This window comes from Drosophila pseudoobscura, chromosome 4, assembly GCF_009870125.1.
Source record: "Drosophila pseudoobscura strain MV-25-SWS-2005 chromosome 4, UCI_Dpse_MV25, whole genome shotgun sequence".
In the NCBI taxonomy this organism is placed as follows: domain Eukaryota; kingdom Metazoa; phylum Arthropoda; class Insecta; order Diptera; family Drosophilidae; genus Drosophila; species Drosophila pseudoobscura.
This window is the reverse complement of record NC_046681.1, coordinates 14,194,883-14,725,000: the sequence shown is the minus strand read 5'-3', so window position 1 is coordinate 14,725,000 and position 530,118 is coordinate 14,194,883. Positions and strand designations below refer to the sequence as shown.

At 42.6% G+C, this 530,118-nt stretch overlaps 66 protein-coding genes, 6 long non-coding RNA genes and 2 other non-coding genes across 137 annotated transcripts; 41 read left to right on the top strand and 33 right to left on the bottom strand.

The window, feature by feature from the left end:
* Positions 1-9,406: 9,406 nt before the first annotated feature.
* On the top strand, positions 9,407-12,888 carry SoxN (SRY-box transcription factor soxNeuro). Its single transcript, XM_001355772.4, is given in 1 exon segment — positions 9,407-12,888. A coding segment is annotated over 1 exon segment (2,394 nt). The 5' UTR covers positions 9,407-10,384; the 3' UTR covers positions 12,779-12,888.
* Positions 12,889-51,681: 38,793 nt separating this feature from the next.
* On the top strand, positions 51,682-52,770 carry LOC6902366 (uncharacterized). Its single transcript, XM_002133276.3, has 2 exons — positions 51,682-52,669; positions 52,741-52,770. The coding sequence occupies exons 1-2, from the start codon at positions 51,767-51,769 to the stop codon at positions 52,753-52,755; spliced, it is 918 nt and encodes a 305-aa protein (XP_002133312.2). The 5' UTR covers positions 51,682-51,766; the 3' UTR covers positions 52,756-52,770.
* Positions 52,771-53,635: 865 nt separating this feature from the next.
* Positions 53,636-60,141, top strand: LOC6902365 (ATP-binding cassette sub-family A member 3-like). Its single transcript, XM_002133275.3, has 8 exons — positions 53,636-53,981; positions 54,053-54,539; positions 54,602-57,314; positions 57,387-57,620; positions 58,577-58,865; positions 58,946-59,581; positions 59,641-59,706; positions 59,758-60,141. The coding sequence occupies exons 1-8, from the start codon at positions 53,779-53,781 to the stop codon at positions 60,068-60,070; spliced, it is 4,941 nt and encodes a 1,646-aa protein (XP_002133311.2). The 5' UTR covers positions 53,636-53,778; the 3' UTR covers positions 60,071-60,141.
* A 611-nt stretch (positions 60,142-60,752) lies between these two features.
* LOC4816221 (uncharacterized) lies at positions 60,753-62,018 on the top strand. The gene has a single exon (XM_001355771.2). It carries the CDS (start codon positions 60,981-60,983, stop codon positions 61,779-61,781), a length of 801 nt encoding a protein of 266 aa, XP_001355807.2. The 5' UTR covers positions 60,753-60,980; the 3' UTR covers positions 61,782-62,018.
* LOC4816116 (uncharacterized) lies at positions 61,988-62,799 on the top strand. The gene has a single exon (XM_001355770.4). It carries the CDS (start codon positions 62,018-62,020, stop codon positions 62,768-62,770), a length of 753 nt encoding a protein of 250 aa, XP_001355806.2. The 5' UTR covers positions 61,988-62,017; the 3' UTR covers positions 62,771-62,799.
* A 52-nt stretch (positions 62,800-62,851) lies between these two features.
* On the top strand, positions 62,852-63,652 carry LOC4816192 (uncharacterized). Its single transcript, XM_001355769.4, has one exon. The coding sequence runs from the start codon at positions 62,869-62,871 to the stop codon at positions 63,580-63,582; it is 714 nt and encodes a 237-aa protein (XP_001355805.2). The 5' UTR covers positions 62,852-62,868; the 3' UTR covers positions 63,583-63,652.
* A 461-nt stretch (positions 63,653-64,113) lies between these two features.
* On the bottom strand, positions 64,114-72,442 carry LOC26532860 (uncharacterized). Its single transcript, XR_004469165.1, has 6 exons — positions 72,143-72,442; positions 66,335-66,545; positions 65,101-65,914; positions 64,502-65,039; positions 64,274-64,430; positions 64,114-64,205 (listed from the first exon to the last, which is right to left on the bottom strand). It is a non-coding gene; the product is annotated as an uncharacterized lncRNA (long non-coding RNA).
* Positions 69,007-70,508, top strand: LOC26533611 (uncharacterized). Of its 2 annotated transcripts, XR_001451481.2 has the most exons (3): positions 69,010-69,336; positions 69,393-70,091; positions 70,185-70,508. It is a non-coding gene; the product is annotated as an uncharacterized lncRNA (long non-coding RNA). The 2 variants fall into 2 exon arrangements; XR_004469166.1 differs by having other exon boundaries at positions 69,007-70,091.
* Positions 72,443-74,844: 2,402 nt separating the features above from the next.
* LOC117184021 (uncharacterized) lies at positions 74,845-75,513 on the top strand. The gene is made up of 2 exons (XR_004469168.1): positions 74,845-75,034; positions 75,178-75,513. It is a non-coding gene; the product is annotated as an uncharacterized lncRNA (long non-coding RNA).
* Positions 75,514-90,273: 14,760 nt separating this feature from the next.
* Positions 90,274-103,146, bottom strand: LOC117184020 (uncharacterized). Its single transcript, XR_004469167.1, has 3 exons — positions 102,986-103,146; positions 90,532-90,788; positions 90,274-90,466 (listed from the first exon to the last, which is right to left on the bottom strand). It is a non-coding gene; the product is annotated as an uncharacterized lncRNA (long non-coding RNA).
* Positions 103,147-106,031: 2,885 nt separating this feature from the next.
* LOC4816227 (serine-rich adhesin for platelets) lies at positions 106,032-146,640 on the top strand. 10 transcript variants are annotated; one of them, XM_033380800.1, is made up of 12 exons: positions 106,032-106,131; positions 126,889-127,305; positions 135,104-135,673; positions 137,891-138,300; positions 138,423-140,131; positions 140,199-140,357; positions 140,764-141,432; positions 141,574-142,217; positions 142,276-142,972; positions 143,056-143,122; positions 143,783-143,857; positions 145,912-146,034. In XM_033380800.1, exons 2-11 carry the CDS (start codon positions 127,042-127,044, stop codon positions 143,799-143,801), a joined length of 5,208 nt encoding a protein of 1,735 aa, XP_033236691.1. In that variant the 5' UTR covers positions 106,032-106,131; positions 126,889-127,041; the 3' UTR covers positions 143,802-143,857; positions 145,912-146,034. The 10 variants fall into 10 exon arrangements, with proteins under 10 accessions (XP_033236691.1, XP_033236689.1, XP_033236684.1 ...); XM_033380798.1 differs by lacking the exon at positions 143,056-143,122 and having other exon boundaries at positions 145,912-146,064; XM_033380793.1 differs by lacking the exon at positions 143,056-143,122 and having other exon boundaries at positions 143,783-145,196; positions 145,912-146,015.
* Positions 146,641-147,989: 1,349 nt separating this feature from the next.
* Positions 147,990-151,164, top strand: Tsp29Fa (Tetraspanin 29Fa). 2 transcript variants are annotated; one of them, XM_015181464.2, is made up of 4 exons: positions 147,990-148,090; positions 149,643-149,733; positions 150,228-150,830; positions 150,911-151,164. In XM_015181464.2, exons 2-4 carry the CDS (start codon positions 149,665-149,667, stop codon positions 150,983-150,985), a joined length of 747 nt encoding a protein of 248 aa, XP_015036950.2. In that variant the 5' UTR covers positions 147,990-148,090; positions 149,643-149,664; the 3' UTR covers positions 150,986-151,164. The 2 variants fall into 2 exon arrangements, with proteins under 2 accessions (XP_015036950.2, XP_001355802.2); XM_001355766.4 differs by lacking the exon at positions 147,990-148,090 and adding an exon at positions 149,471-149,573.
* A 929-nt stretch (positions 151,165-152,093) lies between these two features.
* On the top strand, positions 152,094-158,225 carry Tsp29Fb (Tetraspanin 29Fb). Its single transcript, XM_001355765.4, has 5 exons — positions 152,094-152,233; positions 152,339-152,497; positions 157,088-157,276; positions 157,349-157,519; positions 157,582-158,225. The coding sequence occupies exons 2-5, from the start codon at positions 152,417-152,419 to the stop codon at positions 158,065-158,067; spliced, it is 927 nt and encodes a 308-aa protein (XP_001355801.1). The 5' UTR covers positions 152,094-152,233; positions 152,339-152,416; the 3' UTR covers positions 158,068-158,225.
* LOC6902363 (tubulin glycylase 3B-like) lies at positions 153,531-156,197 on the bottom strand. The gene is made up of 2 exons (XM_002133273.3): positions 154,660-156,197; positions 153,531-154,599 (listed from the first exon to the last, which is right to left on the bottom strand). The coding sequence occupies exons 1-2, from the start codon at positions 156,002-156,004 to the stop codon at positions 153,719-153,721; spliced, it is 2,226 nt and encodes a 741-aa protein (XP_002133309.3). The 5' UTR covers positions 156,005-156,197; the 3' UTR covers positions 153,531-153,718.
* On the bottom strand, positions 158,140-160,093 carry Argl (Argininosuccinate lyase). 2 transcript variants are annotated; one of them, XM_001355764.4, is made up of 3 exons: positions 159,253-160,093; positions 158,557-158,957; positions 158,140-158,501 (listed from the first exon to the last, which is right to left on the bottom strand). In XM_001355764.4, exons 1-3 carry the CDS (start codon positions 159,974-159,976, stop codon positions 158,220-158,222), a joined length of 1,407 nt encoding a protein of 468 aa, XP_001355800.3. In that variant the 5' UTR covers positions 159,977-160,093; the 3' UTR covers positions 158,140-158,219. The 2 variants fall into 2 exon arrangements, with proteins under 2 accessions (XP_001355800.3, XP_015036947.2); XM_015181461.2 differs by lacking the exons at positions 158,140-158,501; positions 158,557-158,957 and adding an exon at positions 159,038-159,192 and having other exon boundaries at positions 159,253-160,007.
* A 3-nt stretch (positions 160,094-160,096) lies between these two features.
* Positions 160,097-161,359, bottom strand: LOC6902362 (dTTP/UTP pyrophosphatase). The gene is made up of 4 exons (XM_002133272.3): positions 161,191-161,359; positions 160,886-161,130; positions 160,677-160,823; positions 160,097-160,618 (listed from the first exon to the last, which is right to left on the bottom strand). The coding sequence occupies exons 1-4, from the start codon at positions 161,278-161,280 to the stop codon at positions 160,471-160,473; spliced, it is 630 nt and encodes a 209-aa protein (XP_002133308.1). The 5' UTR covers positions 161,281-161,359; the 3' UTR covers positions 160,097-160,470.
* A 289-nt stretch (positions 161,360-161,648) lies between these two features.
* LOC4816265 (uncharacterized) lies at positions 161,649-168,686 on the top strand. Of its 2 annotated transcripts, XM_001355763.4 has the most exons (4): positions 161,662-162,329; positions 163,365-164,200; positions 167,019-167,312; positions 167,376-168,686. In XM_001355763.4, exons 2-4 carry the CDS (start codon positions 163,556-163,558, stop codon positions 167,676-167,678), a joined length of 1,242 nt encoding a protein of 413 aa, XP_001355799.3. In that variant the 5' UTR covers positions 161,662-162,329; positions 163,365-163,555; the 3' UTR covers positions 167,679-168,686. The 2 variants fall into 2 exon arrangements, with proteins under 2 accessions (XP_033236707.1, XP_001355799.3); XM_033380816.1 differs by lacking the exons at positions 167,019-167,312; positions 167,376-168,686 and adding an exon at positions 165,176-165,220 and having other exon boundaries at positions 161,649-162,329.
* A 10-nt stretch (positions 168,687-168,696) lies between these two features.
* DIP-iota (Dpr-interacting protein iota) lies at positions 168,697-173,386 on the bottom strand. 2 transcript variants are annotated; one of them, XM_033380819.1, is made up of 6 exons: positions 173,033-173,383; positions 169,756-169,999; positions 169,343-169,698; positions 168,998-169,279; positions 168,860-168,931; positions 168,697-168,797 (listed from the first exon to the last, which is right to left on the bottom strand). In XM_033380819.1, the coding sequence occupies exons 1-6, from the start codon at positions 173,112-173,114 to the stop codon at positions 168,706-168,708; spliced, it is 1,128 nt and encodes a 375-aa protein (XP_033236710.1). In that variant the 5' UTR covers positions 173,115-173,383; the 3' UTR covers positions 168,697-168,705. The 2 variants fall into 2 exon arrangements, with proteins under 2 accessions (XP_033236710.1, XP_033236709.1); XM_033380818.1 differs by having other exon boundaries at positions 168,860-169,279; positions 173,033-173,386.
* A 2,799-nt stretch (positions 173,387-176,185) lies between these two features.
* On the top strand, positions 176,186-178,161 carry LOC6902359 (prolyl 4-hydroxylase subunit alpha-2). Its single transcript, XM_015181460.2, has 7 exons — positions 176,186-176,420; positions 176,481-176,774; positions 176,838-177,034; positions 177,091-177,611; positions 177,675-177,719; positions 177,776-177,941; positions 178,004-178,161. Exons 1-7 carry the CDS (start codon positions 176,212-176,214, stop codon positions 178,060-178,062), a joined length of 1,491 nt encoding a protein of 496 aa, XP_015036946.2. The 5' UTR covers positions 176,186-176,211; the 3' UTR covers positions 178,063-178,161.
* On the bottom strand, positions 178,085-185,946 carry Oatp26F (Organic anion transporting polypeptide 26F). Its single transcript, XM_001355760.4, has 7 exons — positions 185,549-185,946; positions 181,964-182,295; positions 181,723-181,906; positions 180,479-180,581; positions 178,818-179,777; positions 178,566-178,754; positions 178,085-178,508 (listed from the first exon to the last, which is right to left on the bottom strand). Exons 1-7 carry the CDS (start codon positions 185,835-185,837, stop codon positions 178,385-178,387), a joined length of 2,181 nt encoding a protein of 726 aa, XP_001355796.3. The 5' UTR covers positions 185,838-185,946; the 3' UTR covers positions 178,085-178,384.
* LOC117184222 (uncharacterized) lies at positions 184,287-185,302 on the top strand. Its single transcript, XM_033380823.1, has 2 exons — positions 184,287-184,861; positions 184,989-185,302. The coding sequence occupies exons 1-2, from the start codon at positions 184,706-184,708 to the stop codon at positions 185,265-185,267; spliced, it is 435 nt and encodes a 144-aa protein (XP_033236714.1). The 5' UTR covers positions 184,287-184,705; the 3' UTR covers positions 185,268-185,302.
* A 1,332-nt stretch (positions 185,947-187,278) lies between the features above and the next one.
* Positions 187,279-205,647, bottom strand: LOC4816129 (protein phosphatase 1 regulatory subunit 37 homolog). 7 transcript variants are annotated; one of them, XM_033380809.1, is made up of 8 exons: positions 203,199-203,417; positions 201,204-202,225; positions 194,326-194,528; positions 193,949-194,267; positions 193,028-193,888; positions 191,628-192,961; positions 189,178-190,708; positions 187,279-189,086 (listed from the first exon to the last, which is right to left on the bottom strand). In XM_033380809.1, the coding sequence occupies exons 2-8, from the start codon at positions 201,946-201,948 to the stop codon at positions 188,482-188,484; spliced, it is 5,598 nt and encodes a 1,865-aa protein (XP_033236700.1). In that variant the 5' UTR covers positions 201,949-202,225; positions 203,199-203,417; the 3' UTR covers positions 187,279-188,481. The 7 variants fall into 7 exon arrangements, with proteins under 7 accessions (XP_033236700.1, XP_033236697.1, XP_033236694.1 ...); XM_033380806.1 differs by lacking the exon at positions 203,199-203,417 and adding an exon at positions 205,537-205,647 and having other exon boundaries at positions 193,028-194,267; XM_033380803.1 differs by having other exon boundaries at positions 193,028-194,267; positions 203,199-203,418.
* A 951-nt stretch (positions 205,648-206,598) lies between these two features.
* On the top strand, positions 206,599-211,873 carry Tango1 (transport and golgi organization 1). Its single transcript, XM_033380811.1, has 7 exons — positions 206,599-206,922; positions 207,061-209,202; positions 209,262-209,707; positions 209,778-209,910; positions 209,973-210,597; positions 210,663-210,764; positions 210,821-211,873. Exons 1-7 carry the CDS (start codon positions 206,766-206,768, stop codon positions 211,572-211,574), a joined length of 4,359 nt encoding a protein of 1,452 aa, XP_033236702.1. The 5' UTR covers positions 206,599-206,765; the 3' UTR covers positions 211,575-211,873.
* A 199-nt stretch (positions 211,874-212,072) lies between these two features.
* Positions 212,073-213,729, bottom strand: LOC4816136 (uncharacterized). Of its 2 annotated transcripts, none has more exons than XM_001355757.4 (3): positions 213,526-213,729; positions 212,406-213,468; positions 212,073-212,336 (listed from the first exon to the last, which is right to left on the bottom strand). In XM_001355757.4, the coding sequence occupies exons 1-3, from the start codon at positions 213,558-213,560 to the stop codon at positions 212,226-212,228; spliced, it is 1,209 nt and encodes a 402-aa protein (XP_001355793.2). In that variant the 5' UTR covers positions 213,561-213,729; the 3' UTR covers positions 212,073-212,225. The 2 variants fall into 2 exon arrangements, with proteins under 2 accessions (XP_001355793.2, XP_033236708.1); XM_033380817.1 differs by having other exon boundaries at positions 212,197-212,336; positions 212,406-213,457.
* A 103-nt stretch (positions 213,730-213,832) lies between these two features.
* On the bottom strand, positions 213,833-215,620 carry LOC4816135 (retinol-binding protein pinta). Of its 2 annotated transcripts, none has more exons than XM_033380820.1 (4): positions 215,160-215,620; positions 214,663-215,087; positions 214,231-214,603; positions 213,833-214,171 (listed from the first exon to the last, which is right to left on the bottom strand). In XM_033380820.1, the coding sequence occupies exons 2-4, from the start codon at positions 214,965-214,967 to the stop codon at positions 213,908-213,910; spliced, it is 942 nt and encodes a 313-aa protein (XP_033236711.1). In that variant the 5' UTR covers positions 214,968-215,087; positions 215,160-215,620; the 3' UTR covers positions 213,833-213,907. The 2 variants fall into 2 exon arrangements, with proteins under 2 accessions (XP_033236711.1, XP_033236712.1); XM_033380821.1 differs by having other exon boundaries at positions 215,164-215,620.
* A 250-nt stretch (positions 215,621-215,870) lies between these two features.
* Ube4A (Ubiquitination factor E4A) lies at positions 215,871-219,407 on the top strand. Of its 2 annotated transcripts, XM_001355755.4 has the most exons (4): positions 215,871-215,973; positions 216,036-216,772; positions 216,832-217,214; positions 217,270-219,407. In XM_001355755.4, the coding sequence occupies exons 2-4, from the start codon at positions 216,037-216,039 to the stop codon at positions 219,139-219,141; spliced, it is 2,991 nt and encodes a 996-aa protein (XP_001355791.2). In that variant the 5' UTR covers positions 215,871-215,973; position 216,036; the 3' UTR covers positions 219,142-219,407. The 2 variants fall into 2 exon arrangements, with proteins under 2 accessions (XP_001355791.2, XP_033236703.1); XM_033380812.1 differs by having other exon boundaries at positions 215,911-216,772.
* On the bottom strand, positions 219,338-225,811 carry LOC6902356 (acyl-coenzyme A thioesterase 9, mitochondrial-like). 2 transcript variants are annotated; one of them, XM_033380815.1, is made up of 4 exons: positions 225,589-225,811; positions 225,447-225,525; positions 220,390-220,553; positions 219,338-220,331 (listed from the first exon to the last, which is right to left on the bottom strand). In XM_033380815.1, exons 1-4 carry the CDS (start codon positions 225,707-225,709, stop codon positions 219,964-219,966), a joined length of 732 nt encoding a protein of 243 aa, XP_033236706.1. In that variant the 5' UTR covers positions 225,710-225,811; the 3' UTR covers positions 219,338-219,963. The 2 variants fall into 2 exon arrangements, with proteins under 2 accessions (XP_033236706.1, XP_002133302.3); XM_002133266.3 differs by lacking the exons at positions 219,338-220,331; positions 220,390-220,553 and adding an exon at positions 224,232-225,224 and having other exon boundaries at positions 225,283-225,525.
* LOC117183991 (acyl-coenzyme A thioesterase 9, mitochondrial-like) lies at positions 219,423-219,932 on the bottom strand. The gene has a single exon (XM_033379799.1). The coding sequence runs from the start codon at positions 219,930-219,932 to the stop codon at positions 219,423-219,425; it is 510 nt and encodes a 169-aa protein (XP_033235690.1).
* Positions 223,283-224,301, top strand: LOC117184221 (ubiquitin conjugation factor E4 A-like). Its single transcript, XM_033380822.1, has 2 exons — positions 223,283-223,328; positions 223,404-224,301. The coding sequence occupies exons 1-2, from the start codon at positions 223,298-223,300 to the stop codon at positions 224,033-224,035; spliced, it is 663 nt and encodes a 220-aa protein (XP_033236713.1). The 5' UTR covers positions 223,283-223,297; the 3' UTR covers positions 224,036-224,301.
* Positions 225,812-225,883: 72 nt separating the features above from the next.
* On the top strand, positions 225,884-232,751 carry Nhe3 (Na[+]/H[+] hydrogen exchanger 3). Of its 8 annotated transcripts, XM_033380814.1 has the most exons (15): positions 225,884-226,528; positions 227,566-227,690; positions 227,753-227,941; positions 228,005-228,294; positions 228,351-228,492; positions 228,586-228,894; positions 228,958-229,069; positions 229,132-229,285; positions 229,356-229,407; positions 229,771-229,806; positions 230,036-230,247; positions 230,305-230,413; positions 230,484-230,627; positions 231,700-231,721; positions 231,905-232,292. In XM_033380814.1, exons 1-14 carry the CDS (start codon positions 226,183-226,185, stop codon positions 231,715-231,717), a joined length of 2,238 nt encoding a protein of 745 aa, XP_033236705.1. In that variant the 5' UTR covers positions 225,884-226,182; the 3' UTR covers positions 231,718-231,721; positions 231,905-232,292. The 8 variants fall into 8 exon arrangements, with proteins under 8 accessions (XP_033236705.1, XP_015036928.1, XP_015036932.1 ...); XM_015181442.2 differs by lacking the exons at positions 231,700-231,721; positions 231,905-232,292 and adding an exon at positions 232,394-232,751 and having other exon boundaries at positions 230,054-230,247; XM_015181446.2 differs by lacking the exons at positions 231,700-231,721; positions 231,905-232,292 and adding an exon at positions 232,394-232,751.
* A 3,462-nt stretch (positions 232,752-236,213) lies between these two features.
* Positions 236,214-237,123, top strand: Nse1 (Non-SMC element 1). The gene has a single exon (XM_001355753.4). The coding sequence runs from the start codon at positions 236,344-236,346 to the stop codon at positions 237,067-237,069; it is 726 nt and encodes a 241-aa protein (XP_001355789.3). The 5' UTR covers positions 236,214-236,343; the 3' UTR covers positions 237,070-237,123.
* Positions 237,124-237,236: 113 nt separating this feature from the next.
* On the top strand, positions 237,237-239,137 carry cort (Cdc20/fizzy protein cortex). 2 transcript variants are annotated; one of them, XM_015181439.2, is made up of 5 exons: positions 237,237-237,386; positions 237,490-237,636; positions 237,700-238,489; positions 238,546-238,695; positions 238,765-239,137. In XM_015181439.2, the coding sequence occupies exons 1-5, from the start codon at positions 237,306-237,308 to the stop codon at positions 239,025-239,027; spliced, it is 1,431 nt and encodes a 476-aa protein (XP_015036925.1). In that variant the 5' UTR covers positions 237,237-237,305; the 3' UTR covers positions 239,028-239,137. The 2 variants fall into 2 exon arrangements, with proteins under 2 accessions (XP_015036925.1, XP_001355788.2); XM_001355752.4 differs by having other exon boundaries at positions 237,239-237,422.
* Positions 239,120-239,923, bottom strand: LOC26532983 (uncharacterized). Its single transcript, XM_015181438.2, has 2 exons — positions 239,645-239,923; positions 239,120-239,586 (listed from the first exon to the last, which is right to left on the bottom strand). Exon 2 carries the CDS (start codon positions 239,584-239,586, stop codon positions 239,380-239,382), a length of 207 nt encoding a protein of 68 aa, XP_015036924.1. The 5' UTR covers positions 239,645-239,923; the 3' UTR covers positions 239,120-239,379.
* Positions 239,120-249,626, bottom strand: cup. Its single transcript, XM_002133265.3, has 7 exons — positions 249,444-249,626; positions 248,926-249,388; positions 247,834-248,706; positions 244,911-245,465; positions 244,042-244,852; positions 243,222-243,977; positions 239,120-239,586 (listed from the first exon to the last, which is right to left on the bottom strand). The coding sequence occupies exons 2-7, from the start codon at positions 249,376-249,378 to the stop codon at positions 239,573-239,575; spliced, it is 3,462 nt and encodes a 1,153-aa protein (XP_002133301.2). The 5' UTR covers positions 249,379-249,388; positions 249,444-249,626; the 3' UTR covers positions 239,120-239,572.
* On the top strand, positions 240,288-241,958 carry Spn27A (Serpin 27A). Its single transcript, XM_001355751.4, has one exon. It carries the CDS (start codon positions 240,541-240,543, stop codon positions 241,882-241,884), a length of 1,344 nt encoding a protein of 447 aa, XP_001355787.2. The 5' UTR covers positions 240,288-240,540; the 3' UTR covers positions 241,885-241,958.
* Galt (Galactose-1-phosphate uridylyltransferase) lies at positions 245,697-247,503 on the top strand. Its single transcript, XM_001355750.3, has 4 exons — positions 245,697-246,089; positions 246,154-246,323; positions 246,383-246,588; positions 246,657-247,503. The coding sequence occupies exons 1-4, from the start codon at positions 246,071-246,073 to the stop codon at positions 247,312-247,314; spliced, it is 1,053 nt and encodes a 350-aa protein (XP_001355786.1). The 5' UTR covers positions 245,697-246,070; the 3' UTR covers positions 247,315-247,503.
* A 534-nt stretch (positions 249,627-250,160) lies between the features above and the next one.
* On the top strand, positions 250,161-252,179 carry snRNP-U1-70K (small ribonucleoprotein particle U1 subunit 70K). Its single transcript, XM_001355749.4, has 2 exons — positions 250,161-250,249; positions 250,321-252,179. Exon 2 carries the CDS (start codon positions 250,368-250,370, stop codon positions 251,739-251,741), a length of 1,374 nt encoding a protein of 457 aa, XP_001355785.2. The 5' UTR covers positions 250,161-250,249; positions 250,321-250,367; the 3' UTR covers positions 251,742-252,179.
* A 1,629-nt stretch (positions 252,180-253,808) lies between these two features.
* On the top strand, positions 253,809-254,594 carry Sumo (Small ubiquitin like modifier). The gene is made up of 2 exons (XM_001355748.4): positions 253,809-253,943; positions 254,064-254,594. The coding sequence occupies exon 2, from the start codon at positions 254,125-254,127 to the stop codon at positions 254,395-254,397; it is 273 nt and encodes a 90-aa protein (XP_001355784.2). The 5' UTR covers positions 253,809-253,943; positions 254,064-254,124; the 3' UTR covers positions 254,398-254,594.
* A 745-nt stretch (positions 254,595-255,339) lies between these two features.
* On the bottom strand, positions 255,340-256,778 carry Coprox (oxygen-dependent coproporphyrinogen-III oxidase). Its single transcript, XM_001355747.4, has one exon. The coding sequence runs from the start codon at positions 256,638-256,640 to the stop codon at positions 255,474-255,476; it is 1,167 nt and encodes a 388-aa protein (XP_001355783.1). The 5' UTR covers positions 256,641-256,778; the 3' UTR covers positions 255,340-255,473.
* A 133-nt stretch (positions 256,779-256,911) lies between these two features.
* sip2 (septin interacting protein 2) lies at positions 256,912-259,507 on the top strand. Of its 2 annotated transcripts, XM_001355746.4 has the most exons (5): positions 256,914-257,051; positions 257,163-257,287; positions 257,477-257,832; positions 257,894-259,152; positions 259,215-259,507. In XM_001355746.4, exons 2-5 carry the CDS (start codon positions 257,214-257,216, stop codon positions 259,449-259,451), a joined length of 1,926 nt encoding a protein of 641 aa, XP_001355782.2. In that variant the 5' UTR covers positions 256,914-257,051; positions 257,163-257,213; the 3' UTR covers positions 259,452-259,507. The 2 variants fall into 2 exon arrangements, with proteins under 2 accessions (XP_015036923.1, XP_001355782.2); XM_015181437.2 differs by lacking the exon at positions 257,163-257,287 and having other exon boundaries at positions 256,912-257,051.
* On the bottom strand, positions 259,464-260,665 carry Hmgcl (hydroxymethylglutaryl-CoA lyase). Its single transcript, XM_001355745.3, has 2 exons — positions 260,528-260,665; positions 259,464-260,467 (listed from the first exon to the last, which is right to left on the bottom strand). The coding sequence occupies exons 1-2, from the start codon at positions 260,585-260,587 to the stop codon at positions 259,544-259,546; spliced, it is 984 nt and encodes a 327-aa protein (XP_001355781.1). The 5' UTR covers positions 260,588-260,665; the 3' UTR covers positions 259,464-259,543.
* Positions 260,666-260,667: 2 nt separating this feature from the next.
* Positions 260,668-261,939, top strand: Atac1 (Ada2a-containing complex component 1). Its single transcript, XM_001355744.4, has one exon. The coding sequence runs from the start codon at positions 260,792-260,794 to the stop codon at positions 261,872-261,874; it is 1,083 nt and encodes a 360-aa protein (XP_001355780.3). The 5' UTR covers positions 260,668-260,791; the 3' UTR covers positions 261,875-261,939.
* Positions 261,872-263,923, bottom strand: LOC4816195 (mini-chromosome maintenance complex-binding protein). The gene is made up of 3 exons (XM_001355743.4): positions 262,699-263,923; positions 262,395-262,638; positions 261,872-262,336 (listed from the first exon to the last, which is right to left on the bottom strand). Exons 1-3 carry the CDS (start codon positions 263,892-263,894, stop codon positions 261,953-261,955), a joined length of 1,824 nt encoding a protein of 607 aa, XP_001355779.2. The 5' UTR covers positions 263,895-263,923; the 3' UTR covers positions 261,872-261,952.
* Positions 263,924-264,084: 161 nt separating this feature from the next.
* On the top strand, positions 264,085-266,216 carry LOC4816123 (zinc finger BED domain-containing protein 1). Of its 2 annotated transcripts, none has more exons than XM_015181436.2 (3): positions 264,085-264,358; positions 264,424-265,383; positions 265,445-266,216. In XM_015181436.2, the coding sequence occupies exons 1-3, from the start codon at positions 264,113-264,115 to the stop codon at positions 266,054-266,056; spliced, it is 1,818 nt and encodes a 605-aa protein (XP_015036922.2). In that variant the 5' UTR covers positions 264,085-264,112; the 3' UTR covers positions 266,057-266,216. The 2 variants fall into 2 exon arrangements, with proteins under 2 accessions (XP_015036922.2, XP_001355778.3); XM_001355742.4 differs by having other exon boundaries at positions 264,421-265,383.
* SA1 (stromal antigen) lies at positions 266,054-270,111 on the bottom strand. The gene is made up of 10 exons (XM_002133264.3): positions 269,980-270,111; positions 269,597-269,912; positions 269,367-269,540; positions 269,000-269,299; positions 268,511-268,944; positions 267,613-268,448; positions 267,205-267,563; positions 266,850-267,140; positions 266,238-266,781; positions 266,054-266,174 (listed from the first exon to the last, which is right to left on the bottom strand). The coding sequence occupies exons 1-10, from the start codon at positions 270,048-270,050 to the stop codon at positions 266,113-266,115; spliced, it is 3,387 nt and encodes a 1,128-aa protein (XP_002133300.1). The 5' UTR covers positions 270,051-270,111; the 3' UTR covers positions 266,054-266,112.
* A 148-nt stretch (positions 270,112-270,259) lies between these two features.
* Gas41 (YEATS domain-containing protein 4 Gas41) lies at positions 270,260-271,106 on the top strand. Its single transcript, XM_001355741.4, has 2 exons — positions 270,260-270,812; positions 270,871-271,106. Exons 1-2 carry the CDS (start codon positions 270,287-270,289, stop codon positions 271,026-271,028), a joined length of 684 nt encoding a protein of 227 aa, XP_001355777.2. The 5' UTR covers positions 270,260-270,286; the 3' UTR covers positions 271,029-271,106.
* Positions 271,107-271,938: 832 nt separating this feature from the next.
* Positions 271,939-275,311, top strand: ihog (interference hedgehog). The gene is made up of 2 exons (XM_001355740.4): positions 271,939-272,225; positions 272,297-275,311. The coding sequence occupies exon 2, from the start codon at positions 272,306-272,308 to the stop codon at positions 275,015-275,017; it is 2,712 nt and encodes a 903-aa protein (XP_001355776.2). The 5' UTR covers positions 271,939-272,225; positions 272,297-272,305; the 3' UTR covers positions 275,018-275,311.
* Positions 275,312-275,826: 515 nt separating this feature from the next.
* On the top strand, positions 275,827-277,538 carry Fgop2 (Fibroblast growth factor receptor 1 oncogene partner 2). The gene is made up of 2 exons (XM_001355739.4): positions 275,827-275,986; positions 276,050-277,538. Exon 2 carries the CDS (start codon positions 276,121-276,123, stop codon positions 277,096-277,098), a length of 978 nt encoding a protein of 325 aa, XP_001355775.3. The 5' UTR covers positions 275,827-275,986; positions 276,050-276,120; the 3' UTR covers positions 277,099-277,538.
* Positions 277,539-277,930: 392 nt separating this feature from the next.
* LOC4816172 (interaptin) lies at positions 277,931-288,414 on the top strand. 8 transcript variants are annotated; one of them, XM_033380601.1, is made up of 16 exons: positions 277,931-278,808; positions 279,996-280,210; positions 280,274-280,341; positions 281,349-281,551; positions 281,611-281,819; positions 281,889-282,879; positions 282,942-283,154; positions 283,220-283,565; positions 284,301-286,014; positions 286,235-286,337; positions 286,405-286,575; positions 286,641-287,105; positions 287,164-287,649; positions 287,712-287,939; positions 287,999-288,238; positions 288,298-288,414. In XM_033380601.1, exons 2-16 carry the CDS (start codon positions 280,029-280,031, stop codon positions 288,355-288,357), a joined length of 5,679 nt encoding a protein of 1,892 aa, XP_033236492.1. In that variant the 5' UTR covers positions 277,931-278,808; positions 279,996-280,028; the 3' UTR covers positions 288,358-288,414. The 8 variants fall into 8 exon arrangements, with proteins under 8 accessions (XP_033236492.1, XP_033236493.1, XP_033236494.1 ...); XM_033380602.1 differs by having other exon boundaries at positions 277,932-278,808; positions 279,978-280,210; XM_033380603.1 differs by having other exon boundaries at positions 277,933-278,808; positions 281,367-281,551.
* Positions 288,415-288,454: 40 nt separating this feature from the next.
* Positions 288,455-288,949, bottom strand: LOC26533680 (uncharacterized). Its single transcript, XM_015181431.2, has 2 exons — positions 288,626-288,949; positions 288,455-288,559 (listed from the first exon to the last, which is right to left on the bottom strand). The coding sequence occupies exons 1-2, from the start codon at positions 288,770-288,772 to the stop codon at positions 288,554-288,556; spliced, it is 153 nt and encodes a 50-aa protein (XP_015036917.1). The 5' UTR covers positions 288,773-288,949; the 3' UTR covers positions 288,455-288,553.
* Positions 288,950-294,216: 5,267 nt separating this feature from the next.
* Hrb27C (Heterogeneous nuclear ribonucleoprotein at 27C) lies at positions 294,217-300,090 on the bottom strand. 3 transcript variants are annotated; one of them, XM_001355737.5, is made up of 3 exons: positions 299,904-300,090; positions 297,298-298,070; positions 294,217-297,212 (listed from the first exon to the last, which is right to left on the bottom strand). In XM_001355737.5, exons 2-3 carry the CDS (start codon positions 297,790-297,792, stop codon positions 296,442-296,444), a joined length of 1,266 nt encoding a protein of 421 aa, XP_001355773.1. In that variant the 5' UTR covers positions 297,793-298,070; positions 299,904-300,090; the 3' UTR covers positions 294,217-296,441. The 3 variants fall into 3 exon arrangements, with proteins under 3 accessions (XP_001355773.1, XP_033236500.1, XP_033236499.1); XM_033380609.1 differs by lacking the exon at positions 299,904-300,090 and adding an exon at positions 299,777-299,856; XM_033380608.1 differs by lacking the exon at positions 299,904-300,090 and adding an exon at positions 299,702-299,817.
* A 96-nt stretch (positions 300,091-300,186) lies between these two features.
* On the top strand, positions 300,187-306,249 carry x16 (x16 splicing factor). Of its 2 annotated transcripts, none has more exons than XM_015181430.2 (2): positions 300,187-300,896; positions 305,059-306,249. In XM_015181430.2, exons 1-2 carry the CDS (start codon positions 300,472-300,474, stop codon positions 305,408-305,410), a joined length of 777 nt encoding a protein of 258 aa, XP_015036916.1. In that variant the 5' UTR covers positions 300,187-300,471; the 3' UTR covers positions 305,411-306,249. The 2 variants fall into 2 exon arrangements, with proteins under 2 accessions (XP_015036916.1, XP_003736158.1); XM_003736110.3 differs by having other exon boundaries at positions 300,189-300,896; positions 305,056-306,249.
* nop5 (nop5 ribonucleoprotein) lies at positions 301,463-303,561 on the top strand. The gene is made up of 2 exons (XM_002133263.4): positions 301,463-302,925; positions 303,130-303,561. The coding sequence occupies exons 1-2, from the start codon at positions 301,655-301,657 to the stop codon at positions 303,410-303,412; spliced, it is 1,554 nt and encodes a 517-aa protein (XP_002133299.1). The 5' UTR covers positions 301,463-301,654; the 3' UTR covers positions 303,413-303,561.
* Positions 302,966-303,038, top strand: LOC117184283 (small nucleolar RNA SNORD53/SNORD92). Its single transcript, XR_004469611.1, has one exon. It is a non-coding gene; the product is annotated as a small nucleolar RNA SNORD53/SNORD92 (small nucleolar RNA).
* Positions 306,250-307,829: 1,580 nt separating the features above from the next.
* Wee1 (Wee1 kinase) lies at positions 307,830-310,469 on the top strand. 2 transcript variants are annotated; one of them, XM_015181429.2, is made up of 5 exons: positions 307,830-308,450; positions 308,513-308,840; positions 308,899-309,606; positions 309,663-309,796; positions 310,290-310,469. In XM_015181429.2, the coding sequence occupies exons 1-5, from the start codon at positions 308,012-308,014 to the stop codon at positions 310,307-310,309; spliced, it is 1,629 nt and encodes a 542-aa protein (XP_015036915.1). In that variant the 5' UTR covers positions 307,830-308,011; the 3' UTR covers positions 310,310-310,469. The 2 variants fall into 2 exon arrangements, with proteins under 2 accessions (XP_015036915.1, XP_001355770.1); XM_001355734.4 differs by having other exon boundaries at positions 307,831-308,450; positions 309,871-310,469.
* Positions 310,470-310,852: 383 nt separating this feature from the next.
* Rat1 (5'-3' exoribonuclease 2 Rat1) lies at positions 310,853-314,324 on the bottom strand. Its single transcript, XM_001355733.4, has one exon. It carries the CDS (start codon positions 314,191-314,193, stop codon positions 311,449-311,451), a length of 2,745 nt encoding a protein of 914 aa, XP_001355769.3. The 5' UTR covers positions 314,194-314,324; the 3' UTR covers positions 310,853-311,448.
* Positions 314,325-314,332: 8 nt separating this feature from the next.
* On the top strand, positions 314,333-315,462 carry Polr1F (RNA polymerase I subunit F). The gene is made up of 2 exons (XM_001355732.4): positions 314,333-314,948; positions 315,012-315,462. Exons 1-2 carry the CDS (start codon positions 314,403-314,405, stop codon positions 315,237-315,239), a joined length of 774 nt encoding a protein of 257 aa, XP_001355768.1. The 5' UTR covers positions 314,333-314,402; the 3' UTR covers positions 315,240-315,462.
* A 431-nt stretch (positions 315,463-315,893) lies between these two features.
* Positions 315,894-344,453, bottom strand: Nlg2 (Neuroligin 2). The gene is made up of 13 exons (XM_001355731.4): positions 343,651-344,453; positions 323,910-325,076; positions 320,411-320,643; positions 319,616-319,981; positions 319,359-319,554; positions 319,197-319,298; positions 318,944-319,139; positions 318,696-318,884; positions 318,487-318,629; positions 318,110-318,432; positions 317,891-318,046; positions 317,658-317,822; positions 315,894-317,598 (listed from the first exon to the last, which is right to left on the bottom strand). Exons 2-13 carry the CDS (start codon positions 324,848-324,850, stop codon positions 316,538-316,540), a joined length of 4,071 nt encoding a protein of 1,356 aa, XP_001355767.3. The 5' UTR covers positions 324,851-325,076; positions 343,651-344,453; the 3' UTR covers positions 315,894-316,537.
* Positions 344,454-349,105: 4,652 nt separating this feature from the next.
* On the top strand, positions 349,106-358,869 carry Nha1 (Na[+]/H[+] hydrogen antiporter 1). 2 transcript variants are annotated; one of them, XM_015181428.2, is made up of 5 exons: positions 349,106-349,373; positions 355,456-355,821; positions 356,030-356,144; positions 356,956-357,210; positions 357,271-358,869. In XM_015181428.2, exons 2-5 carry the CDS (start codon positions 355,468-355,470, stop codon positions 358,722-358,724), a joined length of 2,178 nt encoding a protein of 725 aa, XP_015036914.2. In that variant the 5' UTR covers positions 349,106-349,373; positions 355,456-355,467; the 3' UTR covers positions 358,725-358,869. The 2 variants fall into 2 exon arrangements, with proteins under 2 accessions (XP_015036914.2, XP_001355766.4); XM_001355730.4 differs by lacking the exon at positions 349,106-349,373 and adding an exon at positions 355,258-355,389.
* Positions 358,870-359,366: 497 nt separating this feature from the next.
* Positions 359,367-365,954, bottom strand: l(2)k09022 (HEAT repeat containing 1 homolog l(2)k09022). Its single transcript, XM_001355729.4, has 4 exons — positions 364,786-365,954; positions 364,467-364,723; positions 360,685-364,413; positions 359,367-360,626 (listed from the first exon to the last, which is right to left on the bottom strand). Exons 1-4 carry the CDS (start codon positions 365,952-365,954, stop codon positions 359,479-359,481), a joined length of 6,303 nt encoding a protein of 2,100 aa, XP_001355765.2. The 3' UTR covers positions 359,367-359,478.
* Positions 365,955-366,922: 968 nt separating this feature from the next.
* On the bottom strand, positions 366,923-368,582 carry Rca1 (Regulator of cyclin A1). The gene has a single exon (XM_001355728.4). It carries the CDS (start codon positions 368,468-368,470, stop codon positions 367,220-367,222), a length of 1,251 nt encoding a protein of 416 aa, XP_001355764.2. The 5' UTR covers positions 368,471-368,582; the 3' UTR covers positions 366,923-367,219.
* A 6,476-nt stretch (positions 368,583-375,058) lies between these two features.
* LOC26533542 (uncharacterized) lies at positions 375,059-431,930 on the top strand. 10 transcript variants are annotated; one of them, XR_004469526.1, is made up of 6 exons: positions 378,848-379,111; positions 379,202-379,720; positions 382,837-383,039; positions 387,141-387,247; positions 387,345-387,727; positions 387,779-387,888. XR_004469526.1 is itself a non-coding variant. In XM_033380855.1 (5 exons), exons 2-5 carry the CDS (start codon positions 379,518-379,520, stop codon positions 387,626-387,628), a joined length of 534 nt encoding a protein of 177 aa, XP_033236746.1. In that variant the 5' UTR covers positions 378,849-379,111; positions 379,202-379,517; the 3' UTR covers positions 387,629-387,751. The 10 variants fall into 10 exon arrangements, 5 of the variants coding, with proteins under 5 accessions (XP_033236748.1, XP_033236750.1, XP_033236749.1 ...); XM_033380855.1 differs by lacking the exons at positions 382,837-383,039; positions 387,779-387,888 and having other exon boundaries at positions 378,849-379,111; positions 379,202-379,613; positions 379,674-379,720; positions 387,345-387,751; XR_004469530.1 differs by lacking the exons at positions 382,837-383,039; positions 387,141-387,247; positions 387,345-387,727; positions 387,779-387,888 and adding exons at positions 381,266-381,378; positions 381,452-382,330 and having other exon boundaries at positions 378,851-379,111; positions 379,202-379,613; positions 379,674-379,720.
* On the bottom strand, positions 388,371-407,974 carry sens-2 (zinc finger transcription factor senseless-2). The gene is made up of 5 exons (XM_001355727.4): positions 406,765-407,974; positions 396,573-397,431; positions 395,706-396,086; positions 395,209-395,390; positions 388,371-389,337 (listed from the first exon to the last, which is right to left on the bottom strand). Exons 1-5 carry the CDS (start codon positions 407,258-407,260, stop codon positions 388,949-388,951), a joined length of 2,307 nt encoding a protein of 768 aa, XP_001355763.3. The 5' UTR covers positions 407,261-407,974; the 3' UTR covers positions 388,371-388,948.
* Positions 427,879-429,157, top strand: LOC6902347 (uncharacterized). The gene is made up of 3 exons (XM_002133257.3): positions 427,879-428,106; positions 428,170-428,394; positions 428,460-429,157. Exons 1-3 carry the CDS (start codon positions 428,027-428,029, stop codon positions 428,959-428,961), a joined length of 807 nt encoding a protein of 268 aa, XP_002133293.2. The 5' UTR covers positions 427,879-428,026; the 3' UTR covers positions 428,962-429,157.
* Positions 429,176-430,491, bottom strand: Daao2 (D-amino acid oxidase 2). Its single transcript, XM_033380852.1, has 4 exons — positions 430,241-430,491; positions 429,970-430,182; positions 429,618-429,914; positions 429,176-429,554 (listed from the first exon to the last, which is right to left on the bottom strand). The coding sequence occupies exons 1-4, from the start codon at positions 430,444-430,446 to the stop codon at positions 429,242-429,244; spliced, it is 1,029 nt and encodes a 342-aa protein (XP_033236743.1). The 5' UTR covers positions 430,447-430,491; the 3' UTR covers positions 429,176-429,241.
* A 10-nt stretch (positions 431,931-431,940) lies between the features above and the next one.
* Positions 431,941-434,653, top strand: LOC6902344 (keratin-associated protein 17-1). Of its 2 annotated transcripts, XM_002133254.3 has the most exons (5): positions 431,946-432,089; positions 432,177-432,219; positions 433,229-433,562; positions 433,939-434,131; positions 434,188-434,653. In XM_002133254.3, exons 2-4 carry the CDS (start codon positions 432,193-432,195, stop codon positions 434,046-434,048), a joined length of 471 nt encoding a protein of 156 aa, XP_002133290.2. In that variant the 5' UTR covers positions 431,946-432,089; positions 432,177-432,192; the 3' UTR covers positions 434,049-434,131; positions 434,188-434,653. The 2 variants fall into 2 exon arrangements, with proteins under 2 accessions (XP_015036909.1, XP_002133290.2); XM_015181423.2 differs by lacking the exon at positions 433,939-434,131 and having other exon boundaries at positions 431,941-432,089; positions 433,229-433,724.
* Aasdh (Aminoadipate-semialdehyde dehydrogenase) lies at positions 434,317-438,719 on the bottom strand. Of its 2 annotated transcripts, XM_002133253.3 has the most exons (6): positions 438,216-438,719; positions 437,821-438,159; positions 437,488-437,769; positions 437,003-437,433; positions 435,613-436,937; positions 434,317-435,551 (listed from the first exon to the last, which is right to left on the bottom strand). In XM_002133253.3, the coding sequence occupies exons 1-6, from the start codon at positions 438,593-438,595 to the stop codon at positions 435,138-435,140; spliced, it is 3,171 nt and encodes a 1,056-aa protein (XP_002133289.3). In that variant the 5' UTR covers positions 438,596-438,719; the 3' UTR covers positions 434,317-435,137. The 2 variants fall into 2 exon arrangements, with proteins under 2 accessions (XP_002133289.3, XP_015036907.2); XM_015181421.2 differs by lacking the exon at positions 438,216-438,719 and having other exon boundaries at positions 437,488-437,765; positions 437,821-437,956.
* Positions 438,720-438,844: 125 nt separating this feature from the next.
* Positions 438,845-442,888, bottom strand: eEF2 (eukaryotic translation elongation factor 2). Its single transcript, XM_002133252.3, has 5 exons — positions 442,741-442,888; positions 441,882-442,096; positions 441,287-441,814; positions 440,260-440,956; positions 438,845-440,185 (listed from the first exon to the last, which is right to left on the bottom strand). Exons 1-5 carry the CDS (start codon positions 442,741-442,743, stop codon positions 439,094-439,096), a joined length of 2,535 nt encoding a protein of 844 aa, XP_002133288.2. The 5' UTR covers positions 442,744-442,888; the 3' UTR covers positions 438,845-439,093.
* Positions 442,889-463,714: 20,826 nt separating this feature from the next.
* LOC6902341 (protein toll-like) lies at positions 463,715-466,538 on the bottom strand. Its single transcript, XM_033380861.1, has one exon. It carries the CDS (start codon positions 466,414-466,416, stop codon positions 463,717-463,719), a length of 2,700 nt encoding a protein of 899 aa, XP_033236752.1. The 5' UTR covers positions 466,417-466,538; the 3' UTR covers positions 463,715-463,716.
* Positions 466,539-469,072: 2,534 nt separating this feature from the next.
* On the top strand, positions 469,073-471,821 carry LOC6902340 (protein toll-like). The gene is made up of 2 exons (XM_002133250.3): positions 469,073-469,843; positions 469,901-471,821. The coding sequence occupies exons 1-2, from the start codon at positions 469,092-469,094 to the stop codon at positions 471,819-471,821; spliced, it is 2,673 nt and encodes an 890-aa protein (XP_002133286.3). The 5' UTR covers positions 469,073-469,091.
* A 23,046-nt stretch (positions 471,822-494,867) lies between these two features.
* LOC26533565 (uncharacterized) lies at positions 494,868-497,748 on the bottom strand. 5 transcript variants are annotated; one of them, XR_004469225.1, is made up of 5 exons: positions 497,408-497,748; positions 497,207-497,275; positions 497,029-497,152; positions 496,909-496,969; positions 494,868-495,024 (listed from the first exon to the last, which is right to left on the bottom strand). It is a non-coding gene; the product is annotated as an uncharacterized lncRNA (long non-coding RNA). The 5 variants fall into 5 exon arrangements; XR_004469224.1 differs by lacking the exon at positions 494,868-495,024 and having other exon boundaries at positions 496,623-496,969; positions 497,408-497,477; positions 497,536-497,748; XR_001451474.2 differs by lacking the exon at positions 494,868-495,024 and having other exon boundaries at positions 496,623-496,969.
* A 4,596-nt stretch (positions 497,749-502,344) lies between these two features.
* On the bottom strand, positions 502,345-503,469 carry LOC4816138 (uncharacterized). Its single transcript, XM_033380178.1, has one exon. The coding sequence runs from the start codon at positions 503,433-503,435 to the stop codon at positions 502,419-502,421; it is 1,017 nt and encodes a 338-aa protein (XP_033236069.1). The 5' UTR covers positions 503,436-503,469; the 3' UTR covers positions 502,345-502,418.
* A 1,846-nt stretch (positions 503,470-505,315) lies between these two features.
* On the bottom strand, positions 505,316-518,913 carry LOC26533306 (uncharacterized). Of its 3 annotated transcripts, none has more exons than XR_001451473.2 (3): positions 518,495-518,867; positions 505,800-505,928; positions 505,316-505,677 (listed from the first exon to the last, which is right to left on the bottom strand). It is a non-coding gene; the product is annotated as an uncharacterized lncRNA (long non-coding RNA). The 3 variants fall into 3 exon arrangements; XR_004469275.1 differs by lacking the exons at positions 505,316-505,677; positions 505,800-505,928 and adding exons at positions 510,415-510,755; positions 510,814-512,819 and having other exon boundaries at positions 518,495-518,913; XR_004469274.1 differs by lacking the exons at positions 505,316-505,677; positions 505,800-505,928 and adding an exon at positions 518,132-518,383 and having other exon boundaries at positions 518,495-518,865.
* On the bottom strand, positions 509,513-509,585 carry TRNAR-CCU (transfer RNA arginine (anticodon CCU)). The gene has a single exon. It is a non-coding gene; the product is annotated as a tRNA-Arg (tRNA).
* Positions 518,914-530,118: the final 11,205 nt, after the last annotated feature.

Here is a 530,118-nt window from a genome sequence, read left to right as displayed (position 1 = left end):
GAAGAGGAGAAACCCTCTGTCGTATCGCTTAGTACACATCTCTTGCGATCTCTCTTCTGATCCTTCGTCTGCGGCTTCGTTTTACTTTACTTTTGGATCTAATTGCAGAGCGGCCCGACCTTTTTTTGCTGCAATTAAAATGGAACCACGACCAGAGGCAGAGGCAGAGGCAGAGGCAAAGGCAGGCGGCAGCCCATCCAAGCATCGCATCTAGACTGCGATTTCAGACGAAAGCAGGAGCAGAAGCAGGAGGAGGATGAGAAGGAGGAGAACAGCATGCCGGAAAAATCGACTCAAATTACAGAAAGAGACTTACCATCGGGTCGGCTACTGCCACACAGCTACTGGTACTGCCACACAGCTACTGGGTACTGGGTTACCCTCTTACCCTTACCCCCAGATCGGGTCGGGTGGTTGGGTTTCAGGGTCTCGTGTTTTTACTGGGAAGAGCAGAAAATTTGCGTGTCCTAATTGCCAGCTGTCAGTCATGCTGATTTCTGCCAGTGTACTGCTGCCAAAATTTCTGCTAAATTAGAGCGATTTCTCGGCCCCTCTGATTGATTTTGATCTAGGACACAGTTCGGTAGTCGGTTCGGGGAGTCTTCGGATCTGATCGTATGTGCATATGTATATGTATGTTCTCCCATGTTTGTTGTCTACAATTTCATGCGGTCATGAGTTTCGGTTCGGGTATTTAGTCTAATGTTACCCCTAAACGAGGCTTTGGCTACGTAATTTTATGTCTTCATTGGGGGATAAAGAGATCCTATCGGATAGATAGCAAGCAATACAGGTGGTCTGCTTTACAGTCCCCATTAAACGTAATGGAAAATCCTCTTGCAATTATTCTCAGGCATATCGTTTTGTATTCTGGAACCCACTGACCTCTTGAAGCATTTTCCTTTTGTTGAGTTTACGCTTCGATACAGAAACAATTAGATCAAGGAATGAAAGAACTAATTATTCATGAATTACGAGTAAGAATTAAGTAAGTAGAAGACCAAACAAAATCCAACTGACCTTAAATCATTTAATCAGCAAAAGGAAAAGCTGCCTCCGGCAACAGCAGCCTGGAATACGAATATTTGCAAAAACTCAAACTCAAACTTGGGATGACAACTGTTTGCAGATTATAATCTTTCACAAAAAAACTCTCTCGCAGAGACACCCGAAGAGACTGGTGGTGTCCGAGGACTGGGCGCTGTCCAGCAGAGCAGTTCAGTGTCCAGCAAAAAAACTTGCTGTGACACTTGTTAGACGAGCTGACAGCTGCTGGACTGGACTGGTCGTGGACCTGGACTCTCTGGCAAAGGCCCAAGATGGAGAGGGGACCACGACCCAATGCAGATGTTGTCGTCATCATTCTCGTTGTCCTTCAGATGCCTGTCTCTCTCTCTCTCTCTCTCTCTACAGCTGCCGAGGCTGCCGGGGCTTGCCGAGAACTTGGACCGGACAATGCGATGACGACGGCGACAACTTTTTGCATGCGAAACGACTTTGACAGACGCCATAACTTGGACTAGAGCAACGCCTTAACCCAGGGGCAGCTTCACAACTTCCCAGCCTCTACACAGCCTCTCAGCCTTCCCAGTAGCGTCTCTCGCTCTCGCTCCCAAGTAATGAGGACAAAGTTTTGCATTCGTAATGTGGATTGCAGTGCAACTGCGACTACCACTGGACCCGATACTGCCTACTGCCTATAGCTATAGCTTTTTCGGTGGTGGTCAGGCGTGGTGCAATTTGCAAACTTCATTTATTCACGCCCGAAGCGAAGCGCTAGATCCCGGTCCTACTTGGATGGCGTGGCCTGTTGTGTTTGCCTACCAGTTTGGCCCAAGAAGAAGTTTCGACGCTTTCGACAAGGCAGCAGAGCCAAACAACTTAACAGACCCTCAACAGACACCGGTCCGGCTTCACTCTGGAGTTGGGTGTGTGTCTTGAAAGTCACCGATTTGTCACTTGGCTGTTTAACCGGACTTTGTTCCAGGAGAAAGGATCTTGTCAAGGAGTTGAATGTAAGTTTGAATCGCAGAATGGCGAATCGATGGGTTACGGGGTTTATCACAGCTATTGGGAAGACACATACGAACCCATTACGCATTTACGAGTTAATTTATTTATATTTTATTCTATGTACATCCCCGCGATACATTTACTTTACATTTATTTTATATATTTTGGTAATTATAATTTGAGTTTTACACTCTATTTTATTCTATTTAATTATTTATATTATAGCATATTTTTGATCAGCATTAGTAGCAGAGTCTACTGAGTGTCTGTTCAATGATTCTCCCAGTAAGACTCTTCTGTCTAATTTTGGGGCGTGAATATTCACAATGATTCACACCCTCGAAAAGCTTCTTCGATCACCCGCTTGCACCTCATATACAAGCATATACTTTCTTCCAATTGCGACAATCAAAAGCAGACCACATGAGAGAGGAAATAAGAGAGGAGTAATATCCAGAGATGCTCTCAACTATAGTTGATCACATTTTAAATTTATTTAAATTGAATTAAATGGCTGCAATTTGTGCGGAACCGCCAATAGGACCTAGCGACATCCATGAGGTTGATAATGATGCGATAAATTACGCCCGAGTCCCAGTACCAGTCCCAGATGAACAAAGAACTTTGCCAGTCCGTCATCGTCTCACTCAATTGGTTGTATCCGCCCGCCCGGCCATCTAAATGGGCAATATGGCGATTGTCAGAGCGATTTTCATTTTCCATCTTACTACAGTTTTATATCACATTTTGTATGTCTTTTATTTTTTCTACTGTCTGTCACACAGCCACTGTACAAGTTGTTGACTCGCTGATTAGTTTTATTAAATGAGCAGTTGCGGTGGCAGCTGAAGGCGCACGTTATAAGTATAAGTACATATGTACCTCTTGCTGACTAAGAGTGACGGGATCTTGGGATGCATTCAATTATAATGTGAGTGGTCTGAGGGTACTATGTGAGTGGCTGCTTTAAAGAAAAGAAATTCCACTATAGAACCACAGAAAAACACTAAATTCAGCGATAATATGAAGCAAATCCAATTCGATTTTGTTCTGATGAAAATCCACATATGTGTACAGCATATCTATGTGGCAAGTATCATGCGCTCGAATAAGAAATAAAATAAATATAATAAGCTTCAAGTAATACTTTCGGGAACGACTAAATTTTAATAGTATTTATTTCAAATAATAATAATGAAATATTAATTGTACTATAATACTCATATAAAACAATAATTCAATTGTAGAAGGTTAGATTAAAAGTTGAGTAATTAATTTGAGATATCAATATCAATAGTCCATAATACTTGCATAGCCATTCCATAGGACGCAACCAGTTGATAGAATCATGCATAAATTTAACCAAAGATGAGATTTCTACCTGCCAGAATTCGTAATAAATATTCAACATTAACCAATGCTCATTATCACTGATGTTAAATCAAGTACTTTTGCTACAACAAATCCTTTCAAAAGCCTAAACCGAAACAATCAGCATTAAATCCACAAATTTCTGGTAATTTATACCCTTCTGAGGGACTCAGCTTTAAGTCTTTCACAAATGGAAAATCAATTCCCTAATCGAGAAATCTCCCCGCCTTCTGCCTCCCACCCCAAAAGTTGTGTCTGCCATTGCGTCTGCTTTTAACGGGGCAGGAATCGGGATCTGTGGCACAGTTAGGTTCCATTGTTGTGGCTCAATAACCATAACCATTCAGGAAAGTAAAATACAAGTGGCAGAAAAAAAAAACAAAATGTAACAACCAAAAAACAATTGCATTCTTCTGATTGATAATGATTCTTCCTTCCACTCCCCACCCTCCACATTCCCTCCCTGCCCATTCCCTGCCATTCATATTCAGTCGGCGGCGGCCTTACTCACGTTTTTCTTTCATGGCAAAATAAGTTCAATGACACAAAAATAATACAGAATAACAATAAGATATAATATCTTTAGCTCTTTGTTCGCCTGCTTGTTGGCTGTGAGAAACACGCCCCGTCTGCGTTTGGAGACTCCTTTATTGTAAGGGCGTGTGACAGAGACAGAGACAGAGAGAGAGACCTATAGAAAGAGACAGAAGGCAAGAGAGCGAAGGAGAGAGCGAGAGAGCATTCGCTTGGCTATTATTTGCATCTTTCACTTTTCAACTCTTTTGGGGCATCGTCGTCGTCGTGTCGTCCCTATGGCAATATGAATGTGGGGCAGGCAGCCGCCCCGTCTCTGTCTCTCTCTCTCTGAGTCTGGTTCTTTCTGTCTCGCCCTGACCACATAAAATCGATAAGAGGACCTTCCTCTCTCGCTCACTATTGTTCGGGTCCTGCATCAAGTTCAGAGCCCAAAAACTAATGCCATTTGATTGTTCCAACCAACCCATACAGGGCATACAAACCGACCTCGAACCGACTTTCACTTTCAGCCAGAATAGAATAGGGAGAGCCTCAACAATCAAGGCAAGTGAATGACTGCCTGGCTGACTGACTGAATGAGTGAATGAATGAATGAATGGCTATACTCATCAACACGTTCACAATTTCAATGGCCACAACTTCGCGCTTATCATCATCATGCAATCAGGATACACATACCCATATATATGTATATGTGTAGAGAACTAGTAGCGGCGGCACTCACACTCACCCTATCCGCCCTATCCACCAGATCCATTTGTTCTTTGTCTCCCTTGTGGCAAAAATTTCAAAAGCTAGACAGAAGCAACCTGTTGCCACACACACGCTCGTCGACTGAAACTAAACTGAACTTTGCCATGGAATGCAATTTTCAACAACGTCATCATCATCATCATCATCACCATCAACATCAACATCATGTGGCAAGAGGGCCACCACAGTAGTATGTAGTACGAGAGAGAGTACGTTCCCTGGCAGAAGCCACACAGCATACAGCAAAACGCACATAATACATTCAACAAACAATTGAAATTTCGTATACAATTGCGAATTGAATGAGGAAATGAATGTGTAAAATGAATAAGTCTGAATAGCGTCTGTGTCTGTGTCTGTATAGCCATCTCTCCTTCGCTCTCTCTCTCTCTCTCTCACACTGTCTGTCTCTCCTGGCTGCGTGTGTGTGGGTTCGTCTACAAGTGTCGAGACGGGTCGTATACGTAATTTTTTCTGCACTTTTTTGTTCTCGACCTGGCTTTCTGCTCTGTTCTGTGCTCTCTGCAGCCTCAGAGTGTTTGCAGATTTTTCCCTTTTTTGTTTGCTTGTTTTTTGGGCGTTGTTAAACGGATAAACTCGTAAAACAGTTGCCGGCAAAAGTTGCAAGAGCAAAACATTTAGGGACCGTTTGAGATTTGAGCTTAGAGTCAACACACACACGCACACAACGGAAGTGAGTGAAAGTCTGGCCTAAAAGTTGGCAGGAAAATAAGTATGCAACAAAAGAAATGAATTTAACCAAATATTACTTTGATTTTGGGTCTGAAATATCGATTAAAAAATCTATAATCTGACCAATAAATTTATAGCAGATTCTCTAAAAAATATAGTTCCTAAAATTCAGTTATAGAAATCATTTTCCTGGCATTAGAAATAGATTATCTTTAAGGCTTTATGCAAAAATAATAGGCAAAATAAATAAGTAGAGAGCATGGTAAACTCAATATGAATCGGCTCTACATATAATCTTTATTACTTTGTATTAAAATTGCAAAAAGTGAAGATAGACTGCTATAGATTCTGTGGAATGAAGTAAAAAACATCCAAACACATCCTTTGAGAAAGTCTGCTATTCCACAGAAGGATATACATATCAACATACATCAACTTCAATAAAAACCTAATATATACAGAGATCTACTTAATAATTTAATTATATATTCATTTATCGCATTATTATCCGTATTATTTATATCTCCTAAAATTATAAGGGCAGTGGGCTTTGTTTCAGCAAAAGCTCTATAAAATAACTATTTTCAGTAACTTTGAAGTGATCTTAGTTATTTAAGTTGTTTTACGTTTGCACTCCTTAAAGTAAAATTCAAAAATCCAAATGTAGTGGTGAAATAATAAAATATCTTTTTTGATATTTCTTTGTCTTTAAAACAACTGTTTTCTAAGAGCTATTTATCTTTAAGCTAGTGCGAGTAAACAGTTTGAGTAATTTTAGAAATTAAACGTAAGCATAAAATATTCAGAATAAGAAGATACAACTTGATGTATTCAAGATATACCTGTCTTCAAATAGAATACCATTTAAGTACGAGTATTTCTTCAGAAAAACATTTAAATGATAGATAGATGATCTCTGATAGAGGGACCCACTACTACTACCACTACCCGTACTATATGCAGATATCATGCGGATTGTTCAAATTTTTGTTGTTGTTGTTTGAGGTTCGACTTGTTGACTTGCCAATTCTGTCTTTTATTGTGGAAGTGGAAATGGTGGAAGTGGAAGTGGGAAGTGTTTGTTGTCGGCACGGGGCTGCTGCTGCTTCTCCTCTGGTTGCTGCTGCTGCTGGTTGCCTTTTTTGCCATTGTCCATTGTTGCTGTTGCGTTTTTATTTCTTTTATTATGTACGAATGTTTGTTTGTGTAATGCTCTCCCGCCCATTGTTGGGTGTGTGTGTGTGTGCGTGTGAGTGGTTTTTTTGTGTATGAACAATTAAAACTCTTTACAATGACCTTGACTTTGTTTTTTGTATGGCTATATGGCTCTCTATGACTCTATGGCAATGGTTGTACTATGTGAATGTCTGTGAGTGTATTCGTGAGTGAGTGAGCTTCCTTTTCATTCACACGCGCCCAGCACGCTCAAACGTCAAACATAAAACACAAACAAATACTACTAAAGCCAGACCAACAACAAAAGCCGTCTGAGTGTCTACTCGTCTCTGAGTCTGAATCTGAATCTGAATCCCGAGTCTGAGTCTCGAGTCTGGGTCTGCTTCTGCGTCTGGTTCAGTTTTCGGTTCAGTTTTTTTGGTTTATTTTTTTCCCATTTTCAAATGAATGGCAAACGGAATGGCTTTCTGAAGAGAGAGCAACAGTCAGTACTCCCCTGCCTTTAAAATTCCATTATAATACGAAAAACACCAACAATAAAAACAGGAACAAGTACATTGATAATGAAACAAGAATTGTATTTTATTTTTTTTCGTTGTTTGTGTGTGTGTTTGTATTTGGCATTATATTGTATGCACAATGCCATCAGCATCAGGCATCGACTTTGACTTTTTCCTTTTCTTTGGCCAAGTTTTTGTGGTTAAGATTTGCTATTGTTGTTGCTGTTGCCCAATTTTTGTTGTAGGTCAGTTTTTGGGGCAGGTTTTTGCATTGTTTGATGCTGTTGCTGCTGCTGCTGCTTCTGGCTGTATTATTGTTCCTTGTTGTGTGTTTTTCGTTCATTGTCAAATGATTTGCAATTGGCCATAAATTCATTAAGCAGACGAGCCCCACATTCACATATTGACTTATTCTGCTGTTTGGTACATGTATGTAAATATGCTTATGTATATGTATATATGAGTACACTGTTTTATGGGTTAGTAGCTCGCTTCAAGTGTTTGTGCGAGATGACGATGCGGGAAACGACGAGAAATCGATTCGTGAATAATTTTCTAAAGGCAAACTTGTGGGCGATGAGGCAAAAAGGGGCTCAATTTGTATAAGAAAGGAAAGTTTAACTTACAGATATTTAAATTTTAATTAAAGTAACCGAACGCCATTATACCCTTCATTAATTGTTGTATTATTTTCAACTTGCAATATTTAAAACATAAACAAAACATCATTTTAATTTTAAGTATATGTATTCAATTTTGATATAAATATGCGATTTTATACATAGATTTATATATAAATCAAATGGAATTTCTTGCCAAATTAGTATTTAAATTGTATTTCAATGTGACATACTTTAAGGTTGACTCTTTTTTTCTGTTATCCTCAAGTGAAATGAGCAATCAATCTGTTAGCCATATCGATGGCTGTGTGCTCTAGTGCTATTGTGATTCTCGAAACCTTTAAAAACCAGTGAGTAGTGCGGTATGGGATACTGTGAAAACACCAGAACTGGAATCCAATCACTTTGCGCTAATGAAAACTGAACAAAAACGAAAACCAAAAGTTACTCATGAGCCCCCAACCCCAACCAAGGGGTGGGAGGCGGATAACGGAAACAGCAGCAGCAACAGAAACAGAAACAGAAAGAAAGGTACTCTACTACCAGAATATGCATTAATCGACGACGTGGAGGAGGAAGGTTGAATGAAACACCTGTGGACGAGAAAGAGAGGAAGGGGCATGCGGCGGAGGGTGACGACGGGTTAAGACAATGGCAAGACCTTTTTTGCTCATGTGATAGATATGCGAGGATGCCAGACCGCATCAAAGACACACACACAAGCGGCACATGCCAGAGATACATAGATACATTTGTATCTAGTAGTTACTGCAATGCACTTGCAGCACAGCACTCGCTTAATACATTTCTTTTTTCCATCCATCCTGCCTGCCTATACATTTATTTAGCTGCTACCTTGACGAAAACCCATTAGGTTAATAAGAAGAACTACTGCAGAAGATCCTGGAAAAGAATGAAAAAAATACATGTGTACATATCCATGTAAGTATACATATATATGTATGTATGTATGTACTATAAGTATTTGTATAGACAGGCAAAAAACCAAAAGCCCCAAAAAATATATATATGTATGTATAAGATGAAAAAACTATGCGCGTGAGACGCGCTCTAACGGCAAACACGCCGCAAACACTGCGGCCCCGGGCTCCTCATTCTCTGTACCCGGGACAGGGACTTTTCTGTCGGCCATATTTAAAGCTAAAATTTATATGAGCGAACTTTGTTCATTGGGTGGGAGGGGGTAAAGGGGGGCTATAGCGAAATTCCTCTAGAGTTTGAAGCGAGCGTGAAGTGCGGCAACAGCGCTTGCCATAAACCCGCAGATACACAGCGGAAGACGACGACATTTTTATGGCAACACACGGCCTGAGCAGCCACAGCTGAAGGCGCAACACGGATCGATATAGAGCTGTAGAGAGTGAGATGGCATTATATATGGCTGAGCCACTCGCACGCGTCGTTGATTGGTGTGTCAGGCTGCGCAAAATCCAACCCAGGCATACAGCTGCAGCCCCGCACACATGCAAACACACACACACGGAACACAGGCAGCACGAGAGCCAAGAGCCCGAGAGCCGAGAGAGAGACGGAGAAGAAATGCGTTTATTTGATTTATTAGCAGTCGTGCCATACGAAACACTATGGTTGTCTCGCTCCGGCTGCCGTGGTGGCCGGCCTGTCTCCACTTAACTGGTTTGCACATGCCGACACACATGCACACAATACACAGATGCAGAGACCCGTTTTTAGCAGCCACCCTGTCTCGACGGCGGCAGCCGCTTGCTCGAGCCACCAGCGACATTCAGTCTCTCATTCAACTCTCGTATTCGCTGTCGTCAGCACACGCGCGCACGCAACTCACGGCAACGACACGACACGATACAGTACGTACGATACGATAGTACACGGCAGCTTTGAGCCCCGCTTCGTTTCGGTTTCTCGTTTTCGTTTCGGCTCGTTACCGCCTCCTCGTCGGGGCCCGGCCAGCAGTTGTTCGTGCCTCGTCATCTCAGCAACATTATTCAGGCCCAAAAAAATACAAAAAAAAACGTGTGGCCCGAAATCAACGTAGAACGCACCTCGAACAGGTTTCGACGCCGTCCACTTTTGACGGAGAAACAGAAAGGTGCTCAATTCCGCATAGTGTGGAGGTATTTTTTCCTGGACACCGCGAAAATAACAACAAAATTCGCCTTACGAAAGCTACAAAATTTTGAGGCGGCACACACAAACACACACACATTCAGTTCCGTTCCGCGACGGTTTTTAACAAACGAATTTCAAGTGTTTTTTATTCGAGCGAGAGATCGAAAACCAAATAGAAAAAATAAATAGAAATTTGTGACTGTGGAAACGAAAGAAAACAAAAAGAAACGCCATTCGAAACGCTCCAAAGGGAAAAAGAGAGCGAAAAGTGTCGGCTGCCAAAAATAAAGAAGAAAATATCTTAGAAATACAAAGATATATTCGCAAAAATTTGTTATGCAAGAAAAACACTTTAGAAAAAGATACTAACCAAATATATAGTAACACAAGTGCAACATGGTTTCCAAGAAAATGTTCAAAAAATCCTAAAAACAAAACGTACGAGTATTTGCTGGATATCTACTACATAGAAAGAAACAACCAAGTAACGGAGCATAGTAAAAGTATCTAGTATCTACAACTTCAACGCGGATGATTAGCAGCATCCCGACCTAGGACCAAAAGAGACTCTAAGCAAAGCGGATCGATCGAAATACATTCCCCTCTAACAACATGCTGACCATGGAATCGGATATGAAGGGCAGCCTGCTGCATGCCACAATGCCGCCGCATCACACCAGTGCCGCTCTGCACGGCCATGCCGCCTCGCCCTACTCGGCGCTGGCGCCTCTAATGAACCTCGGCCAGTCGCATCTCACCCACTCGCAGCTGAGTCACCATAACCACCATCACCACCACCACATGAGCGCCCATATTGCGGCCAGCCAGAGTCCCCTCAGCTCGCTGCAGACCAGCATGGCCAATACCCTCAACGGGACGCAGGTGGGGCAACAGCAACAACAACAACAGCAGCAGCAGAGTTCTCCGCTGCACAGCTCCAGCGAACTGAGTCCCACCCAGAGCAGCATTGGTAGCCATCACATGACCTCGCCCGTGAGCCACCAGCAGCAGCAGCAGCAGCATTCCCAGCAGCAGCAGCATCCCACACACATGGCCGCCGGATCCGCTTTGAGCAGCATGACCGGTGGTGGCAGTAACAACAACAACAACAACAACAGCGCCACGGCCAACAAGAATCAGGCGCACGCGGATCGTGTGAAGCGGCCGATGAATGCCTTTATGGTGTGGTCACGTGGCCAGCGCCGGAAGATGGCCTCCGACAATCCAAAGATGCACAACTCGGAGATTTCGAAGCGGCTGGGAGCCCAATGGAAGGACCTCTCCGAGGCCGAGAAGCGGCCGTTCATCGACGAGGCGAAGCGCCTGCGAGCGGTGCACATGAAGGAACATCCGGACTATAAGTATCGTCCACGTCGCAAGACCAAAACTCTGACCAAGACCAAGGAGAAGTACCCGATGGGTGGCCTGATGCCCGGTCAGACGGTGGGGGGACCAGGGGGAGCCGGCGACCCAGTCACGCCCACCCGCGTCCAGAGTCAATCGCAGAACCAGTCGGTACCATCGGCGGCGGCCGCAGCAGCGGCGGCGGCGGCAACGGCCCAACAGGCCCGCCAGGACATGTACCAGATGAATGCCCCCAACGGGTATATGCCCAACGGTTACATGATGCATGCGGATCCCGCCGGAGCGGCTGCCTACCAGAACTCGTACATGGGCCAGCACTACGCCCAGCGGTACGACATGGGCCACATGTACAACAACGGCTATGCGATGTACGGCACGGTGTCGGGTGGCCAGACCTCGCCATACGGAGGCAGCCTCCAGCAGCCGGGCTCCCCGTCCCCGTACGGATCGAGCAGTCTCCAACAGCAACCCGCCTCGCCACAGCCCTATGGCGGAGGAGGCGGCGGCGGCGGTCAAGTGTCCTGCCAGAGCCATAGTCCCAGCGATTCGAGTATCAAGTCGGAGCCGGTGTCCCCCAGTCCCAGTGCCATAGCGCTCAACAACAACAATAACAACAACAACAATCACATCATGAAGCGGGAGTACGTGTCCGCCACATCAGCAGCGGCAGCAGCAGCAGCAGCAGCGGCGGCCGGCGCCGGAGGGGAGCTGAATCATCTGATGAACATGTACCATCTGCCGGACGAGCAGCGTCATCTGCTGCACTACCAGACTGACTCGCCCGATCTGCAGCAGCAGCACGCGGCGATGCACCAGCACCAGGTGCATCAAGTGCACCAACAGGTCCAGCAACAACACCAGCAGCACCAGCAGCAGCAACAGCAACAACAGCAACAACACCTGCACCAGCAATCCCTGCGAGCGATGGCGCCGCTGGCACATATGTGAGAAATGGCCAGCGCCTATGGAGCAGCAGCCTCAACTGTGAGCGTTTCGCCGCCACCGCTGCCGCTGTCGAGTGTCTATATGCCGTCGGCGGCACAACAGCAGCAGCAGCAACAGCAGCAGCATCAACAGTTGCTGAACGGACGGCCCAGTCCCACTGCGTCCGGTTCTGGGTCGTCGGGTGGCCGCTCCTCGGCGCATTCTAGTGGCCATGCGGCCGCGCATTCACCCGCCTTGGCGGCCGCTGCCATTGCTGCCGCCGCCTATCAGCTATCCTCTGCCTCTGTCTCTGTCCCTGCCTCTGGTTCTGGCTCCGGCTCCTCCGTTTCCATTTCTGGATCCGGATCGGTGTCGGGTTCGGTATCATCCTCCTCCACCTCCTCGTCAGCAGCGGCCGCAGTGGCTGCTTCTGTGGCGGCAGCCGTTGCCGGTTCGTCTGCTTCCAATGTTTTCACGGCCGCCAGCATGCTGGACATGCACCAACAGCAGCAACATCTGGAGGAGCAGCAGCACCATCATCAGCATCTCCACTACCAGCAGCAGCAACAGCAGCAGCAACAGCAGCAACATCAGCAGCAGCAGCAGCATTATCAGCAGCAGCAGCAGCATCAGCTCTACCATCACTATCATCATCCTGGGCATGAGGCGGCAGTTGTTGCCAGTGCCGCCGGGCTCTTGGATATCTCCACATTGTAAATTATTGAAAATATTAACTAAAACACACACACAAAAACACATTTTAGCTTTAGTTTTAAGGAGAAAATTCCAAGGAAATATATAAATAAATGATTAGAATTTAAAGAATAGTAATTAAAATGAAGCATACGCACTGTTGTATCCCCCTACAATAGGAAGATTCTACATTCCATGACACGGCATTCCATTTCCCTTCTGTTCTCGAATCGGGTTTTTCTTTCGCTTTCAAGACCGCCCGACGACAATTGTGTGATACAAATAAATTGTTGCAAATTACTCAAAAAAGACGCAGAGAAATCTTTCCACAAATATTTTTGAGTTAAACCTTTTCTTTCTGTACAAAAAAAAACTTTCTTAGAAAACATTAAATGTGTGCGTTTTGCAGGAAAATCACAGAACGGAAGAAGACCCAGAAGAAGATTTAATAAAAACTAAAAATAAAGAAAGGAAAAACCTATACACAAACAAAAAAAGAGGAAAATGAAAATATTTCAAAGAAAATAATGTCAAAAAAACAAACACATTCTATTTTATAAATTCTCTTATGCATTAAGTAATTATAATTATTATCTATTATATAAACAATTTAATTATTAATTATGCTTACAAGAAAAATACAAGACACGAGACAAACATAATTATAATTGTAATAAAACCAACAACAAAATTATTATTATTATTAAAAAAAAGAAATGAAAATGAAGACAAAAATCTACTGTTAGAGAAAACCTAAAGAAAATTTAGTAAAAGAAAAGCAAGAAACGTGCAACAACGTGCAGCTAGGCAACAACAAGACCCAGAGACAACAAATTAAGCAACAAACAAACATTGCCAAGCACCTGGAAATAATAACAAAAACAAAACAAAAAACCCAACAAAAAATTCACAAAAAAACAAATAAAAGAAAAATCTTTACAAAAAAATTAAAACCCATTTATTTATTACTTTTTTTACTTATGATTTCGGTATTTGGCCTAAACGCCGTCGGGAAACACTAAAACTTCAAACACATATATTGCACTCAAAATGTCGATATGCAGGTTGAAATGCTACGGTTTGGGTTTCGGTTTCGGTTTTGGATGGTTTTTATAATCCAGTTTTGAGCATTTATGAGGGGGGTTGCGTCAGATTCGGAATTCTCTAGACAATGGTCGTTTGTCGAGTAGTAAAATTCACGCTTTGTCAGAAAGACAAAATAAATATAAAGTTTAATGAAAGCCATTTAGCACAAGCCTTGACAAATTAGACCGAAATGCCTGAAATAATATACTCCTGAGAAAAAGCCTATATATACATAAATATATCCCTCTCTATGGGTGGTAGTCCGACTCCCAGCAATCATCCACAATGTATATGATATCGTTCGTGTCATCTGCAGGTATCTAATCTTCTCGTAACTACGCCTGACATTTCAATATTTATTCTAAAGTGCATTTTGTCAATGATTAGCTGTGGGGATTTTTTTCGTGACCGGAAGCGGTAGCTTTGTACCGCACCGCCCGATACTAATTCCCATAATCACGGCACCGCACTGCACTCTCTCTCTCTCGGGGCAAGGTTAGAGCACAATTGCACAGGGATATACAACTATATGGAGATTGTCCAATCACTCGACCCTCAGCCTATAGCCATCCTTAATATCCACTTAATATGGCTAATTTATGCTGGCCTGGTCCAAACACACAACACACATCTGGGCCTCGTAAAAAATTATGATATGTATTATTAATGAAAATTACAAATTCAGAGCAAACCAAAGCAGAGCGGGCTCAGGCACGGGCACGGGCACGGGCAAAAAACAAACAACATTTTGGCTACAACACAATTTATTTATTATGTGCAAATATTATACACAGTTTACTACAGTTTTTCTTTTTTATGTTTTTTTATCGGTGTCATTCGACCGATGCGGCTGTTGCTGTTTCTGTTGCAGATTATTATAATTTCAGTAAATAATTTAGCTCAAAACGAAAGCTGGTGCGGAATTCCAATTAAAATATTTTCCCATTTTTTCCACCTCCTTCTCCCTGCATTTGAGATCTTTTTGTTTCGTTCATTTTCTCTCCTTTATTTTGGGGCTTTACAATCAATTAGCGGATACCATTTTTAATTATAAAATTTACCATCTAAATTATTTTTTGCTTGGACTCTGTTTAAACCTTTTGCCCCCGCCAATGATTAAAATCTTTCATCGAATTGTTGTTTTCTTTAAAGAAGGGTATTATGATTTTTAAATGATGTTTGTATAGCAATTTTTATAGATCTATATTTCCATTTGTTTACACGTGTGGCTCTGTATCTTTCTGCTTCACTCTGAACTATTCAGATTTCACGATTATTCCTGTAGTTTACATGGGAATGATATTAAAGGAAACTGACAACAAAATTTCAAAATCGCATCACTATATGATTTAGTTTATTTTAGTTTCCATCCGGTACATTTTATACTTATTTTTTTAGGACTATCTGAATTAAAAATAATATTCATTCAGTTACAAAGTTAAAAAGATACGGATTCCAAAAATTATACAATACCAAGAGATACCAAGTCCAAAAAGCTTTTCTATGAAGGCCCGTAGACAGAGGGCTCTTACTGTATCATCTAGCTCCCATAAATTCAATCTGGTAGTGTATCTATCGATTGGGTTTCCGAACATACCCTTTATTTCTTATATTTTTTGAATGCTGTTAAATTCGCCTCTCATTTGTCTATGCACAAAATAGTTTTGGGTACATAAAATTTAGTCAAAACGAGACTCGATTTGCATTTGTTGCAGATACTTTCATGTATTTTTGGTGACTGCTTATCATTGATTTTGAGGCCTGCCTAAGGCAGTGTTGAAATGCGAGATTGTCAAGATACATGCATAAAAAACCAGAAATTTATTAATCCTACGAGCATTGAGTGTCATTTTGAACCCCACTGTGGCACTGTGTAGCTGGAGATACACATCTACATTAACTCCAAGACTCCGTTTCACATGCAAATTGTCAGAAAAAAGAGTGACGGTGACAGATATTTGATTTGGATTTATGTATAGATATATTTCGTTCTGCTGACATACAGCTGTGTTTGCTTAGCTTCTAATTAGCTTAAAAAATTGTTTTGGCTGCTGTTTCTGTTTTAATTTCCATTTTTCTAACTACTCTGGCAATTTGTTGCAATCAGCGTGAAAAGTAAACCAAATCCCAAATGACAACATCGTTTCGTATCGTTGGCCATTAAAATTAAGAGCTAATCACGCGTTTAACAAGATTTTGTATTTGTTTTTTGTTTTTTTTTTTTTTTTGGTGGGGCCTGCAGCTGAGTCAGCGGTTCGATGGTATCGTGAGAGTTTTTCTGTGTGGCTTTGTGTTGGGGGTTTTTTTTTTTTTGGGCTAAGTTCATTAATTAACCATAATAGTTTATTTTATATTCGGTTGATACTATAATTTTATGCAATGTTTTGATTAATTTTAAGGCTTGAAGATCGAGACAAATTTTGGGATTTTAACTATTTTGGCAACTTTTCTACTACTAAAATGTGAAACACACACGAAACACTCTCGCCTTCAGTCAATTGTTGGCTGCAAAGATACATAGATAGAAATATTAAGCCCAACAACTAATTAAACTTTGAACAATGCATTGCAATGGCCAAAAAGTTAGCAAACAAATGCCATTACTGTTGGACTGTCTGTCTGTCGAGTGTCTGTCTGTATATTTCGAGTGTGTCTGTGTACTCCGGCCCTATTTTGACACATTTCCGTGTTGTGTGGTGTGGTGTGGTGTGGAATGTAGGTTAACCAAGTGAGACATGCAACACGAAATCGAGTTGATTCATAAGCCTAAAACTGTAACCAATCTTGAGACGATGGAGGGAGCTGCTCACTCGTACATTTCCTAGATGCGAGTACATCAACAAATCGGATTAGTTGACAAAAATCCAATTAGTTGTGGGGCCCCACAGCAGTAACCATTTGACTGGTATGTCTTTTTTTTGGATTCCAAAATTTGATGGATGTGTGTGGCATGCGTAAGAATTTGATCGATAGCCACGACGATGAATTACGAGGCAGAGAGAGCAGTACAGATATAGGCACAGGTAAATGGTACATTTAAGGGCACAGCGGACATGGTTGACAGTCACAAAGACACACACACACACACACACGGGGCACATGCAAATTGTCAGACTGCCTGGCGGCAGACCCGATCCGATCCGACCTCCGGGGCTAAGCCTGACAGTAGGAGGATGGCAGTGCACCTGCACCGGAAAAGTGGGAAAACCCCGAAAGAAAACAACCTTCGCTTTGGATAAGGTGACATGGATCGGATCGGATCGGCATACCTGCAGGCTGTATGGATAATGAACCTCTAAAATCCACGCCTCGCAAATCCTCGAACGGATGCAGCTATCGCCCGTTTTTGGGCAATAAAGGGCTAAACAAACAGTCCTCTCGCTCTCTGCTCGTAAGGCAAAAACAATATGACCCGAAAGATAACAATGCATATTATCATAATCACCAATAAAATTCCTAGTCGCAAATTCTAATCCATGGCAAAGATCTCTCAGGCCTCAGACCTCAGAGCTCAGTCTCTCAGTCCCCTGAGTCCAGCTAAAGTTCAAGTTTATCTTCGTAATACTTCCTCCCTAGAGGAGGCCCCTGACAATTCTTGGTATTCCTCACCCGCATTTTCGCTTAGTGTAATTCAATCACAGACCGAATGCGTTCTTGGAGGGGGAACGGGAACGAAGACCGCCTGCATAAAATGCGCAATCGCATGGAGCCATTGGCTAATCGCTGTCTAATTATAATTTTGCATTTTTATCGCTCTAAGGGAAGGCTTGGGGGAAAACGGAATTGTGCGAGGGGCGAGGGCAGGCAAGGCCGTTGCTGCTACGGCGGCGGTTTGCTTTGCAATTAGGCGATTTGTCACGCCCTGATTTGTCATTGATATCCCACAGTCATAGGCATAGACTCTCTGTTGCTCACTCGCACTTGGTCTCTCGGTATCTCGGTCTCTCCGTATCGGTATCGGTATCGGTATCGGTCTCTGTCTCAGAGAGTGTTATGCAGATGGAACTGAGATCCCATGTAACTACTATATGTATGATATGCGGGCTGCACACAGGGGCAGGGACAGGGTGCAGATAACAAGGAATGAATTTGATATGGTATGGCTTACAAGTAGGAAGTATCGCATTCGTTTGAAGCTCTGCTTTCACTTCAATATTTGGAGAATTTCCAATGATTTATACATAAATATCAAATGAATAAGATATAAAATGTTAAGAAAGAGGTATGAAACGAAGAGATATATTGAGAAAGAATAATAGAGAATATATTTGTGATTTGTAAACAGAAGATTTACAATTAAATTCATATTTTTGATAGTTCAAGTATATAGTTTTCGATATAAAATTAATTATATAAATTTAATTGAAATATAAAATATATTTCGTTCAAATATAAAATATATTTAGATCAAATATTTACCCATTAATCTCAAAATGTAAGTGAAAAAACTTTGATTTTAATATTTACACTCTCGGCGAAATGTAAGTGAAAATGTTTGGGCCTAAGGGCTGTGAAAGAATTTGCCTACTTTAGTTTATTTTAATTATCTCTCTTCCACTTTTCAGCAACAATTTTCCAAAATCCTTTTTTCAAAAATTAAAATTCTTGAACGGGTAACGTTTCTCCCATGCGGTGATGTGCTACAAAGAGATTTACATATTTTATGTCTTCTAAACCAGCATTAAAGCACTTAAAAATTCAACAAAATTCTATAACTAAATTCACAGAAAACTAAAAGTAATGTATTTTATTTGTAGTAGTACAAAAAGTCTGCAATATCATAATTCATTATGAAAATTCGTGGCATTGTATTGCACATTTTCCTTAGAGGATAGTATTTATGATAAATTTAATATATTTATATGAAAAGCATGAATCAGTGATTACTTAGCCAGGCACAGGCACAGGCGCAGGTAGGTACAACAACAACAACAACAGCAACAACCTGAAGCACTTGTGTCACTTAATTAAGTTGACGTTTTATTGTCGTCATCGCAGGCAGCAGCAGCAGCAGCAGCAGCATCGTTGCTCAAGTTAATTACTCAGGAAGAAAGGTATATAGAGAGAAGGAGAGAGGAGCTGCTGCTCCTGGCTGCTGGCTCCAACTCAATCCCGTCGCTAGTAAGTCTCCCAACCCTCCACTGCTATTCGTACTGGCACTACTTTTTCCACTGGCTGTTTTGGGTGGCTCTTAGGGCTGGCAAGTGAGCAGCAGCAGCATAACAATTCCTCTCCTGCTCAGAAGGATGCCGAGTCCTGGGCTGCACTTTGGCGCATTTGTTGATTCGCGCACTTGAACAAAATGATGGGGACGCAGCAGTGGGGGGTTGGGATGGGATACCACCGCTGCCGACAGGCAGCAGCTCTTATCTTAATGAGTTTTTATGCATCTAATTAAATAAATTGCACACTCTTGGCGCCATGACAACTCTCCCAAAGTCGTCTCCACAAATCTCTCTCTCTCTTAGACGACCTTCGCTGCTTGTGGGCGTGGTCAGGGCGTACCCTTCACACATGCAATTGCCCATGTCCATGCCCCGGATCTGGTGGGGGACGGGCAACGCGCAACACACCCACAAAATGAAATTCAATTTTAATTACAATTTTTTTTTCGATCTCTCGCCCTCTTTATCGTCTCTGCTGCAGTCAAATCGATTTTACTAACCAATTTTTTTCTCCAACAATTTGTATATAGTCTATAGCATACATATGTGTATACTCGTATACACGTGTATATATGTATGTATGTATTTGTATATATTTTTAATCAACCGCGCCCAGACACAAACGCTTAACAACATTTTCAGTTGCTTTCATTCCGGCAGGAATGTCCGGCAGTTTGTTGAGCCACAAAGCAGCTACAGATTGTTTTTATATATACATATATGTATATATATATATATATATATACATAGACGCCATGCCATGCCACACCACACCACACACACATATGATGATTCCATATGATTCGTATGGATTTATTTACTTGATGGGGCAGCTCCAGGTCCCTCCACATGCCGCTCATCACACATTCGTCATCGTAGTCGTCGCATTTTCAATTTTTCGCTTGCAAATTGGAAAAGTTCAAACGCATACACACAGCCATCAGAGCATCAGAGCTGGACCGGAGGGGACCCAAAATGGTGACTGCGACTGCTACTACGACCTGACCAGACTCCAAACCTCTGACTCAGACTCTCTAGACCCCCAGACACACGAGCGGCGCACACACACACACACAGAGACCCCATGAATGAGTGCAAAAGCTGCTGATAAATGCGACGACGATGGGCAGCTGCAGCACTGCAATCAGCCTGACCAGTGGTTACAGTGGTTTGACGTTGAGAGAAATAGTAAAACTGGAAAAAAATGAATTGAAATCACACTTTACAAATAACTACAGATTAATATGTTTAAAGAAATGCTTTCTTAAATTAATGATGACTGATTTATGGGAATGATACATATCTGCATGTTTGAAGAAGGTTCCTCCATAATTAAATGCCATCGTAAAGAGAAACACACAAACAATATTCCAAGTAAATATTCGGGCCGATATTTATTTTCGAGCCCATATATAATATGAATATTTACCATTTAATATGTAAAAATATTTAATATAAATTTAAAATGTATTTATTTTTCTATGAAATATTTTGTTGTAATTTGCATCCATTTTTTAGGTGTCTCTCGTCGCGGCAACGTTTCTGCTTTTGATTTCCAAATAACTCTAGTACCACTGTTTGGCAGTGGGGCAATTCGGCTATAGTTTATGTTGCATGTGAGTATGGTGCACATTTCCATACGCACCGCACACACACACACACAGGCGCATACTTATTTTGAACATTTCGCCATGTCCATGTCCGGGCAAAAGCAGCAATGACAGGCCTCAATGAATGAATAAGAGACTGGCTGACGGACTGTTGGACTGACCACCTGACTGACGGGACTGCTGGACGGGTCTGTTCTGTCTAGATAGGGCGTGCAGCTTTTTGCAGAGAGGAAGAATGTGTTCGTGTGTGTGTGTTACGTATGTGTGTGCAGCTGATTGATTGATTATTTGTTCCGCATCACTCACCTGGAAAATTCAACTGAAGTGGCAACTTTAATTAATTTGCTTATGCTCAAAAGCCAAACCCAAGCCAAGTCATGGGTTACATGCACATATGTACACACACGGATATATATATGACTATATCCGACACATACATATGTACGTTCATGCGTGTACCTAATCCCACAAGGCAAGAGTAAATGCTATGTATATAATTGTAGGGGCTTAATTATAGAGGAATATAATTTAAATTTAATATACATATACTCGTCGTGAGTGTGGGTTCTCAGCTCATCGGTCTGTGACCTGATTTTGCGTCGGAAGTCAGGATAAACATATAAATTTAAGCCAAACAAAATGATGTCATGCTGGAACCGCCTAAACGGGTTTTACTTAGAGGCAGGGCAGGAAAAGGCGTGCAACAAATACTATTATAATATATATCAGTCTCTTGTAACGGTGCTAGTGGTTTAACTTCTCCTCCTCCCAAGCGGTTCGACCGATTTCTATGACATTTTTCTAATATAAGTATTTGGTAGGCATAGGACTTTTTTTTGTTCAAAATATACCATACAAAATGTAAACATAATCAAGTATGCTTTGATATATTTGATTTTCTCAGAGAAAGTGGCAGACAACGCCAACCAGTACATCGAGTAATTACATCTGCTTTCGTTCCTTTGTCTCGCATTCGAGTGCGAGCCAGATATGGAATATTCCGCTCATCAGAAAGTGCTGATTGGTGCTATGGAGTGTCTAAAGAGTGTCTTTTTTGACATGCGCATCAGGAAAAGTGCAACTACTTGAAATTGAGACCTTACCAGAACCACGGATCGGCACGAATCCAGATTCAAACCTGTTTCTGAAGTCCATTCGCACACACACAATGAGAACATATAGTATCGCTCTGCTATGAGTGCAACATGAATGGTTTAAGCTTAAGTCCTCATTGATCATACATAAATTAAGAGTTCAAAGACTGGGCTGGGGAGTGAAACAAACAATCGATGCTCATATATTTGGAGAACTTTAACACTCGAAGACTTCGCAGAAGTGTGGTAAACAAATCCACAAATCAAAATAACCGTTTTCACACATCTAGGCCTATACCGAAACAATGGGAAACCAGAAACAAAGCCACAAAAAAGACCAACAATAAAATCCATGCGTTGCTGCGATGACAAGAAAATATTTTAAATACCAAACGAGAGAGAGACCAGACATGACAAAAAGCATAACAAATTAAGACTTATAATTTAGCGTGCGCCAAAATACCGTTTCCAGATGGATCTGAGATCCAAGACAATGGGTCTCCGGGCACGACGAGAGTTTTTTGGTTGATTTGTTTATGAGAAAACCCGACGGGGCTCCGGATCTCTCACCTTTGGCTCGTACCGTACCGTTCGAAGACGACCGACCTGCATTGAATGCCGCATTTTGATGTCATTTTATAGCATTTTAAACGCCAAATTTATCATCTTTCCCTCTCTAATATCTGCTATACATGTTTCCAACTTTCTTTCCTACTAAATGGAACTTGATCCGTGGTTGTTAGTCTCATCATCTGTCTCTCATTAATTAAAGATTCGATGTATAGCCCTAGCTTGACAATGATTTCTGGCCAAAAGTCGGAGTCTGGCTTAATCTATGCGATGGGGGCCAGAGATTAATGGACTCGATTCGAGACTCGATTGAAGTCTGCTACTATTTTTGGGCAGGTGAGTTCTTCGATTGTAGAATCAAGAGATAAATCTTAAAATAGTCAACTAATTAGCAACACCTCAAAATGGAAGATTATTGTATAGATCTGGTAAGAATTTCAAAGAAAAATAGAATTTAAGAAATAAATCCAAACTTTAGACTGTATAACACTATTCTTTTGTATGTCTCTATACTATTTCAAAGTTTTGGGTCGCCGTCGTCCCGATATTTTACTTATATCGGTGCGCACGAAGCGCAGCAAGTAAGCCGAGGTTTGGCGCACGAACGAACCAAACGCGCAGAGGGCCTTCCCCCCACCAATACAAGAAGTATTTTGTACACCCAAAATAAATATATCAAGTCCCGGGGAGAGGCAGTATTTTAATCGATTCACAAGCGTAGCACTTTTCCCACACTTCCAGAGTGGCTGAGCAGAGTATGGAAGTGATGTTATACAATATGTTTGTAGGAAAAGGACCTAAAATAGATATCTTCTGAAGGATAAAATATACTTTTTGCCTGAAATGTAAGCATATTTCTGATAAAAAAAAAACCAGTACTTTCTGCCATTCGCTGGCATCTGTTCACAATTATCCACTCAATTGATCTATCCGGCAAATAGTAGTACCAATACCCCAGAAGCATCCAACATTAGCTTGCCTCAACGCACAGCACAGCACAGTACTTGATCCACTTGTGGCAAAGTATAAATCCACTTAGGTCAAATTAGTTTGCCTAGCGCCCGGCTAGTAGTTGTCGTTGAGTGAACCAATTAATGGCCCAAACGATCGGTTAATAAAAACAGGAGGAGGCAAAATTTAGCAATTGGGCAACAGAAAAAAAAATGGGCAAGACCGGCAGCTGCTGTTGCAACCAGGGGCAGGAGGATTGTGTGTGTGTGTGTCAACAAACCGCAGCATATAATGAGGCATGCCACACACTCTGGGGTAGGGTGGGATCAGGGGGAGGATGGCTGCAGTTTTTTGATTGACATCTCGCCGACGGCTGGACGTTGACTTGCATGTCAATTAAAACTAACGACGCGCGATGCCCGACGCGAGGGCGACTGACAGTGACAGAGAGATGGAGATGAAGAGAGCGTCAGGATGAGGACACACGGACTCGGAGAATCAGACGTGTTCGGTCACCCAGGGAGAGCGGACGAGCGGTAGAGCAGGCAAACTTTAATAGGCTCAAAGTGGATTTTAATTTCTGTTTGATTTGATTTCATTCGATTTGATTGCACTGAACACGAACACGAGCACGACCATCGGCGGCAGCAGGCAGGCTCAGCGTGTGGCCACGGGGGAGGGTAGTTGCCACGACGGCCTTCGAACGCCCTCCATCCCACAAGAGAGAGACGGAGTTCCGGACGGACCCCTTTCCCGGGCATCGCTTGAGCTACACGCCTGCCGCTGTGAGGATTACAACGTGTTCTGCGGCAGGCAGCGGGGGCACCAACAGCGACAGCAGCTGCTCTGCTCTGCTGTGGACAGTAATTCGCATTATTAGCGCTAGACTGGTGGCCACTCGCGAGCCCACTTCCACTCCCAATTCCGGAACCCGCCCAATCAATGCTAAGGTCTGCCCTTACCCCTGTGCCACAGAGATCTACTTGAACGACGTTCGCACACGTCCATTTGGCCGCGTTCCCACGCACTCATCTTGGGAATGGGATCTTGGCCTCTGAAGAGAAGAGAAAACCTGCGGCGACAAATGCTCTCCTTTGATAAATTGGGTGCCTAACCGTAACACTCTTCACTCTCCAGTGCAAAAGTTGTGAAAAGTTAAACGGTTCCCCTTATGAATGCCCGAGAGACACGCAATATCCCATACCCAATACACCCATAAGGAAGGTCTTTCACTGAGCGAAATTTGAGAGCATTCTATAAGCCTTAGAAATTCATAGAAAATACCGATTCGTTGACTATCGAAAATGAATCAACCTTTAATCGAGAAACTATATTCAAATATTCAAAATATTAGGAATTGGCATTAGGAATGCAATACATATGTATGTATGTATTCGGACATCTGAGATAATTTACAGCTTATACTTCGGTCTTAATTATTTTCTCATGCTCATGCTTATCAGATAACGAAGAGTTTAATGGTACTAAAAGGGTTATAAGATATTTTCAAATATTTAAAAATTTTCTAAAATATTTTATAAAAGAACTAAAAATTATTCTCAGTGCATTTAGAGTCGTTATTTTATAAGGCAATTAATGGAAGGTGCCGTGGGAGTGCAAACATGTAACACATGTAAGCATTTAGATCAAATTGCTGGACTCCGTTCAGTTGCGTTCTGTTCCTGCCACCGTTTCGTACCACATACGAGTATGTCCACCGTCTACTCGTTTTGAGCCAATTTTTGAGTCCCAAGTCTGAGGCTCGCCTGACAGTTCGTGACTGGGTCTTGGCGCTATATGAGTTATGGCCACGTCGTCTGCACGCCAACAACGAAATTATATTTAAAAATACATAACTCAGGAGATTATCATTAAAACCTGTGGGCGCAAAAGTCGAAGGGCCAGAGGTGCCCAACCAGATACCAAGATCCCAAATCCCAAATGAGGACTGGAGGCAATTCGCGCGTGCGCAAAGCTCAAACGGAAGTCGTTAGCCGGTCGAGACGGTTCGAGATACGAGATACGAAAGCAGCAGCTAATGTGCCAAGGAACCGCCGCCTCAGGGGCAATGTTACCCATTCAAGGATTATGCAGGACAATGCGAATGAATGAACGAAATGCCCGCGCGTTGACAATAAATTGGAGTTGCATTTAAATAAGCCACCTTAAGGGATTGTGTACATATGTCCGCCGGCGGTGGCAGCGGCACCAATATCTCGTTTTGGGTGTGAAGTTGCTAATGCGTTTTTGAAGAACCCATTTTTCTGTGTTCCCCGGCTTGTGATACAAAAAAAGGTGAAAAAGTTAACCTTCTGGTGGAAGAGAGAGGCAGTCATTGTACTATTTATGTATGTATGTGTCTTCTTGGGTCACGTTTTAGTGCCACCTGATATCGCATATGCTCATTTCTATGCCCAATAATAATTGCAAATTTCTAAGGCCATGTCCCCGGCAGAAGTTTTGCGCAACCGAAACTGTCGCAGCCACAAGTTGTCTCTTACCTGAACGATGGACAATGGACTCAATGCAATGCCCAGGACAGGATCTTGAGCTGTGGAAAGACCTTTTCATAGCTTTATTGATACCATCAATACAATGTTGGGGGTAGGGGCAGAGGCAGGGGCAGGGGCAGGGTTATGGCTATGGCTCCGAGTCAATGTCGAAGACGCTGAACTCAAACAGTTGCATGTGCAATTGTGTGTGTGTGTTTGTTTGTTGTTGGTTTGTTGGTTGTGTATTTGTTTGCTTGTTAACAATTTGTTTGCTCTGTCACACGCTTCATTGTGCCGAAGCAGGGCTGCTAATTGCACTTGTTGATTGTGTGTGATAACAGGTTGCCTGTGAATGCCCCTGCCGTCAGCTCTGCAAGTACAGTCCAGCTTGCATAAGTGCCAATGCATAAGACAAACTTTTGTCCTCCAAAAGCCATGCACATACACACACACACATAAAGAGGAGAGAGAGAGGCTTACTTAAGTGGGCGTGTCAGCCACGCAACTAACTGGGCCGAGAGCCAGCAGACAGCAGATAGCAGACAGCCAGAGTCTGTGCAACAATTGGGCACATGTTGGCAGACATTGTCCTGATGTCCGTTGGCAAACACAAACTTAAGTAGGTAATTTGCAACTAATTTTCAAGTGGCAGAAGCACATTCCCATTCCCTTTCCCATTGCCAGCATTGACATTTGCCACAATTACACAAAATGTCACATCGACTGACACATCTCGCATTGCTCATACGCAGCGTTGTCTACCAGACACAGACAGCGACACACCCCACCACCACTCGATGTCCATCATGTGTCTGGAGCTGCTGCCTGTAATGAGTATGAGTATTTCTCTGATTGCAGGTGCCACATATTCGTACTCTGAATACCAAATGGAGAGTGCGGAAACGTCACACGCAAATTGAGCGAATGTAAGGCGATAGTTGTACACAACAAAATGTAAAAATTACATTTCTTATTCCCCGAAATATCCTTTAAAATTATATTTTCTTATTTCCTCTCCTAAATCTCTTTATAGTTCATATAACAATCATTATTTACCAGATAATTGTTAATTAATTGAATAAGTAGAATATATATTTTTTGTTTAGCTTAAACTTTGACCTAATATTATTGATATTTACTACGGGTTACCACATTTTCATTTTCCAAGCTATAACTTCTCCAACTGAAGCCAGTCGGCACGCCCTACGCTCAATGAAGCCTCCTGGCAATATAGAGACCCCCTCCACCCTTGCACAATGCCAAAAACCGATGAATTATTGAGAAATATGCGTGAAAAATAATTTGCCAAGCCAAAAATTTTGATATTTTTCCAGGGGGGGCGAGCTAATAAAATGTCATCAAAAGGGAACGCATAAAACTTAAATAAAAATTTCACGCAGCTTCCACAGACGACACATCCCATCTCTCTCTCTGTGGCTTCTGTGCGTGATTTCCGCCCAATGATGTCGCCCATGTACGCGCCATTAAATAATTTCCGCCCTCGCCGTCACCAAAGAAGAAAAAAAAAAGTTCCGAAAAAAAAAAATTTCCAGTCAAGTTCAGAGCAAAGTCACGCGCCAATGAATGCATTTCTCACAAAAATGAACTAGAAATATTGCTGCCACCAAATCGTGTATCGAATCTCATTCCGAATCTGTATATGTATCTGTATGTATACAAAAAAATGCTGATGAACTTCTTCTACGATTTCTCTCTCTAAAAAAAGGTTTCGTTCTCCCTTTTTTCCCGGACTCGGCTCTGAGAGATCTCGAGAGGTTATTATGCATAAGTGTGGGCCATTAAAAAGGTGGCCGACTGGTTGGTTATGGTGGTGATGCTGCTGCTGTTGTGGTCTCCACATAATTAGGGTACATAGCGGTACTTATTATGGGTGTTAACGGTTTCGCAGCGCCATAGCCGGCAGATCAGAGACACACAAAATCAACAACAACAAAAAAGCGTACGTCTTTGCAATCCAAAAATCCGAAAAACCCGCCTGTCAACAAATAAAGATCTTTCTCAGAGTCGAGTCGCTCGATCGAGATTTAATTTAAAACAGAAAATAAACGTCATCCGCTGGCTGCTTTTAAACTTTGAGAAGAGCCAAAAAAAATATCGTATATTTTATTTAAAATTATGCACAACACTTAAAAATCAACGCGCTTATTTATTTCAGTTTGTGTGTGTTTTCAATCGATGGATCAGTTTGACAACGAAAACGTAAACGTCGCCAAACTGGTTTCTATGAAAATTTCGAAAATCTTTCGACTCCGTTGTTGGAAACTTAATACTCATAAATCGAATTGGGAGTTGGGGTTTGGTTTTGGGTTTTAGTTAGTCCATAGATACATATATCTGCTGTTGCAATGGCACTGCTGGAAAAGTTTTTCGGTGTCTTTTATTATGATATTTGTTTGTGTGTGTTTTGATGGAAAGTGAAAATGTGTGGAGAACAGTTAGTTTGTCGTAGGTCTGATCGGGGTAAAGGGAATCTGAAGAAAGTCAGAAAAACTGACCTGGGCTATGGGAAATGAATGCAGAAACATAGAAAATAAGAACAAATCCAGAGATGGAGAGAGCGAAATATGTAGGTGCCGCGCTCTTTACAGCTTAGCTTCACTGTGATAGAGAAAAGAATAAAACTGACCTGGGGTATAGGAAATAAGTAAAAGAATGTATAGAAAAAAAGTAAAGATCCAGGGGAAACCGGTGATAACTATACTGGAATGCCATTTTTTGTTGTTGCTTCTAACCATTATTTGACCTGACTTTCACTGCATTTTTAGCTTATCTCTCAACGTGTACATATGTGTGTTCGTGTCCTAAATATTTCTGAACGCCTCTGAACCAAAACAGACCCCTTAAATCCCTTACCGCAGATTTCAATAGAAAAGCGACAGGCAGTCTGTAAATCTTATCGCCGCTGACGATGCAACTATCGATAAGCGGTAATCGGGCGGACAGATCGATGATCTGCCGAATCAAACGAACCGCAAACATACACACACACACAAAACACACACCATATTGATCGAGTTCAAGTACGAGTGCACAGTAGTCATCCCGTAAGCAATGATTACCCAGGCAGACCTCGAGACCAGACCCTGAGACTATTGTCCCATAATTCAAATACCGCAAAAAAACATAGAGAACCGAGATAGAACCAGATAGGAATCAAAATTGTAAAATGGTACGTAAAAATGCGAATGAGAAAGAGAGCGAGAGAGAGAGTTGGATTCTCAGAACGGACTCCTACCACCACCTTCTATACGAAGAATAGGACCGGGGTCCGGACCCGGACCTGGACCCGTGGACCAACCCTCCCCCATCGAATCGAATCCAGCGGCACTCCTACGCTACGCGCTGCTGCCGGTTACATCCTGTGTGCAAAGGTGGCAAAAACTCGGATGCTACCTGCGGAGCAAAAAAAAAAAATATATGTATCCCTAGGAGTCCCTGGGAGTGTACGTAAAAGATTTATTATGCTATACATTTCATGAATGTGAGTGAGAGCCTGAGCCTGAATCTGTAACTGTGTGTGTACATGAGGGTTTCCCTAGAAAAACTACTACCAGCAACAACAACATTCAGCAGCAGCAGCAGAAGCACAAAAGGTGTGCACCATAATGGCTGACAAAAAGTCGGCCTTAGCCTTTAATAGCCCCAGAGTTTAACAGCCAACACAAACATGGCTCAACTCTAGTGCACTGAGAGAAAAACATATCCATTCAGTACTTCCAAGTGGTAGCCAATTCTGTGGAATGTTTCAAAGGGGGGGCTTAAAGACTGGAGAACTCTCAAGACTCACTTTTTGAATCAGAAATCTGTCTCTAGTAAAGAGGCTGAAACGGAGGGTGTTAGAGTGAATTGGGAAACGGAGGAAGGGAGTTACTAAATACGATTGGAGATCATGGAGTTGATTGAAGATCCGAAATCGGTAAAAACATCATTCAAACGGTCATTCAAGACTGTAAGGAACATAGTTATATATATTTGTCGCCGAAGAGGCATTCCCCATTGGATTCTTAGCATTTTGAATCTTCATAAATCAATATCTCTCAGTGTAGCACTTCAGAACTCCATAGAACCCCATTTGCCGCAATCCAGAAAACGCCAACAAAATGGCAACATTCACTTCTCACTTACAACTGAAGCTGGGGCTGGTGCTGGGGCTGAGGCTGGGATTTCGCATGGAGTGAAATAAAAAGTGAAACTATTTGCTGTTGTTTGGTTAAGCGTTTTAAAGTCTGTCTATCCTTTCGGGCCGTCTTTCTTTCTGTCTGCACACTTTTCTAGGTGAATGTGTGACTGCGTTGCGAGCGAATGAACGGACCCTGGATGGCAACAGGATGGCATTGGCTTTGGGGATGGGTTCATTTTTAGATCTGGGTAAATGCCAATTAGCATAACAAAAACTCGGCGAATGTCTGACGAGCAGCAGGAGTATGTGTCGTAGAATAGACCCCGTCGAAGGCCCTTTACTTACTTATTATCTCTCTCGGAGTTTGGTTCCCCTTAAATGCAGACTCAGGTGTCGGTTCTCGTGTGGGCGAGACGATAATTTGGTGTTGCTTTGGGGGCAACCCCTCGTCGCTATTGATGTAGATTATGTTGGGACTCTGTGCCACAATCAGCCAGTCAGACGTCAGTCGACAGTCGTGTCAGTGTGGGCGCATAAATTGTTTACTTTTTCCACTGATATGAAATGTGGAAATCGTGATAATGTACGAAAGGTGCTTCCAGCTAGGGGGAAATCCATGAAAGAGAGTGTGGGAAAATGTTCAGAAAGGGGCAGCTAGGGTCTTCTTTAAAAGATTTGATCCTCATTAATGGATTTTAGAAGACTTAAGAATGTTGAAATTCATGAAGATCTTATAGTGGTTGAACTATAAATAAAGAAAATGAATGAATAAAGAATTTTGTATAAATAAATGAGATCTAAGAGTGTCTAAAATTAAAATAGCATATAGTATAGATTATAGAATAAGAAACGTGACTGCCATTAATAATGGGGAAGCATTCATAATATGAAATCAAATGGAGGGTGAGCATGAAAAAAGCCCGAAGTTGTAGGATCTGAAACAGTAAAATTTAGGATATCTGCTTAATTTATTCTTATTCTTATTTATTCACCGAAATTCGGTTGCCTCTTCATATCAATCCTCAACAGATATTTCACAGTGGCAAAATCTTCGTTTCGTTTTGTTTTTTTTATTGAACAAAACACGTCCCCTGCATATGCATGTCCAAAATGTAATTTACATCTTTCATCATGCATTCCTAAATCATTAAATGGTATAAAAAACGAAAAAAGCAACAAACTTAAAACAAAATTTAAATTTATAAAATAGAGACAAGAAAATCGACAAAAAAAACTATTAAATTTTAAAAAGCCCAAAAACCAAACAAAAAATCTGTCAAAATGTTTATTCATACGAGGCAATTTATGTGGCAGCCTCCGAGAGGCATGTGGCCCAGCCCACAATCAAGCCCATCATCATATGATTTTTATTTTTTTGGGGTAGTTTTTTCTCTGGCAGGACGATGTTCGGGGACACGCTCTGTCCGTTTAAGTAATCAATTTTACTCAACCCGTGACGTCATCATGACGAATTAACACTTTTCCCTGTATATAGCTCTCTCTTTCCCTCTTTGATATTCACATTTTCAAAATTTGGTTCGGAATCTCGGTTCGGATGGACATTCGATTCGTTACGTTTGTTATAACATTTATTCCACACTCCACTCCTCTCTCTCCCTTAACAGTCCAAAAACTCGGCTCTACACTCCACTTCAGTGCATTCCTCTTGGCCCCCTCCTCCTATCACTCTCTCTCTTTCACTCTCTGATGATGGTCTCGTACTACTCTATGTTCTCAAGTGCTACGAGGTAAGTGCTTTGTGCCTGGCATATATTGTGTTTTTTTAGACCCCAGATAGGGAAGGGTAGGAGAGTGAGAAGGAACTTTGATGGTGACTGTGTAGTTTTTTGTTGCCTCAACTTGTGGCAAAAGCGTAACAAAAATTCTTATGAATATTAATTGGCCTGCCGTTTGCGTTGGCGTTTCATTGTCACTCTGTGGTTTGTCTCGGAGGGTTGTTTATAGCTTTTTTTGTGGGTGGGGCTGCTGCTGGACAGGTTTAGGAAGCGATGTGAACTTTGGTTCCCCAGGTAGCTTATTCGAAAGCATTAACGTCTAAAATATATAGTTTTCCAATCCAAAGAAAAAAGGTCAAATTTTAGCTAAACATGAAAAAACTTCGTTTCTCTTTAGACCCGAGTACAAATCGTTTTTATTCTAAAGAAATAGTTTCTGATTCCAAAAAAAAATTCACACAAGGACGCAAAGAACTTTACAATTCATTGCCCATGAAAGGCGAAAACAAAGAAAGTCCCCGAAAATAATTTTCTAATTCACTTGTCAATAATTTTCGTTAAGCCTATAATTATGCCAACAATGCCAATGCCAACAACATGACCGATAAAGGCTAGAAAAATACATAAATGGAATACATAATTGCTGGCAATTTCAGGTCAGGCCGCAACTGACTGACAGCAGATCCCTGGGCGAAAAAACAAAAACCCCCGGACGATACGAGACCAAAACGTTTAGCGAAGTAGAAAGATCGCCGAGCGGGCCCAGGGCCGGGCAGCAACAGCAGAAGCAGCAGCTTTGATTGAGAGCCATAGCGCGAGTCCCGAACCCCCGAACCCCTAAGATTGATTGTAGAAGTACTACTTGGACTGCTTCGAGGCTTCGAGGGTTGTTTGTGGCCTGGTCTGGATGGTCTCTGTGGCCTGGTCCCTGGGATTCAATCTGGGATGGATAGATGAGTGTTGTATGTGCGTGGTTATTGGCGGCGGCGGCGGCTGTGCCCACTCGAGCATCTCTCGGCATAATTTCAAGTGGACCACAGCAGCACTCAAAGGTTTGGTCTTCGTCTGGGGCATCCACCCAACCAACTAACCATCCAACCAACCAACCATCCATCCATTTATATGTATGTATGGTACGTATTTTTGTGTAGCTCCCAATCGAGCGGCGAAGAGTGGTCGCATTTGCGTATTGCGGCTCAAAATCCGTTTAATTGGCATTGCACCTTGGCAACATGGGGTAATGGAAGTACCTGTCAAGTGGAACAGGGGAGGGGTTTTGGTGCGTAGGTGCTAACCATGGCGACACAAATGTCTGATTGGCCTCGCAACATTTGCCATCATTTGTATCGAGTTACAAAAAAAAAAACTTACCAGCCACAATCCGCTTGTCAGACAGAACAACCAGAACAGTCACGAGTTAGATGTCGTGTGCGCCTAATTAGCTGACAGCCGCAAGGATATTATCCTTTTGATGGGGTTGTGTTTGTCCAGAGGCCAATTAGACGTGAATTTCTTCATAATCAAAGAGAGAGAGGAACCCACACTACACTTCTCTACCGATAGACCTATGAAAATTCTACCTTTCAAAGTAGTTTTTGAATATCGATTGAATATATTTTATACTTGTTTCATTTGTGTGTCAACCATCGACTCACTCGCTTTTCTTTTATATAATAGAGAGAGATACAGGAAGTTCTTAGTAACAGATTTCTTAGAGAGGTTTTTGGTTTCCTTTTTTCTTCCAATTTGTCAAACTGTCAGTCAGGTGTTTACTTTTTGTCGAGGTTTTGTCAAGTGCCTGTGGCCTGCCCTTAGCAACCTTTTCTGCAGAACACTTACGCATTTTCTACTTTTATGATCTATTTGCATTCGACAAGCCCTCTTACCTTAAACAAATATCCAACCAATAATATTGGGCACTTGAGAAGTGTGAACCCTGAAGGTAGAAGGAAGGATAATATGGGAGCGTAAAGCGGTGAAGGATAATAAAGTGTCAAGTTATTTTCTTAGTGCAAAAGGTGAAAACCTGGCGTTTATGTTAAAGGGTTTTAGTCAAGTGCAGAAAGAGCTCGAATAGGTTTCAAGATATTTAGTGACATTTTAGCCTGGATATCGACCCCTAAAAATGTACCATATATGTATCTTTGATTCCTTAAAATCAAACGAATCCATGAATAACAATCCCTTTTCTCCATATGTATAACTTTTATGAACAGATCCCCTTCATAGTCCCCCCTTTTGGAGACCCTGAGGACCTGCTTGTTCATTCCCCCTTAGCTCTCATTTATTTTAAGTTACAAATCTTTGGCAGTAAACCATTTGACTACCAATTCGATTAGTCAGTTATGATCATTTCCCCTTCTCCGAACCCTCAATCCATAAGCAAATACAGTCTGCCCGCATCTGTATCTGCAGCCATGCTCCTTCATTTATGTTCAGTCATTGAGAAGATACTCTGACACACAGATACAGATACTCGTACTCTCATACAGTTGCTAATGATGTTGCTGCCAGTTTGTCTGGTTCTCTGGTTGTCTGAATCTCTGGAAGAAGGAACACGAATGCTACCTAAAAGACCCTGGGACTATACCTACCTACCTGCTGCAGTGCCGGAGTCGCAGAGTCGAAGCTGAAAAATATTTATCGATCGGCAAGTTATGAAAAAATTTACTTTCGTTACAACGTCCAGACATTAAGCGAGGACGTCATGAAGTCTGTGCCGACCAGACCAACAGTCAGACCCAGAACCAGACTCCGAGCCAGACCTACCTTCTGCCTCACAGCATGAGGTGCCCGAAGGAAGGAAGGGAGAGAGAGGGGCAGTCAAACAGACAGACACTGCAGTGCAGTGTTGCAGGAGAAGATGCATACGTTATTTTTATAATTTTTATGGCCTGGTCAGGTATCTGCTTTTTTCTTCTCTTTTGGCTCTTCTGGCGGCTCTCCGCTTTGCTCTGAATGAGCATTGAGCCGTCGTAAACTCCTGATGAACCTCATAAATAATATGTATTTTCGATTTGTATTCCAGTTGTTTCACACTTTACACACACACACACACTTGTACTATATATGGGGGAGAGATCCATAAAACCCATGTCAAAAGATAACCCACATCTCCTCCAAAAGTCAAGAAAGTCAAGAATGAAATTATTGGATTGGGCAGGGTCCAGGTCCAGCCTACTTAACATTTTCAAGCAATTTCCCCACTAAAAGGAGAATTATGAAACAATACGGAAAATGTCAACCACTGTTCTTAGGGTAATAAAACTCCGAGGATGCCCCGTAGAGTTGTGGGTCAACCAGCTGCATTCTCTTAACCGTCGGGACTTCAGTCTTTAGAGGCAAGATTTCAGAGTAATAATGTTGTCAAATGTTGTCAGGACTCGTCTTGTAATTTAGCTTAAAATTTTGTTGGATGTTGTTGTAAAGTTTAAACAATTTTTTTAATTTGGAAGAACAATGGCTGGAACCTTTGGAATAGTTGGAATAGTTTTTAGATGTTTCAGAAGGTGGAACAATTAAAAGTGTAATGTAGTATCTATTATATAATCTATTGTAGTACTATCTATAACAAATGCATATCAAAACAGAGCAAAGTACTCGTATAACTAACAAATACATTCTTGGGATGAATTGCCTTTTAATTATCATTAATTATAAGCTAAAATTCTAAGCAATTGAAAATCGTACTAATTAGTTTAATCTCTATATACATCTATATACATATCTGTCGTTGTTTTAAAATTAATTTATTAATATAATTTCTACTTTTTGCACTATTTTTTATACTATTTTAATAAAATAAAATAATTTTATTTTTGAAACTTAATAATTAATAAATATAATCTTTAGATATATTATTAGACTTTTCAAATTTTATTCTTATGAAATATTAAAATATTACTACATGTATTTATTTTATTTTAACTAAATTCTTATAATTTTTTTTTCTTTTTTTAATATGCATATATATTTTTTTCTCCACTAGCACCTCATAGCACCTATTATAGTTGATGTCGCTTTTTCTTAACTTTCTAGTTTCATTTCTTTAACAACATGTCAAATTTCGATATACATATACTAAAACTAGTACCGTTATAAGCCCCTCACAAAAAAAATACGAAAATCGAGTTCAAGGCAATCTCTAAGTCATCGCACCTCATAAAAGTCGATCATAAAAACGTTGACGACATACAAAAAAGGAAAAAATATATTAAAATAAAAGCTCAACTTAACTCAACTTCACCACCAGAGATTGTCGTAAAAAGCAATATCTTATTGAAAGTTTTTGGAAATCGCAGAAGGCAGACAGAGAAGTGCTGAAGACCACCGGCACGGATCTCTCTCCCGATTGATACGATTCTAAGTAGTCGAAAAGACATTTGGAAAACAAATTACAAAATTACGCTAAACGACAAAATCCCTTCGCAGCTCAAAGAAAAACGTAGCGGGCCCGGGGCCCTAACGATCAATAATGTCACATAAGTCAGACGATTATTGGGGGGGCATGGACATGGCCTGAGAAGGTGGTTCATGGATTTTATAGATGCCGTCAAGAGATCCGAGAGGGTCGTAAAAAGTTTTCAACCCATCCGCAGGTGCGAAATGTCTTTCGAAGCAGCTCTGATCTGTTGTGACTTTTTGATATGATTTTACGACTTTTTGGTCGACATTTTGGTGTCTGGGCCTGTGTCTGGGGTCTGTGTCGCAACGAACAAAGATCGCCCTCTTGTATCGTGAGTATGTTAAATGTTTCTGTTTTACGATCACACGACCGATCACAGAGCCACAGTCAGGTCTGACGGACAAATCGTTTAGCACCGACTAGGCCCCTCCCCACCCAGATGACCCCGTCCCGAACCTTAGAGAACTGTTTTGGGTGGATTATGCAAATTCATGAAAGTAGTAGAGATAATTCTTTTTGGCAGGAATTCAAGAATAGTCGTAAAAAATCAATAAAAAATCGTTCGGTTGTTTTTTTTTATTTTAATTATTTTTTGAATATTTAGTCCGGTTTTGTCCATGTTCTAAGGGTCATTAAAGTATTATAAAAATTGTATTCAAATTAAATGAACCCCGAAATTATCATTGATACGTTTTTTTTACATTAAAAATTTGCTTATCGCCCGAAACGAACCTCCCGTGTGGGGTCCCCCTCATCAAAAATCAACAACAGAAATTTCATATGCCACAGAATACAATAAATGTTGCCACACACAAAGGCTACCTTCCCTACATGACTATAAGTAGCTAAAAGTCTTTCTTCTATGTTGATTTTATGGCATTTTCATTATGATCTATTAGTGACCATTAACCGATAAGGGAAATTAAATGGATGGACTACTACTACTACTATATAGCATGGGCAGAGGGCTTTCAGCAAGTATCCAAAAATTGGGGTTAGCGGTTTAAATTGATTCCCAGAAGCATGGCTATAGTGCTGTAAAACATAAAATGGCTTTTGAAAATGTTTATTTTAGTATAGGAAGTCTCTTAGTTGGAAATTTATTTGTAAACAATTTGCAGAGGCCGCAGTGTTAATATTATACAGAACTTTGGGTAGATCTGTTCCATATCTTTATAGAATGAAGAGAAGAAAGCACTTTTTAATATGATAGTAGATTCCCCAGTGTTTGCCATTATTTGGCCTGTCGTTTGTCAGCTAAAAGCGTCTAGTATTTGGTTAGTTTAGTTCCAATGGTAATGTTTTCTCTTAAGACCTACCTGTTCTGTGCCCTCCATGATCCTTGAAAAATTTGCAGACGCCTCTATGTCTAGCATTTTACCAAAGTCAAACATATGGCCAGAGTTTTGGATGGTACCATGCCGTTTCTAGACAGATAGAGTGCCGTTTTCCCGGGGATAGATCGCAGCGTGTTCTCCGCGCCAAGGCCGTCTCACAGTCAGCGTTCTACGGGATATCTCTCGGACGACTTTACTAGCCAGACAGCTAGACGCCCCGCTTAAAGTATTAGCAAAAAAAAAGAAGGAAAATAAATACTGCGGTGCACAGCATGGGGGTTTGTTGCACCGTTGCACTGCGTTGCAGGTGTGAGTGTGTCTTTCCGAGAGTTTCAGCAGCGTCATGTTGTCTGTGGATGCCCGATGGGTATACGAATATTTGTTTTTGTGAAAAGTCATGGTCATGGACCGAGGGACTCCTAATGATGCTCGAAACGAATTGTCATTAGTTTTGCATGGTGTGCATTTGATGTGAAGCCGCGCGCTAGTGGATCGGTATCGTTTCTGAAGGGTTGTTGCAGTTGCATTAAATTCAAGGTTGAATACAAAACACAGGAGAGCAGTTTGCGATGAGTGGCAATAATTCAAGGGATTTCTCTCTCAAAATCCCAGCTGAGTCGCTTAAATTCCTCCTTTTTGTGGCCCAGAAAACTCTTACTCGGACTCATCCTCGGAGGCTTCTATCGATTGAGGACTCACACCCAACTGGACACACGCTAGATCCAGCTGACACATCAAATGTCGATGCAAGGATGCCCAGCATCCACGCCCAACAAAAACAACAGCAACAAAGATGAAGAAGAGCTAAAAGCGATATAAAAATTGTTATACATATGACATAGGGACCGGCAGATAGGGGAGAGAGGGTGTGTGTGTGTGTGTTGAAGCATTGAAAAAAAAGTAAAGAAGTTCGACAGACGGAAACAGGAAACCGGAAGTCCATCTTGCTCACAGTGTCGACGACAGCAGCAGCAGTAGCAGCAGCAGGCAGCAGCAGCAACGCGAGCGAGTAAGCGGGGAAGCGAAGTGTGGGAGTGGGTGGAAAGCCAGTGGCCTGGAGAAGGACTGAGAGGAATGGGAACCACGTCCAAGATATTTTTATGCGTTGAAATTTTTCAGCAGGACCAAATCGCATACACATATATCATAAATATACTATATAATATATATACTCGTATGTGTGCGAGTGTTTGGGTAAAAATCAGTGGCGCAACTTCAATAATCATTATCAGCAGAAACGACAGCGTTGTCGTTGTCGTGTCCTCCCCCTGCCATCATCATCATCATCATCACCATCGTGGTTGGTCGGTCGGTCGTCTCACTCTTTGCAACATCATGTTGCGGAAACAGATAACGCACGGACACGGCACGGACATATGCTGTGGGGGTAGTGTGGAGGGATGGGGTTCCCGGCCACGCATGCAGTGGTGGACGTTGTTGCCCCATAACATTTAATGCTGATAGTTCGGCGCGGTCCTGCTTCAGCCAAGACGAAAACGGCGACAACTCGAGCTTCAAATTGAAATCAATGATGCGCAAGTTTATGCCACAAAAAAAAAAAAAAAATATTATGTACATACATGTATCTGAAACAGAAGCGAAAGCTGTTACTGGTCTGGAGGGGGTCTCTAATGTAGCATCAACAAAACAAATGATGCGAAAACCGTAGCAATCGTTGCCACCCACCAGGCGGTCCAGACGCCGGTGTCCTGTCCGGAGACTTCCAAGTCCAAAACCGGACCATAAAAAAGTGTTAATGTATTTGCAATCTCTCCAGGAAAGGTACAACAACAACTAAAAATGCAAAAAAAAATTATATACTTACATATATTTATATACACACATATATACAATATAAATGGTAAGGAATTTCCCTTGCTAGACTTAGAAGAAAAAAAGACGCTTACAAGAGTTTTCCAAAGAGATAATCTTTAAGAGCCAAAGAAAGTGATGGCCAGATGGAAAAGTAGACTTCCTGCTCGTAGAATTATAGTTCAATAAACCGAAAAAGCAAAAGCAAAAAGAGTTTTGCATTGAATATTCATGTCGATAGCTTGTTTGGCCAGAACATAAAACATAAAACATTTTTTCGCTCCCCAGACCATGAAGCCCATGAAGTATTAAAATTAAGTGCTGGCAAGTCAACATCAAATCCAACAAATCAAACCTACTAGAGCTACTAGGCAAAATAGTCCAGCAATCAGCCCACGCAGCAAAGACGGCTCTCCAAATGGTTTACAAATTAGTCTAGATTCGACACCCATAGCCCCGCTGTCATTAACATAAAACACGGGGCAAGGGGACTTGATTCAAGACTTGCTTTTGGAAATTTATGCAAAATCAACACTTTACGCCAATGATTTGTGACAAGCCACAAAAGCCAAGACGCTACCCGGACTTATCTGCATTAGAAATATCAGATTTTATATCCCCATACTTAATGGAGAGACTGCTCCGAATGGAATTGGCATCTGGAGCAAGCGATAACTTTATGAATGATCGAATCGAATGAACTTTTTGCACCCTACTATTTTCTCTAGTCTCTGGTTTTATTTATATATATTTCTTGTATATTTAAATTTAACTGTTACTTAATGATTGTCAAATTATGCCCAAGACAACAATAAAAATGTGTACAAAATCTTAATCCGCCGACAGGTTCTAACCAGAGAGAGAACCGACCAATCTCTCTTGGTGTCTCTCTCCCTCTCGATTGTGTTGTCACATAAATTCTACTTAAAGAAGTCGTTGGAGCTGACAGCGCTCCTCAATGACTGTGTGAATGGAAGCGCATGCTGAGCGAAGAAGAGTACCTTTAGATGAATGTATGTATCAACATAAGTCTGTATAATGAGCTTAGACCATTTGTAGTTTGATCGAGTGAATATCCTATACCGCTATACATAAGGAGTATTAACCGATTTGTTGAACATATTGGAGGAACCAAATACTTGACGAAATCGAAACATAAACCATAAATCATGGGACTTTAAGTCTAATATGATTATTTTATAGTAATAGAGAATAGTTTGGGTTGATTTTGTTTTTCTATATTTAAAATAAAAGTTTACTAATAGAAGTATAATTTATTTTAGTTTTGGTTATTTATTATTATGCTATTTTGGTAATGCTATTAATAACAGTTATGGAAATTTTGTGAAAAACCAAGCAGAAGACATTTAGAATGATCTTCAAGATCTTTTTGGATCCTACATAAGACATGTTATCCCTAGACTAAAGGAATATCCATTTCTCATACCTTAAGCCATTCAGTTTTTGTTCTTTGAAGATGAACATCAAATGTCCAAACCCATCAGATCTATAGATCTATTGATCCAGAAAGTAGTACTTACTTAACTCTTAACTGTTACTCCTTCTGGCTAAAACCCTTGCACAAAGAACCATTTAATGGTTTATCCTGAATACTGCTCCTCTTGTAAGAGACTATAGCGTTTCAATTTCCAACTCAAACTCTGATAATCCCTCAAGAAAGTATTTATAAATTCTCTGCAAAATGGCTCAGAACAGTTGTTCGTTTCCACACAGACCCTCACATACGCGGGTGGGAGTAACTGTCAAAACAAATATGAGACCAAAAAATGTCAAAGGTCTCTTGGCCCACGCAACCTGCCACACCAGACACCAGACACCCCGACTCGTCTCTTCCACGCAGACACACACGCTAATTGGTTAATGCAAACAAGTAGCACACATTCGTTGATCGAAGGGCCAGCCGCAGAAGAAGTAGATGTCGAGCCGCAAAAGGGAATGTTTCAAATTTCAAGTGTGTTGACGCGACACTGAAACAACAACCATTGAAGAACCATGAAAAAATAAACAGACAACAGACGACACACTGAACAAATACTTCAATTAATAAACAGACACGCGTCCATCGATAAATAAGTATGTATGCTCACACACAATATGTTACTTACTTACTACACTCGTAACCCTCGTAACCCCAGACCCCAGATAGGGTCGCTTCTGCGTATTGGCCAGGGAATGGACAGACGGACGAACGGACAGGACTCTGGTGACTGGTGGCTGGTGGTGTAACCAAACACCGTTTCAGGGAACAGCGACTACGACAGCGTCGACAACCAGATAAAAGCCTGCCAAGAACATGAGCAGACAAGGGACTTAGGACCATGTCTGATCTGAACACAACTAAACGGAGAAGAGTAAAAGAGTGCCTCAGGAGTGCCAAGGATATGTAATATTGGATTTCTGACAAATCATCTCGGAATATATAAAATAAATAGAAGACATATACTACTCGGAACTTTTAAATTTGAGGAATTCAATTCAATTCGTATTCTTTATCTTGACCTCTAATCAACGTCTAATCAATGATTTTGTAAAAGGCTATCACTTAAATATCTCTTGGCTGGACACAGTATTTTTCTTAAGCTAAGATTTCATCTCGTTCAGCTTTAACCGATTAACTGGTTAAGGATTTCGCCCATCATCTTTCATCCATCCTCTATCTCACTCTCATCCGTATCCCCCTCTGAGCATTGAACTACCAGAAATGTGTGTGCTGGCTGCTGTGTGCTCTGTGGATTGGTTTTTGTGTTATCAAAACAAATTGCACTGCCAGTAGCAGGCGCAGTAGCTGTATATGGGGGGACACAGGAAATTTTATTTGGCAACCCCACCACTTAACCTGGACCCATGCCCAAAAAGCCCACGCCCCAATGTCCCAGACCCAGGCCACAATCCTATGCTCTCTTTACACCTTGTCTTGCCCCGGGATGATGTCGGTTCATCCCACATAATGATGATGCGCAAGTGTCGCGTGCACCTTTTTGCCTGATTTGGTGGTTGGAGCACCACCACCACTACCAGCGGAAGCGATGTATTAGCCGAGTGTGTATGTGTGTGTGCGGTGCCTGTGGTTGTTTTGGGGTGGAGTGTGGGAATGCCTGCAAGGAGATTGCCCATAAAAATTCCATAAAGATAGCGATTTATGTATGGAAGCAGCAATGGCAAAAAAAGGGTTGCCCCAAGTCGATGCGTAAATTGATGTGGCTTCTGTGGCTCTGTGGCAGTGCTTCTTCTCTTCTGTGGGTGCTGCCGCTACTTCTTCGTCATCTTTTTTTCCTCTGGTGATGCTCTGTAATGGCATTTCTCTTCTCCAGAACGAAGGAACATCAGCAGCATCATCAGCATTTGTTGCTGACATTTTCGCTACTTAGGGGAGTGCGAGATTCCATTTTTTTTTATCAGTTTCCTGGAGGATGATGGGAGGGGGAAGTTCTTTTGTGTGGGGTTTAGTGTGGAAATGATTTGCAGGTGGTTATTAATCAAATTAATGTGCTTATTGATAACACATTTCTTCTGAATGCCTTTCCATAATGTTGTGTCACTTCAGCTCCGCTCCGCTGCTGCTGTCGTTGATGTTTGCCGCTCCCTCGCTCTCGCTTGCTCTTGGCCACTTACGAGTAGAAGACACATCCCGGACAGGTTACACGCACATTTTACAAGCTTTTAAAAAGAGATTATCTTATCCCAACAGGAACACGAGGCCGCACTTAATAGAAAACCAATTCCAGAGTTACAAAAATTTACATTCAAATCGAAACGCAACGAAAGCGCCGCTCGATAAAGACGGGAAAGTGTACGTAGAACGATTCCAAAAACATTGGTAAACAAATTCCAAATTCCTATTCTGTTCCACTCTTGAAATTGAGACATCAAATTGTGGTCAGAAGATCAGGGAGGTGATCACGGTGGAGAAAACCACTTAAATCACCTCAGCGACAAGCGGGAGATAGCACACAAAAAAAGAACGAAGCCCGAAAACAAATCAAGTGCCCAGTCCGACCTGTAGGGAACCTCTTCGAATGCATTTCCCCCCTCTACCCCACACACACACACCCATGAATCGGAAGGCAGACTGATTTATTTAGAGAGACTAATTATATGAGATGTCTGTTTCGGAATTAGATGCCGGACAAAGGGTAAAACAAATGACGACATCAGGCCGTAACAAAAACTAAAACAAGGCAAACACGTTGACAGCCAAAGTGCATCTTTAATTTCTGATGCGTTGTTGCTGGTTAATGATGATATGACCATGATGATGGGCCACGGCCTAGTGAGCAGTCAACTCTGACTCCAGCTCCAGCTTCAGCTTCAGCTCGTATCTGTAGCTTGGGGTGCAGCACGCGATGCCCAATTCAAACGCCAGTGGAATAGAAAATGCAACAACAGCGGTGCAGAGTGGACCGTGCCCCACTGGCAAACACAGACACAGACGGCAGTGGCTGGCAGGTTGACAACTCAGTGAAGCGATTGACAGAGAGGTGGGGCTGTTGGTGGTTGGAAGGAAGCAGCCGTGACAGCAGCAGTACAGAAATATACATATGTAGATAGGGAGTTATATAAGTTAGGGAGTTATATAAGTTAGGGAGTTATACCGACCAATATTTAGGAATAGTATACTATATTAAGGTACTTTTTAAACTTCAATGCTTTTTTCTGGGTATATGAATATTATCCCATTACTTTTTCTTATATTTTTTTAATATTCGATTCCATAATTTATTCCATTATGCACTTCCCTTCTGGACTGCATTGCGGCACGTATTGGCACCAGACAGCAAACAGCAGACAGGGCACTGTCCCAAATCAGAAACGGGTGCTCCCCCAGCACCCCAGGGCCTATAGGATAGGCAAGCCCTCGGTTCAATAACTCAAGTGCGCAAACAACTTAATTAGCAAGCACCAACAGCAGCAGCACACGAGAGAGCGAGCACACACCAAGACCAAGACCAAGAATGTTGAGGGGTAAGGTAATTAATTTCGAACGCATGCCAAAGCACCAATCCAATCCAATCCAATCCTGGTTGCTGTCCACCCGCTGATTATTATGTGAGTCCCAGTCTCAGATCGTCTGAGGCTTTTTTCAGAGCTCTGCTTTTTTTGTGGGTTCGCCTACACGACGACGACGACTCGTAGGGGTTTTGGGGGCACCTCGAAGCGTTGGCGGTGCGTGCGTTTTTTGCCTAATTAATGGCGGCAATTTGTAAACGTCGCGAAATGCGCGAAAATGTATTTGCCAAATGTGAGGCAGGCTGTGGCAGGCTTGGTAATAAGAAACTGGTATGGAATGGGTTCTCCGACTGGATCCCTAGGTTGGTGGACTGCAGTTGGCTTTTTAAGGCGTTGATTGATCAGCAGCCCAAGCAGAACCAGCAGTTGAAACGATCATCATGATGGGGGAAAAAGATGATGATGCTTTGCATGCTGATGAACTTCGATGGAGGATCGTTTGCCACGTAGCGTGAAAAAATTAGCGACTGGCATACATAAACAGCACGCGAGCGCCATAATCCATAATCCATAATGTCACCAAGTGTCGATCGGTTGATCGTCCATCGCTGATCGTTGATCGCCGAGCCTAATAATGTTGTCTGTCGCGCTCGTCAGTTCAACGGCTTGTGTGACACATCAAAAAATGTGAGAGCAGAAAAAAAAACACTCTGGAGGAGAAATGTGAATTGAAATGATTTACGAGGCAATGCGCCCGAGACAATGGCAATGAATAATCTTGAAGGTGATTTTGGGATATAGGGTTGCGGTTACCCGTTGCCGCTTGATCTTGCCCGCAATCCCAGCCAGAAATTTATGGCCCCACCATAATTGTCATAATTCTCTGTATGGCCAACAAGTAGCTACTGCTCCGGAGAATTTGCCGGGTATCCAGAGATCCCACAGAGGGACACCAGCTGGGCTACCGTTTAAATTTTTTGATAAGGGACAACGACGCCACATGTGGCCGAAACGAAGGCAAAATCTCTGCAACAAGATCGCAATTAATTCACGCGGATAAATCTTCAAGTGCTAACTACATGACAACAACAAAGTAGTTACACTTCTTTTTAACCCACACAGAAAATCACGAGCATCGGGCTCTTTTTTCGGTATCTCTCTCTCTGTCTCTCTTCTCTGATTGCATTCTGCGGCTTCGAAGGAGTCTGAGTCTACTATCCTCAGAGGAGGAGTCTCCAACTGCCTTTCTGGTGTCTGGTTCGTTTAATTTCAATTTGTTGCCGCTGCAAAATTTATGATGGTTATTAGCAAAAGACGTGCGGCCAGCACATTCCTCATCATGATGTTGTTGGGTTTCCTGTCGGCATGCCACCACCAGGATCCCATCCGCCGCCTTTGCTACCGAAAACTCCATTTTCTGCACGCCTGCGCAACAGCCTCCATGTTGCATGGCGGTGCATGCGGTGGCAATGTTTACTTGCCACAGACAAATTTCATTGTAACTTGAGTAACTTGGTAGTGGGGCTGCTCTTGGCTCTTTTGGCTTTTTGGAGTTGTATGGTGTGGCACATGTAGTCGCCTTTGTTGCCTGTTGCCTTTTGCCTTTTGCCTGTGGCTGCCGTTTGTCTAGGTAATTGCGTTTATAGTTTGTCATGTTGTTGGCTGCTCTTCTGGCTGCTTTTGCTATAGTTTTATTTGGAATTGCGAGTGGCGCTTGTTCAGGCTTATCAAGATCCCTCCCCACTGATTGATGGTCGCTCTGATATGAAACATAACTCTCTGGAGCGATATGCTGTTAATTGTGACTGTGATCTATGGCATAGCACCTCGATCGTTTCTCCAAAAATTTGATGGTTAATAAATTATTTAATTAGCGCTAATTAACATTTCACTGGCGCACATGATTGCTACGTGGACGCACACTCAGCTAAGGGATCATCACTCATAGACATAGCCGCGTTTTCGGGTCTTGGCGTCTTCAGGTATTCCCCCAACTTTTTACCGAGTGTGACAAATTTTGGGTCCAGGTTCGGGGATCTCGGTGTGTGGCTGGAGTGGACGATCGACAAATACGCTGTTTACCTGCAGCAACACGCACGCGGGAGTTCTTGGAGAGAACCATCCACGAATCCATTAAGTTGTTAATCATATGCGCGCGAGTGAGGCTCCACTGAGCCGTAGCCCTACCAGGGTTATCCTTATTGGACTGGGTATCCTTTTTCCCGACACCGCCACCGCCACCGCCAACTACCGCCGCTGCATGCAACAATTAATATGCGTCCAGCGATCGTAATCAATTCTCCCCGGACCCAGCCCCAGTCCCAGCCTCATAGTCATCGTAGTGCGTCGTCGCCAGAGCCAGGCCAGGGCCAGGGCGCTGCTGGTAACCCGAACACGTGCGGGTCATTAGTCGCAGTCACGCATTTTGAGCTCACTCCGAGCTCACTCCAGCCGAGTCGAGTCGAGTTGTCCGGTGTCCGAGTTGTGGATGGAGTGTTACAGCCAGCAGCGCCCCCGCCTTCGAAAGCCCACCTTCGAAACCCACCTCCATATCTACATCCATAACCATCTCCACACTCCACACTCTGTGGCATGTCCGTTTCGTTCAGTTTTAGTCGGAAATGATTTTGTACGCTTCGTTCAACTTGAATTTTTAGGTTTTTTTTTTGTTTTTTTGGCGCTTTGCCGCTAAATTTTATGAGTAGCTGGAACTCAGGAAACTCTTCTTCTGCTTGGGCCTCGGCTTCGGCTTTGGTTGGTTTGCCTTCTGGGTTCTAATGAACCATGGCCAGCCATGCAGGCCGCCCAGTCCACACAATTATTGACTACCGATCCAGTACGACTGTACTGGAAGGGATGGAGGATCGATGGGGGAGTTCAAAGCTAGTTAGAGTTCTATGGGGAGCAACTTCCACTTTCTTTCACAGAGTAGCTTAGCAGCAAATGGGTATAAAGGTGAAAGAGAAAAAACAAAGAGCGGAACAGTGGCATACATTAAGTTTCATAAAGTGCGGAAACAAATTTGAAAGAAATTATAGAACAATTTCTTAAAATATACGGCAAGAAATATTCCGAACACTTAATGAGTCTGCCACAATAATTTAGCCCCCTCCAGTCACCAGGTCACGTGTGAGGAAATAATGCAACTAAAAGCAAACAATTTAGAATCTCATAGACCCCTTTCCGGGGGACCATCAATGTCATATTCACGCCACAGCTGGGACAGAAAAAGGGACGGACTGCTGGATGGATAGCCTGTGGCATGGCATTTCCTTGCGCATTTTCACGACATGGCAAACTGCCAAGGATACAATATTGTGTGTTATGGGGTCTGCCTGTGCACCATCGTCGGGACGAAGCTTTTAACCTTTAAGCTATTTTTTGTAGTTTTCGATTAATGGACACACTAATGCACGCATTATACCGTCGTCTCTGGGCCCGTCCCGAAATTGTGCTGGCACGTGCGGGACAAATAGCGACAAATGTGTTATGACGAATAAACAAACGGTGGGGGAAAAGGTAGAGGGAATCAAAACATATATACATATATTTATTACCAATATCTGACAACAATTTATGCGGCCATTAACAGCGGCAATACAACGTGTTTATTTCAACATTTTGAAATGCCATAAAAAAAAATAAATATTAATAACTCGAAAAATCAATCAAAAATTCAAGGCATGTCCCCGTTCTATGGCTCTCCTCTTGGACGAGTTGCAAAAAGTTTGCCCATAAGCCGATAAACTGTTCATTAATTCAAACACCCACGAAAAATATCAGTCACCCAGAGACCAATCCGAACTGAACGAACAAAAGACGGTCTCCACAATAATACCATAGATCATCTGTGCCTCTGGTGCGATTTTGTGTGTGGGCCTTCAGTGGGTCAGTGTGGGGATCTCATAGGAAAGTGATAGTAATTGATCTGTAAATGGAATATTTAGATCGAGATAATGCGAAATGGATAATAGGTTGCTGTCTCCTTTAAAACCATATTAAGTCATCAATTTTGAATAAGTTTTTATACCAAGAACAATATTTATTTTTCTGACATGGACAAACAAGAAACAAAACGACCTGGCGGTAAAGAGATAGATTAAATCTTGTAAGCAACTCTGCGAGAGAGAGTTTGCTATAAAAAAAATGCTAATTTATTGCCACCAAAAGTTGATATATTCAACAATTGAAGAGGAAGCTGGGCTCGCTGTCGTCCACTGCGACAGGTGGCATGCAAATTTATGCCACTAATAAAAAATGTTTGAATAAATAAATTAGCGAAATTCCGGAAATTGTAACAAATTAACATTATAGCACAAATGTACGAGTATGTACAATAATTAGTAACGCTGTGTCGGGCAGTTCGGGTCGCTGGGTGGGAAATAGTTAAGTAGTAAGGCGTTGTATATTGTTAAATATTATATGGCAGTAATTAGAACAGGCGTAGCCCTCTATATGTATATGTGTCCACAGCCAAAAGCTTTGGGAATAAAGTTAAAATCGGTTGGAATTTTTTGGATGGAGTTTTGAATGCATTTCCTTTCCCATTTACACGCGGCAGCAGCAGGTGGCATATACTCGGCATCTTTCCACGCGTTGTAAACAATTTTTTTGATTAAAATTTTTATTTTTAGAAAGACATATGCAAAGTACAGTGGGTGTGTCTGTATTTAAACAGCTGTTTCTTCGATTGTTCATTTATTTAAACGGAGAGTTTGGATATATGGATCTTTTCTTTGTCGGGTGACGATCTAGGAAACAGAAGCACAAGTCGCCGAATCAGAAGGTGTTATACAATAACTCATAAATAATAGGGTACAGCTGAGGGGATATATGCCCAGGGGCTGGTACATTAACAGGCAGCAGGCCCCCTTGCATCATGTCAGAGATAAGGGAAATGCCCAGAGAAAGTCATGCACAACTTCCGTTTTTGTTCGGAGTTGGACATAATTACACGACTTTCCCCTCCCCGAAAGATACAAGCTCCATTTGAGCTTCCGTTATGGTTGGAGTAAATGCAGCCAACCCTCCCTGCCACCGCTCTGTGGTAGCCCCCGAAAATTGCATTATTAATTGCTTGAGCTTTGATTTATCTAAGAAGCCACCCCCTATACAGGGATTGGAGGGGTTGCAACCCTTGGAGCAGCTCTCTACAATGTTTAATTGTGGAAATGAGAAATATGCGGAAGCGTTGACGATTCCGCTCCAGTGTCTACTGCACTTGTCGCATCACTTGATGGCAGGCCGACCCCACCCCCCGGCCCCCAGTCCACAGTCCCTAGTACCGGCACCGTCTCCGGCACCGCCCCACCCATGCCTCCCTCGTTAGCCCGTCATGTCAGAGGCATTGTGAACCCTCTGCCAGTGCCCAGGGCCTGTGCCTGTGTCTGCGTCTAGCCATCAGCATCTGTAGCTGTCTGTTCCACTCCCACATGTTGTCTCGGCACTTGCCTGCGCTCCCTCCCAACAATCCCTATCCCCACATACACACACTAAATGACACAAAAATATGGGCTTAACCGGAAACGGATGTATTATCTGCGCTAACTGCGCTGCCACACACAACATTCAGTCAGCCAGTGCCAGTGCCAGTGCCGTGCTAGTGCCATACCAGTGCCGGGGCTGGGCTCCGCTCTCGGTTCTCGGGTCGTGGAACTAATAGAATATTATAAATCGTACCCAAAAGCACGTAGAATGAGACAACCTGTCTGTCGGTCTGTCCGTCTGTCTGTATGTCTGTCTGTCTTCTCCACTGACCCACGGATGACAGTGGGATGCCGTGCTGCCCCTACTCCTCCTCCTCCAGTCAGCAGAGTATCTCGGGGTTCGGTTCTCTGTTCTCGTTCGTTACGCTTCTGTAAGCATTTTGGCTTGTGCTTTTTGCGGCATGCAAAATTCCGAAATAGAGTTAGGGCCTGCTTGCCAGTGGATGAATGAATGGTGGGAAGTGGAGAGAGGCGAGGTGAGGGTGAGGTGGTCACTGCCGTTAGTTTTGTGGCATGTGTGTCATCTTTGTGTGTGTGTTCCGTGCCTGCTCCACTGCATTCGGTTGCATGTCGTTGTCGGGCACTTCCCTGACGCTTTCACTTTCCTCCTCCTCTTTCGGGGCGACGGCCCTTTATCGACATTGTACAAATTCTATAAGATTCTAAAATTCTATAGATGATATTTCGAACACAATATGCCACCTAATCCCTTTTCAAAATGTGGGAAAAGTGAAGTTACGAGCATCGATCAGATTTTAATTGGATTTAGAATAATATATAGATATCGAATGGCATAGATTGGTGTTCTGTAACCTACAAATTTGGATCTATGTTTAAGCTCCCAGTCTCTAAGATTCAGATATTCAGATAAACAAACATAAAAACGGACATTCCCTCAAGGAAATTATGGATGCTTTGCACGAAATCCATATAAACCCTCCTTTTTTTAGCAAAGAGGTATACAAAATCCACTTAATGTGCAAGTACCATGACCTGAAGCATCACATATCCGCATATATTGTATATTTATATTTGTATATCCCTATATTAAGCTCAAGGATGCCTCAATCAGATCAATAATCCAATCAAGAGCAATCTGAGGAGTGGTAGGAAAAAATTTTAACAATTTAATTGCCAACTCAAGGGGTTAGCATCGGAGAGAAGTAACCTTATCTATTGCATTCAGGGGACAGCTGCCTTACGAGCCCATTTGCATGTCTTTAGCCAGGATCCAGGGATAAACGTAGCCAGCTGATTGAGATTGAGTCATTTACACGAACAATGCCGTGCCACTGCCTGTGAAAGTGATCGGGATAGGGATCGGGATCGTCGTGGTCGTCTTGATCGTGGCCGCAGATGCGTCTGTGTAAATGTATCTCAGATATGCCTCTTTTTCTCTGCTGAATATCCTTGTATCCTTTGCGTGTCACTCAAGCGATCTACCAAACAACAACAAACAATATCTGGGAAGGGAGGGAAGCTAAAGGAGTAAGCAGCAGCAGCAGCATCCTTTGTGGCTTCCGTTTTCTGTTGGCTTTGATCGCGCAGGCTACTTAGCATTTTCCGTTTTTCCATTCCTTCTTTTGTCCGTGGCCTCGATTTTCGCATGCCTCGATGAATTTTCCGCGCGGCCAGGCCAGCCCGCACGGACAATGGGGCTCAACTTTTCACAAATATTTGTGTGGCATAATGCTTATACTCTATGCTGGCGACCAGCGGGAAAGTTTACAGATCGGGAATTAAGTATATGTAAATAGAGATATAGCCAGTGTCTTTTGCTTTCTTTGTCTTTCTAAAGAGCTTTTGAAATGAAAAAGTTCTTATTTTTACCAGCATTTTAATAACTTTCTATTATTATTATTATTATAATTTTTTTTTGTTTCGAAAGTCTTAAAATCTAAATGCATCGTTTGGATGGGTTTTCTACCTTTGAGAGATCGATTTGAACAGCTCTAAGTGCATTAAACACTTAAAACACCGAAAAAATTCAAATTCATCGATTAGATGCAATTATTTAAATGATATGAAACCAGATATCAATTGCAGCAGCATTTTCTGGTAATATCGAAAAACTTTCAATTCCATTCGGATAACGTCACGGGGGAGGACTCTGCTTTAAGTGTCAAAATTTTGTGTGTTGCTCTTACGCCCTATCGAAAATGCGTCAATCCATTCCGATCTATTCCAGACGCTATTGGGTGGCCTTGAGGCCTGGCCTTCACCACCTGCACCACTTCCCACAGCCAGTGCCACAGACGCGTCAGAATTTCTGGAATTGCCGACAGGCGGAGACTGAAGAGCAAGGCCAGCGGAACAACCAATCACAGTCACAGTCCATTGGGTCAGTCGAATTCAGACAGACCTCTTTTGCAGCGCCTGGGTCTGTGTCCGCGGCAGCTGACGATGATCCAGGGAGACGAGTGGAGTTGTTTATGCGACGATGCTATATGTCGGCTGGGATGATGGTGGCCGTCGCATCCTGGCAGTGGATGATCATGTCGCTAACGCTAACGCCGAATGTCAACTATGTGTTGGCCGGATTTCTCTGCCTGCTGGTGGCCTTTCTTACGCTCTTCGTGCTAAGCATTTTTGTGCGGCTGCGGAAGAACTTCTGGTTCAGTTGGACCCTGGCATCGATATTCGTGGTGCTGACCGCGATGGGTGTGAGCCTGCTTCTGGTAAAGCTTACCCTGACGACCGTTAACCTGACACTTATTGTCTCCTTGACGCTGCTCGTGTTTTGCTACTCGCTGGGCGCCTGGGTGCCAATGTCCCTACTGCCCGGAGAGTTCACGATGTGCATATGCCTGATCGCTTTCTCGGTGTCAAGCATCATTGTGACTTGGCTGTACATAGCCTTTGATAGTCCTGTATATCATTCTATATACTTTTCGTTGTTGTGTGCGATACTAGTACCCGCATCCGTGTACAATGCAGAGATCGTTCATGGCAGACGCTACTATATGCCGCCACATGAGTTTGTGTATTGTGCCATTTCGGTTTATGTCCATGCCATAATGTTCTTTGTGTCTATGTATTTTCTTATGTATCCACATGATATGGTAAGGAAATAAACAAAGTCCTTACGAAGCTCTTTTTATTAATATCAGTATACTTATACCCGAAAACGCAGCGTCGTAGAGCATGACCATATCTACTAGATTGCCGAATCTGGATCAGATCGGATCATTATTGTATCCAGAAAGAACAAATAAATCTTCAGTGGCTACGGAAAGGAGGGAACTGTGATATAACGGCTGATGTTGCTGTAAAAAGAGAAAAGGAAAGACATACGAGTATATAGCGAAAAACAGTAGCAGACAATACGTATGTCATTAGAAGGAAAGGGGATAAAGAAAGTACAAGAATTAACAGTAGAACATAAATAGTGGTCGAAATTTTAAGACAAGTGCGGGAAAGACAGATATGCGGACCACATGCACCCGCATTAAACAAAAAATCAATTCCGATAAAAGACATTTATCGGCATTCATCCACTGCGATTCCAACGCTTACGTATCATTACCGATAAAGTATATTTTATGGGTTACATAAATCATAAGCTCATATTTATACATATATACTGACTTAATACTGGGTATAAAAGTATGTAGATCTACTACCCTTACCGCGTCTAAAAACTTGCTTCTCGTTCTTCAAAGAAACAAAGTTTTTTAAATTTATAGTTTGCTTTACTCAACAAATCAATTTCACGGACTAACCACACTCGGACACTGCGACGAAAGATGTAAACGATACATAAAGCCGAAGCTTCATTGTTCCGGCCGTACAACGTACTTTACTTTTACATTCGGTAGTTTTCGGTTTACGGATGGAATGCGATGATGGAAGTCAGGGAACTTCATATTGTGGTAAAGGCATGAGTAATATTCGCGGATGTAACTGCGACGGCGGGTGTTGCCAAATACGTTATCTTCACGTAAGACAAAGCACATACAACAAAACACAATACGTAAAACACAATCTACATGCTAGTACGACTTTCATTTGCGGAAATCTAGTTAGTTTTTCCAACCAAATCATTCCTAACTTCAGACTTAGTATAATATAATTCCATGAAACTGTACGTGAAACCTATATTTTTTTGGTACGGTAGCCACACCACCGCCTGTGTTTCAGTACATACAGATTGATATAGAGCATATAAAATATGGCGAATGAAGAGGAAGTGCCGAAGGTCTTGCCCTTCCAAAGGAAGCTTCTGTTGATATTGTGGAAAAATCTATGTGTGCTTTTTGGACGCAAATGCCAGTTGGCTTGTTTAATAATATTTTCTTTAGTAATTCCACTGTTGCCCTTTTTAATACGGGCAACACGCACAATAACAGCAGAATTTAAGCCGAAACTCGATGAGTAAGTCGAAAAACAACTTCTAACCAAGTAAAAAAATAGAATGTTGTGTTCATTGATTTCTACACACTCAGTGGAATTATCTTTCTGTTCTCGCCGCAAAATAAAATTTTGGAGTTGCTTGTTAGAGGGCTGTCGTTTCCTGGCTCACATCAGTATCATATTCAGGGCTTTGTCGATGCCAGCGCCTTGGAAGAAGCTCTTAACAATGTTTTGTACAGAGGTGGGTACGGCATCGAGTTTCCTGACGAGTGGGCCGATATATCCGAATTTCCGCAAAATTTTCGGTTTGCTTTGCGGTTTCCCGCCTCCAAAGTAAAGCATTTTCATACAAATCTTCTGATATCGCTGAATGAAGTAGATGAATATTACGGTGAAAGTGGGTTTCTACATATTCAGACGGAAATCAGCTTTCACTATCTACAGAAAAAGAATTCTTCCCAAACTTTACATCGACCAAAACTCAAGGGAATATATGAAAATGAGATTTTGCTATGTATTTCCTATTTTTTTATATTTTTAATGGCTGTCTTTTTATTGCCTTTCACAATTGATGTTAAGGTAAGACTGAGTTGTTCTTTAATGAGTTTTCTAAGCTGTTCTTTAACCGTTGTTATTTGCAGAGCATTGTCGAGGAAAAGGAGCTTCAGCTGAAGGATATGTTGAATATCTTCGACGTGAGCCACTCTCTACAATGGCTGGCCTGGTATGTGAAGTCCATGATAGTTTTATTCATAATATCGCTGATTATAACGATTTTTTGGACGGTGATCCCTATGGGTCCTTTTAAAAACAAGCCCATTCTATGTTACACCGACTGGTCGGTCTTTCTGTTTTATCTGCTTGTGTGCAGCCACTCCTTCATATGTTTCGGGTTCCTGGTCAGCTCCTTCTGCGCTCGCAGCAATTGGTGTAGCATCATTGCCATCCTTCTGTTCATAGGCAGCTCTTTGCCCTATTTTGTCACGAACAAGGATAGTGCTGGGACACTGTTGAACATCCTGTGCAGCATTTGCGTTGTTTCAGCCATGAACATGGTCATGGACCGAATTGCCGTATGGGAGCGTGCATATCTGGGCTTGCAGTGGAGCAATATGTTTAACACATCATGGCTTGGTGACAGCATAAGCGTGGGTGCGATACTACTAATCATGCTGCTGTCTAGCCTGATCTCGATCCTCATCTGTCTGTACATGGAACGGGTAAGACCAGGGGAGTTTGGCACGCCACAGCCATGGAATTTCCCGTGCACCAAACACTTTTGGTGCCCGTCCAAATACATGCGACGAATATTATCCCCGCCCGGGCTGTTCACTGTCAGACCCAACGACGAGGAGCGACCTTCCTCAGTTCCAAGTTCCTCCAAGTTCATCGATGCCAACGCGGAAGGCAAAACCTCTGGTGTACAAATCAAAAATCTCAGCAAAAGCTTTGGCAAACGACAGGTGGTTGCTGGCCTTACATTCGATTTGTTTGAGAATGAGATCATGGTGCTCCTGGGACACAATGGAGCTGGCAAGACCACGACCATACAAATGTTAACGGGGACCATTACACCCAGCTCCGGCACAGCGGTCATTAATGGCTACGACATACAAACCGAACGGCCCCAGGCCCGTCAGTCCTTGAGTATTTGCCCGCAGAGAAGCGTCTTCTTTAATGGTTTAAGTGCGGCCAGTCACCTTCGGTTATACAGCCGCCTCAGGGGCCTCAAGGGGGCAGCGGTCAAACAGGAGGTGAATTCATACTTACGGAAACTTAGCCTTACGGAAAAGGCCAATACCCCTGCCCGGCTTCTGTCTGGGGGGACACAGCGTCGGCTCGCCCTGGCCTGTGCCCTGTGCGGCAACGTCAAGGTTCTGTTCTGCGACGAGCCCAGTTCGGGTCTGGATCCCTACTCCCGGCTCGAACTATGGAAGCTCTTGCTGGATGAAAAGCAGGGACGCACCATTCTCCTCACCACCCACCAAATGGACGAGGGCGAGGTATTGGCTGATCGCATTGCCATCATAAGCGATGGCCGGCTCCGTTGCCTGGGCACATTGGCGTTCCTCAAGAAACAGAACGACACCAGTTATCTGCTCACTTGCGAGAAGGGCCCCAATTGCAACGTGTCCAGGTTGACCCAACTGATAGCCGCCCACGTGCCCTACACTCGTCCACATAGCAACATCGGATCTGACGTGTCCTATCGATTGCCGCACCGCTTTTTAGGATCCTTTGGGCCACTCTTCAAAGACTTGGAGCAGCAGAAGGAGCAGCTGGATGTTGTGGGATTTGGTCTTAGCTCCACCAGTCTGGCAGAAATATTTATGTCGCACGGTGCGGAAGATCTTGGGAGTGGGGGTCGCACTAGCGGCGGCGGCAGTTCGGATGAGCAGAGCCAAAGCCAGGAACAAAGCCGTCATCCAAACCGTTGCTTGCGCTACCTGAGCCAATGGGAGGCTATGCTGCTGAAGAAGTTTCTCTACACTTATGATAGGAAATGGATGTTTCTGGTTATCCTGCTGGTGCCCATAGTCCTATGCATCGTGACTCTTCTTCGTAGGTCATCGGATAGCTCATGGCTGGCCAGGCTACCGCTAACAATAGCCGATTATAAAAGTGAGGACGTCAAAGTAATATTGCAATTGAAATCGGACACTCGCCCATTGCGGGATATAGCCAATGCCTACCAAGAGTTGGCCCAGCAATACTGCACCGTCGAAAGAACAAGCCAGAATGTAGAAGACTACATCGGCCCTGGACAAGAAACGCTCGAGAGGATATACGCAATGAAGAACAGTCTTATAGCGGCAGCCACCATCGACCAAGAGACGGTCGTCTTGAGTAGAAATGATCTCTTCGTGCATAGTGCTCCTATTTCGCTCAACCTCGTGTTCAACGCCATGGCCAAGGCGATGGTGGGTCCCGAGGCGAGCATAGAGGTAACCAATGCTCCCTACGATATGCCGAATGAAGAACCGTCTTTTGAAGAAATGGCAAAGCCTGTCGTCGCGGGTGGTTTTATTATTATATATCTGTGCATTGTCCTGGCGCTATTCGCCATCTTAGTGTCGCAGGAGAAGGGAACTCAGATTCGTATGCAGCAACAGGTGTCCGGCGTGGACATGACCACCTACTGGCTGTCCCACTTTATTACTGACTTGGCCGTCTACTTTGTAATTGTGATGGCACTGACATTGGCGGTGCGGGAAGTGTGCAAACCCGGGGAGATGCTGTTGATACTCATGATCATTGGAGTGGCGGGTCTGCCCTTTACCTACATGCTGGCATGCCTTTTCGGAGATTCCGGCTCGGCCGTGATGATAATTACCAACATCAACATTGTATTCGGTAGTATTTTGTAACTTCAGTCTCCGAAGAAGCATTTTATTCTAACACCCAACCCCCTTCCCGATTCCGTAGGTATAGGTTTTTCGATAATGATGCCATTGTTTGCGGCAACTTCTTATGCACTAACTTTTAATGTGATTGCATGGATTGCTTACTTGTGTCCTGTTTTTACTGCTGTTTATGCGGTCGCAAACTGCATTATAAGGTTTAAACATTGCAGTTCTCCTGTGCTTAAACCAAATAATTTTCCATTTGCGGAATGTACTCCCATAAAATCCGCATTGTTTACCACTTGCGCTTGCCGTGGTAAGTTGCTAGATACACACTTTTGAAACACACTCACGCATGTTTTTAGTAAGTTAATTAAAATCCGATTCGGAATCAGATTCATAATACCTAAATGGGCATTTCCATATAATTTTCTACCGACTATTTTTTTTTTATTAAATTAAATGAAAAAACTTTTATTGTGCAGTAATTTTCTATATTTTATAGTTATTTTTATACCCGATACTCAAAATGAGTAGGGTATATTAGATATGTGGTGAAAATGGATGTGTGTAACGTCCAGAAGGAATCGTTTCCGACCCCATAAAGTATATATTTTCTTGATCAGCATCAATAGCCGAGTCAATTGAGCCCTGTCTGTCCGTCCGTCCGTCCGTCCATCTGTCCGTCCCTATCAGCACATAGTGCTCAAAGGCTATAAGAGCTAGAGCAACGACATTTTATATCCGGACTTCTGTGATATGTCACTGTTACAAGAATATTTAAAAACTTTGCCCTGCCCCCTTCCGCCCACACAAAGGGCAAAAATCTGTAGCATCCACAATTTCAAAGAAACAAGAAAACTGAAAACGCAGTTGGTTTTCTAGTATCTTCAAAATTGTGGATGCCAAAGATTTTCGTCTTTTGTCGGGGCGTAAAATGGCACGGACAAATTTAAAACAAACTTGATTCAATGTGATATCACAGCAGTCTGGATACAAAATATCGTTACTCTAGCGCTTATTCTAGCAATGCGTTTTGATTTTTATCGCGTGCGAATGGCTTGTTTTTTATTACTTTTTTATCTGGAAAACGGTAATTTTTCCCAAAATCAACTTTTGGCACCAAGATAGATATAAGATTAGTAAAGGCCAATAGTACAGTGGGAAATCATGGGAATGCCCATACATTAAATTAATTTACGACTACAAGTTGTCTAAATTTTCAAGGCATTACCGACTCACCCGTATATATGCTAAACAAATTTCTTACAGACATTTGGTCTTGGGTGGAGGTGTGGTATTTGCTTATCACTGGTATTATGTACTTGTTGATGCTGATTTTCGGCGAATGCACAACCACGTTGTGGTATGGCATAAAGTATATTATTTGTAAAAGAAGAAAGAATGAAACAAGCTACGATGAAGATGTGGCTGCTGCAGCCGAAAGGATAAGTAAAATGTCGATCAAGGATCGCAACGAGCATGCTTTGGTCGTGAACCAGGTCTCGAAAAGATTCTGCCGCACGTCAGCTGTACGTGGAATATCTTTCTCTATCAAACCGTGAGTATTGATTAAAGTGCAGCAATAACTACAACTTATATAACTATAACAACAACTAATAAATTCCTAATTTACTGCAGGGGTGTGTGCTTTGGTCTTCTGGGCGCCAATGGGGCCGGTAAAACGACTACCTTTAAGATGATTGTGGGCGACATTGCCATGACGATGGGGAGTATTCACGTCAAAGGCTTCAGCATAAAATCCAACCCCACGGCAGCGAGAAAGGAGATGGGCTACTGCCCACAGCACGACACGCTCTTCGACTTCTGCACTGGCCGGCAAACACTCAAAATCTTCCTTTTGTTGCGCGGCACACCCCGGAATCTCCTCAGAAAAGCTTCCGAAAAGTTGGCCTCCGACTATGGGTTTCTTGTGCACCTGGACAACAAGGTCAAGGATTACAGTGGCGGCACTAAGCGAAAGTTAAATGCAGCAGTGGCCGGTGAGGGCACGTCGCTCATTTGTTTGGACGAGCCTAGCTCTGGGATCGATCCGGCGTCCCGGCGCCATGTGTGGAATGTCCTCTCCTCACTGCGCGACAGTGGGAAGGCGGTGCTACTTAGCTCTCATAGCATGGAGGAGGTGGAGGCCCTGTGCACGGAATTGGCTATTATGGTGGATGGGCAAATTCATTGCCTGGGATCGCAGCAGCGCATCAAGAATAAGTTTGCCCAATGTCTGGTGCTCAAGTTGCATGTGGAGACGAGTCTGGAAAGGTGATCCTTTAGGTGTATTCCATGCCGTATAGAGATAACTCTCAAACCCACCCACACAGCATGGCGCCCACTATACAGAAGATAAAGAATCAAATGGAATTAGACTATCCCAAGGCATCGCTAGAGTAAGTTCCATTCAAACCAACCAAACGCACTCTTAATAATTGCTTATTCAGGGAAGAGTTTGGTGGCAGGCTCACTTACCACATACCCACTGCCAAGCATAGATGGTCGAGTGTATTCTCATACGTTGAGAGGAACCGCAGCCCCTGGAAGTTGGCAGACTACTCTCTGACGCAGCCGTCGCTGGAAGATGTATTTCTGGACATTGCCAAGAAGAAAACTGAAGAAAAGAATCAACAAAAGAATCCAAACATGCAACCAGGGAACTCTGCTACCAATAAGCTACCTGCTTCGAAATCTGATCAGGATACTGGAAATGTTGTAGTGGAAAATAATGGTCGCACCTCTAGGGGAACCAATACATAAGCCTGTAACAATGTAAAGTGGGGCCTTGTCTATTAATAATTGCATCTAATATGAATATATCTAAAATATTATGAAAGAGCACAGTTATTACTGTCGAGCTAAAAATTTAGCGAGTGCGCTCCAGGTTCTAGTTATCCTTGGAGGTGTGCACATTGCAAAGATGGATCGATCGACGATATTAGAGGGTACTATTGCGTTGGTGGCGACCGCATAAAGTAAATATATATACATATATTCCTGAACTGTAGCAATAGCCAAGTCGATATGTCTTTCCGTTCGTCCGTCTGTCTTAAAGACTATAAGAGCTAGGGCAACCAAAGTTTGTGTGCAGAATCCTTTGATACCTTTGATACAAAATAGCGCCCCCTCTGTGGCATCTACATCCACATCCGTAAACGCATAATCAATAGTATATCCAGAAGAAGTAAATAAAATCTCAGTGGCTACGCTACTCCTTCCTCGCGCTTACTCGTATTCTCCGCCTGGTGCCCCCTTTAGCGAAGGGCAGCCAGATATGACGGCATGTATTGATGTGAGCTCAATACAAAACAGAAAAAATTAAAAGAGTATACCCGAAATGCTTTAATTATAATTAAAACATAACTAGTGTTCGTGGTTCTTCGTTTTCCCCGAGCTAACCAACAAATCAAATCCTCTCTTTTGCAAACAGCGATACCAAAAGACCGAGAGGCATTTATCAGTTCCGATACCAAGGCTTACGCGTAATTACTTTTGAAAAATATTGACAATATTGCATAAATCATACCTCCAATATATACCAACTGAGTACCGTGTAAAAAAGTAGAGCCGTGGCCCTTGTCGCGTCTCCCAACGTTCCAGCTCGTTTTCAGTATATCCAAGTTTTATTTGTCATCGATATAATAGTAAACCTGTACGATAAAACATTAAAATGGCCGCAGCGATAGAAGAAGATAGACGTTCGACGCGACTTACGAGGCGGAGCATGCTCTATCGCTCTGAGGAGGAGGAGGCCATGTCCAAGTTCATCTCAAATCTCTACAACTACGGTATACCCTTGATAGCCGCTTCCGTGCTCGTTTGGATTGTGGTTGCCAGCTGCGATGGAAAGGATATCTATTTGCACATACCGTTTCCGTTCTTCATACTCGTGATAATCGTGTTTCTTGTGATGATGCTGCTGCATTGTGTGCCCATGATCGCCCATGTGACGCTCTGCAACTGGATGTGGGCTCTTGTCGTTTGGCTCTGTACAACTGTGGCTGTCTGTTGCGTCCTCCACTTCTTCAGTATCCTGACCCTGCTGCTTCTACTCGCTCTCTCTCTTGTGCTCGTCCTAGTGCTTAACTTTTCGGGTGCCATGTGTCCGGTGGAATACCTGCCGGGTGGAGTCGTCTCTAGTGGCTTCATGATGGCCATGACCGTAGCTCTCATAATCCTGGGTACCGTTCAGCTGTGCACTGGCAGCATAGAGGTGCTGGATGCTTTTGTTAGCATTCTGTTCATCATGCTGATCGTGGCAATACCAATTCAGGCGCAGTTCTGCCACGGACGGATAGAGTACTTTCAAGTGGTTCCACGTATCCATCAAATGGTCAGCATTCTAACGCTTTACCTCACATCCGTCATGTTCTTCTGTTGCCTCATGTATTTTACTGTTCGGACGGAGCGGCATGAAACCGTTTCAACTGAAATGACGCCAACGATTGAAGACGAAGATAGTCGTAGATGAAACATAGGAGCTCTCAAATACAGGTGATATTCTGAAGATCCTGAAAATGGAGTTACCTCTGAAGAAGTCTAGTCCCTGTGGTAGGGATCCCTGAACTGAATAAATCGGAACATCTAGCTCAAAACCTTTCTGATTTATATTCCCTTCTGTAATTCTATGGATCCAGGGCTTTTATGTCAATTCCAAAATTATTTGTTTATTGAAAGTTTGTCGATAAAACAGCAGCAGTAACATCAATGGCAAATATTTATAATCAAAATGAATATCGCTACCAAATCGGAAGGCCAGAACGACCGCAAGAGGAAAATGTGGTAATTATCATCGATCCAGCAATTATGACTGTATTCCGGCGTCATGTATATTTCTTTGCTGCCGTCTTCTGTGTTTTGTCGATGATACCCTGGATCATTGTATCGGCCACGGAATATGACGTGGGCGAAAAGTGCCCAGTGCATCCTATTGTGTGGATATTGATTGCGTTTACGTGCCAGACGATATTGTCCTGCTGTCCCCAGACGCGATACTCGTTCCCATGCAACTGGATACTGGTGCTGTCCGTGGTGATATTCCTGACTCTATTCGGATGCTACTTTATCTACTCTGTCATCATTGAGGCATTACTGCTGTCTGTTTTGATTGCGGCCGTACTGTTGGTGATTCTCCATTTATGCGGGGCACATTGCCCTTCGTCTGTATTGCCCAATGCCGTGTGCACAGGCTGTATATATCTACTGTGCTTCCTCACACTCATTATACTTGCCATCCTGATGTTGGTCCTAGGCGATCGAATTTATGGACTAATCTTTGCCACAGTTCTGTTCTTTTTAGTCGTCTTGATGATACCCTTTTCTTCGCAGTACATTAATGGACGTCTGCAATACTCACCCCTTCCCGATACTCTGGGTTGTTCTTTGGGAATCTTCATATACTTTATCATAATGGTCCTCTGTTTGGCTTCTTTTAGATATTACTATCTGTACTATAAATAAGAGAGATCACGAATATATATATAAATGTATTTTATTTCATTAAGGAAAGTCATGAAATAAAATTCAAATCATCTCCAAAATATTATAACTGTAGAAATATGGATAAAAGAGATACGCTGGTGTACGGCATGCCACCCGATCCGATGATCACCTATACCCATCGCATCTATGGACTGGGCTTTCTTTTCGCTGTGATTGGCCTTGCCCAATGGATCATAATTGCAGCGTTAGACTATCATGTTGATTCGCTATCCAGAAGTCGATACGGCTGGTGGCTGGTGTGCACCTTCTTTGCCATAGCCACTCTGGCATGGACCGATTTTGGAAGAAAGTATCCCATTAATATTGCCATTATATTTGGCATTGTGGAGAGCTGTACATGGTACATAGCCTTGGAGCAGTCATTCAATCAGAATCATCTGGCCGATTTTTATGTTTTAGTCATCGTTGTCGCCGTTGTGCTGTGCTCCATCTTTTGGGGAGCCTACTTTCCCATGTATATTGTTCCCGGCGACCTGGTGCTCAGCGTCTTTGTGGCCTGCGCCAACATTATGTTGATCGTGTTCTTTTTCAATGCCTATGTCACTGGAGCCGATGGCGTTGAGGTAGCCGTTCGGAATTACTTTGCCATGTTTGCCATTTCAATGATTATATACACGGCCACCATAGTACACGATCGCCAGTTCAATGTCCCGAAGCACGAGTATCTCTTTCTTAGTGTCATCATCTTTTTCTGTTATATGATATTGCACGAGCGTGTTCTGGCCCTGTCGTTTCAGTATTCCAACCATCCTGAGTGTACCTTATTATAAGAAAACTTTAAAGATTTAACAAATGGGGTTTACAAATTAATTTAAATTTTTTTAATTTTAATATCCACTCCAATAAAGTATTTTGTTGTTTATTTTAAGATATAAACAAAATTTAATTATTATAAAATGATGTACTTACAAATTTTGTGCATCACCCAATATCAAATAAATTTGTACAATTAACATAACAATTATTCAAAAATAAACAGATATACAAAAACTAAAAACAATCTGGTTCTCGTGGGGTTGGGGTCCGACTTGGAACCTCCTGTTGGGCAAGTCCGCTGGGTGAATATTATCAAGCCTTCGCAGGAGTCTGGTGCTTGCAAGTCTCCTCGCGACCCATTTCTTACCCATTGTCTTGTGCACTCGAACGGAGCTGTGTGGCATGTGCCGCCAGTGGCAGACACAATGGGCGGAAGTGCCGAAAAGTGATACAAATAGGGATGAATTGACGGTGCAACGTGTCTCACAATTGTGGGATGGACACAAGACACACAGGGTGTGCTTTGCGGAACATCTGATTCAGCAGCAGTGCAAAAGTGTATGAAGTACGCGGTTGGTAAACAGTCAACATTCTCGGTGAAATTATGTAAACTACTTTCAATATTTGCTTAGAAAATCTGAAAACCGGTAACATAATTACAATAAATTTGGTAATAATTTTGATGAATGTACAAATATGGATTACCCAGGGTCCAGAACATCCTTGAGGGAAAGATCTTCCTATTTACCATATTTCGTATGTATATTTAGCCATAGAGGGCATAAGATCTTTGATCGTAAGAGCCCTCTTTCGATGACATCCCTCCGGGTGCTTTAATAAGATACTCGCTCATCGATTTAAACTGGATTACGGGAAGGGGAGGGGGCAAAAAAAAGTAACTATAACATAAAATTTACATAAAGTATACTTTACCTCTCGTTTTCCTGGCCTGGCCTTCTGATAAGCCGCCGTAACCGAAGGCCCTGCGAAGTCCTCTCTGGAAACAGGATTATGGAAAGAGTAAGGGATTGAGAAGGACTGAAGACTGGACTGTCCAAGAGCGAACAATGCGGCAGCTGTGGCAGGCAACGGATCAGGGTGGCGCTACAACAATACGTTCCGCTATCCACTTAAGGTCCAAGCGGGTCGAAACGAAACTCGTTATGAGTCACACAAATCTCAGACTACGCTTTTTGAGAGAGGGTCTACGATCTATCTTTCTTGAGATACCCAAGCCAACCATATACCACCCCAACATCGAAACGCGATCCTACCCCTTCTCTGGTCAGTCGCGAAAACAATCAGCGGCCATAAATGTTGATTATAACGATGACGAGTCCACGAAGGAGGAGAGATGATGAGTCTTACACCACCACCACCACACCACCACCATCATCAACATCATCTCTAACAGCATTATCAGCAGCAGCAGCTTTTTTTTATCAAATGATCTGGACCGTGAGCTACTTACCTTTAAGGAGAAAATATTAAAATCTTAAACGAAAATCGTGGGAATCGTGGGAAATTTTCACCTAAAGCGCATATCGAATGCAATTAAATGTTTGCTTGGGGAGGAGTCGCTACCTCGCGGTGGCTACCTCCTTTTGGGGGTTGTTGCTGCGCCGTTTTTCCAATTCCACATTTTAACCCCCAAAAAAGGTAAAAATGTTGGAAAATACTTATGAAAAATTCCGCTTGTTGCGTGGTCAGCTTGTGATTTACCTTTCCGGTGACAGAATGCGGAAGTATCTGTAAATCGAGACGCACGGGAGGGGGGCGCAACATTCCACTAACGACTTTTTGGTAGGCGGTAGGTGGTAGGCTGCTTTTCGGAATACGAATACGAGTGCGTAACGTGGGAAACTTCAACATCAACATCAACTGGTAGCATTTGCTTAATTAAATGCAACAAAATGTGGCAGCAACAGCAGCAGGCAGCAGCTTGATTTCTCCCCCAGATAAAAGAAAATGCCAGCCTAGAGGGTGGTGGAACTTTCACATAATCATTTCCATCAAGTCCCTTAATGACCTGGTTTTTGGTTCAATTTAAGGATAATTTCTTTCGATATTTCATATGACAAATCAGTTTATTTGCGTATCTTTTGCCTTGAGAATACTTCATTCATTCATTAATTCCTTACAGAATGTATTCAACCCAATCTTTAAGGTCATTATTTAACTCGGTCTCGGTTTCTGTTTGCCAGAGCTGCATCCATCTTTGACATCTTTGGGGTCTTCCAATGGCCATGGCTTCAGCATCACCACTGTGCTCCATTCCTTTCGGTTTGGTTCCTTGGCTTAATGCGAAATAATTACAACTTGTTCGCACATCATTCAATATCGGTGCTAAAAAGAAGAAAATATACATAAAGTATCTGTCAGCGTCGTCGTCCCCATCATTTGTTTGCCAATGACGAATGTGACCCGTCGCTGACGCTGATGCCGCTGACGATGATGATGATGAAAACGACACTTGCCTTATTTAGTTTTTGCAAAAAAACTCTTATGGGCGCGTCGGTAAAATTTCAAAGTCGGCATCATTAACACCCAAACGCGCCATTTTGAGTACGATGTCGAGATGTCGATGAGCGCGAGGGCCTGGTGGAGTGTTGATGGTGATTGATGTAACTTTTCAGCCAACCAACGAGTGGGCCTCGATCTCTCGAGTGAGTGTACCAAATTGGTAGCTTGCACCGTCAGCCCATCCCCAGGCACTAGGGCTCTCTGAGTACTCGTGTTTGTTGTTTTAGTAGTCTGTAGTCTTACCGTCCTCTGCCATCACTCTCTGGCAGTCCCACTGGTCTATGCTAATTTGTTATTTTAGGCATGTTTGTTTTCATACTGCTCTGTACCCTCCAGCCAACAGACGACTCTCGATAGAAAATATTGACACGAGAATGCGACACGAGAATGGCAGTGAGGCAGTCTGGGATTCGGGAAATGGTAACTGTGTCCTGCCCCTGAGGCGAAATGGGCTCTGAAATAATAGCAAACAAGTAAACCAATTAAAGCAAAAGATACAATTTGAATTCGTAATGAATTTTACCTACCTTCCTAAGAGTAAATTAATTTGAAAATAATTTGTAAGATTTTTCCCCAAAAAAAAAAAAAAAAAGAAGAGGGTTAGGGATAGAGTTACCATCCCGTTTATAGACGTTCAAAAAGCCTTTTGAACTGTATGTAAACTTTAACCAGAGAACTCTTCAATAACCTTATTAACCCACTCTGGAAAGTCAGTCCGAGAGTCTAGGACTTTGACAAGCATAATCTGGTTATAACCAGCACCCCGGGGTGGTCGAGAAAAATCACCCAAAAATCCCATCTAAGCGAAGATAACAAGTTCTAACCCCAAGTAAACTATAACTCAACGGACTAATTATGAACTCCGAGAGAGACAAAGGTGGTTGAGTCCCAAACCAAATGGCAATTGCACATTGACTTCATCACTCGACCAGGGCCAGAGCCAGGCCCCTAACAATCCAGTCCGAAACCAGACTGGAACTCAAGGAGCACTGAGGCTCAAAATATTCAATTACCACAAATTTGTCGGCACAGCATAAATGCAATAATTAAGAATCAAGTTGCTACAAGAAGTGGACTGACTACAACCAAAAACCCCGACCCGACCAGATAAATGTTGAATGCAGGGTTAACCGAACCCTGAAAAGATACAGATACGAATGCGAATGTACGAGTATTCCTGCATTGGCATTGCCTTTGCCATTGGGGTGTCCAACTTCCGTTTTGGAAGTCATGTAACTTATTTCTTGTTACGCTTGAGAAATTTTTACAGTTGACATTGAGACGAGCGAACGGCGACAATAACAGAAAACTCGAAAACTAACCCAAATAGGTTTCGGAAGCTGCGGTCGACCGACCCCTTGGAAATCCCGACAGCCCAAGGAGGAAGGCCGCTCTGCAGAGGGGTAGGGAAAGGTAAGGGCTGTCGCTGACGCCCCTTCTGGCTCTGCCTCTGGCTGTGGCAGTAACAAAGTAACTTCTTTTGCCTCGGATGGGACTTTGTTTTAGTGGCAGTGCGGCATTTAAATGTGTTTCCAATTTGTATCCCATATCCTTATCACTACCACTGCCCCTGCCCCTGCCACTGCTGGAGTGGCACTCGTGAGAGAATTCCCAGCAACCGCAGTCCCGACCCGCTCGACTGACTGCCTTCTGCCCCGTCGGGCGACATCCTTTTAAAGACGAATGCGACACCACCTCATGTTTCCCCTCAATGGTGGTTCCATCGTTCGCTCGAGTAGCGGCATTTGGGTTTTTGTGGATTTTAATTATGGGTGACAATGGTTACGGCATTGATTTTCGATATTTGATCATTCGCTGCGGTTAGTTAACGCTCTTTAGCGTTGAAAGTGAGACAATGGGACTTCCATATGGAATTACACGACTAGCCGCACTTGAGGAGAGTCCACGCTCTGGGGACTTGATTTGCATGATACTTGCTGTTTTGGAAGAGTGATTTATTAAGGTGATACAATTTAAGCAGGGACAGAGACAGTGCAAAGAATACTAAGGATTTTTTTCCCAATAGGATTCTGCACCGTTTATTCTGGCCCTCTCGGGTCCGTGTCGGGTCCATCCGCTTGGTCAGAGTCCATCCATCTTTTAGCAGCTTAGTGCAATTCGAGGAAAATTGTATAGACGCCGCTGCCGCCACACTGTCTAAGAGTTTCCACTTGGCCAGGCCAAAAAAACAGGTAACCGAAAGACCTTCCTTCTACCTGACCATGAAAAACGCCTAAAACTAATTGAGACCGCCCTCATTGAATAATTTCAGAAATTTTTCTTTCCTCCTTCTTTATTTTGTTGGTTTGAGGTTGAGGATGAGATTCATTTTGATGTAGACAGAAAGGTGCCACAGAGAAGCACTGCAAGAACTGTGGGTAATGATGATGTATGGGTAATTTGAATGATTAATGGGCTGCGCTTTATGTCAGGGTTCCGGTCGTAGTTGACGGTTTGCTTTCCCCGTCTTTTTCCCTGTCTGTCGGTAAAAGGATATTTGTGGGCATACTCGTAGATGTGAAATTTAATTAAAATAACTTTATGGTTGCCCAAAAGAACGGACGGGAAAAGAAGGCATGCGAAAAGGTGCATCAGGGGTCACTGATTTGATTTGATGCAAGAAATACATAAATGGGATCAATTGAGAATTATTTTAGGGGAATTCTCGAATAATCTTCCCTATGTGAGATATAATAGAGGGGAGGTGGAGTCTTATGAAATCTGTGTGGCTCTATTTTACAGAGAAGCTTATTCGTCAAAGGTGGGGTTCTTTTGAATCAGTCTCCCAGTATATGCATTCTAGTACGAGCCAAATATTAAACATTCCGCTCATCCAAAAGGGCTGATTGGCCCTATAGAGATTCTTTAAGCAGTGGAAGTTCTCATCTGAATATTCAAGATTCATCTTCTGCTACATTTTCCCCCATTAACTTTTTATTGTATATATTTGTATCTACATACAAAGCTAGAAGAGTTCCCATAAAATTGAACATTTAAGATTCTCCCCCTTCATTGCCTTCAACATTTCCTGAACATCGCCAGCTTTAAATCTTTTGCAGTGAAATTATGCCTCCCAAGAGTGCTGCGTGTTCTCTGTCGTTGTCCTGTAGCTGGCTTTATAATCGTTTTGAACTATCTGACCATAAGCCCTGGACCAATAAGGCCGCTGCCTCCTTTTGGCGGCAAAGGCCCGGCTGTGGCCATAATCAGTGCACAATCAGGCCAACGGTCCGACGGAGCGGATGGTAAAAATTAACTTTTTTAATGAATTACGTAAAACACACAGACACTCTCCAACAAGGGGGCCAAAGGGTGAAAAAGGGTGGTCTCGTCGGCAGACAGTTGCAATGCAACGCAATGTTACGTGACGCCCGAAACGCATTATGTCATATCGCTGATTGAACCAACGAAGCGAGCCACCGAGCGCTGAACACTCCTGAGCTGGCGAAATGCTGTTGGCCTAGAACAAAAGGCCACAGAAGGCAGGAGAGTGCCGAGAGTCATCCCAGTGGTCATTAAAATTGTATATTTTAATTTGATTTTGCTCTTGCAATTTCCATTGGCAATAATAATCATGTAACGAGACCACAAACTCATGCACGGCATCTCTTGATCATTGCTAAGCGGATGATGAGAGAGAGAGAGAGAGAGCGAGAGAGGGAGAGAGAGAGCAAGGGGCGAGGAGCAGCAGGGGCAGCAGCTTATAAGGCTATTATATCAATCGAGCCTAAGCCATGATTGCGCGGAAATCCCCCCCGTCTCCATATCCTAACCCCTTTTGGACCGCTGCTTGACGCAATTGAAAAGACAAATCCTCGTTGTCTTCTTTTGATGCATCAGCAACAACTGCACCAGCAGGAGCAACATCAGCAACGGACGCGCCTGCTGCATCTAGCGCCAATTGTATCTGAAGAGCGGAGAGTCTTTGTATCTGGTTATCTGTATCTTCAACTCCTCCTTGTCAGTGGTGGCCTTTCGTCGTGGCCTGTGCGGACAATATGTACGGATTTATTCTCCTTTACTTTCGCGCAATGAATACGCGGCTTATTCGATTATTGTATGTGCAAAAGTCTGCTTTTCATTTTCTTTTCAGCGACCATGATTGAACGCGAGTTATCTTTCAGGACTTAGGCGTTGTCTCTTTTCCAATCCCAATCGCAGAAGCAGCAGCAATCGTATGACACAAAAGGAGGTCACACACAAGGACTCAGCGACTGTCAGCGGCTTATCCATCCTCCCCCCTCTCACCAGTCTTTCGTGAAGGATGTGTGAAGATAATTGTCAAGGTTCACGGCTGCCTGACTCGATGATTATGAAACCTCTTTTTTCTTTTTCATATTTTCACATTTTCCATTTCATATTTCCTATTACTTTTTTTAATTAAATATTTGTGGCTTCCTTTTGAGTGGCTTATTGACGGCTGGCTTCAATTATACTTTAGGGCATAGTAGTACATATCAGGAGAACCCCTTATTTCCATAGAAAGTATGTCAAGTTCAGGGTTGTATATTGTACTATATTTATATTCGGTTATACCCAAATAGGAACTAATTTTTGTCCTACAATAACCCCCGAATGAGATATATAGCTGATAAGTAAACATGTCTGTTTATTCTCAAGCTGAATCAACAATTTATCTACTATATTAAGTACCAAACAATTTCATGGAGAGTCTCGGCATTCATCATATTTGGAGGCTTTCGCTTTTTAAAATAAAGAAAGAAGAGAATTGGCAGATGGAAGTTAATTAAATAACGAATTTTCGAGTTCAGGGTTAAAGTATATAAACTTTTACATATATGTATACATATGTATGTATATCTATAATGATCAATCTCAAAGAATATATATAATTTCAGCTAGAAGAATCTTCTACATTTCCCTATAAATTAATTATATTAATTGGTAATTAATTGCTAAACGAGGAAATATATTCCCAAAGCTGATCAAGCAACCACTTTCGAATTGCAGTTAAGCGACCCTTATATTTTCGTCCATCTTCTTGTCATTTGTTGGTGTTTACTCTGGTCGGTTTTTCGCAATTACTCACAGGGAAATTCCGGGAAAGGCAACGGCCACGTCAACGGCAACGGAGGGAAGGGGTCGGAGCACTTGGTCTGGTAACTGGCCCGAGGGGAATTGGGATATTGACTTAAAGCGTCGGCACCGGCCCCCAATGGCAAATGACAGATGCTGTCAGCCACAAAATGCATAAGCAAATACACAGATACACACAGGCACACACACTCTCGTGAGCTCGGGGGGTGGTAGGGCGACTTTTGGCTCTGACTGTCGGCTGTGTGGCTGTGTGGCACATGCATTTTGTGCACGAGGCCGCAACGGAGGCTCATTAATTATGAAGGTATTAATATTGGACCAAAGCATACACCACCCATACAGGGATACAGCCATCATTGACAGCCCATGCATATATGCATCTGTGTATGTAACTACATATACATACATACGCATAAATTTTGAGCAAACATAATTTATTACAACACATATTTGTTGTTCCTGCTGCTGAACTGTTGTACTGAACTGGTGCGGCTGCTTGTGACTTTGTTTATTTGTTTGTCGGTTTTAACGCTCAAAATATTGTTTGGGTTTGAGCGCAAAAAATAGTATACACACTGGACACACACACACACACATATTCACGAGAACATGCACATGCACAGGAGTATGTTTGGGGTCAGCGCACTGATGGCAGTCGAAAGGCGCCATTTTGGGCAGCCATTTTGTTTGGGGAATGGCCTATAATAATTTATTTAGGAGGTGGAATGGAATACCACGACTAGACAGATCAGTTGGAGGTAGATCTGACAAGGACTTCGTGGAGAGAAAAAGGAATGAAAGTAAGAAGAATATATCAATATATCATATCAATATATCAATATATTTAGAGACTAGGTAACCCGTCAGCTATTGTCGCAATATTGTGAACTATTTCTGTATCATTTGTAGGCATGAATTGAATCAAGCCGTTCAATGTTTCCGGTGGTGTCTGAATTTTGGATAGGTGCACTTTTTCTGATGTTCAACACATACCATCTGAGTAATGTTTGCATTTGAGCGCATGACAATGGGGACATTTTTTGTCCATAGCATCAATCAGCATTTTCGGATGATCGGAATATTCAATATTTGGCTCGTACGCGAATGCGCGACGTAGAAAATGTACTTGTTGTCGTTGTCTGCCGTAGATATAATATATGCATCCATATATATATATGTATATGTATATATAAGAGCGTACTTTTAATTCTTATTAAATTAGTTAACTACGACTGGACGACATATTACGAAAAATTCGATTAAAATTTTTTAGCAAAACCACCACCTGAGAAAATATTTCAAATGGGAAAATTCAGAAAAGAAATTCGAGTGCATGGGAATTTAAGGAAAATATTGAATATTTTGCAAAGGTTCCTGTGACAGAATAGTTTCCCACACCAGGTGGGTCCTGGTCCTGGCTTTTAGGACACACAACACGATCCCAGCGGCTCCACACCACGGGGGATGTGTGCAGTTTCTAGCGAAAGGAACCCGAGGAGGCAGAATCGTAAAATCTTTCACACCTTCGACTCGGCTGGATGTCCAAGATATGGCGGGAGGGAGGGTTTTTTCGAGGCGACAGAAGTTGACTGATTAATCGGAATATATCGATCAGGCCCCGAAGGCAATGCAGCAGACAGACTGGCGTTAATGTTCCGCTTTCCGACCCTGGCCACGAGGCTGCCTGCTGATTCGAGTAGTCCCACACCCGGTCCCGGTACCGGTCCCGTTCCCTATACCAAAGCCTGCACCTGTGCGCATCCTGCAACGTTTCAGGTGTGCGCATTAGTCACAGATACAAAACATTTCGAGAGGAGAGGGAACAAGAAGGACACAGGCAAGGACAGCAACGATGGGTATGAGAGGACATTAACGAGCCAGGCAGTTAGTCGTTGCACCCCCTGCCACCGATGATGTAGCACTTTGCATGGTAATTTCGTGTCTGCCACGCTGAGCGGGGGGAATTCTTTTCGGGGTCCCCCGGTTCCGGAGACTCCTCTACTCCCCTACAAAACAAAAACCCGCTGCACGTATATGACAAATGCCTTTCAATGCCACAAAATATTCACAGTCATGGCCATTTAAAGCGAGTCCCCTCCCAATGCACCCTCTGACCCCTTCGGGCCGGGTCCAGGGACGGTACAGGGCCCTGCCGATTTGTGCCAAATCATTTGCCTAAAATAAATTAAATATGATTTTGGTTTCTCAGCCGGCCGAAAGCTGATTTATGGGGGCTCCAACTCAAACCACATAGTCCTAAATTGGTCACAGGACAGGCTGAAGCCACTCCCACGTGTTGCTTAGTGGAGGGTTAAATAATACTGTGCTTTACGTAAACTTTGATTAAACTAAATAATTTGTAAGTGTACATATCGCTTTTACTTGTAGAGAATTTCTGGCCAGAGCTCAAAGAATTTTTGACGACTAAATGTTTGGAATCGGTGGATCAATGGACTCAAAAGATTATTGAAAAAGCATGATCTATTTTATAAGCAATGAACGCATTATAATGAACGCCTGATTTGAGTCTAAAGCAAACTTATTTGAAAAAATAAAATTTCCTTTATTCCTGTTCATTTACTCATTTGATAAATTAATTATGACACACATTAATGAATTATTAAATTCAATTACAATATCCTACCTACACTTCATTAAGGAAAGATTAAAAAATATATAAAAATAAACGAAAATCGAAATTTAATATCCATGAACCATAAAAAGCACACAGTATGTGTGAGTTTTTCCAGTTTTTGGTATACAATTTATGATCAATTTTTAATATATTTTATGTGAATATTTAATTTGTCGCCCGAGAACCACCTTACACCACACCACACACCAGAGAATTAGGATTATGCATAAATCGTTTCGGTTTTCGGCTACGCTTGTTGTTCGCGTACATTATTAATATTTGGATGTTAGTGACGCCTAATTTAATATTTATTTATATTCGAATATATAATAAGCAGCACAGCAGCAGCAGCACACATTAACTAATTAAAATTTAAACAACTCGAGAGACTAAGCTAAGCGCCAAATGAGTGGAATTCTAAATAAAGCAGCAACCCCTCAAAAATTATTATTAAAATAATATTAACGATTCATAGCCACGGTAACCGATCCCCATTCCCATCCTGTCTCTCTGGTTTTTCGGTTAGTTCTTGTCTTCATTTTTGTGTAGCTCGTTATCCGGAGAGAATCGTCTGATGTCTAATGTCGGATGTCTGGCCTTTGACTCTTTTTCTCCACTCTTTTTCTCGTTTTTTTTTTGTCTTGGACGCGTTGACTAATTTTCATAAAATAACAATCGATTTTAAAGCCGAAGAAAAAAAGGTGTGAAGTATTAATAAGATGTCAACGAGAAAATGTTAATTTCGTAAATAAGTCGACTTTTGGGGACTGCCTTCTCTCGCGTTGTTTTGTCGTGTTTTGGCTTTTTTGGAGCTATGCGGCCATTGTCTCGTCGCGCCAGAAGCCAGAAGAAATCTCCATTCGGAGTATGCATAATTAAATATGAGTATAGATCTCATATTAGAAGGGCGGAATTGTAATAGAATGAATGGAATATATCAACCACTTGACCCTTAATGGACAGCTCTAAAACGAATCGATTTGATCCACGAGATAATGATGATTTCGGGCTTATTTTAAACTAGGCTTTTGCATATAACTCAAATAAAATTCACAAATATTTGCATACAAGCGATTAGTCATACACTTGATATTTTTAATATTTCTCTCTACAACGAGTGTTCTTTTTCGGGCCATGATATCACATTACCCATGGGCCATGGCTGCTCAATTCCTCTTTGGTTACTTCATTGACAGAAAATTAACATAACTATTGATCCTATGACATATCCTTTCGACTAAGATATGTATGTATCTGTGGGTCCGACCGAAGGTAACCGCATTTTTCATTTTGTTTTTTTGTTTGTTTCTCTTCTCTGTGCCTTCCTTTTGGGACGAACATCATCAACTTTAACTTGCACTCGATGTCTCACCTTTCGAATGATTTATTAAAGTGTCATTAGTGCACGAATGTTGGAAAAATGAAACGAAACCGATGCCTGATGCCTGATGTCGATGCAGACACACACACACACACACATACTATTGAGTAGCTGTTGAAGCATGTGAGCAGGCGAGGGGACGGGGGGAAGACAAGCTGTTGGGTCTGGAGTGCGGTAATGAAGTAACCAAAGTCCCCAGCATACCTCAGCCACGTCCGCATCCAACATCTCCCCGGCATCATCATCGATCGTGTAATGGCTGCGTTAAGTAGTTGATGTCTGAGGTGGTTTGCCTCTTGTAAATTTAAATGAAGCAGCCATCCGTCTCTAGCTCCATCTCAACCTCAATCACACTCTCGCTCTATTACCGTTAGCCCATGATGCCATGATCTCTTCCCTTTTGACCCATCGTTGTTTGTGGCTGGACAGCACCCATTGATTTATTTCCAACCATAAACCTGGCTACATTTTCATTTCGAGGCGAGAAAATTAAGTTGTTGGCCTCTATCTGATGGGTTTCCCCTTTCCATCTGATAAGATCCATAAAAGTGACCATAAAAGTTATATACGACTCAACAGCACTTGACCTAACAGATCAGCTGTCAACGGTTTATCAGATGCATAAAACAACATACTCGGATATGCCGATAAGACTTTATGTAAATTGTCTGAAAATGGTGCATCCATTTTAAACAAAATGAAAGCTACATATAAGACATTTTTAGGAAAGGAACTGGAACTGAATCTCAAATTTACTACCTATTAATTTAATACAGATATTCCTTCTAGACATGCAAATTCTTTCTGCATCTAAAAGCATTACCGAAAAAGTATTGAAAGACATTTTGGAACTAATTTTTATTTGATGATCGATGTAGTGATGATGGATACTTTGGATTCTAAAACGTTTACTGGATGTGCGAGCAGTATTTACAGAGTATTCATGGGTTAAAATTCTTCCGTTTGATAAGATTCGGTTCTGTTTGAATTTCAGATCTCTTAGCCGATAAAAAATTACAGCCTCTTTCCAAACAATAACATTAGTCGCTGTCAATATATGTACATATAACCCCCCTCCATAGGGATCCCAGACTCATTTCCATTGCGACAAAACACACACACACACAAGAAATTGAAATGCACATACAAAATTATTCAAATGCGTTAAGTTATGAAGTTATCACGATGGCACTTCTGCTCCAACATTCCCCAGGGCCCCATACCCCGCCGGAGAGTGACAATGGGCTTCCCTCACGTAGTGCTGCACCACACGTGGGGATCCCTCTGAACGGCCAGTAGTTGGGACCTGGACTCCCATTGTCAGGGGACATTTGTTTTTGTGCGCTACAGTTTCGCTGAGCGACTGCTATGCGGCCCAGTCCAAGTCCCAGTCCCAGGCGATTATTTATGGGGTATTAGGCAGCCCATTGCGATCCCCTCCCAGATCCGTTCTCCAGCTCAGAGATCCCTCCCTGCTTATTTTGACAGTAACAAGTTGACCAGCAAATATATGTGAGGAGGGGACGGGACCGACAGCAACTAACTGTCGCCGTTCGCCACGCCACGCCACGCCGCACCGCTCATCGTTCGTTTTGGTACATATTTCATCGATTCATTTCCAAAGATGAAGTTATGAACGGCTGGGCTGGGATCGCGGTCTAAGAAAAAATATACAAAATTTGAATATTTGATTGGGACGTTTGCCAGCTCCGATCCGATCCGATCCAAGCTCAAGCGAATGCTTCCCCACAGCCTCAATCATCAATTTATGCGGCGTGAACGGTTATCATTTTTGTTGTATACAATTCTCTTTTTTTCTTTTTTTTGTTGTTGTTGTTGAAAGTTTGGCAAGAGGAGAGATACTACGTGACTTGAGCAGGTGTTCCACCCATCGATCGTGCCAAAAACGGAAGTTGGCGGCCCAAATGGGCCGTGGTCAAGGGTGGCAGTAGCAGTGTGCCAATATGAGTGAAGGTTTTGTGAGTAAATTTCGATCAAAGATCAATGATATTGTTACAAGTGAAGGGAAAATCGCGAGCTCTGCACAGGTTCGCCTGGATATCGATCGATTAAAACAGGTATAGAATTTAGTATCCATCGGAGACCGTGACTACTGTATGTTTTTTAAATAAAAATAAAAATCTGAATTTTATTAATTTGTATGTAAATTTAACAAAGCAACACTATACTTAAATATTTATTTGTATTTTGTTTGAAAATAAATACTTAAAATGAAATTTCAACAGGATACAGTTTCTACTACTACTAATAGAAATTACTTGCAATATATGGATTCATTAATTCATTTTAGCCCTCATTAGATTTTGTTTAGGAATTCGGTTTTTTTATCATTGAAATTTGACAACATTTCATTTAGTATATTCCTTTCCTCAACCAACCTCCACAATTCCAATATTTTTCTGGCACGAACTGTGTTTATTTTACCATTTATTTTGCTTTATTTTTTCTAAGTATGCGTAAGCCCATTGTCTGTGAGCGACAACAACAAATGTGCAAAAATTAATTACGAAATAAAAATTAACAATTTTTAAAACCTAAAATAATTGTCAACCAAAAACAATAACAACCGTAACAACAAAAACAGAACAAAGAGAATAGTGAAAAATAATAATATAAAAAAAACTGTAACGGTTTGTGAAGCATACATTAATAATCATAAATCATACACACAAAAATGTGCATAAATTTCCGAAATCACAAAAATTATTAATTTACGCCCCGTAAAAGAATGAGGCACACAATTAACGAAGCGTATGGGAAAAGCATATCAATAGGTGATTTTTCAACCACAAAAAAATAAAGAAAAAACCATACTCGTCTATAGAAACTTTAGCGAAACGAAACAAAAAATGGCTTGACAAATTAGCAAACATTAACTAAAAAGTTTAAATGCTTTTCAGCATTTACAGAAATATTTAACTGCGATTTAAATAAATAAATATGTATTGGATATATGTATTGTATATAAAGCCCCATCATTTGAGCTTCTTCAGATGTTGCCCTATCAATGATGTCCGTAATCTGAGCCTATTTGTCAAATAGCCCCCCAAACTAGTAGCGATTTATATTTTAGTTAACAGTTAGTTTGACTGACAATGAATGGCAAATTTTGCAAGCAGTTTTGGCAACCTAATATTATTTGGAAAGGTATCAAAATATTTGCAAGAATTTTGTAAGAAAAATTTAGACAACTCTTTTAAGGAATTATTTTTGAATTTCTTTGCGAATGGAATTTCAGAGTACATAATTTCGAACTTTTAGAAATAGTTTTAAATTGAATAATTGAATGAAAATTGAAGGCCAGAGAAAAGAATTCTCCCTGAAAAATGTGTATTAATGAAAATTGAATATACAAGACTTTTGAAATAAGAAAATATTGCAGTTATGCATATGTTCATGAGCATTAATGTTAATTTCCGAATTTTCATTTAATTATACATCTGCCTAAGAGAACCGCCCCTTGGTTTGCCCCTAGCCCCGGTTGAAGAGTCCAAAAGTCAGAGCCAAGTTAACCGAAGGCGACGACAGAGTTAGAGCCAGAGCCGCCATTAACAGAGATGACTCTGCAAAATGGCGGCCATATTAGGCAAGAGAAGCAAGAGGAGCCAAGAGTCAAGTTGGTCTGTAAACCAACCAACAACTACGGCCAGAAAGCCAGAGAGCCACAGAGCTACAGAGCCAGGTCTGGTTTGACAAGCGCATGTTGATTGGGGCAGCAGATTGGCAAACGTCTGATGGCGATGATGATGATGATGATAGGGAGGCACGGCGGCGGCCCGGCTATGCCCACAGTTGCCGCCGTTGCCCGACAGTGATGACTGTCAAGAGCAATTAAAGTCAAACTTGAGTCAGGCGGAGGGACTTAGATTTTTCACCGCCACAAAACGCAGCTGCGCATGGTCAGTGGACCATCCATCCATCCATCTAGGCCCCGGACGTGAGCTGACGTCCACCAGCCAAATGCAGACCCCAACAGCAGCAAAAGCAGCCTCTGTCCAGCAGATCCACAACCTACAATTAACAAAAGCATCAGCAGCAAGCAGCAAGCAGCAGAAGCAGAAGCAGCCAAAACTTAATTTCTTGAGTTTTTCCACTTGAAAAACTATGTAATTTAGTACTTGAACAGAAAACGACGTGTTAAGGGAGTTTCACAGTTTCGTGGCGAAGGTGGGATACATGGAAAGAAAGAAAGGTAACTGGAGGAGTGCGTCATCATCATCATCATCATCATCATCATCATTATCAACATTATCATCAGTCGGCTTGGACAACTCAATCAGCGTATAAGTTTCTGCCGTGTGTGACATGAAGTGTGCCCAATAATGAGCAATTAACGCCTTACTCCTACTTTTTTTTACCATCATATCTACATCATCCACATCATCATCATGTGCTCCATGGCGTTTTTGATTGCCAAACGGTAGTTTCCCCCCAAGCCCTCTCTTTTTTTACTTTTAAATATTCCGCAGTCCACAGCCAAATGAATTGATGTCTGGAATCTCTCGTACAGACCATCTCTGCTGGCTCTTTCCCTCTCTGGTTGCCATCTCTTTTTAACCATATCTTTCTCGCTGTTGCTGATGCGGAGACGCGCGGCGGGTAGAAAGCAATTTTGTAGCGCCTTTTATCTGACACCGCCAGGTCTTCAACACCTCTCGAGTGCTCCACGAAAGAAAACACGAGAGAAGCACACAGACACAGAGAAGTGAAGTAAAGTAAAGTAAGAAAAAATAAATCGATGAAAAAGCAAACTGAAATAACTAAAAACTCGTTGTAATAAGAAGTTGGTTAAAAACAGTAATAATAATAAAGAAAATCACCAAATCATCATCAACATCATCATCATCATCAGCATTCAGGCATCAGCGATCGACGGGCACCAAACGATCGAATCGATTTACACATCGTTGTCGGATCTTTTGGGTTGGTTGGGATACATCTGTTGGAGTACGATCCAGAGATTGACTGCAGGGGGAATTCTATGTATGTCTGAGACTGTGGATTCTGTCTTTCCCATATGATATGTGGAGTTAGAGTTAAAAAATGTCTTTACTACAAATTCCTGAGTTTTATAGATTTCTTTGCTCCACGTACCCTCCCAGAACCTCTCCAACACATCAGAAAACATGTTTGTTTCCTAAGTTATTTGTTTTTTGCTCACTTATGCGGATAAAATAATTGCAAATGCTTCCCCGCGCGGCACTTGATACGATGGGAGGGCAGACAGGGCTAAGCCAATTGGTAGGTTTGCCGTTTCGGTGTAATTAATTAAAATAACTTCATCTTTGATGAGCTGCTAATTAAAGTCGTCTGTCCAACTGTCGTTTGCCAACTGCTTCGAGCAGCAGCAGCTAAGCCTCTTAGAGCGAAAACTCGAGCGTGACTTTGAAATTTGCCAACAAAAAGGAAAACAGATTGAAAACGTCGCACAGATTGTCATTGTAGAAATAAGAATGTAGAAATAGGATAGGAATAAGAGTAGAGAAAGTAAGTCATTGTGGTTCTGGGGCCCCCTCGATCTCTAATTGGCCACCGAACACGTTTTTGGGGGCCACATTAGGTCATTGTTTAGTGAGGAGGCCACCGGAGGGCCGGCTTAGAAACGCTCCAGTGACACAGTTATTAGCGTGATTGGCATGAAATTCGCTCAAGAAACCACCGCATGGCCAATAGCAAAAGTGTCTGAGCCAGAGACAGAGCAAGAGTCAGAGGCACAGCCGGAGCCGGAGAAAACATCAAGCATCTGGTTGTGGCCCAGAAAAACCGCAAGCAAAATAAAAAATACAGTGGCACAGACCCAAAAGATAATTGCCATGACTTTGGGAGCAGCTAAAAATCTAAACTTTTAAATCAGAAATCAATGTGTCGGTCCTCGTCCTCTGATCCTTTACCCGAACAAGTGCCCTCTCGCTCCAGCTGCTGTCGACCGCAAATTATGAACAAATGAATTGGTCTGGCACTGACAAAAAGGGTTTTTGCGGTTCTCTCTCCCCTCTACGTAATATATGGCAAGTAACCCTGAACCGTAAGACCAACAGATTGCGAATTACGGACTCGGGCCTACACAGAGAGGGCCTTCGATCAGAGGCTGTCCAGAGCGTGGGTGGCAATTCAGTCCTTTCAGTGTAGACAGTGAAATTTCAACTTTTCCAGCTTTCAGTTAGTGGGCTTCCTTTTAAACACCGATCGAAATCCTCTAGCTTAGGTGATCTGCCCTCATCAATGCAGGGGGGTAGGTGAACCCTGTAGGCCCCCCGATCACAGAGAGACATGACACGCCCCGATCGGCCGACGGATAGCAGAATTATAGCCTACAGGAAAACCCAGTATTCTACGGATGAGCCAATCCAAATCTTCGAAAGGCCATATCTCAGAAAAATACGGCCAGATCGACGCAGGACCAACTCTCCCAGGACTGTGAGGATCCAGACTGTCGAACGGCATCAAAATCTCGACTTTGAAAATGATGTCGATTTTTGGCAAATTTAATGATGTAACCATCATGATTTTTTGCGAAAATCGGGAAAAAATTGATGTCCTTTTTCCGATGGCAGTCGATTGGCAGGACTCTCCCGATCACGGTGAGACATGCCACGTCCCGATCGGCCGCCGGATAGCAGAATTATGGCTTCAGGAAAACCCAGTATTCTACGGATGAGCAAATCCAAATCTTCGAAAGGCCATATCTCAGGAAAATACGGCCAGATCGACGCAGGACCAACCCTTCCAGGACTGTGAGGATCCAGACTGTCGAACGGCATCAAAATCTCGCCTTTGAAAATGATGTCGATTTTTGGCAAATTTAATGATGTAACCATCATGATTTTTTGCGAAAATCGGGAAAAAATTGATGTCCTTTTTTCCGATGGCAGTCGATTGGCAGGACTCTCCCGATCACGGTGAGACATGCCACGTCCCGATCGGCCGCCGGATAGCAGAATTATGGCTTCAGGAAAACCCAGTATTCTACGGATGAGCAAATCCAAATCTTCGAAAGGCCATATCTCAGGAAAATACGGCCAGATCGACGCAGGACCAACCCTTCCAGGACTGTGAGGATCCAGACTGTCGAACGGCATCAAAATCTCGACTTTGAAAATGATGTCGATTTTTGGCAAATTTAATGATGTAACCATCATGATTTTTTGCGAAAATCGGGAAAAAATTGATGTCCTTTTTTCCGATGGCAGTCGATTGGCAGGACTCTCCCGATTACGGAGAGACATGCCACGCCCCGATAGGCCGCCGGACAGCAGATTTATAGCCTACAGGAAAACCCAGTATTCTACGGATGAGCAAATCCAAATCTTCGAAAGGCCATATCTAGGGTAAATACGGCCAGATCGGCGCAGGACCAACCCTTCCAGGACTGTGAGGATCCAGACTGTCGAACGGCATCAAAATCTCGACTTTGAAAATGATGTCGATTTTTGGCAAATTTAATGATGTAACCATCATGATTTTTTGCGAAAATCGGGAAAAAATTGATGTCCTTTTTTCCGATGGCAGTCGATTGGCAGGACTCTCCCGATCACGGTGAGACATGCCACGTCCCGATCGGCCGCCGGATAGCAGAATTATGGCTTCAGGAAAACCCAGTATTCTACGGATGAGCCAATCCAAATCTTCGAAAGGCCATATCTCAGAAAAATATGGCCAGATCGGCGCAGGACCAACCCTTCCAGGACTGTGAGGATCCAGACTGACGAACTGCATCAAAATCTCGACTTTGAAAATGATGTCGATTTTTGGCAAATTTAATGATGTAACCATCATGATTTTTTGCGAAAATCGGGAAAAAATTGATGTCCTTTTTTCCGATGGCAGTCGATTGGCAGGACACTCCCGATCACGGTGAGACATGCCACGCCCCGATAGGCCGCCGGATAGCAGATTTATAGCCTACAGGAAAACCCAGTATTCTACGGATGAGCCAATCCAAATCTTCGAAAGGCCATATCTCAGAAAAATATGGCCAGATCGACGCAGAACCAACCCTTCCAGGACTGTGAGGATCCAGACTGACGAACGGCATCAAAATCTCGACTTTGAAAATGATGTCGATTTTTAGCAAATTTAATGATGTAACCATCATGATTTTTTGCGAATATCGGGAAAAAATTGATGTCCTTTTTTCCGATGGCAGTCGATTGGCAGGACTCTCCCGATCACGGTGAGACATGCCACGTCCCGATCGGCCGCCGGATAGCAGAATTATGGCTTCAGGAAAACCCAGTATTCTACGGATGAGCAAATCCAAATCTTCGAAAGGCCATATCTCAGGAAAATACGGCCAGATCGACGCAGGACCAACCCTCCCAGGACTGTGAGGATCCAGACTGACGAACGGCATCAAAATCTCGACTTTGAAAATGATGTAGATTTTTGGCAAATTTAATGATGTAACCATCATGATTTTTTGCGAAAATCGGGAAAAAATTGATGTCCTTTTTTCCGATGGCAGTCGATTGGCAGGACACTCCCGATCACGGTGAGACATGCCACGCCCCGATAGGCCGCCGGATAGCAGATTTATAGCCTACAGGAAAACCCAGTATTCTACGGATGAGCAAATCCAAATCTTCGAAAGGCTATATCTAGGGTAAATACGGCCAGATCGGCGCAGGACCAACCCTTCCAGGACTGTGAGGATCCAGACTGCCGAACGGCATCAAAATCTCGACTTTGAAAATGATGTCGATTTTTGGCAAATTTAATGATGTAACCATCATGATTATTTGCGAAAATCGGGAAAAAATTGATGTCCTTTTTTCCGATAGCAGTCGATTGGCAGGACTCTCCCGATCACGGTGAGACATGCCACGTCCCGATCGGCCGCCGGATAGCAGAATTATGGCTTCAGGAAAACCCAGTATTCTACGGATGAGCAAATCCAAATCTTCGAAAGGCCATATCTCAGGAAAATACGGCCAGATCGACGCAGGACCAACCCTCCCAGGACTGTGAGGATCCAGACTGTCGAACGGTATCAAAATCTCGACTTTGAAAATGATGTCGATTTTTGGCAAATTTAATGATGTAACCATCATGATTTTTTGCGAAAATCGGGAAAAAATTGATGTCCTTTTTTCCGATGGCAGTCGATTGGCAGGACACTCCCGATCACGGTGAGACATGCCACGCCCCGATAGGCCGCCGGATAGCAGATTTATAGCCTACAGGAAAACCCAGTATTCTACGGATGAGCAAATCCAAATCTTCGAAAGGCTATATCTAGGGTAAATACGGCCAGATCGGCGCAGGACCAACCCTTCCAGGACTGTGAGGATCCAGACTGTCGAACGGCATCAAAATCTCGACTTTGAAAATGATGTCGATTTTTGGCAAATTTAATGATGTAACCATCATGATTTTTTGCGAAAATCGGGAAAAAATTGATGTCCTTTTTTCCGATGGCAGTCGATTGGCAGGACTCTCCCGATCACGGTGAGACATGCCACGTCCCGATCGGCCGCCGGATAGCAGAATTATGGCTTCAGGAAAACCCAGTATTCTACGGATGAGCAAATCCAAATCTTCGAAAGGCCATATCTCAGGAAAATACGGCCAGATCGACGCAGGACCAACCCTCCCAGGACTGTGAGGATCCAGACTGTCGAACGGTATCAAAATCTCGACTTTGAAAATGATGTCGATTTTTGGCAAATTTAATGATGTAACCATCATGATTTTTTGCGAAAATCGGGAAAAAATTGATGTCCTTTTTCCGATGGCAGTCGATTGGCAGGACTCTCCCGATCACGGTGAGACATGCCACGTCCCGATCGGCCGCCGGATAGCAGAATTATGGCTTCAGGAAAACCCAGTATTCTACGGATGAGCAAATCCAAATCTTCGAAAGGCCATATCTCAGGAAAATACGGCCAGATCGACGCAGGACCAACTCTCCCAGGACTGTGAGGATCCAGACTGTCGAACGGCATCAAAATCTCGACTTTGAAAATGATGTTGATATTTAGCAAATTTAATGATGTAACCATCATGATTTTTTGCGAAAATCGGGAAAAAATTGATGTCCTTTTTTCCGATGGCAGTCGATTGGCAGGACTCTCCCGATCACGGTGAGACATGCCACGTCCCGATCGGCCGCCGGATAGCAGAATTATGGCTTCAGGAAAACCCAGTATTCTACGGATGAGCAAATCCAAATCTTCGAAAGGCCATATCTCAGGAAAATACGGCCAGATCGACGCAGGACCAACCCTCCCAGGACTGTGAGGATCCAGACTGACGAACGGCATCAAAATCTGGCCATCGACATCAAGGACTTTGACTATGGCAATCAAGGGAAGGCTACGCGGGCGAATAGACTCTAGATAGATTTCGTTATTGTTAGGTTTAAGGACATACACGTCCATATATTGAGATAGATAGATTAATTTGTTCCACTTGTATATTTATTTATACTAAGCTAAGCTATGATGAATAAAACTATTGAAAAATCATCCTTGTTGTATTCTGTTTTGGGAAAAATATAGCGGGGAATATAGGGGAAAAATAGCAGAGAAAATTTAATGTTTTTGATTGGGGAAAATGTCCTTGATCCTTGAGAAGGACTCAATCAAATCATGCTCATTTTTTCGATCACAGGAAGGCCCACAAATTAACGCGAAAACCAAATATGTACGGTGGGGTTGTTGGAGTCCTTACCGAAGGATCAAGGACATTTTTCTGATCACGTGGGGCCATGGCACGCCTCGATCGGGCCACTAATAAGGCAGAAAAAAGGATATATAGATCTGGAGAAAATCTCCTTGATCCTTGGTCCTTTATAAGTTCTCCTACAGATCAGGGATGTAATTCCGAACACAGGAGGCTTTCGCACGTCCTGATTGGGCCACAAATAAAGGAGAAAAAAATAAAAGTTGTATCTGTCAATTGTTGTACAATAACAACCGCTCAAATGGGAGCAATCGAGTACTTCAGAACTGGGATACCAGGCGAACAGAAATCAGCAGAAGGTCGCTGGTTTAAAAATTGTTTTAAAAATATTTTTTGCTCTTCCGCTTTTTAACTCCCAAAAGTATGCAAAATATTTTGAGAAAAAACCAACGACCTTCTGCTGATTTCTGTTCGCCTGGTATCCCAGTCTTGAAACACTCGTTTGCTGCCATTTGAATGGTTGTTATTATACAACAACAAAAGATTGTTGTACAACAATTGACAGATACAACTTTTATTGCTTGCCCCTTTATTTGTGGCCCAATCGGGACGTGCGAAAGCTTCCTGTGTTCGGAATTACATCCCTGATCTGTAGGAGAACTTATAATGGACCAAGGATCAAGGAGATTTTCTCCAGATCTATATATCCTTTTTTCTGCCTTATTAGTGGCCCGATCGAGGCGTGCCATGGCCCCACGAGATCAGAAAAATGTCCTTGATCCTTCGGTAAGGACTCCAACAACCCCACCGTACATATTTGGTTTTCGCGTTAATTTGTGGGCCTTCCTGTGATCGAAAAAATGAGCATGATTTGATTGAGTCCTTCTCAAGGATCAAGGACATTTTCCCCAATCAAAAACATTAAATTTTCTCTGCTATTTTTCCCCTATATTCCCCGCTATATTTTTCCCAAAACAGAATACAACAAGGATGATTTTTCAATAGTTTTATTCATCATAGCTTAGCTTAGTATAAATAAATATACAAGTGGAACAAATTAATCTATCTATCTCAATATATGGACGTGTATGTCCTTAAACCTAACAATAACGAAATCTATCTAGAGTCTATTCGCCCGCGTAGCCTTCCCTTGATTGCCATAGTCAAAGTCCTTGATGTCGATGGCCAGATTTTGATGCCGTTCGTCAGTCTGGATCCTCACAGTCCTGGGAGGGTTGGTCCTGCGTCGATCTGGCCGTATTTTCCTGAGATATGGCCTTTCGAAGATTTGGATTTGCTCATCCGTAGAATACTGGGTTTTCCTGAAGCCATAATTCTGCTATCCGGCGGCCGATCGGGACGTGGCATGTCTCACCGTGATCGGGAGAGTCCTGCCAATCGACTGCCATCGGAAAAAAGGACATCAATTTTTTCCCGATTTTCGCAAAAAATCATGATGGTTACATCATTAAATTTGCCAAAAATCGACATCATTTTCAAAGTCGAGATTTTGATACCGTTCGACAGTCTGGATCCTCACAGTCCTGGGAGGGTTGGTCCTGCGTCGATCTGGCCGTATTTTCCTGAGATATGGCCTTTCGAAGATTTGGATTTGCTCATCCGTAGAATACTGGGTTTTCCTGAAGCCATAATTCTGCTATCCGGCGGCCGATCGGGACGTGGCATGTCTCACCGTGATCGGGAGAGTCCTGCCAATCGACTGCCATCGGAAAAAAGGACATCAATTTTTTCCCGATTTTCGCAAAAAATCATGATGGTTACATCATTAAATTTGCCAAAAATCGACATCATTTTCAAAGTCGAGATTTTGATGCCGTTCGACAGTCTGGATCCTCACAGTCCTGGGAGGGTTGGTCCTGCGTCGATCTGGCCGTATTTTCCTGAGATATGGCCTTTCGAAGATTTGGATTTGCTCATCCGTAGAATACTGGGTTTTCCTGAAGCCATAATTCTGCTATCCGGCGGCCGATCGGGACGTGGCATGTCTCACCGTGATCGGGAGAGTCCTGCCAATCGACTGCCATCGGAAAAAAGGACATCAATTTTTTCCCGATTTTCGCAAAAAATCATGATGGTTACATCATTAAATTTGCCAAAAATCGACATCATTTTCAAAGTCGAGATTTTGATGCCGTTCGACAGTCTGGATCCTCACAGTCCTGGAAGGGTTGGTCCTGCGCCGATCTGGCCGTATTTACCCTAGATATAGCCTTTCGAAGATTTGGATTTGCTCATCCGTAGAATACTGGGTTTTCCTGTAGGCTATAAATCTGCTATCCGGCGGCCTATCGGGGCGTGGCATGTCTCACCGTGATCGGGAGAGTCCTGCCAATCGACTGCCATCGGAAAAAAAGGACATCAATTTTTTCCCGATTTTCGCAAAAAATCATGATGGTTACATCATTAAATTTGCCAAAAATCGACATCATTTTCAAAGTCGAGATTTTGATGCCGTTCGACAGTCTGGATCCTCACAGTCCTGGAAGGGTTGGTCCTGTGCCGATCTGGCCGTATTTACCCTAGATATAGCCTTTCGAAGATTTGGATTTGCTCATCCGTAGAATACTGGGTTTTCCTGTAGGCTATAAATCTGCTGTCCGGCGGCCTATCGGGGCGTGGCATGTCTCTCCGTGATCGGGAGAGTCCTGCCAATCGACTGCCATCGGAAAAAAAGGACATCAATTTTTTCCCGATTTTCGCAAAAAATCATGATGGTTACATCATTAAATTTGCCAAAAATCGACATCATTTTCAAAGTCGAGATTTTGATGCCGTTCGACAGTCTGGATCCTCACAGTCCTTGGAGGGTTGGTCCTGCGTCGATCTGGCCGTATTTTCCTGAGATATGGCCTTTCGAAGATTTGGATTTGCTCATCCGTAGAATACTGGGTTTTCCTGAAGCCATAATTCTGCTATCCGGCGGCCGATCGGGACGTGGCATGTCTCACCGTGATCGGGAGAGTCCTGCCAATCGACTGCCATCGGAAAAAAGGACATCAATTTTTTCCCGATATTCGCAAAAAATCATGATGGTTACATCATTAAATTTGCCAAAAATCGACATCATTTTCAAAGTCGAGATTTTGATACCGTTCGACAGTCTGGATCCTCACAGTCCTGGAAGGGTTGGTCCTGCGCCGATCTGGCCGTATTTACCCTAGATATAGCCTTTCGAAGATTTGGATTTGCTCATCCGTAGAATACTGGGTTTTCCTGTAGGCTATAAATCTGCTATCCGGCGGCCTATCGGGGCGTGGCATGTCTCACCGTGATCGGGAGAGTCCTGCCAATCGACTGCCATCGGAAAAAAAGGACATCAATTTTTTCCCGATTTTCGCAAAAAATCATGATGGTTACATCATTAAATTTGCCAAAAATCGACATCATTTTCAAAGTCGAGATTTTGATGCCGTTCGTCAGTCTGGATCCTCACAGTCCTGGGAGGGTTGGTCCTGCGCCGATCTGGCCGTATTTACCCTAGATATAGCCTTTCGAAGATTTGGATTTGCTCATCCGTAGAATACTGGGTTTTCCTGTAGGCTATAAATCTGCTATCCGGCGGCCTATCGGGGCGTGGCATGTCTCACCGTGATCGGGAGAGTCCTGCCAATCGACTGCCATCGGAAAAAAAGGACATCAATTTTTTCCCGATTTTCGCAAAAAATCATGATGGTTACATCATTAAATTTGCCAAAAATCGACATCATTTTCAAAGTCGAGATTTTGATGCCGTTCGTCAGTCTGGATCCTCACAGTCCTGGGAGGGTTGGTCCTGCGTCGATCTGGCCGTATTTTCCTGAGATATGGCCTTTCGAAGATTTGGATTTGCTCATCCGTAGAATACTGGGTTTTCCTGTAGGCTATAAATCTGCTATCCGGCGGCCTATCGGGGCGTGGCATGTCTCACCGTGATCGGGAGAGTCCTGCCAATCGACTGCCATCGGAAAAAAGGACATCAATTTTTTCCCGACTTTCGCAAAAAATCATGATGGTTACATCATTAAATTTGCCAAAAATCGACATCATTTTCAAAGTCGAGATTTTGATACCGTTCGACAGTCTGGATCCTCACAGTCCTGGGAGGGTTGGTCCTGCGCCGATCTGGCCGTATTTACCCTAGATATAGCCTTTCGAAGATTTGGATTTGCTCATCCGTAGAATACTGGGTTTTCCTGTAGGCTATAAATCTGCTATCCGGCGGCCTATCGGGGCGTGGCATGTCTCTCCGTGATCGGGAGAGTCCTGCCAATCGACTGCCATCGGAAAAAAGGACATCAATTTTTTCCCGATTTTCGCAAAAAATCATGATGGTTACATCATTAAATTTGCCAAAAATCGACATCATTTTCAAAGTCGAGATTTTGATGCCGTTCGTCAGTCTGGATCCTCACAGTCCTGGGAGAGTTGGTCCTGCGTCGATCTGGCCGTATTTTTCTGAGATATGGCCTTTCGAAGATTTCAATTGGCTCATCCGTAGAATACTGGGTTTTTCTGTAGGCTATAGGGGGTCATGGTGAACCGGGCTTTTCATGACACTCAGAAAGGGTCGTAATGGGGCCAGAGCGAGCGTGAGATCCCACAGTTGGGTGCTGAGTTCCACCGCTAGTCTGCTCTCGGTCTAGCAGTTCTAGTTTTTCTAGTAATATTTGACAGATTATAAACATATTGTGTTCAAGTGAACAAGTAAAGTAATTCGCTTACATTCAAATGCTTTCCACAACTCCAAGAATCGGTGAATGCTCCCCCATTTAGTATCGCCTTTTAGCAATATTTTTAACACAATATTTAATATTCACAGTTCATTCTTAATGGAGTGATAACGACCATAACTAAGTGGGCGTTGAAGATTTTTATTTGATTTTATTGTTTCTGTCGCTGCTGATGATGATGAACGGTGCCAAAAGCTAACAGTTAATCGGAGGGTCGCATTTCCTCCCCTCGTGTGGCATGGACATGGACTGGGGGTGTGGCACACGGGGCATGGCAAATTAAATCAAATGAAAAGTCAAACCCATAAGCACATGCTACCCGAGAACGTAGCAGCGCCCACCCAAACGCACCGCATAGACAACCATTTCCACCCTCTTCTGGTGAGAGGCCATTACGAGGGGTGAAACAATTGCGATACATTTTTTGGCTAAATTTATGCACCCCGTTTTCACCTTTCACTTGTCATTTTTTACGGTCCATCGACCCACCGCACTGCGCCGCACCGCCCGCACCACTGAGAGTGTTACGGACCGAGTCGAACCGATAGAGAGCTAAAGCTAAGCTCTTCCCTGCGGTAATTTGAGCGGATCAGGCAGACCGACTGTTGATACTCCCAGGCTGAGGCCCAGGCTAATGCCCGTAAATGACCCCAAAAAGCCGCTCATCGATATATCACTTGATTTTAGTGTCGAATTCAATTTGCGAAAGTCCGTTTTTTACGAACAACTGAGTGCAATTATTGTGAACATTTGTGGCCTGATTTGTAGGGATTTTCTTGGGATTTGTGGCAGCTAATGATAGTGACAGATGGAACTTTAACAAATCTAAAAGATGCTGCAGGGAAATTCTCTAGTCGTGGTCACGATATTTTACTCATCAATGAAGCGAGTGAGCCGGGGAATGGCACATGTATTCTTTTTTTCTTTTCCGATAATTACATTCATTAAAACAGCATCACATGGTAAAAAAAAACCAAATCCCGTACCAGAAATGACTCAAACACTTAGATTAATGTCTAAATTACAAAAGGCAACAAGTAGAATTTACGAGAAGAAAAAACCAAAAAAAAAGAGGAAAATTTTCTTCAAAGTTGTGGGCGCAAAATGCAAAGAGAAAGAAAATGCTGATAAATGAGCAAAGTAAATGTTGAAATAATGACTGCCAGCCTCCCAGCCTCCAGTCTCTGACCACAAATTTTAGTTGAAGTTGAGATATATTACACTACTCTGAAGGTAACAAAAATAGTTCTCTGGAGCCGCCAAACTGATTGATGAACAGACATTAGGGCAGTAGTCGTGGTAGAGGTACAGAAAAAGTGTTAAAAAATTGTGAGTGATGAGGCGCTCTAATTGCACGCATAATCAACCTTCAGTGCAAGCGATGCGATGCAATCATCCCAAAAGTGCTGCATCTGGGTGCCCCTGCAATTAAATTTGGGATGGAATCTTCAGCGTTCTTTATCGCGTGTTAGACATCTGAGAGTTCGAACATTCATAGATAAATGCCGGCGATAAAGTCCACGGATAGACGTCGGAATGTCTGCCCCAGACACAGAGGGCTTTGAGTGGAGACTGAGATTGAGAGGAGCCCAAACAATCTCCTATATTGTACACATATACGAGAGTATGCGCCGCTAATTTCGATCATTTCGGTATTTCTACTCATCTCTGCTCGCACTCATTCCAGTTCTTGGTCTTTTTTGAATATCATCCTAAATAATTAAACATACCAGGCACGTCGCTATGAGTCTGCCTGCTTTGGACGGAAAAAAGGAACAACCATATACCCGTCGTACTCATATTTAATTTCAATTTCATGTCACAGACAACATTTGGCCGCGGACCGGGGGTCTTGGGAACTTGGGGCAGAGCTGATGCTGCGGATAATTATTATGCCGACTGCATTAGAGCCCAAGTTCTTTATTTGAAGCTTTTGCTCAGACGAGAGTCCCACCCATTGCCAATCCCCAATAGCCATTCGCCATTCCCCCCAGTTGCAATTAAGTCAAGTGACAAGCAAAATGGGGCGGTCTGGCAATCAAAAAATCCTTCGTTGTTTGCGGAGGGGAAACCCAGGAGAAGCGAGAAGCATTTCCTTGAAAGTCTAAGAACTCTTTTTTAATTAGTGTAATTGATAAATTAGGGAGCTAAGGAAATTATTGTGAAATATATTTTTTCAAATATTTAAGTTTTAAGGCGGATTTTTATTGATTCCCAGAAAGTACTCCTGATTTTGGTAACATTAATATCCTGGGGATAAGTTTTCATTTTAATATTCTTAGTATTGCTTTAATAAAAAAAAAGCCCCCATCTCATCAGCAACAAAATCTTAATTGTATCCAGAGCCAAATGAAAAAGTCAAGCCTCAAAATTAGCTTTATTTTATTCAGATTTATGTGCGACATGGTGCAACAAGTGACCCGAGAAGCATGCCGCCCCATCTCCAGCTCCGGCGGAAAGCAGAAATCTTCAAATTAAGTGGATGCGAGGGCAAAAATGTGCAACAAAGTCAAGGAAAAGCACAGCACAACAACAACCAACCAGACCAGGCTGCAAGCCTGAAAAAAACCTAGAGTCAGAATGGGATAGGAAAAACTCCTCAAATGCAGGCGGAAAACACAAAATTGACAACACGCCGCAAAATTCAATTACGTATTCATGTATGCAAAAGAAGGAAGCGCCAAATACGCAGCCAGAGAGCAACAGCAACAACAAGTAGAGCAACGCCTTCAAACCCAACCCACGCCCCAGCCCCCATCTACGACCACACTCAGCCCCGAAATGGGGGCGGACCTAGACAAACCACAGTGGAACCGAACTACACGCACATCAAAGTAAGTAAATGCACTACAATTTCGTGGATTCTTTTTTTAGATTTGATTCTATTTAGATTTCGATCGCCTACAATTTTTCGATTTTCGATTTCGTCTTCGGACGAAATGAATTATTATATATTTCTAAAATTGTAGACTAATATACATGTCCATAAATCCTACGTTATATTTAATAGCCTTAGACAGAGAAATAATGTATATATATAGAAAAATACATCAAATCGATTGATATCTGGGGATTCTGTGTAGAGAAAAAGTAACTTCAAATCATCCCCAGAAAAATCTATATTTTCAAATAGAAAATTGGAAAACCGTAAGTTGCCTCACCATACAAATTGTATTCAAATAATATGATTTATGGGTTTATCTTAACTGTTTATATCTTTACAAAATTATATAGAATGGAAATATGAATGTATATGAACTCAACTACAAGAATTGGTTCCCGTATCGACCCTGTTTATAACCAGTTTATTTGAATCGGATCACTCTTGACGAACTTTGTTCCACTGTGCAAAAAACATAGGCAGGATGGCGATGGCGACTCCCTCTAGAACGCCCTTTCTTGGCACTAGACGACATTTGATTGTTTGTTGAATGTCTGAGTGTGTGTGTGTGTGTGTGTATGTACCCTCTGGATGTCTCGTCCTTTGGCTGGTGCTAGTGCCACTGCCAGTGTTTGTGTGTGACTGTGATTGTCATTTATGCAAAATAGCTGACATGCCAAGGAAGTGGGGTTGCCCTGAGTCCGCACACCCCCACCCATACCCACACCCACACCCAAAAGCATACTGGAAAGCCCCAGAGCTTATCTGTGTGTTGGCTTATTGATAAAGGCAACGGAAGGGCTTAGACACCAAAAAGGCAGCCGACGGAAGAGGCCGCAAACAAAAATAGAAGAAGACTGGAGATGGAAAAAAACGAAAGTCTCGACCTGGAGCGGGTGCCGGGTGCTGCAGCGGGATGTTTGATTTGTGAGCCCCAAGACAACAGACAACATTTCTATTAGAGATGCCGCCGAATAGATCGGATCTGGAAAAGGAGTTTTGCGCGTGTTTATGTATCAATCAGAGGCGCGGATCAATTTGCATGATGCGGCACAAACCGAAGTAGCTGGAAATGGATCTGGCGTTGCAGAGAAGCGAGAGGAGAGTGCGCGAGATTGAAGAGTAAAGATTGAAGATTGAAGATGGAGATGCACTGACTCAGCTTTGGGTTCCTCCGATCATGAGAAAGACAAGATTAGCGCAACGAATTATGAAATTGAAATTACTCCAAAAAGTGTTTGGCGATCGATACGGAATACGAATACAATACAAAGAGTCAGCATATTTTCCCCAATATCCCCAAGTCATCATGGATCAAATGCGTTTTGCCGACCCGTGCACACACACACATATATATATTTTCTTGGCCAAGATCTCTGGCCCCTTCTCGTACCGTGTCATGCCTCTCGAGATGCGCTAATCTCTGAAGGAGACCCCCAGCCACCAGACCTCCATTCCTATCCCCAAAGCAATCTAATTAATCAACATTCACCGGCGAAATAGTGTCAAATAGTTCGTTGGTCGCTTTGTAATTGCTACCAATTGAAATGGAAATGGTTATTGAATATTGAATATTGAATATGGGAGCTTGGAACTGCCTCGCCCAGTATCTCGATTGTGTCAACTGGACAGACGGTGACTGTCACACCACATACCCCCTCCCATACACTGAACTGTGACTGCAATCGATCATTTTCAGGCCTCTATATATCGCTCTGTCTCTCTGATTAGCCGCCGCATTTACACGGCATTCCACGTTTGACATTTACTTGTGGAGCAGCAGCCTGCCCCGACCCGACCGATTGTCAGCCAATTAAACGGTTGACCAAATTGGGTTAACTGCTCTTATTGTGGTCCAGAGCGAGATAGAGAGAGAGAGATGGTGATCAAACAAACGATTACTACATGCCGTATTAGCTCTCAGCTCGAATCTGTTTTGATCAGATATTTAACATTAATTTGTAGAAATTATTAGAATTATTAGTATACCCACCATTAAATGTAATGCCTAACACCGATTACATTAATTTATTTTGATAATAATCAACCTAGAGAAAGAATCGTATTGTATATATCCTGGAATGAAACTCTGCCACTTTGCCGTTTCACCGAAACGGCTGAATTTGCTCCGCTGAAAATATTTGAAATATTTTGAAACTTAAAGCGCTCCCCGCACTCTTCTCGCCCTTTAACTTTACGAACCAAATGAAAACATTCGAATAAACATTTTTGTTGGCACCTTTTTCTGCTGCCCATTTAGGTTGGCGTCACCTGTCCAGCGCACGTTCAGAGCTGTCGCTGGTGCGTTAAAAATGATTAATTAAGGCATTTGAAAATCATTTGTCATTCTTAATTTATTAATTAATTAGAATTGCCCAACACGTACATTGACACCTGAGGCGGAGCCCAGACCCCAGACCCCAGGCCCAGACCAGACCCAGTGTCCCTCATTTGGAGGCGACTGTTCAATTTTTGTGTATCCAACGGATACGACACCAACCGGTTCAAGGCATATCGGTATGTGGCACAGACATATCTTTATTTCAGACACTTTATGCATTTGATGGCTGCATTCTTCTAAACATTTGCTGGGGTGCACAGAATGATGCAACTGCTCCTCATCATGGATTCAGGTGGATGTCCATGCATCATTTATTGAACGTATAGTTTTTTTAGTTATTAAAAATTTAAGAGTTTTCGTTCGAAATTTCCTCCAATAAATACTTTCTCAGTGGCGCCACAAAAGTACTTTACATAGATGGTTTTGGGACTATTCAATATTCAGACATACATTCTACATTACTGCTATTAGTAGTACCATGTTTCACCGCGTGTAATAATGGCAGCGCTACTATAACTACATTACTACTATATATGTACTTACATCTTACATGTTATCTGACAGATTTTCTTATACATGTATCTACCCGCGGCGACTTTCAATTCGCCGCGACTGTCTGCGCCACCTATTGACTTTGAGAGAGCGGCGCCACTGAGCTACTGACTGGACTAGACTAGACTGATGTTGCCTTTATTCAAATTTTCAGCCGAATAATTTCAATAAATACAAAATTTAAATAAAATAAACAAACATTCAAAAAAATTTTGTTGCAGAGCACTGAGAATGGTGCATGAGGGCTATACATTTCGTGTTTCTCTGTAACTCTTTAAACAATTCTGCATTCAATCTGAGCTTATGATTACATCATCATCCCCTGGCCACGGACCACCCTTCCCAGAAGACATTCAGTCACGTTCTTTGATGAGCAAACAAAACTATGAGTATAATCGAATATTGATTATGCACAATCACAGATAAGTTCCATTGTAAAAGTCGTATGCTTTGATTCGATTCGATTTACGATCTGACCGCACAAAGGCACTTCGATAGCCATAAGGAAGTCCACGTCAGATCTGCCTGTCAGGCTGCCTAGCACTCTGAATGATTGTGTCCATATGCAATGTATGTACTCGTACTCGTATGTTTTTATAGCTAAATGATAAACGTGATCCGCCATTGCTCGGGTCGGTCTCAAGTGTCAATTTGAAGGCCCTTCGGTTCTCATCAGAGATCTTCAGTCAAGTCAGTTCCTCAGTGGAGTGGAGTGTAACGCAGTTTCTGGTTCTTTACTGGGTTTCATAATGTAATTAAAAGCAAAAATTAACGAAAAGCATTTTAAGTCGTAAAGTTTGAGCAACTATTACTTAATAATATTTCGTTGGTCAATTGAAAATGTTTACGACTTTACAATTCGATTCAATCGCCTTAAAGAACTGTCAAATCATGCAAATAAATGGGGCCCCCCCACACCACACCCTCTTCGAAGTACCAATAGGTACCCCGTCTAGAGCCGATTGAGTCGTGAGGTATTGCTGCGTGATTTACACAAAGGAAATCCCAACATAAATAAATATTGAAAATCAATAAAAGTGTTATTTCTTGACTTGAATGCACATATTGTTGAGAGTTCTGAAGAGTCTGTCTACGCACGGGGCATACAAAATATTGGTTAATTAATTAATTAACTAATGAATGAAATCATAGATATTTATGTTCTTTTAATGCCTTTTTTGTGTCCAAACTTAATGAGATTGCTTGGAAATAGGATTGACCAGCATTCTTTAAATTTCCGATTGTATTCCCATTCTACAATTTCTTCAGTTGTTTAAAATTCAAGGCAAACATTAATCTTACTCAACCAAAAACATTGTTCAAGTGCAGCGCTCAATGCACAAATTAAAGGTTAAGTTAAGTCCATTTGCCCACCGATACGATACGATGCGATACGAGAACGAGTACACACTTGTCCGACGAGTATCTGTGTCTATAGACTCGTTCTGTTGACTCTCTGATTTATGGTTAGTTAACATTTGTCAGAGTCTCTGTCTTGGCCAAATATGGCCAAAACAAGGTAATTGGACATTAGGCAATCGAACAGGAAAATTTGACAAATAGATGCAAATAAATTAGAATTTAGCCAGGTTTGTGCTTCGATCGCGAGAGTCAGTTGGTAACAAGAGGCTTTTTATTTAGTCCGCACAGTGTTGGCTAAAATTGTGTTAACAGGGGAATCAATCAACATTACCATGTCTAAGCTAAATTCAAAGGTTTCTTAGTGTTCCTTTCAAAGATATGTGACCAGAAAAACCTCAAAGATCCAGGAAAGAATTTCTAATGGAGTTTATCGGATTGTAAACTTAGTAAACCAAGTTGTCCTCAGACCTGTAAGCTGTCGAATGGCTCTTAGAGTAGGCGTTCAAATTAAATTCTTGTCTTTAAACTTTCTCCTATATTCGAACTTGTCTGGCACCACACAATGGCTCATTAAAGACACACGTCTCCAGTGCATTCATCGCCAGAGACAGAGACGAGATGTCAGCTGCAGTCGACTCGTGGCACGGCACAGTCGTGGGCTGCTGGGGCGTGCGATGATTGATGTGATGATGACACCACAGCCACGTCTGGTCTGGGGATCATCAGACAAAAGGCGAAACCGTTACGAATCGGTAATAGCAATCAATCATCGACAGCCGACTGCCATATCTCGATACCGATACGACTTTGGCAGACGAATCGGTGCCAAATCGTACAACATCGATTGCCTCCAAAACGATGGCCTATTAAATTCTGATCTTTATGGACACTTTATAACACAAAGCGAGCGATTCATTCCATTCTCATTATGTTTATGACAATTTCAAAGATTTTTGTAGCCACTTTTTAGGGTACCTGCTTTGAAGTCAGCAAAAGGTTGTATTGTGGGTGGAAACCTCCTTATTTTATTATGTTTTTATTTTACGTATTTTATTGAAGCTAATTTTGCAATATTCCAGGGGATTTCTTATTTAACAGCTTTCCGAAAAAAAACTCCATAAACTTGCTGCTTGCCCGTGTGTTATGTGGTCGTATAAAAGTGGAAATTATTGATGATCTGGTTGGATTTTATTGGGGGATCACAAGCTGTTAGTGGCAATAAATTGCTCACTTTAAATATTTTTATAGAAATTTCAGAAGTATAAAGTAGAATATTGGATTTCGGAACATATAGAAATATATGTTAATGTTCAATTAAATATCTATCTTTAAATTTATCAAAAAATGATTACAGCATATTCCGATTGTCAGATCTCTCAGCTTCAATTGCAGATTCAAGACAATTGTGTAATCTGTAATTGTGGCATCTCACAATACTGCACCCAAAATTAATTATTAAGAAAAACTCACGCAATGCATTTTGACATTTAAAAGATCCCAAAAACAGATGCAAACGCAATCAATCATTAGCATCTTTTCAGAAATTAATTCTCCTTTTATTTCTTTATTTTTGTATATTTGGTTTGGTACGGATGCCCACGCTATATCGAATGCTGCCATTATGTCTGGGGCACATACTCTTAGAAAATTGAATTGAATCATTGTGCAGTGTCTGGTGTGTGGCACGCATACAATTACCACAAATGAATGAATAATTAAATGGGAGAAAGACTTAAGCGACGAACTTTGAGTGTGTATGAGGGAGCAGCCATGGCAGTCAGTCAGTCAGTCAGTCTGGCAGTCGGTGAGCTTCCCACCAGCCAAAATGTTAAATTACAAAAGAGCAGGCATTGCATGTACTTTGCAGATGAGGTGAAGCTGCTGAAATGATGCCATCAGCGTAGACCAGCGACAACAATAGATTCAGACAGAGAGCAGTCGAAACTCCGAGACTCCGTGAGGGATATCTCTCTCTCTCTTCTCGGATGTGGGCTGCATACACTGGCCTGGCAGCTTAGAGACAATTGTCTCATATAGTATAGAGTATTTCCCAACCTTCCTGCCCCAACACTTGCTGCCATCTCTCTCTCTGGCAGTACGGAGTATCTTTCGTATTCATTGAGCTTAATGGGCCGCATAATTAACCAAAATGTAGGTGAAACAGCCTCCAAGACCCGTGGCACAAATGAAGTGCGCAATTGTAACAGCTCTTGCCTCGGACCTACTCCTCGCCATTGGGTAACCAAAAAAAAAATAAATAAGTGAGCCCCAGAGACAGTAGAAACGCCTACTTTTGGCCCCCTTTAGGTTTGACTTACAACTGCAATTAACAGTGTTTAATTATCCACAATGCCGTCTGGTGGGTTACATTTAATATTGCCTTAAACACAACATTTCCACATCTTAATTGGATTATATAATAAGGCCCAAAGTAGAGCGGGGAATCTGATAATGTGTAAGGGAAGTACTTATTATATGGAGATGCACTTTTTATGGCCAAGGAATCAATCACGTGATTCCATTATATGTTTATAAATGCCCTAGGCACAATAATCGAGGCTTACTAGCACCACTTCTTAGCCTCCCCAATACTGTAATAACTATTTTTAAGCTTAGTATCTTCATAGAAATAATACTTTTTGGGATACCACTATATAGTTGCCTCTCTCTCTTCAGCAATTTCCTTATGTATACCCCCATACCTAGTTCAATGATCCATTTCAATATGTATCCTATCGCCCCATTCGATTAGATCATAGAGCATGACAGCAGCAGGCTCTCCTTTTCGCTGTTTTCCTACAAGAAACAAGAAATTCGCATTTAGCCATTTAACAATTGAAGTATTTTTCCCTGACCATTTACGGAGGCCTAATGAATAACTGACTGCCTGACTTGGACAGTCTTTATAGCATGGCATGCTGTACTGTACTGTACACAGTAGTACTGCACGAGTAGTCGAGTAGAAGATGAAGAAACCCCAATGAAAATGAGTTGAATAATTACACGAAAAAGAGATAACAAAAAAAATGCATAAATAAAATTGTAGATTGGTGTCTAAACTGAGCCTGCTACCCACCGCATTGAGCATAACTTGAAAATCGTATATCTACGACTTAAATGGTCTGTCATTCAGTCGTCATACTCGATAATTTTGAACAGAGTTTTAGACAAGACAATTGACACATATTTGTAGAATTTTTAGACACTAAAATAATAGATAAGGAGGTATTCAATTTAGGTTTCGTCTTCCATTATTATTTCCCAAATCTATCAGACAAAGTGTTACAAGCAACAACTCATGAAACAACCCTCTGCTTAGCGCATTTACTTGCATAAAATTAATAAAATTCCATTGATTAATTACTGACATGATAAATACGCTGCCTCTAAATGTGACACAAGTTGCGCGCCTCAAACTAGAGAGAAGAATAAAATTAAAAAATAGAAAAACTACTCGTATACTACAAAATAATACCCACAATGGTAAGAAGCACACAATGACAACGACAATACTCCGAGCCACAGGCAACACCACAAACAATTTGTAATTAACACGCGTGGGGGCCGCAGACAGAGACTGAGACTGAGACGAGCCAAAGGCTTGAACAATTTCAGATTCGAACTCGAATTGATATTCAGTTTTGCCACATGGTCCAGTTGCCATATAAGGCACAGATCGATCCACTGACAGCCTATACGCAAAATATGCAGTTACACACAAAACTGTAAGGCCCAATAATAAGAATAATAATTTAGCTTATATTATGAATATTTTATTATTTTTAATCGATAGCAATTTATTTCTTTAAACCTAAATAGGGTTCATGAACTTGGTTTCTTTAGCTATGAAACGCACTGTATGTGGATATTGTCGCATCTCTACAGAAACTTGAACTTGTCCAAAATCGTTTGACTGACTGATTTATATGAATTTTATTTATAGCATCGGACAGAACAGAACAGAACAAATGCCGATTTACAAGGCATGTAAATTGGCTGTACCCGTGTTGGGCTTTTGGCATTTATTTAATTATTTATTTATAATTAAATTGTTTATTTCAGCCATAGCATAGATGTGGTCTTGGCCATTTCGGATGGCCAGCAGGAAGCCAATTTGTTTGCCTGTATATGGCCTAAACTATTTGACTTGGCTCTGCAGCATCTCTTAATGACTGAGATTTTGTATCGTTCTTTTCTGTTTCTTCAGTGGGATCCAGTAGGAAATCCATTGGAATGTCAGACAAGCATACATCCAATGCTTCAATTAATTAAGTGGTCGAAAAATAGACACATGAACTGCGTGGACAGGACCGGAAGGAAGCACTTCGCTTTGAATTTTGGTGGTGTTTGGCGAACAACTTTCAGTTTCACATAGCAGTTAGGGATGTTATTGGATCACCTAGACGAAGATTCCACGTAATCAAACCATTTAATGGAGAAATATTTAAAATATATTAAGCTTTATTTGCTCTGTATTTTGGAAAGAATCGACAGTGGTTTTCTTAGCAGTCACTCAATCAGAGACTGCTCTAACCTGCCTCTGCCTCTATTGGTGTCTGCGTCTAGCCTGTTTTGGGTGCACCATTTAATAGTTTTGGTCTGAAACATGTAATCGTAGCTCTTTAAAAGGTTGCAGGCCCAGGCGAGTCTCAAATTGGGTCAGCAAAGTGTTATGTATGCAACAAAGTATTTGCTTATAAGCATGTGAGCTGCAACAGCTCTAGCGGACCTAAAACTTGCCTGCCCTGTCTGCTGGCTGCTGGGGGCATGCCACACAGACACACATCAGGTCTGGAGATGAACATTGATTAGCCTAGTTCAAAGTTTAAGGGGTTAAACGTGAGTTAAACCGAACTACTTGACAGCCAATTTTTTGGCAAATAGTTTTTGAGCACAATATGGCTCAATTTGCGAATAAGAAAATAAATGTACATATCTAAAGTGGAGGGAAAATGCTTGAAATGCTCCTGGATATGTTACCCCACATCCAATATTCCGCGAAAGACATTCCAACCGTAAGACTTCGACCATTTGTCGAATGACACCATTGCTTTGTCACTTATACTGCTCCACATTTAGGACACCTTCCTATTGTGTGTCTAACAATGCCCCTGCATTGTATCCACAAACATTAATAATTATGCATGCACCCCCCACACAACAAAATCATGTTTAAATCTAGCGCGCGGCCAAAGCGATTGTTTTTCTTTGCGATGGCACATGGCAAACTCTAATTAAATATTCAAAACATATTCCCACCATAAGTGTCTCATAAATACAAGAAGTTTGTTTGACAGAAAGGGCACGTACCTTGAGTAAATGTTGTATATGCAGACATAAATCAAACATAATCTCGAATTTGACATGAAACACTTGTGCCAAATTGTGGAAAGTATTGAATGGTTGAAATACCCGATCGTGTATTTGTAGATATAAATCTCAGAGATTACTCAATGTATCATAATCATTTCATTAACTTCCTACAATCTACTGATAGGAAACAACGTTTTAAATAAAGCTAATATTTAATTTTAATATGTATTTGGATTGTCTTTTTAAGAGGCGGCACCGGAAACCACGAGCTTCAACAGATGAACCTTTACCCATTACCAGGGCGTGTCTCTATAACCGACATCAAACGAGAAAAAAAGTCTGTTTGCCTATTCGCTTTGCTTTGTGGCTAATTAAACATTTTTCTGTGTGTTTTTATACCCCTTAAAGAGGGTCTTATGGTATTGGACAAGCATATGGCAAAAAGAATAAAGAAGCATAAAGAATTTTACTAATTATTACATATAGAAAATGTAGAAAATTATCACATGGAATGCAATTCTATCGAAACATCTGCACAGGCTTGACCTTTAGACAGACTCCAAAAAATCACATCCAAATCGTTCTCAAGCTAAAAGTTGCACCTTACAACTCCAGGGTATTTGGATCTTCTGGTCTACCCGTCGTTTTTGGTCTTTTTTTGTGGCCAACAATTAGTCAAGCATGCACCCTCTAGTAAATTTCAGGAAGATTGTCAAAACACGTACAACAATTTGTTGAGGAAGCGCCCCAACGCGCAAACGAACATACAAAAATATTTGTTTTTGGTTTTTTTCGGTTTTATGTATTTAAATATTTTTGTGATTTTTTTGGCACGTGGACCAAGTGATGGAGAGTTATAGATATAATCGTATATGTAGTCACGCCCATTTAGTGCCCATCAGTTTATGCATTAATGTGTGACGTTTCCTCATTTATTTTGGGTCGTTTGCCTTTGGTAATGTCATTGACTTTTGAACTTTTGGCCAATATATACTCCTTTGTTCTGAAATAATGGGATTGTGAAATGGGATTTCTTAAATTTAGAAAGGAAAATCGTATGTTTTCTTTTAGGAAGAAAATAGAAAACCTGAGAGTCTTTCGTCTTAAAGTCTTTTCGCATAGGAAGGCATTCAATAATCGCCTTTTTACTAAGACACTTATTCATATTTAATATAATATATTAATATTATTTTCAGTCTGAAGATCTATTTCAGGGAGATTTTAATGTTTAACATCTATTAAATTTCCTTAAAATTTGCACCAACTTTATCCAGTCTCTTTCTTTTAGAAACTGTGCACCAAATATATACAACTCGAAGAAATACGATAAAGAACGACTATCAAAGAGGAAAACAAGAGGAATAATTCAATGCAATTTGTTGGCCTGGTATTAACAGCAGCCAGTATAAATTTGTGGCATAACTTTCAAACGCGATTTGTTCCGAAATTTGTACTCAACTATAGAGAGGGAGAGAGATAGACAGATCAAGAGAGAAAGAAGGAGAAGGAGAACGGCGTGACAACATTTGGACTGCAACGAATCCCAGATCCCAGTCAGACCGAACAAAAACCCAAAAGCCAAATCCAAATCCAATTTCAATTGCATTGCGAATGCGGCAGCCGAAGCCACGTTTTTGAACCCGCAGACCCCCAAAGGGTCAAGTGGCGCGTGTAGCGAAAGCCAGGGCTAAGCCTCAGGGCAGCCAGCAACTAACAACAACCAAAAGCAAGCCCAAGTCTTTGCAAAGCTTTCAGCTGTTTCTGTTTCAGCTGCCACCCACTGAAGGGCTTTTAGCCCGTAGTCAAAGTCGGAGGCTGATACTTTGAGATGTTTTGTTGGAGAACTGATCCGAGGCGTTCGATCTTCATGCCCGAGTGCGTGGAGAGACCTTACTTGTGCCTGAACTTGACATGCATATTGTCTGCCCCTCTCTCTTGCCACATGCCTTGTGTGCCTTGCGTGCGTGTTGTCGCGAGTGTTGGTTGGAGGTAGGGTTGTCAGCCCCAACCCCAACCTCCCCAGTAATCAGTCTAGACTGCATTGGGCTCTCGTCCCACGTTCAGCATTGAGCGTATACGCATACGTACATATTTTTATATTTGTTTTTGTTTTTGTTTTTCTGTTGGCTGGTTGTTCTAATTAATGGCTTAATTTGTTCACAGCACACATGGCCAAAAGTCATAAATGTTTTATTAGCCAATTCCAAAGCCACACTCGAAAATAAGATGAAAAATTATTTATAATAATGCCAAAAATTTGAGTGCAAGACCTATAAAGATTGGTTCAATGGCAGCGCACACTTCAAAAATCACATTGAATCTCACTGGAGCTTTTACGTTATAACGTTAACTGGCACTACGTGCCCCTCTTACGTGGGACGTTAAATGTGTTTACGTTACGCTGAAAATGCCGGTTTTGTAGAGACAAAAACAAGCCAACAAAAAGCCGGCTCAAAGAGATAGCGGTGATCCCAAAGAGAGGGGCCTCGAATAGGGTTGTCAAGTTGCTCAATTAACGAGCAAAAAGCTGAAAGAGTAGATGAAGATTTTCTGATCTTAAGTTGTGTTTCTTCTGAAATGTACTTCAAGGTGCAGTTAAATTGCATATAAAAGATATGGGAATGACTTCATTTATAAAAATGTACAGCCATAGAAATCTCTCAATGGTTATTAAACCTTTATTGTGCAGCACCTTTTAAAGCCAGAGACAATAAATCAACATTTATTACAATGACTTAAAACATTGTATGTGGGCATGGTTATCATTGTACGAGTACTCATAATAATAATAAATTAATTTAACTGAGCCAAAGAGCGCAGCCCGAGGTAGATTCTCTTTTAACATGAAGCTCTTTTGGCATACGTTTGTGGTTTTTACTCTCTCTCCATATCTCTCTCTCTCTCTCTTTCTCTCTAGCGCTGACATCATCCCAGACACAGACTCAGAGCCAGACTCAGAGGTAGAGGCAGAGCCCCAGCCCCAGCCACAGCCACAGACCGAGGTAAAGGTATAGCCAGGTGTCAGACGGAGGCTTATTTAATGCCCGGTCCCAGCTCGAAACTCTTTTAGTATAGCGTTGGCGTGCGAGACAAACGGTTCGGTTTTCCCAGCCAAAAGTACACTTCCACACACATCAAAACGAGTTCGTCTAAAAGAATATATTTATATATATATATACACCACACAGTGTATATATATAGATGTATCTGTGTTTATACGCGAGTAGATACAATATTAAAACACATTAAAAATATATAAAAGCATAAAATAAGGGGAACAAAAAACAAGAGTAAACATTAAACAATTGTAGATTGTTGTGACTGATGTCTGAGTGAGGCCCGACCCGACACAGCCGACGCGAATTCAAGTGAAGCCAAGCGTTGAGTGTGAAATGCAAAACGGAGGCAACTCAAGACCTCAGGACAGACCCCTCCTCCAGGCACTCATTTTAGTCGGTCTCAGAGACTAAGCAGCAACAGTTCCGAATTGCAAAGAAAGTGAAAGATCAGAGACATACTGAAAAAGAAAAGCAAAAGGCCAAGCCAAAACCCAAGCCCAAGAAAAGGGAAAGGGTAGACTCAGACTCAGACTCTCGTGTTGCATGCTCTCTCAAGTGCAACGCAGCGCAGAAGCTTTTTGGGCCTCTGCTCTGCCTCTCTCAATCAGGCAACAGCTGTTGGTCGACTGTCGCCCACAGAAAAAAAAAAAAAAATCATTGAAATTTATAATAAAATATTTTCAATAATTTTTTTGTCCATTACTTGGCTGACTACGCGTTTTTTTATTTAGCTAAAAAACAAAAAAAAAACTCCCCTGTACCACGCGTTTTTTCGTTGGTTTGGTTTGTCGAATTGTCATTGATTCATTGAGCCCCTTGTCTGTGTCGCTGAATGCGTGTGTGAGTGCTGGTGAATACATTCAAAAAAGCAGCCAAGCGACATTGATGTTGCCTGCTGCTGCCGTCCGCTTTTGCATCGGATCGGACCAGAATATAATGAAAATAAAGTTAAATAAAATATAAGCTGAAACGCCTTCAGTGGACGGACACATGGAGTCACGGGGACCCATGCTAAAAAGAGATATCTACACGCTCCACTATCGCGCGGACAGGTACGGTGCAATTCGTCTCTTTTTGATTTATTTAAGCATACATTTTGTTTGTCAGCATCGAGCAATAAATTATTGTCTATTACTATACGGTATAAGCATTGTAACTGGCATGGAAATTGTCGTTGATTGGAGATTGCCAATTTTTTTGGGGGGAAGAAAAAGAGAGGAAAATTGCTTTATAATATCAGAAAAACAAAAAAAAAAGATTTAAGTTAACGAGACTCGATGATGCAATATATTTAGTGGCAAATTATGTGTGAGCGAGGCTCCAATTAGGGTTACGAGGTCTGAGAACTATACATATGTACCATAATATACAGACCTAATTTAAGATGTTAACATTATGGTACATTAATTAAAAAAAAAAAACATAGTGGGCCCCATAGATTTACCTACAGTAGTTTCTAATAAAATAGCGTTGGCATGAAGCAGAGTTCATTGACTACCGCAGAGTATACGAGTATCTTGAGTTTTATGAAAATGATCTGTATAATCCGAATTAGCCAACACAACAAATGAAAGAATTACATTCTCTTTTAGATGAAGAAAACCTTTCCCATCATTCTCATAATTGTGACTCGCAAAAACCCCCTTCCATTTCTCTCCATTTCTTGCTCCATTTTAAAGTCAATAACAATGGAAAAGAATATTTTCTTTGTCTGACTTTCAAAGCTATTTCTCTCAGTTAATTATTTGGATCTTCATATTATTCATACTTCATACTATTTCCATCATCAGAGCTCATTAGGGAATATATATTTCTTTGGTTAAACAAAACCTAACTCGATTCAATGAATCATTAATAGAAGGTTCAATGATTCTAGTGCCCAGACATGAGTTCACATCATATCACAGATTGCCCATTAGTCATCAGATTGTCCAGACCAGACCCCAAGAGTAGATCCAGTCTTACACTCCATATGGGGATAGTTGTCTCTGTTTTTTAGTTCTTTTGAGAACTGAGAACAGAACTCAAGTAAAATTTCCCCGGCAGGAAAGAGGAAATATCTGATTTATGTCTACCATATATCGAATGGTTTGATTGCGAGGCCCACAAATGTCGCATTAGAGGCTCAGTAGCTTGTGGCATGCATTAGTGCAAATTACCATTTGGGCTGAAAAGGTGTTGGCCCCAATTGTCACCTCCGAAAGATATTGAAACGAACAAAAACTGGGCGCGGAACTCAAAGCTTATGGCATATTGCATTACCTCGTCAAAAAAAGCAGCTATAATACTTGATTTCTTTACATATACAATGGGTATACACATTTGTACATTCATACATAGGTGCATAGGTATATATATTTATGGGCACGCGCCTGCCTTTTTGTCAGTCTCTATCGCTGGAGCTGAATGTCAGAGAGTTAGAACTTGTGGCAGTGGCAGCCAACCGGAGGTTGACATTAAGACCATTTCAACACCACAGCGAGATACTTTTTAATTAAGCTGACGGTTGGTTTCCCTCTGGGATATCAGCAGGGTATGCTGGCGTTTTAATGTGCCTCAAGGAATACCTAAAAATTAAATGAAAGAAATTCCATTAATTTTGAAATATTCCACTCTCTCATTTTGTATGCCAAAATCGCTTCAAACACACAATTTTGCACACCCTTTTTATCCCCAAAAATGTGTTTAATGTTGACTGTTGACCAAAAATTAAATTTTTGTAGAATTTTTCGTATTTTGTATTCTCACACGTTTTTAATGATATTTTTGCACTTTATTTTGTGCACAATTCAAATTTATTTCTATTATTGTGTCAAAATATTTTGTGTTGTCCGGAGACTCCAACGAAAGCCATACCGAAAACGTTTCAAAGTCATAATTATTAGCTTTGCCTTGTATGGCTGAAACAAAAATAAAAAACAATAATGAAACCCAACTGAAAAAAAGCATAATTCTTTATAATTCAATTTCTAGCCAACCCAAAGCGCTTCCAATGAACTCTGCCAAGCAAAATATTTATCATTTGGCATTAAGTTTTTAAGGGGACTGAACAGGATGTCCAAAATGTGATTCATAGAAGAGACGGCTCGTCGGGTTGCAATTTCTAGGCTGGGCCAAGGTCGGCTTTTGGCTAAGATGATCTCAGCCAGAAGGCTTCTTTTAGCCGCAATGTTAGGCATCCCACTGGTATTTAAATTATATTCTAGTGCTATATGATTTCGGTCCTTTCATTTTTCATCATGCTCAGCAGCAGCAGTAGGCCTAATTAAACCATAAACACCTCAGAACATGCTACCATACTTAACGAATACCCCACACAGTGTATGTTGTGTGGTGCCGAGTGGTGTCGAGTGGTGCCGTGTGGTGCTGTTGATGGCTTGTGACCCACCCATCATCATCACAACTGCCAAACGACCCACACGAGCCTAGCCGTGCCGAGCCGAGCCGCGTATTTTTCTTGTATCATTTTTCATTTGTTTTTGTACCAAGACAATGCCAAAATCAAAGAGCAGCCAAAAAGTGCAGCAAACAAACACCTCCACAAAAAGCCTCAGACACAGAGCGGAGTCGGAGCCGGAGCGGAGTCTTAGCGGATGGTGGGCCCAACCTATAGACATGTTTAATCAATTTAAATTACCTTCAATTAGGCTCTTTGTTCGCTCGCTTATGGTCGGTCGCATTGCGAAAAGTCTCTGACATGCAACAGACATGCAAATGGAGAAAATTCCACTAATTTGTTCAGGAGATTCCTCGGCTTCTCGAAATGTATTCATCTGCATATCTCTGCACTCTAAAGAGTTGGCCAACGCTGCCTGGCAATTAAACATTTAATGCCTTCATTCGATATGCATAATGGCCAGAGACTGGAGGGAGGGACTGTGCTGTAAGTTTAGTGGGTGTTGGCTCTGTTTTTGGTGTATAAAAAATGCAAATTTCCCTTTGAGTCATTAAATAATTTATAAGAAAAAATCTAGTGTAGGGCAGGGCGGCACGGATTGTATGTGAATAGAATTTATTGAGAGCGCTTTGAGTGATGTTTTGATGGCTTTTTAATCTGATCATAAAATAGTTCAATCCAACAAATACTACATTTTATTCACTCATCAAAAAGTATATACAAATTTTATTTATTACTTGTAGAGGCTTGTACGCGATGAATCATTGAGTGGATTTTTCGCTATGGCTGATCAAAAGTTCATTGAATGCTAAATTAAAGTTTTGTTTTGTAAGCTGACAAAAACCAATAAGCTTAAGAGATTTTTCGGTTTAAAATCCTCTTTAACAAAGCCATCAAACGATCAGTTTCTCTTGCAAATAAAAAACGAATGACTCAAGACACAAACTTGGCCAAGAAACTGCATTGCCATTGCAATGAATGCATATAATTAATCTCTTTATCCTGGCACACACGGTGAAAGTTTTTGCATATCAAAAAGTCGGCACTCGTCAGCTGTCAGCCGAGCAGTGCAAAAGTCTAGCCCCCCTCTCCTCGTGGTTCAATTTAAATGAGCTATCAAATCCCAGGCACCCCAACCCCAAAGATGTCTGTGTCATTGAACCAACAAATCAAAGCCGCTTACCGAAAGACCATACAAAAACTTATAGTTTATTGCGATTCGCGATCGGTGCTGAGGATTGATGACAACTCCAGCAATGCCAAATGACAATTATCAACGCGGCAGCGTGTCATAAAAAAAACCACACAAAACTTCAACTAAAAACCAGAAACCAGAGCTAAATGGCAGCAAACAAAAAGCCAAAATGTGTTTATTGACGTCATTCCTTGTAGCCAACCAACCAACGAACCGCCAGGCAAAAAAATGAACTCTTAATGTGGAGAAAATCCAGACATAGAGGACCTGAGGGACTGGACAAAAAGCGAGACAGCCGCCTGCCAACTGCCAACTGCCATCCGCCACCCGCTGGGCCGTAACCAAAGCCTATGCCAAAAAGTTGCTTGCGAATTGTAATAATTGCTAACAATTACAAAGACAATAAAGAGAGCCGGAAAAAATGAGAGCTAATATATCATAGACCATGTCGATACCTCCGAAGCCATGGGCAAAAGAAAGGAAGACTAAATGGTACTTAGGGGTGCAAGGGACTAGAGGAAATGTACCATAGATCCACAAAAGAAGTATCTTCCTATGTATTAAACAAAGAGGAGACTCGGCTTAGAATCTCATTTTAGAAAATATTGGATGATTGTTGTCATTTTGTAATCAGCCATTTAACCGTGACGTACATATTGAGAACTATTTAATCTATCTACTTATATTCATATCTTTCCTTCCCACTTTCTGTCATCACCTCTTCGAGCATCAGCACGTACCATTTACACCCTGTTAAAATCACTCATTGCATGCCATTTCTCGGACATCAAACTCTGGCCATTGTCTTGTCTTGGGATTTTGCTATGGTTTTCGGCTAAGAGACTCGACTGAACAGGGGATAACTCCTGCTGCTGCCTATCATATGTACGAACGAATGGGTGCATTGGAAGCCGTATGAAATCTCATTAGCAGCTGAGGGTTCAGTTCAGTTCAGTCCTGACTCCAGTCGCCCTGTCTCCTGTCTGTTTTTTTGCGCTTGCATAAATTATGTTCACGAAATTCTGCTGTGCTGTGGCGGCGGGGAAGTCACCTTTGGCTCTCGTCTTTCGTTTTTTTTTTTTTGTTGCTGTTTTTTTTTGGGGCCTGGGCTTAAGTATGCTGCTGCCAATTACGAGCATGAAGGTCTTTGACTGCGCAATCTCAGAGCGCACCGACAACAAAAAAAAAAAACCTAGAAAAATTTGTAACATTTTTTGTTGGATTTTCAGTTTTAGTTGGTATTCGGTATTCCTCTTTATGACTCGTTTTTCATGGTTTTAATTTGTTTCGTCGCTGCTTATCCCATGGGGAGGCGAACAATTATTTTATATTTCGCCAATATTTTTGTGAATGCTTTTCACGCTCTTGAGTTGATTGGCTTGCAAAATGTCCGAGCAATGGCAATGAAAATTGCTGTACAATGTGCAAGATACTCGTATAAACGGGATTTAATCGGTTGCTCGAATGCAAATCAAAAAAAAAAATGATAGCCAAGGCCCGGGGTATAGTACCAGTAAGTGTATCGCTTTGTTTGCATTTTCCACATGATTTCCACAATATTTTTCTCACACATTTTCCACTTGCACTTTTCTGCCATCGATTCGTGGCCAGTAGCAACTATCTTTTTTCTTTATTTTTTAATTTACTTCGATCGGTCCGCCGTTGGCAATTAACTTTTACACGATTTCTAAAAGGAAAACTCTGCCTCTGTCTGTTGATGACAACGTTTTTCCACCTGCTAACCCACATAGCCATCGTTCACTGTCTGCTCAATTAATTATCTTTTTTTGTTGCTGCTCACAATTAATGTTTTAATTTTGTATAAGCCCGGCAAATAAATCAGCCAAGAGGTCTTCAAGCAAAAATGATTATTTGCCAAACTCTATGATTAATTAGGCACTAAATTGCATGCAACACGCGCAGCATTAAAGAATAAAACATAATTTTTTGCTGGCATGCATTCGGCAATGAAAGAATATTTAATTAGCATTATATGAGAGTGCCACCAAGACTTTGGGCAAGAGATGAAGTATCTCAGCAATTAAAATAGTTGTTAAAATTAAATGGAGTGGAAAAATATATGAAATTATGTACAATATTTACCACGGTTTCTGAAAGATTTGAATCTTTTCCGTTTTCTAATATATTATTGGTTATAAAAATCCATTATAACGGAAAACATTTCTCATTTTTAAATGGATTATACAAACAGCTGTCTTCCATTATTTATTCTAATAAATATCAACAACTTGATATGGCAATAAAAGATGCTTTAAAATTCTTCATATTACCTCTATTATTTTAATTAAATTTACCTCTTCCTGTCCATCTAGGCCTAGACCCCATTATCACTAACCATTTAAACTTGACCTTAACATTTATTTAAGTGAAATCAATTTTCTGCTGCTGCCCAAAAATGCTGTAACAGGAAAACGCCCAGCGTTTTAATGCGTTGTCTTGAGCGTTTTTTGATAGCTCAATTTCCTCAGAAATGGTTTCCTTTTTGGGCCAGTTAGGAAAGTTCAAGTTGAAACATAATAATGTGGGCTAATTGGGGGAGAATTATACAACCGTGTTTGTTTATATGGCCCGCTATGTAAATTTGTGTCGGGCTGTGTTGCCGCTGACCTAGAATTAAAGACAGAAATGGCTTTTGTGCCGACTATTGAGGTGCGATAACTGGGTGAGGAAATAAACAATTTCGGAATTTTCGGTTTATTTGCTGGGCCCTGGCCTTGAAAATTAATTGACTTTTTGCAGCAGGAGGGAATACTGAATATACTGAATATACTGTGAGTAACTCTCTATTTATCTCTCCATACATAAATTATTTATGACTCTGTTTAGTCAGGGGCCAGGGCCCAGCAGCAGGTGGGAGATGGGGGATTGGCTTTCATAAGACCAGACCGCTTTTTTTTTGGTTACTCAATATCCAAATGCGGAACTGAAAAATATCGGTTTTCATATAGATATAATATCTTGTGGCACACAGCCACACAATCATCGATAATTTCCTTAAACTTTTTCAACTTCATTCTGTGTTTTTTTTTTCTCTGCTGCTTTCACTTTTCCATTTCGCTGCTTACTTTTCCTTAACAACTTACTTGTGTGTCGATTATTGATTATTGCTCTCATTTCTGCTGTGACTCTGGGCTCTGCCGCTCTGTTGAAATGAAAAGTTTTCGCTCTGCTCTGCTCTGCTCTGCCATTTGTCATAATTAATTTCTGCGCTTTATGATTTAATTGTTGAAAGAAACAACACACAACAGGGGGGTCTCTGTCATACTGCAGAGAGTGAACGAACATTTTGAAAGTCATTAAGTTGGCTCTATGGATCGACATCTCGGTGTTATGCCTGCGCTCTACTTAGACCCGATGGTGTCTGTGATTGAGTGCTATGTCTGGTGATAAATCGACCAGAGCGAAAGCCCCAATCAATGGCAATCATTTGCTATGGGAAAGGTTTTCGCAAATTGGGTGTCAAATGTACGCAGATATCAGTAAGAGTTTATTTTATTAACATTATATATCAAAGAGTGGTTTCAAGACAATAAATTCATATTGACACCATTCTTTTCTATAATTCTCGTTCCATAAATTAACAGAATAAAATCTTAATAAGTGTATTCCCCTTACATTCAGTAAGTACTTTTTCCAAACATTGATTGCTGTCCAACATGCAGCAAAAGTTCCAGTCATCGCGTTGCCATATTTGCATTCGGGCTGTGGGTTGCACCACCAACCATCTCATTATATTCCGAATGGATTCGGAAAATCCGAAAGTATTACTTTGAACGCCTTAGCATGACTAAGCCCCTCGGACGGCAGCGTGTTAATCAGCAATTTAGAATATTTTGTTCGCTCTCGCAAAAATCCAAACACACACAAAAAAGGTCTCGCGAACGGAGGAGGGCCCGCACAGATTTCATTTCCTGTTTCTTGGACATTTTGTTGGTCTTGTTATTGCCACAGCTGTTGGTACACCACGACAACCCCCACCTTTCTAGATGTTAAGGTTGTTATTGCATTGCATTGCATTTATCATGTAACTCACACAAAGACGGACAGATTGACCGGGACCGCAAACGCGAACGCGGGGGGAGGCCCTTAGGAGGCCCGGCAAACAAGCTGCTGCTGCTGCATTGATTTCCTTTCTGCTATCTTGACAGCATTAACTTTGAGGCATACAGCATACAACCGCAGGGCCGCAGGGGGTCCGGAAGGGGCAACACTTCGACAGAGACAAACGAAATAAATGCGCGATCGGGCGATAAACTATTTTTAAAGACAGCCACCAAAGGAACAGCAGCAAAAGGCTACAAATAAAGGAAATCTGTGAAATTATTCATTTAAGAGTCTGGACACGTAAATACCCTGTAGATGAGGATCAAGGATGGCAGAAGTAGGGTTCCACGTCCTACCTTTAAATAATATTACCTTTAAATTTGTTCTAAATTGCTGGTATATATTTTCAAAAACATTTGTATACCTACCAATAGATTCGGTGTGATTCGGTATTCGATTCGATCGTTCAGTTATATACAGCGTCTCAGATTTCTCATTGCATCGAATCACTCGCCCAAAAAGGACTGAGCGATGCAGATCGAAACAGCGAAGGACTTTTGTTTTGCTCAATCGTGAACCCTTAAGATCTTGTAAACGCAACAGCCAATATACCCATCGCCATCTATGAATACAATGGGCATTCCCAAAGACACCTTGAAATGATTTCTCACACAGCGAGACAGAGACGGCTAAAGCTGTTGCTGGAGAGTTTAGGCCCTAACAAGCTGCAGCACTTAGGATGCTGGATCTCCCCGACTGCTATATAGAATCTGCCTGTTCCTCTGGTACTTGCAGCGATTCTTAAGCCGAGAGGAGGAGGGCCTAGTCACAGTCCCAATGGCTGTTTGTTTAAGGCCTTGGTTAGCTTTAAAAGGAGCTAGAGCTTATTTCCTGCTGTTGCTATTGCTGTTGCTGTTCTAAGCAGAAGGCAGAGGCATCCTTTTGTCTTCTAGCCAGAAGGCTGGGAGAGCTTGTTAGTTGGACTCTAGCTTGGCTGCTGGCTGCTGGCTGCTTCTGCTGTCTGTTCTGTGCCATTTCAAGTTTGTCGCATTGTACGTACCACGCTGTAGTTGTAGTATTGACCATTTTTAGCCTTTTAAGTACACTTTGGTCATTGTTAAGTACTTTTGCGTGTCAGGGGCGCATTCGACTCCTCTGTCTCTGGTTCTGACTCCGACTTTGACTCTATGGCTGTGGCTGTGCCTGCCTTTGGGGGCACATGTTTTACTTGGTTATTTATGGGCAAAGTGTCAGCGCTAATCAAATGGCTGAATCACAATCTATTTGGTATGTGTCTTGCATTGCATTGTCTTGTATGTTTTGTACTACTATTGGTCTAAAAAGGTCGAAGAACCACAAATTCTATAAGAGAAGAACCACCATATTCTGTGCATATTCTAGACCATTTTCGGTCTAGACAGATTTGAATCTTCAAAGCTATAAAGACGTCCAGTTTCCGAGTATGTAGCTGAGTTCCTTGATATGGTTTTTGCCCCTCACAGACCACAGTCCCCCGTTGGGGGAGACCCCAGGCAGAAAACCATAAACTGCAGTTTTATGGCCAGCGTGTGGCAAGCCATGCGAAATGATCCAAATGACGCAATATGGCGACATTTTCAAAATGAAAAAGAAACCACATTCGTTTGATCTTTCTGCAAAGCAAACACACACACGTGTGCCCCGAAAAAATTTGTCATCGCCCACGCAACGGGATTATAATAGAACTCTTTGGAAATCTGATCATAAGCTCTCGTTCAATGACTGACATCCATCAGAATCACATTGGACATTACGGGGCAGCTTCAGCCTAACCTTACTCAATCGCAGATCCCACAAACCGATGGCACGAAACGGGTTCTACGGGTCAACGTTTTACGAATTAACGGGGAGTTCGCAAAAAGAAAAATACGAATGGACAATCAATATGGAAATTAGCCAAAAGAAAAGGAAAGAATAGGAGAATGAAATCTTGGCTAGCCATTGAACCGGCTTAATGATCTAATAAGTTGAGCGGCTCACAGAACAGTATATGAAAAGATTACAAATTAAATAAAAGCCGGAACTAATTTACTAATCTGCCGAGGTAATTGGATTGAAAAGTTTAAGGCAAAATATATATGTAATAACAAGCTGGGATCAAAAGAATTATTATTGGTATAATACAAATTATGGATTATGAAATACAAATTATTATTTGGCTTGTATTATACTTTTTTGTTATCTACGCTTTACTACCTTTCGTGGATAATTTTTCTATTTATTTATTTATATTAAAAAGTTTAACTTGAAAGCAAAATTCTTGATAAAATTAATACTCAAATTTTAAACATTATAATTGAAGGCCGGTTGCATTTAAAGTGTCAACACTCAAGACACATTATTTCTGTTAAGACCCCTTGTAAAATATCATTGGAAGCGGCTTTTCTTTTGAAACATACTTGAGTTCTGTTTAAAGTTCAAGCAAGTATTTCTTTGGCATTCCAGCAACGTAAAAATGAGGCTGTCATCGATTATCTTCAGATATTATTTCCGCATGCAACTGGGAAACAGCAAAACAACCAAAAATTTTAAATAAATAAATAATGAAAATTGAAATTTTGTTTGCATTTTGGCCAAGACAAAGAATGAACAAAGAGCAAAGCGAAATTCACTCAGAAAACAAAAAAATGAATTCCAGCTGTCAAAAGGCTGTCAGACTGACGAATTGCCGGACCGTTTTGTCTTTTATTTTTCCCCCCTTTTACCCTTTTTCCCCTTGGGCTTTCGGTTTTTCTGTTGCTGTTTTTCTTTCATTTAATGCCCTTTGCGCTGGTTGTTTCGTTCGTACAAACAAAACCGAAATTACACAACAAAAAAGCACAAAAAATAAAACACGAAATTAACCGTTAAGTTGTGTAATTTCACCCAAAAATGCTAACGGCAAATCATAATTTGTTCCAACAAGTCATTCCGTTTTATTAACAGCAGAAGATTTTGCCGTTCTCGAATGAGTAAGTGAAAAACACAACCACAAAACAAAAGACTTGAGCAACGAACTTGTTGAAATGGGAACACGAAAGTTGTAAACCGAAAAACAGGATGCATCGCTCTGTGGCTGAAACTTTTGATACCCTTCAAGACTAATCTCCTTAAGAAATATACAATATGATATGGTCAGCCAATGTTGTTACTTTTGTTTCTTTAACTAAAAAACACACGGAAAACATTTTTTTCCGGTCATGGAAAAAATAATACAAGCGTATGAATTGTATTATTTTGTAAAGTTTTCTTCAATGAGTATTTTTGTAATTAATTCAGTTCATTTGAAAATTTAGTTAATTTCATAATTTTTATTAAATTTGTATACAGAAATGAATCAAATTAAAAAAAAAAAATAGATTCAAAAATTTGTATGTACTAATTTATTAACTTTTTATGTCTGGAAAAAAATAGAAACGGCAGATTTATAGCCTAGGAAAATAATTCACTTTTAATTTTAATATCTTTGACTTGGATATTTAGTGACTTCTTTTCTAGGCAGAAAAGAAGTTTCTATGCAAAAGTTGTAGGCCAGAAACTGATAGACGGACATCAAATATCACGAATATTTGGCTTTCCTTCTGTTGGTAGCAAATATTTAATACAAATAATTATACCCTCTGGCAAAGGGTAAAATAAAGAACAAAATTATTGTGACTCAATGGTCGCAGGGGGGAAATTTTATGACAAAACCACATTTCAGACGTCTGTGGATGATTTCCAGTTTCCAGTTTTAATTAGCATATTGATGCGAGTATCAATGAGAGCGAGGCCGGGGGAGGGGTAGGTGCTCTGTCTGACGCCCCCACACTGGTCGCTGGTCGATCAGTGGAATGAGCTACAAAATTAACTTTAATTTTAGCTGAGAGACGCTGTGAGTGACCATCAGAGTTGGGTCGACGCGACGCTCGTCGACTCTTGAGAGACAGAAACTGGTTTCCTCTCTGGCCAACCTACAATAGCAATAGCAATAGCAGCAGATGGGACTGTGACTGTGACTGCGAATGCGTTTCCAACTGACGTCGAGTGTGTCAGTTGACGAGGATGGGTATACGAGTAGTACATAGTGTATAGTGTTGGGGTCTTGCCTGAAGATCTAAAGCTAAACATGGTATTATAAAGTGGAACGCCTTCAAAGTCAAGTTCAATGACGTACTCCACTGCCATCCAAGTACTGAAAATATTCACAACAAATATTAGAAAAGGTTCGGTTTGGGGCGATAAGATTGGATTGGTTGTTGTACAACCATACAACCTATATGGCAATGACGGAGCCAAACAAGCCAAAACAAAACGAGGGGGGCCTCTCTGCTTAGTGTAAGCCAAATTAAGCGGAAAGAGCAACAACTAAGCGGCCAAGCGGCGACTTGTTAAATAATTTATGTGATAAGGCTGATTGCAAATCGTGTTCAATTTGCATATCTGATAGGCCATAAACTGCTTCTGTTGCATGAAATTAATTCAGAACAAAAAATGGGGATACTATTCGCTGAAAGGGTTGAAAGGGAACACATCCCCTCTGCCTTCATAGAACACTTGAATAATATGAGAAATTTGCTGTATCTCATTGTAGTAGTACTACTATTGTCACGCCTCACAAATCTTTTGACTTTCTTCCCAAACGACTTTCAAGCCCCTTACTCGATTTTACCGTGCATATAATTACGGCCACAAGTCCGTCCCACTGCTGCCATTCTACTGCCAAAGTACTTTTCGCTTTTGCTTTTTGATCAGAGCAGCGTTGCTCCCATTGTTGTTGCTGCTGCCATTGCCACTGCCGTTGCCATTGACAGTTGGAGCAAAAGCAGCACGAAGAATGTGTCATAAAGTGGTGCAAATAAAGTGAACCGAAATCAAAAGAAATGTCAGAGATTTCTCACACAGCAGCTCTCCGCAATCTCAATCGTCGCAGCAATTGGTGGCAGGCAGCGGCAGCTGCCAGCTGTTTTGGGTGAAAGTTGTTTCTCTCTCTCGGAATTTCGCCGTCCAGTTTTTGGTACTTTAGATTGGATACTTTACGCGGGACATATAATTTTCTGTAATGACATTGAAGCGACACAATTGGTGTCGGAAATTGAACAATGAAAGTTCTGTTTTTGCGGGGAAATGAAATTAGAAACTTTCGAGAAGTACAGATGCTGTAAATGATCTAAATAGGTACTTTAAGTACTGTATTCAAAGTACTGTAACTGAGAAAAGTAGAAGCTTCCAACGGGACGAAGACATGCACTAAGAAGATATCACGTGTTTCCATTAAAGCCCCTTGCAGTAAGAAAGCAACACCATTTTTTCTATATCCCATTTTGGGGACATCTCTCCATCTGCCAATTAAAATTCTCAGTCCCGTGGGTGTCCCGCCTGCGGGAGCCTTTAACCGTAATCAATTCCATTTATGTAAAAACAAGCCAGCCATCGATCTATCTTAATCTGCACACAAAATTCGCACACCTCCCATGCCAATTTAAGGGGACATCGCCAGCGCCAAGTTCGTATGTAAATTTATAAACTCTTTGTCATTGTTTCTTTCTTCTTTGGCATCTATCGCGAACACTTTGCATGTTTTTCCTTTACCTTCCTTCTGGCCAAAAAGACGGAGAGGAGAATAATTAAAGACCCCAATCCAACGACAAATGCGTGCTCAAAGCTGGAGATTAGCTGGAGCGAGCAGCAAACACAGAAATCAATCAGCAAATAGCGCCAAATTATTATGTAAATAATAATTTCTTTAATGCAAAAAAATTGTCACTCTGCCTGCCCAAAAAGTAAAAGTGTTAAACATTGGTAAACTTATGTTTCAGTCCGAGTAAAGCCATGAAAAATTCCGCAAAAAAATTATACATACATTTTAACAGATCATATTTCACTTTCAAAAAGCCAAGGGACAAGAAATGGAGCCCCCAAGTTGGGGTGGGGGAGGCGACTCCCTTGTAGGCGTCGCTTGTAATTAACTTTAAGCCCTCCGGCAGCAGTCAGTCAGCCCTGCCACACTGTGTGGCAACCTCTTTCCTGTGTGCTCGTTGCTCGTTTTTCTTTCGTTACGCTTCATTTAATATGCAGTTCCTGATTTTGTTTTCACTCTTTTTTTGTCGGTCTCTCTGTCTGTTCGCATTGCCAAACGGCTCATTTATTTTGTCACATTGAAGCTTGAAAATGCATGTGGGAGTAGGGGGCTGGAATTGGTAGATGGAGTGGGAAAGGGAAGGCCAGGGCGAGTGCGACTGGGAGGCATGTACACATACATGTACATATGTACACTTTGTGGCTTGATTTTTCAAGTCTGATAAACCCGAGATGTTGGCTTTATTTATTGGTTTGTTTCACTTTCCGGAGCAAACCGCTGTGAGGGCGTTTTTTGTGGCAAATGTTGTCTGTCTGACAATTGCAACTCAATTTGCCTAGCTTCGGTGGAATGGAAATGGTAATGGTAGATTTATGATACTAACTAAAATTAGGATAGCTGACGGACACACACGGTTCTGTAGAAGAGTAAAAGTGAGATCAATGACTCACAAGGGAATTTATTTCGCCAGAAAGGGAAAGCCACAAAGCCGTACAAAAACCTCCACACATTCATCAGGAAGAAAGAATATTGATTGAGTATCGAGTTCCTACTGGAAAAGTTTCTCTTTAGGGAGCATCTACGTTACTAGAAACAAAGTATCACAGTATCATTTCACAAAACAAATTCTTAAATCAAATAAGCAAAAAAAACTCACACAAATTGGTTTCAAGTTGATTGTCTATCGATGCTAATCGATTAGGCAAATATTTATCTGGCCAAAAGCACAGTGCAAGTGTTAAAAGTAACAGTCACAGAGCAACAAAACCACGATATACTGGATGTACAAAAACTATCAACATTTGTAGGGCATGAAAAAATGTTGAAGATGCATAGCACCTTAACTTTCAAACTTTTCCGTTAGTTGAAAAGAGATTCCCAGATTATGCAAGATTGTGCAAAAATTTCACATTACGCATACGCATCGTATACGCATATGCAAAGCATACGCAATGGGTGCAGCTAGCGGAACACTTCCATGGGATTTCTGTCTGTCTGTGGTGGTGGGCGTCAGCAGGAAATCATAAAATTACAATTTTCATTGGACGGAACAAGTACATATATCTATCTATCTATCATTATACTGTATACTTTTATCCATATGATATGTCTGTGCATTTGAGACAGCTACAACAACCAACGATTACCTGTTCCGTGGGCAGAGTGTGAATGGCTTAGAGGCTTAGAGGCTGGAACCTGTCTTTGCTTTTGGCAGGCATATTGTCTGGCCAAGCTATAATTATGTAATTTTGTAAAATGAGTGAAATGCTTGAAGTAGTCATTTATTTGTACAATAAATTACAAGCCATAAACTTATATTCTGTTGAAATGCCAACTCGATTACACGACAATTGGCTCATTTGCCTAATTAATCGAAACAGTCTAAAACGCCCACGGGCTAACGAGAAGGAACAGCAAAAGTGCGGGTGCTGATCAACAAGTCTCGTTATAATAATTTCCACCCAGTATATAATTAAACGATTTGCGCATTTGCCTATCAACCCCCTACACTCTTTGTCTCACACGGAAGTCATAGACAGATGAAAAGATTACTTTTGCGTGCGACTAATAACAGTTGCTAAACGAGATATGTACACTACATACACTCTTTTTCGCCATTCTCGCTCAGAAAAATTATATTAAAAATGAATTATTTTCTAAGCCGCAAACAAAAGAACCATAGGGGGAAACATAAGACAAACAAATACGAAAGCCCAGCCCTAGTATGAAATGACGGAAGCCGGCCTCAATTGTGGTTTCTATCATATTCAGATGTACATATATATATTTATAGTTTGATATATCAATAGACATAAAAAGGCGTACCCGCTCAATTGTAGCGGCAATCAATAAACGATTTTTTCTCTGATATATTTTCATAATTGAATTGTAGCAAAAAATAAAAAGATTATTTTTGTTGAAAAATTAAGCCAAACATCAAAAGAGATTGAGACACACACACACAAATCATAAGGTTAAAGATTAATGTTGAAAGGTTTGAAGAGATAGAAAAAAAAAGATAATTATTGTGGAGAGACCAGAACAAAGAAAACCATCAATTGAATAACTATGAAAAAGAACTACAATTAACTGAAAGGAATTACAATAAATTGTGTCCATTTGTACTTAAAGATTGTTCAAATCACAGCCTTGATCCAACTCTGGGTATGTAGACTCGAATACGAAACGAGGAAACGTAAGGATCGTAATGCTCGATGTACTTTTTGGCGTTGTATGCCATTTTCTCTATGAGTTTCAGTTACGTACTGACGCGCTTGTCTCCGTTCCAATTGACGTTATTGATTTCCTTCATCTCGTGCCACTTATGATTGAGATCAACGCAGTTGAACTTTTTGGTTTCGTTCATCTGTTCTTTCGATTCTACTACCTTTTAATGGAAATAACTCTGTGAAGCCTTATAGATGTTGATTGTAACATAACTCATCCATCATCCAAATTGAGAATCCATAACTTTAAGTCCCAAATGGCTACCAATTAAATGTTTCACCTGCAAATTCTTCAGTCAAACCATATCAAAGCATTGAAATTCGACACTCGACAGCTGCCCATACAGTTTTGTAACGCAATGTAATACGTTTAGATCCCAATTTATCGTTGGTGCCAGGTTATTCGTTCACACTTGCTGTCCAACTCTTGGATTGGAGCGTGCTGTTGCTGCCGCTGCTGTGGCTGTTGCTTCTGTTTCGGTGTCGCGCACAAATCAAATTCAAATTAGAACACACGAAAAACACACACGAATGCGGGCCAATTATGCAAATTTCTTAACGTCTGTCTCTGACAACACAACAGCAACAACAAAAATTTGCATATCGGTCAATTGTTGCACGATTTTGTGGTCTGCTCTGCGCACGCGTTGCAAATACCTAAAAGTGTGAACCAAAATTCACAATTTTTAGTGTAATGTTTCGTATTTCTGTATTTCTGTATTAAAGTGGAATATTTTTAGTGTAACGCACGTTCAATGCCAATATGACACCCCCACTGCTTTGCATAAACACACTTTTGTTGCTGGTCGGTCTTTTTTTGGACTTACTCGTATAAATAAACATGGTACTGGTACCGTGGTATGTTTTTTTTTTTCTTTTTGTGCACCCACACACATTTTGAACTATTTTTAAACAAATGGCAAATCAATCAGTGCTGTGGGGGAAGTCGAAAAATGTAATGCAAAACCAAAAATGAGGGATTAACCTACATAGAAACACTCGACGTGCACATACTATATTTCTGAGGCAAGACAATTTCTGGCCAAATTACGCATCCGATTGATATGGAAATAACTGGAAATCAATACCAAATCGACCGCAGAAACCTCTCCATACAAAACTACTTTCGTTTTGGGCAATTATTGTAGCGAATACAAAAAAAAACAAAAAACTATTTCGAGCAGTTGTAGATATTTCCTTACTGCGGTTGGGTGACAGAAAACCTGTAAAGAAATATAATAATAATCAAAATAATTACACTGACCTTCGGTGAAGTGCCTTGGGTCCGCTACATAGCCACCACCACACCACAGTGGACTTGAACGGATTTGTTTGAAAATGATTTTTTCTGTGGTTATTTCGCCTTGTTATTTGTAGTACTAGTTGTGGCTAGAACTTCACTGGGAAATGTACAACAGAAATTACTTTCAAATGTCTAAATTATACAAAAGCTTCCTTTACAAAATATGCTAGAAACATTTCCATAAAACTCATTGCATACAGCATTTTTTTTTAATTGGGAATAACTTTTTACTATCAAAATATATGATCATTTGTCCTACAAAATTTATTTTAACTACTTCCAAGCTCCTCCTTTAGATGGAGGAATTCCTTTTTAATATCAAATTAAATCATAATTTATTCTATAAAATTTACTTAAATTATTTACAAAATATAAAAAATTTCCAACCAATTTCATATAAGATAGAATAAAAGACTTAGGCAACAAACTTGATACCATATTTATTTCTACTTTTAATTATTAAAGCTAGAATACTGTATAATTTCGGAAGATTTAACCACTTCAAACAGCTGTATAATTCCCTAACCAATCTTCAAAAACAAATACTTAGGCAACGAACATTATTGAATTCTACTGTGGATTGCTAATATCGTTCCAATTTCCATATTCCAAAGTCTAATGCATTCCCATTTGATTTCTTATGTGCAATCAGCGCAACCTTTTGCCTAATAAGTCAAACAATAAGAAAACATAAATAAATTGGCAAATCTGGGGCTCCCTTTCGCCTTTTGACTGCTCCCCAGCGTAACATTAAATTTATGCCAACGCTTAATTATACAAAATTACGCTTAATTAAATTTTAATTAACACAATCAACTAGCGTACACACAACAGGAACAAAGTTAAAGAAGAAACCGGCAAAACGTGTCCAAAATACGAAACCAATTTGTGAATGTGGAGTACGGTCTGCGTGCCACAGAAAAAATTCCAAAAACCAAAACAGCAAAAAACGAGACTGCAACAACAACAACATTGAGGCGGCGTTTATTTCTAGCTAAAAGTGCTGAAAGATTCAACGCATTCGCCAAAACCGAAACTGAAAACCAAAAACCAAAACGAGTGCAAGTTCAACGGGGAAAACGGGTTTTCCATTTCCCTCCCGGCCACAAAAAACACACAAACAGCATATGAGGAAGTTAGTGCCTGAGCAGCTAAGCAGAGCGGAGTGCAGAGTGGTGGAGAGGGGCGGTGGAAGGCTTAGTAACAGTTACTATTTAGCGGTCGGCCACAGCCACAGCATAAAATATTCACTGAAATTGCTTTTGCTCTCTCTCTCTCTCTCTCTCTCTCTGTGATTAGGAATGGGGTGCAGGTGGGGGTGGAGTGCATCCGCTGCTCTGTCTGCGCTAAATTTAGACCTTTTCTTTTGCGGATTTTAGCTGTAAGACACAAGCGTTTCAATGTTAATGCTGTTCAACACTTATTTTGACAGCCTTAATGGGTGTAACAGTGGGACCAGAGCGATTGTTTTGAGCAGCCTTGAAAATCTTGAAGATTTCTTACACTAAAATCAGCAATTCGTTTTAATTGTTCTGTTGATCTGACAGGCCCGATCTCCAAAGCACTGTTTATCAACAGAAAAAATAAATAAATAAATGAAGTTCTTGCACAATTTGGACAATTACAAATGATGTGACTGTCATCAGGGGACACGCGTATGGTTGAAGCGGAGAATCCTCTCCACCTGACTACCTGAAATAATAGCGAAACAACGAATTAAATTAAATCTAAACACAAAAAAAGAGCTACAAGTGGACACACATGTCCGAGATGTGCTGCCTTGCCTGTTGCCCCGAGCTCTGAGGCGGAAATAGACTGTGACATCCGCTGACAGCGAAAAGGAGAGAGGGAGACAATCAAAGAATATGAGACCTCTGCCGCTCTATAGCTCTGTCTCTCCTCTAGCTCTATGGCTCTTCCCATATCCGCTGGACGTTGGCCGCAAATTTAATTAGAAATCTGCACGACGCGACTGGGGAGACTTCCAAGTCAGTTCAAAGCACTTTTGCTTCCGCCAAGAAAACAACAAAAACTACAATACTCTTTTCTACTATACGTATAGGTACATTTTCTCACTTTTGCAAAAGATAATTAACTAACAAAATTTCTTTCAGCTCTGCTCTTGTCATTCCAGCCAGCGCGCCAGCCCACACAGACGCAGTACAGTCGCAGTCACAGACTCAGTCTCAGCGGTAGAAAAGACTCAAATTAGACCGTGAAAGCAATAATATCAAAAGAGAGGCAAATAACCAGCAAAGCGTGCAAAAGGAAAAGCCAAGAAAATTATCGTTTGGGAGGGGGCAGTTCTTTTGTACACACAGTAGCAGTAGCCAGGGCCTAAAATAGCTAGAAAATTATTATTATGATAATAAATTAAAGTTGCCATTAATTTAGCCAAAACGAAACGCGAAGCAGCTCGTAGCCAGCTCGCAGTCAGTTCGCAGCCAGACCGACCCTAGACCCGCTGGACGGTAGCATAATAACAATAAATAATAATTTGAAATAGGCGAAGAACCAGAACAAAAAGGCAGAAGAAGCCACTGCAGCCTCCTACAATCTCCTCCTCCAATCCTCTAGAGAAAGAGAGCCGCAGTAACAGCAAAAAAGCTTAAACAAAAAGAAGACTCTGAAGAAAACCAAAAGCAGCTCGAGCGCATCGAGCGTGCAAATTAAAAGCGCACAACAGTAGCTCCCGAGGAGCTCCAACCAGAGAGCTATAGCCACAGCAACATGGAAGTGGCTACAACAAACAATCACAGTCAGAGCCATCATCATCATCATCATCATCTGCAGGCTGTGGCAGCAGTGGCAGCCCAGTCCCATGGCAGTGTTGGTGTTGGTGGTGGCGGGGGGGTCTCCGGCTCCGGCTCCCGTTCCCCCTTTCAGCGTGAGGTGCGTGAATGGCAACGCATCGATCCCAATACTGGTGCCCTGTTTAGCGGACGTTTGGAAGCAGATCGCTGGATAAATGGACCACTGAACAGCTACGGCAAGGTGAGTTACGAAATCTAGAGATGGTAACGTGATTAGCTACTAGTTTAAGTGGAGCCCTGAACGAACTCACAGTTCTGTCTGAAAATGAGAAAATGCTCTCGAGGTTTGTGATTTTTACGAACCCTCAATCGGTCATCGGAAGAATTATTGAACTATCGTATGCTCAGAAGTACCATCTCCAAACACAAAATCGAAAACTACAATGCGATTACTTTTGGCTCTGATTGATGGAACCCATGGATGGTCTTCCAGCTCTTCTCTGCTCCCGTCTAGACCTAATTGCTGTTACTCTTTGTTTGTCCATCGTCTTTTAAATGAAATTGAAAGGTCCAGTCCGCTGCTCTCCGCTCAAGAATCCCTCCAGACACTATACACTAGAGACTCGGCTCTCTAAATGGAGAGGCGTACACTAATTTAGAAGAGACTGCGGCACTTGCCGCTTGATTGCTGGTTTAGGTTTCCTGGCTTCCTTCGATTTTAATCAGTTAATAGTTTATTTAGTTCAAGAATACCCAAGGCAATGCCTCTGTGAGTAGGCAAACAACAAAAACAGAAACAGAAGTACGAAAGGAGAAGAAACGATCAAATCATTGGAAATCAATTGGATACTCATTTTTTATGAAGCAAAAATTAAATTAAATAGAAACAAGCATGGAATAACCATAAAAGCTCATATATTGGGATATTTTCGAACCTTTCAAATGCATTAAATAAATATTTTTGTGTAATTTCGAATATTTGGAAAGTGCCATTTCAGTTGGCAGACAAATGTCTGGCATTTAATGATTGGGCAAGAACACCACACCGTTAGCAAATCCAATAACTTAAGAACCTGAATGATGTTGGCTGGTGGTTAGCGAATACCGCAGGTCCAATTGGACACTGGCTTCGTTTTGTGTGTCAGGCAACTTTTTCCCCGAACGCAACTGCAACTCGAACCGCAGACATGGACACAGACCAAGCCATGGACATGGCCACAGATACTGCGATACGATGACCGTTTTTACTCAACCATAATTAACAGGTCACACGCACACTCTCACATCTCGGTGAAGCGAAACAATCGGAGAGATAAATGGGATCCGAATCCGAATTGCTGAAATACAGAAAGAGAGAGATGAAGACGCAGTCGCAGTTGCAAACGATGTGTGCCACCTATGTAGAGATTTCAGTTAAAAAACTTACGAATACGAATCATCATCTTTTCCATCATGTCTGAGGGGGGCTTTCGGTTTTATCTTTTCGCGAGAAACACAAAGATGATAATTAATTCGAGCTATTCTTCAGATTTCACTTGTCTTTGGGCTATGGCTTGTCTGTCTTACCATTGATTGCTCTAGAATTTTGTCGGTTAATTATAAATGGTGAAGCACTTCGGGGGCCTATCGTTAATTTTATGCCTATTCATCCAATGGCAGTCCAACAAGCCGTCATCATTCCCATCCCCATCATCCCCACCATCCTCATCATCATCATCTTGGTCGTGTGTGTGGTCAAGTTGGAGTCTTCGCGCCTCGAGTGCCTCCAAGACAAACAAAAAACCAAATAAAATTTCGACTGAAATAGTACCACAGATACTTAAACAGATCTAGACTCTAAGATACTCTACTCTACTCTAGCATTCTAGCCGATTCGCTCTGCTCTGATCTGATATGCTCTGCTGCTAGAACTTCCATCAAATGCAATGACATCATGGCTTCGGTATTGGCGGTACTCAGACTCGAACTCCAGAGATTGATCCATATAATTATTTGAATTTGTTGTTGATTTTTTTGATGAATTCTGATCGGCTTATGAAACCATAGTATCACTACCCTGTCGTGAATGAGATCATAGTGGAATATCTTGTGTTGACCTTAGGTATTGGATCTTTAGTTGTATTTCAAAATATTGCGAATTCTCTGAGTACTTTTTTGGATTACAATTTCTGAGAATTTTACTCATGAAGTTCATTGTGAATGTGGATGTCCCATCTTATCCTAACTAGCCATCGATTTGGCACTCTTCCTTTCCTATTCCCTCAAACATTAGTATCTCTTTAAAATCCTAAAAAGTTTAATAATTATTTTATAAAGTACTAGGCGGCAAGCCCCCCACACATTCGCTTCGATCATGCGCCAACTTCCAGTATGAGTAACATATCGGATGGCGACCCAAAACTTTTTTTATAATAGAGAGATATATCCGTATTGCAAATACCCAACCATTGATCAGGTTATCTCTTTTGGTTGGAAGATCAGTTATTATACCAACAACTGTAATGATCGGCTGCGGTTCAGTTCAAAGTTGACATTTGAAATGCAATCTTCCTGGAGCCAAAAAAAATTTCCGATCATTTAATCACCTGGAGCCAAATCATTTGCCGATCATTTAATGACCGGACAGTCACTCAATTTGGAGACTGTTACATTCACCCGATCGCTGTTGATATGCCCTTTTGCAGCGATACTTTTATGACTGCAGGGTATTCGGGAAGAAAGACACAGAAACAAGCCATTGAAAGTTGTTTCATTCCGCTGACTTTGTACCGTACCTTATCGCGATTGAACTTTGTTGCCACTGAGCGGCTGACGATGCCGGTGTCTCGATGTCGAGGCCTGACCAAAAGATGAAAGAGGCTTGGGAGAGGCGATCAATACAATCGACGGGAAACGATCAGCAGTCGTAAGAATTTGCTAAGAGTAGTCCTAGTGCCGCTGCCAGTGTCGGTACTGCCGCATCAGTTTCAGTTTAAAGAGGTGCTCGATTCGATTTGATTGCCAAGTCCGGGATTTATATCAACCGATGTCCCGCTGCTCTCAGATGTTCGGATGCTCTCAGATGCTGTGCCGACAAAGTCAATGCAAAGGCAACGCTTGTGCCGGCATAGATCACAGTGAAATCAATTTGGCAATAGTCAATAACCGAGAGGAGAGCAGAGCAGATCGCAGATCGAAGACGCACCCAGGCATCCAGTCATCCAGTAACCGTTAGGCAACAGTTAGACACACACACACAGATGGATGGATGGATGGATCCATGACAACTTCTTCATTAGCATTATGGATTGTTGCAACAGGCCAACCGACAACAGAGCCGAACCGAACCTAACCCAAGAAAAGCAATGGCAAAAATTTACATTTTGCAAGATTTTTCCAACATGCAAGCGCAAGCTCAAGCTCCAGCATTTGAATTATTTGCCGGCAGTTGTAGTCTCTGTTTCTCTATTTCTGGCCATGTTGCCACAATGTTGCAGCCGTCTAACGGTACAAAGCCGCTGGCAATGCCGCCGCCGCCACCGCCTTTGTGGGTCACTAGGTTGCCACAAGCACAAGTCTAACCAGAAAAAAAGATGCTGCAAGTACTGCAGAAGACCAGAGGAAGATGCAGCTAGCCAGCCAGCCAGCCAACCACTCGAGAGTTTTTAACTTGTGGTCAAGGTGTGACGACTCGTTGTGTGTACTGGCATCTACTTGTATCTATGTGTATCTACAGATAGGAGTACATATATGTTTGCTCTGTAAGCCATTAGGCCATTTGGCTTTGGCTGCCACACGTAAATTACTTGCAACTAATTGAGGATGTCAACTGACGTGTCTTACTTCAATTAAGTGCTTCCTCTGCCATTAATGAACCCCATAGTGCGACTGAATAAGCGACACTGAGGAAAATATGGATGGATGGATGGATATGTGGTTGGCGGGAAACGACTTGGGGCATCAACTTCAATGACGCAAACCGGGGTAAACATACATACATACATACTCGTACATACCACTTGTATGATTTACTGCGAGCACTCGCCTGCAGCCCCATGCTCCATGCCCCTACCACTCTCGACTATATAGAGATATAAAGCCAACGAGATCGTGACAGAAATAATGCATATAAAAATGTATATTATTATAGTTTAAAAGGCACAAAAGGTCCAACAAAATGGCCTGTGCAAAAAAGCGCCTCCCGCCGGAGAGCGCAGGAGAGCAATTTGTTGGGCGCACACTGGTGTGGGTAATAATTGGAATAGGGAAAGAATCGGAATCCCGTAATTATGTATCGAACATGCAAAATTTCATCTGGATTCTACGACAACCATTTATTCTGTTTCACAATTCCCTCTCACAATCATCCTAAATGGACAAACATTCCATTTCCCATTCTTTACACTTCTTGAAGTTTTTCAGATTTCCAAGATGTTCCATTCATAAGCGATAATTACCATTACCATTTGAATGGCCTGCATCCCACTGTGCACTGTGCAAGGTATGATGTACCAAAGTCAGTGCCAGCTAAAAATAAAAAGAGTCAACGCTTTGGCATGTCTATGCAGGCGATCTGTGTGTGAGAGCTGCCAGCCATACAGCCATCCTAGCCAGAAAAGGCGACATGCATGCCAGAGACTGAAGGACTGAAGGACTGAGAGACTGAGACAGGCGGATAGACACAGACATGGGGCATATGCCATATGGCAGAGCAGAGTCCACACAGCAAGAGCCGGAGTCAGCATCAGGGCAGGAGATAGACAGTCAATCTTATGGCCACAAACAGCCAGACAGCCAGCCACGACCAAGCAGACGACGCCGAAGACGATGTCGACTGCGGTGATGATGATGATCATCATCATCATCATGGTGTAGCATCATTAAATTTGTTTCAGAGCGTGGCCCAGGCCCAAGCGAAAATATTTTGGCATACTCGTACTCCGTAGACCATAGACCATAGAGACCAGACGCTAGAGCATAAGCCAAAAGCAAAGCCAAAGTCTCTTCCTCTACATCATCACGACTTTGGCTGTTATAATATATGCGAGAGCTGGGTTGGTGGCTATGGCAAGTCGTGGCAAAGTCTCTGAATTTCATTGAACCTTCAACTTGACTTTGCGATTCGGATTTGGGATTTTGGATGCAGCATTTTCAATTTGGTCTTCGGTACTTACGAGGCGATCTGCTGCAGGCCCGGCTGGCTCTCTTAGGTCGTATATACTCTGCGGTTGCAGTGGAGTGGAGTGGAGTGGAGTGTAGAGTGTGGTGTGGCGGCTGCTGGTTTCTGGCTGCTGCTCAAGTTCGAGATCATGACACTGATCGCTGGCTGATCATTTTGGTCATGCTAAAATAATTCATTTACAGTTGGCTTTCTTTCGCCAGCTGTTTGCGGCTGCTGTTGCTGCTTTGATTGAGGCACCCCCTCTGGGGGACAGCAAGCTGTGAGTTTCAACAGCCATGCAGATTGGCACAGCTTAATTAGCCCGAGCCCGAGACAACGAGACTCCAAGATCAAGACCAAGACTACAACCAGGCCACAAAAACTTGCCTGCCAGGCAGCCAGCCAGCCTACACATGGCCAACAACAGAAAGCTAAAATGGCACACAGCAAGACTCTGCGAAACGGCAGAATAGCTAACATCGAACAGCATTTGGTTAGAACGAAAAGAGGTCATCGATAGACAGGCACACACTCGCTGCACAAAAAAAAAAAAAATATAATACCACATTGCGAAAAAGGAGGTTCAGTGCAACAGCTCTCCAAACAAAGTACAGAAAAAAAGAATCTCCTCCTGACCATGGGGCGATATGGCGTGAGAAACTCTGGCAGAACGTGCATGGCCCAAGGGTTCGAAACTTTGCTGTGCTTAAACTCGTACTCGTAATTTATGTCTGTCTGTACCCTTTCTTGGTCACAGTCTGGGTCCCGGATGCCGGGTCCCCAATAATCTGTGCTCAAGGATGAGTGTGACTTTTGGGAGACGCAGAAATTATTATATTTCAGGCCTGCGGTCAATGGAGCAGCTGAAAGTTAAACTGCGACCGAGCTGAAGTGAACAAATGAAACGAATTGATTGAGAACTTTTCGAAGGGATATAACCCTGAACTGAAATTCGGATACGGTGCATAACAGAAGCTGAAGACTGATGGGAACTCAATGAGCTTGGAGTTTGAGAGAGAAGAACCGTTGATGATATCTACTCGCTACTCGCTACAGTTAAGACTCGTTAGTGATGGAATACAGTTAATTGAAATCGATTCTGCGATAGTTTGGAATCAAAATGATCCATGATGGAACACCAGGGCTACCAAAAAACGAATGGGAAATTACCGTCTTGATCTTTATATGCTACCTAGAAATATGTATCTGAATCTACTTCCCATTATTACACAAAGAACTGTAAGTCTCCCGCTGAAGTAATACTGATTATTTTCCCATCTAATGAAGCTAATTATAAAGATCTCACCACACTCTCTGTCTATGGCATATTCTCTAAGACAAAACAAAGAGGCAAAAAGTCTAGAGTCTCAAAACCCATGACATGACTCAACCCCACAACAAAATGCATAGAATATGAATATTTCATTGTTTCTACCGCCCTCCGGAACAACAGAACATTCAAATTTTTTTATATTCTATAAAGACAATGCTGCACTTTGACTCTGAATCAGCCGTATATTGTGCTGCAGCATTTCCATTTGGTCATTGACACGAATGGGCCACAAAAACTGGACATGGACATGGACACGAGGACAAGCTGGGCGGAGCGTTGCAGAGCGGACAGGCCAACAGCGAGTTCAAGTTTTTATTTGGGGCATATTATACATTTTTAGCACTATAAATCATCAAAGCAATCGATTGCCACAATCGATCTTTGGCCATTTCAAATGTGTTTTCCGCTTTTGTAGTGTTTTTTTTTTACATAGATACCCTTTGCAGAAGGAGAAACATTATTTTGGGCAGAGTTTTGAAAGAAAACAAATTCGGTCTGATTTTGTGAGGTAAAATTGATCAATATTGGATGACAATATCATGCAACGAATGGTCGAAACGTTAGTCTCTGTTAGAAACATACTCAATCTGCAAAAGCGTATGACAGACTTCGGCTTCCACAGCTGTCCTTTCTCTCCTCTGTTTTTTATTTCTTCTGTGGTGTGTCATGGCACGACCCAATGCACGGATCTGCTAATTGTTGGAGTCTATGGGTGCAAAAGGGTGCAGTTTGCAGTTGCAGTCGGAGTGAGCTCTCGAGAGTCTCTCGTTTGATTTGTGGCTAACGTTGGGTCACGTGTGCCGTAGCGAGCGGGCCCAGCTGTCCAGATAAGAGACGCACGGCATGGCACGAAGCACGGAGAAGTGATCAAGCGGCTAGCGCGACGCTTGACGGTCAAGTGTTTCGTCTGGCAACTTTCATACGCCCCGTTGCCGAATGCCGAATGCCATACGACAATCCAAACACTTTAACGCCCCACACCGGGACACACCCACAAAAAAAGCCCATACATAGATATATACATACAAATACTACATTTAGATATACCGACAATCGCCATCGGATTGCTTGCTTAATGTTTTATTTATATCATTTGTAAGAGATTTGAATGTTTGTTTTGGCAGGGAATGGCCAAAACGTAGCCGTTTATCGGCCGTAATTGAGATATTAATTAGATCAAGCGGAATCGGGTGCTTTTCGAGTGTTCGGATCGCTACAAAGGAATGAAAATGTAATGAAAAATAATAAATGAATTTACAAAAATTGTGGAAGCACTTAAATAAATCGTCAACATAAGGAACTCTTAAGAACTCTTGAACTCCTATGGAATGCAATTTCGATCATAAGGAAACCACTGACCATTCACTAGGGATCTACACTTCCAACAATCCAACCAATCGTCCAACTAAATTTACAAAAAAATCTTACTAAAATACTAAAATGCCAGCACAAGAAACCAAAAACCAAAATTAATTTTAATACAACTCCTTTGATCCACTCATTATCCTGCCATCACTGAATCCCGCAACTCTCTTTCTCTCTCCCATCTCTCTCTCTCTCCGCCAGATATCCGATTCCCAAAACATCTCACAGCCAAACGGCACACAGCACACACAACGCAAGCAGTTGGAGGTGCTGAAGGCACGCACCGCCAACGGCGCCATGCAGGTGATACGCACCCAGACAGTACAAAAGACCTCATCCACCAGCACATCGCGAGGTTGGGCCACATCCTCCACATCCACCACGACCCGCACCAGCAACGGCCACCTCGGCAGCAGCACTGATCCTTCTCCGCCATCCCATATGCCGTCCATCTGGGCCCCGCCATCCATTTCGAGGCCTTCCTCTCAGAGTGTTGACATCTGTGAGCTTAGCGATGATAATAGCAGTCTCAGTGGCAGTCTCAGCAGCGATGTTGGCATCGTATCCCCATCCGCGTCTGCATCCGCGGCCATGTCCACGCTGAGCAAGCGCAATGGCCAGGAGCTCATCGACGATCATGTTGATTTTGTTGTGATTAATGGTGAAGCCAGCGATCAAGACGCTGACGACGTCGTCGTCGCTCATTTGCACAAACTCGGCCACAATTTGTTACCCGATACAGCTCCAAGTCTGAAATTGAGCAATCTAATGGTAAGTCCGAAGCCCAGTGCCCATATGCCCATTGGCGGCCATTGGCTATTGGCCAGAGACTCGACTCAACTCGACTCGAATATGCGGTAGTCCAAGCTTTTGTGCCTCTACAATTTTTCACTCGCTCGCTTCTTGTGGCATTTCTTTTGGTTTTTGTTATTTTGGCTCATTAGCATGCGCCGATGTTTGCTTGTGTTTTTCTGCTTTTGCCTTTGCTTTTGCTTTTGCAGTCATTTTTCTTCCGAGTCTGCTGGAGGAGTACGGGTAATCTCCTGCCACGGCCACGGCAATGACCGAAAATGGCCAGTTGTTAACGGTCTCGTCTCTGATTATTGTTGTTGTTATGGGGAAAATGCTTATACTCGGAGTACACTGAGAGCTGCGGGAAAACAAATCATGAAAACTTGTAATGATCCATGGTGGGGGTAGGTGGGAAAATGTTGATGGCAGGGACAGCAGTTGTCGAACAGATTGATGTGAATTGCGGAACCAAATGATAATGGGGTATAGAAACCAAGAAGGCAGACTAAGATATTATACGCCTTCAACGGCAGAAACTTGATTTGCAGTTTTCTCTTTTATTATATTCTAGAGTACTATATTTTCCTGGTTTCCCCAAAAGACTCCCAAAACCTTGATTGAGCTATCGATATATATTCATTATATCAATGGCTAGCACGATATTTAATACATAGGTATATCATCGAAAGATTCTAAATACATATTGGTAATCCAAAATTACGTTTTCCGATACCACGATCATCATTTTCTTCTCACTTCCCATCTGTAGATCCGACACACCCCCTACCTTTGGGGATTTCCTTTCAAAAGATGAGGTCACCTGTCACAGCCATTAAGGGAGTATCCGTAGATTAATAGACACAATCATCAGACAGGCTACCAAAGAAAATTAACAAAAGTCACTGCTCGTCTCCACTTGGCAAAATGCCATATATCACTCCAGAAAAAACACTAGACTAGACGACACCACACCCCCGCGTTTCGTCTGACTGTCTGTCTGTCTGGTTCTAATGAAAGGTTGAGTCAACCATCGCATCGAAATGGAATGGAATGAAAATCAATAATAATTGCCCAGGCCCAATTAGGCGATGCTTAGCACTTCTATCGGTCGGGACGGGACATTTGGGTCATGACCACAATGGAAATTTCTTTGGCAACTCTCGCTCATTAGACAGCAAACAGTAAAAACTGTCTAATTATTGGGCATCTGCGAAAGTGTCTTGCCTCAAGACCTCAACGCCCACAATCAGCAGTTGGTTCTGGTCCATAAATCTTGACACGAAAAATTTCTTTGGCAACTTATGCTCGTTCGTAAAAGTAAAAGATAGAAATGTAGTAACAAATAGACAAGTAGGAAGAGATATTCAATAAGGAAAGATATACATTTTCGAGAGGGTTTCACCACAATGGTTTTAAAAAAGATGGTAAAATTAAGGAACATATAAAAAAAGTTATTGGTGAAAACTTGATTAGTTTTCGTTGGTAGGAGAAGTATTTGAAGGAGATGCCGGGATCTTACTTTACAGCCATCAATGAATACAGGAATGTAGGAGAGATAGATGTTAGATTCATATTCGAAAAAAATTGAAACTAAACCGAGCCAAAAGAGCTAATCATGCATTAAAAATAAAAAATCAGTTACTGAGTCCGTGCTTGAGACCATCTGCGGTTCATCCAAAGATCTTCTAGCGGATCTAATATGAATCGTGCATGCGGCTCAACAATTCAGGGCTATCAGGATCAGCTTTTCGGGATTTCTAAACACTCATTGCAACTTTTGGACATTGTATATTATTGAATGCTATGACATGCATTCCATAACAATCATCGTTAATTTTTATAACAAAATATCATATTCTTTCAATGCGGAAACTCATTTTGCCATGGCTTAAATTACAGACCGATTGCGAGTTAACTGCTAAGCACTTCCTTAAGCAGTTCCTGCCAAACAATGCACCCACTCTCACTCCCAGTCCCAGTCCCAATCTCGCTCCACTCCTCCGAGAGTATACCCGTAACAATTACAGCAACAGCAATAATAAATATGTATAACCAGAACAAGAGACACCCGCACTCGAGCAAGCGCTATAATGCGCTCAGCTCTTCTTTGTGATGTGATTTTATATTATTTTATTTTTATATTTTTACTTTTTTAACCTGTGTTTTTTTGTTGTTGTTGTTTCTGTCCATTTACAGAAAAGCAGTTCGAGTATTTCCAGCCAAAGCAGCAACAATTCAAATTTAACAACTGCAACAGCCACAGCGGGCAACACCCACAGAAGTGCGGGCAAAATAAGCCTACATGCAATTGTTGGACCAGAATCATCATCATCCACCACATCCACATCCACACCGTCGTTGTCGTTGTCGTCCGCATGGGCCAAGCAGCAGCAGCAGCAGGCCGACTTATATGGCCAGCCACCAGCCAGCAGCAGCAGCAGTCGCGTGGGTGTATCCCAAGCTCAGCCGCAGCCTGGTACTGGAGCTGGAGCTGGATCTGATGCTGACGTAGCTGTTGTTGTTGGTAGTACGCCAACGCGACTTCGTCGTGATTTGGAAAGTTTCCGGCATTATAACGATGACGCTGCCAACGACGATGATTTGCGGTGAGTGAGTGAGCAGCAGCAGCAGAATTGAATCTTTCGAAAACTCAAATTTCATGGCATTATCTGAATGGCTCTCCGATCCCAAGCACACACATTACTCGTACCTTTTATTTTTTCGGCAGGCTCAGTGCACGGCATCAGCGTCGCCAGCAGGTGTCCCAGTCGGTCTACGCACCACCCTTGGCATCCATCGGCACAGGACTGGGACTCCAGCGATCACGCTCCATATCCACGGATGATCTCAGCAACGATTGGGAGCGGAACGAGGAGCAGGAACAGGAGCCAGGCGAGTGGCGACGCGTTAGCAAGCTGCGTCGCTCCTTTCAGTCGCAGGATCATTACAAGACAGCCACGAAGACGTCCACCATCACACGGCCCCGTCCCCTTGACTTGCCCAGCAATTCTGTGAGTGTGGCCCGCATGCGAGCGGAGCTGGAGAACGGTCGCCGCCTGAACACGGCCATGCGGAACAATCACGTGGATCTGGCCGCCCTCGACACCATTTTGAACAACCCACAACAAACGACCAAGCCGACGGTGGCCAAGAGGAACACTTTCCTCACGGCCGAATCCCTGCAGGAAATACGCGGCAAGCTGAAGAAACTCTCCGACGAGAGCTTGTACAAGGAAGACTTCCTCGCATATCACCAGGCCAGACCCAAGCTCAGGGAACAATCCGAGGAGTTGCACGTTCCCGTGCAAGTGGCTGCCCCACTTCCTGCACCCTCCGCCTTCCGACCCGTCCACAACACCCACAGTCTGGAGTCGCGCCAACGTCAGAAGGACACCAGCTCCAGTGAATGGCATTTGCGTCGAAAGTCCTACGGCTTTGAGAAGATGTCGCCACCGGAGGATAAGAGTATCTTTCGGGTGGATGCCTCCACGGACAGTGGACTGGGACGCTCGGGCGAGCAGCTGGGCAATTGGTCGCCCACGGAGAGGGAACGAGAGCGCACCGCAGCCGCGGCAGCAGCAACAGCTCATCTGAACAATGGTGGAGGCACTATTATACACTTTGGACGCCTGCCCAAGCCCCCTGCCAGTCCTGCCAACGAGGGGGAGCTGAGCAAACGGCACTCCATCGCCGTGGAAGAGACCTGGCGCGACATTCGCAAGACATCGCAGGTGCATGTGAATGGCGGGACTGTAGCTACCACCAGCACCAGCACCACTAATAGCAGCAGTCACCTTCAGCGGAGTAGTGCCCAGAAGCGAGTGGAATTCTGCAAGACAGAGGTACACTTTGCCGCCGAATCGGGCCGGGTGAACATTGTCGAGACAGATGGCAAGCCGCCGCCCACGAATAACTTTCGCCGACGACGACGCACCACCGCCAGCGGACCGCTTCAGAGTCTCGTGAAATCAGCCAGTGCCGGGACCAACAGCAGCAGTAGCAGCAGCACCTCGAGCAGCACAAGCCACGACAATGTGACCCACTTTGGGGATGATCCACAGCGACGTAAGACGATAGCCACCAGCACAGTGGCATACAGAGCCACTCTGATGGATCCCCCGGAGGTGGTTAGCCAGCCCACATCGACATCGACAGCAACATCATCCCAGGTGACAGTCACGACATTGGCCAAACCAGTTCTAGAGCCACGCTTCAGTCTGACGGAGTCGACGTCGCGGAACAGCTACACCTCGACCAGTGGCGTGGATACGACAGACAATGAAACGGATGAGCTGTCCAACATTCGGGGGATACTCAAGAACAAGCCGGTGAAGCCGAAACCCTATCATCTGGGGGAGAATATCGAGAGTGCCGATGTCCTGTGGAGTGTCCCGGCAATGAAGGGGGAACGGGAGAGTCCCTCAGGCAGGGATAGTGGTAAGAGTCTTTCAAAAATTGAAATGTATGTATAATTGATTTCTTTTATGTATATTTGTACCCCCAGGAATCACTAGTGACTCTCCTATATCAGTTAAATCGGTGGCCGAACGCATACGGATTGTGGAACAGCGACAACAAAACCAGAAGCAACCCTCGCCCGCAGGCAATGGATACTCGACGAAGATCAATGTGAGCCTGGGCACGGATGAGTGGCCAGAATCAGGTTGGTATTTGAAATACTCATAGTCGGGTAGTTCTTTATCTAGTTGGTTTGCCTGTAGATTGTGTTGTAGATTTGTCTAGCAAATATTTTGTTGGTTAGTTTATTTCTGGGATTTAGCAATGGACTCCACTCCACTCCTCTCCTCGAACTCTCTGCTCTCTGCTCTCTCTTTGAATTGAACTCGTAATCGCTCTCGTAATGCATGTGTGTCCTCCACTCTCGTAATGCTGCTTCTCTACTCCTCCATCTAATGCTACACTTAATCTCAATTTCTAACCCAAAATAAAAAACTGAATAACCAATCTAGTCGCGGAGCAACCGTTTCTCTCGATCTTCATTCAATAATAAAACACCAACCAAATACCAACCACACCAACAAAACACTTTCCGCACATTTCCCATACAGGCACACACCATTATTCTCCACTCCATCGTCGTCCCAGTGCCCAGGAGTTATTGCTGGAGGACCTGCGCCATCATCAGCGCATCCTGGATGAGGGCCTTAAGTCCACGTCGCTCATCATGAAGACCATGCGATCGGCCAGCGAGTTCGATGAGGCAATGCGACGCCTGAGCATTGCCTCGATCGAGTCCGCCCTGATCCAGCCCTCCATTGTAGTACCCACGCCGATGCTGCGCTCCCACAGCTACCAGGAGGAGACGTCATCCTCGCGCCGCACTTCGACCACCTCCATAACGAGCAGCGATCTCTTTGGCAGTGCACTGTACGATTCGTTGCCTCGCACACCGTTGGCGCCGCCGCGTCTCAAGCTGCTAGGCAATACTCAGATACCCGTGAGCCAGCAGTTGACCCAGCTCCGGCGGCTGTACGATGCCGCCGAGCAGGACGAGGACAGTGCCGATGAGGAAGTGAAGCGATACTTTCGCGACAACAACAACAGCGACAGCGGCGGCGGCACCCAGGCCAGCTCCTCCCCGGAGCCATCAGCAATGCATCATCATCAGCAGGCGGATGTGTTCAAGGGAAGCGAGTACTCGAGCAGCTGGAGCCGCTTGAAGGCGAAGCGCACCATCTGGAAGATTGAGGCACAAGATCAGATGCTGCAGCGAGCAGGTAACATCAGGTTGATCCATTCCAGAGGGGGAGGGGGGTAGATGGTTAGAGGAGTTCATTTTAGGGATCAGGCACCATGGGATCTGCAGGGAGAGCAGTCGGCCATCGTCTCATCACCATTTCTCACTCTCTTCGTTCCAGATCTACCCAAATCGAATGTTATGAACATAGCCCTCCATTCGCCGCGTGTGGAGAAGCCCAAGGCCACGCCTCCCACTCTGCGCATTGGCCAGTTCATTCCAGTGGCCAAGCCGCGTACCCTCTTCATTCAGCCGCAGCCAACGTCTGTGGAGACACCTGGAGACGAGTCCGGTAGCGAGTCCCTAAAGATTGTCAAGGAGGCGCGGGGTGCACGCAAACTCCGCGAACATGAACTCTCCTACTTTGGAGTCCAGCAACAGCAGCAGCAGAAGCAGCAGCAAACGAAACTTGCCTCGCCCTGTACGAATCCCAGAAGAACGCTGCCTTCGCGCAGCAAATTGAGCCACTCGGATGAGGTGGCACCCACAACGACGACCACCAAGTGGCAGTTGCTCAACGATCGACCAGACCTGCTAAGGCACAGTCCACAGGACAACGACTACGAAGACGACGACGATGATGATGATGATGAGCACTGTTATGAGAACATTGCCAACGAGTTGACCACAACATTCCGGGTGAAGTCGCCCTCGCCTTCGCCTTCGCGATCCCGATCCCCCGGCAGCTACGAGCGGAAGACAGACCTGCAAAGGGATGCACAGATCCTGAGCGAAATGACCCGTAACGCTGATCAAACTTTGAAGGTATGTTCGGATGATTTCAAAAATGAAACAAACTTCTAATTTATCCATAATTCTTCAGGCTCTATCTGATGAAGCGGCCATCAAGGATCAGCGACGACGATCGTGCTCACTGCAGCGTCGCAGTGGAAAACCCCTGGAAACCATCGACGAGAAGGTCAACAAGGTCCACAATGGGGACCGCCAATCGCTGAGTGTGGCTCGTGGCACCTTCGCCTCGGAAGCGCGTCGCAATTCACGACAGTCCACGCCCTCGCCCACGCCCACACGGGCACGCAGCTCCTCCCAATCGTCCATCGAGTGCTGTCCCCGTGACCGTTCCCGATCCAGCTCCCGTGAGTCGAACACGCAAGGCGCCGGCTCCTCGGACGACCAGGCCTCCAAGCACCGGGCCGAGCGTCTGCGCATGCGCACCCCAAAACGCGAGAAGTCGCGTCACGAGCATCTCGAGCATCGATCCAGCCGGCACACTCACGCCAGCAAGCCCAGATCGAGCTCAAGCGCCACAGCCCATGCTGCGGTTGCCACTTCCTCGTTGGAGCCGAAGCGTAGCTCCCATCACAGCTCTCACCGTCATCGAGAGGTGGAACACTCCAGCGAGAGCAAGCACAGCTCGGGAAGTCGTCTGCTACGATCCTCACGTGTCAGCGATGAGAGTCGATCGCGTCAGAGTGCCCTACGCGAACGGGAACGAGAACGGGATAGAGAACGCTCCCGGGGCAGCGAGAAGCATCGCGAAGAGCTGACACGTTCTCGGGGTAAGTGATCTCAGGGACTAGAAAGGACTATTCCACAGAGAATCGACTCGAAAGAAAAAAGATGAATTGCTTATCTCTTGCAGAATTACTCGTTTTGGGCTTGCTTATTATGGGTGCCACACAGCCCCAGAGGATGAGCAAACGTTATAGGTTCGATAGATGAGTTATAGATCGGATCAGATCAGATTAGTTAAACCAAACTAAACAGCGCACACATGTACACAAATAACAGACCCAAGAAAAAATATCTAATACCACAGTTCCATTAGCAGCACATTGGCGAATGATATTCGTTCGATTATAACCGATAATTATCGCTCGGTGAATGCCCCAGTGGATTAGGGGTTTAGCAATTTAAATTGTTCAGATCTGCCTAGGCACAAGTTATATACAAAATATCAGGGAATGAAATTGATAATTGAGCTATGAAAAATATCCAAAAACTATTAATTTTGATTCCCTTTACACAGCACAAGTATTCACACACCACACTCACAGTTAGGCTAAAACAGTTAACAGTCTTGCTAAGTTTAGTTAGTTTAGTTAGTTATTAAATGGATTTCTCTATCCAGCTTATTTCAATTGTCACAGCAGGCACCATAGATTGTTAAATTTAATGAAAATTCAATTCCAATTTTCTTTGAGAGATCTAATAAGGCAATCCAATAACAGTTTCACTATCTGAAAGATGTACACAATCTCCCCCATCACCGTTTTACACCTGTACTTGAATCTAAACCAGTTAACGGTCTTGTTACTGCCAGTATATTCATCCAACAAAGGCTAATATATTTCTTACTCCTTCTGCAGGTCACTCCAGTCGCTCTAGGCCCAGTAGCGAGCAAGCGGCTCAGGCAGCCGGGACGCGGGAGAGTAGCAGACCAAGTAAGACGAGATCAAGTCGCAGCAGTCATGAAACAACGATCGCACACAAAAAGTCCACTTCAGCAGCAGCAAAATCATCAAAATCTACAACGCATAAGCCATCAGCCATCACCACAACTACAACTACAACCACCAGCACGAGCACCAACAACACCACAGCTACAACACCATCCACGCACAACGAACTGACGTACGTATACGTAACGAATTTAGCCCATACAAAATCCGGGGAGGAATCGGAAGCTGAGGCCAACGAAATCAATGCAGATACAGATGCAGATGCAAATGGAGATTATGCCAGCATTGAGGAGATATCGAATGCGAGTCCGATGGTACCACTGCCACCGCCGCGTCGCAAGCGTAAAAGATCTTTGATACCAGTGCCCGTACAGCCCACCGCCTCCTATGAGTACCGCACCAAGCTGGAGATGATTCCGCCCAGCTACTCCAATCAGTCGACGCTCAGGTGTCGCAGCATAGCGCGGCATGGCATGAAGAAGCCATCGCTGAAGGCCACCCAGTCGACCAGCTCAAGTTTCGCCTTTCTGCCGTATCTGCCGGCCAAGCGGAACTCTAGTGTTAGCCACGTCTATGACAACTATTTGCTGTACACGGCAGCCGGCGGTGCCAGTGCCAGTGCTAGTCAAAAGCTGCCAAAACTCCGTCCGTATCAGAACAATCTCAGCAATGACCATGCCCAACTCTTTGGCGGTACGGCCGGTACTGGTGCGGGTGCGGCTACTCGGGGTCCGGGTCGGCTGGGCGGCTGGCCAAAGCGTCTGAGAATGCGGCAGGTGCGCAGCAGTGTCTCCACCCACCAGCCCTTCGGCATCTGCACATGTTCATAGTCAGTGCTGGAGGCACACGCTCCATAGACACACAGTACAGCACAGCACACACTCGTAGAGAAATGAAACCAAATATACATAAGAAAATATTGTATCGGATGCAAGGATCTCGATCTCGTCACACAAGTCACATTTAAATAATCCCAATGCACGAAAATGTTTGATAAATGTCTGAATATCCCACACTTCCTTCCCACCCACAATGATAAACATGATCCTAATCCCAGCCCCTCCACTGTGTTCCCTTACTAATACTAAAAACAAAACGAAAACCAAGCAAAACTACTGATCTGATCTGTGAGAGATTTTCGTTGCTAATTTTTTGAATATTGATTTTTTGGAGCGCACACAAATCAAACAAAATCAAAACAAAACAAATGAAATCCAAAAACCCAACCCGGCCAAAGCACACACGCACAAAAAGGGCAGGGCCAATGAATCCATTTGTTGGATTCGTTGTTCCATCTGGTTCTGTTTTTACTTTTCACAGCGTAAGCGTTTATTTTTCAAAATTTTGTTCTCTTTTTTAACCCCCAAGTATGGCATGTTGGGTTGAACCTATGGAGAATGTATTGGTGTTATAGTAGTAGGAACTAAAGTATTGCATGGAATGTTTGGAATTAGTATTAACTTCCCTCTAAAATATCCTACTCTCTGTGATATATTTAGTTTTTGTCTCCCCAGTAAACCTTACCAAGTTCTGCTAACCTTTAACTGATACTTCTTTCGGATAACCAAATAGTCGTATTTTTCGTAATTAATTGGTAAACTGTTTAACCTTCGACTGGGTGCTGTTTCTATCCAACGAATTGCATGTTTGTGAACCATTAAAAACCCTACGTATATTAATATCCAATCCTAACTCTATCTGACTATCCACTCATGCACTCGTCCCCTCTATCGTATCGTATCGTATCAGTAGTAATCAAATCTAAAAACTGACTATGAACATGTTGCTGGAAACAAGAAAAGAAACCACAAAAGAAATCATCAATGATATTGGAACTCTATAGAATACGAAATCAACATCAACATCAAGCCTTGCTCTGTTCTATTTCTCCTTAGCAACCTGGAACTACGTAGTTGAAGTAGCATTTGGGAAATACTATCTCCTAAGAACAGTAGAAAAACTATTAAAAATACAGTCTTAACTCTATCAAATATGCAACAACTAATCAAACTAATTTTTGTGTATGCTCCCTTTAGACACGGTAAAAGCACACTGAATGGACACCACCATCATCAGCAGAGCAGCAGCAGCAAGCATCATGGATCATCTGGGCATGGCCATCGGGATCAGCCCCATCATGTGCATAGCCTCACAACGACGACCATTGCGGCCTCCAGACATCAGCGGGATCGACATGGCAAAGATAGGAAATAATGGGAGCTCCAACGAAGCAACGAACTACTAAAACAAGAAATAATTGATTAATTTAAATCACGCATACACATAAAATATTTAATACTTACGAGTAATACTAACCCCTGAACGACAACCCTAATTCGATGAGACTTTATTTGTTTTTGGTAATTTTTGAAATTTTCTGGCATTGTGAACAAAATTTCAAACAAATTACTCGCGATTGACAAAATACAAATACGCCCCACTAACTGATTGATTAATATGTTCGATTGGACAAAATGTGACCTTGAAAATGTTCCCGATCCAGTTACAGTTCCTGTTCGCATTTCCATACATTTTTCACCTGCACCCCACAACCCCACAAACGCGCTTTGGCATTGCACTCGAAATTCAAGTATTAAAATTATGCCAGCATTTCCCAAAATGAAAAACTAAACACTTAAAATAACAAATGATACTCATATATATTCTTCGATAGCATTTAGTGTACGACAAGAAAAAGTGAATAAAAATAAATACAAATATATTTCGATTATACTCATGCATAAACTGAATATATTGCACAATAATTGAGTTGTTTTTTCTATTTATCTGATTGGAGATTGGGGTATTCATTCCATCCCGATAGAAAGGCAATATCCCTATTGTCACTGACGCCAAACGAACCATAAAGGGCGGAGAAAACTAAATATGAATGACTGTCAACAATATCCTTGATCCTTTTTGTGGACTCCATCTTATAAGAGATGCAGGAAGCCCTTGCACGCCCAGGTCGGCTCACAAATAACGGCGAAAACAAGATATACCCGTCTAGAAAAAATATACTGGACTCTAGGTCTATGAGACTCCATCTGATCAAGGATTTTTTTCCGATATCAGGAAGCCATCGTATTTCAAATTTAGTGGCGCTCAAAACCGTGTAGAAAAATATAACAACTATTTTCAGTTGTGTTGAGACCAGTCAAACAGAAATCAGCAGCAAGCAACTTTAAGGATTGCAATCAAAGTATCAAAGTAGGTCCTTTGCCGATCTGGCCCTATAAAGCCGAGATATAGCATTGAAAACTTTTTCTTGTGGAAATTATGTTTTACGTGGTATATCTTATTGTAATCGGAAGATTCTTGTCAACCGTTTGGAGCCCGCAAAAAGGATATCCCAGGTCTTTATCAAGGATTAGCCTGATCCTTGTTTTATGAATACTTTATACTGTATTTATATGCTTAATATTTTACAAATAATTTCCTATTTCCAAGGCGTGTCGCCGCGTGTGCCACAGAATGCGTTTTTTGAATCCTTTTTCCTGATCCTTCCTGACTTAAGAAGTTAAGGCTCACTTCGTGGAACTACTAGTAAAGAAGTCCGCTGTGGAGGAAAACTAGTTTTAAAATATGTATATTCACATTTATATACCAATTCACTTACGCATCTTGTTTGCTCCGGCCTATTGAGCATAGAGTTTCTGACATTACTGAACGTGGGCGTGACATCGCCCATGGCATTCGTACTACTGACGTAATGATAATTAGCATTGCCTCCATCTCCAGCGCCACCGCCGAGAACATAGAACACGGAACCAGGGATCACTAGTGCCAAAAACAGTACATCATAGTACATCTAAACACAGCCTTCCATTGGGATGGCATAGATGACATTGTTGCCACCAACGATGCAATCATTGCAAGGCCAATGATGCCATTGCCTCCGCCACTGGCCATTCCGCCCACCCAGTCCATTACGTTCCGAAGCGTGCTAACTGTTGAAAAAGCTTTTTCGCAGCTTTTCAGTCCAGTATTGTATTCTACATGTTATTTTTTTATCACTAAAGTCACCCATACCACAACGGTCATATGTACATACGTAGTACATAGGGGGAAAACGACGATGTGTGTATGCGTGTGTGTGTTCACATTGATAATCCTATAACGTGAGCACCGGCGAACGTCAATGGTAGACAGCTCTCAGTTGTTGTTCAACCGTCGTCACGTCAAATAAGAATTGTCCACTCCACCTGCTGTGCCGTGAGTAGAACGATGCATAAATAAACGAACCGAGAAACCGAGTCAAGTGCCAACTGCATTCACTGTCTGCGAGGGCATCGATAAGGGAAAACAGTTCAGTTCAGTTAATAATGTATCTATAATGTATCTTAAAAAATGACACATATACGTAATTATGCTTACAGCAGTGTCTAGCTAGAAACACAAAATTCAAGTGCGAAACGGTTCTAGCCCCCAGGTGTTATGACACTCGAATGAGTCATCCATCTGATAAGACGATAAACCTACAACTATTTAGGTTTCCTATCTAAAGGCTGATTGATTATCAAATTCCAAATCGTTAAGTTTATTTGGGTCTGCAATATTTCAGTATGCAATACGATTTTTCTGGTCTGATTTTGTTAAATTAAAGAAGACCCTGTTAAAATGAGTCAGAAGAGTCGGTTTTTGTTTTTTTAAAAGGGTCAAAGAACGAAAACCCCATGTGTCCAAAAGTTCCTGTTTTCTTACTGTTCACCCGTGCGTACTATTTAATTTGTTTAACAGTTTTGACATCATATTAATATCTGTCACGGAATAGCAGTCTAATTATGCACAAATCGGAGATAAGAAAGAAGTTTTTAAACTATTTATAGATTTCAAGCACTTTTAGACATAAACCAAAACAAAAGCCAAATGTGTTACATGATGAAGCTGAAAATATAGTCTGTCATAATTTGATCAAATAAATTTCATAAATAAGTTAAAAGATTTATATGTACATATTTCTAAAAGAGTAGATTATTGGATACCAAACAAAAAGCTAAGATAATAAATAACCTAGATATTGAAAATCGAATCTTTATGAACCAAAACTTTCCACAAAAGTTCTTGAAATACATTTATAATTGAAGAGCCACTCTTATATTGATTTTTTTTGCCAATAGTAAATAGAAAAGGGGCGGTAGTGAATCCATCTAATAAAATATAAATAATCCAGCACTAGCATGGCATTGATTGAAAATTTGATTTGATTTGTTGTTGACCAGCAGTACTTCGACTGGCTACCCCTTGAAAATGTAGCGTTACCTTTTCTAGAGAATGTATACCCTTAAATTCATCAAATTCGAAATATTTATATATCGTTTATGGTATAAAATAAATTTATATATATATTTTTTTTTGGCGTGCTCTTATCTTATCGCTTACCAAAATTTTCATTTATCTTGTCTCAAATGGCGGTCTCAGCAACACCAACAACATCCAGCAGTACTACTACATACAGGCATACATACAGGGGCTTTGACCACATCTGGCTTCAAACAAAAGCATTTTACCATATCATTTGCCGATAAGACAACGCAAAAATTTTTTATATACATATACATATGTATATAGTTTGATTAGAAACGAGCCAGTATACAGTGCCGTAGAGGGTGTCTTTGGTTCACCTGCAGCGTATTTCATTAAACTTCTGAAATCAATTCGCGTCGGTTGTGTGTTTAACTTTCTAGCCGCCCAATCAGTTAGTTAAACTCTTCCCTTTCTCTATGAGAACTCGTCTAATTCGAATGATTGTATTTCATTTTCACAGATTCTAAACCGAAAGCGTCACCATGTCGATTCTAACGGGCAGCGCAAATGCGGTCAAGTACACGCTTTTTGGATTTAACTTGATCTTTCTGGTAAGTAAACGAATTCTTTAAGATTGGATGAGTCACAGCTTAGCTCCAGCCATAGGTCGGTTGATATACTTCCAACTGGTCGGTGTTGGTGGAGATTAGATCGACAAAGTGATTCTACCATGTACAAATAAAATACGGGGGAATCACGTATGAGTTGCATCCATTTATTTGCGTGTTAAACAATGTAAAGACAGAAATACCCATTTGATATAATCAATAGATATGAACGTTTTTAATAATTGAGCAACCTTCTATATTACCCATACCTATCCATATATGTAGATATTAATAGATACAGATGATATCATATTATATTTTAAATTTTTTCCTCCGAAAACTCTCGACACTTTAAGAAATTGATGCGTTAAGCCATCGATAAGAAAAATATGTCCCAGCTATGGAATTCACAAATATCTTATCTCTTAAGATATAGGAAAACTGTCAAAATAGACTACCAAAGTTAAGATTTCAAATGATTTGTTATTTTTTTGCAGATCACGGGCATTATCCTTATAGCCGTTGGAGCCGGCGTCGGAGCCGTTTACACTGGCTATGAGCTATTCTTGGCCGGCAAGTTCTTTTCGATCCCGACATTCCTCATTGTGATCGGTGCCTTTATCATTGTGATCACGTTCTTCGGCTGCTGGGGTGCCCTTAAGGAGAACTACTGCCTGGTACTAAGCTTCTCGATCATGCTGGCCATCATCTTCATCCTGGAGCTGTCCGCCGGCATCAGTGGCTATGTTCTGCGCAATGATGCCAGCTCCTTGATAAAGACATCGCTGACGGAATCGCTGAAGGATTACAATACCTTCACCCAGAGCCCAACTACTGCCCTGTGGGACGATGTCCAGCACGATTTCAACTGTTGCGGTGTGTCCGACTACAAAGACTGGGCTGTAACCTACCCGAACGCCTCCCTGCCGATCTCGTGCTGCACGATTCCCGTGGGCGCAGCTGGCACCTTCTCCTGCTTTAACAACTTTACGAGTGAAGGTGTGCGGCACACCAACGGTTGTCTGGACGGGTTCTCCAATTATATTGCCTCGCATGCGGTCAGCCTGGGTGCAGCTGGCGTTGTCATTGCCGTCCTTCAGGTGAATTGATCAAACATCTAATACATCCTCTCCAGCTAATCCTCATTTCGTTCTTGTTTCTTTTTTCGAACGGCCCTCAGTTCTTCGGTGTGATCTTTGCCTGCTATATTGCACGTGAGATCAAAATCCGGAACGGCATTACGGGCTTCATCTAGAGGGACCAAGCATCAACTCTAAGAGTTGCGGAACAAATGCCTGAGGAGTCGAGCCGATGCCTAGCAATTTATATTTAAGTCAATACTTTGGCATTTTCCATCAGCTACAAATATATATGTTTATTGTATGTGTATACCATATGAATATTGGTAAATAAAATATAGCTCTTACACACATTCGGATGGCAGTATATGGACTCTCTATCCTATAATTTCTTTAACTTTTCGGCCTACTTGATATTGAGCGGATTCGAGGAATCTAATCTAATCTAATATGTTATAAAGGTATATCAAATCGATTTGAAAATGCAGTCTACAACAACTCTAAATCTTTTAGAGGAGTGCAGGTACATAGGTTTGTACTTATGTGTGTATATGTATGCTTTGAATACTATATGCGCACTTTATATAGGCATAAAAGAGACATTATGCGGCTTAATCATTGCAAGTATATATGTATGTATGTATATAAATATGTTACAATATCTCTCTATTATACAAACAAGTTTTGGGTCGTCATCGTGGTCCTGATATTTTACTCATTTGGGCGAAACGGATGAAGCAAGTTCCATATCGACCAACACTAGAGAGGTATCTGGGAAGCCGCAACTATTTTGTATTGTCTATTTTAAACCCATCCGAGCCAGCGCACACCTGTGTTTGCCTATGAATAATTTACACCTATTCGGAAGTGCAGTATGATTAAAAAATCGATAAAACATAGAGGTTGACTCATTTAAAAATGAAAATCAGATCGATAATATACTCGATTGGCCTTGGAGCCGTGAACTTGAAAATTAATACTATAAACATCGATAATTGGAGAGGGGGGCACAAAGCCAGTGGAAACCATCTGGTTAGTAGGGATTTGGAGTCCTTCTATTACAGGTTTTTATTCTTGTTATAATATTGCGAAATATGTAGGCGAGCGTTCGAAGCAAAAACAAAAGAACCATTATCTTATCGCTAATGTTTATCTAACTGGAAAACTGTGAACAATTATGGGCCTGATAAGCACTGCTTGGAAAGCTGCCCAACGAGCGTCAGAGCACTCTCATCTAGCGAGAGAGAGAAAGAGAAAGAGAGAGACAGACAGAGCAAGGCCACAGACGTTTCACAGAGTGTGGGAGAGCGAGACCGACCCCCAATCGAAATTGGACTCTCGCCGACGACTCCGTCGATTCCGTTTTACCGTTTTGCCCACTTAGGGGCCCCCGCTCAGTTCACGTGCGACTAGCAAAAGTTAAAGTACGTTGCACCGCTCGTGTCGCGGTGACACAAAATCAACAGCCAACACAAAAATACTATATACCGGGTACAGCCTGTAATTAACATTTGTATTGTAAATTGCAGTTGAGCGAGCAAAAGAGAGTGTGTATACAACAACCGAAGAACCCAACCGACAGACACCTAAGGCTAACAGCTAACAGAATGGCAAATCGCGAGTTACAGCTGAATAGTGGCATGCGATGCGCTAAATATATGCTCATCATAGTGAGCTTTATGTTTGCGGTAAGTCCTGCGGATCTTCGCACTTTCCATGAATGAATCGCACCCTCCATGAATCCATGAATCACAAGAGTCGCCATTTTGATTCGATTTCATTAGATTTCGCCTCCTTCCTTCATTATCATTATCATTATCATTATCACTCATTGAGTCCGCCTGCTTATCAGCTTTTGGTTTTTCTTTGTGTGGGTGTAATACCTTGTTTTTTTTTGTGATTCATTATGTGCCTACGTAAGTCGATAGGAATAAAATGAGAGCAAAGACTAGAGCTCTCGAAATGCCACAAAGAGAGAATTCAGAGGTTGAGAAGAAGAGAGAAACGGGTCAAGTACAAAAGCTGAATTCTCCTCTTTTCGGGTTTTCTTGTCTTTTGTTTGTATTTTAAAACAAATATCGCCAAGAAGAGAGCAACAACAAAAACCACTTTAGATAATAATAGCAGACATTTTTGCTGCTGATAAGGTACAGAGTAAAGGTTCCAAAATCAACGAAAACTTTCAAAAATTTTCTTTCCGTTCATAAGTTTTTATACAATTTAAGTGCAGTAAAGCTGATACGACATTTGCTGGAAATCTTATAGCTTATAGACATTTAATGTAAATTCTACTGACACCTGGTAATTGTAATTAATGGTACGAGAGAAATCTCTATAGTCAGAGATAATCCAGAATGCACAAAGGCGCAGCAATGTAAACACAGAGCATGGTGCAAACAAAAACTGGGGCTTAACTGAAGTCATGTGAGGTCCAAATGTACATTTATGTAAATATATAAATACTTTAAAGGTACAAAGCTCCTTTATCATTTTGTTGCCCATTTACGGGGAGAGAAAAAGATCTACACTAAGAATAAGAAATACTCTCTTTTCTCTCTTACCTTCTGGACCAACCTTGAGCCATTACATTTTCCTTGCTTCCATGATATTCCCTGCTGGCAAGTTTCTCGATCTTTTCAACCATTTCTGGTTCATTGCATGTTCTATTTCGCCTTTATCTTTCAGTATTACTATCTCTTATTTAAATATTTAGTGTTCGTATTTCTTTTGGTAATCATCGACGGCTTTATTTAGAGTCTCGTTTATAAAAGAAATACTCTAAGATCTGCGGGTTTCGTTTTGACTTCTTAATTCATTTTATAGACAGCGATTCTATAGATCCGACAGGCTCTAAAGTCACGCTACAGCCGTTAAGTTGATGGTTAATATATTTAATTTTTACCTCTATCTTAAATTTGTTGCCTTGGCATCTTTGGAAAAATACAATTGTTTCCCATTTTTCTTTTCGGCAGTGGAAATCCCTTTGCTGATGAGTACCGTAGTGCTCGTTTCTTTCGATTGGTTGAGGTCAGCTTGTGACCCGCAGAGACCTTCACATTGTGGAGGATTTTTCGGAGCATACGTGTCCGATTGTTGTTTTTTGTCAGCATAGGAAAGGGGATCTTCTCGACGATGGTCATCTGCTTGCCGTTGAGCTCCAAGGGATGGGGATGCTGGACATCGGCATTTTTGTTGATGGTGTAGTTGACCTCAAAGGCTCGTTCGAACTGGCCCGTGGGTGCCGAGGGATTCTTGGCTAGATCCACCACCACGCGTATACAATCCTTGACGGCATGGGGACAAATCCTGGCAGTAACCGCCGTCGAGGGTGTCAGATCCGGCGTTGCGTTGATCTCAATTAAGATGGGATTGTAGTGCTCGTCCAGCATGAAGTCACAGCCATACAGCTCGAAGGCGTTCTTCACCAGTTCGGTCTTATCCAGGCTTGCCATCACCACGGCCACTAGATTCTGCTTGAAGCCATTGTAGATCTTCGACCAGGTTTCGTCCGGGGCACCCACATGACGTAGATGGGTCTTGAACTGCTCCAGCGACCACATGTTGTGCTTCGGCAGACGGGGATCGCGATTCAGCTTGTTCTTGTAGCGCTTCTGCACAGAATTGTTGGTCAGATGAATCGATTCCCGCAGATCGTCCATCGTGAACTCTTGGGAGCTGAAACGCAGATAGCAATCGCGATATACCCAGACGGTTACCTTGCATTCCCCGACTGTCAGCAGCATGTACTGGCGTATGTCGAACTTTGTACGATACACCAGGAATGGGCGTTCTATAAAGGCAAGAAAAGGCACCATGGAACCATAAATATCACATATTGAATGAAACTCACCTATGTACTTTTGGACTATGTACTTTTTGTTCTGATTGTTTGATGTCCATTGGAGGATATCATTCAGGCTGTTGCGTATAACGATGCCAATTCCTCGCGACTGATAGCCAGGCTTGAGGATCCACAGGTTGCGGCAGCCATCCCAGCGATAGTCGGGACATAGGGCCTCGATCTGCTCGAGATATTCAGTCGCCAGACGAGCGTACTCCGTCATGATATTCTGGGTCACCCGGTACTTGGCCTTCGACTTTAGGACCTCAGCCGACTGCAGCATAAACGTTTGGCTCTCCACGAACTCGGCTGCGGTGGGTGGCTTGACCCGAGCATCGTCGAGGGATTTGTGCTGCGCCTGTTCGACCATTCGCTTAACCTTGGTCAGGGCAAAGTCCAGGTTGCTGCTCGCGATAGTGCCATTGTCAATGTCTATCAGCTCGTCGGGCTTATGCTCCAGGATGTAGCGAAGCAGGGAGCGTGCCTGTGTCTGCTGGTAGTCCTCAATGAAGGCTTTGCGTTCCTCCTCGTTTTTGCCGCCCAGGCGGTAGAAGCGCGGATAGCTCATGCCGCAGACGCCGTCCTCGCGAAACCAACGCTCCTGCTCGGCGCACCCGACCAGACCCACCTTGGTGGAGAAGTCCAGGGACTGGCTGCGCCTCACCCGGTTGCGGAATGGCCTCACGTCGGCGAACAGATCGCGCTGAGCCTTACTCTGCCAAATGAAGAAGGCTGGAAATTGGTTGATCATCTTTGAAATGACCACCGTCTCGTGGTCGTTGCCTCTTCGCGCATTCTCCAGCAGGATATCCTCGGACATGGACTGCAGCGCGGCGTACCGCGAAGCCGGCAGCTTCTCCAGCCAGCCCCGACTCACGAGGGCCCGTCGCACTGTATTATAGTTGCCGTACACCGTGAAGATCTTCCGGTTTCGATAGGCATTGATGACCCGCGTCCGATAAACGTTCCTCAGCTGACGCTTCTGTGCATCGGATGCCAGAGATATTGTTGTGGTAAGGCCAGAGGTCGATTTGGACTGTGCTCGCGCCAGTAATTTATTGATGCTATTCTGGTTGCTTATCATACCCTTGTGCCGGGTGATGGCTTCTGATCCTAATCCTCCAGCGGCAACGGTGGCCCCTGAGGTGATGTTGTGCATGCTGACGTTAATATTGCTGCTACTCGGCGGATTTGGCACCGAACACTGACTGCATAGCTGCCCCAGCTCAGCGTCCAGGTTTTTGATGATCGATCGGATCTTCGAGGCGGGATTGTAGTACCAGCTGCGACGTTTCGTGGCTGGCATGCTGATGGTGCTTCTGCGTTGAGTGGGAGGCTGGTCTTTGGGAGTCATTTCGGGCAGTGTGGTGATGGCAACGATGGGACGAGAATCGTGGAGCGTGGCTGCTTTGATATCCGGTGTGTCCGGTGTTTGTTCGTTGCCAAAGCAGCTGGTCCGCCGGCTGCAAATTAACAAGGAATTTTGAAGCTGAGCCAAACAATTTTTAACAATTTCACAAACGAAAAATCGTTGACGTAAAAAATATTGGGAGAGCGGACATTTGAGCGTTTGACCACTTGTTGGTGGTGTTGACATGTGTCTGCAGAGGAGAGAAGTCGCGTCGAAGCATTGCCAAATGCATCTATAAGCAAATATATAAACAACAACAAAATTTTTGCAAATTTGTAATTCGGAATCACAACAACTTTTCGCGTTTTCCCGATCGATTTTTCACCCGATTTTCACGGACCAAAATGCGGAGCTGAACTGGAATCGCAAGCTTGGACTGGGTGTAAAAATGAAAGTGGCAGAACGGTGAAGATACATATGTACATATGTATGTACATATGTGCACATCTGCTTATGTGTAGGCGGAGTAAGCGATCACTTATCCGCATACACCAAATGCGTGTTTCCGCGTTTAAAAATGAAAAATGTCAAAAATTTTAGCGGGGGGTGAAGTACGGGGTAGCATAAGCAACAAAAAGACTGATCGACGAAGACAAAGTACAGAAAGAAGTTCAAATGAATTGCAACAGGTCTATAGAATCTCAAGTGAGCATCGTAAAGCATCACTCTGCTGAAAACTCAGTTCGTTTTGAAATATTACAACGCAAAATGATAAGATAACTTGTAGAACATGCAAATATAAAGGGGGTACGAAAAAACGACGTACAAAAGTGCAGGTTTACTTTGTTGTCGAACAGCGATTTACACAGTTGACGCTTAAAAGTATGAGGAAGTGGAAATAGTGGAATAAGTGAAATTCTATAATTCCAAACAGCTGGCCTCAATGTTATGACATCCGAAATGGTTTGCTTTACTACTATTACATGCCGTCACCTTGCGTACCACGCCCCGCACCACATTTCCAGCACTCGCAAAGTCATAAAATTAGATTTAACATGCAATGCATGACGACGCTTTCCCCTCCAGCTGACGGCCATCCTGCTGATTATGGTGGGAACTACGATCCAAACGATCTTCGGCGACTTTAGCGTTTTCATCGATGGACACTTTGCATCGCCGCCGGCTCTGCTGATTGCCATAGGATTCATACTGATTGCCGTGGCCGCTTTGGGGGCCTACGGAGCTGTTAAGGAGAGTGTGATGGTCATCAACCTGGTGAGTAGGCCGGATTAGGCCGGAGTAGGCCACTCACCCACCAAATGCTAATAATCCTGTGCTTGTTTTCAGTACGGTGTCTGCCTGTTCCTGGTGTTCATCCTGGAGGTGTCAGCGGCCATTGCTGCCTTCGTGATGCAGTCCCAGGTGAGGGATATGCTGATGCGGACCATGTACCAGTCGATGGCTAACTACGAAACCGATCCCTATGTCGAATCTGGCGTGGACTTTATGCAATCCGGGGTGAGTCCATGCACTGGTGCAGATCGATATCAATCACTAATCGCTGAGATCATCCCCAACAGCTGGAATGCTGCGGTGTGAACAAGCCCGAGGACTGGAAGGATTACTTCAGCCCCAACAAGAACGAGACCCTGGACACTGACGATGTGGTGGTTCCCAATTCCTGCTGCGGCGGTCTGGCCCAGGACATCAACGATGCCAGCCAAGTGACCTGCCTGGACACCTTCGACTACGGCTGCTTCCGCAAGATGAACTTTATCATTTCGCAGAGCGCCATGCTCATTGCCACCGGTGCGACTACAGTGGCCTTTGTCCAACTGCTAGGCGTGCTCTGCGCCTTCATGCTGGCCAAGACGCTGCGACGCAACAAGTCGATCCGCGAAGCTCGGCGCTGGCAGCTCCAGCAGAGTCTGGGCGTCCTCATCTCCGGCGGAAAGATGGCTCCCCCCCAGAACTCGGCGGTCGCCGGCTACCAGCAGTTGGGCCACGGCGAACAGGGCACCCACGAGCCCTACACCTACACACCCCAGAGTCCCAGCGTAAACTAGGAGCCCTCAACGATCGAACCAGTACTATATCTACTAATCTAATCTATTCAATTAATAATCCACGCACCACGCTGTCAATGTAAATCTTTTTCATTTGTTAACCAAACACCAAAGCCAAACGTAACATCACGTTTAAATAAAGCGCCTGTGCTCTAGGACTGCTTGCGCATGTCTTTGACAAAGTTATTAAGGAGACGCAGCTGCTCCTCGATGCTGGCCGTGGCCGTGCCCCCAATCACATCGTACTGCTGCACATTGTTGGCGTAATCGGCTACGCTGGCAATGTCCGATCCGAAGGCGGGACAGATCTTCTGCAGTTCACCCAGCGGCACCTCGGTAATGCCCACACCGCGCTGCTCTGCTAGCGAGACTACGCGACCAATGAAATGATGGGCCTGTCGGAAGGGAATTCCCTTCTTCACCAAATAGTACGCCTGCAATAAAGAGGTCTATAAGCATTAAAACACCATTGGAGACGGTTCTACTCACCCAATCCGTTGCCAGCATATCCGGACTGAGGGCCGCCTCCATCGTATCCCGCTGCACTTGCATCGTCTGGATAACACCCTGAGTTACATCGAGCACCTGTTTTAGCTTATCGAACGACTGGAAGCAGTATTCCTTATCGAACTGCAGGTCCTTGTTGTAGGTGGACGGTGTGCCCTTGATGGTCATCATAATGCCAGTCAGATTGGAGCTAATCACTCCGGAGATGCCGCGGATCAGCTCCAAGCTATCCGGATTCCGCTTCTGTGGCATCAGGCTGCTGCCGCTGGAGAGGCTATCGTGGAGGCGAATGAAATCGAACTCCTTTGTGCTGTAGATGATCAGATCCTCTGCAAAACGCGACAGGTGCAAGCTGACCAGGGAACAGCAATAGATGAAGTCCACTTAAAAGATTTAGAGTGAAAGGAACTTTAAAACTGAGGGACAGGGGGAGGACAGATGCTTAAATGGACCAGTAGAAAGCACCTTATTTTCATGATTATAATACTGTTGTATGTTCTCTATTCCAATACCGGGTACAACAACTCCTTATCATTATTCCCTGTCTAAATAATCGACCGATTCTTAAACGTCTGTCTGCTGATAAGAAACCGATCCATTTGGAACGATTCAAATTCACTATTGTATCAACGACTTTGAAATGACTTGTTCAAACGTTTAAGTACAATCTGGACTCACCCACAAAATCACGATCTCCGACAGCATGCATACTGTTTGCGGTGACGCCAGAGAAGCCCAAGCGTTCGGCCAGCCACAGACGATCGATACCAAGAGGATTGCCGGCCAGGGCTCCACTGCCCAGGGGCAGGACATTCGCTCGATCACGCAGCTCCACCAAACGGAGGCAGTCCTCGCGCAAGGCAAAGGCATGCGAAAGTAGCCAGTGGGAGAATTGAACCGGCTGGGCCCGCTGCATATGCGTATAGCCGGGCATTAGGACCCCGAGATGGACTTCGGCCTGCTTAACGGCAGACTCTATAACGCGACTCAGGCGACCGAGGGTCTCTCGAATGCCCCTGCGCAGCCAGAGCTTCATGTCGGTGACCACCTGGTCGTTGCGGCTCCGGCCGGTATGCAGTCGCTGACCCAGCTCCCCGGTAATCTCCACCAGCAGCCGCTCGTTGACAGTGTGCACATCCTCGTCGGTGGGCAGGAACTTGATGGTGCGCTCGATCCAATCGTACCGAATCAGCTCCAAACTTTTCACCAGCTTGTCCGCCTCAGCGGTGTTTAAGTACCCTGCGCGCTGAAGAGCCTCTGCATAGGCTTTGCTGGCATCTAAATCGTCCGCATAGAGACGCGAGTCGTAAGGCAGACTGATATTCAGAGCCTGTAAAGCCTCACTGGGCTTCTCGCTGAAGCGTCCGCCCCACAATTGGTATGAGTTCTTGGATGTTGCCATGATTCCTGATCCGCCTGGCGTCAATGATGGAATACTACTGAACCCAATCCAGCAATAGAACAGCTCACAAATACAATATTTTCCAGCCGCTTATCTTTAAAATTAGTACATGTAGTTTTATGTGTTGTTTTTTAAATTGTAAATGATTAGAAAAAGTCAAAGCACTGCGTTTCTCTCACAGTCTACAGTGGTTTCAGTCAGTATTTTCTATAAACAATTGAGTTGTATTATAACGTATTAAGTTTATATAATGTAAATTGATTAGGCATGACTTTGGGGACGATCTACAACCACTGTGCCTCTGCTCTCTTTCCATTTGACTTTTTGGCTCCCTGCTATTGTTTTTTTATATTTTTAATTGACTTGGGCTATAGGCAAACAAACCAACGGCGAGATATAGACTCTTATCAGAGTTTAGATTAAAATCACCGGAACGTGTTTGTAGTCTCTGACGTGAGTGGTGGCGCATGATCCCGAAGACAGTTGGCTTCGGGCTATGACGAGAGATCCTCCAGAAATAGCTTGTTCAGTTCACAGCAAAGACGATGCAGCGGCAGGCCCATCACGCAGTAAAAGTCGCCATCGATGCGGTGTATTAGTGCACCACCAGGTCCCTGGACGCCATAAGCTCCAGCTTTGTCACTATATAAATAGAGATTGTAGCTTTTTCACGACATTATATAGTATATTTGTGGCTTACAGTGGATCCCCAGAATCCACATAGTTTTGGATCTGCTCTGGCAACAACTTGCCGAAATGTACGTCTGCCGTGTCCGTAAATTTGCGCACTCCTTGGGCATGTTTGAGCACAACGCCGCTGAACACTCGATTGCAAGTTCCAGACAGGCTGCAAAGAAAGCACACATCAATTTGAGAATTAAGAGACGTCTTTACCGGCAGGGTATCTACTTGGTTAGCATGCGCACGGCATCCTCGGGATCCTTTGGCTTTCCGTATATCTCTTTTCCCAGCGTCACCATTGTATCGGCTGCTATAACAATGAGATTTTTATTGTCGCCCTCGGCACTCAGACGCGTGAAGACCTCCTCCGCTTTGCCCAGGGCTGTAGCTTCTATATAGTCGGAGAATTCCTTGTAGTCGGCCAGATTCAGGTTCTCCTCAAATGTGGATGGACAGAGCTCTGCATTGAGACCCTAGAATAGTATTTTGTTGGCTAAAATTTGCATTTAAATGGCTTTTCTGACTATACTCACCAGCATTTTAACCAATTCTTGGCGACGTGGCGAGCCACTTGCCAGGACAACACGATAGTTGCTTAATAAATGCTTAATTGGCGCCAACATGGCAAATTAAATTAAATGAATAAGTTAAAGCACACTTTAGAACGGAAATCAGCTGTTGCACCAGTTTCAATATAATACGAACGATAGCTCACTTACGTTTTATTTGTTTGATCTTTTTTAGTCTAAATTCAATAAAAGCATGTATTTAAAATAAACCAGTCAAGTAGAAAATTAATTTATTAATCGCATACAATTATGTGGGCAGTGCTGAGAGATCTATCTAGCTAGTAATATACGATGGAAATCAAAATCGAACCAAATCAAAACACACTTTAAAACGGGAATCAGCTGTTGCGCCAGTTTCCACATGGGGAATTCTGGTATTTGTAGTATTTTTTGCAGATACACACTGAGCTGCAGCAAACAGGGCACACTGGCCGCAGCAGCTGGCTCACCCGCCAACCGCCACCCACAAGAAAAATTAAAATAACCCAAAAACAAGACTTTGTTGTGCAATTGCTGCTGAAACAATTAAACAAAGCATGCAAGTTTGTCGTTGCTCGGCGGGCATCGCTTGTCGGTTTTAATGTTGGGAGTGCGGCCAGCATTTGTTAGAACCACAGGCGTGAAAAACGGTCGATCGGAAGGGACGGCCCGGACGTGCGCCTAAGTGAATAAAATTACGAGTAATATATATTAAGGGAATCAAAAGTGCAGAGAAACAGCGGCAGAATGCACCAAGAGCTGTTGCATAAATTTCGTTAGTGATTCTAACTATTTGTTGGTGCTTGTTCATTCGTGTGGGTGTCGATGTCGGTGTATGTGCCTGTATATTAGTTTAGTGTTATTTATATTCCTAATTACAAACGTCGCCGTTCTCGCGCTGTGTTGTCGCATTAAAAACTTTAGTCTGTTGTTGGCAGGCGCCGCTCTTAGTCGCTTACATTGAAAAAACGGGCAAGAGGCAGAGAGAAAGGCGAGAAACGTGCCGCTGCTTACGTGCCACAAGACACAGCACACCTTGAAGTGTTGTCTGTCGGAAACGCGCTTCGCTTCCTATATATTTTCCCCTCAAAACGGAACGGAACTTCTTTCCGAGTAGTGTCAAGGTAACCAGAACAGTTCATCCTCTACATATACATACACATGCATGCATATAGTACATGAACAGTAAAAATAGTACCATACACATGGGGTCACTATAATAGGTACACTACTAGCATAGAGAACTGCATGAAAGCAATAGCGAGTGGATAGTTCTTAAATAGCATTATACATTCTTGCAACAACTGTTTCTGTTTCTTTCCTCAGAAAATCCTCTCGAATAGAGAGTGTAAAAATGGTAGTATACACACCTGGGGGTAACATAATAAGTACCTTCCCATAGGGGATTAAACGTACTGAATGGTCACTGAAACGAACCTTTGCCTTCTCGGAAGTGCGGAGTGTTCCGAGGGATTTTGGGGAGGATATCGACATTTTCCCATGAACCAAGCAAATCGCTCATAAATAGGTGTTTATTTTTATTCTGCAATCATTTTTCAGCAAACTGCAGACGGAGCTAGTGGTGTGTACCTATTATTTTGATCAAAAGTGTAGAGACCTTTTTCATACATACATTTTATGTTTATACGGCTGTCTGGGAAGTGGGGCGGCAGCTGATAAAGCTGTATTTATTGTTTGTTTTTGTCATTAATTGCACTTTGAACGGTTCATAAAAATGAGCAACACATTCGGAAATTCGCGAATGTATGTGTGGTTTATTCTTCGATTTAAAGTCGCTTACTAATAGGGATCCCATTTCATTAGTATTTTCAGACGAATCGTGTAGTTCCGCCAGTTTTTAAATTTTCTGCCCTACCGCAGTTATACATCCACTATTTGAGGATAATTATAAGTATGGCGGTGTGTGTGCTTTATATATATGCATATATATATATATCTGGTTCCGATACTCAATACTGAAGGTCCTCGCAAAGAGAAAAAATAAAAGTGAACAAATGCAAATGAAAACAAAAACAAACAAACGAAAACCAAAAACGAGCTTTGCTTGCTGCAAAACTGTTATCACAGTACTCACAAAACTGTATGAGTTCATGCTACAATGCTAATGGATTTCTTTTCTCTCTCTCTCTCACCCTCAGGCTTAACAAACGAAATACACACATCACGTGTCGGACGCTCGGCCCCCAGTTTTGTAGCCAACGATCACGCGCGAGCAACTCTCTCCGAAACAAGCAGTCTCTGGCGCTCTTTTTCTCCGAAACAAGCAGTCTCTGGCGCTCTTTTTCTCCGAAACAAGCAGTCTCTGGCGCTCTTTTTCTCCGAAGCAAGCATGTTCTCACTGCAGCAAATAATCAAAGCAGCGACCGCCAATAGCGGCAACTGCGGCGTGGGTGGCAGCGATCTCTACAGGCTGCTCAGGCATCTCATGACGCCATCAGCAGCAACTACAGCAATAACCACAACCACAACTACAAATACAGCAATACCAAAGAAATCTAGTCAAGCAACAGCGGTGTCGAGCGACGAAAACTTCAGCCACAACGCCATTCGCTCGTCCCATTCGAACCCCAACGGTTGTTGTTACGGAGAGTCAGATTCGGAGTCGGCGCACAGCGTGAACGGAAACTTGTCAACGCAATTCGCCCGAAAGCTGCTGCAGCAACGCAGACAGGACATCCAGCGCCTCATACACACCCAGCCACCCAGTGGACACGGAACCAAATCCTCCCAGCAACAGACGACCACAAAGTTCGCCATGTCCTCGCTAGCAGCGGAGCCCCTGCCCCAGGCCCACAAACCGGATGAAATCACAGCAGCCGCTAGCACCAGTGATGTGGCAGCGTCCGGCACCACTCCCAGCAATGGCCTGGGCGCCTCGTGCCAGGAGGCTGCCTCCAGCACGGGCAAGAAGCCCTGCTTCAGCACTGGTCTCGCCGAGATTCTGCAGTTCATGGAGCTCATCGGAAATCTAAAGGTATATATGATAAAGAACGAAACCCGTTTCATGTGCTGTGCTGTACTGTGTACTGTCGCGTCATATGCTCGCATCGATTTTTCCCGCCGCCACCCTGCGCTCGGGGAGCGCTTGCACCCGGGTGCTGCTTTGATTTCCGATTTCCGTTTCAGTCAGCAATTTGTACGCTGTACTCGATCGAAGCCCCCCGACTTCGCGTGACAATCAGATTAGTTTTGTTTTTTAAATGACGGACTCGTCTCGTCGCTTAAAGTCTTGAATGGTGGCCGTGGATCACGTGCCTTATATGAAGAAGATTATACTCGTATTTTGCGTTTTCATTAAGTCCATAGTGTGTGTGGCAACAACCTTGAGGGGGATATAATGAGGCTTTGGTTAAAACAATTGTGCCTAGAGATTATAGTAGAGAGCTCTGGAGATACAATCTGAATATATAGTGTCGTTTAACAAATCCTATTGGATTGGCAATGTTTGATTAACACATTGTATTCTATTTGATTAAGATAGGAAACATTAGATTGAGTCCTATAGAGGGGATAAAGATTGCTGAGGATTAGGATCGTATAGATATAGCCATATTCTATCAATTCTATCAAAATATTTACTGAAAATCCCCAAATTTATTTTGCGAACAGATAGCCTACAAGAAAGTAAACAAAAACCAAAGAAAATCAAATGCGAAAGTATATTTATTTATTTTTTGTATAATTCATTCTATTCTTTCGACGCTCTTTTCATTCTTTTGTTCCTTCTTTTTGTGAAAATATTGTATAATCTGTGAGACAACCTCGCTCTCGTGTCCCTCTCCACTTCAATTTGTATAGTCGGTTGCCAAAAAAAAACATATGTACATATGTATACAATAAATCGTGTGTATTATACTTGAACAATGCTCTCCGTGCGAGTATACTTAAGACACATTGTCGTTTCTGCTTAAAATTAGCTTAGTAATTCTGTAATATTTTACACAACCAGATGCAGACGATGGGCAAAGTCTACCGATAAACTATAAACAAAGACCTAGCCAGAGGCAAAGAACAGCTGTTTTAAATCAACAAAAGCCCAAGCAAACAGCGCAAAAGTCAAGAGAGCTGCACACGTTCCACAGACCCTCTATCACGAACTCTGCTAGAGATAGCTTAACGTTTATCTAATCAGAGCTCATTCGAAACATTCAACGAAATGAAGAAGAGAACACGGGACTCATTTCCTTATCGAAAAAAGGCCCCCAAAAACCAAATCGATTGCAGTTTGATCAGACTGCCCCGCCGTCCACCGATGAATATGCCACTCAATCGAAATGATTTCTGAACCCGAGAAGCTTCGAAAAAAAAACCAAAACAACCAAAAACTTTGGCGCTCACGTGAGCCTCCATTAAATTCGTATTCTCGTAAATTCGTATTCTCGGTTTTTGCTGAAATATCTAGAAATAATCTAAAATTTCAGTGAGAATAATTCTCAATCGTCAGCATTGACGTATGTAGGACAACAGAATTCGACAAAGCCACAACGAAATATTCCGAGTGGTAATTTTCTAAATTTTTCTTTATACATAGGTACATATAGCGTAGTATATAGAGCGCGACATAAAAGCTATACAAAAAAAGAAAGGCAAATCAACGCGTGACTTTGATCTTGGCCTTCAAAATATAGACGCTATCTGGGAGAATTTTTGTGGTGTGCACCTCTACAAGAGGGTTGAAAGAGAGAGAGAGAGGGATCGTCGCTATTCTGTTTTCATAACAAAATGGAAATTAATAATGAATGCTATCTGTGAAGGCCGTGTGAAATGAAGCCATTAGCTGAAATGAGAACTTTTGTCAGTTTAGGAAATATGAGAGAAACTGAAAGACTATTTCTTGGAGAACGATTGGAGCTAAAGGATATGTAGTAGGTATTAGACCAGTGCACAGAAATCCCCTGCAAAATTACAGAAAATTATGGATCACAGTCGAACTGTTAGCAACCTATTGACACTCACAAAGAAATGCTTCACATTCTACTATCATTTGACATTTGATTTCTATCTCGTTCATATCGAAGACTACTTTCATTAATTGATACTCGAGAGATAAAGTAAATATTAATTCCATGTTCGATCCAACAACACAATTAATCAACTGAACCCAATATACGCCCTCAAATCGTTGTTATAAGTATCTATCATTGAGATATGATATGGAACTGCTATATCCATTTACTTTGTGCATCATTATGCATGTTGTTTCAACCGCAGAGCTCGTTCTGACTAACGTTGGCCGATTTGGTTGATAAGCCAAACAATTGCACTTCATTACGTGACTACAACTCGGAGTTGGTCAGAGATAATCAACGTAGCCCGATAAGTCACGGACTATTGACAATACAGTCTGGTCATATAAGACTTTAGGTTAAACAGGAAGCTCAATGGCAAGAGGCAGGAATCAGCTTCAGCAATGGGCATGCAGCAACGTCTCTGGGACCTTGTTTGCCCTACCGCCTGCCGCATACCGCAGCGACGGTTGCTATAAATAAAACTTTTATTGATCAAATAGCAACAGTCTAGAAAGCGTGTAAGCGCCCTCGATGGCAGGTTTAAGTTGAAGGCCTGAAGGCGGTGGCGGTGACGGCGGCAGTGGCAGAGGCCTCAGCGTCAGCAAGGCATCAACCTTGATGTGTGCAACGATGTCACCAGCGTCGCTCGGCATCGAATGTTTTTAATTAGGCAGAGTGCTCACTGGTGTGGCGGAAGGGAATCAATGGAAAGATGCCACAGTTCCAGCGACATTTCATATATTACATTTCCAATAACCCAGTGCCTGCCTCTCTATCCAACAGCACACCAAACGCACTGGATGGGTGCTGCGTGATGTCAACGACTGTGAATCGATATCGGGTCACATGTATCGGATGAGCATGCTCACATTTCTGCTGGATGGCAGCGAGGGACTCAACCAGATACGGTGCATGGAACTGGCTCTGGTGCACGACCTGGCGGAGAGTCTAGTGGGGGATATAACCCCATTCTGTGGTGTGTCCAAGGAGGAAAAGAGGGCTATGGAGTTCAAGGCTATGGAGGATATATGCAAACTGATCGAACCCCGCGGCAAGCGCATAATGGAGCTCTTCGAGGTGAGACATCTATCAGACAATTCCTTAATTTCGAAGTATACCAATTTTCTTATCTATCTTTAGGAGTACGAACATGCAGAAAGCGCTGAGAGCAGGTTCGTCAAGGATCTGGATCGGCTGGACATGGTGATGCAGGCGTTCGAGTACGAGAAACGCGACAATTGTCTGCTGAAGCATCAGGAGTTCTTCGACTCGACGGAGGGAAAGTTCAATCATCCGTTTGTTAAGAAGCTGGTGAACGAGATCTACGAGCAGAGGAATGTACTGGCCAAGGCAAAGGGCGCCACACCGCCGCCGGCCATTGAAGTGCCCAAAATGGAGTTGCCCCCTCCCAAACTGGCCAACGGGCACGACAGCTCAAGTTGAGCATAGCATTACTTCTAAACAAAACAGTCTTAGGCTAGCGCATTAACACATCCTCACACAAAACACAACATGCTCTTAGTTTGTAAGCCAAAAAAAAAACCCAAAACTAACAAACTATTAAGCCTACCTCGACACGCTCTAACAATTATCACACGCAATTTATTGCCACAAAACCCCAAAAAAAATAGCAGAAAGAAAGGATGGAAAGGGACTAACAAGACGACCATCGTTCATTTTAGACAGACACTTGTTAACCATTAATGAATTCTCCCATAGTTAAATTTTCTTTATGTTAAGCGTAAAGTTTGCAATTCGAGTCTTAGCTAAATATTCAATTGATCTTTGATTAAGGAACCAAACCAATTGTACATAACTAAAGCGAACTGTAGTTAATTTTAAATGTGTGATGACGAGATGATAAACCTATATAGAGGACCTAGAACAATTTTATTTAGCCAGCAAATCAAAAATTAATCAATACGCGTACGATTATGCGTATGCACCCAAAAAGAGCAGCATCAAAAGTGTTGATTTTATGCCAAGGTCCCATTAGCAACACATTCGTGACACTGGTTTCTGCATTGAACAATACAATATTCCTTTGAAAAATTGTATTACATCTACCATATATAGTATAGGAATTTTCTATCTATATTCATCTAAACGCAAAAATTTAACGTAATTTTAAAGCAATTTTAATCTTTTTTTCCACTTTGAATCGGAATTCATTCGGAATCATTCGTGTTGAATGGTTCGTTCGCTTATGGGAAATTTTTGCAAAGAATCAATGTCTTTCGCATCATTCTACGAATGTGCCGCAGGGGAACTGCGGGGTATTAATTTAATTCTTTGATTGTCCAATGTCTCACACCTGCATTACTTTATCCCGGAATCGGTCTATGTACTAGTTCTATGTAACCGAAATTATATTTAATAATTAATATGAAATTGTGAATTAGGATATATATAAATGATGCAGTCACGCCTCAAAAGTGGCTAAAAGACAAAGCGCCAAGTGTTTGACTGTTCAAAAACTGGAAACTTTATTCACAAAACACAAAAGTATCAGCCAAACCGAATGAAAACTACAGAACCGATGAGCCATATTAGCCAAGTATTCTGAAAGTTGTAAAACAGCATATAAGAAAAGATGTTCTAGAATTTTGACACTGACTACAGACCTTCGATGACAATGAATTGACTCTCGTGCGCGGATGTTTGGTGCGAATGCTGTCCGTGCTTCTTGGCTTTATCTGTGATCACAGAAAGAGATGACTGCGTAAGATATAGATCGTTGTATGTGGACCGGACCGACTTACGATGCACTGTGATACTCCGCTCCGTTTCGCCCAGCGCATTCTTCGCTATGCATTTGTACTCGCCAAAGTCTCGCTTGGTCACCGGTCTCAGAGTGATGCGCATCACAATCCGATAGGCGTGATCCACTGCGACGGACTCGTATGAGCCACCTTGCAGCAGCTCCGTGTCCTTCAGCCAGAAGTTCACTGATGCCGGCTGCGATTCTGTGATGCATTCCAGGGTCACTTTCTGACCCAAACCCACATAAATGGTATCATATCGTGTCCAGATTGTGGGCGCAACTGTCAGGAAAATAAAATAAATGATACTTTTATGGTATATTCTAGATAAATCTCTCTACTTACAGTTCACCACCAGCATGACGCGCTTGCTCACCGTTGGAGGAACGCCATTGGAAGCGATGCAGAGATAGGCACCCATGTGAGTCCTCTGCACTTGCCACAGCGTGAGATTTTGTCCTTCGACGCTGTAGACTTCTCGATCGCCCTCGTCTGTTAGCCAGAGTGGGGTAGACTCCTCGCGGCGCCAGGTGATGGTAGGCGTGGGGACGCCTGTTGCATAGCAAGTGAGTGTCACGTTCTGTCCCGTGGCACGCACCACATCCTGGCTGGTCTGAAAGTCAACGATATCGGGTGGCACCACCACATCCAGGTAACCCATTTGACTCTTCATGGGATCTGTGTTGATTTGGCACATGTACCTGCAGCGAATATGGTATATTTCAGCTCTTGGCCTGTCCTTATTGAATAGTACAAACCATCCGCGATCTGATTCCTGGACATCGCGTATCTTCAGCTGCCAGATGCGATGCTCCGTGTGGGAGATGGCAATGCGATGATTCTTGGTGATGACATGGTTTTGTATGCTGAGAATGGTCTGCGTGTCCACCCGCAGCCAGGCCACCTTGAAGCTAACCAGCTCGTGGACCACACAAGTGAGCAGTGCCTCGCGTCCCACGGGACTGGTTACATTGTTGATGGGGCCACTGAACTTGGGATCCGCTAGAAAGGCAGGTTGGTTGACATTTATGGCTCTGCTTATTAGAGTACTAAATGGGGCAGATATACTCGTAACGTAACTGTGGGATATGCCAGGGGTAGCAGTCCACCATGGGCTAATAGGGGGGTGGTTTATGAGGCTTGCAAATGCTAGATGTTGGCCTTTCCGCTGTACCCATTTAAAGGAACTCGGGCGAGAAAATATAATTGAATTTACAATAATTTGTTTTTCGGAAATGTTCGGCCGCCTCCCATCGTTGGCCATTTCTAATCCACATTTAAAAATATAATTATTTAATTTCTTTTCCCCGCTCATTTCTGCCTCTGTCTGCAGAATGTCAACGGCCTCAGGCGAAAGTTGTCAACGCTTGCCAGATGCCCCGCCAAAGTGGTCAAAGAAATTTCCTAAAATTATCCTAAAATTATCCAGCGGCCATAAATTTGACCAAGCGAACATTAAGCGAAGGCAAACAGCAAATAATCCAACAATTAGTTAAATTAATTGTTTATTAGGGATGACCTCCCCGCCAGTCTTTTGGTTCTTAAGATGTGAAATTATGTGCAGGAAGGTTTCAGTTTCATGCACTAGAAGAATTCAAAGAAATGTTAAGAGTTTTCAGTAATTATTCTTACAACAGTTCAAAAACCTGCAAGGCTCAAACTGATAATTTCTCAGATGGGAGGAGGGTAAATGGAATTCAACTCAACGCAATCATTTCCAGTCAAGCTCCGCTCCTCGACCACAAGCCGAAGACTTCGACATTTGCCCGTCAGCCTCTAACCGCTGGGAGACCCAACCGCACACACAGAAGTCCAGACCTCAGACCTCAGACCTGACACCCCCTAACAAAGGCGGCAAAAAAAATAGAAATCACATCACATGCCTAACAAGTAGCATGATTTTGTGGCCACGCTGCGGTCAGGAGGAGTGGAGCACGGAGCGTGGAGTCGAGTCCTTCTTTTCCTCACACACAGCAAATACCTAAATTACAATTATGACCAAATAATAACCCGAAAAAATGCAAAAGTCTAATAGAGCAGAGGGAGCTGCTAGTACCAAGAAAATTGTAAAAAGCTGGCTACTGGCTCTGGCTATGGCTCCACCCTTACATTTGCCCCGTCGCGACCACTGCCATCACCATCACCTCTTACACTGATTGCGGTGCGGGTGTGGGCGTTTTTCAGCACAAACTAGCATCCAATTGGGGGGAAGGAAGCCTACGACGATGCCATGCTATATAGCCTATAATTTGCGATTATGTTTGGGTTCGGTATGCCGGGCACACACCACTCCACCACTACCTATGGGTGTTGGGTATGGTTCGGTTCGGTTCGGTTCGGGATAGGGTAGGGGTTACCTTTCGCCATTGTTTGGCTGCCTATGGTTGCTGCTGTTATTGCAATTTGGTTATTGCATGTTTGCATATTGAAACATTCCAAAGAAAGGGACAAGCGAGACTTTTAACCATAATACACCTCTGTGTGCCCGAGTATGTGGATATTTTTCATACGTATGTCTGGCAGGTAATGCAAATTCGCATTTAACTTTGTGGCCGCTAAATGGTTTTCCTGTTTCTAACTTTGTGGCAGGAAATTCACTGTAGTCTCATAGCATACGATACTCTATATGGTCGTAGGGGTTATATTGTTGTCTCTTGACTCGATATATCTTTCTTCTCTTTCTAAAAGCTTCTCCGATTCCGTTCGCTTTTCTTTTGTTTCTAAGATTCATCTAGCATCCTCTTTGGTAATTCTCCTTTGAGTCATACTGGGCTTTCGCTTCGATCTTTAATGTCTACGAGGCACAGCTGGAATCCAACTTCTGTCTTACAGGTCCTACTATATATCTTCACCATGGAGGAGTCCTTTCCCCACACTGTTGAACTTGAAACGGAAAGTGAATGTCCTGTCTGTTAGACACTCCAACTGTCTGCCGTTTGCAGGCGGAACGCAGCACAACCAGCACGCAATGTCTGCCAAAAAAATAAAACAGCACCCGTACCCCACTGCAGGGGGACTGCACCACCGCCATCCTTAACACTTCAGCAGCAGAAAATCAGTAGCACGACCAGCCACAAAAGAGTGGAAAGAAAATTGCGCTGAGTGCAATAGGAAGTGGAAAAACGTCGCCTTTCCGCGACTGTCTGTCTGTCTGGCTGTCTGGCTGTCCGTCTGATGGCCTGCTGGGAGGAGGAATGGAGTTTTGGTTTCGGGGGGTTTCGGGACATCATTCTTGGCCCGAACCACTCACTTCTCACTTTCTTATCGCACACTGCGGCTAGCCTGCCAATATTTCTGTTTATTTTGCATTTGGCACATTGATTTAAATATACCAATATTTCTGATATATTTATCGCATTTATCGGCTTCCCAAAGTCAAGGAAAATTTGTTTTGTTTTTCTGTAATGTTCTCTGGGTTTTTGAGCTGGGTTTGGGCTTTTTGGCGCACATTTTTCCAAGCGGAAGTAGCTGCTCCTCGCTGTTCTTCTTCCTCGTCCCTATCCCTTCTGTCTGGGGAATATGTTGGCCACAGTTTATTCACTTATGGACTCGTTGGACTTCCGATTGCCAGGCGGTAGCCACCCGCCCCATTTGGCGCCCACTGCTGTTGCTGCTGTTGGTGTTTATAACGCTTTTTGTTAGTACTTTTGTTTCGGATATTTTCCACGTTAAATGTAGTCAATTAGCTGAACCTTTGCTGAGAAATTTACGAGTATGTGGCCGTTTAACTGATGTTCCTCAAAGTTTTACTGATATTTGTGGGTTGAAAATTAAAGGATCGACTAGACCGCGATAAACTTAAGGGACGATTTTTTAGTTGAAACATTTCCAAGTGATTTTTCATCTTTTAATTTTAAATTGGGTGTTGAATTTGAAATATATTTAATTAAATGTACATTATCTTCATAGAATTTGTATTTTATATGGTATCTATTTTGTACCTTTTTTTAAGCTTTCGTTGATATTCATTATAATTATTTAGTTTATTCTACGCAATGTTCATCCCTTAAAGATAGCTATTAAGAGCCAACTTACAGTTGTTTAACTCCGAGAAGCTGGCCCGGCTCAGACACACGCAGTGCAGCAGGAGCCAGACATCAGCGAAGGTTTTTCTCATATTCCCAGCTCTGGTCTGGCTTCGACATCCACTAAAGTGCCAACCAAAGTGCGAAAGTTTTGCCTAAATGTCGTACTCCTTTCTTTTATCCTTTCTCTTTGTTGTTGCCACTTTCACTGGCCAAATAGCCGCCCAAGCCGAGTTTCCGCTGCACTAATGTAAATTTATTTTTTCCGGTTTTTTTTCCAAAGTTTTTGTCTTGCCGGGGACGAACGTCTGCACACAGTTGGAACTGGCCGCGAACTGCGAGCAGCGCTGATAATCAAGTGTCAAAATTCATATTCAAAATTCAAATGCTGCCTGGCGATGGCGTTGCGCATGTGTCTTGCGGGCAGGCCGAGTGGCAATGGGGGCGAGATTGGGCGGTGCGGCCAGTAGTCAAGGTGCCCCAAGCAGCATGGCATAAAGTGGAGTGGATATGGCTGGGGTGGTAACGGCGAAGGCGAAGGCAAAGGCGAAGGTATGCAATAGTAAATGTTTCATTCATAAAGCGCCCAACGTAACATTTTCATATGCACGTGACGCTCGTCGCAGTGCTACTAGCTTTTGCTCCTAGCACGGCTATGTGACACCGGACACTAGGAAAAGGACATTTGGTTGGGCGTACATGGGAATGAACGGAGATATCCTGGCAACACTCCCTTTCGAATTGTTTCTCAATACCCATTCTAATTAACCCCCAGAAATGCCACATTCCACACATACTCGTACTTATTCGAACGTCTGCACATCTCCATCTGCCGCTAACTTTCGCCTTTCTTCGCATCCTGTGGCGCCTCGGTTTTCTGCCTCGCTTGCAGTTTCCCAACAGGTTTTTGCATGTGTGAGCTTTCCGGCATGCCGCCACGTACGAATATGGTTGGAGTTTGGCTCATTATTTGCGCACAATTAGCGCTTTTCAATAGCGATAACAATAATGATAATAGCCAAGTTGTTGTTCTTCTCCCGGGGGGAAATCTTTTGCTGGCATATGCAACTTTCTCTCGGTGCAGAAAACTGAAGAGTTTGCTCGAATTTGATAGAGTTAGATAAAGTCAAAGTACGAAGCTACAAACAAATATATATACAACTCCTACGAGTACGTATGAGCAAAATCATTTTCATACGCGATACTCAAGTAGTACAGGACTCGTTATTAGCCAGAAGGAAGCGGAATATTATTTTGTTGCTTTATTATTATAAATTTATTGTATTAAATCTCCTGAGAACCCACTAGACTATTGAAAATATCCTTGATCTTTGATATGGATACCATCGAGGATGTTTCCCCGATCACAAGGCCCGATATAGTATATCTTGTTTATCCGTTATTTGATTGTCAATCAGGAAGTTTTTCAGAGTGTAGTTTTGGATGTTTTTTCCATTCAAATTTTCAACGGGTTTTGTGTCCTCACTAGCGCCGCCCATCAAAAGTTATTTATCAAAGACACAAACCGTTGTCATGTACGTTAGTAGCGCCACCGCACACTGGGCGGAATTCCCAAATAATTGGGAAAATTTTGTTGAAACAAATATTAATTATATTTCAATATGATCATTCCTATATATGGAAAATTAATAAATGTTTTTGATAAAAATTTAGCCCTCTCATTCTGATAAAGATTTAAAGTCATTTTGTGTTAAAATTTGTTATATGTTATATACATACATATGTACATATATCGTTTTATTTTGTCAAAAAAAAAAAGAAACCCAAATCAATTGGTTCGTCTTGTGTGGAAAAAAAAATAAAGTAGAAAGTGTGCTTTAAAAGATAGTAATACTTTGAACTATTAGATCAGCTTGAGTTTAAGGCGTGATACATGATGATGTTACTGTGCTGGAAGCTCAGTTGCAACTGGTAACAATTCATGCAAATTTCTGCTCTATATATACCAATTTCTCCATTCCTAACTGTTCTTTCTGAAAATTTCTTTACTCCTTCATTCCTCTTGTAAAACTATATTACAAGTTTTACTTTTAGCTACCAATTTGGTAATAAATTGGGCAGTACAGTGGGTAGTACTGCCACTCTCAGCGCCTCAGCCCCTAAGTTAAAATCGCCGTCGTGATGTAAAAATTTGTATTTATTCTGTTATTTTATATATATTTTTCCTATATTTTCTATTACAAATATTAAAATAGAGACCGGGGTTGGGTTCGATTCCCCGTCGGCATGTAAAGAATTTGATGTATTTTTATTTTTGGTTATTTCATTTTTATTTATTATCTATTAATTTATTAATGTTTTCATATAATTTGGCTGTTAAACCCGCGTCGTAGCTTTGCCTTCAGTACATTAATCTGGAAAATCTGGAAAACAACACAATTTAAAACCCCAATACTGACTTTGACTGGAAAGTATGTGGCCTCACAGCCAGGTGGACAAATCGTGACCTGTGCGAAAAATAAATTTTACAAGCGTGACCGGCTTTTTTAAAAACACCCCATTATAATTTTCTAGAAAATATTCAGCCTTTAAATAATGATTACAGTTTTTATTATGACTCGGATGAATCGGAAATAGGCAATATAAATCCATATTATTTTGAATTAGCTGTAAAAAACAACTAATACAACAACAAAATAACAACTTTTACATAAATTGTCAGAAATAGTTAAATAATAGTATAAATTAACATAAAACCTGGCATTAAGTAAGAATTTAATTAAAATAAGAATTCTTTATCCAAAAATTTGTTTTATATTGTTATATTTACCACTATTACATTAAATACATCAAAACATCAATTACAACACAACAATCCATTCTTTAAAAATTTTAATAATTTCCTTTGTGATCACGTATACGCTGTGATGCCATCTATGGGCTATTGGGGTAGGCGAGAGTAGGGTAGGGTAGAGTGCTATATTTATAAAATATACCAAGTTTGGGAATTCCGCCCAGTTACACTGAAAACTATTAGTTGCTAACTATGTAGTTCCTAGGTTAGTTAGCTTAGACCGCTGAACACGTCATCTTGGTGGCCATTTCCAGCGAATGACTCTTCTTCGTTGAGACGTCTCTCAGCGTTGCAAACGAGCCATGGAAACGCTCCTCAAAGCTTACGAATTCCAATTTTGATTTTAGTATTCTATTCGAGTATTCTAGTTCGCAATGTCGCTACGAAAGGTTGTTTATCTATTCGTCTGCTTGTCAGCCGCCCTTTTTCCAATGATCTTGGGTGAGGAGAAAAAGAAAATTGTTTTGATATACACAACATCCATCCGGGCACTTGGAGAACTAAGAGAAATCGAAAATTCCTACATGGAACACTTGACCAGCTATGTAAGGTCTCTCCACAAAAAGGTGGATACTCTAAAAAAGTGAGGGGAGATAAACGATTCGTTCCAAAGATAAACATTTAACTGAAGGAAGTTTCATAGATACCTTTGTTCTGTGGCCCATGTGAATCTGGATAGACTTGAGAGCCGCGTTCAGTACGTGGCCAATCCTCTGAACGCGCTAGGACTGCTTCGGCGTGCCCATGAAGACTGGCCCAAGTGGTTGTCCTACATCAAAGATCAGGAAGATGTCGAGAAAATGGATAAACTTGTGGCACAAATGCCTAATGCCGTGGACATGAATGAAGCCCTAATGGGTTTGGAGCGTATCGAGCGATTCTATGACTTGAAGGCATTCGATATGGCCAATGGACTAGTTGCGGGACTTCAACTCGAGTAAGAACGCGCCCAAATATTTCCCATTCGAATACAGATACAGCCAATATAATAATTCGTCAGTACCCGCATGACCGCACCCGAGTGTCTCATCCTAGCTGACTTCATGTACAACCGATCGGAATACACTAGAGCCGCTGAGTGGTACAGACTGACATGGAATAACCTTCAGTTACCACTGAATCCGGTTGCCCGAGAATTCTACCGCCCCAATCAAGAGGAAGTTCGAAAAAGGTTTCTCATTAGCAGACTGCATGAGGGTTGGTTCAATTTAAAACGAAACGAACTGATTCTCAGAGTGATTTACTTCTTGCAGGCTCCATCGACCATATAAATGAGTATCTGGCGGAACTGTCGCAGGATCCTGCAATCCCTTTGGTATATCTAAAGCCAAAGCCCGCAGCGACTCTCATTGAACGGGGTTGCAGGGGCGATTTTCCGCCACGTCCAATGTTGGTCTGTCGCTACAATCACACCACAACTCCATTCCTGCGCCTGGCACCGCTCAAGGAGGAGGAAGTCAGTCGGGATCCACTCATATGGTTATATCACGACGTCCTATACGACAGCGAGTTCGAACAATTGACAGTCAACCTGACCAGAGCGGAGATGGTGCAGGGCTACACGGATAACTACACCACGACAGAGAAAGAGCGAATTTTCTATGTCAATATATTTGAGGGTAGCGGCGAGAAGTTGGACAGGGATCTGGTGAACCGCATGGCGGACATTTCGGGTCTGCTTACGGGAGAACACACACAACTGGGAACAGTCAACTATGGCCTGGGTAGTCATTTCCCGGAGCACGGGGACTACTCAGACATCAAGGCCAATCCGGTACGTTACCTGCAATGGAAACCACAATTACTATACCTTCAAACCCTACATCTGATTACTTAGGAACTCGTTGAAGAGGGCGACCGTTTAGTCACCTTTCTGTTCTATGTGAGTAACTTTATAATGTCATATCATGTTCTTTTGACATCATTTATCCACCGCAGATGACCGATGTCCCGCTGGGAGGTGCCACCATATTTCCGAAAATAAATCTCACCATCCAGCCGAAGAAAGGATCCGCCCTGTTCTGGTACAACATCCACAACGATTGGGAGCCGCATGTGCTAACACGGCACGCAGTGTGTCCCACGATCGAAGGCAACAGATGGAGTAAGTTATACATATGTATATTACTATATCTATTACTATACTATATTGTTTTCTCTATTTAGTCTTAACCAAGAGTTTGATGGCCTATGATCAGATGTTTGTCAAACTCTGCTACAAGTAGATCCTCCCCTTTTCTTCATACATTGGGTATAAAATGGCCTTTTATTTAAAAATATCTTACAGTCTATGGCTAAATACACACACATTTACCTTCTTAAAATGGTTATAAATACTACTGAGAAATTCGAGCTATATCTAAAAGGATCTTATATTGATTCCCAATAAATATTACTTCGTTTCTAAATGCTACTGCTAATGCTAATGCTAAACTGATTCCAAATCCTCCCACAGACAATACGTAATGTGCCCAATATGAGCCACAGGTCTGGTGGGATATCCATATATGTATGAGTGTTATTTCATTTCGGTTTGGATACAGATCTTCAAATGTCTTCCTTGCCATTGGCATTGACTGCTGGCTTGCTGGGTGGCACATAGAACCACCAGGCACACAGAAAGAATACCACGGATCCAAGCTTGCAAATCAACGCCAAAAGCCACATGTAGCTGTCGGAGAATAATAATAGTGTATTAAGATACTCTATAGGTAATCCTTCAGCTTACCGGCTTATATAGAAATTATCGTAGACGAGACAGGCTCCTCCTCCCTGCTCGTCGCAGGACTCGTGCCACAAAATGCAGGACTCATCAATCAAAGCTCCGAATATAAGAGGAGCGGGTATAGTGCCCAGCAGCCGTACCTTGATCCACTGCAGCCCCAAGGCAAAGGAACGCTGTTCGTCTTGAACGCATCTAAAGGGTGGAACGCCAAATAATATGAGAATTCTTCGCAGGACATGTCTATAACGAGATTACCTCAATGTGGCGGACAGAGCCGGCATCGTAGCGAGGAACGTGAAGATCATCAGGACGAAACAGAGGCACACGAAGTACGGCAGACTCTGGCACGTGGAGTCGCACTTCAAGTTGGTGGCATCCGGATGTAGAGCGACGCCATCGTCCACCCATCCGACACTCTCGATGCAGCTGCAGTTGTGATAGCGCTTCAGACTCTCCACATGCTCCTCCTGGCCACAGCCGGCGAAGCAGGGACTGTAGTACATGACGCCATTGGTGCCGCAAATGGGATCGTAGTTGGTGCGACTGCAGCCACAGTTCGCATTGCAGTTGGACACCAGCTCCGGTGGTCCGCTCCTGGCCTCCAGATTGTACGAGGTAGTGACGCCCGCAAACCACGGATTGGGACAAGACACCAGGAAACAGAAGGTAAAAAATGCCGCCACCGTGGTGGCCATCAAACACATTTTGATGATGCCGCTGCAGGCGAGATTCCACTTCTTCACCAAATAGCCGCCCAGAAAGGTGCCACCGCCGCCAGCTGGCACCGTAATGAGTCCCATCACCAGAGCGGAAAGCATGGGCGAAATGCTGAACTGATTCTCGATTTGCTTGGGCAGAAAGGCGGCGAATCCGGCTATAACCAGACCCTCTGTAGCCCCGGCCAGGTTCAGGAAGAAGAATGTGGGATTCTTCAAGAGACTGAGTACCGCATGAGGCAGTTGCCCCAGTCGCCGCCGACCACCGGACAGGCCACAAGATCCATCTGATCCCTCCGATCCCTCTGATCCAATCTCCGCCACCGTTTTGGTTGCATGCGCCTCAGAGACCTTCTCCAACTGCAGTTTATCCGCTCCCGGCAGTGATTTCGGATATCCAAAGATGGGTATGGCTATAAGGAGGCACATTCCGGCGGCGAATATGAAGCCTAGCCACCAGGCACCAATCCAAACCTTGCTGTCGCTGGTCAGGCTCAACCTACGAGGAGATGGGAAATCGATTAGACTCTGTGCTGGAAAGGATTGGGGTTCAGTTCTCCTGCCCTGCTCGTGTAAATTAACTGAAATGGGAATTTATGTTTTCCACGGCGGTAACAATAGGTCGCCCAAAAATCTCTCGTAAACACGCAAAAAATCATAAACAAAATTTTACATGTTTTCCACATAATTTAAGGAGTTGCTGGAGGGGGACTCCCGAGTGATGGGAAGGAGGTGTAGCAGACATTATGACTTATGGCATCTCCTTGACAATAAGCCATGCGGTCGACTCTTTTGTATCCATGTGTATCCCTCTGCTTGGCTGCTTGTTGCTTTGGCTTCCATCCACCCCATCCTTCTACCACCCCCTGTGCTGGTATCCCCATTCCGCTCCAGGGGATGAGGGGAAGTGGGATGTGAATCAAACAAATGCTCATTCGCACCTTATTTCCTTGTTGTCAGCACGAAATGTTGTTTTATTACTCTCTAGAGATATTTACCCGGCACAGTGCTTTGTGGCATTTGCCGTTGCCAGAGTAACAAATAAGCCCCGCAGTACCCAGCATACTCCTGCCTCTCCTGGGAGCAGCTTGGAGTCACCTGCCAGACCCCCACAAACACTCCTTCAGCTGCTACTACTACTGCTACTAAGTCGCGCGATTAATAACAATCATTGCCAGCTTATCAGAGATGCACACTTACTGGACGGGGTCCACGGTCATCCAGTCCGTGTAGATGAGCAGCAATTGTCCGCCGAGTACGTAGCCAATGGCGGGTCCAACGGTGGCCATCGTATAGTAGATGCCTGTCAAAAAACATCGAGTTATAGCATCGGAAACTCTTCAATTAAACTTCAATTTGAAACGGTTCGAATTGTCATCGCATCTGGGTTGGATAGCAAACTCTCTCCCTTCCAGCTGGTCTTATCATCTGACTGCATCTTAATTTGCATGACAAAAGTCTTCAATTGCGACCTTCATTTACAATACATTGAAATACAGTGCGTTTCGGGTATTTAAGGCGGTGGAATGTTTACTCTGCTATAATTTCATCTTCTACGATAGTTTCTAAAAACTTAAGTAATCATTAATGATGTCTAAATCTCTGACAAAGAGATTTATCTTATCTCGCATAAGCCAGTAAGAAATCGGAACATTTACAGAGTAATTGACTATGTCTCCTGTAATCTGCTTATACTAGAACTATTACTAGGTGTACATCTTTGAAACGCACCTTACTATCTTTCCTTTGAGGCTTACGCCTTCGAATATACTCTCAGTGAAGGAAAACGCCTCAGCCAAAGCGAATTTCAATTGTCTCAAAGCCAGACAGACAGACAGGACTACTCGTACTCGTACTGAAGCCGAGGCTGGACGGGTTTGATAATTTCACTGTCGTCTTTCGGATGCCACGATAAACTTAACTAAGAGGCAATAAATTTCCGCTGGCGTTCGTTTTCTTCCCTGGACTCGAGTCTAAGTCTGAACTGAGTCAGCAACAATCAGGAGCAGCCGTCGCCGTCGCCATCGCAGGCGGCTGCTCTTTAAAATTGGGTCAACAAGGGGAAGGATGGCTGGCACGGCACGAGACCTCTGTCACAGGATTGGGATCGAGATTTCCTGCGAGCTAGGAGCTGGGAACTGGGAACTGCGAACTGAGCCTGGGGCACAAACAGTAAATACTGTTTGCTTCCCTTTGTAACCGATGTCGCAAATAAAAATAAATATTCATGTGTGAGAGCAACTAGCAGATACTTTGGATACTCTGTTTGATACGTCCCTATAACCAAACCACCCCAGGAGTGCGATATCCGAAGAGTGTGGGTATTTGTGCATAGTACTTCATTTGTTGTGCGACTCCAGACAAAAGTAAAGTTTTTGCGCGTCTTATCAATGAGACGTTGCCGTCCCGTAGCCATTGCCGTTGCCGTTGCCTGCGAAACTTACCCAAGTAAACAGATGACATCTTCTTTGAGACATTCTCATCGATGTATGTGACGCCCAGTGTGAAGAGGGGTGCAGCACCGGCACCATGGAGCAGTTGAGCCCCAAAGAACAGCCACACGGTCCACGTTAAACTATCGTACTCCTCGCGCTCTCCATTCCCAGCATTTACCTCGCAGGAGTATTGCTGCAAGGATATCAGAGATTTAGTTGCCATGACAGCTAGTCGCATCTACTACTGCACCATTGTCTGATTCAGATTCGGGTTCGCATTGGGGTTGCTGCTGCTCCCCATCTCACAGACATTCGCCTCGGCAATGGTGGCCCGATAGGGACCCACCAGGAAGTTGGGCAGCAGGAAGATCAACGAACCAAGACCCATCACTATCAGTCCGATGGCAATGAAGCGCGGCTTGGAGGCACCCTTCCGTCCGCCATAGTAGGTGACAGGCACCAGGCAGGCGAACGAGGCCAAGTCGTAGCCACTGGCCACCAGGCCCATCTGTCTCGAGCGCAATCCGAAGCGCCGCTCTATAGTCGAGATTGAGACGTTGATCAATCCGTTGACAATCAGACCTGAAAGAGAAAGTTTGGTCCGTCAATACAAGGATAGATTTCCGTTCGCTTTCATCCCCTGCTATCTATCATCTGGGGCAGGGATCATCCCCCAACTTTAGTGAGTGAAGAATATGATTTTATGACTCCAGAGAGGCAGCAGTTTAACAGATTGTAATACAATACAGAGCGCTACAGGATAGGACACGAGGGCGGAAGCCAGTGGTGTTTTGACTGATGGAGGAGGTGTTACCGGGGGGCGGGTCATAAATTAAATATCTGTACGACAAATTGATTTTGAGCTTAGGCGCATTTTCTATTATAAATCTGTTATTTCTGCGAACGCCTCTCCGCTCTCGACCCACTGCCATTGTATTGCTTAGAATATTATTTTTTTTGTGGCCCCCCCTCCGGAACAACAAATTCAATTTATTTTCCAATAATCGTCTCGTGTTTGAAAGAGGTCCGGTCCGGTCCGGTCCTCCCGTGGTCATCTGCCGGACTTAAAGGTGTCCTAGGAGCGTGGCAGACGACGATGACACTTACGAGTCATTTACCCCACTAAGTGCAATCATTTAATATTTCACCAGGAAAACCCTGAGACTTTGAAGGGGAGACATGGGCGGGAGTCTCTGAAGTGCGTGTGTGACCTTTTGCCAAGGAAGTGAAGTGCCGACGGCTGCTATGGCTACGTGACAATCTCCTATTTTGCATGGACATCGATTGAAGTAAGTCCTTTTGCGGCCATGTGGAAATATTGATGAAAACTGTTTGTCTAATTAGCACATGATAGACTTTAAGATGCGAATATCAACATTAAGTATACAAAAAAAAAAAGAAAATGTATAGAAAATACGTGTGCTATCAAGAATGCTTTCAATTTCATAGGTAATTATCAGAATCAGTTCGAGAATCAATTAAAGTTTAGATTATGTCATATGTTAGCACCATATAATCATATGTATCCGCAGGAATTTAAGAAACTGATTCATTATCTTCTTTATGGACCAGTTTTGCCACAGTGTAAAATCTATAGTAGTTCCAAGAAAGGGTCTATAAATATTCCTATATTCGACTGTGCCTCTGCCATTGACTACTTAAATAGGATCATCGTTTGGATCAAAACATTCGCATGCATGTGCTTCCACCTGGGGAGTGCAGTCACCAGAGTCGAGTCTCATTTCCATAGAAAGATACTCGGGTCGGGCTCTGTTCTGTTCTGCGGCATAAGCAACAACAATAAACCATTTGAACCATTTGATGCATGGCGAGCGAACGCGACAATCCAAAATTGTTGCGGATGATTTATGTTAATTCCGTGTCAACTGATTAATATTTTCGGTCACGTGCCGTCCGAAACCGTATCCGATCCATCCTGTGGGCAAGTCCAGCAAACATTGCAGGCGCGAGAGCAGCGGGTGGGCCAATGGAGGATGGATGGAGTACTGGTACTGGGTACTGGTACTGGGGTACGATGCTTCTATGTGACTCCCAAAAGCGAACCGGAAGCATTCCCACGTCGAGGGTCAGTGGGCAGCGCAATGTGCAACAGATGCCGGCAGCCCAGTCATGCAGCAGAGACTGCAAGAGCCCAGTTTGCTTACAGCACACGGCCAAGACATAAATACGAGGGCAGGGCAAAATTCAACCAGAGATGTCCACGTGATGACCTCAAATCGAGATCCTATTGGAGAAAATCTTGAAACTTTTCGATTTTCAGCTTAACAATCAATATGGAATGAGATGTAGAATTCAAAAGGAGTTCAACATAAATGTAAGTATTTAAAAAAAGCTCTCCGATTGGAAAAAAGCATAATTATAAAAATAGTAGAATAGCTTAGATTTATATTCAAATTGAAATTTGTCCGAAGATACATAAAACTATTGATATGAAAAACCATTTTGGGATATGTCAAAAAAATGCGACTTTAATAAAAAATAATACGAATAGAAATAATAATAACTAAACATTTTAAAATATTATAATACGGGTATAACCTTCTACATATATTAATACTATTCTAATTATTGTCGTATCGGGCAATAAATCATGATTTCCTATATGTGTACATATGTGCATATATTGAGCATACGAAATAATTTTAGCTCCCGCTCACGCGCTCATCTCCGAGTGTCCTTTTGGCAAGCATCCAAAAATTGCCAAACTGGCCTCCATCCAGCGAATGCACTTTTGCAAATTTCATCTCATCTAATCCCTGGAACATAGCCTAATCCCTCGAAACAGGCATAAACGTGTCGACAGTTTCGGGGAAATTGGCGAATTTTAATTAACCGCGTGAACCCGTAAGGAGTGGAACCCGAACTCGAAGCTAAAGCTACCCGTAGCCATGGACACCACGGTCTCCGTTCAGTGGAGGAGGATGGGCTAGGGGTTGGGTTGGGTAAACAGCGATTAACATTGTTTTGATTTATGCCGCCTCCCCCCAGCAGCATCACTGGACTCACGCCCATGCCCCATCCCACCAAAAATGCCTATGACAACGTCAAGAGATACCATCCCACTCCGACGCCTTGGTTCCTTGTGGAGAACCATTTACACTTCACCGGGCCTTTCAAACTATTCAAAGTGAGTGGATTTTTTGAGGTTAATGCATCCTCGGGCTAGAAAAGCCAACTCCCTCGACTGCTCCAGGCTGATATTAATTTTTAATTTGCGTCTATTCATTGCAACTTCAACCTGCTTCTGGCCCCAGCTCCAGCTCCAGCAACAGCTCCAACCTCAAACCCTTTTGGGCGAAGCGAACACTCTTATCTGTTGCACACAGACTTGGGCCGGGTCTCAGGATTTGCTCAGGATGCTAATGAAGCGATGCGGATGTGCATGGCATTGTCTTTCGGAGTACAGGGCCAGGCGTACAGACTCCTGGTTCAAAGTTTGCCCAGCTCTTTCCAGGAAAGTTTTCTTTATTTGTGTAATAATCCAAAGAAATATGCTCGCTGGCTACAATGTACGAGTATTTAAGGGGGCATAGGAATTAACTCAGAATGGGGTATATCCTATAAATATTATTTCATTAAAATTTAAATTTCCAAAGCATGCAAATACATATATCTTAATCCGGTTGGTGGTTAAATTTTTTTGGATGCTTCAAGTGTAACCTTCACTGCGTTCCACAAAAACTGAATAAATAAAATACTGCGTGGGTCGAAAGTTCGCGCGAGACGAGCCATTTAAACGAATTAAGTGGCGAGCCCCCACAAGAAACGATTCTCTGGATTCTCTGGACTGGTCTGGATCCAGTGGCCGACTCACCTTGCAACGCACCGCCCCAGCAGAGCCAGAAGAGCGCCCACTTGGCGGTGCAGAAACGTTGCAGCCACTGCGGTTGAAAGCTGCACCAGCCAAAGCGCTGGTCCACCTGTAATGCCGCATCTGTATCCGTGTCCTGGTCTGCCCCAGAAGCACTGCCCACCCGGCTGGAGCGGGCACTATTATTGTTGTTCACATTGGCACACTTTGGATTGACGGTGGACTCCAGTGCCACAGGAGTAGCAGCAGCAGCAGCTGCATCCGCGTCCGCATTAGTAGCCACAGTTGCCATCGTTTCACTTTCCCCTTCACTCAATGTCCCAACGAGAGAGAATATTTGCGACTGCGATCCGCACCGAACGACACTCGAAGTGGAACTGAACGCAGATATTCCATCTGCCACAGAATGAAGCTCGGCCTCACGCCCCCAGCCTGACTTCTGTGTGCGTGTGCGTGTGCGGGGCCCAACAGCGAAGGACTTGCCACAAACAGAGCTCTGTTAAGAAGCCACCCCCACTGTGGCAGCAGCCACCCACACCAACAGCACATTTACAGCGCGACACATTCATGAATGAAATTTTTACGCTTCCTTGCCACACACACACCCACCCACTCGTGCCTCCTTCCACCTGTCATCTGTACAACATATGTATGTGCATAACATATCCCTTGGTCTTGGGCTCATATCAACAGATGTCATAACGTTTTCATATAGTTTTAGGAAGAGCAGTGAATAAGTAGAAGTAATGTTCTCCAGAGATAGTCCGCCAGAAGATAGATAATCCTTACAAAAAATATTTTATATTTTCATTACAACTTTCAAAAGTTTATTCAGTAAATTTTTCGGTTTAGTAGGTCTGCTTTTTTTCTTTACTAATTTATAAACTTAGATTATGAAAATACGTTTAATTTGCCAATGCAACGAAAAATCATAGGTACAGAATATGAATTCACTGTTCAAAGTACCGAAAGTGTTGATCAATCAAACATTTAAATGAGTTTAAGTTTCGATTGCCGAATTTAAGAGGGGTGTCCTGTCTAGCAATAAGGCCTGAAAGCACCAAAAATCGTTCCATCTTTTCTTTTCATTGGTTTTCTGTTGTTTTCTTTTGTAAATTAAGTACGATACAATGATCAAATGTTTAAGTAAGGAGAAGAAAATGTTTCGATTGGTGCATTTTGGAAAATAGTATTTGAATAAAAACTTGCTCGCTTTTGCCTACTTAATGTATAGAGATATACATACATATACATCTATATAATATAGTTACATTTATAGTTTTAAACAATAATATGATCGGTAAACAAAAACAAAATCATTAACAAAGAGCAAAAAAAAATTAAAAGGAAACAAAAAATATTTAAAATGAACTCAAAGTTTTGGGTGTAGCTCCCCGTCTAGAGGCTTTCTCCTGCCACATTCTATAATAGAGAGAGTACACGAGTACACACACGCGGTATTTACAAGATCTGGGCGTTGAATCGAAATATGTTTACATTTCTATATAAATATTATATGTGGTGTGGGTCAATATAGGGTTTGGGTTCGGGTTTGCGTTTGTGTCGCCTCATCGAGTGCTGGCATTGCTGAAAAGTTGCATTCCTTAAATAGTGATTCTGCTGTTCAGGGAATATGTTTCAGAGATGCTGGGTCTTAGCTGGGGTATTGGGTTTGTTTGAGTAAGCTTACTTAAAGCAAAAGTGTTTCTGTTTCCGTACACCATGTACTTAACTCGTATGTTTTGGTTATATGTAAGATACACGTACTACAGTGAACGCTTTGGGCACTACGACAAATATCACATAATGAGATCAATTGGATTTATTTTGGGTGCTTGTTTTGTTTTGTTTTGTTTCGTATCGTATCGTTTGTTTTGTTTAGTTTTCGCGTGCGCTTCCATTTCCGTTTTGTATGTGTGTGTGTGTGTGTGTGTGTGTGTTGTGTATTGTGTATAAGAATGTACGATTAATTGCACAATGTCATTGAACTTAAGATTGCCTACAGGATTTGGGTGTGGTTTCTTCCGTTTAATTATGTTGATTAAGTACCTAATTTAAGTGTTCTTTGAAAGTTATTCCAATTCATAATACTTGGGCAGGCTCACCCAACCTTCATTCCATATATGGTGGGAGGGTTTCCCTAATTAAGTTCCGTTTCGTTCCTGTTAAAATTAACTTAAGTAATGTGTATAACAATGTGGGTTTTTGGATGATGGGTAAGTACAAGTTTTTTTCAATTAAGTTTCACATGGTTTTTCCTAGATAAGATCTATGCAACTTTTCAATATCCAGCAATCGACACTCGGCGACACTGTGGGCCAATGGATGGTTTACATTTAGTTATTTTCTTTTCTTGGGGATGGTTTATGTGTGTGTACAGGTTTTCTTTTTGTTTTCTTTAGTTTTTATACATTCATAGAAGTTTATCCATTTTAGTTTTTGCATTTAATATGCCATATATCATATATAGTTTTCATAGTTTCATAATTAAAATATATTTATATTTTCTCTCTTCTGTGTGTAATTTGTTTTCTGGTCGATAAGTATTTTTTTTAACTTAAAACGAATTTAACCAAAAATAAAACAAAAGTTACCACTAACTTGTGTACTTCTTCATATTTGTTGTTTCTGATTCTCTTTCTGTTAATAGTTATTTTAGTTACAGGAGGGTCTCGAAGAGAGGCCCCTCCACATTCTTTCATCATCGTCATCATCATTTTTCAAGGCGGGTGGGGTGGTTTCGGTTCAAAGGAGCGCCATGGGAATGCTGGGTGGGTGGTTCTTTAGTCGGTTTTCCTTTCCTTTCCATTTCTCTGCCGCTCAACATTGTCAATTGCACACGATAAATTTGCTTAGGTTCTATGTTTGTTTGTAAGTAGCCGATCATCATCCTACTCAGTGCTGTGCGTTTCCTCCAAGACTATGCTCGAGGCCTTCTACTCCGGCTCCGACTTCTGATTTTGCGTCGGCTCCTCAGGTAGGCAATGGACAACCTCGCTGTACATCACTATCTCAATGTCGCCCAACTCTGCGGCCGCCTCCGCTTTGAGGGTCGCCACATCTTCCACTCGCGACAGCTTTTGCAGCGTGTGCAGCGTCTCCTCGTTGATGGTGTGCTCTGGGGAGATGTTCTCCTTCAGCTGCCGTTTCAGGCTAGGCGGCATATGAGCCGCATTGCATTCCGGCGGCGAGGCCGACTCTGTGCTGCTCGACGACGAGGTAGTAGTCGTACCCGTTGCCCCGTTCCCATCCAACTGGACGCCTGCTGGCCCCGAGCTGGCTGCCCCATCGCCGCTGTTGTTGAACGAGATGTTCTGTCGAAAGACCTGCTTGCTAAAGTCACGCAACTGACGCGAGGCCGTGTCCAGGAATGAAGAACTGCCTGTGCCGGAAACGCTGTCCAAATTGGAGTTTGAGTTAGAGTTAGAGTTTGAGGTGGCGCAGTGGCTCCCGCCGGTCAGAGAGGTCCAGGAGGAGGGCGAAGTTTTTCGCGTGACCGACAGAATGGATGTTTGTGTTGTGGCATTACCATCGTCTGCTGCTGTCAATAGAAATGAATAAAATACATTAAAACCATGGATAAACTGTTTTAATCCTTCCGGATCTGAATATAATCGACTGGGATGACTAACTCTGTGCATTGTTTGTGGCGGTGTTGGCCCCTGAAACCTGCTGCTGACTGGCCTTCTGCTCTGGCGAGGAACTGCGCTGGAATATCGTCCCCGGATTGAACAGTGTGAGCAGCTTGTCCACCGCCGACGGATTGGCTATCCACGAGGTCTTGCGGGAACGTGCCGTCGGCTGTGGACTGCTTACCGGCGCTGGCTCTGGTTCTGGTTCTGTTTCTACTGTCTCTGGATCTGCCTCTGGCACTGGCGCTGGCACAGCGGCCGAGAGTGCCACCACAGCAGCCGACTCCTTGGTAAGGGTTATATCATTGTCTCCAAAAACGGCCAACGGACAGAGCCTGGGCACTGGTTCAGAGCATCCTGATGGGGGGCCCGAGCTAATAGAGTCTGTAATGTCGGTGGAGGTGCTACTGCTGCTGCTGCCGGCACAAGCGTTGGTGCTGCTGCTGCTGCTGGTGCTGCCACTGCTAATGCTGCTGCCACTGCTACCGGGCGATGTTGAGCATGAATTGGATGAAATGGGGGAGTTGTGGGAGAAATGCGGAGAGAGTTTCTGTCCCGCAGCCTCGTCGGCATTTGTACTGTTTCGCTGTGCGTCGCTCTCGTCTGGTTCGTCTATGGTTGGCTCCACAATTACTACATTGCTGATGATCACTACACTGCCGCTTGTGGCAGTGGCAGCAGCAGCAGCTGCTGCCTCGACCGCCTCCGACAGCTGCACCGCCTTCCGGGACGACTTCAACATCGGTGTGGGCGGCAGATCAATGGGTGGCGTGTGCGGCGTGATGGGTGGCAGCTGACGATTGGCCATTGGAACCTGGGGATCCTCGTAGATGCGCGACACATGGAAGCGGGACCGAGGCGAAACCGACAGCCGCTTTATGGTCTGGGTCGAGGACGTAACCGAGGCCATGGCCGGCAGCGAGCTCGACGTGGGCAGGGTGCCCACACCCACCGCATTTAGGCTGCTTTGGCTGCCGCTGGGCGAACAGCCGCCGATGGTGGGTATGGACATGCAGCTGCTTGCCGAGCGCGGCGTGGGTGGATGCTGCGGGGGCATCTGGGCGAGCGGCGAGATCAGCGGACTGCTGATGCTGCCGCTGCTGACCTCCGCCACACGGGACACATGAAAGCGGCTGCGATTCGGCGAGGATGACGGCGAGATCGTGGGCGGACTGGGACCCGGCGAACGGAGACGCGTGCCCGTCTTCCGCTTCACCTCCAGTAGGGCGGCGGCCGATGTGGGCATGGCGACGGTTGCTGCCAAGGACGTCACAGTGCCTGTGTTGGCGTCCACAAATGGCCTGCTCTGGCAGGTAAGTGAGATCTTCCGTGAGCCCAAGTAGTAACCGCCGCGACACCGATAGCCGCTGTTGAAGCCACTGCTGCTGCTGCTATTGCTGTTGATGCCGGCGCCGCCCACAATCGCCGCCTTCTCCGTCAGCTCCTGGGCTTGCATCTTCTCATTCCTGAAGCACATGGACCGCACTGTATCCAGTACTCGCGTGTAGTCCAAATGGGCATCGCTGCCAATCTGCAAAAAGAGATAACAAATCTAATCAGTGATTTTCCTTAAACTAGTGGTACACGTTTTAGCTGGTGTTTTTAGTTCTGAAAGAGGAGTCGGAACCAGGCAGCGAATATGTGCGATTGTGTGGCTTGTTAATAGCAAAATTGTTAAAACTTTTGTTGCACAAGCCAAGCTTTTAAGAGTGGCAGAGAGGAGAGGAGGAGCAGCAGCAGCAGCAGCAATAGAAGGAGCATTTATTGATCTGAGATTCTACTTACGAACTCCTGGGGCAATGGCGATGGCGGTATAACATTTACTATCGGCACTATGGGCAACTTTAACAGAGAGATGATGAGAGGGAGACAACGAAACGACACGGTGTCCACAAATGAAAACGATTCAATTAAAATTCCAAATCAAATGATCAACCATCCAAAACAAAACAAAACCAAAGACAAAAAAAAAAACATGTAAGAAAACGCTAGAGTTTTGGTTAGTCGAAACTTTAAATATCCTTGCAAATGCACACTGTGTATCATTGCTAGGATGCAGCGAATAAAGTCTATAGAACAATGTCACAAAAAATTTGTAAAGCAGATTTAAACACGAAAATATAACGAGATATGTGCACTATCTACAAACTCTATAATAAACTCTATTTTAAACATTAAACGAAGTCTTGGACATGGATTCGAACATTTAGAGTAGAATTTTTAAGCCTAAAACATTGAAAACACACCAAAGTAAATTATTGTTACAAGATATAGAAACGCCTTGAAATTTGCTTTACAACATGAGAGACTGAACCATCGCAACAAATAACAAAACTCAACTTCTATTTTAATTTCGGATGAGCTGAGCAGTGAGAATACATGAGGATTTCTTTGGCAAAATGAGGAACGGATTATCTTTGGTGCAACAGGCAACCGATTGAAGAACCTACCGTCAGACGCTTGGGCTCATCATTGATGTCGATCTGGGTGAGGGTCTTGTTGGACTTGAGCACCTCGGCGATTATGTTCAGACTTTCGACCTCTAGTTTATTGTCACGTATGTCGATGCGCTGGAGCTTGCTGTTGCCCCCGAAGCTGAGAATGGAGGCCAGTGTCTCGATACCCTTGGCACTTAGATGGGCACTCTGTAGCCCCAGCGTCGTGAGGGTAGTGTTCTTGGTGAGGCTCTCCTTGATGGTGCTCACAAAATCATTGGACAGGCAGTTCTTTCCAATGTTGAGCAGCTCCAGCGAAATGGTCTTCTCCAGCAGCTCGGCCACACTGGCGGCGCATTCCTTGGTGAGGTTATTATTCCACATGGTGAGGGCCTTCAGGCCGCTGGGCGCCCGATTGGCTGCCTCGAGGTTGGCCGCTTCCGCCAGCTGCCGCCTGGAAAGCGTGTCGTTCTTCGTGAGCTTATCCGCAAAATCGGGATCGTTGCCGGTGCTGTTGGTGCTGTTGTTGCTGTTGTTGCCATCCAACGATATATCGCTGCACAGACTCTCCGCGCTGTGCGACCAATTGCGCGTGGACTGATTGAGGTACGCACAACTCGACTCGGTGCGTCGCATTCCGATGCTTGCCCCGCCTGGCGATGTGGAGGGCGGTGGCGGCGTTGGCGTGGGACTGGGACCGGTATAGGAGTATGTGCTTGGACGGCACTCCTCGGCAATGGTCACCTTCGGCTGCTGGAATGAATCATTGGGGAGCGGCGTGGGGGTGACCGCAGCCGCCACAGGCGCCGCCGCCTCCTCTGCCACCAGCAGACACTCTGTAGACTCTGTGGCAATGGTGGCCGTCTCAATGCCACCCATCTCCTTGGCCATGTCATCCAGTCGCGTGCTCTCCAGCGACACGGACAAACGGCTAAACTCGTCGGGCAGATGGCGACTAATATCACCTTCGGATGCACTCTCAAACGCCGAGTCCATGCTGTGCGTGTCCTCAAAGTCGTCGCCTGCGCTCTTGGTGTTTTTATTTACATCGAGCGGTCGCGATCCGCCCACCATTGCCACTCCATTGCCGCCGCCATTGATGCAGCAATCGCTCTCCTCGGCGGTTACTTCATAGATGCCTGCTGGCGGCGTGGAGCTTGCGCTTGGACTGTGACTGTGACTGAGACTGACCCCAGTATCTTTATCATTTTGTGGCGCTGCTGTTGATGCTGCTGCTGCAACTGCTGCTTGGGTAGTGTTGTTGTTGTTGTTGATGCTGTTGTTGTTCTGTACACAGGATTCATTGGGTTTCGGTTCAACGGTTTTAGCCTCTGTTGAGGGAGTAATATCTGGCAATGAAATTAAAAACCCTTTATAAGAAATATATTCATTGAAGTGGATGCTTATATAGTTACCACATAAGTTGCGTTCATTTTGGGAACTTTGCTGCTGTTGCTGCTGTTGTTGTATCTCCTCCGTGCTGTCCTCGGCTGCAGAAGCCATCGATGTGGCTTCCACATCTGTCGAGCTTTCTTCTGTCGCTCCTTCAGTAATTTCTTTTGCTTTTGCTTCTTCTGACTGTGGCTTCTGTTGCTGTTGCTTCCCGCTTGCATCAAATATCTCATTGCTGATCTCGCTTATGTCCTCGGAGCAACAGGCAGCCAGTGTATCCGTGGATGGCGGTTCCTCCATGCTGCTGCTGCTGTCGCTATTCATTGAGAGCAGCTTGTCCAGCATTGACTGGCCGCCGCCGCTACTGCCATTGCAGTTCTTCACAGTGCGCACAGTATCATCCTCGGTGTTGTCGTCCTCGTTATCGTTCTCCACCTCTACCAGGATCGCCACAGCTGCCTCGCTGTTGCTCGAGGATGCTGGTGGCTGCTCCACAGCTGTCGATGGCTCGCCAGCGGCAGTCGACACCCCGTCATTGGTCTTGTCGACGACATCTTTCACACGGTCTTCACAAAAACTAAAGTTCGTCTCTGATTGGGACACTGATGATGGACTGTAGTCCGTCTCCATGGAATCATCCACCTCTATGGCTCGCGCACGCTTCAGGGCGCCCAGTCGACGTTCCAGTTCTGTTGATTGAAGGATCAGATCTTGCAACAGATACATACAGCCCTCGTCCCGAATGTTGTTGTTGCTTATGTCGATTAGCTCCAGACTGTGGTTGTAGCGCAGCATATCGGCTATGTGCTTAGCGTCCGTACACTCCAGATCGTTGTAGCCCATCCACAGCTCCTTGAGCATCTTGTTCTTATGAAGCCCATGGCCTGTAAAAATCCATAAATAGTAGACAAAACAATAATTTGATTCGTTCGGCATTTGCTTACATAGTTCGGTGAGTGGCGGTCCCCTCAGGCCGCAGTGCTCCAACTTGAGCGTGTGTAGATTAGAGGATTGCAAGGCGCGGCCCAGGCTTTCGGCTCCCAGTCGGGTGATCTGATTGCTCTCGGCATTGAGCAGCTGCAGCTCTTGGCTGCGCTCCACCATGTAGGCGCACAGCTCCCAGCAGCGCTTCGTCATCGTCTCCTTGTTGTACGATATATCCAGCTCGATGGCCGCCTCATAGTACTCGATCATCTGGAAGAGCGGGCTCAAGCAGCTCTCGTCCAGCGCGCATTCCGACAGATCGATGGTTTTGTATTGTATCTGGGAATCGAAGAATGCATTTCATTCGAATGAAACAAAATCTATAAGCTTTTCCTACCCTTTTGAATATCTCCTCGAGGGCCTCGCAATCGTTGGCCGTCAGTTGATTGCCTTTGAGGGAGAGCAGCGGCTGCCGCGCCTGCAGCGTCAGATCCAGCCCATTCAGGTGATTCAAGATGCTCTCTAGCGGCTCTGTGCGATGCTTCCGACACGACTGGTCGTACTGATCCACGATCTCGGTAATGCTCCTCACTAGGCAGGCTGCAAAAATGCAATGGATTTTTGTAGAAATCTAAGATCAAGATAACTGAAAGATGAATTACTTGTAGAATCGATGATTTTCATTTTAAGGGGGGACATGGAAAGTTCATGTTTCAAAAAATTATTGTGATTTTAGGGTCCAAAATCGGGCAAAATTTTGGTTAAATTTTCGATCAGCAAGCATTCGCGACGAGCGAGTCGAAAGACTGCTCCCATTGCTTCGACGCATAAGCGAAGAATGGAAAAGAGTATCCCCGCGAATGCCAAATCAAAATACATGTCGTGTGCATGACGACATTGGTTCAACGAGCGATGACATACCAGAAACATCATCGAATGCGAATGTCCTGCTAATGGTTTTGTGAAATAAGACGTTCGTTTTTGAATCTGTCAGATCTACAGTATTCGTAAGGGAAAAACCGAAAAGCAGACCGTAATTGATCAAAAAGTTGTCTCCCTCTGATGATTACGTACATCAAAGAGCTATAAAAATGGGAAAGATGATATCTGTATCGATTGGAATGCCACAGTTTATAAAACTGTTGTTGAGTCAATAAACTCGTAGACGTCGACAACTCTTCCGATTCTTACGTTCCGCCCAATCAAGTGTCGCCATCTCAGAGTGGAACATACGAGTATGTGCCTACAAAGATATATTATACTCGTATGGTCAAATATGACAAATAACTAGAACTTATGGCGCGTGCGAGTGTGTTTGATTCCATGGCACCTCCCAGGCACTCCTCCGCCTCCTCTCCCACTATGAGCCATAGTCGTCATCAACAATTGCCGCCGTCGGGCATCAAACATATAGCGACCGTCGACATAGACAAATTGTCCACACAAAAAAATAAAATTAAATGAAATTGCGGCGGCAATTTCCAAACGATTTTGTTGCCTTTGACTGGAACTGAGACTGGGGCAGGGACTGTGGGGGGATTGGATGACATGAAATCGTGAACTTGTAATTTGCAACTCATTCGCGTTGGACACTTCTTGCGGGGTGGGGGTCTGTTTGTCTGTCTATCATTTGGGGGAAACTAAATATAGAATACAGAAACTACAATTTGGAGAGGTTCAAGTTTGATGAGAACCCAACGATGAGACTTTTTTGGGAAGTCTTTCAAGGGGAAAACGATTGATTCTCCTACATTCTGAATGTAATTATTTACAGATCATTATAAAAGTTGGACAATAGGGATACCCGAGACATATATTGAGTTACTTATAGATCTTACGACTAGAGTTTATAAAGGGAAGAGCTTTAAAGCATTCCCTCTGCTGATATTTGATATGATCTGATATTTTATACCGGCGGTACAATAATGATAACAGAGAATCTTAGATAGCCCGAAACTGATCTTGAATATCGCAATAAGAATCTCAAAGAACACGAGCATGGCAAACCCCCTCCCCCAAAAAGAAAGATGTGTGCCAAATGCCAAGTGCACTTTTTTATAAATAATTATACACACACGGACACTGGCACGGACACTGGCACGGACACGGACTTCGAATTCGTTCGAATTCGAAAAACGTAAACAAATTAATCTATCATTGCATTATCTAGTCACATCGGTGTTAGAGGCAATTAAACGATTCGTTTTAGATGTGCCACAAAGTTTGATGCTGCCAACACATACAACGAGTACTCGTAGAACGGGAAATTTTGTCAAGAAATCTCTTTGTGATGGCAAAATGCAAAAAAAGATTTTCTTTTCGTTTTCTTGGCAAGCGCTCAAAAGTGTTTTTCGAATCTATTTCATCTATATAATAGCTCCGCTGCTCACACACCCATTCCTCCCATCCCCATCCGCCAATGGTGCCTTGGGATTGAACATCTGTTAAGTGATTCATTAGCGTTGAGTAGAATATTTCCGAATATTCAGAGATTTATGAAGAATCACACAGACACACCGACACGAATCGGGGCAGACAATGTGACGACCAAGTGACATTTTCTTTTGCATTGCTTTTTGTTCTTTTCCTTCAGCAATAATTATAAATAATTTCAATTTATTAAACTATTTATTATTATATGGCATTTATCGGAAGAGTAAGGCAAAACCATGGCAAGATTAGCGGCGCAACTATGGAAAATAAACAACTTTTAAATGAAAAAATAAACTACATCCGACTGCCTAGCATGGATAATGGAAAAGATAGCTATAGACAGCTATAATCAGCCTTCTAATCAGTGCTCTTATTCAATTTCATTGATCAAAATATCTGCCTAATTCTAGTTCTGAGAATTGAGAACTGTTCTCCCTTATCGAAAGACTTTAATAGCGATCCGAATAAACATACATACATAGGTGTAAATAGGGGACATACAAAGAACTTTCTATAGAAAGACTTATCGTAAGACTACAATTGGTATATTTCTTATAGGATTGAGGATAAATACATAGGTGATAAAGGGGAAATATAATAGGGAAATTGGAGAATTTAATTCTTGTACAATTTTCGCTCAAGAAGGAAGTAAAGAATATAATATTGTTAGATCCTCAATAAATGATCTTTTAATGATATTCAAACACGATTTGAAAGAATTTGTAAAAATTATTTACTCCAGTCGTATACCTGAGGGGAATCTATAATTTCTTTTTGTTTTTCACCTGCCTCTTGGTGGTTCTTTCTTGTTTGGAAATGTGGCTTGGGTTCGGTTCCACGACCAGTTTTATAATGTACCCAAAATGCTATGCAAACAGGCACTTATTTATTATTAAAAATTTCTGTTTGCGATCTATTTTTAATGATTTCGTTTGGGCAATGACACAAAATATAAACAAAAACAAGCCACACAATCCCCACCTGAGAATTTTATGCAAAAATATTCCTAAATTTAATTTATTTGTCATCGCCCTGACTATTCCACTGCTTCCCTGTTTACCGTCTGGGCATTAGAAAAATGAAGAATTGCCGTCGGATAATGATAATAATCGGATGGTAGTACTTTCAGGCACATTTAGGAGTCATGTCTGTACATAGGTGTATTCTTTCGCTTCTGATAAATTTGTACTACAGCAAATCCACGTCATTCGCAATGGGTACTTATAAGTCATTCTCTGTAGACATTTTTGAATCGCGTGCCTCTGTCCTGCGTCTGCGTTTACGTCTATTAAATGCCTTTTCAATTTTTTATTATTCTATTGATTTCTGTGCCTTTCCTCTGGCTCTTTGCTGACGTCGTCGTCTCTCACGCAAAGTCAAAGCAAAAGTCAAATGTACGAGAAAAAGCAAAGGTGGGCAAAAAACAAACACCAACAAGAAGCAGCAAAATTGTTCAATTAAATTGCTGTTAATTTACTGCTAAACATTTACAATGTCGGAAACTTGTTCTTGCCGCCTGTACGAGTGTTTTTTTTGTTTTGTTGATTTTGGAATGGCAGCTCGAGTATAAAACTCCCAAATGATCCCCCACAACCAGAGAGAGGAACGCCAAAAGACAATCGACCACAAAAAAAAAACTGCCACTAAGGTGTTTATTTGTTTAGCAAACAAAAATGGAAAAGTGCACGCACACCCGAATGATGCTAGACTGATTGAAATCTATTTAAATGGGGTCTAGAATCATGACTAAGAATCATCATTCAAGGGTTTGAAACGAAGGGTAGAAGGTTATGTATAAATCCATTATAATGCACAAAAGCTAGTTAGATCGTCTCAAGAAGCCCGTATTAAGGAAAATTAAAGACAGAAATATGCCTTAAGTACACCATGCGAAAACAAGCCTTGATTCTGTATATATTATACTCTCTGGTTCCACAGAGTTTTCCCCAAAATCATCAGTTTGAGGGCAGGGTATTCACTTAACGTTGTTCCTCTCTGGCTTTCCAACCTGTTTTTCGAACACGGATCGCGTATCGTTTCCCTTATCTCATTAGTGATATCAAACCCCGCCGCTGCCGCTGCCGCTGCTGCTGCTGCTGCTGCTGTTGACTTGAATTGACAAATTGGCTGACGCCATGACCGACGCTCGTTTGTCATTATCAAAGCCCAATTTTGTAGCCACATCGAGAGGAAGGGTATTACCGGCCAAGATAAGTGTCCTAGGTCTAGAGCCAGACAAGTAAATAAATAAATTCGGTCGCACCTCAAGCCAGAGAACTCACGCACTCAAGAATCGTAATTAAACACATTTTGAGGGGCGACTGACATTTCAACTCGAAATGCAATCATTTGCTTTAATTGCAAAAAAAATAAAAGCTTACTCATACACAATCATACAATATATAATACCCACGTTCTGTTCTGTTCTGTTCTGTATCCGTAAGTATGTTCTGTCGGATCTGGCTCTATTTCCCTTTCTTCGCTTTGCTGGGCTTTGTTTTTGCTTTTGGATTTGGATTTGGAATTGCATAAATTAATTACATCGGAAACGAGCAAGCATTAATCGAGCTCGTGACATTTTTGCACTGCAAGTGTTCCTATAATTATTAACTTTTATGTAAGAGTGTTTTTAAATACGAGGTATTCGAAGAATACGCGGGGTATACTCGTATATGTACATATATAAAATAAAACTTAGGTTAGTTTTCACCCACAAAAAACCCTATCCCAAGCCCAGAAACTAAAAGGTATATCGATTGGTCCCACATATACATACATACATACACACATATGTACATACATACGTATGTACATATATGTATAACTCAAGTTCCTTCGGCAAACTACAGAAATGCACGGAATTTAGTGTATTTGTACAAATGTAAATTTATAGTTATTTGCTTTCTTTCTTTCTTTCATTCGTTTCTGTCTGTCATAATGATGTCTTCTCCTCGGGGACGGGTGGGAGGGGGACTATTGTGCTTTTGTTTGAACGACAAACGATGACATCACATACGCGAAGTGGGGCTCGTAGTGGGGCACACAAACGAATTGACAGTGTAAGAGCAAACCAAAGGCAAAAACAAATACAACAAAAAGGCACAACACAGGCACAAAGACATAAAAACAAAGGCAAGAAAAGAATCGAAATAAACAAACAGTTGTACAAGCAAATATAAATATATGCGTATAATTTACATACACAGGTTTGCTTGTGTGTCCACACACACAGGTAAACATGGAGAAGGCAAAAAAACAGGCAGAAGCAAGATATTTCGCGATATTCGGACTAAGAGATACCCTCTACTCTGATATGCGGATCTAAATCGAACTCAACAGAGGCTTTTTCTTCAATCAAAACTCAAATATATTATTTTTATTCTAGTATTTAAATCTTTATATGATCGGTGAGTAGATCTCTAGTTATTATCCATTCTTATCGAAATGATTTTAGTTAGATTGAGAGATAATCTACATCCTAAACTCGCCTAGATGTATGTATGTTTCACAGGAATGATCGCTTCTTTCTTCCAGTTGCACAACCTCTACAGAAACACTGTATACCCCTAAAGTCTACGAGTAGCGAGGGTACTATAACAACCGAAAGACGAGCACAAAGCGAGCCTACGATTGCCATCGCCGTAGTCCAAGGCAATGGCAAAGTCAAAGCAGAGCGCAAAAGCAATGCCGGCTACAAATACAAACACAAATACAAATACAACAAGAATAAGAATGTGAAGAGTGCGCAAAAGCAAATGCACAGTACGACTGGAAATGAACGCAAAACAAAAGCAATAAAAGCAAATACGATCTGAACCGTAATCTTATCAGCGATTTCATTCGTTATCACTGACGTGAAAATAACAAATAACAAAATCAAAGGAAACTGAAAAGCAATAACTACAATACTACACACATAACATGGTTTCGTAGGGTACAAAAAGGTGCTTTCAAAGAGCTTATCGGAATGGATCCAGAAAAAGATAATCTGTATGATCCACACTCTCTTCCCAAGGGTATCTGAGACAGGCCTCTCTGCCTTTTAAAGCGCACCGAAGAATGAGGTTTTCAGGAAGGAATCACTGTCAGTTCTTTGCATGTCCCATACACGTGTATGATTGTGTTTTTCTCTTCCTGAATGGGTAAGAACAAACAACGAATGGCGCTTTGTGCATAGCAACAGTTTGTTGTGGCGTCTACACGGTAAAAACTCGTATGTAGATGTGCACGTTTGTATGTATTTATCGACTGCAGCGCCATAACCATCCCCATCCACCATCCGCATAGCCATAGCCATTCACAGCTCACTCAAAAGCAAATAAATATTTTGCGCACTTCATCGACTTGGCAGCCACCACCCACGACCCACCCACAGTTGCCCCCTACCATCCATACCATCTCTCTGATCCCTCGAAATAAAATATGTCTTTTCTTGCTGCTGCTGCTGCCCTTGATTGTATCTCAATTGGCTGTCGGATCTGTATCTCGGATCTCTTGCATTGCATTTCAATTTGCAATCAAATGAATCGCTTTAATTGAATTAAAGCACAGGAAGTGTGTAATAAATGAGAAGTGTTAACAAAGTGTCTCGGTTTTGGCTTCCGTGTTTGTACGATCGATCATTATATTGTTAGCAGCGATAAGATCCCGGGATCCGCGACTCGATTTTAGAATGAAAAATTGCATATCATATAGAAGTAGGAAATCTAATGGTGAACAGGAAATGGGCAGAGCTATCTGTTATTTAAAAGAGTTTTAAATAAGCGGAAACTGTGAGAGCTCCTCCTTCACACATTTACCGATTGTCTTACATTATCCTATATTATAGTACTTTTCACTCACCTTGTTTCCATGGATTGGCCGGTTCCAGATAGCCAGTGACCAACGCGTTGTCCGGAAATGAGACACGACGGGGTATGGCAACCAGCAACGAGCTGTCCGACGATTTCCGCTGCAATATACTTGGCGCAGTGGACAGGACAACACCTCTCATGGGCAGCCCAACCACCACCCCTGCCGCGGCGGGTGTCAGGGAGGAGTCCGGGCACATCGTCGAGCTGGGATTGGAGACCAGTGAATCGGTGCGCCATACCGCTGTCTGCTTTGCATCGTGGTAGCTCTTTATTTTTTGTCTTTGGTGCGTACGCATCTGTACATCGACTGCGGGCCCGGTCCGTGCCACCGATGACAATGGCTGCTGCTGAGCAGTCGCAGCCGCAGCCGCAGCTGCAGCTGCACTTGCAGCACCAGACACATCAGCTGTTTCAGCTAATTCGGTTCTCTCGGCCACAGGTGACAGCAGCAACAACGATGTCGATGGTGGAGCTGTCAGTGCTTGGCCCTCGGCTGCTGCTTCTGGCGATGCTGCTGTTGCGGCGGGGGGCGGCGAAGAAACTGCCTCTGCTGCTACTGTCACTGTTTCCGTTACACGGGTCGCCACATTTGTGGCGGCTGCTGTTGTCGCAAAGTGCGTTGAAATTGTTGGCTCCGTTTCATGGCCCGTTGTTGTTGTAGCTGTTGCTGTTGGTGTTGTTGTTGCTGTTGTTGTTGTTGGCTCTGCATTATCTTGAGTGTTGTTGTGCAGCATTGTTGCTAATCGTTTTTGTTGCCACCGCTAGCTAGTAGTTGCTGTTTTTATCGAATGGTTGTTGATTGCTCTACTGATGGCTCGAACTTGTAGTTTTTCCGATATCTATCATCTAAAATCACTTTGTTTATGTACAGTGTGTGTGTGGCACCACCACCTTTAGTGTCCTCCGTGTGGGGCGTCGTGGGTGTGTGTGTGTGCGCGCGCTTCTTCTATGTGACGTTTTTTTTACATTTTCGGGAGTTTTTAATCAATCTGAAGGCTTATTTGAAACACACTGCAAAATGAATACAAAATAAACACACAATTCTTTATTCTACGCACGATTCGGTTTCGAGTTAACGCGACATTATTTTGCTCGACATAGTCAAACGCTTGGGCATAATCAGAAAAGAGTCAACTTTACAGAAAACAAAACAAACTAAAAATTTTCCGCTCAAAAATTTCCACCGCTAACGGCACAGTGGAACTAGTAGCAAGAATTTTGGTTACACTTTTTGGCTATTTGATTTTTTAAATATTTAAATATTTTATTGTGTTTTTCTTTGTATTTAATTATTAGTTTCTATTAAGTTTGTTTTTTGTTTTACCACGACACTTCACTTTGTACGCATTATCGCCCACTGTACAATGTAATGTTTCAAAACAAAAGGCAAACGAATACAATAGAAAGAGACAACGAGAGAATGAGTGAGAGGGTGTGAACGTTAGCTCTCCTCCTCCCACCGCTCACAAAAAAATGCAAAAAAACATTACCTAATTGTTATTGTATTTGTTTGCTTTTGCGTTTGCAAAGAGAGCAGTGCGATTTTTGTCTCTGTTATACTTCCCCTCCTTTTCCAATATTTTTTCTCACGCGTTTGTTTCGGTGTGTGTGTGTATGGTGGCTATGTATGTGTGTAACACGCGCCCTGTTGCATGCAAAACTCAAATTAAAAGACAATTGCAACAATAACAAGCACGCTCGTGTTACTTTATTCTGTTATTGTTGTTTTTGTTGTGGCTCACTTCACTTTTCGCAGAATTTGGTTTTAGAATAAATACAAAAATTACGTCACTGTTTGCGTGGGAAACTGCCTGGAGTTTTCGATTTTAAATGGATAGTATTTATCAGCGCAGTAGTCGATTCGATATCTTCGATTTAATATATAATTTTATACTTTCTTACAGCACATTTTTGTTGCACTTGAGTTTCTACACTTTGGCATTTAATGGCCAACTCTGGGTTTGGCGCATTTTTATACACATACTCGTCGTATCCCTCCCCACCCTCTCTATGTTTCACGATCTGGACAACTTTCGGGCCGAAAGGATTGGATTTTTATTTTGTTTTTTTTTTTTGACTGCATACCACGAGATTATCAATTATTAACACAGCATGGCGTGCATTTCAGAGCATTTAACCATTTAACCAACAACTATCCAACAGCAAAACAAACATGAAAAACAGTGTGACGACCCTCAGCAATATACCAAAATATACCGTCTCATTTTCAAAATATACCGTAAATATACTGACGAATTAAAATTCTATTTTACATATTCCTCGTTTTTGATCTTCCGTGGAATATTCTCAGCTATATAGCACATTTAGCCATGCCCACATAATTTTATACGATTTATGAATAAATTTTCTACTTGACTGGCTTGTTTTAAAAACTTGCTTTTGTTGGATTTAGTCTAAAAAAGGTTTTAGCGAAGAAGGTCAAATAAATAAAACGTAATAAAACGTTAGAGAAAAATCGTTGCAATTGCTCAATTTCTTTATTCCGTTGTATAATGCTGCCTAACTAAAACCTTTAGCTCTACCCACATAATTGTACGCCATTAATGAATACTGAGTAGTTTTGGCCTATATTGGTACATTAGATGACAAACATTTTCTCAGTTCTAGAACATCCATTTCCCCAGGGTATGCAAATGTCCGCGCCATGTTGAGGGGCAATGCTGATCTTACCGATTCATACCCGATTCAAGTAAATACCGAAATATACGGTCTCTTTTTAAAAATATACCGACGAATTATTCATATTCCTCGATTTTGATATTCCGCATATCTATTCGTAAATCCGTATATATATACTCCGTATAATTTTATACGATTAATAAATCTTTTTGCTAATAGACTTTTGCCTATTTGACTGGCTGAATTTAAACACTTGCTTTTATTGGATTTCTATATAACGTTCAACATCAAATTTAATAGATTAATGAAATCGACAAAATATACCATTATATACCCATATACCGTCGGTTCAATTTAGACCTCAAAAAATACCGAAAAGTATTAAAAATACCGTAAACGGTCCGTAAATAAACTACGAATTATCAAGTATGATGATACCTATTCTTCGTTTTTGATATTCGGTTAGATATTAGTAGCTAGATAGATCTCTTAGCTCTGCCCACGCTATTTTATCCGATTAATAAATCAATTTTCTACTTGACTGGCACTGTTTTTCTCCCACGCGCGATTGCTTTGATTGTTTTTGATAATAAATCGAGCCCAGAAGATATCGTTTCGACGAACATTTTTGACGATTTTCATTGGTCAAAAACTAAAATCGCGTCGTTTCCGTTTCAAAACCGCTTCAGTTACCAAAACCGGTTCCGTTAATGTGCGATATATTTGAACCTGTGGAACAGGGTACCAAACCACAAGAAAAAATAAGTTTATAAGGATATATTATATGTGGCATATATATTAAAAGCATCTTGCCAATGCCAATTATAATACCGAATGTCTCCAGCTTTCGGCCATTAAAATGGCTCAGCCTGAATGGTTTACTATCCAAAACCATTTTTTGCCGAACAACATTCTTAATCTGCTCTAGTTCCCTGTATATGACTCTCGCGTACATTTCCCGAGGGGCTCACCTTTTCAATGATTAGGAGTGCAGTTCCAATCACCATAAGCCGATTCAAGTATAATAACTAATGTACATAGTTTAAGAATGGTCAACATTGTGCATTATGCATTGTTGCTACCGATTGAGAGCGAAATAAAGAAACCGTTTCGAAAAATGTTAACATTCCGCTGTTATGTTATCACAAAACGAGGGACATTACATTTTACATACATTTACATTTTATAGGCTATACTACGGTTTTCAGCCATTTATGTGATGGTCACAAAAGGGGTAAAATATATCACATCATACTTGTATGTTTGCATAACAAGAACAAGCGACGTGTAAACCACACTTACGACCCTTTCCAGTCTGGCAACCTTTCCACGTGTGCTCTCGACACTCTCATTCTCCCTTAAATACAACATCAAAACAATAAGTATATATGTATATGTATATACATAAGAATGTACATTATACACACACACACTGAATATTTTTGTTTCTAATGATTATTTTATAAGCAGAATGTTGAGCAAACAGCAAAAACCAACTCTTTTTCTCTCTCTCACTGTATTTAGATATTTATATCTCTGTAGGCTAAACACAACACCAACACAAAATATGATGTCAGAAGAACCTTTATCGTACAGGCAATTAAAACTTAAACTGCAAAGTCCAACAAACTTGCACTGATTTTGAGTTTAAGAACGGAGTTTAAGACTATTTACTGGCTTACTTCGCACTAAATTTGATGTTTTTAAAAAAAAATGTACTACGTCCGAGCCGCGAAACTCCCAGTTAACAGAGTTTTACATGGTAACTACCCGGTAACTACATATCGACAATATATTTATGGAGTATGGGAATTGTTATACCCTATTTCCTTTAAATATTATTAAAATTTTTTTGTGCAAGCTGCTATAAACTTAAAGTAATAATGACTTTTTCTCGTAATGACCTATTCATTAAATTTTAATCTTATATGTATATCTCGATCCCGATACATATTCTCGGTAAGCGAGACCATAAACTGCAAAATTTCGATGAGATAACTTTTAAATGTGGAGACTGTTTCAGCATTAGTGCTAAATATACAACAAAAATGCATTATATCGTTCACTGCATTCATTGGAGCCTGGATGCCACAAATTTCATCAATCTCCTGCATAAATACCCTACAAGGATATTTATAAAATTTCCGCGCTGGGAAATTGCTGTTGAAAATAGGGTATGGCCAACAGACAAAACAGTTCAGAAAATGGGACGCCTGCATCATAGTATATTGTCCTCAAAGGATGCCAAGGTGCGGTTTGTACTAGTGTTGGGTAAACATTGCTCATTTTGGCGAACGTGTTCACTTGTTCTTTTTTAGTAAGTGAGTCAACTCACTCATATTGGACACTCACTGTTCATGCACAGATCCCTAAGCACCACAGACTTGCAACTCAAAACAGATTCGCAGTACTTGCACTTGGCTTCTTGGCGTCCAACTTTCTCGAAATAATTAACGACATACTGATTTTTTAAAATATGATCGCAAACATGAGCAACAACTGCCAGAACGCAAAATGCCGTTTGAGGAGCAAAATTGAGCAGTATGTGAGTAGAGAACAAGTGAGTAAAAATGAACTAGTAAGCTAAAAAGAACAGTTTGGAAGGAACATGTTCAGTTGCTCACTTAAGTGAAGAACTCTTTTTTTCACTCCCTCATAAGCAACACAGCACTAGTTCGTACGAGCCTTGAAGTTTACCTTAGTTTATACAACTTTAAACGATGGTTTGCACGATAGGCAGTCTTAACCTGAAGTGTAGTAGAATCGTCACAACTAGGTGGCAACACCACGTAAGCAGCTGGAAAAGCCAACTCAGCTAAAACTAAAATCACTTTTATACACAAAAAATAACCAGCAGCAGAGGAGTTCCAATCTATTTTTAATACAAAAGTGCGCCCACACACAATGCAAAATGCGGCTGACAAACGAGAACTTGAAACTCCACCCAATGCTGAGGAATTTGGCCATTTTCCTCAGCCTAACAATCTTCATTTGTCTTCCAACGACGTGGGCCGCAGAGACGGCGACTCTCTCGGACAAAAGACTGTGCGCTGACCCAAAATGTGAACGTAAGTAGACAATAAGTGGCCTTTGAGCTCAGTTTGTAATCTACGACAGGGTGCCCGCTTTTTGATTATTTACGGCACCCCAACTGGAAATTGCATAATATAATTTACATGTTTTTCGTTATCCGGCTTTTGTTTTAGAAATCATCTCCTTGGGCACCACCAAGATACTGTACAACTCTGGCGGCAAGGGACTGATCTCCTTCAAAATCAACACCCCAGTGCGCATCTTGTCCAAAAGTGCTGGCACGAATAAGCAGCTCTGGGGCGTGGATATCGGCGGACGTCGTGGCTATGCCAACAAGGATTTCATATTGGAGAACAGGATCATGATAACCGAGAAGGATTTAAAGTATGAAGTGCCAGTGGTTGGACCTGGTAGTCCACCACCCGCCGTGGCACCTGCTGCCACACCACCAGAAGCTCCGCTGAAGGCGACAGAGGTAGAGCCGGCTGTACTTAATGCCTCTGAGTCAGCCGATGAGTTGGCAACGACTACAACCAGCCCGCTTGATGTAAAAGAGGATTCCATTGTCACGAAAAAGGTTGCGGTGGATGACCAACAGGTACCCGATGTTCCAACCGCGTCATCTCAAGTCCTGCAGATGGTAGACGGCACTCAGCTGCCAATGGAGGCAATTCCAGCTGTCACAGAGAGAACTCACGATCAACAGGTCGTCCCACCCACACAGAAATCTCAAACAGCCTCAGCAGCGGTTGACACGAAAGTGCCACAACCGGTGGCCCCAACGATTCAATCGAATCAGTCACAGGAGCAGCAGCAGCAACTAGAGAAAGCAGTCACTGACCAAAATGAGCCGACGCCAGCAGTGACGGAGCCTCAAAAGCTACAACAGGTGGAAATTGAACACAAAGACCCACAGGAGGCGGCAGCAACTGAAGCAGCGTCTGCTCCCAAGAAGTCGGAGCCAGAGCCAGTGACAGTGCCACCGGTGGCCATCAACGCTGATATTGACGACGACTCTGATGATTTCGATTACGAGGAGGACGACGACAAAGAAGTCGATCAGTATGATGAACTGAAAATAGATAGCAAAGATAACGAAATATTGAACGAAGTGGCAGACGATAAAAAGCCAATTAATGATAGTGAAACAACCGAACTTAAGCCCAATTTGGTTGAGCAAACGATAGATGGACCCAGTAGTGTAGAGAAACCAAAGGAAGAAGTACCCAAAACTGAAGAGCAAATAGTGGAGCCACAGGCGGCAGCACCCGCAGCGGAGCAGGAGAATAAGCAGCCGATTCCATCTACCCATCAAAACATTGTGCCTGCCACGGAAGCGCCAAAGAATGGCACAACTGAAGGTCAGCTGGAGGAGATAGTTGCAACAAAGCAGGTGCCTAAAACAACGACTCCATTAGTAGAGGAGGTAACCGAAAAGGTAGAAGTGCCAACGATTGAAACGATTGAAGAAACCTCCAAAGAAAATGTCGAACAACCAAAAGCAGTAGAGGTCGAACCACCAAAAGCAGCAGAGATCGAGGATACCACAGAATCACAGCCTCTGGTGTTACCCGAGGCCAGCGCCACGGCCAGTCCCCCCCTACAGGAGGTTTCGCAAGTCGCAACAGAGCCTTCAGTTAGCTTGCCGCCACTTTTCGATAAGCAAAACTTTGCTAATCCAAACGAGTATTATAAAAAATTGCAAGAACAGCAGGAGGCAGTGCATCGGCAACCGAGAGAAACATCCATTGATAATCCAAATGATTATTACAAACAACAGCAAGAGCAGCAGCAACAGCAGCAACAGCAGCAGCAAGAGCAGCAGCAGCAGCAAGAGCAGCCGCAGCAGCAGCAACAGCAGCAGCAGGAGCAAGTGGAAGAACAACAGCAACAGCAGGAGAAAGTTGAAGAGCAACTGAAACAGCAACAGGAGAAAGTGGAGGAGAAGCAGCCACAGGAACAGCCTGAGCAAACTACACCCACACCCTCCTACGAAGCACCCTATGCAGCAGTGGATGATGAGCCCACGGCAGCACCAACTAGCGAGGAGATATCCACGGAGAACGGTGGAGTTGGTTCGGTGGAACCATTGGCCCTGCCCTCGACAGCAATTCCAGCGTCAGAGGCTTCCATAAGTCCCATAAAAGAGGATGGCGTGGGTGGTGGTGGGGGTCTCTTTGCGACCATTGTCGACACTGTCAACACATTCATCTCTAGTCAGGGATCCAATTCGAAGGAGAATGTGCCATCGGAAAAGAGCAGCGATGAACTGCAACGAATTCTGTATCCGGGCATGGGTGAAAAGCCATCTAGAGGTGAGTGTGTGTCCATTTGTTCTCCTTTGTGAGTGATTGTGATTTACTTCCCTTTGCAGATGTTCCCCCTGCCGATGTCGATGGCCAGTGTGTCCGGTACCAGGCCAACGATAATGATAATGAACATTGCCATCGCACGATTTCGCTGGACAACTTTGCAGAGGTGCTGGCGGGGAAGCTGGTGGATCACAGCCAGCTGCTGTTGTGCGTGGTCATTGCGGCCGCTTCTTCGCTGTTCTTCATCTTCGGGTACTACTGCTTTTGCAACAGCAGCAAAGAGGGAGCTCTGCTCTCAAAACTGAACCACTTAGAGCGCAGCCTGCTGACATCGCACAAGGAGAATCTCATCATAAAGAACGACCTGATGACCACACGCACCAAACTGGCCAGCATTGAGGACAACTCCTTTGGGTCAAATGACATGGTGGTGGCACTCAAGAAGCAGCTGGAGATTGAGTTGTACGAGAAGGGAAAGCTACAGGAGCAGGTTGTCTCCCTGGAAAGGGTATGCCACATCCGAAAAGAGTTTATTTCTAATTGGAAGGCTTAACCATTTGGTTTTTTTGCCTTTAAAGGATGTGGACAATGCCGCGGAGGCTGGTCTAGAGCTGAACAAAATGCTTTCAGAGGTGTTGGGCAACCAGAGTGGCGATGATGCCTTCATGAGCACCGTTGAGGACTTGCAGCGACAGCTAAACGATCAGGAAAGTGAGTATCTGTTCTGCGTGGACCACCTGCTGTTCCGACTAATGTCCATTCCTTTTGCACAGAGATCATTGTTGACATCAACTCGAGCCTCGCGGAGAAGAGCCGAGAGAATAGTGAGCTGCAATATACTTACACCGAGTCCACGGCGCGTCTGACGAGCGAACTGAAGTCGCTGCAGGAGGATAACTACGAGCTGGATATCGAAAAGTCCAAGCTGAAGACGCGGCTCGAGGAAATCCAAGACGAGAACGAGCAGGAATTGGCCAAGGCCCTGGAGGCTCGCAACTTTGAGATGCAGCGTCTGCAGAGCCAGATCCTCGATCTAACCACCAAGTGGGAGAAGGAGCACAGCGATCTGCAGACCAGTCTAGCCAAGATCGAGGCTCTCGAGGACTGCCTGAAGTCTGTGAAGAAGGATGGCAACCTGAATGTCAACGAGCTAATAAGCTCGGCCAAGACGCGCGGTGAGCTGAACGCGGCACAGAAGAAGTTTGCCGATCTGCAGGCGAAGCTGGAGCAGGAGCAGGTCCACAAGGGACGACTGGAGAGTCAGCTGAGGCAGTCCAATGTCGATGTGGAGCAGCTGAAGCAGGACTTCAATCAGTCGGAGCGCGACAAGCTGGAGGCGCAGACGCGTCTCGAAGTGCTCTCTGGATACTTTCGGGAAAAGGAAAACGAACTTAAAACGTAAATTATACCAAATAGGAGGAAATAGGAGAAACCATTCATTTATTTCCGTTTCCGTTTTACAGGGAACTCAGCTTGCAGGAGACCAAGTGGATGCAGCATCAGGGCGAGAATACCAGCACCGTGGAGACCCAGACGCTGATGAAGAATGAAATTCAGACGCTCAAGTGAGTCTCGGTCTTACGACTGTCACACACTCTACTTTAATGTTTGCTTTCTGTAGATCTCAAAACGATGAGCTGCGCGCGGAGATCGAGGCACAGATTGCCTCACACAAGGCCCAGATGGGCACACTGGAGAATCGGGCGCACGAGTCCTGGCTGGCGGCGCGTCAGTCGGAGCGACGCTGTGAGGAGGCGCTAGCTGAGGCCGCCGGCCTGCGACGCAAGCTAACCACCATGGCCGTCAGTGGTGAGGCAGCGGCAGTAGACTCCGTCTCCTTCTCGAATGGAGGAGAATCGAAGGCAACCACAGCTCCCTCGCCGCTGCCGCTGCCTTTGCCGGGCTCGCCATTACTAAACATGCCAAATCCACTGCCATTCCTGGCGGCTCCCTTCTCACCATTTATGGGCCTGCCGCCGCCATTCCTGCCGCCAGCAGCCGCTGGTGGAGCACGGCCACCGCCGCTTGGTCGCATGCGTTCCCCGCCACCGGGTATGTCTGCATCCCGCGGACACCGTGATCGGGATCGTGAACGGTACTCGGACTACAGCGACTACGATGACTACGACGACGATGAGGAGGATGATCGCCGCCGCCGGCATAGTGGCAGCTGGGGTCGGGGACGACGCGACTCCTACACGAACTCGCCTCGCACATATCGCTCGCTCTCCCCCTCGGACAGTCGTTACAATTACCGGCACGACACAGAGACGGACTACAGTCCGCCGCCCAGTCCGCGTCCGATGGCGGCGGGACACCGCAACGGTCCGGGACCGGGAGCGGGGGCTGGATCGCGGACCTACAGCGAAGTATGAGAGATGCGGTTTTTTGTACTTCACGGCGGGGTGTTCCGACCAAATCCTACCATCCTACCAAGTATATTATGTACGAGTAGTTGCTTAAACTCAAAACTAGTTCAAATATATTTATTAATCAACGACTATCGAAAAGTGGGGGCTACGCTACTGGCTCTGGCTCCCGCAGCGAACCCCAAAGCGAACCCGAATCCACAAAACGATCTTGAGGAGAAACAACAACAGCAACTTCCTGCCTCAATGGTGAATGATATCCGAAGAAAATTCAAGCAAATTAAACAGAATGACAAAAACCACAAGAGGTTCTCTTTTTTTGTAAACTATACCATGATTACATATCCTGTCTCCCATCGGTCACACACGTACGTGGTATATTCACGCTGCAAATGAAAATCCCCCAGAGTGTTCATATTTTGGACGCTAGTTCATATAATAAACTCTCATCGATGTTTGGTATCCACAATGAAACAGTTCTCTGACAAAAATATCACAATGTCATAATTTTCAGTTCATTTTATACACTTTCTTAGTGGTTAAATTAAAAGTTAAGTGGTTTATGTACATGAAAGAGATCGGAATCTACCAAAGACATTACCATAACGTAAATTACAAAAGTAGTTGAACGAAATCCACAAATAATACTTATCCTATTCACGCCTCCAGAGGCAGGAACTCTAGCTCGATGGCTTCGGGAGCTACAGGACTATATTCCAAAGCCTCAAAGAAAATCTTCAATTTGGGATGTTTGAAAAGCTGAAGAACCTAAAGGGGCGAGGGTATGAATAGTGTAATCGTAGACTTCAGAGAAACAGAAACAGTAGTGTTACTTACCAAATCGTCAGCGCTGGTTTTAAAGCATTGCAGCAGCAGGGGCTGCGTTCGCTTGTCCAAGACTGCACCCATTCTAGCGGCGTCGAACTTGAAAAATACATTGTATAGGATGCAGTGGGACATAGCCAGTCGTTTCAGATGAGGACAAATGGACACCAGGTCCCACAGCTCGTCGGCTGTGTCAAAAATACGCGAATTCTCTAAATGCACTTGCTCCAAAAGCGGGAAGCACAGGATAACTCTTCTGAATTTCACCCAGCTGCAGCCCTCATCATTGATGATAGTCAGATTCCGCAGGTTTCGACACGGCATCCAGGTTTTGGTGGTCCACAGCCAAATGCTGTCATTGAACGATGCGGAAATAATGTCCTTTCCACGCAACACCGCGATATCCCTGACCAGTTCGCATTCGTGATTGGTAATGATGCGAAGCTTCCGCAGCTTGGGCAGACGCATCAACTGGGGAATCGATTCCTGCTGGACCACCTCCACCTCCAGCTCCTCCAGTTCATTCAGTTTGCTAATGGCCCCCACATATGCCTTCTCCTCCGAACGGCGCCACTGGACGCACAGCACCCGCAGGCGTAGATGCTCGCAAACGTTCTCAATGCATGCGACGCTCAGGTTCCAGCATTGAGCTATGTCCAAGTGCCGAATGTTCCTCATTTGGTAGATGTTGTTGCCTTTGCTCATGCCAGTCAATTTGAGCGACTCCAGATGGGGAAAACAGTCCACGATTATCTTAATATCCGAGTCGTTGACCCAGTCATCGGTCTCATCTGCCATATAATCCAGAACCCGCATATTTGGGAACACGAGCTTGCTAAATCGCTCCATCTGATCCCCGGGTAGGTAGGTGATTGTCAGATGCTTCATTGTGCCCTTCATGCTCTCCAGAAAGCCATCCAGGGCATGTAGTCTGCCCTCGAAGGTCTCCCTATACAGGCAAGTTTGGGGCATGCGGTGCCAGGAGTAGGCCACTGCCAAACATAAGCGGGTTGTGTCGTCAGTTGCCTGCCACAGCTCCAATTGATCATCAAAATCCAGATACTCTATAATTTTTCTTAAAGCAAATGTTATTTCGATGGCCGCAAATTGCGCGGGAGGATTCTACACTTACAGCAGACAGTCATCATTCAATCTTACAATACTCATCTTGGCGATGTTGTGGCGAGTAGCCGGCACCACGTGGAAAGAGAATATTATTCTGAAGAGTAATCCAAATTACTCTATATTATTACTTTAGCTGATGAAAATAAAAACAAAGCTTTTGGTTGTGTTGCCAGATAGTGTGAGCAAGCATGTCGTAAATAAACTGAAGTGGCTCCACCGTTGGAAATTATTGACCTTGGAATTTGAAAAAAGCGTTAAGAAATTCACATTAAACTTAAAATGAATATTCAAATATATTACATTTATAAATCAAATTGCATTTATAATGTATTGTATGTATGTACAAAATCGCCATTGATATTGATTAATCCCTTCCAATCGATTCAGATTCAATCGATTTCCAGTTTACGGAATGACCCAACAGCCCCAAAAGAGGAGCGATGGCTGTGCCGAACACGATTTCCAAATTCGCGCAATTTTTCATCGGTGCCAAAGTTCTGCGAGGCCTCAAAATACTGGCTATAGCTGGATAGCTTAGCTTCCATGTCCTCACTAATGTCGCCCATGGTGCCACGGGTTCCCCCATACTCCTTGGGTAGGTATTCGCGACTAACTATTTGGAATATGGCATCCGGGTCAGAGCTAACAGAAATCTAAAAGGAATTCGGGAGTAGTCAATGGTAATTTAATCCCGGTAGTACTCGCAACTTACACGACTCTTGATCTTGGCGGGAAAGAAGGATCTCAATGAGTTGAAGCCAGTTTCAAAGGCCGAGGGTACGTTGATAAAGTGTATGCCCTTTTGGCGGGTCGGCATTGCCTCGTCCGCATAGGTCGAGAATTTGCTGAGCAACTGCGGCTGGAGGGCGAACAGATGGGATCCCGTGACGCCAGTCATGTCCATAATCTCCACGTACCCACTAATCGTAGCGTTCTCGTCCTCGAACATCATGATCTCCCCGAACATGGAGCCCAGCCGTATGATGTCCTGGAACTTGTACTTGCTGGTGTCGTAGGAGCCGGCACGAATGATGGTCACGCATGGCCCTGGGTCGTCCGCATCCAGCGGCAGTCGCAGCAGCACTCTGTAATGAATCTCCTCTCTCAGGCCAGTGCAGTCTCTCCACCAAAAGCTGATACTCACCCCATCCTTAGGATATCGAGCACCACAGGATCTGTGGCCAGGCGCCGCTCGTTGAACACCTCGGGTATGGAGGATTGTAGCGTGTAAAAGCGATCGAACTTCTCCTTGGCCCGCTCCATGCTAAATTTCGTTCCACGTAGAAACGCCAAGAGGAACCGCTCGTCTGTGCAGGCCCGCAGGTGAGGTTGCTTCAGTACCCACTCCCTGAGGGCCTCAATGTCGTCGGGCACCCGTTGCGGCACTTCATTCAGCTCTTTGATAGCAATCGCCTGCAATGCTGGCTTCAGGGGTCGCAGCGCACTCATCGATCGCTGGGACACTGCCAAATTGATGATGAGTATACGAGTAGACAATGAGGTCTACTTAGAATGCGCCTCAATGGTCCGCTCACGTCCCCGAATATGGTACGGCTGCTAATAATAGTGCTAAAACGGTGAAAAATCGTTAATTTCCCTCGTCCATCCGCTATATTCAATACATTTCTCTCCCATATTTACACACGTGCGAAGACTGCTGTGGTTTCTGCTGTTCCAACTGTGAGCGGAAAATGCATATGTTTACCGATTGAAACTAGCTCATCGACTGCCAAACAAAGCTGATATAACATGTGGATGGATGGATTGATGGATGGGGAATCAACGAACTTCATCGAGTTTGCGTTTGCTTTTTCTTTTGCATTTCTTTCGGCCCGGCGCTGATCATAAGCCGATTAAACAATGCACGAAGACATTCATCTATCACAAGGGGCGCTAAGGTGGAAATGCGACTGGAATGGGGATGGGGACGGAAGTCGGCTGGCGCTTGCAGTACGAGTACTCGTATTTCATTATTTTTGTACGTTATGGGTGGCGTTTTGCGATTGATTGTCTTAATTGGCTTTGGATTTATTTTTTGAGTGCATGCGGCTGCGGTTCAGTTGAGGTTTTCCGCTGGCTGTCCCAGATATGAGCTTGTAATCCTATTGATAAAGAAGGTTAATCGAGTGCAATTAATTGAACAAGAATGTCCGCAATAAAATTGATACCATTTACTGCCTGCCCGCTGGGAAATTTGAGCATTTCGGATATGAGAATTAGGTGCGAGCTTGAATACAAATTTATAGGCGGGATAACGATTAATAGATCATTTTTAAATATTTAAATATTCATTTTAAGTTTAAGTGATAATTTCCTAACGCTTTTTTTTAAATTCCAAAAATCCATTATTTCCAACGGTGATGCCACATCTATCAATCTAGACATCTGGCAGCACAAACATCTGTTTGTACTAATTTTTGGGAAAGAAAAAAAGTTTGGGGCCCGAAATTTCAAGGCAGTTATTGTCACTGGAGCTCGAGCATATAATCTTTAATTATCTCTACAACATTTTTGCAGGATGGCGAGCGTTCAGAACCCGTTCGCTGCACTGCTCCAAGAGGGCTCGTCGGCCGATGGCGTTTCACATAAGTTGGTTGAGGAGATTCTGCTGTTTTCGCTGAATAAGGAAAGTGGAGGCAATCAGACTCTCTGCCTGGCTGACGTGGTCGTGGATACCAGTGAGGACACGCTGTGCGAGGACCTGGTGGCGCATGCCCTGTTTGAGCGACTAATGCTGAGCAATACCTCTGAATGCCTGCTGGCTGGTGGAGGAGGAAGTGGCAGTGGCGAAGCCTGGGAGACGAACGCCATCACTTACCTTCACGGAGCGTTTGTCAGGAGTGAGCATATGGAGGGCGCAAAGAAAACGGCTAGTTCCAAAATCCAGGAACTGATTTTGAACAATGCCAGTACCTGCATGCGGCAGCCGGACCTGTTTGCCCCCCAGTCGTTCGCCACCCAATGGTTGGAGCTGTTTGAGCAGGCGAGCGAGCATGATGCCAGCACCCAGGAGTTTTTGGTGCGGGTGGCCTGCAAGGTGGTCGAGGAAGATGAGCCGCTCGAAGCTCTCGGAGCACTCAAAGCTATATTTTATCCATTGCTCACGGAACTGCAGAAGCTCGTTGCCAAGGACAACTTGATAACGATCAAGAAGAATGTCTTCTGGATTCTGGGCTTCTTTGTGAAGGACAAGCGGGCAGCTGTCCTGGGAGAGCTCTTGATTGACTACACTACACCCAATCCCAAGGCAAAAGGTTTGGTTTGCTTTGTCCCTTTGTTGTTTTGTTTTGCATACTTTAACGTCTTCTTGCAGGCGGCGAGTACATGGACACACTCCTGGGTCACCTGCTGTGCATATCGATCTTGCCAAAGACCCAGACTGGAAAATACGAGTTCTTCCAGCAGTTTTCTCTCAATCAAACGGACCCTGCCCTCTGGGGTCTGCTGTCGCATCATCAGCAATCGACTTTTCAGCTCTTCAAGCAGCTGCTCGTCCTGTCGCCCGAAACCAAGAGGAAGACGCTGCAGTGGATCGCGAATTGTTTGGACGCGAATGTGTCGCGTGGACATCTCTGGAGCAGCATGAACTTGAACCTCGAGCAGACAATGTACAGCACGGCGAGCGATGCTTTCATGACCAGCCTGTGTGCGGTTCTCATCCGCCTATGTTCACCTCTCTGTGTGCCCTCGCTGAAGGTAAACCCCTTTGCTTTCACATCCAAAGGTTTCCCTTATTAATGATCGATTGCAGGTGCTGCTGGTGGATCCCACCTACTGCGCTGTGGCCGACAAGGACCGACAGGCGAAGGGTGTGAGCCTGCTGAAGGCCCATGATGAGACCTGTCTGCTGCCCACCGTCGAGGGCGAAGAGCGAGTGACGGCGGAGAAATATAACTTTGTCACGGAGATCTTTTACATGACCCATAAATGCTTCGAGCTGGCGAATCGTCCCTGCATTGAGCGCCTCGGTCGTGTGATGCGCGAGCTGCAGAACACCCAGACGGCCTACGAGGATGTCCTTCGCAGTGATCCCAACAACGATCTGACCAAGAATCTTTTCCGCATGCTGATGGAGCAAATGCAGCAGGTGCTCTCCATAAGGAACACCATTTCCGAGCCCACAAACGACAAGGAAATGCTGAAGTTCTTGGAGGCATCGGCCATTTGGCTAACAGAGGTGGCCCTCTTGCCGCGCGAGAGCTATGAGCAGGCGCTGGACAAGCGAGACTTTGCCCCACAGATCCATCGGAATCTGGAACTGCTCTCGGACACTCCACCCTTTGTTGCACCCTACATGCAGTCAGTGCCGGAGAGTATCATTGATAATATTTCGGCCTACTTGAATTTCTGCAGACGATTGAATGGCGATCAGTTTATACACATCTATTACTCCGCCCACGACGCCTTCTTCAAAATGATTCTGGTCTTCATGGGCAGCTCTGGCCTCGTAAAAAACCCACATTTGCGGGCCAAATTGGCAGAGGCCCTCGAGTTCCTGCTGCCAACGCAGATCATGAACAGCAATCGGCAGACCTTCGTCACGCATGTCTTTGACAACCATCCGGATCGGCTGAAGGTGGTCCGGAGTCTGCTGAATGTTTTTGTCAGCATCGAGATGACCGGCCAGTCGGTGCAGTTCGAGCAAAAGTTCAACTATCGCCGACCCATGTATGCCATCATGGAATTTCTCTGGACGAAACAGGAGCATGTGCAGTGCTTCCGCGATCTAGCCATCGAGGCGGAGGAGAATATGGAGGCCATTGAGCCGCCGATATTCTTGCGCTTCATCAATTTGCTCATCAACGATGCCATCTTTCTGTTGGACGAGTCGCTGTCGAACCTGGAGCAAATCAAGCAGCTGCAGCAGGCCCAGGATAATGGTGAGTGGAACAGTCTCTCGCAAAACGAACGCCAGCAACAGGTCACCAATCTGCACCACCTGGGCATGCTTGCACGCTTCGACAACATATTGGGACGGGACACCATCAACCTGCTGAAGCTCCTCACCACGGAGATCAAGAGTATATTCTGCCACAACAGTATGGTAGACCGCATTGCGGCCATGCTGAACTACTTTCTGTTGCATTTGGTTGGACCGCGCAAGGAGCGCTTCAAGGTAAAGGACAAGAAGGAGTTCGACTTTGAGCCGGCCCAAACGGTGCTGGAAATCTCGCACATCTACATCAATCTAAGCACCGACGACAGCTTCTGTCTGGCAGTCTCCCAGGACGGTCGCTCCTACAGCGACCAGCTCTTTGGCTTCGCCGAGAACATTCTCATAAGGATCGGCGGAGGCCAGTTGATCGGCGACATGTCCGAGTTTGCGGCCAAGGTCAAGAAAATGGGGGATCAGTACAAGGAGGAGCAAGAGTTGCTGGCCGATGCCCCAGAGGAGTACTTGGATCCGATTATATCCAGCCTGATGACCGATCCCGTCATTCTGCCCAGCTCCAAGGTTACCGTCGACCGGTCCACCATCGCCCGCCACTTGCTGAGCGATCAGACAGATCCCTTCAACCGTGAGCCCCTAACCATGGACAAGGTCAAGTCCAATGAGGCCCTCAAGCTGGAGATCGACCAATGGATCGAGGGCAAGCGTAGTGCGGCACGCTCCAAGAGCTGAGCGAATACTATCTATATAATTGTGCAGGCACAACCAAAGAGTGCGCTCGCTCCAGGGGGAAAAGGGGACAGGAGAGGTCAGGACAGGACAGGATCGGGCTATAGTCAATTTTACATATATTTTCCATTAGGATAATTCCATTTTGCTCATACATTCTTTGTGTATGTAAATCTGTGTACAGTTAGAGTTCTTGAAATTTTATTCTTATTCGCTCTAATTTTATTTACTCTGTTTCGGTTGCATAAATGTTTCTATAATCCCAAGAACTGATTGGACTTTCGCTACTTTCTGTTCTGGAAGGCCTGAAAATGCCGACGACCGATAATGTGCCACACTGTCTCCTGGTAGCTGTGTGGCAGGACCTCTTTCACCTTGTGCTCGCTCAAATACGTGAGATGGAAGGCATTGGTCTGCACCTCCGAAAAGCTGTTGGCATCGAGAACATTTGCTACAGCCATTAGTTGCATATGCTTATCGGAGGTGTAGACTACATAGGCCGTCAGCTTGAGAATGGAAGTGACGTGAACGGGCTGGAAAAAGGCCACATCTGATAGGTACTGCCACACGGGCCTTCGTCCGGCATAGAAGCTGGCTGTTATATAGCAAATCTCGACAGCATTCCGCATAATGTACCCACCGTAGATGGTGTTGTGGTTGTTGCGATTCTCTGGAAAGGGCAGCAACACTGTGGACCGCTGGGTGCTCGAAATCCAGCTAAAGTCTGGTTTCTCCACATTCGACCTTTCCCATAGTATATCCGTGCCCCTAGTGCGCATGAACAGCTCGTACATGAGCTTCTGTTCCGGTTCGGTGAGCGGCGTTTTATCCAAGCAGGTGGAGGGCGTGGTTTTCTTTTTTTTTCCGCTCTTTGGCCGCCTCCCAATAGATCTTTTCCTGCTCCATTGTCGGCTTTAATGGATTGACGGGAGCAGGGCCGGTATTGGTGGCATTACGTGCCACCATCAGGAAGATGCCTTTGGCGATGCTCTGTTCTTGCTGTCGCACATTGATGGAAATCTCCATGGAACTGGTGCCCGTCCAGGAAACGTGACCCGACAGCATCAGATCTATGTCCGCCTTGGCCTGGACCAGCAACTCCACGCTGTCCACCAGCAGAGTGACGAATGTATACGGCAGAGGGGTGTTCCTCGGCAGTGACGGTAGCTTAACATGACAATGGCATATCCATACTGCGTAAATCGTGCGTAAATCAACTGAAGTATGCGTACCAAGAAGGAGTTTACTTACTAGCAAGCATGTCCATCTCTTCGATTAGGCGCCCCCCTCGCACCATTCCCAGATAATTGACATGACGCTCACGCACTTTCACATCGGAGCCCAGCGGCAGGACGGCCGTTCTGTACGAGTCCTTCATGCTGCGCTCTGGCAAATCCTCCAGCTTCGGATGGTACCTGCTCGGCATTTGGGAGAAATTTCAGACCTGGGTACCAGGCGAACAGAAATCAGCAGAAGGTCGCTGGTTTTTTTGTGATTGCACAGTGGCGCCCCCACATGTCCCCGGGGATTTCTTGTACTAAATTTGCGCGTAGCTCGCTAGTTCACCGCTGATTATATCGGCGCCACAGATTGACGGTTATTTTTTTAAACCTATTTTTGATTAAATTACCATAACTCCGCCATTTCTCATCCGATCTGGACGAGATACGTGTCCTCGTAATCAGCATGATGTGCCCCATCGTTTGAACCAATTCAAGGACATCAATTACGATAAGGACATGCCTTTTTAACGGTATTTTGTAATCCAGCAATTTCTTGTCGGATCTGGGATACGGAAACACCTGCTGCTGATCGGGGAAACATCCTTGATGCAGTCCTTAACAAGGATCAAGGATATTTTTTACGTTTTAGCCGGATCTGGGCTTTTCCGTATGCTGGAGATCGGAAACATTTCCTTAGAGGACCACGATTATTTTTTGCTTTAATGCATATTTAGAAAGAAAAACAAATGGGCTATGGTTTGGTTTTTATTAGTTTGAATGCCTTTTATTTATTGCTTTGTCAAGTCCTTCTTAAATACATACTAAACAACTTTGTTTTATTTCTGCGAGAACCAATTAAGTCTGCAAACCTGTTCTCAGGATCAAGTGATATATATATGTTTACTTAGTATTATTTACACAAAAATGTAGTGTTTTTGGTATGCATATAGTCTGACGTTGAGTTAAGCAGCTTGAACTAGCGGAAAGGGGGAAGGGGCAATTAATCAATCTAAAGATTTATGTTAGCTAAATGCGAAATGCAAAATTATCTTCATCTGACTTAGGTTTTGGTTTTGATTCTCAACTCGAGTTTTTTGGTACAGAAATTTAACTAATTCAAGTACATATATATGTCAGCTAACCTATATTTGCTCTCAATCACTTACACACAAATCATTAAAACCTAATTCGAAAAGCTACCAAATCATTCTTTCTCTTTTTATTTGGGGGCAGAACAAATTTAACAATCTTTAAATCTTTTTATCAATAAAGCCGTAAGCAAGATTAGTTGCTCTCTTGGATCAACACGTAGAATATGTCTGACAATTATAGTTGGTTAAGTACAATAGTGTGATGTTCCGTTTGAATTGCTTTATAAAAAGTGAGGATGCGCTGCAGCTTAGTAGGAAATTCTTTGCTTATTTTTTAGGGCCTATTCCTCTTATTCACGATCATATAAAGTAGTGTTACTTGGTATTTTTGTTTATTGGAAGCTGCAGGATATACCTTTGTATGTATTGTATGTGGGCTTTAGATCTTCTTGTAAGTGACTCAAATGCTAGATAACTGAATGTCGCTTCCATAAGCTCAGATATATGATGTAGCTTTTATGTAGATAGTGGTAAAGCTTGGCTTGGTATCGATCGATAGAGTTCAAAAGGTTAACCAACTTGCTGCTGGTATTTATTTATTTACGATTTATACGAATACGAATACGAGTACGAATATGCTTTTTGTGGTGTTTCAGACAAGTGGAGGGCCCTACTGATATATGGATATTCTGGCTATGCCACCGTACAGACACGCCCGCTAACTACTCGAAGATTAACTGAATTCACTTATTCACTTTTCTTCACTTGTTCACTGAGCAACTACGAATTGATCACGTTTTGGCAACAATTTTACAATATGCTTTCGATAGCGAGACAAGGAGTTTTTAATTAACCCTCTAAGACTGACACAACAAATATACTTCTTAATATAGACTATATTACTTTGTCCACTTTTCTTTGAGAATATATAGATCAGGGTGAATATGTGGGCGCATGAAAAGTATTTGATCCTGTATATGAAATTAGTATATAAATATGTGATATACAATAATATTTTTTATGTTACATTGTAATGGTTTAATGTTGCACACACAGGGGTTAATAGCGTCATGCGTTTATAAACATATAAACAAACAAGTGCAAATTTGTGAGTAACGTATTTTTCTGGTGTTTATATTTTTTATTCGTGTTTTCCTCCATTGTGCTCAGTGAAAACCTCAGCGAAAGAAGTGAAAAAATGGAAAAGCTACGAAACGACCAAGTGGACTCTTTGCCGTTGGCAGAGGCATTTTTAAAACGCGCTGAAGCAGACTTAGCTGTGCTTGAAGCGAAAGGACCCGTCGAAAAGGCAAAGGCCATACTGCAGAGATGCAAGGCCAATGTGGAATTGGCTCGCATTTATGAGAGGGAAAAGGGCACGAGCCTTAACACCTCAAGTGTCCTGGGGAGCACGAGCGCTCCCTTAAATGAGTCAGGTAGCACGAGCTCAAGTGCTGCTCCTAATATCTCCGATATAGAGATATTACAGAGCGACGAAGCGCAGCCGGATAGAGACTGGGACATTGAAAATCCGTCGATGATTCGGGAAGGTACTCCAATGGCGAACTCCACTCCAAATGCAAGAAAGCCGAGGTCCAAAAAATCTCGACCGGCAGAGGATTTTTCCGGTAATTCCGGGAAAGATTATTCCTTTACAAAAGTCGAAGTACCAAAACGAACGAGTACTGATGAATCACCAATCGCGAAGGTGAAGAAAGTGGATTGAAAATACAGCAGCAAGCCGGTATATATTAAGGATCAAAACGAGAAACCCCCGATACCAAACCCGGGACAATGTATTTTCGTATTTAGCGCAAAGACTAAAGACAGAGGAGAGACTGAAGCATGAAGAACAATTCAAACTTACTCCAAAGGGGTATGTTTTGTTTTGTTTTTACATTTCAGATGATTCATATTATTATTCAACCATATTATTTCAATATTTCTGTAGTTTTAAATATCCTCACCACGGAGATCAAAAGTATATTCTGCCACAACAGCATGGTAGACCGCATTGCGGCCATGCTGAACTACTTTCTGTTGCATTTGGTTTTACCGCGCAAGGAGCGCTTCAAAGTAAAGGACAAGAAGGAGTTCGACTTTGAGCCGGCCCAAACGGTGCTGGAAATCTCGCACATCTACATCAATCTAAGCACCGACGACTGCTTCTGTCTGGCAGTCTCCCAGGACGGTCGCTCCTACAGCGACCAGCTCTTTGGCTTCGCCGAGAACATTCTCATAAGGATCGGCGGAGGCCAGTTGATCGGCGACATGTCCGAGTTTGCGGCCAAGGTCAAGAAAATGGGGGATCAGTACAAGGAGGAGCAAGAGTTGCTGGCCGATGCCCCAGAGGAGTACTTGGATCCGATTATATCCAGCCTGATGACCGATCCCGTCATTCTGCCCAGCTCCAAGGTTACCGTCGACCGGTCCACCATCGCCCGCCACTTGCTGAGCGATCAGACAGATCCCTTCAACCGTGAGCCCCTAACCATGGACAAGGTCAAGTCCAATGAGGCCCTCAAGCTGGAGATCGACCAATGGATCGAGGGCAAGCGTAGTGCGGCACGCTCCAAGAGCTGAGCGAATACTATCTATATAATTGTGCAGGCACAACCAAAGAGTGCGCTCGCTCCAGGGGGAAAAGGGGACAGGAGAGGTCAGGACAGGACAGGATCGGGCTATAGTCAATTTTACATATATTTTCCATTAGGATAATTCCATTTTGCTCATACATTCTTTGTGTATGTAAATCTGTGTACAGTTAGAGTTCTTGAAATTTTATTCTTATTCGCTCTAATTTTATTTACTCTGTTTCGGTTGCATAAATGTTTCTATAATCCCAAGAACTGATTGGACTTTCGCTACTTTCTGTTCTGGAAGGCCTGAAAATGCCGACGACCGATAATGTGCCACACTGTCTCCTGGTAGCTGTGTGGCAGGACCTCTTTCACCTTGTGCTCGCTCAAATACGTGAGATGGAAGGCATTGGTCTGCACCTCCGAAAAGCTGTTGGCATCGAGAACATTTGCTACAGCCATTAGTTGCATATGCTTATCGGAGGTGTAGACTACATAGGCCGTCAGCTTGAGAATGGAAGTGACGTGAACGGGCTGGAAAAAGGCCACATCTGATAGGTACTGCCACACGGGCCTTCGTCCGGCATAGAAGCTGGCTGTTATATAGCAAATCTCGACAGCATTCCGCATAATGTACCCACCGTAGATGGTGTTGTGGTTGTTGCGATTCTCTGGAAAGGGCAGCAACACTGTGGACCGCTGGGTGCTCGAAATCCAGCTAAAGTCTGGTTTCTCCACATTCGACCTTTCCCATAGTATATCCGTGCCCCTAGTGCGCATGAACAGCTCGTACATGAGCTTCTGTTCCGGTTCGGTGAGCGGCGTTTTATCCAAGCAGGTGGAGGGCGTGGTTTTCTTTTTTTTCCGCTCTTTGGCCGCCTCCCAATAGATCTTTTCCTGCTCCATTGTCGGCTTTAATGGATTGACGGGAGCAGGGCCGGTATTGGTGGCATTACGTGCCACCATCAGGAAGATGCCTTTGGCGATGCTCTGTTCTTGCTGTCGCACATTGATGGAAATCTCCATGGAACTGGTGCCCGTCCAGGAAACGTGACCCGACAGCATCAGATCTATGTCCGCCTTGGCCTGGACCAGCAACTCCACGCTGTCCACCAGCAGAGTGACGAATGTATACGGCAGAGGGGTGTTCCTCGGCAGTGACGGTAGCTTAACATGACAATGGCATATCCATACTGCGTAAATCGTGCGTAAATCAACTGAAGTATGCGTACCAAGAAGGAGTTTACTTACTAGCAAGCATGTCCATCTCTTCGATTAGGCGCCCCCCTCGCACCATTCCCAGATAATTGACATGACGCTCACGCACTTTCACATCGGAGCCCAGCGGCAGGACGGCCGTTCTGTACGAGTCCTTCATGCTGCGCTCTGGCAAATCCTCCAGCTTCGGATGGTACTTGAGCAAGCCTGCTCGGCATTTGGGGATCGTGTGATAACCCATCTCTACCCCAACCTGCTCTTTGATCTTCTCGGTGACTGTAAGACTCAGGAATTAAAATAGTGGTGCAAATGAAGACCGGCAGATCTGTCAGTGCTTACTTTCAGCCATGGTTCCCGAGGAATGGTCGTCACCGCAGTCTTGAAACAGGAACCGCAGTCCCCTCGGTCCCCGAGAGCGCATGGCGCCAACGGACTTGGCGCAACGAGAAAGAAAATTCATTTCAAAATCTCTATACAAAAGAAATTCTTGAGTTTAGTTTCGATGTTGATATAATATGAACAAAAAAATTGTTTAAATTGAACTTTAACTCCCGCGGTGCTTATCGATGATTGCGCCATGTATCGAAATGACTCAAACAGCTGTGGAGAAACTTTGTCGTTTTCTCACACACTGGTCACGGGCACACTGAAAGTAGCATACGGTTGTTTTTTACGTAGAGAGTGCAAAAAATTTAAATGTATTAGAGTTGATTTAAGAATAAATTGCTAATAAATAGCACATAATAGAGACAGATATTCAATTGCGGCCTGGCCTAAGCGTGGCCTGTCGCAAACCCCTGCTCCAAGCCCCTTTCCCCTCGCACGATTGGTGTTTGTGTTTTGCGCGAAATCAATTACAGCCGCGGGGCCAACGTCGTAACGTGAAAATCGATTTCGGTTTTCTCGGCGCTGTGCAAGCAGCTGCGTCACAAAATGTCCAAGTGCAATGATGTTACAGAAATAGAAATGGCATCGCAGACCGCTGGGAAAACAACTGGCGACCTTCGTCATCATCCCATTCACCACACATCATCCCGGCCACAGGATTGCGCGAGAAATATGTTCCTACTCGTTGCCGTGGTAGCAACAATGACCACCGGCTGCAGTGCCACGGACACGGACATTGCGCTTGATGCGAAGGCCACGTTGAACCATCGCATCCAAAGCCTCGATCTGCTGGTCTTTGTGTTCCTCCTGGCGCTAACAGTCCTCACCATTTGGCTGTTCAAACACCATCGCGTCTCCTGGCTGCACGAGACCGGCCTAGCCGTCATCTACGGTGAGTCAGTGGGGGACGGTTGACTAGAACGGGCTCCTTCCAGAACTATTTTAGATGTGTGTCCGTCACCTGTTTGTATCTGTCTATCTGTCTGTCTGTATCCCCACTCACACCCATATGCAACGACGGAGCTTTCATTGCCACCTCTTTGTCGTTTGTCGTTCGTAATTACGCTTTTGTGTGCACCGTAGTCGTGCCATTACGTGCATATGGCAGGCAGGCAGGCGGCATTAATTAATGGGGCCCAAAGTAAAGTAAAATCCCCAGCTAGACCCAACTTACAGACAAACAGACAATACGTTTGATGGATAGAGCGAAAACGCAATGAAAACAGAATTTCTTATTTATTTATTTATACACGCGCACGTGACCTTGTCGTGTTTAGTCATGCATTATCATTGGATTGGGGTTTTCCGCAGAATATACATATTTTATTTCTCATTCGATTTGCTACCAGCACACCATCGCACACCATTGATCGTACCAAAGAGCAGGGCCCCCGAGTACTTTCTCAATCCTAAACATTTTTGTATTGAAACAAGATTTCATCGAGCTAATTGAAGCTAATGAAACAATTCAATAAAACGGGTTAGAGCGACAATAACAAAACCCAGACACACACGTACGAGAGTATGTCTTCATAAAAAATGATTGTTAAAGAGCGAGTAGACTGCCGCCTACGCCCTGCCCAGAGCCGGGAGCGAAAGCTATTATTCGGTCCTCGGTCCTATCTAAATTTTCAACGTTATTTCCCCACCCTTATAAAATATGAGTTTAAACTAGAAATTCCGTGTGCAAATTTGTTAAAAACAGTCATCATTACGATGATAAGAGGTTGCCGCGCCTGAGCACTTGTTGAGCGTGGGTTCTCCGCCGATAAGAAACGGCTGCTGTTTGTAATCTGCTGGAGAACATATGTATAGGGTAGTATTCTTATCAGGCAGACTTTTGATTAGTCACTCTCGCTTTTGTGATAGGTCAGGCTGTCCATAAAAAAAAATATGTACTTTTTAAACCCTATTTTATCTTTATTTTAGGCTTGATTGTGGGTGCCATTATACGATATGCGGGCAACTCCACTCCTCTGGTCCACATACAGGTAGAGCCCCAGGGTACACCATCGTACAGCGATAAGCTGCCTCCTGATACGCTTTGGTTTAAGGTAAGCCCTTCTCATTGTCTCTCTCTACGCTGCTAAAATTGTAGTGTTTTTATCCATTTTAGTATCCCGTTAATCAGACGAACGGGACCAAGCTGCCGGAGGGCATTAAGACGTACGCGTATGTGTTCCGTGGCCAGGTCTACGATGTGGATGAGAATGAAATTGATTTGAAGGCCACCTTCGATCCGGAGGTGTTCTTTAACATTATCCTACCGCCAATTATATTCTATGCGGGCTACAGCTTGAAGAAGGTTTTACTTTTTGCGACTGATTCGATGTTGCTAAGCGACACTAAAGGTTTTATATCTTTGCAGAAATATTTCTTTCGTAATTTGGGTGCCATACTGACATTTGCCATTGTGGGTACCACATTGTCGGCCTTTCTCATTGGCGGCTTCATGTACGGCTGTGTGAAACTGATGCCAAAGTACTTGAGTAGCAGTTTCACATTCCTGGACACACTCTATTTTGGAGCCCTCATTTCGCCCACAGATCCGCTCACCATTCTAGCCATATTCAATGATCTTCGGGTCGATGTTAATCTCTATGCGCTAGTTCTGGGCGAATCTGTGTTGAACGATGCGGTGGCCATTGTCCTCAGCGGGTAAAACAACCAACTAAAAAGTTAGGCATCAAATAATGTTTTTACACTCTTTGCAGAGCTATTCAAAATTATGGCGAACATTACTCCAATACGGGGGAGTTTGAGACCACAGCTTTTTTGCGTGCAATGAGCGATTTCTTTTCCATATTCTTCCTGTCGCTGCTGATTGGTGCAGCCATGGGCTGTTTTACGGCTTTGATATCCTTTTTAAACAATAATTAAGATAATTTTAATTCTCTTTCCACCATATATTAACTGATTAACCGATTGCTTCCTTAACTCCTGCCACACTTGACCAAGTTTACGCGCGTACGCGACTTCCCCCTCCTGGAGTCTGCGCTCTTTGTGCTGATGAGCTACAGCACCTTTCTGCTCGCCGAGGCCACAGAGCTGACGGGTGTGGTGGCCGTTCTTTTCTGCGGCATCTGTCAGGCGCACTACACGTACAACAATCTGTCCGAGGATTCACGGCAACGCACCAAACAGATCTTTGAGTTGCTTAACTTTCTGGCCGAGAACTTTATCTTCTCCTACATTGGCGTGTCGATGTTCACGTTCCCCAAACATCACTTTGATGCTGGTTTCATCATTACCGCTTTCGTGAGTCTATTGAATTTTCCTGTGACATCTCTTTGTAATGGAAAATTCTTTTGATTTATGTAGATCTGCGCGGCCTTGGGACGGGCCGTGAATGTGTATCCCTTGTCCTGGTTGCTCAACATCAGGCGGAAGCCAAAAATCTCATCCAATTTCCAGCATTTGCTCTTCTTTGCGGGCAAGTCTATGGAAAAATACTCAAGATCTAAACCATATTAATGTTATTCCTTGCGTATGTAGGCTTACGTGGTGCCATGTCTTTTGCCTTGGCCATTCGGAATACGGTTTCGGATGCACGACAGACCATGTTGACAGCCACATCGTTGATTGTCATCTTTACGGTCATTATACAGGGCGGGGCAGCCAATTTTCTGCTCAATTGGTTGAAAATACCGTGAGTATTTCCATTCCCTTCCAACAAATCAATATTTGAGCATTAATTTATGTATTTCTCGTGATTGCAGTGTTGGCGTTGACGATGAGACTGAACAATTAAATAATTACCAAGTGCACAGTGTGAGTATCAATGGATAGCATTTGTTTGATTTACAAAATCGTTAAGCTTATTGTAATTTAAACAAATATCCGTTTGGATATTACTTAAAAGGGGGAACTTTCTTCTTTAAAGACAACAATTCCCAATGCAGATTAAATCTACGCAATCAAACTGTTATTTATCTTCAGAGAAAACTCTTCTAAACTTATAAACATACATTGGGAAATGCAATTAGATCAGATCTTAAAAATCTCTAACCAGTATGCCAAATTTTGGTTTAATTTCCCCATTTCTTAACTGGACATAGTGTTTAACTCATAATTTTTGTTGTTTGTACATTTCTGCGCAATTATCACAACATTTAACCATCCGTTGAATAAAAGGTATACAATTCCATGGACAATTCACATCCGCAGACGGTACGTTTGGAATATCTCATTCAATACACTTTCGTTTTCTTCAGTTTCGATATTTTTTTTTTGCCGATGTAGCTGCCATCAACTATTTAAACCCATAAATGTTGGCAGGTCCCCGTGTATTTGTTGCCTTTTGTGTTTTGATTTTGTTTGGTATCCTCGTTAGTGTTGATATTTCTTTGTCCTTTATCGAACGTAGTGCTAATCCCATTTGATGGAATTCTTTCGTCAGTCTGATGGTTATTTGCAGGACGTGGAAAGCGGTGGCGGAGGTCGTGGCAAAATGCGTTTGTCTGGCGGCGGCACGGAGTCCAATGTGGACACGCCCGTGGACGGGCCGAATGGAAGTCTGGGCAGCACAGGCGGCAGCGTCAACGGCGGACGTCGTCGCAATAGTCACGAGAAGGCCATACTGGCCAGGATCTGGGGTAGCTTCGACACGAAGTGAGTGATTTTTATGGCTAAAGTAGTGACCTATAATCGAAATCAATCACAATTTAGGTACATGAAGCCCCTGCTGACGCATTCGCGGCCCACGCTGCTGGAGACGCTGCCCGTTTGCTGTAATCCCATTGCCAGGCTGCTCACCACCACGCAGCAGCTAACACAGGTGAGTGGCTATAACAAATATATATTGTATTTATCAGAAAATACCATACTGAAAACATTTCATTTTGCAGGATGGCAGCGAGTTCAGGCGCGTTGACTCCGACTCGGATATATGCATAGACAACGATACTGGGAACGGTCTCAGCCAGGATGGCCTGGCCGGAGCTGCAGTTGCAGCTGGTGCCCCGTTGGGGCGGCGCAACTCATTAAGTCGCGTAAGTATCCATTACACGGGCGATACTCACAACCTACTGGCTAGCTACCGCAATATTCAATGAGTGAATGAGTATGAGAAGCACCCCACCACCAAAGACTAACAATAGCCATAGCAAGTGAACCACTAACCAGAAGCCAAATACCAAACAAATCAAAATCAACCTCAACCTCAAACCAAACGAATCTGACAACAGAGTACTTACTACTTAGCAAACGATTAAAATGTGATTTATGTTTTTGTTGAATACTTTTTATGTTGAAATATAATTTGTTGATTTTGTGGTGCAAAAAAAAGGAAGGGAAGAAGCGATAAAGGGATCTGATCTTTCTGCCTACCTGCCTTCCTATACTATGTATTGTTGATACTTTTGATCTAGTCTTAAATTGTACGTTGTATATATTGATTTCTGACTGTTAACTACTGTTTAATGCATGCTAACCAAAAATATACTACTTAACTTGAAAAATGTAACAACTCTTCACAGCGATGAATATTAATTTACTTATTTCTCATTTCTGCGGCATCTTTCTTTCTTTCTGTCTTTCCTTCGAACCAAACCAAACCATCATCTAACCAACTCATGTGGACTCTCTCTCTCGTTTATCAATATATTTCACTTTGGTTTGCTCTAACAATCTACCATCTACGACCAATCAATCATCTACAATAAACGCATCTATCTGATCCCCAAAACTGAAACGCTATAAATGAAACCTAAATACGAATTAAAAATGTTTAAATTAAAAGACAATCCAATTGAATGAATCCAATCGCATTGCAAACGAACTCACTCTTGTCACGAATAATTTCATGTAAAATTGGAGATCTCGAAAGAACAACTTTCTTCCTATAATTTACTTACTATTTATTCTATGCTATTCTTAGTCTGTTTTGTTTTTTGTTTTGTCTACTTTTCCTAGCCGATAAACCATGTCTGTCTGTCCATGATATAAATCTACTCTATAACCGTTTAACAAAGGCTTCCTATAGCTCACAGCAACTGATCAAATGTTCTTTGGTATCTTAAACTTTTAATTTCTGTATTTATTTCTCGTAATCGAATTTCTTAGATTCTAACACGCGACTAACCATGTAAGTACAGATTTTTGCAACTTAACTTTGTTTCGTTTCCTCATTTAATTATCGTATGAGAAGATATACTTCATCCATTCACTGCTTTGATGCCCGCTTATTTGTAGGATTTCATTTCCACAAACAAAATAATTATGATTTTTATGATTGTACATTTTCGGTTTTGATTATTATTTTCGACAGGCCCCAGGCGATGATCATCGAAATGTTTATATATAAGTTTTTCGTTTCTTTGGTTGTTATTTATTGTAATCGGGTCTCATTGCAAACATGTACAAATTAGTTAATTACTCTTCAGTTTATGCTCTTTTACGAAATGTTGTGATTCGGAACCCTAGTTTTAAACAAGAATAAAACACACACAAAGTTAGTTAATTTATCAAGAAATTTTTGTGTTAAGATTTGATATCTGTGAGGGCCTTTCAGCTGAATCTCTATAGCAGACCGTCTCTGATTTTCTATTCTTTTAATATATGACTATATGACTTAGTTTTGCCATACTATAATCTGTATACGAATAAAAAGTAAGCACTGCACTTGGATAGCGATTCCTTATATGAATACTCATGGACATATTTCTTCTCTTTTTATTTACTTGAAATCGCTGCAACATTTTATTATAAAATGTGCAAACCCTTAATAATACTCAACTTCGAATAAATATGTGTCTAGATGGAGATTCTGGAGCACGTTCAAAGTCCGGTGTCAACGAGAGTCCGACTTTTAGGATTTTATGGGAAAAAATTATAAAAAAAACCGCGATTTAAAACAGTCGTGTTTGATTTTTGAAATGCGAGTCTTTTACACAAAATAAAATTATAGGAAAAGCTTTTTCGATTCCGCAAACAATAACTAGTGTATGTATATATTTTCGACAACTGATATTTGTGCATTCAGTTTTATTTTTAAACTTAAATGCTGATCGAGTTGCTGATCTATTGTAATTGACGTTTTTGGTTCATAATTAATTTCTACGAAAAAAAACCTATTATTATATACATATACTGTATTTAAATTAAAGCGAAGCTCTCTGAATATATTAATTGTTGTGCTGTTAATTTTTAAGTCGAAAATCAATAAAAAAAAAATACATATAAAAAATATGCATTTTCTAATTTTGAATAAATGTTGAATGTATAGAAACTGATTGTTCATCTTTGTGCTTCTCCCATCCCTATTGTACATCTCAAAAGAAAACAGCTAGTAATATCAAATCGAGGAATATGGGTTCCAATCCCTGATCTTGATATTTGATCATTGATTTATTAAATTTGCACTGTCACTTGTAACTCATTCATTTTCAAATAATTTGAATTGTTATAATAATAATTATTCAATAAAAATCAAGAATAACAATTATAATAACAATTATTCAATAAAAATCAAGAATAACTATTATAACAACAATTATTATAACAATTATTCAATAAAAATCAAGAATAACAATTATTCAATAAAAATCAAGAATAACAATTATTCAATAAAAATCAAGAATAACAATTATAATAACAATTATTCAATAAAAATCAAGAATAACAATTATAATAAAAATTAATATAACAATTATTCAATAAAAATCAAGAATAACAATTATTATAACAATTATTCAAAAAAAAAATCAAGAATAACAATTATAATAACAATTATTCAATAAAAATCAAGAATAACAATTATAATAACAATTATTCAATAAAAATCAAGAATAACAGTTATAATAACAATTATTCAATAAAAATCAAGAATAACAGTTATAATAACAATTATTCAATAAAAATCAAGAATAACAATTATAATAACAATTATTCAATAAAAATCAAGAATAACAATTATAATAACGATTATAATAACGATTATTCAATAAAAATCAAGAATAACAATTATAATAACGATTATTCAATAAAAATCAAGAATAACAATTATAATAACGATTATTCAATAAAAATCAAGAATAACAGTTATAATAACAATTATTCAATAAAAATCAAGAATAACAATTATAATAACGATTATTCAATAAAAATCAAGAATAACAATTATAATAACGATTATTCAATAAAAATCAAGAATAACAATTATAATAACGATTATTCAATAAAAATCAAGAATAACAATTATAATAACGATTATTCAATAAAAATCAAGAATAACAATTATAATAACGATTATTCAATAAAAATCAAGAATAACAATTATAATAACGATTATTCAATAAAAAACAAGAATAACAATTATAATAACGATTATTCAATAAAAATCAAGAATAACAGTTATAATAACAATTATTCAATAAAAATCAAGAATAACAATTATAATAACGATTATTCAATAAAAATCAAGAATAACAATTATAATAACGATTATTCAATAAAAATCAAGAATAACAATTATAATAACAATTATTCAATAAAAATCAAGAATAACAATTATAATAACGATTATTCAATAAAAATCAAGAATAACAATTATAATAACGATTATTCAATAAAAATCAAGAATAACAGTTATAATAACAATTATTCAATAAAAATCAAGAATAACAGTTATAATAACAAGTATTCAATAAAAATCAAGAATAACAGTTATAATAACAATTATTCAATAAAAATCAAGAATAATAATTATTCAATAAAAATCAAGAATAACAATTATAATAACAATTATTCAATAAAAATCAAGAATAACAATTATAATAACGATTATTCAATAAAAATCAAGAATAACAATTATAATAACGATTATTCAATAAAAATCAAGAATAACAATTATAATAACGATTATTCAATAAAAATCAAGAATAACAATTATAATAACGATTATTCAATAAAAATCAAGAATAACAATTATAATAACGATTATTCAATAAAAATCAAGAATAACAATTATAATAACGATTATTCAATAAAAATCAAGAATAACAGTTATAATAACGATTATTCAATAAAAATCAAGAATAACAATTATAATAACAATTATTATAACAATTATTCAATAAAAATCAAGAATAACAATTATAATAACAATTATTCAATAAAAATCAAGAATAACAATTATAATAACGATTATTCAATAAAAATCAAGAATAACAATTATAATAACGATTATTCAATAAAAATCAAGAATAACAATTATAATAACGATTATTCAATAAAAATCAAGAATAACAATTATAATAACGATTATTCAATAAAAATCAAGAATAACAATTATAATAACGATTATTCAATAAAAATCAAGAATAACAGTTATAATAACGATTATTCAATAAAAATCAAGAATAACAATTATAATAACGATTATTCAATAAAAATCAAGAATAACAATTATAATAACGATTATTCAATAAAAATCAAGAATAATAATTATTCAATAAAAATCAAAAGTAATAATTATATTATTATAATAATTATTATTATACCCAATACTCAAAATGAGTATATTGGTATATTAGATTTGTGGTGAAACAGGATGTGTATAACGTCCAGAAGAAATTGTTTCCGACCCCATAAAGTAGTATATATGTACATATATTCTTGATCAGCAGCAATAGCCGAGTCGTCCGTCTGTCCGTCCCTATGAGCGCCTAGTGCTCAAAGACTATAAGAGCTAGAGCATCGAGATTTTGTATCCAGATTTCTGTAACATGTCATTATTACGCGTATATTTGAAAATTTCGCCCCATCCCCTTCCGCCCCCACAAAGGACGAAAATCTGTGGCATTCACAATATTGAAGATTCGAGAAAACTAAAAACGCACAATCATAGAGAATGACCATATCTATCAGATTGCTGAATCTGGTTGAGATCACATTATTTTTATAGCCTAAAGGAACAAATCAATTTGCAGGGGTTACGCCAAGAGAGACCAAGAGACCAAGAATTGCTACAGGAATCAGGATTTATATACAAACACCTAATCAAATGCATGAATAGGCCAAAAACTAGCCATTCTTGTAAAAAATATATTCATCAATGGGATAACATTATGTGGGAAGAACTAAGGGTTTTGTAAGCCAGAATTCTTCAACGGAATCTCTAAATTGAGCAATATGAAGGATTATCATCTTTCGTTTTTTTGTTTGCCCACTTTCGCTAAAACCTTTTTTTGTTTGACCTATTTCGCTTATGCCTTTTTTTTGGGAAGTTCCAATAAAAGCAAGTATTAAGAATAAGCTAGTGAAGTAGAAAATTGATTCATACACCGTAGAAACCTATGTGGGCATGGCAAAATGTTCTATCTAGCTAATAATACTTGACGGAACATCAAAATTGATCAATTTGGTTTCCAATCCTTGACGGAGAACAATTAACCTATTATAAGCCAAGGGGGTATTTTAATTTTCCAGCGAAAATAATACAAATTTACTAGTTTTAGAGCAGTTCAGGAGAAAGATTCGTGGGGTTTTTTGCAAGTTAAAAGGAAGGATAGGATTAATCTACAAGAAGAACTTACAGTCGTTAATATTTTCCGTCATTTACCTCAAGTAATTGAATTATTTAAATATAGGGGGCTTAAGTGGGTTAACATTAGCGTACCAAACACTAAACAATAATTTTTAACTCGACAAATACTAAGTTACTCGACAGTTAATAAACTTACAACGTCAGAAAAAAACAAATTCTATATGGATTTGGTTAAGCGCGCATTTCTACGTGCCTGCAAGAACCACAGCACCCTCAGCTATGGGTTGATTGATCAAATATTATCACCGCTGTGCGAACTCCATAAAGTTGACAAACCGGCAAACAAGGAAGCACTGAAAGCTTTTGTCGGCGAAATTGATGGCTGCATTCGTGTTTTTGATCAGAAGCTGGTTTTCATAAAACATGCATTGGAGGACGAGGAGTACTTGGTGTACGCTAAGACAGATGCCACGCCGGACACCATAGCAAACACTGGTCTCGTTGCAGAGGAATGCCAATACTTTGCAAAGCTGTTGGATAAAATAGCTGATGAAGAAAACTGCTGCATGGCCTGGAATCAGACTTACAGTGATCTGGGCATTGAAAAGCCGCCCAAGAAGCTCCGGATGCAGGAGCTGCTCAAGAAGTGGTGCCAAATGGGATACTTCCTGGAGGCTGAAGACAACATCTACCTGGGACCCCGAACACTTGTGGAGCTTGGTTTCTATTTGCGCTCCAATCACGCGGAAAACATAGAGAGTTGTAAGCTGTGCTCTAACCTGGTGCTATGGGATATTCGCTGTGATTCCTGCCACATCCAGTATCATCGTGACTGCATACGCAAATTTTTGCAGAAGCGGTCAAATTGTCCGTCCTGCAACGAACTGTGGAAAACTCCATTGCGTGTGTCCACAGATGGCCGGCGCTCGGTAACACCCCAGCCATAAATAATACATATGTACAAATAAAATTAACATGAAACGAAATGAGTGTTTAGCAAATCCAACTAGTTATTCTTTCGCGTGCTGCACTGCACTGACTAGAACCGTTTAGATTTGGGTGAGAGTGTGTGTACTCTGTGGGCTAACTGTAGTTACTCTCTTGAGGGGGCGGTGCGGCTTTAAGAAGAGCAAACATTAAAATGGCGCGAGTATAATGCAATCTGCTGGGCAGAAAGAATTAAATGTTCGTCGAGATGAGTGTTTGTGATAGTCCAAATAAATGTGCAAAAATGGACAAAAAGTCCGTAACACCATTCACAAAGGTGCGCCGCAAATTCTGGCAGCAAGAGGCCTATAAGGTGTAGAAAAGTCGAAGTAGAAGCCTGGTTCTCCCACTCATCTGCAAAATGTTTATTTTTTAAACAGAGCGAGAAATTTTTAAGCAGCAAGAATGAAAAGCAGCACGTCTCGTATTGCGGCGAACGATTCATACCGAAGCGATTTGAGCGGGAGAATATTGATTTCAATCTGAAGTACGTAGGACGCAGGGAAGAGAGGGATATTCTGGAAACGGTGAGGATTATGTTTGGATGTTCTTCAAGTGATTCGATGTACAGTTATTCAATGCACTCGTAGGGCATCACTTTAACCTCTAGCTATTGGCGTCAGAGCAGCTTCATTTCCATCATCAACAGCGCTTTTCACATCCAAGAGCACCGCCTGCTGCAGTTCAGTAATCTGCAGGGATCCCGATCCCAATTGAGCGGCATGGTCAGTATTGATGCCGACTGGCCCTGTTTGCCACGCAGCAGACCGACCGCCTTTCAGAATGCCACGCACGATATGCCTGGAATTTGCAGTCCGATCGATTACAATATGATGGACTGGGCTTCAAACGACCTGGTGGCCATTTCGTCCGGCCAGGACGTAATGATATGGCGCAATCTGGACGAAAGTACCATGATTTTCAGTGTGGAGTCACCGACTTCGCTTAAATATTCGCCCGATGGCAAATACCTCGCCATTGGCTGCATGGATGGAACCTATCCAGTCCTGGATCTATGGGCGGTCACACCTACAATGGAGTTTATAGTCTCGTATCGAAAATACTTCCTCAAGTCGATGGGGTTCATACGCTGCATTGAGTGGTCGCACGATGGCAACGAGTTGCTGTGTGGCACCCACTGTGGCATCATTGTGGTCCTCACCCGCCCCAAAATGACGTCCCTTCAGATCCGAGAGCACAGACATAAGATATCTATGATAAGGTTCTCACCCAATATGCGATACTTTGCATCGGGCGACACAGATGGCACCATCTTCATATTCGATGCTAGGCTGAAGAATCGCCTCCTGAAATTGGGCTGCAGGTCGAAGGCCGTGGTCTTCGACTGGCATCCCTGGACGGGCGTGGACTTGGCTGTGGGTAAGATCATAACCCGAAATCGGCCTATACCCTTAATATCCGTATATTCGATCCAGTGGAAAGATGTCCCGCCTCCATTTTCATCTTCAACATACCGCGTCGGAAATTTGTGGCCACATACAAGCGCAAGGACGACAGGATCAATATCAAGACAGTCACATTCAGCAAGATCACAGGCGAGTTGCTGGTCAACATCATCAGGGGTGGTAGGTAGTAATCTGGGTTTTTATCCGGCATATATTGCTCATAATTTAAGCATTCCACGATGTCTGCAGATGAAATGGAATGTCTGGTGTGTGAAATTCTCGTTCTTGCCTCACTGAATCGAGTGGTTGATCTGCTAGCCCACCAGGATCGTGGCACTCTGTTCCTGATGTGGAGTCCAGATGGAACAAACATAGCCACAGGTGGTCTTGATGACACCTTCTCGCTGTGGAACTTCTTTCCCACCCACAAGAGGGAGGCTGTACTCAAAAGGCAGGCCCAAGAGGCCAAGGAGAAGTGCAGTTCCTTGTGTCTGTTTAGAGGGATTCGGTGAACAGTCCATAACAGCAAAATGTTAGATCTTAAATTAAATGTTTTATCCGCTAAGTGTTGTTATTCGGTGTGAAACAAATTAAACGCAAGCCATTCTTTATATGGAATTTATTTCAATGTTTAAACATATCTATTGGCTGGTTGGCTAGCTTCTTTGTTTTCATTACTTATTCAATTCATGTTGTTGCTTCCAATAAAATTTCATTGAATAACCTAATGCATTTACTCTACTGAAATCAATGATTAATTTATGAACCTAAAAACTTCACTGTTCCCTCGGGTTTACGTAAAAGGATGTAATATATATTTTATATGATGGATGTGGTAAAATTACTGGACACAGTGCTCGCTCTCTATCGGAGATCGCTGCGGATCGGATGGGCCTCCTGCTGAAACAGATAGTCCGCACAGGCTTCCGCTTGGAGGCGTCGTTGCTTGGATTGGTAGGGTTTCACAATAAACCGATGGCCGGTATAAATGAGGACGGTGGAGCCGATGCCGATGGCCATCAGACCCACGGTCGTGGTGGCGAACTTCTTGAGTCCGTTAATGAAACTCATCTGTAAGAAAAGAATGTAATTAAATAAAGGCCAACTAAGAGTTACGAGTCATTCGAACTTTGTGGAATTTGTGACTGCCGCTGCTGTTGGAGCCTTCGGTTCACTGTCTGTTTTCTTTTCGTCTTTGAATTTCAATATCAATGGCTGCCAAATGTATATGCCTCCTAGTACCCCGAGAGCGGTTACTACCATTAACTGAGGAATTGTCACACCACGAGGACGACGAATTTGCATTTCACAAGAGTGGATTTTTATAATAAAATTTTAAGGTCTTCAGCCGGTTTGGTTGTTACATCAACGGCACGGAACCATGAGCACAAAACAGCTGAGCTGCCAAGCAGAAAAAGTTTCCCAGCACTGTTTACAGCATTGCCAGATTTGTTCAATCAAAATGGCAATGTTATTTAAAATTCAAATATTATTTAAATGCCATTAACTAACTAGTATTTGGTCATGTTGTTCCGGCAAGTTTAGGTATTCTCCAAGAATATGAATCAAATCAATATATGGGAAAACACTATGCAAATGGCTGAAATCGAATTCTTGGGGCAAAGGAGGGGAAATAAAGAGAAATGGGGAAAAAAGACCTGACCCATGTTCAGGAGACTGTGACGTGCGCTGCTGGCGTTTGGGACTCCCAACAAAAACAAACACGCGCGCAGCCACCGCGACGTTGACAGAGCTAGCTCTGAAGCTGGTTTTTAAGCTTGCCCGCTCAGACTCTTGAGTCAATCCAATTGGGATCGCGGAGCACAACGGTTATCGTCGTCCGTCATTCCATTCGTCCTCTCTCGCTCTCTTCTACTGTGTTCAGTGTCTCTGTGTGGTGTCGTAGTCTCTCCCGCAACAGCAGCAGCGCGCATCTATTTAACAGTTGCTTTGGTGGTCGAGAAAAGGAGAATAATAGACACAAGAAAATCGTATCGATCGTATCGATTGGGGAGCATAATAATAATGATAAGCAAAAATCTGGCTTTGAGCAGATTGCTGGCAGGTCTTCTGCTGGTATTTGGAGCATCAGCGTCGGCGAATGGCAACTCAATACCGACGATAACGACGCCCCAGGGCGTGTTTGAGACGCGGACAGACAAGGTGCCGATCGGACCAGTGGCGCTGCCAGCGATGCCCGGAGGGTATGATGACATTGACACCTTTGTGCCATTCAGAAGCGACTCCCACGACCAGTTCTCGTGGCAGCTGCTGAAGACAGTGCTGCAGAATGAGACGGAAGCAAAGAATGTGATCATATCGCCGTTCTCCATCAAGCTGGTCCTGGCCCTGCTCTCGGAGGCTGCCGGCGCCGATACCCAGACGCTGCGGGAGCTGGCCAACACCCAAACGGATATCAGGTCGCAGAACAATGTGCGCGAGTTCTACCGCAAGACGCTCAACTCGTTCAAGAAGGAGAACCAGCTCCACGACACTCTCAGCGTGCGCACCAAGCTTTTCACCGACAGCTTCATCGAAACTCAACAGAAGTTCACGGCCACCCTAAAGCACTTCTATGACAGCGAGGTCGAGGCCTTAGACTTCAGCAACGCCCAGGCGGCGGCCGACGCCATCAACGAGTGGGCCAGCAACATCACACAGGGCCGGCTCAGCCAGCTGGTGAGTCCGGACAATGTGCGGAGCAGCGTGATGCTGCTCACCAATCTCATCTACTTCAATGGACTGTGGCGCCGGCAGTTTGCCAGCACCTACCAGGGCGCCTTCTTCCGCAACCAGAAGGAGCAGTCGCGCGTGGAGTACATGGAACAGACGGACTTTTTCTACTACCACAACTCTGAGAAGCTGAAGGCCCAAATCCTCCGACTACCCTACAAGGGAAAGAACTCCATGTTTGTGCTGCTGCCCTACGCACTCGATGGCATCCACGAGCTGGTCCATACGCTGGAAAACGATGAGTTGAAGGGCGCCCAGTGGGCCATGGAGGAGGTCAAAGTGAAGGTGACGCTGCCCAAGTTCCACTTTGACTACCAGCAAGACTTCAAAGAGACTCTCAAGAGTCTGGGCGTGCGAGAGATCTTCGAGGATAGCGCCTCACTGCCAGGACTGACGCGTGGAGCCGATGTGGCCGGGAAGGTGAAGGTCTCCAACATCCTGCAAAAGGCCGGCATAAATGTGAACGAAAAAGGTACCGAGGCTTATGCAGCCACCGTTGTGGAGATCGAGAACAAGTTCGGGGGCAGCACAACCATCGAGGAGTTCAATGTGAATCGTCCCTTTGTGTTCTTCATCGAGGAAGAGTCCACTGGGAATATACTGTTTGCCGGAAAGGTTCACAAGCCCCAGGCCTAGGCCTAAGCCACACACTCGCCGCGGTGTTTAATCTTGTAATATGCAATAAACAACTAAGAATCGAAACACATAAATTTGCTCTTGACATGGTTTCACACACAGCCCCAGTAATCGTGCGTGGCGGCGATTCCACCTCTCCATAGTCATTCCATTCCGTTTGGTTCGCTGATAAAGCCAAAGGCACTCTCTGGCACTGTCGTTGTTTTTTTTTTCTTATATACGACTCTACTTTGACGGCAAGCAGGCAGGCATGCCTTGAACAATTGAAAGCGAGCGATGTAGATGCAAAATACCTCAACATCTAGCTTTGGGAATGTCCCAAGTACGTAACGTTTAACGATCTCCTCTATTGGTAAATCAATTTGTAAAGTTAACGCTCATCTTATGCACAAACACGACTCATGACTCACGGGAATGAGGCGTTCTACACAGGGGCTTAGACAAATCGGAAAGTTTGTTCAGCAAATTAAGATCTGTGCACAAATAGAGAAGTGTCCACAGCTCTTTCGAAATATTTTTAAAGATTTAAGTGTTAAGAAATGCGAAGATTTCAAATTTTTCTCTGATAGACCATATAGAGCAGAGCTGTCTTATGCGTCTCGCTTCGGGCCTATGGACAAACGGCTTTATTATTCTACCCGGCTGCCGGCAGCCGCAGAGAACATGAATCAGTTAGAGTTTTACACTGACCAAAATTTTCAGCCTAATGTGGATGGCGGACGCAATACTTGATTTGAACTACAATATTATTCATTCTTTTAACAAGGAACTTACTACGAAATTATTGGAATTAATGTTAAATATTTCCTTATATATGTTGCACCCACAATAATATCCTCGTTTGATAAATTAAAAGTATTGTTTAAAAATAATATTTCCAATAACAAATGGAATCAGAAAATAAAGTGGAATCATGGCAACATCTCAAGGCGCTTTCTTTGTCCTTCCTGTTTTCGTGCAAAACTTTCACATTATTCGCTTGTTCACTTCTTTATAGCCGAGTCAATATGCATAAGAGTCATATAAATTGTTGAAAACGATACAAAACTTCAAGATATATCCCTGAAACGGTGTGCTCAGATGAGAGACACTCTGAATCAACAGATGCGCGATCTATATGCATTTGCAATATGTGTAAAACACTTTGGGTGGTGTGTAATGTTTGCACCGGAATCGCAAAACCAGTTTGCAAACAATAATACCGTGAAAGTGCACTTTGCTGAATATTTGCTTGCCCTGACTCAGACACGGAAAAAGGGTAAATGGAGAGGAAAAAGAGGCCACAACATAATGTTAGGCCCCGCACTTCTTAGAAAATGTATTTATTTATCACTTACCTATGCCACTGGGCAACGGCATGGCCATAGGCGGCTGTTGGGCCTTCATCTGTGCTTTCTGGTTGTTTTGTTGGCGAATTTGTGGCGGCTGCTGCAGATAATATGGATTGTTATTGTACTGTGTCGGAAAGTGGGGCTGCTGCTGCTGCTGTGTTAAGTCAGCATTTTGGAAACTTCCATCAGCGGTACGTCGAGGAAGCTGTCCACCTCCCAAGTTGGGTATCCCAGTTGGGGCCTGGGGAGTGTTGCCAATGGCATTGCCATTGCCAGATATAAGAGCATGAAGCAAAGCATTGGCTGAGGTATCCGGACGATTCTGACGCTGCTGCTGGCCACGAGATTGCTGTTGCTGCTGCTGTGCCGGATTCTTGACTCCAACAACAGCACCACCATTGATCAGCATGGAGGACTGCTCCTCCATTTTACGCTTCATTACAGCATTTCTCATTATTAGATTGGCATGGGCCTGCAGATCCTCCTGCGACAGCTGTTGAGTCTGCTGTGGGAACTGCTGCTGCTGTTGCTTCTGCTGCTGCTGTCTCGCAGCCAGACTCTGCTGGACAATGGTCAGGTGATGCAGATTTTGCAGCTGGCTGGCAATCACCGTGCTCGAGAGCATGTCCAGCTGCTGCTGGTGCTGCTGTTGCTGCTGCTGAGTGTTGGTGAACTGCAGCACTGCCGTAATGGCCTCCCGATCTGTGTTGCAGAGACGCGGGTTGGCCAACTGAACCAGCAAGCCGTGCTTGGAAATTTCCCCTAAGAAAATCAATGCAAATGGATTTAGAGATGCTCTGAGTCTTGGCCATTTCCTAGTCCTTACCTTTGGTCAGGCGTAGCAACAGCAATTGGGTATCAGCACGGCCGAGGATCGCCTTCAGCTGGAGGCCGGCCAGAAAGGCGGTCTGCTGCTGTTGCTGCTGTATGAGCATGTGTTGTTTCTGTTGCTGCTGCTGGTATGCCTGCTGCTGAATGATGAATGTGGAAATAGCATCAGTGGTGACCGGCTGCGGGGGTGGGGCTGCTTTCGAGGCACTGAGCGAGCCAATTAGCTTTTGGAAATTATCAGACTGATTATTCTGATGGACAGATTCCCCCCCACCAGCAGCAGCTGTGGTGAGAGAATTGCGACGCCACTTGGCCTCCAATTGTTCCACCGAGGGCATGTGGCCTGGCAGGGATTTGGGCTGCTGCTCCTTGTGTGGATTCGGGTTATGGGTCATGGCCTGCTTGAAGAATTCATTTAACGAAGACGATGACCCATTTCTCTCACGTTCAAAGAATGACATGAATTTAGAATTGTTGCTGTCGCAAGACGGCGGCTGTGGCTGCTGCATTGGCATTCCCTGCTGTGGCTGGTGCTTTTGTGGAAGTGGCTGCTGCTGCTGGTTTATATAATTGTTGTTCTCGTAACTCTGATTGAACTTATCAAACTGGAATGATCGGCCGCTACCGCCACCAGAACGCTTCTCCTCCTTGGATATCTGTGGATGCTGATGCGGATGCTGTTCAGCGTTCATCACCTTGTTCATGTTGTCCATGCTGTGATTGTTGTTGGTATCATGTTTGGGCATAAATTTGTTGCGTGAAATGGCGGCATCTGGATGGGTCCACTTGTACTTGTTCTGATCCATCTAGTAAGTATAAAGGAAATATATAAGGACCACCACTTGGTGCACATTGAGCACTTACCTTATGCTTTTGCCCTTCCCTGTCCATTTCGGCATGGTGATGGCCCTCCTTGAGCATCCTTTCCTCGTCCTCATCAAAGCCGCACAACTCGATGGTGTCCAGCCTGGAGGTTGGGCCACAGCTGAACCATTCCGGCTCCTCGCTTTGGTTCCTGTAGCGGCGATGGTGTCGTTCCTCCGATTCGCGGGACTTGGGCTTCGACACAACCAGGAAACCGGACATTACGCGCTTCACATAGTTCTCATTGGCACGGCTTAGGTCTTCGCTGGACTCATTGGACATCATGGTCTCGTTATCCGAGCGATTGTTGGACATACCCATTACCGGGGTATTGGGTCGACCATTCGGCTGGCTCATCTTCGAGCTACTAATTTCGCCGTTGTCAAAGAACTGCAAAACCGTCATGTTGCCGCTGTTCTGATGCTTCAAGTTTCCTTCATCCAGATGGAGTTTGGTTTTATTATACGGATGGTAGTCCGCACTACTGTAGGGCCACTTTGTGGAATGGTTGAAACGGCCGCTGCCAATTCGTCTTTGATTGACAATAGCGGGATCCTTGCAGGAGAAGCAGTGCTCAAGTTTAATACAAAATACATATTTTCAAATTTAAATTTAAAATTCGATTGCTAATTTGATAAGCTTTTGTTCGAGGCAGAATGAAACAGTAATCGCCTGGGGTTCATCCCTAATTGCGCGCAAATATACTGACACACACACCCACAAAAGTACAACTATTCCTATCAGCATGGCCAGCTGTGGTGTCGAGTGGCGAAGTGTGGGAGAGATAAAGCTAATAAAAACAACAGTTCCACTAAAGTACGGGCTCTGCTGCTTGCTAAGCGTTCAGACAGCGATTGCGAGAGTGCGAGAGAGCAAAGAGGAGAGAGCAATAATAATGAAAAAGGGAAAAGTGAGCTCCGCGAATCAAAAAACTCAACTTTGCCTGGTCCAAGCATGCACAAACCGCAACAGCCAGCGTAATCGTAACTCGGTCAGTTAGTTGACAGACATTGCCTGGTCTCGTGTACCACCCCAAGTCCGGAGCAGAGCACAGCAGAGCAGAACAGAACAGAACGGAACAGAACAGAACAGCAAAAGTAACTGTAAATAGTTTTCATAATCTGATTTAAGGCCGGTACAAGTGCGAGACGTTCGACACGATGCAGTTTGTTGCCACTGGTACCACGTGAGAAAGGGACACTGGATGTTCTGTCAAAGCTAAGTCCCGTTTCATTTTTTGCAGAGCACCAGCATAGGCGCCTGAACCCCCTCACCGGAACATGGGTACTCGTGTGCCCCCATCGCACGCAACGTCCCTGGTCGGGACAGCAGGAGAAGGCGCAGAAGAACGAACTTCCCGACTTCGATCCCACCAATCCCCTTTGTCCTGGCGTTACGCGACCCAACGGAATTGTAAATACCCTGTAATCCGGCTCAATAATGATCTTTCCGTCATGTGTACCGTCTTCTAGCAAACGCCTACTTACGAGGGTACCTACGTCTTTGAGAACGACTTTCCGGCCTTGGTGGAGCAGGTGCCGGCTCCACCCAACAGCGATGATCCCCTGTTCCAGATAGCTCCAGCGCGGGGCAATTGTCGCGTCATGTGCTTCCATCCCAAGTCAAATCTCACCTTGCCCACGATGACGGCCGCGGAAATTGTCGTTGTTATCAACGAGTGAGTTATATGGTCCCTGGATTTGTTGGAGATAACAGAAATGCTAATTCTATCGGTTTCCCCATCAGATGGATCAATCAATTCAACGAGCTGAGCTCGAAGTATGCCTGGGTGCAGATATTCGAGAACAAGGGGTCTGCCATGGGCTGCTCGAATCCCCATCCGCATTGCCAGATCTGGTCGTGCTCGTTTCTGCCCACAGAACCGCAACTGAAGCAGGAGCGACTGCGTGCCTACTATGCCACAAACGACAGGCCACTGTTGAGCGACTATGTGGAGCGGGAACTGCAACGCAGAGAGCGCATTGTGATCGAGAATCCCGACTGGCTGGTTGTGGTGCCCTTCTGGGCCACCTGGCCCTTCGAAACGATGCTCATCTCGCGGAACAACAACAAGCGCATCAATGACCTGACTGTGGATCAACGCTACAATCTGGCTGTGACCATCAAGGAGCTGACCACCAAATATGACAATCTTTTCCAATGCTCGTTCCCTTACTCCATGGGCTGGCATGGTGCACCGACGGGACCGGAACATGCCCATGCCTCCAGCGCCCATTGGACGCTACATGCCATCTACTATCCCCCGCTGCTGCGCTCGGCAACGGTACGCAAGTTCATGGTTGGATTTGAACTCTTGGCGATGGCTCAGCGGGATCTCACGCCCGAGCAGGCGGCCCAAAAACTTCGAGAAGTTGATGGAAAGTGTCATTACCTAGAGAAATGAGTTCCCACAACCCTTGCGCACTCGACTTTCATTTAATCGCCAGACGGCTGTCGGTAGTTAGAACCATTATATATACATATGAATTGTGCAACAAACAAGGGAACAAAATCTCATAAAAGTAAATACTAAAAAAAAGTTACGATTGAAAATAAAACGTTCTAGAATAAAGTTTCGACTGTATTCAGGGGACCAGAGAAGAGCGATTGAGCATGATTTCCAACGACCCTTGGAGGTCAGTAGCAATAGTAATCATTAGTTGATCAGATAAGCTGAGAATGATAATGAGATTGAGGACTTTGTTTTATTCCTATATAAAATATGTTTATATTGAGTAAATGTTTATTCACTCTTGATGAGGGGGCAGAACTCATTCTTCCTAGATCGGTCTACAAAATTTATCAAAAGCCATCAGAATCAGAAGCAAAGCCTTTCTTATTCGATTGATAGACTCCCCAAGAAACGATCGATCTGCTAGATAGCCTTACGTTTTTCTATTTTTAGAAGGGCTTTAGCACTCACCTGGAATTCCGTTTGGGGTTGCGGGGGCTGGCTCTGGATGATGGACTCGTCACTGATTAGATGCGGCTTGTTCTTGTTCTTATAGAAGGCTGGCATGCATTCATTATTGTTGTTGTTGTGGTTGTTATTGGTGTTGTGAAAGGTCGTGGGATTCGAGCGAGACCTGAAGCGAGTTGAATCTGCGGCAGTACGCCACAGGTTCATACGCCGCAAGCGAGCCTCCAGTTCGATGTCGTCGCAGGTTGCGATCCGGGGCATAGCAAAAATCTCCTTGGAACGATGCGCGAGGGCATTCAGCATTTCGCCGCGTATGTCCAGCAGGCTGGAGCGCGTGTAGTGGGTTCGAAAGGGAACTGGCGAGCGACGAACTGTTGTTTTGTGAGCCTTCACGTTTCCTGGTTTGCTGGCCGATGATGCAGGAGCATGTTTCTGGTGCGCTGAATGGCGCTGCTCCAGCGGGGGGGCGACTTCCTTCTGGTGTTTCTTCGGCGAATCATGTTCCAAGTCGCAGCTGACAGCCGTACACGACAGCATGCTCGTGGGCTGGGTATATGGTGTGGATGCTCTTGCCGAGAGCACCTGCAGTGTCAGTCCCTCATCCTCGTGGTGCGACTTAACGGCGGCAAACAGCGGTATGGGCTCTTGGGAAATGGCCATTTGGGTCTTGTTTTGCTTGGCCAACAGGCGGTTCACCTTCATAATCCTCTCCAGCTGCACAAAGATGGCTGGCTTCTTGTTCTTCGGGTGCACCATCACAGCCATGCAGGGAGCCACGCATGACGAGGCAGCTGCTCTGGCATCCAGCATGTCCCAAGAGCATCTTGGCAACATTTCAATGGCCTCCCATTTAACTTGATCTATCTGGTGAGATGGCTACACAGCAAAAAGTAAAGGATAAACAAACGTTTTAAGTAAAATGACAGAGGAATAGGAGCATCCCAAAGGTGGGAGTGTGTGTGTGTGTGTGTGACATTCTATAAACAGTTTCATGTTGCATTTGCTGAGAAAATACATATGTGTATCGATATGCTTAAATTGTCTTAATATATGGCCTAATGCCTAATATATGGCTTAATAAATGGCCACACTCACTTTGATGGTTACCTTCTGATGGCGCTTGTTGGTCTCTATCTTGGTTATGGCCTCCTCCAGGGCATCCTTCAACTTGACGGCCGTGAGCTTCAGATAGCCCAAGCCGCTGGACAGGAAGGCATTCGAGGGCATTGGAGGTGGCGGCGGCGGGGCACAGGGATCTTCCCATTTCTCCGAATTAGCTTCATCCTCTTCGCGATCTAACGGCATCGGTAGGGGAAGTGCTGCTTTGGACGGCAGCGGCACCTGTACTGGTGTTGGTGGAGGCGGTGGTGGCGGATAGACAAACATGACCTTATCATTCTCGCAAGGTGTGGAGACTTCTTCTATGGACGGCGGGTCAGTCTTTTCCAGCTCAGAGATCAGATGGCGAACAGTTTTTGGCTTCTTGGGTTCTTCAGTCGAAATTTTCAGGGCGCCAGCGCCATCTTGATTAGTCTCAGCCATTTGCATTGCACTTTAGCTGCTTAGTTGCTTAATTGAGTTCGAGTTATTAATATTACCAAGTATATACTTACAGGAACGAAAATTAATTGTATTTAAAATTATTTAAAATAGGCACTTTTCGGATTATATCAAAACTTCCTACTTAATAGTGCGAAAAAGAACAAAATCACGTTTAACACAAGATCGATCCTAAGTTCCGTTATGCGCTCAAACACCTTTACGAACAAGGAGGGGAGGTAGAAAGAACAAGATATCGATGTTCGAGAGGAACCTATCGGCGTTTTATTTTGAAAATAACAATCACAATTATGGTTCTAAATATTCCGGCCTAGAGTCTCCACATACGCTATCCTTATTCTTATGTCTTAATGTTGTCAACAGTATTGAGAATGCGTATTATTAGCGCAAATAGGGTATACTAACGCCATTCCCAACAATATGCATGTATGAAGTAGCAAAATTGGATTCATGTTCCGTTTATCGCACAAAAATATCGATACACTGTGAATCGGAGTCGGAGCTATGAAACATAAAATGCAACTAGAATCAAAAGCCACGGGTATATATATATGTTCGAACGATGTGAAAGAACATAAAAATACCCTCCATTTGTTGAAAAATCATACAAGTAGTTTCATAGATATAGCATACAAAAATTGCCAGCGCATATAAATAAATGTAAATTATATCGATATATTCGTATGTCAAGATAAATCATCCCTAAGCTGCTACACAAGCCAGACGAAAAAGTGAAGAAAATTGTAAAATAATTGGATTATTGGATAATTGGATTGAATTATTGGATATTTGATTAAGAAGTTTGTACTTAACTTAAGTACGTACAACTATACTCTGGCCAGACGGATGGATGCTTAAAGTTGGTTCCTTGCACGATTTTCATGGTAAACAAATCGTAACATAACCTAAATGTTTTTTTTTCTACTACAGTCTGAAAACGGCGAGACGCAGGGAAAGGTAATAAAAACTACTTAAAAATGACCCAATATCTACCGCCGAATTTGTTGGCGTTATTCGCCGCACGGGATCCCATCCCGTTTATGCCGCCGGTGGATAAATTGCCACATGAAAAGAAATCGAGAGGCTACTTGGGAGTGGCCCACTTTATGACTGATTTCGAGGATCCCGAGGACACACCGCTGCCCAAGACGGTTGAGACGCGCCAGGAGCGCCTGGAGCGAAGGCGTCGCGAAAAGGCCGAGCAGGTGGCCTACAAGCTAGAGCGAGAAATCGCCCTGTGGGATCCCACTGAGATAAAGAACGCCACAGAGGATCCCTTTCGCACTCTGTTTATCGCACGTATCAACTACGACACATCTGAGTCAAAGCTGCGGCGTGAGTTTGAGTTCTATGGCCCCATCAAGAAAATAGTCCTGATCCACGACCAGGAGTCAGGTAAACCCAAGGGCTATGCCTTCATTGAGTACGAGCACGAGCGCGACATGCACGCCGCCTACAAGCACGCCGATGGTAAGAAGATTGACAGCAAGCGTGTCCTGGTAGATGTAGAACGGGCCCGCACAGTCAAGGGCTGGCTGCCGCGTCGCCTGGGCGGAGGACTGGGCGGCACTCGGCGCGGTGGCAACGACGTGAATATCAAGCACTCTGGTCGCGAGGACAATGAGCGAGAACGCGAACGCTACCGCCTAGAACGTGAGCGCGAGGATCGTGAAGGAGCAGGCGGTCGCAGCAACAATGGCGTCGAGCCCAGAGGCGCCCCCGGAGGACGTCCTGCCTTTGGGGCAGACAGACGGCGGTCTCGCTCCAGAGACCGCAGGGATCGGGAACGTGATCGTGGACGTGTCGCCGTGGCTGGCAACCGTTCCCGCAGCCGGTCCCGTGAGCGCAGAAAACGTCGCGCCGGCAGCCGGGAACGCTATGATGAGTTCGACCGCCGCGACAGGCGGGAGAGGGACCGTGAGAGAGATCGCGATCGCGACCGTGATCGTGAACGTGAGAAGAGGAAGAAGCGTTCCAAGTCGCGCGAGCGCGATTCCTCCAGGGAGCGACGCGAACGCAAGCGTGACCGAAAGGACCGCGAACGCGGAGGAGTGGCCGGCGATGTTAAGGAACGCAAGCCCGATTTCCGTGAAATGGACATCATCAAGATTAAGGAGGAGCCCGTCGACGATGGCTATCCATCGTTCGACTATCAAAACGCAGCCATCAAGCGCGAGGTTGACGATGAGCACGAGGAGAAGTACCGTCCTCCGCCTGCGCATCACAATATGTTCAGTGTGCCGCCGCCGCCCATCATCGGACGCAATAATTCGAATGCAAACCCCAATGCAGCTCTCAATCCCGACAATGGCCAGCAAAATGCCAACGAGCAGAGCTGGTGGCGTCAGTAGAGACGGATTCATCCCATTCATGCCCAGACTCTTAAAAGTATGCCCCCTACGCTGACTATTTTCAGGCACAGTGACCCGGAGCCGGAACAAAATAGAGCACAGTGGATCGGAGCAGAGCAGGAGGTTAATAATTAAAAAAAAAGCCAGCCTTCTATTGGTTGTAACTATTTATTCAAATTTATTTGCAAATTCATGGCAGAGACCAATCCTGGTTGGATTAATATGATTATTATTATTATTATTATCCATGGTTCCATTTTACACAACAATTTTACAGTACAGAAGAGCAGAGCGACATTAGCAACAAAAACACCCAATAACGATGCAAATCCAATCCACTAATGTGCATAGCTTAAAACATTTTAATTTATAAGTAACTCTTAACAACAAATTGATAATGAAAGAAAAAGTAAGTAAAAATAAAGCTAGCCCTACATGTGTTTGTTTCCCCACCTTTGGTAAGGGGGTTCAAAGGGAAGTTTCAAGACGGAACTGGAATTCGGATTGAGTTCGGCTACAGTCTGCGGTGTTTGGTATATATCCTGGTTTGTCATGGTATCTATCCCATGGTGGTTCCTGGGATACACACACTTTACTCTTATTACTCTTACTTACGCAAAACAAACAAACCCAAAAATCTCTTGTACCTTTTGCACTAACCCGTGCCTTTTATTTTCTCTTATCTTTTTGCAGTTTTCAATATTGAAAATCTGAACAATGTGAAAACAAAAGCATAAGTATAATTATAAACGCAAAGAACACGCGGGAATTAGTTCCATTTTTGGTCCGTTTGCCCCAATAGAAAAAGTCTTATATCAGGTAATTTAGTTAATGCACAAAACCCACTAATCAATGCGTTTACCGTTCTAGGACGACACTAGAAACGATAGCTTCTCCTCCTGTCCTCCTGTCGGGTTGAGTTCTCTGTGGTGTTTGTAAGTTACTACTAAAATCGGGCCAATTTTCCTGATATTTTTCGACTGTAAGTTTTTTCCGGGTAAGAATCCGACGTGACGAGTGCGTGAGTGAGTCTTGAGGTTTGTGAGTGGAGTTTTCCTTTGTTTGGTACACATTTGGAAATGCTTTAATGGTGGAATGATGCAATCTACATATAAACTATGTTTGTAATCGCTTTACAATTTCGATCGTTTCATGTACGTTTGGCTGGTTTTGAATCGTACTGAAGAGAAGAGGGAGCTAGCAGCGGAAATCACGTATAGAAAAGAAAACAGCTAAAAGCGCTAAAGGTTTGATGTTGGTAACTGGAAAAAAAAATGCTATAAGAGGTCCTCCAGGGGTCCACGTCGGTCCAGGTTGGTTTCGACGACCATAAGTGATGCGTTTTCTTTGGGGAAAAGGTGATTCTCTTTTTGTATTTTCTTCAACAGAGCAGCCTCTGCCAAATTTTCGGCAAACTGCTTAGTTCGAAACTACTACACGGGGGTAACTTTGCATTGAAACAATTTAAGCATAAGTAGTCCTTGTCGAATAGCCAGAATCAAATGGTAGTTGTTAAAAAGCGTTTGGTCAGTTAATAAAATTAATTCAACTGAAGCGGATAAATAAACGTGTTTCTATTGTCAGTAAAAAAAGTTAGCTAAAACGAAATTTTTTTTTGCTGAAATTGTAAAAAAGATACAAATTTGAATTTGTGCGGGGTTTGGTTAAAAATCGTTCTAATTCAGGGCAATTCGATTAATCGATAAGCAGATAACGCGCGTGGCGATATAGTCAGAGGACAGGTTTTAAATTAATCTTGGGTTTTCTTAAATCCAAGAAAAGAATTTTAGAAACTGCATTGATGTTTTATTTTGATCAAAGCAACATTTAAAGTAAATGAGTGAAATTTCACGGGTGCATTTTGACTTATCGTTAAGTTTCCGTGTTTTTTTTTACTAAATCTAAAATATGAATTATAAATTAAATAATTTACAAATATTTGAAGCAATATGGAACAATCAATGCAATGCAGTGCAGTGGTTTTATTTAAAACAACAAATTAAACAATTTTTATTCTAACAATCGATAACAAAAATCAACCCTGTCGCTGCAACCCTGCCAGCTAGCGTCTCTGGTCATTTTTAGGCATTTCTAGCGTGCAAATCTGGGGACACACTGAATACAACCATTTTTTGGCGTGTGTGTAGAAGAGGGAAGCCGCGGCGAAAAATTGCATTAAAACTTGAAACGAGCAGCAAAACGGTAAGAACGCAAGATTAATATAATTGCAAAACTCACTTTGAGGTGGCAAGCAAGCCGCGCATGAAGTGTGTGATTTGAAATAACTAATTTGTGTGTTATTTGCAATTTTTTCTTGTACAGCACGCCGGCATCATTTCATATTTTTGACTCTCACGCACTCAGAAAACCCATCGAAAAAAACATGTCTGACGAAAAGAAAGGTGGTGAAACCGAACACATCAACTTGAAGGTGTTGGGACAGGACAATGCCGTGGTCCAATTTAAAATTAAAAAACACACTCCGCTGCGAAAGTTGATGAACGCCTACTGTGACAGGGCCGGGCTGTCCATGCAGGTTGTGCGCTTCCGCTTTGATGGCCAGCCTATAAACGAGAACGATACCCCAACTTCGCTAGAGATGGAGGAAGGCGACACCATCGAGGTGTACCAGCAGCAGACCGGCGGTTTCTATTAAACCCATTAGTTAAGTTAGTTTTCATTTGTACTACAAAACAAACAACAACAACAACAAACCACAACAGATGCAGTAAAAAGGAAGCATAAAATAAAGAAGAAACACGAGCAGATATACTCTGCACACCGAACATAACAACACAGAGAAAACGTATGGCATACAAGAAAGGAAAAATAAAAATTTTATAAACTATGTAATCCCCCCATTGACTGATACATGATCTCAATTTATTGGGTAGAAATCTGCATTTGTTTAAACGGCTTGGGTTGCCGTCCCGTCCACATGAGGAATTGCCGGTGGCGCGAATTTCCCGGTTTACGCGCGTGTAAAGACGCAGGCATACACACACACACACTTATGCACAGTCTGAGATGTGATTCAGGGGGGAAAATGTGTAGTGTGCGTGAGGGCAGGGCTGTAGGTGTGCAGGCATACGCCTGTATTGCCTATGCGTGTAAATAGGTATACATACAAAATCGGGCTGAACCGAACGCTCCATTTGATGGAGAAATATGCACGTTGCATAGGCATTGGTGGTATAACCTTAAAATTGGTTAGATGACGTCATTTTACGGAATTTTCTAGATAGACGGACATAACCCTTAAAAATCCACCATCTTGAAATTTGATTGCAGATGTTCTGTATGTGTTTCTGGGGAAGTGCAACAGTGTTTGAAAAATCTACTGCACATGGAGATTTGTATGTATACCAAGAACGGATATTTTCTCAATCTACAAAATAATGTACAGTTGAGACAAAACATTTTCAAGCGTAGATAGACATACAAATGGATTTATGTATGCATGTACTACCATTTACGTAGAATCTTCCAGAATACTTACTTAAGAACATGTGGATCATAGATTAGATGCAAATTCTACAAATTCTGTATCTAAGGCTATACCGTTAATCAAATCCCTATAATTTCAAACTTCATTATGTAAAACGTAAAAATTTGGCTCATATTTATTTTAAAAATGCCCATATGTAATTATGTGTGCATCTGTCTGTTTGTGTATGTATTTCTATTTGAAAGGCACCATTTTCCCACATAAAAATTAACTCATGTCATGGGTTAGACCCAATCTTTTGGATTCTTCAGAACCTTCATTAGCTCACCCTCCTTGGATGTGGATTTGGGCTCGTGCATGTACTCCCAGCGGGCATGGAGAGGCAGTGACATCAAAATGCTCTCATAGCGCGCACCGGGCGTGTATAGGCCGAACTTGGTGCCGCGATCGTAGATGAGGTTGAACTCCACATAGCGGCCGCGGCGAAGTAGTTGCCACTGCCGCTCATTGTTGCCATACTCCCGGTTCTTGTGCTTCTGTACAAGGGGCATGTAAGACGGGATGACGGCCTTAGCACAGCCAGTCACAAAATTAAAGGCAGCCTCTTGGTTGGGTGAATCGATGTCGTCAAAGAATATGCCGCCAATGCCACGGCTCTCGCTCCTGTGCTTGATGCGGAAGTAGTCATCGCACCACTTCTTAAACTTGGGATAGTAGGAGGTGTCGTGTTCGTCACAGGCAGACTTCAGAGTCTGGTGGAAGTGGCGAGCGTCCTGTTTGTCCAGGTAGTACGGTGTGAGGTCTGTGCCGCCCCCGAACCACCATTGCTTTTTGCCATCTGGTGTTTCCACCTCAAAGTAGCGATAGTTAAAGTGGATAGTAGGGATATGTGGGTTGCGTGGATGGATCACAGCGCTCACACCGCTGGCAAAGAAGGGTAGTTTGGCGCCCTCCGTCAGGTTCTTGCCACGGGAGCGCATCTGTTGAACAGCAGCTGGTGGCAACCAGCCTGTGACCACCGAGATGTTAACTCCCGCCTTCTCGAAAACATCGCCATCCTGGATAACGCAGGTAATGCCGCCGCCACCCTCCTCTCGCTGCCAACGGTCCACCTGAAACTTCTTGCCACACATCTCCTCCGATTCCAAGGCGCGGCAGAATTCCGCCTGAATCTCCATAATCATCAGCTCCATTCTGTGCCGCATGTTGGCCTTGTCCCCCAACAGGACTGCGGCATCTGTTATCGGCTCGGCCATGAACCTGGACGTATCCAGCTTTCTCTTGACCTTTGCGTTTTCGGCCTCCGCCTGTGCGTACGTGACCGATGAAAAGGCCGACAGCCCCAGCCCCGTGCCGAGCAGAAAGCCACGGAAATGCTGGCTCCTGGTCCGTCGGCCGAGCTGAAACACGCCCAACGACACCAGGGACATTGTGTGCCGTATTACGTTCATGTTGCTCCAGAGCCTACTTACAAATTTTAGTGATTAATTTTTCCTCTAAAAGTGCACTTTGTTTGTTATCTTTTTTCACCGGCATTTGAAGACTGCTTGCAATCGATGTATCGACACCTAAAAGTGACACTCCAGAAAAAACATTTTAACAAATATTCTCGCATTCTTTGTTTGAAAAATTTTTGTAAATTATAAAAATAGACTAAAATATTTTAGCATAGAGAGCCTAGCCTTTGCAATTCAATTCATTCTAATTTCATTCATATTCAACAAAGCAAGGCATCGATTTTAAAAATACCGACCGCCACAGAGCGTCGTTCGATAACTACTTGCGAGTACCTTTCTGATCGGCAGCGCGTCAACGAAAATATTTAAAGAGTAGCGTCTCGCTTCACTATTTGTAAATTAAAGGTATGGTATGTTAATTGTTAAGAATATAAACCAAATACGTTAAACAACTAGAGGCGCTTTGAGTTTATTTGTAACGCTTACACCGAATGCTCTCTCGATTTGTGCACTAAGGACCGGCACACGCAAACACACAAACACACAAGCTGCAAAACAGGCAAAAAAATGTCTGGTCTTAACAAATTTCAAGACAGCGAGGCTTGGCGTCAGAAACTGCGTGATCACCTTCTGGCCAATCGGTAAATACCAGACTCTCCCTTACCATTGGATAGTAATAGTGTTGTTCTTATTATTTAGAAACTAAAATTATTATATTTTCGACTGTATGCATGAAAAAAACATATCCCTTGAGAATGACATAGTAACCATAGAATTATTAGAGTAGCAATTGACATCCATCCGGTTTGTGATAAGTTTCAATTTTTCAGAGTACCTAAAAAATCTGCACAAATGGAATCTAAGGAACAGCGCTACAGCCTGGATATTGATGAGGACCTGAAGAAATTGTTAGAGGCGAGAAAGTTAAAGAAGGAGCAGCAGCAGAAGCAGGCGGAAGCTGCAACCACAATCAATATGGGTGACGACACCATATACGAATCCATGGCCACTGGAGATGCTTCGGAACATGGTGATGACAGTTTTGATGCCTTTGAACGCATGTGCGATAAGACGGCATCCGATCCCGATAGCACCCTGTTTCAGTACCTGCACAGTGAGGACAAAAAACATGTTCTTGCCATGGCCAAGGAGAATAGCGGCATACGTGATCTCAGCGGTGAAGACAGTGAGTAAAAAGAAAAAGCCTATGCCATTAGAGATCCTATAGAAATTAAACATTTTTGTAGCTGCCCAGAAGGAGATTGAGTTCTTGCGTCGCATGTTGGAGCAGATCGGCTCTGAGGATCACTTGGACAACGAGAGTCCGGTCAAGGGAGTGGAATGCACACAGCTTGAGGACGTTGAGGCACCCTCACGTTTTTGGGATAGTGACCAGACACTGGCCTGCAGTGAGGACTCCAATCCAGAGCCAATGGCGAAAAAGAATGTCTCGCCCGTAAAGATGGTGGGTCTGCTGCGCCCCTCGACCATAATCGAGGCCTATGAGCAGGAATCTGATGTGTCGTCACACGTGAGTTTCCAGAGTGCTCAAACCCAGAAGACAAATGTGTCCAGCTCCTATGAAACGGCCACAGAGTCTAGTTCCATAGGAGGAACTCTTCTCAACGTCGATGACCTGTTCTATGCGGCAATTAAGAAAGCCAAACCGCTCAACATGTCTAAGGAAGAAGAGCGCGAGCTGCTGGGTGATTTGCATGGCAGCTTAATAGAGCTAGCGTCTCCCTCCAAAAATGATGATGAATCGGATTATGTTGAGAATACAATAATTGAATTATCATCGTCCGACGAGGAGGAGGGCATTTCCAACGATAAAGCGCCTATTTTTGATATTAAGGAAGAGGCATTCGCGGATGAAGCAGAAGAAAACAAAGAGAACTCGATGCATTTCAATGATACAATCGAGGAAATTCAGTATATGATGCAAAAAGGATTGGAGTACATTGCTGCCGCTGCTCCAGTTCCAGCAACCGTAGCCAAACCCAAGAGCCCAGTTCTTCAGAAACAGAATACATTTGATATGTCACCCAAGCGTTTGCTCAAGACTGCTGCCGCCGAATTTCTGCAGCCCCCTGTGCCTCTACGCAGCAATAACAAGCCGCAAAATGTGATGCAGTCGCCGAGTAAAAGCAAAATACCACCTCGCTATGACATTAATATGCATTTGAAAAAGACTCCACATACCTTCTTAAACACACCATCGGGCATTCCCCAGCGTCGTCAGCGCCAATTGAAGCAGCCCTATGATGACATTATTAGTCCCATTCGCACATACACTCAAATGTCTGGTACGACACCGCTGATGAGTACTTTCCGTCAGACCAGCACAGATGTCTTTAGCACTTTGGCCATTACTGAACTGGAACAGGAGTCCCGTTTGCTGCAGCCTGCTGCTTCCACTTCGGCGGGAATACGCAACGAACTGGACATCGTATCCGCATCTCAACTACTGCCCAAAAAGGCGTACATATCTTCAGAGCTACAGCACGTAAGTTGAGAAATGGAATTGAAATCGTTGGTAGGTTCTGTAACCCCACAGACATTTGGCAGGTGATCGATGAACGCACGCCCATACCGATGCCCAATGTGCAGAAAATTCAAAAGTATTTGAACACGGCCGTTGAGCCAAAAGTATTCCGTCATGATGGTAAAATGAAGCTACCTAGTGATGCCCCCGTATCGCACATTCCACGCCCTGCCAATCAAAGTTTGGCCGATCTGTCGCTCGCCTCCGGCGACATCTCCATGTATACCCTTCGAGATGCTCAGCAATTTTCGAGCAAATAAGAAATATCTGAATGTTGCATCAAAAATAAATGTATTGTGTAACTATTTCTAGTAAATGCCATCGTTTGCCGTTTCTGGAGATCCAGATCTATTTACTGCTTCACTGCAGGACCCTTCCAGGCGCGATTAACCTTTGACTCGGAGGGGCGGCCCAACTCCGTGCAGATGTAGCGGCCAACTTGTATGAGTTTGTCGAGATTAACGCCTGTATTAAGTCCCATTCCGTGCAACATGTAGACCACATCCTCGGTGGCTGCATTGCCAGATGCTCCCCGGGCATAGGGACAACCACCAAGGCCAGAAACAGAAGAGTCCACCACGCGTATGCCGTATTCCAGTGACACCAAGATATTGGACAGAGCCTGGCCATAAGTATCGTGGCAATGAACAGCCAGATTCTCAGCGGGCACAGCTCGGGCTACCTCGTCCAGCATTCGACGCATGCTGCCGGGCGTTCCCACGCCAATGGTGTCGCCCAGAGAAATCTCATAGCAGCCCATCTCATAAAGAGCCTCGACTACTCTCACCACAGCACTCGGCGCAACGGCTCCCTCGTATGGGCAACCTACTATTGTAGATACATAGCCACGAACACGAACTCCATGCTTTTGGGATGCTTTCAGAACTGGCTTGAAGCGCTCGATTGCCTCGGCGGCTGTGCAATTGACATTTTTCAAGGAAAATGCATCAGAAGCGGCTCCAAAGACGGCCACCTCCTCGGCACCGGCTGCCAGCGCACTCTCGAACCCTTTGAGATTCGGTGTGAGCACCGGGTAGTTGATCCCTGGCACTTTGCGAATGCCTCGAAATACCTCTGAATTGTCTCCCATTTGGGGAACCCACTTTGAGCTCACGAAACTTGTTGCTTCAATGGTGGTCAGGCCGGTTTCGGATAGCCGATCGATCAGCTCAATTTTCGTTGCTGCTGGCAGGATCTTTGCTTCATTTTGAAGTCCATCCCGTGGACCCACCTCCACAATCCGCACCTGGTTCGATTGACTTGTAACCGCCGTGCGCTGTGTGTTATTGTAGGGTTAATATTCATATGAGATTGATCTATTTGGCTAAGCTAGTACCTTGGCAGTGAAGGAAGCCAGAGATCGGTATGCTGGGAGGAGAATTCGTGGAATTGGCATATTGCTAGATTAAAATGTTACGTATTTTCGACTTGCCCACCAGCTGTTTCTTATCAGCACGATCGATATATTTCCAACAAAAGCATCGATACTAATAATTATATATTGATATATTTATATCATCACTAATGCACATACATATGTGTTGATTTTTCTGAAAATTTGGCGGTTTGGTGATTTAAAACTAATTTAGACTATATTCAAATGGAACACCTGGATGATTCTGCCCCGGAGGATGAGGACGTGTTTCATTTTGAGTCTGAGCACCTGGCACTCCGTGGCAATGAGTTCTATTCCAGCCTATTGCGCACCATTGCGGTGTTGCAAGCCCAACGCATTCGTGTCCACCAGCAGATTGATGAGTTAGAAGCGACTAGGAAAATTTACCTGAACAATCCGCAGCTATTGTTAGACAAACTACGCAGCAACGAGCCGCTGATATCGGACAACTATATAGTCATAGCGCCCTTGCCAGAGCTACCCACATTGACAGCCAAGGACGGAGCCGGAGTTTCCACAAATCAGATGGCTTCTTACACTCCAGAATTACCGCAGTCCCCGGAAACAGTGAACGACAGCAATAGCGGACGGTCGGTTAAACACCACAACCGCCTCTGGACCAACGAGGAGCAGCGACATTTGGAGCGGCTGCTAATTCAGTATCCGCCGGAGGAGGTGGAAAGCAGACGCTTTGCGAAGATAGCCAAAGCCTTGGGGAATCGGACAACGCAGCAGGTGTTCAGTCGCATACAGAAGTACTTCCAGAAGCTACACGAAGCTGGCATGCCGGTACCAGGGCGCCTGCCCAAATATCGCCGACCACCCCTGACCAAACCCAAGTTCAATATACGCCGATCTACGTTCTTTCCTGCCCAGAATATATCTCTGCAAATGCCCGAGGACGATATAACACTGGACGAACTGCGAGGGCAGTCTCCTGCGGGCGCTTTGTCGCCCGCATTCTCACAAGCCAAGTTGGAACCCAAGGCCGAGACCGACGGCCTGGACGGCGATCTGGATAAAGATGCCAAGCGTAAGGAGCAGCTGCGTCTGAAACTTCTCACGGCCGTACTCGAAGAGAAACAGCAAATCGAAGATGGCTACAATCCCGATCCGATGGCACCCAAGTGCGCCGAATGTGAGGCGGCGTCTGTGACCAGGACGCACTGGCGCTGTGATAGCTGCTATTGCCATATAAATTTATGCGGCGACTGTCTGGCCGGTCAGTTGATCGAAGAACGCTTCGAGCATATGGGCCACGAAGTTGTTGTGGATCAGGACTCATAGTTTTCTTCCAATTAATACTTATTTGTAAACATTATAATAAGACAATAAAAAATGAGTAAATTCTATGTTGAAACCAAATTAATTACGCAGCTGGACGGTTGACTTCGGCAATGCCTGTAGCCGCTGTCGCCGCTTGGCCTCGAACTCGGTCGCCAGCTGCCAAGTTTCCTTGTCCAGTGCATTTTTCCCACGGGCAATGCCCAGAAGGCGTGAAAGCACCAACAAGCCATGCAGATCATCCGCATTGCTCTTGGCATTCGCCTTGCGCATATCCACGAAATCCTGTTGAATCATCTCGGTGTGTTCCTCGCTGACGTTAAACGGACTGATGCGTGCCAAGGTCAAATACTTGCGGAACTGTTGGAGGCGCGCTGGCTGCAAGTAGTGGTGGGCCGCCTTCAGAGATTCATCCAGCAGTTCCACGGCCTTGGCATCGGCGTTAATAGGCAACACAAAGTCGCTCTGTAAGAGAGGTATTTGATTTGAAATCCAATCGCACATGAAATACTGTATGCTGTACCGGTAACATACTGCGTCCTTCGCTCAGGACAAGCACAGGAATGTTCACATGGTAGTCAATCTGATAGTACTGGAAATCGCACTTTAGCTCCTGGCTGTTGATCAGGTGCGCCAAGTGCTGGATGGCAAGGACGCCATTCGCCTCCAGTTTGCCCTGCTGCATGTACGTCTCGTCCAGCACCAGATGAGTGTGCGGTGCTAGCTGTAGCATGCCAGAGACCAGCTTGTTGGTCTCGTAATCCTTTCTGTTGGGCCAAGAATTGTTAATCATACATATTCACGATCAAGGCTTATGTCTCACTTACTTGGGGGCAAAGGCAGCCGTGTTCATTGTCTCCAGAGTCATGGCCAGGTAATGGCTGGCTGGCAAAAGTAGCTCCAGTACTTGGTACAGCTTTGTTGTATACTGTGCCAGTGATTCCTTGGGCAAGTTGCATATGTTTAGGGAAAACTTTCCAATGCTCTGCATCTCGGAGCGACTGTACACCGAGGAAATCAAATGGGAAAGCAAATACTCGGCAGCCAAGTCATCGTCAAACAGGCAGAGCTTCAGAAGCATCCGTAAATCTTTGTGCACGCTGGTCTGTGATAGATCTTCGCTGGCACTAGCGTCCGCCGGCTGTTGTAGACTCTTGTCCAGCAGCGGATTGGCGTGCGGCAAATGCTGGACTGCAAAGGCATGCACACGTGGTATGAGGAAGGGCGATGGATGCGTGGCCTGCAGCTCGCTTAGGCTATCAAAACCCTCCGTATCTATGGTGGCGGCATCCAGCGAGGGATCGACTGATAGGAAACCAACAAAGTCGACCAGGGAATTCAGTTTATAGCTATCAAAGTCTTCGTACACTTTCACCATGCAGGCCATGCTGGGTCGACTGGGCAAGGGAGAATTTATCAAATACTCAGAGCCGAGCACGGCTGGAGCAGCGGCCGATGAGTTCCCCGATGAGTCTGACTTGGTCCCCTCAACACATTTTCGTTTGAGCAAAGTATCGTTATCATCTTCTACATCCATGGCTTCCTGGTCATCCAAAGTACGCTTTTTGGCATTGTTTGGCGATTGCGTTTGGCTGAGCAACTTGGGCTGGGGACTGCACTTGCCTTCGTGTTCCTTGGTCCAATCATTCAGGCCTGGCACTGAAACCACAAACAGTGTACGCCTCTCGCCATGCACATTGCTCTCGGCATTGTAGTCGATTGATTCGCCCGTTGCCAGCTTTAAGCAATCATGGTATTGGCCGTGCTGTAGACGCTTGCTTCCGTCCGAGGATTTCACTTCATAGCGCTCCAAATAGATTTCCGGGTCCATCATGTCCTGAATCATGCCCCGGAAACGCACCAAAGTCTGATCCTTCAGTTTATGCAACGGCGTGTAGTTTAGCAAAGGAATGGCGTGCCATGCAGTTGAATCCTTAAGCAGCTCCTTCAACTCGGATGGGTCCCTTTGGCTGTAGTGGTCCAATCCGTTGGAAGTACTTGGCATATCCATTGAACAAGGCATTATATTTTGAAAAAATTCGCAAATAACAAACAAAAACTCAGCAGCTGCTCTACGTTTTGTGTCGATAGCGCGCCAAAAGTGGCAAATATCGATGAATTTATAGCGATGTGGACCTGGACGATGGCTCCGCAAAACAGGGCTGCAGAAGCCACACCAAAACGGATGTAGAGGCGGATGTGAACAACATCCGCAAAAAGTAGGAATTTGATACAAAAACTATGAGCAAGAAAAGCAATGTCTGGCAGTTTTTCTACAAGGCCAACGATACGGTGGCCACATGCTGTCTATGCAACAGAAATTACTCGAGAAAGGGCAGAGGCACCACCTGCCTGAGGAACCATTTGAAAAGCAAGCACCCTGTGGAGTTTCAAACACTCGCCGAAGATATCAGGTGCTTAGTGAAAAGAGAAGTAACTTACAGGTTGCCACAGCATCCTACATCGCAATTGGAACTGAAACTGCATGTGAGTATTTCAATCTGTTCCCTGAGATATTCCCTCATGATATAGTTACATTTTGAAATCAGAAGATCGCTCCTGATCCCTTGGAAATGGACAATGAAGATCAGTTGTTCGCGCGCTGTGACGAACATTTGGCGCAAATGTTTCTCAATCACTCCTTCGACTTGATAGAAGGCCCCGGATTCATAAACTTTGTGAAAGTTTTGCACTCGGGATATGTGATCAAAGCGAGGGGCTACTATGAGAATATATTGTGCCGCGATATCCACAATAGACTTCACGTTCAGGTGAAGCAGCAGGTGGATCTGCTAGGTGCTATATCGCTGAGCACCAGTCTGTGGTGGGCCAATAACGATGGCCTGCTTAGCCTTTCGTGTTTTGGTGTCACGAGTGATTTCAAGGCTCAGCGACTTACGCTCAAATGCGAGGCCCTTAGCTATGAGGACACCGACAGAGTGGCCTATTGTATTCAGGGTTTGATCTCAGGTTTGGATATGGGGCTTTCTAGAGAGAAGGTTCATTGCATTATCCGAGATGAGGCAACTGCTCTGGCCGGAGCACTTCCCGACTGCTCTGTCTCACGCCTGCAAATGTGTGTGAGATTCGCCTTGCAAGAGAACCAACAGCTCCAGAATCTCTACTCGAAATGCAAGCAAATTGTTGAGCATTTTGCGTCCTCCACGATGGCCCAGGAGCAGCTGAAATTCATTCAAGAGATTCGCCTTAAACAAGAGCCGTGCTCAATCATCGCCGAAAGTCCCTTGAGATGGAACTCCATTTTCGACATTATGGGCCGTGTGCTCAAGATGAAGGACGCTCTCTCGCTGTACGCCGAGGAAAATAGTCTGGTCCAAATCTATCCAGATGAATGGCTGGACATTGATTTGTGCAAGAAAGTAATGCAGCCTTGCGAGGAGATCATCAAAATGTGGAGCGATCCTTCAACGACCGCCTCTTCGGTGATTCCGCTTGTGGCTGCCTTGAGGGATTCTCTTCGAACAGATGTCCACAATTTTGTGTCCTCAGTGGTAATCTTTCATTATAAAACAAAGCAAATAAATTTCTACATATCCTAATACATTTTTACAGACCATTTGCAGCTTTGCCCGTAAACTGCTAGAAGAACTGGAAATGAAGTTCTCTCATATTACCACAGATATAAAATATCTGGTGGCCACATATTTGGATCCGCGCTACAAGCAAGCCTTCTTCAACGATCGCGAAGAGCAACTGGTCACCAACGAAGTGCTGCAGCAGCTAACCAGCATCCAAGGAAACGACGAGGGTCAGCCTTCTTTGCAAAAAGTTAAAATATCTTCTTCGCAAATTAAAAATGAATCAAAGATTGATACCATTTTGGATAATATACTGGCCTCTGGCTCTGCCCATAATCAGACAGCCACCACATCCTTTAGCTCTCAGTCGCAGTTTAAGAACCTCCTATATCTATACAACTCCGAGCCAAGAATTGAGAGGAGCATGGATCCTTTGATTTGGTGGAAAACAAACATCAAATACAGCCCCCTGTATAGGATTGTTCGGCAGTTTCTTTCCGCTCCGGCAGCGAGTGCGTCCAACGAGGCATTGTTTGGCGAATCTGCACATTTGTATAGTGATATGCAGGGGCATTTGAGTCCCGAAAGTGTATCCAAAATATTGTTCATCAAGTCCAACTCTAAGGTCTCCGACAACAGAGTGTAAAAGCTGAGATTTGTATACTTTAATCTTAAAACTACTTGAATTGTTAATTATTATTTTTAGCCCCTGTAGTCGGGATCATTATGCTCCTCCTCATCTTCTTCCTCTTCTTCATCTTCATCTAAATAAAAATATTATTGTTTTAGTTTTTGTTTATATTAAACGAGATAATTGCCTTTCTTACCATGATCACGCCGCTTGCGTACATAAGCCCGTCGTGTGGCAACTGGCGCCGTTTGATCCGTTTCCCCATGCAGCAAAGAGTTTCGATATAAAGCCAAGGGCTGCCATTCCTCTGCACGACTCGATGGCATGCCAGGTGGTATGATCTTGTCCAGGAAACTCATAATCACCTTCTTGTCCTGCTTCAGCAGTTTGTAGTTGAATTCGTTGAGCACCTCCAGGAACAAAAGACGTGTGGGTGCCCGCACTGGATCATCGGGCTGCTTGTTGGCAGCAAAATAGATGCCACCGCGATGGATGGCCGCCACCGGATCGCGATTCTTGAGCGCATCGAAGCCGAAAGTCAGAGCAAATCGCTTGGCCAACTCTTTAAGGTCGAGAAACTCTTGTGAACTCTTTGATACTGTGCCGTCTTCGCTCTGCTCGAGGAGCGTCTTGAATACAGTGATTAAACTGAGAAGCAGGGTCATGGCAAAGTTGACTTTGTTGATCTCACGTGCTTTGCCTAGCGTGGCCTTAATTATGTCACCATAATCATTGTAGCACTGAAAGATAAAAGATTCTGTTAGGCCTTCCTCTTACTATTAGAAAGGGGAGGACGTGGATGCCTCACCTTAACATAATATTTAAATATTGTGGCTGCTCGCATTGTGGGTATAATGTTGTAGACCACCAGTTTGCAATAGCACGCAAGGAAGTTTCGCTTCTTGTGTAATTCCTCGATGCGCGTCTCGTCCTGGACGGCATCTTGCTTCAGCGAGAAAACATAATGCTGCACAAAGTTGTCCAGTATGAGATGCTCATCCATCCGCGACTTGTACTCCAAGCTACGTATGTGCTCGATCTCGCTGCGTCCCAATTGATCGGAGAAGATGATCAGGAGATCACAGATGGATTGGTATGCCTGCAAGAAAATGGAATTTAAAATATGATTTCCGCTTGATAATTAAGCCATGTTTTGCACGCACCGCCTCTTGTATTTGCACTGTGGGTCCATCACGTGTTAGCTCAAAGCAGGCCGACATGAAGCTATCTAAATTGCTGCGCAGCTCAGCCACCACATCGGCCACATTGAGCGCTTCACAGTCGTTCTCCACGTAGTAGAGGCCCCAGCTAATGGAGAAGTAGCAGGCCTCAATGCAATAAGCCAGAGCTTCGTTGGGAAGGCAACGTTCGACATTGTCCTTGGACTGCGCCTCCTCAACGTCCTGAAACAGGGACTTGAACAAATCCCATGGATTGAGATTGTGCGAGGAATACAGAATGGAGAGAACCTTCAAGGCGATGGTTATATTGTAGATATCATCCTCGTTGGGGGTCTCCTCACCTAAAAATTCCACACATTCAAATTGAAACACATAAATATATAGCCTTACCCTGAATCAAATTGCGCCACTCTTCGATGACATCCTTGTACTTATTGACAGCGCTCTCGATAATGTTGGAGCGGGCAATGTTGCAACGCGTGTAGGTGGCACTACCCTCGGCACAGAGGCATTCCAGGGTCTTGGCGCATGTCTCCAACACATCCCTGCCAGTGTGCATGCTCATTACCTGATTGATTTTATCGAGCAGTGCCTGCAGATTACTCTCCTGACGATTTGTCGTATACAGATTGAGATCAAAGTACTGGGGAACGGCCAAGAGATTGGCCAACTTTTCGCTGTCCGCTTGATATTTCTCTAGCAAGGCGGGTAGCGTGACAATAAAATGCTCCGTCAGCTTGGCCTTCTCGTCCTGAATGGCCTTGAGCTCTTTGGCGGTGAATGTGAATTTCCGATTACTTGCACGTCCCACTGGAACCTCCCCAGAGGCCGATTGCTTGACGCTGCTAACCATGATCTCAATGAGCGTCGACTCCTGCTTGTTGTCGAGGAGCTCCTCGTTGGGACCCGGCTCTTCCAGCAGCAGATCTGTCATACATTCCCAGTCCCTGACCATCTCATTACTGTCGATGAAGGAGTCCACCAGGTAAGCGCCATGTTCGTGCAGCTCGGATTCAATGAAAAACTGAACCAAATCTCGCACTAAAGGAGTATTTGGCAGGCGTACCTTGCCTCGTTTGGTCTTAGTCTCTTCCATATCGTTGGTCAGATGAAATAATCGAACATTTAGAAACTCGGCGGCCGCCTGGGCTACGCCACGATGGGACGAATAGACCAGCTCGTACACAATCTCACAATCCTTGTCGGCCAAAATCTCTGGATGTATTCTTTACCCAATTCAAATTAATTTGTATAGAATACTGCCAAAAATGTATGCTTCAATACTTACTTTAATATACTGATCACCAACTTGACGGCATGAACAGACACTTCGAACTCCTTGTCCAGTGTCATGGCCACAATTCGATCCTTAAACTTCGAGGTGAAGAGTTCCAGTTTTCCCTTCAGTTCTTCTTTTTCGTACAGCGGCAGCAGCGACTGCAGACAGCGCAGACGCACCTCACCAATCTTATCGTGTAGCGTCCAGCCAATATATTTCAAGTAAGAGTCGTCCAAAAAGTTTTGCGGATAGTTTTCCATCCAGATGCCAATCTCAGCCATACAAATGGCCCGTATATCTGGCAGACTGTCCCTGTAGCGGTGCACAAACACGGACTTGAACATGTAGGTCAGCATACTCTTGATTTCATCCATGTTCTCCTCCAACTCTGATCGTTTTGTCATCAGGGAATCCAAGCGATCTGAGGCGCGACGGTCGCGAGACTAATAAGAAATTTGTATTGAAGGTATTGCATTTGATAAGTGTGAATGACACTACCTTTACACGCTCAGCCTCAAACTGTTTGGCAGCATTATCGAAATTATTCGAGACAAGCAGAGCCACATCCACCAAGGCAGTCATTAGCTTCATGGCTGCCAACGTGGCCGTGTGCCTGAAGGCCCGCACTTGCGAATCAGACAATCCCGTGAGCAGAGAAATTACATTGTCCATCAGGAACTGATCGTAGATAATGGAGTACTGGCATTGCTTGACGAGCGTTTGCACAAAATCGCAAAAATGATTTTTGAACTTTTTCCACTGGGTTCCGGTCATGATTAAGGGATATTCACCGCTCTCCTACAAATAAAATTTTTGATTGTTAGATGGATGGGAATATTGTGTGGTACCATGGCAAATGGATTACCTCGTCAAATTCCTCAGTCATTCGTCGAATGATTGCTGTATGATCCACTGGATATTGTATATCCTCCGATATCTTGCCCTTGCAGCCGCTGGCATTTATAAAGAATTGCATCAAAGCGACCAGCGCTGTTTCTCGATTTGTCTTGTATTGCTCTATCCATTGGTCGACAATATTCTACAACAGAGAACGATATTATTTAAATATTTAATGAAAAAGGCATTAGCTCCTACCGCTATGGGACTCTTGGAGTGTCGCACGATATAGTACAGGCTGTTTTCGTCTGTAGTTATCTCTCTTTCGTTGTCAATCCGTTCGTGGTGTGCTCTCTCCGCGGGCTCTTTGCGTGGCCTCTCGACGCGTTCCTTTCGCTCTGCTGGCGGCTTTTTGACAGCTGGTGCCTTTCGCTTTCGGGCTATTGGCGCGAAAAACTCATCCTCGTCGTCGTCGATAATTGGAGGCTTGTCCCGTACACCGCCACGAGCCCGCAATCGGGTCATACGCTTGGTGGGACTGTCTGCATCGGAAGTGCTTTCATTTAAAGCATCGCTATATTAATTAAACAAATCCGTTTTTAGGTAAACACCTGGCCAGGTGAGTTAGACATTTGTCGGACCTGTGGAGTTCCTCGTACTCTGGGGGCGGATCATCCATCCGAATGCGCTTTCCACCGCGGCGCGCCATCATTATTTGCTTAACTATTTATTTTATCGCCAGTAGGTTTCAATAGTTAATAAAAACACAATATTTTTTATATTTTCAGCCAAGGCGTCTATAACAAGAAGTGGGTGGAATGCGGGGTTGCACTGCAAAATATATCGATTGGTGGAAGCGTCTATATCGATATAAGCGGCGAGGATAAGAAGAAGAATGACAACAAATTACCTAAATTTGTAACAAAAAATATAAATTTAATTGAAACTATGGCTGATTTCGGAGGAGACTCAGGTGGTCGGCTCAAGGGCGTCACCATTGTCAAGCCCATTGTGTATGGGAACATCGCGCGCTCCTTTGGCAAAAAACGTGAGGAGGACGGACACACGCACCAGTGGAAGGTCTATCTGAAGCCTTACTTCAATGAGGACATGTCCATTTACGTGAAGAAAGTGCATTTTAAGCTGCACGAGAGCTATGCGAACCCTAATCGCATTGTGGTCAAGCCCCCATACGAGGTCACGGAAACCGGCTGGGGTGAGTTTGAGGTTGTTATTAAAATCTACTTCAATGATCAGTCGGAGCGGCCGGTGACCTGCTACCACATCCTGAAGCTCTTTCAATCGCCCGTCGTTGATGGCGAGCTGACCTCCACCACCACAATGGACACCAAGAAGGGTCTTGTATCGGAATCGTATGAAGAAATCGTCTTCCAAGAGCCAACCCAGGTCATGCAGCATTATTTAATGCTCTCGGAACAAAGCTCCAATGGACTGCTTAGCCATGACACAGACTGTAAGTGCTTTTCACTTGCCGTTTGGCCATTAGTACTAAATAGATTTGTTTATTTTAGTTGAAGAAAAGAAGACTAAAACGCTGGACAACATTGTCAATGTAAAGAAGAAAGTTAAGGGAGAGATTCTAACACTCAAGGACAAGCTGAAGCTTGCACGGGAAACCATCTCGAAATTTAAGGCGGAATTGGCTAAAGTGCAAAAGGCACCTACGTAATACCTGCATCTCCATGCGACCATGTTTTGGCGAAGAATTTAATGAGAATAAATTAATATGATAAATTATATAAATATACGTATGGTGATGATTGAAACTGCATTTCACAACTATTGAAAAGCTGAACCTACCGGGAAATGTACGTGATTTTCAAGTTCAAGAGGTGGTGCAGATTCACAATGCTATTCGGCGTAAATTGACCCTGGAAGGTATAACATTTTGGCTGAGACACTTTATTAGCCAAAAGCTGGAGACATTCGGGCAGTCGCTAAAGGTGAATATACCGTAATTATTCGGGAATATTAACACGACATTCTGTCCGTGGCATCGTCAAAAATGTATTGTAAAACAACATTCGGCATACCTTAGAGGAAAGGGTATTATAGAATAGCGGAAATGTTTGTCATCCCTGGCTGCAATGAAGGCTAAAACTCTTTAGCAGTTTATGGTTTTCTTATGGAGACCAAGAATGGGATGAGTATCGGGATCAGGATAAATATCAACCTTGTTTTAGTCAAGTTAGTTAAGTGGGCTGAGTTCGTTTTTCATCGGTAGATATCGGAATCGGAATTTCCGCGGTCACACTTATTTTCTTGCCACCATGTCTAGCTCACACACCTTGCAAAATTTTATACTTTTCATAGTATTTTCTAGTCTTTTCCAGTATATGCCATTTAGCCATGTCACAGGACACATCGAATACTGGTGATCAGCATCGAATTGAGCGTTTTAGCTTGTTTATAAAGAAACGATAAGAACTTAAAACTCGCTAGTCTTGTAGGAAATTGATTGATCAATTGGATAAAATTATGATTTCAGAACTGAGGGTCCTAGCTAGCTAGTAACATTCAAGCGAATATCAAAAACGAGGAATATGATGGTACTTGAATACAAACAACTAGTCAGTATATTTCGGTATATTTCTGAGGGGCAGAACAATAAAATGCTATTGTTTATTTGACTTGTTGAGTGCATCATGTCGGTGGCTTCGAAAATCGAATGCTGAATTAAAAGACAATGATTTTATGGCTCGAATGTCTGGTCGTTAACGTATAATGTGCATAAACAGCGTACACATGAATATGGATACATACAGACCCATATAAACGAACGGTGATGCGTGATTCTCAAGAGTGAAATTTGTTAACTGCGCAAACGCAAACGCGTTTCTCAAGCCACCAAAAGATACGAAATACAGTGAGTGCCAAAGATTTGGATTAGGCTTTGGTTATATATTTTTGGGTATACCTATGCCTTACCATTTGCAGTCCCTCTCAATGTCGCCGCTGACGTCGTCGCTTCTGCTTTTTTCGCTGCTGACGTCGAGCCTGGAAGCAATTCCGGTTTTACAGCCATCGTTCCCTCCCTCGTCGCCATCGCCCGCGCCCTCGCCAGGCGTGCGAATTCTTCGCGCACCCGAATCAATTGTGGCGCCCCTTGGAGATGAGGTGGTGTTTGAGTGCGAGACCAGTTTGCAGCCAGAGGGTTTCGAGTGGAGCTATCGCCGCTGGCCGAATGCCGCGAATTCCAATGGATCCGTGGGAGCCAGCCGATTTAAATACCTGAAATCGGGCAATGGCAAGCTGAACGTAACCCAAGAGACGGCCATTTCCCGTCTGCGTGTCCTTGTGCGGCCAGACACGGTCGGCGAGTATCGATGTATTGGCTGGTTTGGCCCGCTCGTGGTTACCTCTACCACGGCCAGGCTGGAGTTGGCGAACACCAGCGTTAAGGGCCGGCAGGAAACTCACTTGCAATGGCGTGTGGCCCCGGGAAACTCTGTCCTTTGGTCATGTGGTCAGCAGGTGCATTCAAATCCCTCGGCCAGCTGGTCCTATTATCGAAATGGAGTGGAAATTAAGCCAGAATTGGCTGCCACCAATGGAAATTTATTTCTGACAAACGTTTCCACTGCCTCCGCGGGAAAGTACACCTGTCTGGCCACCAATCCGGCTTCTGGAGCCCGTATCGAAATTTCTAGCTCCATGGTACTGGAGGTGCTGTCCGGTCGAGGATCTCAGAATAAGGCTCCTCACCTGCTAAGCGGTCAACCAACGTCCCAAGCCGTAACCATACGAGAAGGAAGTACCCTGCTGCTACTATGTCCCGGTGTGGGCTCACCGACGCCCACTGCCGTGTGGAGCAGCCCGGATGTGGTTGAGGCGATACACAACAAACGAACCAGAGTGCTCAACCATGGACTGGAGATATCCAATGTCCAAGGGCACGACACTGGCACCTACATTTGCTACCTGGACAATGGCGTACGCCCAACGCTCGAGCATTTTATCAATGTGACAGTGGAGGTACCGCCGCGGATAACGCGTCCCCCGTGGGCCGATCTTACCAACGAGGGGGAACGCATGCAGCTGGAATGCGAGGCAACTGGAGTGCCAGCTCCAGAGCTCTACTGGCTGCTGAATGGCGAGAGCAGCATTAATGACACCGAGGCTGAACAGCTGCCCAATGGATACTTGGTCCTACACAGCGTCCAGAAGCGTCATGCCGGCTATGTGCAGTGCTTTGCCCGTAACAGACTGGGCGAACAGAGTGCCGGAACGCTGCTTCAGGTGAATCCCAAGCAGATACAGAGTGAGCCCCGAGAGACTGGTAGTGGTGGGGGCTTTGGCTCCCATCGGTCCATGAAGCCCGTCAACCATGGCCAAAAGCCGACCAAGATGATCCCGCCATCGCCACCGAATGTCACCCGACTGTCCGATGAATCGGTGATGCTCCGCTGGCATGTGCCGCGCAACGATGGCCTTCTCATACTCTTCTTCAAGGTGCAGTACCGCATGATCAGCGAGGGCAAGCGCAAGAACTGGCAGACGACCAACGATAATATACCCTATGGCAAGCCCAAATGGAACTCGGAGCTGGGTAAGAGCTTTACCGCATCGGTGACCGATTTGAAGCCCCAGCGCACCTATCGCTTCCGCATCCTGGCCGTCTACTCAAACAATGACAACAAGGAGAGCAACACTTCGGCCAAGTTCTATCTGCAACCAGGAGCCGCCCTCGAACCGATGCCGGTGCCAGAGCTGCTGGAGATCGAGGAGTACTCGGAGACGGCTGTGGTGTTGCACTGGCGCCTTGACAGCGATGCCGATGAGCATCTAATCACGGGCTACTATGCCTACTATCGTCCGTCCTCCTCGGCCGGGGAATATTACAAAGCCACCATCGAAGGTGCTCATGCGAGGAGCTTCCAAATCGCCACCTTGGAGGCCGCAACCATCTACGAATTTAAGCTGCAGTCCTTCAGTGCTGTCTCCGCCTCCGAGTTCAGCGCCCTCAAGCAAGGACGCACGCAGAGACCTAGGGCCAGCACCACGGAGGAGCCAACAATTCAAGGAATCGGCGATCGAGACACAACCACGCCCAGCCACAACGAAACATTCAGCATGAGTCCCATGCTCACGGGCACAATTGGTGGCGGGGCCTTGCTGCTCATTCTGCTGGTTAGCGCCTTCCTGTGCATGTGTCGACGTCGGAGTCCTCGGGGACGGGGCCAAACCCAGAACAAACCGCGCATGGCCGAGCTGCGTGAGGATTTTGTGCCGCTGGGCAGCTGCTCACCGAACAAACAACGCCAGCGCACGAGGCACATTCACATCACTCTGAATCCGCTTGCACAGCAGCAGCAACAACAGCTAGACGAGAAGAACCCACCTGGCCTCGAGACTGACAACGATATGGCGTACTTTCAGCGACAACCCACCTACGAATACGACCCGGGACTCCGGCGAATGTCATCCTCTTCGCTACGTCGCTCTCAACGCACGCTGGAACGTGCTGACGGTGCAAATTCCGGCGGCAACAATGGCGGAAACAACAATAATCTCAACCAGTCATCCGAGGCTGGGACGGCGGATGGTCCTTGCATGCAGAGCTCCAGCAAGCCTGGACGAGTCATCATGAAGCGGCCGCGTCTTTCCAGTCGCTCGGAGAACCTCTCCTCCGGCAGCCTGAACAGCGTGGGCGTATAATCTCGTGATCTTTTTAGTCTGTACATCCCTATAACCGATGTATCTAGCTATTCCTCTACCTCTGTTTTATCTCTGACTTAAAATGACAAAACCTTTACAGTTTGTACTTATGCGAATACGACATAGCCTTAAGGTACTTAATTAGATTAGATTTATGCATGCATGATCGTTTAAGAACTTAGCATATTGTATGTCCACCTCTCATTAAGTCTTCCAAATTTCGATACACATAAGATCCAATTCTGTACTGATAGCTTCCTAATGATAATAAACGAATTCTTCTTTAAAATGAAACCTCTTCTACAAAAAATCCTATAATATACATATGTATATAACCACGAAGTTCTGAATTTGCTCCCCAAGAGGCATCATTTTTAAAGAAAACTCCACAGGACCGACCCAGTACCATACTCATGTATTTTGATGCACTGAACACGAATCCGAGGTCCATTACGTCAGGACCTCAGCCTATATGGCCGAAAACGGCGGAGACTTTTTTTAAATTTGAAATCAAATTAAGAGCACAGGAGTGACCATACACGGAATAGCTATCGATACGGAAGAAACTCAACTATCGATAGGAATACTTATTTAAATTAAGCCAATCAAGTAGAAAATTTATTCATCAATGGTCTTAAATTATGTGGGCATGGCAAAATATTCTATATAGCTGAGAATATTAGACGGAAGATCAAAATAGAGGAATATGTAAAACAGATCTTGAATTAGTCAGTATATTTGCGGTATATTTGTTCAATGAGATGGTATGTTTCGGTATATTTCTGACGGTCGTACGGTATACTTTATTGATAAGTCCGCGGTCACACTGATTCTCAGCTGTCAGCTAATAATTAGGTCGTCGTCGTCAAAATTTCTATTAGTAGCATTTATTGTACATATTTTGGCTAAAAAAAAGAAACAAACAATTAGTTTAAGCCAAGTCGGAGTTGTGCTAGATTAAAAGCCAATGTAGGAAACAGTGCCCAAGCTGCCAAATGCCCAAAGGCTAATGTTCTTATTGTTCTCTTGCAGAGCCAGCAGTAAGGCCTGGCCCAAAACAAAAGAAATAATAAATTGCAGTTGGATTTGAAGCGGGCCGCAACATGTCAAATCTATCAGTAGGACAGATGATAATGGACGCACAGCGTATGGCCAGCCGTGTCAAAGACTTGGATGCCCTGGGGACGGCTCTGCTGGAGGAGGCGGAGACGAATCATCGCCTGGTAGTGAGCCTAAGGGAATACCAGGACGACATTGAGACCCTCAATCGCATCTCAAACAACAAGACCAACGCGGACATGGTGAATCGCATACAGCAGCAAAACATCAACAGCTCGGAGATACTCAAAGAGAATCGCGAGCTGAAAATCTGCATCGAAGACTACGAGCGGGCCATGGAGCTGATGATGCAAAAGTACCGCGAACACACAGTGACCAAGGTGCTGGACAGTAAAATCAACTTCAAGGAGCTATACAACGAGCGCCTGTGGCAGGTGATCCGAGATCAACGCGAAAAAATCAACGAAATGGCCGCCGTCATGCAGCGGGCGGCCACCGTCGACGATGAGATCGTGCAGCGGGAACTGCAGACCATATCGCAGCTACGAATGGAGAACGAATCATTGCGGGAATTGCTGCAGATCTCCAAGCAATATGGTTCGGCCCAGCGACCCATTCGTGAAAACGACCACCTGCTCGAGGAGAAGTCAGTGCAAACGGACTGCCTGGCAGACGATTCGGCCGATGATCTGTCCTTATCGGGTGCTTCGGTGGAGAATGTAAACAACAATTCGGTCATACAACTGTACAGCAGTCCGGAGCCGGCGAAGAATACATCCAACAATAGCAACAGCTCATTCAACACTGCCCCAGCTCAGAGTCAGCCACAGCTACAGCCTCAGGCACAGGCACAGCCTTCGCCTACAGTAGTGCTGGAAGCCCCAGAGCAACCGGAAACTAATGAGAATAACAACGGACCTGCAGCTAATCCAACCAGTGTGCCAGCCGTAACGACGCCAAATGATGCTGGCGAGGAGCACGCAACTGCATCGGCTGCTGTCGTTGCCACCAGTGCAACATGATAGGTGCTGTATTGTACAGTCCACCACCAGCCTGGTCGTCATCATGTTCGCTCGTCAATCTCCATTGTTACTTCATACGCTATTCATTTCGATCGCTGCGCTGCTGTTGCATCTTATGTACCCCACACTCACGCCCCTACACACCCCCGCCCATTCACACCAGCTCACACATGCAGTATATATACAAATATGTATGGGATAACACCTGCATTAGCTCTTAGCGATTGATAATCTCTAAGTATTTATACAAACATATTACAAAATAATGTCTATACACGAATGTAAACAAAGCAAACATGAAGTTCATCATTAAAATAACAACAAGAACACACCATACTCGTACTCACACAAACGAATGTACTCTGTCGATTTTATGATTTCGAAAATAAATTCCATTACAACTGAAGGATATGCCCAAGAAGTGGCATGGGTCAATATCATATTGAATGAAATAAGTTGTCTACACCACCCTGAAAAATGTTTCCTTAACTTTTACTGAAAAATCAATCTATTGAAGATACAATTAAAACCCATTACTCATTGAAACTGAAGAATATATTACCTTCAGTCGAAAGCAGTTGATTCCCATGGGTTGATGATAGATGATGATCCAAAGAATAATATAAAAGGTTAATCAATATGATATTATCTATAAGAACAATTTTCAACTGGCTTCTCCATCCCTTTGAATCCAAAAATCTCTTATTTTCCATTATAACCCTACAAATTTCTCTCATAAGCTCGCTGCGTCTGTCTATGCCACCGCCGCTCTCTTGAGGAGAAGAGTGTGTTTTGTGTGCCGGTGGCAGATACTTTTTGGCTCTCCGATGGTTAGTTGAAGCGTTCAGAAATTATTTAAATTTAGTTTCTCGTCGATTTTCAAAACGTTCGCATCGAAAAAAGTGCGAAGGAGCCTCTCCGCGTCGGTTTGACTGGGCCACGGCGATTTGAAGCAGTGTGAAAGGGATGGGATGCTATCTGTATAAGTATTTCGAGTGCTCGGCGATCGGCGGTTATATTAAAGATATCCAACAGCATATATGTGGATAAATATGTGTATACGTGTGGTGTGGTGTGCGCGCCTGTCTAAGTGAGTCAAGTGAACAAAATCCATTTGGAGAATCCATTGCGTGAATTCAATTGAAATTATTGTAAACAAATATTCTGTAATCTGTGGAAAGCGAAAAAAGCTGGACTGCGCTGAGCATTTGAGATCCACGGAGGAGATTTATGGGAAGTGCGCTGCTATTTAAGAAAAAGAACGTGTTCTATTTTTAAAACACAGCTAATTTTTGTGGTCGTAAATTTTTGTATTAAGTGAATATTCCAAAATTAAATCAAACAAAACGTGAGCGAAAACCCAGGGCCAAGTGTCCGCGCAAAGAAAGTCTACCAGGATCGCCCTGGATCTGCGCGATGAGAGATCTCTCCTAAATATATGCATATATGTTCCATATCCATCGTGTAATAATTATCAGCTGGTAAATGCTACTAAATAATCGGATGCAAAACGCACATCGTCTGGGGCGATTACGCAACGTATGTATCTAGAATCTAGAATCGTTTTTGGTGAATGAAAAATTCCGCACACCTTACGGACGGACACCGTCATCTATTGGTGGAGAAGGAGGAGTAGGAGCAGTTGCATCAGATGCTGCCTCCTTCCCGAACGTCCAGCCTCAAACCTTTCTAAATGCGGAAATATTTTGTGTAAGTGAAAAAACGTTTTGAATTGTGTTCACAAATTTTGCACGTCCCGTGTCGTCGAACGCAGAATGTCGCACAGAACGACAGATGAAAATAGGTTAAAACGGTGATAATTATTTATAAACGCGCTAGGGATTTGCAACAGGGCCAATTCTCCTAACGGCACTCAGCACGGTACGTACAAGGAAAAGAGAGACTCCGATCTCTGTCTCTCTCTCTCTCTCTTTTGGGAGTGAGTAAAAGCTCTTAACTTTTGAGGTTGTTCTCTTGAGACTAGCGTTCATATTTTGTTTGGATCGTTTTTTTTTGTCAGAAAACATGCGCAGCCGGTAGGATTTTTCCTGCGCCATTTCCACCTGTGGTCGTTTATTTCCTCAGCTCTCTCCCTGCCGCTCTGAGAGAATATTTTGATGGCTCTGAAAATATATAAATATATATGTACATGGATGGATACTTATATGTTATTGTTTATATTTACAATTTCAATTCTTAATATGAATACTCTCAAAAGGAAATTTGGGAGGGATCGAAAGAGACGTGGAAATACTCTTCTATGCTTTGGGAATAACTGGAGTTCTTTATTAATCATTACTGTTAGATCGGCATATTTTCAATGGCGCCATCTGGTAGAAGGCTTAGGTACTGATAGATTCGATAAAGTTTGATATTTTCCGCTACATCCGCGGTGAAAAAACATTTCATTTAAAAAGCATACATTTCGTTAATTTTTTAAATGTTTTTTAGAGAACCTCCCAACAAGAAGAATTTCTTCGTAATAGGAAATTATTCGAAACCCATTAAAAAATCATAAAATCATGTCACTACATGCCTTCAAATGACATTAATTATTTTGAACTATTAAATTTAAAAAAACAAGAGACCCATTAGTTTTTAATCTAATAGATCTCTTGTTTTATAGATTTAATTTCTGCTCTGAAACCAATAGTTAAGTTGGCCCCTGAATATGTTCTACTTTTTGATGTACTACAACATTCTTTTGTTGACTTGGATAGATGCCAGACATTCCACCATTGTGTTCAGAATCGGTCAATAGACAAAATACTGATGGTGCGATTAATAGATACATATGTACCTACATATATGTGAATATACATTAGGGACATATACCTAAATACTTGGGGCTGTGCAGTAACAAGATATAATCTCTTTAGTTTCGTTGAAATTTGCAGGAAAAGAAAAGCTGACAAGTTGTACAAGAACAGATGCATCATCTGTATCCATCGCTGAAAGGCGATCAGCTATGCCCACTCGGCTTCCATCCCCAGACTCGTTATCCCACACGATGTAAGCGTTGCTTTCGGGATTACAAGGAGCATGGAGCCCGTAGACCCGGCGAAGAAGTGGCCGCTTCATCGCCAAATCTCTCCGATGGCCAGAGTTCGCGGTGAGTCTTTTTTTAATATTATCATTTTTTGGAAACTATTAATGGTTTCTGATGTTTTTTTAGGCCTACTTCCCGAACATGGACTTCGACGCAGAATCTGAGCGTCAATTCAAACAATAGCAATGATATAGGTACGATTGGAGCCGGTCCATAGATCTTTTTACATCTTGTTTTAAAGTAGAATTGTGTTCATAACTAGTGCATCACATAGAACTGTTTTCTTGGGATTAATGGCATTCCTTAGGCTGATTAATTAATAATTAGACTTAGAGTTGGGTGTGTTCTTTTGGCAAACTACCGACCGAAGTTTTCAAGAACATTAACAGAGTATTGTGTACTATTGATTATGTAAATGTTAAATGTATGAGCATTTGGTGTACTCAAATTAACTTTCTGTAACCCTCTTGGTAAAACTTATCTGAATAGATCAATCCAGTTTTTTTTAATAGTATCCCATAAAAGATTTATATAGTTTTATTATTAGCTGATTTCTCACACGTCTAATTAATATATTGCATAGTTTACATGCTCTTTTTCTTTCGATATAATGAAAAATATCTTCGACAACCGGCTATGGTATAGTCTCATATAATGTCAATATCACCTTTGCACTATTTTTTGTAAAGATATTAGATAAAGCTAGTCAGACTTTGAGAAATCGGTTTGTTTTAACTAACCCAAGAAGGTATTCTTTTTTCGAATCGCTGTTACATTGAAATAAGTATGAACTACTAAGTGTTTTAAGGCTTTTAAAATCAAATGTTACCACACCGTTAATAAATGTGTTTGTCTACGTATCTCTTTCACACTCTCACGTTCTACGCTTGCACCAAACAAAAATCACAAAAACAACTGCACCTGCAACTGTGCCGTCTCTATCGCTCTCTTTCTGTCTCTCAACACTAATCTCTGCATAAACCGTTAATATGTTAACTACTACCATCATCAAAACGTGATCTCTCCCGCTGATTCTCCGATGCACGTTTGTCACGATCGATCACACTGTGTGGACTATGTTCGTCCTGCTCACACTATGTGGACTACATATGTATGTTTGTCCTGCTCATATGCTGAACGTGCTGAAAACTGCAACTTGCTCTTGCATGCACTTTGCCCACGATGCTTTTACTGAACCTAGTTGTTCACTTCAATGTAGAGTTAAAGAAGCGTCCACAGTCCTGGGCTTCCACGCCGGACATTGATGATCCGGCGCAGGAGTCCGCTCGCCGACCATCGACAACGGTGAGCAGCCTTCGAGCAACCGATGATCATAATGTGGCTGTCACGGTCAAGCTGCCGGTGGCGCCGCGACGTCACACAACCGCCTTGGACATCAAGGAGGTGAGTGAAGAATAAGTAATACAACTAAGATGGTTTGTAATCTATAATCTATTCCAAAGCATTCTTTACAGATGGAACAAGCGCTCACACCATCATCAACCCGTGTAACATCCTCACCCAGTAAAACTTCAAGTATTCCAGATGAGTTAGTCATCCTATCGACAGACAGTCTAGCCGAGCGTGTCCGCAAAATGAATCTTCTCAAGAAGCAGCGCAGCCTGAACTCGCGGGAAAACAGTCGCGAACGATCCGTACCCAGGAGAGAAGAGTGAGTGGATCTTAACCGCTAGATACGATACCCATTGATCATCTCTGATTGATGATAAATCTCTTTCAGGGACAGTGATTCAGCGGCGGCAGCAGCTCCGACAGTTCCGGATCGACCAGAGCGTAGCAAGTCCGGAAATTCCTTGAACCAGAATCCCCCCCAGGCGGAACTGAAACGCGCCTCGCTTCCGCCCAAAAAAGTGGCGGCCACACCAACAATCACAGCCACAAATAGCAGCAGTGGTGGTGTTACAAGCACCACAAAAGCCACATCTGCAGTCTCCAGCGAGATTAAGGCCTCTTCTTCCAGCTCCTCGACGAGCTCCAGTTCTACTCGTCGCAAGGAGGCGGATGCAGTGCAGAGCAGCAAAGAAATCAAAAGACAAACCGTACCCAGTGCATCCACATCTCACTCCACGAGCAGCAGTAACAGCACTACCACTAAGGATTCGGTGGCACTGCAGGAGCAAATGAAAACACTCCGAACCGAGCTGGATACCATGAAGACCCGCGCCGAACGAGCAGAAAGGGATAAGAGCGACATTCTACTGAGACGTCTTGCCTCCATGGATACGTCATCGAACCGAACTGCAGCCTCGGAAGCCCTCAATCTCCAGCAGAAGTTGAATGACATGAAGGAGCAGCTGGACCGTGTCACCGAGGACAAGCGAAAGCTGAATCTTCGCATGAAGGAGCTGGAGAACCGCGGAAGCGAGTCGGAGCTGAAACGGAAGCTGCAGGCGGCCGAGCAAATCTGCGAGGAGTTGATGGAGGAAAACCAGACGGCTAAAAAAGAGATTCTCAATCTCCAGGCAGAGATGGACGAGGTGCAGGACACGTTTCGTGATGATGAGGTCAAGGCCAAGACAAACTTGCAAAAGGAGCTCGAAAAGGCCACCAAGAACTGTCGCATTCTAAGCTTCAAGTTGAAAAAGAGCGATCGAAAGATCGAAACCCTGGAACAGGAGCGTCAAAGCTCCTTCAACGCCGAGCTATCCACCAAGGTGAAGAAGCTGGAAGAGGAGCTGCGATTCTCAAACGAACTTACAAGAAAGTTGCAGGTAATTTCCAGCAGTCCCACGCCACGACAAGGATCTTCTAATGAATGATATTCCCGATACAGACGGAAGCCGAGGAGCTGCGCAATCCGGGCAAGAAGAAGGCGCCCATGCTAGGAGTGCTAGGCAAATCCACATCGGCGGATGCCAAGATCACTCGTGAGTCGCTTACACGCGGCGGTTCTCAAGAGGATCCGCAGCATCTGCAGCGGGAACTGCAGGACTCCATTGAGCGGGAGACCGATCTGAAGGACCAGCTAAAGTTCGCTGAAGAAGAGGTAATCCAATCCCCAAATGCCCCACCAGAGCTACTCGATTAATCATTCGACCGTTTTACGCGAAGCTTCAGCGACTCAGGGCCAAACGGGTTCAGTTCAGCTGCGGCACACAGACCTCACCCGAGCTGCCCCTCGAGATGATTGCCTTTCCGCGTTCCACTCAGACGGTGGCCATAGAGCAGTGTGATGCCGTCACCAGTATGGAGATGTCCGGTGGCGGACTCGGACTCTCGGTTGAGGCTCACAGTCAAACCGATTTCGAATCGATAGCGAGAAATGCTTCGTGCGAACGGGAGACGACTCCGTCGCCATTTGTGTCGCTCTTTGCACCCTCAACATCCTCCAGAGTGGGGCACTCGCGTTCTCTGCTCTTCCCCAGTGCTATTTCGCATGTTCTTCTGAATGGAACAGGTAGAAGATCTCCAGAAGATCCGTCCAGACAATCCATTGCTGATTATTTATTTATGTACTCGTTTTCCTAGCAGTAGTGCAGTCTATGTTCCATCCGAGCTTTCGTTTATGTAGCAAAACTATTTTGATCCTCGAAAACGATCTCTTTATTCGTATTATAACCTTATTCCTTATCATTCAGATGCAATAAATGATCCGAGATTTTTGTGTTTCAGGCTGAACATCTGAGGAAAAAGGTGACTCGTTTCGAGGATGAAAATGAGTCGTTGATGATGCAGTTGAAAAAAATGGCAACGCGCTCAAGAAGTACGAACCGAAAACACACACTAGTAACTCTCTCTTACTAAGTACTAAACCTTAGTTTATAGAAAAGTTAATCCAAAATACCAATTATTCATTTAAACGATAAATATCTCGTTCATTTCCTTTCAAGCTGCAGTCACGCCAAAAGCTCTTAAATTAGAGTGACCAAAGCTGCATTGTATTGGGACTCCCCCCCTTATAGAGTACAATAATTTCTAACTTGAAAGAACGAAAAACGTTTCCCTAACAAAACTAATGTGATTTCTCATGCGCTTTTTTAATGGATCATTGGCGCTGATGCAGTAATATTTTTGCCATTTTTTGCGGCTGCTCATTAATTAGTGTTGTTACTAAATAAAGCATCCAACTAACTAAACCAACTAACTAAATGGAATATCTTTTAATCTATGTATATTGTGTGCTCCCCTGCAGCTCGCAAGCTGAGTCCCACACCACATCCCCATCGACTGGCGCCCGAAGTGCATGCGGATCGGGATGAAGGCATCTCAGACGAGGATGATCCAGCCGAACTGCGTATCCTGCTGGAGCTCAACGAGCAGGAGGCCTCAATACTGCGTCTCAAAGTGGAGGATCTGGAGAAGGAGAATGCGGAGTCAAAGAAGTATGTGCGCGAACTTCAGGCCAAACTGCGGCCGGAGGCTGCTTCTTCCAATGGCAGCAAATCCGCGCTTCTCAGTTTTGGCACCTCCTCCTCCAGTGCGGCCGAAAAGAAACTGAAAACCCTGAACGAAGAGTTGACGCAGCTGCGGAAGAGCCTCCAGGAAAAGGAACAGGCCGTGGACACTCTGAAGGAGCAGCTCAGCAAGCTGAACAATCTTGAAACGGAGAACGAGAAACTGTCAAAGGAGAACAAGCGTTTACAGACCCTACGCAAGGCCAACGAGAAGACGGGCGAGGCGGATCTGTCCAAGATCAAGGAGACTCTAACGGTGGCCCAGCGGGAGAGGGATGAGCTGACGGCCAGGGTGAAGCGGATGCAGCTTGAGGCTGATGCCAAGCTACCGGCCCGCACAGCCAAGCGGGTCAACGACCTTACCCCGAAGAGTCACCTTAAAAAGTGGGTGGAAGAGCTGGAGGATGAGATCAGCGAGATGCGGGTGATGCTCAGTTCGAGTGGATCCGATCAGGTCAAGGCCCTGGAATCAGTCAAAGCATCGCTCGAAGAGGAGCTGCAAAAGTGCAAGAAAAAGCTGACCCTGGCCGAGGGCGATGTCCAGCGTCTGAAGCTACTGAATGGCTCAAGCAGTAAGGTCACCGACCTGGAGCAGAAGCTGAAGCGCAGCGATGAGGATGGCAAGAAACTTAGCACCAAGCTCAAGGAGCTGGAGGAGAAGCTCAAGAAGCAGGACACTCAGCTGAAGCAGAGCGAGACGAACAAATCCACCCTGGAGACCCAGAGCAAACGAGAGAAGGAGAAGCTGTCCAGCCTGGAGAGGGACCTCGAAAAGCAGGGCAAGGAAAAGGAGAAGCTAGAGTCCAAGATCCTCCAGCTGGATACGGATCTTCTCACAGCCAAAAAGGCCGCGGATAAGACTAAATCCAGTCTGGAGAAGGAGATCAAGGATCTGAAGACCAAGGCCAGTAAATCGGACAGCAAACAGGTGCAAGAACTCAAAAAGCAAGTGGAGGACATCCAAACTTCGCTCAGCGCCGAGCAGAAGCGCAACGAGGACCTCAACACCCATTGGGAGAAGCTCTCCGAAGAGACCATCCTGATGCGGGCACAGCTGACCACCGAGAAGCAGAATCTCCAGGCCGAGCTCAATGCCAGCAAGCAGAAAATGTCCGAAATGGATACCATACGCATCGAGCGCACCGACATGGCCCGCAAGTTGAACGAGGCCCAGAAGAAGATCGCCGAACTGCAGGCTAAGACCCTTAAGACCGGCAACAACGGCGACCACGAGCGTACCATGCTAAAGAACAAGTTGGCCGAAAAGGAGCACGAGTACGAGCGTCTGCGCAGGGAGAATGAGATGAACATCGATCTGGTATTCCAACTCCGCAAGGACAACGAGGATCTCAATGGCAAACTGAGCGACTACAATCGAATCGAGCAGGCCCAGGTCTCGCTCAATGGACACGGTGCCAGAAGAGATGCAGAGATCAGGGAGCTAAAGGAAAAGTAAGTTGTCAAATCATAAACTATAAGAACTATACATACGTACATATGTGAAGTCGCAAGACCCTGTCTGTCTCCTACTACTGTCTTCTCTCCTTTTTTTGGTTGTCCATTCTTCTTGACGTTTGCCTATTCTATTGAATAATTGAGAGACTCGCTCTGAGAGGATCTTAGTAGCGATAACTCTAAGCCCAAGATATATTTAATAATTTCCATCAAACAGATTACAGAGCACCGAACTGCAGATGAAATCCGAGGTGGCGACCACTCGTCTTAGATACGAGCAACAAGTGAAGAACCTCAGCGGAGAACTCAATTCGATGCAGGTAAAATGTCTGAAATATATCCAAAAGAATGTTAATCGAACTGAACAAAAACTTATTTCCAAAATAGCGCCAATGTGAACGCTTCAAGAAGGATCGCGATGCCTTCAAGCAGATGCTAGAGGTTGCACAGAAGAAGATCGGTGATCTAAAGGCCAACAATACGGGTAGACAGAGCCGTGGATCCATGCACAGCAGCGACGATGATGACAAGAGCAAGATTGCTTACCTAGAGCAGCAGGTGAATCGAGTAGCCATTCCCAGTTCCATTCCAAATAGATTCTAATGAGGTTTACCATTGGGTAGATTGGCCATCTGGAGGATCAGTTGGTGGAGTCCCGCCTGGAGGGTAGCAAGGTCAAGACGGAGCTGGTGTCCGAGCGCAGCGCCAACGAGATCAAGATATCCGAGATGCAGTCGAAGCTGAACGAGTTCGAAGAGGAACGTGTCATTGGCTCTGGGAGCACAAAGCTGCCTGGCATGAAGACCAAGCTGGAGTTGTCATGGCAGAAGGAGCGGGAGGATCAGCAACGTCTGTTGCAAGAGACCTCCACCCTGGCCCGGGATCTGCGACAGACTCTGTTTGAGGTTGAACGCGAGCGGGACAAGGAGCGGCTGGAATCCAAGCGTAAGTTAGATCAGATCAAGCGAGCCACCGAAGAGGAAATGGAGGAGGGACGCAAGAAGATTGCCGAGCTACAGTGCGATCTACTCGAATTACGTGATGTCCATGCCAAGCTGCGCACCTCCAATGAAAAGCTAAGACGAGAAGTGAGTATTCCTCGGGAAGTTTTTATGATTCCCACTTCAAATTCCTATCTAATTCCAGCGCGAACGGTACGAGAAGGAACTGATCAAGCGCCGCATGGAGGCGGATGGTGGTGATCGCAAAGTGGGTGCCCTTTTGCAGACCGTCGACGAGCTGGTGAAGATCGCTCCAGACCTGAAAATGGCACGAGGCAGCTACGACAACACTCTGCGTCCAGAGCAGCCTAATGTGCGCCGCAGTCGCAGTCCCTCGCCCACACTGAGCAGTACACAGATCAGCACCGTCCTGGCCCGGTTGGCCGAGGCCTCCGAGGAGCTGCGTAAGTTCCAACGCCTGAACGAGGATGAGCAGGAGCGCAGTCGCATACGGCGCGGCAATCTGCGACGTGCTGCCTCGCAAGAAAACGATCACCATGGCAGCAGCAGTTCCGTGGCCAGTGCGGCGGGCTCCCAGCGGGGCGGTGGTCGCTTGTCCCGTAATTCAAGCAATAATGGCAGCCTCATACGCAAAAGCCTGTCGCTGGACCACTCCATACAAAGGGATCAGGTAAGCAGAGGATCTAAATTGTTTTAAGGAAGAATCCTCATCCGTTTTGACACACTTAATAGAACATTTGGCGCCAGGACGATGGCAGTGTGTCCTCGATGCAGTCCATTGACTCTGAGCTGGGCGGTCTGGTGCGTGATTCCAGCCTGGACTCACGCCTCGACTCGCGTCTGTCTGGGGGCTCAACACAAAGTGACATACCACGAGGTCCACGAAAAAAGAAGAAGGGAATCATGGGCAAGCTACGCAGCCTGACCAAAAGCAGTCGCAATTCCGAGAGTGAAATATCGGTAGGACCTTAACCAGAAGAAGAGATTCCGGATTTGTCATATACTTCCTTCTTTGGCAGATTCAAGGATCCGACTCTGACATCAGCGTTGCCAGCGACATGAGATCCAGCAAGAAGGACCTGCGCGGCCGTCTCTCTGGAATGTTCAAGCGCTCGGGATCGAACTCCCGCAGCGAGAGCATGGAACGGCCCAGCACCGAGCAGAGGCCTGTGGCCGTCACCGTCGTGGGACATCCGGATGGGCCCCAGCCCCGGGAGCCACCCCCAGCCAATTCCCTTACACCCAGGCCCATACGTTCGGTGAGAGTCCTGAACTTTTAAGTCGAATTCCAATGGAATTGAAATTCTTTTCTGTTTAGATCCCGAAACCGCCCAGTGGCACCAGTCCAGCCACACCCAGACGACGCGTAGCAAAGTAGTCATCATCGATTCGTAGGATTCATTCTAATCATAGCAATAAATGTTCGTTCAAGCCACTCCCCAATTGCAGTTTACCGCCCCTATCATGCCATTTCATTATATTTATTCGTTGTTTTTTAATGATTTTAGTTCATTTTTTTTTATGAATTCCGCAGCAAATAAATAAAGTCATCTTTTTCAAAAAGTCTTGTCGTCTTACCGCTGCAATTGGGGGAATTATGAATCAGTAGATAAATATAGTAGGTAACGTTTCAAAGAAACACCAACATTTTTGTACACCAATCCAGCAGCGAGTATACCCATTACAATAGGACATGTGGCATCTTTGTAGCCGGAAAAGGAGTTTGGTTTTTCCAGATGGGCCACGAAAAAGGAAACAGAACTAAGGAGAAATAATACCACGAGTTCCAACATTGGGGAGGGCAGCCTTTCCTTATTCAATTTTGAATATATTGCAAATAAAAGTAGAACCGCTTCTATATATAATCAAATATAATCAAAGGTTCCTATGTCCGAAAAAAAAAGATAATGAGCTTTCATTTCCTACAAATTTTGTCAAGTCCTTAAGAACCCAGTCAATCAATGAAATTGTTAAATAAAAAGAGTGAGTGAAATTTATTCTATTTACTTGCAATTTATGTATATATTCAAAGTATTTTGTTTTGCTTAAAACTTGTTTTTTTTCTTTTTCTCTCATTTTTTTTTGTTTTTTTACACACTACATTAATTTTCTTTTGTTACACATAATTTTTTGTTGTTGAATTTATAGTTAATTTCTTGTAATTTACTTATTGTTTTTATTTGTTTCCATTAAATTAATCAAAAAACGTTTACGTTACGTTGAACTTTCTTAGGGGGCAAAAACAATGTTCATTTACTCGTATTTCGTATATGTACGAGAGTGTATATCTCATTCGTTTTGATCTTTTGATCAAAACGAAAACCAATCCAATATGCAAACCAAAATTATGTTTGAAGTTGCAAATTGATGTCATTTTGAGTACGTGGCATGCTCATCAGATAAACTAAATCGATTGATTGGATAGGTCGGTCTTGAGGGACGACTGGGACTGGATGAATTCTGCTTAGATTTTGCTTGGGTTGGGCTGGGATGGGTTCTTTGCGAATTTCGAGGCTCAAATCTAGTACGAGAGACGTATGTAGGGGGTACGTTGTATTAATTTTGTTGTGGTATTTCTTTGTCATTTTCCTAGCATTATTAGCATTCGTCGTTCTATGTTTCATTGAGTTACATTTATACATTTATGCAATTTTGGTTTTGGGATTACTTTTCTTTCTTTCTTTTCTGGCGGTTTGACTCCCTCATTTTTTCCTCATTCATTACTCATTCTACATCTTTTGTGTGACGTGTGTTTCTTTGTATAAATCTTTGTATTATGGTATGTTTTTATATGTAGTTCCAAATGGCGTCTTTTGTTCTGTATTTAAAAGTTGTTCAATTATTATATTGTTCAAGTGTTTCTTTCGTTTCGTCTTTAGTAACAATGTGTTTTTACATCGCTTATATTCGTTTTGTATGGTTTTCTCTTATGCTTCCTTATTTCATTTTTGTTTTTGTTGGTTTTTCTTCCCATTTTGTTTTGATATTACTTAGGCACTGTGTTCGTATTACATTAAAGAATTAATTTAAAATTTAAATTTAGGTATGTATAAATACATTGTAAAAAATTTCTTTAAGTTTACCGTAAACTAAAATCTTGCAACACTATATGTAGTATGTACTTCGTATTTACTCTCTTTTTTAGTTATTTTTCTCTTATTATTTCTTTAGCTGCTTCTGCTGCATGTATGTCCTTGTATCTATGTTTTGTAAGTTAAGTTAAGTTAAGTTAAATCCTGTCCTCAATGTTAATCCTTAATCCATGTTCACGGCTGTGTTAATCGAATGTTAATGTTAATCTCCTACTATATAAGTATCTCCCTGTCGGTCACCCACCCGGCTTTCTCTCTATCTCTCTCTCTGTTTCTGTTTCTCTGTCTCTATCCTGATTTAAAAGTACACGTAGAAAAGTCTAAGAAAAACCCAAAGCCCCCGCGTTTTATCTTGTTTCAAATGGAAAGCCTGGAACCGTAGTTTTACGAGAATCTGTATATTCCTTTCAGCTCTCAAGTCGCAACAACACTTATATGCCTAAAAATCGTTACAATCTGGTTTTACAAGTAGCTCCTATATATGTATATGTATGTATGTATGTATATGCAGGTGTAGGAGGCGTAGGAGGCTTGGGGGGTGGCTAGGGCTAGTCATACATTCAACATATAGTATGTGTGTATGATAAGTACAACTAACTGTTCAGTTTCATTTTCAATATCAGTATCAGTTTAAGATTCCAGTTTTCTAAGTTATTTTCGTTTGGTAAAAAAATTCAAATTTATCGAAAGTTCTCTTCCTTTGGCTTTTTAGGTTCGGATTCCTATTCCTCCATTCCATTCTTATAGCCTGCTTAGCCGTTTGATTTTTGTGGTGTATTGATATCTTAATAACTTTCAGTTTTATGCTAAATGATTTGTTGCTTGTCTGCTCATCAAAAACAATTGAAACAAAACGAAAAATATGTGTATATGATTAACCGAAAATCCCTCTTCTATTTTACAGAATAGTATATCCGAAACAAAGACTATCATTGGAGAAGAATCCTTTTTGTGTGTGTGTGTGTGTGTGTGTGTGTGAGAAACATAATCCTTACACGAACTTATGCTGGTAGCCTATTTATTCATCTGAGTCTCAATCGAGTACCGAGTTTTATAGTTTTTGTTTTCTGGCTTTTGTTTTTAAACTGTTGTATGATTTTACTTTCAACTCCCGTTCCGGTCTCTCGGCCTTAAACTGCTTGCTTCACTTTGTTGCATTTTGTTAACAGTCTCAATTTTGGTTTTTATTTTATGTTTTTTTTGCGTTTTGTTTCGTTTCGGTTATTTTGCATAGTTTTTCTCTTTTTTTTCTGCGTTTTTTCCGTATTTTTGTCTATTTTGTAGTTATCATTATTATTATCATCTACATACAAATTAGTTTTGGTTCACTATTCTCTGCATTTGCTACATTTAAAATTACCATATACCATATACATACATACCTCGTTTAGAATTTATGCTTAAGAACGAAAGAACCAAAGTGTGGGACTTAGAAATGGATGTGTAGGTGTGTGTTGTTTGGTTTAACTAATCAATAAAAACAATTTGATGCACTATAACAATCTTCATTCAGCTTCGACCTGATCTGACCTTCCCTTATCCATGAAAGTGCTGTCAGTACGATACGAGTATTTATGCGAAAGGAATCTAAAAATCAATCATACAGCTCAAAATACAGATACAAAACATGCCACCCACATACTCGTCTATATATAGATGGTATATATGCTAGTTGATCTTTTATCTTATTGAGTTTCTTTATCATTTATTTAATCTCATTTTTTGTTGTTGGTTGTTCTTGTTCTTGTGTTCTTTTTTTTTTTGTTCTTCTTTCGTGTTCGCGCATCTTGCCCTATATAAATTTAGTCATTACAAAAAGGTGTCTTAGGTGGAATCGTTTTGTCTTAGGAATTTAGCTTAGATATCTGTTAAATCTGATCTTATTTCAAATCATTCTAGTTTTAATGGCTAAGAGTACTTCATCATTACATAAAAATAACTTGCAGGAAGGCCTGGGGCTGTGTAGGGCAGGGCAGGACATATTGGGAGCGTGGTATTTGTATCAGACAAAACACATTTAAAATTCTAGCATATTTAGAAAAAGATATATTTGTTGCTAGCTCCGTCGTTCGATCGATCGATCTTTCAGTTTGTTCATCGCTTAGCTTAACTATGGGGTACCAGTCGAAATATCCGATTCGGAAACAAATTCGAGAGAACTTAATCGTTAGAACTATAGACCGAAAGCACTGATAAGTATCTTGTTCGTCTCGTCTCGTCTCTCCTCTCCTCACCCTAGAGCCTATGTAGTATATAGTAGTAGGTATGTATGTTCGTACGTAGAGCTATACAATGTACACAACGCATTTGCCTCATTGGTTTTGGGTTTGCATTTTGGCGCATCATTTCATTCGTATATTAGCTTATCAGTAAGTACTCGTATGTAAATTATATAACCCTTACATTATTGTTTCATTCATGGTTCTTATGATCTGACTCTGATCTGATTTGCATTGGAAACGTTGAAAAGCGCAAAACTAAAAAAACTCCCATCGAAAAGTAAAGGCAACAACGAAAAATCCATCGATCCATAACGATCAAATCAAATCAATAGTAGAGCCGCCTCTTTGCACATCATGTTCCGATAAAGAAACCAACAATAATAAAAGAACCAAAACCATATACACCAAATGACATCAAAACGAAACTAAAAACGAACAAAACGAATCCTATCATTTTGGTTCCTTTGCTTCTTCTGTTCTGTGGTGGTGCTCCCAATTTGATTGTTCTCCGTATGGGATGTCTGGACATAACTATTCGATTCTATCTGTTGCACTTGGACTTTTTTCTACAACAGTGTGTGTGTGTGTGTTTGTGTGTATGTGAGTGCTGATAAACATTTACACTTAATAATAGCTTTTTCTTAATTTTTTTCATCTGATTTTAGCTTGAAAGTGCAACACTTCATTTAATACAATATTTAGATTTATTTTACCTTTAATTTGTTATATGTTTATATATAATTATATGTATATAGTATATATATAGTTGTATATAGTAGGTATTCATATATATATATATAATTTTATTTTCTTTTTACCTTTACGATGCACATATATTGTATGTAGTTTTCATTTTTCAATAGGTCGTTACTTTTAGATTAATGAAAAACAGAAAAAAAAGATTTATATTGTATTCAAATGGAAAATAAAAGGTTAAATAAATGAAATTGTTTTACAATTAACAGTCAGTGAGTGGTTTTGTCATCTAAATAATCGTTTCCCTTTAAATACCATCGTGTTTCTGGGGTCTAAGATTTAATTTTACTCTAATGTTCTTATTCTTCTTGATAATGAGTATGGAAATCATGTGTAAGTGTGTTATCCTCAGTATATAATGAATAATAATCATAATGTTTCAGCTTATAAAATTACATCAGGTTTCTTTGCTTGCAAGTTCGTCAACAAAATCTTCGACTCTTCGCTGCCTCATTTCATTATTCTCCTTTTTACTTCTTCCTCTAATGAGTCTTTGTTGTTTGTTGCTGCGAAAAAGAAATTAAAAAACGCCAAACATAGTTTTCCTCTCATTCTCCACCACATTCTTCCTTCCTTCCGCACATAACTCTTCTTTTACGACGCCTCAACCTCGCCCGATGACAGGCAGCCGCCTCCGCCAAGCCAGGATCGACCACACGATAACCCTTCTTTTCTTCTTGATCATTATCGATTAAACGATACACAATCCTTTACAGACAATCACACACGCACGCACTCACGCACGCACACAAAGCTGCTGCGGCCAAGTAAAAGAAAAAGATTCAAATTTGATAAATGTTGGTTTTTTTTTTCAAATATTTTGGTTTTTTTTTTTTCAAAAATCGAAACGTATTTCACACGTTCTACTTTACTTGTTTACTTGCTTATTGTTTTTGCATTGTTTGCTTTTGTTTTGTTTTTAAAAAAAATTTAAAATTATTTATAAAATGTAAGCATATGTATTTGTAGTTTAAACGAAATTAAATTAGGAATTTATATCTGTAGGATTTGTTTGTGGGTTTTTTGTTTGTTTGTAAGATGTAAAAATTATACGAAGAACACTAAGCAATAAATCACCGAAAAATAAAGTAAAGTATTTGTTATTGTATATTGTAATTAAATGTATGTATTGTAAGTTGTTTTTCTTGTAAATAAACAAATTAAAAATTAGTGTATGATATTTTAATAGAAAAAATTACTTCATATTTATATAAGAATATATATAATATATGTGTATGGTAAATGTATTAGATATAATATGTGTTTCTCCTTTTGCTTTTTGTTGGTTTTTCTTTCCATCTATCTTTCTTTTGTTTGTATGTAATAATAAATTGTAAAATCGCAATCATATAATCATTAAAATAGTTTTTGCTTTCATCTTGTTTTACACACACATCGCACGCTCCCTACTAAGGGAGCGTGCAAAGTAGTTAAGAGTAAATATGTATAAGTAATTAAAGATATATATATATGTTATGTATATAATCAATCAAAGTTTTTCTGCTTGCTGTTGTATGCAATTATTTCTTCCTTTTTACTTTCTTTCTTTTTTTCTTCTTTTTCTTCATCTTTCACTTTCCCTTCTTTCTTTCCATTCTCTCTGCCTCGCTCGCTAGTGTGGTTTTCAGTTGTTGTTTAAGTGAATGGTGGGTGGTGGGATGTGCGCGCATGTTGTTCTTCTTCAGTGGTGTTGTTTGTAGAGTGACGCACACCTTCGCACCTTCTGGTTGTCGTCAGATGATGTTCTTCTCTTCCGGCGGCTGTTGTTGTTGTTCTTGTCTGCTTGGCAAACGATGAAAATTTGAAAAAAATGTGCAACGCAACTCTTAAGCATCGTTTTTCCCTATCTCTGGTAACTTTTGTCCTCAATCCTTATTCCTCTCTGCCTCCCTGCTTCCCTTTTTATTATCATTAACTGTATGTTTAAATTTACGTTTCCTTTTGCTCTTTTTTTTTACTCTTTTTTCTCGTTTCTTTTGTATATATACTCGTTATATATATATGGTATATAAGTATGTATGTATATAGTTTTTATGTATATTTGTTAAGAGTGTGTTTCGTATTTTTTGTGGTTTACGCTTCTCATATCTCATATCCATTAAGCATTTTACTTCTGCTAACTTTCCGCCTGCCTTCTCAGTATCGGTAGCATTTCACTTTCTCTTTAACTAAATAATAAATCCAACGCACTATATAATTCTAGTTTCAAGTTCAACTTTCGCTTAGATGTAAACGACGACATACGCTTATCAATTAGGTTTCTTTATATATGTAGTTTAACTTTTAGCTAGTTTTTGTTTTGTTTACTTTAAATGGTAAATTTTTAATTTTGTAACGTATCTTTCTCGTATCGTACCAACCTCCGACCCAATCCGCCTATCCATCTATCCACCCACCAAGCAATAAAACAATTTTAGATAGAATGGCCCAAGGCTAAGGCAAGCACCAAACAGGGAGTTCTCGGAATATCAATGGTGTTTTTGTGGATTGAATTCCTTCTCAAACTCCCACACTGGTACTACACCTTGTCGCCCTGTCAATTGGTGGTAGAGATTTTGTGTATGGTCTGTCTCTTGCAGAGGATGGGCTGTGGGGCACACGACGAAGTCGGTGGCTGGCCGACTGGCTTTTGCATTAAAATGTACAATTTCGAATTTGTATTTACTAATTTTAGTAATAAAGGGATCTTTACTTGTTTACGTTTTAAATAAAATTATAAGTTCTTATTTCCTTTTGTTGGTATTTCGCACACTTCTCATCCATGATCTTGTATCTAATTAGCTAAACTTTATACGTGTAAATCATTACGTTTAAATCTTCACAATTCTATATTCTGTTAATGCCATGTGTATCGGTACCTACGGGCTCTGGTTGTTAGTTCTTCTAGGTTTCTGTATTGGATTGGATGGTGGTTGGTATAGGTAAATGTTGGCTTAGGATACAGTAGGATATACAGTACGCGCGGTGTGTGTGAGTTCTGGGGGAGGCGCATGAGAAATGTTGTGTGTTGCTGTGCTGTGTTATGTTGTGGTATGGTATGGTTTGGTGTGTTTCGTTGAGTGTTGATGTTGTTTTTGTTGTTGTTGTTGTTGCCTATGAATTATTACATACTCATTGCTATAGAACATACATGTATATGTATATATATACATATATCTATGAATCTGACTTGTCGCTAGTTATTCTCTGGTGTTAAATTTGTGTTTGCTTTAAATTAGGGTTGTACACGAGCTAAATATTAATTTCAACAACTGATCTGATCTGAAATAAAAACGAACAGACGACGCTTTAGCTTACAATTACCACCATCTTTTTTGTCTTCTTCATCATTCACCGACGACGAGTACGACGACGACGACGACGGCGACACGACAACATGTTCCTTTATCGCCTTAAACAGCCTGAGAGGCTGCGTACGGCGGCTGTGTGGAGCTGTCGTTGCCATACGCTGACCTAGGGCCGGCACCATAGTTTGATGCCCCCTCCTGCTTAACGTAATTGCTGTAGTCGTAGTCATAGCCGGAGCCATAGCCACCATAGTCGTACTCGGAGCCCGACTTTGAGGCCGAGTTGCCGGGTCCAGTGCGCGGCATACCGCCCACAGGTCCAGTGGTTGAAGGACCGCCCGCAGCCCAGGTCTGGGCTCGCGAGTACATGTCCGTGGCGGTGCCCGCCCCAGCCCCTGGTGCTCCAGTGGGTCCAGCCGAATTGGGCGGCATGTTCCACGAATTCCAGCTGCCACCGCCTGACGGTCCAGATGGAGCGCCCGTCGATGTCGAGTTGTACATATCGTAGCCGCCGTATCCCTGGGTCTGCTGGGGTCCAGCATAGTTCGACCACTGAGGTGGTGGGCCCTGAGGGCCAGGTGGTGCGCCCCAGCCCTGGTACGATCCTGGGCCGCTGTTGCCATAGCCATAGCCCTGCTGCTGCGGCGAGGTGCCCCAGCCTTGATAGCCGGGCATCATGTTTGGCGCACCGATCGGCATATTCAGTGGCGGACCACCCATCTGACCGTTCTGGCCCTGGATCATGTTCATCGGAGCATGATGGGGTCCCCAGTGGCTGCACTCGCTGTTCATCTTGCCATAGGCACCACCAACCGTGCTGTTGTTCGAGTTCTGTCCGCCAGATCCGTCACGAGGCTCGGCCTTCTTGATCTCCACCTGTGGAACGAGGCAACAAGAATAGGGCCACAATGAGGACAAAGGACAAAGTAGGTGCGAATTGAGGACCAGTAAGGCAACATACCTGCTTGCCGTTCAGGTTGATGTACCGCTCATTGGTCACATGCTCAACCGACGACTCTTCTTCGAAGGACAGGAATCCGAAACCACGGGATTTCTTCTTCTCCTGATCGTACATGATAACTACTTCGGTCACTTTGCCGTACCGACCAAAAAAGGTACGCAGATCGGTTTCCGTTACGTTCGATGGGAGACCGCCGAGGAACACCTTGTAGCCGCCGCCTTTCTTCGGCTTTTGAAGCGTGCGTGGGTTGCATGGCTTCGGATCGATGGTACGGCCATCGAGCGTGTGCGGACCGTTCTGCAGCACATGGTTTACATTGGTGGGATCGGCAAAGGTGACGAAACCGAAGCCACGCGACCTGCCGCTCTCGTTGTTCTTCATAACGACACAATCGATGATGTCGCCGAAGCGGCAGAAGTAACGCGACAGATTCTCCTGCGTTGTCTCCCACGATAGTCCGCCTACAAACAGTTTGCCCCTCTCGTCCTCTTCCATGATGTTGTTTTGGTGATTGTGAGCTATTGCGCCGGGTAGGTTTTCAATAATTGACGTAATTTTGCTGCTGTTTTATTCACACGGGTGTATAAGAAATAAAATGTCTTCTCGCTTGGGTCTCGCACTGTTTTTCTTTACTTTTTACACTGTTATAGTTGCTGGTTGCGTTGCTGTTATGGTTTCTGTTATGTTATATTTTGGATTGATTTCAAAGTTGCCAAATTTCTTCTCTCCTTCAAAATAACTAAACAAAAGCCACGACGTTTACACGTAACTTTCTACAAGATGGAATCGTTGTCGTGATTGTGGTGGCGTACACATGGAAAGATACAGAACGATTTAAAGAAATTGTTAATCAAAATCACTTCTTTTTTTTCTTGGCTAAAAACTAAAGCTCGGTGCGAAAAGGAGGAAGGCAAGAGCGAAGATGACAAAATACGCAGACACACCAACACGTAGGCATAGGGAGCAACCGAAATAGGCATAGATAATTATGAAAGGCGCAGGTAGGCAGCAGCAGCAGCAGCAACCGGCCGGTACACATACATTCTCATGCAAAGGTATTTGTGAGCGAGTGAGTCTACATATGTGTTTTTGCCGTCTAACTGCTTTTTTTGTACACGTTCACAAGTTGTTCGGTTGTTTGCAACGCTCCGCTTGCTCTGCTCTTCGTGCGGTTCACAAACTGTTTTCTGCTGCTTCTGCTTCCTCTTTTTTACACTGCTGCGTGAAAGTATTGTTTTCTTTTCGCTGTGTCACGAGCGTTGTTGTTAGTGTAGCAATATCCCCAGCCTCAGTCTCTGTCCCACACGGACACGCTCACTCTCGCACACACACCCACACAGATACCGCCTATCAATGAGAACAACGAACTTATTCCCAAGGTGAAAACAGAACACTGCCGGTCCGGTCCCACCACATTTGCGCGCCATTTGCCAGGTATTGCCAGATGGGCCATGTAAACACCCAACCCTACCAATATCTCGAAATGTGAAAGTTCATGTAATCCTAGTATCTGAAGCACTGAAATATATTCTTTATTGAGCTGTCTCGTGTCTCGCGGAAATTTTCCCACTCACAAGTCCAAACGTGTGGCAACGCTCTGTGGCGACGTGAAAGCGAATGTACAGCGAAAAGAAACGTACCAAGAAGCAATGCCCTCAAAACGCAAGCCACATAAAATGTTAATTCTAAAATAAAAAAGAATCACTTCTTTGTGGGCTTTAATTAATCGGAACCTATCTCTAGCCACGCACTTCTCGCAGAACTGACTGAATCTCACGAAAAATGTGGGAAATTCACCACGGTAGAAGACAACAGCAGCGACAGCGACGGCAACGAAAAAAAAACAAAATGGAAGACGTGCCTGATGAAAAAATGCTTCAACAAAGAAATGTCTTCTGGGTCTAAATGCTCTTGATACAGGCGAATTTCACAGGGCCTTTAATACTTCTTTTTTAAGCAAATCTGGGTATTTCAATTTACTGATGCCGGCAATTTTCAATATTCACCAAAACACAACACTTGTACTGCTTGTAGATTTACGTTTTTTGGCAGGAGAAACTATAGTTGAATTAACTAAGATTTCTACTACGCAATTTTAAAAATTTCGCATGATTTTTGTATTTTGCACCGCAATCTTTATGCACATGCATGTGTGTGGGTTCATGAGTTGGCCGGACGGATGTATGCGTGTACGTGTGTGTCGCGAATGGCCGCCGACAGACCGAACCGACCGATTTGTACTCGTGTGTGTATGTGTTGGTGTGGTGTTATACATAGCATTTTTTGTATGTATGTATAAAAATATGAAATTTTCCACTTTATTGGGCGAAAAAAGAATGTTGTAAGTGGCACGGAAAAACTGCAGCCATTGGGGCCAGCATAAGCACAATTAAAAATCACGAACTTTGGTTTAAAAACAAAGAGCTGCTAGTCTCATTGCTTGCGGTGCACAGTCGAATCGAATAAAATTTACACACACCACACCAAGCAACGGCAGCTGCGTCAAGTATTCAACCTTTTTGGAAAGGCAAGGCAGAGGCAGGCATTTTGTTAAAGCACCGTAATTGTTATGTAAAATGTAGATTTTAGTTGTTTTCCATGCTTACCGTTTGTGCCAAGTGTTCGTCTGTGGTTTTTTAAAGATTTCGCACTGCAAATTCACTAAATTTAAGTGTTTTTTCCTTAAAAAACTAGCTTATAAATAATTGTATGATTTTGATGCATACGATATAACCTAACTTATGATAGAATCGCCACCGCCACGTTTAATGTACTCGATAGCAGTTTTCGTGCACGCCCTATGGTCACACTGTACAGTCGCAATAGTTTATCGGATTATAGCGTCTCTGGGATTTTGCCTTGCATCCCATCTCTAAGCTGTCATTTGTTTGCAATTTAATATATCGATAACCATTATTTTCTGCTGTGCTACGCTACCCGGTAAATGCTGAAATGGTGCAGAAATAAATATAATTCTCTGACTAAAAAATTGGCAAAAACAGTCGCGTAAAGTAATGAAAAGCAACCGCCAGTTTTTCTAGCCGACAGTGTTTCCGTGAGAGCAGTGTAAAGTACATTTTCGTACCGCATCGATTTTTTCTGCTGCCGCTGCTGCTGCTGCTGCTGCCGCTGCCACATTAACAGCCCCAAGCTAAATCAAAAACTACATTCACAATGTCGCGGCATCCGAGTGACCGGAAGGTTTATGTCGGAGATTTGGGTAATAACGCCCGTAAAAATGATTTGGAGTATGTCTTTGGAGCTTACGGCAGTCTGCGCAGCGTCTGGATTGCCCGCAACCCCCCAGGATTCGCCTTCGTGGAGTTCGAGAGCGCTAGAGATGCAGCGGATGCGGTACGCGGTCTAGATGGTCGCACTGTTTGTGGACGCCGAGCTCGGGTGGAGCTGTCCACTGGTAAATACGCAAGATCTGGCGGTGGAGCAGGAGGGGGCGGCGGCGGAGGAGGAGGTGGCGGAGGCGCTGGAGGACGCGACCGCGGTGGCGCTGGTGGCCGTGGGGACGATAAGTGCTATGAATGTGGAGGCCGTGGACATTTTGCCCGCCATTGCCGTGAGCGTAAAGCAAGACAGCGACGCAGGTTAGTAAAAAATTTCATTCATTATTGTTGCATTTTTTTTTCATGAAACATGGCGATATTTTCGCATACATACAGGGATATTTATGTGTGTATGTATGCGTGAGGATGTTCTATAGAACATTTTTAAATTGTTTTGAGTGTGGGGAGAAAATCAGCACTGCTTGTGCTGTTAGGCGCGTTCTGTTAAATAACACTACAATGTATGTCAATATGTGCTGTTAGACGCGAACAGAAGTTGAACAAAATGTGGCTTTTATGCGCAAGCCGCTGCTTGGTAACAGCGTACACGTGCTCGTCACAAAGTATGGGGTATTCGCAAATTCAAGGGTATATCTGATTTGTGTTTGTTTAATTAAAAGTCGTACGTACATGTATTCATAAGTGTTGTGCGGCGAAATACGGCCGAAGATGTGAAATTTAGCATGTTAATATTTTTAGCCATACCTAATTAATAACACCAGTGAACAAATACCGGGTATCATATGATCGGGACGCTTGCCTACATCGATCTTACTTCAAGTGCGTTTCTTCGTGGTGAATTAGTCTGCAGCGTGATGAAGTGGCCAGAAAGGTGCTGTTAAGCGCAAACTGTACGGCAACCCTGGCCGCCGCTCGAATACACGTGCTTACGCTTCATTTTGGATTTTTCTTTTACACGCGGCATACAGAAAAGAAGGTTAAGTTTCGTGCCGACGTCTGGGTGTTTTATTAATTTTTCATAAATAAAAATTAAAACTAAATGAGCACAAAGTGACACAATGTTTGTGCTCTACGAAACGCCGGCGGGCTACGCCATTTTCAAGCTGATGGATGAAAAGAAGCTCGAACAGGTCGATAATCTGTACTTGGAATTCGAGACTCCGGAGAAGGCGAACAAATTGCTGAAATTGAAGCATTTTGAGAAATTCAACGACACCACAGAGGCGCTGGCCGCCGCCACGGCAGCGGTCGAAGGCAAGGTAGCCAAGCCCCTCAAGAAAACGCTGAAAAAGTTGCTAATCGACGAAGTGCAGTCGTCCTTGCTTGTGGCCGATGCCAAACTGGGAACAGCCATCAAGGACAAGCTATCGGTGCAGTGTGTGTACAACACTGGCGTCCAGGAGCTGATGCGTTGCATCCGCCAGCAGGCGGACAGTCTGCTGGGCGGTCTGCCCAAGAAGGAGATGACGGCCATGGCCCTGGGTCTGGCGCACTCTCTGTCACGCTACAAGCTGAAGTTTTCGCCCGACAAAATCGATACCATGATTGTGCAGGCCCAGTGTCTGCTCGATGATCTGGACAAGGAGCTGAACAATTATATGATGAGGGCCAGGGAATGGTACGGCTGGCACTTTCCCGAGCTGGGCAAGATCATAACCGACAATGTTGCCTTTGTGAAGACCATTAAGCTGGTGGGCACCAGGGACAATATGGCGGCCGCCGACTTGTCCGATATCCTACCCGAAGACGTTGAGGAGAAGGTGAAGGAGGCAGCCGAAATCTCGATGGGCACTGAGATCTCCGAGGAGGATGTCCTGAACATTCAGTGCTTGTGCGATGAGATTATCTCCATCAATGACTATCGCACGCATTTGTACGACTACCTCAAGGCACGCATGATGGCCATGGCACCCAATCTTACGGTGCTGGTCGGCGACACAGTCGGTGCCCGTCTCATTGCCCATGCCGGTTCGTTAATCAACCTGGCCAAGCATCCCTCATCAACAGTACAAATTCTGGGCGCCGAAAAGGCCCTCTTCCGTGCCCTCAAAACCAAAAAGGACACCCCCAAATATGGTCTTATCTATCACGCCCAGCTGGTGGGACAGGCGAGCCAAAAGAACAAGGGAAAAATGTCACGTTCGCTGGCGGCCAAAGCATCGCTGGCCACCCGCGTGGATGCCTTCGGTGAGGAGGCGACCTTTGAGCTCGGTGCGGCGCACAAGGTGAAGTTGGAGGCTCGTCTTCGCCTACTGGAGGAGGGCAATCTGCGAAAGTTGTCTGGCACGGGCAAGGCCAAGGCCAAGTTTGAGAAATATCAAGCCAAGAGGTATGTATTGCTAGAGACAGAGAGAGCGGCTGCAACTCATTTCCTATGATGATATCAAAAAGGTTTCGCATATATCTGACTACTATGACGATAAACCTTGGCTGTCTGAGTGAAATTTGGGTTCCAGTCTCTCTCCAGACATCTCTCCGAGATGCTGATTTGTCTGTATATATTAATGTATTTTTATTTCATGAAACTTTGCAGTGAGGTGTTCACGTATCAACCCGAGGCGGATAACACATTAAATGTGAAGAAACGCAAACACTCGGAGGCCGAAGAAGAGGAGAGCACACCAGTCAAGAAGGAGGTCAAGGAGGAGCCAGCCGAAGAGGAGGCGGAACTAAAGTCCGAGAAGAAGAAAAAGAAGAAGAAGAAGCAAAAGGATGAAGAGGCACCCGAGGAGGAGCCCAAGCCAGAGCCCGAGCCCGAAGAGGCACCAACTCCAGCCAAGAAAAAGAAAAAGTCCAAGAAGGAGCAGCAAGAATAAAGACTCTTGGCTCTTTGAGGGGGGATAGTTTTTAGGCTCTTAACTTGTAGCATTTCATTATACATTAGGAGAACAGTAATATATAATTACCAGCCAGAGTAAAGTTTATTTGTTGTACATTAGCAATAAAATGTAATATTCACAAAACATATATTCTGTTTGTATTTCAGGATTATATCTTATATGTTTTGTATCTTTCTGAACCAACTCTTTTTATGTTATGGTGCTTGTAGAGTATATTTTGTAACAAGTGGATTTTGTAATTCCACAGGTAGTTTACGTTCCAAGTACGGCCACAGCAAAGAAGGCTAGGAGTTCGTAGGAGCTCGTAGCTTTTTCTCTGTGTAGATTTGTAGAAAAATTTGTAAATGAAACCTGAAGCTAAGGGAATAGTTTGATTTGTCTCAAATCCACTTCCTTATGATTCTTTTGGTGTGGCAACATTTGCAGCAAATTACATTCTTCAATCGAATCCAATTTTGGAGGCCACTCTTTCTCCCTCCGAGAGTTGCAAGAAGTCTGCTGCTGCTGCTGCGATTGGTTGCGGTGTAGCGCTGACAACCAATGAAGCAGAACGTTTTTACGTCAGCAGTTAGGCAGCAGGGGGCTTGCATCATGCACACCATTCATCGGCAGGCAATCTGCGGTCCCCAATTGCCAGAGTATAAAAGCGAATGCTTCAATTGGGAAGTGGGTTCAGTGTAGAGGCAACATACCATGCGATATGCGGGGCCATTTGAAGCTTCTGTTGGTCCTGAGCCTGCTGCTGACTTACGCGGCGGCAAAGAAGAAGGAGGCCTCCTCCGAGGAGGAGGAAGAGGGTGGTGAAAAGTACGAGAAGAAGAAATACGGCGACGAGGAGCACAAGGGTGGCCACGGCCACAAGGAGCACAAGGAGTGGGAGGAGGACGAGAAGAAGCATCACGAGGAGGAGGACCACGAACACCATTATGGCGACAAGGGCGAAAAGAAGAAAAAGCACTACGATGAGAAGGACGAACACGGGGAGAAGCACGAGCATGGGGCCCACAAGAAGGGGGGCAAGCACCATCACAAAAAGAAGCACAAGAAGGGCCACAAGGAGATGGAATACCACAAGAAGTTCAACAAGGACGAGTATTACAAGGAGAAGAAGTTCTACGACGACGAGCACAAGGGCGGCCATCACAAGAAGTTCGGCAAAGAGCACAAACACCATGCCGAGGAGCATGGGGAGCACAAGAAGGGCGAGAAGCACGAGGCTGGCAAGAAGAAGGGCCACAAAAAGCACAACAGTCACTACAAGAAGGGCCACCACGACGAGGATCACAAGAAGTATAAGAAGGAGCACAAGTACGGTGACAGCCACGAGGAGAAGGAGGAGCATGGCAAAAAGGGCTCGAAAAAGCACGGCCACAAGCACTACAAGAAGAAGGGAGGCAAGCACTGAGTGGTTTGCGATTATCCATGGGATCTGTCTCTCTAAATACCTTTACAAATTGTGATCTGTTGTAGTTCATCCGAATAAAACTCTGAGCAAAGTAGGATTGATATTTTCTTTGTGTGTAGTATCTAAGACTATTTTGGGACTTGTTTGGATTGTAATGTTTTTATTTTTTGAAAAATCATGAATAATTGAGATCCTGGTCTTGGTTTCATTCTAGAAGCAACTCGTTCAGCAGATCTCGTAGCACATCCCGTCGCCGTCGCACTCGCTCCAAGTCTGGTGGCACTCGTTCACGCAGTCGCTCCGCTGGCTCTGTGGGCGCTGGTGCTCGCCGCTCTGGCCGCTCAAATGGACGCGATGAGAATGGTTCGGTGTCACGCTACAGCGACCATGAGCGCAATGGCAGTGGGGCAGTGGACGCATCGCCGCCGCCACCTAAGCGGCGCTACGAGGATGATGATGATGAGCGGGATAGAGGATCACGCTCAGCATCGCCCCCAGTGCGTCGTGGAGGATCACCACCACGCCGTCGCGGCGATTCGTCGGCATCGCGCTCCGTGTCCCGGGACTAGCGACGACAGACGGATGCAGACGATGGCCGCAAATTCAAGAAAAAGAAGAAATAGTACGTGGGGCCTGGGAGCTGCAACCAAGAAACAAGAATCAGCGCGAAAGGGGCAACAAACTCCCCCTTCATTCCCTCACACACACCACACCCCCAATACATACATATATAACAAAGAAAGAAAAACAAAACAAAACTAAACGAAACGAAACAAGAAACAAACAAAACAATTTCCAACAACAAAACAACACTTTCTTCACTCAGTATACACAACATACAAACACTGTTTAGTTGTCCCCCAAAACCATCTTAGCTTAGGGTTTTAATTTATTGTCTAAGGGAAGTACGCATTTGTAAGTACTTTTTGCTATCGCGACAAGACCTGGAAGAGAAAACACACACAGAGATCACAGAACAAAGAGCGCTTGAAATATCAAAAATAAAACATCAAAATTATAAATTCTTAAAATGGAGATCGGCGGCAGCCGGCGTAAAGAGGGACACCCGAACCGAACATCGATCTAGTCACACCGTTTGCTATGTAAATTGATTTGTGCTTCTGATTTGACAACCAGACGATATAGACGATGCCTGGAACGATACTCGAATATGTAGGAGGCGGAACGACGCATTCGTGTGTTTCTCACTGGGGAATAAAGCGCCAGCATATAAATACAACCTCATACCATAACATAACATCATTATGTCAATTCTCTTCAATTCATGTGTTACCGATCGATCCCCAACAAATACATACACTCTTGATATTTCAACTTTCAAACTTTGTATGGTGTTTTTTTTCTTTAAAATATTCATATGATTGCAAGACCTGCTACAATGCGAAATTAAAAAACGATGTTCATACATTGATGTCATAGTTAAGAATTTAAGAAATAAAAATATGTATGAATTCTTGATGTGTGTTTGAACTATATATAGCAAATGCGCTGAAAACTAAAATACAAAATTATTCAAATCAATAAATTAAATGCCAAAAAACACATGCTGTCACATTTTTACCCATAGAAAATGGTTTAATATTAATACAATTAGCCTTAGGTTAGCTGAAAACATATTTAAAAACTCGGACAAAAAACCAAAACAGCACGTTGCTGACTTAGCTGTAAACTGGAAAAGCTCGCCGAAATCAGCGATCGATATACAAACATAACTACACAAATAGGAACTTTTGGGGTGTTAATATTAATCCCGATTCCGACAAATGATTGGCAGTCATAAAATAACTATATGCAATATTTCGTTGAGATAGTTTCCTAGCTTAGAGAATAGTTTAACAGAAATAGATGGACACGGATGGCTATCAGATTATCTTTCAGCTCAGCCGAGCCGAGCCAAGCTTAAACAAGCTGGCTTAAAACAGCTCAGAGCGATTCGAATAGAGAAGCGAACTTGGCAAAGATCATATATATTGGGCAAAAATAATTGCTTATTCATTTATTACAGTTTAACTAATGCATGTGTGTATTATTCAAGAAAGATCGTTAGATTTGCTAATTATGATCTCTTTCACGAAGTTCTTTATTTATTAATATGGCATTAATATGACAATCACCCTGTATGATTTCAACCAAAAGATTAGAGTAAAAAATATTTTGTTTTCATCAATATCAGTTTGCACCGATGGCTTGCGCTCGAGGAAGCGAGGCTTAGCTGGTCTTCAGCGCTGAGATTATCCATTACGACTCCCCAGCCATCCTCGTTTAAATTGGGATCAGGTGAAGATGACGGTATTATTTTGTCATTCTGTGCATCATCGGCCAAAGGACATGCTCTCTGAGTGGAGCTACAGTCCCACCTTCAGCCAATCGTCATCGTCCAAGTTCTTCAAAGCCGAGTACTCGTTCAGCTGCGTTTCTGATGTCATTGCAATGTTATCCTGATACTCAATGATCCACAGACCTCGCTCGTTGTCGAAATCTTTCAGCCTCTTCGTCTTCATCATTCGCAACTACAGAAAAGTCTTCAGGCCTCTTTGTTTTCACATCAAAACATTCCGGCGGCGAGTCCGGCTGGTCCATTTCCATTTCCAATCAATTAAGTCCATTTTGTCCATGAAGTCGAGCTGATGCCTTTCTTTAAAAGTTAATTAAAAAATTAAAGATGTTATACTATCGATACTATCGCGTACTATACAGATGTTACTTGGAACTACATGCATGTAAGGTGATCATGGTGAACATTTTTAGTTCGTTCACTTCAATAGTAGTTCCTTTTTGTTTTGCACTATCAAGTATAAAATGGTATATTTAATCCATTTTTTTGTATATAATTAGCTCGGACAATGCTAATCCATTGGCAGTTTCTAAAGGCATCATGTGAAAAAATTTTCTCGAAACGTAAATTTTATCATAACCAATATATTAAATAGATATATCGACAACAGAACTATAGCGTTCCGATAACTTTTTTTGCCAGAGCAACCCTGCAGCCGCATTAATCGCATCGCATTCCCAGTTTAATTCTGTATTGTGTTTGTTTTCCTTTTTTTATGAAAAGTCGTCCCCCTTTTCCCCTATAAGATATTGTTGTTAAATTTGTAAAGCCACATTGTTAAATTGCGCGCGGAGGCCAAAAGACGGAAACTACAATGGCATTTCGCCAGTCGGAGCACGAAATGAGCGTCACTTCGCTGGAGCATCTCGACTCGAGTGTCGAATTGCGATCGGGTACGCCGTCGCCGCAAGTGTTTAATCCGCGCAAGCTGCGCTTCGCCGACGATGACTTTGACAAGGACCAGCCGGAGAGCCTGAGTCCGCAGCACAAGAAGAAGGTGGCTGCAGACGTTTCTATGTCACCACCATGCCAAAAGGTTCGTGCCCTACGATTGTTCAGCACTCCTGCCACACCGAAGACCATCCTGCAGAAGTCGCAGTGCAGCAATCATCTGTCCGCTGCGGCAGCGGTAGTAAATGCCTCTCGCAGAGAGGAGCTCTTCCGCTTGTCGGAGCGCCCGCGCTGCTTGCCACTGCACAACCGCAGCATGCAGCCCCAGGACACCGCCAATGTGAATCCCTTCACACCAGACAGTGAGTTCTCATTGAGAGTCATCGGCCTGTGAATAAATTTATGAATGATGTTTTTGTTTCAGGTCTCCTGGCCCACAACAAGAAACGGTGTCGCACCCAAGTGGGTCGCGAGAATCTCAACGTGAATGCTATTCAAAAGTATTTACTCAGCGATACCTGTGATGATGAGGGCCCCGAGGACGTTGGCGATCCGATGCGCGAGATACACCAGGCCCCCAAGCGTCTGGCCCTGCACGACACGAACATCAGCCGCTTCAAGCGAGAGTTCATGCAGGTTCGCGTGATTGGTGTGGGGGAGTTCGGTGTTGTCTTCCAGTGCGTGAATCGGCTCGATGGTTGCATCTATGCCATCAAAAAGAGTAAGAAGCCAGTGGCAGGTAGTTCCTTTGAGTAAGTAAGCGCGTTTTATACCCACTGATAATCGCCTAATCCGTGGATTCTCTTCTAGAAAACGTGCCCTGAATGAGGTCTGGGCCCATGCAGTTTTGGGCAAGCACGATAATGTAGTGCGCTATTATTCCGCCTGGGCGGAGGATGATCATATGTTGATACAGAACGAGTTCTGCGACGGCGGCAGTCTACATGCCCGTATCCAGGATCATTTCTTGGGCGAGGCCGAACTGAAGATTGTCCTGATGCACGTGATCGAGGGCCTGCGCTATATACACTCAAATGATTTGGTCCACATGGACCTGAAGCCCGAGAATATCTTCTCTACGATGAATCCCACTGCCCACAAGCTGGTGGAGGCGCAGCCGCAGCAAACCAAAGATGATGATGGCATGGACAGTGTCTATGAGGAGCTACGCCATACGGACATCGGTGATCGCATATACAAAATCGGTGATCTGGGCCATGTGACGTCCGTCAAGGAGCCGCATGTGGAGGAGGGCGACTGCCGCTACTTGCCCAAGGAGCTGCTCAAAGATGACTATTCGGATCTGGTTAGGGCGGACATATTTTCGCTTGGCATCACACTGTTCGAGGTGGCAGGCGGTGGACCACTACCCAAGAATGGACCCGACTGGCACAAGCTACGAAACGGTGAGGTGCCCTACCTGTCGACACTGAGCAAGGATTTCAATGAGCTGATAGCCCTAATGATGCATCCCGATCCGGATCAGAGGCCCACATCACAGTCCATTTTCAGTCATCCGTAAGTTTGTTAAACAAAGCCCTATCAAAGTATTTTTCAAATAGATTTAATTGTAGAATTCTGAGCGCCGTTGACTCCAAGAGCAAGCTGCAACTCGGCCTGGAGCTGACCATGGAGAGGCGCAAGAACGAGATACTTATGAACAAGCTAAGGGATGCAAAGAAAACGATAAAACAGCTCGAGGCGAAAGGTGAGTGAAACGATGCAGGTCCTTTCTATACGATTTCTGGTTATTTATTCGTTCTGTTTAATCGTGCAACCCAGTTAACCTCTTCGCTGTGACAAATAATCCAGAGAGTGTGGAGGGTCAGCGATGCCTCCGCTCGTTCACGCGACGTACGCGCACACCCTTCAACACCCATGGCCGATATAGCCTTGGCGATCGTAACAAGAATGTTATCACCAATGTTTGATTAGCGAGAGACAGAACTCACTCGAAACCAAACCAAACCTCTGATAACATATATACAAAACTACCTACAGACAGCCAAACTCTTCCGCATCGAACGTGAACAAAGCTCACATTGTGTTTAGTTTTTAAACTCTACTCCTACTCTCGATTATGTAGTACTAAAAACTCGTATATCTTTTATATTTTAAAGTTTAAGCTCCCCCACATCCTCATCTACATATATATCGAGGCATTAGTAATAATATGTCTATATATTTATCATTTTTTGCAGCTGAGTATAAACTTTCTTAATCGGAGAAAACCTTTATACATAAAAGAAAATTCAAAAAAATACCCCCACCGCGTCACCAATCGTAGCAACTAAGCGAGTTGTAGCATCTAAGAAGTACCTTCTGTAAAAAAAAAAAATGAGAACTGTTTTCGTAATTAAACTATTTATTGTTAAATGGAATCGCGGGAATCGAAATTATAACATTTATCACATTCCATACGATCGAAATACATAGCCTGATGGCTATTCAATAAATGTCTTATTTTATTGCGAAATTTGAGTAAAAGTATGCCGGATAAAGAGAAGGACGTCTTGAAATAAGCTAAACAAATGATTGGTTGTGTCTTGATAAGATTAAGAACAGAAATTACAAAATACAAATGTTTATTAAGTGATTATTCTAGAGAAATGATTGCCAACAAAAAAAATATTACATTCGGAAATCAATCGATTTCTTTTTTTCCTAATTTAAAGACAATTTTTTTTCAAGTTGAAGTTTTGGTAAAATTGTATATAGCAGATCTGATAGATAGATATCAATCTATCAATTATAAATCGTGAAATGTTTTCGATGTTTTGTATTTGAAATGAATTGGTTTATTATTCCTAATTATACAATTTTGGTAAAATTGTGTTTGATAGATAGAGGACCTATCTACCAATCTATCATATCTTGTGAAATGTTTTGAAATACAAAAAAAATAAAAAAAGTAGAAAGGTTGACATCCTCGTTTACATGTTTATTCTTAATTTAAAGACTTTTTGTATTGAAGTATTTGTTAAAATTGTATATAGTATATGGTAAGATGATACAAAGTACCCCTAGGAGGACTGTCTATTAATGGTGTGGTATTGTACTGCATAATATAGGCGGGCTTCTACAATTTGAAGTTTAATTTGATGAGTGTACTACTAATATTGATACCCTAGAGGCACTGGCATTAATAAAGGCAGGCGGCTCGTGTGTGCAAAATCTGTTGATATCTTCTGCTGTACAGATCAAAAGATATCAACCATGATATACAATATATATTGAGGCACTAAGGTAACAATGAATGTTCCTGGGAGTTAACTGTGGTAGATTATTGCTTTATTAAAATGTTTGATAGTACTTCTATTTGTAAGAGCAGTGCATTAATTGTTCTCTGTGTGTGTGCGTTTAAAATCTTCTATAGTTTTGATTCTGCTGCTGCTGCCTATTGCCACCTCCACCTTGCTGGTAGTTCCTCTGCTGACCATTGTAGTTGTTGTAACTCCTTTGGCCCTGCTGCTGCTGCTGTCCACCGTCCTGTGTGTACCTCTGGTTCTGGTACTGCTGCTGCTGGCCACCACCGTACTGCTGGCGGTTCTGATAGCTACCCTGACCCTGACTCTGATAGCCACCACCTCCCCCCTGGTGCTGCTGGTTGTAATTATTGTTGTAGTTGTAATTGTAGTTTCGGCTATTGTTCTGATAGCCTTGTCCTTGTCCCTGCCCATAGCCGCCCCCACCGCCACCCTGATTGTAGCCCTGCTGTCCCCTGTCTCCCTGACCATTACGGATGCCAGCATTCAGCATACGATGTCCACCAGGTGCTACATAGGCCCTCGTCTGGTGGCTATTAAAACCGATGACGGGTCCAGTCTTCCGGCCTTCGGAAGGCAGCACCTGCGGCGGATCAACGGCATCGGGCAGACGCTTGGCCTCGAAAATATAATCATCATCGTACTCGGGATCTATGAAGAACGTCGTCACAATAGTATTCCCGGTGATGTCCGGTAGGCCGGCAATCGGCGACGGCAGGCAGCCGTCGATGGCAGTGTCTATGTCTGAACGGAGAATGGTGCCACGCATGCCATTGAACGAGATGGCATTGCACTGATCCTCGCTGTCGGTGCTCTCGGTAATCTTCTTCACCTTCTTGTAGTGCGGACTGGAGTTGCTGATGTAGAGGAAATTGTGGCCCTGCTTGTTGCGCTTCACCTCTGCTCCGGTCAACTGGGTATAGTACGGGACGAGGGCCTTGAAGAGACGCTTCTCATCGACAAAGGGCAATAGGGCGACGCCCTGCCAGGCGAACTTCTTGCCATTCAGATCGATCTTAAAGTCCTCGGGGTAAAAGTCAATGATGGGAGAGTCGGGACTGGACATTAGTTCGGCCCAGGGTTCGGGCACATGCGAACTACTGGCCGCCGGGAAGACGCCCATCAACTGCTCGAGGGGATTGAAGGGTTTTGTTCCCTTCTCAAAGGCCGTCGACAGGCCCTGTATGTTGACAAAATCCGATGCAAAGGGAGCATAGTGATAGGGGAAGTACCAGTTCCAGGAGGCACACCCCTGGTAGTAGTACTTCAAGACCCAGCACAGACCTCGCACGTATTGCAGGGCCACTGCATAGCGGAACGAATGGTTCTCGGGGGCCACATCGAACTTGGACTCGTAGTAGCGACTCTTGAAGCCGTCCTCCCACAATCGCACCTCATCGTTGTCCTCCTCCTCGTCCTTTGTGTCCTCGTTGGGGCGCTTTTGTCCTGTTCTCAGGGCAGCAGCTTCCTGCTTGTAATTGGCAATACTCGATGGCTGCCCGTTGCGCCCACCGCCAACGGCCGTGGGCCCAAACACAGACTGATCCAAAGCGCTGTGGTCCTGCCTCTGCCTCTGTTTCTCGCGGGCCTTAAACTGCTGCTCGCGCCTCTGGCGACTCTTGAATATCTGATCCTCGGCATTGCCCAGATCCGTCATTATCAGCTGCACTCGATCGAGATTCACGTCCCCAGAGTCGGTCAGATAGCCCTTTGTCTTGTAGACGCATTTCTTGTAGAGCTCCACCAGACGATCAACGGCTCCCTCGCGTATCTCCAGACTGGGCAGATGGGGAAGGAAATCGTTGCCCACAAAGAAGCACATGAACACCCAGTCATCGAGGGTCCGCTCAAAGTCATATTCGAATGGTAGATTTGGCATCTCGAGCGTCTGCTTCAGGTACTCCCTGAGCACGCTCAAACGCACGAATATGAACTTCACCTCGGCTCCAATTGCCACATCGGGCTTGAAGTTGGCCCCCGACGATCCAACGGCACTGAGTCCTACGCACTTGTCCATTTCGTGGCCAAATTGATTGCAAATATCGCAAGGCCTGGGCTTGTTTGGCAGGAACTCCTCCCGGATGATGGTGAAGTTCGGCTCGTGGGTCGCCAGGCCCAGCATGATCAGATCCGCATCGGCGCCGCAGAGTACATGCTGGGTGTTGGGATCGTGGTCGGGTTGGGCGCGCTGCTTCCGTATGTAGTCCATGATCTTGTGCTCGCCCTCGCCGGGCACATTGGCATCCGAAAGGATGACTTTGATGCCCTTCCATGCCGGGTTATTGTTCTGTCGATCGTGGACGTAGTAGTGGAGGCACTTGCTCAGCCTGTCCATGAACGGAGTGCCGGGCGTAATGCAATTGGAATCGAAGTGCTCACCCTTCTCCTTCTCGGGCGGCAGCTTGCAGCCGCGGGTCAGCAACTCCTCGCGGATTCGTGCTATCTCCATCCGCTTCTCGGTGGTTTCCTTGGCCGCACGAAAGCGTCGCGACCGCTGCTGGTTCATCTTGGCCCTGGGCGCCACTCCATCAATGGCCATGTAGAGCACCTTTCGCGGCCGTACAATGCCAAAAAGTCGATCGATGCAATCGAATATGGCCACCATCATCTCGTCCTCGTTCTTGGGCGCGGGCTTGTCCTCCGGATGCGTACACGGGTGTATGATACCGTTCATGTCCAAGTACAGGTTATCAAACTCTACTCCATTCGGATTAGGGAGGGTGGCGTCCTCGTAGATATTTTTACCGGTATCCGGATCCACCTGCTTGTTCTCATTGCAATCAATTATCACACTCGCGTATTTTCGGCTTAGCCACCGAAAGAATGCTGGTACTCCCATCTTGAGAGCTGTATAAAATCGTTATCTTAATCTTTCTTATTTTCTTTGTCGTGATTTTTCTGTTTTTTCCACCTTTAATACAGCATGTTTCCACTAGGGATGGACGAACATCGCTGCATCCTATCGGCACGAAAAACCATCGATATTCGATTCATCGATTATCCGCTGGCAAAGAACATGTGGTTCGTTTCGGAGGAATAACTTATAAAATGTCGCGAATATTACAGAAATATATAAAATTTTCAACCCAGGAGTTGGAGACGTACGCCAACAATCCCGGGTCATGCGTGAATTGCGTCAACACGGACATGCACCTGTCGATGGGACCGTACGGCATGGCTAGTTTCAAGCATGCGCTCCACGAGCTGCTCATCCGCACAAAAGTGGGAATATACGATGCCAACCTATCTGCCATTGTGTTGGGCATTAAGAAAATCAAGGTCCTGGGCCAGACGGCAGCCTTGCGAGCGGATGATCCCAGCTTGCACCTGCTTATCAACGCAGACTTCTATGTCTTCCAGCCCGTTGAGGGGGCCGTCCTGAGTGGAGTTGTGCGGCACATATCCAAGCACCAGGTCAGCGCCATCATCTACAGGGTATTCAACACCATAATTCGCTTCACCAACAATAAGAACACCCGGGAGGGCATTACCATGGATCAGGACATTAATTTTCGCATCAAAAGCTTCAACATGAGCAATGTGATGCCCTACATCGAGGGAGAATTATTGCTGGAGGAGGGCCAAGAGCCGGTGGTATGTTACTCTTTGCGAGAAATTGGAAAATGTAATGTAATTCGTACTGTTTTATAACCGCAGAACCAATCCATCAAGTTTGGCAGCCCAGAGCCGGAGCAGGTTAGCCAAGAGCCGGAGGAGGTTAAACCCGAATTGGAGCTCGACGCACTAATAGAATTAATTAAAATGGAGCCCGGTATGGAGGCGCCCTCACCTAAGAAAAAACAAACGACAAAACGTAAAGCAGCTGAAAGGGACGATAAGCTGACAAAGAAAGCGAAAAAAGTAATAAAAGCAGAGCCAATATAGCTTTAAAATCCCTCATACCCAGGTGTTTTTCACAATCTCTGATTAGTACAAATTAAGAAGTAGTACTCGTACTACATATAATGTAACTAGTGCCTCATCTATCCCCCTCTATGCTGGATTAACCGCTCAGTCCAAAAAGCAATGTGAAATCAAGTTAATTTGATTAACACCCAAAGTCCAGACCATTTTTTTTTACAAAATAAACGCAGTGGCCTGCAAAAGACAAAGCGTTAAACAGGCAGTTTAAAGACCAACTTCATATGTCACATATGGAATGAATGGATCCTTGGAATGATCGGTTAATGTGCCTCCTTGAACTATGTGCCACTATAAAAACACTTCTGTTGGTTTTTTACAAACATATTAATGGTTATCTGTACCCCATTAGTTGTAAGACGTCAATCGAAGGCCAGTTACTGATTTTAAAACGCCCCCGCTGCTACCTGTATCTGAAGGCACTGGTTTATAATACTTTGGGCTTCTACACACTCCGGCAGAGCGAACATACAACCTTCTTGGCTCGAGTGGATGAGTTCTGATCAGCACAACATGGCTATGATTGCCCGTCTAACGTTCGAATGCTGCCTTACTCCGATCTTATGCAGTATATCAGCGGTGCGCGGGGTTCGGTATGTTGTTTTTTGTGCAATTCTCGATCATTCTCTTAAGCAGCCTTCTCAGCTGCGTCTCGAGTCGAGCATTATGGAAATAGTTTGTGATTTTTGTATTACATATGTATTTCATACAAATAGAGTCAATATTTTACAATACATTTAAATACAGTATGCGTATCATAGTTGTAGTTTATGGTATTATAAATAATTAAAAGCCAGTTACATATATATATTTTCCGATTTTGATTTCGCTAATTATTAAATAACAAGCAAATACAATATAATACGTGAATCCTAATCGAAAGGAACATAAAAACTATACACACAATGATACAATATAACACTTTCGACGAAATGATTCCTACACTTGAATTTATCCACTTATATTTCTCACATTCCCACGGACTACCAGGAACATTTACATAATGTACAAACATACATACATACACATAATACATACAGTTACATCGATTTTTTGCATCATCTTCTCACAAAACAGAGCACATACAGAAAAAGGCTCTAATGCAGAGATAGAGAGAGGAGGGGCAGTTTGTGTTGTGTGTGTGTTTTAAATTAGAGAGAGAATAAATCAAGAACTGATCCTCAAATGAGTAGAAGGAAACGAGATGAAATGAGGGGCTTACATTGTGATTAGTCGTAGTAAGAGTTGGAGGGTAATGCATGCTAGACAGAGATTTCCTGAATATGTACACGTTTCTTGCTCCCGCTGCTCCCTGGACCCGTCGTCGCACTGCCCGCAGTCCCCGTCTGCCGCAGTATACCCTGTTGTTGCTGCTGCTGTTGTTGTTGTTGTTGCTGTTGGGCAGCAAGAAAAGATCGCGGTGGGGGCGGCGGTTCGGGTATGTCATCATCTCGCATGATCTCAGAGTCTTGGATGGCCGCCGCCTTGACGGCCTCTTCGATAGCCTTGAAAGACATCTGATCTGATGACTGGACTGCATAGTCGAACTGCTGCGGACTGTTGAACTGCAGGCTGTTCTCCACAAAGGATCCGCGCTTGCTGCTCAGCGCCGACGTGGACTCCATTAACGTGGGAAGGGCATTGTAGGAGACCATCTCCAGGTGGCTATCCGCCATTCCGATGCCTGGTTTGGTCTTCAGCAGATCGAGTGTGCTGGTGGAGCAGGCGCCCCAGCTGTCCATCATGAGAGACGTTTGCCCAGAAACCGACACCGACGACGATGGTGGCAGCTCCACAATGAGCTTCTCCTCTTTCAGCTGCTTGGTCTTCTCATCGTAGCAGCTGTATTCCCCAAAGACAACACCCACACCGCCCTTGCTGTCCACCACAGTGCCGCTGAGAGAGTACGCATCCGCGTGATCACCAGATCCACAACCACCAGGTCCTCCTCCACCACCCCCAATTAAAGCATTCAGCTTGAGCATGCTGGAACTTTTGCTGGTATCGCTTTCCTGCAGCTCCTCCTTGGTTTTCGCATCCCGCGCACGCTTCTCGCGCTGATGATAGATCCCCGCAAAGATGAGGACATTGAGGATGAGCAAAAAGCAACCCACGGCCACTGTAGCAATCAATGCTGTGGTGTAGCTTTGGAACTGTTTGCCGCTCAGCCGCCGCAGTAGCTCCAGATTGCCAATGATGCCCGTCGAAGCGGTGGCCAGGTCCTTTTGGGTCTCCACCCGAGTATGTCCTCCAGTTCGATTGTCTTTCGGCGCTTGAGTTGTGGTCAATTCGGAGACGGACATGGCACCATCGATGCCACATTCTGTAAGAGATTCACTGTCAGCAGATTGCCATTTTTTAATTATAAAAATAAAGATCAACCTGTTGTGGTAGCTGTTCCGCTGATCATGGGATTCAAGGCTTGCGTTACATTTGCACTAGGTGTCTTTGGCGGTGGCGGCGTTGTCGTGGTCGTTCTACTCTTCTGTATAATGATGATGTTATCATCTTCTGCTGGTTTCGTCTGCAACTGTGGACGCACAACGCCTAAAAAAATAAATCAAGTGAAAATCTATAGCCTGGAACGAAGCTTCCTTATGGAGTGGAATGCTAACCTTCATACAGATCCCTATTGTTCATATCATCCTGGAATTGATGATGTCTCATGGACTGGTCATTGATATTGAAATGGCGATGTAGTTGAGGGATGAGGTTCAACCACATGGACAGCTTATGGCCGCGATAATGGCTCTGAATGTTTGCTTTGTTGCCTGCAAAGGGAATAGTTATCATAAAACCAAAAGATTTTCTGTTAAATGGTCTTGATAGCTTACCCAACTCCACATACAGCTGGTTGACCACATCGTAGGCGTCCCAAAAGGGAAGATCATCACCCTCGTAGCTGCCCACATCCCGCTCACTGGCCAGCCCCAGCTGGGTGAAGGCACCATCATTATTACTCCGCAAACGGCGTCGTATATAGGAGCGTTTCTCATGCATGGCATTGCTGCGTCGCTGATTGTAGAGCACCGCCAAAGTCATCGCATCGCTGAGATGTGGATTAGGGACCACAGCTGCCGAGCGTTTCTTCTGCTGATGCAAGGTAGCATCTTCTGCATTACCTAAGGCTGTTTTCTCAGTGGATTGGTTCGGATTGCTGTCGAATACGAGAGTTAGAGGAAGACTTCATTTAAGAGATGTTTTCGTTTACCCTGTCTTGGCAAAGTTGGACAGATATCGCAGCATTAGGCGACCGATTTGACGCTCCTGAGTTGTGTAGTTGTGTGGAAAGAGCGGGGATATGGGCAGACCTAACCAAAAAGGCACATCTTCGCCACGAACAGAGCCGGTTCTCTAAGGATTCGGTAAGTAAACGGTAAATATAGACTTCATTGATTGTTTTCCCAGTTGAATACCCACCTGTGGGTATTCCTCTTCGACAGTTTTGTGCTTAAAGTGCAGGAAATAAGTGCGACCCCCGCGGAGGCTGTGCATGTAGCCGAGCTTAATCAGAGGCGAAGCCGTATGGCCATCGCTGAGGAACTGAAGGGTGGCATCGCGGGAGCTCAAAGGATTTCGTATGGCTTTCTCCCAGTCGGTGTACTCATTCTATGGTACAAAAAACGATTTAAAATCAGGTATTTTAATTATAAATTAATTGAACCCACCTTCAAGACGGCAAATATTTCATTCAAATGATAATGAAAATTATTCCGCACAAAAGTGCGTAGAATGCGATCACGACGCGTCTCATTAAAGCCAAACTCTAGGTCTTGGGCACTCAAATCCAGGTAGGATTCCACAGAACTAAGGCAGAATATGAGGTCTCGTTTCGGAAAGTTTGCATATTCAATTCCTGAAGTACTGTTTACCAGAAAAATAATTAAAATATGATCTTAGATGCGTTTCGAATCGCTTTACCTAACAATAGCTGACCCCAGGGGCAACGTGGTGCTGCCCAAGGGATTGGCAACGGGCGATATAACTGTTCCATCCACAAATGGAGCGAAGCCGACCAGGAATCTGAAATGAAAGAGATTACATTTGGGTTGGATACGCTTAAAATAAGCCTCTCTCACATACCGTGGATGATCCACCTTGACGGCCAGCAGTTCGGCCACGCTTTTGGTTCGCAAACAGGGCGCCAGATCATCGTACAGCATATCGCCATGGCAACCCGTCTGCTCTGCCACGCGCCGCTTCACGAAGAGTGGATTCTTTTGTATGGCCCAGGGCGACAAGGCGGAACCACTGACCAGAACTGTGCGCTGTATTAGATCTAAAAGATGAAAGGTTAAAGGTTGAGGAAAGACTTTCTTTGATCTCTGATCAGATCTTACCACTCGACACTGGAGAGACAACCAATATGTTGGCCAACACGGCACCCGTGCCATAGCCAAGCAGCGTAATGCTTTGCGGATCACCCCCAAATGCCGGAAGATTCTCCTTGAGCCAGTGCAGGCCTGCCACCAGATCCATCAGACCAAAGTTACCTTGGGCGCTCTCCTTGCCGCCGGTCTTCAGGAAACCAAAGATCCCCAGGCGGAAATTGATTGTCACAACGATGACATTGCCGTGGGCCGCCAGCTCGGAGCCATCGTACGGATTGCCAGAGTTCCAGTCGAACGATTCGCCATGTATGAACACCACAGTAGAGAGTTTTGTTGTTGTTGTTTCTGCACTCTCAACATCAGCGTCCACATTGCCTTTAGGGATGGGGGGAAACAGGATGATTAATGCGATAATTGACTAATTGGGTTCATCGCTATCACTATCGCTGCTGCAGCTGTGTTTGCGGCTATCGGAGCTGCCAAGTCCACAGCGCTTGCAGTTGTTGATAATTATATTAAACTGCAATGCACTACGGAATTGAGAGCCACGACACCAATGCAGTAACGACCAGAAACACCGGATTAAATATTTGCAACAAGTAAAGTAACCCCAAATGTTAATCGCCGCCATGTTCATGCACAAGTAACAGCGTTTTCCCCTTTTCGTTTTTGTTTTTTTTTTAGCAAAATGTTAACACACGCGTCCGCCAGAGAAAAAGAAACAGGAGAGCGGTAAGTACATTTTATCACTTTGTTTCACTTAAATTTGCCGAAAAAAACGTATAAACTTTGCCTGGCACTTACGTTTCGAGCGGCGCGTCTCATAGGGCACATAGATATTAAGGTATAAGCAGTCTTCCGATTGGTTCTTGAGCAGCGGCAACAGACGCCGCAATTGGGCCAGACGGGCGCGCGGCACCTCCAGCAGCGCCTCCGGCCCGTTGGGTGGAATGGGCACGTTCTGTGGACAGACGGGCGAGAATCGATCCGCATTGCGAACCGTTTTCCAAGTGGAAGGCGTTATGGGAGGCATAAATCTGTGGCAAAAAGAGGGCGCGCATAAGTAAATATTCAATTTTCGGCCACTTGTGAGGCATCACGTTTTCATGTGGTCTTCGGGGTCGTGTGTGCTAAATATGTGGGCGTACGGGGGTGTGTGGTGGCGATTAAAGGAAAAGGATTCGTTTGGCTCGTAAAACACAGAAACTAAGTACCCGCCCATCAATCAAAAGTGCAAACTGCCTTTGATTAATTGTGCAATTTTATTGTTTTGCTCTGAAATCCATCGATCAACCATCATCAGCGTGAGGGTCCGTGTGGACCCTGGATGAGCGGATGAGCCAGGAGGGGGGACAGATGATTGCACCAGGGCTGGCGGAGCGATAAGCGGTAAATGCTGCTTTGTTGTTGATTTTATGACACGCGATAATTGACGCGAAACGTTTTGATTGTTTCTTTTTTGCTTTTGTGGCTTTCCCGCCTCCTTTGTCTCTCCCTCTCGGTTTATCTCTCTCTTCCCGCCCCCTTGGCAAATGACAGACAATGGACCGCAGAAACAAAAAGCTCGCCTCCCAATTTTGTGGCAAGCAGAATTCTTCAGCCATACGTGTACGTGATGGCTGTTGGTGTGTGTGTGTTTGTGTTTCACGTTCCTAGTTTTGGGCCCCGCACATCTGTAACCCGTTCGACATGCACCACAGTAAAAATTAATACTTTTTTTGTGGGGTAAAAGCCCTCGCAAAAGTTTCACTTTAAACTATTTTTAAACGAATATAACAATTTTTTTGTTTTCGCTACTTTTTCGAGCGTTAAAAGCAATCGTTTTATTGTGTGTGTGTTCGTGTATCGTAGTTTTTTAACTTCCACATATACATGTGTACAAATTCGACTTGGCACGTTTTTCACTCTGTATTTTGCCCAAAAAAAACTACGTGTATGCGCTGCTAAAAACATAAATATTCATGCTTGCTTGACTACATACACAATTTTATCTAAAACATTAAAAGCTTTCTATTAAATTCAATTTTTGTGTAAATATTTTTGCTTCCAGGCTGCACGGAAAGACTCTAAAGGCGAATATGTATTCTAGATATGATAATAATTTTCTTTCGGAGAGAGGGAAGGACCACCGTAGAAAACAAATATTCTGGAATCATCGGGAAGATCAATGAGGTAAGAGTTTGTACTTTAATATATCTACATTTATGTATAGTGTGTTGTATTATATGTATTTAATGTAATGGTCATCTTTATTAGAACACACACCCCCCCCATTATAATCATATACATACATTTAGTACATAAAAACTATGTATATAAAACAATGCGTCAGGGTCTAGGGGTCTCCTAAGCTTGCCTTCTCCCCATTTATTTTTATTAACTTTTTGTGAATTTTTGATTATAAACTTTGGCGACAGATGCGTTTGTCCCCCTTGCCTTGATTAATATTGTAAGCTCTCGCCTGCTATCCAGCCAGCCATGTATTGAAGGTTCGTCAAATATCACGTTTTATCGGAGAAAAGAAAATACCACTCCATACTCTCCGTCGTGCAACACATGCCGCGTGGGCCGTCTGGGCTTCCCACAAGGTGGCCTGGCATTTGATTAAGTTCTGTTTGCCGATTTCTGGCATCTGTTGCTGCATGATAATGAACCGCATTCATAAACGACTTCATTTCACTCTCCATCTACCATTTACCATCTACCCCGGTGGGGCTGGCGTCACATTCCTACCACACGGAAGTAATTAAAGAACAATTTTCAGGAATTGTGGCTAAGCAAACATCAATGGAGCGAGCGAGCGAAAGGAGGCGATGAAGGGCCCTTTAAGTACTTCATCCAATCGCTTCATCAAACACACTTGTTGTTCATGCATGTCACACAAAAGGTTTTTGCTTTTGCTTTCGGTGTGGCTCCTTCGAAACCAGGCTCCTGACTTCAGGCTCCTGCTTCATGTACATGTCTGTGTCCTGTACTGTACATGTCTGAGCGTGTGAGTGCCGTGTGCAAGTGTGAAAGTGCCCAAGTAACGGGGAGGTATGGGGATGGGGCGGGAAACTTTTGTAATATCCCCCACAAAACTTCAGTTTGGTCTGAGTTCTCTCGTTCGAGAGTTCTTGTTCGAGAGTTCTCGTTCTCGTTCTCGTTTGCGCCGTTCAATGGCATCAACTGCTCGAAATGGCTTATCGAACTTTTTGTGTGTCGTGTCTCATGGAGAGGTCCTTGGTGGAAGAACTGCTGATGCTTCCAGGACCTGTCAACTGCTTCATTATTAATTGGGTAAACCATTCGCTTATTCGTACTGGGGAATAACAAAGCAAATCGTGCAGTTTTCTTCTTCCGGTTTTCAAATCTTTCCACAGAAAACTAACCGAATAATGAAAAGTTTTTTTCTAATTGTTACGTATCCGTGTACGTAGGAATAAGGTTGTAGATTAATTACAAGTAGCACTTGGGCTTCATTACGAGCCAGAGCGGTCGCCGTGTGCTCCTTCGTATCCTGTGTCCCCATGGAACTTTAAATCCTCAAAGCTTTGGGATTTGCGCGACCGAGGTGGCGCCCGGGCCAGAGCCAGAGCCAGTGCCAGTGCCAGTGCTAGACCTAGGGCCAGGCCAGAGGCCGAGATCCGTAAAGTCCTCACTTGCAGGCAAGCGTTAGGTGGGTGTAAAAAGTACTAGGACCCCCGGCAACAGCAGCCATCCACACACATATTTCATGAGAATAATTATTAAAATTGCTTTGGCTAAACTTCTGCTGCTCTGTGTGAAAAAAGTTTCGTCTGAGCGAGGCAAAAGAGCCTGGAGACGACCCCCATGTGGCGTTCAGATTGCGTGCCCTTCTACCATAGAGATGGGATCGTGAGAGCGCCATAAACTGCCTCGACTTCGCCGTCACAGGACCACGACCGATCAGGAATTATTATTATTACAAAGAACACTTACAGAAGAGATTAAATCTAAGCTATAGGTCAAAGAATTTATGTAGCTAAGGCAAAATTTACTTCTCAATTTGTACCCATTCTACGAACAAAAGAAAAATCAATGATTAAGGCACCTTCAATGTTACCAGACCGTTTTCTATTTATATGCAAAAAAATAAAAAAAAATATTTGTACACCTTCCTGGAAATGTTCTACCACTTAAAGGTAACTCGTACCGTGTTTCACGATGTTGTCTCTATTTGAAAAGAGATTTCTCTTCAACCACGCCACAATCCACGACCCGGAAAACGTAATCTTGTGCAACATGCCTGAGCCGGAGCCGGAGCACACACACACACACAAACAACTCGATTTTGACTCACCTGAGACTGCCCACAGGCGCCGAGGCATAGGGTATGCCGAGAAATGCCTCCACCAGCGGCGTGGAGCGCACCACAATCCCACGCAGCAGGCCGTATTTGGTCTTCACCGTATTGCCGCCGCCGTGCAGGCAGTCACAGCAGTCCGGCCAGAGGCTGCTGAGCAAAAGGAGCATAAGCAGTATGCCTGGTGTCAGCTGGTGCCGCCAACACGCCTGTGGATGTCGTATATGGGAGTGCGAGGGTGTATGTGGATGTGAGTGTCTTCTATTTTGGACTGGATCTGCTTCTCCTCCTCCTCCTCCAACAGCTGACGCTTCTACTGACGTTGGTGACATTGCTGACGCTGCTGATTGCCATGGCTGGTGCTGATGCTGATGCTGCTGCTGCTGCTGATGCTTTTGATTGTGTTTGTCGGTTGTGGAAATCTCTAGAAATCTTTTTAATGTTATCAGTCTTATAATGCAAATTCCCGTTGCCACGATGCGGGCATCCGTTCCCGTTCCCGTTCCCATTCCCACACCCATTCCCGTTGCTGTTTCCGTTTCCGTTACTGGCTTCCTTTTTGCTTTGGCTGCTGGCAATGCCACTGCCACTTCCACTTCCGTTTCTTTATCCGCTTCCGCTGCCATTTGCTGCACCATTGATGCGCAAATAGTTTTAATGTAACTCATCAAGGAACCGAAGAAAAAGTAACCATAAATATGTAAAAAACGCGATTGAATTATCTTAGTTTGTCTTAGTTTGCTCCTAGTCCTAGTCCTCGAAGTCCTCGTAGTCCTCCTAGTCTTCGTCCTCGTTGCCGTCAAAATCAATTGGCCATGCCCGCTTCCTGTTGGGGACTTGGATGGAGTCTCGGACTGGGACTGAGACTGTGGCTGTGGCTGGTGGAGAGAAGCCGCTTGTGCGACATCCACGACATCCAGGACATGCAGGACATCCATGGCTGCGTTCGCTTCATTTTGACAGCAGTTGTGCGCATGTTGAGCTTGTGATTCACGTACACCGCTGACATGGTTAGACCCTAATGCTTTGATTTCAAATATTATACACTGAACGTGTTGGCCTCTGCTCCTCTATTAGAAATGCAATTTCAGTGCCTGCTGCTGCCCGTCTCCGTCTCCGTCGCCGTCGACTTGCTGCTGCTGCTGTTGCTGTGTCCGGAAGTATCTGGAAATGTGAGAAAGCAAATTTTCAACATTAACTTTAGCTTCTAAAATGACCTGCAATTGAGAGAAGGATAGAGAGAGAGAGATAGAGTCTGGATATAGATATGTGTGCTCTGGGTCCTCTGTGTGCTGTCTGTATTCTTTTTATGAGATTGCTGATTGCTGTGCAGACCTTTACGCCGTCAGCTTCGGGTCTTAACTGTGCAACGCATCAGAGCGTGGCATCCTTAAATAGCCTTGGTCAATGGGGCCTTGCTTGGCGCCCACTTTATGTCTGCCGCCACCTGAAGACAGGACACGTTTTGTGGTAGTAGTGGATATGGAGGGGGGCTGTGTTCTGGGGGACTGTGACTGGGGATGATGCTACTGATGCAGGTGCAGGTGCAAAGCGTTTTCCTTTGCCATCGTTTGACCTCCTCACCTCCTGCTGCTGGTTCAGCACCAGTGCTGCCACTGGAGCTCCCAGGGCCTTTGTGCGCGGGGTGCACAAGATGATGATGGACGTGTTGGATCGCTGTGAACTAGTTCAGGTGTCTTCTTATGAAAGGTGCAAATACAGGACTGAGGCGTTGGATCGATTTAAACTATTTTTAAAGAGTGCGGCAATTAGGGAAAGATGGTGTGAGATTTTCAACATTATTATGATCAAGTTTGCACCAGAAAATTGCAGCTAAGACTAAGAGCCTAGTATTGGGGTAGCTGTGAACTAGTTTTAGTATTTCAATTCGGTTGGGGATCATTTTGAATATATTCCTTATCACATCCCAAAAAATGGTATAGTAGATAGAGAAGGACTTTGGGAATTGCCGTATTTTGTTTTTGCATTCTCGGGAGCTATAAGCGATCACTGCATCGACAGGGACCGAGCCTCGGGCCTCGCGACACCTGTGGCCTCTTGTCGAAGTACATATTTTGGAGTAATGGAAGCTGTTCTAGAATTAATATTCACATATTTGCATTTTCATATCCATACAAAAAGCCTTTCCATAACCTTTTTCCACACATTACAATGTTAATCCCTAATGGGAGATCCCACGCCCTGCCACTGCCATGGACAAAATGAGGTGAAGAGGTTTTATTTGGGTTAAGATAAAAATGTGTAAATCTGTCAACCTTTTAGGTGTTAATTTAATGTACTCAGCCGCTGCGTTGTTCCTCGCAAAAGAGAGAGAGAGCGAGAGAGAGACACACAGAACAATGTTGAGTGATCCGGAGGAGGAAACGGAAGGGGAAGGAGAAGCCTCCTCTATCCCTAACACAAATGTTATGGACTCTCGTAAGCTCTTGTGGGTCTCATTAACAAATGTTTCCTTCGTTGTTATGCTGGTAGGTTCCAGACTTCAGCCTCGGTTCAGGACTTGTCCAGGATGAAAGTGCTCTCTAAAGCTGCAATATATCTTGTGGGTTCCGGACGGAACAGACGGAGAGAGAGAGGGAGAGAGAGAGACAGAGAGCTCTTTAAATCCGTATATTTTATAAGGCTAAACAATTGGCAAGAATAAACGAATGAATGCTGCAGACCAAACCAAAGCCCAGCAGACAGACTCATCTGGAGATGAGACGAGTTGAGCTAAACAAACATACATTTCACTAAATTGCAGCCATAAAACTAAAGTTTAACTATGGAACAGCACAGCAGAGCAGAGCACGGCACAGCAGACGGATGCCCATGGGCAGCTTAACATTTTTCCATCCCCCCTTCCCCGCCATATCATGGCATCTCCTCTTTACTTCTGAAAGGAAAAGAGTGTGTGCCTCTCACAGTCTGTGTGTTCCTGTGTGTGTGTGTGTATGTGTGTGTGTGTTTGTTGACAACCGAAAATGTCGGCACGTTTTTAACGTAGAAAAAATTGTTCGTGTCTTTACTCGTGACTGTAGTCTCTCTCTCACTCTCTGTCCCTGTCCCTGTCGCTGTCCTTCTCTGTGTGAGTCATGGCCTCAAACAGAATGTTGGGATTTTCAAATAAATTTCCACTTTTCAATTAACTAAAAGCTGAAAAATGCCATTTCTTCGCAGAAAGTACCAGCATCTAGCAAGCAAAAGAGGAGGATTTATATCTGTACAAGTTGTTGAAAGATTTTTGAAGCTAACTTAAGGTTTCCTCCTGTATGCAAAAAATATTTACGTTTTTCGTTTTATTTATTTTTTTTCATTGGGAAAGATGTCTTTCATGCGTTTTCTTCGGGCCTTTTATGCCTGTTTCCTCCTTTCCTTCTCTGGAGCACTACATAAATGGGAAATCTGTAAAGACCGATAAAATTGCATATTTTTGCATGAAAGGCGTTGGCCTGAAGGGGTGCAAAAAAACGGTGGGATAACGATGGCGAGGGGCGACACGCAGGCATTTATCCAGGCACCCGTGAGGAGTTGCACACATATGGGATGTGGGTGGGGCAAGGGTTGGATGGTTGGAAAATGGCGTTGCAAATAGGAAATGTTACGGTCTCGACTTACTCAAGACTCTGTGCCCTGCAGCCTCAGCCTCAGCCTCAGACCCGCTCCCATTTTGAATGCCAAGAAAAATGATGGAAAAAATAAGCAGACGAAGAAGGTGGAAAGCCCCTGCCAGAGCGTCGACTGTTTGTTGCCCAGCTCTGCTCTGGAAATTGCTGAAATACCAGAGATGGCTTTTTCCCTGGGCTCCCAGGGAGCATTCTAGGGAGCATTCTTCTCGGGCAGCTTCTGTCGGTTTAAAAAAGGTGCAAAAATCTTTAAAGCTAATGCCGGATCAGGGTTTACCTAGAGTTTCCATTGGAAACTGATGGTAAAAATAAGCAGACAAAGCCCTACCAAAGTCGACTCTAACTCAAAATCGCAAAAATACCAGAGAGAGAGGGAGAGATAGAGGGAGTTTTTCTGGGACGCCAAAGGTATGCCAGGAATTCCTTCGGACATTCTCTGAACGCCAATTTATTGCACAGAAATCTTTAAACTCGATGCAGATCAGAGTACTGTATGCAATAACAATTTTTCACAATGTAACGAGCATTAAGAAGTGGCAAAATCTACCCACAGGATACGAGGGTTGTCCTGCCCCGGACGGACGGGACGGGGACGTCTTGTCATTGCCATTCGCTCGACGAAAGTTTCTGCATTAAACTCAAACTCGAAATAAAAGTTGCAGGAAGACGCATTAAAAATTGTTGCATTTTACAATTGTGGAGGAATTGCAATTGTGTAATGGCAATGTCAATGGAAATTGTGATTGTGCTTTTGCCATTGGAATTGGAATGGCAGAAATGTACTGGATTCCAGGGCCGACGATGTTGCTGCTGCTGCTGATGATGATGAAGATGCGGGATAAGGTTGGGTGCTTACTGCTGAAGCGACTTTTAATAAGTTTCACAAATGAATCTCAGTTAAATTCATTTCTTTTCATTTTTGTGCTGTGGATCAAGCGACAGACAGCTCTAAAGAATAACAAGGACAGCTGAAAAATTCAAAGGAAATTGAAGAAAATAAATGCCAGAGCAAAGCAATATCTTTCGTTTAGTCAAGCATTCAATTGATTTTCTTTAACATGAGGAGACTCCAGGAAATACGCTCAAACCGAGGAGCGGGAGGCTATGGCTTCTATTGTTTCTTTGGAACGAAAAACGGAAGATACATATTTATGAAAATAAATAAAAATTGGTGGTCTACCATCTCCGACTCACATCTACGACGAATAAGTTTTTATTGCTCAGAGTTTATTCTCTGTGTTTTTTTTTTGTTTTAACCAAACATTTTTCCATTTTTCATTTCCATTTTTGGGCTTCTAGAAGGCGCACAAGGAGAATTTTGATAACAATCTGCAGACTGCTAGTTGAATAAATGCTTCGCTTTCAACAACTTTTGAATGTCTGATGTGTTCTCTCTCCCCCAGCCGTAGAGGTCAAAAGAGTTGTGCTTTTTGAGATGTGTATCGTATTGGAGTACTCAGCGACGGACTTTCTTAAGTTATCTAAATTTGTGGGTTACCAGAAGAAGGGGGGTTAACCCACACTTACACTTAAATATTATATAAGGAATTCAATTGAATCATTCAACAAATAAGAGCTTTTACACTGTTCCATTAGCAACAGGAATGGTTTTTGTTCGTATCAGTTGTTAGGAATGGTTCCGTTCTGGTTATTAGTTCTTGATTAGCCACCAAATGATGTGCTTCCAATTGTTTCTGCAACGGGAAACTAATAAATTCCCGAAAAAAGAAATTATCGATATTAACCGATACAGTTATCGAAAAAGCTGCAATTAATCGTTCAAGAGATCAAAAATCGTCTCAATTCCACAAATTAAACGTTCCATCGAATTACTACGCTTTCAAAAATGTATTCAATAGCCTCAAAAAAATAGTTTCAGCTTTCGAAAATCTACTCAATTATCGAAATTAATCGTAAAAATGATCGAAAACCCACATAATCCACTATATTAAACAATCCAGCTAACGAAAATGTACTGAGCACAATGGAAATGATCGATTAATAAAGAATTTTAAAAGTAATTAAAACATTTGAACGAATTATGCTTCACTATTGATTCTCAAATCAAATAAATGTCCTCGTTAAATCAAACAAATTAAAGGCAATTATGGAACTGAATCGAGAACCCCCCACAGCCAAGCATTTATCAGGCAACAAATAAATTCAGATATCAAATTGACTTAATCGATTTAATGCTGTTTGTTAAGTCAGTTATTAAATTGAACACTGGTAAATTATATCAAAAAAATATGCAAACGAAAATGCAACAAAGATTATAATACATTCGAGCAGTCGAGCAGAATAAAGGCATCTTTATTACAATTTGAGGGAATTTCCAACCATTTGCTTTGTGGCATTTAATTCCATTTTGTATATAAATAGATACGAATGTATCTTGTATCTCATGTATCTCATGTAGTTGCTTTGTAGCATGATAAAGTTTATAATTCCATAGTTACTCTCGAGCACCTTCTGATAAATCAATAAATAATCTTTCACGTTAAGCTCTGAAGTACATCCGGCAAGAGTTTTCCCCACTTTTCCCACTTCCACTTCACGCTCTTCTGAGCAGCTTCAAGTCAATCTGGGCAACGGATGCCCCAGCTGCCAGCTGCCAGCTCTTCAGCGCCTCGGGGCGTTTGCTTTTGGTGGCGCAGCAAATTTCCCGTCTCGAATTTCATCATCAAGTGGAATGTACTTGACCCTCGTTTGGCGAATCGTTTGATGAACCCATTTGCTACAATCATGAAAATGCGATATAATTAGCAGCAAAGTTACAAGGACTCTTTCTCTCGCTCAAAAAGGACCGTAGACAGACATGGCTTTTGTGGAGGAACCAGAGATCCACAGCCAGTAACAGAGCCAGGACGAGGGCCAGAACCAGGACCAGAACCAGGACCAGGACGACCCATAGCAATTTCAATTTCGCACCAAAAGGAATTACGTTCCCCCTTTCGCCCGCCTTTGATTCTGGTCTGTTCTGCTTTTTGTTTTTCTGTTTTATTTGCTATTTAAATTATAATTCTCATTTGACCTTTTTGTGCCTGAGTGTGTGTGTGTGTGTGTGTGTGCATGAGTGTTCTCCATTTGCCTGACAGTCAGGAAAAGGACAGGTTCTCCTGATGATGCTGCTGCCAGGACGAAGAGTCTGCTGGCAAATGGCAAAGGCGAAAGCTGCGCCCAGGACTGGCGCAGGCACAGGCACAGGCCGGACCGAAAGACCGTCTGGGCCAGCATCAGAATGTGGAACTACAAAACATTTCAAATGCCATTTAGTGCCAGCCGTCGGTGTTGGTGTTGCACCTCACTCACACACACACACAGTGGCACACACAGATACTCGTACACATACACACACACATACATGCATCCATCCTATGGATGTACTACTGGATGGCATTTGCCGGAACCATGGGCGGTGAAATCACAAAACTTTCCCCTTTCATTATGCTGCAGAATAAACGAGGTTACATGGCTGCTTGAATCCACAACCGAATAAGACAGGAAAGGGGTGCCACTATACAGAGGAGCGGAGCGGAGTGGAGAAGAGAGGGAGAGGCTGGAGGTCTGGATGGGGATACGTACCGTATCGTACCGTACCGGGTACTTGGCAAGCTCTTTGGTTCTCGTTTTTGCTCTCATTTTTCCCAAAACTTTGTTATGTATTTTCCCATACTCATTTTTAACTTTTTTTTTCTACCCTCTTTTTTTTTTTGTTTTGGCCTGACTCTTGTTCACATTGAAGATTTGTCGAGTTGGCGAATTTCATTCGGAAATGCATTTTTGCTGGCCCACAAATATACAAAAACAATCAGGGAAGAGTGGATTTGGTGACCGAATACCCTTGATACCCTTGAAGATTGATTGTTTCTGTGGTGGATATAGGGCCGAGTACACGAGATGCTTGTTAAGATTATAAGATTAGGATTATCTGTCCACAAATACCTCCTGCCTTGACAACAAACAAATCAAATCGTACAGATCAAATGCCCCCACGAAAAGGGTATACCAAAAATGTGTCAATAAACCGTATAAAATCGAGTTGGCGTCCTTTCGATTTGGATTTGTATTCGTATTCGTATTCGCACAGGATGACACAGTCTCCCTGCCTGTCTGGGTCGCCCTCTCTCCCTCTCCCTCTCCCCCTCTCTGTATCTCTGAGGACTGGTATTAAGGTCATTCCTTTTTGGTAATTAGAAAAAATATATTATTTGTGTGCCACAATTGTCATGCAGAAAGTTCTGAACAAGTTGACAAATAAATTTATTGCCCTCTCTCTCTCTCTGTGTGTGTGTGTGTGTGTGTGTGCACCAGTTACTCCTAGTTCTCCTGCCCGCAGCATGTGGCAGATGGGGAAAGTGAATGTATGTCTGACGTTTACAGTCACTCATATTAGTGTGTCAGTCATTGGGGGAATGGGGATGGATTCCTGGGAACGGAAATCGAAAATAAAGTTTCAACAACAAGCTGAAGGTTAAATAAGTTAGTTACATTCTCTACTACTTCTGCTGCTGCAGATTTTTTGCTGGTTTTTGTGTGTGTTCCGAGAGCTCTGGTGGGAAATTGCTTTTTAATGGACTTTATTTCGATTTCAGGTTCAGGCAGATATTTGTGGCCATGCAAAATGAATGTCTGCCCACTCTTGAGTGGATAAATGTACTTGGTACTTGGTACTCGAGGATTACAGACAGTTGTTGAGTGCTGTAAACCTCATACTTGAAATGGTCATTGGTAATTTGTCTGTTGTTTCACTCGAACAGAACTCACAAATCTCACAGACCCAAAGCGTTGGACTCTAGAGACTGAAGGGCGAGTAGATTAGAGTGTAATCTAGATTTAATTTCGTTGAAACAGCTAAGTGTGTAATTGAAAATCTGAATTGCTAGAAAACCAAAAGAAAATCACTTTTATTTCAAGTTCTGTGGGAAGTATCACCGTTCGTTCTTCTACATTCGTTAATAAAAAGAATCTCAAAGATACTTTTAGGCCCTCGAGTCGTGGATCAATGTGTATCGTTTTGCAATCGACATGCATTTTGTTTTTGGACTCTCGAGCATTCCCTTTTCCACATTTCGCTTAAAGTATGGTTTATTGGCTATTTTTCTACTCGAGGGAGATCTCTTCCATTTTATACAATCGTTTCGTTAATTTTCCTGATTTCTAGAGCTACCTATTCGGGATACTTATATAAAAAACAATTTAATTTGCTGTCCATGACAATAAACACCTAAATTCCTAAAGCAACAATATTATATCATAAGCATAATTAACATACGATCTCTCCTCACCACAAAATTTATTTGGCGCATATTAAAATTTAACCGAAACACTCGGAATCCTTAGCACTTCGAATCGTTTTAATTAGCATTCCCTTCAAGTGGGGAGACTTGCATTGCCATTTCCATTTCCTTATGCAGAGAAAATTTAAATTAAAGCCCAAGGCAGTTTGCACCTCCTTTAACACACAATGAAATTTCTCCCCACAGAGAAATGAAATAATTATCAATTATGGGCCTTATGCAGCATACATGTGGCATGCGTGAGGCAAGCACTGGCGTGGCGTCTGCTGTGTTGTGCTGTATTGTATTGTTGTTCTTGTCGTATTTCCAAATTCTAATTTCTAATTACTCCCCAAGGAATAGCCGACGCCTAATGAATGACCTGAGGAGGCTGGAGCTGAGCCGAGCCGGGCCGGGCCGAGCGGTGGCCTGGGCGCACACAAAATGCAAATGAGACAACTGTGTGGTCAATTGAAACATATTCCAAGTTGATTTATGCCAGTGTATACCCTATATAGTCGTACTACAACATAGATGCCATGTAGGAGGCGATTAACATGGGAATGAAGATTCTACTACAGATACCATAGGCAAGGGCGTAGGGCATTTCAGTGCAGCGTAGAGCACGGATGAGGAGGATGTGGATGTGGATGAGGATGAGGCCTCTGGCGCAGAGCAAAGTAAAGTTGACCAAATTACGGAGGCATAAATTATTTATGACTGCGGCAAAAGGCAAACAGCCGTGCAAACACATTCGGCACCGTACTGGCACTCGACTCGCTTCGAGAACTGTTAATAGTTACGTTACCCGTGTAGTACAGTGTACTATATAGTGTGGAGTGTGTAGTCTGTGTGTGCAATAAGGCATTTGTTTGAGGTGGAGTTTCGGGTTGGAGCCACAGCAGCCATCACTTGGGCAAATGTAAACATGAAACTACTCCTGCTCCTCTCATCGTGACTCTACCTTCCTTCCTACCTCTTAGCTGGCACTCTACTTGTCGTATTTACTATGTACTTAGTATAATTAAATGGGTTTAATGCAAATTTTAAGCCTCCTCCCAGTCCTCACTCTCATCGCTCATCCCTCCACCCCCCCCTTGGACAAGTTTATTCATCATTCAGTTCGAATAGATTTCTCTCCCCCTCTCTTCCTGTGTTGTTTTTGTGCGACAGTCTTTTGTGTGCTGGAAATTGCTTTAGTTGGGAATATAATGAGTTCTAGTAGTGGTAGTACTTTCTTTCAGTTGTATGGGAAACCTAAGCAACATCAAATTGGGCAGTGTAACTCTCTTTTCAGGTACTGTTAGTTTGTTGGTTGGTGTGCCATTTAATAAGAAAGATGTTTTTAATTTGGTAATAATTTGTAATTCGACGCAACTTATTTCAACAATTTATGCTCCTTTTTGATCATCTTTTAATTAAAGTAAACATTTTCAAAATATTTTTGGTTAAAGGCATTTAAAATTAAGAGCTCCACCGCACAGGGGTCTTTGATATAAACCTTTTGGCCAATGGAAAAGATCAATATATCGGAAGTTCTTAGTGCAATAAGGCCTTGTCAGAATAACAAATTTACAAATTTACAAATGTAATTAGAATTTTAAGCTCCTTTACAGAAGATTAAATATTGTAGCATTTGTAGTGCTTTTCATGTTTTCTTCATGCTGGTAATTTAAGCTGCTTTATAGAAGATACATTATTTTAGTATTTTCCAATCAAGACACATAACATGGATGGCTCTGAGCTGCTTTCCTTATAAGTTTTCACATATAGACCTCCGTTAACAGTATTCTTCAATTAATTCCATTACTTTCCGTGTTCCATTTCCCGATATATATCGATGGTAAATACAATCCCTATGCCACACATACATATAAATAAGTACTCGTAAAATCGTAATTTATGGCTGCCATGAAGCGAACGAAAACTTTCAATCGGTGCCAATGGAATTAATTTGAGTCTGCGCACACACACACACACATATACACAACACACACTCCATGGCAACCGATGCCCGAAAGCCCAACGAAGGAGCGACTCCTTTGTGTGTGTATTGTTAATGTATTTATGTATGTATCTAGGTGTTAGTGCGGTTCAAGTATCCGCACACTTGTTTCTCCACACATGCTCATCTCGGAGAGGCATACATATTTATAAGCTTATCCGTGTGTTGTTACACATCCTGCGGGAGGGGGTGGAGGTGAGGGAGTGTTTCCGCGGAGCTTAGGCTTCCGTCTAAGCTCCTCAGGCTTAACTCCTATTTGGGCTCAACCGATTTGCACGCGGATTACAATTTATTTGTGGCTCCAGATTGGGGAATTGATTTTTGGACACAATCTTAGAAGAAATTTTTGTGGAATTTTTGTGACGGTTTCTTTTTTTATAATTTTTGATGGGAGATAAAATGTGGCTATATATTCGTCTTAAAAGTCTCAAAGATATGATTCAAATATAAAACTATATCTGTATTGTTTTATAAATTTATTCTCCATTGTTTTTATGGCTCTTAAAAATCATCCAAATGGTAACAATTCTTTTAAGAATTTGTATTTATTACATTGTTAACTTTTACGCTGTTTTTATATTATATAATATTTTTAGTAGTGATTTCTTTTATTCGTTTCACATAATTTGTATTCATTCTGAATTGGTTGAAAATATTAAAATATTTGAGTACCTATCTGTTCCCACAAATCGAATGCAATAATTTTAAAAGTTGATAGGGAAATTTATTTTACATTTTAAAGTGGATAACCGCTTGGCCTCAACGCCAGCGACCACAATGGCTGTCAACCCGTACTCCACACACCCACCGGACACCCGTATACGTATGTATGTATATATTATCTATCGCAATATTCCTGCAGCATTTGTCGGTGGCTCTGTGGCATTTATTGCCCTCGGTTGTAAATTTGAAATGGGAGGGGGGGTGGGGGGGCCAACACCAACACATGTCAGTACAAAGGGCCAATTCATTACGGAATGATAATTAACATGTAATCAGAGTCGCTAACGACTTCGGTCAGGACTGCCTGCTGCTCGTAAATATACGCATGGGCTGGGGCAGCTGCGGCTGCTTGGGCTGGGAGAAAAAACGCCCCAGATGGTAATGGAAATGGCTGCAAGTGGCATAATTTTAATTTGCACTCAACTCGGAGTGTGGATGGATAGGGAGTGCACTTCCTCGAGGACTGCCAGGAATGATTGCGTAATAAAAAACAATAAAATAAAAAATAAAACAACAAATAAAATTGAAACTGCAAAATCGAGTGCATAAATCCTTTTGCCAGAGCTGAGTGACGTGACTACTGCTTGGCTCGTCCTTGCTGCTTTCTGGTCCTTTGGCTGCCTCCTGTTCCTGTCGGCCAAGTAAATGGCATATCAATGCGTGATTACGTATACGCCGCATGGGCCCAACAAATTGCTGTTCTGTGCCTCTGCCATCGGCTTGGGTCCACTAAGGGGGGGAGGGCAGGCCCGACTCGGCTCGCTTCATTATGCCGAATGCCTACGTGCACTACTTATTTATCAAGTGATGGCGCAACGCTTCTCTGGCGTGGCCTTCTTTATTTATGGAAGTGACTCCTCGCTGAGTGCGAAGTCCTCCCCGCGCCCCTCTTAGCAGTGGGGGCGACAGGCGACTGCCCACAACACAACCCGCTGGGTCATGCTTCCGATTGCTTCCGCATCATTGCACACTGGTACGAACAATTTGTTCGGCAACTTTGAAATAATAATTTACGAAATATAAAGTATTTCAAACAGTATAACTTTAATGGAATCATTGTGTTGTTGATAATACAATTTCCTTTAGCTTTAAAATAGCAGAATTTATATGTAATTTGAGCAAAACGAAAGCTCTGCAGACTGTTTAAAGCAGTGGCGCTCAAACAGTGTCTTGTGGGAAATAAGTACAGTCGCACCGAGACTTGATAGAGTTCATTTCAAGCAGTGGAGTACAGATTGTGTGGGCACATAAATATTACAGCTTGAAACAAAGCAATTCAATTTCAGATAATTCTATGTAAAGAGCCCTACCATAGAGGTAAAATAGTTGACATGAGATTTCTGAACACATTCTAGAGGATTTCGTGGGAGTAATAACAATGCCAGAGGCCTGGAGCAGATTATCGCATCTGAATATTCATTGGGATGAGGTTTCTGTGTGTTTCTCTTGAGGAGCAAGCAGTGCTAGAAAATATATTCCTCTATAAAAGCATAGTTTTTATAGAATTAAATTATAAAAGCTAATGAAGTTATGAAATATTTGATTGCTCTTAAAATAATGGAAAAAAATCAATAAATAAAGTATAAATCATAGATGAATAAAAGATATAAATAAATAGTCGTTGAATAACGCGTTCGTGAAAAGCACTTGAATCAAAGCAGGGAACAAGTAGCTCAAATTAAAGTACAGTCATCACCAAAAAGAGAAAAGAGTGGAATTGCAGTTTCAGTTGCAAATAATCCAATGACCAGTGTATCTTCACTGCGGGGGACAGCCAGGGTATAAGATACAAAAATATGCACATGCAGAGCGAGAAGGAGAGAAAGAGCGAGGATGGATGTGTATCTATGTGGGATTGGTAGTGGGAGTGTGCGTGTGAGTGTGCGTTAAACGTCTGCCGCTGATAATGAGAAGAGTGAAGAGAGACTCGAGAGAGAGGCGGAGAGGCTGAGCCGCATCTTTATCCTGATCCGCCGCCTGCCGCCTGCTGATGATGTTTGCGTTTGAATAATTTATGACACAATAAAAAAGCAGGAAAAGCCAGAACCAAACACAAACACACAAACACACACACTCACTGCAATAGCCGCAAGGTGAAAAGCCTGCCGCCGCAATGGAGTGGGCGCGAGTCAGAAACAGAAACAGAAACAGAGCCAAAAGACGGATAAGGACCTGGCAACTGTGGCTATGGAAATGCCATTTAGATACAACCGCCGCGGAGGAGAGAGTACGTGGCACACGCACCGAAAGCGGGGCCTGGGCTGGCAGGCAACGTTTTTATTCATTTCAAAAAATGATAATTGGCTACTGACAGCCGCAGCAGCAGCAGCAGCCGCGGGGTGGCCGTGGACGTGGACTGCGGCAGGGGAAGCATCAGCAATGCTAAGCCGGCTTCAGCTTGTTGTATAGTTCCTCCCCCCGGACAGGATAGCATCCGGATAGGATGAGTGGGCAGCAGCAGCACTAGCAGCAACATCAGCATCAGCTTTTTATACCCACTAATCGTTGCTGCTAATGGGGTATGCTGATGCATTAGAGGACCTATAATCTGGATCAGCTTTCAAGTCGGAGAGTGACCTGTGCCTTTTACAATTTTAAAGATGGGATCCATAATTTAAGAGAAATATACCTCTCTTTGGTTACAATTATTTAGCCATCATATAGGCATTCAGTATTTTAAAGATCTGGAGATCCTATTCCCGGAGTATACCATTTTTCATGGGCTTACAGGTTGGAAAATATTGCGAAGACCTATAAATAAATACATATATTAGGTAGTATATTAGTATAGGGCATTGGGTATCCTTTAGTCGCAAAATTCCCTATAACGCGAATAGTACCTTTTCCACTTGTTTTTCTGTGGCGTTGCGTGCTTGTGTTGGCGACTAAATCAGAAACAGAATCCGAAACAGAAACAGTCGGGCCGGAGAAGAGCGGAAACTGTAGCTGAAGTTGAATGGCAGACAGATAGACTGCCAGACGGAGATAGACCCTAACGGAAAAGAGATAGCAACAGAGCGGCCAGAGAGAGAGAAAGAAAGGGGAGGAGTAGCAGTAGGAGTAGGAAGAAGAGGAGAGGAGTGGAGCAGGAGGCTGCTTGCAGATAGAGAGTGCAAAAAAAAGGGAATATAAATTGCCTCTTAAATATGGAATAAGTGCGGAAAAGTGTACACCAGACGAACGACCGGGCGACCACCAGCAAACAACAAACATGCACATAGATAAACTATATAGCTTCTGGCCAAGATAAACACACACACAGACGCACACACACTCATAAGCAGTCATAGATAGATAACCATACACACGGAGGACAAACACACGCCTACAAAAAAACCAAAAACCAACGAGAAAAGAAAAGAAAAAGAAAAACGAACGGAACAGAACGAAACGAAACGAAAGAATGAAAGAAAATGATGATGAAGAAGAAGCCAAGTTTTGTAACAGTTACAAAGATAAAGCAAAGTGGGCGTGTAATTGCGTTGTGTGTGTGTGCGTATGTGTGGGCGGGGCACCTCACCCTACACCCTACGCCCTACACCTCACCCTTCCTTCCTCCTTCTCTTCTTCTATTTCTACATCATGTTTCTCCTTGTGATGTGTCGCCTTTGTGCCCCTCTTTGCATAGAATCCTTTGGCAATAGACACATAAATTTTTAGCCAACACAACATTTTCGATTCAGATCCATTTTCTCCCCGCCCATTCAAAAGAAAATGACTTCCAAGGCGGGCACATCTGAGGGGTGATGAGGGGGCGTGGCTATGGCTATGGCTAGAAGTGTTGGATCTTGTGTTTATGGCCATGTATATTTCTCCACGGCTTTTCCCTTCCATTATCTCTGGGTCATTTGTTAATTCTTCGCTATCGGTGCAAAAAAAAATAAAGGTTTGGGATCAGCGAAATGAATGGGAATAGAAATTATTACCATCATGGATTATTATGAAACGGAGCTCAAAATAGTTTATTAAAGGCATCATAATCTATTCAAAAAGAATGTACTTTCATATAGAAACATCTTCCCAATCCCAATAAAAGTGTCTGCAGAAAATATATTGTTAAATTATTATTAAATATGAGTGAGAATTAATTAAAAGAAAATATTACTGAATAGTGAAATATGATGCACATCAATTTAAATAAATTCTTTGAAATATAATTATCGAACCTGATTAAAATCAACTGAATGTTGAATGGAATTTATTAGACACATTATTCAATTATTATTTATCTTATCATTTGTGGGGATTATTCATCAGTAATATAATGCTTTGTAGATTTTTAGTTTCTTGCATATTCTACCTCCGAGGGCATCTAAAAGGTATTTCCATTTCATGAGAATAAATTCAGAAATATTTTTAATACCAGTTTTATCTACCTCTTAACTCTGACTTTATCTGATTTTACCTTAAGCCATTTCATACGCGAATGCCTGTTTTAATGAATTTCCATATTCATTCAGTAACAACAAAGCCACGTGTGTATTTTAAGAAATTATGAATAATTGATGTACCTATTTTTCCAGAGATGTTTTCCCTTTCTTGAATATTCATTTTACGTAAATTATTCGTTTGTTTAATATTATTGTGCAAATAATGATTTACATACATAAATATGTATGCCATGTAAATAATACAAAATCGACATTATTTTTAAATACATTTCAGATCCAATCAGTCAATTATATGTACATATCATTTTTTTTTACCCACAGAATGTGTGTTTATTTGTGCCACACATGACGTATGAGTAATGCAGATAATCATTTGGCCTTTGTAAGAACTAAACTTTATTTATTATCTGTATTTAAACTGTTTTTAGTTGGGTATTTTTCGCTTCATGATAATACAAGCTGTTTAAACATAATTTCAAAAGCAAACATATAAATATGATGATGATGGATAATTTATGCCACATTTTAATGAAAATTTCATTAGGGGGTGGAAAAATTAGAGATGGAATTTCATTTGAGAGTTTTCTACACCAATTAAAAGTATTTTGTTTTAAAATATTTCCTCTAATAACTTAAACCGCACGGAAGCCATCATCCCCTTGCCCCTCAATATGTATTAAGTTAATCCTTCTGGCATTCTGGCTCTGGCCCCCTTAGGTATGCTATGAAATCTGAAACTAAATTTCAAATTCCATGTGAAGAGAAAACTCTCAATGGTGTAAAATGCAATTTTGTAATCAAACATTTAACTCGTTCAACGTTCTTTTTCGTTCACGCTGATTGCCCTTTGGCTTTGGCCAGACTAATAGGAATACAAAGTTAAATACAAGAAACAAAAAAAAAAATCAAGAGAGAATATGATACAAAAGGTAAAGTCAAGAATATAACAAAGTTGCTACCTTTATCCTCCCCACAGCGTCATGCATTCATGGCGCTGCCCAGAGCTCCACGGCAAACTTCCTACTCTATAGACCCCACAGATCCGTTCACACCACACAGGCCACGACTTTTGCTTTTTTCCCTTGGCTGCCACACAAAGTTGCTTCCACACACACAACGAACACACATGAAGAAATAAATATACATATACATTTACAATATATGTATGTATGTGCAAAGGAGGTCCTACCATGGACACACCGCCTTTCATTTTAGGTGCCGCAGAACAGTAAAAAAGAATCCCCTCTGTACACATTTCAAGCAAAAATTTCAATTAAGACTTTTACTATGAATTCATTTCTGTTTGTTTTCGTCTATACACCCATATCCCCGTGTATGCCTGTATCCCATGTATACGAGTATGTCCCTGTTTCCTTTGCCATTCCTTTGGCTTTGCCATTGCCTTTTGCTGTATCCCTGTTTTGTCGTCATTTGTGTGCTTGAACCTCCTGGTAATTTCTCCTTGTTTTATGTTTAAGCGAAATTGGTCAACACTCTTTTGTTTGGCTCGCCGGATGCAATTTTAATCTGCCGGAATGCCGGAGTCTGGGTGCCGTGCCACACACACAACTGAACAAACTAGGGGGAAGATGGATAGCCCTCGGTGGGCGGTGGGCGGTGGGTTTTTGAAGGTTGACTGAAATAATGACTACAGAACCACACCACACCACAAATACAACAAACATAGACACCAGCTCTTAGAGAGAGAGAGAGAGAGAGAGAGAGAGATAGAGAAAGACATACGCACACCAACACGCACAGGCTCTTCAGTGGAATGGCAAAGCAACCACATAATATTTTAGTTTTTTGACCCAAAAATGTCAGCGGGACATGAGTTATCACTGCCGCCATCGCCAGCCGACGACACAACGAGGGGTGCTTCAAGGCTACACAAAGAATAGAAGCTAGATTGTACTGAAGGACCAATTTAAGCAGCGAAATTAGATTTGAATAGATTTTGTCGAAATGAAAAAGTTCAGCAGAGCACGGGACAGAGCACAACCTGGCAAAGGAAATTAAACTCTTGCAAAACTTTTGAAAACATTTTGATTTGACCTAAAAAAAACTGTAGTTTTATATTAGTTGTAGTTTTTCGTATTAAAATTGCAAAATGTCAACGAATTAAGTTTGTTTTTAGAGCAGGAATGACGTTTTTTTGGTTATATGTATATTTGCTGGGAATGTGTCGAAGCTTTTTAAAGTGAAATTCAGTATTTAGTCACGATTTGTATGATTATTTTAAAAGAGGTGGAAGAATCATTCTTATTGTATTTTTGAATATGCAAAAAAATATGAATACTGATTAAAAATTGAATTTTAAGAGTATTTTTATAACATTTCATGTGTTGTATTTTATTATTTCTTAAATGTCAAAAGTTGTGTACCATTTTGCCAGCAATTTGATGACAAATAAATAAATCTGTGTTAGGAATTTTTCTTGAACTTTATTTAATTTTCTAAGTATTTATCTATTTTTTATTGCTTATTTGCTTACATACTGATGGAGGCTGAATCTGAATTTCTGGTAGATATATTGGAAACGAGAAGCGGATATAAATAATTTATTCTGGAGGTATCTACTGTAATATGAGATCAAATCAATCTTAAATCATTTAATTAGGTCTCCATTTGCATCTTACGAACTTTTTCCCTCGGCATACTTTTTGGAGCCTACCCCAATGGCATGGGGAATTTGCACATATGAAAAATTATTTTTGATAGAATTAACACAGAATCGTTCGTCCGCCGACAAAATCCCTTGGCGTGCGTTCCTATAGCATACTTTTGGCAGCCAACACCATGACTAATTCCATCAGTCGGATAGTTGGGACATTTGGCAGCGGGCTAATTTGATTCTGAGAACCGCCCTCGTTGCGGTTGTTTGGCCCAGCCACGCAGGTTGCTCTTTGCTTTGCTTCTGCTTGTTTGCCTATGTTTGCCTATGAATAACAAGAACAGCAAGAGCAACAGCAACAGCAACACCAACACCAACAGCAATAACACAACCAACAACACCCATCACAGGGGCACCATAGAGAGCGAGAGCATGGCTCGTGCCTCCTTCGCGAACTCTCACGACGCCCACAACGAACTCAAGTCGAATTCAAAAGCGTCAGCAACAGCAGCATCAGCAGCAGCAGCGGCAGCAGCAGTATCCATCCGCCAGCCTCTTGAGGCACTGCAAGGCGACGAAGACGACGACGCCAACGAGGACGACACCGTCGACGACTGTCACTCTTCAAGAGAAAAAAAATCTGTTGGGGGCGGTCTGCTGTCACCCTGGCAGAGGGTATGATTATTTGTAGGGTTTCTATGCAAAAAAGTCGTGCAATAGTAGGCACTTCTATGGTAAAACCGCAAAAACGGATCATAATCGGATCCCTCTATATATCCCATGTTTTCAATAGCCAAATTCGCTCGCAATATTTAAGATATTCCAAATTTTCCCATGTTTTTATATATCCCTACTAAGTAGATGTGATTGAAATGATTAATGCCTCTGCCAGGGTATCAAATTCTTCGAGGTTTCTATTTTGTTTTGCTGTCGCGGCCGCTACTGGTGCTCGGCCGCTGCTTCTTCAGCCGCTTTGGTGTCGCTAGGAGCAACTTTGCTCTGGATCCTGTCGTCTCTACTTTGCTTTGCTATGTATATTTCTTTTTTTTTATTTGTGCTTTCTTCGCTTTTCTGCGTTGGCATGACTTATTTGCGCTCACCTTTCGTGCTGGGCCCTCGTCCTTGGTGAGCTGCTTAATCGCCTTTGTCCCTTTTAACTTTTGCGCCGCCAATTTTCTCCCCTTTTTTCTTTCTTGTTTTTGGTCCTTTTAGGGCTTTCTGGGAATTTTCCTCTCTATCGGGAAACTGGGCTTAGTTTTTGTTGGCACTTTTTCTATTTTTTTTTATTTTGATTATAAACTTTCTTTCTTTTTTATTTTTTTGTTTGTATTATCTTTAAGAGTCCTGTGTGTGTGTTAAGAGATTACTTTGCATAGAAAAGTTGTGGACATTTCTTTTGAATTCACTTTCGCTTTTTTCCCTTTGTGGCGGTCCCGGAGACGACGTATTCAACAAATTGTTCGCGCTTCTCCTTCAGCTTCACCTTCACCTCGCACTTGCTGGCTCGCTCGCTCTTTCTTTCTTGCTCTCACTTTGACTCTATCTCACTCGCACTCTCACTCTATGTGTGTGGCTGGCAAGCAGCAGGTTTTTACAGTTAATTGAGTCGGCTAATCTTTTTGCTGTTGCTGGTCACACTTTTTTCACTGCTCCACAATTTGTTTTTTGCTGAGAACGTACAAGATTTTTTGCGTGCCTTGCAACTGTTTCTTTCGGTTCTTTCTACGCTTTCATTTACTTTCAATTCTATTCTTTGTATTTGTTCTTTTGCGTTCTATCCGTGCTCCGTGCTCCGTGTCCGTCTGCGTGCGCGTACGCTCTGGCTCTGGGGGGCTCTGGGTCCCGTTTTGATGCTGCTTCTGGCTGCCTGCTGCTGCCGATGCCACGACGATGCTCCCGACTCTAATTGCGTTAAAATATTTTCTGCTCCCACAACAACAGCAACAACAACAACGCGAGCGAGCGACAATCAGAGAAAGCGAGAGAGAGAGAGACAGCGAGAGAGAGGAGAGAAGAGAAGATGCATGATGATACTACTACCTTCTCGACTGACGGCGCGCTCTCCAATTTGTCTGGATGCTGCCTGCCTGATGCTTCTTCTTCACACACAGTTCAATTTCAAGTTCTTTTCTTCTTTTCGGGTGAACATCTCTCACACAACAACACAACTTTGACTTTGAGGAGCTTTCGGCGAGAGCACAGCTTCGTGCTCTGTGCCTCTGTGTGAGTGCGTGTGCGAGTGTGCGAGTGTGTGTGTGTGTGTATCACTGGCATTGTCGTCCTTCGCCTCGTGTGAGAGATTCGTTCGGTTTTCCCTTCCACATCTACTACCAACAAATTTTCGTATTTGGCGCAAGCTCAGTTTATTGTTGCCATTCGTTATTAATATTGTTGTAGTTGTTGGTGTTGTTGCTGGCATTCGTTATATATTTTTATTTTTGTTGTAGTGGAATTTCTTTTTTTTTTTTGGCTTTGGTCCTTGTTGCGCTCAGGAGAGTGGCAGCAGCAGAGTATGGGGTGCAGCAGCATCCACACGAGTCACTCATCGACGCTGTTGTTCGGGGTTTTCCTTTCTTTTTTTCCGCCTCGCTCTCGTTTCAACCAACAGGAGGGGATTCTCGCAATGTGGTTGGGTGCATATGGTTAAGGGGCTCAAGAAATGCCACTGAATTGCTGAATGAATTGGTTGTGCAAAAGAAAGTTAAATATTAAACTGTATTTATTCAATATATAATTTTTGCTAAATATTTTCTAACGTCTCTGATGCTTCCAAAAAAATTGTATTTTCTTTACTCCTACCATAAACTCATCTACTCCTGGACCGCTCCTGTATCTCTCTGCCATTTCTTATTCGTTTGTTAAGCTGAGATATTTTATGCTATTCAATATAATCATTGAATTGTTTGAGAACCAAACAAATATTACAAGTAAAAAAGTACAATCAATAAATATGATTTTCGATTTAAGGAACTGCAGCAACCTCTTCTTTTGCTTGGAAAACAATATTGAAGTATTTTGTATACAAGGGCTCCCATTTCCCTTAGAATTAATATTATAATGTTGGGCCGCTTCTGTTTTAATACTCTGTATGACGTATCACATCTTAAACCGTATCGGATATCCCTCTCAAAGCTATTCCGTATACGTAATTTGTGAATTAATTAAAACTAATATAATTGAATTTCGTTTTTAATTATTTACTCTTCTACAACTACAACGACCTCTTCTACTAGCAAACCGCTCCTGTTTCGCCTCTCTATGCCACTCACTGGCATTGTTTCTCGTGTTGTTGGCTCTGTTCCATATTATACTCTCCCACACGTATACATATATATTTACACAGAAATATATACATATATCTGTAGATTTTTTCGCATACTTTTCCCGACTGACTGGCGTGCTCTGTAGTGCCCCGTTGTTGTTGAGAGTTCCGCCTCCTCCCTGCCAGGCATCTATCCATCCAGCACCCCTTTTTGTTGACGTTGGCTCTGGCAGTCGAGCAAAAAGGAGGAGCGGCTCCTGCTCGAGCTCCAGGCGTTTTTGTCACCATTGGAGGAGCAGCATCGGCATCCTCGACGGTACCTGGTCTGGTCGGATGGATGTGGCATGGCTGTGGTATGGCGTGGCATGTGGCAGCATGGCAGAATGGCATGGATGTGCATGGCTCTCTTGTTGTGGGTCGCCAGCGTTGCGGGCTGAGCTGTTTGCGTTGTTTTTCCTCGGGTGACTGTCTGAAGTGCAAATTTGCTTTAATTATTCCATGGCAACAACATGAGGAGGAGCAGCGGCAGCAAGAACCACGACATCTGCAACGGACTCTGACTCAAATTCAGGCATTGCCTCAAGAAGCACACTCCCACCACCCACCACCCAGCACCCAGCACCTACAACAAACACCCACACATCCCTCAGCAGACAGCAGAGACCTGGTGACAGCAACATTTACTTATGCACCAGTCTTCACACCTCCCGCAGCCAAAGGACAGGACGCCTTTTGGCGACATTGAGTGACACCCTGGAACAGAACCGCAGTTTCGTTTCTCTCAGTGTACGACCCAGACAGGACATTATCACAGTTTCCTCCAACCAATAATACATCCAAACCAACCCACGAGACCATCCGAAGGAAGCCACTATCCAACCAACAGACGAACAAGCGAACGAACGAACAGAACCGCTTGCCCCCTTTTTGGGTGGCTTCTCCCGTAGCTTTTGATGCTTGACATTGTTGGCAGTCGATATTGGTTGTAATTAGCTTTAATTGAAATTGCTCCATTCCCATCCATCCAATCCTCTATCGTATGTACGTACATTCAAACAAATATATGTATATGTATTTGTACATGTATCTGTGTGTATGTGTATGTGGTGGCCCCGTGATTTGGGTTTTAATGCGGAAAATGTTTGTAATTTTGCCAAAGTTAATTTATGGTGACCCCGACCCAGACCCAGACCCACACCCAATGGCAAATTCCCTTTTACAGTTTCAGTCTCTCTACCTCAGTCCTCAGTCCTCAGCCTTGCCCAGCACAGCAGGTTGTCGCATTTCACGGTTTTCATTTGCCACTCAAATAATTAGAGAAGTTCCATTCAAAAAGTTTCCACATTTCCTACAAATTGTGCGGATTGTTTGAATTCAATTGATAAATGTAAACCGAAATGTTTCCGTGTTGGGAATGTGAGGAGAAATATGTAATATGCAGATACCAGTCATGAAAATAGGTAAATATATTACCGGAAATTAGATAAACACATTGACAATAAATATTAAATGGCAATATTAAAGAAGAAAAGCGCTGTAATGGCATTCTAGATTAGATATCCTTATACAATTTACGAAAATGCAAATTGCTTTTTTAAATTCCATTATCAAATATTATACATATCTGGCTTTTTTTCGTAATTACTCCATATCAAGTAGAACTTATAAAGGCGATAATCACGATTGCAGTGGAAATCTTTGAAGAGTTTTGACGCATAAACTTTTTATGGCCACAGATATGGAATGATATTCCTCCCCAATGCCAGAGACTTTTATCATTTTTTGGATGTATCATGATTGATAAAATGAACAAATAAACAAAAATCACCAACAACATTGTCATATAAGAAAGAGAACTGGAAAATATTTCCATTCAGTCAACAAAATTTGTTTTCCGTTTGCATTTCAGAGTAATAAATTAAACAGAAAACTTTATGGAAATGTTAAATCAATAAGCAAGCAATTACAAAGTTTTATTTGGTTATTCCAAATGATTAACCTCGATAAATATTTATGGGAGTAATTTAGTAACAGACTAAAACCAGTTCGACTTAAATATAGTAAATATAGAAGCCAAACCAACTGGATTTAAAAATATCAAACAGTTTCGTTTCCATGTGGGACTTCCTAGATCTCTTTATGCCTGATCAAATAATAATCAACTTGAGACCGAAACCATATCAAATCGAAATTGATTAGCTTGTGGCCATAAAACCATCAACTGCTTTCGATTTTCGATTGATTGAATGCTTCAAGTCGCACTAATTAAAAAAACACAAATGAATGCCATTATTAATCTAAGGCTATCAATCATTTTTATTGCATACTTTTCCGTGTCATATATTGTACAGTATAAATAATGTGTGTACTATTTTCATATAATGCCAGAATTGGCCACAAAGTACAGTCATGACATTGCATTCGAAATTGTAAATTCTTAAAGCAGCGGGCCAACGTGATGGATTGAATTTATAGCCAGGGGCACTTCTCGAGTGGCTTGGGAATCGTCTAAGAAATATATTTTATGATGACTAAGTTACTTGTATATGGATGTTGTTTATAGTACGTCAGACATGCTAGATATAGATATATAACTGCAGTGGCGCATCGACCATAAATGTGGACTTGGCTACCGAACTAATTGATTTATATTTATTATTAGTACTTTATTCGCTCTGAAATTATAATTTATAGTTAATACTACCATTTTTAATATAGATTTTTAGATAAGAACCAACTAAGAACTGAAAAGTAAGTTGCGTTTTCTTACATTTTTTTTTTTATGTAAAATTTTTTTAATCACCAGCAGATTTTTGAAAATATATTTAAAATTTTTTTTTTATCAGTTCTTTTAAAATTTAATTTTTTGTATGAATTTTTTATTTATTTTTGAAAAAGAGAATATCACAATGAAAATATGCACAAGGGAGTGCCCTTGCACTCCCGCCCCATAACTATGCTCAGGTGGAAGAAGAAAGACGAGTATATAGAAGAAGATACAGCACAGCAGACAATTACATGAGTTCCAACTTCGTGCGGCTCTTCGTGATCACCACCCGAGTGGAGTACTTAAAAGAGAGAGAGAGAGAGAGAGAGCAAGCGAGTAATCGGGAGTAAGCGTACAACTTTGATTCAATCAATGAATGCGGTTCAATTCTTGTGCGAGATTGTACGAGTGTTTTCTCACACTCGCAGACACTTACACCCATTGCCTGCATGTGTGTGTGTGCTTATAAAACGCATGCAAGAATTTGCAGCGACTTAGTCGTGTTTAAGCGGGTCGCGCGGATCGTTTTAGTCTTCGCCTTCGCCTTCGCCGTCGTTTTGCCCCACTCTATACGGATCGCATTCCCGTTAACGTGAATATGAAAGTTAAAGTACCCATTGCCCCCACGACGAGCAGCACCATCACATTCGACTCTTAATTGATTTGCAAACTTTGGGCAATTCCAAGAAATAAGAGGGAGCATAGAGATAGAAGAACAGTGAGAAAAGTGACACGAGATTTGACACATCAACGGAAAAGTTTTCTAATTTCCTGCCTGCTGTGTGAATACCAGAGTAGGTTTTACCCCTTTGCCCACGCTGCTAAACCATTTTTCCGCCAAGTTCAACGCAAAAAGTCATTGGCTATAATAAAATAAATACTTTAGATATTTCACATTTCTGTACGTACGTGTTTTTTGGCACAATTATAAAACGCAAAACAAAACAGAAACACCGAATGCGAAATGCAAATGCAAATTTTATACGCTTATGATTAAAACGCTCGCTTTCGAGCTTTGAGCTTTGTTATTAATGTATGGTTCAAATACTTGACTTTATTCACATACGTTACTCGTTTCGTATTTGGTTTGTATTTTTTTGTTGTTGTTGTGGGATTTCAATATGCATATTCCACCCAAAATGAATGGCAAGTGAATGATTTCTTAATGAATGCATAAGTATATTTTATTGCACGAGGAAAACTCATTTGCAGTGCTACCTAATTTAACCATAATTTTAAATTTAATTAAACAAAACGGGTTGAATAAATTAACGTTAGACATGAACGAGTACTGAAATATCAGATGTGAAAATGTGGAACATTAATTTAAAAGAATTCAAGAGAGGAAAGTATGAAGCCATCTAACAAAGAAAAATAAGACATTCTTTTCAACTAGATAAGAGTACTATGGAATGATAGAAAGAAACGAAGAAAGAATACTACTGACTCGCAATTTATTCCCTAGAAAAGGAAAACAGACGTAGATGGCGATAAACAACCATTATTTCAAAACCCTATCTCCAATAAAAATATAAATTGTTTCTACATGAATATTGTCCTTTCCATTAAAGAGTTTCATAATTTTACAATCAACAAACATTAACATTGGCTTTAAGAATACTACAAATCTTCTCCTTGGATCTCAGTGGACATACATACATAAGTAAACCCGAAAAAATAATGATATTCCACTCATAAACTATGACATCACATCGCGCAACACTCTGTCTAGACGAAGCGTTCTCTCTCATCCAAGTTCATCATCATTTCTGCGGTTAAGATAACCAGAGGAAGAAGAGTCATTGAATGTAAAACCTAACGATAGGAAATACATGGATAATTAAAAAAGAAACAGACGAAAAAGAATCTTATCGCATACCTCGAAAATTGGGCCAATAAACACTTACCACAATTAGCAGTTGTCAACGCGACTAATGACAGAGCCAAAAAACAGACGATGCGGGACGGTATGGGATGGTCGGTCGAGTGGATCAGGGTTGGATTACACATATCATATTGATAATGTTTTAATAAACAATCCTCGGAACAGAGAGATAAAAACACCTCGATTCAGGCGAAACCCGAACTGTAGCCAAAACAAACTAAGGGAAACCAATGATGATCGGTGGTCAATATGTTTGTAGACGGTGTGCGGAGTGTTTGTATTCATGGCTGAATGATATTCAAGTGGATTGGGGCGGCCTGTTAATGAAACACTCGTAAGTGGAGTAATCACACACATATTTCGCGATCCGATCGCAATCGAGAAACCAATTCAGAGCAGGCTCTACGGTCCCCAGTACCAGTGCCAGTGCCAGTGCCGGGTGCTCATTTAGCATTCGAAATCAATCACAATTCACACTTTGTCATACGGTAGTCGTAGTATTAGGGCAATACAAGCCAATTAACTCATCCGGCAAACCGATAAGAGGCCACCAATCGCCATACCTGAAAACCCCCATTCCCCCACCTAATCATAGACCACTAACCGATCGACGATTCGTGGCACCTTCGATTTTTATGGTCAACTCTTTTGAGTGCTTAGTGGATTTTTATTTGGTCGATTTCTGGGTAAATCACTTTCGGTATAGCGCCCTTTCTTATCGTCGGCTGCTTGTGAGATAAGCCAAGAACATATTATAAAGATTTTCAATATGCTGCGATCGATCATGGAAAAGCCTTTTATATTTGTTATAAATTAATGCAAATATACGACTTGAGATAAACTTTGTGAAAGCCATGGAACCGACCGGCTGCACTGAAATCCATCGTCTAGTCTAAACGATTGTGTGTTAACGAATTCTCTATTTAAAGACCTTTACTTAACGATGGAGTGTCGTGGAACTGAACTGAATATGTGTCTTGAACTGCTTCATTCCGGATAATTGATCAATTGAAGTGTCTGCAACTGGAGATTCCTTTGACGTCATTCCGGGAGTTTTAAACCTCGGTACAACAATTAATAGGCCAATAAACAGAGTTATATGAAAAGCCAATTTCGTGCTAAGAATTTCAGTCTCTGCCTTTAGAAATGATTCGAATTTAAATGGATATTTATTGGCGTGTACAATGTACATTCTGAAGAGCATATAAGGTGGCATTTTTGTATGGAAAATTACCCAAAAAGCTGCTATTTTGCTACAAAGTGCTATAGGGACACTCCTTAATGGTTAAATATTTTATTAAAACATTCTTTTCTCTACGTTCAAAGTAGATATGAATAAACGACGTGTTGTATGCCTTGGACTTGTTTAAAGTTCTCAAAAATCCATAGGCTTACATCCACTTGGAACAGCTTAAATCAACACTACCTTTTTTTCTATAATCAACTGGCATTCTTAGAAATGAATTTTCCCTTTCTGCCGGACATTGTCTAATGGATTTGCCCAAAAATATTTGAATTGCTGTACGTTTGTAGTATCTGCAACACATTTCACACACTCAGAGATAATACTTTCAGCCAATAGAATACCAAACTCGCGTTTTAATTCATATATAGCCCTGCGTTTCCATTCTCCTTCGATTAAAGTGAATTGTGCTCCAAGTTGTCCGTGTCTTTGCACACTCCCGCCACTCAAGCACATTGGGGATTAATTGTGCAATGCGAAACTTATTATCTACATTGATTATCTATTGTTGAGCAGTTTTCCAGACAACGGAATGCTTTTTTTTGCTCTAAGAAATCGATTAGATTAACACTACAATAATCAAGCGCACAACTGCTGCAAAATAATTACAAAAACACAGTCAAATAATAGAGAATGTCTGCCCGGAATTGGCCGGGCCGGGTCAAAATGGATCCACGTGACCAGTAGCTGATACGCTGATAAACGCCTACCATCAGGCATTACCTTCTCCAAGACACCTTACCAATTTTAAAATCCGTGTAAAATGTAAATGCTTCAGCCAGCGAATTTCGGCGTTGGCCATTGTGCAATGAGGCTCGAAGCGTGCAAAGAAAACCTTTTTGGACCGCTTTTGGTAACGGCTGTAATAAGTAAGTCGGGACAGGGGCCTAGACCCCGTCCCGGATCCACTCCCAGCACCGTTGACTTGACCCAAAGCTAACTAAGTACGACAAATTTGCTTATGGCTTATGGCCAGGCCAATTCGATCAGGGAAACATGTCACGTAGAATCATTCGTAGTAGTAGCTTTCGTTCGTTGATTCGTTCGCAATGCAAAATGCCTTTTGGTGTGTGTATATTCGTGTATTTGTGGGTGGCACAGCGTGAAACGGTGGGCCAACCTCCAGCAAGGTCAAGTGGCTGCCAAGCTGAATGCAAAAATAAAACAGTGAAAATCGCTTCTATACAAAATCAAGCAGAAAAATCAAGAATTAACTCTGGAATAACAATTAACTAAAAGGAAATCTGGAAAGCCGTTAATGGGTTACGTTCACATACACACATATTCCTAGAGACGTTGAGTTTTTTTATAGAGAAAGTGTGTAAAGGAAAAATAAGAGTGTAACGAATATATAGTATCTGGTATCTTAGATCCCACGAACGAATCCCACTACGTTCGAACAACGTAGCTATCCATTATGAAATATTTCACTTGAGTTGTAAGAAGAACTATTAACTTGAATGAAATCTAATAAGGAGTATCGGAAAATCATTTAAATTATTTATTTATGATTCATTTAACGCAGGATATATGCGGGGTCATAAACTGCTCCTCAGAGTAAAAGGCATTTCGTTATCCTTCACATGACCTGGATACCGATGTCAATGTAATCAACCATTATATAGGCAGATATATTTGCCTAAAAGGCTTAAAACATTAACTGGTGACACACGAATGCTAATTAAGCGGCTTTTGTTCGCCGTTTGCTCGCATGACAGCACGTGACGATGATACGGCAATGATGATGATGTGTAGAAAAGTTTTTGTCAGCGCGTCTCTGTCTGAGACCAGACACGCGTCAATTAGAGCCCCGAGCCCCCCACAAAAACAAAAAAAAAAGGCCACAGATATTTCAGGGTGTTTAAAAACTGGAGCTTGAGTTGAGGCGCTTGCATGGAAACCCGTGTGGCAGCCACCACCAGCCACCAGCCGGCACCTGACTCCTGGCTGAGTGACTGACCGACCCGACCGACAGACCGTTCGAGCATAAATATTGTCTAAAGTAATTTTTTCATGGCAAATTGCTCATATCAATAGCAGACCTTTGTTGAATCGACGTTAATTAGAGGTGAAAATTGACAACATTGAGCGTGTCTGGCCAATTATGCAGTTGTGATTGCAAATATACTTTTGTTCCGCCCTCAGTGGAGGGGCTCTCTGCACATAAGTCTGGCTATATTTAGTGTTCCAATCAGAGCGTGAAAAGTGTCAACATGTTGCACATTGTTTAATGACAAAGTAGTTGAAATACGAATGAATAAGCTTTAAGATAATGTTTTCCTGCAAGTCTTATATTCGTAAAGGTTTTTGTTTGATTGTTGCACTGCAAGGGAGAAAATGCCAGTATATTTCCCAATGGCATTTACAGTGGAGCAGGTCTAGTCCTTCAGTTGGAAAAAGAGCTGTTAAATTCTGAGAAAATATTTACCGAAGGGCAAAAGAAAGGCATCGAAGGGGCATCTCCTAGCTTTCGTTTCTGCTTTTTTATCCCCCACAATTCAGATCTATTTCAAATTTATTTAGTACAATTATAGATAGACTTGTCACCTGCCATGCGGTACTACCACTACCACTACCACTGAAAGGCTTGTGTGAGCCATAAATTAACAAATTGTATAACCAAAAATGTTGAATATCACTGGCCGAGAAAAAAAATGTAAACGCTGCCTGCCTGTGGCTTTGTTTGATTTCAGCTAACGAACCGCATGACTGGATGTCACATTTTGTTCTCTCCGCAAAAAAATAAAAAAGAAACGAAAAAGCTGCCAAAAACAAATAATCACAAATTGTATATGAAATAATCAATTCAGCCTCATTATTTCGAGACGGCGGCGGCAGAAAATAAAAGACGGGAAACACTAAAACCGAGCTCACGTGAATTTATTTAGATAATCTGCGTCATAATAGAGTGTTGAACAAATAATGGTGTCTCTAGGGGCATCAAAGCGAGAACCGATCAGGTTTTTTAGGAAGAGGTAACCACAGAACCACAGAACCACAGATGTCTCCTCTGGGGATGTGATCTCCAGCCGTCTGATATAATTGAAGCTAATTGCTGTTAATTTTTATCAAAGCTGTACTATATTTATTTATTAGTTACGTTAATCTTTAACGTTTTTTCACATGTTCACAAATTCTTCACCGAGTGCACAGAAAGAAACGAATTGTATAATATTATTTGAATACTTTTATACAGCTACAATTATTCCTTCTTGAGCTGTGTTTTGTATTATTCGATTCAATTTATTATATTACAATGATGTAAAATCTTAGATATTTTTTTTAATCATTTTTTTGAATAATTGTTTTCCTTGAAAGAAATTAGGAGTTTTTGTTTAACTGAACTTACATATAATAGATCTATAAGAGTAAATCTTCTAGCATTGCTTTTAACAGTAGCCATATCAGATGATATTAGAGCTTCTTTAAAATGATTTCATACTTGATTAGGCAATTAGAGCCCCTGTTTTTCGTTCAGTGTACACCATCGGAGGGCTCCTACAGCTGCTGTGGTGTGGTGCGAGAGAGTAGCTGCAGCTCGAGTCGAGTCCCAGTCGCCACCTCGTGGTAATGAATTTATTTCATTGCTAAACGTTGAACGAGATAGTTGTAAAAAGTCGCGTATTGCTGATTAATATTTTCATAACTTCGATTCGAATCGGAACGTTGTGTGATGTTTACTGTCAGTTAAAGACCCACTGTAAACGAATAAAACGACCATAAATCAATCTATCAATCTGCTTTGCAGATCCACAAGACGATGACGGCCACCGGTGAGCCAGGAACCAGGGATGACTCCTCCGGTGCTCCAGCCAGCCTAATCACCACGCCCACGACCATCATTGCCCCCTCACCGATACCCGTGCTCAGTGATGTGCCCATGCCGAATGGCAACGGGAATGGAAGTGGAGCTGGAACTGGCACTGGAGCTGGGAACAACTTCAAGAGCAGCATTGTCATCGATAGCCAGCCCAAGCGGCGGGTGAGCATTATCTCGGATCCGCCAATGATCGCTGGTGGAGGTGGAGGAGGCGGAATTGGCGGTGCCGCAGGCCCCGGCGCCGGATACGATAACCCCGCCTTTGAGCAAAATCCTAGGCGTAAAATTTCACAGGTAACGAATTACGATTACGATCAATAGGTGAGATTGTAAATTTGGATTTTGTGTGTGCTTAGATTTACGCGGTAGCCATAAATACTCGTAAAATGTTGCTCATATTTCTGCTTTTATTGATTATCGGATGACGTCGTGGGATCGTGAAAAGATAACGACAGAAAGTGATTGAAAATAACCTCGAATTATATTTATATTGGAATTACAGACCTCCACACACTCGCACACGGACATTGGACCGGCGCGAAGGAAGAGCATACTGAAGGACACTGCCACCACCACCCATGACAATGAGAGCGATCGGGTCTCAACGCACAGCTATGGTGAGTCCTGGAAGGATATCCTTTACGTTACGGAATAACATTTAAGGGGATAACTTTAACATCTCTGTTACATTTTTACATGTACAGTGGTGTAGTACAGAAAAAGAACGTTTTCATTGGCGCCACTGTAACATCGTAAAAAAAGTGAAATGCTATAAAAAATACGTGTGTAAAGTGGCGTTCAGTGGAGCTTTTGCACGTATAAGCATTCTTAGGATAGCTACACGAAGGGGGTTTTATATATGGTTTCGAAAAACGTTTTAAATTTCCGCATTTTTATTAAAATATTACTCTAATTGGCGCCATCGCTACTAAGCGGCGCCACTGAGCAGAGCGGTGTAGGAAAGTTTCACGGAAAATTTCAAAAATGTTGAAGAAATCTTTCTCCTTTTGATGGATTTCTTACTACCAAAGAGTTCCCTTGAACTATTCATTGGAAAAATGCAAATATCTGCCAGGTCGTCGACAATATCTATGTCTATTTCGAATTCAATTTGCCGGCGCACGGCTAACATTATCAATTAGCAGTAACCGGGGAAGTGGACTCTACCAATTTCCAATCTTATTGCGCAGGTCTTGCCTTTGACGTGTGCACACATACACCACACTGCACTCCCAACCCCCGCTCTCTGTTGATATTCTCCCCATAGTTATCACCTAATTAGAGTTCGATGATGACTGACGAGATAATTTGACGGGGGTTTTGGGTAAATAATACATCCATCCATCCCCCCATCGCCCCACGGAGGAGTGTTGAGTGCTCGCGTACCCAGAACTCATGTATTAATAGACGTTTGCCATTTTGTTGCAGAAAACTATCGACAGAATGCGCTGGACGTGCTCAATGCCAAATATAACGGCCATCAGATGGCCCATAGCTCGGCGGGGGGCAGCAATGGTGGGGCCAACTTTGTGGAGGAATCCTGGATGTACACATTCTGTTTGAAGTGTCGCGGCGAGGAGCCATCGTCATCGTGGGAGCCTCCCTTCTGGCAGAAGATCTTCCCCTATCCTCTGTGTCCCACCTTCAGGACTTTCTCGCGACTGGTGTCCATCATTCTTATAGGTATGCAACGCCTCTAGCTATTTGCCTCTATAAAAAACTCAACTCTCTTGTGTCGCTCAGGTGTCCTCATTTGGATCACGGCCTTTGTAATCATTGGAGACTCGGCTGCCCCTGGTGGACAGCTGTTTAGCCTGGTCGTCCTAACTGTGGCAGCCAACTTTGGCGGCTACCTGATATCTCTGACCACCCTGCCTCGTCTGATTGGCATGCTCCTGGTGGGCATACTCTTTCAGAACGTCGGCTGGGTCAATATCGATGGTGACTTCTCGGTGGTGACGGCCCACCTGCGCAAGTTTGCGCTGACCATAATCCTGACTCGAGCTGGACTCGAAATGGAGCCGGAAGCCTTCAAGAAGGTCTACAAAACGATTCTTAAGCTGGGCATTATTCCCTGGTGCGTGGAGGCCGTCATTGTGGCCGTGATGTCGCACTTCCTGCTCGATCTGCCCTGGATCTGGTCGTTCCTCTTAGGCTCCATCATCGCCGCTGTCTCGCCGGCTGTGGTGGTTCCCTGCCTGTTCCGCCTGCGAACCAAAGGCTACGGAGTGGCCAAGGGCATTCCCACGCTGGTGGTGGCTGTGGCCGGTGTGGACGACGCCCTGTCGGTGGCTATCTTCGGCATCATCAGCACCGTAATGTTCTCGGACAAGGGACTGGCGTATCAGATTGCCCAGGCTCCGGTCTGCATTCTGGGCGGCCTGGGCTTTGGCGTCCTTTGGGGAAGTCTGGCTCGCATTTTCCCCGAAAAGGGGGATGCCTATGTGGTGCCGCTGCGAACACTGCTCCTCTTCACCGGCGGCCTGATGGCCATCTATGGCAGCGAGGAGCTGGGCTTCGAGGGAGCCGGCCCTCTGGCCGTTGTGTTTTCTGCCTTTGTTTCGAATCTATTCTGGTGCAAGGACGGCTGGGATGTGGAGGATAATCCGGTGTCTACCGCCTTCGAGATCTTCTGGATGATCTTCGAGCCCATTCTGTTCGGCATCACTGGCTCCACCATTAAGATACGCGAGCTGGACTCGCACACCGTCTCCATTGGGGCCGCCTGCATCTTCACCGGCGCCATTCTGCGCATCTTTACCACGGCTGGCATTGCCTTCGGCGATCGCCTGAACCTCAAGGAGAAGTTCTTCGTTGGCCTCTCCTGGATGGCCAAGGCCACAGTCCAAGCGGCTTTGGGGCCGGTGGCCCTCAAGCATCTCGACGAGAACTCCACGGAAGAAGAACGCAATTACGCCAGCATTGTGCAGACGATCTGCGTCTTCAGTATTGTGCTGACAGCGCCGTTGGGTGCCATTCTGATATCGGTGACGGGGACAAAGCTGCTGACAAAGACGAAGCAGCCGCAGGATCTCAGCGGCTGGCGACGCAGCCATCGTCCTTCCATACGCGACATCAGCATCATCGACGAGGAGGAGGAGCGCGAAGATCCCGAGATACCCGAGGACAAGGAGACGCACGACAACACGCTCAACAATGCACACATACCCAGCATCTCCTATACGTACAACACATAAAAGTTGTCAAAATGGGGAATGGGATCTCATCTCCTTGTTGTTGGATCGCAAGCGCAATGTGTTGATTGTTTTCTTATTGTACATTAGCCGTAAGTGGACTTTGCATTCCGAAATAAATGAATAAGTAAATCAATTTAAAATAATACTCGCTCCCAGACCCAATTTGATACGATTCTATTAGATCACATGTACCGTGGCAATACAGATACACGTTCCATCCAATTTTTCCTTATTTTCAAACTGGTGCTTCTTAAATTCTCAAGGATGCATATATTATAGCTGGATCTGTAAGTGCTGTAATGTTACCCTTAAGGAAAATTATTGAATATTTAGAATGGAAGCCCAAAGTGCGTCTGGGAGCGGCCCAGTGGATTTTGTTGGTAATCCTGAGGCTGTTCTTTATGCCCTTCTTCGGGCTTCAAGTGGCACTTTAATCAGGAACAGCAAATAAGTGAATGCAAAAGAAAAACCATTTTTCGGTTCACTGTCCACTTCGCAAATCCTGCGGCAGTGGTTGGGAATATCCAAGTGCCCCCAAGTCCTGTCCAAGTCCAAGTCCTATTTCCAACTTCAAGCTAAGCACGCTTTTTATCTAATTTACTAGTGACAGTGCAACGACATTATATTATACAATTTTTAAGATTCAGAAAAAAGATCTATTAATTAAATGAACTAGCTTTCAATCGGATAAAAGCTGTGGGTCTACACTTTATATCTTTATCTTTATATGGTTACATCTTTTACACTCGGCAATTTACAAATATTTTTGTATTGGCTCGCCCAGAATGGCTTCCAATTCCTGGACCCCATTGCGAGTGTTCTTCTCCACTCGCTGATGTTCATCCTCTAGGAGTTCGGCCACAAATGGCACTGTCTCGGGCAGCAGGGGAGCAAAGCTTTCTCCGAGTTTACGGGCAATGGACACACAAGTGTTGAATGCCAGGATCCGAACCTCGGGCGTCGTGGTACGGGTCTTCAGGAGCACCTGACTGTTGAGCTGCTTCCACATGACATCGTTGGTGGCCACGGCCAGCTGGGCAATGCACTGGCTGAGCGCCAACTGCAGTGGCTCGCTTCCCAGGATCAGATCGTTTTCCAGCTGGTCCACCAGTGGCTGCATCAGAGTGTTGAAGCGATGGTCGTTGATGAAGTCATCGGTGCAGTGCAAAAAGACATGATAGAGGGTGTTTAGAATGGCCATCAGCAGCTCTACATCATCTGCCGGCACTCCTGAAGTGAATTCCGGATTGAGAGTGTTATGCTGCCGCAGCAGCTGCGAGGAATCTGATATGAAGTCGCTGGCAAACAAAACGAAGAGCGACTTGAGAGCCTCGGCTATTCGGTTGGTCAGCAGAAAATACGTGAGTTGCGTCTCCCTGGCACTGCTCTCCAGCGCCCATTTGTGCACTTTGGAATACATGGGACGGAAGCTGCTCTCCGACAGCTTTAGGATCCATGTGACAAATGCTTCGGTGATGCCTCCTTCAATCTCCGATACCTGCAACCTCTCCAGTCCGCGGCCGCGCACCTGCAGACGGAACTCCAGCGCTTGCAGGAAGAGCTCGCTCAGCGCCTCCTGCACAGGCTGCAGTTGGGCATTGGTGTTGTGTTTGACGCACTGCAGCAAAAGCTGACGCATCAGCTGGCCCACCTCATCGTAGGCCTGCAGTTCTAGCAAACTAGTGTAGGTCTTGGTGCAGCTGGGCACGAGGATCCTCACTTCCACACCCTGGGAAACCACAGCCCAAACATCCTGCAGACGCAACCTCAGTGCCTGGGCGCGCTTATCCGCTATTAGGAGTGGGCTATCCAGCTGCACAGAGAGACGGACCAAAGCAGAGATGATGTCCACGAGGTAGGGGCCCAAAAAGAGGGGCAGAGCCTTGAAGAGTTTGTGGAAAGCTGTGAACGAATAAGTGTTTAAAATCAATAAATAATGAAAATAAACGATGAAAGTTACCCGTCACAAGAGTGGAGCAGACATAGTCTGGTCCCTGTTTTAATGTGGCCATTTGGTGGACCTGCTCCTTGAGGAATTCTGTGAGTTGTGGCGCAAACTTGGGCAGCTGGGCAAGGGCGTGGGCCTTCAGGCTAGAGCAAATCTCCCCGAGGGTGAGCACCACATTGCCCACAACAGCTTTGGGCACATTGGAGCGTCGCTTAGTGATCTTTGTAAGTGTGGCCAGCAGGGAGCGGCATTCCTCGAGGAAGTCCCTGCCATGGCGATGGGCCAAGAGCTGCAGAGCCTGCAGGGCCGTCTGCTGGAGCTGTGCCTGTTGGGGATTACTCGAACCGCTGTCGAGGATGCCATTGATGATGGCCTCCAGGGGTGCGAAAAGCACGCCAAAGTGCTCCGTCGTCGAGTGGGCAAAGAAATCGCAGGTGGGCGTTAGCTTTGTGACGAGCAGTTCGAGCACCTTGATGCGGACTTGGATGAGCGGATGATTCAGCAGATCGGTGATCACATTCAGGAAGTACTCCGGCGACAGCATACCAATGGCATTGTCCAGGACATCCTGCGCGTGATTGGACATCACCCGCCAGTACTTCTCCAGCGAGGAATTGGCCGAGGATGCTTCCAAGGCTCGATTGACCACATCCACATAGGCCAGGGTCTGCAAGATCAGAGCCTGATAGTGTTCGAGTAGATCGCTGGGATTGGCACTCTTCATCTTCGCCTGCCAATCGCTGGAACTGCTGATGCCCGACAGATAGTCCATGATGACGTATTTGTAGTGCCGGAGCTGCTTGAACGATCGCGTGCGGACATCAAAGAGCTGCTGCTCAGTGGACAAAAGAGAGGAGCTGCTGCCTCCATTGGCACCCGACTGCTTGCTTTTGTCGACGGGCAGCTGCTGGAGGTAATCCAGCAGGCGTATGCAGGTCTGTAGAGCCACACTTGGCTCCTCGAACATCAGCGTCAATTCGCGGACAAAGTCCAGACGCGACTTGTCCAACGGGACCTTGTGCGGGATCGATTCCAGCAGCACTTGAGACTCGAAGACAATGCACAGAAACTGCCAAAGATGCTCCTTGGGATCGAGGACACGGAATAGCGTGGCATAGAGGGACAGCCTCCTATGCACGGGCACATCCGTGCAGATGTCCGCGAATACCTTAAGCACGGGTATCACCAGGCGATCCCTTTCTCCGGTATTTAGCAGCAAGATGGGTATAATGGACTCCACCACGTTGTGGATGATGTGCAGACTGAAGGCATCGTCGTGCCTGGCCACTGTGGAGCCGACGAACGTGAAGATTTCCACAATCTTGTGCAGCACCTGCTGCGGATACAGGCCGGCACAGTGGGTCAGGAAGAGCAGAGCATGCTGCTGGGTCTGGGGGTTCTTCGTGTTTCTCAAACACTGAACCACCTGCTCGATGCGGAAGCAGGACTCTGGCAGTGCCTTGGCCAGCTGAACCCCAGCCGATTGGGCCGTTTGGCAGCAGTGCAGCAGGCTGGAGAGGATCAGCTGCTTGGGATACTCGGCAGCGGTGTGCTCCTCCAGCGTGAGGCAGGACTGCAGCAGCTCGAAGAGGGTGGGTATCAGCAGCTCTGAGCCCACGAGTTGTTTCTTGCTCTCCAGCAGCTCAAGCAGCGTCATGCCCTGCTTCCAGGATGCGCTGGTGAGGTCCACCTGCTTGGTGGCCGTGCTTCCTCGCTTCGTGGGTGTCTTGGAGCGCACTCCCTTGCCGCACATTTCTGTTAGCATTTCCACCAGCGGCTGGCATTCCATGCGGCAGCGTTTGAGCAGCCTGTGGCTGGCCAAAAAGATGCTATCGTTGTCCGCCTTGGTGGCCGCCTCCACAATCAGCCTGATCAGCGATACCTTGTGCTTCGACTGCAGGCGCTCGTACGTTTCGGGGGTGAGGATGCCCAACAGGACACACGGTATGGGCTGCAGCTTCTGGTCCAGCTGAATGTAGGCATCATGATGCGTAAAACTTTTCTCAAACAGATCCCAGGCGAGCGGTTGGTTCTGTAGCACACTCAGAGCTACATTTCCTTCGTAGCGCTCCATCACCGACTTGTAGATCTCACTATGGGGCCAAGGCAGCTGCTTCAGCTGACAGTTGGGCCCTTGCGCGAGGGTAATCTCCTCTAGAGCCGCAATACCCAACGGCAGGAGGGAGGTCAAGAAGTGCTCATCGTTCACATGTTTGAGGGCTCGAAGTAGGAAGTCAGTGCAAATTGGTGGTTGCTCTGGATCAGAGGCCAGGGCCAGCACGGAACGTCGAAGCTTCGATAGCATTAGCTTTTCTTTGGGCGTGGCCTGCTCTGGCTGCAGTATCGTGTAGAGTATAAGGGCATACTGCTCGTGATCCATGCCCAGTTCACTTCTCCGCTGGAGCAACGCCTTCACCAGGTGCTGGACATGCGGCTCGAGCTCTCGTTGGCTCATCAACTGAAGCGTGTCCATAGCCTGCAGGCGGAGTGTCTGTAGTGGTGAACCACAGGCGTTGGCCACACGCAGGACATGCAACAGGCTGCAGTCCAGTTTGCAGTCCTGGTTGGCTATCAACGCCTCCAGCAGCAGGAAGCCTTGCACTCGGAACACGGTATAATCCGAGTCGTTTGCCCACAGCTGTCGCAGCCTCTCAAATACGCAAAAGTTGGACAGGAACTCCAGTTTGTGTTGAGGTACGGGCAGCATCAAGCTGAAGCATCGCTTGAGGGCTTGTGTCCATTCCAGACGCTCTGCATGTTCGCAGCGTTCGGTGAACACTTGGGCGCCAAGGATCTCCATCAAGCGCAGACAGAGGCGCAGCCCATCCGTTGGCTGAGTCCAGGGCGTGGCCACAAGACCCGTCCATTTGGTATTCCGCGCCAGAGTAAGCAGAAAGTCCAGGTACAACTGAAGGGGCACAAAGTTCTGGTCGGCTCGATTGCTTTTAATGGCTCTGATTTGAAGGCCCCGGCTGTACAGGCTGATCCTGTCCAACATATGCAGGCTCTCATGGGGCTGCAGCTGTCGCTTTGCGTAGGCGGTGAGCAGGAGCAGCAGGTGTGTCAATTGGGAGGCCTCCAGCAGATGGGCCTCGCCCCCATGCTCTTCAACGCTCTTCAGCAAGGCCTGCTCCTGGCCAAACAGCTCATGGCTGCTCCCGGCTATCACATCCAGAAAGTGCTGGCGATGTTTGGTTACCGCAAACTCGGAGAACTTCTTGCTCACCTTCAGTTGTCTCAGGAAGGGGACTTTGGCGCAGAACTCGCTCTTCAGTATCATCAGCAGGGCACAGTGTTCGTTATCGGCCAGAGGATCGGACGGAAAGAGCAGTGGCATGAGGGCCAGCAGCACTAGATTTGTGTCATAATGATTGCTAACGGCGTCAGTGGTCAAATGCTGGACACTGAGTGTAACCACAGCACGCCATTCCCTCTGCTGCTGCTGTGATTGCGCTCGACGCTGTAGGCGACACAGGGTCTGGGCAAAGACCACAGGCTCCAGCATTTGCACGAGATCCTCTGTGGGTAGCAAGAGTATGGCTGTGACCACAGCACCACTATCATCGTTGATTCGGTCGGGCAGACATTCCTGCAATAGCTTGACGCTACGTTCTCGTTTCTTGTCCATTTTCAGATTCTGCACGAGCTGTTTGACAGCGCTGAGACGCCAATCGGCGCTGTAGTGATAGAGTTTTTCATAGACACGCTTTGCCTTTTCATCCGAGGTATTTAAACGGAAACCTAAAAGAGGATATATATTATAAGGAATATATTTAGAGTCGATTTTCACTCACCCAAAGCCAATTTCAGGGCTTTCTTGCGGTTGCTGCTTGTAGATCTGGCACTTAGGGCTTCCTTAACACTGAGATCGAAGGCCTCCGGATAGCGTTTCTCTAGTTTTTCCAGGTATGCTGCATACCAGGTCTGAAAGCTGGTCTTCTCAGGCTCGATTTCATCATCCGAATCTATGACAATTGTATCCTCATCCATGGGAGTTGGTGGGGGTGACGCCGCTTCTATTTCGGTATTCACGAAAGTATCCAAAAAGCAACTGCAAAAAGAAAAACCATTCAAATGTTTACCTACAAGAATGAGAGACTTCAAAATACTCACTTGATCAACTGCTGGGCAGAGGGCTTGGGAAAGGGCACATCGGAGAGCAGATTATCGAGGAATTGCTTATAAGAATTCGAGGAGGGATCATCCTCGCGAATAGCTGTCACAGCGCCCGTCATCAGTGGCATGCATAGAGACTGGATGGCAAAATTGCCATTCGCCAGCGATGCCAAGGCAGCAATGAGCCACTTTTGGCCAATAAAATTCAGAACTGTTTCCGGCTTAAGCTGTGGCCCGGCAGCCTGTTGCTTGCCATAGATGCAAACCAGTAGCAGCAGGGATTCGGTTTGCAGCCGCTCGAATGGACAGTTGGCCACACGCTCCAGCAGGGCATCGCAGACCTTGCTCTTCAGCTTGGTGCGAGACACCAGTTGGGCCACAATCACATAGGAGGCGGCCATGAAATCAATTGTGTCGGAGACCAGGCCTTGCAGCAGTGCCTCTAATATGGTACTTATATGCCAATCCTCCAGTGGTTTGGCTGTTTGCAAGGCACCCACAACAATGGTGGCATAGAAATTAATCTGCGCCTGCAGCTGATGGGCTCGCGGACCCAATTCCTTGACGGCCTTGCGAGTGGTGCGGCAAACGAAACTGAGGAAGGCTGGATTGCTGGCTGCTCGGTTGATCAGAGCCGTCTTGGCCAGTGGCACGCCTGGTCGCTGCAGGGGACGCAGCCAGAACCATTCGGCGTCTGCCTCGCGCAGCCTCATTGTCTGTAGGATCTGCACAAATATGTTTGTCTCGTGGTAGGGCAGAATCAAGGCCATCACCTCGCCCCTGTTGTATTCATGGATCTGGAAGCGACGCAGCAGCCACTCGAACGCCATGTGAGCCGGCCTAAGCAATAAGTACGGCGACAACAGACGCAGGAACTTGGCTATGGCCGCATCCAGCATTTTGTTGACCTCCGGCAGCTCCACAGAGCGCTCCAGCGTGAGCGTGGCCTCATCGAATAGCGTCAACTGGAACTCCTTGAACGCCGGATTAAAGTCTGTCAGCTCCTGCAATCCACTGAGTCCAATCTCATAGATGGCCCTCCTGTCCTTGGTGGCCGCCGCCTTTGGGTCGAACAATATAGAAGCGCGACTCCGGGCATCAACGAGGGTGACCGTTGTCTGCGGTGCTGCCAATTTCTGCAGTTGCTGGGCCAATGAAGTTGTCATTTTTAATCACTTTTCCTCGCACAGCATAAAACCAAAAAATAAAAATATAAATTATCGCGGAAGCACCCGCATGCCACACGTGTTTTGATCAGTATGACCGATCTCAGGAATATACCAAAACATACCGTCTCATTTTAAAAATATACCGTAAATATACTAACGAATTAAAGTTATATTTTACATATTCCTCGCTTTTGATCTTCCGTCGAATATTCTCAGCTATATAGCACATTTAGCCATGCCCACATAATTTTATACGATTGATGAATCAATTTTCTATTTAACTGGTGTATTCTTAATACTTGCTTTTATTGCATTTTGCGTAAAAAAAGGTTTTAGCAAAAAAAGGAAACGAAAAAGGCAATTGCTCAATTTTGATATTCCATTGAATAATGCTGACTAACTAAATCTCTCAGCAATGCCCACATAGTTTTATCCCATTGATGAATAAATTGTCTACCTGATTGACTACTTTTAAGTACTCTCTTTTATTCTATAGTGTATAAAACAAGGTTTAAGCAAAAAAGATCAACAAAAAACAATGGTAACGTAAGTGAGTATTGAATGTCACGTCAAGCGGAGTTTGGGCATAGGTATACCCTATTTGGTTAATATAAAACTGTATTAAAACGTAATTAGTTAAGAAATTATCTCAGATTGTTATGTTTTAGACATATTGTATTTGTATTTTTTGATTTTAATCGCATTTCTACCTGGATGGATTACCACAACAAGGTGAGTTCATTCATACAGATACATATATTTGTCTCGTAACAACAGATATATTCGATCAGCAGGTGCCATCTCCAAGAAGTTGCAAGGTGTCTGACCTAGATAGGGTAAATTTAACGATTTTCGTGTTCTTCCAATAGGCGCGAAACCTGTGGCCACTGCTTCCATTTGATATAGAAAAACAAATGGAATATACTTAGTATAGCCTTCCCAGAAGACACAACACAACCTGAATCATTTTTGTATTGTTCTTATATTTTGAAAATGTAAAAAATACTTTTGTGTGTGTGCTTAATCTCACAGAGGTACAGATTGTTCAGGAGTCTTGAAGCGAGAACAGTTTAAAAATGTAAGTCTTAATGGGAATTTCGTTATGCATGGGTGATGGTTGACAAACAGGTAAAAACTGAACTAAACGCAAAGTAAAGTAAACATAATACGAACTCACTCGAATACTAAACGTAAAAACGTAAAAAGAACTTAGGCAAACGTTTTCAAGATACTACAAACTACAATTAATTAAAACTATGGAATTAAAAGCACAAGCGCTTCAGTGAGTTTTTCTTCTTGAGCTTGTAGTCTTGCCTCTGGTTGCGCTGCGGTGGCGTCAGCCTTTCGCTGGGCATCATTAACTTCGAGGGTGTTCCCAGCTCGGTGACCAGGCATCGCTCGCCCGGATGAGACTTGCACAGGCAGTTGATGCAGAAGCGGAACTTGCAGATGACACTGGTACATTCGGCAAAATTGTAGGTCGGCTGCGAGACCTTGATCTCGTCGAGATCCAGCGACAGGAAGCGTGACATGGGTGGCCTCGCGCTGATGGCAAATGAATTTTTAATCGGTGGCAGTGTTTGCGACAGCAGCAGGCTTCCATCGCTTCGGTCCCGCGAAGCCTCGCTGACGAAGACACGGCTGCTCTTGCCGCAGCGGGGACACTTGATTCGTTGGGTTTGCTCCTTCAATACCCGGCCGGCGTCTGCCTCCATCAGTTGAAGACTGTTGTGGGCTGTATCGAAGAGAGATGAGGTGTTGTTGGCGTTGTTGATACTATTCGAAGTTTGTAATGGCACTGTTGAGTTGGTTTTGAACACATTGTGTCTCCTCTTGGGCAGATACGGATTCTCTTTGGTGAGGCTCATCTTGAGGCGATGATTGTGCAGACGCTCCACGGACCGCTGGCTTTTGTAGACAGTCTGCTCCCAGCTTTTCGATACTTTGGTCATTACGTCCAGCGTTTGGGCATTCACATGGCTCAGTATGCACTCCAGGGCCGGCTGGGTTTGGCTCAGCATACTGAAGATGTCGCAATGTTCCAAACCATCGAAGTAGCGTCTCCTGTTCAGTGGCTCGTTCGGTTGTGGAAACAGTAGCTTCTTTGACTTCTTTGGGCTGCTGTGAGGGGCCAGAAAGTGCTTCTTACGGCGCTTTGGAATGCTCTGAACTTCCTGCAGGTTCGGCGTCCCATAGGGCTCGTCGAAGCTATTGAAGCTGTTGCTGGCGGGGACCGTCAGCGGGTAGTTCTTGGTCCACAGTTGATCTCTCGGATGGCTGCTGGGCGTTTGGTACAGCGACGAGGCAAAGCCTCTGTGGAGAGTTGAATTTGTTGCATTGTTGTTGCGACTATTCTCGCTTTCGCACTCGCGCTCCAACAAAAATGGCGCCTCCGCGGTTGAGTTGTGCTGCACTCGAAAGGACATGTAGCCGGACTCGTCCATCTCGGCATCGGACGATGCCCCCAAGTTGGGGTCCTTCTTTTTCAACATCTTCCGATTGTAGGCACTCATATTTCCTCAAATATGGTGTAAATTCTTACGTTTTAGGCATTTGTCACTTTTTTTTTTTTTGTTTTGATGCTATAGTGTGACCGGGGGATACCGTCCGACCCTCAGAAATATACCGAAACATACCGATGCATTTAAAAAATATACCGTAAATATACTGACGAAGTCAAGTTCTGTTATACATATTCCTCGTTTTTGATATTCCGTCGAATATTACCAGCTATATAGAATATTCAGCCATGCCCACATAATTTTATACGATTAATGAATCAATTTTCTTTAAGATTAGCTGGTTTTTAGTACTTGCTTTTATTGTATTTTGACAAAAACAGGGTTTAAACAAACAAGTTAAACCAAAAAAAAAGTCGCAATGTTGCTAGTTTTGAAGACATGATGCGTGTATAGGCCTTTGTATACCCTATTTCGTTAATTTTATATGAAGATCAAACGTGATTTATAAAGACCTTTTCTCAAATTGATATTCTTTCGACATATTCATGTACATTAATAGTATCTTGTATATATTTATCTCGATGCTGATACCTACTGAGCCTTGGAAGACAAACGTATTCACAATTCTATAGCATCCATTTTCCCCAGGGTATGTGTGCATGGAATTAGCAACATGTTTGTGTATGGAATGAGACTCATTGTTGCAAAAGCTAAACTGCGGCGAATCGGGTTTTGCCTATATTTCAAGCTATAGATACCCACTTAGCTTCATCCCATAGATAAATTCATTTTCTACAAGATTGCTTCTTTTAATTACCTTAATGTATTTTATTTTGACTAAAATACGGTTTTCAAGTAAATGTTGCCGCAACAGTGTGTATGGAATGTGCAACATTGTGTATGGAACGAGACTCATTGTTGCTAAAGCGAAATTGCGGCGAACTGCGGCGAAATGCGGCGAATTCAAATTCGATTCAAAAAAACGACCAATTCCTCATATTCTTTGTTCCGTTGAATAATACTATCTATTTGGAACATTTAGCCATGCCCACTCAATTTTGTACGATTGATGAATCAATTCTATACATGATTGGTCTGTTCGAAATACTTGCATTTATTGGATTTCTATATAACATTGAAAATTAAATTAATAGATGACAAAAATACCATTTAGCACTAAAAAACACCACATCGGAGCGCGGCGAAAACCAGTTTCTACAGTATATACGGTCTCATTTGAAAAATATACCGAGTGATGCGCGCCAAATCGAACTTTTTTGAATGTGAGCGACAAGGATTTAAATGTTGTCAACCGGGCCTTTATCTATGCCCACATAATTTTATACGATTAATTAATCAATTTTCTACTTAACTGGCCGGTTTTTAGAACTTTCTTTTATTGTATTTTGACTAAACAAGGTTTAAGCAAAATAGTTCAACAAAAAAACAGTTGCAATGTCGCTGGAATTTGAAGACATAACGCTTGTATAGGCCTTTGTACACCCTTTTTCCTCAATTCTATAACATCCATTTCCCCCAGGGTATGTTAGCAACATGTTTGTGTATGGAATGAGACTCATTGTTGCTAAAGCGAACTGCGGCGAATTCAAATTCGATTCAAAAAAACGACCAATTCCTCATATTCTTTGTTCCGTCGACTATTACCAGCTAAATAGAACATCTAGACATGCCCACTCAATTTTGTACGATTGATCAATCAATTCTATACATGATTGGCCTATTCGAAATACTTGCATTTATTGGACTTTTATATAACATTGAAAATTAAATTAATAGATGACAAAAATACCATTTAGCACTAAAAAACACCTCATGGGAGCGCGGCGAAAACCAGTTTCTACAGTATATACGGTCTCACTTGAAAAATATACCGAGTGGTGCGCGCCAAATCTGACTTTTTTGAATGTGAGCGACAAGGATTTAAATGTTGTCAACCGGGCCTCTTTCTATGCCCACATAATTTTATACGATTAATGAATCAATTCTCTAATTGACTGGCTAATTTTAACGAGCCCTTTTATTGTACTAAGTCTAAAACAAGGTTTAAAAAAAGGGTCAACAAAAAAGTATTCTTTACGTGGTATTAATGTTAAAACGTAAGAGTGCACGTAATAAAACGTAAATGTTTATAGAGCTACCATAATATCGGATAGTCGCTAGAGCTGCGCGCCAAAGTCCAATTTTGAAAGTGAATGAGTGACAACACAGTAGAATAAGACATGCAGGGAAGTACACTTTGAGATATTGAAAAACTCAAAAACTCTACGTATTTAAGAGGGCCCTTGCAAAAGCTAGTTGCTGTGATACTAAAAAATGTAATGTGTGGATAGCTCAATTTTATATCACTTTGGCGCTCGATTTAAAAATTGTTATTCAACACTCTAACACCTAAATAAAGTCAATTTTTTGCTGCTGTGATATGTTGTCCCAGGGAATTTCCTTATTTTGTCAAAATGATTCCCTTGTACTTCTTCCTTATCTTCCTTGGGATATCCACTTTCCACTATATTTTTGAACGGAATAAACCAGCAACAATATTTCGAATACAATTTCTTAACCTCAGCGCTGAGCACTTGGGATAATCTGGTCTTGGCCCATTACGAATGTCATCAAATTAACAGAAATCCCTTCATAATTTATCATTTGTGCTTTTTGTGGTCTCCACTGTCCAACAAAATCCAGCCTACTCCCTATGCTCTGTCTGGGCGCAGTTCACTTTTTTGCAAATCATGCCGGGGCATAGATTTCGAATTCATGTGAACATCTTCCCCATAAAGCGTGGCCAGCGCCTGGGCGTGATAGTAGTTTCGTCAGCTGTCCATATTGTTTCTGTGCTGACAGCCTCCCCCTGGCGGCACATCCACACCCCTGCCTCCAACAAGCGCTTGGCACCCCATTTTACCCTTGGCAAAGGAATAGGACTTTATCCACTTGCTGCTTCTGCTGCCAGAGGACGACCCAACAAAGCCGAAAGAGGGAGAGAGTGTGAGAGCGAGTGAGAGGTCGAGAGTCTGTTGAGGTCGGAAGAGGAAAATCAATGAATGATATTTCCTTTATGAGGCTCAATTATTTGTTGCGGGGATTTGCTATTCTTCCACCATTCTTGTCATCTGGCCTTCGGTTCCGGGGCTGTGCGGGGCTCGTTCGTGCCTCATTGTCCTTCTAAATGCTTTGGCAAAATATTTTGGGTATTTGTGCAGTCTTTTGTCAGGAGTCGCAGTCGCCCCTTCAGTAGTCTCGACTCGACTCGACTCGTCTCGAGCAGGGGCGTTAATAATTTATGAATATTTGCTCATTTATTGTTTTGCATTATTTATGGTTTTATTATTTGTCTATTTGGGTTGGACAAAGGGGCGGGGCAGCGGCAAAGATTTGGTTTTGATTTTAATTAAATCGACAGACGCACATCGGCTTAATTTAAAGTCATTTGACTGTCCTAATCTCTTTGCCTCTCTCTCTATTCCGTTCTCTCCGGATATGATATGGGCGTGGGGCGGTGGTTTCGCATATTAATTGTGGTTGCGGCTCGAAACAGAGGGAATTGGGATTAATTTGCGGTCCATTGGTTCATCTCTGTTCTCTGTCAACATGGTTTTTATTGCTGTCTAACAGAAACAGAAGGAAGAACGGAGTTTCAACTAATGACTTTGTCATTGTCAAACCGAAGGAAACTTCTCTGGTCCTTGGGCCCTAAAGAGCTCTAAAATAGTGATTTTTGGTTTGGTGCAAAATATACTCTCTATATACTTTCTATAAATGTATCTGTAAGGGCCATGACTATGCGAAGCATTCCGACGAAAATGGAATAACTCTTCTTTATATACATATGTGTACTTTTCTGTCTAAGAGATCTGTCCATCTGTTGAATAACTGTTACTCTAGTTTCCGCCATTTAAGAACGAAGGAAGACAGTTTTCGGTCTAATAAAATCGACTTTTTTTGTCCCTCAACAAAACTTTTGTCAGAATATCTGCCCTCGATCGATGCTTAGATCTTCATTATTTAGTAGTGCTTCACCAGTGTCTAGGACTCTATACAGCAGTAGGAGTAAGAAGACACCAAAATAGGCTTAAGAAGCAGTTGGTCAAATACGAACCACCAGACGAAATCAAGCTGTTCTTAAATATTGGTTGAATAGAATGTCGGGGTCACTCACTGATATTTAGTTTCCAATGTTCCATAGCCTCTGACCACAATAGTTCAACCCCTCTCAAATCCTTTTAGTGTATCCATTTCCGACATATTGTATGCTCTATATGCATACATATGTTTTATGTGAAGCAATGTTTGCACGGATATTGATACCAAACTGATTAATTTGGGTTTACGCACCAGAACGACACGGAATGATGACAAATGGAGGCCAACGAAGGAGAGCTCTAGTCAATATTTGCACTCAATCCGTACATATGCTCTAATTATTATCCTTTTAGCTGTGGGCAGTGGCAGTGGCAGTGGCAGTGGCCCTGTTTTGGCATTATGTTGACTGGCTGACTGACTTACTGGAGAAGGGACATGGGAGACACACCACACACCATACAGACACACACACCCCAGCAGATCAAACATGGGGTCGGTCTCGAATCAACTAATTATGGTAATTTACCCGCGGAATGTCAACAAATATTTTGTAACCGGCTATTTTATCGCACGGCCGCTATACACGCGGGTCCCTGGTCAAAGGATCCACACCCCCACCTGGAGGCGAAGTGCAACTGGAGTGTCCAGTCCTTGACAAACGATGTTTACCCCCAGGAACCAGTTGTCGGTGGTGTGGTTGGATGGTGTCCTTGGGGGGCACACGAAACGGTCTGATTATTTTTAACCAACAATACAGGCCATCCCCGAAGGAATGACTGTAACCTGAACTGGAACTAGAGCTGAACCCAATTCGCTTGATTGTGTTTGATTTGGCCCCTTTTTTGTGCTTGGTAATTCATTTTTAGCCAATAAATCGCTTGGTCGTCGCCTCAGAGGGTGCGGCACAGGTAACAGAGCCACCAAGCGCCGCCGCCAAGTGGCGCTAAACAGAGGAGCTGTATTAATTTGATGGTAATAGGGAAATAATCGCACTCATTTATCATTTTAATGCATTCTCTGTTCCCGACTAGGGCGAGCCGGGAGTCGGGCAAAAGTCAAGTCCGCTTGCTATATTATGGCCCGTCCTTCTCCCCCTCCAAACTCTTTGAATTTCCGGGCGGAAAGTAATTTCCCATATTCTATTTTTAGATCGAGATTATAAAGATTTGGGTGTGTCCTGGTTTTAATTTTATTGGTCCTGATTCACAAGCTCAATCGAATAGTAAAGAAACACTTATGATTCCCTTGTGAAAATAGGAATGATTCTGGTTTGTATAAAATTATTTGGCACATAAGCATCAATCAATGAAGATTGATCTGAATTGATCCGATTTCAGTTGTCTCATATTCACCATCAAAAATGTATGTTTGCAAGCACTTGATATTGAATTGTAATTTGATACATTTGATACATTTACATTTTTTATTTTATAAATATTCTTCAGACAATTCGCGAAATTTGATTGATTTGCAATTTGCGAAATTTAAAAAAAAAAGTGAACCATCAATCGTGCGAATTTATTCCTTTTGACTGCGACACGTGCGATGCACATGACAAATGGCAGAGAACTCAGATGTGCAAAATCATTTTTTTATTTTTAGATTTTTCAATTAACAGATTAACCAGTAAGGAAGCTATGTTTTCGGCGCTGAGGGTTTCATACCCCTTAAAAATCAATAAAATAATGTGTTTTCTATGGCATATCATAAATTGCCGTCTGATTCCGTTTCCATTCCTCTCTTTTTTCTATTATATGAGCCCTTCTGCTGTTTTTTTGAGGTGAGAATCCGAATAAACAATTTACGATAGGAACTGATTGGGGACCACGCATAAAATACAATGGAAAACCCTGCAATTCTTGGGTATTCCAATCGATTCTTTACATAAAGAGGTATTTTCCTTACCTTCTTCAATTCATTTTTTATTTTTGTAATTTCAATTTCTTTTTTGCCACTATTTTCGCTTGGCACCGAGAGATCATATTGTGAGCGTGGTCCAAGTGCACGGTGTAGAAAAAGCTCATTTTACAGTAAGAGAGGGAGAGAGTGGGAGAAGAAGCAGCAACGTATGTACGTCACTGCGTGATCAAGTGGCAGTGGCGGGCCAGGCAAAAAGGTAAACAAAACCAAAGTCAGATCGTGCGAGTGAAAAGTGCGGCAATATGTCCAAGCGAAGTGTGAAAAGTGTTTCATGTTTTAAATATTCATACTGTACATACGCATGTATGTATATAAACATATTATTTTGTGGATTAATAATTGTTTACTTAGCGGAGCACCCTCGCTTTGTGCCGTAAGGTGTCTCATGTTTTTTTTCCCTTTCGTTAACGAAGTCTTTCGATGTGTACTTGTGTGTGTGTATGTAAAAGCTAAGCACGAAAGTTGCCCTCCAAGACTCAAGACACTCAATTCTCCATGCACTCCCACTCAAGAGATTGCAAGAGAGCACGTGCATAGAAAGAAGAGCAAACAAAAATCAGTGAGCGCCTATTGTCGGTGCGCTCTCGATCTACATATGTACATACATACACTCATTACTCGAACACATATGTATGTAAGTGTCAGCAATAGGTGACAACAGGTGACATCATTAAAAATGTAACAGATCGAAGAAGATAAGAGGCTTAAATAATGAAATGGGGAAAAAATTGACACAGCATGGAAACAGCAAGTAAAGAACAGAAAGAATGCAGCGAGGAGAACTACCAGCGCATTATTATAGGCAAAAAGGAAAGGGAACAAAGCTTTTGTTTCTGTCAGTGTAAGTCTTGTGTCTCCCCTCTTGCTCCCATTCTTATAGTAGTTCACGTACCGGCTCGTTTTTTACTATTTTTAATTTCTAGAAGCATTTCTTTGCCCCCTCTCACACACGACTACAATTTGTCAAAGAAGCAATTGCCAAAGTCAAGTGCCCAAAAACGAGAAGGGTTTTAAACATAGGGTCAACCAAACCTAGAATTCAGAGCCCCGAACCCAATCGCAATTGCGTAAATTAATCATGGGGCGGCAGCTCCAGTTTCGAGTGAAAAAAATGTGAAAAGTACACGGAAAAACGGTTTCAATTTGAATAATATGACGAAAGGGAAGGGTAGGGCCCCGAAAGGGTTGACAGCAGCAGTTAGTGTGGTGGCAAGGTATGTGTGTGTGTGGATGCCACATTCAGTGCTGTGTCCGTTTCCGTGTCCCGTCAGGGTGTCACTGTCACATAGTTCATTTCGCATTCAGACCATGCTTCAAGGCGTCGCGCGACTCCTTTGCCAATTTCATTTAGCGGCATCATTTCTGCTCGTGCCTTTGTCATTTTTTCTAACTTTTTTCAGCGGCAGCAAATGGAAAAAAACAAGATAAATGATTTAAAACTTGACTTTTCATTTCGTATATTAGCTGGAACGTGCCTCACATAGTTCATGTCAATCTCTGCCCCTTCTCCCACAGCCACCTGGTTCAACTCTTGCCCCACAAAAAAAGAATGTGGAAAACTTAATTGTTTTCTATTAACGAGCCTCGATTTGTTCCATGACTTTAACACATTTGGTTGATCAAAATATCACACACCCCATACGGACGGATTCCTTCCCCTCCTATTCCTATGGGTTTCTCTGCTTCTCCTTCCACCCACCACTATTTGGACATATGTTGCTCTGTGCCCCCTGATGATATATGTCTATGTGTATAGCCCTCGGTTGTTGCTGCTGATTATGGTGGCCACAAATGCTCCGAACCATGAAGTGGTTGCTGGTACGACTCGGACTTGGAAACGGACTCGGTTTCGCTGTCGCTATAAATACTGTTTGCATTTACGCTCAAATTCATAATTAATTGGATGAACAACAGATGAGAATTGAAGGTTAAATGGGTGTATTTATATAGGGATTTATTAAGTCGGTTTTTATATACTTTTAAATTGACCAAATGTTGCCAATTTGTGTGGTTTTTAATGTGGATCTGAGAATTATGTTTACTATATTATATTATATTATAGATCTCTAAGAAGGATCTCTATTCAGCACGTTAGATCTTGGGTACGTACATAATTATATCTTTATATAATATCGTTATTATAGAATGCTTTTAACCAGCATAAGCTGTAACCAGATATCATAATCGCTAAATCGACGATGATTACCTCATTCGTTCTGTCCCTGCGATGGGTTTCGTTTCCCATCGAATGATTGTTTGCCTGTCTGATTGATAAAACGCCCCCCGAAGGGTCGTCGGGGTCTTACCTTAACACCTCCTTAGGGTCGCACGCGGGATTCACACTCCCTGTTCAGACAGATATTCTCATGGTGGTGGCACTTACACGTCCCGCCTTTCTCCTTCTCTATATTTTTTATGCATTTAATCAATTAAGTCATCAGTACAATATTTGTATTTGTATTCCTATTGTTTTTCCTTTCCATAATAATGATGATGATGGTGGTGGTGCAGCATGAGAGTTCTGTTCCCTTATTGACTTTACCAATGACAGTCGAGCGATTGTCACACTATCTTACCAATCCTCAATTGCCAATCCTCTGTTTTTTGTCACGTGTCTGTCTCCTACTCCGAAGATCCGGTTCTTGGGTTACCCTGGAGTTCCGGAAAGTTTTTGTCAGCTAAACACTTAATTAAGACGAAATGCCGAAATGTTTTATTACGAGTATTGCTAGAGTAAATACTCCATAAATTTCCTAATGAAAACACTTAACGACACACGTCACAAAAAACAATGCGGGAATTCAATTTTTATTTACCCAAAACTATGGATTCACAATGATGTCTGTCCTTTGAGGGATGGTATATTGTATACATATATATGATAATTTACCAAGGTACTTAATCGTACTTAAGGTTATGGATTTCTCGAATTAACTTATGATTGAGGGGCGGCTGCAGGGCTGCAGTCTCATGATGGTAGCTGTTCCATTCTTATAATCCAATCTCATGCCATGCCAAAATGAGCCTAGCAACTAAAAGCTTAGAAAAGACCTGGCTAAAACTCTAGGAATCCCAATGTGGGACAATCTTAAAATTGCTGTGAATGAAATACAAATAAAAATAAAGAGAAGTAGAGCCAAGCTAAAGAGCATTTTGCTTCAGGGCAAAAATCCTTTCATTTAATTGTGTGTCTGTCATAAATTAAAATGCCCCCAGAGCCAGGCGTCCCGTCTGGCAGACAGAAGGCCTGCTGATTAAGCGGAATTCTAAAGTTGGAAAGTCGGAGTTTCTTGGTTTTCAATTAAAAGTTTTTCAGGTTTCGAGAATTTCGTAAACTCATCTAATTCCTGCCCGCAGAAGTGGGCTCCCCCACTTTAAAGCGTCTCGTCTCTTAATTTATGAGTGGAAATTTCTATCCCAAGTGGAACTCAAATATCATACTTTTTGTGATGTTGTCTCTCGTTTTTGCACTCTCCCCCAAAGTGCAATTTATGTTTGTGCTTACAATTGAAAATCTGTGTCCGAACAACAATCGCATTGCATCGCAATCCGAATCGAATGCAAGGCAATTTGCAGCTTGTGCAACGCCATGTAAGAAGTGCCATGCACATGGCCCCTGTGATGCACTCTGTCTGGAATTGCATTTGGGCATAATTCTTAATGTTTTGCTTTCAATTTACTGAAACTACTTAGGCAGTCAGCTCTAGCTCTTCGAAAGGCAAACAAATTTGCATATTTCTGACTTCACTTTTGTGTGTGTGTCCCCTCCCGACAAGACCCAAGATACTTGGATACATGGATACAGAAGCACTTGAACAAGATATAAAACAAATGCATTCATTTTACCATTTACAATGTAAAATTCTCGATGGATGCTCCAAGGATGAAAGGCCTGGCCATCTTCTATGAATTACCATCGACCTCAACTGGACCACAACTTGTGTGGATTGAATTAGGTCTGGTCTGGAGGAGAATCTTAAGTCATCTCTGTTTGTTTCTGCAGAGTTTTCTTATTAAATTAGGAGTTTTAGTTGGCTTTATGCTTAATTGGATAAATACAAAATACATTTTGACAATCTAAAGAGGGAAAACCAAGGTAATCTTACACGCCTTAAGGAGTTTTAAATGGTTCTGAAAGGATATATAACAAAGACTTACCATAAATTGAACGGATTGAATAAACTCTCACGGAGAATAGGTGCCTTTTGATTGTTTTTGCAATATGGTTTTGGTTTACATTTTTGTATTAGTTTAAATATAACTTTGAGAAGATATCTGCATAGGCAGTTTCATCAGTTTCATCTTTGAGATACTTTTGCTTATAGATGACAGGCCAATTACTTGTCTTTCTATTCCTACCGCCCCTTTTTGTAAAACCTTTCGCTAAACTCTAAAACTAATCTCCTTTGAAATCAATGTTAAATAAATTATCTGCAACTATTTAGCAATAAATTAATCTTCATAAATCACAAATCAACATCAGAGACGACAACCTGCAAAGGCAGTGGCTGGGCGGGGGCCTAGGGAAAAACACTCTCCAAGGTGTTCCATGAACTACATTAAATTAGAAACGAGGCGTCGTCAAGATTCCGTATAATGACAAAAGCAATTAATTTTGTGTGTGCCCGGGCGAATCGTACGGAATGGAACGGAACGGAGCGGAGCGGAAAGGTGAGACCCATGGCAAAAGGGGTGATGTGATCTCTCCCACCCTAGCAGACAGCGGCAACCCCTTCTGATTACGTTCACAAATCGTTACAGCAAACACCCATGCCTCTCTCCCCGTGTCCTTCTTTGGACACACAACACACAATCAAAATTCCACAGGAGAGGAGGTCGTGGGCTCCTCCCAGGGAGGGGAGCTCGAGCTCCCATTCGAAAGCTTTGCAATTAATTATGCGAATCTGACGAATCTTCCTAAGCGTCGAGAGCAACTCTTCGACTTGACACACACACACACACCACACACACTCGCACCCATAGACAGGCACACACAAACCCTCAGAGATACAGGAAAACACACACAGCCACAGACACCTAGAGAACAAATTCTGTTTCCTGTCAACCGCCTGGCATCATGATTTACATGGCCTTACAAAATGTTTCGGAAAGCAGGAGAGCGAGGGAAACGAGACGTCTACGCCTGTGGTTCGTCCTGGACCGAGGACGAGGGGTAAATGCAAATTTAAAGGCGTGAATAAGCCAAAGGCAAACTCCTGAACTCTAATTGTAGACAACCCCCGTAATTATCCGCAATGGAAAAGCCATTAATGGTATTAGGTACGTATTAGGGGGATTCCACACCGCACCACACTTCTCTTTGCTTCGCTTCGAGTTGGAGGTGAAAGGTGTCGGGTGTTTTTGGAAATCCATCGCTATTAATGGGCGAATAGTATAGGTATTAGATGTGAGAGGTTGTAGATGAATAGTGGGGGATTATATCCTTGTAGATCTCTTAGATTAGTAGAGCAGGTGAGGAGAAGGAACAAGATTATATTAGCAGAAGGAGTTTTCTGGCATTCGTTGGAAACAGTAAACATCGTAATAGATCTGATGTATTTATACATATTTTTTTTATAACACAACGAGTATATCCAGTGGAAAGGGTTGTAAAAGCTAGTCTGGTACTAAGAAATTCTGTGATTTCCATAACCAATCATATTTCTGCATTCATAAAACATCTAAAAGAATACCCTTTGAAATAAACAATGTTGTTTATGTAAGATACATATTAGAAGGCTACATTCACTCAGCTATAAGACTAGCAAGAACTTTCTCTAATTAAAGGACATGCACCAGGAGCTCTCGAACATTGGGTAAATATTTTACTTATTCCGAGCTAGCACCTTAGAATATTTTATTCAATAGTAAAATATGAACAAATCCACCTAATAATCGTACTTGATTTAATTCTCCGGTAAAGCAAAGTCTTACTGGGATTCCTGGACTGCTCTGCCCTCCAATTATATGTCCCAACAGATTCAGAATATCCACTTAACAGTCACTTTAGTTCATGTTCTAACTCTCTATCCTCAAGTTCGTGGCACAGATGGTTGCAAGGGCTGCTGTAGTCATTCGATTCCATGCCCCCTGCCATACCACTCATCTTTATGGCCGATTCCACAGGCTGAGGAACATAAACACTTGACAATATGACAGTGGAACCCGGAATGGATATGAAATGCCCACAGAAGGGGAGATCCCTTTGCTAATTTAAGGAGAAACCAAAAAGTGTTTTGGACCCACTTAATGGTTTGTTTTCGGTTGACAACTTTTCGTCTGGTTGTTGGTTGCCTTTCGAGCACTTTACACTTTTGTTGTTTGGCTTGCGGTTCTCCCATCTTGATGATGAAAGGGAGGGGGAATGGCACTGGGGAGGGGTGTGTAGGAAACGGACACTAACAACTAATTTAAAGCAATTATGTAAAAAGTTTCTCCTCGAATTGCCGCAGGCACATTTAAAGTTTCGTTTGCCACAAAATGTCCGTTCGTTAAATTTAAGTGCAAATAGTTTTAATTAAATTTGTCAAATTATGACGGAAAATTCACTTAGTTCCGCCCCGAAAAAGTCTGTTGCCAATTTGAGTTTATATTTAATTTGTTGGAGATAGTTGAGGAGAGAAAGGAGAAGCGTTAGTTGGGTCAAAGGCGCATTCTATAGAGAACAAAAAAAAAACTAAATGATTTTTGAAATAGCTGCATTGAGAGGTACAATACGAGTATCTAGGATGCATTTAGTGAGAGTTTTTTCTTTTAGTAAAACAAGAATTTTGAAAATTAATTTGTATTCAGTTATTTGGTAAGAAGATTTTTCCTTTCATCCAGCTGATTGCCGAACAGCATCCTTCCACTGATTATAACAACTTGATTTTTCGTTTGTGAGAGTCACTCCCTCCCTTTTCTGGGTGGGTGCTCGGTGCTCATCAAGTCAACTCCCAGTGCGTATGCTTCGCAAATCTCATCGGCATTTAGCTTGAGAGTGGCTCTATTCTCATCTTTATCCACTTGCAGGCACTTGTTCAAAAATAATAACTAATCATAATAGCAGTTGGGAAAAAAGAATCTTTGCAATCATTTCATGGGAATTTCTCGACTGCAACTCCATTTTTACGACACGTGACTGGGCACGCACTTTGATTAGACCCCGGAACCACCACACCTCCCCACCGTAACCCTCATAACTGCACCACCAGCCCACCAGCAGCAGCACCAGTAATCCACCCACCACCAGCCCGCGAGCAGCAGAAGCACCCACCAATATCGGATTGCAGATTATACAAACTGAAACCCGACTTTTCGACAGAGAGAGCGAGAGAGAGACCAGGTCCTGTCCACTTGACGCGTGCGGATTGTGGGAAACGGCTTGGCGAGTGTCACATTTTTATGACTCTGTTTGATTTCTGGCCGGCACAAGGCCGCTAATGGAAGGCACTTGTTCAGCCCGACGAAAGTAACGAGATTTCCTTTAACGGGATACAGATATATGACAAATATTTGCTGGAGAAATACATGGGCACAAGGACAAGTGCACTGTCATCCCATAGCATACTGTGGGAAGATTAATTTTTGGGCTCATACCCGTAGAAGAGTTGGGATAGTGGGGAGGTTTTTCAAATTGATAATAGTTTCATGCAAAATGCAAAATTATGTCAAGTAAAAAAGGATTTGATCTTCGCAGAGTCAGCCTCAGACTCTCGAAAGCATTGAGCTTCTAGATCCTTGTACAGAAAGGATAATAGATGGGAAAAGGAGAGTTTCAGTTCAAGTTCATCTCTGAGATGATCGTATGGTTTGCGACCAGTTCTATATACAAATACTCATCAAATTTACTTATCGAGGTTGTCTTTTCTATGAAGCTAAAATAAACCATTATATTGAAGTCATGGATTACATAGATATAGACCAAATAATATTCTTCATTTCATCTATTGCATTATGATAAATTTGTAAAAAATAGCATATATTTTCTTAGAGAAATATGGACACTTTTCAAAAGCTGTGCTAATGTTAGCCATTTTGCATATATATATATGTATAATATACTGGAAATCATATTTCCATTGCTTCTGCCACATTCGTGGCCAACTGGCAGGCCACAAATGTCATTTGTAATTCTACGCCTCTTTGGATATACTCGTACTTAGATTTCCGATTTCTATGGCAAATTGTGGACATTTGTGCTAATAGAGAAAACCTCTGTAAGAGCTCATCGCATAATCGTATTCCCGTTTGGAGCTTCATATTTCAGAGTGTTTGCAACACTTTCCATTCGAATCGCTGACAAATCAAGTGCGGATATAAGAAAGGAATTGATTCAGATTCAGATTCGTCTGCTCTGCTCAGGTCTCTCCACTCGGCAATGGATAAATGTGATTTATGCCCTTCACTTTATGTAGAAATGTCAGCAACAATTCCAAGAGCAGAGCACAAATTAACTTCAATGTGGGCGGAGGGAGGAGTGATGGAGGCCAGAGATCCTGGGCCTATCCCTGCCGAAAGTCGAGACGTGTTCCGTAATTCAATATCCACACAGCAAAGATGCACTGTCGAGGGGAGTGGAGAGCCAGTGGCTCAGAGGTCACATTTGGCAGCCAACTCGGTAAGTATTCCCAGAGGATCCGAATAATTTCCTACCCTTGGCACTAAGTATTATTGTGCATTAGAGGACTAATAAACAGGTTCGCAGTTGTCCTTTGCACCACCCTGCCATCCTACAGCCTCGTATTCCCATTGTCTCTGTGTCTCTGCTGTTGCTCTGGTCTCGGACCTTTCGCCTCTTTGCTTATTCATAGTTTGTCTGGGAGTTTATACCTTCTACGTGATTTACGGCAATAACTCATCGTGCTCATCACCCGAACCCAGACCCAAACCCAGACGCAGACACAGACACAGATATAGAAGGAGAAGAAGAGAGCACGGGGACAAATCATGAGACAAATAAATCAGGAATACTAAATTAATTTACTTTTATTGTTGCCCCTCGCTTTTCTTAATTAAAGCCAACGGTATTTATATAATGCCAGGTTTTTAGTGTGATGAATATTTGGGAGCTAAGGATCAGAGGTGTAATTTAGAGTTGAAATGAAAACCTCTAGCGATTTTTAAAGGTTCGGAATTATTAATTTGGTAAAAGTTAAGGAGGAAATTTAAATTGTAATAAAATATTAATCAAATCTTTATGAAAGACTATCTAGTTACCGAGATGTTATATGTTCTATGGCGGGGTTTTTCGTAATGCCTCGTAGACAGAGGGCGCACTTCTCACTTATGATTCGTCTCTGACGGCGGGTTCGTTTCTTCATAAATGCTATGGGAAGCTGAGTCGGTCCCTAGAATCCAACAACAAAATGCACAGACTTTAATAGTCTTTGGTTCTACTTACTTTTTGTACGAAAACCTTTCTTTTTTCGTACTAAATCTGAACACTTATTCCATGGACAATCCTTAATTAATTCCTCATTCATCAACCTTTAATTCATTCACTTTTCTTGGTTTTTAGCAATGGTAATTCTGTGTCAACCTCTGATTTACCCGAAATCCCTTCAATTTCCCTCCTAAAATCATACAATTCCTGTGGAGAAACAGAAACCACTTGTCTGGCACTACAATGTGTGGACTATTGTGGGTTTTAAAACAAATATAGCCCAGCCTTGGCTCTGCCTCTGTCTCTATCTCTATTGTTGCTGTGTATTCCAGCGTGGCCGAACCGCCCTAATGTCGACTTATGACACCAAAATATTTAACTGCTCAATTTTCAGGCGTTGCGCTTTCCCCAGTCCCCGGTCCACAGTTCCAGAGAGGAGGGTGCGTGCGGGATAACAAGGGGTTACACTTGAATTAGTCCAAGGGGATTTCCGATTCCGCTTCCGAATCGCCGGGATTCAGAGGGGTTGAGAACGAAGCGAGAAGGACAAGGCGTTTTGTTTGCTTTTGTCAAAGGCGCAGCCTCTTGCCACTGTCTGGCCTTGCAACAATTGAGATATATTCAATTGGCAACATGCGGCAACAACCACCAGGGCAATCAGGCTACAGCCACCACCACCCCACTAACACTTGCCCCGTAGTCTGTTCCGGTTCGGTCCCGCTGTGCGAGCGATTAGTTTGGGAAGCTGCCACCCGATGTGGCGCATCCGTGAATTACAATTGCGGTTTCCTCCTGGAGTCACAGTCAGATTCAGGGGAGGATTCCCTGCACAAATCACTCCAGTTGTTCCTGTTGTTGGTCTGCACTTGAAATTGTCAGCAGGTGCCTTCCCCGTCCCCTGGCAATGCAACAACATAGATATAGTAGTTATACCGTTACTTAGTTACAGCTGCAGCTGGAAATCGAAATCAATTTAACTGCATTTTGTCGGCCGACTGCCATGGATTGGGGACGAGGATGAGTATTAGATGATGATGACCATGAAGGCCTTCTGTATGTTTGGGCCATTAATAAACATTTCGTCGTCTGTTTGTGTAATAAAAATGCAATTCCCATTAAGTGTCCGAGGGGGTTGTTGATGGTTGATCTGATGCGGAGGCGGGATTATATGCCACATCCCCATGCTCGGTGCTGACCAGCTGAGACAGACACTAAAAGCCGGTATGTATTATCGACTATGAAGGCGTTCAAGATGGGGTTCAAGTCAATCCAATTGACATTCTTTGGGGGGAGAACTTCCGTTTATATTTTTGGAAATCTTTCAATCCTTTTTAATATACTCGTATATTATTTCAATTTTATTCATTATTGATATTGTTTGTTATTATTTGATTGTTTTTTGATATTAAAAGCTGATATTAAAAATGTGCATTAATATTCGGAAAACATCCTGTGATTCATTTGATTATCCGGCAGCGTACTTTTAGTTTTCGAGTTTCCTTTTACTTTTCACAAATGGTTGCCTCTCCATTGATCTATTGAAAATTGTTTATGCATTGGAACGTTTATATGCTGCCCATATTGGGGAAAAGAGAACAAAAAACCTTGGAAGTCCTTTGATAACTGATAACCCTTGCCGCACACACATTCCAGTAGATCACATGACAATTATAACTTTCTCAAAGCACAGAGGCCCAAGAAGCCCCCATAACGGACTCTTTTTAATTCCCACCTTGAGTGATCTTCTTTTTTTGGGCTATTTAATGAAACATTTACCGCAAATAAAGTACAATTAAGATCCATTGTCTTATCCCATGCTCTCATGTTCATCCTATCCTCAGTCGAAACAAAGGCCAGCAGAATTTGGATGTACGTTAAAGGGGTGCGAGCTGTTGAAAAGTCTTTAGTCATCGCCCAGAAATGATTTTCATGTCTCAGAGCCATAATGATGGCGGCAATAAATTCGCATTAAGAACGCCTTGAGTCAATTCGATGGCACGCAGATGTTGTACGATGTACGATGTACGATGATCTTATGGTAGAATGACTTTAAAAATTATAGGCACTTTTGGAAGCGAGAACCGATGATCCTGGCGGGATCCGGGAGCCTCCACAATCATCTAGGTTCGGGTGTACCTTCAGCTAATTGCGTTTAATTCGTTCAAAGAACCCGCATTCTGACTCCCATAACTTTGGCTTTTTTTTTTGTTTTATGCAATCATAAAAACATTCGTTCAATCAATAATGTATAATGTATCTCCCTCTCTCTCTCTCTATTCCAATCCACTCGCTCAACTCGTGCCCCGTTGCTGTTCCCGACGGAAGTTGCTGATTTTGTGACTGTTTTTCTGATCGTTTAAGATTGATTGATCAATGGTTTACAATCACCTAAGCCTCCGGTCAACGACTCGCCCTGTGGGGGTCTCGTGATCTTGGTCTTGCTCTTGGACTCGACTCTGCTTTTGTTGGGGGCGGCAGAAGCGTTTGTTGATTAAATCGCAGGATGTTATCGATCATTGCATAAATTAACATACGACTTTTCCTCCCATTCCATTTCAAATGTTCTCCTCGCTCTCGCTCTCTGTCAAGTTTCTATTAATTTTTATTGCCACTGTGTGTAATTGCTGCCGCTGGAAAAGTCCGAGTGGAAAATGTGCTAAGTGATACAATCACCATGTGATTAGGGAACCAACTAATCGTGGGAAGAAAAGCGGGAAGCATGGTCTGAATAAGGGTGCAGAAATATTGGGATTACTTATTCAGACATTTGTCGATTTAGAAATAGCAGGGGGTTTTTAAAAAGTGGCAAAGACTTAGGTTTTAAAATTGGGTAAACATTTTAAAATTCCCAAAACCTTTTTGGTTCACAAATGCTGATAAAAGTAATATAAAACATTGTTGTATTCTCTGAAAGTCTCCCTGAAAGTTCTCTAAAGGAAATTCTGAAGAGGAAAGGTCACTGAAACCACGAAAATACTTCTTTAATCAAGAGTAACAGGGTCTGCCTACTGCACTTTGAAAGAAAAATCCAAGAAACAGCTCAAGATAGCTCTTGACGTACAAGGAACTCTGACCTATCCTAAGGGATATATGTATGTAGGTTTTTAATAATACGATACAATATTAGTGTTCATTAGAGCTGTATAGTATGGCCTTTGTTTCAACATCCATACTTATCCTTCATACATACATATATCTTAATAAAGAGAAATTCAAATGTATAGAATCCACAGAAAGATAAAACAGAATGATGTTTTTGAAGTGTTTCTATCCAATCTATTCCGACATTTACTTAACCATTTCATTTAATATTCCATCTCTTCCGCTACAAACTAGACTTTTCCTCACGTGCGAATATTCCAGCTTTTCATTTATCTATAAACGAGAAAAGCCAGCAACCGAAATTGTCATATGCAAAAACGGAGGAGAAAGGATTGAGAAAGGTGAGTGTTAGCTTTTTATACTCGTACACTCGTATGCATATGTTTTTTGCGGGGCAGACAGTCATATTTTTTATTGATGAAATTGGTTTGGCTACAGCTACAGACTTCATTTGCAAAGTAGACAAGTGCCGCTGTGCAAATTGCAGACTGGGGAATACTCGTAGACCAAAGGACCAGGACCAGGACCAGGGCCAGGAGGGGTGTGCGAGCGTATGCTCCCTGGGAACTGCGTTTGCAATTTATATATATTTTTTATTGTCAAATTTTTGCTCAGAACGCGACCCCAAGATGAAGATGGAAAATGGCAGAGGAGGATTGGATTGGATAGAGTGGAATAACGGAGAAGGTAACCCTTGTCTGGTTCTGGTACGTGATATTTGATATCTGCGGCCGGACACTTTGGGGAATAGGAAACCAAATTCACTCATGAGTTAATCATTGGAATTGGAATATTCATATGTGTCTGTAATTCTTGTACTGGTATATGCATGTATTATTTTTTAATATCTTTATATTTGTGTTGACGTTCAGGGTTATTGGCATATGTCCTTCGGACATATTTCCCTTTATTGTTTGACTTGTGAATGTTGAAAACGGGTTCGAATCCTTGACGAACTTTCTCAGCCATCGAATTACATATTTATGATGCCTACTGATGTCGAATTTGATGATTGAAAGGTGTATCATGAAATTAACAAATGAGAAATGTACGAAGGCATTGAATGAGTGGAAGCCCCCCTTTTGCAATCAAAAGTGTTTTTCAGAATTTGCTTAATAAATTCAATTTATTTTGAAAACATAAAAATACTTAGAATTTAGATTAGTTTTGTTCCATTTATATTTTGTTATAATAATATTACATACATATATTATTTTTTGTTGAACATTAAAATGAAAATATATATATATACATACATATATATGTATATATATTTGTTTAGCATTTTTTACATACATACACGTACTACATATATGTATAAATAAGTTAAAAAATTTATTAATTAGACTAAATTCATTGGAATGATATAATATCAAAATAGTTTTACAGCGATTTTTGTTTAAAATTTCACAACTATCTAGAAGCGAAAACTTGGAACATTCGTTTTGGTTTTTTAATTAATTATTTTTCTGTTTTATTTGTTACATTTTACAAAGTACGACACGTACGACATATTGATGGAATTTTTAGTTTATTTTATTTTTGATTTTCATTCGATTGGAAATCCATCCATCCATCCACCGAAATACAATCTCACATACATAGAGAAAAATATTGGAAACTCTTTAACTTTTTGTGTGTTTGGAATAGTTTTTGGTTTTTGCTTTGGAGATGAGAGAGTTAAGAGAGAAAGCTATGTATATGGCAATATCTATGTATGTTTGTTAGATTTTATGAGAATTGGAGTCTTTAATTATATTAATGTTTTTCCTGTTTAATTCTTCGATTTTCTTTGGTATTATTTCGTGGTAGTTTTTTTGCTATTCTTTTTTGGCAACATGGGAAATATTGGTTAACTGTCTTTGGGCCTAAAACTATTTAAATTAGTTTATCTTTTTCTTTTTTGGTTTTTTTGTTTTTGGTTTTGGTGTATTTCAAACGGCAAAGGAAAATGCCTGACGATGACGATTTTCACTTCCATCTATTGCACAATGATTGCGGTTGATTTGGATTTGACCTGCCCCATGCTGCTGCTGTTGCTGTTATACCAGCAGCGATACCTTCTGGCAGTTGAGGGACCCCATCTGTGGTGGTCCTCCCTGTACTGTCGGACCGGATGTGACCGCATTGGGCCCCTGATTCACTGGCGATGGGCCCGCTTGCTGGCCACCACCCACACCGGCCGCCAGCTCGGCCGAGGCTGCTGCCGCCGCCGCTGCCGCCGACATGAAGTCCACTTTGCCGAGATGGACACGCAGATCGGTGTGCTGGGTCTCCTTGTGGCGTCGCAGGTCCACCTTGCGCTGGAAGGACTTGTGGCAGAGCTTGCAGGAGAAGGGCTTGTAGCCGGTGTGCTTGCGGGAGTGCGTTATCAGGTTCGAGCTCTGGCTGAAGGCCTTGCCACACACCTGACATTTGTGCGGTTTCTCACCTGCAATCGAAAGGAAGGGAAAGAGTAAAGTAAAGGTTTTTGGTTACCCTTTTTATATTTCTAAATTCTAATCAGAGTATGTTTCTGTCGATAGGGTATCCCACAAGTCCAGTTTGAGTCGACAAATGTGTACTGTCTGAATATTCAACCAGTGTGCGCCATTTTAAGTATCTTTTCTGCTTTCATGGCCGCATCCCCCGAATCTCTCCCACCACCCACACACACATACAACAACACATGCGTAAGCTTCGACTCTCCTTGCGGCAGAGTCATCCCCCAAAAAAAGCGTATCGTCGCCAGACAGAAAGCATTTGGGGTCCTTCTCCCAGACCAGACATGGGAACACGACCGGGACTCCATGTAAGTCATCTCCATAGACCACAGGACGCTACATCCGACACCCCATCCTGCCTCCTGCCTCTTGCATCCTTCACTCTAAACAGACTCATCTGGGGTAAGGAAATGTGGCAGAAGAGTCCTGGAGTTTTTTAAATTTCATTTTTTTTTTTTGCTGGTGATGTTTTGTGTGATGTTCTGTGGTTACGCTCCGGCACTTAAAGTACTGAATATTTTTCCGTTTCCTTTTGACAACATTCTTAAAGTAATTTTCTTCGCATTTTTCCTTCCCTGTTTTGGGCCCCTCGTTTCTGCTTTATTTTCCATTTATTGTGCAATTTTCATTCTGTTGAATTTTTCATTAGAGATTTGGGGAGAAAAAACCACAGTTCGAAATGAATTTTTTTTTGGTCGCCAGAAAGGCATCAAAATTGTGGTTTTTGTAATCAAATCTCAGTAATTGAAGATGAAAATTACGCAGCTCAAAGGGCACATTTTTAGGGCTTAATACAGACAGGTCATATTGTTTAATATGTGCTTCGGAAAAGGTTTAATGAAGAAGAGAAATTATGATTTACGTGGTGGTTTTCTTTGATTGTCTGTAAAATTTCGAACAAAATTTTATTTGTTAGAGTAAATTAAAAGGAAAATCTTGAGCTTCGGCTAAGGAAAATTATTGTGCCTGTAGTTCTTTCAAAACCTACCTCTAAAGGAACCCCCTTAGATGTACAGATATCTATTTCAAAATCATTTGTGAAAGTGCTTCTTTAGTAACTAAATCCTTTCCTTTCCCATTCGCTGCTTGCGGTAGTACCTATTATCAGAGACTCCCTCTAATTAATCCGAACAGCTCTAGTTCTTCGCAGAACTCCAAGTATTAGTCATCTACTAGCTCCATTGGCGCACCCCTAGCTATAGAGAAACTTTGATTATATTTATTTGTGGCAGCCACAAACTTTTGCTTTGCTGGTAGTTTGAATGGTAATGGTAGCTGAATGTATATATATTTTTTGTGCTTATCTGGTGGCAGATAGTGGCATAGACTTGTTGGGTTAGATTTTATATACCAAACAGATACATATGTACATATATACTACCACACAGACAGTGAAACAGATTGAGGGGGAGATAGCAACAAAATAACGACGACAACATGCTAACTTGAGGAGAGGACCTGACTCTGGTTCTGGTTTGCTTCTGAGCTCCCTACAGTGGTTTCAGAATGTATATGTACATATGTATATATAAAATAAACAGAACACACACATACTCTCAGAGGGATATGTACAGCAAAAGAGAAAAGAGACAGACAGAGATGTGAAAGAGAGAGAGAGAGAGAGAGAGAGGTGTACACCCAGCGAAGCGGAAGGCAGCTTCGGTTCGTTGTATATAATGGAATTGCAGCGACGTGATTGTGAAACATTCGACCGTAGGGATGTGCTCTGATTCAACTTTTAGCTCCCGCGGCATGAGAATTTCTTCCCTCTCCTGCTTAAGAATCTGTGCGGAGGGAGGGTAGGTGGGAGGATGGGCCATGAGGATGGGGGGAGCAACAGTAAAATTGAGTAGTCAGGCGAAAGTTGGCTCTCAGTTGGCCTCACCGAGAGCATGCCTCTGGCACAGACACAGACACGGAGCTGATGCTGAATGCTGAAGGGTTCTTCTCCTTTGGGTTCGAGGCCAGGCTCTCTGGTGCTGGTGGTACTGCTGCTGCTCGGGGCACGTTCGTGCACTATCGGCACAAATAACGTCACGTAGTCGCAGAGATTATAGAGCAGCTTTTATTATTTATCACGGCTCGAGCAACGAGCAACGGAACACTAACGAGACCCCAAACCCAATGGAGGAAAATCCCGACGGCCGTCGGCAGTTCCAATGCAAAAAAAACTTTTGGGGGCAGATGTGCTGGAGAAGTCTTGTATATAGAGCCCCATTGCGGGTGCTTGTATATATGGGTATACGTTTTTTTTCTCTTTTGCTTTTTTAAGGATTTTTATCGCATCACATTGTGGAAAGTAGGAAATACTTTTAAATCTTGGCTGCCCTTCTGAATGGCTTTCCTCTTAGCCTTCTAGTATTTTATGCTTTAGTTTTTCTGCCCTTCTAATCTCCTCCCACTTGACTATCCTATTTTCTAATTCAACACGTTCCAGCGTATTTTCGGTGGGAATCAAATCACACATACGCCATGTGGACCGTCGGCGAAACAGAGGGAAAACGGATTTGGGTTTTTGGATTTGATTTGTGTAAATCACAGAGGGGTGGGGGGACACTGTATTTTGTTCAAATTTCAGATATCATTTTGAAGAGGGTTGAAGAAAATTATAGAAAAAGGATTGAATTATTTAATTGTTGTCTTCATCATTTGTAGAAGGATTATTTATTTCTGTAGATTTACAATGACAGCGATAAACAATAAAGGTCTTGTTAAATATTTTTGGAAAATATAGATTTCTTAAGAATTGAAAGGTTTCTAAAATTTAGTGCTAATATAACAGACATTTTCACTTAAAATTTCCTTTTAAAATAGAAAAGAACACTTTGGATTTCAGTGAATATTTCCGTCTCTAATAAATTTGTATTCAAGCTATCTCACCTTTTTAAATTATCGATTTATTGCAACCAAAGAAAAAAAACAACACCACTGCACCTTGGACCACAATAAGATTGAATTTTCGATTGGAAAAAAGTCATGAATAAGTAAAGTATCCCAGAAAAAGAAACGTATTTTGTTCCCCTTTCTTCCCTCATTTTATGGCGCATAAATTTGGGGAAACGGAAAAATCTGAGGCAGGGAAATAAAAGCGAAACAAGAACAAGTGGAAAACGGTAGCAAAACACAGGAGAAGGATATAAAAACATTTGGGCAAAAAGTAAATACGAAAATGAAGAAAGGAACTTGAACGGAACGGAAAAAAAAGGAAAGAAAATTGTTCAGGAAAATCACATCCTATGAAAAGAGGAAAAATCTGCTGTCTGTTGGATGGAAACACGTCTCAAACGAACAGAAGAGAGCGAGAGAGAGAGAGAGAGAAAGCGAAAAGAAGGAAAATTAAGGATAAGTCGTAAAGAAAGAAAAAGAAAGAATTCAGCAGAGGAGAAAACCAAAACAGTTGAATGGCAAATGGCAAATGGGAAATCTTGAAATGTTGAAGCCAACATCGCCACATGTGCGGACTGCTGTCGGAGGGAGAGCGGGGAATGGGGTCGGGGTCGGGGTCTAAAGGGAGGCACACGTCCTAAATCGAAGACGGCAAAACGATAAAAATGTCTGGAATATTTCTCTCTTTCTCTGCTTTTCCCTTGTACGAGTATGCGTATGGTGTGTGTGTGTGTGTGTATGTGCAGATTTCTCTTCCACTGATTTTACCAGACATCTGCTGTGTGGGAGTGAACTCCTGCTTATTAGAGGTTATTATCCTTGCCATTTGTAAACTGATTTGAAGGCAACAGGAATTTGCGCTTTTTATGCCTAATGATCCAGTGTGCGTATATAGCTGGGAAATCTGATGAAAATCAGATGAATCAATAAAGATGTTATGGTTAAAAATAAAGGATGGAATGGGTATACGAAAAAAAATACGTCGGTATGGGAGATAAGATTTGAAAAGCGGCAAAAATTACATTTTTTGAAATAGAAAATTTAATAGGGTATATAATAATGGTATTTTGTTCCATATGAAGCCATTACAAAAGAAAACCTACCAGATATGGATATCTCGTAGAAGTGAATCTACATACAGTACGAATATAACAAAATCTTGCAAGTGAATTAAAAAAAAGACAATAGAATAATTTTCTGCAAAATTACAAAATTATGAATATTTTCAGTTATGAGAAATTTTAATTTAAAAGATTATCAGGCATCCCATAGAATTTTGAAATGGAAAGTGATAGGAAATATCAAACAGAGTTTTAATATTTTGTGGATTTATCGGTTTTTATAGTACATTTAAAACGTGCTTAATCATGGGTTATCTTTATACTATAGAAAATTAAAAGATGGGATCCAGAGGAAGCTTTTTGTTACACTTCCCAACATTAAAAAAAAAACAAATTATAATCAGATTGAATTGCACATTCAAGTTTATTCGACGACAAAGTCTTGATTGAAAAAATGCCATAAACGAACATTTTATTCAAATAAACTTAAACTTCGAGCGTAAGCCAGAATAAATCGCATTCGAGATTAGAAATTTTCACGTAGACATCAAGAACTTGAGATCGATGCTAATGCCCTACCCCGCCTCTCCCATCAGCGGCACCCACCACCCAGTGACCTTCTCCCCTTTCCCATGCTCCCCTGTAGCCGTGCTTCAGTTTCGGTCCGTAATGGCGGAGACCAACCTGCGCTAAGGGTGTGTATATGCGCCACCTATACAGCCGCAAAATTTTGTATATATGCATGTGAGTGGGGGGGTGTGTGTGTGTGTGTATGAGTCTCGTATTTGTTATTCGTGTGTGTGCGCGCGTATAAAACAGAAAATCAAAATCTCTTGACTAAATTTTTCATTGGTCGGCTGTGATTTCTCTGTCCGCTTCTGCTGTTGCTGCCTCTCACTCTCGCTCACTCACTCACTCACTCACTGAGGCGCTCGTTCGTTTCGCGATTGTATCTGTGTATCTGTCTCTGCAAGTGTGTGTGTGTGTATCGTATCTGTGTGCAGACCTTCCAGTCTCTCGCTCCCAAAGTATTGTACATAGCAGTCCCGTCCGTCCGTTCGCTTGCTTTCCTCACTTTCAGCCTCTTATCAGCATGTGCGTCTGCTCTCTTTCGCTCAGTGATTTTATAGTTTTGGTTCTCTCTCTGTTCTCTTTCTATCTCTAGCTCTCTCCGGCTTATCTCTGCGCTCTCTCTCTCTCCGTTGCGATTTTCGAGAGAGTAACCCGTGGGGCTCTTTCGTCTGCTCCATTTTTTTTTGCAAGCCTCCTCCTTCCCTCCTCCCCCCCACCGAATCTGGTATATCTGGTACTGGGTGCTGGCGATGGTTTTTGGCTCTACGATGGCGATGGCAACTGTAATTGGAACTGGCGACTGAATGCGGCTTTTGGTGGTGGTTTGTCCAACGCTTTAATGGCTACGCTTCCTGTCCTCGATAGTGCCCCCATTTCATGCCATTCTCGCCCCCTTTACTTGGTTTGTCTTTATGGCAGATACTTTAAACTTCGGTCCCATATAAGGAGATGGCGACTGAGCTATAAAAATATCTCTTATGAACTGAAATTTCATGTATGGTAAATCTTTAAAGTGTAAAAATTTTATAATAGAAAAGAAACAGATATATTTTTGGGATGTTCTTGTTGTATCTTTTCCAGAGAGCATTATAATTCAGATCAAAAGTTTTCAATCCACAAATGAATTGTTTTACCATCCCTTAAAAAGTATAGATATATTCACGATCATTATCCCAGGAACTGAACTTCTAAAAGAGGCATCGTGGAATCATAATCCCATAAATCGAACCCAAAACTTAACCCATTGAAGTGATATACATATATGTATGTATGTATTCTTAAAGTTAATCGAATGCTTACCTGTGTGTATATAGGTGTGCTTCTTCATATCACTCTTCTGGTGGAACCGCTTGCCGCAGTAGCTGCAGGGATAAGGCCGCGTATCGCTGTGGATGAGCAGGTGGGTGGACAGTGTGCTGGAACGCTTGAAGCGCTTGCCACACTGTTTGCACTCGAACACCTTTTCCACATTGTGCACCGCCCTGAAGGAAGAAAAAGAGATAGAGAGAGAGAGCCACGTTAACAAGCGTTTGTTGTAATTAAAGCCAAACTCCATTCCAATTCCCCGAGGGGCGGGAGAGAGAGGTCCTGTTTTAACTACTGCCACAAAGGCAAACATTTGGTCAGGCTAAAATCCAGCCATTTCAGCTAAATTAAGTAATGCAAAGTGTCCCGTGTCCTGCACAGGAGTCCATTCCATTTCGGACCCAGACAGGAGTCCACTCATTAGGTATGCAGGACCCCCCCACCCCCTCACAGATGGTGGCTTTTTGTGGCCGAAATGCCTCTCCACATACCTGTGCTGACTGAGGCTGACCTCATGGCCGAAGGTCTTGTTGCACAGCTCGCAGGCGTAGGGCTTCTTGCCGTGATGAGTCCGGCGGGAGTGCACCTCGAGGCCGTGCGGAGTGGAAAACATCTTCTCGCACTTCATGCACGAGTACAGGTCGCTGAATTGGTGCAGGCCCGGCCACTTGGCCGCCATGTTATGGAAATGCAGATGCGGCGCGTGCGGCAGACCCAAGTGCCCGCCATTTGGTGGAACGCCCACACCCACGGCGGCCGCTGCTGCCGCCGCTGCCGCAGCCGCTGCTGTGGAGTTGTTTTGTCCGGCGGACTGCAGTGGTGCCATGAGACTCCGCAAACGGAAGAGATTTTCCTGCGAGTCCGGATGGTAGCTGCAAATGGGAATGGAAAAACATACATTTAATTGAGGCGAGTTAATTAAGAATGGGACTAGCCACTCATCCCTTTCCCTTTTCGTCTCTCTGCCTATGTCTGTGTCTTTGACTAACTAATTTAATGGCAGGAACAATGAGGACCAAATATACCCAATCCTTAAAGGATTAAATATTTTAGGGTACAACACTTTATTCTCTAGACATGAACATATATCTGTATCTTCCATATCTGATCGATTCACATAAAGACAACTACATGCAAAGGGTATCTAAAAATTAAAAATATGGTATTAGGTAGATAGATATGGATTAGATAGTCAAATGAAAAGATCGCTGATATATATATGCATTAATCGACTTTTAAATATGCACCTGAGGTTCAATCTTGCTTCAAAGTATCTATGCCCCTTCCTATTCCATATAAGAGCCCACCCTCTCTATCAGAAATATAATAGGATAGTCTTCCCACGATTCGCAACTTACCCTGCTCCCAGTCCGGACTGTTGCTGCTGTTGCTGTTGCTGCTGCTGTTGGCCCTGGTGGAAGGCTACGGCGGCAAAGAAGGGCAGAGCAGGCGAGAACAGAGGACGCTGGAACATGGCCGCCTCGTAGTTCGGAGGATAGCCCTGCCGCATGGCCTCCAAAGGATTGAAGGGCATGGCCAGAGCCGAGGCAGAGCTGGCCAGATGGCCGAGTGGGGGACTGCGGGCGCGCCTCTGCTGTGGCTCGTCCCGCCGTAGCAGGGCGGAGACCGAGAAGAGATCCGACTTTTTGGAGATGGAGATGCTGCTGGTGTTGCTGTTGGCCGTGATCAGCAGCTCAGAGGCGGAGGCGGCACTTGGGGAGCTGATGCTGGGACTGCCCGGCGGGGAGTCCACCTCCAGTTCCACGGAGGAGCTGCTCGAGTGGGAGCGTGACCGCGAGTGGGAGCGCGAGCGGGACCTGGGAGAGCGAGAGCGGGAGTGCAGCGAGCGGTGCGAGTGGTGCGACTGGTGCGAATCCGCATCCTCCATGTCGATCTGCGAGGAGCTGTGCGACGGCGTCCTGGATCTCGAGCGGGAACGCGAGCGGGACTGGCGCAACTGTTCGCTGGCACTGAGGAATGTGGTCTTGGATCGCTGCTGGATCTGATGCTGCTGTTGCTGGGAATGATGCTGATCCTGCTGGAGATGATGCTGATGCTGGGGATGATGATGATGATGATGGTTTTTGCTCAGCATCGAGATGGAGTTGTTGTTGTCCTCCAGGGGCGTTGGGGGCTTCAGTCCCGCGGCGGCGGCTGCCATCGCCGTCAGGTGTTCAGTCTTGACCAATCTGCTAATGCTAAAAGCGAGAGAGGCATCTGGAGAAAGAAGCAGAGAGGGAAAACGTTTAGTGAAATCAGAGCGAGGCGTGTGGCACATCAATCATCAATCATGCACCCAAGAGGAAGAGAGGGAGAGGGCAGGAAATCCACCTGTATCTCCTCAGGCACAAACACAAACGCACACATCGTACAATACAAAGCATATCGAATTTCAAATGTAATTATTTTCGTATTCAATCGCTAATCCACCTTACATGACCATTAATTCCACCCTAATCAACGTATCCTGCCTGCCCCTTTTGCCCATTCCCCTTCCCGTCCCGCATTTGACATCAACGCATCATCATTCGGCATCGTCACCCCGAGATATTGGGCATCGGGAGACGGCCTCCGGACGGACATGGCGCCGGCGCTCAGGGTTGACGATGGCACGCCCCTGGACCAGAGCCAGCCACCCGACAAGAATGTCGCAAACGAACAAAAAAGGTGGGGAAAAGTGGAAGTGAGTGAGAAGCGATTTGGTATACGATTTGGAATCTGTGGAAACTGAACCCATAAATCAGATCGAAAAGGGAGATTCTTCTTGTAGAAATACAACTTATTATCAATATATGTACATATATCGTATATAGTCTGGCCCCCACAACCACAATCGTCTCAAAGCCGACACTTTTGTGTGGTGTACACACAACACTCGCAAAACGCTAAAGAAGACGTACACTCCGCATCCTCGGAGTCGAGTCGAGTCTATCGTATCGCCTGTCGAAATGAAATAATAATAATGTGCGTTTAAATAGAACATCTGTTCGGTCCACACTCGGCTAAATGGAGCATGACAAAACAGAAAACACACAGAGAAAAGCAGGGCGGCACACACACGCACACACATCGTAGAGAAAAGAACGGCGACATTTCGCTGAGGATTGGATTGACGCAGGCGCAGGCGTAGGATGCGTTGGGAAAGGGGTACGGAACGGAACGGTACAAACCGCGACACGGGGCCCGGAGGCGAGTCGAATGAATGAATGAATGAATGAATCCGCATCGCTACAAAAGAATAACAATTTGACAACATTCTAATTCGCCACGGAGATAAAAGTAACGGAGCAAAGACCCCTTGATGACGGGGATGAGGCCTCAGGTTTTGGATGGAAGAATATGCTCGGAGGTAAAGACAGGGGCGGGACTTTGATTCCGGAAAATGTCGGTGAGGCGGCAAAACGCAAAGCCAAATAAATATAAACAAAACGCCCCACGCACAAACGGAAAGAAAGAATTTAGTTGCATGGGAATGGGAATCTCTTTGTATCCATCAGATACACAGATACGTTAGGGGAGTGAGGGGAGTGTGCTTCTGTCTGTGCTTCTAGCTACATTCTTTCGTGCCACAGTGTCAAGTGTTTTTATTGTCATTCTGTTGGTGTTGTTGCTCTTTGGATTTTTGGTTTTGGTTTTAAGTGCCTTTCAATATGGAAAGCCCCCAGAACCCACACTTTAAGCAACTGTTGGATACAACAAAGAAGATCAAAATTATCGTAAAAATGAGAGAGAGGAAAGGAGCTTCAGCAAGCACAATTAATTCTAGAGAAAGGTTTTAAAGTGAAACAAGAGTTATTCAGTTAGTACTATACCTTCCTATCCGCATTATAGATGACATAAATGTCATCTCTGATAGACAGAAATCACTTGTTGGAGATCCTCTAAGGAAGAAAGCGATTTCCAAGAGTTTTAAATCTCTGAATTTGTAGAACTTCTCAACTATAATTATTAAATCAAAATTCGTAATTTTAATTTGATTAAAAAGGAAAATGTTCTGTCTTTTCTATTTTGCCCCACCGCCCAAAAATATATAAATTTTAATCATTCGCATTACGGCAAATGTCGATTTGCTGTGCCCCAGTCCCAGTCCGAGTCCCCGTTGCAGTCCAACCCTTTTTCGTTCTAATTATGCACACAATCGTCCCGAGAGCATTGCCCCATGAAAACGAATACGAATCGAAGAGAGGATTCGCATACCCGTACCCGTAAACGTGCCCACACGCACACAACCCAAGACCAAGGACCTGTTCTTGTGTGGGGAGGAAAGATGATGGCATGGGGAACATTCGGTCGACAAATAAAACTGGAAACGTTTAACGTTTGGAAAATTGTCGGCTGACAACTGGCGAAAAACTAGCAGGACGAAAGCCAACCCCAAGACAAGAGGAGAGAACAAGAGTGGCTCTTGGCTCCTGGGTGGCTCACGTAGAGCCGACTTGTTTAAATGATAATAATGAGCTTAAGCATGTGCCCGATGCCGCTCCAGGGATGAAGCTGGGAGGCTGACAAAGTGGCAGTGGCACAGTACTGGGTCCTCATCCTGCCACAGCTCCTGCTTCAACGACCCCTCAACGGCCGGCAGTAAAGTCATAAATTTGTGCACATTAGACATAGCCGTCGTCCACCCTCATCCTCATCCTCAAACCAAATCCTCTTCCCCTCTCTGGGCTGTGGGTGCGTCGATGTTCATCTGTTTTTATCCGCCCGGGAGCAATATTCACGCACAGTCCACGCACTTGTTCACAAACAACAAACACAACAAAAAAAGAAGAAGGTAAAATAATTATTCGACACTGCATGGTAATTGAAATCATTGTTATCCTGTGGGCGGAGGATGGGAAGGCCTCCTCTCACCCTCTTGTCTGTCTGTTTTGTGTCCTTTTGGCCCCGTCCCCAGTCCCCCGAACACTCAGTCTGTGGGCGGATGGGATGGCTGCTGTGGGCCATTGTCAGGCTTATGCCAGGATTATTATTGTTTTGGGGCGATTTGCAGCCATTACTGTTTTGGTTGGGGCTAACGATTGCCGAAAGGGCTTGGGGTTCGTCCTGCTGCTATTGGAGGAGGTGTTAATTATTGTAATATGTTTTATAATTTTATGGGAGTTTTTTGGCAAATTATAAAAGGTTTTTTCGGAGCTTTGAATCGATATATTATGGTATGTTGTGTGGAAGATTGGAATATCTAATTGGAAGACATTTCTTTGAAGAGTCTATCGATTGAGTAGCCTATGGGAAGGCAGTATGCTAAATACACCTTAAAACTCCTAAGTCATTGGATGACCTGGCATCCATTCTCTTTTAAGAAGCACAACAATAAAGATGTTGTTCCAAAGAAATGTTATAATTAGATTGGAAAATTTGAAAAATGTTTAAGTAAGTTAAATAATAAATCTAGGCGGATTTGGCGCACATGCCAATGAAAACGTAGCTCATTTTGGGTGTATTTTCATATTCAATCTTTCCAGAATTTACAACACCCTCTTCGTTTGAGTGCGAAATCAGTTAAGTGAAACCGTCACAAGGCGCCACACGAGCGGGAGCAATTTTTGCAGGTAGTTTTGCCAAAGAAGTTATCGATGAAATGAGTTCTAGGAGAGAGTACCGGGAGGAAGGCAACAGTAGTCGGAGACCGGCCTGCCTGGGGCCATAATAATATAAAAACAAATTTAGCTTTCGGCAAATATGAAAGTGGTAATACGACAAATAAAAATATGAAAGAAAACAGTGCAATATAAATAATATAGAGACCGGAGGCCGGAGCCCGTAGCCCGTAGGGCCATGGACGCAGCGATATGACCAGAAGAGGGGGCCATAAACTGTGAACGGTTAGATAGATTAGGCCATGATTTGGTCTGTGCAGGTCTGTCGGTCTGTGGTCTGCCGTGTTGCCAGTGCCAGAATGTGGAATGTGTGTGTGTGCTCATGATTATCGGATACGTTGAGATTTCGTTCGATTTCGGTTTCAATTTCGATTTGGATTTCAGTTGGGATTTCGATTTGGATTTAATTTCAATCCATTTCCATTCACATTCCCCTATCCCTATCGATGCCGATGGTATACTCGTACTCGTATCAGTGGTAGGACGACAGAGCTCTTTAGCCTGGCGTAAGCTCCACTCGTTGAGTGGCATTAGATGGGGATTGCGTATCCAAACACCACTCACAACTCAGTTGGCAGTTCCCAGAGAATCCCCTAGTGCGGTTGAACAATTGAAAGATTGAACGATTGAACGGTAGAACGGCAGAACAGTTGTCAACTGTCCCGCTTCTATCAGTCGATCCGCGGTGTCTCTCCTTTGATGCAACCTCGCAAATATCGCAATTGCAATTACATTATTTATTTTTACACTGCAAATCAATCGACTGGCCATACGTTGTCTAGACCCTTCAGCACCCTACCCCTCAATCCCCCAGGCCCCCTTTCCTGTTCCCCCGTCTGCTTATCGCTGGGGGGCCATAAATCAGAAGGCTATCTAAACTTTTAACTACAATTTGTACCTTCTTTTTGCCCCTCTAGCTGATAAATGACATTTAATTGGTGGTTTGCTCATTTTGTGGACTTTTGTTGATTCGTTCAATTTCCGAATTTATATATACTAATTTCCTGTCTTCGAACTTTGCTCAGGAAAAGACTGGGTGAAAGAATTTCGTGATTTCTAGCAGTAGATTATACAGTGCGTTTCGGCAGGGTATGGCATTAACAATTCAAGTTAGTAGAGTTCCCATAAATATGTTGAATAGTTTGAATAATTATGGTCTGTCATATAACGCCATCAGATGTTGGTAAAAATCATTTATTCAAGATTTAATATGATGGATCTTTTTAATTAAATTATTTATCGTATAATTATGGAGCTATCATATTTATTACAATCTACTGTTTCCAAACTTTTTCCCATAGCATTTTCCACCGTGTTACAGTTATGGTACGCACCGTCGACAAATCTGATTTATAAATAACTTTTACCTCAATGCGAATTAATCAATTCCTTTGATTTTTTGGCTTGGATTTGGGGTTCAAAGCCGTTTCATTGTGTCATACGAGCACGAGTACGAATACGAATACGAATACGAGTACCTTGAGTACCGCCTCGCATTGCCGGATATCTGCGATTGGGGTTTATGATTGCCATAAGCCTGATATCTACTGGTAGCTTTTATGACAGTACAAAAAAAATTTGATATCGAAAATCGCAGTTTCTCATACCATCAGCGAGGGAGAAAGAATCGATCGAATCGGGTCGAATCCTGATTTCAATATTCAAACAGCGAACGTGACAAATGCAAGGGTTTGTTCGGTTCGGTTTGGAAATTGATTTTTCTTTGTCAAACATTCCAAGCGATGATAAACCAAAACGAAATACAGGCCATAAATATTGAACAAAAAAAAATTTGTGGCTGGACTCGACTTGTAGTATTTATATTTTCTTAATGTTGCATGAACTAGTATGCGGAAGGGAAGGTTTTCCTTGTGGTTTGGCTTTGCCTTTGTGTACCTATCGGTCGCGTCGCTTACTTTATGATACTTTTACTCTTTCGATTTTACAACTGGCCTCAGAGAGGATATTGACATGTTTAGCTGTCGTTATGTATTTAACATTTACCTCAGGATCGTAAATCATAACGCGTGTGCGGTGCGGTGCGGTGTATGCGTTCGTTAACTGTCTACACAAGCCTTTGCGCCCCCACCCACCTCTCCGCCACTCCTATCTATGTGTGTGTGTGTGTGTAGGTTTGTATCTGGCAGATACACGAGTTTAAGGCAGAGACACTGGGTTCTCTATGGCATGAGTGGCTTTCTTTTTATTTGGCGTACTGTCTGGCTGGTGGGTTTTCGGATATCTTTATTATAGATTTACAATGCCCAATTTTCGTCTACTTGTGAGAAGGAGAAGTTGAAAAATATATGACAGGCGATGAGTTGCCAATGATTACGACGTGTGTCGTAAAAATTTCATAAATATTGCTCTGATTTTCCTTGCTACAATTTGTTATTGATCAATAAGGAGGTGTAGATACTCGAGCTGTATTGCAATCGCACAAAATGCGTGGATTGCACTCGACCAGAGAATGCCCTGCTATGTGGTTTTACAAATTGTTGTATATTTTTATATTTATTAAATTTTTATCTCTCTATTATATAAAACTCATATCGGAGCCGAAAGAGTGAAGCGAGTGAGACGGGTAGGGCACACGAGCGAGGCTAGTGTGCAGGAGTCTTGACCCTAGCATTATAAATTCAAAAATAAATTATTAATATTTAAAAAAGTAGAAATATAAATTTAGGCACTCTTACAAATTATTTATTTTACATTCATTCGGAATTTTTCCTCGTTTTCTTGGAGTATGCCCAAGTCAATTATCTGCCGCTTCTAGAATCGTAGGAGACTCGAAATTTATAGCAATCTTCCAGCGATTTCACTTCACGCTGGTAAAAGCAAAGTTCCCTTATAATTCTTTCTGATTAGCAAACCTCTTGAGAGCGACACATCACACATGTATGTATCGTATGTATACTTATAGGTGGCACTGTATGGGTGAGTGAACGATTGGCAAGCGGTTTGGTTTATTTATTCGATAGGATATTTCGATTGCCTTTTTAATTGATTCGAATCGCTGTTCAATTGTTTGGTGTGATTGAAAATGGCTTAACAAATTTATTATTGAATTTATATCGATGAATTCGGTGTACCATATATAAGGTATATTCCACATCTATCTGCCGATAGTCGAGTCACAGTAAATCATGAATATAATTTATGGGGGCGCATGTTTACTTCTGATTTCCAAGACACCCCACCCCCGTTTCTGTTCTGATTTTTCTGGACTGATATCATTCGAAAAGTATGCTTGGCTTGTACTTTGTACGAGTATCTATGAATCAATGCATTGCTGTGGTCTCCGTTCAACTAATTTGTGTTCTTTCAGTCATTTAACCCTTGACCTGTGCAGACTATTAGTTGGCAGTTAGTCTGGGGTCTGAGCAATATTCATACTTGTAATTTAACTTAATTCGTGAGTCACCCACGTCGCGACGACGGTGTCAAAGTTCTATATTTTTTGTGTGTCCAAAGCATTAGAGGAAGAGTCGCATTAATTGAGTCACACACCGTACGGAGGCGTTCTGGAACGAGTATGACAAACACTCAAGATGATCCCACACACATAGGAGATGAAATATTCGATTGACCTTTCGGGGCAAGGTTGTGTAATTATGTATGAGATATCATTATTAGTTTCACACTCTGGGAAACGATATAATTTGCACAATTAAGGCCCCCAGAACACCATACTCGCATGATGTATCTTTAAAAGTAATCAAGTTACTGGGATTTGGAGTTGAAGCCAAAGAGATTTCCACATGGATTCCAGTCTCGCACACGCAGGACTGGGGCCAATCAGTCACCAGATCCCATATCCCATCGCAGAGAGAAGGTAAGGCCGCATCAACAAATATTTTCCACAACAAAAAAGCAAAAACGGAAAAACGGAAAAGATATTTCCACAAACAAAGCGAAATTCATTTTCGCTAGAGAATGAAAGCAACACACACACAAAAAAAGCCAAAAAAGGAAAGAGGAAAAGCGTCAGAGGAAAGCATGTCGCGGCAAACGGAATTGAAAATTCAGTGCAACTGTATAAGTGTGTGTGTATTTTTGTGTGGTTGAGAGTGTGCTTTTCCGCATATCCATGTCGGATGTGTGTGTGGGGGGGGGGGGGGGGCAAAACAGTACAGAGAGAGAGATAGAGCTAAAAACATATCCGTGGGATACATGTAATGCCGGTAAATGAAATCCGCTTGTCGCTGCCTCTGATGCCACTCTCCGCTGTATCTGTATCTGCATCTGTGTGAGTGTGTGTTTTTGTGAGAGTGTATGTAACTGAGGCAGAGAAGGAGAGAGATAAAGAGAGAGAGAGCCAAGCATTCTCATTCATTCATTCAATGCTCATATTTGAAATTCAACTGCGATGGCGATGACAACGGCGTGTCTGCCTCACACGCACACAGATACGGACACACTCATACTTATAAAGCCGACTGGACCGTGTTTTGTCCGTTTATTTTCTGGCCCCGTATCCGGGTATCTGTGTATCTGTGGTTCAGCTATGGATTTTTCAATCCCCGATATCCATTTGTCCGCCCCAATGTCCGCACAGAAGATATGCACATTAAGCGCCCCACACGGAAGCCCAGACACACAGACAAACAGGCACATTTATACAGCACAGAGAACTCTCACCCATACACAAACGGAATAATGAATATTTGCCACATCCTTCTCCTCCAGCTTTGCCCTGCTCTTGTTTTTCACGCTTTTCCCACCAGCTGAACTTGGGGTTTTTTTCCAATTAAACGAACACCACGTGAAGCTCTCGCTGCATGGCTGCTGGATGACCATTGAAATGGACACTGCCACTGCCACACGGACATTGCAATATTTTAAAATCACACATTATTCAAATAAATTTTTAACATTTTCTGGCATTCGGCATGTTGGGCGATTTATGTCGCTGCTCTTTTTGGGCCCATGTACATGGTTTGGTTTTGTCTGTTTTTGTTGCATGGATCTGGTTGCAACCTGTTTGGGGGCTGAACAAATTAAAATTTGAACATTTTTAAAAGGCAAATACTAAGGAAATGTAACTTTGAGGCTTATTTTTGAGTTGAGTATTTGGGATAAAAATTGTTTGCAAAGCTCTGTGCAAGGTTGAATCTTTAATAGCAAACCGATGTATATTTCGCTTATTCTTAAATCATTTTATCATAATAATACTTTTGCATTTTATCCCGAAATTACTTTGTATTTTTATTTTTCTAAAAACCATTTAAAAATTGCAACCCTTTTTGATAATTATCATTGCAAAACTATTTAGTTATATCAATGAAATCTGTATAATCATGCTGGAATCATCAAACCTGTATTTTAATCTTATCAAAATCGTAGACCAAAATGGATTTCAATGAAATTGCTCTCAGGTTAAGTTGAACTTATCTTAAAACACCAAAAACTTATCAAAGTCCGAGGAAATTTAAAAAATTGTTTTGATTATTTTATGGAGCGGTAATCTCTATTTTTAATAATTTTTCATAGAAACAACATGTATTGTTTCATTAATCAACCAGAGATAAGTATGAATGCGTTCTACAGATAGATCAAATCATGAATAAAATATCAAAGTATATAGAAGTAAAACTCGTACTACATAAATAGTTTGAAAATAATAATAATCCCTGCTAGGAAAGTCCTCCAGTTTAATTATGCTGAATCTTCCTGCCCTTCTTTAGATATATATGTTCAAGCAATTATCTCATTGATTTTGGCGATTTGATTTTCTTGATTTTTCCATGTTTCTAACTATGATTCAGTTCGAAAGGAACAAAATATTCATGTGTACATAGGTACCTATTTATGGCTTCTGTAATCCACTATAACTCAACTAGATTTCCCATTTTTGCAATATATCACAAATTTTCAATATTTACACATTTTTACACACACACACACTTTTAACCAGAAGTTAAATAAATCCCTTCATCCGAGTACTTACCGTCGGGAGTACGTTTCTTGGGTAGCACCGCCTTGAAGGCAGACATGGGCGCGTAGTCCCGAGGCGATGTGGATGCCGGCGGCATCTGTGGCTGTTGCTGTTGCTGTGGGTGGGTGTGGGTGGGCTGCTGGTGGTGCCCCAGTGCGGCGTCCACCGAGATTTGGGCCTGCTGCATCCGCTGGTGGAGCAGCTGGGTGGGCGAGGGTATCGTGGCCATGGCGGTCAACGCACTGAGATCCCGGACCTGCAGCGATGCGATGGACGATGTGGAGGAGGAAGATGTTGACGATGACGCTTGCTGCTGCTGTTGCTGTTGCTGTTGCTGCTGCGGACTGGTTAGGAATGGATTTCCAGGAAAGTCGGCGGCAATGGCAGGCTTGAAATTCCCCAAACTGTAGTCGAGGGGCAGGTGGTGCTGATGGGCGGGCGGTGCCGCCGTGGCAGCCGAATGCAGAAGATGCTGGCCCGGATTCGCTTGCAGCTTGGCCACGTCCATCTTTGGGCACTGATTGAGTTTTTAAAATATATTTTTGGAACTATTCTTAGATCCTAACTTTGGTTGTTCTTCTTTGGCTTGTGCACTGGAACTGTTTGGAGTTTACGCGACGGCATGGGACACGGATGCGGCAACGGATACGAATGCGAATACGGACACTGATACGGAAGCGGGCTGTGTTCACGCGCACGACTGAATAGAAAGTGTCACAGATTTCAGATTTTAGCTTCAGCTTCAGCTGCTGCTGCTGGCCATTGGATTGGAGGAGCTACTGTTGGGTTCGGAGGCATCGAGCGGACTAAACCGTAAAACCTAATCACGGCCCCGATTCCGAGTCCAAGTCGAAGTCGAAGAGTGGAATCCAATGGAACACTGGGAGCGTACTGTTGCTGCTGCTGCTGCTGCTGACGCCGGCGCCTGGGCTGAGAGTGAATCTGTGTTTCGACGTCGGATTTGTGCACTTGACTTTCTGTCCGGAACGTTTATCGGAACACCACACGACGCTCGCTCGCTCTCTGAATTCTCGATTGCGATTTCGCCAAGATTGGAAGAAATCTGGATTTGGTCAGCGTCGCGTCGTGCCGCAGTGCTGCGAGAGAGAGATGAGAAGAGAGCTGACGCGATTTTAACGGTAAGGTCCGTGGTTTCGGTTTCCGCCCGAGTGTAACGTCTGTTTAGAACTGAACAAGAGAGCAAGAGAGCGCTCCATTCCAACCAGACCAACTTATTCCAACTCAAGCAAGCAACCAACCCCACAACCGCTATCTGGATGGGTGCGAGTGAAACGGCACCACCTACTACACTTCCAATAATAGTGCTGTTCAGAAACGAAATGGAATTGGAACACACACCACCATATTGCTGGTGCTTTATACTGTCCATCCTGCTCTTGCACTTGCATTTGCCAGTTATCTCGCTCTCTCTCTATCACCCCTGCTTTGTTTGAGGCCACGCCCCCTTTCCAGCATACTTGGAACTTAATCTGGATTTGGTATGCCTGTTGCTGGTGTTGTTGTTGGTATTTTTAGTGCGCGTACCGCTTTGATTCGTTCAAAAATCAATGCGCCGGCCAGAACGAACAATGGTTTCACTCTGGATCGTACTGGTGGTTGGGGTCTGTCTTCAGAGAGTGGGTAGGGGTTCCGGGGCATGTGTGCTTGTGCGTGGTGCGTGTTTGTTGGCCTTTGGTTTTACCTTCCTCTAAGAAGGTTAGGGGGGACAGGGGGCGTTCTCACCGTGTCTCGATCTTTCGTGGCCATCCATCGCTTTGTTGTAATCGCTGTTGTCTTCCAGTACCATTTGAAGTGCCCCACGCCATTTAATTTCAAGTGGTTCCACACTGCCACACACCCCCCTTGACGGCACTCAAGTGTTGCGCCACCACACGGCAAAAGCTTTCACACTTGTACAGAGCATAGCATTTCTATCCCCCAATTACCTTTTCGCTTTGTGTGTGTGACTTTGAGTTGGCATTCGCGATTCGCAATTGGTTTCTGGCCATAACTTCAAATGGAAACCATTTCCCCCATAAAACGAGGTGGTTTCAATGGGTTTCCTTCTTCGATAAAAACTGGAGGGGGTGCTAAGTGATTTTAGTTGGGAGAATGTCAGGAATGGTGATAGGAGGTGGATCACAATTGTACTAGGGAGAGTCGTTCCAGTCATTCCACTCAGAAAATATCTGCACATCTTTTATCTATTACTTTATTCTGGGTAAATATTCTTACCGACAGACTGAAGTTTCGTTTAAAATAAGTCGGACATGGCAGATCTTTCCAATGTCGTACCTTTTAAATTTAGGTAATCTTTTTGTTTGAAATGCTAATTGGCTCCCTATACCCTATGCGGTTCTTTACTTGAGAGAACTACCCTGGTGGATGATCTTGGGGATTTATTAGACACCAACCTAAAGTTTTCTGAGCATATTTCTACCGTGGTAAATAAAGCCATGGGCTGTGCTTAGGTTTATAAAGAGGTGGTCAAAGGAATTTGACGACCCCTATATAACAAAGGCTCTCTACACATACGTCGCTGGTTCGTCCGATCTTAGAATACGGAATACTTAGACTACTTAGATCTCCTATGTATGGTGCACTCAGTACAAAGTTCACCATCCGTAGTTAATCGTAGAAAAATCCACTAGAAACTATTTACCGTTGATAAATATCTATTTAATCTCCAAGATTATTTTATATTAAAAGCTGTATTAAGAATTTAGATGTTAGGAGAACTTGTAGCACATTGAAATCATTTGGATTGACCTAGAAAGCCCCCTCTAAATATCAATATTTCCCTGTCTGCTAGATCTCCATATTCATGATGAGAATTACCGTACAACAAGTCACAGATTTCTCATGGATCTTTTCAGACCCGACTATAATGCAACCCCAATCGTTTTTTTTAGCTTCTAAGCTTCAGGGGGACTCTTTTTTTCTTTTGAACAAAGCTTTTTGTGTCCCATAAATAAGAAATTTTTGACAGGCATCTAATTTTTAAAAACTCATGCATTTAATTGCGACATTAAAAGCACTACTTGGAGTACAAATATTCAGAGGCAGTGGCAGTGGCAGTGGCAGATCTCTCCCCAAATGCTCCCTAAGACAGGGCAGGGCGTCTGGTTTTTTGTCTGGTGGATCGTCGCACATGTCGCTTCGATGTTGTCGTTGTCGTCGTCCCCCATCTCGGAATTATGACAAATATTTACAAAACACACAGAGCTAATGTTCCCATTTCATCGGGCACATAAATAAGTGTTACGAGCCCCCGAGCTCCCACATTCCTCCCGATGTTTTCGTCACAGATTTGAATACGAGAATTTCCCGGCTCGTTCCAGATCCCAGCTTCGAGTGCAAAGTATTTGTGTCACTTAGTTTTGGCCAACACATGGCAACGATTTAAAGAATTACACACTAAATTTAGTGCAGCGAGGCTTGGAGGGTGGAGTGTGAACAAAATGAGGTCTGCTCTGGTTCCGATTCCCCTCGATTTGGTTCCATTCTTCCCATTCTGTCACTCCGCCAAAGATCCAATTAGAGAACTACAAATCTGGCTGACATCCAGAATCGGTACAGAGTGACGTGCATCCATTAAGATCTAAAGGAATGTATGTGGAACTAGAAACGAGCTTAAGATGTCTGGGGCAATGGTGTGGAGGAAGTTGGTATAGGTTATGTGACAGTTCTTTGGGATGATCTTTTGTCTTTTGTAAGAGATAAAAACTATGTTGTAGGCCTGGATGAGTAGATCATACTTGGATGTTGACTTTGCGCACTTTTACATAGAATTTTGAATCGGCATCTGCAGCACGGCTACAAAACTTTTAATAGGCTTTTTCATTCGTGTTGATGAAGTGGATGTACCTGAAGAAATATATTTATTTTTAATACGTTTAAAAGGGGAAGATGATTACATTGCAGATCAGATTTAATTATATTTTACTGAAGACTTCAGAAGCCAAAAATTGTAAGGTAGAAATCTTCGTTATTGCATGGAAGAGCTCTCATTACTGTTGAACACATTTATGATATATTATTCCTAATTTTTAGTAATGAATGGTGGATGATATTCCAAAAGTGCTTAAATATGCTCCCAGGCCAAATATGAAGATTATTCGACCGAATTAAACAGTATTCTAAAAAAATTTCCAATATCTTCGATTCTCTGGTTTTATATGATAAAGTCATAGCCCATAACGGACCTTACATTGTGTCTTTAAGTTAGACATGCATGTATGGTAGGTAGTCTGATAACTGTATAACTCAGGTTTTTATTTGAAAACGCTATCTACATACTCGCCTGTGAGCAAAAACGTTTCTGTACGATTCGATTCGATTGGATCCAATACGATATGATTCGATGCGATTGGATTCTATACGTATGTATATTGCCCGGTTGTAATCATGAACTGAACTAAAATGAAATGAACTTTTACAATGGATAATAAAATATATTTTTGACATGAATTTTCAATCAGAATTTTAATGGCCCTTAATAATAACATGGCTATCAGTTATCAACACACACTCAACAATCGGTTATCAAAGTAATTTTCGTTTGTTCGCTTTTGGTCTGCAGTGCATTCCGCCTCCGCCTCTGCCTCAGCGTCTGGTCTATGCAACCATAGAACCGGTACCCGATACCCATACCCGATACGAAACCCGTACCCGTGCCGGAGCCGATACCAGTCAGCGATCCATCTACTCGTATTGTGTTCCTCTGTGTGGTGTGGTGGCAATATTCATTCCATTCCACCACCGAAGCTATAAATAATTTATTTATAGCTCTTACTCCACTCCATTCCGCTGCGGCGGTGTTCGGTGTTCGACTGTTGATTTAGTGCTTCTTTATAGATCGATAGTTCGTTGCTGCTCAGGGCTGTGCTCGTGTGGGCTCAACGCAGCCATGGGATGGGCTCTAGATGCATAAACAGGATGAGTAGCCTCTGCCTCTGGATCTACTCTCTGACTGACTCGTGACTGACTTTGAACCGTGGAAAGCGTGAACGCACGGGCGTTGGGGACGAGCCTCTCTGCCCCTGCCTATGCCTTTGCCTCTGACTCTGGGTGGGGGGTCTTATCTAATCATCAGAGCCTCGGTACGCGATGGTGGGTTACAGATCGATTGCGCTGTAGTCGTCGATAGGCCCATATATTTAACCTAGAGGCGGCAGATTGAAATAAAACTCCGGTTTTATAGCACCCACAGCCCCCTACTCCCACTCTCTGTAAACCATGGCTGTAACTACATAGTAGTACTGGTACTGCTGCCTTGCACCGTAGATCGAAAGAGAAAACGCGTAAATGGGAAATGTGTATAAATATTTATGACCCGATTTATACAAACAGCAATTTGTATTGTAATTATTGACATTGTACGGGTTCCTGTTCCTATGTGCCCAAATATAGGGTATCTGCTGCAGGCGCTCCTTTAACAATAAGATAATCCTCAAATGAGAAATACTATGTTAAATATTAAGCTTAAACCAAATCGGGAATTGCAGGACCAAGAATGTACGATCTATTGATATTTCCAAACATTGCTTTCTTTATTTCAGATCCCCATCAAGCCGCGTCAAAAGATCTTTAAAGTTTTGGAATAAAGCCCCTGTATGGTACCACCATCGGATACCATAGATCTCCGCTGGAACTTCCCACTTGGTAGGTGAATTTGTTTGCACCTTTGTTGATCGATATTTGTATAATTTACAACATGTAAACGCGACCGACCACCCAATGTAAATAGAGAATGGGAAGAGCGCAGGGCTGGGCAGAGAGAAGTACATACTCCGTAAAGTACTCTGCAAAAGGGAAGGAGAACTCTGCGGATGGCGACACGGAGTCTACCGGTCTGGAGGTTAGTGCTCGAATTTATTGATAAGTTGTAATTATTTTTACGACTTCTTTACGTTCTGTTCTGTTTGCTGGGACTACCTTTGGCCATACGGATAGAGAGATAAACTTTCAGATATACTCGTAACTGTAACTGTGGTATTTATTTAATGGTCACACGTTTGTGGTGAAAGGAACTACTCTCTGGCTTTGCGATGGGGTGTCAGGGGAAAAGCTTACAGATTGATCCATTCTTTCGGGAGCAAAATATTTAATGGAATAAGGTTTCAGAGACATTTATGGATAACAATAAGTTCCTGTACAGGAATGATATCTACCTCTGTCGAAATCTTACTTAATATATTTGCCAGCGTCTCCCAATCACAATATTAAGACCTGATCTATAGATGTTTTTCCAAGATGATCTACCATTTTGGGTATATAAGCCCCCGTCGAGGTATTTTCATCGGCTGTTCGCAAATCGATTATATAAACACTTAAATTAAACCTATTGACCCGATTTCAATCACCGTGTATTTATAACAGTTTTTATGTTTTCCAAACCCTCCCCCCACAATATCTAGAGACCGAAAAATAAATGGAAAATGAAAAGAAAACGAAACGAAATGGGGAAGAGGGAGAGGAAGAGACAGAGAGAGAAAGAACAACAGTGTCCAAAAGCTAATTACCAAACAAACGAAACTCGATTGAATCGATTGATTTTCGATTCGTGGCCAGATAAGCAACCATTGCGCCGATAAAGATTTGTTATCACTGAAAACAGAGGCGCAATCGCAGTCACCGTTCCCACCCCCAACAGGCCCTCCTCCTCAGACGGCAGCCCCACCATGCGCAGTGGCGAGTGAGCGGTGATTGGATTGCCCCAATGCCGAGTGGGAGGAGCCGGTCCCACAGTGGAACCCCCAATTGGTGGCCGCCGACCAGCTTCCGTGGGTGGGAATGGGAGGTGCGAGGTGCCCCACATTCGTTTCTGTGTGCGGAAGGAGCACAGCCCTATGCCAAAAAATATATACAAAAAAATAAAAAAATTAAAACCGAAAACCGAAAGATAACAAATACTACAAATGGTAGAGCCATGTTCTGGGCGGAGCCATCATCGGCTTGGGGGCCTTCTGCTCCACCAAATCAAGGTAAAACAAATACAAATCGAACAAATATATTTGCGCACATTCTGCTTTATTTAGTTAGCAGAACCCAACAAAAATACAGAGCTCTATATGTCCAATACAGCTATACAGACATATGTATCTCTCTTTATACCTGTCCTGTCTCTCCATTTCGCTGCGCTTTTAAATAATTAAATAGTGATTTCAATGTAAACAATGAATGGGGTTTTGTGCACGGTTTTCAGGTCCCAAAAGCAATCAAAGGAGAGTTAAATGCACTAAATATTCACTGTATATTGAAAACAGTTTTTGTTTGGTATTTATGATTTACGGACAGGACTTCAGTTTGATGTTACTTCATGAAATTGAATATTTTGAAAGACTGAACATTTATTTGAATCTTTTTTTAAGTATTTTTATTTTGCATTTTTTAAGAGTTTAAATCTTTAAAATATAAAAATATAAAATTTCGAATGCTAACTACTATCAAATAATGGATTAAATAACTTTTGACTCTTCGTTATTGAAAAATTAAATGAATTAATTTGAAATTACAGAATCCAGACTATAAATTACTGAGTCAATCAAAACTCCTGTAGTGAGAGGGATCCTTTAAACCTTCAATCGTCGTTTATTATTTCCTTCAAATATATTGCAAAAATGTAAAGAAATACAAATTCTCTCTATGATTTAGCCAGAAACAGCTAAGAATAATCGTGGAAATTATTTAATTAAATTATCATGCTCTGTGATCCATGATCTGTGATCCATAAGATTAAATTAAGATTATGTGTCTTTGTTGATGGAAGCTAAGATTATTTTATTTTCAGAGTACACACCATATTATCATATTCTTAACTAGTGTTGGAACTACTGAGAAGACTCTGCTATCCATTAGACAAAAGGTGCTGCTATCTTTTCCCAATTAACTTGAAAAAAGTCATCGTTCACTGCCCTCAAAATATTTGGGGAAAATGTTTAAAAGTTGATGCTCTTGTTAAAAATTAAGATGTCCATTGCTTAGCTGATCTCAGAAAGTTAATTTGATAAAGATCTGACACAATACAATAATTAGAACAAACTCCCATTTGATTATTTGAGTCTAAATTTAGATCCAAGACGTTGAAGGGCTCTCCTGGCATTAATTGTCCCATGGAGTGAGCTGCTGAATCCAGATAATTAACATTTGTCCATTGTCAAAAGTGTCAAGGCGGTTACTTGAAAAGGCAACGACTCCAGTTGCGGCTCCATCTGGGCTGATCTCACGCCTCCGCAGGGTGCGAGTATCCCAGTAACTATATATATATCTGTATATATGTATGAATATATGGGGAGAGTGCTCGTAAAGTATCTGAAGCTCACACAGTGGACGGCTCGTTGTGCAATTAAGAGAAACCACAGAAAAACAACAGAACAGAATGTCTGATGGGAGAACGAGAGACACCCGCACAAAAGCCAAACTGTTTTGATGATGTCATATGTGCATAGGCCACATCTGTATATCTAGATATATGTGAGTGTGTACTATTTGCAACCACTGTTAGATGATCAACAGCAGCACCCAAAGTCGGAATCCAAATTCATGTGCTCATTAATTTATCCAGCCAACCAGCCACCAACCGACGGACAGCAACACAGAGATGGAAGCTCCAATGGGGCTCGCATTGCATGCGATGGATGTCTCCTTCGTCCCACTGTGTAATGTATCGTGTACTCGTACTCGTATCTCATGGATAATTGTCTGGGCCGAGACGAGAGTATCTGTTGCGCTGTTGCCCCCGGAATCTAGACAGTGTGGCCAATTTAGTCTGCTTTGGCAAATCAATTAAATTCAATTAATCCCCCAACACTCTTAATGGAACGTAATGAAAAGGGTGACATGACTACGATGCGGCTACAGTATCTCTATCTGTATCTGTATCTATATATCTGTGGCAGTGCCAACGGATACATGACGTTCCGGAGACACCAATGCCAGAGCCCAGGCCCAGGCCAAAGCCAGACCGGATCGGACTGGTGACTGGAGCCGAGTTGGGTTTGATTGAGCGAGAAAATCGCATGACTGAAACGATTTGACATTCACACTGTTCACAAAAAGTGCAACGAAGAAATCTGATCCAAGAGATATAGCAGGGAGGTTAGATATGAATGGATTATCAAGAAAAAATATAGAATGTGAAGATCTGTATTTCAGGAATCTTATTCTACATGAGACTACCAATATCCTCTATTAATAGTTGTCTCCCAATTGTTCTTTCAGTGCATTGGGCATTTCTTTCTTTCACTTTCATATTGCTTCCCACAATCCCCGCAACGCTGGGGATTCGCATTTGTTAATTGTAAAAAATATCGGTCCCCGGTTCCCCGAGTTTTGATTCAACATCATCTCATCTCATTCACTGCAAAAATGTTTCTCACGCTTCGGAGTTTGACATTTTCGAACTTTTGCATGATTTCAAAAACTTAATTGTTTTTAACTGTTTTATTTGTCTTTTTCTCTTATTCGGATGGAGCTGAAAGCAGAAACGAGAAGGAAATTGGGAGCAGAAGTCGTAAGTGTAATTGCAGTAGTTCATGGAAATGGCACCACATATAGAGGAACTTGTAGAAGGGCGGGAAATATTGTTAAAGTTATGCCGAAGAAAACTACAAAATCGTAGATATAAGATGGGTCGTCAAGCCGAAGACTCGCAACGCGCTGATCCTAGGCAGAAACGGAACCGACCGAGGAGCGCTGCCGCATGACGCGCTGGAATATAACCGAACCGACTAATATTCGAGGAATCGTGAAGTTTATGCTGCTCAACAAGTCAGAGAGCTAGTCAAAAGAGAGCTTCATTAGTGAATAGATCGTTAGGAATTGGAATAAAGATTATAGAAAACTAGAGAAACTTAGATCTAAGAGTGCTTAAACGCAGATTTAAGCTAGGCAGATTAGCCAAGGCTTATATGAAGTTGAGTGGGTTGTATAAACGGGGAACAAAAGAAATTCAAGTAATGTCGAAGTAATGCATAGTTTAAGTACAACAAAAGTGACGTCTTTATTGTAAATTTTATGTATGTATTACTGTAAGGTATTGCGAAAGCCTTTGTCATCATATAATTATTTGGGAGAACTGTTTCGTAATTGTATCCTTTCATTCTTTTGATACAAATACGGCTGCTTCCGTTTGGTGCTCTCAATTTACTTCAACAATGTGCCCAAAACAATCGCTTAAACCGTTTAATGCCAAACAAAATCTGATAATCTGAAAATTACCCACAACATCAACGCATGACAAAAGGGTTGGCCCAGCCCAAAACATTTTTCGGAGTAGAACAAAGCTTGGAAACAATTTGGCGAAATCATGAATAAATTTTGCGGTTAAATTGTTGCATAAATACGGGAGTATTGGATCAGAAGAGCAGAGCGGAACAGAAGGCGCACGTGGCACCGGCCTGGTCCGGCCCAACATACGGTAGCCCTATAATTATGGGATAATGTCGGAGTTCGATCCGACGATGGGGTTGGGCTTGCACGGAAATGGGGGGGCTGATGGGGTGGGAGTGGGAGTTATGCCAGATTGGGATCAAAGGGTAAGTCTCGGCAACATTTGGCAACCTACGACAAGGCAACAAGGCAACAAAAGGAACAATCAGCGCCGCAAGGCGTCATATCCTTACCCTTATCCCGTATCCTGCCTCATCCTGCCACTGTTTTCTCTCCCTGTACCGCACACCCTTTTTGTAATCGCTTTGCTCACGCCTCAGTTCACATGTGACAATATAATAACAAAACATCGGGGGTTGTGGTTGTGGGCCAAGAAAACACGGACTCAGAGCCACCAAAACCTCCGAGGGCTAATGGAAAAGGAACAGACTGTTTACCGAAATGCAACAAATTGAGCAGCGAACCTCAAAACTGGGTTAATCGGAAGGGGTAATTATTTTAATTACAGCCAGAACGCTTTGCTTATGCAAAAATGTCACCTAATAATACCGTTGGCCACAGCTCGCTCGCTAACAGACAGACAGACAGACAGACATTCATTCATTCATTCAGCTGCGGCGATTAGCCCGCACCTTCGCGGCGATTGTACTTTTAGCAACGGTTTTTTAACAAGCTAAAGTAATTAAGCAAATTACTAAGGCCATCACGAGCAGTAAAACGGGGGGCGAGAGGGAATGAACTGCAGGACCATGGAAATGTGGCTCTGAGTTGGAGATGGGAGCGTGAAACTAGACCTTGATATCGAGTTCTGTTAATGAGCGATAGATTGTAGTTTCAATCCTCAATGATATATATTTGTTATTATTTAATTGAAATATTAATTCAAGCCAATTCTACTGCAAATTAAACACAAAAAGGAACATGAAAGATCATACCAAAGAATTAGGAGCGTACTACAAATATTCCATACGACAAAAATATTCCATCACGGCATGCGCCTAGTGATATGATATGTACATACTTATCTGAACTATTGTGTTTTGTTATATTGTGTTATATAATGAAACATATTACCAAATCTATTACTGAATGGAGTTCCACTGGATAGCAGTATTTATTTCCAAATCTTTTCAAATATCTAGGTATTACCTGTAACATAAGAAAAACCTCTCAAAGGCGATGGAGCAAACCAGTCACAGCTGACGGTCCCATCTCTAACTCGGTATAAAAGACAGTAACTCCTTCATTTTGTCAGCTCAGCCAGAGCTCTGAGCTGAGCTCTGCACCGACGAAATTCCCCAAAGAAATCAAGCTAAAAACTATTCACAGGTCAGACTAAGAAGGAAGCAGAAGGTGTAGCCATAGCCCCCCATACATCTACTCGTTGTTCATGCATACATCTATCCAAGGGTGTTTTATGTGTTGTTGGTTGTGGTTTGTGGAACTCTCTATTTGCATATTATGTCATCAGCAGTCCATCAGTTGTGTTGTCTTCAGGGACCGAGCGACCGACCGTCAGCTGGTCGGAAATGGCATTGGGTGGGTGATGGCATCAAGCCCTATCCCATTGTTGAGTGTAAAGTTCAGAGATTATCATGTGCATTTCCCCAATTGGGCCACAGAGTGCATAACTAGTCATTAGAGTCACCTTTTGTTGGCATAATTAAAACAGAGACACACGCTCTTAAGTCGTAAAGTTAATAGCAAGTTGTGGAACCATTTATTAAACGTAACGAGGTTAGTAATGCTCGCCAACTGTCAGCGAGGTCTTTGTTAATATACGCATAAGGAGATTAAATTGAGCTCAAAGGGCTCATTCATTATTGTCTTCAGCAAATGAAGAATATCCAGTGGAGTCATTTAATGGGCATTCTTACAGTGAACGCAGGAGATCTAAAGCCAATCATTGACAGAACATTGAATCAGTAGATGATTCTTCAAGGGTGCGGTGCTCTTCTCTTCGCCACCCAAGTTTGATTTGTTTCAATTGAAGCAAAAATCGAGTGTAAAGAACCGACGAAGAAATCTCCATTCGGAACACGCAACTTCAAAGAGGAAAAGCCCCCGATTGCGATTCCTGGGATCATTTTATGACGGTTGCGTGACTGTTGGCCATCTGGCGGTGATCCCAGACAACTCTACAGACCAGAACAGACCATACAAGACCCTATATGCAGACATATAGACAGCGATGACACTGCAATCCCGATCGAGACCGCTTGGTACCCCATCGATATGATGGGGGCTGATGCTGATGTTGACCAATTAATTGTCATTAAGCGTATTTGAAGATTTTTAATTAAAGCAAAATCTTCAGCTTAATTTAAATTGATCGCCCCAGTCGCTGCCGAAATGTTTTCTCAATGACATTGCGGCCGAAGCGTCGTCGGCGGATTGTTGTGTTGTTGTGGGGGCGTATGCAGGAGGGTGGGGAGGAGGAGGGAGTGATCCCACACCCTCCTCCACGCTTTATTTTAATTACCGGAGATCAAAAGTGGTTAGTACTCGAATATCAGGCAGATAAGAGGATCCATGGGATTGTCATGAGCATGTTTATAGGACATTTTTAGGAATATTTTTTGGGCCTTTTCGAGGTTACGTATACGCATAGCTTTTATAACTTTCTTTTCTTAGGTTAGATGAATACATATTTTTTTAATTTATCCTAATCGATCTGATATATATTTTGTCTTTCAGTTTTAACATTTATCTAAATTTATATTCAGTGTTTGAATGATTAAGCTATCACCATCACTTAAATTTTGATAGTCCTGTCCCACATTCAAAAAATGCTTTTCCTAGTCGTTATCTCATATTAACTACTTTTTATAAGATATACTACCCCCAAAAAATTGCCCCGTTTAATCATAATTCCCATTGAGGAGGCGAATTGAATTGTTTCGCTTCGTGGCTGGTTTCGGGGACTGCATTCGAAATCAGCAGCCGCAGTTTTGACACAAGAGGCGGTGCCACAAGATACGATACGTATTCGTGCTGTTCAGTCCAGAGGCAAACCACCAAACGTTGAATTTCAATTTCAATTTTCGAGGAGAAGTACAATACTCCCATGCGGGTGGTGGGGGCGGTTGGATGATGGGCTTGGAGTTAATTTCTTTTCGGCAATTTGGTGGGTAATTTTTATGTGCGCCTTTTTGATTGGCGGTACATTTCATGTTCAATGCGCGCTGACGGCTTTACGATCCGATATTATTCCGAGTAGTCCCGTTCCGTTCCGTTCGCTATCCCATTCATTATTATTTTCAGTGTGTTCTTATTTTGTATATATTTTTCGCTCTGTGGTTGGGTTAATTTAGTGCGCAATTAGGAAGCACTAAGGTCTTTTTGTTCCATGCCGCGCTCTGAACTTTGGCCCCCAGTCCAGTCACAGTCCATCGGGTGTGTGGTGCCCCTCGGCACTCAGCTCTCAGCTCTCAACCATTCTGCTGTGTTCAGATATGATGATAAAAAGTAGCAACACAGCACATAACACAACACGCTGCTGACCAGCTTACGACTTACGAAAGGTGTTAAGCTATAGTGATAACACGTTGCGATTACAAGCGATTGATTGCTACCAATAGAACACCCGAACAGAGTCCATTCCCAGTACCCATTCAGCCCCAATCCAAGGCGGCGGCAATCACCATCACCTGACTCCGCTCCATCCGCTCCGCCTGTCTGCCTGCCAAAACTTCTGCGGTTTGTTTTTAGGGTTTTCTGCTTATTTTTGGGCCGGCCTTTATCGTAGCGCAGTTCTTTTATCATCGATTGGTGGCTAGTGGCTTGTTGGTGGCTGGTTGATGAGGTGGCATGTGGGCATAAAATCATAAATAAAAATCATTTAACAAATCGTTTTGTGGCCATCGAAGAACACATTTCATTGATAATTGCCCCATGCAATGTTTGAAATGTACTCAAGGCGTTTGTTGCCAACGGAAACGGTTCTGGAAATGAGCAAAATATTTTCAAACGAATTTCTGAAGCTCTATAATTTTCTTAGCATATTTTATGAAGACATGGACATTTTTTAAAGAGTTTTCCTTCATAATTCCTTCTCAACCTATGTTTGAATTTACGATTTTTTCCAAGTAATTATTCATGCCAACCACAACAACAGCTCAATTCCAAAACAGGAAAAAGAAACCCAAGACAAACAAACAAACAAAACACACACAAAACAAGGACTCGGCAGTCCAAGTCCCTGAATCCTGTTTGCATAAAGTGTGACGGTCGAGTGGGCAGCACTTAAGGCCGCCTGTCCAAGCGTCGACGGAACCGAGCCATTACTTAATTATCATAACAACCTGGCCACGGCTTTTGGCCAAATACGAGTACGCGTACGAAAAGGGTTTAGAGGCCACCCGTAAAAAACAACGCCACTCCCAAGGATGGATGGATGATGGGTTTGCCGCCGATGGAACACACGCCGCTAATAAAATAATAAATATCCTGGACGGGCGTTGCCTCCTTCTACCTCTGCACCACACGAAAATTGTCGAAACGAAAACAATTTCATCAACGTAATATGGCATGGAGGGGCATAAAGCACGACGGAGAAAGAGTTGAGTCCTGCGGAGAGCACCGAGCACGGATGACAGGCAGGCAGGCAGGCGGTAAATTGCCATATTTTATGCTCCACTCGCCCCGTTTTTGTCAATTGAAATGCAATTTTCATAAAACACACGTGTATGTGGGTGTGTATCTGTACCGTCTGCCACACGTATCCATGAGGTTAAAAAGTATCAGCCATATAGCTTCTCTTTCTCTCTCTGCTCCCTAATCGATGGCAAAAAGTCACCTCACCGCGTCCGCATCGTGTGACTATTTGTGGGGATACTCGTACGAGCACCGTTCTGCTGGAGTCTCCAGTCTCTCTCCCCTCCCAATGGTGGCTGCTGGCTGGCTCTTCCATGTTATACATAGTCGTCCCCAGTGGAGCACTTGCAAAATGCGACCAAGGCACGTCCTGCAAAAACTCTAATGACAGGCAAATAAATTTCAAGAAAATATATTTCGAAAAATTGATCTGACGTGTCACGCGAGTGTCGAGTGCTGCAGCAGTAGTAGAATCCGGCATCAGCTTCCAAGCCAATAGGTAAAAGAAAATGGTAAGAGGAATGCTCTTAGATATTTCAACGTTCATTTTTGGGATCGAATTTTGAGACATACCAATCGAAGTTTGGAGTTTATGAGTATTTTTAAATATATTTGGACTCTTTTTGTTCCTGATAGATATAAGAATCTCTTGAGGAGAAAATAAAGAGCTTCTTCAAACGAACAAACCTTAGAATATTAAATGAAATATTGTGTTAGTGCAACACCTGAAGATGTTTCAAATCAATTCTTTTTTTTTTCATCCTAGAGAATTTTCCAACATGTAGTTTAATCAAACAAATTTTAGCTATATACATTTGAATTCCTCAAAGGAGCTGTGTATCTCTGTCCAAAAGTCTCCCAACAGTCTCCTGTCACGATTAATACTCAATTCGAGTCCTTCGAAGTACCACGACCGCATCGCGTTTTCCTGTGGAGATAGAGAGAGCCCTGAGCATTCAGCAATAAGCGTTTTTATTACCCATCCAGTGGAATATTTTATTATTCTTCGAAACCGCAGTTGAGTGTGAATGTCAAATGGCAACAGGGCACAGGCGAAAAAGAAGCGATACAAAGATACAAAGATACAGGATACAGCGAGGATGTGAGCTGTTCCCCAGAGTATTCGAGTGCGACATAATGAATTACCTTTATTGACAACTTAATGTTTATAGGTGTCCTGTGTGCTGCGGATGCCCGTATCCCGTATTCTTCTAAGGATGCCGTCAGGTTAAGCGTAGTTAATGGGCAGGTGGATAGGCTGTTGATGTTGATGGTGATGGTGATCCTGTTCTGTGCCTGTCCCCAAGCAATTCCCCATCGAAAGTCGAAGACGATGAATTTTTTAGGATAATTTAGTGGAAGGAAGAGCAGCAGCAGGCGCAGCATCACGAAACACGATGCTCAACATTTCGCATTCAATTGAAATCAACGGCAACAGCCGATATCCTGCAGATGAATTATTAATGGGGCAAACGCCAGCGACGGTAATCAATTGGCGTTGACATCGCGGTCGTCCTGGCACGCGATGCCCTCTAGGAGATGATGATATTCTGATACTGACATCCTCCCTCTCCTCTCTCTCAAGGGTTTGATTAATCGAAAATGAGTTTCTAATTAGCAGCTAAGTGCTTTTAATTGACGTCATGTTGTGAAAATCATTTACTTCTCCTCCTTTTTTTCTTCCCCTTCCCACCAATAGGGAGGGAGGATTGGGGCTCGAAAAGGCCCAAAAAAAGGAAAAGGGAAATTCCACTTTCTTCTGGCCCAGGTTAAAGTCAAATTTGTGCGGCAGAAAATTACAAAAGCATAGCCCGAGGGGCAGTTTTCTCATTCCCAAACCCCCAATCCCCACCCTCCTCGGAAAGTAAAGTTATTTTTTTATCGAAGCTCACATCAAAGACGCTACGCTGCTCGGAAGTGGTCTTAAGTGGGTGTGGCTTTCCACGTCTTTGAAGGCGGAGTCTATTACGAGTAGATATGGATTGTGGATACGAGATATACCCGTATATGGTTGATGGTTTCTCCTGCATTTTCTGCAGCAACTTTGCTGCGTTCGGATACAAAAATGTGACTGCTGATGGCGTTTCAATAAGTCTAGTTAGCAGAACTCCAACTATGGCTCTCCATCGGGTTATGGCATTAAATTAATTAACCCTTTTTGGGCTTGCGTGTTCTAGGGTTACGCTTCGTGATTCCATCTCCTTCTGGTCAAGCGCCTGTTTGTGCAGCCTGGACATACCATTTTGCATATTTCCTTACTCCAGAAACGCACTGCGGGAGATCCTCTTCTATACGTGAGTGGCGGAGTCCTTTGTGGGTGCGCCCATTGCCTTTCGGACATGCTGCTCTTGGGCGCGGTCGCATGTTCAGCTCCTGGCCATGTCTATGGCTACGTCTGGCGACGGCAAATGCGCCAAATCACGTTCCGTCAACAAATATTGAGGTATTCTGCTTTACCAGGTGAGGGTCCTTGTCCTCGTCCTTCCACGCACAAATTAGCATGTCCACCAATAATTGTCCTTTCGTGAAGAGATGACCCGCTGAGATAACTATCCATAGTTGTATCTGATTTCCGTCAACGTTTTTGTCTAGTTTGCGCAGAGCTCTCTCCTTGGTTTTCTTTCCTCCTTTGGGAATTTGATTTGGCCATTAGAATTTTATTGGAAAATCGCGTGCAGCTAATGGGAAATGCCGGGCTTTTTTTTCCTTTCAGCCACAGTCCTGGTACCCCCTTTAAGGAGGAACAAAGATTCTTAGGACTTTAATTGAATTAATTTCGCCAGGTAAAATAAATGGAGAGGAGACTAAAATAAAATACAATTATTCAACAAAATGCAAATATAAATGGGAAAAAAATGATATTTAATTATCGCACTCACAGTCGCAGTCGCAGTCATAGCCGTAGCCCTTCCAACATTCCGAATTTTCAAACAGGACAGCAAAGGCGGTAACTTTGCCTCCATTTGCCTCCATTTTGAATAAATTTGCATTTCACTTGAGTTTCCAGCAGCAACAAGAACACCAGGAGCAACAATAATAAAAGGCAATTGAAAACTTTTGCACAAGTCTCGCTACCAACCCGCTAAGTGACTTGAAACGGAAACGGAAGTTGCTTAACGTCTTTCACAGGACGAAGCCCACGACCAGGGCAAAGAAGGATGGGCAAATGGATCCCCTCTGATCCCTGGAGAAGTCATTCGTGCAAAAGCAGCCAGACAGCAGCCAACAGCCAAGTCGGTGCCGTGCCCAAAATTGAAGTTTAATTTGTTTTTACAAGCACAATTATGGCCAAAAGATGACTCTCAAATGGGGTATGGGATTCTTCATCGTCTTTTTTTATAGAAGAAAACTTTTCAAATATACTTGTAGCCCAGGCCATAAATGCGGCAGTGGATGACTGAGTTAATCTTTCGTTTAACTAGATGTATTCGTATTTTGACAGCTGCTCTGTGTCTGTATCCGAAAGATACTTGTTCTCATTCACTGTAGATTATTCGCCATTTAAGCGCTAAATAATCAAACAATCCAGTGCTTCCTTTGACAGGGAAAGGGTGAGGATAAGGATTATCCGCGTGGCTTCTTTCATTCCGCTCAAACATTTCTGTTTTGAATTACTTTGGTCCTTTGCTTTTGTTGGAAACCCCTTGCTGTCTGTTTGTTTGTTTATTTGTTTGCCACACGAATACCAACCACGAAACGCCACGAAAATGGTGGCGGGGGGCCGCGATGATGATGAGGATGCATACACCTTGCGGCTAACAAGTGCATCCCTCCCACCGCCAACCAACCCAACACAATTCAAAGTAGTCCGAATACAACCCAGTCCCAGTGCCAGTCCAACAATTGCCACCATTCCATTGTCAAGCGGCTTTTTCAGCCATTCAGGCAATCAAGAAACGTTTGTTGTGAATATACTCTCACCAAAAAGGTTGCAGGGTACATGGAAGAAGCAAGGATATATCAGCAATAACTTTGTATTTACAGAATGTAAGTAGAATAGAAGAATGCTCGTATTATTCTGTGTATCCTGATGATTGTTAAAGCTTACACAAAATATATTCCCTTTAGAGCCATGATGTTACTAATAAGTCATATTATACATATGTAGATGTAATTAGAACAAGCAGATCATTTATTGAAATCATCCGGATCGCATCACTTTATGGCTTTCTACCGGAAATGCTAGAAGAATAATACTAAAATTGAGTAATTACTTATCTGGCAGAAAAATATCTCAGAGGGTTATCTCTTATCAGAATTCCCCATAATTTATCAAACGTATTTGTTAAAAGTGGCGCAGAAACCATACGCAATCCTATAAGAAAGCATCCAAAACCCCATTTCTATATTGCCGAGTTGATATAGCGATATTTGTCTGCCTTTTGTTCAGTTTCTTTGCCATTTCTGATTCGCATTAAGATAATTTCTAAAATATATGTATTTGCTCGTCTTCTATCGTATTTTGCAGGGTATATAAACTTCGGCGATCCCAAAGTTGGGCGCCATACTCGCAGGTTTTTTGTTCCATTACATTTGGTTTTGTATTTGCGCATTTTCGATTTTAAATGAAAGCCGTATAAGGACAGCCGCGAATAAATGACTGAATGAGTGAACGAATTTTGCTAGCGAATGCAAGTCACGGCTAACCAGGGAGCCAGGAACGGACCAGCGCAGCTCTTCCAACTGCCAAATGGAGCCAGCCCCAAACCAGGACAAAATGTGCTCAGGGAATGCGCAGGTGTTTTGGCTGGGAAAAAACCTCCGACACCCCAGCCCCACGAATGGTAAACGATTTTCGAATGAATTCAAATTCGCGATTGTTCCGAATGCTGGCTGGTGTTGTTGTTGTTGTTTTTTGAAGTTGTGGTTAGGGGGTTAGGGGCTCACCATTTTGTGGCAGGAGGGAAGATCCACTGAGTGCCACGTGTGTGTAAACAATTTGGCGGATTAAATGAGTCCCAAATGAGACGTTTTTATGCCCGGAACAGTTTATGCAACATCATAAAGTCCACGGCGGACTTAACAGTATTATACCAGTACATACAGTATGTACCTTAACAGTCTTTATCTTTAATCCGTTTTACTTTTAGTTGAATGTGTGGGGTATCTTTATCTTAAGAGAAAACGCTGGCCGTAATTTCAGTTTCCATCTATGACCGAAATCCCACACTCTAAATCGAACCCCCAAGCATTAGTATGATGTCAAAAAGAAAAATTAAGTTATTTCTTTTCAATATTGAATTTATTCCGCCGACATGAGACGGTGGCGACTACGTGCTTGGAATAGATACACCACAACTGGCAGAGGAAGCGATGGGGCAAGCTCAAGTGTCAGCCGTTGCGGGGGAGGGGCATTAAAAGTGTCGCTTGTATTTAAATATCCAATTGTCTCACGGACAAGGAAGTGAAACATTTAAAAATGCGCTCCTTTGTCGCTTCGTGGGGTGGCAATATATCCTGATACATCCCCATCCCTCAGTCATATTCCGAAGGATACATGGCATTCGAGGCCAAATTCAGTTATCCCCAAATGCCAGATGCCAGACGCCAATTGGTTGTTGCCTGTTTAGTAAATGACACTCGATGGGCTTTGAATTTTAAAAAAACCCAACATCCAAGCGAGCCGAACAGGAATGGAATCCAAGGTGTATGGCTGGACGTGTTCTCACTTCCGAATTTATGTACATCCTGTTGGGGGTGGATTTGGCTTGGTTTCAGTCCAACTCCCACACTCCACACACTCACGAAAGGCCCCACCTAAAATTCCTTTCGCTGCATTTGTTTGTTGTGCTGGAAATTTATTCAAATTGAGACATTAGACAAATTAAATTTACACCTATTTCACTTGATTGTTATCGCCTGTATATCGCATTTAATTATGACATTATTTCGAAAAGGTTTCCTCGCTCAGGACATTTGCATTTTGTTGTACAAATAAACATTTATTTTATTGTTATTCTTTGGGGTGGATATTGCAATTTATTCATATCCTGAACAGATGCTTTAAGATCCAAGATGGGTCACGATTTTATTGTATATTATTGCAAATATAAGATCTCTCTCTACATACATATGTATATCTGGTTAAAAGACTAAGCATTCCAGCATCCCAGAAGTATGCTTTGCCTTGACATATTCGATTTATAAACATTCTTTAGACAAAATAGTATCTGTATCAGTATTTTTCGGATTATTTATTTTTGTATTAAATTTTATGTAAAATTCGACAAAAAAACCACCAAATCTTCAGTGTTATCCAAACATTAGTAAAGGACAGAGAACTGCAATGGACGATATACGCACTTTGAAATACGAAATCAAGTGGGATGAGTACGAAGGGATGCCAGTAACTGACATCAACTTTAAGCAAGTAGAACCCCCGACAGGCTGACAGGATGACAACCCTTTCGTTACTACCCTTTACCTCAGGCACTACGACCTGGTGATCGATTTCATGTGGGAGAACTCCTTCCTGAAGAGCATGGTCTTCGAGGGTCTGGGCCTTTTCGAAGTGGAGGGAATGAGGCAGATCTACTCGAACTATGTGCGGCACATTCTGCAGAACGAGTGCTCGGTGATGATGCTCAGTGCAGATGAGACGGAGATAAAGGCCGTGGGCCTGCTCGAATGGATGACAGAGGAGTGGCATTCCTGGTGAGTGGATTCCATCTGCCACCATCTCAATCTCTCTAATAAGAGAATTGTAACTGCCTCTTCAGGGTTTTCCTGCCCTCGTCCATACCCAAGTGCCTGTTCAAGCAGGTGATCATGATGAAGCAGGAACTTGTGGCAGCCACCAAGGAGAATCTTGGCTTAGCCGTCTACGATTCTCTCACCGTCCACGAGATCGGCTTCCCCGACGACCTGTGCTTCAATAGGGACTTCCTATTGTGCATGTTCGACACCTTCGGTGCAGTTGCTCAGCACATGCACATGCCCCGAGTATGCTTCATAGCCCTGAGCACCGTGGAGCAGGCTGCGGCCAGCGTTGTCGAGTACGACGAAATCGGACGCACCATTTACTCCATCTACAAGGTGGGGAGTAGCCGACCCTTCGATATACTCCGTGAGCTGGACGAGATGTACGCCCTGATCTTCGAGCTGCCCGTCAGTCCGATCGTGCATTACATGGATATGCCCGGATTCGAGGCGTTCCACGAGGCTCTCGCCGCAAAACTGGCCAAGGAGGCCGCAGAGAAGCAGGATGATGCGGAATTCTAGATTCTTCTGCTGTGGTAGGATTTTGCTCTCAAGAAATGTGCAGCATATTCTTGGGCTGTTCCCTGTCAGAGTGTGTCGAGTGTCGGACCATCAGTTCACGTTACCAAGCAGCCAGCGATAAGCTTATCGTCAATACGATCCGTCCTATAGTGAACATAAAACAGTATGCACTGCACTCTGTAATTGTGCTGATAATGCCCTGCTGTTGTACACCTTTTTGAGGGGGTATTGGTATTTAAACCAGAAGGAAGAGTTTATTTTGTATACAAACGTGAGGGCTTTACAACTTTGAAATATTCTTGGCAGCCAGCAGGAGATCGAGAACATCATCGGCACAGCCCCAGCACAGCGTCACCCCACTGCCGCCGTGTCCATAGTTGTGGATGAGCAGCTTCTGGCCACGCCGCTCGGCCTCGAGGCGCAAATTTGCACGTCCTGGGCGGAGGCCTACCCAATCGAACAGCGGCTTGGTGTGGCACAGGCCCGGAACAAACTGACGACAGCCGTCCACAATAAGTTTCTTGTCCTTCTCGCAGACCCTGTTGTTGTAGTCCCTCTCCTGGTGGGTGCCGCCCAGTACGACACTCTCAGTGCTGTTCGAGATGGAAAGAAAGGTCATGTGAAAGGAAATCCAAGTATATTAGGTCTGGTAATACTTGGGTATTATATAGTTGCCATCATCGCTCTCATCCAGTACGGCTGAGAACATCCAATTGGCTTTCACTCGGGAAACCTGACCGCGCACGGCATACATCTGATCATCGTTGAGCATTTCGCGGGAGCCCAGACCTGAACAGTTGACAATCACATCGTAGGGCGATTCAGTGATGAATCTCTCCAGATCTGTGACCTTTTGCTGCACTACTGCACCTCCGTTCCGAGCGAAACGCTTCATGAGATACGGCAGTAGTTTCACGGGCTCTGAGGTGTATGTGACAAAGGACAGGCCAGATCTAATAGATGGAAATAGTTAACGAGAGTTTTGAAACGGGTATTCTCTATTCGTACGTAAACTTCACCGATCTGCCTTGATTGTAGATTGCTAGCTGTTCAGCGGTTAGGTCCAGAGCCCCATAAACAATGTCACGCCAGAAATCCTCGACAGTATCCACTGTGGATGTGCTCAGACGGATGCAGGGCACGAGACAAACACCAGCCTCGCCGGCATCCTCGCTTAGCCAGATCTGCTCCAGAAAACTATGCATATTCTTCGACCACTTGCTGTAGAAATAAAACCTTAAGATCGGCTGTATTAGAACTATCAATTGGATTATCCCACTAGACTTTAGATTTTTCCGTGCCACCCAGCAGATAAGGGCCCCAAAGACCCGCCGAGCCATCTCCTGTGGTGTTTGGCGAGAATTCCTCCGAGATGATCGTCACCTTCACAGGGATGCCATTACCCTCCTTCTGGTAGTGCTCCAAGATCTTTATGGCACTGGCGACACCGTTGACGCCAGCCCCGATAACAGCGATGTTCGGCATTCCTCTTGACGTTCCGTTCGGATTGAAAGTTTGGAGCAAACTAAAGAGCTTGCCGCTTATCAAGCAGCACAAAAAACTCAATTGATGATGATAACAGAGCTTTGCTTTGATGTCGATTGCGATTGAGGAATTGTGAGCTTGCTCTGCCCTGGATAACCGTTGCCTTTTGAATCAATTGTTTTAAACAATATTTGCCTTTCGGTTAACACAGATACACCCTTTACCAATCAAAAACGCTGGAACGTTGTGAGTTGCGGCAAGCGCAGCTGCTCTACTTTTATACACGCTACTCAGTCGTATAGACATATATGATCTTATGATCTATATAATAAAATATAATTTTCTCAAATTAATTTTAATTTAAAAATACCCAAGATTACCCAATGCACCTAGGCCACGTATTTTGGCATAAATTCGAAAATGTCATGGAAAGAAAATCTTTTTCAATTGATAAAGATATAGCGGTTTGACATTTGAAATTGTTGAACCTATTCAGTTGAGCGGCACTGCATTAATATTTTTGATTTTAATGTAGCCCTTTAAAGTGTGATGTTCGAGTTGGTTCATATTTGTCAGTTAGTTAGCTGTGTTTATTGATGTGGGCTTTGCATAATTAGAGAAAACTCAACCAACTTGCCAGTTTACTCTGGGCAAAAACTTTTTTCGTGCCATCGTGTGACACACACTACGTTAAAATAATGTAGGAAGTGAATGTTAACTAACGTATATTAAATAAATTGCGGCCGTTTCATTTTTACGGTTATTTTCATTTTGTATGTCAAGTTTAATTTTTCTATAAAAAGCTGCTCAGTATTTGGATTGATATCAAAGAAATTCTTCACCTGTCGCGAGCTTGAAGCTTAAGCAACTGAAGACATATGTATGTACTATGGGTATATAACTCAACCCGGTAAAAAAGATAAAATAATTAATAAATGCCAAATGATAAATTTAAGGAGATGCTTTTTAAATGGCTATTGTCTTAAATAATCATAAATAAAGAAATATATAAATACTCAACAAAAAAAACTACTAAAAGCTGCACCTTATATGGGCGGTAGAGATTGGCAGGTTTGGCTTGGTCTGAAATGTATGTACATATATATGATTTCTTAAATATACATGTCATTACAATTAACTGTACCCACTTTGAAGTCTCTAACTTAATTTTTCGAATATTTTCCAGAATATCAGCCCAATGTCTGGAGCAATGTGCAATGGAAGAGTCAAGTGGAATCGCTTATGGCAGCCAAAACAACCACAAACTATGAAGGATTACAAGCTCCAACTAAGTTCAAGTCTTCACTATCATCGAGGATCACCGAGGGAAGTTGGATAGCTCTTAAGAAGCCTAAACCAACAAAATGGACTATTGTTTAATGGACAATGCTGAATTAATAGAAAAAAGAGAAGCAGAAGAAGTCTATGTGCATATCCCATGATATGTAATTGTGTTGTTCAAATTTTGGTCCGTAATCTAGTAATCCTTGCCGGAACGAAAGCAAAATTAAAAAATGATGTAGCTCTAGAGCTCTCAAAATTTCTCATTCGTTTCCTAACTCTCGATCCAAACATTTCGGCCGCCTTCTAAATTTTTTGTAAAAATTCTAAATTTTATTTTTCGGAAAAACCAACCAAAAATTGTAAGCATATAAATAATTAAGACCCAATTTGTTTTCTTTTATGCTATTATGCTAATTGCGTTTATGTCTTTTTATTTCATCATGCAGCGCTCTAAAGAAAATCATGTGCGATCCGTGTGGACCATTCGCGGTAAGTGACCTCGGCTGCAATTGTCTTCGATCCGTACAGCGTATACTGTGTCGCGTACCCCATCCGGTATCCTCCAACCGCATCTGCACCTGCTACTGCAACTGCATCCGTCGTCGTCGTCCAGTGCTCGCCCAACTGCTACAATGCCGCTCAACTGGAGGCGATGCCCCAGTGTCCACCACGCATACCACCACCCTGTCCGGGTTGCATCACGGTCCAGCAGCCGCCGCGGATGATCTGCAAGAAGCAAGTGGTGTTCACGGAGAAGATAGTACCCGAACCGATGGTGGTCAATCGGTGTCGGCAGATAACCATACCCAAGGTGGTGGATGTGACGCGGGTCATTCAGGTGCCGAAGCTCGTGTGGGTGTCGCAGATGGTGCGCGAGCCCCGGGTCATCTACTATCCATCGATGGTACCTGATCCCTATGTGGTGTGCTATCCGAAGCGGATCTGTGAGCCGCGGGAGGTGTGCCAATCGATTCTGTGCCAGCCGAAGCCGCAATTGATAGATGTCCCACCGCCCCGAGAATTCTGCTGCTACCCCAATGGGCCGATCAACTATTTACCTCAGCCACCGTGCCCTTGTGCACCATGCGGTCCTTGTACTCCATGCGGTCCTTGTGGGCCGTGCGGTCCTTGTGAGCCGTGCGGTCCTTGTGGGCCGTGCGGTCCTTGTGGGCCGTGCGGTCCTTGTGGGCCGTGCGATCCTTGTGGGCCGTGCGGTCCTTGTGGGCCGTGCGGTCCTTGTGGGCCGTGCGGCCCTACTGAATCCTGTGGACCCCCGTGTAGACGCTAATGCCACAATGTGAGCGACATGGAGGCAGTAGACTTGGGTGGAAATACTGTCCCTCATGTTGCTCGCTACCCATAGCCCATAGCCCATAGCCCATAACAATAACCCCAACCAAACCCAACCAAACCCCCGACGTGTGTGCTACGATCAAGACAATTGCAGTTGCATCGTAGCCCGCCTTTTGGTACTCATTGGCATCCTCTTTCATTACAGCCCCGAGGCTGCCGCAGCCGAGAACTGCGGTGCGGCATCATGTACACCACCTGCGATTGTGTGAAGCGCAATGGGCTCCAGGATAAGTGTCCGCGATCGGCCTGCCAGGGAAGGCCGGCGTGTCTGTGCTTTCCGTACCCGAATTGCGGACCATCAGCATTTCCTTTGCGCTACGCCAATATGACGATGGGCGTGAACAACAAGCGGATGCGTTGTCAAGCAACTGGAGCAGGCGGTGGCGGTGGCGGTGGCGGCGGCGCTTGCGGTGGTCGTGCCGCCGGTGGTTGCTGCTCCGCCGGGCCATGCTCATCGCCTGGTCCTTGCTGTGGACCCTGTAATACAACTGCGTGTTGTGGCCCGCACAGTCCTCCATGTGGTGCTCCTTCGCCTATACCTTGCTCTCCTGCGCCGGGTTGTTGCTGTCCCCCTTTGCCCGAGGGTGGTATACCCGATCCACGGGTCTGGAATTGTTGTAATACCCCCCCATCGTATCCATGTAAGTTCTCGTCCGCCTTGGCCCTGGAGCTGTCAATCCTGGGCTCCTTGTTATTCCTTTCCGCGTGTCGTTTCTTTGTCCTGTCTGTCCGTGCATAATATGGGACGGCGTAGTGGTGAGGAGCATTCCGCATGTTTGGATACTGAGCGTGCCACAGCACCAACAAACTTGGATCAGAAAAGATCAGTGGTGTAACCTCCGTTGTATCCTAAAGCTCCCTGCTGTGCCCGCTACCTTGCGAAAAAGGAGGAGAACAGGCCCTGTGTTTGGTGTGCGCCCTGTAAAGCCCACTGCTACAATACGCCGCCGAAATGCTGCTGCTAGGACCAGCATCCGATCCTCCGAGCATCCGTATTCCTCATTCGGTCCGCACTAGAATCAAGCCCCTCCGTAAAGTCCCGTCCCGCGTAAGTAGGCCAAGTAGCTGTCGTATTCATCTATGCTTATCCTCCTCTTCCCTCAGGTGGCTTTTAGGATCGGACAAGCTCTGGCCCTGGTCTGGGAGTGGCTGGGAGGGAGCACACACACTTCTATACTCCATCCCACGTCCTCAACCATTCCAAACAAAAAAAAGTTTGTGATTGCAATGGACATGTTGAAGTGTTTGTTGAGCGCATTTTTGGTGGTAACTAAATTGGAAGCAAGTTGAATCCGAAAGGAACCCAGTGGCATCTTGGTCAGAGGTCCCTCAAAAAGAGAACATCAACGGAGGAAAACAATGCTCGGGCTTCGTGGATGAATGGAAGATGCCAAAAATTCATGATGCGTACATTTACCACCTCGCATTCCGCATCTTTCTAGACTTTTGCCCTAATGGTTCTAAATTTCGGCATAAAATATATATTCAAAATTATTAGTACTAAAAAAACATCAATACATATGTCGAGTTTGGGCACTTTTTTGGCAAATAAATTCACAAACAAGTTCTATTTTTATTATTTCACTTTAGCATATGTACAAGAAGGTTTAGAGAAAACTAGTATTATGTGCGATGTGTGATTAACTGATTTTATTTTGTCCGGTTTTACCTTAAAAGTATGCAACAAAAAATTTTTCAATACAAAAATCACCTTTCTGCTCATTTCTGGTCCCCTGGTAGATCTGGCAGATCTGAAAATCGAAAAAACTCGATTTTGATGGCGATTCAAAGAGGTTGTTGTTTTTGTAGTAACTATGTTGTTGGGTCGTTTGACGTCTTTCTGTGATCCGAAAAACATATTTCCTTCATGATTAATCTTTAATGTGCAAATTATATACAAAATAATGATTAATACTTAATTACAATTAGATTACAAAAAAAAAATGTGACCAATGAAATCTAATTTCATGTCACACTTCATAAAATCTTATTTAACATAATGTTAATTTGCTGGCATGTCGAGATCTACATAAATCCATCTGTATTCACGTGACCTAGACGCCCAGGCAGTATAAATAATTATCTCGACATCCCACGTAGACTCGCCGGAGGCTCTCTATATAGCAGGAGGTGGAAAATATTTCGCCAGGCAGCTTGGCCGACCACTGAATCTGGCCATTGTGAAAATTCATCAAAACGACGCGGCCGTCGGTGGCGCTGCTCCAAACCAAATGGCCGATGAGCTGAATCGTGAGTAGTGTGGGCGTGGCATATATAGGGGCTCCCATATCGACCTTCCATTGGAGTTCGAAGTAGACCGGTTGTCGCGCCCGTTCTGTGTTGCATCGTAGGCAATACACATGACGATCGATGCAGCCAAAGACCACAAAGGAATAGCCCATTTGTGTGGGTGGCGTCTTGACGACCAGAGAGGAGAAGATGTTGCCCTCTGCAGTGTACGTAGCCATCTGTATATTTGAAATTCAATGAATGCTTAAAGAAATAGAGATTAACTAAAATTTAACTTACAATCTTTCCATTGCCCACATGACACGCATGCACACGTCCAGCCACTTCGGCACACAGGAAATGGCTTGGCTTCGAGTCCAGAAGGACAGGAGTGGCGAACAATGGCTCCTTGCACTTTTGCGCCCATTCAACGGATCCGTCGGTGAGAGCGACCCTCGTATAGCCACCGTCCAGTGTGCAGATGACCAGCGACTGTTCATTGGGCAACTCCAGGGGTCTCGCGAATATTGCCTTTTCACCAATCCTCATGCACCAGAGCACTTCCTGCCGCTCGGCGGACAGGCAATACACATTGTAGTCCTCGGCATAGCTGCAGACCACAATTCGGGAGCCGTCGGCCGTCAGCAATGGCTGGGCCTTGATCATGCCGCCAATCTCCACTCGCCACACAATATCGCCAGTGAGGGGATTGAAGCCGTAGAGGCAACCATCATAGCAGCCCACCATGGCCAGCTGCTCGCTGAGGAACGTCACTTTGCACTCAATCCGATCCGGAAGCTTTACGTTGCTCAGCTCGATACCGGTTTGAGGATCCAGGGTGCGCAAAATCTGGGAATGTGCTCCCACGCAAATGTAGCGTTCCTCGTACTGCGACACGGGCGAATCGATGCACTTGCTGAAGTTGACCTTCCAATGGAATTGGAATTTAATCTCCGGCTGCTCGATACGGGTGATGGTCAGACCACAGCTGCCACTGATTCCAGTAGCGCAGTTTACCGTCTTGGTTGGCAACGGTTCCACCGGCTTCAGTTTGGTATTATTTGCCACCAGCTTGGCCGTATCGAGAAAGCGCAGGACGGTGCGCAGTGGAACATTCTCGTCGAGCAGCATCTCGAACAAGTGTCGCTGCTCATCGTCGATGCACATTTGCAGGCCAATCTCTCGACAAATCGTAATGGCATGAAAGGAGGTGCCTCCCGCCTGACGAAAGCTCAGGTCAAACCCACAGGGTTGGCTGTGCTCCAGACGTTGCTTCTTGGCCATTCTCTCATTCGATACGTCCACACATTCCAGTCTGTCGTGTAGGAAACTCTTTAATATTTCCTGGGCGGGCTGAGCCAGAGGTATGCACTCCTTGAGCAACAATTCCTTGTCCAATTTCCCATGAACATTGCAGGGAAAGTGCTGCTGATAGATAAATCTGTCTGGCTGCTCCGCATTCAAAAGCTTGGACAGTATATCGAAAGTCTGGGCCCGCTGCTGCACCTTGGTCTTAATTTCCAACGTACGTATGCAACAGATGAGCTTCTGGAGTTCCTCGAGCCACAGGCAAGTAGACAGCTCTCCGCTGGGCAAACATTTCTCAATTTTACGAGTGATTAAGCCTGGATTTGGGATAAGATGACTTGGTTTAGATGGAGCTGTATCAAATGAATGTTCCATAGCTCACCCAAACTGATGCGATTGCCGGCTCGCTTGACCACATCATTGGCGCGCTCGCCATAGCATATTGTTCCATCCTCCAAGCGAATAACCAGATCTCCAGTTGATCGAAAACAAATGGCAGAGTCCTCGTTCGCCTTTTCCACGTCATCGATTTCCGGGATATAGCAACGCCGAGTGGCGCTGCCGATGAAGAGCTCTCCGTGCTCCATATTTCGATCGGTCTGGTATTGAATCCGTATCACCGTTTCGTCATCGATGGGAGTGCCCAGTGGCATTTGCGTTTGCAGGGAATGTAAAATGTGCAGTAGACTCCAACACGATACTTCTGTGATTCCGTAGATGTTGCAAATGTGTTTCTGCAACAGAACACGTGGGTCCATCCACGTGATCAGCTCTGCACTGGATGGAAATGGTTCACCACCAAGAAGAAGCACTCTGTAATCGATTCAAAGTGGTAAGAACTCCATGAATGGATAAGTATACACTCACCTTAGTGTACTGGAGTTACTTAAGATTCGTTCGCGTATTGCATTCGCTCCGAATTGCCTGAATAGCGAGGGCGTCATCTGCAGAATAGTAATGCCCGTCGTGTTCACGCTGGTGGGAAAAAGCGCACTAAGAACCTTTGATGGGGCTTCCCTCATCGTGTGTTGACTGACCAGTAGGGCGGCTCCGGTTTGGAGTGCGAGAAAGAGCTCCACAACAAAGGGATCGAAGGTGCAGGGGGTACCCAAAAAGATTATGTCGGCCATGGAGACATTCAGCTTCTGGCTGACAGAGCATGAGTATCACTGGGCATATTCAACTTACATATTCACCTACCTGAGCGCCAATACATTAGGAGCAATACATTCATAGGGCACGTGAATCAGCTTGGGAGTTCCCGTCGTACCTGTTGTCGTGATTGTGTAGCACATGTTGCCCGGCAGAGGCTTCTTCGCCTGCACCGGTGGATCGGTAGGAGTGCGTTTCAGCTTGAATAGCTTGTATTCCTCGTTGTAGACCAAACATATGTCGATCCGCTCGAAATATACAGCGCCGACGGACATGTGCCCGCTGACCACTAGATAATCGACACCAGCGGTGCACATTTGCCCGTGCAGAGCCTTCGACAGCATCATTTTGTCGGTCGCAAAGAAGTGGCATTTGTGGTTGAGTATCCTGGAATTGGAAGCGATTAGTTTATGAGTATATTTACAGAACAAATCTCCACCTACGCCAATATCAGAATGCACGAGGACGGCATGTGCTGCGCAATGCGAAAGGCAATCCCAATTCCATTTGGCACCTTATTGCGTCGCAGCCATGCCAGTAGCTTCTCGACGCTGGTCACAGCCTTGGTATAGCTTAGGGGAAAGTCTTTGAGCTCCATGCGCTTTATAACAAAAGGCACATCGCCAAATGCTCTAAGCCGGCTGATGTCATAGAGCCTCTTCGACTCCTCCACACAAGTTGGTCCTATATCAATTTCCGGTTCAGTCTTGACCTCCAGATTGCAGCTATCCGATCCTGAAGCATCCCCTGTGTCATTTTGCGCCGCATCTTCATCTAATTTAGGTTCTATTTTTATTGTTTCCATGTTTACATTTTTCTCCATTTCCGCGGTTGCATTGCTGAAGCTATCGATGGTTTGATATCGCGGTTGTGCTATCGATATGCGGCGGATTTTTTGAATACATTTAACACAAGCTAATGTATTTCAGAATAGTATAAATTGATTCGAATACACTATATTTAAATACATACAGCTGCCATATCACCTTGGATCTCTCCTCACCCTACCCCCGGACATTCTATTTTCGTTTCGACCACACCATGTGTATTTTGTTTTATATAGACTTAAAGATATAATCATTTACGTGATTTATTATGGTGTTACTGTTATACAATTAATAATCAAAATTTCTTTAAATGTGGTTGTTGTTTCACTTTATTTAAAACGCTGCCAGCGGCCGCAGCGACGTCGATGTTGTAGGGAGTTGCTTAGTTGGGTGGACGCTCGCTTTGATCCTTCTCCTCATACTCTCAGCCAGCATTACGTTGTTTTTGTTGTTGTTGCTGTGGGGGGGATGGTGTTTGTGGTAGCAGCAGCAGCTTACAATTTGTCCAGGTACTGGGAAAGATCGGGAAGACCCTCCTTGAGACCCTTGCGCTTGCGGGTATCCTGGACAATCTGGTAGGGTTTGCTGGCTGGCTCGCACGGGTCACCGGGCAGCACCTGCCAATGGTCGAACACGCACTGGGGGAAGGCCTGTCCTCCGGTGTTGGAGCGCAGATCGGCGGTGAAGCCGAACGACTCGTTGACGGGCAGATATGCCTTGACCACGAACATGGGGGTGCCGACCACCTGGTTCTCCTCGAACACATGTCCACGACGTCTGTTCAGCACACCGTAGATGCCGCCGACGGCGACCTCTGGGCACTGAATCTCGCACAGATACACGGGCTCCATCAGACGGGGACCGGCAGTGATGGCGGCGGCGTACAGGCAACGACGGGTGGTTGGAATGATCTGGCCACCACCGCGATGGATGGCGTCAGCGTGCAGAGTCACATCATAGATGTTGAAGCGGACACCGCGCATGTTCTCGTCAGCCATGATACCCTCCTTCGAGGCCCACTGGAAGCCAGCGACCACGGAATCCTTGATTTCATTGAGGTACTGCACGGACTTGGTGCAATCCAGAATGAAGTTGGGGCCAGTGCCGTCGGGACCGAAGCACCAGATCTTACGGGCCTCAGTGATATCGTAGTCGTACTTCTCGGCCAGATAACGGGCACGAGCCTTGAAGTCGTCCTTGGAGCTCACTTCCCCGTTGTCAATGTCCTCGGGCAGACCGTCGGGCATGGGCAGGGCCTTCATCAGCAGACGGTTGTGCTTGTTGGGGGACTTGGACAGACACATCTGGTCGGACTCGTCATTGACAGTCTCGCGGTAAGACACAACGGGGTCAGACTTCTTAAGGGGAATGCAAGCATGATCCTCCTCCAGATCCTTAAGGCAAATCTCCAAGTGCAGCTCACCGGCACCGGCAATGATGTGCTCGCCAGACTCCTCAATGATGCACTGCACCATAGGATCGGACTTGGCCAGACGCTTCAGACCCTCTACCAGCTTGGGCAGATCAGCGGGGTTCTTGGGCTCCACAGCCACGCGCACGACAGGTGACACGGAGAACTTCATGACCTGTGAGAGTGGAGAAGGGGATTAGTAAGATGTCCAATAGTTTCATCAATCAAGATGTGTGTGTGTTCATGTACCTTCATGTTGTGGGCATCCTTGAATGTGGTGATGGTACCGGTCTTGACCAGGAACTGATCGACACCAACCAGACCGCAGATGTTGCCGGAGGGCACATCCTCGATGGCCTCAACATAACGACCCATCATCAGGATGGTACGCTGGATGGCCTTCTCGTACAGATCCTCCTTCTTTCCGGGGGTGTAGTTGGGGCCCATGATGCGGCACTTCTGTCCGGTGGCAACCTTGCCGGAGAACACACGGCCGAAGGCGTAGAAACGTCCCTTGTCGGTGGTCGGTACCATCTTGGAGATGTACATCATGAGTGGACCATCGGGATCGCAGTTCTTCACGGCAACGGCGGCCTCATCGTCGAGGGGTCCCTCGTACAGCATTTCCATACGGTACTTCTGGGCCACCACGGGCGAGGGCAAGTGGATGGCAATCATCTGAAGCAGAGCCTCACCGGCTGGCAGCCAGGTGCGCATCACAGTCTTCAGCAGAACCTTGCCATCCTTGTCCTTATCCTCGTGCTTCAGGGTCACACCGATCTTCTCGAGCAGCGTACCGATCTCCTCCTTCTTGTAGTTCATGATGGCATCGAACACCTTGTAGATGGGGTCTAGGATGTACATGCAGAAGGAGCGCTTGTTGTCGACCTCCTTTTGTTTCTGCCATTTCTTAGTCTTGGCGTTGAAGAAGTTCTCACCCCACAGACTGTCGGATAGAAATGTTTTTGAAGTTAGAAATATTGAAGAAACGGTTCCGGCACGCCCCAAGGTGTGGAGTGAATGTAGGGTCGCTGCCTTGGCATGCCTCGTTTGGACATTAGGAAAGCGGTCCCAAGGCAGCGTTTCAACAGCTTCCCAAGTAATTTTCTCTACTTCTATATTTATAGCACTTGTAGCGCCCTCAGCACGCGCGACTCTAAAAAAGGGGCCCCCGTACGGGGGAACTTTCAAGATGTCGCACGCTCAGCGTCACACGTTTTGTGCTAGAAGCGTGTTAGTGTAAGGAATGGAGTGGGCGACACGAGGGATGACTCACCGGTTCATTAGCTTGACAACATCGATCTTGAACTTCTCGGAGTACATCTCGGAGAACTGCTTGAGGGTGAAGGCCCAGCCGTGCAGACCAGAACCGAAACCGACGGATCCCTTGGAGGGGTCCACGCGCACCTCACCCATTGGGCCACCATCGTCGTTGTAGGTGGCAATGATGACGTTCACGTTCTCAACGATACGCTGGAAGGTCTGGTAGAGCTCCTCAGCCTCCAGCTGCAGCTCCAACAAAGCACGGTCCATCTTGTTCATGAACAGAATGGGCTTGATGCGCTCGGCGATGGCCTGACGGAGCACAGTCTCGGTCTGCACGCACACACCGGACACGCAATCGACGACGACCAAGGCACCATCGGTGACACGGAGAGCGGCAGTGACCTCAGAGGAGAAATCAACGTGACCGGGGGAATCGATCAGGTTGATCAAGAAACCCTTGCACTCCTTCTCACGCTGATCGGGTTGGTTGATGAAGACCAGATCCTTCTCCTCTACCTCGAAGTACATGGAGATGGCACTGCAAATACATATAATGGTTAGTCTCGAAAGCACGGTGTGACGCTGCTGGCTTTATCCACGCTTACGTCGACTTGATGGTAATGCAACGCTCCTGCTCATCCTTGCGGGTGTCGGTGAAACGGGTCTCACCAGCCTTAGCACCAGCAATGATACCGGCCTTGGACACGAGCGAATCGGTCAAGGTGGATTTACCATGATCAACGTGGGCAATCACGGACATGTTGCGGATGTTACGCTTCTTGTCCATGAGGCCACGGATTTCGTCGACGGTGAAGTTGACCTAAAAACAGACATTTGTGTGTTGGACGAAGGAGGGGGAGAGAGAGAGAGACAGATAGGAGAAGGTGAGAGGAGTTTTGACTGCATATGTATTTATTAAAAATGGCGTCCGCAGTAGAGCAAAACCTAAAAACGCACACACACACAAACACATGCAGAATCCGCAATCATGCCATGGACTTTGAGGTTAGATAAGAACAGAAACCACTTGCGTCGACTATTTACAGAAATCACATCACTTACACACATGTTCGTACATATCTATAGGCTATGCATAGTCTATATAATTAGAAGAGGTATTTCATTCTTCTGTGCAAAGATATTTCACAACTCTCACACACTCACACATATGCAGCATTCCCCATTTCGTTAGAATTTTCAATACCAAACTGCATACGTCATTCCTCGACGTCCACTTGCGCTATTTCTTTGTCTTGCATTTCACCAGACCGGACCCCCCACACACACACTCATGCACACACGTATGCATAGCCATAGGACCAGGTAACTGGGTGTCACGTCTGCACTTTCTACGGCCATTCCCACGCACTTTCGCCACCGGCACACCGAAAATATCCGCAGAGAACACGCATACAAATTATCCTGCGCCACTTTCTGCAAATATTATCCATTATTTCCACCTACCATTTTGGATGTTTAGAGATTTTCTCGTGGACCAACTGTAAAAACACTACACGCCTGCACTGGCGTATCGACAGGAAAGAACGAGATGCAGTGTGTCCGCGGAGTTATCGATAAAATATATCGTCCGACCCTCAGAAATATACCGAAACATACCGCCTCATTTTCAAAATATACTGACGAATTCAAGTTATATTTTATATATTCCTCGCTTTTGCTATTCCGTCGAATATTACAAGCTATATAGAACATTTAGCCGTGCCCACACTACACGCCTGCACTGGCGTATCGACAGGAAAGAACGAGATGCAGTGTGTCCGCGGAGTTATCGATAAAATATATCGTCCGACCCTCAGAAATATACCGAAACATACCGCCTCATTTTCAAAATATACTGACGAATTCAAGTTATATTTTACATATTCCTCGTTTTTGATATTCCGTCGAGTATTACAAGCTATATAGAACATTTTGCCGTGCCCACACTACACGCCTGCACTGGCGTAACGACAGGAAAGAACGAGATGCAGTGTGTCCGCGGAGTTATCGATAAAATATATCGTCCGATCCTCAGAAATATACCGAAACATACCGCCTCATTTTCAAAATATACTGACGAATTCAAGTTATATTTTACATATTTCTCGTTTTTGATATTCCGTCGAATGTTACCAGCTATATAGACGTTTAGCCGTGCCCACACTACACGCCTGCACTGGCGTATCGACAGGAAAGAACGAGATGCAGTGTGTCCGCGGACTTATCGATAAAATATATCGTCCGAGCCTCAGAAATATACCGAAACATACCGCCTCATTTTCAAAATATACTGACGAATTCAAGTTATATTTTACATATTCCTCGCTTTTGCTATTCCGTCGAATATTACAAGCTATATAGAACATTTAGCCGTGCCCACACTACACGCCTGCACTGGCGTATCGACAGGAAAGAACGAGATGCAGTGTGTCCGCGGACTTATCGATAAAATATATCGTCCGAGCCTCAGAAATATACCGAAACATACCGCCTCATTTTCAAAATATACTGACGAATTCAAGTTATATTTTACATATTCCTCGTTTTCGATATTCCGTCGAATATTCCCAGCTAAATAGAACTCTTACCCATGCCCACATAATTTTAGCCCATTGATGAATAAATTTTCTACCCAATTGGTTACTTTTTAGTCCTTGCTTTTATTGTATTTTGACAAAAAAAGGCTTAAACAAAATAGTTCAACAAAAAAAAACAGTTGCAATGTTGCTGGTCTATGAAGACATGATGCGTGTATATGCCTTTGTGCACCCTATTTCGTTAATTTTATATGTAGATCAAACGCAATTTATTAAGACCTTTTCTCAAATTGATATGTTTTTGACTTATTCATGTGTATTATTAGTATCTTGTATATATTTATCTCGATCCTGATACCTACCTGCGATGACAAACATTTTCTCAATCCTATAACATCCATTTCCCCCAGGGTATGTGTGCATGGAATTAGCAACATGTTTGTGAATGGAAATAACAATTATTCAATAAAAATCAAGAATAACAATTATAATAACAATTATTATAACAATTATTCAAAAAAATCAAGAATAACAATTATAATAACAATTATAATAACAATTATTCAATAAAAATCAAGAATAACAATTATAATAACAATTATCCAATAAAAATCAAGAATAACAATTATAATAACAATTATTCAATAAAAATCAAGAATAACGATTATAATAACAATTATTCAATAAAAATCAAAAATAACAATTATAATAACAATTATAATAACAATTATTCAATAAAAACCAAGAATAACAATTATAATAACAATTATTCAATAAAAATCAAGAACAACAATTATTATAACAATTATTCAATAAAAATCAAGAATAACAATTATAATAACAATTATTCAATAAAAATCAAGAATAACAATTATTATAACAATTATTATAACAATTATAATAACAATTATTCAATAAAAATCAAGAATAACAGTTATAATAACAATTATTCGATAAAAATCAAGAATAACAATTATAATAACAATTATCCAATAAAAATCAAGAATAACAATTATAATAACAGTTACTCAATAAAAATCAAGAATAACAATTATAATAACGATTATTCAAAAAAATCAAGAATAACAATTATAATAACAATTATAATAACAATTATTCAATAAAAATCAAGAATAACAGTTATAATAACAATTATTCGATAAACATCAAGAATAACAATTATAATAACAATTATTCAATAAAAATCAAGAATAACGATTATAATAACAATTATTCAATAAAAATCAAAAATAACAATTATAATAACAATTATAATAACAATTATTCAATAAAAACCAAGAATAACAATTATAATAACAATTATTCAATAAAAATCAAGAACAACAATTATTATAACAATTATTCAATAAAAATCAAGAATAACAATTATAATAACAATTATTCAATAAAAATCAAGAATAACAATTATTATAACAATTATTATAACAATTATAATAACAATTATTCAATAAAAATCAAGAATAACAGTTATAATAACAATTATTCGATAAAAATCAAGAATAACAATTATAATAACAATTATCCAATAAAAATCAAGAATAACAATTATAATAACAGTTACTCAATAAAAATCAAGAATAACAATTATAATAACGATTATTCAAAAAAATCAAGAATAACAATTATAATAACAATTATAATAACAATTATTCAATAAAAATCAAGAATAACAATTATAATAACAATTATCCAATAAAAATCAAGAGTAACAATTATAATAACAATTATTCAATAAAAGTCAAGAATAACAATTATAATAACAGTTACTCAATAAAAATCAAGAATAACAATTATAATAACGATTATTCAAAAAAATCAAGAATAACAATTATTATAACAATTATTCAAAAAAATCAAGAATAACAATTATAATAACAATTATTCAATAAAAATCAAGAATAACAATTATTATAACAATTATAATAACAATTATTCAATAAAAATCAAGAATAACAGTTATAATAACAATTATTCGATAAACATCAAGAATAACAATTATAATAACAATTATTCAATAAAAATCAAGAATAACGATTATAATAACAATTATTCAATAAAAATCAAAAATAACAATTATAATAACAATTATAATAACAATTATTCAATAAAAACCAAGAATAACAATTATAATAACAATTATTCAATAAAAATCAAGAACAACAATTATTATAACAATTATTCAATAAAAATCAAGAATAACAATTATAATAACAATTATTCAATAAAAATCAAGAATAACAATTATTATAACAATTATTATAACAATTATAATAACAATTATTCAATAAAAATCAAGAATAACAGTTATAATAACAATTATTCGATAAAAATCAAGAATAACAATTATAATAACAATTATCCAATAAAAATCAAGAATAACAATTATAATAACAGTTACTCAATAAAAATCAAGAATAACAATTATAATAACGATTATTCAAAAAAATCAAGAATAACAATTATAATAACGATTATTCAAAAAAATCAAGAATAACAATTATTATAACAATTATTCAAAAAAATCAAGAATAACAATTATAATAACAATTATTCAATAAAAATCAAAAATAACAATTATAATAACAATTATAATAACAATTATTCAATAAAAACCAAGAATAACAATTATAATAACAATTATTCAATAAAAATCAAGAATAACAATTATTATAACAATTATTATAACAATTATAATAACAATTATAATAACAATTATTCAATTATTCAATTATAATAACAATTATCCAATAAAAATCAAGAATAACAATTATAATAACAATTATTCAATAAAAATCAAGAATAACAATTATAATAACAATTATTCAATAAAAATCAAGAATAACAATTATAATAACGATTATTCAATAAAAATCAAGAATAACAATTATAATAACAATTATTATAACAATTATTCAAAAAAATCAAGAATAACAATTATAATAACAATTATTCAATAAAAGTCAAGAATAACAATTATAATAACGATTATTCAATAAAAATCAAGAATAACAATTATAATAACGATTATTCAATAAAAATCAAGAATAACAATTATAATAACGATTATTCAATAAAAATCAAGAATAACAATTATAATAACAATTATAATAACAATTATTCAATAAAAATCAAGAATAACAATTATAATAACAATTATCCAATAAAAATCAAGAATAACAATTATAATAACAATTATTCAATAAAAGTCAAGAGTAACAATTATAATAACAGTTACTCAATAAAAATCAAGAATAACAATTATAATAACGATTATTCAATAAAAATCAAGAATAACAATTATTATAACGATTATTCAATAAAAATCAAGAATAACAGTTATAATAACGATTATTATAACAATTATTCAATAAAAATCAAGAATAACAATTATAATAACAATTATCCAATAAAAATCAAGAATAACAATTATTATAACAATTACTCAAAAAAATCAAGAATAACAATTATAATAACAATTATAATAACAATTATTCAAAAAAATCAAGAATAACAATTATAATAACAATTATAATAACAATTATTCAATAAAAATCAAGAATAACAATTATAATAACAATTATTCAATAAAAGTCAAGAATAACAATTATAATAACAGTTACTCAATAAAAATCAAGAATAACAATTATAATAACGATTATTCAATAAAAATCAAGAATAACAATTATTATAACGATTATTCAATAAAAATCAAGAATAACAATTATAATAACAATTATTATAACAATTATTCAATAAAAATCAAGAATAACAATTATCCAATAAAAATCAAGAATAACAATTATTATAACAATTATTCAAAAAAATCAAGAATAACAATTATAATAACAATTATAATAACAATTATTCAAAAAAATCAAGAATAACAATTATAATAACAATTATAATAACAATTATTCAATAAAAATCAAGAATAACAATTATAATAACAATTATCCAATAAAAATCAAGAATAACAATTATAATAACAATTATTCAATAAAAGTCAAGAATAACAATTATTATAACGATTATTCAATAAAAATCAAGAATAACAATTATTATAACGATTATTCAATAAAAATCAAGAATAACAGTTATAATAACGATTATTATAACAATTATTCAATAAAAATCAAGAATAACAATTATAATAACAATTATCCAATAAAAATCAAGAATAACAATTATTATAACAATTATTCAAAAAAATCAAGAATAACAATTATAATAACAATTATAATAACAATTATTCAAAAAAATCAAGAATAACAATTATAATAACAATTATAATAACAATTATTCAATAAAAATCAAGAATAACAATTATAATAACAATTATTCAATAAAAGTCAAGAATAACAATTATAATAACAGTTACTCAATAAAAATCAAGAATAACAATTATAATAACGATTATTCAATAAAAATCAAGAATAACAATTATTATAACGATTATTCAATAAAAATCAAGAATAACAATTATAATAACAATTATTATAACAATTATTCAAAAAAATCAAGAATAACAATTATAATAACAATTATTATAACAATTATTCAATAAAAATCAAGAATAACAATTATCCAATAAAAATCAAGAATAACAATTATTATAACAATTATTCAAAAAAATCAAGAATAACAATTATAATAACAATTATTCAATAAAAATCAAGAATAACAATTATAATAACAATTATCCAATAAAAATCAAGAATAACAATTATAATAACAATTATTCAATAAAAATCAAGAATAACAATTATAATAACAATTATTCAAAAAAAATCAAGAATAACAATTATAATAACAATTATTCAATAAAAATCAAGAATAAGAATTATAATAACAATTATTCAATAAAAATCAAAAATAACAATTATTCAAAAAATCAAGAATAACAATTATAATAACAATTATTCATTAAAAATCAAGAATAACACTTATTCAATAAAAATCAAAAATAATAATTATAATAACAATTATTCATTAAAAATAAAAAATAATAATTACTTTTCGATACATATTACATATGTACATATATCCTGGCCTGGTGGATGATCTTGGTGTATTACTAGTAAGCTTGTTGTAAGCTAAAGTTTTCTGAACACATTTCCACCATGGAAAAAAGGCCCATGGGCGTCCTTGGGCTTATAAAGAGGTGGTCAAGGGAATTGGTCGACCCCTATATAACAAAGATTCTCTATACATCGCTAGTTAATCCGATTTTAGTATACGGCTTTTGTGTACCGTGCCATCAGTACAAAGTACACCAGGACTAGGCTTCTTGGGCTTGGGCGTATAAAATGAGTAACACCAAATGTCGTTGATGTAAAGATTTGTATCTAATTTTGTGGTGTTTATATACCTGAACAGTAACATAAATAAGTATCTCATAATAAACTAAGTAGTATTATATTATATTATTATTTTCGGGGGCGTACAATAATGATAATAAAGCGGCCCCTATCGGCGGTTTCTTACAGTGGTGAGGTACTCTATTGGGAAAAAACGGTTTAGTTATGCTAAATTCTCGTCAGGAGTCGCTGTAGCAGTTTTAAATCTGTTCTGTGTATTTGTCGTAGTGTAGCAGAATTTCAAGAAACAAAACCAATATAATTTTATAATATCTAATATTAATCTTAATTTTGTTATTCATTTATCGGATAAAATAGTTTTTTAAAAGCTGCACAGAGACAAAATTAATTAATAATACTTAAACAAATTCAATTTGCTTGTGAATTTATAGACTAATCGAGTCGCAGATTGAGTGACAAGCAACAAATAAAATGATGACAATGTTGCGACAATTTGTTTGATGTTGATTACAAAATACAAGGAAACATTACCCCTTCATAAGATTCATGTTCAGAAACACGTTCTTTTCAGCAGATGTTGAGCAACATTATATTCTTAGGCACGTTACCCCTTAATGTTGAGACTCTCCAACTGAGTGCTGCAGCAACATTGCCCCTTAATGTTGAGGAGCAGTCACCAAGCAACAATGGTGAAAACAATTTAAACTCAAGGAGGGGAAATCATTTCACTCAAACTGTGCAACAAGGCTGCTGGCAACACTTAGAATCTGTTGCTGGCAACATTGATACGAACTCAAACTCCACGAACCAAAATCGGTCGGAACTCCACTCCAATTGGACGAAATTTTCTAACGGTAAGGCGTTACGCTGTCGTTACGTTGACCCTCACATCAGAATTTCGCGACTTTCGGTCTCCTCCGACCTGACGACTGACTGATGAGGCGGCCTTAAAAAGGCGCAACAAAAATGTTAATTAGCCACATTTGTTTGTTTAGCCTCTTCCCCCACTCTTCCCTTCCCCCTGAAGCATCTCTCGCTCTCCGTCGAGCGCCACTCTTTAATTAGTTATTCATATTGTATTTTATCTAATGAACACCGCGAATATTTCAAATGAGAAAATTCTTAACTGAACTTTTTATCTCAGGGATGGAAGATCTAATACGAATTTCGGTACAACGAAGTTTTCCATATAACGAAATTATTTCTAGGACACTGCATTGCTATATTCTGCAAAAATGAATTCTATATTACGAATTTACGTAGAACGAATTCTTCTTGAAATTAGCTCTAGAAGTAGGGCTGATTTCAGGCTTCGAAGATCTTCTCGGTAAAAATCAACAAATCAGCAGAGGGATAGAGGAACAGATTCAGGGATCTTCGGAACAATCGGCCAAAAGCGTTTCCTTAACTAAATCCAGCAAGAAGAATAAAGTTTGGTTAAAAATAAGCTCTAGAATTATTAGAACTAACGGTTCCAGCGTGCCGATTGAGGATCTAGACTCTTCGAACCAAAATAAAGTTATACATAAATGTATGTTTCATTGCAAACAATTGCTGGCTCTTAGAGAGTTTTTGTGTCCAGGGGAGGGAATTATCTGAAACATTATTTCCTACCATTAGATTTGAATAGAAGTCTCTTTTTACATGCGGCTTAATAACTTTCGCTCAAAAAAAGTACGGCAACCCTGGGATTCATCATCTTCCATTTTTCTGTCACGTTCGACTCGAGGTCCCCGTCACCCTCTCCTCTTCGCTCCATCTGCGTGTGGCCTTCAATGTTGAAAATTACGAATATCTTTTCAGCTTTTGCACTCTCACACTCACCTCCGCGACGTCTTCTGGCGCCATTTATTCGGCGGAGAGAAGAAAAACTCAGACAAGCAGCGGAGAAAAATTGGGTTATGCTGCGTTCAAGAAAAGTGAAATTAGCATAAAGTTCTTACCCGCTCCCTTACTTTTTTACTGTATGCGTTTCTCTTTTCACTTTCTGGGAAAACTTTCAGCGATGTCCTTTGCCTGTCTCTCAGCATTTTGTTTGTAATTCCTTGGGTGTCGTATTGGCCCATGTTTATGGCTCCTCTTACTGTTGCTGCTTCAGTTGCTGGGGCAATCAACTAGATGGCGGACCACTGCTCAAGGCATTAGTCTCTTGTTAATTTCTTGATGCCCCATTGTCTAATTTTTCTGCTCTGCGAAAGAACTTTGTATATTTATGCAAACGATGGGAGCCAGTGGGACATTCCGAAAGGATTGTGAAAAGTTTTTAGGGAAAGTTTTTAATGGAAATCTATATATTTTGAAGGTGTGAAAAATCTTTAAGGGAACAGTTCTGTTCTCTCTGTAGAAATGGAAAATGATAGTATTAGATAGTAGGGTATTTAATAATTTAATTAATATTATAATATTAATTTAATTTAATAAAAGTGAATTCTTTTGAACTTCTCTACTACGAACTTCCGTACAACGAACTTCTTTATATACTAAGTTTATTTCCAGAACAGTGCAATGCTATATTCTGAAAAAATGAATTTCGTATTAGGAATTTTCCGAAAACGAGTTCCCTGGAAGTTCGACTGAACAGTGTTCTGTAGCTACCTTAGGATTCTGAGCAGATCTATCGATCCGTTTGTAAATGGAGGATATAGGAATACGAATCTTGAGGCTGAAAAAAGAATGCATCTCCATAAGAAAGGCGGAATGTTATGAATACAGGGATATAATTAATGATCACGGAAAGGGTCATTAATTCGGTCATATATTTGGATAAAATAAGAAGAAGATATCAATTCCAGCTCCATCATTGTTGTATTTTGTAAAAAATATATAAATCTATAAAATATTGAAATTGACACTAGTACTCGAGCTCGGATATGCGATACGGATGCGGCACTTAATTTATTTAATTAGAGCCCTCACGTGTGCTCGAAGCATATTGAATATCTGTATATGCAATAAATATATTCATACTAATTAGCTTTAATTTATTTAGTAATTATAATTCAATTTTGTGCCTTAATTCAACGGACAACAGAGAGGCCGTGTCAGGCCGTGGCATACGTGGCAGTGAGGCAAACAATATCCGACGCAGACGCGGTTCGGTATTTTATATAGTTTTCGGCATGTAAAATGTAAAATTCAATGGGAATTGTTAATGGCACACACAGACACTACCTACACACAGATACTACACACACCCAAACACCCACACACAGATACAGCAGATACTCAAAATTATTGCATGTAATTTATTGATGCCGCCGTGTGTGGCACAATTTGTTTCATGAAGCATGTAAAATGGATTTAACGCCCTTCTGATAAGGTCCTGACCGAGACAAAGAGAGGGTGAGAGAGGTAGAAAGAGAGATAGAGATACTAGGAGAGAAAGAGAGAGGGAGAGGGAGAGAGAGAGTGCTGACTGGACATGAAACAAGGACTGGCTTTAACCAGTTTTCAAACTACGAGTAGCATTCCGTACGGGTACTGGTACTCTGTGTACAACTATCCGGCAGCATATTGAGCGACTAATTAAAAGTGCCAACTGTACAAGGATGTATGTCGCTCCTTTTACAGGGCAGTACTCTTATACTCCTGCTCCTGCTCCTGCTCCTCCTCTTGCTCCTCTTCCTTCCTGTAGCAGAACAGCAAAGAGACAAGAGAGCTAACATGCCAACAGATGTGACAACAAGTTGCAGAGGGAAATTGACACGAACACGAGAGCCCGGCGACAATCCTTAGGATGACAAGGGGATCAAAGGATTATGCCCAAAGATATGTGAAAGCAAGGATAGTATCTCAAAAGGTAGAGCAGATTGTACAGAGTACGATTGAAGGTAATCAATCATAAGTAGCAATATTTATCCAAGGAGCACTGGCATCAAAATGGTTCCCGCATTCTTTCCACAGTTTTCCCCCAAAGGGATAGAGACAAAATTGTAGGATTGATTTGGCTTGAAAAAAGTATTATCGTTTTCCACGGGACGCTGGACAACCTTCAATCAGTCGCTAATTGATCCGTGACGAGACATTTTTGAATGCCACTCACGTTCAATTTTCAATTATTGCCACACAAATGAAGCCGATAAATTTTTAATTGAACACACAACACACATTTCAGTAGAATGTGGAATGTCCAAATGGGATTAATTATTCATTTGTAGCAGTTTTTCGCCGCAGCACTTTTTCGAGTGGGGCGGGGGCCAAGAACTCTTGAACTCCACTTTTGACCTCCATTCAGGAGCACTGTGGAATTGTGCTCAACTTTTGCGTTGACTTCCTTTTGGGAGTCCAGTACCCCTTAAAGGACCTCCGCGCCTGCAGCCCCTTCCCCCACCCCACCCCTTCGGAGCACTAGCCAATTTTCCAAAGTTAAATTCTAAACAAATTTAATTGAAAAACTTTTGCATTTGGGGAATGGTTCAGATTTCGGGCCGAAGGAGGAATCGGACGGACCCAAAAATGGATACAAGTGCATATGAAATTGTTTGGCAGTTGTTGCAGTTGCAGTTGCACTTGCTGTGGTACGGTACTTTCTGGCATTACTATTATTATTTCTTTCTTCTCTCTCCCTCTCTCTCTCTCTCTCCGGGATTTCTTTTCATTTGTCGCGATTCACCCGGGGGACGGGACTGCCATTGGGGACCCGTTTAGCATTTAGTTGTTGGCTTTCAGTTGATTCTTGCTTGGGTATTTTTCCTTATTTAATTATTTGCTAGATGTTTTTTGGCCAAAAAGTCACCCAAGGAACGAGCTGCGAAAAACTTTTACGAAAATGGAAATTATAAGTTTTTCCGCTGCTCCAGAGCTGGAGGAGGAGGATGGGTAGATCTTCTTCTCATTTCGGGCATTGGTTCTGGCATTTTCCTCATTTTAATTTAAACATTTTCGCGCGGAAATAATTTCACAATCTTCGTTTGCTTTGGCGATTCAAAAAAGGTAGTAATTTTGGAATTTCTACCAATGGAAGATCCTTTAAAGGTTCGGTCTACTTCAACCTTTTTTCGCATTGTTTAAAATCTGTGCTTAAATCAAAGCCAAAGCTCCCTGTGCCATCGATTGTTCAGTGTAGGAATTTCCTCTGTATTTTCTTTTAGTATCTATATTATTTTCAATCAGTAGAGAAATACACATACACACAGACGGGGGGGCAGGAGGCACTCATACAGTAGCCACTCAGACATTTAGATCGTTTCGATATATGGAAATGGAGATGAATCGGTGGCCATTCAACTATAAAATGCCGTTAAGTTGGCCCAGATGTCTCTCTCTCTATGTGTGTGAATCTGTGACACTGTGTGTGTGTGTGTCTCATGCACATATATACATAATATATGTATATTATACGTACATACATGTATATCCATGTATTTTTTGGTTCCAACGTAGCACAAACCATTCAAAGATTTATATGAAAACTCAAGGATCAAGTTGCAAGAGAAGCCCTGCCTTCTGCCACAGCTGCTTCTGCTTCTTGCCACTGTTTGGCTCATTCATATGTTTGTGTGTGTGTGTGTGTGTGCGTATCTATGTAAGCATGACATTTACCAGGCTGCAAGTGGCTGCTGCGAAAGTTGCATACTCTTGTACGTACGCATTTGCCACACAAGCTGTTGAGAACCGAGTTATGTCCTTGCGCTGTAATACACATATGCATATGCAACGTGGAACGAGTGTACAGTGAAAATAGATCTTAAGAGATCCACTTAAGCCTCGAATGAATCCTGAATCTATGAGTGCATAAAAACCTTCAAAAAATGAAAAGCCAAAAAAATCAAGCCAATTTCTCTGTTTGATCATTTCCCTAATACCCAAGTCCCACTGTAGTTCGCATGAATATATTCCGATTCATCCTGCATTTTCCTTGGGGGAAATTCATTTTTTTCTTCTTTATATTTCATTTTAATTTCCACTTGTGAGTGTTGACTTGAATTTCTGGCTGTCTGTCTGTCTGTCTGGTGGACAGACACCCCATAATGCATATTTCCACAGCCATGTCGCTGGCATCGCCATCTTCTCGGTTTCCCCCGAAAACGAAGGGAAAGTGAAAAATTCTGCATGTGAGAGATATCTGCATTTTCCGTTTCGTTCTTGGCGCCAGGTTGTTGTTTCTTTTACTTTTCCTTCTTTTTATTGGGTCTGTGCCCCACTTTGTCTCCTCTTCTGACTCTTGCAACTTTTTGTGCTTTGTTTTTGCCCGCAGATTCGTCATGTACGGGGAAAGGGAAGTGAAGTGCTGTGCTGTGCTGTGCTGTGCTGTGCTGCTCTGTGCTGCTCTGTGCGGTACCACACTTGAAAACTACTTTTACTTTTGTGTACAGTGTACGGGGCGGCAACACTGTATGTAAGTTGCAGCTGCCGCATCCCCCCCCTTCTGTTTACAAGTTTTTGGCTTTCGTTCGCCGCCTCTCATATATCGGCAGCATTCTTCGTGTGAAGCCCCTTGAAGGCTTCAAGTTCTGTTTGTCATCAGAGGCATCGTCTCCGTTGTCCTTTTGGGCTCTTCATCTGCTTGTGCCATTTATCTATGTCCCTGCAACTCTCCTTCCTGCCAGCTGCTAGCTGTGTGTGTGTGTGTGTGTGTTCGATTAATGCCTGAAGAGGCTATAGGCTTGAGGTAAAATGGAGACAACAGAATCATGGCTGACATCACCATAAAACCATAAGGCAACAAAGATCAATGGACACAATAAAAGTAGCTCTACTCTCCTATGTTTTTTGAAAGATAAATAAATAACTTACTATTGTTAGGAATATGGAATTAATTTTCATCCAAGGAAAATCATCCTTAATCATCAAAATGTAAAAAAGTTCTTAAGCAATATGTACCTTAAAATAAGTTAAATTGAAGTTGATTTAAATGTATTACCTAGAGATTCAAGGCACAAAAAGTAGTCCCTGCCGGATAGCCAAGGTGAGTTGCAGTCCAGCAGTAAGTAGTTTGAGGTAATGTATCTACCATTAGGAGGGGACGACTCTGAAGATAATTGAATAACAATGACAGAGTGACTTAATTGAAAAGGAATTACGAGTACACCATACACATGCATATTTCAGGAAACTCAAGACAACAACAGCAACAGACACAGACCAAAGGCAATTATAGTATAACTTTGTTGTGTAACGAATGGTGGGAGCGGAGCGGTTCGCTGTGACAGAAGGCACAGAAGAACAGAAGTCAGTAGAGAAATCGAGAAGGCAGGTGTGTCCCGCAGCGACATTATTAACACGTGACTACAGAATTTTTAATTGTCGCATTTTCTAATTGGTCCAAGCAGCAGCTCCACAGGCTTGTCCTCCGTCTCTCCATAATATACCAGAAATGATAATGGAGCTATAAGCCATAAAGTTGTCCAGACGGGGAAATATTTATATGCCACAAAACAACGGTGGAAATGGTGGATGGTGGAAAATACTCGTAAGTCGAGTGAAAGTGAGAATTGCTTCTGACAGCGACAGCGAACGGGGAATGAAAACCAAAGTAAATGTCATAAAATCTTAAAAATCGCGCATACGCCATGGTTTCGTTTTCTGTTCTGTTCTCTTCTGTTGAATTTTGTTGGCGCCCTTTGTGAGGTCCATAATAAAGCTGTAAAAGGCCACTATTTATTGCTCGAAAATGTTTCCCTCAAAGTGCCGTGAATGCTCGCTTCATTTTATGGTTTGTTTTGCATATTTTTTAAAGTTTTTTTTAAAGCAAAGTTTTTAATGGGTTACCATTTTGGTGTATCCATAATGGGTGTTAATAACCATGGATCGATAGATTGGAAGAGGCTTATGGGGACTTAATAAAACCAGATGTTTGTACAAGAGTGGAGATGGAATTTCCAGCGGGCGAAGTTCTGAGGAAAACAGCGCGGTTACCGGAGAGAAATGGAGAGATGTTGAACATGAGAAATATTATGTGGAAGAGGGTCTTCCTAGTGTATAGGCTCCGTGTAAAAGAGTTGAGTGATTCAAAACTTTTGAAGCCATTTATGGAGGTTTTATAACACATCAAGATTATGTTTTTCTCTCCTTTAGAAAGCTGCAATCTCCGATGAATGAGCCAATTATTTATAAGTTGTAGTTTTAAAAGAAATTGCTCAAAACACAAATATAATTATATAAACTATTAAAAGTTAGAGCTTCGCACTAAAGGTACAATTATTGAAAGGAAAATGGGGATTCCATTGGATAATTCCCAACGTCTATATTAGTCAATGAATTATCTGCCTTTCTTTATTGATTTTTTGGCAAGTATATTTCTCTATTTCTCCTTTCTATTCTCTAATCTCTAGTACCTTAAACACAGGACTCTTAAAAGTCTTTAAAAATTAAAGAACATTTAAGCCCCAAATCGGATTTGTTGCCTAATTGCCTCAGACACAGACATAGCCAAGAGGGGATAGCCGCGAATCTGGGCGACGACAAAAAGTGAGAGTAAGAGCTTCCTTCTCATGTCCCTTTAACAGCCAATTCTTCGACGGTTAGTAATCGGATACACTCGTATATATAGAACAGAACAGAACAGAACAATGTGGAGTCGAAAAGGGAAGCATTTGCCATATATCAGAAGTGTGCCAGAGACACACACACACCCACGCAGCAAAGGGCGGCTGCGACTGGGAAATGGAACAAAAATAAACGTGAAAAAATCGTGAAAATCGCGTGACGCGTGCAGCAGTCTGGTCTCTGCCTTTGGCTTTGGCTTTTTATGGGAGACCGGGGTTGGCGGGAGACCCTTTGAGCCGGACTAGCCGAATGACCCAGACGATGGCTAGCGGGCTCCCAACATGCGATGAGCGACCGACAAAACACTTTGCTTAACCCTTTCCAAAGCTGCCGCCAGACATGGGATTGAAATGACCCCAAACCTCCCCGCTTCACCGCTCGCTAACGTGCTTCCTCCTACCCCCCCTCCTTTACCTACGTGGAAGATTATCAAGGTTTTTTAAGTGCTCAATAAAAAAAAGGTGGCGGCTTAACTGGAGGACAAATTTCTATACGTGTTTTTCTGTGTGTTGTTTCGACTGTTGGAGTTGTTATGTAATTAAGCATACCTTCTTTTGCTACTCTTCGAAGAGGTATTTCAGCTTTGATGTTGGAAAGGAAACGATTTTACGATTCGGGTACAGTCTGCCCCGTAGGTAGTAGGAGCAAGGACTTTTGATTTGAATTCAGCTTCAGCTCCATATCTTCCTTTTTTTGCAGGCAGATTAAATCTATGAATCTTATGGAAAAAGGTCCTCTAAGGCTTCTATATCACCTCATAAATACACTTAAATTTAACAAGATTTCACCGATGTAGCTTCACATTCACTCGACAGAAAAACCTTTTAAATGTTTCTGATCTTTATCTACATATAGCTTAAAATAATTCCCGAATTGTAAGAGTATACAAGCATCGCTGCCCCAAAGCGTGTTTTCATGAGTTTTTAGTGCTTAATAATGGTAGAGTTGAGTGATCTTGATTCGTGGCGCCACTTCCCGTAGCATAATCAATGAATGAGTTAAGAGAGTAGCTTCCACAGAGGGACGGAGGCCCATAAACCGGTTAAAGTGAAAAACGAGTGGTAGGAAATGGTCTGGAGATTGGTGTTCTCTCACTTTTATGGTTCGATTTCTAGATTACTCTCTGTATGAATTATAATTCTAGAAATATATTTTAAATCATTCTCGTATGCATATGCATATGTGTGTCTATAGATAACTTTTTAGTGCCAAAAGTTTTTTTAGAGCCTTCCGAGGGAAAACTGTCCTTGAAATGTGAATTATTTGGGAGAAATTACGATGATTACCTAATCATTGATGCATTCAAAATTTTCTAATGATCTATTATAGTATTCTCAGATATTAATTTATTTATTTTATTTTCAGCAAACATATTGATTTGTTTCCTTTCATAAATTCGAGTACATTTAAATCTCAGAAAAAAGACAAAGGATTCATTGCACCTGTGCACCGTCTGCCACCTTTTGTTGACCGTTTTGATATAGGCTGTCATCTAATTAAGGGGCCATATGGCTGTCTGGCCCTGTCTGCCCTGCCTTGACCCTCCCTTTGCCACACAGTTTTAATTAACTTGCTTTCGACGGGTTGTTTTTTCGGGGTTTCGCCTAGTGGCTGCCACTTTTTTGGACTTTGTGGTAAAATTTACTATGTAATTTCCGCTCGGTGGGGACGCACACCGCATCGCACAAGACTCTGCAATTACTTGCCCTGCAACACACTTGAATTTTAATAGAAGATGCTTCTGCTGCAGGGCACCAGCAAAGGGGTAGATATGGCAGATGGTAGAAGGGGTTTTGCCATTAAGTTGTAACTCATGACTGCGCGCCTGCAGGTATGCAATGGTTTGCAGTTTTTCGCCTTAAAAATGCTATCATAAAAAAAAGAGGGGAATGCTTCCCTCCACACCACGTGAGGAGGAAAAAAGAGTTGAGGAAAAGTGGCAGATCATTGGCATGGTATGTGATAGCTCAAGGAATATTAACCCTAGAATGGATTTAACTTAGAAAATATTTTTGCAAATTTTTGTTATCTATTTAAATTTGTACTATTGTTAATAACGTTATCCATAGATGTTGAATTATTTAATCATATGATATTCAATGGAAATACGATAAATAAAATAATCATTTTATTCAGATCGCTATTTTATAGTCCATTCCAGTCTAGAAAAAAAAGAAAAAAGTTAATCAAAAATAAAAAAGTTATTGGCCTTCAAAAGTCAATCAATGGATACTCTAGGATATATTTGTATATCTATATTAGGGGGCAAGCCCCCTGCAGAGGGACGACGACATAATTTTTTGTACATAAAAGACATATATTAATAGGCTATAAATATAATAGCCAGAGTATGGAAAATTGCCCACGAACCGCTAATAGATGTCCATTCCAGTTTATTTCCCCTGAATCCCCTTGATATTCTTACATATAAAAGGACACCTAAAACATCATCGTTTTTTTCTTGGGTTAAATCAATGGGAAATGCTTTCAACAAGTTACAAATTTTCGGCGTACGTGCCATTCATTTTATTATGTTTGTCGCGTAGATCTGATCAATGACCTACGTGACACCCTCCCAGGTCCAGGCCAAGGCCCAGGCCCCCCCTCTACGGTGCCATTAGGTTTCAATAGAGATTGAAGAAGCGCTCTGGCTCTTTGCCGCTCCGGCTCTCTGGGGCTCTGGGCGCTTTTCCTGCGCTTTTCCAATGTACTGGGCGGAAATTGTGGCAAATTGATTGAAACTAAATGGGCAAAAATATCAGGGCATCAAATTGCCTGTGACAATCAGAGAGTAAGAATGAGAGAGACCATGAGCATCTGCATGGAAAGGGACAGGATAGGGAAAATAGGGGAAATGAGGGGAAATGGGGGGCCGATTTTCCTGCGCTAACAAGCTGCAACACGCACTTCGAGCTAGACATGTTTTATATGTCAGTCTCAAGTGTCGCCACCAGACGACACGACAGCAACAACAATAACGAGGCAGCGGCGGCCGCGGCCTAACTGCATGTGAAATATATTCAAGGAATCTCCACCTTTCCTGCTGTGGGAAAGCGCTTTAAAGAACATATTCCTGATTACAATGCAGGAATAATATATGAGCTAAGTTCAAGTACTTTTCTAGAATTTATAAATCAATAAATTTCCAGAAAAAAACACTGAATTTTATCATTTTAAAATGTGGTTTTACTTATTTTTCTAACATCATTTGATGGGTGATGAATATTCAATTGATATTCTTTACGTTTTGTACTTAGAGAGGTTCAATGGAGGAAACATATGTAAAAATACCTGTAAGGTGAAAGGTTAAATAAAGGTGAGGCCCATTTTAAAGAGCCACATATTTGAGAACGATGATATCTAGTGAACACATAAATATTTCAACTTCTTTGAGCTATCTTCTGACTACTTCTTTGCTGCCTCGTCAGTATAAAAAATGATGTCACTGGCCTCATTGTCCTTGCGGCAGCGAGCGGCGCCCAAGAGTCCCATGGAAAAAGTCACAGTCTCAGACATGCATAAATCCTCTTTCTCTCTCTGCCCCTCGCCCTCTCTTTGTTTCTCTCTCTCTCTCTCTGTGGTGCGTGCGGTTTTCTCTAGTTTTCCGTTCTGGCAGTAAATCTGTAAATTGTTAAGCCAAATCCGAAAATTCGGCAACCAAACTGCAGAGACAAGATCCCCCAATGACTGCCACTTGGCAACATATCAGAGAACGAGATGGCAGAAAGGGAAATAAAATATAAAATGGGAATGCGATGGCGCCATTCGAAATTTACGAGGGACACAAATGGCCTTCTTCTGCTCTCTCTCTCTTTCTCACTCTTGGTGCATTGCAGTTGCAGCATGGAAATGGAAATGCGGGAAATGGGAAATAGAACGCTGGGTTAATCACAAGAAAAATTATGAAATTTTTAAGGATATTTTGGCAAACTTTCAGCTAAAAATTGTTTGATTTTGATATTTTGTTCGAATGCAACTTGGAGGCTGTCTGCTAATAATTTAGAGCACATAAAAGGGCAAATAATGATGGGAATTTTCAGTATAAGCTACACTGAGTGAAAAATGGCATAGTAAAAAGAAAAATTAAATATTCGGGTTTTAAATACAAAAATAGCAAAATTAAATAGAATTCACTTCGATATAAATATATGTAAATATACTAAAAAGTCTTTTATTTCATTTAAATATACAAAATATAAATATATAATTTATATGAAAATTTAAATATGAAAATATCCAATTTAAATATGAAATATATTTATTTTAAATATGAAATATATTTTAAGTAAATTTGTTCATATTACTTTAAAAATTTAATTGAAAAGCTTTTAATATTTCAATTCTTGGGGAAAATATAATGAGATAAATATGTAAATCTAAGAGCAACTATTCGGGGCTCAGGGCATTCTACCAAAGGAGTTTTCAAGTTGAAGTATCTTTAAAACACATTTTAAATCCCATTTTAATCGATCTTCAGGACGAGATTAATTAATTCTTGTTGCTGCTTTAAGTATTCTTTAAATTTACAGGAAAACGTACACAGAAATATAAAAATATTACATTAGCCATCCTTGTCATTCTTGTTCCCGTTTTAAAGTACAAATCCCTTGCTGACAATTCCTAAGCTAGAGCTAAAGCTCTTTAAGGCCACATAAAATCTCGCAAACAAAGCAGCAGCAGTCTGTCGCCCCCGACTGTCTATAGAAGTTAGGCCCGAGACAAATCGAGAGATAGAAAAAGCAAGAAGGCAAAAGAAGACAAAAGCATTTGCAACATATTGTCTCCTGTTCATGAGGCCACAGGACGTTGGCACAGTTTGAGCCTTCGATTCATTCACGAATATTGGATATCCTCGTATGTATGGTCGTGTCAGCACAAACATTAACAAACAACAGAAGGAATACATATACATACGAGTACAAAGTATATCTCGACCCATCGAAAATTGAAGTGACAAAGTGTGTGGTCGCAACGTCTTGTCTTTGCCTTTCAGCCGCCCAAAACCCTGTCTACGACTATTGTTAACAAAAAGGATATTGTGCATGACAGGAGTCGACAATGTGCGGGCCAGAATTGATTTGGGTGGAGAGGAGAGTATTTGTGTTTGCCACTCGAAACAATAAATCCACTCGAGGCGCAACCCCAAAACGAAATGATGGCACAATAACCCGTCGGTCGGTCAGGAATCGGCAGGCCGGCAAATAAAAGAGGAAACACTCGAGTGCCAGCCAAAGGAGACGGTTTTGGCTCTCTGGACATTTGAATTATCGTCCAAGTTGAACTATGATTTGGTTTACACTTTGACCCAAGAGTTCGAGTGAACCCTGCTCTGGAATTGGCTTGACTTTGGGGTTCACTTTTGAATATTAATTGATTTGACAGCTAAGGTAAAATTGAGGGAAAAAAAGGTGTTCAAAAGATGTACTATACTTTTCTTCTTCCAAAGGACATTCTCTGACGGAGCATTCCATCTTCATTGAGGATAATCTTTGAGGCTTCGTCTGTTTCCTTGGCAACTACCAATCACTGGACCACTCGACTGGCGACTGACGACTGAAAGTTTTCCCCATAGCCAATTTATTAACCACTAATTGCATTTGGCATTGGAAAATCAATTAATCAATCTGCATACAATGCCACACGCACACACTCGAACACACATACACACACATTTTAGGTACTTTGATTAATTGCGCAAATTGTGAATAAAGTGAATAAAAATGCATTTTCAGAGGGGACAAAGGCTGTCCACAAGTCAAATCAATCTTTATTGCTGCCTGGTTTCCTTCTTTCCTTTCTATCTTGCTTTCTTGCTTTTTGGGTCTCTGGCTTTTGCTTTTGACCTTTGCTTCATTTACCCCACAGTTGTTTGTTTTATCATTGTGGCACCGAAAGGTTGGCTATAACTCTCAGAAGCATGGCTGTAAGGGTTAGAAACGATATGTTTTTTGAATAATTAAGTTGAATAAATAGTGTACATTGAGATAGAAAGGTGCTTGTAGCTTCAAACATCTATAATATATTGCAAAAAATATGTAAAAATATAAAATTAATTAAGTTGCACAATTAAAATTATTTTAGGGCTGCTCTCCCTGTACACTATGGGGCATCGAATAGATCAACTTATTCCAGAAATTGGGGTCATCTCGCTTGAGGTACGTGTTCAGCACCATGTAGGTCCGCAGTTCGCTGTCCAAATCATCAAAGTTCTCCACTTCCGGATAGAGGACCACAATAAGCCGCTTACATCGATCCTGGGAGGTGGCATGCAGAGCGAGGCGGAACTCCAGTCGCCCCCAAGTGGACTTTAGGAAGTGGTTCGTCATCAGGATTATGATGCGCCTTGAGTCCTTCACAGATTGGCTGATGCACTCTGGAATGGACACGCCCAAAAGCCAGTCGCGCAGATAGAAGCAGAGTTGGAACTTCTGGGGGCCATTCTCCAGTCTCTCCACAAACTCCTCAATCAGATCCTCGTCTTTGTGGGTGAAGGATAGAAATGCATCGAACTTCTTCCGTTCGTCGAGTTCCTGTCGTGCAGCGAGGCTCAGGCATACGCCGTGCTCGTAGAACCAGATCAGGAGGGGCTGTTTGAAGTAAATCATCAGGTTTATGGTCAAGATCATTAACATGAACGAAACAGTGAGGGTCACATAGTGCACGAAGCCAGAGGGGCATACTGAACTCTCATCCGTTTCGATCAGGAGGTTTCCTGTGTCTCCGCAGGTGATATTTGTGACATCTCCGATTCTGGGACCACCTCCTTTCACGAATCCCAAGAAATCTTTCTCCTCGCAAGTGCAAGCCCAGGGATTTCCAGACAGGAATAGCTTCAGATCTGACGATTTCGATCTATTTTCAAAGATATCTAGAGTCTTCCTGTTAATTACAGCAATTCTGTTGTTTCGTATGTCCAGATACGAGAGGTTTCGTGGAAGATTATCGAGTTCCGTTAGTCGATTGTTGGCCAGAAAGAGTCGACCCACATTTGCGTATCCTGGCATCGATTCATTGGGCAATACGCGGAGCTTATTGTTTTGAAATAAAAGGGTCGTTGGGCGATCTTTGGGCGTGGGTAATGGTGGTATCTCCGAGAGGCCTTCGCCACTGCAGTCAACGATGAATTCCGTGGGATAGTAGGTAAGGAGGCAGCTGCAAACATCGGGACAAGGGCCGCGAAAGTCTTGATAGTCCAGTGGCGCTATATATTTCATGGACTCGCGTTTGCCCATAAAGGATATCAGAAATCGTGTCTCCCAAAAACAGCTCCAGGGATTTTCAGAAAATCGATTTCTTTCCGAACGTTCTCTAAGATAATTATTGATTTCAGGATCTTTCTTCCCCTTAAAGTTTATAATCGAGTAGGTGTACTCCAAGAGGACCTTGTCGTCGCAATCGGCAAACCACTTATTGCCAAAGCGATGGATGGCAACGTGTTTGGACAGAAATTCGACCACTTTCTTGCCGAGGTCTGTGATGTTGTTGAAACGAATGCTGAGGTGTTGCAGCCTCTGTGGCAGCTGTTGAATGCCGAGGCTCGTGATCTCATTGGCTGCCACATCGAGAGCTTGCAGTTGATTATAGCCGGGTATTTCCTTGGCGTTGCTGGGCAGATCTTTAAGATGATTATTACTAAAACGCAGCACTGGCCTCCCATCTATCGGAATGGGTAAGGGCGGGATTTCTGTGAAATTTCGTTGGGTGCAATCTATGTGAAACTCCATGCTACTTAGCTCATAGTAGCATTTACATTTTCCAGGACACCTTCTTCCATCTATCCCGTGCGAGAACTTGCAATCGAATTTCCAAGTTCCTGAATCGCAGACGAATGCAGTTAGATTCTCATGTGGTTCATAATTTACAACTTGAATAAACCTTAATTTCGAATAGTTTTCGAAATGTTCCAGTTCCACTTTGACCGCTTCAGTATGCATGATGAAAATCTCTAGATTGTTCCGCAGAGTCGCAGAACTTAAAAAATACATCAAAAGAAAATCTAAAACACACTCATGGATACACTCATACCTCAAGAAACTTTGATCCCTGACGATTGTGTTTGTAAAATTTAATATTTTCAAGCTTTTCAAATCACTAAAAGTATTAGATGTGAGATTTTCCATCTTTAATCCTTGAAAAGTAAGCAGATTTAATTGTGTTTTGCCTTTGAAAGTACCATCTTCCATCCAGAACTCGGGAGTTTGTGACCTTCCTTCATAACGAATCTGAATTGTTTTCAAGTTATCCATCGTCCTTCGAATATAACTATTTGCGGCATGTGAATTTATGATATTCTCAACAGTAAAAGTGAAGATTAAAGCCAAATGAGAAGGACCATTCTTTAAATCGGGTTCAGCTTCAAGTATTATCAGATCTCCAGAATATATTTCGTATTTGAGGACTTTGGAAACCCCAAAATCTCTAATATAATCTATTCCAGGTCGAAATCTGTCATCTTTAGAGCTCGGGATTCCAGTCACTGTTAAACTTTCGAGTTCCGTTCCACTTTCATCGGTAATTGAGGTTATATTCGATTCTATAGACCCTCGCCTCTCTTTCCACTTGATTCTTAAATGCCCGGACTCCAACTCCATTTGAAAATGATTGGTTACGACAGTATTGTTCGTCTTTAGGCATGATTTATCATTGGATCCCTGACAATAGATGTCACAGTAATCCTCTCGGATGTTCAGCAAATACGAGTCCGATTTGGGGATCCTACAGAAATATATCTCTGTGGTTAAAACAAGAGGAAGGAATGCCAATATATTCCGCGACATATTACAATGCAACTGCAGTATATGGAAGTTGAATTTACACTAATTATGTTTGGCACAATCGCTTGTAGCTTAATGTTCTCCCATTTCCCAACAAATCTTTGGGGATTTGAGAACTTGAAAAAGTAGACGATTCCCAGAATAGTAATTAGAGCTTCGTTATTTGATTATTATTACATTTTCCTTACTCCGGATGAGATAAGAAACTTATAAGTATTCGAAAGCTTGAGAAACTTTTATCAGAGCCACTGTATAGAATCTCTCATTCTTAAGGTTCGTATGCTCGACAGTTGGAAAAATAGAATTTATACCGGATACCCACACCGATATCTGGACAATGGAGCCTTCTTTTCGAAGGAAATTATCTAGCAGCATTGCCCACCGTAGAACATCTTTACTTGGTCATCAATGTACTAACTGAGATCGACCAAATATTACAACTCTCGACATAAGAAACAGTAGCATTTAGCAGTTAAACCAGAAGATGCGGGATTTCGTCGAAAAGAGAATAAGCTTTTGTCAGAATATAACAAACATAGAATACTTTTCTTTGTATTAAATAAAACAGTCACCATTTACCATTGTTTCCTTGGATATTCATCCATATTCGTTGATTTTCTGGCTACCCTTTCATTTAGAATGGGGATACTTGCCTTCTAAACTAATTAGGGCAGAGTTTTGTTGATTTATGCGCTTCGAATAGTCATAATTTAGTAGCCAAGGGCATGGCATGGCACGGAGGAGGACAAGGACCATGTCTTGGATGCCCCAATGAACTGAGCGCAACATTTTCCCGATTTCCCCGACTGACGCTTAAATTATGCAAGTTAATTTGCAGCTGCTGCAGCTGAAAATGATGACAAGAAATTCCGCACACGCACACACACACATACACTCACACACACGCTACCTCCTGTGGCAGGACTTTGGCTCTGGCAGGCGGGAGGCAGGAGGCGGCCTAACAAGAGTTATGTCCCACAGACCGGAAGTGGAGTCGACATAAATTGCGGTTAGAGCTAGTCCCGGCTACCCCCATTAGGACTTCCCCCGGCAGCCCACAGTCCACAGCCCACAACCCACAGCCCACGGTGGCTATTTAATACATTACGACAGACATTCAGTGGAGGAGGAAGAGCGAGCGGAGTTGCATCTGCAACTGAAGGGAGTCTTGGTCTTGGTCTGGAGCTGGAGCTGGAATTGAAAGTCAGATTGTTTGCTTGGCCCCTGCTTTCGACTCTGTATCGTGTTTGCACATTCGCACAGTTATCCAAAGGCCAAAGGGGACCAAGGGAAAGGCTGGTTGACGTCAAAGTCGATGCGGATCATGATTTTCTTTGTGGGGGCTTACAGTGTGACTGAAAAGTGAGAAAAGGGTTATAAATAATGTGGAATATTATTGAAAATATAATAAAATTTAGAATGTTGTGTGCAGGTCAAATAAAACTTTTAGGTACACTACTCCTCATTTAATTCTAAAAAATTTAAAAAAAATTTCAAGTATTTGATAAAAAGCTGAAACTATATTTTAGTGTGCAATATTTAAACCAAAAATGTTTTATTTTATAATGAACTTTGGATATTTTCTTTCAGCATTACCAAATTGGTTTTGGTACCACTGTGCCTGCCCAAGTCTCATGTCCATAAATTAGCTTAGCAGCCTTCGAATAGCAAACAAAGCTGACGAAAGTAAACCCTGAATCGAGAATGATTTGGATACTACTCAGGTGATTACGGAAGCAGAGTGAGGGGGAGAGAGGGGAATGAGAAGAAAGAGAGAGGGAAAGCTTAGGACTTAGGAAATTTAGTATTAAACCAAATTTCAAGTCTATATATAAGATTGAGGCGTGTGTTTTGTATAATTGATTGATTTTTCAGCATCGTGTGTCTCTAATGAGACAGCATGAATGGGAAAAGTTGAATTGTTTTTCTTTCATGGTCTCCTCTCTGCCTCTCCAGAGCTACATAATGCTACTGTCAAATGCATAAACCTTTTACTGGAAAAATACACTCATACACAAACAGCCGGAAAAGCGAACTTGGTGTCGTGTGTGTCTGTTTTTATTGTTGTGTTTTGTGGTAGATTTCATTTCATTTACAGCTACAGCTCTAGAGTTCCAAGTGGCAGAATGAGGGCCTGCAAGAGATGCACGTTGCCGCTTGATTTCCCCCAGGTGCAGGACCCACAGCCAGCCACCATATGGAGAGGCCCCTGCATTTCGTACATTTTCATATTTTCGCTTGACCATCGTCTACAGAAACACAAACATAGGCGCATACTCTCTGGCAGGACCGACAACTACTGTACTCTTGGTTTTGCTCCACATAATCCACATGTGCGGCTGATTTTGATGGGTTCTGGGCCTATTTTGCGGTTCCAATTGGTGTCCTTCCCATCTAGAAGGTGTTTTTGTGTTGCGATTTAAATTGCATTACAATTGAGGCCTTCTGCCTGAACAATTAATGCATTTTGATTTGAGTTTTGTTTAAAAATTCTTCTTATCGAAGGAAAAGTTTATTTTAAATTACCCTTTAGGGAGTTGTTTACTTTTTAAAATTTAAACTTTGCAAGATTCGTAAAGATTTGTTGGGAAATGGGAGAACATTAGCAAGCCACAAGCGATTGTGCCAAATATAATTAGTGTAAATTCAACTTCCATATACTGCAGTTGCATTGTAATATGTCGCGGAATATATTGGCATTCCTTCCTCTTGTTTTAACCACAGAGATATATTTCTGTACGATCCCCAAATCGGACTCGTATTTGCTGAACATCCGAGAGGATTACTGTGACATCTATTGTCAGGGATCCAATGATAAATCATGCCTAAAGACGAACAATACTGTCGTAACCAATCGTTTTCAAATGGAGTTGGAATCCGGACATTTAAGGATCAAGTGGAAAGAGAGGCGAGGGTCTATAGAATCGAATATAACCTCAATTACCGATGAAAGTGGAACGGAACTCGAAAGTTTAACAGTGACTGGAATCCCGAGCTCTAAAGATGACAGATTTCGACCTGGAATAGATTATATTAGAGATTTTGGGGCTTCCAAAGTCCTCAAATACGAAATATATTCTGGAGATCTGATAATACTTGAAGCTGAACCCGATTTAAAGAATGGTCCTTCTCATTTGGCTTTAATCTTCACTTTTACTGTTGAGAATATCATAAATTCACATGCCGCAAATAGTTATATTCGAAGGACGATGGATAACTTGAAAACAATTCAGATTCGTTATGAAGGAAGGTCACAAACTCCCGAGTTCTGGATGGAAGATGGTACTTTTAAAGGCAAAACACAATTAAATCTGCTTACTTTTCAAGGATTAAAGATGGAAAATCTCACATCTAATACTTTTAGTGATTTGAAAAGCTTGAAAATATTAAATTTTACAAACACACTTGTTAGGAATCAAAATTTCTTGAGGTTCGTAAGATCTCTGAATGGTTTCTTTTTATAGAAGTTTGTATATTACGTTTTCAGTTCGGAGAATCTGCAAAAGACTTTGGAGCTTTTCGTTATGAGCGGCAAAGAGATTGTAATCGAGACGAGATATTTTGAGAGTTATTCGAAGCTGAAGTTCATTCACGGTTCAATTTTTGATACCCATGAAAATATCACAGCATTTATGTGCAAAGAGAATTCCTTCTATTGCCTATTCACACGCGGAGTCCATGGACGACGCTGCCCGGAGGTATGCGAATGCAGATATATGCGGTACGAGAGGGAGTTTATGATTGATTGCAGCGAAAGAAACTTGAACGAAATACCTCCTTTGCCAAGGCCAATTACAGGCTGTCCCACGCTTAATTTTCGCGGAAACAATCTCAGGCATCTGCCCAGCCAATCGACTCCCGGCTATAATCATTTGATGCGATTGGATATCTCGGATAACAAACTGCATAATCTAGAGATAAGCCAGCTCCCCGTACATCTTGAGCATCTGAACATTGGCTTTAACAACATCTCCACACTTGATAAAAAGCTAGTGGACTATATGGCCAAAAATATCTCCCTCAATAGTTTTGGCAATCTATTTTTTCCGTATTGCGATGAGAAGCCATCTTCGGACTACTACAATTTCACCTTAACATTTCAAGAAAGAAGTCACAGCCAGATCCACAATTTTCTCATAGAACGTGGAAGAAACATCCACCTGACGGATGATCCCTGGCATTGCTTCTGGAAGATGACGACTTTCCTATTGAATCTGCGTGGACGCGTAAATCACGCGAGGAAATATGCTGCAGCCTTGGAGTTTTCTCACTTCGATGGAGAATGTCCCGACGACTGCATTTGCCTCAGAAATTATTACTCCATGGAATTTATCGTTGACTGCAGTGGGGAAGACCTCTCGGAGATACCACCATTACCTATCCCGATGTACGGCCCAACGACCCTTTTATTTCAGAACAACAAACTCCGCGTATTGCCCAATGATGCGAGGCTAGGGTACGCAAATGTCGTACGACTCTTTCTGGCCAACAATCGACTAACGGAACTCGATAATCTTCCACGAAACCTCTCGTATATGGACATACGAAACAACAGAATTGCTGTAATTAACAGGAAGACTCTAGATATCTTTGAAAAGAGAACGAAATCGTCAGATCTAAAGCTATTCCTGTCTGGAAATCCCTGGGCTTGCACTTGCGAGGAGAAAGATTTCTTGGGATTCGTGAAGGGAGGAGGTCCCAGAATCGGAGATGTCACAAATATCACCTGCGGAGACACAGCGAACCTCCTGATCGAAACGGATGAGAGTTCAGTATGCCCCTCTGGCTTCGTGCACTATTTGACCCTCACTGTTTCGTTTATGTTAATGATCTTGTCCATAAACCTGATGATTTACTTCAAGCAGCCCCTCCTGATCTGGTTCTACGAGCACGGCGTATGCCTGAGCCTCGCTGCACGACGGGAACTCGACGAACGGAAGAAGTTCGATGCATTTCTATCCTTCACCCACAAAGACGAGGATCTGATTGAGGAGTTTGTGGAGAGACTGGAGAATGGCCCCCAGAAGTTCCAACTCTGCTTCTATCTGCGCGACTGGCTTTTGGGCGTGTCCATTCCAGAGTGCATCAGCCAATCTGTGAAGGACTCAAGGCGCATCATAATCCTGATGACGAACCACTTCCTAAAGTCCACTTGGGGGCGACTGGAGTTCCGCCTCGCTCTGCATGCCACCTCCCAGGATCGATGTAAGCGGCTTATTGTGGTCCTCTATCCGGAAGTGGAGAACTTTGATGATTTGGACAGCGAACTGCGGACCTACATGGTGCTGAACACGTACCTCAAGCGAGATGACCCCAATTTCTGGAATAAGTTGATCTATTCGATGCCCCATATTAAAGTTCAGCATAGGGTCAAATGGACTGATCATGAGGTTATTCAGTTTTCTTAGATATTGCAATAAATGTATCAATGCATATTAAATGTTGCTGTTTTTTTATTGGAACCTCTACAAAAGGCATTTTCCGTTTCATATAATTGCTTTAAATGAAGGAATTCTCAATGAACTCTCTTTCACGAGCATCAATCTTGAGTTACAAAAGAATTTGCATAATTTATTAAGCAAAACTGGGGAATGCGACTGCTGCTCATGCCACAGGAAGCGATTTAAGTGGCTGTCTGATTGCCTGATTGTTGGTCTTCCTTCGCTTTGCTGCAGATTTTTCCACATCCCCTACATGAGGAAACTAGAAACTCATTTCAGTATCTCAATTGTTGGTTGAACTTTTGGTTTCGCTTTCTTTTGATATTTACAGGTCTAGAAACAGTCCTATAATGCAATAAGCCAATGACTTATCCACTTATTTGTATACCAGATTCTTTGCATAGCTATTTCTTCTATATTGTATCTTTTGCTTCGTTTTAAAGCCAAAATCACAGACAAAAATAAATAAAAGTCTTTGCAATCACAGAGCAGATCTGCAGTGATTTCGATGGCTACATTTTGTACCATTTTTTTTGGCCAAATTTTTGTCACACACACAAAAAGAAATATATATAAAATTTCTCTCTTTTTGGCCAAACGCACACACACAGAGCTTTCACTATTTTTTTGTGTTTGAGAGATGCCAGCATGAAGTGAGGAATTAATTACACTAATTGACTTTGAGAGCTAACAAACCGAATACGCGGTGCTGTGTGACCCTCAAAGAGAAAAAAAAATGGAAATGGCAATGGAAACTGCCATAAAAACTGAGCCACAAAAGAGTTCGTTAGAGATACAAAATCTGTTAAAGGAATACGAATTTCTATATGTACATTTGTAGATGCTGAAATATTGATTAGAATATGTGAAGCGGTTATTTAAAGCTAGAATTTGTATATGGTTATAGCCTGAAATATTATTCCTACAAACAAATTTCATATTTTTTATAAATATTCTCCGCCGTTATGCCATTGAGTGTTGTCTATAACAAGATATGATGCATCAATTACATTTGACACATTTTTTAACGGTGTAAGTGTCAATATCTGCATTGAGAGACAGACATTCTCGCGACGAGCTATAATCAAATAATAAAAGGTATGGATGCATCTTTGGTAATAAAATAAAACATATCTCCAAGAATATCAATGCTGTGACCAAAAAACATTCTTTAAATACTTGAAGTTTTCCTTTTAATTAGGAAAATATATCGACATTTAATAAGGTTTGGTATGTGGTATTCGAATATTGAATGCCGGGCAATCAAAACGTAATATTTGTGTTACAAAAGCAACCGAAAATGTAGCCACATTCACATGCCCATATCCCCGGAGCTTTTACCTTCCAATTAGCAGACTGGAAAATGGATGGTGCACCAAATTGTCATATCGATTGCCATATTCACACATTTGATGGTTGATTCCCTCACAAAATTCCCATGCTAGGGAGCAGGAGAATCCGCATTAATTACAAACCTCCTCCTGCAACCCCTACCCCCACGGAACAGCCTGTGGGGAAATCATCAGCGCAAATTGTCGCAGAAAAACCAGAAATGGGAGCCAATCGGGTAGCAAGTGAGAGAAATGGGTAGAAAGGAGAAACAGAAATTGAATTTCGGGAGCTGTAGCCGCAAAAATGCTTTTAATGCGAAACCAAATGAAATGAAGTATACGACATGTGTGATGGCATGGCCAAAAGGAAAATGATTCCAGTCGTCGAGCGTATATCATAATTAATGTTAATTGCCTGATTGAATGGCCGTGTATGGCCATATGCAACGATAATCCCAATCGCAATACCAATCGGAATATCCAACGCCACTGCCACTGCAGAGGGCCACACTTCAATGCCATTATTTCGTATCCGTTTTAATATTAAGTCGCCAGACAGAAAGACAGACAAAAAGACAGACGACTGACAGATTCCTTTCTCGAACACCATCCATCCCCAGATGTCCTTGTCCGGAATTTCCACGATGCTTATTTCACTCGACTGAGCAATGAAAATTGGTCGCTTATTGCCTTGCACTGGCGCTGGCACTGAAGCTGGCACATTGTGGCTTTCATTTACATAATTTCACGGACATTCCATCAATCAAGGAGGAATAAAGTTGCACTTCTTCACTTTGCCAGTTGCGTAATTTTTTAAGCTACATATATCTGAAATGAAATTAACTTGCATAGAGCACATATTTATGTTTGTTTTCAGCTCTTTTTTGTGGCAAATAATCCACAGAATAAACTTTTGCAAAAAATAAACTGTAGAGCAACCTGTTTTTACTTGTATTTTTTATTTTCATATAGAAGAAGCTTTTTTGGGATTTATGCAAAACTATTTGGTATAGTCTAGAATCAGAAAAGAATAATGAATTTCCATGTAAAACATGCAGATCAAAGCGTATTATTAGTAGAACAAATATAACAGTAATTAAATGTATATATTATATCATAAGATTAAGTAGATGTAGGAAAATAAATATAAGTACAGTCGAACTTCCATATAGCAACAGTATATGTATAAGAGTATTGGTATGTAAAAATAACGAGTTGCATGAACAAATTTAATCGTATAAAAAAAAAATTTACTTTACCCATTCTATGTCTTACTTCCATATATTTGATCATTTATCTATTTATCTTTTAATTTATCTTACATATTAGATAAATTTCTCTCGCAAATTGCATTCAATATTCCTGGGACTGTGGACGAATTTGCTTTGCTAAATCAATTGACAAGTGATGTTTGGTGCTTGGTTCAATGTTCAATGGAGTTTTGGTGTCATTATCGATTGTGTCTGGGCAATTAGTGGAGAGACTTGTTAAGTACTTACTTGTTTGTTGGCTAATGGCCAAATGTTCGATCCTTCAGCAGCAATTGATGTGTGACCTCTCTCTCTCTGTGGGAAATTCGATTTTTCCATTAGATGGGGAACTTTTGTGTGGTTTGGTGTGTCTGAAAAGTTATGGAATTAAAATAGAAATGAGTAGGAGTGCACAGCTTATTCACAGCTTATATGACTGGCTGGACTGTTGCTGGCAGGTAATTGATAATTTCCATGGCTTCTGCATGGCATCTTTCACAGGAGGTTCTTTATGCTAAAGCTATTTATGCCACATGCATTTTAGATACTCAAAACACTTACGTACACAAAAGGCAGGGAAAATCCACAATCGACTGTTTCTTTTTGGTGGTGTCTATTACTTTTTCGTTTCCCACACAGAAGGTCGCTGCTCCTTGGTTGCACAAAGATAAGGCGAAGGAAGCACAGCATCACCATTATGCAAGAACAAAGGACTTGAAAGTAAATTGCACTTTAAGCAGGCCATTAAATGTGGTATGAGTACGTGTATGTGTACATTGTGTAATGTTTGACATGTCAGTGCACCTCTGCTGGGCACTATGTGCTAATTACTTATTTATATCGCTCAAAATTACACACGACACGAAGGAGGCAGAAAACAGGCATACTCGTTGCATACTTTGCGGCGGCCCAGCGGCTAAACATGTACTACTCGTATGTGTGCACTTGTATTTGTGCATTGAAGATTTTTCAAGCGTCTCCCAGGTTGTTGCTCCTCCCCAAAGCACGGAGACTTCTTCCATCAATCTGTACAGGATAGCAGCTCGTTGTCGGCACCTCTCAATCAGTTCCCAATTGACCGTGTAATGTAGCTCTCTTTTTCGGGGTATTTTTGCAGATAGTTTGCTTGGATTTCTATCTTCCTTTTGGCTAGCTACGTGAGCATTTTACTTGAGTAAGGATAAAAGAGTTTGTATGCAGGAAAATTTAGTGAAAAGAACTTGAATTTGCACAATTTTCCGCCATTTAAACTTGTATGCAAACGCTTTTAGATCTACGGATAATACTCGTAATATACTTTTATTAATCCCAAAACAAACCATTGTTGGCTAAGCCTTTGGCTTCAACAAAACAGAAAATAAGTTTATCCAAGTGTTTTGTGGTACGTTTTTTGATGAACCGACCTGTCTGTCAGGAGCTCTCAACTCCGGTGTGTGGCACTGGCACTGGCACTGCCACTCCTTCTGTTTCTGTTTCTCTCATTGTTTTGTGTCACTTTCAGTGTCTGCCACATATCTAGTTGCTGCAGGCAGGCTGGAAGCTCTCTTTTTGTGCAGTGTGCAGTGTCAACGACACTTTTAAAACGACGAACATTTCACATAATTTTTACAAAATGCAACTGACAGCCGCCGCAGTTCACCGATGGATGATATGATGGATTGATGATGATGTTTGATGGGATTTTTGGGAGATTATTTTTGTGAATTTTTGTATGATTTTTTTTGGATTTTCAATATCTGCTGCCAGTATCTGCAATTATTTAAAACTGCAGACTAAGTAAAATCGTTTTTTATGACTATCTTTATTTCCAGATTCATTCATTCCTTGCTTTCTTTGGAAGATATGTTCCTTTCTAATGATTTTTATCCTGTAATCCTACTCTTTTATATCTTGAATCCTTTCTACGTTACTTGTTCATTCAGAAATTTCGAATGAAATACAGTTGAAAACTGCAATACTTCTTGCTTAATTTTATAGTTTTCTGTATCGGTATTCTCTATCTAATTTCTTATTTCAAAGTAAATCACTTTTCCACTGAAATGACAACATAATTCAAGCGACTTCCGTGCAAATCAAACACACACGACAAGCCCTTGATTCCCAGACGCATTCCCCCTTCCATTAATCACCCCGTATAGTGCCTGGCTCCCAGCCTTATACACCATCCCCTTATTACCTTTCTGCTTTCCAGGTGGAAATATTTGCCCAGGCATATCGGCGTCGGCAACGGACCATCGTTTGGGTGTGTGTGTTTTTGAGCCCCTGGAATTTCACTTTCACGGCAGCAGCAGCAAACACCCAACCGACAGCGCAATCCCAGCGCCAATGCTGCACAAATGCATTCTTTGAATTTCTTGTGGCACTTGCCACTACCACCTCCTTGCAACACACACACACACGCCCTGTAGCACCACGTTACAGACCCTGAGACCTGAGTAAATTTATTGCTTTCGCCGCCAAAGTGAAACATAAAACGACGTCATTAAGTTATGTCGGCGCTGCGGTCTTTGTGGGTGGGCGGTGGAAAATGCCCAAATCATCCTGTTGTTGTTGCTTTTGCTGTTCTTTTCCTTTTTTTGCCTGATTTTTCCACCTGCGTCTGGCACGTTTCAGGCTTTTTCTCATGCTCTTGCAGTGGTTTTTCTCTCTCTTTCATTTTTGTATGTGTGGCAGTGTCAAGGGGAATTCAACAAAGTGCAATGGAAGTTGATGCGTTTTTTAGCAAAAAAAATTGTTAAGCAAGGAGTTATAGCAGCAGTAGCCATGAGATTGGGTTATATGTGGAGCATAAACTATACGGATTTCGGGTGCTTAAAATTTTGGAAAGAATGTAAGCCTCTGGTCGAGGTTTTGATTGGTGTGAAGTTCAGGTAGGAAAATGAGACAAAGAGTAAGGATTTATACATTCGAATCTTTGGAATTTCTATCAAAAAAAGGTTAAGTCCTTGCCAATATATATCTCACGTGGAGATCCTGGCTACAAAAGTTTTCTCAGGCAAAGTCTTCTTTTGGAAGCCTTAAAATTTGTTATATATATAGAGGACTCATGGACCTTTGATTGCTGGCAATAGAATATTTTCAATATTTAGAAACTTATACGAAACGCTTGGCTGCTCCCTTTTCCATAAAAAACCTTTTAAAACCTTATACTTAAAACCCCAAAATACAACAAAACAATGAAATCGACATAAAAATTGCATTGCACTCAAATGATTTATCAACCAATTGAACGAATAAAAAATCCTAACAGTCTATGCAGATTTTCTAGATATTTCTAACGTATGCATTCAATAGATGTATTTTTCAAGCTCGAATTCATTGTAGGGGGTTTTGCGAAAATGTTTGCATAGTGAAAATGTGGAAAATGATTTGCATATTATATGAAAAGGCAAAGTTCTGTACGGCTCTCGGTTCATAGAGAACGAATTCAAATTTGGCCAAACAATCAGAGTGCAGGTTAAGCTTAAAGTTAAAAATCAATTCGATAGTTCAGGCTCCAGGGGAAGTAGCCTCCTACCCTGCCACTTTTGCCTCGTCTGCCTGTGTGATTCTTTTGCATCTCTGGATAGTGGCAGCTCTACCTCCCTGGTTGCTTTTTGGAAGCACACACTATTAAAAATTCAATTGTTTTAAAAAAAGTATTGCAGGTTCGCTGTACTTTTGCTCTGCCACTGGCCTCATTGTGTCAATGTGGCAGAGATATTTTGGCTATGCCTCGAGTTACGGCAAATGCAGATTTGCGGCGGAGTGGGGGGCGGGACGGTCTTGGAGGAGAGGCCGCGGTGCTGCTGCTGCGGCCATTTCAAAAGTCAAATGTCGACTGCAGGCTCCATTTTGGGGTAAAGTTTCACGCCAATCAACAAAAAGCAATAAAATAACCCAGAAAAAAACCAGGAATAAGTGGAAATTCTGCAGTTGTCAATACTACTATTGGATACCCTTTTATAAGGAGTAACAAATATTTTATATATACCAACAAATTCGAAACGATTTTCTTTCTAGTGTATCTCTAAATTTATGGACTACGCTAATGCTATTGCCTCCATTTCCACTCCCCTTAAGGTCCAGAAGATATTTTTTGGACTTCTGCTGACACATACAGAAATTACTAGGGTTTTCTCTGTGACTTTCCTAATGTCTGCCTCATTTGGGAAGCTTTCTTCTACTGGAAGACCTTCTACATAAGGACTTTTAAAGAGATTCTGCCATTATCTGCCATTCCATTATATCTCTTTACTCCACAATCTCCTTTACAGGGCACTCGAATATATAGCAAACTATTCCGTTGTTATTATGCTTTGGGGGTCCTCTGGGATCAAAGCGTTTCGTTTCTGCGTATCGTTGTGGAAATAATGAATGAATCGGAAACCTGTTTGTTTTTATCGCAAGGAGTGTTGCACGCGTTGCACGCGACCGCTGCAACGACAGCGGCAGCGGCAGTGGCAGTGGCAATATGATTTTGTGACAGTTTTCCACACAGACCGGACTGTTTTTTGACTATATTTCGGACTTTTTTCCCGTGTCTGGCCGTGGCTGACTTTGTGGGTGTTTTATGTGTGTGTTAATGACTGTGGCCATAACCATTTTCCATGCATTTCCAAACAGATGTTGGCAGCAAACAACACTCAGATAGAGACATTTCAAACCTGTCAAACGTTGCATGTGCATTGGGCAGAAATTTTTCACTAGATTTTCATTTGATTTTCGTTTGATTTTTCTTCCCAACAAAATCTATGTGAACCCCAAAGAAAATCGATATTTACGTCGAAGAAATAAATATAATGTTCCATTTATTGCTCATAGTTTCGTGGATTATTCAAATATTTTTGATAGGCCATCATATTGTGTCGTCATTATTCTACAAAAACCTATCCTCCAATGCCTGATTCAATCTCCTATAAAATAAACTCCAACTCCATCCCATTCAAACGAAAAATACTTTTAAGAGTCTTCGCCATCATGGCAGCGCAGAAAGTGCATTTTCTGTCCTTTGAAATTTTTATGATCAAAAGTTTTGAACTATTTTCTTTTTTTATTCGCGTTTTTGTTCAATAGATTTTTACTATCGGTTTGATTGCATTTTGGAGTCATTAATGGGGAAAAAGGGAAGTGTAGATTGCATATGGAATATAAATTATGTATATCTAAAGAGTAGATATACAAAAAAGATATACGTCCATATAAGATTAACTAGCTGAACTAATTCCCTTATGGTTTAATTTTTTTTTAGGAAAAACCACACACATTTTCTCCTGAAACTGGACGACCGAAATCTTAAACATTGCAATCTAATAAGCAGATCCCACACCAATTTGCCACCAATTTATCCGCTGAACTTTTCTCTGCTCCACAAATTGTCGGTCGCTTAGAGCTTAGGTTATGGAATTTATGATTAAACAAGTTGTCAATATGCTGTGTGGCAACTATTAGCCAGGCCAATTCCCCCCACCGTTTGCCCCCGCACAGATGGAGGTAAAGATACAGATAAACTGTTAAATGGCTTCTGCCTTTGCACTGCGGCTGCTGCCAGCTTAAGCGGTGTCCAAAATCGATTTCTAGAAAGCCAGAGAGAGAGAGGGACACCCCTCGGCCGAGCAATTTACGCGCTCGACAACTTTCTAAGCCAAAAATTATGGGAATCAGGAAGGGGCGTGGGGCGGAGGGGTTTGTAGAAAACTTTGGCGACGGCTTCCTGGCTTTCGGTTTCGGATGTGGGCTATGGGGTGTGTGTTTTTGTTGGCCGAAAATTGCATTTCTATGCAAATGCCCATACAGTCAAGTCAATGACTTTGTCACGACTTTGTAAGTAGTTTTTTGGACGAAAACGAACCCAAACATAGGGGGAGGAAAACAAACAAGTCAGAGCTTTTGAATCGATTTTACGACTATGGAATACCCAGTGCTCGAAGTAGAGAATAGTTTGAAAGGTTGCAATGCAAGGAAATTTCGGATAATGGTAATCAAGAATTGTAGATAATAAATAACAATTTGAAAACTCCGAGTTCCAAGATGATATTACTGAAAAGTATCAGATTTATAGTGTGGTATAATAATGATGATTAGTATGATTAGTATTATTAGTATGATATAAAAATATATCAAGTTTAAGTCGCATGTCATTACAATTTTGAAACTAAAGCTATTTTTTAATTTTCTGGTTTTTAAAATTTCCAATCGAGATGATGTTGGATATAATATAGGTGGAAAATATATAGCTTTTTCCCTACTAATTTCTGCTACTACATATAAAATAAAGACTTTCGGAAGATGATCCATATATACAACGCCTTTCCCTAGTTTTATCCTGATATCTTAAACATTCTAGAAACCACAGCATATTCAAAACACCATATACCCCAAGACCTCTAAGAACACGAGGTACCAACATGGTGAAAAGATTTTTGTGTGTTGATGATGATCAACAGTTAAGCAAAAGTTGCCACCGTTAAGTAGGTTCTGACGGAGGCCCAGGCACTGTCCCCTCCATCAGCCACCAGCACTACTCCACTCGTAAAGCATAAAGCCAATCACCATTAGTGTAATCGCCTTTGGTATTATGTATTATCGAGCTGCTCTGCAGCAGTGTCTGGCCTCCACCTAAGCCACTCTCTTCACTCTTCACTCTCCACTTCACTCCTAGTACATGCTCAAAGCCAGTTCCCGCATAAATTAAACCAGGTCAAAAGACCCAACGGCAGACAACGTTGTCGTTGTCGCTGCTGTCATCGTCGCGGTAGGTTTGTCCCTTCGATTAAGTGAACAGAGGCTGTTGCTGTTGTTGTTTGTTGTTCATGGGGTTCAGAAAGGGCGTCAAGTTGTGGTTCTGATTCGGATTCGGAATCGGTTTATTGGCCACGCTAATCACTGACAGAAACCCCTATAACCCCTTTCCCCCGCAGTCTTTGTTGGCCCGCTTGTTTGGGATCATTTAGTGATTGTCGGTAGGTCGTCTGGCTCCTCCATTGCGGTCTACTTAGTGGGGTGTAAGAAATAAATAAATGAAAAGCCGAAAATGGAAAAGAGCTGAAAAATGTTTCCAGAATTAGTACTTACTTTCAAAAATATTCCTAATGTGTTTCAAAAAAATATCTTTCTGACTTTAGGTAGAGTACTCTTTATCCTCTGTATGTTTAATTTGTTCCCTTTTCTTTCCCTTTGATTGTGAACCTATAAGGAGTTCTAAGATGTTTGTTCAATAAATATGTAAATAAAACTAATGGAAAACTTTCTTTCCTGTCTGAAGTAAGCCATGAAGTATTTCCCAAAAAATACATCTTTATCCATCGATGGGATCATCCTTTATCTACTTTTCCTCTCTCTTTCCCTCTCTCTGTCGCTTGCATTCTAACAACTGCGGGTTTTCTTTTGCCAATTTTGCTGTTATGGATGCAATTTGTGTGTTTTGCATTTTAATGATGTCATCCTACATGCCACATGCCCTAAACCACCTACACATACTGATATACTCCTGCATTCTCCATCGAAAAATCTAAAACCCAAACCGCTCTCTCTCTCTTTCTTTCTCTCAATTTGAGTGACATTTGTCAATTTAAGCAAGCAAGTAGCTGCTGACGAGTGGAAAATCTCGCGAAAAACTCCACCACGCACGCGACTGACAGACTGATAGACAGACAGACATTGCATTTGTGGTAATGGAGTTGAAATTGAATTTCTCACGTGCGGGAAAAGTATGGAAAAATGCTGGTCAAACGTACATATACTATTTGTACATATGTATGTACATAAATAAATCTAATTGAAAAACTTTTGCCCGGCGCTTATTGACCAAAACCCACACATAGAGGAGACACAATCCTTTGATGTGCGTTCCCCGCCCCCGTCTTGACCCGCCTCGTCTCGCCCCGCCCCATCACTTTTCTTTCTGTCAACAATTTGCAGTGGGGAAAAACTTGGCTTTCGGATTTCCAGTAGTGTTTTGGTAGGATTTTCAATTTTCCCTCAGTTCTTTCGAAATAGCCTTTGGACATTTTCCTAACAGAATTTTGTTTTGTTTTTTTTTGTTCTTTTTTGTTTGCGGAAAGAGTTTGAATTTATTTAGTTTGCAGATTTGTTTGCCTATTTGTTTGATTGGCTTGGCTCTTGCTCTGGCGTTTCGATTTGTTTCCTCTCGTTGTCTTGATAAAAGCATTTCCACATTTCGGGAGTGGGCATTGGGGATTCAATTTCTGGGTAAATCGGCCGCGGGGCACTTTGGCTAGATACTATACTCGTGTACTCCCATTCAGGCCACAATATTTTCCATGATGTGTGGTATTATTGATATGCATGCCGCAAAGTGCCATAGGGTTCTATTGTGGTGGGACTTTGGACACTGGACAATCAAGCGAAATTTCACTTTTGAGAGCATCAAATTTTATTACATAAATTAGAAGAAGTTTTCGATTTAATTGATATTAGTTTTTGTGTCGGAGAGCGAGGGAGAGATAGAGAGAAATACTTTTAAGCATTTAAGAGTGTGTCTCTTTTTCTCCATTGTTAATACTCGTGGTAACTGGACTTCAGGTCGAGCTACATACGTCTGAGGCCACATTTTGATTGTTTTTTTGATAGAGCTCTTATAAGGTTTTAAGGGCAGCAGAACAACAATTTTCAGTGACGGACTCTTCCAACTCACGCGCTATCCTTCCTACTCTCTCTCTCCCATTACGTCTAAGCTTTAAATTCAATCGAAATTCCTTTAAATAATGCAAATATGAAGACCAACCATCAAAAGTACATTAATGCTTCCTTTTGGCACTCTCTTCTTCGCTTTGCAGAGACTCTGTCTTTAGCTTTCTACAACTCCTGTTCACTCTGTCAGTGTCCCTCTCTCTTCTCCCTTCTTTGGTAAGTTGCTTGAGCTTTTGGGTCTCTCAATAATTGCAGCCAGATTTGTCCGCCACGTTGAGGCCATTATGCTGCATAGTTAAGCATACAACTGGCTTAAGTAATTAGAAGTCGATTACACGGACTCTGGCCTGAATCCGAGGGCGGAGTGGGGCATTTATGGGCGGCAGGAAAGTGTGGCAGGAACTTGCCAACAAGTCGGGAGGGGGAGAAAACATTTCATGCGCATTCAAATGCAAAGGAGGAAAACTAATGCCAGCAGCAGCCGTCGGGTGGCAGTGCCAGGGAAGGGTAGGGCAGGGAAACCAACTGCAAGTTAACTTCGTGCAAAAATCCAGGCAATTAAAAAAAAAACACAACAACCTCCTGGGCCTGACAAATATATATGTATGAATAAAAAAAAGAAAAGAAAACCTCGTTGACAGTTGTTGGAAAATGGCAGTGGAGTGAAAACTCTGAGAGCAGAGGCAAGGTGCAAACAAGAACCACAACAGCGACTAAGAAAAAAGAGGCATGCCGCGAGCGTTGCAACAATTAGCCAAACTTCCACCACACACCCGGGACCCCAAAACGGACCCCAAACGATGCAACCAAGTTGAAATATTTGCCAGAACACACACACACACATGTTGCCTTCCCGGTACCCAGAGTGCAACACGTCCAGGGGCCACGACAAATTGCACACAATTCGTGCCTAATTTTTAGCTGACATTTTTCTCCCGGTGGCGGCTGCCTTTAAAGCAGGGATATATATATCCCTTTTCCCCCTTTCCGCTTTAATATACAGCATAGAAATTGTAGTTTTCTTTTTAGCAAGCAGCCGTCGACTTTTGCACTTCACTTAATTGAACGAATGACGCCAACGCGAGTACTGCGTGGCATTTTCTTGGTTTTTGGCGGAAAAGGTATCTAAAGGGAAAGCCTTGTCTGCCTCTCTATTACAGTTCAAGAGCTCAGCAGCTCAATGACCCATTTGGCCGGTAATCTAGATTAATCTAGAATTTGGGCATTGAAAGGAATTTTACCTTTAAGAAAATTACCTATAGGACAAATTATGGTGCGCCCCCTTCGATTAAAGTCATCTTTTTCAATACTTCGACCTTGACAGAGAAATAAGATCTACATTAGCTGTATTATCGTCTCATCTTGCTGACTGAGAATTTCCCATTTTTCCCAATTTGAAATGGTTCTCTTTTAACTTATACTCTTATCATTAGATTATCTTTGAATTTTTGAAAATATAGATATTGATCATTCATTATTAAATCACCAATTTTTTTCTTCGTACATTAATTAGTTCGAAAAATGATTTTCCCTAGAAATCCGCTTGTCTCTTCTCATTCCATCAAAAACCTCGAAGATAACGTCTTCAAGTTCAAAGAATCCGAAGAAGATCGAGGATAAACCCGATACAGAAGCTCGACCAGAGATCAAAAGTGAGGATAAGGATGACACCGAAGGAGGCACTTTTCTGTATAGTAATACAAATTTCTGTCGAAGCAATTTTAATAAGCTAGTGCTAATTTAAAAAACGTAAGACCATCTGTGTTTTCCCTATATGATGATTTTGTATATTTTATCTAGGGACTCACTTTCCCAAACTATTTTTTTATAGATTTATGATTCCCTTAAGCTCACCCTTAGAACTAATGCACGATCTACCTGTTTAGCTTTATTTAATGATGTTTAAGGCATTTTTTCAATTCTAAGCCTCACTACTCTGGAGCCACTCTGGAGGCTCTCTATAGAGACCTGGCTCTCAGCCAACTCACAGAATCCCCATCCATGCCTATCCTGCCTCATCGTGTGTCTACTCAACTGGCAACATAAACAAGGCGGAACGAGAGGCGTATATGAAGCGACAAGGCCATGGCAGGGAACGAAAGAAATTGCTGCTATACTTTGCTAATAAACCGTAATAAACTGATGTCCTTTGGGCGGCACACATGAATCCCCCTCCACCCACCCACTCTCCCTTCTTTGGTACCTTTACCTCCACCTTAAATTTTCCACAGAGAACGACAAACATTTAATCTGTACACAGACACACGCTTAAAACATTTTCTCTCTCTTGCAGCCAAGAAACCCGGGAAATAAAAAGGAAAACAACATCGGGTTGGGGTAGGGTAAAGCGGAGCCTTTTGTAAAAATTATGCGCCTTGTTTGGCGTTTTGGCATCGCTGCCAAGAGAGAGAAAATACACAACGGAACAGCAACAGAAACAGCAGATGATTATGAGATCACTTTGTGTGTGACGACGACGACGACGTGCTGGGTGCTGGGGAAAACCCTCTTCCTGCTGTTGGCTCCTGCTGCTCCTCACCTGTCCACCACCCCTTCACGCCACTCTTCTGCCGCCTGCCCCCTCCTGCCATGTTCTGTCTTTAATAAAAATAAATGTTACTTGCCATAATTTCTTGCACGTCTCTTGCAATTTCCTCATCCTTCCTTTCACCCTATGCCTCTTCCTTCCTTCTCCGCGTTCTTTCTCCACTCACCCCTTGATTCTCTGTATCCCCTTCTCTTCTCTTTTCTTTTCTTCTTTTGTTTTATTTTACTGTATTTAACGTGTGTTTGCTTTCCGCCTTTCTCACGCTTTGGTTGTGAGAGTGGAAGCAGGAGGGGAGCGACCTTAAGGTACAGTACCCAACCCCCACTACCATCCCCATCCCCATCCACCATTCAGCATTCAGTCGCTTGTCTGTCGCTTTACTTCCTGTCTGCGCCATTGTGTTGATGAGGCCCGTCTGCCAGTTTTTTCCCCCCATGGGAAAACCGTGTGGAAAAAGGAAGCAGAGGAAGAGTGCATAAAATATTAATAATTGCACGCGTGATGGTAATGAAAATACATACAAAACAACATAATGCATACATTTTGGGTTAATAATCAAGCTTGTGGGTAGCGAGGAGGAGGAGGTAGCCAGGAGGGGGATACTGAAATGGGGTCTGCTGAATGGGGATGCTGATGTGGATGTGGCATAATGATGAGCTGGAATAGGCCACACGATGTTGGGGTCGTCGGGACTGTCGTCCCTTTGGTTTATGATGATTGAAAGTCAATCGACACACGAGTCAAACGATGGCAATGACCTTGACTTTTGTGTGGCTAGGGATCAGGGGGCAGGCAGCAGCATCTAAAAATTCATTTACCAATAGAGTGGAAATGTAGGAAATTTAAGGGGCTTCTATGCAATGGAAGATACGATTGAAGGTAGGTTGTTTTACAAGTAAATCCTTTTGCAAGTCCAGTCAATTCGATGTTTCTCAAATTTTCAAATTTCTGTGGTTTCAAGTTTTGCATTCGGACTCATTTAAATGTTCATATTTAAAGATATGTAGGGCCCACTTTAAAGCCGACTCTTCAAAACCAAGCCACACAGGGAGAGAAGATCATTAGAAATAGAATTTGGAAATCTAGCAAAAGAACAAAAGGAAATGGTGCCAACAATTTTTTCTTCCAGCGAGAATTGGGGAGTCCATAATTCTTAGCCTTCCATCCTCTAGTCAAATTCAAACCCCCATTTCCTATCCAATCTTTTTTTAACCTTCTCTTAGTATACACTCCTTCCTCAGTCCATTCTACCCGTTTCAAATTATCTGTAAAGCAATTACACAAAAGCCAATTCAAGATTGCCGTTGATTTTACCTGAAACCCAAATAAAAAAGGAGACAAGAAAATAATGAAAAATCTCTAGCAGCAGCTCGTTTACCAAAAATAGCAATGCCAATAAGAATCATCAGACCAAAAACACAGAGAGACAGACAGGCAAAAAAAAACATACACACAGATACACGAGGGCATCCAAATAACATACATACACAGATACAGCTCAAACACACAAACATAGATATAGATACAAAGATACACGTAAGACCGTAACCAAGAACCTGACAGGAATTGTGGGACAGAATGTTATACGTCATTGGCCCCCCTGACAAAAATAGCAGTAAGGGTGCCGGCACCCTCCCCGAATTTTACAAGGCGTTTATTTTAAAGACTTGGATATGGTTGGCTGCCATATGCTGGCTGTCTGCCTGTCTCCCTGTTAGCCCTGTCAGATTTCATTACCAGCCAAATTACCAGCCAACAACGAGGTAATTTTAAGAGACTTCGTGACGTAAATTGTGAACTGAACCGCAAATTTGTGTGTTCATTGTTTTGGGGGAGAAATCTCATTTAGTTTTTTAGACTCGAAAGTCCCAATCCTTATCCCAAAAGAGGGATATCCTTTTGGTAATTGACACTTATTGGATAGAGACCGATAATCATATTAGAGACCACAGAAAAGTACTAAAAAGTGAGCTCCAATTAAGAGTTCGGGGGGTCCCTGACCTAAGCTAATTATTAGGCTTTAGAGTGACTTCTTTTACCCCTTTTGGCACTTGCGTGACCCGACCTTGAACTTTCTGTCTTCTGTCGCCATTGCGTCGCCCATAAACGGCAGCGGCAGCGGCCATAACAAAAAGCATTCCAACAACTTTTGCCACTGTTGTCTGTTTCACTTTTCGTGGTCGGGAGAGTGTTTATTTTTCCCTACTTTTACACTAGAATGGAACTCTTTTCAATAGGGCTTATGTAGGATACTAAGGGGGTATACTTATTGTAAGGGAAGATGGAAGAATTTTTGTTAATTCTATTTCGTACTTGTTTGCGATTGAAATGTTGGTTTTCTTGGCTGAAAGTACTTTCTGTTTGCGCATTTGAATATTTTATCGATTTTTGGAAAGTTAAAGGACAGGAAAAGTATATAAAAGTATTACAGAATGTATGTAGAATGATACAGGGTACTATGGTTGCGACCCACACAAAAATAAAGAATACAATTACCAGGGTATCCTCTGGTCTCCCTTTGGAATATCTACTACAAAATTAGTTAGGTCAAAAGCCAAGTCCACACTGTTACAGCAATGCCATTGCACTGGCAAGTGTTTCCCTCTCGATGTCATCGTTACAGTTTGTCCTTGTTTTATTTTGTTAGTGCCCCTCTGGGTGATGTCATTCTATTCGTTCTATTCTTTTAGCATTTGATCTGGATAGGGTAGCATTTCCCACCAACCCTGGAAGGCAAACTAATTCTTGATCATCATGTATGCCGTCTATTTTCTCAATACTAAAGATTCTTTAACATTTAAGATTTGGAGACTTATTTAATTTTGTTTCCATAGAAAGTGTTGTGAATTGAATATTTCTTACGTGAACAACCTAATTTAGATCGAGCCTGTTTAGCTCTGTATTCTAAAGGTACAGCTATCAATACATTTACATATGTACATACATACATACTTCAATATTGCAATACATATTGTACAATCTCACGTCTTTGTTTAATATTTTTTCTAGATTTTAGGTCTTTAGTTTTGCATTTGTTACGCTGCATTCGGTGTCATTGGGTGATATAACGTTCTTATCGTTTGGTGGGTCTGCGCATCCCGCTGGAAAATTCCGCTTGTATTGCAAGCTTAATATTTTCTAAACGATAAGCTTAAGCTTCGAAATAGTCGAAATTTAGGAGATATGTGCACTCAAAGTTGCAAATTTCTTTAGTCTTAACTAACTTTTCAAAGGACAGATAATTTCCAGTCCGTTTGAAAATATTCAAAATGCGAAAATGTTGCAAATTTCGTAACCAAAAAGATGTCGCTAACAGATGGCGTAGCTTTTCAAGTGTTGGAAAGGGATCACAACTGTGAGAGACGACATCTAGCGATGAAATGGGTCAATAGAGATGTAACAGTAAATTACTCGCAGCTGTGAAACTTGGCGCAAGTTTTGAAAATTTAACATTTCAACTTTTTCAGTGGGTCTAAGTCCTCAACGGTAGAGGTTTCAAGCTTTATTCAAACAAAAACCAATATGGATAGGGATATGGATGGAACCCAAATGGGCACGTGTAAGTTCGTCTAACTTCAACTTTAAAGAGCTTTTGAACTGGATATATTCATTTCTAACAAAAAATAATACGGTAATTTTGAAATTAAGCTTTTCCATTGCGAATTTCATTGTACGAATTTCTTTTGGGCTCAGCTCTTTGAGTCTGTAAGTATTTTTTTGGCTTCTCTTGCTTCACTACGATATTCTCCTTAATCTCTTGAAAACAAAATTTTGTTGAACTCAGTAGTTTAAGATTTTTAAATAATTTCTGCGTTTTATATACATTTCAGGAATATGTACATTTTATACGGATTGTTTGAGGATTGTTGAGTAATGGAATGAGACATAAAAAGTATACCAATATGCTTTCTGGTTTTTCTCTTTGATGCATTACTTTTACATCTTTATATTCATTTCCATTCTCCATACGAAACTCAAAAAATCTTCAAACTTCAAACCAAAACGACTCGCTGGATAGCCATTGAAAGCATTTACACATCGAAATATAATCCTTTGTTAATCCGATATAATATTTACAAAATGTTTTACAATTTAAACACCATAACTTCACTAGAAGTGCCCTCCTGATGCGGCTTAATCCTTGAATCCGTCGAATCGCTCAACCCTTAAAGCCCCCAGTGCCTGCCCTGCCCCAGGGGGTTATCCGACCTAGTAATTTTAATGCCACTTGCATGCCATCAATTAATCCCTGAAGTGTGTGCATAACACCACACGTGAGAGTGTGCGAGTGTGATACGTACTGTATAAGTATATATATTTACATATTCATGACCGATTTGTGCACTGCAGCAGAAAGCAGAAATATTAAATTAATACAAGAACACAAATTTATGTTTTTCAAATGAGAAAAAATATCCTTTGTTGTGGTAGGATGTTCTGAAAAGAAATTTCAATTGAATTTAGGTAAAACCTTGGCTATCTCTCTATTACCATTAACATGACAGACAGATTATCAGAATATCTTTGAATTTCCAGTTCTATCGGCACACTGTTGTATCCCTACAGCTCTCATTCAATATTTAATCATTCTCGTAAAATAATTTCTTTGAAAAATTTGTTGCTCTACAAATTTCTTTTGTACAAAATTTACCTATAAATAGTATATTAAAATGGAGTTTAGCACTCTGGATGATCTTACCGTTCATCTGGCAACTGGAGTCCTTCGCGTGTTGCAAGATTGTGGTCCTGCCACAAAAGAAGATATTGTTATGAAGCTGGGCAAAGAATGGAACATCCGATGGCGGGATTTCTCAGAACTACTTTTTGTCGTGGGTGGTGCCCTAGAATCAGGAATCGAAGCTGGGTTGATGATCGAGGATGACAAGCTGTATAAAGTGTGTGAGGGCTATGATTATCAACATATGAAAAAATTGATTGCGGCACCTCAATTAACCCCCATTCAATTGAATGAAATCCCGAAGATAACGGCATCAGGTTCAAAGGATCAGATGATGATCAATAAAGCACCACAGACAGCAGCCACCAAAATACGCAATTTTCTCGATACTTTTAAGAAGATCTGTCGAATTTTGTTTGATGAACTTCTGTGAAAATTAAGTGATTCTGTGTTCTTGGTATATGCTTTTCTTTGATTATTTATGTGATGAACTTCCTGCTTCCTGTCACTAATTTAGGGACTTTTGTTATGGTAAAACTCTTGTTCTACGATGCACATCGAAGCATCTGAATATGTGGCACACTCCGCTAATTTGGCTTTATATAATGCACAATGTTCAATGCTAAGACATACTGCGAGTGAGGGGGAGGGTCATACCGAGCTCTAGCTGTCAGATAAGTCAGAATGCCCATCCATACACCTGCCCCATCGTTTGTCTACTCAACACTCAACTCTTTTGAGAGTTAGAAATGCATGCATTTCGGGCAACAAACGAAGAACCAACCAAAGGGCGCTTCTGCATGCCGCGTACCTAAAAAACCAAGCTAACAACTGTTCACCTTTCGTTAAAATTCTTATTTTTTTAGCGTTTCTGACTCTGAGAACACTCCTTCATTGCCTCTCAAATCTCTATGGGTATTTTATAGGTGCACTTGCGTGCACTTGCAGTTTCTATATGTATGTTGCAGTTGCCGAGTTGCAACAAGAGAGCGCAAGAAACAGCAAGCGAATGGCACATTAACCCAGGCAGGAATCTGGCCAAGAAATATAGGCTGGGGGCCAAAGCAGTTAACTTTTTCCAACGTCCCCTTCCCCCTCCCCTGCGCACACATAACCCAAATACTTGAGCAAGACACGCACCCCACATCTGGAGCTTTTCTGGGCTACTAAATAACTATTTCGTTTAATAATTTCCATTAAAAAAAAATATAAGAAAAAGCAGCACTTGACAGCAGAAAAGGGAAAATGGTAGGAGAATGCAGGAGGCGTCGCTCCTCCAACGACGACGACGGATATAGCAACGGAAGTGAAAGCAGGGCAAATGTCGACGGGTCGCAACGACAAGGACATTGAGTGCACAGCAAACCAAACACTGAGAGAAACGAATGACAACTAAGTAAAAACAATTTTTGTTGTAATGGAAATATCATTCTTCAAAAAAATAGCTCTACAGAACTATCTTTTATTTCAAAGTCGTTATTCTTTCCTGCAGAATCAATCTTTAACAAACATTTAATTTTCCATTTCATTTTAGCACCGTTTTCTGAAAGATTTACACTGCAAATATACCCCCGTAACGTACTCTCTTTTTTCTCCCAGTGCATCCCATGCATGGGCCACCACTCTGCATCACGGATATCCCTGGTGCATGGAGACTGGTGTTGGCACTGCTTCTGCTGCTGTGGGGGTTAATCTGCTTCAATTAAGATTCATTTATTTGAATTTAATTGTGTTTCCGACGGTGGAAAATCCGTGTCCCCACCATTCGCCCTGGGGCTGTCTCTAGCAGGGTTTCTTCTGTGCCTCTGCTTCTGCCGTTTGGTTTACTCTGATTGCATATGAGCTTTACTCGACAGGACTCGACAATGCCTAGACGATGCCTGTGCCCCTGTCTATCTCTTTTTCATAGTTAATATGGTGCTACAGACTCAGTGTGTCTGAGGGTGTTCCTTCGCGAACGAGGTATAGTCGAAGCACCTAACGTCCTGTCCTCAATTTTGTCCATTTCAGAGTGGTCCTAAAATGTATAGATCTTTTTTGTAACAGAATAGATCTATACATGTATTAGATAGACTGGGTGTGCATGAGGTAATACATTTTATAAGGGCATTTTTCTATATAGATCGTACTAAACATTAAAATTATTCATCAAAAAAGTCCTCTAAGAGTGGTTGTTGGCTCCCGAGGGTTTCAATATATTCAAAGAAATTCTCTTTACTACTTAACTATCATTCCGATATGTCTGTTACTATATCGTGGTTTCTAAACGCTTTGTAGATGTTCTTCCCTTCTCGTTTTAGTAAACAGTGGATGCAGACATGTAGGGGTATTAGCTTACTAAAAGGTAGAGTTGAATAATCTTGACCTGATCGCAGCGTTTTTTCCTTAGTTTTCCCCAGTTTCGCTTTTAAGTATTTATCATATTTTAGGCGCCACCCTAAAGGACAGCCAGCCCATTCTCTGGAGAGAAATCTGTGCCCTGTAAAAGGGTGCCACCTACCCCTGTAATCTCCTCTCAGCCCTAACTCCTATCCACTCCACTCCCCCCCCACCATGTCTCTTGTGTCATTTTCCAAGCGCTTAAATCTCGGCGTGTCCCTGTAAAACTGAGGCACGTGCATGGCTATATATACATTTATATATCCTTGTTTGTGTGCGTGTGTACTAGTATTAGCCTTGTAAGTATTCGTGGTTGTTAGTGTATGCTCTTCCTCTTTTTTTTCCTCTGTCGTGCTTATTCGGGCGTTCATTTGTCTGTTGGACTTTCAGACCACTCCACACTTCTCTTCAGCCTTTCCTGCTCCTGCTTCCTTCCAGCATAATTACATGGATGTGAGAGCTTTAAACTGTATGTGTTTGTGCCTGTGTGACTTTATTTCTGTTCTACTCTAAAAAAGAGAAGAACTCTTTTCACTATCACTTTCATGCACGACAGCACCCCAAAAGGGTCGGGTGGGGAGGGGCGGCGGCGAAGACAAAGTGTTTATGACGGCCCCTTCTTCATTAGGAACTGAAGGGAATGTACGTGTCCTGCCTTCCCTCCTCCGGCATGCGTCCATGCAAATGTATTCGTGTTATACAGAACACAGCAGTCATCTGGCAGGACTACATTTTGGGAGGCGAACAATCGCTTTTTTCCCCCAGTTTTCGGTTTTATTATTTTCCACTGCGTATACGTGATGCGTGTGAGAACTAAAGTGAGTTCAAATAGTTTTCGGCTTGCTTTTTTCAGATCAGATCATGATGTGAGCTCTTTATTTTTTTACTTTTTTTGCACTTACTCCTAATTTTCCCATTCCTGTAACCCACTGTTGCATCTCTTTCTGTCGAATTTGCACTCTTTTTTTTTCATTGCATTAGAAAACCCCCCCATTTAAGTTGTTTCTGATTTTGTGGTGTTGCGTTGTGGCATTTGGCTGCCAGCGAAATAAACTATTACGCGTAATTAGGCAACGACGATGACTGTCTTCTGTGGCCTTCTGTGTGGTTCGGGGCTAGGTTTTGTATTAGCGGAAAATTGAATGGAACGATTTGCCTAAGGCAGGGATTGGGATTCCGATTGGGCATGAAAGGACGAAGGACGGAAAGCAGTTGCAAAGCTCAAAGAGCTTCGTTTTGTACTTTTCTTGTGATTAAAATTGTGACCTATTAACCTGAACTTCTCTCTTTCCCGCTTTTGGCCCCTTTCTGTTCTTTGTGGTCTCAACTTTTGTCCTCTTTCTGGGAAAATGAATCAGAAGCTGTAGCTTTTGAAATGCAATTACATTCGCATCTTCTGTGCCCTGAAATCCTTTCCAAAGTTGCATCCCAGACTCTTCTGGGGTTTTGTAATCCAAAATGAGAGACACTCCAAAAAGCATTTTAAGCAGAGGATTTATACAAAATGTATGATGCACATAAGAACACCAACTCATGTAGGATGCACAAGGATGCACACAAATGAAGACATTATTCAAGTCAAGGATCGTTGTCACACTTTCAGACTCATTTCTGTTTGTCTTATGCTGTGTTTTCCGGCTTAATTTGCACAACTTACTAAAAGGGAAACTAAATACGAGTTACTTTCATTCACAGAAATCCTGGGACAAATTGTTAAAGCAACCGCATAGGGAAACCATATACAGAGCTGTCTTTACATGGATGTATATATATGTGTTCCGATGTGTGCTCCAAAGAGTGTGGGAACATTACACGCAAGTCAAATAAAATTTTGCGCTATATTCACGGAACATTCATGAACATGCATGCTTTCGCTTCTCTGGCACTCACTCTCTGGCACAAAATGGCACGCGCGCATAAAAAGCATCTTTAAAATGCTCTCGGAAATTGTTGCATGTGACATTTCAATGTTCCAGCACCAGCAACAGGGGAACAGGCCGGATCCAACAGCTTGTGCAACGCGTTAGGTTAAGGAAAATATTGATTGGCAATGGAAATGGAAATTCGTATATTGCATATAAAGGAAGTAGACTTTAAGTCCTTGAAAATTTGCTTTACATTTGGTGTAAGAGTAAAACTGTTGGTAAAACTCTTTCTTTGGATTGATTTGAGCCATTGGAATGCATTATAGTTTCTCCATTCCTAACTCTCCATCCAAACAGTATAAAATAAAAAGCTCATTGCTCTAGCACTAATATCATTCGAAAGCCAGGTGTTCAAACAGCCAAACAGCACGTGCGCTGGAACTGAATTCTGGCTGTATGTACTATTGCTCCGATGGTATGCTGGAAAGCTAAAAAGACAGTGTTAGACGGTGGGAAAAAATTTATTCGGAGATACAAAATATAATTAAAATTGATATCAATATTAAAAGTTGGTCAAATGGCAATATGGTGGAAAAACAGTGTGAGAAATAAGTATTGAATGGTGCATGAAAACAGGGCCTTTTTTGGGTTTTTCAGTGTATCGAACACTTCGGTTTTGTGGAATTGAGTTTATGTTTTCCTCAGTTACACTGGCGACTGCTGCTTTCAGCTGTGTGCAGGCTTTGGCATTTCCCTTTGTGCATGAGTGTGTGTATGTGTCAGTGTGAATGGCAGAGTGTGTGTATTCACGTGCGGTTTTTACAGTTGACACACTAACACAAACATGAGAAAGGCACACACAGACGACGCTGGCAGCGTCACGCAAACACACATTTCATTTACGTTGAATTTTCCACACAGCTATCCTGGATCCTGACTCCTAGCTACCTCGAAGACTGCTCGCTTGCCCCTGGTACTCGTAGGTTCCGTTCCTTTCCTTTCCTTTCCTTCTTCTATTCCTTTACCCCCCCTCTTTCCTGCTCGCCAGAGCGGTGTCTGCTTCAAAACTGTTTTCTGCTTTTCTGCGGCTTTCCAAAATACCTTGCCTTGCATCAATGTTGTGCAAACTATAAAAAACCCACAGATTTCCCCACTTTACATTGTTGTTGTTGCTTCGATTCTCGCGGCGAGCCCGCCTGTTCACTTAAGCATAAAATTTCGTTTAGTTTTTCGAAACTGCACATAAAAATGGCATAAAAGCGTGCCCACAAAAAATCCTGGCAACAGCAGCCAGAAAAAAATGTGTCACATGTGAAATTTGCCAAAGAAAATATTGAAAATTGTAAATTGTTGTTTATTTTATTGTTTGTGTGTTGTGGGTATGGAATGGACATATAAATGGGATTGGCTTCATAAACTGTATAAGCTGTAGTGTTGTTTGGCTTGTTATGGAGAGAGAGAAACAGAGTTTATCCGGAGTAAATATCCTTAAATATTCCTACAACGGGGATTTGTAGTGTTATCTGTTTGGTGGTATGTTCATTGGAGATATGGGTAATAATTGATAAAGGATTCCCCCAGCGATGGATAAATTCTGCATTTTTTCGTGTAAACTGTACAGATAATTTGGGTACATTCTATTCTGGTTATAATTTCTTGGTTTTTACTGCAGTTCAGGTGCCATTTTCCACTCCAAACTTTAAATTCATTCTCCACATTTTGTTTACGTATCAAAACCCCCTTCGGGTTTGCCCAAAACACATGTGCCACACACTTACTATGTGGCACCCTGACAGATTTCCACTCAACTCTGGTCTAAAATTTCATCTTCCCATCCAACAAAAAACAGCACGTTTTTTATGGTGCGCTTTTTGGCTGTCACAATTTTTTGGAAAATGCATTTTTGTAGCCTAGTTTTATGGGGCAGGCCGAGCCTTTTAGGATTCTTATTCTCCCTTCTGTTTGTGGATGGATTTCCTTTTGGTTTTTCGTCTATTTTGAAAGCATTTTTTTTTTACTATTTGTAGGCTATTTTTATAGCCGCAGCTTCAGTTTATTTCTGTACATAGTATATCTATAGAAATAGTAAAAAACATATATATGTATATGGTGTTCCACTGCGGGGCTTATTTGTCTGTGGCTGTAGCCCAATTGATTGAGCGCGTCTATTTGTACTTCTCTGACTGGGTTATATTTTTTTTAATTAAATTTGAGCGGATTTTAAAAGTCAGTCGGTGTGTTGTGTTGTTCTCTCTTTAGGGGAAATAGTTTTCCCTATTTTCCTTTTTTCATATCCCCCCATGGGCTTTGATTTAATTAAATTATGCGGAGCAGAAAAACGAGGTCGCTTAACATATTTTTGTGGGACTTACTTTAAATTTGAGTGCAGTGGATAAATGTTTTCACAAGCATTGTTTTGCCAATCTGGGTTTCCTTTTAGTTTAAATGAAAATTCGAATAAAATGGTAAGTAAAGTATTTGATTTCTTTTACCTTAAGCTCGAAAATCCACAATAATTATGCAGTATCCTTTAATTTTCCACTTCAATTGAGAACCTATCAGAAATCTGCTCTTTCTTCAATTTAAACCAAGAGCAAAAGCAGGAAAAAAGGAAACCTATAAATATATAATTACATTAGTTGAAATTATAAAACAATTGAATTATCTTACATTCATGCGGTAATCGAATTGGCCTTATGGCCAAAAAGCCAACTTCTAATTAGAATCGGTGTTACGGGGCTGAAAGAGAATGTACGAGGAGGGGTGATTCATTATATATTAAATTTTCATTTTCCCTGTCTCGTTAATGTTTCAATGAAAATTTTGCCAATTTTCCTTCAATTAATATGCAATTAGCAGCAGTTCGATTACCATTCATTGGAGGCTGTCCCTGCATTTCTCGGTTAGCGAAGTATTTGTGCATTTTTGATGCAGAGTTTGGCTTTGAATTAGAATTACAGAAACACAAAAGGTTCAAGGGACATAATAGGTGTACGTACTCATACGGTTATTGGGTGTTGATTAGTTTTTGATGGGCGTTAAAGATGAAATTTACTTATTAGCTTAGATATGTCCATATATGTACATATTCCATAATGGGACAAATAAACCAAATTTAATATGAAAACAACTTGTGATTTGTTTCTATGGATTTCAACAATTCTTGTCCCCTGATCAATTCCTTTTCTATTATTAATTTAAAAATGTGAATGTAAATGTAATGTAAAAACAAATGGTACCTACGTCACATTGTGTCTACATCAAACATTACTTGTCTTTAGCTCAAACAAAAAGCTTTTTTCCGCAGAAATTATGGCACTCAAGAGGCCATACAAAATGACTAAGCACCTGTGTAGACTTTTGCAGATTTCCAAAGCTTCCGTTCAAAGTATTACAGTGTTATACCTTTTTCTAAAATATTTGTTATGCCAAAAGCTTTATATTTCTAAAAGCTTTTTAGGAAATTTTACTGTTATATGCGTTGGTATTTATATGTTATTTGTCACACACATGTTAATTGTTATATAATGTAAAAGTAGAACAGTAGAACATTAGCCAAATATGATTAACTAACTGCAAGGCTTTGCCTAATATGTTATATATTTGCTATATGCATTTCTGTTTAAAAAATTTAAATTCTTATACAATTTAACATATTTCTAATAGATTCTTAAAATTAACCAACAAAATTATCGTACAACACTGAGAGATACTGAGAAATTTCTATTACATAAATGTAATTTATGTATATTGTGAACTAAAACTGTTCTACGTTAACTTATGTATACTAGTCTAAATACATATGTGCATAATTATTTATCCTTAAACCAAGATAAAAACCTTAAATGTTTATGTTACACATGCTGTTATAAATTATAAATTCTGCTATATTTCTAGGATTATAGCTGGAAAGTAGTTGTCATACTACCAGCTGTATTTTGGTACGGGAAAATAAAGGTTTTTCCCCACATACGCATTGATCTGATTGGTTGAGGGGCTAAAAACCAAACTTCAGGTCATATTTTCTTCCCATTGACCGTTAAATGAAGTAGTGCTATAACTAATGTTATCTGACTGCAAAGCCCGTATTCCTGCCTGACATTATTTAAATTTGTATTTGTTTTTGTATTTGAATTCGGATACCAATAAAAAAAATAATTAATATAAATAATATTATTTAAGATTATAATTGTCGGGTTTCCCTGCCCAATAGTAGTAAAATAATTCATTATATATAGCAAGTATAGCAATAGCAAGTGATGCAAAGTAATGTAAATCCACTATTTGTACAGCCCACTGCACCACATTATTCGGCCGTCCTTTCGGCTCTCTATCCAACTTCTTCGTTTCTACAGCTATAGCATCTATCGGTTCTCTCGCGATCTATATCTTTATATATCGCTCGTACTAGGCTTAGAAGCAATCCAGCTGTTCTAACGCTCTCCTTCTAGCGCTCGCTCGCCAGTCCTGAGCTGATCTTTGTAGCCATCAGAATCATTGCTCATATGTCGTTCACACTCGCACCAACATACATACTTTCACTTTCGTATACCAATAAATTGCATACGGATACGTTGGTTTACATATAACATTTAATAATATTATAATAATATTTTAAAAATTATCGTGTCGGTCATTTAAATCTGTGATACAAATGTATCTGTGAAAATCGAATTTTAAATATTTTATTTCCTATTAATTAATTATTGAATAATCGCGAGAATTCTCGGTCTTTCTACGTTGCCTGTATAGTAAAGGGAACTTGTGACTTGTTTGACTTGATTCAATATTGAATCAATTGTCGTCGTCTGGAAAATCAGTAAACACATTTCATAATCAGTAGAATAGAAAGATATGAAGCTGGAGTTGTGTGTATAATGCAACAGCACACGTGCGTACAATAAATTTCATTTTCAAATATTAAAAAACAAATAATTAAAAAAGGCAGATTAAAAGATCTTTCAGATAAGGTCTCATCAAAACTATGTCTTACTTCTAAAATATGGTTTAGGAATTGTCGTCCAATATTGAATTAAAGCTGAGACATATTATGTAATTGTGCAAGAAATTATAAATGCATTAACGTACTTGACCAATCTTTAACATTACTTTAGACTTTACACTGAAAATTCTGCCAAGAAGAATATATTGTTTAATATGGCAGCTTCTCAAAACTCTCCTCCATGTTTATACAACTGCTTGGAAATTAAGCACATAGGTTGTTTTTTAGTCTTAAAGATAAAGATCCTCAAAAATATTGGAAACAGTAGGTATAGAAGTGCTCATTCAAAAGGCGCTGCCGCCAACACACACACACATATACTAGTATGTACTATGATTCCAAATAGCTTCCAGTCAGGTTTAAGCGACGACGAAGCCAAAAAGATACCGGAAATCTAACAGGAAACAAAATGACTTAATGGTCAGAATTGGCGCAATGGCCGAGCTGACTACTGACTACTGACTCCGACTATCGACCACCATCGCATTCCCACTGCTGACTCCTGTTTCAATGGCGTTACTGAAATTGCACTTAAACAGAGGATGCACGTTGCGCTTGGGTCAGCGCAAAAATGGCACATTTCGTGTCCAGTGGCAAGGTGGCTGAATGACATCATAATTGCAATGGAATTGAATGCGTAAGCAGACCACAAAAAAATGTGTGGATCCATTGATGAAGTTAATCGGTAGCTGAAACTACCATACAAAACGATCGTATTCTTACGTTTAACTGGAGGTGTGAAACTTGCCTTTTATTCAGCCATGTGACTGTATGTAAGTATAATCTTTTATAATTGTTAACAGAATTAAATTTGAGACACTTTTTTGCCGTTCGTTGTTGTATTATTGGAATTGTATTCCATCATTGTATTGCTAATTTGAATACAAAATTATCCTCAAAATTCATATTATAGTTAATGTGCGCAGCATTTTTAGGTTTATCTAAATAGAAATACCGTCCATGGCATTAACGGAAGTTATTTAAATGAAATATTTAATTATTTAAATGAACCGTGAACAATGTAACAAATTTGAAAAGCAACGAAGGTATTTTCAGGTATTCCAGGAAAAATGGAAAAATGCAATAAAATCGTTATATATATGTGAAACTTCGTTATACGGAAGCTCGTAATAGTAGTAAAAATGTAAAAATTCGTTCGTCACAGTTTTTTTTTTTTATTTATTTAACTTCTTTATTCCACACTAATCTTATCTAAATAGAAATACCGTCCGTGGCATTGACGGAACTTATTTAAATGAGCCGTGAACAATGTAACAGTATATATTTGAAAAACAACGAAGGTATTCCAATTATTCAATCGCTCAAAAATGAAGTGGATGTTACTGCAACTTCTCGTCTTTGCTTTTCTGGTGCTGGCCCAAACCATAGATCAGAAGGAAATGGACCCAAAAACTATTTTTCCTACTAATGGGCGTTGCCCGCCTGGTAAAGTACTTACGGCCAATAACCGTTGCCGAAAACGAGCCCGTACAGAAGACGATAGCAAATAGAACATGATTAGTTCTGACACAACATAATGTCGTCGTAGAGTACATCGGCGCGTAACCTTTGGTTTTTATACCCGATACTCAAAATGAGTATTGGGGTATATTAGATTTGTGGTAAAAGTGGATGTGTGTAACGTCCAGAAGGAATCGTTTCCGACCCTATAAAGTATATATATTCTTGATCAGCATCAATAGCCGAGTCGATTGAGCCCTGTCTGTCTGTCCGTCCGTCCGTCTGTCCGTCTGTCCGTCCCCTTCAGCGCCTAATGCTCAAAGACTATAAGAGCTAGAGCAACGATGTTTTGGATCCAGACTTCTGTGATATGTCACTGCTCCAAAAATATTTCAAAACTTTGCCCCGCCCACTTCCGCCCCCACAAAGGGCGAAAATCTGTGGCATTCACAATTTTAAAGATACGAGAAAACCAAAAACCAAACCAGAATCGTAGAGAATGACCATATCTTTTAGACTGCGGAATCTGAATTGGATCGTATTATTATTATAGCCAGCATCAAGAAAACAATTTCATTTTTTCTCGCCCTGTCTCTCTCTAACACACACGTAGCATAGGCGGCTTTGCTTAGAGTAAAACATTAGCGCCTAGATCTCAGAGACTATAAAAGCTAGATCAACCAAATTTGGTATCCACACTCCTAATATATCGGACCGAGACGAGTTTGTTTCAAAATTTCGCCACACCCCCTTCCGCCCCCGCAAAGGATGCAAATCTGGGGATATTCACAAATCTCAGAGACTATTAAAGCTAGAGTAACCAAATTTAGTATCCGTACTCCTGTTAGATGTCACTATAAAACGTATATCTCAAAATTTCGCCCCACCCCCTTCCGCCCCCACAAAAGACGAAAATCTGTTGCATCCACAATATTGCAGATTTGAGAAAACTAAAAACGCAGAATCATAGATAATGACCATATCTATCAGATTGCTGAATCTGGATCAGATCAGATAATTTTTGTAGCCAAAAGGAACAAATCAATTTGCAGTGGCTACGCAGCGCCCGACGTCACGCTCAGACTGATTTTCTGTCTCTCTCGCACGCACTCTTTGTCGTGTCGTTTTATATTAGCGGCGTCTGCCGGAGGAGAGCCATACTGACTTAGTATCGGGTATAACCGTAGAGTTGCGGTGTCCGCAGCAACTCACAACGTTCCCCCTCGTTTATAAGTGTTTACTGTATTTCCGAATAGTTTGTTGTGTCACAACATTTCAGGATCATGTTTAATCCAAAAGAGCAATGCAATGATTCAATAGAATTCCAATAAAATCAAAATTGTCGTTTGTTGCATTGAAAGTGTTTTTTTTAAATTTTTTGCTGCACTATACCCCACACCTACTTATATTGACACGTAGTTATGATGTGCTATATACTTCGGTGGTAGAGTCCTCTCCAGTGGTGGAATTCTCATCCTGATAACGCTCAATGATCTCCTCCAGCTGGCGCTCCACATTAGGCTTCTCAAGCTCATAATCTGCCAGGGTTTGGCCTACACAGCTAGCGGCATCGAGACCTACGGCTAGTAGTTGCAGACCCTGGAACTTTAGGCTGATTAGCTCGCCGGGTGCATCCTGCAGCTGGGCGACGGCCTCATTGATGCCCCTGCGGCATGAGATGGGTCCGGAAGTGCGCTTCAGGCAGTTATCGATTTTTCCGATCAGATCGTTGGTGGCGGTGTGGAAAATGGAGATGGTTTCGTGGACTTTCTGCTCGTACTGTCCTTGGCGAACCTGCAACTCCTCCAGGCAGCTGTGAAGATAGGCCGAATAGCGGTTCTGCAGCTCGTCGATGATGGCCTCGGCGTCGGCGCTGCCAGCACCGTCGGTCTTCTCATCGACGCGCTCCAGCTGGTCGGCTGCCCAGTCATTCCACTGCTCCTTGATTTCCCCGGCATACTCTTGCCTCTGCTCTTCCAGCTGCTCGCTAATATCGGCCAGTGAGGCCTCCAGGTCCACTGTCGTGGAATTGATTATTTCCAGAGCGTTCAGGGCTTTTTGCAGGGCGTTGCGCCTAACTCGGTCGGTCCCCTTCAGGTTGGCACCACGTAGAATCTGTAGTACGGACTGCACCAAAGAAGAGAACTCTGAGAGTGATTGAGCGGCAGCCTTGTGGAGGGCATGGGCGATCTGTTCCCCAAAATTGGCTGCATCCTGGGCGAACTGAGAGGTGGAGTTCTTCAGGCTGTCCAGGAAGTCCTCAGCTATGGCCGTTCCGTTCTTCCCGGCACCAACGATACCGTCGATGATATTCTGGCCGGCCTCCCCCAGTCCGTTCCACAATCCCTCAAGGAGTTGTGGCTCCGGCTTGGCCAGAACACATCCGGTGCTGATGGTTAGGGCGAGCAGGAGTAGCGTTGGCTTGGTCAAGTGCATCTTCTCGATCGACTGTAAGCCAAATTAAACTCTCCCTCCAGCAGTTATCCGACATTTTATACCATTTCTGGGAGCTTGGTCAATAGGATTGCCGTCTACTATTTCAATATTTAATCAAAGCTTAAATCTATTTAATTAGTTAATATTTGAGCAGCTGTTTGGCCATGTTGACGTATTGGAGTGGAACTCGGGAAAGTGCGGGTTGGCTAAAAAAACAACAGAAATATATCATATCCGATATATATATATATGAATGTTTACAAATATGTAAATATGTCGATGAGCTTGAAGTAATTTGAATGCAATCAAATTAAAGAAGTTTTGGACTAAACAGAAAAGAGGAACCACACTATGAGATAATTCCACTTTATGCTTTGGGACACAATTGCTAGAACCGATAATTTTTATTTTTTTTTATCTACAAGACTTGTATTGACCAGGTTCAATTGAAATAACTTTGTTTTTCAAGACGTTGAAAAAATTGAATTTGTCGATAGCGCGAATTCCGAGCTGACCGACTGCTTTGATGCGGGTTCAGCACACATTCCTTTATGTATGAACACACCCATACATCCGTTGACAAAGGCAAAGGTTAAACTTTGCTTTAATTTTGAAATTTATATGCCTGCAAAACAAAGGAATGACGCGGGGCGACCGTCAACGTCATGTTTACGCTCGGGTTATACCCTTTTGTTCTGAACTTTCTGCATAACTAACCCATAAGAGAGAGAGAGAGGGACACAGAGAGAGAGGATGGTGTACTTTTTGGGGGGAGGTGGAGTAGGTCAGGTATAATGATTGTCTGCTTTCATTATGACTTTAATTGTCGCTTGACAAACGTCGACATACACAGACGAAGAATGTTTAAGAGAAAGAGATAGAGAGAGCAAGAGAGAGGGAGAGGGAGAGGGGAAGGTGGCAAGGCCTTGAGCGACATACAGCGTATACATTCGTTTTATTAGTCTGCTGTTAGTTTTGTTTAATTATGCCGTCATTAACTTTGTCACACAGATACGCTAACATACCTACTCTCGCACAGCCCCACACGGATACCCGTGCACACATATACACACGCATAACGGTAAAAGAAAAGCTTACATGTCTAAACGCAATTATTGCCGGAGCGGAGGAGGCCAACAAAGAGCTATCCGCCCTAAGAGTGGACAAGAACAGCACCAGCAGATGGCCCTGCTCCTGCCACCCACAGCAGTCTCTCTCCCTCTCTATCTCTACTCCTCTTCGCACTCTATGCAGACAGCCAAAGCAGACATTTAATTTTGCATTTTCCACTAATTGGCTGGCATACTTGCCACATTCTCGCTTCGCTTAATTAATTTAATTAGAAATATGTTTGGGCACAAAAGAAATTCAAACCTCAAAATCGTTTCAACATTATGCAGCCCAGTGTAGCTTATGATAATTATGCGGCCAGTGCAATTACGTTTACGTTGTTGAGCGGTGGAATGCTGGAGATGCACCAGCAGCGGGCCAGCGAGAGCCAGTACCTTGCTCATTTGGCGGCTCATCATCGGTTTCATTCAAAGGCTCCTGCCTCAGTGTGGCGGCAGTCTGCGCTTCATTGAACGATAGGACTTTTATAGATCCTGGCCCATGGGGCGTATCGAGTTCCTCACCTTCTTTGTCATGGGTGCAATACAGTATTCTTAATTCGTAAAATAGAACAAGATAATATACATTGAGAGTATTGTTGTATCATAAAAATACTTCATAATCCCAATACCGTGTGGTATGCAAATAAGTAGTATATAAATGATATTCGAATATATTTCAGTAGATCAGAAACTTCCTGATGAAAGGAAAATACTTAATTTTAGAGACTAAACAACCTCCCAGTGTACAATTAAAAGAGCATTAAGTTAAAACTCTATATTGAAAACTCTTTTCTCGAATACTCGTATAAATGATGTATTTAGTATTTCGATCTGTGAAAGAGCATACCAGTCATGCCATAGCAGCGATAACCTTTCCATTATGCTTTTATGCTGACCTCGGCAACTGCAATGAATGGCTAGCAGGATGGACCATGGACCAAGGAGCAACGAGCAACGAGTAAGGACCAGAGGACCAGAGGACGATGTCTGTAACGATTCCATGCCGTGGCAATCGCGGCCATTAAGTCATTTTGTTTCCTGTAACATTTCCGGTATCTTTTTAGCGTCGTCGCCGCTTCGAGTGTTGCGGGCTGCCAAAGGAATGGGGGAGCGCCATCCCGGGTGGATCTCTGCTAGTGGCATGGATGGTGGGTGGAGGTGGCGGTGGCGGTGGAGTGCCCGGATTGGGTGGGGCAACAAATGCTTTTAAAGTAGATGATGGCGTTGGCTGCTTGGTCAATTTATTGCTTACCAAATGTGTTGCTCGTCCGGTCCGGTGCCTGAGCCAGGCCCTGGTTGTGGGTCTGAATGCAACTGACTTTCCAAATTGCACCACGTAAAGTGTTCTCTGAAATTAACTTTGGCCTCTTCAGGCCTGCCCCTGCAGCAGATAAAAAGCGAAACAAAAAATTGTTAAATAATGGTTGCATTAATGATGGGCCTTCGTATTTCATGTGCAATTTATTGGAATTGCTGTGTATATTCGTGTATATGGAATCAGATACGGTCGATGATTTATTGCGGCTCAAACCGTACAATCCAAAGGTGTGTAATTATTTGCATCAACACAAGTCCCCACCCTCAATTGCTCACTCAATCTACTTTCTAGCCATCGTACATACAAATTTATCTAAAAATCAGATCGAAATGCGCATTCGCTCAGATACACTCGTACGTATCATTTTCTGAGATTCACTTGGACTAAGTGAATTCAACGAGCATAAAAATATTGTGCGCATTATTTTGCATATGCCAGGCCAGGGCCAGTCGCCGAATCCAGGTGGATGCCCACCGAGCATTGCTCATACGCAGCGTTGCCAGAGCCAAAGAAACAGCCGGGGAACTGCAGTAGATGCTCGGCTGAGCTGGTCCCGAGTCCCTGGGCGCACATACAACAGATTTAGTATGGCAGCTTTTATCTTGTCGCGTTGTTCGCTCTGGGGATCAAGCGCCAGGTAGGAGAGCAAGCCGTGTACATTTGTTCATATGAAAGTGCCAGCTTGGCATGCTCGCCTCTAAATGTTGTACGGCTATACCTGTATTCGTATCCGTATCTGTACCTCTTTCTGTTTCTGTTTCTCCATATCACCCGGCAATCCCATCAGCCTCGGCTGAATGTGTAAAAGCAGTCACTTAGCGTACCCTTAGCCATCCACATCCACATCCCAGCCACATCCCATCTCCACATTGCTAAAGCAGAGTGTGTGCGGTCGTTACTTCATTGGCACAATCCCCAGACTCGGAACGCGCGCTGCCATTGTTTAGCTGTGCATTTTATTTTCCACTTTTTTCCCCGCCACGTATTTTCTTTTAATGCGCTGCGGATTTGCTGTGAAATATGCAGAGGGGGTGTTTGGTTGGCTGTATCTGCCGCAACCACGCTGCAACGACACCCACTCGCCCACCTGGTCTCTATCTAGCTCCCTGTTGGCCCGACACTCTTATGCTAATTAAGTTTATGCTAATTTAACTTATTGCCACTAAGTTGGCCCACATATGCGGCCAGCCGCAGAAGCCATCACTTTTTTGGGCATCCTCCCTGCGGCATCCGAAAATTGCGCAGAGCCGTCCAAGGGCTACAAAAAAAGGCATTGCCGAAAATTAGGGATCGAAGTAATTTATGCAATTAAAAGCAGCGCATCGCTATAATGGAGTCTCTAAAGTAAGTGTAAGGTGGTCTTCTGTAAGATTCTTATAAGGATCCATTTGGCATCTTATAAAAGAATGCCGAAAAGTCAAAGGCAAAAATAAAATGGATTAATAAGTAATCAATATATTTAGATGTTAATTGTTATTTATTTGCTATTAAGATATTTATTCCCTCCTTAATTAATATCATACTCTTCCGAATTTCTGCAAAATATATTTTTGAGTGCAAAAAGCACGTCTCCAAAGTTAAATTCCTGTTCATGTTTGGATTGGTTTACAACATTTTCACACAAATGCGCAATATTTACAACTTACGCATTCAAAAGCGTTCCGCTTTTCCCCATTTCCCGAGCCTTTTTCAGGCAAACTTACTGTCTGATTTTTATGTAAATTGCATTTAAAGCAATAAATCAGTTTTAATCAGCCCACGGGTCCGGGCAGCTGAGCCGTCGCCTCCTCCTCGTCCTCGTCGTTGTCGCTCTCTGTCTCTCTGTCGCTGTCGTTGGCTCCATGTCGTGTCTGTTGGACGCATGATAGGAGTCTATATGCATACTGGCATTGTGTATGCACGGGGCTTTATTAAAAAAAAAAAAAAACCGACCAATAAATGAATTTCTGCGAATGGCTGCGTATCGAAATTCGTTCATTAAAGGCACAAAATGGAAAGTTGAGCTCACAGAGAGGAAAGCCAATCGATAGTGTCAAACGTAAGACCGTGAATGGGTAATAAGAAATGGAATTCATTCACAAAACGAGTAGTTAATGAAATGATATGAAATGTGTCCCATCAGAAATCCGAGTCTATATTTTCTGTAACAATCTTCTAAGTCCGTCACCACAAATATTTTGGCATCCGCCCCACCAGAGCCCCCCGCCACTGAAGAGCTTATTTGCCTGGAAAAACATTGTACTGGCATCTCGACTGTGGCCGGTCAAAACGTTGGCCAACTATTTGCAAAAGAGACACACGCGAAAGCCGCTAATTAAATTAGCAAACGCCAACAACTGTGGTTCTGGCATTTAATTTTGCAGCATAAATCAACGCACAAAGAGCAACACAAAGCAGGGCACGGCAGTGCAGGACCGGGAGACTCGAACAAGCTCTGGCCAAAAAATGTGATCAAACTTTTGTCAGAGCCAAATTATTTTGCGCATGTAAAACTGTCCGGCTCCAGCGCCAGCTCCAGCGCCAGCTCCAGCTCCAGCTCGCCCAAACAAAAACAGGAACGGAACACACACATCCAGTTGAGTGGGCAGCAGTTCCAGAAATGTTGTCGCTGGTACGAGTATACGGCTTTGGGAAGCAAAAACAAAAAGTTAATTCGAGGCAATTATGTTGACATGCAAAATGTCCTGGTGACTGGTTCGGGGCTGGGTTAAGGCTAGGGTTCGAGGTCGAGTTTTGGTCTTGGTCCTGCCCATGGTCCTGGCACCACGCCATCGCTGGATCGTTGGATTATTTGCTGGAATTCTCTTGGCTGCCGCCCCGTTCTATCATTCTCTGGCGGTGCGTTTTTGAATTATTCCCGTGGCAGACTTTGGTTCCAAGCTCTGCCATAACATTGCTGAAATAGACAAATCCACACAACATAAGGTAAAAGGTATCTGCGTTTTATGGACTTCTCACTGTGTAGAGTTTAGTACATCGTGTCTCATATAAATATATTTCTAGAAATTTGTTTACCACTCAAACAGGATAATAAAAGAAAAAAAATTGGTTATTATTGAACCAGAGATCAGTAAAAATGTCAGAAACGGGTATCAAAAAGTCAAGATTAGTCACTTGTGCAACATTTTTTGCTGTTGACTTTCGGTTATTCCTCTTTGAGTCATTCTCCTTCGCCGAAGGCCACGCGTTGTGCAGTTAATTTGATTTAAAACAGCCGAATTTGATTTTAAAACGATTGCCATGTGCTGGTAGCATCAGCTGTTACAAAACTACCTCTGCCCCTGCTCTAGCACATTTTTATCAAATTTTCTGGGTGCTCGGTTTATTTTTGTGTGTTTCTGCGGTATTTTGTTGTCGCTTTGTTTCGCATCATTTTTTTTCCTTAATTTGTTGCTCTGACTAGGCAAGTTTTGTTAGTTTTAGTGTTTTTATACCCTTCCAGAGTATTACGACTTTGGTCATACATTTGTGGCTAATAGAAGGAAGCATCTGCGACACCATACGATATTTGCATTTCAGATCATAGTTTCTTTTATTCGTTTCACATGAATTATTTAAAAATATACGGTGTAGAGTGTATTTTTATAGAATATGAGTAGTGAACTTTACCCATGCACTCGTTCAAAACAAAAAAATTTACACCCAAAAACCCCAGGTGGGACTTGAACCCACAATCCCCGGCTTAGGAGGCCGGTGCCTTCTCCATTAGGCCACTGGGGCTTGTTCTAACAATCAAAAAAGTGCCTATATAACCTTTTCATACATCCTGTTTTCCTGCATCCTGTACATACATATATAAGCAGGAACCACCATCAACGATCGGTTGAAACACAAGCCTTGGTCGTGAAAGGAACAATCGATTAAAGATGGATGGATTAAAGATGGAAACTGCTCAGCCTGCTATGCTATAAGCGATGGATTTGGAAGAGTGTGTAAATGTTGCATCAACGAATCTTGTCATGTTTTTCTTGTGACCACTGTTGGTGGTTGCTTCTGGGTTTTAGTTCAAATGTTTCATTATTTATGCGCTTTAGTGGCTGGATGTCGTTCACTGTGTTGTTTCTGCTCCTGCGGATGTTGCAGTTGTTGGTATTTGCCCTCGAACATTTTTTGCTGACATGCCGAACTTTTTGCCTCAATAAAGTTTTGATATTTTCGGCAGAATGTTTGGAAGAGAGGGCCGGTGCAGACATGGCAATTATTGTACATGAAAATGCATTTATTATTGCTACCAATTGGTTGTTTATGCAATGTGTGAAATTCATGAAATGATGGCAAGGGATTCGATAGCGACACAAATATTATTTTTTTTTACATTTATGTTTGTTTTAAAATATGCCAAAAATTATTGAATTCCTTTTTCACTCTGAAACGTTTTGATAAATTACATTTTCATTGTGGGAAATTCAGTTTGAACTATTTCTTTGGGTCAAGGTTATTGAATGAAGATAGAATATTTAACAGTTTAAAGTCTAAGAAATATTTTAAACTAAATTAAGTAATTTCCAATTCAATTCGATTCACTAAAAAAAAGGAAATATACAAACATGTAGGTTCCAGTGGTTGTTATTTCCTCGATTTTATTTTCGTGCTGTTTAGGTAAAAACATACGCAAATTGTGGATTATAATTAATAAATCGTAGCAAAAATTAATAGTACTTAATTGAAATTGTCTTTCCCATTCATTCTGTCACTAGGATGATAAAGATTCAATTGTGTTAATTTGCGGCTTTGTTGTGGTTTGTTTTCCCAATTTATCCCAGAAAGCACGCATTTTCTTCGATCTCCTTATTTAACTTCCTTTTATAGCACAGAAATTCAAATTTTCGCCTTTTTGTGCTACCGGCGCACATGGCCATAGATCATTATTAGGAAAAATAATAAAGTCACCTGAAGAAAATTTATCAAAATCATAAATCATTGCAAATTGCAACAATTTTTTATTCACCTGCATTCATGCGTGCTTCTGGGCGAGAGTGTGTGATTTTCTGTGTGTGTGTGTGCTTGTGTATAGGGGTGCAATAATATCTCAATACATGCCACATGGCGGTGTTGCAATATTTGCAAGCTGGCGCTGAAATGTATGGTATGGAAAAGGCTGCCGAGTGGCAAAGCATCCAAATGAGTTTTGCTCGGAGTGTCTGTTTCGAGTACCTTATTTTAGCTCAAGAGAATATCTTGAGTCTGAACTGAAATTCGTGCTCTTCATTAGTGCTAAGAGAAACTGAGTCATTATTGAAAGAGAAAACTTAAATTGAGTAGATTTGGACATTGAGAGCTTTGTAAATATAACATCAAAAAATAAATCAGTTTAAACTAAATTCACTCCAATAATTTTGAACATATTGTTTTGTCCTACAAAGACGTATAACCTTCAGGTATTTTGGATTCCATAAGCAAGTGAATATATATAAAAGGACTCAGCTTGGAGACCTGAAAAAATATTGTCCTTAATAGGAATAGTTTTTAATATAAATACAATAGGGGATATGTTTTCCCTTCAGTGGTTTTTATATCATAGTGACATATTTTTTGTTTACTTTCACCCATCTAATTTTTGACTTTAAGAAGCGAAATCGATCATGTCAATTATATATCATAATTTTAGTTTTAATTATTTATAATCTATATTGTACGAGATATTCCTCTGGAATGGTCTTTTATCCATTTTAATAACTTAAGTATCTTCCTCTGCCATAGGGTATGGAGAAGTTGTAACAGAGATCTGCTTAATGAGTGCGAGGAAAGGGAAAGTGCAGCGACTCCATCCACCGGAGACCGGGTGCATTTAATTAAGAATTTAATCAATTCGATTCAATCAAGTGATACTACGATAGCCTGAACGATAATCGACAAGAGGCAAAAATATATTTTTTTATCGCATTTATAACTAAAGCCTCTTTAATCCACAAACATGTGGGTAGGCGGGAAACTTTGGCAGAGGACTCCGGCCAGGAGTCTCAAACAAGTAAACAAAATGAAGCCATAAATACATTTGGCATCGGACGATGGCCACTTGAATTGATGGGGAATGGACTCGACCGATTCGCTTTGTGACGGAGACTTTTTAATTAAAATAAAAATGCAATCCACACATGCCGCGGCTCGGATGATGGTGGCGATGATGATGAGAGAGAGTGGGAAAATCTCGACAACAATAAAAATTAAGTTAAAGCGCATTTTATATGCCAGTAGAGTCCAGACCATTCCCGTATGGTCCATCCCGGCGGGACGAGGCATAAAATTAATGCGCATAAGTTTAATGCTATTCACGCACATGGACCCTGGTCTTGGCCATATTTTGTCCGCAAAGCAACAAACAATTGAAAATAAATAAGAGTGAAATTAATTTTCCTTTGTTTGCTTGTACAGTATTTTGTTGTTCAATAATCGGGTTATAAAATATTTAATTGATGGTGGCTTACAAAATTACAGCCGTCTGGTAGGTAACCCGAACAGGAAAGTGATTGTTTTGGAGTATCATTGCGATTTCTGTTCTGTTGTAGTATGATCTGGTATTTATTTGGAATAGTTGCATCTTCTTTACTGGAGAGTGGGATCATTCTCAATAAATTGAGTGATGATGACGCGTGTTGTCTTCTTGTGTCTCCATCCTGGTGATGCGTTCCTGCTTATTCAACATCACTCATACGCCACGTGGAGTCGGCCGCAGAGTCTCGCCTCATTCATGGAGTCGTCAAGTACAAGTGAATTTGCATCGAAATTGATTGCTCACAAAACTGCCGATCTGACGAAATTGCATATTCTGGGTACCCTACTCCATTGTGTTGCCACCAGTGGGCGTGTCCATGGTAGGCATGTACGTCTGCCGATACCGTTACAAAGGCCGATGTTGCCTCATCAGTTTGTTGATTAAAAGTGCGCTCACAGAAAATGGCAAATGTCCGTCGATTTAGGCGTGAATGCCACACGAGATGCAGCTCCTTTTGGGACCTTGGGAGAGTAGAGCGAGGGTATTTGCCGAAAGGCAAACGTACAGATCTTATTTGTTATAGTATAGCAGTTTTCAATTTGATTGCACGAAGAACGTTCAGTTTTGAATTCGAAAATGGATATATATATGTACATATAGTCGCAGTAGATAGAAAATAGTAACACATACCGGGTCCTTGTCGTTCGTTTATGTTGTTTTGTGGCTAGTGAAAGTCGCTTAATTTGGTCCGAAGTAGCTCGTGGGCACGTTTCTGGTACTGTTTTATATGGGGCCTTTGACATTTTCCACAACCAACCTACCACCGAACAGCCGCCCCCTTCTTTAGCATGCAGATGAAATGCAACCGTAGACCGTGTGTGTAATTAGTTTTTGGCGTGTTGAGGGGTCATTTTTGAAAATTTTGGCAAATTTCTTATTGTATGCGCCAACCGGTGCCAGTGGACGCCACGGACGCAACGGACGCGAGGGTGGCCATGGCTCGAGGTGAGAATGATTTTGAAGGCTGCCAAAATCGCTGCGCCTAATTGCAGGCAATCATATTTTGTTTGCCAAAAGCTAGACGGACGCGGCGGCTGCTTGAGTGAAGTGGTGCTGGCGGTGCTGGGGATTGCGGTGGGGGCGGGAACGGGATGCAATCAAGAGGCTCTGTCAGTGGCAGGACTGCACGTCCTGCACGACCTGTTCATGTTTGCCTATGCACTCGCACACCCACTCACAAACATGAGCCAGGGGACAGGGGCTCTGGAGGCCGCTTATCGCCTCGGCTGGGCAAATCAATCAATTTAAAAGCAATTGCCGTTAATGTGCAACGTTTGTTTGGCAGCTGTCAAAAATTTGCAAACACTCACACACACACACAGAGGCACAGACACTGATACAGACCGGCGCACACTGGCTGCCAGGACACTCGAGTCCTTGAGTCTTTGGTTTATTAGTTCGTGGCCAACTGAATCGTCGATGTCTGCGTCTTTGGGGTCAATCGTTTGGCGTCTGCCACTGTGGCCGCTGATTGATGATCAAAGCAGCCATAATTGGCCCTTCCAAAATGGAACTACTGAATGTTGAATGTATCCTCCTGCATATCAGTGTGTATGGTTGTATCTGTGTGCCAATTGCCGACTACTTGTGTGCGCAAAGCGATTGGCGGCTCAATGCCTCGGCCTGATTGATGTTTGCTGTCGGGGAGCCGGCTTCAATGATGAGCCATCATGTCTGGGTGTCTTCCTTATTTAAGAACATTTTTTTTCATTTCTGTATTTGCATTTGCAACCGTAAAGCTTAGTATCCTGCACTAAAACAGTTTTAAAGTCTGTTGAAATTCGTTTTTTAGTCGCAAAAACTTCTGGTGAAAAAAGCATTATTAAAGTTAAAATAAACTATTAACAGAGTGTAACACCAAGGGTCACGTACAATTTCCTTTCAACATTAATTGGGCAAATATTGTTACATTTTATAGACTGGAATACAAACAATGAATAAATTACGAGCGGCGCGATGCGTTGCGTTATCCGAATCGTATGGACGAAATCTTTATTAATTTTGAAAAATATTATTTAAATATAAAACTAATTTTAAAAATATCAACAAAATTACCAGTACCACACATACAATATCTTAAAACAAGAAGCAAAGTTTTGAGTCCAGCTATAATATAATGATCCAAATTTGAAAGAATGATATTTGCTATGGTATATTAAAAGTACAAATTTAATTTTCTATTAGGATTTGACAAGTAACATAAACACATATAGAATTCATTTCCCCGCAGAATTTTTTTCCACTCTTGCATTCATAGATGCAAAAGAGTCGCGGAAAGATACATTCCCAGAAACCGAATGGAAGATGGCTCTATGCTAATAAATTTCTAATTGAATAAGCCCTGAGCAAATGCCAGCACGGACAGAGACACTCGCACTCACTTGAGGTCGCAATCATAACTTACGGTGCCATTCGAATGGCTTAAAAGCGTTATCATATCTTTATGTCTTGGCGGCGGGGCAGAGGGCAAAAAAGCGAAGAATATTGTATGCATAACGCATATGACCAACAAGGCGAAAGGCAGACACAGACACAGCCGACGGAGAAGGAGAAGGAGCGGTGCCGCATTTGCATTTTACAAACAATTGAAAAAGTAGTTAAAGTTTTTCTCTTCGCTCTGCAGTTAACACACATCCATGCACCACTCACATACTCAGGAGTCCTGTCGCTCCTGGAAGTATGCAACATGTTTTTTTCATTTCAATTCGTGCATAAGCAATGGCTTAGTACGGTCGAAGCGAGGTTTTTGGCTTTGGCTTGTGTTTGGCATATTATAGTCAATGTCAAGCCCAGCCCCAGTCACAGCCCCTTCCCTCTCTGCCCCACTCAACCACCTGTCAAAGGTTTTCCTGTTTTTGCTCCATATTTTGTGCCAAGGATGCACGAACTGTACATCATATGGTGCTTCGGTCTGTTTTTTGTTTCTCACACTTATGGCGCAACATTTTGCACACTTTCGCTGCATGATGCACGGGAAGGGAGCTCGGCTTTTTTATGTACATGACGTGTCGGGGTCTGACACATTTCTTTCGGTAAGCAAATGACGATTCAGTTGCAGTTGTGGCTCCTGGAAATCGAGTTGCTCATCTAATTTCATAACAAGATGAGGTTGAATATGTACGAATGATACAACTCAAGGCATGCTCAAGCGATGCAAAAATGTAGGTATATATTACATATATTCATATGCCTGGTAAATGATGAATCCAACTTTACAAAGCGCCTTCGGCATCCCTAGAAGATCAATTAGCTATTAGTCAGCTCTCAAGCGAGCCCGAAACAGAAACTGAAATCTTAACTATGCAAATGGCATCGTTCATTATTTCGACTATCAATAACTGATTTACATTCGTGCCAAAGCTGCAAGCAGAGAAAGAGAGATAGACGGCGGGAATAGTGAAAGAGTGGAGAGAGAAGGAGGCAATTGGGCACCCTAGGGAAGTGGAAGTGGAACTGAATGCGGATGCGGACGCATTGCAAACAATGGCAACAAAATATGCTGCTCCGCTTAAATGAAATGCCAGCAAAACCAAACAGTTAAATCGCTTGGGTAAGGGCTGCAGGAATGCCAGCGAGGGGCCAGTGGTGGAGAGGGTGCCTGGTCCTGGAGCTGCGACTGGGACTGCGACTGAGACTGGTAGGGCTCAACTGGACTGACGTTGGCCTCGGGGCGCGACTTGAAAACCAGCTTCATTTTGGCGTATAATTGAGCGAGCACGAAATATGCGACGAGCGACAGAAGCCAGAGGGCGGTCGGTGGCACAAGAATGTGGGCATGGCAGTCACCCACCCAGGACACCCTCTGGTGTATGTGTAAGTGCGGATAACAAAGATTTTGCGGAAGTATGAAATTTTACTATTACTTTGTCGCAGCAAATAGAGCGGAAGTCAGTCAACGAATGGCAATACCAAGTTCAGACGGCTTGATTGTGTCTTTGACTATAGGAATGAGAAGCAACTGAGAAGCGAAGAAATGGAGAATAGCTGAGCCAGAGGCAAGGAAGTGTCTGCGTGGAAATCAATGCAAGTTGCATTGCCTTCTCCTTTTGGGTGTTTGTGGTTTTGTGTGTGAAATATTTTTGGCATATACATATTTCAACCATAATAAACTTCTAAATTGCTGCCTCACTATGCACTGCAGGACACACAGATTTTACTGCCAGGTAATGTGGTGCGATGGCACCTGAGTGACTGCTGCAACGGAAAGCTTTCCAACGGCAATGGCTTTGTGCACATGAATTACATATTTAAAGTGGCATTGCGCAATGATTTATGAACTTTTTGGCTATAAATGAATTGATGGATGCATCTGGGACTGCAAGATTGAACGGCACCGAAGTATTTGGCTGTGAATATAGCACAAATATTAATATACTTATAGTACAAAAATAATAATAATAATTCATCATTTGATTAATCGTACAGCCTCACAAAATTATCAATCTCTTGCTTTTAAAGAGAAAAAAAAGTAACCTTCAGGTTTCAGTTTTCAAAAGTCTAAATTAACATATCATTTTCCCCTGGAAGCCGTTCGATAAGTGCAGCATAAGCCATATAAATAAATAAAATACCATTCGGAATGCTGTGCCGACCTTTCATTCTAACAATATTGTGGTCTCGTTTAGGAAATGTCAAAGATTGAAGTGATATTTTCGTGATAAAGGGGTCCTCACAATGGCTCGAACTGACTTCAATCAAATAACTTCTGTTACACAGTTACAAAATCTTACGAGTTTATGGCATATTTAGCAACTCTACTATATCGCCCATTGCTTAATTGCTTTACATTCGGCATGTCGTTTCCGAATGAGAAAGCCCTTTGTCCTTAATCAATTGATGGTCTCAATTCCCCCCAAAGTTGTCATCTCTTTGCTGTCAGTTTCGATGCGCTGCGCTCATTATTTGCTCTGTCTGTAATTTATCGATGAAATGCATGCCCATGCACACAGCCATACATACATACATACATACATATGTATATCTATCTATCTATCTGAGTGAAATTTCAGCTTAATAGTTAATTAGTGACATTTGCGCAAACGTTAATTGTTCTTGTCGTGTTGTAAATTTACTTGGCTGTGCAGCACAGGCCGTAATTGTTTATCGAGACCCAATGACCGCGGAAAGACAACCAGCTCTGTATCTAGCTCCAGACCGACTTCGAGCCCAGTCTCCGAGCCAAACGCAGATGGCGTCTCGCCCACCCTCCCTGGGTCCTAGTATTGCTGGGTCCTTGTGTGTGTGTGTGGGACATAAATTGTTGCATACGCATACCAAGCAGGCGCTTTAAGGCACTCGGGCGTAGCGTGCTGCGGTTTGAAGCCTCAATTGCATAGCAATCTCATACATCTCATACATGTGTGAGTGGCGTTTTGTTGATTGATGGTTAACCGGAAAATCAATATCACTATGCTAATGAGACTAGCATACTCGTCTATGTATGCGTATGCACAGGCGTATGAAAGATGGAGAGCCCTGGTAATGAACTCTGTCAGCAATTAGCCAAAGAACCAGGACGACTCAAAAGATGTCCAGCCTGCTTTTCCACACTCCGGCAGGACTCCGACCGAACCCAACTGATTAGCCAAGAACCAACGTTGGAGACAATCAAATGTTTAAGTGTCAACCCGAACCCTTTTCATTCAATTATTCAGTTCTTTATGCGCTCTCAGTGATGCGTGATGGGTCGACTTCTGTCTCTCGTGTCTTTCGCCCTTTCCACCTGCTGTCCACATGCGTATTCATTCATTTTGTCAATTGTCTGCGCTACTGCTAATTTAATTAGATTTTAATTTATAATCATATATGTTTTGGTTCATGCCGTGTAATTATTCAATTTTTTTCGTACTTGCTTTATTTCGCTGTGCATTATTCCAGTCGGCTAATTACAAAACGTTTCAAATGACACGCGCCTCTGGTCATGCGTTTGTCTATTAATAATAAATTCCCCATTCCCGTTGGGTTGCCCAACTTTGGCCGCTTCATTGGTCCACTGATAGTCCTTTGTCTCGGACATAATTTCAAACTGAAGTTTAAAATATAATATTCTATGCAGTCACAAAATATTGAACTCTTTTCAGCGAGAGATTCCTATAATCTATATAATTTAACGAAGCAATGGCGTGTTTTTGCATACCTTTGTTTACAGAAATTTATTGGAGTTTGTTTTACTGATTGCGTATATCTTTAAAGCATGTCAGACTCAAATCAGATTTCCATTCTCAGCTATATGTGCGTATTACACCTTTTCCATTCACATTCCCTTCGAATGATAGCCGCGACTCTTGCCTCCAGTCGTGTTGGTGCAGTGGGATGACTTACAGCATTTATTTATCATAAATTTAATTTATAATTAATCGGCTTTGCACCTTAATCGGCGCTGACAGTAGGCAACCGCCTGTCAATTATGCATTGGACTCCACAATGGAACTACCATTCCTATCATCCCATCGGCTGGACAACTTTTGCTCCGAACTGTGGCGGGCGTTTTAAAATTATTTTGACATTTCGCCATTAGCTGTGAAATATAATTAACTGCAGCAAACACGATTTAAATGCAAATAAACAAAGGTTTAAAAAGTTATATGTATGTCTACAGACAGGTTCCGCAATCAGTAAAAAATACGTGGAAATCATCTTGGAGGTAAAAGAAAAATATTAAATACAAATAAAACACGTGCATAACGCGTATATGAAAATATGCTTATTTATAGAACAGTATTTATGTACATACATATGTACATATATTTACTGCGATGTAAAAGTCCGATGCGAATTTCCAAGCACCAATTGTATAGCATTTTAATTATATTTTGCTGTTTTTCCACTGATACAAATGCAGAAAATAATTGCATTAATGTGTACACATCACTTATGTATTCATAGGTGCACTGTAGATGGGTGTATTTATCAATTAATTGAGTAATACGGCATTACATAAATATTTGGTCTGCTATCGCCCTAGGCGTAAGCGCATTAAAGTGCCGCAAAATATGCGCAAATTACAAAATGCATATACAGCCGAAACGAATCGGTTTAAATGAGGGGCAAACTATTCGGCTTAAAGCATTTACTGGAAAATGCCTTCGCCAATCACTCGCTAGCTTCTTTCAATAATAAAGGTTTATTTACCATTGTATCCATTTATGTATATAAGTACTATCTATTTTATTGATAGTGGAAGACTAAAAAATAGTAGCAATACGGCTAATCATTATACAAAGAAGTTTTTAAATGCTCTCGATGTTCCTTCCCCAAATAGGTTTTGGTATTTGCAAATGTGTGGGAAAATTAAAGCAAAAACCTTTTTGAAAATCATGACCCAAGTAAACGCGCGGCTATGATCCTGGAAAGGGTTATCATCTTGTCGATGGCTTGAAAGCTCTGGTTGGCCCCTATCATTCGGCCATCCTTAAGGATTACCCGTTAGTCAATGTGGATTTATATGGGAGTATATTGAGCAGAATAATGGGCAGAAAACTCATGAGAGAACTAATCCAATCATCCAATATCCCACAATTTCTGAGCGGCATCAAAATAATTGGAGAGCCAAGATCGTGCTTGGCAGAGCCCCAAACGTTTTTAAAGTCCGCTTCCTTCCCGATCTTTCGGCCAAAAGACAAATCTTTGAGCTGGATAGAACAAAATCTAAGAACTATATCTAAGACCTATAATTTACTGTTTCCAAACCTACTCTGCTTGCACGTTGGGTCGCAGTTGACAGACAATTATTTGCCACCTGAAGGATGCTATGTTCCTGTGCTATATAAAAGTGTAAATATAATATTCATCTGGAAAGTGTAAACAAAAAAAGATTCAAGATTGGCTCCTATTTTACTACCACAGCATATCGTCTTTATCGAACCTTAAATTTAAATCGAATTGACCGTTAAACAAACGGTTATTTTGACAAATAACAGCCTTGCCACATCATTGAAAATCGTTTAGTTGACAGCTTTTACTAACTTGCAAAGAGCTTTGAATGCTTTCAAACAGCTTTTTATGGAATAAGTGTTGGTAAATGCTTATATATTAATGACAGTTACTTGTTCAAACAAATTAAAACCGTATCGGTAATACACCAACATTTATTCAATCTACAGATATTAATGGCTAGCCGAGATAGCCTTAAAAGCTACTATTCCACGTATACATTAATTTGTTTTAATAACAGTTTGTCCCATTTATTTACACGCTTTAGCTGCCTTGTTGAAAACAACACTTCGGAAAACTTTCCCAATTACGGACAATGCTAGACTTTTCCACGGCAAGTGGCTGCTAATCAAATTTTAATGCAACAATGCCCACTTGCCAGCGCAGCAGTGATAACAATCGCCGGAGCTTGCAATTAAGCGGAGATGCCACGAGCCAGGGGAGGGGCGGGGGCAGGATTCTGCTAAAAGTGAAAGTCTGCGGGCCAGAGGGACGAGCACTTTCACTTTGTCGGAAGGACCTGGGCCTCTACCTCCAACCCATCCGTTGGCCTAGGCTGGATGGGCAAACAACAAAGGGATAGGATAGCTTCATTTATCTTGTGTTTGCTTGCCACCTTCCTCGGCTCCCCGGTTGCAGCCACATTTTGCAACTCTGGCCGATGCCGATGCCGATGCCGAGTCTCCGAGTCGCGATGTAGCAGTCAAGGTCTGTGGCGCAGCCACGCCCACGCCTCTTGCAAAAAGCACAACGCGCAGCTTTTGTCTGTTAAAAATTTGATGCTGCAGCAGCCGGGCCAAAAACAACAACAACCACAACTAACCTTTCCTAATAAAAAACGATTACGACGGCCTTCAGCCGCTGACGATGTTGCCACGCCACCGCCCTCCCCAGACAGGAAGCGCCCTGCATATTGCATAGGCCAGGCCAGAATAGAATGTGTTACATCAAATTCGGCGCAGAGCTTTTGCGGGAGAGCCAAGCAGCTTTTCATTGAGCACGCACGAACATTGGGGCAGGTACGTGCTGGGACTGAGGCGTCCTTTCGACTACCCAGCTCTCACAGAGAGAGAGAGAGCACGAAAAGAGAGAGCATTGGCAGTGGGAGCAGACGCCGCTGTGTCTAAGCGAATTGAATGGAGGGGACTGTAGGCGTCTCTGCAGGGCGCCAAGACAGTCAGAGCTTTAGAGTTAAGATCGGCTGAGAAGGGTTAGCTACTCCGGGACGAACTACTTATGGAAAAATCCACCTTGAAGTCATCTTAAACAGCACTGTATCTCCGGCCTGTCTTTATGGCAATACACGAGGGGGTCGTAACACTCTAACTCTGATTGTGCCACAAAAAACTGTCAGATGAAAGCTAAACTTATTATTTAGTGAAAGCCATCACCACGTTTTGTATGAAACTTTAATCGATTTGCAGCATTTGGCACGGCAGGCCTTCATTTCTGACTAATGATTCATCCATCATTTATAAGCCCACCTGCTTCAAATCGCGTTATGCGGACTTACCCTTCAAAGCTACCAATATATGTATGTAGTTGCCATTTTATCCCTTAAACTTCCCCACTTCTGACACATTCCCATCCTCTATCCCTGCTAGCCCTTCTCTGACGCCCACACCAGTAGCTGAGTGCTACCAGCTACCACTGCCACCACCACTACCAGTGCAGAGAACCGGCTTTTTGCAACAAAACAACAAGCAGAAAACAAATGTAGAAAATGTAGAAAAAAGTGACGCCACATCAGGTGACGTGAAGCTCGAAAGAAAGCGAGAGAGCGAGCTTTGAGAGCGGCTTGGCTTGCCTTAAAGAGGCAATTATGCTTTCGGCCTCCCTTCGGCATCCCTGGCACAGCTGACGCACGTTCACGTGGCTCCTGCCACGAACACACTCTCACCTCACTTCCACCTCTCTCTCTCACGCTCACACAAACACACACATACACACGCAAAGAAACAGAAACACGCACTCTTCGTGACAGCTTTTCTGCATTCACCGTTGGCTTAGAACGCTCTGCTGCTCCGCTCTCGAGTTCAGTTGGGCGACAGACTCTGCAAACGCTAGACACGACGAATCCGAGAGCTTGGGAGACGCATCGAAAGCTGTGGCCCGTGTACAATATCTGAATAATGCCTGCAAATGTTTGGTGACAGCCAACCCGAGAGCTGAGAGTCCTCGAAGGATTTTCTTCAAAGTGTGTGTCGAAAAGACAGAATAGTTAGTTAAATAAGAGAATAATTTTATCGCAGCAACAATAAATACGCATGTAACATGCAAAGTGATCCAATCGTGTGAAACCCGAGTGTAAAATCCGTTTAGAAACCATTTCAAGAAGACGTTCCCGAATCTAATGTAGCGCCAAAAGTTCAGGTAAGAAAATTGATAAACTTGCTGTAGATTTCTGGGCCATCTTCCTTTCTGGGAATAAAAACATTGGACGGGAAGCGAAGTGGCAACAACAATTGGTCCTGCAGCATGCTGCAGGCAGCCAATCAGCGAGTGGCGTTCTCTGACATTGGCTGCCACAAATGTTGCTGTTGTTGCTGTTGTTGTCGTTGCTGCCGTTGCTGCCGTTGCTGCTGCTTCTGGTCCTAGTGTTGTTGCTGTAGTCAGTGGCTCGTATCAAGCTTAAATGTCAGGGGCATGTGCACCCAACGAACAGAGGATGTTAGAAATGCCTTTTCCATTCCCAATCTCCGCCCCTGTTTTACTCTCAATTTCTTTAAAATTTTGCTTCCCTTCAACAACAAAATTCAAAAAAACAAATTATATTCTTTTTAAGAATTTCCAAAAATTGCGTGCAGCACGAGTTTCTCTGTGGCCGGCTGCTGACCAATAACAAAACAAATTAAAATACATAAAAACAAATTATAGGTGAACCTTTTTTGGTGTTCCTTTGCTCTCCTGCTATCCCACTGTGCCGATCCCTGCCGCAACCCGCCACGCATGAATGGCCACCAAGAATTCCGCTCGCTATCCTCCCTCCTCTCCGAGCCCTATTCTGGTCCTGGTCCTGGCCAGGTTAACACGCGACTTTCTGGCTGATTATGCCAAATAATTGTGAGTCAAATTCAAGACGCAACAAAGACGAGCCGAGAAATGCCGAAAACTTTTAATGAGATTTTTGCGCAAAGTCGTTCATACTCTTCGCGTGGCAGGCATATGCGCTTGGACAGCAGCATAGTCTGCTTGGGGTATTGATTGTAAGAAACATCTATACTTCCTGGCCCATTGAAAAGCTCTGATTTGTCTATATATACCCACGGCATACTCTGCTACAATGATGAGCCATGAATCAGTTGCATGGGGTTTATCTAAACGACTAATTATATTTATGAATTGCAAGCTGCCAAACCCCATGTACTTTATATGTACATATTTGCAAAACGAAATGAACGACCAATAAATGAGGATAATAAATAATGTATTGTTATTATCGATAGAAGGATGCTTTTAATTGATTGTATCTAATATGCACTAGTATGTATGTAGATACTTTATCTGCCACAACTAATATCCCAAAAACCAGAGTAAACTTATTCGTTGTTCTCCAACTGAGAATCCGCTTCCTGCCTTGTTTTGTTTTTTTCCGTAGAAAAACAATCGAACGCGGAATGCTTCTAAAAAACTCGACAGCAATCAGCAGCTGGCTAGAACTGCGCGATTTGCATGCTAAATGAAATTAAACCGGGCTAAGAGAGGTGTTTGGTGTATGGTGGGTACGGGGGCTTGGGATTGGGCTTGGGCCAGCTCGGCAGGATAAGCTGGCAACAAAGATAAGCGCATAATTACCCAATGCGCAAAGTTTTTCCTTCTTCCTTTTGCTGTACGGTCTGTTAAAGTTTTTCGTTTGCCAGGAACCAGAAGCCATGATGCTGGATGTTGGATCTGAAAAAAAGAGCAAAAATTAAAAATTAATGCCAGGCTAGTTTGCAGTTTCTTGGCAATGAGCTGCCACGGACTTTGGTCATTAAATTTGATTTTGCGAAATTGTTTTGCAGATTGTCCTGCCTATACAGATTAGTTATCAAAGCGTACAGCAGGTTCGGTATTTGGTAACAAGACCCTAGGGCCAGAAATATTAAGCAAGAACTTGAGCTGGTTTTTGGAAATGTTGGGTATTAATATTATTCTTAAGTGTTCGCCTGAAAATTCTAAAGCAGACATTAGCCATGAAAATAATTTAATAATAATAAATAATAAAATATATGTATTCCTATAAATATTCGTAATTAGCGTCAGCCCATAACAAAGTATGCCCTGAAAATAAATTATAAATGAAAACCGCACATTCTCGAGGCTCAGTCCCGGCTCCATTTGTCTTACTGGGATATAATAAATTTCAATTTCTTGATATACGAGTATTTCATTAAAGCCTTAGCCACAGTTCTGCCTGGTTTTCCACTCGGCAGGGAGGCGCAGGGGCCCAGGCTTTTGCCTAATGCATTTTAATGGACGACAAATGAAAATGAAATGTTTTGGCAGTGCAAGAAGTCTCTCAAAAAATACTGCAAATGAAAATGGAGGGAACGGTGCACAGAGCTGAAACCAAAACAAATTAGTGGAATGCAACGCAATGAAATTAAAATGGGGTTTAATGTTCGGTGCTCGGCAGGAGAGTGGAGTGAGTGCCGGCCTGCCGCTGCATACTTTGCAGGATGCTTGCTATTTTTGGACCCACGCTGGCAGAAAGTCCTTGGGCCGCACTTGGCCACCCACCCGCACCGGGGAATTATTTAAGCTGTCGGCATAAATTTGCCGCAGGCCTCGGCCGCTATTGCACTCGTTTATTGTGTTAATTCTGCGGCAAGCCCTCCCGCACACGTTGCCGCACGTGTGCTGCAGACGCGTCGCTCTCAATTGACATCTGGGCAACCTTGGGGGCACGCATCAGCCGGGTCGCACTCTCTTTATAGAGATCAGAGACTGGGCTGAGTTGGCCGAGTCGGCCGAGTGGGCCGACTGGGCTCCCACGCCGATGAGTTTATTGCATGTGCGACGTCACCGTCACCGTCACCGACGACACGACACGGTCAATTAATTTGAACCAAGACAGCAATAAGTGAACGCGATCACGATCACGATCGCGATGGCTCGATTGATCAATGTGCCCCGAATTGGGGAAACTTTCGCTCGCATGTGGCAAGCAGCACCTCCAATTGACACGATGCTCGCACTGACTTACCTTCCTGCCCCCGGCTCGGATCAATCACTGGGCAATGTCAAAGTCAATGCATCCCCATCCATCCATCCATCCATCCATCCCCAGCAACATCCCCCTCCCATACATTTCCTTATGATCACTGCGATCGATCAGTTTGCATAATTGGCCTGATTTATAATTTATGAGGGGCACAGCCAACTGATTCAATTGAGTCAATTAAGAATATATTGAATTATCTGTTGATATTGACAAATGGCAGCCAAATTGCAATCGAAATTTGTGGGAAAATGTTTGCACCCCTTAATAAAGTGCGTGCGATCGGAAACACATTAATTTCAATTTCAATTGACCGAAACGGGTTGAAGTCAATTGAGTGATTTGGCAGAATTGCTAACAATCTTCTGGCATTATTCACCTAATTTATCAGATGCTTTTATACAACCTGAGCTTTAACAATATCTCGAACCCAAAAGAAAAATACTTTCTATATGCTATACATGTTTATACATATATAAACCTTTATGAACATAATAGAATAGAAACTGACTTTGGCCATAAATCTGATGCTTATTTTCCGATTCGATTACTTCCACAGCTGAAATAGCAGAAATATGTTTTCATTGCATTAACCCTTTACATGCTCGAATGACCTGTCGTACTTTCCCTGCCACACCCACTCCCCCCTTAATGTCATACAAAATGCTTAATTGTTGTTCTCTTTTTACGAACATTAATCTCTTGTTTTGACTCGCTTGGAAGAACATTGCAAATGAATCAAAAAAATCAACAAAAAAAAACAATATACAAAAAAAAAGGCATTTACATAAAATGTACTCAAATAATACAAATAATCGTGATTATAAAAAATAAAATGTAAAAAGGAATGTTCAATAATATGGCCAGATTATCAGTTAAGGTTAAGGGGCGTGGCATTTTGTATGGTTGACTGGATTTCCCTGTAAATTAGGGCTTCCGAGAGATGGAATCACATTCGGAGGGGCAGATGAATAAATAATTACTGGAAAATATTATCTGCTCTTGAGCATCGACTCTGGCACTCTAAAAATAACCTGCATCCGAAATTCTGTCATAAATATTTCAATTAATGTTGCAGCAAAGCTATATGGAGTCTCAGCCCATCTCCAACAATGCCAAATTGTTATATGCTTCCAAAAAAAAAGAAATAAAAATCAGGTGCGGATGGTTTCTCTCAACAATGGAGAACCATTGATACCCTACATTCTGTAGTTTTTTTGAAGCTAGTTGATAAGCATGAACTTCAGATTAATCGGTAATATTTGGCTCGATTTCTTTAGAACATCTCTTCTGTCTGCATGATAATACTAGTAATAGGTATCTTCTTTGCAGCACATTGGCCTCTGGATCATTTTGAAATATCCTTTCACGGAGTATACACATTTGGGTCCGCCCATGTGCTCCTCATTTAATGGGTTCTCTTTCTCGCTGTTGTTATGCCTGGCACGCGTTTTATACAAAATAAATATTGCATACTTTACGGCACGCCAGGCAGGACACACCAAAGCAGCTCCGACTCCGACTACGACTCAAGCCCACACTCCGGGCAGTTGACTTTTCGTCAACGCTGTTGGCTTTTGTGTGCCTCAAGTATTTTCGTCTTTTATGACCCGGCAACAACAGCCGCGCGAGCGGCAACAATGTTCATTATGCTTTGCCCTGTGCAAATTTGCTGCCATCTCTCATTCAACATTTAACCCTCTTTCGTAGAGCCCCCAGCCCCCGGCCCCCAGCTCTCCGCTTTAGTGTGTTGTGTGTTTGTGTTTTTCCCACGATATTTAACATGTGGCATTGATTTTATGGCCCTGTGCCGCCATCTGCTGTCAAACACAAACAGACCTGCTCGAGTACCGGCCCAAATTAATTGCTGGATAGGTGCGAAAGGGCAGCCATGATGCTCGAACAGGAAGCTTCTATGTATTTAATTGCCAGGAAGTGTGCGAAGCTGGAGCCTCTAAAAGTGGAGCAGGAATAGAGTGGGTAAACAAACATACATATTTGTGAATAAACAAAATATTTAACCATCAAACAAACGCAAGTCTAGATAAATATAAAATACACTTTCCTCTCTGTTTGCTTATTGAATCGATTCTTAAAAGGAAGCACTAGCAGAACTGATGCACAAAGTGATTTAGATGTGATTTCAGTTTGGGTTAATAAAAAAGCCATGTATACGGTCCGATGAAGCATCCGCTCAGGGGAAATGCATTAAATCTAAAAATACTACCAACGAAACGGAGAAGCCACTTCCTCTATCTTCGAATCTGCTTCTTTTATGACACAAGTTGGGAAATTAAATAGATTTATTCGAGGAAGACTAGCTTTTCCTTTCAATCGGTCTTCCATTGATTCAATCTCTGATGTGTTTCATGCGAGGGAATTACTTCAAAACACTTTTAAATGCAGTTTAAATATATTTTAAGTAGTTTTCCTGTATCAATGGGACCAATATCCACTAAAATGAAAGTGAATCGGTTTGTAAGAGATCAAGAGAGAGAAGGCCGAATTTATTTGTGTCCATCAAGTCATTAAGGGGGGCATAATTATTAACCCTCAAACCACTTTTCAAGTTCATTCACCTGACACAGAACGGCATTTGAGAAATTGTACCCCTGAAAACCAAAAAAAACCTTACCGCAGAGCTAATTAGACCTCAAACCCCCTACAATCCATGACCATTACAGGCTGCAGTCAAGCGCGTAAATGGCCAAAATAATTCAAAGCTAATGTGCCGTTATATAATTGACTATAATTTAAAACAAATTTTCTGCCATTTTCCTTATACACACACAGACTCGTTATTTTTTGTTGGTAATCAAGCCGAAACAGATTTGCATACATTAAAAAACGCTTGGCCAAAACAAACAAAGCCGCTTAGTAGACAATCAATCATGAGGGCTGACTTTTATATTCTTTTATTTCATTTTACTCCCAAATAAGTGTAATTAAACACCCAAATTCTATCAAGGAAAAGATGCTCAGATACCCACAAGAGGGAATCCCACAGGATTTTGTGTAACTTTTTTGCTGGGCCGAGAATTCGGACGGCAGGCAGCAATACAAAGAAAAGCTTTTAGGCTAAGTGTCCTATCGACAACAGTAGGGGGCAATCAATGAGATAATAATTTGCTTAAAGTGTGATTCAAAATCGAAGCCGGCGGAATTGCCACAAGTTTTGAGGAGAGCTGGGAGGAGGTGAATAGGTATTGTAAGTGGTGGGTGGAGGCTTTTACTGTAGCCTCGCTTGAGCTGATAGCTTGAGCTTATCAATTAGTCCAGGGATTTTCCTCTCGTTTCTCGACAGCCAATGTTTCCCTATAAGCGACAGGTGTATATCCTATGCTCTCGAGATGACTCTCCATCAACCGATTCCAGCCAGTTGCCCTACGTACGTGTAGGTACGTATATTCAGGGAGTGGTGCACACAGACAATATCCATTGAGTGGCGGAATGCCACCTATTATCATTGCCTTGTCAAGCAGCATCGAGTGCAGTTCCTTCAGTCCTGACTCGACAATGACGCAGTACACCAAATCATTATCACACATACGCCGTGTGCGCTGCGCAGCGTCTATCTTGTAATTGCTATTTACACATTTTCCGCATGATTTGCCAATTTTAATGAGCATTGTTTGTGCCCATCTCCAGCTCCTGGAACAGAATCAACAGCATCTGCTAAGATAGACAATAACAAGGCCACAGCATTGGGTCCATGGGAATGGATGGCATTCGGAAAACTACGCAACTGCCATCCATCCCTTTGCACAAGAGAGTCGATTAAACATTCACTAAGATCATTCACTAACATTCACAAGATAAAAATCGATCAGTATCGTTCAAAACTTACACAAGTTTATTGCATTTCAGGTTTGGAAAATTGTTTTTCAAATTAATTGTATATTTCGAATATACACCTTTAGGCCTTGCAAGGGACTTGCTGAACGACCCTCGCAGCATCCTGTGTATTTGTGTATGCATGGAAATTGAATTCGCTCATGATTGATTGCGCACGAGCCCCAAAATGTAGGCAACCTTCTCGAATGCCCGAACGCCCGAATGCCAGAATGCCCGAATGCTTTAAAGCAACGCACACACATCCCCACATCCTCGCATCCACTTCAATCCTCAATGCTCAATACCCAACATCATCTCGCTCTCCCGGCTGCCGTTTATCGGAATTCGTTTACATTTTGTTTCAATTTAAATTTACCTGCAGCTTTCCTCTGCATCACGCGGTGTTTGCATAAAAAAATAATTTGAAAAGGGAATGGGTACCGTGAGGAGGGATGAGATGATGTTGATGGTGATGGTGGCTGGCAGTAGGCAGAGATGATTTTTTGAGGATAATGTAGGGCGCTTATTGAACTGTTATTGAGTTATGTTCTGGCGCCCCGTTTCGACTTTCGGTTTTCAGTTTGAATTGTGGTTAATTTTGTTTGCCTTCTGTTCTGTTTGAATCCTTCGCTGGCTGATGGAGCGCAGTTAGCGCCAATATGCCTGCCTGGCTTTTGTTAATTTAATTAGTTTTCAGGTCGGGGATGGAATGTTCAATCGTATCACGTTCCCCGTTGGAGTGCCATGAGCTAAGCCAACAAATCAGACAGAAATTCGTATCTCTAAGTGTG

Coding starts and splice junctions, on each gene's coding strand:
- Coprox (XM_001355747.4), bottom strand. CDS start 256,640: ATGAACGTAATACGGCACACAATGTCCCTGGTGTCGTTGGGCGTGTTT.
- x16 (XM_003736110.3), top strand. CDS start 300,472: ATGTCGCGGCATCCGAGTGACCGGAAGGTTTATGTCGGAGATTTGGGT. Junction 300,897..305,055: donor AAAGCAAGACAGCGACGCAG/GTTAGTAAAAAA, acceptor GTTTCATTCTAG/AAGCAACTCGTTCAGCAGAT.
- LOC4816138 (XM_033380178.1), bottom strand. CDS start 503,435: ATGCACTTGACCAAGCCAACGCTACTCCTGCTCGCCCTAACCATCAGC.
- ihog (XM_001355740.4), top strand. CDS start 272,306: ATGTCGCCGCTGACGTCGTCGCTTCTGCTTTTTTCGCTGCTGACGTCG.
- LOC6902340 (XM_002133250.3), top strand. CDS start 469,092: ATGTCGCGGAATATATTGGCATTCCTTCCTCTTGTTTTAACCACAGAG. Junction 469,844..469,900: donor AGGAATCAAAATTTCTTGAG/GTTCGTAAGATC, acceptor TTACGTTTTCAG/TTCGGAGAATCTGCAAAAGA.
- Galt (XM_001355750.3), top strand. Junction 246,324..246,382: donor TTACGCGACCCAACGGAATT/GTAAATACCCTG, acceptor ACCGTCTTCTAG/CAAACGCCTACTTACGAGGG. Junction 246,589..246,656: donor ATTGTCGTTGTTATCAACGA/GTGAGTTATATG, acceptor TTTCCCCATCAG/ATGGATCAATCAATTCAACG.
- LOC6902359 (XM_015181460.2), top strand. CDS start 176,212: ATGTCGCTACGAAAGGTTGTTTATCTATTCGTCTGCTTGTCAGCCGCC. Junction 176,775..176,837: donor GTTGCGGGACTTCAACTCGA/GTAAGAACGCGC, acceptor ATAATTCGTCAG/TACCCGCATGACCGCACCCG. Junction 177,942..178,003: donor GATCGAAGGCAACAGATGGA/GTAAGTTATACA, acceptor TTCTCTATTTAG/TCTTAACCAAGAGTTTGATG.
- LOC4816116 (XM_001355770.4), top strand. CDS start 62,018: ATGGCAAATATTTATAATCAAAATGAATATCGCTACCAAATCGGAAGG.
- LOC26532983 (XM_015181438.2), bottom strand. CDS start 239,586: ATGAGTTTCATTAACGGACTCAAGAAGTTCGCCACCACGACCGTGGGT.
- Oatp26F (XM_001355760.4), bottom strand. CDS start 185,837: ATGGCAACTGTGGCTACTAATGCGGACGCGGATGCAGCTGCTGCTGCT. Junction 182,296..185,548: donor CTGGGGCGGTGCGTTGCAAG/GTGAGTCGGCCA, acceptor TTTCTCTTTCAG/GTCTGATTGTCAACGGATTG. Junction 181,907..181,963: donor CGAATCTGAATCAGACAATG/GTGCAGTAGTAG, acceptor ATATCCTTGCAG/CAATACTCCTGCGAGGTAAA.
- LOC4816265 (XM_001355763.4), top strand. CDS start 163,556: ATGTTCTCACTGCAGCAAATAATCAAAGCAGCGACCGCCAATAGCGGC. Junction 164,201..167,018: donor AGCTCATCGGAAATCTAAAG/GTATATATGATA, acceptor TCTATCCAACAG/CACACCAAACGCACTGGATG. Junction 167,313..167,375: donor GCATAATGGAGCTCTTCGAG/GTGAGACATCTA, acceptor ATCTATCTTTAG/GAGTACGAACATGCAGAAAG.
- Tsp29Fb (XM_001355765.4), top strand. CDS start 152,417: ATGGCAAATCGCGAGTTACAGCTGAATAGTGGCATGCGATGCGCTAAA. Junction 157,277..157,348: donor GTGTGATGGTCATCAACCTG/GTGAGTAGGCCG, acceptor GCTTGTTTTCAG/TACGGTGTCTGCCTGTTCCT. Junction 157,520..157,581: donor TGGACTTTATGCAATCCGGG/GTGAGTCCATGC, acceptor CATCCCCAACAG/CTGGAATGCTGCGGTGTGAA.
- Daao2 (XM_033380852.1), bottom strand. CDS start 430,446: ATGCCGAACATCGCTGTTATCGGGGCTGGCGTCAACGGTGTCGCCAGT. Junction 430,183..430,240: donor ACGGAAAAATCTAAAGTCTA/GTGGGATAATCC, acceptor TTATTTCTACAG/CAAGTGGTCGAAGAATATGC. Junction 429,915..429,969: donor GGCAGATCGGTGAAGTTTAC/GTACGAATAGAG, acceptor TCCATCTATTAG/ATCTGGCCTGTCCTTTGTCA.
- Nha1 (XM_001355730.4), top strand. Junction 356,145..356,955: donor GGTCTCAACGCACAGCTATG/GTGAGTCCTGGA, acceptor ATTTTGTTGCAG/AAAACTATCGACAGAATGCG. Junction 357,211..357,270: donor GGTGTCCATCATTCTTATAG/GTATGCAACGCC, acceptor TGTGTCGCTCAG/GTGTCCTCATTTGGATCACG.
- LOC6902362 (XM_002133272.3), bottom strand. CDS start 161,280: ATGTTGGCGCCAATTAAGCATTTATTAAGCAACTATCGTGTTGTCCTG. Junction 160,824..160,885: donor GCCGTGCGCATGCTAACCAA/GTAGATACCCTG, acceptor CTTTCTTTGCAG/CCTGTCTGGAACTTGCAATC. Junction 160,619..160,676: donor GTGGATTCTGGGGATCCACT/GTAAGCCACAAA, acceptor CTATTTATATAG/TGACAAAGCTGGAGCTTATG.
- Spn27A (XM_001355751.4), top strand. CDS start 240,541: ATGATAAGCAAAAATCTGGCTTTGAGCAGATTGCTGGCAGGTCTTCTG.
- LOC4816172 (XM_033380601.1), top strand. CDS start 280,029: ATGCATCATCTGTATCCATCGCTGAAAGGCGATCAGCTATGCCCACTC. Junction 281,552..281,610: donor CCGCCTTGGACATCAAGGAG/GTGAGTGAAGAA, acceptor TCTATTCCAAAG/CATTCTTTACAGATGGAACA. Junction 287,106..287,163: donor ATGAAAAGCTAAGACGAGAA/GTGAGTATTCCT, acceptor ATCTAATTCCAG/CGCGAACGGTACGAGAAGGA.
- Nhe3 (XM_015181446.2), top strand. CDS start 226,183: ATGTCCAAGTGCAATGATGTTACAGAAATAGAAATGGCATCGCAGACC. Junction 228,295..228,350: donor GTGGCCATTGTCCTCAGCGG/GTAAAACAACCA, acceptor CACTCTTTGCAG/AGCTATTCAAAATTATGGCG. Junction 230,248..230,304: donor TGGGGTAGCTTCGACACGAA/GTGAGTGATTTT, acceptor ATCACAATTTAG/GTACATGAAGCCCCTGCTGA.
- LOC117183991 (XM_033379799.1), bottom strand. CDS start 219,932: ATGTACGAGCTGTTCATGCGCACTAGGGGCACGGATATACTATGGGAA.
- cup (XM_002133265.3), bottom strand. CDS start 249,378: ATGCAAATGGCTGAGACTAATCAAGATGGCGCTGGCGCCCTGAAAATT. Junction 248,707..248,925: donor ATCAGAAGGTAACCATCAAA/GTGAGTGTGGCC, acceptor TTTGCTGTGTAG/CCATCTCACCAGATAGATCA. Junction 244,853..244,910: donor GGGAAGGGCAAAAGCATAAG/GTAAGTGCTCAA, acceptor TATACTTACTAG/ATGGATCAGAACAAGTACAA.
- eEF2 (XM_002133252.3), bottom strand. Junction 440,957..441,286: donor GTTGTCAAGCTAATGAACCG/GTGAGTCATCCC, acceptor TCTATCCGACAG/TCTGTGGGGTGAGAACTTCT. Junction 440,186..440,259: donor AGGATGCCCACAACATGAAG/GTACATGAACAC, acceptor CCACTCTCACAG/GTCATGAAGTTCTCCGTGTC.
- LOC4816123 (XM_001355742.4), top strand. CDS start 264,113: ATGAGCAAGAAAAGCAATGTCTGGCAGTTTTTCTACAAGGCCAACGAT. Junction 264,359..264,420: donor AATTGGAACTGAAACTGCAT/GTGAGTATTTCA, acceptor TTTTGAAATCAG/AAGATCGCTCCTGATCCCTT. Junction 265,384..265,444: donor ACAATTTTGTGTCCTCAGTG/GTAATCTTTCAT, acceptor ACATTTTTACAG/ACCATTTGCAGCTTTGCCCG.
- Tsp29Fa (XM_015181464.2), top strand. CDS start 149,665: ATGTCGATTCTAACGGGCAGCGCAAATGCGGTCAAGTACACGCTTTTT. Junction 149,734..150,227: donor GATTTAACTTGATCTTTCTG/GTAAGTAAACGA, acceptor ATTTTTTTGCAG/ATCACGGGCATTATCCTTAT. Junction 150,831..150,910: donor TTGTCATTGCCGTCCTTCAG/GTGAATTGATCA, acceptor AACGGCCCTCAG/TTCTTCGGTGTGATCTTTGC.
- Aasdh (XM_002133253.3), bottom strand. CDS start 438,595: ATGGAGAAAAATGTAAACATGGAAACAATAAAAATAGAACCTAAATTA. Junction 438,160..438,215: donor TCGTGCATTCTGATATTGGC/GTAGGTGGAGAT, acceptor TTCCAATTCCAG/GATACTCAACCACAAATGCC. Junction 435,552..435,612: donor ATGTGGGCAATGGAAAGATT/GTAAGTTAAATT, acceptor TCAAATATACAG/ATGGCTACGTACACTGCAGA.
- DIP-iota (XM_033380818.1), bottom strand. CDS start 173,114: ATGAGAAAAACCTTCGCTGATGTCTGGCTCCTGCTGCACTGCGTGTGT. Junction 170,000..173,032: donor CTTCTCGGAGTTAAACAACT/GTAAGTTGGCTC, acceptor CTGCCTTTCTAG/CGGATCCCAAGTTCAGTGGC. Junction 168,798..168,859: donor TCAATTCATTGTCATCGAAG/GTCTGTAGTCAG, acceptor TACAACTTTCAG/AATACTTGGCTAATATGGCT.
- LOC6902363 (XM_002133273.3), bottom strand. CDS start 156,004: ATGACTCCCAAAGACCAGCCTCCCACTCAACGCAGAAGCACCATCAGC. Junction 154,600..154,659: donor CATAGTCCAAAAGTACATAG/GTGAGTTTCATT, acceptor TTGCCTTTATAG/AACGCCCATTCCTGGTGTAT.
- Nse1 (XM_001355753.4), top strand. CDS start 236,344: ATGGATTTGGTTAAGCGCGCATTTCTACGTGCCTGCAAGAACCACAGC.
- Gas41 (XM_001355741.4), top strand. CDS start 270,287: ATGGCTGATTTCGGAGGAGACTCAGGTGGTCGGCTCAAGGGCGTCACC. Junction 270,813..270,870: donor GCTTAGCCATGACACAGACT/GTAAGTGCTTTT, acceptor TGTTTATTTTAG/TTGAAGAAAAGAAGACTAAA.
- LOC6902366 (XM_002133276.3), top strand. CDS start 51,767: ATGCGTCAATCCATTCCGATCTATTCCAGACGCTATTGGGTGGCCTTG.
- LOC26533680 (XM_015181431.2), bottom strand. CDS start 288,772: ATGTTGGAACTCGTGGTATTATTTCTCCTTAGTTCTGTTTCCTTTTTC.
- Ube4A (XM_001355755.4), top strand. CDS start 216,037: ATGGCGAGCGTTCAGAACCCGTTCGCTGCACTGCTCCAAGAGGGCTCG. Junction 216,773..216,831: donor ACCCAATCCCAAGGCAAAAG/GTTTGGTTTGCT, acceptor GTCTTCTTGCAG/GCGGCGAGTACATGGACACA. Junction 217,215..217,269: donor TCTGTGTGCCCTCGCTGAAG/GTAAACCCCTTT, acceptor GATCGATTGCAG/GTGCTGCTGGTGGATCCCAC.
- snRNP-U1-70K (XM_001355749.4), top strand. CDS start 250,368: ATGACCCAATATCTACCGCCGAATTTGTTGGCGTTATTCGCCGCACGG.
- LOC117184221 (XM_033380822.1), top strand. CDS start 223,298: ATGAAGAACAATTCAAACTTACTCCAAAGGG. Junction 223,329..223,403: donor TTCAAACTTACTCCAAAGGG/GTATGTTTTGTT, acceptor ATATTTCTGTAG/TTTTAAATATCCTCACCACG.
- LOC26533542 (XM_033380855.1), top strand. CDS start 379,518: ATGATTTACATGGCCTTACAAAATGTTTCGGAAAGCAGGAGAGCGAGG. Junction 379,614..379,673: donor TCCTGGACCGAGGACGAGGG/GTAAATGCAAAT, acceptor CTCTAATTGTAG/ACAACCCCCGTAATTATCCG. Junction 379,721..387,140: donor AAAGCCATTAATGGTATTAG/GTACGTATTAGG, acceptor GCTACAAACTAG/ACTTTTCCTCACGTGCGAAT.
- LOC4816221 (XM_001355771.2), top strand. CDS start 60,981: ATGGCCGCAGCGATAGAAGAAGATAGACGTTCGACGCGACTTACGAGG.
- LOC6902341 (XM_033380861.1), bottom strand. CDS start 466,416: ATGTCGCGGAATATATTGGCATTCCTTCCTCTTGTTTTAACCACAGAG.
- LOC4816192 (XM_001355769.4), top strand. CDS start 62,869: ATGGATAAAAGAGATACGCTGGTGTACGGCATGCCACCCGATCCGATG.
- LOC6902344 (XM_015181423.2), top strand. CDS start 432,193: ATGTGCGATCCGTGTGGACCATTCGCG. Junction 432,220..433,228: donor ATCCGTGTGGACCATTCGCG/GTAAGTGACCTC, acceptor CTTTCATTACAG/CCCCGAGGCTGCCGCAGCCG.
- Atac1 (XM_001355744.4), top strand. CDS start 260,792: ATGGAACACCTGGATGATTCTGCCCCGGAGGATGAGGACGTGTTTCAT.
- nop5 (XM_002133263.4), top strand. CDS start 301,655: ATGTTTGTGCTCTACGAAACGCCGGCGGGCTACGCCATTTTCAAGCTG. Junction 302,926..303,129: donor GAGAAATATCAAGCCAAGAG/GTATGTATTGCT, acceptor GAAACTTTGCAG/TGAGGTGTTCACGTATCAAC.
- LOC6902365 (XM_002133275.3), top strand. CDS start 53,779: ATGGCGAATGAAGAGGAAGTGCCGAAGGTCTTGCCCTTCCAAAGGAAG. Junction 53,982..54,052: donor TTTAAGCCGAAACTCGATGA/GTAAGTCGAAAA, acceptor CTACACACTCAG/TGGAATTATCTTTCTGTTCT. Junction 59,582..59,640: donor GTGGAGACGAGTCTGGAAAG/GTGATCCTTTAG, acceptor CCACCCACACAG/CATGGCGCCCACTATACAGA.
- Argl (XM_001355764.4), bottom strand. CDS start 159,976: ATGGCAACATCCAAGAACTCATACCAATTGTGGGGCGGACGCTTCAGC. Junction 158,958..159,252: donor CGGAGATCGTGATTTTGTGG/GTGAGTCCAGAT, acceptor AAATCTTTTAAG/TGGACTTCATCTATTGCTGT. Junction 158,502..158,556: donor ATATGCTGGCAACGGATTGG/GTGAGTAGAACC, acceptor TCTTTATTGCAG/GCGTACTATTTGGTGAAGAA.
- Wee1 (XM_001355734.4), top strand. CDS start 308,012: ATGGCATTTCGCCAGTCGGAGCACGAAATGAGCGTCACTTCGCTGGAG. Junction 308,451..308,512: donor GAATCCCTTCACACCAGACA/GTGAGTTCTCAT, acceptor TTTTTGTTTCAG/GTCTCCTGGCCCACAACAAG. Junction 309,607..309,662: donor CAGTCCATTTTCAGTCATCC/GTAAGTTTGTTA, acceptor ATTTAATTGTAG/AATTCTGAGCGCCGTTGACT.
- SA1 (XM_002133264.3), bottom strand. CDS start 270,050: ATGATGGCGCGCCGCGGTGGAAAGCGCATTCGGATGGATGATCCGCCC. Junction 269,913..269,979: donor GAGTACGAGGAACTCCACAG/GTCCGACAAATG, acceptor TAATTAATATAG/CGATGCTTTAAATGAAAGCA. Junction 269,541..269,596: donor ACTCCAAGAGTCCCATAGCG/GTAGGAGCTAAT, acceptor TCTCTGTTGTAG/AATATTGTCGACCAATGGAT.
- cort (XM_001355752.4), top strand. CDS start 237,306: ATGTTCGTCGAGATGAGTGTTTGTGATAGTCCAAATAAATGTGCAAAA. Junction 238,490..238,545: donor GGGCGTGGACTTGGCTGTGG/GTAAGATCATAA, acceptor TATTCGATCCAG/TGGAAAGATGTCCCGCCTCC. Junction 238,696..238,764: donor GGTCAACATCATCAGGGGTG/GTAGGTAGTAAT, acceptor CGATGTCTGCAG/ATGAAATGGAATGTCTGGTG.
- LOC4816195 (XM_001355743.4), bottom strand. CDS start 263,894: ATGCCTTGTTCAATGGATATGCCAAGTACTTCCAACGGATTGGACCAC. Junction 262,639..262,698: donor ACGGCTGCCTTTGCCCCCAA/GTAAGTGAGACA, acceptor TTGGCCCAACAG/AAAGGATTACGAGACCAACA. Junction 262,337..262,394: donor AAGGACGCAGTATGTTACCG/GTACAGCATACA, acceptor CCTCTCTTACAG/AGCGACTTTGTGTTGCCTAT.
- LOC6902347 (XM_002133257.3), top strand. CDS start 428,027: ATGGACGATATACGCACTTTGAAATACGAAATCAAGTGGGATGAGTAC. Junction 428,107..428,169: donor GTAACTGACATCAACTTTAA/GCAAGTAGAACC, acceptor CCTTTACCTCAG/GCACTACGACCTGGTGATCG. Junction 428,395..428,459: donor ACAGAGGAGTGGCATTCCTG/GTGAGTGGATTC, acceptor CTGCCTCTTCAG/GGTTTTCCTGCCCTCGTCCA.
- Nlg2 (XM_001355731.4), bottom strand. CDS start 324,850: ATGGATGTCCTGCATGTCCTGGATGTCGTGGATGTCGCACAAGCGGCT. Junction 319,555..319,615: donor TGTCTCTCCAGTGTCGAGTG/GTAAGATCTGAT, acceptor TTCATCTTTTAG/ATCTAATACAGCGCACAGTT. Junction 318,885..318,943: donor AAATATTTGCCGTCTTGAAG/GTGGGTTCAATT, acceptor TTTGTACCATAG/AATGAGTACACCGACTGGGA.
- Fgop2 (XM_001355739.4), top strand. CDS start 276,121: ATGTCAAATCTATCAGTAGGACAGATGATAATGGACGCACAGCGTATG.
- Tango1 (XM_033380811.1), top strand. CDS start 206,766: ATGCGGCTGACAAACGAGAACTTGAAACTCCACCCAATGCTGAGGAAT. Junction 209,203..209,261: donor GGGTGAAAAGCCATCTAGAG/GTGAGTGTGTGT, acceptor TTCCCTTTGCAG/ATGTTCCCCCTGCCGATGTC. Junction 210,598..210,662: donor AAGGAAAACGAACTTAAAAC/GTAAATTATACC, acceptor TCCGTTTTACAG/GGAACTCAGCTTGCAGGAGA.
- LOC6902356 (XM_002133266.3), bottom strand. CDS start 225,709: ATGAATTTTCTTTCTCGTTGCGCCAAGTCCGTTGGCGCCATGCGCTCT. Junction 225,526..225,588: donor CTCGGGAACCATGGCTGAAA/GTAAGCACTGAC, acceptor TGAGTCTTACAG/TCACCGAGAAGATCAAAGAG. Junction 225,225..225,282: donor AGAGATGGACATGCTTGCTA/GTAAGTAAACTC, acceptor CGATTTACGCAG/TATGGATATGCCATTGTCAT.
- Sumo (XM_001355748.4), top strand. CDS start 254,125: ATGTCTGACGAAAAGAAAGGTGGTGAAACCGAACACATCAACTTGAAG.
- LOC4816129 (XM_033380806.1), bottom strand. CDS start 201,948: ATGCTGCACAACAACACTCAAGATAATGCAGAGCCAACAACAACAACA. Junction 194,529..201,203: donor GGCCAATCCATGGAAACAAG/GTGAGTGAAAAG, acceptor GCATTTTTGCAG/CCTGCCTAGTGAGGAGCATT. Junction 192,962..193,027: donor AAATGAACGCAACTTATGTG/GTAACTATATAA, acceptor TTTCATTGCCAG/ATATTACTCCCTCAACAGAG.
- Rca1 (XM_001355728.4), bottom strand. CDS start 368,470: ATGAGTGCCTACAATCGGAAGATGTTGAAAAAGAAGGACCCCAACTTG.
- Rat1 (XM_001355733.4), bottom strand. CDS start 314,193: ATGGGAGTACCAGCATTCTTTCGGTGGCTAAGCCGAAAATACGCGAGT.
- LOC117184222 (XM_033380823.1), top strand. CDS start 184,706: ATGCCGCCTCCCCCCAGCAGCATCACTGGACTCACGCCCATGCCCCAT. Junction 184,862..184,988: donor GGCCTTTCAAACTATTCAAA/GTGAGTGGATTT, acceptor TTCTGGCCCCAG/CTCCAGCTCCAGCAACAGCT.
- sens-2 (XM_001355727.4), bottom strand. CDS start 407,260: ATGGACGTGGCCAAGCTGCAAGCGAATCCGGGCCAGCATCTTCTGCAT. Junction 395,391..395,705: donor GTCAGCCTCAGTCAGCACAG/GTATGTGGAGAG, acceptor TTCTTCCTTCAG/GGCGGTGCACAATGTGGAAA. Junction 389,338..395,208: donor GCACACCTATATACACACAG/GTAAGCATTCGA, acceptor TTTCGATTGCAG/GTGAGAAACCGCACAAATGT.
- Polr1F (XM_001355732.4), top strand. CDS start 314,403: ATGTCGCGAATATTACAGAAATATATAAAATTTTCAACCCAGGAGTTG. Junction 314,949..315,011: donor AGGAGGGCCAAGAGCCGGTG/GTATGTTACTCT, acceptor TTATAACCGCAG/AACCAATCCATCAAGTTTGG.
- sip2 (XM_001355746.4), top strand. CDS start 257,214: ATGTCTGGTCTTAACAAATTTCAAGACAGCGAGGCTTGGCGTCAGAAA. Junction 257,288..257,476: donor GATCACCTTCTGGCCAATCG/GTAAATACCAGA, acceptor TCAATTTTTCAG/AGTACCTAAAAAATCTGCAC. Junction 257,833..257,893: donor TGATCTCAGCGGTGAAGACA/GTGAGTAAAAAG, acceptor ACATTTTTGTAG/CTGCCCAGAAGGAGATTGAG.
- LOC4816135 (XM_033380820.1), bottom strand. CDS start 214,967: ATGAGTGCGCTGCGACCCCTGAAGCCAGCATTGCAGGCGATTGCTATC. Junction 214,604..214,662: donor CTCGATATCCTAAGGATGGG/GTGAGTATCAGC, acceptor GATTCATTACAG/AGTGCTGCTGCGACTGCCGC. Junction 214,172..214,230: donor CCGCCAAGATCAAGAGTCGT/GTAAGTTGCGAG, acceptor AATTCCTTTTAG/ATTTCTGTTAGCTCTGACCC.
- Hrb27C (XM_001355737.5), bottom strand. CDS start 297,792: ATGGAAGAGGACGAGAGGGGCAAACTGTTTGTAGGCGGACTATCGTGG. Junction 297,213..297,297: donor TCAACCTGAACGGCAAGCAG/GTATGTTGCCTT, acceptor CTCGTTCCACAG/GTGGAGATCAAGAAGGCCGA.
- LOC4816227 (XM_033380793.1), top strand. CDS start 127,042: ATGGAAGTGGCTACAACAAACAATCACAGTCAGAGCCATCATCATCAT. Junction 141,433..141,573: donor TCAGATGCTGCAGCGAGCAG/GTAACATCAGGT, acceptor TCTTCGTTCCAG/ATCTACCCAAATCGAATGTT. Junction 142,973..143,782: donor AGAGCTGACACGTTCTCGGG/GTAAGTGATCTC, acceptor CTCCTTCTGCAG/GTCACTCCAGTCGCTCTAGG.
- Hmgcl (XM_001355745.3), bottom strand. CDS start 260,587: ATGCCAATTCCACGAATTCTCCTCCCAGCATACCGATCTCTGGCTTCC. Junction 260,468..260,527: donor TGGCTTCCTTCACTGCCAAG/GTACTAGCTTAG, acceptor AATAACACACAG/CGCACGGCGGTTACAAGTCA.
- LOC4816136 (XM_001355757.4), bottom strand. CDS start 213,560: ATGAGTATTGTAAGATTGAATGATGACTGTCTGCT. Junction 213,469..213,525: donor TTGAATGATGACTGTCTGCT/GTAAGTGTAGAA, acceptor ATTTGCTTTAAG/AAAAATTATAGAGTATCTGG. Junction 212,337..212,405: donor AAACCAGCGCTGACGATTTG/GTAAGTAACACT, acceptor TCGCCCCTTTAG/GTTCTTCAGCTTTTCAAACA.